This window comes from Dipodomys spectabilis, unplaced genomic scaffold (assembly GCF_019054845.1).
Source record: "Dipodomys spectabilis isolate Male_0828 unplaced genomic scaffold, ASM1905484v1 ptg000184l, whole genome shotgun sequence".
NCBI classification, from domain to species: domain Eukaryota; kingdom Metazoa; phylum Chordata; class Mammalia; order Rodentia; family Heteromyidae; genus Dipodomys; species Dipodomys spectabilis.
The window spans coordinates 27031-591362 of NW_024870861.1; the positions used below are offsets into that span (position 1 = coordinate 27031).

Below are 564332 nucleotides of genomic sequence, written 5' to 3' on the forward strand. Positions count from 1 at the left end.
TGAGTAGCCCTAAAACACCCAAACTTAACCCCGCCCTTAGCACCAACAACCCTACACCTATAACCAATTCCTCAACAATTCTTTCATAACCTTATGCCTCTCATAGCTTTGGGAAGTTGGTCAAAGCTCCTGAATGTGTTAGGTACACACTTTGTGAATGGATTTGAGTTAGCTCACAGCACAGGACAGACGGCAGGGTTGGGACCTAGAGTCATCAAAGTTGTTCTGACAAGTAACAACTTACAAGCAGGAAGGAGTAGGCCTCCCTTCCTCACAAATGCCTGCACCCCTTCTCCAGGTAACATAAGCACAGATGAAAGCACGGTAGAGATGAGGATGCAGACCTAAGTTGGGTCTCAGTCTGCCAAAGCATACATTGAGTTGTAGAGCAAGATTCTACATGCATAATTCCAAGTGTGCGAACTCTCCCCAGTTTCTCCTGACACTCAGTACATTTTCTCCTCAAAGTGCCTACAGGCAGAGTCAGGCAACTAGCAACAAAGGATAGGCATCCAGGAGCCCTGTCACAGACAAGGGGGACCTGGTATGTCTGACAAGGAAAAGAAAAAGGCTAGGTTATGCCTTCTGCTTCCCTCAAAAAATCCTTATCAGAATGTGGACATGACTCCAGTCTACAGAAACTGATTGGCTTCTAAGGCATAAAATGGAGAGCTTAGTGTTGAGGTGTTGCCCTAGCCTGTGAAGAGCCCTGAACATAGTATCACCAGAATTCAACAAAGCAAATTGAAATACCTTGGAATGCCTGACAAAATGTCTGTAAGGTGTATGTAATGAAAACAAACGTGTCACACATCCTCTCACCCCCTAACCACCATACCTTATGCAGGACATAGCTGAAAGCTCAGTAAAGACTTGGTGACATGGATACAGGCCTGGGATGAGCCTAATGTGGTCAAATTTGTTCTGACAGGTATCAACTTACCAAGCAGGAAGGGAGAGGCTTCACCTCCTTCTCCAGGCCCAAGTGTAGACATGAAAGTATAGATGAAAACTTGATGCAGACTCCGAGAAATGCCAGTGGCAAGAGCAAGTTCTGATGGGATCTGATCCATCCAGACCATCCCACATTGGTCGATACACCATGAACCTATATTTGTGATTCCAAGCTTCCAGGCTCTCCCCATTTTATCCTGACACTCTGCGTCTTGTCTTCTCAAAATGCCTATAGTCAGAGGAAGACAACATGCGTCAAAGTCTGAAAATCATGCAAAACAAAGGCTAGAGAGAAAGAACCAGGGCCAAGAGCTGAGGCACTTGCCTAGCTTGTGGGAGGCCCTGGAACACAATACCACTGGAATTCAGCGACAGGAAATTGAAGCACCTTTGTGTACCTAATAATGTGTAAAAGAGGGCTAGGAACATGGCTTAATGGCAAAGTGCTTGCCTAGCATGCATGAAGCCCTGGGTTCAAATCCTAAATACCACATACACAGAAAAATCTGGAAGTGGTGCTGTGGCTAAAGTGGTAGAGTGCTAGCCCTGAGTGAAAGAGCTCAGGGACATTGCCCAGGCCCTGAGTTCAAGCCCCAGGACAGGCCAAAAAAATGTATTAAATACCTATGTTATGAAAAGAAAAAAAATCTCTTTGTGCTGGTCCTGGGGCTTGAACTTGGGGCCTGGGTGCTCTCCCTGAGTTGTTCTTGTTCAGTGCCAGTGCTGTACCACTTGAGCCACAGCTCCACTTCTAGATGAGCCAGAACCCAGGAATTGGACATCCTTTAGAGTAGGCCTAGTCATAGCTGGCCGAAACTGGAGCTGTTGCCAACAAGGGAAAGGTCTGGACATGGAGAAAGCCCAAACCAGGAGCTCAGGGAAGGCCCAGACCCAGGGAAGGACGAGACCTGGGGAAGGCTGAGACCCAAGGAAGGCCTGGACCCAGGGAAGGCCTGGGGGAAGAACAGGACCCTGGGAAGGGATAGACTCAGGGAAGGCCCAGATTCAACAAGGAATGGGACTGAGGGAGGCCTGGACCCAGGGAAGCCCTGGGCTCGGATATGTGTACTTACAGCAGCCCAGACCCTGAGCTGTCAGGAGGGATGTGCAGCCAGCTACAGAGGCCTGGTGTGGGGCCTGCCTGGTGTGGGGGCTGGTGTGGGGCCTGGAGTGGGGCCTAGCGTGAGACCTGGCATGGGGCCTGGTATGGGACCTGGTGTGGGGCCTGCATGTTGTAGGGCCCGATGTGGGGCCTGCCTGGTGTGGGGCCTGGTATGGGGCCTGTCTGGTGTGGGGCCTGGCGTGGGGACTGCCTGGTGTGGGGCCTGGCGTGGGGCATGCTGTAAGGGCTGCCTGGTATGGGGCCTGGCGTGGGGCATGGTGTGGGGGCTGTCTGGTGTGGGGCCTGGTATGGGGCCTGGTGTGGGACCTGCCTGGTGTGGGGCCTGTGTGGTGTGGGGCCTGTTGTGGGACCAGGTATAGGGCCTGGTGTGGGACCTGCCTGGTGTGGGACCTGCCTGGTGTGGGTTCTAGTATGGGGCCTGGTGTGAGGCCTACCTGGTGTAGGACCTGCCTGGTATGAGGCCTGGTGTGGGGCCTGCCTGGTGTGAGGCCTAGTGTGGGACTTGATGTGGGACCCGCCTGGTGTGAGGCTGCCTAGTGTGGGGCCTGGTATGGGGCCTGGCATGAGTTCTGGCGTGGGGGCTGTCTGGCATGGGGGCTGCCTGGTGTGGGGCCTGCCTGGTGTGAGGCCTGGTATGGGGCCTGCCTGGTGTGGGGACTGCCTGGTGTGGGGGCTGCCTGGTGTGGGGCCTGGTATGGGGCCTGTCTAGTTTGGGGCCTGGCATGGGGCCTAGTGTGGGGCCTATTGTGGGACCTGGTGTGGAACCTGTCTGGTGTGGAGCCTGCCTGGTGTGGGGCCTGGTGTGGGGCCTGGTATGGGGCCTGTCTAGTTTGGGGCCTGGCATGGGGCCTAGTGTGGGGCCTATTGTGGGACCTGGTGTGGAACCTGTCTGGTGTGGAGCCTGCCTGGTGTGGGGCCTGGTGTGGGGCCTGGTATGGGACCTGGTGTGGAACCTGCCTGGTGTGGGGACTGCCTGGTGTGGGGGCTGCCTGGTGTGGGGCCTGGTATGGGGCCTGTCTAGTTTGGGGCCTGGCATGGGGCCTAGTGTGGGGCCTATTGTGGGACCTGGTGTGGAACCTGTCTGGTGTGGAGCCTGCCTGGTGTGGGGCCTGGTGTGGGGCCTGGTATGGGACCTGGTGTGGAACCTGCCTGGTGTGGGGACTGCCTGGTGTGGGGCGTGATGTGGGACCTGCCTGGTATGAGGCCTGGTGTGGGGCCTGCCTGGAGTGGGGCCTGGTGTGGGGCCTGGCATGGGGCCGGCCTAGCATGGGACCTGTCTGGTGTGGGGCCTACCTGGTATGGGGCTTGGCATGGGGCCTGGTGTGGGGCCTGCCTGGTGTGGGGCCTGGTAAAGGGACTGGTATGAGGCCTGGTGTGGGACCTGGCGTGGGGCCTGCCTGGTGTGAGGCCTGCCTGGTGTGGGGCCTGGCGTGGGGCCTGGTATGGGGTCTGCCTGGTGTGGGGCCTGCCTGAATTGGGGCCTGATATGGGGCTTGGCCTGGGGCCTAGTATGTGACCTGGTGTGGGGCATGGTGTGGGGCCTGCCTGGTGTGGGGCCTGGCTTGGGGCATGGTGTGGGACCTGCCTGGTGTGGGGCCTGCCTGGTGTGGGGCCTGCCTGGTGTGGGACTGCCTGGTATGGGTCCTGCCTGGTGTGGGGCCTGCCTGGTGTGAGGCCTGGCGTGGGGCCTGCCTGTTGTGGGGCCTGCTTGGTGTGGGGCCTGGCGTGGGGCCTGGCGTGAGGCCTAGTGTGTGACCTGGCGTGGGGCATGCTGTGGGGCCTGGTGTGGGGCCTCCCTGGTGTGGAGCCTGGCGTGGGGCATGGTGTGGGGCCTGCCTAGTATGAGGCCTGCCTGGTGTGGCCTGCCCAGTGTGGGGTATGGTGTGGGGCCTGTTGTGAGGCCTGCCTGGTGTGAGGCCTGGTGTGGGTCCTGCCTGCTGTGGGGCCTGGTGTGGGGCATGGTGTGGAACCTGCTTGGTCTGGGGTGTGCCTGGAGTGGGGCCTGGTGTGTGGCCTCTCTAGCGTGGGGCCTGGCTTCATCGAAGTCACCTCAGGAAGGACACAAATGATACACCGGGAGAGGCAGGCCGCACTGCTCCACCCTGTGCCCCACCAGCACCACCCCAGGCCCTGTCCGCACCTGGCCGGAGGCCGCTCGTCCTCGCTCAGCTCCACTCGTCCTCCGCAGGCGCCTCACGGTCGCTCAGCTCCGCTCGTCCTCCGCAGGCGCCTCAGGGTCCGCTCAGCTCCGCTCGTCCTCCGCAGGCGCCTCAGGGTCCGCTCAGCTCCGCTCGTCCTCCGCAGGCGCCTCAGGGTCCGCTCAGCTCCGCTCGTCCTCCGCAGGCGCCTCAGGGTCCGCTCAGCTCCGCTCGTCCTCCGCAGGCGCCTCAGGGTCGCTCAGCTCCGCTCGTCCTCCGCAGGCGCCTCAGGGTCGCTCAGCTCCGCTCGTCCTCCGCAGGCGCCTCAGGGTCGCTCAGCTCCGCTCGTCCTCCGCAGTCGCCTCACGGTCGCTCAGCTCCGCTCGTCCTCCGCAGGCGCCTCAGGGTCCGCTCAGCTCCGCTCGTCCTCCGCAGGCGCCTCAGGGTCCGCTCAGCTCCGCTCGTCCTCCGCAGGCGCCTCAGGGTCCGCTCAGCTCCGCTCGTCCTCCGCAGGCGCCTCAGGGTCCGCTCAGCTCCGCTGGTCCTCCGCAGGCGCCTCATGGTCCACTCCGCTCCGCTCATCCTCCGCAGTCGCCTCACGGTCCGCTCAGGCCCCGCGTCCCGCCTTCTCCACAGACAAGCTGACCGTGCAGAGCCCGCGTCCTCCAGGCGCTTCCTCCGGAGAAAAGCCGCCGGCGCCTGACAGGACCGGGTCGGAAGCCCAGCCCGCCACAAGACCACAGTGCGCCCGCCCAGCTCTGCAGGCCCGAACGCCAGCACGCGCGCTCAGAGGAAGGAGCTGAGGAGCCGCCCGCGGGTCTGCCGCCTCAGACAGAACCCGCCAAAACTGGTCCAGCCCTCCGGCCCGCCCCCGCACCGCTCACTTCCTCTCTCCTGCCCCGCCCCTCAAGCGCTCTGCCCCACAAGTCCCGCCCATACCTGCTCACTCCCAATCTAGTTCTGCCCTTCCCATGTTCTGTCCCCCGAAGCCCCGCCCCTGGACCACTCACTTCCTCTCTCTAGTAGTCCCGCCCCTCCCCCCCCTCCCGCACAAGCTCCGCCCTGCTCCCCACAGGCCCCGCCCTGCTCCTGCAGAGCGCCGCTGGCTCTGCCCCACTCCCCACAGGCCCCGCCCTAGCCTGGCAGAGCCCCACAGGCCCCGCCCTGCTCCTGCAAAGGGCAGCTGGCTCCGCCCCACTCCCCACAGGCCCCGCCCTGGTCCCCGCAGAGGCCCCGCCCACCCTGCGCCGAGAGGCGACCCAGCAGCAGGCAGCCGACCAATGGTGGCGGGCCAGCGCTGCAGGATGTGCTGGTGGTGGTCATGGGAGCCGGCAGCCGCGGGTCCGCGGCCAACCTCAGAGGAGGAGTGGCAGAGGGGGAGGAGGAGGGGCTAAAGCGAGCGCCCATGGGCGGGGCCAGCAGGGTGGGCTGCGGGGCGGGGCCGGGATTTCCCGCCAAGGTGGTGGTGCTTGTGAGGCTTGGAGGCGCAGGGTGTGGGGGGCTGGGCCGGGATTTCCCGCCAAGCCCCTCTCGGTGGCCGCTGTGCTTGTGAGGCTTGGAGGCGCAGGGTGTGGCACGCGGGCAGGGCCTGGATTTCCTGTGGGGCGGGGCCGGGGGAGGGGAGGGGCCTGAGGGGGCGGGGCTGTGGGGAGGGGCTTGCGGGGAGGGGCGGGGCTAGGAGTTCCCGGGCCCAGGCCAGTGCAGGGCAGTGGAGGGAAGTCAGAGGCGCCAGGGCCCACGGGCGGAGCGCTGGACGGGCCGGCACCACCTGGGTTCTAGACCCTACGGGAAAAAAGAAAAGAAAAGCACAAATAAGTCCCGAACCCGCATGATCCGACCCCATACTAGAACACAGCACACCTGTGGGGGGGGGAGGAGTCCGCGTCTGTGCAGGGGTGAGGGGAGGGGTACTGGGGTCAGGGGGAGGGCTCAGGTGGAGTATGGCTCAGATGGAGGAGGGATCAGGTGGAGGGAGGTCAGATGGAGGAGGGATCAGGTGGAGGGAGGTCAGGTGGAGGGAGGTCAGATGGAGGAGGGATCAGGTGGAGGGAGGTCAGGTGGAGGGAGGTCAGGTGGAGGAGGGATCAGGTGGAGGAGGGATCAGGTGAAGGGAGGTCAGGTGGAGGAGGGATCAGGTGAAGGAGGGATCAGGTGGAGGGAGGTCAGGTAGAGGAGGGATCAGGTGGAGGGAGGTCAGGTGGAGGAGGGATCAGGAGGAGGAGGGATCAGGAAGAGGAGGGATCAGATGGAGGAGGGCTCAGGTGGAGGAGTCAGATGGAAGAGGGATCAGGTGGAGGGAGGTCAGGTGGAGGAGGGATCAGGTGAAGGGAGGTCAGGTGGAGGAGGGATCAGGTGAAGGGAGGTCACGTGGAGGAGGGATCAGGTGGAGGAGGGATCAGGTGAAGGGAGGTCAGGTGGAGGAGGGATCAGGTGAAGGAGGGATCAGGTGGAGGGAGGTCAGGTGGAGGAGGGATCTGGTGGAAGGAGGTCAGGTGGAGGGAGGTCAGGTGGAGGAGGGATCAGGTGGAGGAGGGATCAGGTGAAGGGAGGTCAGGTGGAGGAGGGATCAGGTGAAGGAGGGATCAGGTGGAGGGAGGTCAGGTGGAGGAGGGATCAGGTGGAGGGAGGTCAGGTGGAGGAGGGATCAGGTGGAGGGAGGTCAGGTGGAGGAGGGATCAGGTGAAGGAGGGATCAGGTGGAGGGAGGTCAGGTGGAGGAGGGATCAGGTGGAGGGAGGTCAGGTGGAGGAGGGATCAGGTGGAGGGAGGTCAGGTGGAGGAGGGATCAGGTGAAGGGAGGTCAGGTGGAGGAGGGATCAGGTGAAGGAGGGATCAGGTGGAGGGAGGTCAGGTGGAGGAGGGATCAGGTGGAGGAGGGATCAGGAAGAGGAGGGATCAGATGGAGGAGGGCTCAGGTGGAGGAGTCAGATGGAAGAGGGATCAGGTGGAGGGAGGTCAGGTGGAGGAGGGATCAGGTGAAGGAGGGATCAGGTGAAGGAGGGATCAGGTGGAGAGAGGTCAGGTGGAGGAGGGATCAGGTGGAGGGAGGTCAGGTGGAGGAGGGATCAGGTGAAGGAGGGATCAGGTGGAGGGAGGTCAGGTGGAGGAGGGATCAGGTGAAGGAGGGATCAGGTGGAGGGAGGTCAGGTGGAGGAGGGCTCAGGTGGAGGAGGGATCAGGTAGAGGAGGGATCAGATGGAGGAGGGCTCAGGTGGAGGAGTCAGATGGAGGAGGAGTCAGATGGAGGAGGGTTCAGGTGGAGGGGGTCAGGTGGAGGGAGGTTAGGTGGAGGAGAGATCAGGTGGAGGAGGGCTCAGGTGGAGGGGTCAGGAGGAGGGGTCAGGAGATAGGGGTCAGGTGGACAGGGGATGGTAGAAGGGGGCAGGATCCCCTCCTCTGAGCCCAGGGGCATTTAGGGACAGGGATGAGTGGCCATGGGGTGGTCAGAACTTGAAGACAAGGGACCGGGCAGGGGCTGAGATCAAAGGCGGCAGCAGAGATGTCTCCTAGACTTAGGGGACAGGGTCTCCTGGGGTTCAGGTCTCCTAGACCTGAGGGTCAAGGTCTCCTGGGGTCAGGGTCTCCTAGAGGACAGGGTCTCCTGGGGGACAGAGTCTCCTAGGCCTGGGGTCAGGGTCTCCTGGAGGTCAAGGTCTTTCTGGGGTTTCATTAATATTCCTGGGTCATCTTCAGTGGCCTGAGGTCTGGAGTCAGTGTCTGCCCAAAGAGCAGCAGAGGCTGAGAGTGGGTACAGCAGGTGGCTGGCATGTGGCATGTGCTGGGGACCCAACCCTGTGCCTCAGGCTGCCCAGGATTCCTCCCAGGTGACAGCTGCTGGGTATGTGGGGGGGAGGTGCTAAGTGTCCCCATGGAGGGTCTGACCGCTGAGTATCCCCACAGTGAGCCTCCATGCTGAGTGTCCCTGTGGTGGCTGAATGTCACCATGGCGGGCCTGAGTGCTGAGTGTCCCCACAGTGAGCCTGAGTGCTGAGTGTCCCCACAGTGAGCCTGAGTGCTGAGTGTCCCTGTGGTGGCTGAGTGTCCCCACGGCAGGCCTGAGTGCTGAGGCACCCTTACTACACCCAAACACCAACGTCTTTCGTAATGCATACCCTACATGTACCCTTAATATATACCACAACACATACCTAAACCATAACACATACCCTAACTGTAACACAAACCCTGCCACATACTATAAATTTTACCTTACCCTAATACATACCATAACATACACTCTAAACACTAACATGTATCATAGCAGTAACTGTTTTTTGTTTGTTTTTTTTTTGTCGGTCATGGAGCTTGAACTCTGGGCCTGGGCGCTGTCCCTGCGCTCTTCAGCTCAAGGCGAGCGCTCTACCACTTGAGCTACAGTGCCACTTCCGGTTTTCTGGTGGTTTATTGGAGATAGGAGTCTCACGGACTCTCCTGCCCGGGCTGGCTTTGAACCGCGATCCTCAGATCTCAGCCTCCTGAGTAGCTAGGATTACAGGCGTGAGCCACCAGCGCCCGGCTTAGCAGCAGTAACTGTTATGTGAACTTTGAACCATACAGTTACTCTTACATATACCCTAGCATGTACCCCAAACACTCTAATGTATACCCTAACCGAAGATAAAAATTAAAAGATACACTAACATTTACCCTAGACATAACATGTACCCTAACCCTTATCATATACTGTAGACCTTACATATACCCTAACAAGTACCCTAAACTTATGCCAACACACATCCTAACATGTTGCCTAACCGAAATCATAACCATAACCCTGAGACATGCCCAAACATGTTCCCTAAATCTAACACATTAATGTGTCTCCTAACAAGTACTCTATCATGTACTATAAGTCATACATGTACCAGAATACTTACCCTAACATGTGCCAAACATACCATGTATCCTAGTATGTACTCAAAACACTTATTCATATCCTAACAAGTACTCTAGCACATACTCAAAACCATACAGGAACCCTTACATGCACCATAACATGTACCCCAGAGTAAACTAATATACACCCTAATATGTGTCCTAGCTTTAACATGTATCTTAACCGTAACAGATTTCCCAATAGTATTTTCACTCTAACACACTAAACATGCTTTAGACACTAACACATATGGTAACAAGAACCCTAACATATACTCTATAACTCATACAGGTAACCCTTACATGTACCCTGAATGTACCCTAACATACTCTAACCAAAACCTTAATCCTGACCTTAACATATACCCTAACATGTACCCTAGCCACTAACACATGCTCTAACAAGCATCCTAACCCATACTCTAATAAATACATGTGCCCATACATGTACTCTAACATGTACCTCCAACATACCCTAACATGTTCCTTAACCCTAAGATATACCCTAATATGCACCCTAATATGCCCTAACAAATATTTTAATCTACACAGGTACCCCAATGGGTACTGCCAATGTACCATAGCACATATCCTAACATGTGCCCTAACCCTAACAGTAACCATAACCCTACCCCAATTGAGTACCCTAACACTAACACATTCTGTAACATACCCTAATGTGTGCTTTAACCCTAACCCAGACCATAACACCAACAAATCCCTTATCAATTATCCTAACTCTAACATATATCCTAACATGTACCCCAACACATACCCTGACACATATCCTAACACATACCCCAATACATAACAGATATATTAACAAAATGTACTGTAAACCATAGTTACCCTTACATGTACCCTAACTCATACCTTAACACAAAAACTAACCCAAACCTTAATACCCTTACACATGCCCTAAGGCAAACACCAACATGTATACTAACATGTACCTTAACCACTAATACATACAATAACAAGTACTCTTACACATACAGATACCCTCACATGCACCCTAATATGTACCCAAATGAACCTTAACACTAACTGAAACTCCAACCCTAAGTAATACCCTAATACATGCCCTAACCGTAACGCATACCCTACCCATGTACCCTAATCCTAACACATCATCTAAACCCATATCCTAATTAGTTCCCTAGAACATACTCAAAACCATGCAGGTACCCTTACAAGCACTCTAACCCCAAATGTAATCTAACATATTCCCTAACACATGTGTTAACTTTAACAAAACCATAAACCTTATACCCTGAAACATGTCCTAAACCTAACACATACCCCATCACATATCCTAACATGAACCATTAACATTAGTACATATCTTGATATGTAGCCTAACTATGAACACATACTCTAAATAATACATGTGCCTAACATGTACTCCAAATGTATGGCATAACAGTAGCCTATAACTTGCCGTGATCCTAACATGTATCCTGACATGTTCTCTAACATATATACATATCTTATCTCTGTAACCTAACCATAACCTATACCTTGACATGTACCATAACTAACACATATCTTATCATGTACCTTAAAATGTGCTCTAACCTCAAAATATTATTTCAACATTAACATGTATCCTAACAAGCACCCTAACAGTACTCAAAACCACCCTTACATGCACCCTAATGTGTACCCCAAATGCACCCTAACAAATACTCTAACATGCCTTAGCCCTAACAGGTACCTTAACCCTGTCATTTCCTACGCTAACATGTACTCTAAATCATAGCAATACCATTACATGCCCTGTAACATGTACCCCAAACCTACCCCAATGCATGCCCTAACATGTATGCCAAAACCTAACACCCTAACATGCACCTTAAACCCAAACACTATCTGAACGTGTTCCCTAACATGTACCCCACCATACATCCTAACTCTGACCCATACTCACATCCTAGCATGTGCCCTAACCCAACTCATACCCTAATATGTACCCCAAGCTACTCACCAATCTTATGTCTCATTCTAAGCCATCTACTAACCCCAATCCATACATAACTGCACACCTAACACTTTCTGCAATCCTACCCTAACAAGTTCCCTAATCCTTACCTGTTCCATAATCAACCTTGAAGACTACTCCATATCCATACCATATCCATAACCCTAACCCATCCCACAGAGTTCTTCCTCACACATTCCCTAACCCTAAACCTTTCCTGGACCCTTACTCTAACATTTCCTCAAGTGCATCCCCAACATCACCCTTTGTCTACCATATTCCCTACACCCTTTCCTAACCTTAAGCCTGATCTATTCCATAATCCAAATGCTAGCCCTAACCTCACCAGATCGATAACTTTAACCTATAATCCTAACACTGACAATGACCCTGACTCTGACCCTAACCCACAACCCTAACCCATACCCTAGCACATGCTCCAACATGTACCCTATCAGTTATCCTAACACATACCTTTACTCTAAAACCCTAAACTGTAACACATACCCTAATAAGTACCATAACAAATATAGTAAACAGTGTCACATTCTATAAGTACCCTAACAAGTACTGTAAACCATACAGGTACATTTACATACACCCTATGATCTACCTCAAATTCACCTTAACACATACCCTAACACTTGCCCTTAACCCAAACTATAACCCTAATATACACTATAGCATATACCTTAACCCTAAAAATACCCGAACTCTAACACAAACCCTGACATATACCATAAACTTCATCTTAACTCAAACACATGCCATAACATATACTCTAAACACTAAAATGTGTGGTAACAACTACTCTTACATGCACTCTAATACATGCAGGTACTCTTATAGGTAAACTACCATGTACCCCAAACATACCGTAATACATACCTTAACCCTAAGCCAAACCCTAACAAATACTCTAACATGTACCCTACTGGTTAACACAGACCCTAACCATTATTATGTACTCTAAAGCTTACATATACCTTAACAAGTATCCTAAACTTATCCCAACATACTTCCTAACATGTTCCCTAACCCAAACCATAACTGTAACCTTAACACATACCCAAATACGTACTCTAGCACACACTCTAAACATTTACATGTATCCTAACAAGTACTCTAACATGTACTTCAAGTCATACATGTACCCAAACGTGACAAAACATACCCTGTTTGCTAACATGTACTCTAAACACTAACTCATACCCTAAGAAGGACCCTAACACTTATTCAAAACCATGCAAATACCCTTAAATACACTCAAACTTGTACCCGAAAGTAACCCAATGTACACCCTAATATGTGCCCTGACTTTAACATGTCTTTTAACCTTAACAGATTTCCCAATAGTACTCTAACACATTAAACATACTCTAGACACACATACTCTAACAAATACCCTAACACATACTCTATAAAGCATACAGGTAACCTTACACGTACCCTGAATGTACCTAACATACTCTAACTCTGACCTTTACATATACCCCAAATACCTTGACACGTACTCTAAAAAATAAATGTACCCTAACACGTGACTCAAACATATCCTAACATGTACCTTAACCCTAACATGTACCCTAACATGCACCTTAACATCCCCTAACAAGTACTGTAAACCACACAAGTATCCTTACATGCACCCTAACATGTACCCTCAATGTTCCCTAACATATAGCCTAACATGTGCTATAGTCTTAACATGAACCTTCACCCTAACGAATCCCCTGTGAAGTATGCTAACTCTAACACATACCATAATATGTGCCCTAACACACACTCTAACATGCACCGTAACCCTAACAAATCCCCTATCAAGTACCCTAACTCTAACACATACCCTAACATGGACTCAAACACATACCCTAATATGTGCCATTACTTTAACATGTATGTTAAACCTAACAGATTCCCAATATACTGTAATACACTAAGCATGCTCTGGACACGAACCCATATGGTAACAAGTACCCATTCGCATACTCTATAAACTGTACATGTACCCTGAATGTACCCTAACAAACTATAACTTAACATGTACCCTAAACGTAGCACATCCCCTAATAAATACTCTAAATTCTAATACATTGTCTAAACCATACAGGTAACCTTATGTGTATCCCAAATGTGTAACCTGACACAGGCCCTAGTCCTGACACATACATGTATCCTAAAATGTTCCCTAACATAACCCATCACACACCCTAACTCTGGCCCATACTCACACCCTAACATGTACCCTGACTGACATCCATACGCCAGCATGTACCCTAACTCTAACACCCTATGTACCTCAACCCTAAAATTTGTGGTAAACATTAACATGTACCCTAACAAGTACCCTAACGTGTACTCTAAGTGAGCCTTACATGCACCCTAACATGTACCCAAAATGCTCCTGTGCTCTGCTCTTCCACAAGCCCTGCCCCTGGGCTGTGCACTTCCCTGCTCTAGGCAGAAGGTGCTCTAGGCAGGCGCACCGTCCATGGAGGACATTGGGTGCAATGAGGGCTGCTTCCCACCAGAGGGCGCTCTAGATATGCATACTGTCCTCCTCACCACCAGGGGGTGCACTGACCACTGTTTCCCACCAGAGGGCGCTCTAGGTATGTGCACTGTCCTCCTCACCACCAGGGGGTGCAGTGACCACTGCTTCCCACCAGAGGGCGCTCTGGGTGTGTGCACCATCCTTCTCAGGACCAGAGGGTGCAGTGAACACTGATTCCCACCAGAGGGCGCTCTAGGTGTGTGCACTGTCCTTCTCAGGACTAGGGTGCAGTGAACACTGATTCCCACCAGAGGGCGCTCTAGGTGTGTGCACTGTTCTCAGGACCAGAGGGTGCAGTGAACACTGATTCCCACCAGAGGGCGCTCTAGGTGTGTGCACCATCCTTCTCAGGACCAGAGGGTGCAGTGAACACTGATTCCCACCAGAGGGTGCTCTAGGTGTGTGCACCATCCTCCTCTTCTCAGGTCCAGGGTGTGCAATGACCACTGATTCTCACCACATGGTGCTCTAGGTGTGCACACCATCCTCCTAGGACCCCAGGGCCTCCCACTAGCCCCCCCCCGGACTCCTCACTTCTGCTCCCTTGCCACACCCCTCCTGTGCTCTGCTCTTCCACAAGCCCCGCCCTTGTACCACTGACTTCCAAGCTCTCACCCCTCCCTTCTCGTGCTCTGCCCCTCCACAAGCCCCCATTGATCTGCTCTCTTTTGCACACTTGCCCCATCCCTCTCAAGCTTTGACCCTCCACAAGCTCTGCCTCACTTCCAAGCTCTCGCCCCTCCCTTCTAGTGCTCTGCCAGTCCACAAGCACCGCCCCTGGACCACTCACTTCTGGGATCTTGCCCACGTCTCTCGTGCTCTGCTCCGCCCACAAAACCTGAGGGTGCAGCAAGCACTGATTCTTGCCAGAGGGCGCTCTAGGTGTGCACACTGTGCTCTTCTTCTCCAGGCCAGGGGTGCAGTGATCACTGATTCCCAACGGATGGTGCTCTAGGTGTGTGTACTGTCCTCCTCAGGACCCCAGGTCCTCCCACAAGCCCCACCCCTGCACTGCTCACTTCTTGCTCTGCTCCACCCACAAAACCAGAGGATGCAGTGAGCACTGATTCCCACAAGAGGGTGCTCTAGGCTTGCATACTGTCCTCTCCTCAGCACCTAGGGTGCAGTGATAGCTGATTCCCACCGGAGGGCACGCTAGACAGGTGAGCACCTTGCTCCTCAGGACCAGGGGTGCAATGAGGGCTGTTTCCCACCAGAGGGTGCTCTAGGCATGCTCACTGTCCTTTCCTCAAGACCAAGGGGTGCAGTGACCACTCATCCCCACCAGATGGTGCTCTAGCTGTGTACACGATCCTCCTCGTCTCAGGACCAGAGGGGTGCAGTGACCACTCATCCCCACCAGATGGTGCTCTAGGTGTGTTCACTGTCCTCTTCATCTCAGGTCCAGGGGGTGCAGTGACCACTGATTGACACCAGATGGTGCTCTAGCTGTGTACATGATCCTCCTCTTCTCAGGTCCAGGGGATGCAGTGACCAATGTTTACCACCAGATGGTGCTCTAGGCCTGCACATGAGCCTCCTCATCTCAGGACCAGAGAGGTGCAGTGACCACTGCTTCCCACCAGATGGTGATCTAGGTATGCACACTGTCCTCAGGACCCTTGGCCTCCCACAAGCCGGCCCCTGGACCGCTCACTTCCTGCTCCTGCCCCACCCCTGCAGTGCTCCACTCCTCCTAGCCTGTAGCTGCAGCTACTTCTGCCCAGGACACTGTAAAACTTGAAGCCCTGATGAAGTGTCCCAAAGCCTCAGTGCCAAAGACAGACTAGCCTCTGTTTGGTCCTGCTTCAAACTTTAGTGTCCCAAACCCCAGAGCAGTCTCATCCCAATGTTACGGGGAAAAGAGTCCACCACTCAGACAGCCTCATGTAAAAAGATGACTTTATTGGAGAAATGGATAGCTGACCACCCAGGGATGCAACACAGACTCAGAAGCTGAAACTGTGATCCCGAACAACCCACAAGCTATAGTTTTTAAAGGCAACATCCATGTGGTCCAGCCTGGGCACGTGCAGGTAGCCAACGGGATTGTATGTACAGACATAAGGGTTGCATGTTTATGTCCGTGGCCATGGGTTACAGTCTGTCTCCTAGGAACTGTTTGAACTAACCTATCATTCTGGCTTCAGTTGGCATGCAAATTTGGGGTCCCCACATAAAGCAGGCAGATATTCTTACTCTTGGGGTTTGTATATTCCAGAAACATAATGCCATATGCCCCTGTATCCTTGAAGCTGGGGGTTGTTACAAAGACAGCTACAGGAGCTTTATTACAGAGATAGCTGCAGGAGGATACACAATGTGCACTCCGAGGCATCGACTCCCTTGGAGCAGGAAGCAATCGATCACGGGGTGGGATGCACAATGTCCCACGGCAGGCACCGTTCTAATTGGCAGAATATGACATAGGGCGGAATTCCGTGTGAAATATGTTTTAAGGTCTCCCTTCATGGCCTCTCTTTGTTTTTAGTAAAGGGTCAACTTCTCTGCTTAGTTTTCCTCACACAGTCTGGGACCTTAACAGTCTAGGAGACCCTTCCCCCTACACCAGCTCTCACTGAATTCTCACAGTGTCAGCTCAGGCCAGCAGTCAGGGCCAGCAGTGATCTGCTGGGTGCCAGGAAGGAGATGGGGCCCCAGAGGAGTCACGAGGTCAATAGGGAAGTAGAGGCTGCCAGGAGAGGCAGGAACATTGTAATGAGTTGTGTTCCCAAAGTTCATATATGGACGCTCTCATCACCCGGTACCTGTGAATGTGACCTTACATGGAAATGGGCTCTGGGAAGATCAACTCCAGTTCCTGTTGTTACTGTGCCCCTAAAAGGGGGAAATTGGGTCCCAGAAATGCACCCAGGGATGATCCTCTGTAGAGACATCACCCTGCTCTCACAGGTTTAGAAGCTGAGAGGAGACCTAGAACTCACCGTGCCTTGTACCTCCTGAGGGAATGTGGCCCAGAAGACACTGATTCCATGCTGCTGGACTTCAGAGCTGTGAACACAGATCTCTAAACCACCCAGTCTGCAGTGGTGAGTCAGAGCCACACTAGAGAAATAACACACAAGTGTTCCACTCTTTCCACACGCTCTCCAGACCACGGTGCCTCCCCCAAGTTCACCCAAAAAGCTTTATGGAAGGCAGGGCCCTTCACAGGACATAGCCATGGCCAGGTGGTCACTTGAGTCTGTCGGATCCCTGACCTCAGCTCTCCACCTCCTGGGACCAGTGGGGAAATTAGGACACGAAACAGAGGTATGATATTCTGAAGCTGGTGAGCCTCTATGCTGCTGATGCTGGATCGCAGGATCCCAGCGCTTGGGTCACCTGTGCTTGGAACAGCCAAGACGTCCCTTGTGAACTCAGTGGGGAAAGTGACTCAGGAAGGTTCGTGAGGAGGCTGTTCCAGCTGGTCATGGCGTTTCGCCCGTGTCCACTGAGCCCAGGCTGGCCTTTTACAGGGGAGAGGGTAGAACAGGCTGTGTATCCACACGCTGCTTCTCAGAGAGGCCTGGGGCAAACCCACAAGGGTGAAAAGAGAAGAAAGAGGCCGGGTGTCAGGATGCTAAGGTTAGAGACCCTCCCCACGGGGCTGAGGATTGACCAGGGGCCTCCTGAGCCATCAACATGAGGGCCTCTGACCAGTGTGGAGTGACCCTTCTCAGGAGGGTCTGGTCTGTGCGCAGCAACAGTCAGCAACAGGGGCTTTCATCCACCTTTCTCAATGTGGACATGCAGCAGTTGGCCAACTCAGCGTTCTAGAACTTTCAGGACAGCTTGCTGCTTGCCCAGAATGGGAGAGAGACAAATGCCCCGAAGTGCTCAGTCCTCTGACTGTGGCCAGCTTCCTCACAAGCAGCCCTCTGCAGGGTGTCTGGGCTCTGCTGGGCACAGACCTGGAATGAGCTGGGGTTCTGCGTGTTTCTGGGGACAGAGGGGGACGGCACCCCACAGCTGCCTAAAGCACCACAGTCACTGCTGCCTCCCTCTGTCTCTGGAGGAGCAGCCTGGCGGGAGAAAGGGATCCAGCCCTCCTGGGGCAAGCAGACAGAGAAATGTCCACCCTGATGCCTGCCTCAACATGTCCTCGGCTCAGGAACCCCGGAAGCCAGGCCCAGTGCCAACCTCCTCATGCAGGCCTGAGAACTGTCGGGGTGCACTGACCACAGCTGAGCAGTGTGACGTCCTCCCAGGTTCCTGAGGACCGTCAGGTGCACTGACCACAGGTGAGCAGTGTGACGTCCTCCCAGGCCCCTGAGGACTGTCGGGTGCACTGACCACAGGTGAGCAGTGTGACGTCCTCCCAGGTTCCTGAGGACTGTCAGGTGCACTGACCACAGGTGAGCAGTGTGACGTCCCCGCCCCAGCCCCAGCCCCAGCCCCGCCCCAGCCAGTCCAGCCCCAGCCCCAGCCCCGCCCCAGCCCCAGCCCAGCCCGTCCAGCCCCGCCCCAGCCCCAGCCCAGCCCCTTCAGCCCCAGCCCCAGCCCCAGCCCCGCCCCAGCCCCAGCCCCGCCCCAGCCCCAGCCCCAGCCCAGCCCGTCCAGCCCCAGCCCCAGCCCCAGCCCAGCCCCGCCCCAGCCCCGCCCCAGCCCAGCCCCAGCCCCAACCCAGCCCCAGCCCCAGCCCAGCCCCAGCCCCAACCCAGCCCCAGCCCCAGCCCAGCCCCAGCCCCAGCCCCAGCCCAGCCCCAGCCCCAGCCCAGCCCCAGCCCCAGCCCCAGCCCCAGCCCAGCCCCAGCCCAGCCCCAGCCCCAGCCCCAGCCCAGCCGGTCCAGCCCCAGCCCCAGCCCCAGCCCAGCCCCAGCCCCAGCCCCAGCCCCAGCCCAGCCCCAGCCCCAGCCCCAGCCCCAGCCCCAGCCCCAGCCCAGCCCCAGCCCAGCCCCAGCCCAGCCCCAGCCCCAGCCCCAGCCCAGCCGGTCCAGCCCCAGCCCCAGCCCCAGCCCCAGCCCCAGCCCAGCCCCAGCCCCGCCCCAGCCCCAGCCCCAGCCCCAGCCCCAGCCCCAGCCCCAGCCCAGCCCGTCCAGCCCCGCCCCAGCCCCAGCCCAGCCCCTTCCCAGCCCGTCCAGCCCCAGCCCCAGCCCCAGCCCCGCCCCAGCCCCAGCCCCGCCCCAGCCCCAGCCCCAGCCCCAGCCCAGCCCGTCCAGCCCCAGCCCCAGCCCCAGCCCAGCCCGTCCAGCCCCAGCCCAGCCCCTTCCCAGCCCGTCCAGCCCCAGCCCCAGCCCCAGCCCAGCCCCAGCCCCAGCCCCAGCCCCAGCCCAGCCCCAGCCCAGCCCCAGCCCCAGCCCCAGCCCAGCCGGTCCAGCCCCAGCCCCAGCCCCAGCCCAGCCCCAGCCCCAGCCCCAGCCCCAGCCCAGCCCCAGCCCCAGCCCCAGCCCCAGCCCCAGCCCCGCCCCAGCCCCAGCCCCAGCCCCAGCCCCCAGCCCCGCCCCAGCCCCAGCCCAGCCCCAGCCCCAGCCCCAGCCCCAGCCCCCAGCCCCGCCCCGCCCCAGGCCCCAGCCCCGCCCCGCTCCGCCCCACCCCGGCCCCCGACGGCGGCCCCGCTTCCTGCCGGAGGGTGGCCTGGGGCGGGGCCTCGTGGTCACAGGCACGCGGTGGATGGAGAGTATGGGGCGCAGCCTGGGACTGCAGGGGCTGCTCTGTCTCCGCCCCCAGCTCTGTCTCCGCCCCCAGCTCTGTCTCCGCCCCCCAGCTCTGTCTCCGCCCCCAGCTCTGTCTCCGCCCCCCAGCTCTGTCTCCGCCCCCCAGCTCTGTCTCCGCCCCCCAGCTCTGTCTCCGCCCCCAAGCTCTGTCTCCGCCTCCCAGCTCTGTCTCCGCCCCCAGCTCTGTCTCCGCCCCCCAAGCTCTGTCTCCGCCCTCCCAGCTCTGTCTCCACCCCCAGCTCTGTCTCCGCCCCCAGCTCTGTCTCCGCCCCCAGCTCTGTCTCCGCCCCCCAGCTCTGTCTCCGCCTCCCAGCTCTGTCTCCGCCCCCAGCTCTGTCTCCGCCCCCCAGCTGTCTCTGCCCCCAGCTCTGTCTCCGCCCCCCAGCTCTGTCTCCGCCCCCCAGCTCTGTCTCCGCCTCCCAGCTCTGTCTCCGCCCCCAGCTCTATCTCTGCCTCCCAGCTCTGTCTCCGCCCCCCAGCTCTGTCTCCGCCCCCCAGCTCTGTCTCCGCCTCCCAGCTCTGTCTCCGCCCCCCAGCTCTGTCTCCGCCCCCAGCTCTGTCTCCGCCCCCCAGCTCTGTCTCCGCCCCCCAGCTCTGTCTCCGCCCCCCAGCTCTGTCTCCGCCTCCCAGCGCTGTCTCCGCCCCCCAAGCTCTGTCTCCGCCCCTCCAGCTCTGTCTCCGCCCCCCAAGCTCTGTCTCCGCCCCCAGCTCTGTCTCCGCCCCCAAGCTCTGTCTCCGCCCCCAGCTCTGTCTCCGCCCCCAGCTCTGTCTCCGCCCCAAGCTCTGTCTCTGCCCCCCCAGCTCTGTCTCCACCCCCAGCTCTGTCTCCGCCTCCCAGCTCTGTCTCCGCCTCCCAGCTCTGTCTCCGCCCCCAAGCTCTGTCTCCGCCCCCCAAGCTCTGTCTCTGCCCCCCCAGCTCTGTCTCCACCCCCAGCTCTGTCTCCACCTCCCAGCTCTGTCTCCGCCTCCCAGCTCTGTCTCCGCCCTCCCAGCTCTGTCTCCGCCCCCAGCTGTCTCCGCCCCCAGCTCTGTCTCCGCCCCCAGCTCTGTCTCCACCCCCCCAGCTCTGTCTCCGCCCCCAGCTCTGTCTCCGCCCCCAGCTCTGTCTCCGCCCCCCAGCTCTGTCTCCACCCCCCCAGCTCTGTCTCCGCCCTCCCAGCTCTGTCTCCGCCCCCCAGCTCTGTCTCCGCCCCCAGCTCTGTCTCCGCCCCCCAGCTCTGTCTCCGCCCCCCAGCTCTGTCTCCGCCCCCCAGCTCTGTCTCCGCCCCCAAGCTCTGTCTCCGCCTCCCAGCTCTGTCTCCGCCCCCAGCTCTGTCTCCGCCCCCAGCTCTGTCTCCACCCCCCCAGCTCTGTCTCCGCCCCCAGCTCTGTCTCCGCCCCCCAGCTCTGTCTCCGCCCCCAGCTCTGTCTCCGCCCCCCCAGCTCTGTCTCTGCCCCCAGGTCCGTCTTCAACTCCAAGCCGGGTGCCCGCCCCCCGGGCCGGGTCTGCACCGCCCGCTCCGCATCCTGGCAGGCATGTCTCGCGTGCAGGGTCGGCATCCCCGCGCCCATGCCCCGCAGGTCAGTGCGCGCCGGTCCGGGAGGCCGGGGGGTTGGAGCGAGGCGCGGGGGGACCGGTCCTGGCCCAGGTGCAGCCGAGCGCGGTTGCCCGCAGGAGGAGGAGCGGCTCGGCTCTTCCAGACCCGGTCGCCCCGCCCCGGACACCGGCTCCAGAAGCGGCCGACCGGCTCCGGGGGAGGCTCGGGCCACGGCGGGAAGTGAACCCGAGTGGGGCGGTGGCTCGGGAGAGCGGAGCCACCGCGGGGCCGGGGCGGGTCCCGGGGTAAGCGGTCCCGGGGTGGGGGGTCCCGGGGTGAGCGGTCCCGGAGTGAGGGGTCCCGGGGTGAGGGGTCCCGGGGTGGAGGGGGTCCCGGGGTGAGGGGTGAGGGTTCCCGGGGTGAGGGGTCCCGGGGTGGAGAGGTCCTGGGATGAGGGGTCCCGGGGTGAGGGGTCCCGGGGTGGGGGGGGTGAGGGGTCCCGGGGGTGAGGGGGGTGAGGGGTCCCAGAGTGAGGGGTCCCGGGGAGAGGAGGTGAGGGGTCCCGGGGTGAGGGGGTGAGGGGTCCCGGGTGGAGGGGTCCCGGGGAGAGGGGGGGTGAGGGGTCCCGGGGAGAGGGGGTGAGGGGTCCCGGAGTGAGGGGTCCCGGGGTGAGGGGTCCCGGGGTGTTGGGGTCCCGGGGTGAGGGGTCCCGGGGTGGAGAGGTCCTGAGGAGAGGGGGTGAGGGGTCCCAGGGTAAGGGGTTCCGGGGTGAGGGGTCCCGGAGTGAGGGGTCCCGGAGTGAGGGGTCCCGGGGTGAGGGGTCCCGGGGTGTTGGGGTCCCGGGGTGAGGGGTCCCGGGGTGGAGAGGTCCTGAGGAGAGGGGGTGAGGGGTCCCAGGGTGAGGGGTCCCGGGGTGAGGGGTCCCGGAGTGAGGGGTCCCGGGGTGAGGGGTCCCGGAGTGAGGGGTCCCGGGGTGAGGGGGTGAGGGGGTCCCGGGGTGAGGGGTCCCGAGGTGAGGGGGTGAGGGGTCCCGGGGTGGAGAGGTCCTGAGGAGAGGGGGTGAGGGGTCCCGGGGTGAGGGGTCCCGGGGTGAGGGGGTGAGGGTCCCGGGGTGAGGGTCCCGGGGTGAGGGGGTGAGGGTCCCAGGGTGAGGGTCCCGGGGTGAGGGTCCCGGGGTGAGGGTCCCGGGGTGAGGGGGGTGAGGGGTCCCGGGGTGAGGGTCCCGGGGTGAGGGTCCCGGGGTGAGGGTCCCGGGGTGAGGGATCCCCGGGTGGGGGGGGGTCCCGGGATGGAGGGGTCCCGGGGTGAGGGGTCTCGAGGTGGGGGTCCCGGGGTGAGGGGTCCCGGGGTGGAGGGGTCCCGGGCCCGGGGGTCCCGGGTGGCGGGTCCCGGCCGCGTCCCCGCGCAGCGCTTGGTGACGGGCAGGTCTTGGCGCAGAGCCCGGAGCTGCTGCTCGCCCCGGCGGGCGGGGCCCGGCTGGCCTCACCGGTCCGAAGCCCGTTCGCAGTCGTTGGCACCACCGGGGGACGCACCCGCACCCGAGGACCCTTGCTCCGTAGAAAAGTCCACGAAGCCTTCCAGAAGCCCACTCGCAGCCCAAGCTCGGCGCCTGCATTTGTCAGGTTTTAAACGGTAAACGTCCCAGCTTGGTGAGCAGCAGTTGCAGCGCCAAAGCACCACCCGGTCTGCAGGCGCAGAGGCGCGGGGCGGCTGGAGAAGGGGTCGCTTCCTCCGCCAGGAGCCCATGGAAGCGGGGACGCGGAAACGGTAGGTGCCTCCTCTGCTCCCCTTTGCATTGCCATCACCAGGGGGTGCAGGGGGCCGGGGAAAGAGTGCATTTCTTTTTCACAGTAGGTAACAATCTTTGTGCTTTGGCACTGCGTTGTTTTGTGTTACAGACTTTACAGACTTTATTGTTCAGTATTTTCATAAACGCTTGTTTAAAACTTAGGACATCCATGGAAGTTTCTTGCATTTGATGAAGTTGTATTCACACACATTCCTATTTAATAAAATGTACTCTGCCTGCATACAATATTTTAAATATAATTTAACAGAAATTTGAGAACTTAACCTTAAAATCATACTCATCTATCTATCAGTTCTCACAAACAATATCAGTTCCTGGCATATTTTTAAAATTTCATCATTAAGTAGCTGTACAAAGAGGTTACAATTCCATAAGTCAGGTTTCGAGTAAACTGCATATTGACAGATATCAACCCTTCCATCGTTCTCCCCCACTCTATACCTTCAAGTTGCATAGTTCAGTTTTTACATAGCATTCATTAAATACGACTGTATTCGGTCACCCTTCCTTCCTCCATTTGTCCCTCCTTTTCCACCCTACTCCAACATGTTTCTACTTCCCCTGATGTTCTTCTGATAAACAGTTCATTAGTTAGTTGCTCAGGGGCATTGTGTTTGGACTCCTCCACTTAGACATGCCATCTTATAGTCAGTTTGTGTGTATATGCATAAAACTACATACATTATATATGTTTGCATTTTAGACCTACCTTCTACATGTGAGCAAAAACATGTGATATACCAAGTGCCAGTGGTTCATGCCTGTAATTCTAGCTACTCAAGAGGATGATATCTGATGATCACAGTTCAAAGCCAACCAGGCAGGAAAGTGCATTGGACTCTTATCGGCAATTAACCACCAGAAAACCAGAACTGGTGCTGTGGTGCAAGTAGTAGAACACTAGCCTTGAGTGAAAAAGCTCAGGGACAGCACCCAGGCCCTGAGTTCAAGACCAATATCCAACAACAAAAAGTGAAGTTTGTCTCTGAGCCTGACTTACTTCATTTAACATAATTTTTTTAGGTCTAATTCCCTGCAAATGATATATCATTGTTCTTTCTAATAGATGAATAGAACTCTTATCTAACTCTCTATCTCTCTATTTCTATCTATATATCTTATTTTCTTGACCCATTCATCTGTTGTAGGGCATCTGGGCTAGTTCTATACCTTGGTTATGTCATGAATATTGCCATAATGAACATGGATGTATAGGTGTCTTTACCATATCCTGACTTGTAACATTCTAGGTAGATGCCCAAAAGTGGTTTCTATATTTCAGGAATCTTCACACTGCCTTCTAGAGTGGTTGCACTAGTTTACATTCCCTCCAACAGTGCCACAGGGTTCCTTTTCCCCCAGAATCCCCACCAAGATTTGTTTGTGTTTGTTTTCTAGATGCTGCCAATCTAACTGGGGTAAGATGAAATCTAAATAGTTATTTTTAAATTTAATTTACTTTTGTCGTAAAGGTGACCTATAGAGGGGTTACAGTTACACAAGTACATTTCTTATCAATGAATACATTTCTTATCAAACAGTACAACTCTCTCCCTCATTTTCTCCCATATAGTTTTGATTTGCATTTTCTTTATGGCTAGGGATGTTGAGCATTTCCTCTATTTAGCGGCCATTTTTCTTCTGAAAAGTCTCTGGCTCCTTTTTTCCATTTATTTTTGGGTTATTAATGGGGGGTGGGCAGTTTCTTTAGCTCCTTGTGTATTTTGGATATTAGGCACTTGTCTCCTTGTGTATTTTGGATATTAGGCACTTGTCTCCTTGTGTATTTTGGATATTAGGCCCTTGTCTCCTTGTGTATTTTGGATATCAGGCCCTTGTCTCCTTGTGTATTTTGGATATCAGGCCCTTGTCTCCTTGTGTATTTTGGATATTAGGCCCTTGTCTCCTTGTGTATTTTGGATATTAGGCCCTTGTCTCCTTGTGTATTTTGGATATTAGGCACTTGTCTCCTTGTGTATTTTGGATATTAGGCACTTGTCTCCTTGTGTATTTTGGATATTAGGCCCTTGTCTCCTTGTGTATTTTGGATATTAGGCACTTGTCAAAGGGCAAAGATCTCCCACATTGTAGGCTGTATTTTTAGCTTAATAACTATGTCTTTTGCTGTACAGAAACTTTCCAGTTTGATGCAATCCCATTTTTACATTTCATTGTCAGTTTGTTGAGCCCCCGGAACTCTGCTCAGAAAGTTCTTATCATGGCCTGTGCATTGTGTTTATTGTGTGCCAGTCCTGGGGCTTAAACTCAGATCCTAGGCACTGTTTCTGAGCTGTTCTGCTTAAGGCTATCACTCTACCACTTGAGCCACAGCTCCCCCTCCACCTTTTGGGTGATTAACTGGACATAAGAGTCTCATGGACTTTCCTTCTAGGGCTGGCTTTGAACTGCAGTCCTCAGATCTCAGCCTCCTGAGTAGCTAGGATTAAAGGTGAGGGCCATCAGCACCTGGCTAAAATTCTAGTTTTAAAATAGTTTGCTGCTTTACAAAGTCATTTATTCACAATTTTTTTTAAAAAAAAAAGTTGTGGCTTTGGGCTGGGAAGGTGGCTCAGTGGTAGAGTGCTTGCCTTGTATTCATGAAGCCCTGGGTTCGATTCCTCAGCACCACATAAGCAGAAAAGGCCAGAAGTGGCACTGTGGCTAAAGTGGTACAGCACTTGCCTTGAGCTGAAGAGCTCAGGGACAGTGGCTTTCATTATACTACATAATTCATAAAGTACTAGTTCTTTGTTCACAGTTAAAGCACTATTAACTGGAATCTAATGAAACTACACTTTATGGAGTGTTTGCCTTGTGATTTATAGCTTTAAATGAATGCAACCTCCTGTGGTCCAGTTTTCATTTATTGCCCATCCCTGGCTCCTGTTGCTACCAGGGGAAAGAGCTCTTGCACCTGCTACAGATGGTAAATATTTAATTATGTCTTATCTCTAGTATATTTTATTTCATTCTATTGTTTCCCTGATTATAATCTATGGAAATAAGGACCTCATGTCTCTTCTGAGCTAAACGAAACATACAGGCTTCAGAAGATGGTGGGTCTTTAGAAAATAAGAATATATCCCAGTCTAAAACTTTTAAGTCTTGTAATTACCAGTTCTGGAATGGAGTATTATATAAAGACTCTAAATGAAATCACAAACTTTTCTTCATTCTCTCCAATAGATCAAAGAGTGTTAAAACTTTGTAGAAGATACAAGTTTGATTAATTTTTATTATCTGTAAGAAGTTGAGCAAAGGAATTACCGTTTAACCAGGGGTTTTTTTGCTTTTTTTTTTTTTTTTTTTTTTTGCTTCAGTTCAATCTTACAAAAGGTTAAAGACCTTTATTAGAAAAGGAGAATATTTTGCCATCTAGTTGTCATTTAGCGGGGAATACAGATATATTATTTCTAAACAATTTATAAACAAGACAGTCTGATATTACTTAGCCCTTTATGAGCTATGTATGAGAACAGACTGGTTAGGGGGGGCTGGGAAGGGGTAGCGCGCTTGCCGAGCCTGCGCGAAGCCTTGGGTTCGATTCCTCAGAGCCGCACGCAGGGAAAAGGCCGGAGGCGGCCCTGAGTTCAAGCCCAGGACTGGCAAAAAAGCAGAGGAAAAGGGGGGAAAGAGGATGCCTAGTGGCAGGAGGCAGCACCCGGAGGTCGTCGGGCGGGTGGGGCGGGACCGGGAGGCCGGGCAGGCGGGAGCGAGGCGCCCGGGGACGCCGCCGGGGACGCCTGCGAGGGCGGCGGGCACTCAGCCGCAGGCCCCGTCGCGCCACGCTTCCGGGAGCGGCCTCGACGCCGCGGCGGCTCACGTGTCAAGGAGGCGCCGGGAACGCGCGCCGCCGTCGGGGCGTTGACGCCCGTGGGCCGGGTCGCGGGGCGATGACGCCGAGGGACGGGACGCGGGGCGATGACGCCATTGGACAGGTCAGGACGTGGGGCGATGACGCCATTGGACAGGACGCGGGGCGAGGACACCGTTGGATGGGACAGGACGTGGGGCGATGGCGCTGTTTTACAGAATGTGGGGTGCTGACGCCATTGGACGGGACAGGACGCGGGACGATGACGCCATTGGACAGGACAGGACGCGGGACGATGACGCCATTGGACAGGACAGGACGCGGGGCTGCGGTGGCGGCCCGCACTCGGCTCACCCCATTTCCGACGCCCCTTGGCGAGCGCAGCAGCCGGCGGCCCGTGGCGGCGCGGCCTGGGGGCTTCCCGGTGCGGCAGGCGGCGGGGTGGCGGCCTCCTCCGGGCGCGGCCGGACCGCCACGTGGCCAAGGGCGACAAGGCCGGCCTGGGCGCGTGGGCGCTCCGTGGCTGGGGCCTCGGTTTCCCCGCCGTGGGCGCGTGGGCGCTCCGTGGCTGGGGCCTCGGTTTCCCCGCCGTGGGCGCTCCGTGGCTGGGGCCTCGGTTTCCCCGCCGTGGGCGCTCCGTGGCTGGGGCCTCGGTTTCCCCGCCGTGGACGCCGTGGGGCGCTCCCGTGGCGGGTCTCTAGCGAGGTCGGTGGCTCCGGGGCTCCGTCCCCTCGTCCTTACCGGAGCACCGGCGTCCGCGCCCCACTCCCAAGGGAAAACGCAGCTGCCCACCGCCCTCCAGCGGATGTTTCCTAGTCAAGAAGCGCCCAGTCCGCAGCGGGGAGGGGAGGGAGAGGGGAGGGGAGGGCGTGGGAGGAGGAGGAGGGAGAGGGGAGGAGGAGGAGAGGGGGAGGGGCGGGCGCGAGGAGGCGGGGAGGGGAGGAGGGGAGGGAGACGGGATGAATGGGGAGGAGGAGAGGGAGGGGAGGGGGAGGGGAGGAGGGAGACGGGATGAATGGGGAGGAGGGGGGGGGCGGGGAGGTCGCCGCGTCTCCGTTCCCCGGCAACCGGGCAGCCGCCAATAGCAGCGCGGCGCCTGAGTCACGTGGCCATTGGCGGCCGGGGACGAGCCCGGCGCGGACCCTCGGGGCCTGCGTCCCGAGCGTGGCGTCCGCGGCGGCGGCTTGCACGCGTCGGAGCCCGGACGCGCGGGACGAGGACGAGAACCGTGACTCGGAGGACGCGGACAGCGTCTGGGGCTCGGACACCTCCGCGGGGCAGCGGCTGCACGTAAGGGTCTGCGGCCGGGCCGGGCCGGGCGGGGCGGGCTCGCTGGCCGGAGGTGGGGCCGGGGCTGTGGGGCCGGGCGTGGCGGGGGGGGGGAGGGGGGGGGGCCGGGCGGGGCAGTGGGGCCGGGGCGGGCGGGGCGGGCTCGCTGGCCCGAGGTGGGGCCGGGGCGGTGGGGCCGGGCGGGCGGGGCGGGCTCTGGCCGTGCCGGGCGGGGGGGCCGGGCCGGGCGGGCTCGCTGGCCGGAGGTGGGGCCGAGCCGGGCCGGCGGAGTCCCGTTCTGCAGTGAGGCCTTGTTGTAAGGTGATTTCCGTTTTCCGCCCGCCCCGGGCGCGGACCGGGCCTTCTTGGTCTCGGCGGGCGCTGTGACGGGCGTCCGGAGCGTGCCTGCCCGGGCTGGCTTCGAACCGCGGCCTGAGCAGCTGGGATGGCGGGCGTGCGCCCGCGCCGGGCCGCTCTGTGCGGAGAGCACGCAGGGCTGGTAGCTGGGTCTCGCCGTGGCTCCAGCTGTAGCTTCGCACCCTCTTCTAGCCCGGCCTTGCGTGGCGTGCGCGTGCCCGGCGCTCCCCTTGTTTCCCCCGTGTGCGCGCGCGCATGCGTGCAAAGCCCCGGGGCTGGACGGGGCCTGGGTGCAGTCCTGAGGAGTTTTCTGCTCCCTCTGCACCGTAGGCTTTTGGAGGTTAACTGGAGATGAGCGCGTCGTGGGCATTCCCGCCAGGGTTGGCCTCGGCCCATGGTCCTCAGATAGCAGCCTCTAGAGCACCTAGGGTTAGAGGCGTGAGCCTCGGGATCCTGGCGTTACTCTGCATCTTCAAAGCAACTTGTGTTTCGGACACACGAAATGTGCACTTCTTTTTTTTATTTTTGTTTTTTGTGGGTCGTGGGGCCTGAACTCGGGCCTGGGCGCTGTCCTCAGCTCCTCAGCCCGAGGCCAGCGCGCTCCCGCGGAGCCACCTTCCCAGCGCCTGCACTTCGTTTTACACTAGCCATGTTCTTTCACACCTACAGATTCGTGTACTTGGCTCCTCTGTTTGAGCCTTCTTTCTTCCTGTTTTCACTTGTTAAAATCACTGAGGTCCAACTAAGTGCTTCTTCTAGATCCTTCCCTCATCTCTCTCAGACTTACTTTAGCATCTGTCCTTCTATAGCAGTCTTAATTTCTGCTTCAGAACTTGAATTTTGGCTACTTGATCATGTCTTTTTCTGGGTTTTATTTTTTAGGCGATCGATGGGTGGGTGGCACTGGGGCTACTTGCATTTGGAGTTCTCTCTTACTCTCTCCAACTCACTCCTTCACCACTTGTGTTTACCACTGTTACTATTATTTGCTACAGCTGAGTGCCATCCTCCAATATCCATCCCATCAGCTCCATGGATCTTTGAATTATATCCAAAAGGTTGTCTTCTATTCAAATTTCAGGATTTAAGTGAGCTATTTATTTATTTACTTATTTAGTCGGTCATGGAGCTTGAACTCTGAGCCTGGGCACTGTCCCTGAGCTCTTCAGCTCAAGGCTAGCGCTCTACCACTTGAGCCACAGCACCACTTCCGGTTTTCTGAGTGGTTTATTGGACATAAGAGTCTCATGGATTTTCCTGCCCGGGCTGGCTTTGAACCACCATCCTCAGATCTCACCCTTCCTAGTAGCTAGGATTACAGGCCTGAGCCATCGGCTCCCAGCAAGTCAGGTATTTATGTTGAGTAAGTGGAAAAATATTTCTTGGGATTGCTTACTGCTAATACAAACAGCATACCAAACTAAAAGGGTAAAATTATAAAGCAGATAACTATAATCTATTATTTAAATTTGTATGTACCTGTTTTTGTTTTTTGGCTGGTCCTGGGCCTTGAACTCTTAACCTGGGCACTGTCCCTAAGCTCCTTTTGCTCGAGGCTCAAACTGTATCACTTGAGCTACAGGTAAGCATCTCATGGACTTTCCTTCCTGGGATGGTTTCAAACCATGATCCTTACCTGTCAGCCCCCTGAGTAGCTAGGATTACAGATGTGAGCCACTGGCACCTGGCTGTATGTCTCTTGATCCATAGAAATTTCTACTTTCAGTCAGCTTTTGATCTTTGTGTAGAAATACCCAGGATAAACAGTGGGAGAGAGGAAGGCTTTATTTCTGCTCTTTCCCTCCCCAAATAGTGTCTGTATTGCACTCATGTCGCTTATTTTTCACATATGAAAACAAAGAATATTTGTCTTTCTCAGTCTGTCTTATTTTGCTTAACGTGACAATGTCTAGTTTGATTTTTAGCTTGAAGAGTCTTCATACTAATTTCCACAGTGGTTGCACTAACTTGTATTTCTACTATCAGTGTATAAGTATTTCCCCTCCCAGTATTTGATGTTTTTTTCTCCATGATTGACATTCTTTCAGGTGTTTTAGTTACATTTCCTTCAAGGATGTTGACTTTTTAAATGTGTTTATTGGCCATTTGTACTTCTTGGAGAAGTATCTGTTCCAGTCATTTGTCCACTTGCTGGGTTGTTTGTTTCTTTGATGTTAATTTTTTTTTTAGCTCTTTATATATTCTGTATACTCAGTAATAGAGTGTTTCCCTGAGCACAGACACTGAATCATGTGATTCCATAACCTTCTCCCCTACACAGGGAGTGAACTGTTCAGCAGGGAAAATGCTTAAGAGAACTAGGAAGTTCTCTGCCTACCCAGGTAGGACTCAAGCCTCTGTGTGCTCTATTGTCTCGTACATTAATAGGTCATGCCTAGACTTGGAGGCTTGATGTCCTCAGATACACAAACTGCAGGGCTCAGCCTGTGAAGTGCCCTGTAGCCAGCATTGGTTCCCAGTACACAAAGAAGGGAAGCTTCTATAGTGAAAGTAGCTCAGAAATGCACAATCAGCCCTTCTATTAGCAATTGATTCTATTAGTGGCTGATCAGGCCCAGTGCTCAGAACAAGAAGGCATAAATACTTGGCAACTGAGCCTAACCCACCCACAGTTGTACAGTTCTTGGAGGTTATATGAGGGAGGGATCTGTAGAATCCAAATGATTGGGAGGATCTGGGCTTGGGGTCCCATGCCTGCCTGCCGCAAACTTACGCAGTTCCCAACATTGTGTCTCCATTCTTCAGGAGTCTACAAAATGCATTTTAAGGAAATGAATTAGAAGCGAAAAGAATTTTAAAAAATCAGATAACTTCCACCCCTTCTGCCTCCTTATCTGTAAAGCTGATCATAACTCCCTAATAAGAGAATAGAACTGTCTTTCTTACATTGGATTGATATTATGGTTATCATTTTTAAATTTTGCATAGTGATTTTGAACCTGAGTGGCTGGACAGTGTGCAAAAAAGTGGTGAGCTGTTTTATTTGGAATTGAGTGAAGATGAAGAAGAAAGCATTTTTCCTGAGACATCGACTGTGAACCATGTCAGATTCAGTGAAAATGAGATTATCATTGAGGAAGATAATTACAAGGAAAGAAAAAAGTATCAACCCAAACTCAAACAGTTTACTAAAATTTTAAAAGGTAAAAGACTTTTACCCAAGTGCTACAATAAAAAAAATAGCAATGATAATGGGCCGGTATCCATTCTAAAGCATCAGTCCCATCAGAAGGCAGGTATCATTGTCCAACAGATGCATAAAGATGTGAATATTTATGTAAATCCCAAAAAATTAACTGTCAGCAAAGCCAAAGAGCAGCTTAAACTTCTGGAAGTACTGTTTGGAATTATCCATCAGAACAAGTGGAGTTGGAGAAGAATTGGAAAACAGGGCAGTGGAGAGAGGCTTGTGGTCCACGGCCTGCTGCCTGGAGGGTCTGCTATGAAGAGTGGCCAGGTGTTAATTGGTAAGTGTGCCTCATGAACATCAGTCCTTGTCTGCAGAGACACATGGTTAATGAGTCCATGTGAAGGACATGATACAAACCAGAATTTATGTATTCTTAACATATTAAGGACTGATAAATATCTGGTATAGTAGTGAAATGGTTACAGATAGTAAACCACAAAGCACAGTGTTCTTAAGATAGCACTTTAGATGGTTGGATACATATGTGAGTTGTCAGGGAACAGCTTAACTAATTTTGATTTGTACAGTTTTGTAACATCTTGGTTATATATTCTGAGAGAGAGAGAGAAAGAAGTTGATTACATAGTGGTAATAATTTGGACTTCAATGATTGTATCAAAAAATAACACAAAATATATAATATATGAATAAGTATACTTTTAAAGTATATGTACTTGAGTCCAATAATTTCACAGAGTGGTTTGGCATACTTAGCAATAGTGATCATATACATACACTTCCTTTTAAAGGTACATGTCATGAAATATACTACCAATTTTGTGAAAAAAACCCATGAGTTATTTTGATTATATTGATACACTTTGAGCTATTATATATCATGTTTAAGTTAGTAGCATGTGCTTACTTGAAGATAAGCTGATCAAATCTGAGAATACATTTATTAGTGAAACATAAAAGTCAAGCCAGGCTCTGGTGGCTCACGCTTGTAATCCTAGCTTGTAATCCTAGGCTGAGATCTGAGGATCACGGTTCAAAGCTAGCTCAGGTAGGAAAGTCCGTGAGATTCCCATCTCCAATAAACCACCCGAAAACCGGAAGTGGCTCTGTGGCTCAAGTGGTAGAACGCTAGTCTTGAGCTGAAGAGCTAAGGTACAGCACCTAGACCCAGGGTTCAAGCCTCACAACTGACAAAAAAAAAAAAGCCACAGTTCTAAAAGCTAATAGTCTTGAGTTAACCCATCTTAGTGGCTTTAGTAGATAGCACTCTTTGTTTGCCTTACTGTAAGTGTAACCCCTCTCTGAATCACCTTTATAATAACAATAAAAATTTTAAAAATATGAGAAAGTAGAGATACGGCTCACTTGGTGTTAGCCTTGAGCAGAATGCCAAGGGAGAGTGCCCTGAGTTTGAGCCCCAGTACTGGCAAGATACGCACACCAAAATATAAGCTCTTCTCTAAGAGAAACGTTTTATCTTTGCCCTTTCCTTCATGAATTTAATACTTACTTTCCATATTTTTTGTCCATATGTGTGTGTGTATAGAAACATTCTTAAAATAATATCTGACCTAAAGTCTCATTTCAATTCTTCATTGACTCAACAAGTGAAAACAATTTATATGTCTCCTAAATTCCAGAACTGCTTAAAATTATCTAAATTATGTAAAGTAGGTCATAGAATAATGGAAGAACTAGACCATAACTAGGTAGAGAGCCTTACAGAGTAGCATAAGTACCATGTTAGGACTTTACAGAGTCCTCAGAAACACGTAGGAAGTATGTCTATGAAAATTGGGTGTTCCAAAATGGTTGCAACAAGATTTTCTTGTCTCTAGACGTAGAGAGGCCAAGAGTACACACAGGACTGATAGCCTAGCTGAGGTCCCACCTACCAGACATGAATAAAGAAGTCTTTGAGATGACTAGCCACAATGACCATTTAGCCTTAACTGCCTGAGGAGCCATCGCTGAGCCTACAGTGAGGAGAGCTAATACATGATTGCTGCTGTTTTAAGCACTACATGTTTTGGATGGTTTGTTATAGAGCAGTGGATAATTAGAACAGAATACAATGCATACCCGTGTCATTCTAAGTCCTCAAAAAAATTTTTTTTGTAAAGTAATGGGACTAAACTGGAATATCTTTTAAGGTCAGTCCTTCTACTTCAAAAGATCTGTCTTACTGTTTGTGAAATCCAACCTGGTTGTTAGCTAACCACAGTAATTGAGAATCCCACATGGTTGGAAATTCCAAGCAGTGCATTCCCATTCTACATACGGACCCTTTGCTCTCAATGCCTATTTAGACTGGATTATAGATGAATTTCCACAATCTCTTTACCCTCCTCTCTTGCAAGCTAGTTTGCATGAAAGAAGCATAGAGAAGAGAATTTCTGTCATGAATAATCCCACTGTTTATCCTGTAAGAATTCTACCTTTTCTTGGCCTTTGTTAGCATAATGTGTCATCAATCATGAACAGAAAAAGCAGGTTCAGTGGATCATACCTATAATCCTGCCTCTTGGGAGGTTAACAGTGGGAGAATTGTGGTTTGAGGTCAGACCAGGCAGAAAAGTTTTCAGAACCCCTTCTCAACCCATAACTGGGCACAGTGGCACAAACCTGCTATCTTAACCTACATGTGCTCTGTGATTGGGAAGGTTGAGGTTCAAGGCCAGCTGGGACAAAAAAATCCACAAGACTCCCAGCTCAACTGAGGGAAGCTAGATGGAGTAGCAGATCCAAACAACTACAATAAGCCTAAAAGTGGTGTATAATGGTCCAAGTGCTCATCTAGGCTAGAAGAGAGACCCCTCTCAAACATAATGGTGTAGGTGCTCACCCAGGAGGAGAGACACCTTCATAAACATAGCCAGTGAGGCTGAGCACCGATGGCTCAGAGCTGTAACCCTAGTGACTCAGGATCAGGATCTCAGGATCTTAGTCTTGAAGGGTATGTTTTGAAGCCATCCCAAACAGAACTGTTCATGACTATCTCTACTTACTTAACCAGCAAAATTCTGGGCTGGAGGTGTTGCTCAAGTGTTGGAATGTCCAACAGAAAGCTGTGAGAAAGAGCAGGAATCCGAGTTCAGCATGCACATACACATTTGCGCATATGTATGCATGTATGCACACATGTACACATGCACACAACCAATTAAAACATGGCTGGAGGTGTGGCTTAAACCTCACTCCCTCCAGCCCCCCAAAAATGGGGATAAAAAGAGGCTTGTAGTTTCTTCTGAATGTTATAGTTTGCAGTCAGCTATAAATGTCAGTAAATGATCTTATAATGACCCAAATAAATGTCATTTATTAAAAAAAAAAAATGTGGCTCAGTGGTAGAGTACATGCATAGCAGGTGTGAGACCTTGGGTTCAATTCCCAGCACTGCAATAAAAACAAAAAAGTATTCATATTTGAATATACTAACCATACCAATATATTCCTTTAAGAAAAACATCCATTTACTTTTTTTTGGTGCTAGTCCTGTGGCATGAACTCAGGGCCTGGGTGCTATTCCTGAGTTTATTTGCTTAGAGGGCTTGGGAGTAGGGAGTGTTTTCCACCCTTACTCTCATAATAGGTATTTATTTGAAACTAAAAAGACACTGGGAATTTTAAGGTGTGTGTGTGTGTGCACACATGCTCATGTATACAGGTCCTAGAGCTTAGGGCCTGGGTGCTGTCCCTGACCTTTTTTGCTCAGTGGTCTGCCCTTCTGGCATATAAGTCTTATGGACCTTCCTGCCCAGGCTGGCTTCCAGCCACTACCCTTAGATCCACATTGTATTTGGAATGGGAAATTATATTTATTATGCCACATGTTCATGCCTCTTGCCCCCATGCTGCTTATCACATCCTAAATATTGGTTTTAAATAAGATTCCCACAAAGAAAATACTGCTGGCCAAATAAATACCTTGTTGTTTAGTATAATTTAATAAAATGTGATATAAAGTTTTTTAAATAAAGATATTAACATTAAAAAGAATAGGAATTTTGAAGGACATTGAAGAGAAAGTGATGTAATCATGTGAATATTTTTATCTCAACATATAAGGAGCATTATCTGTAATAGGCATGAATGATGTTGGGATTTACTTTAGACATATTTGTCCCACTTGGAGTTTTGTTTTGTGTTATCCTGCAAAGTCTTCATGGCTGGTGTGTCCATATGGAAAAATATTTCTAGTTTTAGTTTTATGCTTTTCATGGTGCCAGGAATCAGATCCAAGGCCTTGTGTGTGCAAGGCAAGCTCTCTTCTGCTGAGCTACACCTGTCCCTAAGGAAAACATTTCTTTCTCCTTTATTTAATATCTAATGGATATTGCAAAGAAGTATAATTGGAGATTCCTGCTAACCTTCTAACAGTTTACAAATTCTTTTAAGAAAAGTCCCTAGTGTACCTGGTATGTGGCTCAAGTAGTAGTGATGGCCTTCCAGCTCAAGGTTAAACTCTAGTACTACCGCCCAAACGCCACAAAGTAAAGTGAGAAGAGAGAAGAAAGAACAAAGAGTGAGAGAAGGGAGGGAGGGAAGGGGGGAGAGAGAGGGAGGAAAGAAAGGGAAAGGAAAGGAGAGAGGATGGGGGAGGGTTTCCAAGCTTACCTGAGGTACTGTAGTAGTTGACCATGACTCTGTCCCCATTGGGAGCTCTCAACTGGATTGCACTTCCTGAGCATCTAACAGCCTTTATAAAAGCCTTCACTGGATGGACTAGGGAACTCCTTCTCCACTCTTTCTGCTAACTCAGTCTTTTTTCCACACAGAGAATCAGGAAGAGAAAGGAACAGCACAAGTATCAGCATTTCCATCTATTCACTACTCCTAAAGAGAACAAGAGACACCTAGTAGTTTATATTAAAACTGAGGAACTTTACATTCAGGGAATACCATGCTGTTAAACAATTATGAGTAGTAAGATACTGAGCAAGACTTTTTTTGTTCTTGTTTCATCCAAGGCTGTTCACTATACAAGCAACCCTGAAAAGAGAACAAAGTTTCTGTTGCCTCTTCCTGCAAGATGTACAGAAACGTGAAAGAGCCACGAAGATTTGTCTGCTGTGCTGTTTTCCCTGTGTAGATATTTATTACCCATCTTCCCCTGAGACCTTTTAGGTTTCATGAGAGTAGAATGGTCTTACCTGAAATTCCTAAAATAATACTTGTCCCTGGATACATGCTTGACAAGTACTTGTTGAATGAATGTGATTGTTTAATTGATTGCCTAATGGTATATTTTGGAATGATGAGAAAAGTAACTTAGGTATGTTTGTGTTTCTGTTCACATATCTTGCTGGTGTTTTAGGCTTTTTTTTTTGGCCAGGCCTGGGGCTTGAACTCAGGGCCTGAGCATTGTCCCTGAGCTTCTTTTGTTCAAGGCTAGCACTCTACTACTTGAGCCATAGTGCCACTTATGGCCTTTTCTGTGTATGTGATACTGAGGAATCAAACCCAGGGCTTCATGCATACTAGGCAAGCACTCTACCACTAGGCCACATTCCCAGTCCTTGCTGGTTTTAGTACTATGTTTAATTATAATCTGAAAATAAACTTCCATTTTAACGTTGATCTTTAATTATCAAATCTGATAAACATACAACATTGAAAGAATAGTCCTGGAAAGGGGGATTTTTTTTTTCTGAAACATGATGCATATTTTAATATGGTTTTAACCTTTGAAGCAAATAACTATACATACAGACACAAATCAATAATAGCAATAAGACCATAGAATACTGAATTATGATCTAGTTAGATCATAATTAGAATTTTAGCTGATTTTTTGCTTTGTTTTACTGGGGGTCTCAGTGATTAGCTTCTGTTTCATTAACTACAATACTTGGCTTATGCTTAAAACTTTGTTACTTGAGTTTACGTAACTCTCCTAAACATATCACAAATGAGAATTTTCATTTCCTGACATGTTCATGGGTTGTAGTTCATTTATAGTTCTATTGGGCGGTATTATAAAATGGGAAGGGTAGAGTGCAGTGGCTATAGTTACGTCACTAGTGTAACACAGCCTTGGATAAATAAGTACCTGTATATATCACATTTTCTACTGTACTTAGATTAAGTAAGAGTACGTTCTTTTTAATGTTTCAATTCCAGATCTCTTTGGAGTTTGTATATTCCTACAACAATCTTTTATTATTCTAATTTTAGGTGATGTCCTTGTTGCTGTGAATGATGTTGCTGTGACCTCAGAAAACATAGAGAGAGTTCTGTCTTGTATTCCTGGACCCATGCAGGTCTGAACATGCTTTTGCAACATTTTACAATGAGTTATATGAAATACATACATTTTGTATTTCTTTTTTAAGATTATGAAAATTATCATGCTTAATATGTGAATTACATTTATTCTTGAATATTTAAGAAATACCTTTGTAGTATTTTTCTAAAAATAAAAATCATTCTAAATGATGCAGCAATAGCAATAATAATAGAAACATACATAATTACCACCTTGCCATTTTAACTACCATATGTACTGATCGATACCAATCTAGTTTCTAGAAGAGTCATTTTAAACAGCTATTCAGTGGTCTGTTTTGTGAGGGTGTTTTTGTTTTTGTTTATTTTTTGGGGGGTCCGGTCGTGGGGCCTGAACTCTAGGCCTGGGCGCTGTCCCTCAGCTATTCAGCTCAAGGCTAGCGCTCTGCCACTTGAGCCACAGCGCCACTTCTGGCTTTTTTCTTTTTGCTTATATGGTGCTGAGGAATCGAACCCAGGGCCTCATGCATGCAAGGCAAGCGCTCTACCACTGAGCCACCTTCCCAGCCCCTGTTTTGCTTTTTTGGTTAGTCATAGGGCTTGAACTCTGGGTCTGGGCGCTGTACCTCAGTTCTTCAGCTCAAGGCTGGCACTCTACCACTTGAGCCACAGTGCCACTTCTGGTTTTCTGGTGGTTAATTGGAGATGAGTCTCATGGACTTTCCTGCCCGGGCTGGCTTTGAATTGCGATCCTCATATCTCAGCCTCCTGAGTAGCTAGGATTACAGGCATAAGCCACCAGCGCCCAGCTTGTTTTCTGAGTTTTTGAAACAATTCATGCTAGAAAATTTTTAATACTGTTTTACTTTAGTATCTACTTATACTATTTTCTTGATTTTTGTTACTTAGGTAAGCTTTCATCCTGAACTGTTGGGAGTTAAAAATAAATTTCTCCTATAAGTGACATGATACTCTAAATATCAACATTTTATATTATAAATTACATTTTAAGATACTCAATGCATTTTGAAAGTTCTTTTCCTTTTCATAGGAATACTCTTTTCAATGTTCTCTTACTTGGAAGGTAGACATTATATGCTTTAAGTAGGTTAGAGGATCCATCAGACAGTGAGAGGATGAAGTAGTTTTCAGATTCGTTAACATGAATAAAATCCTTGATATGTCAGAATCATGTATCTGCTTTGATATTCTGTAATAAGATCCATGATGAAATTCCCTGTTTTCTAAAAAATAAGATTTCTTACATTCACTATCTTCTCTGAAATACACCACCATACATTTCCACTAACTTTGTAAATTTAGATATCCTTAGAAAGTTAAAATGAACAATGGAATAACTGATAGCTACGGACAAGCAATGACTACAGATGGCTAAGCGGATATAGGTAAAGACAGGGTGGTGTTTGAAATATTAGCCCTTAGAAACCAATTCGCCATTATCCTCTTTAGTCTCTAGATGTTAGGAGAGGACTTGGTTGGGACAAGGTACTACGGTACCTCAAGAGACTTAGCAGCTAGTAAAAAATAAGTAACCAAGAATTGTAGCATTTTCACAGCTGAACCAGCCTTCCCCAGATAAAGTGGCTACATATCAGAGTTCTTCATTTCTTGCCTATGTCAGTTGCAGTACAGGTGGAATGACAATTTTGCCAGAACTCAATCATGTTTATATTTACTATAAAATTACATTATACTTACATTTAATTAATGATTGCAGATTCATTTGTATATAAGCATAACATAAGAAAGAAAGAAATAGCTGAGTGCTGGTGACTCAGGCCTGTAAATGTAGCTACTCAGGAGGCTAAGATCTGAGGATTATGGTTCAGAGCCAGCCCTGGCAGGAAAGTCTGTGAGACTCTTACCTACAGTAAACCACCAGAAAACTGGAAGTGGTGCTGTGGCTCAAGTGGTAGAGCGCCAGCTTTGAGCTGAAGAGCTGAGGAACAGCGCCCAGGCCCAGAGTTCAAGCCCCACAACCCACCAAAAAAAAAAGAAAAGAAAGAAATTATGGTTTGACTGTTTTGGGCATATCTTCAGTAAATATACAAAAGCAACTATGTATTTGCTATTGGTCCATGTCCTACTTTAAAGAAAGATAGGCATTTTGCAATAGTATATGCGGTTGTATTTTTTATACAGTGTAACTTTAAAGTGCCACAGCTTTATGCCACAGCTCTACTTCTGGCTTTTGTTAGGTGGGTAGTTAATTGGAGATGAGTCTCACACAGACCTTCCTGCACTGGCTTCTCTTTGTACTGTGAGATCTTGACTTCTTAGCTTCCTGAATAGCTAGGATTATAGATGTGAGCTACTGGCACCCAGTTAGGAGATTACTTTAAGAATGGAAGAAGAACTGAGTTAAATTTATGCATTGAGAAACTATATTGTACTCCAAAATGGCATTGCTTCCCTAATACAATTTTGAAGATACTTTGTTTATATACAACTTCAGAATATAATCCCATCATGAGCAAATATCATTAAATCTATTATTTTAGAAAGATGTATATTATAAAGGTAATGCATCTATAGTATTATATTTTGGAAACCACAAAAAAGTAACTAAGGAACAAATTTCTCCAGTACTCAACTACTATAATATTTTAGTGTACTTTATTATGATGTTATTTTCTGTGTATAAACATTTGTTAGTTTTGCTAGTAGATTGGGTATTATAACTGTGTCTTTCTCAAAAAACGAGCACCTGTGTTTAGGTAATGAATGGCTAATAACTATATAGAATTTAGACTTCTTAACTAGAAACCAAAATAGACCATGTTTTCCTTTTTTATTGTTGAAAGGGGGTTTTCTGTTACAGCCATTTCCCTGAGGCCCTGTAAGTAGAACTAGATGGAGCCAGGAGTAAAATAGGGAAGGGGACTGATGTTCCCATATGGCAGGCAGTATGCTAAATGTATTACTTCTACCTTTTGGCAGTTGGAAAATGGACATATTCTTACCAATCTTAAGGTTAGGGTACAAAGCTAAAACTATGTTGATAGAACTGACCGTTTATCTTAAGGCTATGGTCCAGGACCTATTGTGTTGACAGGTTTTACCATCATTGGTCTTTACTGTAAAAGATCACAAAGAATGTCTGAGAAAATACTTGAAGTACCCCATTTGAAAAGAAAGTAAAATCTGGTTGTGTGAAGTTGATCTTGATCCTTTGTCTCTTCATTTTATCTCTTTCAGTTGACTCAGTGCTATCAGTATAATAATGTAGTATAACTTGAATACATTCTCACTTCATACTAAATTCTGATCTTTTCATGGCATTTCTTGTTTTTGTAGTCAATAATTAAGAACAAATAAATTAAATTACTCCTCAGTAAAGTTTTATACTGGTCAGACACTGTGCAAGAAGCTAGATACAAGTATAAACCAGTGGAACATATAACCTCTTCTATCAGGACTCTTTGCTCTAGAATGACTTATCCATACAGTGTACACCTTCTTGGAAAAATGCAGCCAATTTTGCCTCATCTTAATTTTTAAGGTGAAACTGACATTTGAAAATGCATATGCTGTGAAAAAGGAAACTATCCAACCAAGAAAGAAAAAGACACAGACAAACACAAGTGATTTAGTGAAGCTCTTCTGGGGAGAGGAGGTTGACAGCATCCAGAATCCTCCACATTCTCCACACATCATCATGTATCTCACACTGCATCTTGACTCGGAAACCTCAAAGGAAGAGGTGAGTGTGTGCTTGAAAGTGGAAGGTAAAAAGTAAGGACCTTTTGTAGTCTTTTCAGTAAATGTAGGCATGTTTTATTTTGATTTAGGGAAGAATTAAAGCGAGTAACCTATTTTCAGACTTATTCCTTGTGTATTTTATTTATGAATGTTTCACACAACAAATGTTTTTTTAAACATAAGTGAATTAACTATTTAGTTGTTTCAAGCAGTAGGAAAAAGAGAAAGAAGATACTATTGCAGTATCTTCTAGCTTACAAGCTAAGCTCCTGTTCCCCTGTACTCTTGTTATCCTGAACTCCTTTTTTGATTAGTCTTTATTGAGGTATTGCTTTTTATATATTAAACTAAACGGTGTTAAATGGACAATTTGTTGAGTTTTGACAAATAAGTACAAATATAGTTGTGTAAACGTCATGAAAGGTTCTCACATTTTGTAATCAGTTACCTCTTCCCGTTTATGTTTTACATATTTTTAATTCATATCTCAGTGTTTTTTAAACAAGTGTGTCTGGTGTGGTATTAGATTTTATGCCTTTTTTTTTTGAGGGGGGGCAGTCCTGGGACTTCAACTCAGGGCCTGAATGCTGTCCCTGACCCTCTTTGTGTTCAAGGCTTGAGCCACAGCACCACTTCTGGCTTTTTCTGAGCACTTTATTGGAGATAAGAATCTCACAGACTTTTTCTGCCCGGGCTAGCTTCTAATTGCGATCCTCAAATCTCAGTCACCAGAGTAGCTAGGATTACAGGCATGAGCCACCAGCACCTGGCTAGATTTTATGTCTTTTTAGTCATAAATAAGAAAATAATCTAGCAGGGCCCTGGAGGATCACACCTGTAATCCTAGTTATGCGGGAGGTAGAGATCGGAAGATTGGGATTTGAAGCCAATCCATGAGATTCTTATCTCCAGTTACCACTCAGAAAGGCCTAAATAGAATCCTGAAATTTGAATAGAAACCACATCTACAGAGATTTTTGAGCTTAAAGAACAAAGCTGTGGAGATATTATGCTACCAGACCTTGATATATACCACAAAGCTAAATATAACTAAAACAACATGAGTTTGACATAGAAACAGAAACCTAGATGACCAAGAGAACATAATAGAGTCCAGATATATCTTTATGCATTTAGAGCAACATAGGAGACAAGAAAATGGGGAAAGGACAGTCTCTTCAATAAATACTGTTGGAAAAATGACACGTCTACACAAGTTACAAATATCAATTTAAAAACTTTAAACAAACACATTTCTCAGATTTTGAAATAATATTCCTTTGTCTTTAGAGTTCTATCATTGAAGTCAGTCTGTCATTTTTTTTTGTCAGGAAAAAGTCCCAGCAAAGTCCTAGGAGCAAAGTCTTCTTTCCACTAGGCCTGTCCTCTGGCAACCAAAGACTACTATAGGAAAATGGGTTCATTTAAGATTTAAACCACAGCAAGCAGTTTCTCTGTCTTTTTTTGGGGGCGGGGAGGGGGGTCCGGTCGTGGGGCCTGAACTCTGGGCCTGGGTGCTGTCCCTCAGCTCTTCAGCTCAAGGCTAGCGCTCTACCACTTGAGCCACAGTGCCACTTCCGGCTTTTTTCTTTTTGCTTATGTGGTGCTGAGGAATCAAACCCAGGGCCTCAGGCATGCAAGGCAAGCACTCTACCACTGAGCCACCTTCCCAACTCCATTTTCTTATGTCTTTTTAAGGATCTTTGTCTGAACTTACTGCTTGATTTTTATCTTGGAAGTCTGATATTTGTAAAGTGGGAATACTCTCTAGCATTCTCTCTCTTGTACTTCAATTTCTGCCCCCTAATTAAGGGGCACTTTAGCATTGCCTGAGGATCTGGACTCAGTTTACTGCAGTGGTACATGGTGGCTCAGCTTGCCACTAGCCCAGCATTCTGTTGAAGCTATCGTAAGCATCAACCCTTAGGATATTGCTATCTCTGTCCTTTTGCTCAGCATGCAGAACTCCTAGCTGAATCCCAGCTTCTTTTGTAGTGATGGCTGAGGAGGGTGGAAGAATATGTAGAGGATGCCTTAGAAACCTCAGTACTTCTTGCATGCCATCAGTTCAACTAGCCAGGAAGCTATTTTTACAATAGAAAGCTCTCTCAAAGCATTTAGTCTAATATAATTCTCTGAGCAAAAGTGAGATCTGAAAAATGTTTAACTATTCTGAATTTTTTAAGCCTCTATTCCCTACATTTCCTGTGTGGTTCATCTGTCAATGAATGGTTCATATATAATGAATTATTACATGGCAAAAAAGGAATGTACTATGTTTTTTAAATCATTTTCTTTGTTCTGAGCAACATATTGAGACCTAGAATTAATCATTCTTATTTCTTGTGTGTAATAGTGGCCCCTTATATCTCTAAAACAAGTGACACTTAGGAATTTATTATATAAAACATCCAACAAATGTCAAGGATAACATCCAGCATTATTCCAGGTTGCTTTGGAGTAGGGCACTACTAAGGCCTTTTGTCATCCTTGCCTCTTTTTCCCTGGGGAAGTGTGAACAGGTTTCTGTCTCTTCTAGCTATGTAATTAGGGAAGGCTTTTTATTCTTATTGAACAGAGTAGAGGCTGCTGCAAATGCATACTATTAACAAGTGCTTAAAAATGCAGCTAGTTAAATTGGGTAATAACTGAAGAGGTTGCCAGGTCTTTAATACTAAGGGTTTGTGATTAGTATAGAGACCTATTAAAATGGTCTCTTTTACTAGTCATACTACTCCTCAATGCAATGTCATAGGGTCATTTTGTTTGAGCTTTTATTTTTAATGAGAATCTTGAAATACTCTTCATTCTGCTTTTTTATGACATTATGTATTTGGTAAAAACTTGTCATTTTTTAGCTACAAGATGTAGACTGTAAGGACTATAATCTAAGAGATTTGAAAAACTAATCAGATTGTTTGAAATGGTGTTTGATGTTTCAGCTAAACCAGTGTGAAAGTACTTATTAATAAGCATTTAAACGTATGTGTTAGATAGACAAAGCAGAAGACCTTAATTGATGTTTGACTTAATTTCTAAGGATAAAATAATGTTTTGTTACAGTGGAAATATTATAAGAAAGTTTGAGCCGGATGCCAGTGGCTCACGCCTGTAATCCTAGCTACTCAGGAGGCTGAAATCTGAGGATCGTGGTTCAAAGCCAGCCACAGCGTCACTTCCAGCTTTTTCTGTTTATGTGGTACTGAGGAATCGAACACAGGGCTTCATATATGCTAGGCAAGCACTCTACCACTAAGCCACATTTTCAGTCCCAAAGCAGCTATTTCTAGTTTATCATTATTTATATTTGTCCAGTTGTAAAAATTCCAGTATATGGGGGCTGGGAAGGTGGCTCAGTGGTAGAGCGCTTGCCTTGTATGCTTGAGACCCTGGGTTCGATTCCTCAGCACCACATAAGCAGAAAAAAAAAGCCGGAAGTGGTGCTATGGCTCAAGTGGTAGTGTGCACGACCTGACCCCCCCCCCCAAAAAAAAAAAAAATTCCAGTATATGGTCATCATGTTAGTAATGATTTCTAACACAAATAATTATCTTCTAACACAAGATAAACTATAGAGAGAATCAAGGAGATAGGATAATGCTTGAGGAGATCAGGCTTGTGACTGTTAATCTGTGAGGAACTGAAAGCCACTCTGAATCATTCCTGGTTTCCAACCAGATGTTTTTATTTTGCTTGTTTTTGAGTTGCCTTGTGAGAAATTTAGATGTTGCCTAATTAGCAGCAAAAAGTGAGAAATACAATGGCTCATATTTTTGTGTTTGAAAAGTATTAAGATGGACTGGAGGCTCAAGTGGTACACTGACATCTGTGAGTGGAAAGCCAAGCGAGAGCATTAGGCCATCAGTTGAAGTCCCAGTACTGGTGTGTGCGTGGGTGCGCGTGCGCACACACACTTATTACAAATACTAGCACATTGCACATCCTGAGCGATTTATTATTTTATCTATGTATGTATGTTGGTTGGTTGGTTGTGGGTATTGAACTCTGGGCCTGGGTGCTGTCTCTGAGCTCTTCAGCTCAAGGCTAACACTCTACCACTTAAGCCACAGCTCCATTTCCAGTTTTCTGATGGTAAATTGGAGATAAGAGTCTTATGGACTTGCCCCGGCTGGCTTGGAACAATGATGTTCAGATCTCAGCCTTTTAAGTAGGATTACAGGTCTTAGCCATTGGAGCCCAGCCTTATTAGTTTATTTTAATCAGCTGTTTGTATACTTGGAATATACTGTTCTTGAAAATAGAGAAACACCTCACATTCTTTTTTTTTTTTCTTTTCTTTTTTTTTTTTTGTCGGTTGTGGGGCTTGAACTCTGGGCCTGGGCGCTATCCCTCAGCTCTTCAGCTCAAGGTGAGCACTCTATCACTTGAGCCACAGCGCCACTTCTGGATTTCTGGTGGTTACTTGGACTTTCTAGGTCAGACTGGCTTTGAACCTCGATCCTTATAGCGCAGCCTCCTGAGTGGCTAGGATTACAAGTGTGAGCCACCAGCACCCAGCTGCACATTCTTAAAAACCATTTGTGGATTATCTTACTGACTAGAATAACATATACTCTCCTTTAACATTTGAATTTAAATTAATTTGTAGTATGCAAATACTTTCAAATTTAAGAAGGGTAAGATTATAAAACATCACCATATGCTTTCTATTTATACTACTTTATTGTTGCATTCTCACTTTGCAAGTATAATTGCAGTTTTGTCTTAAATTTAAATACATATTTTATGATTTTATCCCAAATGAAGAAATGATCTTTTATAAGCCAGTTGAAGGAATTTGTATTTGAAGACTCCTGATAGTTCCATGTGGTGTGTAAAGTTCTATTAACTGTAGGTAATAAGAATACATACAGAATGAAATGTAATGAAAGATTAAGAATAGAAATTGTTAACAGTGATTAAAGTTTAAAAGACTTAGAAATTGTAATTTCAAATAATCAGTATCCTAATTAGTATATATTTTAGTAATATGACCAATTGGCAGTTTCTGACTTATTTTCAAATATAGTTTTAATTTAATTTATTATCTAGAGAGAAGGAGGATTTTATAGCGGCACAAAATGGAATGGTAAATCTGACCCCAAAGCCTAAGAAGGCACATTGGCAAATGGGTTGTTTTAAATGCTAATTTAAAGATTCAAGGCATGCTTCTTCCATGGGTATAAAACCTCACTGAAATTGAAAAGATTATCTTTTCTGTTCTTGATACAGAATCTGAACTTGCCACAACAAAAATAATAGTTGGAAATTTTGGTGTAGAGAGAGTTCATCATTTATGTTTCCTTTCATTTAACAGCAGGAAATTCTGTATCATTATCCAAAGTCTGAAGCATCTCAGAAACTAAAAAATGTGAGAGGGATTTTTCTCACACTCTGTGACATGCTGGAAAATGTAACCGGGACACAAGTTACCAGGTAATCATTAATTTCTATTTAGTTCTTTTCTTGAGTGTATCTGGTTCTGAAGTGCTGCATATACTGGTATCTATAATGTGTAGGTATCTGTATTGATGGGATATCTGCAGATATTTTGTTCATTGGCATTATGCCCAGAGTCATCTACTTGACTTATATAGTAGATTTTTCAATACAGCTATAGAGCTGGGTGTTTGGGCACATTTTAATGAATAGTGTTTTAAGTTCTTCATAGGGCTGGGAAGGTGTCTCAGTGGTAGAGCGCTTGCCTTGTATGCATGAGGCCCTGGGTTCGATTCCTCGGCACCACATAAGCAAAAAAGAAAAAAGCCGGAAGTGGCGCTGTGGCCCAAGTGGTAGAGCGCTAGCCTTGAGCTGAAGAGCTAAGTGACAGCGCCCAGGCCCAGAGTTCAGGCCCCACTACCAGACCCAAAAAAATAATAAGTTCTTCATAAAAGTATTATCTTTTTTCAGCATGGAATTATGATTCCAGCTTCTTCCTGTTTTTACTGTGATTGTTACTTTGTTAGACAATGCTTTTGTAGTTGGCAAGAATGACTAAATAGTGATTTTTTTCACAGAAAAAAATACTGTTTTCACAGAAGTGATAGAAAAGTATAGTGTAGTATAGTGATAGAAAAATACAGTAATTACTTTAGGATATATATTCAGAATTTATTGTCCCCTGTAAGCAAAATTAATGTCAAATAATTTTTGTGTGTGAGTATAGGAGGGTACTAGGATTTGACTCTGGGCCTACTGCTTTCTCGGCTTCTTGCTTATAGCTTATACTCAGAGCCATGCCTCCAGCTTTGCTTTTTGCTGGTTAATTGGAAAAAAAAATCTCAATAGACTTTTTCTGCCAGTCTGGCTTGGAATTACAGTCTTGGTTGGTCTCAGCCTCCTGAGTAGCTAGGATTATAGGCAAGAACCACTAGTGCTTGCTGCAAATTCAAATTTTAAACATTAGGGCTGGAGATGTAATTCACTCCTAAAGCAGTTGTCTAGCATATATGAAGCTGTGGAAATGATTACTAGCACTTAAGGGAAAAAGAAAAGTTCTAACATTGTATAGTTAGCTATAGAGCCAAACACCCATTCCAAATTGATTTATCAAGCCCCGACTTTAAAGTACCCTAATTAATTTGAGATGAGAGAATTCAATGCTTTTGAAGTTTGTTTTTATAAAAATGATGATTTTTTTCCTTAATATTTCATTACATTTGGAGCTTATAAAAATTTCCAATTTTAAGAGCCCTGTATTACTCATGAAATAATAAGTTGGAGTTTTAAGGCTGTTTTTCCTTTTCCTACTTTCTCATAAATATTATACTATTACATTTTAAAAGGTAGTGTCTGTTAGAGAATAGGAAGAATTTGTTTTCCTAGATAAAAGTCATGCTTAAATCCATGAGTTTTAATGTGGTCATAAATAGAAATTAGTTCATTCTGTCAACAGTAGTACTCAAAACCTCATTTAGGGTATAAATTGCATTTATAAAAGCACTTTACCAGACCTCTTTTTATTTGTATTTATATTTCATTTTACAATGAGGCCTCCCACTTTGCGGGGCAAATGCTCTATACCACTGTGCTGTACCCCTAGTCCTATTTTTCACCTGTGTGGGGCGGGGAGGGGGTATGTGTGGTATGTGCATGTGGCGTGTGCGTTCAGTCCATCCTGGGGCTTGAACTCAGTGCCTGGGCATTATTAATGCCTGTGCTTTCTAGCTCAAGGCCAGCACTCTACCACTTGAGAGCCACAGCTCCATTCATGGACTTCCTGTCCTGGCTGGCTTTAAGCCAGTATCCTCAGCTCTCAGCCTCCTGAGTTGCTTCAGGTATGAGCCACCTGAACCTGGCTTCCCCCCCCTTTCCCTTTTTAAATGGTTTGTTGAGAAATAGAATTCATAAACATAAAATTCATAAAATCACAGATTTTAAAGGTGTACAAGTAATACTTTGATTTATATTCAGATATGTATAACTACCCCAAAGTCAATTTTAGAACAGTTTTATCACCTCAGAGAGAAATGCTGTGCCTTTTAGCTACCAGCTTGCTTAACTGTACCCTGTCCAAGCCCTATACATGTATGAATGGAATCATATATGTGATTACTTGTGACTGTCTTCTACCATTTGCCATAGTATTTTTGAGGTGCAGGTCTCCTTTTAAAAGGCACCTTGTTTTATGTTTCTTTATGTAAAAGGCTATGTATGTAGCTAGCTCAGTAGTGTGGCAATGTGCTAGGTTCAATCCCTGGCACTGAGAAGGAAAAATAAAATTGAATTTCTTCATGTAGGTTCTTTTTTTATTTATTTATTTTTGTAGTTGTTGGTTGTGGGTCTTGAACTCTGGGCCCAGGCGCTGTCCCTGAGCTCTTCAGCTTGAGGTGAGTGCTCTACCACTTGAGCCACAGCTCCACTTGAAGCTTTTTTGGGTAGTTTATTGGAGATAAAAGTCTCATGGCCTTTCCTGCCTGGGCTGGCTTTGAACCTCAATTCTCAGATCTCAACCTCCTGAGTAGCTAGGATTACATGGGTTCGCCACCAGCGCCTGGCTGCTCTTTTTTAATACCTTATGGGATAGATAATTATCTTATTTAATATTTAGGTCTTGTTATTAGTGATGAGGTATGAGTTAAACATGTACAGTAAAACCAGAGAAATAATTTTAAAGAAACAATAGATGTGATTTTTACTATTTTAGGGGTTCCTTAGCAATATGAATATCTTGGTGCATTCATACTTTTAAAAACCTTTGTAAAAATGTTAGGTGATATGACAAAATTAACGGGACTTAAGAAACAAAGAACTTCCACTCATCTGGTCGAACCACTACTAAATAACCCCATGCTGCTGATCACACGTATAGTATATATGTGTACACTGGAGGGGAACCAGGAAGACGACACAGAATTAGAGGGAATCAGGGAAAAACATACAACAGTGGGACCCATTAGCTGCACTGGACATTGACCAAAATGAACTAAGCAACTTAATGGCAGCGATGGGAGGGGGGGAGCAAATGGGAAAGAGGGAACAGCTGACGCTATGCAAAACAAAAGAAATGTACATACCACCCAATGTGGAAGAAATAACTGTATTGCAAAGCTCATAGAACTCATAAATGTTATAGACCGTGATAGACAATTTGCTCCAGGAAAGTTAGAATGTGTTTGTGACTTTAACTGAGGATCACTATCCCACAATATTGTGAAATTTGGGAAAGTATATAATCACTTAATCAAAAAATAAAAAATTAAAAAAGGAAAAAAAATAGAAACCTTTGTAAAAGTATTCATTTTTAAATGAGTACATAAAATAGTAAAGAAAAACATTAAAAATAGTAATAAAGATGTTTGGTAATTCATACATATTTAAAAATCTATGCACTTACATTCTCTGTATTTCCATGATTCATTGTGTCTCTTTTGAGAATACATTAGCTTTTTGCTGCTTCATGACATGTACTCGACATAAATTGTGCAGGTGTAAAATACACAGTTTTATCAGTTTTGACCTAAGTATATGTCCTCAAAACTATTCCATAGTTAACATACCCATTACCCCCAAGAGTTTCCTTGAGAACATTCTTAATGTCTGAGTTATGTTTTGGTTACTTGTTTATATATTTAAATCCCAGAGTGGACTGTCAACTTCTGAGCTGGGATGGCTTCCTTTAGCATGTCATATTCAAAAGTGAGCAAAGGTATAATATACCAACTGGTATGGAAACTTTCTTTTGAAGAAAACAATGAGTCTACTTTTGGTTGGCCTATATTAATTTGGATTGTTTCTGTTTTTTAAAAATTTTAGAAAGTATTTTTGTTCTGATGTAATTCCCTACCTTTTCTTTATGACAGAAATTTGCATATTTAATATTGACTTTTAAAATCATACTGTTTAAGTCATGCCAAAGCTTACAAATAAGTTAACTTTATGACATTTAAAGATAATCTAACTTCTTGAATTTATTTTTCCTTAGTTCATCCCTCCTTTTAAATGGGAAGCAAATTCATATAGCTTACTTGAAAGAGTTTGACAAGTTGTTGTTAATTGGCCTACCTGCTGAAGAGTAAGTTGAGATTTTTATTTAATATAAGAAATATTGGTAACAAATCTGGTATCATTAAAATGGTGACATTTGATCAAAAGACAGACTACTAATGAGTGTTGTGATGTAACGCTATGTTGTGCAAGTGTAGTGGTTACCTATATTCATCTAGTATGAATAGGGTATAAAGATGCACCGAGGTTCCTCTGGACACACAGAGGCTATGGGCTATCTGTACACTTTTCTCTTTGGTGATACAGAGGTGGCTGATAGATGAGCTTGTCTTCTGCTCAGAATTTTAACAGTGTTTTAATACAGATTTTACATATTTTCAATTTACTTACCGTTGTTGGAAAATTAAGGGTCAGCAGAAGGATATTTTGTCCAAGGTTGAAGGTCTTTAACAAAACATTGAGTACCTATAACTTTCCTAGTGATACATCTTAAACGATTACATCTTCCTCATAGCTTTTTTTTCAAGTATTTTGAAATACATCTTATTTTTGTAGTTAGTAATAGAGGCATGATTGACACTCATAATTAACTGACCCTGACCCTAACCCTAACCCTAACCCTCTAACCCTAACCCTCTAACCCTAACCCTCTAACCCTCCAACCCTAACCCTAACCCTAACCCTCTAACCCCGACCCCGACCCCTAACCCCGACCCCAACCCCGACCCCGACCCCGACCCCAACCACAACCCTAACCCCTAAGCCTAACCCCAACCCTAACCCTAACCCAACCCCAACCCCAACCCTAACCCTCTAACCCTAACCCTAACCCTCTAACCCTAACCCTCTAACCCTAACCCTAACCCTCTAACCCTAACCCTAACTATCTAACCCTAACCCTCTAACCCTAACCCTAACCCTCTAACCCTAACCCTAACCCCCTAACCCTAACCCTAACCCTAACCCTAACCCCTAACCCCTAAACCCTAACCCTAACCCTAACCCTAACCCTAACCCAACCCTAACCCAACCCTAACCCTAACCCCAACCCCAACCCCAACCCCAACCCCAACCCTAACCCTAACCCCTAACCCTAACCCCTAACCCTCACCCTAAACCTAACCCTAACCCACACCCTAACCCTAACGCTAACCCTAACCCTCACCCTAACCCTAACCCTAACCCACACCCTAACCCTAACCCAAACCCTAACCCTCACCCTAACCCTAACCCTAAACCTAACCCAAACCCTAACCCTCAACCTAACCCTCACCCTAACCCTAACCCTCACCCTAACCCTAACCCTCACCCTAACCTAGCCCTAAACCTCACCCTCACACTCACCCTCACCCTAACCCTATTCCTAACCCTAACCCTCACACTCACCCTCACCCTCACCCTATTCCTAACCCTAAACCTCACCCTCACCCACACCTTAACCCTCACCCTCACCCTAAACCTAACCCTAACCCACACGCTAACCCTAATGCTAACCCTAACCCTCACCCTAACCCTAATTCTAACCCTCATCCTCACACTCACCCTAACCCTAAACCTAAACCTAAACCTCACCCTAACCCTAACCCTAATGCTAACCCTAAACCTCACCCTCACCCTAACCCTCACCCTAACCCTTACCCTCACCCTATCCCTAACACTAACTATAACCCTCACACTAAACCTAACCCTCAAACTAACCCTAACCCTACCCCTCAGCCTAACACTCACCCTAACCCTAATCCTAACCCTAATATTCACCCTATCCCTAACCCTAACCCTCACCCTCACACTAGACCTCACCCTAACCCTAACCCTCACCCTCACACTAACACTAATGCTAACCATAAACCTCACCATCAATCTAACCCTCACCCTCACAGTAACCCTAACCCTAACCCGAACCCTCACCCTAAACCAAAACCTAACACTAACCTTCACCCTAACCCTCACCGTAATCCTTACACTCACCCTAACCTTAAACCTAACCCTCACACTTACCCTAACCCTCACCCTAACCCTAACCCTACCCCTCAGCCTAACCCTCATTCTAACCCTAAACCTAACCCAAACCCTCACCCTAACCCTAACCTTAACCCTAACCCTAAATGTCATCCTAACCCTAACACTCACCCTCAACCTCACCCTCACCCTAAACCTAACCATAACCCTAACCCTAACAATAACCCTAACCCCAACTGTAATCCTAACCCAAACCCACACACTAACCCTAACCCCAACCCTAATCCTAATCCTAAACCTCACCCTCAACTTAACCCTCACCCTAAAGCTAACTGTCATCCTAACCCTAACCCTGACCCTAACCCTCAGCCTAACCCTAACACTCACCTTCACCCTAACCCTCACCCTAATCCTTACCCTCACACTAACCCTCACCCTAAACCCAACCCTAACCCTCACACTAACCCTCACCCTAAACCTAAACCTAACACTAAACCTAACTCTAATCCTAACCCTCACCCACACCCTAAACCTAACCCTAACCCTCACCCTACACCTAACCCTCACCCTCACAGTAACCCTAACCCAACCCGAACCCTCACCCTAAACCTAAACCTAACACTAACCCTCACCCTAACCCTCACCGTAATCCTTACCCTCACCCTAACCCTAAACCTAACCCTCACACTAATCCTAACCCTCACCCTAACCCTAACCCTACCCCTCAGCCTAACCCTCATCTTAGCCCTAAACCTAACCCAAACCCTCACCCTAACCCTAACCTTAACGCTAACCCTAAACTTCATCCTAACCTTAACACTCAACCTCAACCTCACCCTCATCCTCACCCTAAACCTAACCATAACCCTAACCCTAACAATAACCCTAACCCTAACAATAACCCTAACCCTGACTCTAATCCTAACCCCAAACCACACCCTTACCCTAACCCTAACCCTAATCCTAATCCTAAACCTCACCTTCAACTTAACCCTCACCCTAAAGCTAAACCTCATCCTAACCCTAACCCTCACCCTCAGCGTAAATCTAACCCTAACCCTAACCCTCACCCTAACCATAACCCTAACCCTAATCCTAATCTTCACCTAACCTTAACCCTTACCCTAACCCTTACCCTAACCCTATCCCTCACACTCACCCACACCCTCAGCCTAACCCTAAGTCTAACCCTAAACCTGACCCTAACCCTCACACTCACCCTCTCCCTAACCCTCATCCTAATCCTAACCCTAATCCTAACACACACCCTCACCCTAACCCTAACCTTAACACTAACCCTAACTCTAACCCTCACCCTAACCCTAACCCTAACCCTAACCCTAACCCTAACTCTATTTCTAACCATAAACGTCAAACTCACACTGACCCTAACTCTAACCCTAACCCTAAACCTCATCCTAACTCTAACCCTAACCTCACCCTCACCCTAGCCCTCACCCTAACCCTAATCCTAACCCTAACGACATCCTAACCCTCACCCTAACCCTAACCCTCACCCTCACCCTAACCATAACCCTAACCCTAATCCTAATCTTCACCTAACCTTAACCCTTACCCTAACCCTTACCCTAACCCTATCCCTCACACTCACCCACACCCTCAGCCTAACCCTAAGTCTAACCCTAAACCTGACCCTAACCCTCACACTCACCCTCTCCCTAACCCTCATCCTAATCCTAACCCTAATCCTAACACACACCCTCACCCTAACCCTAACCTTAACACTAACCCTAACTCTAACCCTCACCCTAACCCTAACCCTAACCCTAACCCTAACTCTATTTCTAACCATAAACGTCAAACTCACACTGACCCTAACTCTAACCCTAACCCTAAACCTCATCCTAACTCTAACCCTAACCTCACCCTCACCCTAGCCCTCACCCTAACCCTAATCCTAACCCTAACGACATCCTAACCCTCACCCTAACCCTAACCCTCACCCTAACCCTAACTCTCACCCTCAACCTGACCTTCAGCCTAAGCCTAAGCCTAACCCTAAACCTAACCTTAACCCACACACTCACCCTCACCCTAACCCTAATCCTAACCATAACCCTAAACCTAAACCTCACCCTTACCCTAAACCTAAAACTAACCCTAATGCTAAACCTCATCCTAACCCTCAACTGAACCCTAACTCTAACCCTAAACCTCACCCTCACCCTAACCCTAACTCTTACCCTAACCCTAAACCTAAACCTAATCCTCAGCCTCACCCTAAACCAAACCCTAACCCTAACGCCCTCCCTAACCCTAAGCCTAACCCTAACGCTCACACTCACTCTCACCCTAACCTTAATCTTAACCTAACCCTATCCCTAACCCTAACCCTCACCCTCACCCTAGCCCTCATACTAACCCTAATCCTAACCCTAAACCTCATCCTAACCCTCACCCTAACACTAATTCTAACCCTCACCCTAAACCTAACCTTAATCCTCACCCTCATCCTCAGCCTAAGCCTAACCCTAACCTTAACCCTCACCTTAAGCCTAACCCTAACACTAACCATAACTCAAACCCTAAAACTTACCCTCACCCTAACCCTAACTCTAACCCTAACCTTAAACCTAAACCTCAACCTAACCCCAACCCTAACCCTCACCCTTACCCTCACCATAACCATAAAGCTAAACTTAACAATAACCCTAACCCTAACCCTCACCCTAAACATAACCCTCACCCTAACTCTAACCCTCACCCTAACACTAACCCTAACCCTAACACTAACCGTCACACTAACCCTAACCATCACCCAAACCCTAAACCTCACCCTAACACTAACCCTAACCCTCACCCTCACCCTAGCCCTCACCCTAACCTTAACCCTCATCCTCACCCTAACCCTCACACTAACCCTAACACTAATCCTCTATCTAACCCTCACCCTCACCCTAACCCTAAACTTAACCCTCACCGGGGTACAGAGGGGTTACAGTTACAAAAGTCAGGTAATGGGTACTCAGCTTTAGTAGTGCTGTCGCTGGACAGGGCCACACAGGCTGACCATTGGTGCCAACCCCCTTCTCAGATGGATGCTGCCAGCCCACAGAGCTCACCAACCAAAGTCAAGCTGATCACTAAACTCAATTTGTTGAAATTTTGTCCCTTGACACATGTAACAAAGTTCTCCATCTTGGCCATTTTTAAGTATGCAATTCTATCAACTACATGTATCCTGATGTTAGAAATGCACAACTCTCTGGTGTCAGAAACGAATAAACACACAAGAGATACAGGAGATTTCATCAAGGCAACTTTTTTGGAGAAGGATACAATACCATTTCTCTACCCAGAGCTGGGCATGCACGCTGGGCAGGGCAGTTTGCTAGGTTTTCATCCCAATCCAGACTGCCCCTCCTTGTCAGGGAGTCAGGCTCATATTCTATGCACGTTTGATTACCACGATTAGAAAGGGGGCCATTCTTTAACACCTATCAAAGGTTTGCTGTTTTCATCCCATCTATCTGGAACTGAGATGGACAGAGGAGGTTGATGAGGTCAGTGGAAAGCTCCCGCTAACACTTCTCTGTAAAGAGTTCCCTTTTTAACAGCAACCATCTATTATTTTAACTTCTTCAACACAGATTTCCCTCCCCACTGACTCCCATGGCTAGCTAGTCACAAGCAGCACAGAAAGTATTAAAAATGCAAGTAATTCCAAGAAACATCAACACCAAAAAACGTAAACGCACAAGACAGAAGCACATTGGCTGGACAGAAAATACTGCTTTTCTCACACTGGGGAACATCTTCCATACAGCATCCCTGAGGGAGGAGCAAGTGTAAATGTGGGCCCAGCCTCACAAAACTGAAATGAAGCCACATGGGTGCCTCACGTCTGTCATCCTAGCTACTCAGGAGGAGGAGATCTGAGGATCACAGTTCAAAGCCAGCTGGGGCAGGAAAGTATTTCCAATTAACCACTAAAAAGCTGGAAGTGGAACTGTGATTCAAGTTGTAAAGTGCTAGCTTGAGCAAAAAGCTCAGGGACAGCTCTCAGTCCTTCAGTTCAAGTCCCAGGACAGCCCCCCCCCCACAACAAAACAAAACAAAAAAAGTGGAAACACCTTCCACCGTCCCCTGCCTCCTTTTTCCCAAAAGGCAGTATCAGACTTAGTACTGGAGGTGGGGCCTATAGTCTTAGAAAAGACAGATGGCTCTCAGGCAGGCCTACAAGCTTCTAGAGCTCTGGACAACTGGAGTTCCTAAATAATCCTCCCATCTGTTACTTGAGGACTTGCCCTGCTTATTGAGAGCCGCTGGCTGCCTTTCATCGTCCATTTGTGCACTTATGTCTGAAACCTCCCCACTGAGCTGATCAAGGAGGGGACAGGATTGGCTGGCTGCACTGTCATCCAGATGACAGTCACAATGGCCAGGTCAGGTTCCGGCGCTCCCAGCACCCTCCAGAAGCAGCAGCAATGGCCCAGATCCTGGGGGATCTGAACAGGTGCATGTTCAGAAAGTGGCTGAGCTTGTGGTCCACTTATGACAAGGAAAGGACTTGTGACAGGCTGTGCGGTACCATGGTGACAGCGAGAATGTGCCCACAGAGCATCTTATCATCCTGGGTGCACACGCTCCGGCTGCAGGGAAAGGACTTGTGAGAGGCCTGCGGTAGCATGTAGCATGTAGCACCATGTGCACACAGAGCTTCTTGTCATCCCCCTGGGTGCACACGCTCCAACTGCCCTCCAGCCTGAAGCTAGATACCTTCAGGAACTAGATGTAGGAGTTCATTATCAGTGAAAACCTGGTCAAGGATTTGGCCAGCATGGCATGTGTGGGACAGTGGCTCCTGTTCCTCTCCATGGCTTAGCAGCAGGAGCTAAGCTACCTACACTTCCAGCTTCCAGCGGCAAGCAATCGTGGCCATGTCTACCAGCACCCTGGTCCACGCTCTAATGCGTGGACGCTCTCAGACAGCCTGGCACACTGCTTTGAGTTCTCATAGCCAAGTTTCAGGAGCTGTGATACAGCAGCGCCACGGTCCTGAAGGAGGTCTGAGTGCAAGCTGCAGGATGAACACTGCTATGGTGGTTCTGGGCACTGTAACTGGTGCCAGCACACACCTCTTGGGGCAGGCTCCCAAGCAAGGGTCTGAATGTAAGGGTGTAATTTTCCATTTAAATGAAACACACACACAGCTGTGCCTTCTTTCTTTTCTTTTTCTTTTCTTTTTCTCCCTTCCTTCCTTCCTTCCTTCCTTCCTTCCTTCCTTCCTTCCTTCCTTCCTTCCTTCCTTCCTTCCTTCCTTCCTCCCTTCTTTCCTTTCTTTCTTTGAATTAAAGCAATTGTTGGATGTGATCATGCACATCAACAGTCCTAGTACATGGGAGATTAAGGCAGGAAAGGCCAGCCTGACCCTAATCTTTACCAGAAACTTTAATCCTAACCTGAGCTCCAAACCTTAGCCTGAACCCTAACTCTAATCCCAAACCTACAATAAACTCATGCTTTAATCCATCTGTAGTATTCTGTACTGGAACTGAGCTAAACAGACACCCTAAACCTCTCCCTCAGAGCCTAACAATATAAGCAAACAATCAATCATAAAGACTCAACAGAGCTACCAAATTCAATCTGGCATATCCAGATCATTTCAATACATAATAGGTCACATGTTCTTTTCAAAGACGTTTAACCTGCTGAGTCATTTCCAAAACTGAAATCAACCAGTTTGTTCTCTGAACATATATTTTTAAAAGTCAAATGGAGGCCGGGCACTGGTGTCTCACACCTGTAGTCGCAGCTACTCGGGAGACTGAGACCTGAGGATCTCAAATAAAAGCCAGCTCAGGCATATAAAGCTGAGAGGCTCATCTCCAGTTAACAAGCCTTGAGAGAAAAAGTCAAGTAAGAGCATGAGGCCTCGGTTCAGAACTCCATTGCAGACACAACATAGGACATCTAAGGACTTGCCTGAACTCTAGAACAGAAAGAAAAGAACTAAAAAGCAGAAAAAAAGAGCATACAGTCATGTCTTACATAACTGCTGTTGGACATCAAAAAGCAAAAGCAGTATGTAATATATCTTTCTACACATCATCATAGGAACTTGACATCCCAATGTGAAAAGAACTCCCAGTATCTCACAATAACTGCACAACTGTGGTGTAGAGAAACACAGGGGGTGGGGGAGGGAAGGGGTGACACTGTACAAAAAGAAATGTGCTCACTACCTGTGTAACTGTAACCCTCTGCACATAACCTTTATAATAATTAAAAAATTACGAAAGCATGTGTGATGGAAAAAGGGTGAGTTCCTGTTGTGCTTTTATGGCACACTTCCAAGAACCTTTTTTTTGGGGGGGGGGAGTCCGGTCGTGGGGCCTAAACTCTGGGCTTGGGCACTGTCCCTCAGCAACTTAGCTCAAGGCTAGCGCTCTACCACTTGAGCCACAACGCCACTTCCGGCTTTTTTCTTTTTCCTTATGTGGTGCTAAGGAATCGAACCCAGGGCCTCATACATGCAAGGCAAACACTCTACCGCTGAGCCACCTTCCCAGACCCCAAGAACCTTTTTTAAAGCTGCAACAAGTAGAATCAATATGAATACTTGCAGCAGAAGGCAAAACTCACAGTTCTCTATTTGATACCCTCCGTGCTATCTGTTGGTCTAAATGCTTTCCTCCAACTTCGCCAGGATAGTTCCTGAGCATCAAGGCATGCATGGATTTGTGAGAAAGCGCCCCAATGCTCCAAGCTCCAGCTCCTTCTCAGAACCTGGAAAGAAAACCCTGTTGTTCTGCATGGGGCCTTCCCACTGCCACACATCCAGAGTCAACAACAGCACAAAGGACTCTGCGCTCAGCTCCAAGCCCCATTCTGGGCTTGCTCTTCTGGAAGGGACATCGATTTCCAAATGAAACCAAATGGATTCATGGAATCTGATGTGGTACAAAAATAATAAAATGTGATACCCACGAAAGACTGATCTTCTATCACTACGTGCTAAATCACAGCCTCCGACTCACAGTGTCCTTAGTTAGCCAGTGAGTGTGTCCTATGTCTCTCACTCTGAAAGATAGCCTGTCCTATTATTTGCTGTTCTTTGCATTCCTTGACTGCCTCAGGGCCAGGAATTGCCCGATAGCACTGAATTACTCTGATAAGATGGGAAAGGTAATATTAATGACTATCAACTGAGTGCATTAGGCTCTTGATGCTGTGTGTGTGTGTGTTCCTGCCACAGGACATCTGCACAGGCAGATTCATTTAATCATCCATCCTCCAGCAGCCCTGAAGAACACATCACTTCTCTCTTTTCACTGAGGCTAAGAAAGGTTATCACTTGCCAAAGCCTCACCACAGAAGTAGGATCTGAGTTTGGTGCCAAGACTGCAGAGTGAGCCCACCCACAGCTGCAGGACGGACGGCAGTGTCCCGTGGGACGGGGAAGGCAGTTAATCTGCTCAGTGCCAACCCTGCTCTGCACACAGGACCTTTTGTCCCTTCTTGCTTCCTTCAGAACACAGGCTCTTTCTCCCCATGGACAGCAGCCCTGTGGCCAGCCTCATGAGAAGCTTGGCAGCGGGTGAGAAAATACTGTTGCTGCTTTCCTTCCGAAAAACACCAGCCAGAGTGACCTCTCCCTCGTGCTCACTGATCTGATCCAGGGGAAGAAACTCCTAAGCCAGCAGAGGCTCCACACATCCAGAGAGGCCTCTCACCTGTCCCCAGAGTGGAAAAGCAGTACCCTAGGAAGCAGGGTTCCTTCCTCATTGTGCAGACCCTGGTCTTCGGGAGGCCAGAAACTGTCTCAGACACCTGGGTCAGGAGAATCCCACCATTTGGTCAGACAAGGGTGCCTTTGGCAATCAGGGGTAGTGTGGGCCAGACACAGCCAGCTCTATCACTGGCTCCCAATCATCCCCAACTGCCACCAACTGAAATGGCCAGTTCTCAACATGCCTCAACCATTAACCAAGCAAAGCCCTCTGCCATTAACCCCACACACAGCGATGCCTTTCCTCTTGTTCTTCACTTCTTGGCAAATGCCCACGGCCAGCACAGCATGAGCAGTTTCTGGCTGGCACTTGCTCTCTGATCTATTGTTTGGGAGAACTGAGCAGAGCTTCCAGGACCAAGGATAGGCAGGAAAACCTGAATTGCCACCAACAACCCACTGAAGGCTAAGTGTAGAAAAGCTTGAGGATAAGAACTCCAAGGAGATCCACATATCTTGTACATTTTACCTCCAGGAGATAACTATTTGGAGAAAAATTGCCTTGAACCTCAGTACAGGGAGATGAAGAAGACCCATTTGGAAAGATGTCTTCTTGGAAGCAACCAGCTGGATTACACTAGAGCCTGAGCTATCTAGAAGAGGAGAAATGCCAACCCCAGCTGGTCCCACCTTCCACAAGGACAAACAGAAATGATGCCACCCCTTCCAGCCTGCCCAGTTTACTAGAGGGCAGACTGGATCCCAGGCCAGACTCCTCTCCTCCCTACAGCCTACACCACAGTGATATTGTGGCTTGTATGTGGGCTGACCCCAAAGCTTCAGGTGGCCAAAATGTTGTACACTACCTTTGAGCCACACCTCCATCCCAGCTATTTACTGGTTATTTTTGGAAGATGGAGTGTCATAGAGTTTTCTATTGGTTAGCATCAAACTGTAATCTTCCACATCTCAACATCCACATCTCAACGTGGCTCGCTCCCCACACACGGACATCCCTTTCAAAGGTGCTGCAGTGGGCTAAATGCAGTCACTGTCCTCAATTTAGCAGCGCCAAAACCCTGTGCAGCCCACTGGAAAGACAGAGCCCTGCTCCTCTTCCAGAGCCCCAGGCACTTTGGATGTTGCAAGAGCTACTTAACTCCAGGGAAACCTGGGGAAGTCACTTGCATTTTTTCTTCCACATTCAGGTGCTATATCTGAAGGCTCCAAGGCCTAACTCAGTGTTTGCAGGGAGAAGGGTATAGGTGACACAAAATGCAATAGCTGGCATTCTGCAGTATGTGGACGCAAGCACAGACCACAAAGGCCTGAGGTGGTGACCGTGACGCAACCCTGCTCCTTTCAACTTTTTGATGGCAGACTTACCCTGAAGTGCTCAGGGACAAGGGCACAGGCCTACTCTGTATGAGAAAGTGAGGATCTGCATCTTCTAACTCAGCTTTTCCTGTCACCTGAAGTAAGAAAGCCCGTGAGGAACTGGCCAGAGGCAAGCAGGTTTGTTTCAGTTGTACATTCAGACACTGAGAAAATAACTATAGGAAAAATACACCAATTGGACTCACTGTGAGAAACTGGTAAAGACCTCTGTCAAGTCAGGACCATCACAAATTCCTACTCTGACTAGTAACCAGGGTGGCATTTTGGCTTCCTTCAAGTAGGTATGACTCAGGCAACATCTAATCCTCTCTGAGAGACATAGGTTCTTTCCTTCTCTTTAGTAAATGGCCACAGGTCACTTGAACAGATGGTGGTCCAAACTCATAGCCGGAGAGCAGGTTCTCCTTCAAGGACACTAGCTTTCCTGTCAAGCAAGATATGTTAGGTCTGAGAGCTGGGAGAGGCCCTGATTCCACACGGCAGTGATTCAGTGACCACCCTGACATTTTTCTTTTCTTTTTTTTATTTTATTTTTTTTTGTGAACATACTGTACAGAGGGGTTACAATTACATGGACAGGATAATGCATACATTTCTTATCAAGCATTGCAGCCTCCTCCTTTGTTTACCCTTTACATCCCTTCCCTACCTCCTCCCTACCCCCCCCCACCCCGCACCAACATTGTAAAGCTCATTTTCGACATGAGACATTTTTCTTTTGTAGGAAGTATGAGGTCCAAAGAAAAATGAGGGGCTGGGAAAGTGGCTCAGTGGTAGAGTGCTTGCCTTGCATGCCTGAGGCCCTGGGTTCAATTCCTCAGCACCACATAAGCAAAAAGAAGAAAGCCGGAAGTAGCGCTGTGGCTCAAGTGGTAGAGCGCTAGCCTTGAGCTGAAGAGCTGAGGGACAGCGCCCAGGCCCAGAGTTCAGGCCCCATGACCGGACCCTCCCCCCAAAAAAAAGAAAAATGACCACAGAACCCAACCACATGAGCCCTGAGGGAACTGTGGTTGTTCCTCTTGAAGAGATTTAGCTGTTTATCCGAAGTTGAACTGCTGTTTAAATGATGGAGGTGAGATTCAAGAAGAGCAGTGTTGTGAGTCTGCGGGAAATGGAGGTTGTGTGTCTTAGCTCTTCTCCTTTGTGCCACCTCCCCCTCCAGTCTGCTCCACAGAGCCTGACACTCGGGGTCCCGTCTCGCCACCCTGCGAGCCAGCAGGCCTGCCTGAGCCCTGGAGCTGACACTTAACTCTAGCAGGAACAAGCTGAAGGTCTCTCTGGTTTGAATGGAGTGTGAACACTCCCACGGCCCAGCACCCATGCTCCTTTCTCATACTCAGGCAGGTTCTGAGCTTTGCAGAGCAAGCACGTGCTCAACATTTCATCAGAGACAGTGGAACAAACTTTGTTGCTTGTGCAGCGTGGAGGGTGGGTGGGACCTGGCCTGAGACACACCCTAGACTTGCAGCCCTGTACCCTTTCCAGGGTACACTTATAGAGGGAGCAGCATGGACTTTCTGCCCCTTAGGAGGGACTGACGGCAGGCCCCCTGGGTACCTGGGAGCTCCATGTGGCCCCAGCCACGCATGCACAGCCTGCCGAGGAGCCCGGGCTGGCTCGGCCCTCAGGGACCTCGGGGGACCATGGCATGTTGGATGAGCTGTCAGGGGGAAGGCCAGCTTGTGGATCCTTCCATGGTTTCTACATTTACTAGCTGGGGAAAGATGCTGCGCAAGTCCAGACCTGGCTTTCCAGATGCTGGCTATGGACCCCGGAGTGACACTTCTGAAGCATGTCTAGCTCTGACAGCCTGTGATCTTTCACCCGGGGAAAGAGCGAGGACTGAGTCCTAACATCTTCATATTGAACAGTTTCCCTAAAAGCGGCCAGAACCCTGTGTCACCCCTGCAGTGCTCAGCCCAGCAGCTCTTCCAAGCAGCCAGGAGGAGCCCAGGGGCAGACAGTACCCTGCACTGATGTCCATAGGGGTCACATTTCCAGGAGGCAGTCAGACCAGGGACACTGGCCAAGGTGAAGCCCATGGGCCTCCACATTGGAAACCAGCCACAGCCACTCAGTCTCCTATGGTCAGCCTGCACTTAGACGCCTCCAGGCTTTGGCTGCACATTTATTTGTTTAGTCAGTGTTTCTCTTCTCTCCTCACCCTGAGCCTTGCTTTGAAAAGAACATCAGTATTCATGTAAATGGTGCACAAAGTGGACTCCTCACTTCCTGCCTTCCTTCTGGGGCTGTGAACCCTGGCTCTCCAGCAAGTCCCCTGGGAGCCCGGTCAATGCAGCCTCTGTGCAGCCTGGCCGCACAGCTCCCCGCCCACAGCCCCCATTGGCCACCCTGGCCCACAGTGGACTGCAGGGGCCACACCCCACCCCTGCTTTGGGAGGAATAAGTGGCTGACTCCAGCTCAGTTCTGCTACTTGGAGATACTGAAGCCAGAAACACATCCAGGCACAGAAGGCAGCCAGGGAAGGTGAGAAGGAGCCAATGACTGAGAAGGCTCAGGAAAAACTTCCTTCCATTCTGTGTGTGTGTGTGACAGAGAGAGAGAGAAAGAGAGAGAGAGAGAGACAGACAGACAGACAGACAGATAGAGAGACAAAGAGAAAGAGAGACAGACAGAGAGACAGACAGACAGAGAGACAGAGACAGAGAAGAGAGGGAGAGAGAGGGAGAGGGAGGGAGAGGGAGGGAGAGGGAGAGAGACAGACACACAGACACACAGAGACAGAGACAGAGACAGAGGGAGACAGAGGGTGGTCAGGGAGGGACAGGGAACTGAAAACGACCCTTTGGGACAATAAGCAGCATTTTAAACTGTGGACAGGCATTCCACGCTTTGGGCCTGACCTCACTGTTGACCCTATTATTGCTATTTATACCATGGAATACACCAACACCAAGCAGACACAAACATGTGCTACCTGTTTTCTTTTCCATAAATCAGAGAGACTTCAATTCTAGAGTCTTTTGACATTTTTCCAAAAGCACCATGAATACTGCATCTTCTCTTGGAAGGAATGGTTTTGGCTTCCCTCTAGAGCTTGCTTACCCCCAAATTCTTTTTTTTTCTTTTTTGTCGGTCTTGGGGCTTGAACTCTGGGCCTGGGCACTGTCCTCAGCTCTTCAGCTCAAGGTGAGCGCTCTACTGCTTGAGCCACGGTACCACTTCCAGTGTTCTAGTGGTTTATATTGGAGATGAGTCTCACAGACTTTTCTGCCCGTGATCCTCAGATCTCAGCCTCCTGAGAAGCTAGGATTACAGGCGTGAGCCACCGGCCCCAGCCCCCAAATTCTTGAACAAGAACTTGCCTTTCCCCCAGGTGCTTCTCTAGGTCACTGCTACCCGGTTTCCAGCTTGAGATTCCAGTGCCCCACATCCTGCCCAGACACCACTAAGAAATAACAGGATGGTTGAAACAATAATAAATTGGTTAAAAGAAACAGGGAGTAAAAGTAAGTTTTCTTTCTTTGGCATTACCTTTCTCAAGGAGGAAGAACCCCCCTCTTTTAATGGGTCTCCTACATGATACAGAATGTGTCTTTCCAAGAAGTTAAAATCCTAAAATTCTCTTACTTTCACTATAATAAGATTAAGGCAGAATATGTACAGTATGAGGGATGAAGAAGACAAAGATAACTCTCTTAGAAGATAATTTATAAACCACCAACTGCTCCTTAAGTGGAAGAATTTAATTGTATTTATGTTTTTTATTTTAGGGTATGGTTTGAATTCGGGTCCTTGAACTTACTAAGCAAGTGCTCTAACCATTGAGCGACACCTCCAGCCCCAAGTGGAAGAATTTAAAAGGGAAAAAGTTATTAGCATGTTAGATGGAAACTCCTTTGTATAATTACTTACAGATATGTGTATATGTATATATATATATATATATATATATATATATATAATTATAATTTAATGTGAAAATACCTTAAGAGGGGTTACAATTACATGGGAAAGATAGTGAGTACATTTCTTATCAGGCATTGTTGCCTCCTCCTTTGTTTCCCCTTCCCATCCCTTCCCATCCTCCCCCCATCCCCACTCCCTCCTATACTTTTTTTGTCAATCATGAGGCTTGAACTCTGGGCCTAAGAGGGGCCACCTCTGTGTTTGTATCTGCGGCATGGGGTGTCATCAGGGAAGAGGGACAGCTCTCGCTGGAATCTAGAGGAAGAGGAACAGCAGGAAAAGCCTGGGTCCCCTGTTGGGGTGCAGCCAGCAAGACCAGCACCGGGTGTGTCTCCCCTTTGCACCACAGCCGTCCCTGTGTCAAGTGAGCCTAGCTCACTTTTGTTTCTGGAGGGTCAAGTGTTTTTCCTTGTTATTGTGGCAGTTATATCTTACCTATTTTTCCAGATCATTTTTACAGCTCCTTTTGTTATTTCTATAACCCACTCAAAGAAATCTCATATATTATTTAAAATGACTAAAATGTATATATTAAGGCAAAGGAAAATAAGCTCCCACGATTCATGTTCTTTTGTCTTTTGGAAGTGCCTGCATTGCTCTTCCTAAACTTTGGTTTATGAATAGGATATTCTCTTCCATATTGTCTAGTTGGACATAGGAGTGTTATTGATTTTTTGCCCTGATTTGCTCCTACTCACCTTAGTGCCCAGCAAGCCTCCTTCTGAGTTGGAGCTCTGCTCACCTGCTTAATCTGAATCCCCTGAAAGCTGAGAGCAGCCATCCAGGAGGTGCAATCAGTCCAAGTTCCCTCCCTGCTCTGCAGATGCATTTTTTCTGAAACTTGCACCCAACCAGAGGATAGAGACTAGTGAAACTCTTCTCCAAAGCACACGGGGACACAGGAGTAGGAGGGACTAAGAGGAGGATGGAATGGTGACATTTCAATGTCCCCACCACCACCACCAGAAGAGTCATGGGCCCAGCCTTGCCGAGCGGAGGTCTGCACCTTGAAGGCCTCGTAGAGCAGGCAGCAGGCGTGAAAGGGTGTCTTTCCTGCTGTCCCCAGGATGTCTGAGCTGGAGAAGGTGCTGGTTGCCCTCCTTGATGTCTTCCACCAGTACTCTGGAAGGGAAGGTGACAAGCACAAGCTGAAGAAGTCTGAACTGAAGGCCCTCATCAACAGTGAGCTCTCCCACTTCCTGGAGGTGAGTCTCCCCTTGGGAAACCCACAGCCCACCTGTGTGCCTTTCCAGTCATTGAACCACCTATGCCAGGCCAGAGCAATGGCGAGCACATGTAAGCCCAGCTGCTAGGAGTCTGATGACCATCGGGCCCCCCTGGGCTCAAAACAAAGACAAACAAAATCCACCTTACACTTTCTCTTCTGAGCTGCCCTGATAGGGTTCTGATCATATATAGATTTTTGGGTTGTTTCTAGACATTGATTTGAACAGCTGGGAGTAAAGGCTAAAATGGGCCACTGTTTCCATTTCCCTGTCATCTGTCCCTGAAAATCAAGGACTGACAAGTGATTATCACAGCAGAATGGGATGGGAAAACATGTATGGCTTGTCAGAGCCCAAGTGGACACATGAGAAAACAAGTAGGTGGCTGGGTGGCACAGGCCCATAGCTCCAGCCCTGGGATGCTGAGGCAGTCTTGTGAATTTGAGAGACTGGACAAACATAGTGACTCCCCGTCTCAACAGAGGTAGGAGGAGGAGAGTGAAAGCATCAAGAGAAAGGCAGAGAGACAAACAGAGAGACAGAGACAGAAAGAGGCTAGGCACCAGTGGCTCACACCTGTAATTGCAGCTACTCAGGAGGCTGAGATCTGAGGATTGAGGTTTGAAGACAGCCCAGGAAGACAAATATTTAAGACTCTTTATCACCAATTAACCACCAGAAATCTGGAAGTGGAGCTGTGGCTCAAATGGTAGAGCACTAGCCTTGAACACAAAAGCTTAGGGACAGTGCCCAGGCCTCGAGTTCCTGTTTCAGTGTAAGCACAAGAAAAATGAACTTTGGAGAAAGGATACCTTTGGGCTTTATTACAGATGTTTAGTATTTAGAGATTAAATAAATACTAAGCACCTGATAATTTAATACTGTGAGCGCTGCAGGCCGACACCTAACACAACTTTTGGAAGCCAGAAGCCCCTCAAGGGGGCTCCAGGAATACAGAACACTGGGAGGAACTTTCTGCTGTTTGGGCTCCTATCAGAAAGCTGCGTCAGCCCCTGGAGGCCACTCTCTGGCTGGGGCCTATCTGGACACTTGAGTCTGCTGCCCTGGTCCTCGCCAACCTGGGCTCCCATACAATCCATCTACTTCCTACGTCTCCTGGTGCTCTGAATCAACACTGCTGCTCACCTGAAGGCCAATGGGCTGGTGGAGTCCTGTGTGGACTGGAGACTTAACTGCAGCAAGGAATTTCCTCGGTTGTAGAAGTGACTGCCCCTGCTAGGAAGCAATTGGCCAGGAAACAAAGTGGGGCATACTTGTCTGACCAAAGGCCCAGCCTGGGGATGGGTCCAGGACACTGGGATGGTGCCTTATCAGACAGTAATGGAAAGATGAGAGTCCACGATACCCGGGTGGCTGGCTGGGCTCTCCTGCCCCTACCCCCACTTAACTCCATTGTTAAGAAGCAAAGCTTGCTGGGGAATTCCCACACCTGAGTCTGGGACTGCTTTTCTCATTTAGGGTCACACAAAACAATCTATGTGACCAGTATGTCCCACCAATTCTGTCTTTTGATTTAATAAAAAATGTCGTAGCTGATCTCTATAAAAAAAATTACAATAAGGATGAACCTTCACTCCATTAACAAGAGAAAACTCAGGAGCATCAAAAGTTCATTTTTTCTTTTGAGACATTTGCTCAGACCAACACAGACTTATCAGATCAAGCCCTTATATCAGATCAAGCCCTTATTACATAGTGAACGCTCAACAAATAGTAGCTAATAATAGCATCTATTACTGATTTTAAAACAGAAAATGTTAACATAGAGGACCCACAATTTATTACTGGTAACTCAAGGTATACCAAAGTATCATGAACACTTGCTGGCCTGGTTTTATTTTTTTATTTTTATTTTTTATTGTGAAAATACCTACAGAGGGGTTACAATTACATGGTCAAGATAATGAGTATATTTCTTATCAAGCATTGTAGCCTCCTCCTTTGTTTCCCCTTCCCATCCCTTCGCATCCCCCCCTCCCCCCACCAAAGTTGTAAAATTCGTTTTTCCACATAACAACTTGTACATCTCATTGTTGCAATGTGTCCTCCTGTATCCCTGTTTTAACTATTTGTTTTTTCCCTTCCCCTCCACATATACCAACATCATCTATAGTGAAAGCAGGGGTTATACCATGGGAGAGGGACAGACAAAGCAACAAAGACATATCTTATAAATATGTTAGAAACAATCTCATGAAAGATCTCTTTTTTTATTTTTTGTCAGTTGTGGGGCTTGAGCTCTAGGCCTGGGAGCTGGCTGGCCTGGTTTTAGCAGTGTAATTTCAGTTTGAAAGCAAACCTAATGTGTCCGTCAGTTTTTCATTACTGTGACAAAAATATCTGAGAAATTACCTGAGGAAAGACGTATTTTGGCCCTGTTGGTTTGGGCCATGTTGAGGAGCAAATGGTGGCTCAAAGCTGCCCACCTCCCAGCATTTGGGAAGTGAAGAAAGGAAGGACTAGGGTCTCGATGTCCCCTTTGAGGACACACCTAGTAATATAACTTCTTCCCGGGAGGCCCCCATCACCTTTCAGAGGCACAACAGGCAAGGAACCGAGCCTTCAGCTTATGAGCTTTAGGAGAACATTGTTTTTAAATCCAAACCCTGGCCTCTGAGGTGTATTACAAGGCCCAGCCTTTCATAATACTTGACCATTACTGGGGTCTGAACCTCAGCATCTTGCATTTGCTAGGCAAGAGCTCTACCGACTGGGCAAAGCCCCACTTTGAACCCTTTGGATTCAGAGATGCCTGAGAGTCAGTGTCCCAGGCCCAGATTCTCTCCGCCGTGTTTGAAACCCTGTACTATGACCACACATCACCTAGTTACCTCGCCATGTATTTGGCTCTGGTGTCAGGCAGGACTATCAGGAAAGGCCTCCAAACAGCTTAAAAAAAAAAAAAAGAACCCAACTTGAATGGGAGAAAGAATGTAGGAATTAGCATTTCCAAGTGTCCCCAAGCATTTCAGGAAAATATTAAAATCCACTGAAACCATTACCAGAGAGAACCCCTACCCCAGAAATGAAACTCAGGAACACCAAAAGTTCATCTTTTCTTTATTTTCCCATGTGTTTTGATAATACCCTGAAGATGTTTACATACTCACTGTTCTATTCTTTTTCAGTGTCCACAGTCCCACTGGATTTATTTATTTTTGCCGGTCCTGGAGCTTGAAGTCAGGACCTGGGCATTGTCCTTGAGCCTCTCTGTGCTTAAGGCTAGTGCTCTACCACTTGAGCTACAGCACCACTTCCTGCTTTTTCTGTGTATGTGGTACTGAGGAATTGAACCCAGGGTTTCATGCATGCTAGGCGAGCACTCTACCACTAAGCCATCTTCCCAGCCCCAGTTCCACAGGATTTAAAGGAGGAAAGGCATAGACTCCCAGAGAGTTTTGCGTGGCCAATAGTTCCCTGGTCACAGGAGAAATCTTTTCCGGTATTTTGCATTTGTTTTAGGATTATTTCTGATACAAACTGTCAGCCAAGCAATGTTGAATCACATTGTGATCGCTACATATTCCACTTAAAAATAAGTTAGACAACTTTTCTTATCACTTTTAGGAAATCAAAGAGCAGGAGGTTGTGGACAAAGTCATGGAAACACTGGATGAAGATGGAGAGGAGAATGTGACTTTCAGGAATTTATGGCCTTTATTGCTATGGTGACCACTGCCTGCCATGAGTTCTTTGAACATGAGTGAGATAAAGACCCACGCTGTCCCTGCACCAGAGATGAAGTTCATAGCAGGAACCCAAGCACAAAGGCTTTCAGGCTTATCAGACCCAAACTCTCCAGCCATATGTAGCTAATTAGGAGGCTTGATTTGCTATGTGAAAATTTGAAACTCCCTTCCCAAAGTCTGTTTTAAATTGCTGCAACATTGTGTCTGCTGTAGCAGCCATTTGTATAAGCTGACTGGTCCAAAGGACTGAGCAGTGTGTCAGTCGTAAAGCATATGCTATACGGGCAGCCATAGCTCTGCGGAACACTAACCCAGAAAGGACAAACCGATCAACTACCAAAAGCAACCCTGCGAAGTAGCAGCCTAAAATCGCAAAGCTTTGTACAGCACCTGAAAGGCTGTCCAGCCGTCTCCGGCAAAGAGCATGGTCACATTTAAATCCTTTGCCTGGGGTGAGCTGTATTAACTGACTAAATATTTGATGTCACGAGTTCTAAATGGAAAACAATGTCTTACAAACCAAATGCTGATATTTCACCTCAGAACTGACCATCACTTTTTTATAGTTAGTAGAATCCTCCTTCTAGAATGATCCTCTACTGGTCCTGTGGGACATGTGTGTAGAAGGAGCCTGCTCAGAACCTAAGACCAGGTTTAGGTTCTATCTTTCCAGGTCATTGCGCTGCAAGCAATTTTGATTACTGGCATCCTCTGCTGTCTGTAAAGCAGGTGCCCATGAAGCTGAGTGGCCTGTGAGTGGAGGGGACTGGATGTGGAGGTCAGTCCTGACCTACTTCTGCCAAGAGCATCTGGTCACTGCTCGCCCAGAGTCAAGAGACACAGGAGGCTGATCTTGATGCTTTTGAAAACTCACATTCAAATAAATCATGTTTCAAGCAATTCAAGTGACAAATAACAAATTACAGATATTACAAGTTACTTCAAGGAAAACTCAAATTAATCATATTAACCTTTTTCCCATTTACGTTTTTCAGTGGTGGTGTTGTTTGTTTTTAAGGAAACAGATTTGGGAAGCAACCAAGCAGGGCATCTGCATTAAATAAAAAGAACACTATACTGATTCTCCACAGCCGCTGAGTAAGAAATAGAAACTACTTGCAGAAAGGGACAAAAAGTCCCAGAGTGGGACTTCTGGACTTCACTCCATTTTCAGACACTGCCCGAGGCCAGGGGAGAGGCAGCCGGGGCCGCAGGCGATCCTGGGCGTTCAGAAGGCCTCTCCCTGTCTGGGAGCACCATGAGGCTCCACTAGGGAACCAGCCTGGCTGGGTCACATGTGCACCCTCTCATTGCTATTAGAATTCCATCACTTAGATCACAGTTTTAGAAATTTCAGTCTGTGAGGGTGGGGAGGGTGTGTCAGGGCGGTGTCCATGATGCACTCCAAAAGCAGTGTAGGAACTGGGGAATGCGCATAACCTTCGAAGATAAACCCAGAGACCGACCTTCTTCATCAAGAGCCCACCTCATCCATCACCACCCCAGATAGTATTCAAACAGTAAGACCTCCCTTCTTTCTCCCTCAAAGGCTCTGACTATTCAATAATACAAGGTGCATTCAGTCCCTATCCAAGAGTCCTCAAAGTCTTCACAATTCTGAATGAGATCGGCTTTGTTCTAGTAACTCCATGTTGCTCCCATGCTCACTGACCCCTCCCCTGAGGGCCCTTCCTGGTGCTCAGGAAAAGCTCACCCTGGAGGGGACGGTGCCGCACCACAGATCCCCTCCTCTTCTCTTTCTGAGGGTCAGTCGCCTCTTGACCACCCCTCCTCAGATCCAAGCTGCCAAAGGAGCCCATGTCAGACCCCCCCACCTCTACCTTGCTGGCCACACCTCCGCACCTCACCATCACCCCTCTTCTGGCGAGTGACCCCTAACAATAGGCCTTCTGTCTCTCCTTTGGCTTGGCACCATGCCAGAGGGATTCCCCTACACCTTTTAGCCAGTCTCTTCTCATCTGGGGGACATTTGAAGAGAATTTGACTCTGCCCCTGTGGACTCCTCCATACTCCTCAGACAGTGGGAGGTGCCCTGGGCTCCGCGCTCCGCTCCTCATATGCTAGTTACAGGATCTCTCTCTGCCGTTAGTATGGGCTGTTACACACTACAGCCTACTCTCGGGTGCAGCCTGGAAGTTTGGCTATCCCAACTCAACTCTTTTCTGCCTGAGCCACATGGTGGTATCCTTTCGGCAACCCTTACCTCTGGTGCTGACACCCAGGAGGGGACAGTGACGCGCCATAGGCTTCTCTTTCTGAGGGTCAGTCTGACCCCCCCCCCCACGCCAAAGCCCAAACTGCCAAAGGAACCCCACATCAGACCTCCCACCTCTACCACTGCTGGCAGCACATCTACATCACACCATCTGCCCTCTATGTCTGGTGAGGGACTTCTATCTACTGGCCCTCTGTCTGTCTGTCTCTCGACATGCCATGCCAGAGGGATCCCCTGTGCCTTTTGGTCAGTCTCTTCTTGGTTCAGGATACCTGAAGTGAGAATTTGACTCTCATTCTGAGACTTCAGGTAGACAGGAACACCTTCCATCTGCTACCTCTTCATCTTCTACAGACTTACCAGACTCCTCGTGTTTTATTCCAATGGGGTCTCAACAATCTCTCCAGAGCTGAGACACTCACAGGACCTGACTCCCGACCTCTCACCGGGGCTCAGGGGGTCTGAATGACTCCCGACCTCTCACCGGGGCTCAGGGGGTCTGAATGACTCCCGACCTCTCACCGGGGCTCAGGGGGTCTGAATGACTCCCGACCTCTCACCGGGGCTCAGGGGGTCTGAATGACTCCCGACCTCTCACCGGGGCTCAGGGGGTCTGAATGACTCCCGACCTCTCACCGGGGCTCAGGGGGTCTGTCTGACTCCCGACCTCTCACCGGGGCTCAGGGGGTCTGAATGACTCCCGACCTCTCACCGGGGCTCAGGGGGTCTGTCTGACTCCCGACCTCTCACCGGGGCTCAGGGGGTCTGAATGACTCCCGACCTCTCACCGGGGCTCAGGGGGTCTGTCTGACTCCCGACCTCTCACCGGGGCTCAGGGGGTCTGAATGACTCCCGACCTCTCACCGGGGCTCAGGGGGTCTGTCTGACTCCCGACCTCTCACCGGGGCTCAGGGGGTCTGTCTGACTCCCGACCTCTCACCGGGGCTCAGGGGGTCTGAATGACTCCCGACCTCTCACCGGGGCTCAGGGGGTCTGAATGACTCCCGACCTCTCACCGGGGCTCAGGGGGTCTGAATGACTCCCGACCTCTCACCGGGGCTCAGGGGGTCTGAATGACTCCCGACCTCTCACCGGGGCTCAGGGGGTCTGAATGACTCCCGACCTCTCACCGGGGCTCAGGGGGTCTGAATGACTCCCGACCTCTCACCGGGGCTCAGGGGGTCTGAATGACTCCCGACCTCTCACCGGGGCTCAGGGGGGTCTGTCTGTGATGATATATATGATATATATATATATATATATATATATATATATATATACATATAGTACATTATACACACAGCTGCTGGAAGAGCCCCGGCAACTCAGGCAGCAATACCTGCCTTTCCTAAGGCAGCACTGTAAGAGAACTCTGTTCCCACAGTGAACCCTGCCACACTGGGTATCGCTGGACACATCGCCTAGGAGCCACAGACACCCACCCCTGTCCAGTCGCCACAGCAATAGGCACCCCTGGGTCAACACTAGCTTCCAACACAAACTGTGCTGCAGAATGGGGCTCATGTATACCAAGCCCCACTGCGGTGCCCGGTGAAGCAGACGCAGTGAGACCCACCCATCACGTCAATGGCAAACTGGCAGAGCAGCCAGATCTCACGAGGATCCGAGGAAGGCTGCAGGGCAGTGTCACTGATCCAAGTAGCTACATGGAAAGAAGGGTCTGGAACTAGTGGAGGGAGAGCTTTCCTTGTTCAGATCATCAATGTCCAGAGAGGATAATGGCCACAGTGCATCATCTCATGTGAAAAGAGCCCTGTGGCTCAACTTCACTTCTCTGCACAGAAAACATGAACCCAGGTGGCCTTAAAACTCCTTTCTATAAAGAGAGATGCCAGAGGGAAACACTGGGAGAGAGCAAGGGAAGGGGTGACATTGTCCAAAAAGAAATGTACTCATTACTTCACTTGTGTAGCTGCAACTCCTATGTACATCATCTTTACAATAACAATAAAAAAGAAAAAAAATAAGAGAGAAATCACACTTGAACAAACCCACAGCAATCAGCCTAACATCCAGAGCCTGCTGCTAGTGAGTGGGAAGTACCAGTCCTTCCTGGGAAACTCAGCCTCTTATGAGGAGCCTGCAGTCAACGTCTTGTAAACAGATCTTGCCAAAGTAGGTACTCTTCCAAGGGACGGGCCAGAGCCCCTGCTGCCCCGACAGGAGACAGGACTGCACTTAGTTATTCACACGTGGAACTGGAATTATCCTCAAGACCTGGAGTGCTGTGTCTCTGCACACCCAGCAGCACAGCCTGATCCACTCAGAATCTATGGGAATCAAGCCCACGCAGCAACAGCATCATCAGGGGAGAGCATGCACCTGACACCTCAGAGACAGCAGCAGTGCGAGAAGGCACACTGCACCAAGCAGCCACCAAGACGGGTGAAAGGTTTGTGTCACCCAGTGAAAGTGTGCAGTTTATTACCTATAAAACCAGATTATAAAGTATGTGATTTTAATTTGTAAAAAACTTTTTAAAGGATAAATCTCTGAGGTTTATGTTAATAAACACTAGTATTACTCAGAGGAAGGGTTGTAGGTTTAAATTTGTCTTCTTTACACTGTAATGTGCATTCTAAATTTTGTGCAATAAACCTAACTGCTTTATATATTCTGAAAGAAATATGTAATAAAATGCATCCTACCTGAGGTCATTTTAAAAGGCTTTTTACACATCTCAAGATGCAGAACTACAAACAATTAATAGCTTTTATTAACATAACAATATTAAAAAAACTAGTGTGATATACAGAATTCCCAGAGAGTGGTCGTAAAACATTTGAATACAATTCTTAAGTCTTAACTCAGCAGATACTTTGTCTTAGGCCATTGGCCTCTTACTACAAAAAGCTCCCAGTTTTCATTTGCTATAAAACTACAACATTGAGATTGGGTTAGGTAGTTTTGTTCCTTTCTCAATCATTCAATTGTAAAGAACATCTATTAGTCCACTGCTGAAACTTCTGGATGCCAAATAATAAGTTACACAGATTCTGTACATAATTTCAACAGGATTATTCGACTTCCAGAATGCTGCACACACTAAACCACAGTTCAACACCATGGGCAAACAGGGCTACTATGCACAGGGCTACCTGAGGCAGACGACAGACAGAAAAAAAGGAGTTGGCCCAGGAGGCTGGGCTGTGAAGAACTGGCAACAGGTTGTTAGGCACTGGTCCAGGCCAATTCTCAAAAACAATTGGCTATTTCTGGGAAGCATGCATGATTCCTACACTTCCTCACCTTCTATCTCCCCAAAACCCAACACCTTCATAACATATTCTTTAATTAGCTATATAAAAATAATCTCTTCGAGTCATGCTAGACTTCAAATCCTTAGATGTAGCTAAAGGATTTTATATTCTTTTCTTTGATTTAGGTTCAGTATAATATCACTCAGATTACCTATGTTTGAATAAAGTAACTGAGAACGATTTGGCCCTATTTTATAGGCACACAACTCAAAGTGCAAAGGCCAACAAGGCCTGGAATCCCCAGTGCAAGCCGCTTGGGCAGGGGCATGGACTGCACATGGGCCTCAGGCCTCAGATCTGCTCACCTGAAATAAAAGCAGGAATTCAGTACATCCGTGAGAGGAATTAATATTGTGACATTATGAAAATTAGCCGCTTAACTAAATAGCATGGAGCTATCAAGAGGAGAGTGATGTTACACTCAATGCTGGTTTTTCCTTCTGCAACCGTCTAACTGGACAGTCCAAAGTGGCACTTACGAGCATTAGTGACCACATGTGCAAACAACTGAGACGAGGAGGAGCCCCGATGTGAGGGGGTCCCCATCCCACTACCCCTGCGGGCTGTACATAGAAGTGAGGCAGCAGTGTGCTGTCACCTCCAAGATCTCTCCAGCATGTATTCTACACGTGAGCCTGTCCTTTCAAGTAGGAACTTTAAAAATCAGGTATTATATCTTTAGCCTAAAAAAGTGCAAGCCTGCAGTACAGCAGAGAATGGCTACAGAAGCAGTGGCTCAACAACGCCACACCAGACCTTTTCTTTCCTTCTCAGTCACCCCATTTTTTCCTGGCTTCCATGGATTGTTAAATGTACTTGGAAGATCCAAAATACTTCTTTAAGGAAATACTTTCTAAAATGAGAGTTGGGTACTGTTGCGATCGGTGAAGCACAGGAAATGTCAAACTGCTGAGGAGACTTGGACCCTTTCCCCAGGGTGGGGATGGCAGGGCAGCCACTCCTGGAAGTCCCCGCTGGCTCCCATGCCAAGGTCTGTCAGCGCATTCACATGTTGTAGGCCACATAGATGGGATCCAGCTGGTCAGCCAGGAAGCCGTCCCGCAGGTGCATGCGCTGCTTCTCGCCTCGGGAGTTGATGGGGATGACACCAGGGTCTACAATGACCACCACACCTACCACCAGGTAGTGCTCCTCCAGCACCACGTTGGTCACCAACGCCACCAGGTCCAGGGCCTCCTGCTCCAGCCCCTCCAGCTCCACCACCACCACAAGCAGGTTGGTCCAGGTGAACACGGCACTGGAGGGACAGATGGTCAGATAGCTGAACAATTTTGGGGCCAGTAGAGGTTTGGGAGGGGGAGTCACAGGAAGAGGGAGATGCTGGCTTACATTCACCCATACCACACTGCTGTTTCATCCCCTTACAAGATGATCTGTTCTAAGTCAAGTCCTAATAAAAATCAAGACCATTATTTGACACTGAAAGCTGAACCTGTCCCAATGTAAGCTCCCTACAAAGTAAAGAAAATGTGAGTCATGGCTGGGAAGGTGGCTCAGTGGTAGAGTGCTTGCCTTGCATGAGGCCCTGGGTTTGATTCCTCAGCACCACATAAGCAGAAAAAGCTGGAAGTGGCAACGTGGCTCAAATGGTAGAGTGCTAGCCTTGAGTTGAAGAGCTGAGGGACAGCGCCCAGGCTCAGAGTTCAGGCCCCAGGACTGGCACAAAAAAAAAAAAAAAAAAAAAAGTAAAAGAAAAAAGAAAATGTGAGTCACCAAACTTTTTTTTTTTTTTTTTTTTGGGGGGGGGGGGTCGGTTGTGGGGCCTGAACTCCGGGCCTGGGCGCTGTCCCTCAGCTCTTCAGCTGAAGGCTAGTGCTCTACCACTTGAGCAATAGCGCCACTTCCGGCTTTTTTCTTTTTGCTTATGTGGTGCTGAGGAATCGAACCCAGAGCCTCATATATGCAAGGCAAGCGCTCTACTACTGAGCCACCTTCCCAGCCCTCACCAACCATTTTAAATCAAGACCACTACATTTAAAGTAGAAACACTTCAGGATATAAATGGTGGAAATCTTCCATTTTTGCCTGTATATATGGGCCTGTCTCTTGGTTTAAGATCAATCAGGAAAAGAAAAGGACAATCAAAATGCCAGTGAGAGAAAGCAATGAGGTGTCTGCCTCTGGTTCTGTTTCAGAAACATGTTCAAAAGAACCCATAAATCCAAGTCCTTTCAGAAGGGTTGGTGGCCACCAATACTTTCTGAAATGGCAACCTAGCTCTACCTGGACCCACCAAGAGTGAGCGTTTGCCTATGGCCCAATGGGCCTGGCTTCAACATCACGCACAGCATTCATGCCCGAGGGCCCAGTGCGTAGTGTGGGACTCTTACCATTCTGCGATGCTCCTATGTGCTCGGATCACAGAGGTCTCGATGTCAATGGGGTGGTACCGCATCCCTCTCAGCTCCAGTGTTTCATCCAGAGACCCAACAACATACAGTGCATCGTGTCGCTCTGTGAACAGCACATGGGTGCCCATGCTCAGAGCACAACATACAGTGCATCATGGTGCTCTGTGAATAGCACACACGTGTGCCCAGGCTCAGAGCATAACATACAGTACATCGTGTGGCTCTGTGAACAGCACACGGGTGCCCATGCTCAGAGCACAACATACAGTGCATCGTGTCGCTCTGTGAACAGCACATGCATGCCCATGCTCAGAGCACAACATACAGTGCATCGTGTTGCTCTGTGAACAGCACATGGGTGCCCATGCTCAGAGCACAACATACAGTGCATCGTGTCGCTCTGTGAACAGCACACGGGTGCCCATGCTCAGAGCACAACATACAGTGCATCGTGTCGCTCTGTGAACAGCACACACGTGCCCATGCTCAGAGCACAACATACAGTGCATCATGTCGCTCTATGAACAGCACATGCATGCCCATGCTCAGAGCACAACATACAGTGCATCATGGTGCTCTTTGTGAACAGCACACGGGTGCCCATGCTCAGAGCACAACATACAGTGCATCGTGTGGCTCTGTGAACAGCACACGGGTGCCCATGCTCAGAGCACAACATACAGTGCATCGTGTCACTTTGTGAACAGCACACACGTGCCCATGCTCAGAGCACAACATACAGTGCATCGTGTGGCTCTGTGAACAGCACACGCGTGCCCATGCTCAGAGCACAACATACAGTGCTTCATGTCGCTCTGTGAACAGCACACATGTGCCCATGCTCAGAGCACAACATATAGTGCATCGTGTCGCTCTGTGAACAGCACACACATGTCCATGCTCAGAGCACAACATACAGTGCATCGTGTGGCTCTGTGAACAGCACATGCATGCCCATGTTCAGAGCAGGTGCAGAGTGAGTCTGCACACTCTGCTGTGTGTGCCCCAGCAGGGGCCCTCTGCCAGCATCATTTGGAATGCACGCCTCTGCAAAGAGTGCTAATGGAAGCAGAGGGAGCTCAGTCTCACCTCTCCTGTGGGGAACAACCTCAGCAAAGTGACAGCAATGTGAATATGCATTTTAAAATAACCTTTACCTATGGAAACAGGGTAGCAACTACAGGCTGCCAGAAGCTCTGACTTGAACTGGCTGCCGCACCCAGACTGTGTCAGAGTGGGAGACCCCACCCAAGTCTGGGGCACACCCACCCATGCAGCACCCCTGTACTGGCCAGAAGGCAATGCAGCCTTATCACCAACCGCAACCACTGGCCACCCTCAGCACACCTTCAGCAGAGGTCAGGGCCTCAGACAGTAAGGGAGAGAAAAGTACTGTTCAGAATGAGAGCATGCCATTTGCCAGACACTGAGCCACACCCATTACAGCAAGGAAGGGCTGGGGCAAGTAACTGTTCCCCTGGCTCGAGATGCCGGTGTGTGCCCTGGTGTCCAAGGCAGACCCTTTGCTTTCACCCCCTCACCTCCACTGGCATCAGTAAGCTCGGTCCTGCGAAGGAAGCCAAGGTAGCCTGTCCTTGCCCAGATGGTCTGGGTGTCTCCAAAGCTCAGCCGGGCACTGAAGTGGTCAGCATGAAGGGCCTCCTCTCCGTAGACCGTGTGGTACCCAGTAGCATTGTGTGGGCTGCTAACCCAGATCTGTGGAGTCCAGAGGACAAGAATATGGACAGGCTGCACACCCCTGGTACAAATTCTACCCCAGGACACCCACTGGCTGAGGAGAATCTCAGAAAAACACTGAATGAAGTGGGAGGTGCCATCATCTTCCAGATCTCTTGATGAACAAACTCAGAATTACAGGGACAAAGAGCAAACATAATTTCTCTCCCTCAGATGAAGAATGGCTTCTTTTGCCCTGCAGCAATACCACTAGTTCACTGTCCTCTGTACTTGTCCTGCAGTGACACGGCCAGGTCACCGTCCCCCGTACTTGTCCTGCAGTGACACGGCCAGGTCACCGTCCCCTGTACTTGTCCTGCAGTGACACGGCCAGGTCACCGTCCCCCGTACTTGTCCTGCAGTGACACGGCCAGGTCACCGTCCCCCGTACTTGTCCTGCAGTGACACGGCCAGGTCACCGTCCCCCGTACTTGTCCTGCAGTGACACGGCCAGGTCACCGTCCCCCGTACTTGTCCTGCAGTGACACGGCCAGGTCACCGTCCCCCGTACTTGTCCTGCAGTGACACGGCCAGGTCACCGTCCCCCGTACTTGTCCTGCAGTGACACGGCCAGGTCACCGTCCCCCGTACTTGTCCTGCAGTGACACGGCCAGGTCACCGTCCCCCGTACTTGTCCTGCAGTGACACGGCCAGGTCACCGTCCCCCGTACTTGTCCTGCAGTGACACGGCCAGGTCACCGTCCCCCGTACTTGTCCTGCAGTGACACGGCCAGGTCACCGTCCCCCGTACTTGTCCTGCAGTGACACGGCCAGGTCACCGTCCCCCGTACTTGTCCTGCAGTGACACGGCCAGGTCACCGTCCCCCGTACTTGTCCTGCAGTGACACGGCCAGGTCACCGTCCCCCGTACTTGTCCTGCAGTGACACGGCCAGGTCACCGTCCCCCGTACTTGTCCTGCAGTGACACGGCCAGGTCACCGTCCCCCGTACTTGTCCTGCAGTGACACGGCCAGGTCACCGTCCTCCATAACTGCCCTGCAGTGACACCACTAAGTCACTGTCCTTGGAGCATGTGTACAGAAGTACTGCACATGCTGTATCTCACCATGCTGACAGTACAAGAGGGCTAGGTTGGTCTAATGTTCACAGCAGGGGCAGGTTAAAGGGGTGGGGGTCACTCAGAGTAGACTGAAATAGAGCAATGGCCTGACAAGACAAAGGGTGCACCACGTCCACACCAGCCCATGCACACGTAGTCACGTACACCCATGTGGACGGCTCACATGTTTGTGTGCATCCATGCACAGACCAAAGGCTAGAGGCATGCACAGATAGTCCAGGGTCACAGGGCTCCTAAACACAGGGCCCATGCAGAACCCAGACAGCTCCTCAACACTGAGACCACCACCCAGAAGTATCCAGAAGAGGTAGCTGCCATGAGGGAGGGGCTCCCTGTCCCTCTTCTAGACTGGAGTTCTGCTAGCCAGGAACTGGGGTGCAAGGGGGTGCGTTTCATGCCATTCACACTCAGGACTAGGGCTGAGGGCAATTTCTCACACGACACTGGTACCGTGAGGGGAACCACGGCTTCACACGCTAACCTGTCTGGTGGAGTAAGCCCAGGGGGTCTGTCAGTCACAGAACACCCAGGTACCACTCACTGCAAGTTCCCAGGCTGGCCTCACGGCAGAAACCAAAGAGTGTCCGTGCCCAGCTGAGGGAAGGACAACAATTTGAGCGTACATTCCTCAAGTGTGGGGACTAGGGCAGGGCCTCCCACTTCTGTAACCGATTAGCCTGGTTGTTCAGGATGTGGTCTATGCGAACACTGAGTAAGGTGAAGGGCTGTCCATGTACTGCCTGCAAGTGAGGCTGCCCACCGCCAGCCTGTGAGGACCCTGCCTGTCCAGGTCTGCGGGCCACTACAGTAAGGCCTCTGTACAGCCAGGGCCCGAGTCTCTGATGTAAGGTCTGGTGTGGCTGTGAGCCCTGTGCCCCTACCTGGTCTTACTGGGACACTGATGGGCTCTGCTAGGCCCCTGCTCTTCTGCTGCTCCTGGTCCCTTGACCTCCCAAACCGAGTCTCCCTCTGCTGGCAGGGTAACCATAGGGAGAGGTAGCTTGACCTATGACACCCTGAAACCCACATAGGTCTAGGAGCACACAGCTTTTGGAATCCCACACATATGTGACCACATGGTTTACAACGCTTCAGTCTGGGGCAGTAAAGAAGAAGAGCAAAGCCAGGGAGCCTTAGCTAGCACTCACCTCGCCCAGGTGTGAGTCTCCAAGGGGCCCTTTGGTCTCAGTGTGTGCAATGATGACCTTTACCCCGGGAAGGATCTGGAAGAAGAGAGCTGTTAAAGGTCCTCATTGGAGAAAATATATAATACAAGACTCCTGGTGCAGTGGTGCTGGGAACAAAGCTTCCCTTGGAAACCAGTCCAAGGACTGACATGCTCACAGCAGGCTGCAAAGTTAAAAAGCCACTCTAAACCTAACTTCAAATTTTTTTTAAAAAAAGAGAGATTAACAGATGATAGAAATAAGTTGTAGCCAGACGCCAGTGGCCTATAACTCCTAGCTACTCAACAGGCTGAGATTTGAGGATCACGGTTCAAAGCCAACCCAGACAGAAAAGTCTCTTTATCTCTTATGAACTACTCAGAAAAATCCAAAAGTGGCACTACGGCTCAAATGGTAGAGCACTAACCTTGAACACAGAAAGGCTCCGAGACAGAGTCCAGGCCCTGAGTTCAAGCCCCAGGACCATAAAAAAAAAAAGAAAGAAGTTGTGAATCTGAACAAAATAGCCCTAGTTCTTGCGAACACGGCCTGTCTTTCTTTGTTGGGAAGGGAGGGGAGTATTCTGGTTTAACCTGCTGACCCTGGGCATCTACTAAGGCAGAGGACCCTCTGCCACCACCAGCAGGCAGCCAGTCTTGTGGGAGGGTCAAGTCTGTCAACTGGGTTGAGCCTCCTCCTTCCCCAGGGCCCTGCCTATTCAGAAGGCCTGCACTGTGACTATATACTGACTAATGCAGCCTGGGTGGAGGCTGTGTCACTGTGCATGCTCCCACGTCCAGACCCAGTGACTCTTGGGCTCAAGATAGATCACCTGCTGCACAATCTTGGCTATGTACTGCATCTCAGTCTCACAAATATGAAACAGGGCAATGACAGTGTGGACCTCATGCAGATGGAACAGGGGCCAGGGACCACGAGAAGGGATGTGCCTGTGGTGGGCCCCAGGCCCTTCGTTGCTCTGTCCTGTCCTGCTAGCACTGTCCCATCTCCCAGAATGCAACTGGAACTCCTATCCTCTCCCCTTGTGGCTCATCTTAACCCTAAAGTCAAATCTCACTTTATCAGCAACACAGTAGAGGGAGGGAAAAGAAACAACAAAGGGGTAAACCCATTACAGTACAGCCACACATAGCAACATGGGAGCAGGTACTGAGGGGACTCTGAGAATTGTCACACAGAGAAACATGCGAAGCTGACACAAAGGACTGCAACAGCGTGCATGAACTCCAGCTCAGAAGGGGCCGAGGGTCTCAGCTCTCCACACAAATGGACCGCTACTCTCTGGACCACATCTGATCTGGCTCTCAAATGGTCTGTTTCTCAAAGAGACTGCAAGATGGGGACAGGGAACGTGAGCTTGGTGAGACTCTGCCCCTTCCTATGCTCATCTGTCCCTCAGCTCTAGCACAGTCTACTGGCCTCCCAGTAGCTCCCACCTGGGCAATGCCATAGTACCCAGGAGGATCTGCGTGCTTGGGACTAGCCCTTGGGTCCCCAGCCACACTAGGACATGCTGCCTACCCCTCCATAACCTGTCAATCTCAATCTTCTTAGCCATCCTTTTGGACCTTTTCTGGTTCCAAGGATGCCTGGTCAACTGAGCCTATATCTGCTGATCCCTTTGAACAGCTCTGGGTTTTTTGTTATGTGCCTGTCCTCTTGGGCTTGAATTCAGGGCCTGGGCACCATCCCTGATACATGTGTATATGTGTGTGTGTGTGTGTGTATATATACATATATATGTACTATGTGTGTGTGTGTGTATGTACATATATATTGCTTGAGGTTAACATTCTACCACTTGAGCCATAGCTCCACCTCCGGCTTTTGGTGATTAGAGATAAGAGTCTCACATACTTTCTTGCCTGGGCTGGCTTCCTGAGTAGCTAGGATTACAGGTGTGAGTCACCAGCGCCAGGCTCAGCAGCTCAGTTTTAACCTGAGCACCCTTAAGCTGTCTCATAGCTCCGCCCATTCTTCCCCATTCCAGAATCAATCCCTGCAGTGAGCCATGAAGGAGCCTCTTCTTTGCTGCCACCTTGACCTAGGCATGAGCTCCCCGTCCTCAGTCCTGGGACAGCCACCGCTGTGACTGGAAGCTGAAGGTAGGGTTTACCCTTACTCCTCAAGCTGTCTCCTCCACTACGGCCTGCAGGTGTCTCCCTTAGGACCCCGGCTATGGGGGAGCTGGGTGCCTGTGACCACTCTGTGTGGATGCAGGCCAACCAGAGGCCGGTCTCCCTGCAGTCTCCCACCCCCTGGCGAGCAGCAGCTCCTCTGCTCCCACCCTCGAACTCTCTCTCTACAGAGATCCATGTGTTCCCAACTTAGACTGGTTTCACTCTCGGTGCCTGCAGTGAGGAGGAAAGTGCAGCCTCCCAGCCATGCCAGAGGCCAGCCAACATGTACACCAGGAGCGCATGGTCACAACTGCCCACCAGGGGGTGCTGGCGATGGGACTGGCAAGCTGGAAGCATAGGAATCCTGCGTGCTACCTTTCCAGACTCCATCAACGGCAGACTGTGCGGAGAACCCCGTTCCACCAAACGAACCCTGGAATTGCAGGGGAAGATTTCAAAATAGAATTCACTTACACAGACAGTAATTCCCATTAAAAAAAACAATCAACTCATAAGGTGATGAGAGGCTCTAGGGTAATCTGTTGCCATAAAGCGTCTTAGGCAACAGTCTGGGGCACTGAGTTACCGATGGCCCTGAGGCCTTGAAGCACTGGTCCCAGGGCTACTTCCCGTCCACACTATGCTCATGGCGGGGGCTGTGCTGTGGGCCTGCCCAGGGGACCCAGCCAGTGAGCCATACCAACTGTTTGCAGTACAGCTACGTGTGAGGATCAAAAATAGCTTTCAAGGAAGGACCCTGAACATACACATGGAAGGCCAGCAACACATAAAGTTCTTAGGTAAGAAAGTTCTTGTCATTAGCTGGTTTTCCTGTCCCACGAAAGGCAACTATCTAATGTATGGTCGCTCCTATTACCTGCAGCACTGTATGGATTAAATACAAAGAGTGTTTGAGGCAGTTCTGGGAGAAGTCCATCTCTCCCACAGCCTGAGTAAGCCCACAGTGCTGACCCTGGTCTCAGTACACACGGCCTCAACTCAGCCAGACATCTACTGACACCTGGGCCTCTGGAGCCCAACACGGCCAGCTGTTCACTAGTGCATTGGGCCTTGAGATACATTCAGGGCACACACGGCCTGTGTCACTTTGCTCCAAAGAGGCAGGCAAGGAGAGGGGCATTACCTGTCATGGCGTAGGGCCCGCATGTCCACGTAGACAGTTGTGGGGTCTGGGCCTGCTGTGCCCTGCAAGAATATCAGAAGAACTTCCTTCAGGACCCTCACGGCCTCAGCGTGAGGGCTGCCAACACGGGCAGCTCTGCTCCTTGCAGCCAGACTATCCCAGAGAGCAGGGTCCTGGACATCCACCCATATATCTACATGGCTTGACAATTAGGAGTGACACATGCAATAATACTGAATGGAAACGTCAGGTCACATGATTTTCATGTCAGCTCTACCAATTTCCTATCCCACTGGTCTACTGATATGAGGGAAGCCTCACGGTAGCCGGGGACATTTCCACCGGCACTGACCAGGGACCTAGCACAGGGGAGGGTCCACTCATGAGACGGACTCTCATCTTGACTTCCAGGTCTTGCATTTGACATTGGTCCTGATTAAAGGACAGCTTATAAGGAATACTGACTAAGTGATCGTCTTCATCAGTATCACCTCCTGAAGATCTCAGACATCCCACCTACATATACCCTGGAATAATTAATCCTCTGAACTGAGAATGTATAGGCAAAGTTTTACTTGTTATTGGTCCTGGAGCTTGAACTCAGGACCTGGGCACTGTCTCTAATGCTTCCCTCCCCCCCCCCCCCCCCCCCACTGCCTCGAGGCTAGTGCTCTACCACTTGAGCAACAATTCCACTTCTGGCTCTTCAGTGGGTTAACTGGAGATAAGAACCTCACATACTTTGCTGCTTGGGCAGGCTTTGAACCATAATCCTCAGATCTCAGTCTCCTGAGGAGCTAGGAATATAGCTATGATCCACTGGTACTCAGCTAGTTTTACTTTAAAATATGGTTACAAAGGAGCTTTTGTAATAGGTCAAGTGGTATCTATGGTGACAAATAAGCTAGCAAAGGAAATAGGTACTAGTCTTGAATCCATATAAAGGTCACATGAACTCATGGGGAGGCAGGGGGATAGAACAGAGGCACCAACAAGGTGGAGGGTGAGGTCAAGGATCATACCTGCTCAGCCAGCTTTCCCAGCCTGTTGGGCTGACAGAGGCCAAGGCGGCCAGCAGAGGGAGACAGGGAGGAGACAGCACAGGAAACAAACAGAAGGCCACAGGCCACATGAGAAACACGTGAGAGAAAGCAAAACACATCACAGTATCTTGAAGAGCAAACACAGGTATTCCATGATGAGCTCTGGCATCATGCTTGGCACCCAGATTGCAACACACACAGGCTAGATGCCTTCCCATATATCCAGCATGGAGCAAAGGAGCAGGTTCAGGTCTTAACTCAGAGCCACCAATCAGCACAGGAAGGAACACCAAGGCGAGACCCAGTCAAGTTCCTCACTCCCAAGGCCTGAGGCTCCAAGTGGAGAGCAGGCCGAGGCTGCTCTGACACACGCAGCCTCTACATGGAGGCCTTCCCTGCCAAATGACCGCTCTGAAGACAGCCATGTGCTGAACAGGTACTTCAAGGGCCCAGAAAAGGACCCCATTCTGCTCTGGAGAAGACATGTCACTGCCTCTGAGCTATGCCTTTTCATTTGTTCAAGACCCAGGTAGGCAGAAAACTTCATACTAATGCCAGCCTGGGAACCTGTGTCTCTGACTGCACCTGCCACAGGTCCTGGTGATCCCGGGCATGGCCACCTTACCTGGAGACAGATGGCCACATTGACCCTGCACCCGAAGGTGGTGCTCACAGCACGAGCCGGCAGGCCCAGGTCCTTGAAGAGCTTGGAAAAGGACTGTGTCAGCGCAATTCTGGGCCGCTCCTCAGCCACCACCATGCAGGTGCGCACACACGACAGGTTCACCCCCTTCATCTACGAAGGAACAGGGAGCTGGTCTACAACGAGCAGTCCAGGGCTCCGGGACCTTCCGGAAGGTCCCTAAAACATGTGGTGTTTGCCCTAGGTCTGAGCGTACAAGGCAAAGAAATATAACCCTGTTTGTTCCCTCAGCCTGTCTTGATCTAAGAATTTATACTTGGTGTCCCACCTACCCACTACGCCCTTCCTCTCCACTGAATGTGCAGCTGAAGGAGCCCCACAGTGCAGGTACTTACCCGGAGAGCACCAGTCTGTGTGCCCAGGCCCTTGGTGCACATCTCCATCACTGAATAGGAGCAGAAGGTGACGCGGGCCTTGTACTGGCTGACGGCTGACAGCCACAGGGACACATTGCTCTCCAACTCCAGTGGGGGTACCAGCACTGACTGGTGTCCTGAGTAGACACTGTTGGGAGGTGGGGGAGAAGTTAGGAAAGAGCCAGCCACTGGGTGTGGGACACACTCTTTCCTTCCTCAAGGACACTGCTTCTCCAGCCAGGACGGCACAGGCTTGCTCAACGTCCAGGAGCCGTACTGTGGTGTTTAGTCTGGGAGTGACATACAAGGAACCTGGCTTTACACTTCAGAAGCATCCATGGATACTCCGTGCTGAGGGCTCCTTCTTCCAAAGAAGGCCCTCGCTTCACAGCTCTCGACAAATTAAAGAGATCCTTCTCAATAACTAATAATGGATAGCATCTGTGGCTAATGAAAACTCTTTTTATTCTTTTATGCCACCGTAGGCCCACGCTCCTATCTGCCTCACCCTCAAATAAGCCCACTTGCGTTCCTATCTGCCTCACCCTCAAATAAGCCCACTTGCGTGTCCCCTCAGCTTCCTGGGTGTGCAGTTGCTACAGGGCACAGGCCTGGGGGGGGGGCCTCTGCTCTCACCTGCAAAGACACCACAGTGCAAAGCCCAGGCCACAGTAGGGGTCCAGGCAGATGGCAATCTGTCTCGAGGGGTACAGTTCACACTGCAGCTTTATGGAGCGGCACAAGGCACTTGTGGCTGCGTGAGACATCTGAGGAAGTGGAAGAAAGACCTGCTCAGCGGTGCAAGAAGAGGGGTCAGCACAGAATCTGCTCTGAGTCAACATGGCAGGAGGCGGGGGGGGGGGGGGGGGGGGAGGCACTACACTATAGCAGCACAGCTTCTTCATCCCCACAGAACCTGATAATGCTCTGAAAGCAGTACACTAGGATCTCTGAGCAAGATTCCAGGACAGCAGAGTTCTTTAATTACCCTCTTAGTGCCTAGGAAAATAAGACTCATCAAAGCTGTCTTTTCCTAGGGGCTAGTCATACATTAGAACAGCTAGACATTACCATAAAACATCGATTTTAACACAAATTTTAAAAAACAATACTGTTGCTCTGTGCTCTGCATCACAAGGATCTGCTGGAAGCTACATCAGCATCACTCTGTCCATTCCCTTAGTGGTCAAGGCTAGAGCAAACAAGGGCTCAGCAAGGCCTACCTTCACCCCTGCCAAGATCCCAGTAGTCGACACGCTGAAGTCCAGGTAGGCAAGCACGTCTGGGGAGGGCGGTCTGAAAATGCTAGCTACTTTCTTTTTTGGTATGTCATCTGTTAAACAGAAGACATGAGTCACATTTCTGTTCCTGCCCATACTCTGTACAGGTAAAGGCTTCAGCCTCCACAGGCAAGAGCGGGGGAGAGGAGGGCAGGGCTGGTTTTTGGTTGGGAAGTTGTGCTGTGGCAGGAGCGCTCCTGTGTGTGCACATGGGAAGGCTTCTCCCTCCAGGGAGTGTGGCCTGTGCAGGTTCTTCAGGACTCTCAGAGTCTGTGGAGACTGGGGGAGTGGGGAGAAGTGGGAAAGAAAGAAAGAAAGAAGAGAGAGAAAGAAAGAAAGAAAGAAAGAAAGAAAGAAAGAAAGAAAGAAAGAAAGAAAGAAAGAAAGAAAGAAAGAAAGAAAGAAAGGAAGGAAGAAAGGAAGAAAGAGAAAGAGAGAAAAGGAGAGAAAGAAAAAGAAAAAGAGAGAAAAAGAGAAAGAAGGGAGGGAGGGAGGGAGAGAGAGAGAAAGAAAGAAAGAAAGAAAGAGAGAAAAGGAGAGAAAGAGAAAGAGAGAGAAAAAGAGAAAGAAAGAGAAAGAAAGAAAGAAAAAAGGAAAAGAAAGAAAGAAAGAGAAAGAAAGAAAAAGAGAAGGGAGGGAGGGAGGGAGGGAGAGGGAGAGAGAAAGAAAGAAAGAGAGAGAGAAAGAAAGAGAAAAGGAGAAAAAGAGAAAAAGAAAGAGAGAAAAAGAGAGAGAGAAAGAAAGAAAGAAAGGAAGGAAGAGAAAGAGGGAAAGAAGACCAGAGAGAGAAAGAAAAAGAAAAGGAAGAAGGAGGGAAGGAGAGAGGGAGGGAGGGAAGGAGGGAGGGAGAGAGGAAGGAAGGAAGGAAAACAAGTCCTACAGCAGAGGAAGAGAAGGAGTTTGTCCTGGTGAGTCCAGCTGTTGGAGACACTTACCCGTGTCTAGGATGGTTGGCCAGGTCCTGATATCCACAGCGGTGGCTGCTTCCTTGGACTTGAGCAGCCTTGTGATGGCCTGGGTGCTGAGGACGCAAACAGACTTGCTGACCTGTGCCACATGGAAGTGAGGGAGGGTCTAGGTGAGCCGTGAGCTTTGTCCTTCACCTGCATGCCACCTTACAGCGGTGGTGATACACAAGGAGGGGTCTATGGATTCCCACCCAAGAGAAGCTACTGAGAAAGCGCACCTCCACAATCATCTTCACTGTTGGCAGAGTGGTACCTAGGTTCTGGGGGTGTGGAGGCCTCACAGTAACAGGCACGCAGCCACAATATAGGCAGCCGTAGAATGCAGCAATGAGGTCTACCCCTGGAAAGAGAGAACAGGTAGTGAGCCCAGGGATTACAGCATGGGTATCCAAGTCCAGGCCTGGTAAAGATGACCTAGAATACTTGTCCACAGAAACAAGGGAGAATCAAGCCAAGATTTCCTTGTGAGATTCCTTGTGAGACAGCCATGACTGATTCTAAACTGACCTGTATTTATGAAACCTGGCCTGTGCAGACAGTGTGGCAGAGAAGAGGGTATCTTCTACTCCCTCGATGGCCAAGTGGCAGAGGGACTAGGGTGTAAGCAAGAAGACTGAGGCTGCATAGTTTTGGGTTTGTTTGTTTTAACCAGTCCTAAGGCTGGAACTCAGGGCCTGGGCACTGTCCCTGAGCTTCTTTTGACCAAGGCTAGCACTCTACCACTTGAGCTACAGCACTACTTCCAGCTTTTTCTGTGTATGTGGTACTGAGGAATTGAACCCATGGCCTCATGCATGCTAGGCCAGCACTGTTCCACTGAGCCACATTCCCAGACCCGAGGCTACAGAAAAGTCCCAAATACTCACCTAGGCAGCACTAGACACATCCCTGAGCACTGGGAGGGTGCACAGGTCTTCACACAAGACCATGGAGGAAAACTGCTGCGACAAGCTGTCTATGACAGAGGTTTCCAGCTGTACCTCCAGACCTCCATGGTCTCAGAGATCCCCGGGGACAGTGCTGTAGGCTTTAGGCTTCCTGCTCCCTCACCCATACCAGGCCCAAGGTTTAAATTCCCCAAGAAGCTTGGAGGAAGTCATGCCATGCTTAAAACCCATTTTCCAGAGTTAGTCTGACTCGTTTGGGTGGGAATAGACAGAACTACATCCAAGCAGGAGGAAGGGAGGGCAGCAGTCATTCCAAAAAGGGGGCAAGTGACCACATGCCAAAACTCCAGCTTATACTTGAAAGCCACAAAGGTGGCTGCACACACCCACATGGGTAATGCTGAATGTCATATGGGATACAGCAAGTGCATGACCTTGGGATGTTCCAGTCTTGTCATTTCTGCCCTAAATAGGAGGCTTGGGTGTGTGAAGAAAGAGGCTCTGTAGAAGAAGCTGGAAAAACAGCATGTACCAAGAGCCAGTTGTCCCTAAGAGGCAGTCCTGTTAATTTGATATTCTGGCTCTGCTCACTGAGGAGTCCAACTAACCATGGCAGCCCCAGATTCCTCAGGACTAGATCCTGCTCTGGATAATCATAATGGAGCACCTGGGGAGATGAGCATACCTCAGCCCAGGAGCAGGAAGCATGGGATAGACAGAAGTCCCTCAGAGGACCAGCTACGGGGTCCCGGCTGGCCACAGGGGCTCCTGCTGACACCTAAGATGGAGCAGCACATGCCATAGGAGGGCCCCAGGTGTACACTCACCTGGGGGGTAGACCAAAGCCACATGATCCCCTGCGTCCAATCTCCCCTTCTCCATTAGAGCAGCTGCCACTCTTTCAGCCCTCTTGTGCAGCTGGACACAGGTGGCAGTGCTGGTGACTGTGCCCTGGGAAGGCAATCGATTCTGTCAGTGTGCAGACACAGGGAGGTAGAGAGTGTCGATCTGAAGACTGAGCCTCTGCACACCTGGCTCTTGTGATCAGGCACCACATGTCGACAGCCCTGGGTAATGCTGGTGTCAGCTAACTGCATGAAGCAGAGGGACAGGCACCCCACTCACTGGACAGAATCGGGACTGACAGTATAGAACACCTTTAGCTGTTCCAACCAATCACTTCTACTTCAAATACATCACAAGTAATAATATAATAAGTATCTAAGTTCTCTTTAACTATTCATATCATCTTTCTCTTTCTCTTTGAAGATGGTGATAATTTAAATTATCACCATAGTACAAGATTCTGTCTCAAAAAAGCAAAACAGAAAAACCAACCCTGAGTGAGTACACAGCATTTTCTTACAGCTGGTATCATGCTATGGCTCACAGGGACTCATGTATCCCTGCTCATACTGGGAGAAGAGGATTATAGTCTCTCCCTTTGTGGTTGGCCTTCTGAACATTTGTGATTTAGGGGAAGAGTTAAATGTCTAATTTGGCGAGTGTTTCAAAATAAGAAATATGACACTCCTAGTATACAGTGTAAAGCACGCAACAAGGTATTCAAAATATAAATTTTCCAAATACACAGGCAGCAGGCTCAGAGAATAAGTAGTATTTGTCACTTCAAAGCTAAAAACAAATATAAAAAGTCTACATTTCAAATAATGCTATAAAATCTAAATACCTAAGTTTTACCACACAAACATTTCCTTTAAGCTTACAAATCTAGAACTGTGTGTGTGTGTGTGTGTGTGTGTGTGTGTGTAATTTTTATTGGTCGGTCGTGGGGCTTGATCTCTGGGCCTGGGCACTGTCCCTGAACTCTTCAGCTCTAGAGCTGAGTGCTCTACCACTTGAGCCACAGCACCACTTGCCATTTTTTTTTTCTGGTGGTTAATTGGAGATAAGAGTCTCATGGACTTTCCTGCCTGGACTGGTTTTGAACTGCAATCCTCAGATCTCAGCCTCCTGAGCAGCTAGGATGACAAGCATGAGCCAGCGGTGCCCAGCAAACTATTTATATTTATACTATCTTTAATTAAAAATGGAGATGAGAATTTTCCTGCTACATACAAAATCAACAGAAGGACTATTGTGTTGCTTGCACAAAAAGACAGGGCCACACAAGGAAAGCAGAAGACAGAGAAAATATCTTGATGAGGAGCTGTGCTATTCTTTGAACACGAGGGTAGTAAGGATCCTGGAGTAACCAACTGAAGAGGGCGTCCCAAACCTGGCCAAGGCACAGCCTTGCTCGCACCTTGGCACTCAGCAACAGGAACAGTGGATGGTCAGGGGTGGTGTGAGCCCGCCACTGCAGCACATCGACCAGGAACGGGGACTGCAAGAGGAGGGCTGACTTAGCACAGGGCGGAGGTGGAGCTGCAGACCCACTACCCTGGGAGTCAAATGCTACGTGACCTCCCCTCTCCCAGAAGCCACACATTACCTTCCGAGCCTGGTCACTGTCCTCTAGGTGGGCCAGCTCTCTTCCAGAGGCCTGTGCAATTCTCTTTCCAGCAACCAGGTTCCCAACAATCATTGAGGCTGGTCCAACCTCTAGAAATGGATTCTGAGTGAGAAGATGTCAACTTCCAATCTAAATTTATCATGTGACTTGAAACGTGCTTGCATTAGACATTGAACTCTTTTCATAAAATTATTCAGAAAACCAACCACACATTTATGCTGAGTGACAAAGAAACTTTCTTTTCTAATATAAATGTCATGTGGAGAAATGTGGGACCTCAACCCTTGGGACCAAACCCCAAACCCTTGGGACCTCAACCAAATTCTTCACATATTTTTAGTTTATTGTATGCATAAATCAGAAAATTAAATATTGATGAAATTTATTTTATTTAGTAATAAAATAATGTGTCCAGCAGGGCACCAGTGGCTGATGCCTGTAATCCCAGCTATTCAGGAGGCTGAGAATTGAGGATTGAGGTTTGAAGCCAGCTTGAATGCAAAAGTCTGCAAGACTCTTATCTCCAATAAACTACCAAAAAGCTGAACGTAGAGCTATGGCTCAAGTGGTAGAGCACTAGCATTGAGCAAAAACATCTCAGGGATAGTGGCCAGGCCCTGAGTTCAAACACCAGGACCATCACGCGCATGCGCATGCACACACACACACACACACACACACACACACACACACACACACACACACTCACACACACACACACACACACACACACTAGAAATAATAATAATAACAAGGGTGATGTGACTAATAATTAACAAAAGAAAAATAGGCTTGTGCTAAAAATTTATGTAACCAAAGCAATGGCATACTATACATACAGTTAAAGCTGTTTTTAAAACTAGTTTTCAAATGGGTAATATCAGGGTGGGAAACAGACCACTGAGAAACTTCCAAGGTGCCATCAAACCTGTGGCCAGTCACAGGGCTGACACTCACTGCACAGTGGTCCCAGCAGGGCCCCTTCCTTCCCATAGCCCAAGTCTGCTCATGGGTGTGCATTCGACCCTCCAGGAGCCATCTCCCAGCTGCCCACAGCTAAATACTACCTCAGATTTACCATTACAATTGTCCCTAACGGGTACCACTCGAGGTTCTAACCATGGTGTGACTACTACCAATTTTAAGACTAGAGAGTCATACTGTTAGGTACAACTAACCTGGCTGTTTCTGACGTGGTTTGGGGAGGTTGGTGACACAGGTGTGAGGGCACATCAGCACATTACATGGGTGCAGTGTCCCTTCCAGAAAGCGCTGTTTGGTTTCAGAAATGTGAATCCCTCCAAGAGGAGCCTTGGGCAAGGTGTTGGCAGGAACCAAGGCCAGGCAGTACACCCCTACCTGATGGATGCTGTCGATGGCCTAGAAGGCAAGGACCCTGATGAGCACATGCTACCAGCCCAGGGTCTGGAGAAGCTGGAAGCAGACACCACGTGGGACAGAGAGGTCCAGGAGCAGAGAATCTATGGGATGTGTGGATAAGTGAGAGGGAGTAGAAAGTGTGAATATTTCTGACACTCAACCAAGAAAGGGGAATCGCACGTATACACACTGTGTTAACTACAAACAAAAAGACATGCACACACACACACACACAGAGTATGCACACACAGGCAAGGAGAGACACACACAGTGCATGCACATACAGATGGTGTTACTCAGAACAGGGAGACCCATGCACACATACACAAGCTTTCACACATAGAGAGAGACACGAGGAGACCACTTGCTACGTACATAGGCAATGGGCACTCACATAAGGAGTCACCCAAGAGTAGAGGGACACACACAAGTCTGTAACTGCAGTGCATCTGTCGGGAAAGGGTGAGCCAGCAAGAACAGAAATGTCTGAACAGTCTTGCTTTTGGATCTAAATCTGGGACCATGCTTAGGATGGAATGTCAAATTTTTAAAAGCAGTCCCTCATAACTGAAAGTAAAATGAAGCTGGCGAATGGATCGAATCAGAACTGGCTGGTGACACAGCTCCAAAGGTGCTGTCTAACAGGACTTCGACAGCCTTCACAGTCAGCCCCAGCAAAATGTCCAAGGGAAAGTGTAAGGCTATGTGAGCCACTCTCAGGGTCTCTGTCTTTGAAGCAGTGTGCAGAGCGTAACAGTGGGGGCAGGGTGCCCTGGCCTTACTCACTGACTCTGCTCATCAACGGGGGTCAGGTTAAATGAAAGGCTTATGGGCTTGAATGTACAGTGACACTCACAATGTACATTATCTTACAGGTAAACCAGCAGACAGCATTTCTACTCTTCCCTCTCAGATGGGCCCAGGGACAGAGACCAAGACAATAACATCAAGAATATCCAGTGCATCAAGCCAGTAACACCCAGTAGCCTCTGACATTGGACCCCTTGTTGCACAGGACAAGTGTCCTGTGCCTCTGAGCTTCCTGCTTCTTCTACAACCTTGGAGACACCAGGAGATGTCAAGGGGTTTCCACTGCCCTCTGAAAGATAAAACCCACAGCTAAAACATACAAAAACATAGCCAAATGTTTTAATCCATTAATTCGTGATGAAACAAACCAAAGTGACTCAAGAGTCATTCCTAAATGATTTGTTACTTTCACTTAGGTTTCCTGTACAACCAGCCTCAGGTACTCAGCTAGCTGCTGCAGCTGATGATGAAGAGGGAACAACTGAATCAAAGTCTAACTAGGCACTGGTAGTTCACACCTATAATCCTAGCTACTCAGGAGGCGAAGATCTAGGGTCACTGTTTGAAGCCAGCCTAGACAGAAAAGTTTGTGACACTCATCACCAATTAATCACCAAACAGGGCAAGAACTGGAGCTGTGGCTCAAGTGATACAGTACTATCATTGAGCAAAAGAGCTCAGAGATAGTGCCCAGACTCTGAGTTCAAGTCCCAGGGATGGCACCAAAAAAAAAAAATATCTCATACAGCAAAGACAACATATCACAGCACAGGATATGGGAGTGCCAAGCCAAGGTGGACCACAGAGTTCCACAAGTCACCTTCCGGGGGGAGTTTCACCAGGAGAATGGCCATAACTTTAATGACACCTCCAGACACAGCCACCAGTTGACAGTAATCACAGGGGACAGAGGACACATTCAGGGACACACAGCTGTGAAGTCACAAGTCAGGCCAGAGAATGCTACCAGAAAACTTGTTTTCTCCTGAAGTGAAGTGCAAGGAAAACGATGAACCTATTCTAAAAATGCCTTAAAGATTTGGTCTAATCAGCTGTAATTTGTGATCTTGTTTCGATTCTGAGTCTAAGAAACTAGAAAACCATTAGATGACTGAGAAGTTTAAACACTGATTAGATGTTTAATTGTATCAAGTATTACTGGGCCAGCACAGATGGCTCATACTTAGTGCTCCTTTGGGGGACTGAGATCCAGAGGACTGCAGTTCAAGGCCAGCAGGGCAGAAAAGTCCATCAAACTCCATCTCCAAACGAATCAGCAAAAAGCAAGGCAGGAAGAATGGCATAAATGGTAGAGCACCATCCAAGCAAGCCAGCCAAGTGAGTATGAGGTCCTGAGTTAAAACCCCTATATCCATACACACACAAAATTTACTGCTAATTTTTAAGGTATGTTGATGGTGTTCCTGGTGGTACAGATGCAGCAGGAGGCAGGATTATAGGAACCCAGGAGCTAAGACACTATTCTCTTTATACCTGACATATTTGAAATGCTCCGTAAAACCTACTAAGAGTTAGGGAATCACACGGTGAAGGAAAGGCTCTATGGCACAGCCCTGTCACTACTCAGTACCCTCCAGAGGCTGTGAGGTGTGCCTGGCTGGGAGCACCCACCTGGAGCACTCGGCTCATCCACTGGAAGCTGTCCTCCTCGGAGGCCTCTGGCCGCTGCTCAGCCACCAAGACAACCCGGTCATCACGCAGCACAGTCACAGAGAACACAGCAATCCTAGGGGAGCGGCAGAACACAGAAACTCTTCCTCAGAAAACATAGGCTACACCAGTGCCTCAATTCAGTCAAGTCAAGGGGCTGCTTGCTTCAAGTTCATAAAGTGACTCAGATTCTAGTCTCCTTGAATAGAGCTGAAATAAGTTTTCACTCACAAAATAAGAGAGGTTCAGTACTATGCATGGCTTTTTGTTTTCAATCCTGGGGTTCAAATTCAAGGCCTTAGGCTGCTAGGCAGGTGTTCTACCACTGGGTCACACCTTTAGCCCCCTTTCCCACTGGTTTTGAGATACAATCTTGCTTCTTACTCATGTACCTTGGTATTCCTATTTGTCACTATTTGATATTCCTATTTCCCACAGTAGCTGGGATGACAGGGACATGCCACTATGCTCAACTTCTGCTGAGACGGAATCTTGTGGACTTTTCTACCCAGGCTAGGGTAGAATCCTGATCCATTATCTCAGCCTTTGATACAGCTAGTGTTAAATTCAGAGTCAGGTACTCTTATCTTGAGACTACGAGACAAGTGGCTTAATCTACAAACACTTCTGCCTTGTCATTTCTTCTTAGCCAGCTGCACTCACATGGTCAGCACCAGATCAAAAATTGATATCTCTGAGCTGGACACCCATGGCTCACGCCTGTAATCCTAGCTGCTCAGGAGGCTGAGATCGGAGGATTTCAGTTTGAAGCCAGCCCAGGCAGGAAAATCTGTGAGACTCTTATCTCCAATTAACTAACAAAAAACCAGAAGTGTTTGGGAGGGCAGGGGCAGGGACACAGAAATGGAGGGACAAAGGTGGAACACATGCAGCAGTGGTACTCACTGTATACTATGTTGAAAATGAACTATGCAACTTGCGGGTGGGGATGCAAGGGGAAAAAGAAATGTACTCTTTACCTGACTTTTGTAACTGCAATCCCTCTGTACATCACCTTTATAATAACAATAAAAACTAAAAATATAAAAAGAGCTAAAAACAAAGCAAAAAGCCAGAAGCAGAACTGTGCCTCAAAGTGGTAGAGCGCTAGCCTTGAGCATAAAAGCTCAGGAACAGTGCCAGGCCCTGAGTTCAAACACACACACACACACACACACACACACACACACACACACACACACACACACACACACACACACACACACACACACACGGCCCTGATCAGGAACAGTTCCAGGCCCTGAGTTCAAACACACACACACATACACACACACACACATACACACACATACACACAGCCCTGATCAGGAACAGTGCCAGGCCCTGAGTTCAAACACACACACACACACACACACACACACACATACACACACAGCCCTGATCAGGAACAGTGCCAGGCCCTGAGTTCAAACACACCCACCCACACACACACACACCCACACACACACACACACACACACAGCCCTGATCAGGAACAGTGCCAGGCCCTGAGTTCAAACACACACACACACACACACACACACACACACAGCCCTGATCAGGAACAGTGCCAGGCCCTGAGTTCAAACACACACACACACACACACACACACACACACACAGCCCTGATCAGGAACAGTGCCAGGCCCTGAGTTCAAACACACACACACACGGCCCTGAGTTCAAGACCCTGCACCAACACACACACACACACACACACACACACAAATTTAATAACTCCATAAACAAATTAGGGCTTTGAACAGGTATCTCAATCTAGCTTCCTCCCTACCTCCAACTGTAACTCCTTTCACACATTACCTATTAAGTTACTTTCCTACCAACCCAGTTCAGTCAACTCTACTATTCTTTAGATCCACAACCAATACCCTAACCTGTAATCAAGGCACAAGTCTCTAGTTTTGATGAATGCTTCCCTCTGCAGATTCTTTCCCTCCCATAAACTTGTGCTATCTCTCTATTCCCCACACTTTTTTAAACCTAGCAGCAAGAATGACAGAAATCATTCCCAGATACTGGCTGAGGAGTCTGGCAAACTTTTCTACCCATGCTGACCTTAAACTACAAGTCTCCTGATCTCAGCCTCCCAAGTAGCTAGCATGACAGGTATAAGTCAATGGTGCCTGACTCTAAGCACACATTTTTTAAGAAATATTCTTTTATTCTTAATGTATTCAATGTACTTCACTGTGCACAGGTTTTGTTTGAAAGTTCAGTTGTATTTTTCAGCACAACAGATTAAATCTTTCACTAATGAGTTAACCTACTCATGCTTATTGTGACTGATATATTTGGGCTTGCTTATACTAGCTTACTTTTACATTATTCATCAAGCCTTTTCGTGCTGTCTTTTTCTTCTTTTGGACTGAGTTGGTATTTCTATCTTTTCCTTCAGAAAACAAGAAATCCCTCAAACTCTCAGGCTATTACATCTGTCATTCTAACTGGGTCATTCTCCTGCCATCAGTGGGTATGCACGTGTGTGCAGATGCACGCATGTACGCACACACACACACCACTCATTGGATGTTATATCCAACTGATTACTTCTAGTTCATTTCCTCCTGTCATTATTCTATAGCACCTCCTAAATTTTCAAAAGTGTTTTCAACACAAATCTCTGTGTGTGTGTGTGTGTGTGTGTGTTGGTCGTGGGGCATGAACTCTGACTTGGGCGCTGTCCCTGCTCTCTTCAGCTCAAAGTGAGCCCTCTATGGCTTGAGCCACAGCGACACTTCCGGTTTTCTGGTCATTCTGGTAAGAGTCTCATGGAGTTTCCTGCCTGGACTGGCTTTGAACCGCGGTCCTCAGATCTCAGCCTCCTGAGTAGCTAGGATTACAGGCGTGAGCCACTGGCGCCCAGCTCAACATAAATCTTACTAAGACAAAACTTCTGAAATTCATATGCCTGAGAATATTTTTATTAGAATTCCATAATTAAGTGATAATTTAGATGGACATAAACTCTAACTATTACTTCCCTATCGTCCTCTTGAGGGGAAGATGTCTGCTCAGACATCCATTATGGGAAGCCTGTCATGTTCTTCACAGCTTCTTCAGTTTTCCATGAGCAAAGACGTGCTGTGCCAGGGCCTCTGCGCACCTGGTTCCCTAGCCCAGGAGCCCTAACCTCCTACTGCCCTCAGACTGCCTTCTACTTCCTCTGAGCTGCCATCTAGATACCCTTCTTCTCTCCTATCCCTCTCTTCATAATCTGTCAGTCATGGGTCTTGAACTCTGGGCCTGAGCACTGTCTCTGCATTCTTCAGCTCAAGGTGAGCATTCTACCACTTGAGCCACAGGGCCACTTCCAGTTTTCTGGTGGTTAATTGGAGATGAGAGTCTCACGGGCTTTCCTGCTCAGGCTGGCTTTCCTCCTCAGACCTCAGCCTCCTGAGTAGCTAGGATTACAGATATGAGCCACCAGTGCCCGGCTTCTTCATAATTCTTTTTCTTCACTTCTGGCATTTTTTAAACATATGTGCCAGTACTAGGGCTTGAAGTCAGGTCTGTACATTCTCATTGGCTTTTTCACTCACGGCTAACTACCACTTAAGCTACACCTCCAGTCCACTTTTATTTGATGGCTAATTAGAGGTAGAGTCTAGAGGATTTTCTGCCCAGGCTGGCTTCGAACTTTAATCCTCAGATCTTACACAGAATTTAGGACAGCTGTATTACAGCTGGTGTATGATAGCAGGTAAGAATAGAGGTAGCACAATTACTGCTACTGTATTCTAGTAGCTAGGATTATAGATGTGAGCCACTGGTGCCTGGTGTGGCATCATTTCTTAATCTGAATTTTCATGTTATCAGTTAATTCTCTGTATTCATTTTATTTACTCCATCAACTATGTTCTGTTTGAACAGTTACTCTGCTCAAATTTCTTGGTATTATCTCAAGTTGCTAATCTCTCCCTAACATCCTACAAATGCCATTGACTATGGCTTCATTTCAAGGTTCTAGTGTTCTTCAGCGCTTCCCTGGTAGGGACAGTAGACCCCTGTTTACAAATGTAGTCACCCCACATTCCATCAAGTGAGTAGCTGGGCTGGCCCTGCTTCCTGGGGTACAGGAGGTCATGGCTGGGGCCAGTCTCCCTGGCTTACCACAGAAGCAGGTGTGGGTTATCTGACCTAGGGACACCTTCATCTACAGTGTCCCAGTTTCTGCTGTGAAGGGCAAGTCTTGGCAGGATTCCCTAGAGATTTCTTCAAGTACAATCAAAGATGGGGGGGCCTAGCCTGGCTCACAGGTACCCTGGTTTGAGTAACAAAAAAGCATCACCTAATAAGAATAAATGTAAAGAAACACAACTGGCTGAATAGGCCAATCAGGACAAGGGCTTCCTCCCGAAGTCAGAGGAACAAGAAAAAGAGCAGGACAACACCTGCTCCCCCCAACCCCCCCGCCCGGTACCTCTGTGTACTATGCCACAACCCCAGAAGTCAACTGTTTGCTCAATGAAAATGAGAATCTCTAAGATCCTTCACAAATGCAGAGAAGCTGGGTAGGTTTTGTCTCAGGAGCAATAAAGGTTACTATTGTGTGTCTCCCTTAAACCTTACTGTGGGTTTCTTAGAAAAACCCAGTATTGTTGTTTTAACTGGCATTTCTAAGATCGTAAGGAAGCTAGACACCTGCTGTATCCTTGCTCACCCTTTCTCTGCAGCTGGTTGTCTTCTTGTTCTTTGCTCACTTACAAACCTGGACCTTGTTCTCAAGGAACTGAGTGGACTCAAGACAGTGAGGATGTTAACTCTGCTACCACTGCTCACATATTTTTGTGAGGTGCTTTTGATGTACAGAAATTTGTAGTGTTTACAAGATTGTATTGGACTTTCCTTTCACTGCACAGACTTCACAAATTTTAACGAGTGGAGGAGTCTGACGCCCGTGGTGCGGAGATCCGCAGCACATCACCTGCCTCTGTAGACAAACTTCATGGGCTCCACAGCCAGGGCGGTGGCCACGATGTCATCTGCATTGTGTCTGCGGACTCCCACAACCATCAGCCCATCCAGCTTGCCCACAACGAAGACCAGGTTATCCTGAAGAGAAGGTGTGGTCAGGACTAACGAAAAAGGTCAAACAAGCCAGCAACAACTTGGTCTCCAGATACCGTCCAGCACTAGAAATGCTCCCTGCCATAAGGCCCCTGGACAGGGGGAAAATCACAGGGCTTGGAAGCTAAGAAGTATTGTGCTGAGATCTAAGAATGAAGGTTTGAAGCTAACCCAGGCAGGAAAATCCGTAGGACCCTTAATCTCTATTCAACAACCCCAAAAAGCTAGAGGTAGAGCTATGGTTCTATGAGAAAACACTAGCCTTAAGCAAAAGAAGCTCAGGGACAATGCCCAGACCCTATGTTCATGCCCTAGGACTGGCAAAAGAAAAAAAAAGGTACTTAAAACATTTTGGAAACATCTGAAATAGTATCCATCAGTATCAATGAATACTCACATGCCTGCCACACTATTGTTTTTGTATAAAAAGCATAACATCAAGCTAGGCGCCAGTGGCTTACACCTGTAATCCTAGCTACTTGGGAGGCTGAGATCTGAGGATTGGGGTTCCAAGCCAGCTCAGGCAGGAACATTTGTGAGTTCTTATCTACAATTAATCACCAAAAAAAATGCCAGCAGTGGAGGTGTGGCTCAAGCTGTAACCTGAAACAAAACAAATAAATAAATAGATAAAGCTCAGGGACGTGCCCAGGGCCCAGGATGGGCGTAAAAAATTTTTAAACCCTCACCCCCAGGTCTGTGGCTTTTTCTCACGGGTAGCAATTGCAGGGGCGGTTAGCATGACTGACATGGTTGACAGGGAAACCAGGGGCTGACACAGGGTCAGGGTTCCATCTGATACTCAGTCTAGTGCCAAGCATTCCTTACCACCAGCCTACACTCCCCAGCTGGGGTGCTGGCATGGGAGGACATACTTACCGGCCCAATGAAGCCCAGCAGGCCTGTCCTGGTGAAAGGCCTGTCAGAGACAGGGGCTCCTCCTACAGTCACTGGAATAGTCTGCCAGAGCAAGGAGAGGGACATCAGAAAGACACAGTAGGCAGGCAGGGGAGCTCAGCTCCACCCATGCTGCATGGGTCCAAGTTGGCCCCTGTGGTGTTCTGCGGAGGGGAATATGTAGTCCAAGTTGACTCCTGTGGTGTTCTGTGGAGAAGAGGAGGTTCCCAGGGACCCTGGCTCTCCACAGCCTGTTTTCTTGGCTGGACTGCACTATTACGGGGTGGATATGCCACCTGAGCAGGAGCTGAGTGTTCTTTATGCCTTGATATGCATCTGGTGTCAGCAGGCTAACAACTATCACGACATGGACACAGCCATCATGCCTTGTTGCTGGCCAAAGCCATTTAGGACAATTGACTCCAACTTAGGTAGTGATGTCCCCGCCCTTCTTCCTTCTGGGTAGAAAAGTCCCCGCAGTGCTCTGTGCTACTCAACATGCATGGGACTAAATTTCAACATGAAGATCAGGAAGAGGGACAAACCTCAAACACATTCTTTGTGATTCCAAGCAATCCGTAGTATGCTGTCCCAGTTGCACTGGAATTGACACAGATCTCCCCAACTTCGTCAGTTTTACAAAGGTAAGGAGTGCCTTCAACCTTCACAACACATGCACTAGCTAAGCAGAAGACAAATGCAAAATCATAAATGTATTTCACTGGATCATTCACAAAGATTTATTTACTTCTATATTTGAAGTTATAGAATCAAGACATTACACACACAGCAAGTTCTTTTTTTTTTTTTTACCAGCATGACACACAGCAAGTTCTTAGGAGAATTATGACATAGATAATACATAGTCCAACTAGTCTGTTTTTCTACATTAGTTAAAGTAATTTTAGGGCTGGTTATAACTTGGGCAAACTGATTGCCTACCATGCATAAGGCCCTGGGTTCCATCCCTAGGACCACAAAAAAAAATTAAAAATAAAGCAATGTGCTAGGCACCCATGGCTCAGTCCTGTAATCCTACCTACTCATGAGGCTGAGATCTGAGGATCACATTTCAAAGCCAGCCTGAGCGGTAAAGTCTGTGAGACTCTTATCTCCAATTAATCACCAAAAAGCCAAAGTGGACCTGTGGTTCAAGTGGTAGAGTGTTGCCTTGAGCTAAGGGACAGCACCCAGGCTCTGAGTTCAAGCCCCAGGACCAGCACAAAAAATAAATGAAAATACAGCAATGTGAGGAGATTAAGAAGTATACCACATCCATGTAATGAACCCTGGACAACAGATTATTTCCTCTCCCATGAGCATGGAGAAGGTGGAGGCACTCAATGGGAATGCTTTACCCTTGCCAGCACTAGCTCCACAGCAATACTCTAGGTATGCACAGAGAGAGATCCAACATCACAGAAAGGCACACACTGCAGATCCACTTCACACTGTGGTAAACGTGAATGCTGTAGGAGATTATAAACTGCTAATAACCATGTCAGTCATGTTCAGGCAAGCAGGGCACAACCAGGAGCTGTGGAGGGGCCCAGAAAAAAGAGCAAGCAGGTAGGGGCAAGTGCGTGTGTGTTCTCTGTAATCCATATTACACTAATAAAGTGAGCACAATATGAGTACCCTTGTACTTATTCAAAATAATTACCTGTGACAATTTACAAGTAACTTGTACTTTGTCATGAAGATAAATATTCTCTACCGTGCTGCTTTTGTGGGTTTTTTGCTTTGTTTTGTTTTGAAGAGACAGAATCCTGATGTGTAGGCCAGGCTGGCCTTGAATTCCCAAGCTTTCTGGGACTGCTGGGATCACAGGCACACAGCTGACTCTCCATTATTTTCTTCCTTCCTTGTCTGTCTGTCTCCTCTCTGCCCCCCCCCCACCCCCACTTCCTCCACCCCAGCTCTTTTGTGCCAGTCCTGGGGCTTAAACTCAGAGTCTGAGCTTCTGTGCTCAAGGCTAGTGCTTAACCACTTTTACTCACAGCTCCATTTCCAGCTTTTTGATAGTTAACTGGAAAATGAGAATTAAATGGACTTTTCTGCTCAGTCTTTGAACTGTTATCCTCAGATCTTAGGCTCCTGAGGAGCTCAGATTGTCAGTGTAAGACACCAATGTCCAGCGTCTGCTATTTTTTGAAAATATTTTATCCACATATTCAAGCATTCTACGAGACCAATGACTCCTTTTGGGGGTAGAATTATAGGATAAAATGTAACTCATATGTATAAAGAGGCGGAGCTAGAAGCCACAGTTTAAAACTCATACTAGTCTCATATCAAGCAGTCCAATCTATGCACACATCATGGATCAGCCTGCTATACAAACTCTAGTCTGGGCCAATTTGGCTGTCTAGCATTGTCCATAGCCCTCCCTCTGGAGTCCCTCCCATAGCAGAAGAGTAGCAGAGAGCCCATTAGCAAGGCTGCCTATGGAGCAGATAGGCAGCCCAAAGCCTCTGAAGCCATATCTGTGGCACAAAGCTGGACATCACTAGGTCTGGGGTGACTGGGTAAGATGGCACCCTGCCTCTATTAGACTCTGGAAAGAGAACTGCCAATGAACCCTCCAAGTGTTGTCATAGGAGGAGAGTGGAACAGCTATGGGGTGGCTACTAGCAGGGTAAATTCAGGGCAATATGAGGGGCACCTTCATTTCCTGCAAATCTCAGCTTATTTCTAAACTGAATACAGAAGGAAGAAACAAATGTGGAAGACATATTTTACAAACACAATGCTTTTGAGGAAACTTTTTTCTTTTTTTTTTGTTGGTCGTGGGGCTTGAGTTCTGGGCCGGGGTGCTGTCCCTCAGCTCTTTAGCTCAAGGTGAGCGCTCTACCACTTGAGCCACAAAGCCACTTCTGGTTTTCTGATGGTTTACTGGAGATAAAAGTCTCTCAGTGGGCTAGGAAGGTGGCTCAGTGGTAGAGCACTTGCCTTGCATGCCCGAGGCCCTGGGTTCGATTCCTCAGCACCACATAAGCAAAAAGAAAAAAGCCGGAAGTGGCGCTGTGGCTCAAGTGGTAGAGGGCTAGCCTTGAGCTGAAGAGCTGAGGGACAGCACCCAGGCCCAGAGTTCAGGCCCCACAACTGGACCCCCCCCCCCAAAAAAAAGAGTCTCACAGTTTCCTTCCTGGGCTTAGCTTTGAACCGTGATTCTCAGAACTCAGCCTCCTGAGTAGCTAGGATTACAGGCATGAGCAACCGGCTGAGGAAACTTTTATGTACATGTTTGCTTCAAGACTATGACCGCAGAGCTGGAGCAACTGCAAGCTTACTGTAGGTGAACAACGTGGCATGCAGGTGTGCTGAGGTGGGTCCTTACCTCCGGGCATCACCTGGCCAACATCCTGGACAGTTAGGACTGACAGCTTTTCCTCCGAGTCAACTCTGATCACACCATAACTCAGGCCACTCATTGAAAGCACAGCTTTCCTTGGAGGAGGTCCTCCCAGATCTGGTGGCCTAGAAGACAAGAGCAGTATCGGGCTGATGGCCTGGGGAGATGGCCAAGTGACTGTCTTTGCTCCATACTGAAGCACTTGCTCTGCACAATCAACTTGTGACTGTGTGTTCTAAAGCTCTCAGGTCACTCTCTGCAAACCACTGACTCTCAACTGTTTACCCTCGACACACACTCTTTCCACCAGCCCTCAGGTCACTCTCTGCAAACTGCTGCCCTTTGATGAATGTGCTCCACGCTCCTCCTATAAGCTTCTGGACAGCTTTGTAAAGCAGTGCCCCACAGCGGTGTACCTTCCACACACCTCCCATCAGCAAGCAGGCCTATGTCTGCAGGGAAAGTGACACTGTGACTTTTATGGCAGACCATTAAAGTAGTAGATTCAGGGTATCCTGAGATGCTGGTCTGGAGTCCAAGGTGAGCAGAATGGCTGACTGAGTCACTACTCTGTGAGGAAGCCTACACTAGCTCACTCCAAAGGAGCGGCCCCGAGGCTGAGCACAGGCAGAGCTTGTATAGATCCACAGGGTCTGTCAGACACCATCTCCCTGAATATCACATGGCCCTTCCAATCCTAGCCCACATAAAAGTCAGAAAGGAAATGCCCTCCCCACTGCCCCCCGCCCCACTGCTATATTAAGCCACTAAGTTTGAGGATAACTTATTTTGCAGCACAAGTAAGTGAACTCTGGTAGAACAAATGAGTGAGGAATGACTTAGTTGGGAAGGGTGAAGGTCCCTTCTAATGCTAAGTTACTAAAATTTAGGGTTACTTAATGCTTGCAAATTTGTAAGACCACACCACCTGTGAATATGTAACTATAAAACTTTAAAAACCATATCTGGGGTGACTCTGTAGTTGCTGTGTTGAAGGTAAAAAGTTAACTTCTAGATGGACCCTCAGTTGTGAGCACACGGCCCGAAACCCCCTGGAACAGGCTCAGAGACGGGGCCAATGAGAGTGCACTGGAGATGACTAGAGGGGAGAGGGACCCAAGATGCCCATATGTGGCCTGCAGGGCCACGTGAGGATGCAAGGGAGGCAAAAGGAGCCCAAGGCCCAGGAACAAAGACACTGGGGCTGAGTCCCCTGTGCTCCCTGATGTACTGCACGGGTGACTCAAAAGAAATGGCTGTGTGAGTGCTACAGCCAAGCACGGAAGGCTGGACCCTCCTCTAGGCAAGACAATGAGCCCCTCTGGCTGACCTGCACAGATAAAGTTCCTCAGTTATAACATTTACTGTGGAGAAAGATAATCTGGAAAGAAACGCCTAATAAAATAACCTGCCAGCACTCCCCAAGAATCGAGAATCTAGCTAGGAAGCTACTACCTAATTCCTGTGCAAGCTCAATCAGACAGGGGTGAGGGGAGAGGGAGCATGCATGGCCATGGTTTAACCCACCTCACTGTTGCAGGCAGCCTGAATGCTGCCATGGGGCAGGCTCTGCTTTAGGAAAAGGGATCACAAACTTGGTGCTCAGGCAATTCAGCTGTATAGGATGCAGAAGACAATCAGGTACCTGCGGATGGCGACAGTCAAGGCTTCAGGGGAACTGGCACAGGGACAGATGACCTCTGGCCTCAGCCCTCTGGACTGGAAAACGTTGAGGAAGGCATCACAGGAGGACACTGACCCTGGACAAAGCATTGGGTGGAGCATGAGAGGCATCCAGAGGGACAACTGGGTGGGCAGCTGAATAAGCTGACCCCAGCGAGCCCAGAGTACGAAAAAGCACTGCAGTAACTCAGGAGCACACACCTAGCCAGCAGGGATGAAGCACATACGGTGTATCTCCAAACCATCAGAGAAGGGAAACTTCCCACACGAGGCTTTTCTCTAGCCTGTTTACCGCTGAGCCCTTCTCTCCTCTGCCTTCTCCTAGCCCAGGCAGCAGGAACAGCCTTCCTGTGTTTTGGTTCTGGGTCAGTGAAGAGATGCCGAGCAGTCAGGAACTTCAGTGACCCAAACCTGTACCCACCCAACAACACTGGGCCTGGGCACTGGATGGGCCACAGTGTGAGAAGTGAAGAGTCTGCTCCTGGCCATAGCCTCAGAGTTGAGGAATCTGCACCCTGCCTCCAGACTGCTCTGCCTCTTCTTGATGTCCCCTCATCTCGGGAAGCTCCCATCACAATTAGTGCTGGCAAGCTCTAGCAGTGACTTGGCTCCATGGAGCACAGCCCTGTGGCCTCCAGAACCCCAAGAGATTCATCACAAACCTCTTCTGCCCCAGCAGGGTACATGGATTTGTTGGAGCAGTATGCAGGACAGCAGGTGAGCTGCGTGCTTAGGCTAATGCCAGGAGAGCCATGTGGTACCCCTGGCAGCATGACAGAGCAGGAGCCAGGCATAGGTGTCAAGCTAGAGTTTGCTGTCAGAGAAGGCACTCGAGGGGAGTGGCATGCTTTGACTGGTGTGCTTTGCATAGCCTACAGTGGGGTGGATGGGCAGGGAGCTAGGGTAGCCGTGTGCTCAAGCAGGAGGGAGGGTGAGGGTATGGGAAGAGCAGCACTACAGGTCAGAGGAAGGTCCTGCTGGGTTCAGGTGTGGACAAAGGGAACGAGAGGTTCTGGTGGTACTGTATGCCTTCCCTGCTCTCCTGAGAGATGGGGGACACAAGAGCAAAAGGAGATAAATGGTGGTATACAAGGATACTGCCCTAGCTGGCACTTGAACCAGGCCCTGTATATTCCTGGGTCCAGGAAGCTCACACTCACATTCAAGCCCAGTTAGTTCAGACACACAGGAGGAGCAGCTAAAGGGGCTCCACTGACAGAACGCAGGTTGGCCAAACATATACAGCAGATTCTGTGTCAACGGGTGGCCTTGTCCATCGGTGAGTCAAGGTTCACAGGAGGAAATGCCACAGTTCTGCCTTGGATCACAAGGGTCTACTCACATGGGTTTGCACCGTCGGCCACAATCAGCATGCGCAGAGAGCTGAGGCTGACGCTCCTCTGACCTCGCTGTGCCAGAAGAGACCAGTGCATGTCTCGGGACTTCACCAGGGCTGTCTGAGCTGCAGGGAGATGTCCTTGGGTCACAACCCTCACACTCCTAGATATGCATGCATGTTGCCACATGCAGAGGAGCAGGGGAGCAGACCTGTTCTCCAGGGTGACGCTCTCTCTGCAGCTCTCTCTCCCATATGTGACCTAACCTATCCAAACACCCCTAAATCCACTTTGAGATTATGTAGATATAATACACTGAGACCTTTTTTCAGTCTTTTTTCCTTTTTTCAGTCAGAAGTTGTGTCTACCTCTTTACATATCAGACTGTTTTACCTCATGCCATCTGTCCCTTCTAAAGGTACTCCCCTGGTTTAAAGATGTCCTGTATTGCCCATACCAGCATAGCACCTGGCCTACAAGATGCTGGAAGCCTCTAGTTCATGAGGTGAGAAACACCTGGGAATTAAATGGAAAACTTAACCTTCAATTTGGCTATGTGCTGAGCAGTATGCAGGATCTAGTGAATGCTATCCCTTCCACCGGGCTCTGTTTTCCTCCATAGAACAGGATGCCCGCAGAGAGCTGCACCCGGTTCAATTTTAGAGGCTGACTTGCAGGACATACACTATCACCAGCAAGGTAGAACACAGACACACAGGCTGCTCAGCGTGAGTCAGTGCACTGAGGGCTGTTGAGTTCCACTGGCAGAAACAGAGAATGCCTAAGCTGAGCAGATGCAGAGCTGAGGCCTCCTGTTTGGCCCTGGGAGGCATCCCAACCACTGGGGAGGTGAGAGGAGTAAGGTCCAAACCCCATAGGTGATCCCTCCCATTCATTAGACTTCATCTGTCAGAGACTATATTGTTGAAACAAAAGCTTTGCTACTGACAGCTTCAAAAGCTCTAACTTCAAATTGCACATATCTCAAATATGGATACTAGGGTGGATGCTGATGTGGTGGTAAATAAACTTCAGAAGAACAAAATAAGGAGTCTTGGTCCTGCAGAAAAGAGCTCAATTATTGGTTTGCAAATGGCTGCCAGGCCTTGAATGGGCTTGCTGGCTTAAAGGCCCAGCAGATTCCTTAAGGCTCCAGAGCAACTCAGTCCTAACGGGCACTTCTGCAAGTTGCCTTTATTTTTTTCTTAATCATCAGTTATCAGCAAAGATTTCTTTGAAGAAGGGTGAGGCAAGTGGGGGCCGACTTCAGGTACCTTTATAGGAGCACACTTTCTGAATCCAGGAGAGGGGGTTGACCTTCATCAGTGCATATGGGATGCTGACCACGTGCATCTTGTTCATGACGCTCTGAGGGAGGGAAATACACTGTCTCAGGGGCAAGGACTAGTCACTTTAGGAAAAAAAACCCACAAAACAATGTGCCCTCATGCCATTACTTCATGGACTTAGCTCATCTCTTCTTTTGAAACCAGTCATTAGCAAACGGCACTCACTGTTAACACACCATGCCACAGACCAGCATCCCTTTTGAAGTCCAGTACATTTGTTAACGTTTCAGCTGAAAGCAAACAAAAAAATTAAACCAGTGAGCAGCTCTTCAGTAGCCCTATGAGTTTTCAATAGAAATTCTGAAATGACTGTTATCACCAGCATGTCAGAATTTTAGAATACAGAAATACCACTTTCAAATACTATGTACTTATTTATCACTAAGTTTGGTTGTCTATTTGAATATGGGAAGCATATAACTCTGGATAGGAATAGAGAACTACACTGGTCATGATCCTGAAAATACAGGGAATATTACATACTGTAGAAACCACATGTACGTTGCTATATACTATCACTATGCTTTGAATGAACACTTCAGAACTAAGAGGTGGGACAAGAAATTGCTGAGGACATTCTTGCTTTATATGTAGAACCACAGAGTCTCATACCCATTGGTTGCATTCCTACATCTTCTATCTACAAAGTGGTGGCTTCTGTCACTCTTCAGAATGCCACTCTGCATTCATTTTCTGGTTCAGGGTGGCAATTGATATGACCACATTGCCCTCTGCTCAGTGTGCTGACGTATCCTTCAGCTGCAGTCTCACATGGGTCAGGAGACAGCATCGGGGGCCATAGGCAGACATGGCAACCCTCTCACGATCACAGCCATACCAGGTACACCAGAGACGGTGATCAGGAAGGTCCTGTTGCCTTCCAAGGGGTGGGGCAGACACCGTGGGGTCTGAATAAGAATGTCTCTGGCTTCATGTCATCAACTATGTACACACTAGGTCAAAATTGAGACTGAAGAAGAACCATAGGACTTGATTTAATAGTACTCTTTTTGAAAATATTAAAGATCCTAGAAATTTTTTCCCAAATTGCCACACAAGTCTTTAGCCATATCTACAAACTACCTCTTGAATTTAAACCATCAATGTTTTAGATACTGAACTACAATATTCGATTTTACTTTCTAGTTTGTTCAACGTTAGTATTTCAATGTAAGAAAACTAATCCATTTTTAGTTTTAAAAATATTTTACACTGTACCCCATACACATACATAATTAATTATATAATTATAAATATAAAGGTTAATTTACAGAATTAATGATAAATTGGGAGCGGCCCCTATTACAACGAGAGACAGTCTATGACCAAAAGATGCATTCAATGTAAGTATAACATGAATGAAGCTTAAGCCATGTCTACAGGCACAGAAAACAGGACCAAAAATATTGTGCTATGAAGAATGTGTTCTACTTGTCATACTGAAAAATGTGCTGCCTTCAGGCATCACTGATTGAATCAGTCATTGTATCAATAAATTACTGCTGAATTTTCACGTTCATGGCATTGGTATCTATGCAGCATTACTGAAACCACCCTGGGTGGAAAGGCTCTCACTCAGCCAGCCCAGCACAAGCCCAGAGCCCTGAGCACACACTAGAGAGAGAAAGTGAACACGCGCGCATGATGCCTGGTACCACTGGGTAAGAGTCAGAGGTTCTGGTCAGGGTAAATGTGCTACATACAGAATGAGTTCTGGGGTGACAGCAGGTCTGTATGTCAGGCACCAATGCAAGCAGGATGAGCCACGTCATGGATGTGAGGGCCCTTACCTTCTGAGTACCCACAGGCCTGGGTCAGGGCCTGGCACTGAGCCAGCAGGGACTCGTGGGACACCGTGATCCCTACTGTGCTGCCTTCTTTGCTTGTTTTATACTGTAAGATGTCAAGGGAAAACAAAAAATAACATTATGTGGTATCTAAAGCCATGAGGACAGACTGAAGGTTAAGGCAGTCCGGGGGCTTGAACTCAGGGCTTGGGTACTGTCCCTGAGTTTTGCTCAAGGCTTATGCTACCACTTGAACCACAGTTCCACTTCTGGCTTTCTGCTGGTTCGTTGGAGATAAGAGTCTCATGGACTTTACTGCCTGGGCTGGCTTGAAACCATGATCCTCAGATCTCAGCTTCCTGAGTAGTTAGGATGACAGACGTGATTCATCAGCACCCAGAAACTATGGTCATCTTCTTTTCCTGGTTAACTCTAGAGCACTTTATACCATGGACATTAAGCGGCTCCATCATATCTGTTTGTTTCCCAGAGGAGTCAATTAGGGAAGAATTAGGTCAGAGCATAACCTGAAAGGATCAAGTAAGGTTCTATATAATTTTTCCTATTTCTAGGTTATAGATAATATAAAGCAGCTATCTTCTTATGAGAATCAATACCTAAGCTATGAGGTTATACTTGTATGCCAAGTAAGGACCCTTACCTCAATGTAGGCAGTCCCAGCCGCTGCGTCCTGGGCCAGAGGGTGCCAGTCCTTGGGGGGCTTGGCCAGATGCTTCCCATCAATCACCAGCCAAGAAAGCGGGGGCCAACCTGTAATGGCAAACAGGGACTGGCATTACCAGGGGCCAGAGGACTCTGCTCCTCACAATTACAGCCTGTGTCCAACATGCAGCTGCCAGCCTAGGAAGGCGATGGGACTCAAGTCTTAGTCTCATTTCATTTTACTCTAACAGGTGGATGAGGCTAGCAGCCCATGTGGAGACAGCAAACCAAACAAAAAATGAGGTTCACCAAAGCCAGAACAAGTTATCATTTTTGATGAAGACCCACAGCCTCTGTACTGTTCAGTCTCTGGAACAGCATGCCTAGAAGTCACAGTTAAGCAAAGCTGTAGACAGAATACAGACTGTTAATGCCTCCAGAGGGCTCACCTTTGAAAGCTGCCACCTCTCCCGTCTGTGCCTTGGGCAGGCCCTTCTGACAAGCATCAGTAGTCAGGGCCAGGGTGACTCCACAGCTGCCCAGCAAGAATCCGACCTGCTGGCTGCCAGCATCCTTAGAAGACAGAAATCGTGTAAGCAGGGCTCTAGCAGGAACCTCAGCCACTAGTGCTTTAGGCCACTTGAAAGAACAGAGCTCCTATTAAAATTCTGGAACAATTTCATCTTATTGTCTTTTTATATTTTTATGAAAATAAGGCAATTTTTTTTTTTTTGGTCTGTCGTGGGGCTTTAACTCTCAGCTTGGGCGCTGTCCCTGCACTCTTCAGCTCAAGGCGAGCGCTCTACCACTTGAGCCACAGCGCCACTTCCAGTTTTCTAGTGGTTTATTGGAGATAAAAGTCTCACAGATTTTCCTGCCCGGGCTGGCTTTGAACCTCGATCCTCAGAACTCAGCCTCCTGAGTAGCTAGGATGACAGGCATGAGCCACCGGCGCCTGGCAAGGCAATTACTTTTAAATGTTGAGAATGTTTTGACATTGATCAGGGTACATTGTATTTATAAACTGTTTTGATCAATGGCAAGAAAGACAATAATTGAAAACAATTTAAAAAGAATTTTGTTTCTGTTGCAGTAACTACAACGTTCTGGAAAGTGAGCTAATTTCTCAAAGTTTTTTTTTTTTTTCTTACAAATGGCACTTAAAAGCATTTAATTAACATGGGTTAGTTATTTCCGCTCAGAAACACCTTCTCTTCACTCAGGTCTTTTGAACATGTTCCTCAGCCAAATTTTGTCATTTTTTTTCATCTAAGTTTAACAAACCTCTAGTTTCTTTCCTAAGCATCACTAAATTTACATGCATGACTATTATATATTATCTCCCTGAGATGAACTGAGATGCAAACTTTAGTTTGGGATTCTTGAGCATTTGTTGTATACATAACATTAATGTACACATTAACAATGATCTGAAAACAGGGTTAGAATGGTCAAAAACTCAGACTTTCTAAGACATATGCCCACTCTACTCCTAAAATCATGTTTTCAATAATCAGATTACTATTTTTATCTAAGATAGCACAGCTATCCATAACAAGCAAGTTCTAGGTAGTAATTCATCAGTGACAAAAACTGCTTTTGTCATGTAAGTGAACAGACAAACATGAGAATTCCCATCTTGTCTATTTACAACTAAAATGATCAATGATCATATGGTTGGAATAAAAGTTCTGACCAAATAAAACAAAATTTTGGCAGACGACACATTTTCTCTCATCAGAAGAAAAGAAATGTAGTTTCTATTAGGGAATTCAGATAGGTAATAGGGGGACTTTCTTTTTTTCCATGTATTCTTTTTTGGTGCTGGGGGATCAAACCCAGCACGTAGCACTTGTTAGGCAGGCCTTCTGCCAAGTGAGCAATGTCCCAGCCTGCAACTGGGTATCTTCCCCCATACCTACACATAAGTCAAGGGAAAGTATGTAGGCAAACTGTCTACTAGTCTCCAAAGTTCTGGCCTGTAACTATCTTTCTTCAAGTGGCCAACTGCTAGGCCATATCCATGTGAAGGAGCAGGGAGACATCACTGCATCCCACCTCAAATTCAGAGGAGAACTACAGGCAACAGCCTTGGGACTAGCCCAGGTTTGCTACCTTTCTTGTTAATGGTACTTCTATTGGGACAGGAACCAACTCCGCCAGAAGACACCCATAAAATGCAACCATGAACATCACAGGATCACTATTTGGAAACACAAGCGCCACCTATAATGGTACAAAGAAAAACCGTAAGATTACCTAAGAATGACTTGAACTTATTTCACTTTTTAGAATCTCTGTTGACTACCTGAAACTCAGAAATATTTTAGATTTCAGTTTCTAAATTTAGTTTAAAAATCTAATCTTAGGGGCTGCGAAGTTGGCTCAGTGGTAGAGTACTTGCCTTGCATGCATGAGGCCCTGGGTTTGATTCCTCAGCACCACACAAGAAGAAAAAAGCCCGAAGTAGCGCTGTGGCTCAAATGGTAGAGCTCTAACCTTGAGCTGAAGAGCTGAGGGACAGCGCCCAGGCCCAGAGTTCAGCCCCCACAACCAAAAAAAAAAAAAAAATCTAATCTTAGATTCATTCTTTGTCCTTAAATTTCCTTATTATATAACTTCAAAAAATACTTTGAGCCAGGCCAGGTGCCAGTGGCTCATGCCTATAATCCTAGCTACTTAGGAGGCTGAAATCTGAAGATCACGGTTTGAAGTCAACCAGGCAGAAAAGTCTCTAAGACTCTTATTTTTAATAAACTACTCAAAAAAAGCTGGCCCAAGTGGTAGAGCACTAGTCTTGAGCAAAAGGGGCTCAGAGACAGCACCTAGGCCCATAGTTCAAGCCCTAAGACCAGCAAAAAATAAAATAAAATAAATATAATAATAGTTTGAACCGGGTGAACAAATGCAGCAGTGATTCTAAGTAGACACTACAGTTAACATTAACTATACTATACATTAACTTGTGGGTAGGGACTAGAGGAAAAAACTGGGAGAGTGCTAAGGAAGGGGTAACGTGCACAAAGAAATGTACTCTTTACCTAACTTATATAACTATAATCTCTCTGAACATAACCTTTATAGTAGCAGTAAGAATATTTACAAAAATAGTTGGAAAGTCTTTACTAAAAATACAAGTCTTTACATGCAACAAAACTACTTTAAGCTGAGCCCAGCAAACAAGAATCAGTTCCTATTCGTGTCTACCATCAATGTTTCCTTTATTAATAAGAAAAGTGATCAAGAAATCAAATTATATAAAACACTAGCTTCCAAAAGAAGCAATGCTAACCCCACGTTTTAGTTGAATAAATCTTCTCTCCTGACTTTACTATATCTGTAGGAGGTGCTGAGCAGACCAAACCTCAGCCAAGATATTTCAGCCACTCAGTCTCACAGGCTTTCCCAGCTCCTACCTCAGATTGTGCTGCTGCACAATTCTGCTGCACAGTGCTACTTCATCCTCCACCTCAATTTGTATCAATAAAGCTAAAAAGATTTAGTTCACAATGACACAGATATACTATCCTCTTGGTCTCACGAGATCATTTATGCTCCAACTCCAGGCTGTGCTGCTTTAAATACTATGCTTCTAGTACTACATTTTATTTAAAAAAAAATACTTAAGGCACAATCCAGGAACCCATGGCTCATGCCTATAATCCTAACTAAATGGGATGCTGAAATATGAGGATCATAGTCAAAGCTAGACCAGGCAGACATATTCTCAAGACTCTTTTTGCCAATTAATCAGTAAAAAATTCAGAACTGGATGAGTGACACAATTGAAAGCAGACCAGCAATGAACAAAAAACAAGCTGAGCAAGAGCCTGGTACTGGTGGCACACAACCGTAATCTTAGCTACTCAGGAGGATGAGATCTGAGGATTGCAGTTCAAAACCAGCCTGGATAGAAAAGTCTGTGAGACCCTTACCTCCAATTAACCAACACAAAGCTGGAAGTGGAGGTACGGCTCAAATGGGAGAGCACCAGCCTTCAGCAAAAAGCCACGCAAGAATTCAAGGCCCCAAGTTCAAGCCCCAGTACCAGCACGCACACATGTACTCACACACAAATCCTTAGGCCCCAGTTTTGCTTCCAGACATTACAGGTAAATATTTATTGCCAGAAGAAATTCCTATCCCTTTCCCATTTTCTATCAGCCTAATTTTTTTAGCTGCTTTGTCTTGTTTTACAATATCTAGTCAAATTAAAAGTTATATATAGCAGAACATGGTAGTGTATTCTTATAATATCAGCTACTTCAGGTGAAGACTGGAAGGATATAGTTTGAGGCTAGGCCAGCCAAATGTTAGTGATATTCCATCTCAACCAACAAGCTGGATACAGTGGATTGTGCCTATAAACCCAGCTACCCAGAAGGCAGAGGTAGGCAAATCATGATGTGTGATCAGCACAATTCCCCAGAAACATGGAAGCAAGCAGGGCTCAGGTGGCAGAGTACCAGCTGTGATCAAAAAGGCTGAGCAAGCACGAAGCCCTGAGTTCAAACCCCTGTACTGGCACAAAACAAATACATATAAGAATTCCTACAGGCTCACCATAAAAAACAATATAAAATCTCACTTTAAACTCTGCACACAAAGAGGTATGGTTCTCACACTGTTCACATTTTCACCAAGTATACCTTTCGCTCCCTCTGCTGGCTCAACCGCCACCCTGCTTGTTCCTTGTCTCGATTTTTACTTGTTCTAAAACCTTCCATAAGATCTGTCAAATACCTATCATGAAACAAGGTTTTTAAGTCTCTGTTTTTGCTAACTTCAATAAAACTACATTCTAGTTACTTACTCGGTCTCCAGGCTTAAGTAGTGGTTCATTTTTACTAGTTAGTTTATTGAGTAGAGTATAAGCGAGTTTTAAACTCCGGCTCCAAAGTTTGCCTAAAATAGAAAAATAAAAACACTAAGCAGTGTAAAATGTAAGACACTAAAAGCTAATACATAATGTAGCAATCATAATACACAGAACTTCAGACATTTTTCCAACTAATTATTCTACACAATTCTGCAACAAACATGTTTTCTTTTAAAATAACACATTTATTTTTCTTAATTCAAACGTAAACAGGATTTTATTAAAGAAAATTTTGGGTATAATGAAGTCAACAGAAAAAGTCATATTCTATGTTTATACATTGGTATAAATACGTGCATATGTGTGTGCTCACTAATTCTCAAGAAGTACAATTATACTCCACCCTACTTTTTTCAATTAACACTAAACTGTGAATGCAGGACACTGACACTCCTCAGCGACATCACTTATTAGAGTAACACATACTCATTTGCTCTATTTAATTCATGACCTTGCTACCCATGGTTACATGGTTACTACACCAGTGCTGGAGTTGGGATCTGGGCTCATGAGATAAGGTGAGGTTACTGTCCCTCCTGACAAGCACCCATACCCACCACCGAGCACAACTGAGGACTACCCCTGAGGACCACAGAGACAGGAAATTCAAGGGACAGCAGTGAAAACTGCTGGAACCTCAGACCTAAGTCTACTTCCCCACATAACAGTCTCAACCTCACTCCATGCGGTATACCAAAGAAGGAACACAAATGTCATTATTTAAAATCTTCAAATTCCTGTAACATAACCACATTCATTTTGACAACCATGTCCTCTGAATTCATACTCAGATTTCACTAATAATGATACTAACCTAGTGCCACACCATGACATTCCTGTGAACTATGGGATCTGTGAAATCAATGAGAAAAAATTCCAATGCCAAATGTAGGATCAGTTCAAGATATTAGGAATTATAATATATAAACACTGCCCAAATGAACCCAGCTATGTGTCAAAAGAGTAATATTTTGGCCAAGTCAGTATTACCCCATGAATAGAAAGTCACAGAAAACCAACGTAATTTGTCATACTAACAGAACGAAGATGCAAACATCACAGCAGAGAACAAACTTGATAATCATTGATGACTTTAAAGTTATTTTAAATGATTTTTAAATCCTGTTTAAACAAGGGAAAGGAAACAAGCTTCCTTAATAGGATGAAGGGCATCTTTACAACCCAAGCAGGACAATCATGGTTAATTCCCCTAGACGCAGAAGCAGGTCAGGGTCATCTGCCTGCAATGTTTTATGAAACACCTCTGTCAATACAGTAAGAAGGTGGGAGAGGTAAAATAACTAGAAATAAAGCTGTCCTTATTTGAAGATGACAAGACTGTGTACCTAATGAATCTTTAAGAAAATATATTTTTATGATCTTTAAGTAGTTGTACAAAGGAGTTGCCATTCAACAAAGTGGATTATGAATGCATAGATCTCAACCTATCTAATCATGAAAAAGATGTACATTAAAACCACAATACAACACCACTATACTCTCACTAGATTGGCTCAAATTTGTAGCAATTCTAAGGCTGACAGTTTCAGGGAGCGGAGCATGGGGTTGCTGCACACTGGTGGGTATGTACTGGGAAAGTACCCTTGTCTATCAAGGGCTGCCCTATCCCAAACATGGCATGGCTACTTCCAAGAACTCATCCTACAGATGTGCACTCAGGGACACATACCAGTATCATCTCAGCAGCACTGTTCCCAACAGCCAAACCAGAAACAACCCAAATGTCCACCTCCTAGTGAATGCATAAGTGAATTCTTGTATACTCATTAAGAAATATACATCCATAGGCTGGGGGGATTGGGCAATTCAAGGCTCAGATTTCAATCCCCAGTACTGAAATAAACAAACACAAAAGTATTTTGGCCAGGTGAGGTGGCTCATACCTATAATCTCAGGTACTAAGGAGTTGGAGATTGAGATCACGGTTCAAGGCCAGCCTGGATAAAAAGTTCATGAGATCCAATGAAGCCAGGCCCAATGGCACACACAAAAGTTGTAAATCAGAGAATAGCTGTCTAAGAACAGCCCTAGCAAAATGACAGACCCTATCCAAAAATAACTAAAGCAAAAAGGGCTGGGGATATGGCTCAAATGGGAGTTACTGCCTAGCAGTAGAAAGCCATGAATTCAAACTCCAGTACAGACGGGGGGAAAGGCCCATTTATGAGAATAAAATAACTTCACATAGCATCATAGATGAGTTTCACACACTAAGAAAATGACATAGACACAAAATTGCACCTTTTATGTAATCATGTTTTCACAGGATTTTAAGACAGGGCAAGCCAGTGGTACAAACACTGGAACTATGGTTTTGAGTGTGGACTGTACATGCTAGAAGGGCACTGCTGGCCCAATCTCACCAAGCCTTCTGCTTTCAGGAGAGTATTCACTTTGCAAAACACATGAAGATGTAGTAAGGAATCAAGGGATGCCAAACACAAAAAAATATACACTGCATGATTCCATTTGTACAAAGTCCAAAAGAATATAGAACTAAATCAACTATATTATTAAGAATATATACACACTGGGTGCTGTGACTTGCATCTGAATCCTAGCTGCTCAGGAGGCTGTGAGCTGAGGACTGTGGTTCAAAGCCAGCCCGGGCAGGAAAGTCTGTGCGACTCTTATCTCTAATTAATCACACAAAAAGCCAGAAGTGGCGCTGTGGCTCAAGGGTAGAGTGCTAGCCTTGATCATAAAAGAAGCTCAGGGACAACGCCCAAGCCCAGAGTTCAAGCCCCAGGACAGGCAAAAAAAAAATAAAAATAAAAATATATGTATGTATGTATGTATATATATATATATATATATACACACACACACACATATATATATATGTACACTCTCTCTCGCTCTCTCTCTCTCTCACACACACACACACACACTCACACACTCAAAATCACAGCCAATGAATGGCAGGAGGGAGGGCACCAAAAACAAGGCCACACACTACTTGACTGACAGCTGTGCTTGCTTCTTAGGACTTTTACCAGGTAGCACGTCAGGTTGCAGTGCATGTGTAATAATTTCCCAATAAACAACAGCGCAATGCTTTCTGCTAATACTTGCCATAGGTGAGTGTATAGGTGGCCTTTCCTGTGGTATCCAAGGCAGTCAGACAGGGGGCCTTGGGCTGCGTTGTGCCCCAGTGCTGCAGGGCGGCCAGTAGAGTCGGGGGCCAGGGAGTCCCCACTGCCAGAGGTTCCCCTCTTAGCACTGCCATTTGATCTCCCTCGGGTTTGGGCTGATTTGGATCTGGTTGTTGAACTGCAAGCAAAACCAAAGTGTACTGTACACATTTATAGAGTTATCACAATGAAATTCCCTTTTATTTAAAAAATTAAGATTAAAAAAAAAAACAAACCCACCATGTCTGAAAACTGTGTGTACGTTCTGTTTTGTTTTGTTTTCTTCTTTTGTGCCAGTCTTGGGACTTGAATTCAGGGCTTACTTAGTTGCTGTACCTCAAGGCACTGTACTCAAGATTAGTGCTCTACCATTTGAGCCACAGCTCTACTTCCAGATTTGTTTAGTTTTCACAGACTTTCCTGCCCGGGGCTAGGTTTGAACTGCAATGCTCAGATCTTAACCTCCTGAGTAATTAGGATTATAGGCATGAACCACCAGCACCTGGCTTACACATTTTGTTTTTAAGAATCCATACTTTGATTTGTTTTTAATTTTGACTATAAAAAATTTATAAATATTTGCTTAGATTTATCATTATCTTAGACACAGACCAAATAATAGCAATTCACTCATGAACAATGATTGTTTTGAAATAAAAACAATCTACCTTTCTGTAACTGCCACCATATATGACATGGCTGACAACAGGATAGCATTTCTACGTTCCCACCCTTGGGTCTAGACTGTGGCACCCAGCACCCAATGCCTCGGTTCAGTGGGTGAGGACAGCTTCAGGCTTGGAAGCCTGGTTCCAGGGACCAGCCCACACAGGACCAAAGCAGGCAGAACTTGTACTTCGGACAACTGCCATTCAAAAGGAAAATAATAGTCTTTGCTCCAATGGCTAGGTACTCAAATTTGTCCTAGTGTTAAAAAAGACTTTTCCAGCAAAGCTGATGGAAAAGGAGAGAAAGGTAAGACTGCTCTAAGAAGCATTCATACTATGGGACTCTAAAAAATGACAGGATAAAATAATAAAAAGGCATCAAACCTAAGCTGGAAACTGAACACATTAAAACCACGGAAAGGTAAGTATTTCAGACTTAAAAGTTTAAATAAAAAATGTAAATAATGGAAGCCTAACTCCCATTTCTTTCATGGGAACAGAAAATGTTTCTCACTTTCCCACTTCTTCCTGCTTTAACCCTGCTACACTAAAATCCTTGCTGGAAAAAAATTTAAATTAAGTGAAACGTTAGCAGGATTTTTATGAGGTGCTAACCGCTGGATCAGATGTTGAAGAATAGCTAAGTCACTAATCTGAGTCACGAATTTTCTCCCTGCTCATGTAAGGAAGCAGCCTGTGCGGGTCTATACTCACCAATGCGCAATGTTGCAGCATGCAACAACATAAATGCCTTTAAGTACATCACACATGATGTACCTTTGCTGTGTGTTCAGACAGTATGGTTACAATGCTCACAAAAACATGGACGCCAGAGAACTCTACCTTCCAACAACTCCTCAAAATCATCCACAAAGAATTCCTTCAGAGGAGGGCGTTTTGGCCTCTTCAAAGTGTTCAACAGCTGCTGGATTTTGGAGGACACTCTGCTGTTCACAGGGACACCTGTCACAGGGAAAGCAGAGAGGGACTAGCGTTGTCACATGCTACACCTGAAGGCGTGAGAGTAAACCACTCCAGTGTACAGAGTTCACAAATCCAGCCAGAGCTGGCCCATCAGACGAGTTGTCTTGGACTTTATTCATTCAAATAAGCACTTACTAAATGCCTTTCAAGAAAAAGGTACTTTTCCAAGCTAGCAATTTTCAAAGTGTTCCAGAGACACACAGAGGGTGCTTAAGACCCTTTTAGGACTCATGAAGTCAAGACCAAGGTATCATTTGCCTTTTTTGCCCTGCTGAAGAGACCACATGCCTGTGATATAAATCAGATGAAGAACTCAGATGCTCTGTCAGCCAAGATAAAGCACAGGACACACAAGTTGGTTCTCATCAATGTTTATTGTTTTGGAAATTCTTTGTCTATAAGTATGGGTTATCTATAATAAACATGAACTTATTGGTTTTAAATAGATTCACTTATTGATTTTAATTTCTAATATGGTAAAGGATGCATCTAACACAAAAGCTCTGTGGTCTCTTCAGTAGTTCTTAAGAAAAACTGTTCTGTTCTGAGAGAAAAGATGTCACCAAAACAAACATGTACGTGTAAGAGTTTGCCCTCATCGGGCTCATCCTTTCTCTTTTTTTCTTTTCTGTCAGTTGGGGGGCATGAACTCGGTACATGAGCACCATCCCTGAGCTTTTTCACTCAAGGCTAGTGCTCTACTACTTCACAAGCTCAGCCTTTTGTTTTTATTTTTTTACTTTGTTTTCTTTTTTTTTGCCAGTCAGGGTCTGGGCACTGTCCCTGAGCTTCTTTTGCTCAAGACTAGCACTCTACCACTTTCAGCCACAGCACCACTTCTGGCTTTTTCTGTGTATGTGGTACTGAGGAATCGAACCCAGGGCTTCATACATGCTAGGCAACCACTCTACCACTAAGCCACATTCCCAGCCCCTCCCCCCACCTTTTTTTTGTTGGTCATAGAGCTTGAATTCGGGGCCTGGATGCTATCTCTGAGCTGTTTTGCTCAAGGCTAGCGCTCTATCACCTTCAGCCATAGCACTACTTTCCCATTTTCTGGTGGTTAATTGTAAGTAAGAGTCTCACAAACTTTCCTGTCTGTGCTGGCTTTGAACCACGATCCTCAGATCTCAGCCTCATAAGTAGCTAGGATTACAGGTATAAGCCACCAGCGCCCAGATAATATAATACATCTTGATCAATGTCATCCCTTTCAACATTCTCATCCATCCCTCCCTGACCATGCCTTTCCTCACTCTTCTTAATTTTGTAGGACATACATTGGATTCTTCACTATATTTTCTTCCACTTCTCCATTCATTCACCCTTTTCCCTTTGACTCTACTCGTTTCCTGGTGTTTATTTTGTTGAACTTTGCCTTTGCCTTTAAATACTATTTAAGTTCTCTCTTGCAGACTGTTTCTGTTAATAGACAGAGATTGTTGCATGATGGCGACTTTGAGAATTCATTTATTCATTCTGTGTATGTGTGTTTGTAATCTTAAGAGATTTTCCACATACAAGATTCTACTATCGGCTTTAGCAAGTTAGATGCCTTTTCCTTTTTTGTGTCGGTCCTGGGCCTTTAACTCTGGGCCTGGGTGATGTCCCTAAGCTCCTTTTGCTCAAGGCTAGCACCCTTGAGCTATAGCACCACTCCAGATATTTCTGTGATTAATTGGAGATTAAGAGTCTCACCGACTTTCCTGCCTGGGCTGGTTTTGAACCACCATCTTCAGATCTCAACCTTCTGAGTAGCTAGGATTATAGGCATGAGCCACTGATAACTGGCAATTTTGATGCCTTTTTTTTCCTTGCCCAATTGTGCTGACTAGAACCTCTATTAGTGTGGAAATGTGAGCATCCTTGCGCTGCCTCATCCTTTTTATCTTATTCATCTAGGTAGAAAGTTGAATTTTATTGAGCTTTTAAAAAAAAACAGCTTGCAGTTTATTTTTCATGAGTGTCTTTGCACTATTATTTATTTATTTATTTATTTATGCATGCCAGTCCTGGGGCTTGAACTCTGGGCCTAGGTGCTGTCCTTCAGCTCAAGGCTAGTGTTCAACCACTAGAGCCACAAAGCCACTTCAGGTTTTTGAGTAGTTAATTGGAGATAAAGAGTCTCATAGGGACTTTCCTGACTGGGCTAGCTTTGAACCACAATTTATGGTTTCATTCCTCCTTAGTTTAAATTTGCTTTGCTATCCTCCCCCCCATGCCCCTCCCCCTGCCCTTTCTCTCCCCCCCACCTTTCTCTTTCATTCATTTTCCAGTACTGGAGCTTAAACTCTACACTTAGCTTTTTAGCTCATGGCTGGTGTTCTACTTGCCTCAGACTTTCACTTCTGGCTTTTTGCTAGTTAATTGGAAATAAGAAGCCAGGCACCAGTGGCTTATGCAGTTAATCCTAGCTACTCAGGAGGCTGAGATCTGAGGATCGCAGTTCAAAGCCAGCCCGAGCAGGAAAGTCCATGAAACTCTTATCTCCAATAAACCACCAGAAAACCGGAAGTGGCGCTGTAGCTCAAGTGGTAGAGCGCTAGCCTTGAGCTGAAGAGCTGAGGGACAGCGCCCAGGCCCAGAGTTCAAACCCAACCACCACCAAAAAAAAAAAATTGGAAATAAGATTCCCTCAGATTTGTCTTCTGGGCTGACTTCAAACGGTGATCCTCAGCTCTCAGCCTCATGAGTAACTAGGATTACAGGTGGGGGCCACCAGCAAATAGCTTTTTCCGCATTCTTAAGACCACTCTTAGAATACCAACTTTAGACACTTCTTATTCCCTAGTAGTTATAGAAGGTCTAAATAGTCTCCTAAGTGCATTTTCTGAGCGTGCACAGGGCATTCACAGCCTTACAGGGTGTTCTTGCTGAAGATCTCACTGAAGATACAATCACTTGCTTCCTTCTAAAGGTTGGAGTTTTTCTCTCCTTACTCTCCTTGTCCCTGCATGGTCAATGCTACATGTATTTCTGATTATTCTTCTACATGATGGTTTCTGTAATAACATCTGCTCTATACTAGTTTCTGTTTATTTACAGGGAAGGACTATAACTGTTGTCTGACTCAGGTTTATTAAGGGGAATATTAAATCTGCATTTAAATACCCAAAGAGAAAATCTGTGGTCTGCTGTTTCAAAAAGAGAGGTATACTCACCATCTGCGGTTTCCAGAACGTTCCTGCTGCACCCCCGAGGAATACCTCTCACAGAAGCCACCTGTGGACGCTCATAGGGTGAGTGCTCTGTAAGCCCAGTGGTGACATCAGGAGGTGCAGGGTGCAGCTCTGCATTAAAAAAAAACAACCCAATGCGTAAGTGACATTAACTTAAGACAAGCACTGTATTGTCCAAACCCCATCAGCCAATCACCTCACTATTGAGCTCTAAGCAAGGAGAGTATATAACCTTGGTCGTTTGTTTCCTGCCTTTTTAAAGGCATAATTATACTCTGTACACATACAGATATGACGCATGGAATGTGTACATGTGGAGGATTTGGTTCTCAGGGGCGTCCAGACCCACAGCTACAGCACAAAGACAGGTATGTAGAAAAATTGCCTATAACCACAGCAGCCTAGCAAGATTTTAGTTAGAATTTTTCCCTCAAGAAAGTAGAAATAAATCTGAAATCAATTGGTTGGAGAATACTTTTTGTTACATTATGGATAATAGCCAGATTTCTATAAACTGCCCTCACCTCCAAAAGTATGCTGGGGGCGCTGGGAAGGTGGCTCAGTGGTAGAGCGCTTGCCTTGCAAAAGTATGCTGGATCACAAAGGCAACACATTCATAGGTTTCAAAGAATAAAACTACAGAAGCTGAAACTGGCCCCACTACCAGTTTAAAACACCTGCAGGAGCTGAGTACAGTGGCATGTGCACGTAAGTGCAGCCACTTTGGAGGTGAGGCAGTAAGACCCTAAGATTGACACTACTTTGGGCAAAATAATACCCTAGTCTCAAACAAACAAAAACTAAAATATCCACAATATTAAGTGAGCAGCTGATTTCTTAAAGTAAATGATCGATGTCTCATTTACAGACACACTAAGAAAAGGGATGGGTGAAAGCGTTGAAAGGGGTGATGTTAAGATATATTGTATTCATAAACTGCTTTGGTAAGTGGCAACTTCTCTGTACAACTCTTAAAGATAATAATAGTTAAAAGGAAAAAATAAAGACATACTATATAAGATTTTTTTAAGCTAAAGGTTCTCTGCATGTATGTTTTTGTGTTTAATTTTCACAGTATAGCACATTTACCTGCACAGAATACTGGTTAACTGTAAGCTGCTATAGGAATTATCATTGTAATTGGGTCTGTCACTAGGAAAGACACTATGTTGGAACACTATGTCAGGAAATGCTGTACACCATTCTTGAACACAGATACTTACTTAAAACCTATATAATACTATAATAAATGTACTATAAATCTCATTATGCATTCTCTCATTATAAATGTTTAAATTCTGATCATTTTATTAGTAACCTAAGTACAATGCAAAGGAAAAGGTTTTACATATATAGAAAGCTGAAATTAAATGAGAAATTAAACAAAAGTATTAACATAGAAATATTTTTAGAAAAAAGTTATAAAGTTATAGCCCTTGATAAAGCTTGATATTGCAAAAGTAGGCATTTTATTTAAAATTTATATAAGGATATATTCATTGTAAAAGGGGGCTTTCGTTGTGACACTCCCGAACAAGCATTATACAATGCACCTTGATTAATTTTCCCTCCCATAATTCCCCCTCATTCCTTTCTACTCTTCCTAAAATAATTTCAACAGGTTTCACTGTCCTACTTTCATATATGCATTTGAAGTGCATCAATAATATTCATTCTCATTTAGCCACTCAACAGAGCCTGTTTTATTTTCTAGTCATTCTATTTTTTTCCAGTACCATCACTTGAACTCAGTCTTTGTGTTCTGGCTTGGCTAGCTTATTCACGACTGGCACTCTACCACCTGAACCATGCCTTCAAGCCTTCCTGCCCAGAGTGGCTTTGAACCATTATCTTTTCATCTCTGCCTCCAGAACAGCAAGGGTTCTCTTACCTCCAATTACCAACCAAAAAGTGAGAAGTGGAACTGTGGCTTGAGCAAAAAACAAAACAACAACAAAACCCTCAGGGACGGCACCCAAGCCCTGAATTCAAGCCCCAGGACCAGCACAAAAGAAACAAAAAACAATTTTTTCCTTATCCTTTCAAGTCTTGCAAAAGGGATAAATTATTTAAAGTACACATGGAGACATAAACTACAAAGCAATTTTAAAATAGCTACGTGAAAGTACACTTAAGATAAAAACTATAGGGGCTTGGGAAGGTGGCTCAGTGGTAGAGCACTTGCCTTGCATGCCTGAGGCCCTAGGTTCGATTCCTCAGTACCACATAAGCAAAAAGAAAAAAAAAAGCCGGAAGTGGCGCTGTGGCTCAAGTGGTAAAGCGCTAGCCTTGAGCTGAAGAGCTGAGGGACAGCGCCCAGGCCCTGAGTTCAGGCCCCACGACCAGACCAAAAAAAAAAAAAAAAAGATAAAAACTATAACTAAAAGTATTGCTTTTAAATATAGGCATTTAGGTTGATGTCAAAGTGTTTGATAGATTTCATTTCCTTAATCGAAAATTAAAACTAGTATCTCTTCTTTTCTTTTCTCTTTTTTTTTTTTTTTTTTGCGGGGGCGGGCAGGGAGGCCATGGGGCTTAAACTCAAAGCCTGAGCACTGACACTGACCTTTTTCATTCAAGGCTAGCACTTTTACAGTTTGAACCACAGCGCCACTTGCGGTTTTCTGGTGTTCACTGGAGATAAGATTATCAGGGACTTTCCTGCTTGGAGTGGCTTCAAACAGCAATCTTTAGCTCTCAGCATCCTAAGTAGCTAGGGTTACAGGCATGAGTTACCTGCGCCCAGGAAAAGTATGTTGTTGTTGTTGTTTTTTTTTTTTTTTTGTCAGTCTTGAGGCTTGAACTATTGGCCTGAGCCCTGTCCCTCAGCTCTTCAGATCAAGGCTAGCACCCTACCACCTGAGCCACAGCACCAATTCCAGTTTTCTGGTGGTTTATTGGAGATAAAAGTCTCACAGATTTTCTTGCCTGGGCTGGCTTTGAACCGTGATCCTCAGATCTCAGCCTCCTGAGTAGCTAAGATTACAGGAGTTAGCCACCAGTGCCTGGCCAAATGTACTTTCTTAAAAGTTATTTTTATTTAATGTATTTTGCCTCTAATTTTTTTTGCTTAATACATCCTTACTCTTTGCATATTTCTTTCCTTGGTTTAAACTTAAGAGTTACCTAGTGTCAGAAGTTATAACAAAGGATGATTCTGTAACAAGGAGTAGGGAAGGTAAACCTATTTGTATGTTTGATTGTCGAACATTCATATTCTGAAATCTGAAAATCTTGAAAGCACTCAAAAGTTTCAGATTTTCAGATTAGCCAAGATATACATGTATTTTCAATATATAAAAATTCACATCAATTATGTCCTATTATATAAATATAAATATCAACCTGCAATAAATAGAGTCCAGGTTTAGGTTTTTTTTTAATTTAGTAAAGTTAATCACAAAACATTTATGGTAGGTAGAAGAAAAAGAAAGGAGACCCACACAAAACAGTTGCAGGAAACCTATGTTATAAACTCGTGCAGTCAGATCCTTTTCAGAGCATAAACACATCTAATTTCAACTTATACTGGAATACATTCTTTATTGTTTTGGTGTGTGCTGGTACTAGGAGACAGGCAGAACCTGGGCACTGTCCCTTAGCTTTTTTTACTCAAGGCTTTTTTACTCTACTACTTGAGCCACAGCTCCATGTTCAGCTTGTTGCTGGTTAATTGAAGATACAAGTCTCAGTTGACTATCAGGAACTACACAATAAACTATACAATAAACACTTCTCTTTCTAGTATATTGATTTATACTCCCTTCAGACATATGCCCAATAGTAGTATGGTAAGGTAATTCTACTTTCAGGTTTTGAGAAATCTCCATACTAATTTCTATAGTGGTAGCACTAGTTTAAATTCCTACTCACAGTATATGAGGATTTTGTTTTCTTGATGGCTGCCATTCTGACTGGGATGAGATGAAATCTCAGTGTCATTTTGATTTGTATTTCCTTTATGACTAAAGACATTGAACATTTCTCTATGTATTAGTCATTTGTACTTCTGAGCACTGTCTGTTCAATTTATTTGCCCATTTATTGATTAGGTTATATTTTTTGCTATTTAATTTTTGAGCCCTTTGTACATATTAATCCTTTAGCTATGGAACAGCTAAAGATTTTCTCTCGTTCTGTGGGTTGTCTCATGATGTTGATAATTTTTTTTTTTGGTTTTTTTTTTTTTTTTTTGGTCTTTGTTTCTATGCCAGGACCACAGTTTTTGTTACTAAGGTTCTGAAGTCTAGTGTAAATGGAACCCCAGTACAGTGGTACCACCAGCATTGCTCTTTTTACTTAGCATTGCTTTAGCTATTTGGGGTCGTTTATGATCTCACATGAATTCCAGAACTGAATTTTCTTTCTTTTTTTCTTTGTCAGTTGTGGGGCTTGAACTCTGGGCCTGGGCACTGTCCTTGAGCTCTTCAGCTCAAGGCTAACTCTCTAGCACTTTTTTCTGGTGCATAATTGGAGATAAGAGTCTCACAGACTTCTTGCCTGGACTGGCTTTAAACTGCAGTCCTCAGATTTCAGCCTCCTGAGTAGCTAAGATTACAGGCACGAGTCACCAGCACCCGGCCAGAACTGATTTTTCTACTTCACAAATTAGGACTTTGATGGATTTTACACTGAATCTGTAGAATGCTTTCAGCAGAATGGCCATTTACACAATATTCATTCTGCTCATTTGTGAACATGTCCTTTTTCAATGCCTTCTTCAATGTCATTCTTCAAGGTTTTATGTTTACATTATAGAGGTCTCTCACTTCTTTAGTTAAGTTTATTCCTGTAATGTTTTTGTTTTGTTTTTGGAGGCTATTGTGAATGGAATTGTTTTCCTTATTTTTTTCTCAGCTTGTTCATTGATGGCATATTGAAAAGCTATTGATTTCTTGAATGTTGATTTTTTTATATTGGTATTGTTTATTAGTTATTTTGGTAGAATCTGTAGGGTATTTTTTTGTATTTCAGAAGGAAGGAAGGAAGGAAGGAAGGAAGGAAGGAAGGAAGGAAGGAAGGAAGGAAGGAAGGAAGGAAGGAAGGAAGGAAGGAAGGAAATTGTAGCATGTTTGAAATATAGGAGCATATCAGCTGAAAACAGGCATTTGACTTCTTCCTTCCCTATTTGAATCCCTTTTATTTCATCCTCTCGCCTTATTGCTCTGGTTAGGAATTCTAATACTAAATTAAATAAGAATGGAGAAAGTAGATACCCTTGTCTCATTCCTGATTTTAGAGGGATGATTTTAGTTTTTCCCTGCTTAGTACGACATTGGCTAAAGGTATTTCAAGCTGTTCTTATGGTTAGGGACTTTTCTTCCATTCCTACTTTCTTCAGAGTATGCCAGTTCTGGGGCACTGGGCACTGTCCCTGAGCTTTTGTGCTCAAGACTAGTGTTCTATCATCTGAGCAACAGCTCCGCTTCTGGCTTTTTTTTTTTTGGTGGTTAATTAAAGTAATTGAAGGTAAGAGTCGTAAGAGACTCTCCTGCCTGGGCTGGACTACAACTGCAGTCCTCAGGTCTCAGCCCCTTGAGTTGCTAGAATTATAGGCATGAGCTACCAGTTCCTGACTCTTCAAAGCTCCTTTCTTGCAAGGATATTGAATTCTGTCAAAGACATTCTCTTCAGTATGAGATGATCATGTGGTTTTTACTGTTAATTCTTTTTATGTGTTGTATTAAATTTATTGACCTTATATGTTGATCCATCCTTGTATCCCTGGAATGAAATCAGCATATGTTGGCCAGGCACCGGTGGCTCACGCCTATAATCCTAGCTACTAAAGAGGCTGAGATCTGAGGATCACGGTTCAAACCCAGCCAGGGCAGGAAAGTCCATGAGTCTCTTATCTCCAATAAACTAACAGAAAACAGGAAGTGGTGCTGTGGCTCAAGTGGTAGAGCACTCACCTTGAGCTGAAGAGCGCAGGGACAGCGCCCAGGCCCAGAGTTCAAGCCCATGACTGACAAAAACAAAAACAAAAAACAGCATATGTTGATTGTGGTGAATGATCTTTTAAAAGTGAAATTGAATCCAGTTTGCCAGCATTTGATTGAAGATTTTTGTATCTATGTTCATCAAAGAAACTGGTCTATAATTCTCTTTTCTAGTTGTGTCCTTGTCTAGTTTTGGCCTCACAAAATGAGTTTGCAGTGTTCTTTCCCATTCTATTTTTTTGTTGTTGTTGTTCGGTCGTGAGGCTTGAACTCTGGGCTTGAGCGCTGTCCCACATTCTTCAGCTTAAGGCGAGCGCTCTACCGCTTCCACAGCGCCACTTCCCCCATTCTATTAGAGTAAGGCTTTAATGAAAATTTTCAAATGTTCTGAGCTGTGGCTAACTTTTCATGATAAAAGAGAAATGATGCATAGACAGCTTGGCAGTGCTAATAAATGCAAATGCTATATTGCTCCCTTTTCCTTAGGAAAGCGGTCTAGAAATGAGAAACAAGCTAATGGAACATTCAAAAGCTATTTCATTCACATGGACACTAACTATGTATTTCTATGAGGTTAAATCTCAAGATGAATAGGAACAGGAGACAAACAGTACATGTGCAACTCTCTTGAGGAAAGTAGGCTGTAGTTCTCAGTTACATACAGGACATCAAGGAAAGGACAGAAACCCCTGAAGCAGATGTTTACTAAAAGAGCTGGGAAACACAGTGTGGGTATGGAATGAGGCACTGTGAGTTTGCATCTGACTTATATAATAGTAGAAAAACACATGTTCAACAGCAGTATGTGCACATTGTATACTGATGCAAACAAAAGCCAAAGGGCAGCACTGACATGCCCCACAGAGGATGCTGAAACCGAAGCTCAGACCACTAGAAACGCCCCATTACCTAATATCTAGCCAAAACTCCCAGCTTTTACATGAAAGCAAGTCAGCACAGAAGCCCAGGCTAACGCGGGGAGACCCACAGGAATTTTACTGCCAATACTCATCTGTCACAGTGTGTAATGGGTGCTCACCCATCAGTTCCAGCAGAACAGCATAGAAATGAAGAGACATCAAGAAAAGTATGTCAGATCTAGCTTCCACACTAAGCACCCAAGAAATCTCAGGCAAGATAGAAAGATATAACCTTTTGTCTTCCTTCTTCATCTGGGCAAATGAAGGGTTAACACAAGTCTTCAACAATACAGGCTATATTTCTAAGTCACTAGGGCAAAAATTATGTGGGCTTCACAAGCCATACAGCTGCTTCTGTTTATAACTGTGGTTTCAAATTATGAAAAGTAAGTGTTTGGTTGTTTCCTTTTTCCTTTCTAAGGCTAGTATAACTCAATGGGCTACAAATTTGACATCTTTATCCGTAACCGTGACTTGAACCTTGTTTCCAGATTGAGGAATATCTGGAGGAAGACAGACCAGGCCCTGGCTGCAACTCCAGCCTCTGCCTCAGGACATCACCCAGAGTAGGACAAAAGATGGCCTCGTCGCCACATACACAAGAAAAGCAGCAGGTCCAGGGTAGCTGTCAGGGCCACCAGCAGCTATCGGGTCCCTTCACCTGGGCAGCAGGGAGGGATGACATGGTGCTACAAATACAACATGCTGTCAGTGGCCACACACCACCAGAAAACAGAAGCACAGACCACTTCTGTCCCCGACCGGACCTCTTCCAGATGATAAAGAGGGAGGTCTGGATGGAGAAAAATCTGGCAAGCAGGACATACTGTGGTTCAATGGATTATTAGCAGGACATACTGTGGTTCAATGGATTATTAAGGATTGAGCTGGATGCAAATGACCAAGTATTACCTCATTCCTGCCAACTGTCATTATTAAAAACACCAAGCCAGCTGGTGTCTCAGGAGACAGGCCCCCTTGACTGTGTGGCTGCATCATTTGCATAGCCCTTGGTCCTTGGCTGGGAGGGGCCACAGAACTTGTTACTGACCTAGATGAGCGTGGGCTGAGAGGCCTGCAAGAGCAGTGGTGGTGGCGCTGGGCACAGCAGTGGCTCTCCCTCCCGGGTGAGATGAGGTGGAGGATGCAGAGGATGAGGTGGACGAGCCCTGAATGACCCGGTCGAGCCAGGGCTCGATGCTGGGATGGCTCTGGAGCGGAGTGGAGGTGAGTCGCCCGGGTCGCCGTAAAGAGCCCTCATCTTCTGAGGCAGATGATGTGTCTGTGATTAAAATAATGATGACAGGCATGATGTAGGGATAGGTCAGGAGAAGAATGGGGTTCTATTCGCCAGGGCCTCCAGGCCTATAGCATGGCCCTGCTCCCATACAAGCAAATGATACCTCAGGTTACCCTCAGTCAGGAAGAACACCAGAGGAACCCTATTGTAGGACCACAGGGTTCTACATAATGTGTGAAGCTAGACTCTCATTCCCTAGCCAAAGGAGGTCCTGCATGTCCACATAGCCACACACCACAGCCACACACGACATCTTGCAGTGGGCCAGATCCAGCCAGCATCCTGAGTTGTGTGAATCTGTGCATGAGCCCTGTGGTAGGCAGACAAGTTGCAGCCCTGTCCTTGTCTGTCCTCCTGTGAACATCGTGTAAATATGCTCTAGAAAGAATTCCTTAAGACAGGGGTCAATAAAAATTAGCTAAGCTCCCATCCAGTTATCATGATTGTGTTTTATTATGGGCTTTCAACTATTAAAAGATTCTTTATTGTTGGATAGTGTCTATAGTTCTTTTCAGCAGAAACAATAATTTTACAGCTATTTCTAAGATTTTTTAAATACACTTTCTTTTTAAGCAAAAGAGCAATACAAAAACCACTAAACCATCTTGCAAATTCAAAGTATTTGACTTGATTTTGTTTTGTTTTACTGTGTAATAATAATTCCAAGTGCATCAAACCAAAAACGTGTTGTGATTTTGTCACTTAGGCAGCCGGGAATGTGAAGCCACTAGATACCAACATCTCAATCCAGTTTCAGAAGGGACTGAAAAGAAGCCCCACCTATAATTTTCATTTCTGAACAATAACAAATTATACCTGAAACTCTCCAAATAGTTTTGTATCATCTTACATAAATCCTGGTAACAAGATACTAAATAAGAGGTAAAAACCGAGAAGTGGTTTATTTTAGGTTCTTCTCTATGAAAGAGATAAATAGCATTTTAGTAAAAACAGTGTACACAAAAAGTCCTAAAGAATGCAAGTATCCATTTAGGAAAGAAGAATAGTGTGTGATTTTCAGGTAAGGAATGTGTGCATATACAAATAATTTTATCTCTCAATTACAGACCAAAGGGCTATTCAACTCAATGAGACTAAGCATTAATTACACCTTTCAGCCTGTGAAACACTCACAATAACCATTTCTGACACCATTAATCAATACCTGGAGGGGTGTAGGTTTCCACAGATGAATGAACAAGGACAGACCGTCTTCTGGAAGGCATGGGCATCTTTCTCTCCTTATATTTGGCCAAAGCTGCTTGCACGGCTTCCGTGTGGACATCTACACAGGAAGAGCAACAGGATGCTTTTATCAGATTGGTTATGAATAGTCAAACTAAGATTGGTGTTTCCAAAGGTTATGGAATCAGCCTGTCTACCAGTGGTTGAGATCTATCTATACAATGAACTTTTATTCAGCCATAAAGAACAGCTTGGACATGATGGCTCACATCTGCAGTACAGGATACCTGGAAGGCTAAGACCCAGTGGCCAGCAGTTCAAAGTCAGCCTAGACAAAAATTAGTGAAACTCTATCTCAATCTATATAATGGGTGTGATAGTACATAACTGTGATCCAATTACAAGGAGGCCACAGGTAGAAGGATCACAGCTAGCCCAGGCTGGTACAAACAAAACACCTGAGACCTTATCTTAAAAATAACAAAAGCAGGGCTGGGAAAGTGGCTCAGTGGAAGAGTGCTTGCCTTGGAGTGGAAGAGTGCTTGCCTTGGATCATGTTTGATTCATCAGTACCACATAAGCAGAAAAAGTCGGAAATGGTGTTGTGGCTCAAGTGATAGAGTGCTAGCCTTGAGCTGAAGAGCTGAGGGACAGCGCCCAGGCCCAGAGTTAGGCCCCACAACTGACAAAAAAAAAAAAAATAACAAAAGCAAAAAAGGGCTAGGAGTGTGGCAGAGCACTTCTTTGGTCACAACGAGAAAGTAAGACAAAACAAATCAGGAGACCACATATCAGATGTGGAAATAACTGTGACCATGTACTAAATTTAAGCTTTTTTGCTGTCTTAGGAAAAAAAAACTACAAATACACACCAAAAAAAAAAAAACTAACAATCTACATAATAACATGATAGGGGCAATAAATCAACAGATTAAGGAACTTGGCTAACCTCAAGCACAATGCACACAAAGATAACACCACAAGACGCATAGTAAACAAATGGCTCAATGCCAGTATGTCTGTTGTCTCAGGCTACTACGACAAAACACCAAAGATAGGTCTTGAGTAACAGAAATGTAGAATTTTTTCAGTATTCTGGAGGCTAGAAGTCCAAATCATGGCAGATTCTCGGTAAAAGTTCTTTCTGGCTTAGAAACAGCTGTTTTCTTTCTATGTTCTCAACTAGTATGGGTAAGGAAAGGGAAGAGTCCCCTGATGTCTCTTCATATACGCCATGAATCCCACCAGAAGGTTCTACCCTTTAATCATCTCCAAAGACCTCGGTTCCAATCCCCTCTAACTCAGCATAGAAATTTGGGGTAACACAGTCAATGTTAGCACAATGATAAGGAGCAAACTTAAGAATGTTAGAGAAATGACTTATTACATAAAAGGAACCCAGGTAAAGAATTGGAGGACTCAACTACTAATTTCCATATGGAGAGGTCATGATTTTGCCTCAGAGACAGATGAGTAGATCAATGCAACAGAATGGAGTACAGAAATAGATGCATATACACATTAGCAACTGCTTCTATATTACACAAGAGAAAGCCACTGGAGAAAGTATCGTGTTCCTAATAAATAATTCAGGAGTAACCAGATATTCAGATATAAAAATGAATATTGCTAGCCTGAGGCTACTAGTCCATGCCTGTCATCCTAGCCACTCAGGAGGCTGAGATCTGAGGATCTCAGTTTAAAGCCAGCCAGTAGCAGGAAAATCTTTGAGACCCTAACTTAACCACAAAAAACCAGGAAGTGGAGCTGTGACTCCAGTAGTTGAATGCTAGCCTTGAGCAAAAAGATTTCAGAAACAGTGCCCAGGCCCCAAGTTCAAGCCACCAGCACTCAGCTTAAGATATTCTTATGTGGTCACTTCCTTATACTAATGGGCATTTTACGAAGAAAGGTTTATCAAAAGAGCTTAAATGTGCCAGATGCTGGTGGCTCACCTGTAATTCTAACTGTTCAGGAGGCTGAGATCTGAGGTCATAGTTCAAAGCCAACTGGGGCAGGAAAGTTTGTGAGACTCTTTATCTCCAATTAACCAGAAAAAGCCAGGAAGGGAACTGTGGTTGAAAGTAGTAGAGTGCATTATCCTGCCCATGTAATTGTAACCCCTCTGTACAGTATGTTCTCAAATAAAATAAAATTAAAAAAAAAAAAAAAAAAGTAGTAGAGTGTTAGCCTTGAGCTCAGGGACAACATCTAGGCCTTGAGTTCAAGCATCATGACCAACAATAACAAAAAAAGAGCTTAGGAGCCAGGGCGCCTGTGGCTCACGCCTGTAATCCTAGCTACTCAGGAGGCTGAGATCTGAGGATCACGGTTCAAAGCCAGCCAGGCAGAAAAGTCTATGAGACTCTAATCTCCAATAAACCACTAGAAAACCAGAAGTGGCACTGTGGCTCAAGAGGTAGGGCGCTCGCCTTGAGCTGAAGAGCTCAGGGACAGCGCCCAGGCCCAAAGTTCAAGCCCCACGACCAACAAAAAAAAAAAAAGAAGAGCTTGGGGAGGGGGTGAGACAGAAAGGGATGGTATGGGGAAACAAAGGAGGAGGCAACAATGCTTGATAAGAAATGTACTTATTACCTTTCTCATGTAATTATAACCCCTCTGTATGATATCTTCACAATAAAGAGCTTAAAACGTATTTTAAAACACATGTACTATGAAAATATTGTTAAATAGGGAAACTCTCAAAAGTTATCAATATGTAAACTATAATTGAAAGTATGAATTTTTTCAATGGGCATTATGGTAATCTAAGTGTTAAAGTAAAATTTAAATATTCATAAAAGCACTACCAAACAGTAACAGAAATCTAATTTAAGGGAAATTTACAGAATTATAAAAGACTGCGAATGTGGCTTAGTGGTAGAGTGGTTGCCTAGCATGAATGAAGCCCTAGGCTTGATTTCTCAGTACCACATACGCAGAAAAAGCCAGAAGTGGCGCTATGGCTCAAGTGGTAGAGTGCTAGCCATGAGCAAAAGAAGCTCAAGGACAGTGCCCAAGCCCTGAGTTCAAGCCCCAGGACTGGCGAAAGAAAGAAAGAAAGAAAGAAAGAAAGAAAGAAAGAAAGAAAGAAAGAAAGAAAGAAAGAAAGAAAGAAAGAAAGAAAGAAAGAAAGAAAGAAAGAAAGAAAGAAAGAATTCGAAAACACCTACATTAGTGGTGGAAGGAAGGAAGGAAGGAAGGAAGGAAGGAAGGAAGGAAGGAAGGAAGGAAGGAAGGAAGGAAGGGAGAAAGAAAGGAAGGGAGGAAGAGAGAGAGAGAGAAAGAAAGAAAGAGAGAGAAAGAGAAAGAGAAAGAAAGAGAGAAAGTAAGAAAGAAAGAAAAAATTCGAAAACACCTACATTAGTGGTAGAACTGCTGCTCTATGACACACGAAAATGACTCCTGCCTAAGTGGACAACATTGGTTAATATGCATCCCAGTGATGATAGGAGAAGACCCCTCCCCTAAGTTAAGCTCAGTGATACATTAACCAGCACTTAAGCTATGTGATATAACATAGACCAGATGCCAGGAACTGGTTGCTCATACCTATAAACCTAGCTACCCAGGAGTTGAAATATGAGAACTGTGGTTCAAAGCCAGTCTAGGCAAGTAAGTCCATGAGACTCTCATTTCCAACTAACCTCCAAAAGGCCAGAAGTAGAGTTGTGGCTCAAGTGGTAGAATGCTAACCTTGAGCAAAAAAACATGGGACAGTGCCTAAGCCCTGAGCTCAAGCCCTAGGACACATACATACACACAGACACAGACACACACACACACACACACACACACACAATAAACAAAGACTGGTTGTGTGATGGTTAAACTTTTTTCCTTGAACAATATGATAATGTAAATCATTGCTCAAGTGAAAATACCTTCTTCAGCAAACTTTTGGCAAAGAAACACTGAAATCATACAAGCATCTAGCCTGTCCATCTCACTTCCCAGGCTGTGAGCCTACCTGACCGGAAGCGCTCATCCCTTGAATTGGTAAGCCGAGACCTCTGTGGTTTGGGTGCAGCTGTGGACAGAGGGGGACCAGAGATTCTAGTCTCTGCTTGCAGGCACGGGTCTACTCCTGAAACACAAATTTGGGGGAATACCTTATGTAAACTATTTGCTTTTCCAATTATAAAATTTTCATTTAAAACAGCATGTATAACTGGGTACCAGTGGCTCACGCCTATAATCCTAGCTATTCAGTAGGCTGAGATCTGAAGATTGCAGTTCAAAGCCAGCCTGGGCAGGAAAGTCTGTGAAACTCTTGCTGCCAATTAACTACCAGAAAACTGGAAGGGGCACTGTGGTGCCTAGGCCCTGAGTTCAAGCCTCATGACCAACAAAAACTAAATAACAAAATAAAATAAAACTGTGTCTTTCTCATGTATGGCCACATAACATATTCTGCACCATATTGAGAATGTCTCCTGAAGTAGAGAGCCTTTGGCTTAGGACGGGAGTGCCATAACCACTGCTCAGAGCAATGTTTGTGTCCACCTCTACACTCTCCCATTCTGTCAGACCCAGATCTACCTCTAGTTCACTATCTGCAAAGGTGACCATCACAGTCCTTGGGGAGCCCTAGACACATGAGTTAGATGTGTGTGAGCCACAAGTCATATAGGCACAGACTCCGCAAGAGCCTCTGAGAAGTTGGCTTCAGTACTGACTACACTTGAATCTGGAGTGGCTGGTACTTGTCCACTGTGTCAGCAAACTCTGGAAGCCACAGGGGCCCCAAGCTACGAGCAGAGGAAGGTGGAGAGCAAGGGAGACAACAGAAGGGAGCACAGTAACAGCAATGCTCGAGTACACTGTATGAAAGTCCAGTATGCAGCACCCTGGCAAAGTCAGCAGACAGCCTTGGCAACTGATAGCCTCTGCTTTCTGTCTCCAAATCTGGACTCTGCTAAGATGGACAAGGAACATAACACAGATCTTAACAAGCTCCCGGCCCCCTGAGTCCAGCACCCTCAGGGCACAGGACAGTGAGTGAAGAACTGGGTACAAGTGTGCACATAGTGTCTCTGCATAAAGGCTCTGGCATTCCCGTCCTAATATGCTGACATTTGCTAACAGCACAAAACAAAAATCTTTAACTGGAGTTCAACAAAAATCATGAATCTAACTTTTTTGTTTCAAAAATGTCTCATAAAACTGCTTTGGTCAGTGGGTAATTAGTCCTACTAGCTGAGAAGCTGGCCTTGACCACACTCTGAAACAGAGCCTGGGTGCTGTCCCTGAGCTTTCTTGTTCAAACTTAGCTCTACCACTTGAGCCACAGCTCTACTTCTGGCTTTTTGTTGGTTAATTGGAGATAAGACTCTCACGGACTTTTCTGCCCAGGCTGGCTACCATCCACGATCTTCAGGTCTCAGCCTAAATAGCTAGGATTACAAAAGCATGAGCCAATGAGCACCTGGCAGTAAGATGTATTTTTAACTTTCACAAATACCAAAAGATATAGATACACAGATATATATAACCAAAAGGTTATAGAAATTCACACTCCTACAAGCAATGAATGCAAGTTCCTCACATCTTTGTCAGCCCCAGGTGTTATGTAAAATGTTAGAATTTTGCCAATTTCTTAAGAGAAAAGTGATTCACTTTAATTTTTATTTCTATATCTATTACTGAAGTTGAACGTGACTTAGTGCTTATTGCCCATCTGTTTCCTCTTTGAATTTTTTTTTCTTTTTTTCAGGCAGGGGAGGGGAGAGGCTAAACTGGGGTTTGAACTCAGAGCCTCTCCCTTGGCACATCCCCAGCCCTTTTTGCTTTAGTTTAACTTCCAGACAGGCTCTCTCTTTTGCCAAGTCTTGGACTACAGTCCTCCTACCTGGGCCTCCTGAGTAGATGAGATTACAGGTGCCACCACAAATGCCACCATATTCAGGATATTGGTTAAGAAAGGTTCTCACTGACCTTTATGCCTGAGTTAGCTCCATCCCCCACGTAACAGGGATTATAAACAAACCACCAGGCTTAACTTCCTTGTCTTTGAATTCGTTTTTAATTTTCTTTTTTCCCCCAGTGCCAGGTCTTGAACTCAGGGCCTCACACTGGCCCAGCTTTCTTGCTCACAGCTGGTGCTCTACCACTTGAGTCACATGTCTAGCCCAGTTTTTTTCTGGATACTTTAAAAATGGAGTCTCATGGTCTTTTCTGGCCAGGCTGGCCTCAATATGAGAACTTCTGGACATCAGGCTCCCATGTAGCTAGGATTGCATAGATCAGACACTGGCACCAGGCTGAAAAGAAAAAAAAATTGGGGGTGCAGTATGTGGATATGAACTCAGGGCCTCACACTGTCTTGGAAGCCTCCACCTGGAAGTGAAGGGGGCTTAGAAGCCCCACTTCTTTGAATCTCCATTCGTTTTATGCAGCAATGAAACCCTCATGCCCCAGAAGAGACAGTAAACCTCTCTCTGCTGAGGACCAGCTCTGCACAGTGCACACCATAGAGCTGCCATCCAGCTATCTGGGGAGCCAATCACACCTGTCACTTCATTGCCTTTCTAGCTTCCAGGTCTCCAAACTTGTCTGTGAAGACAATTTCTACCCAAAGATTTCCCGCAAAGACAGTGCCTGTGAAGACAACTCCCACCCAAACATTCTCCTGAATCTTGTCATTTTTAGAGCCTATTTAAAAACCTATTGTCATTTTAAAAACCTATTAAGAAATTAAATGCTAAAGTCTATGTGCAGTGGTATTGCAGAACACAGCAGACCTATCAAATAAGTTCTGTCTCTTGTCTCCTCAAGTCCCCACTGCCTTCCCTTCCTACCAACAGGGCTGTTTCCACCCTGCTAACCACCTGTAGTTACCCTAGGACCTGCACAATCAGGTTGACACTCCAACAACCAGTCCTTGCTCACTAGTGATTCTTTTCAAATTTACCCACGAATCTTACAACTTTTCTCATTCTAATGGATAATTATTTCAAATCCCATTTTATAAAAAAAATCAGCCAGGTGCTGGTAGCTCACACCTGTAATCCTAGCTTCTCAGATAGTAGTTCAAAGCCAGTCCAAGCAAGAAAGTCGTGAGACTCTTATCTCCAATTACCCACCAGAAAACCGGAAGCAGTGCTGTGGCTCAAGTGGTAGAGCACTAGCCTTGAGCAAAAGAGCTCAGGGACAATCCCCAGGCCAAGTTCAAGCCCCACAACCACCACACCAACAAAACAAAAAAAGAAATCAGCCACTGCTATCCAGCTGGCACTGTGTTCACAGGTTTTTTTGAAAACTGAAAGTTTTATTTATAATTTTGTGCCAGTTCTGGGGCTTGAACTCAAAGCATCCTGCTCTTGCTCAGCTTTTTCACTCAAGGCTGGAACCCTATCACTTGAGTCACAGCTCCACCTCTGACTTTTTGCTGGTTAATCGGGGATGAGTCTCGAGGATTTGTCTTCCCAGGATGGCTTCACACCTTGATCTTCAGAGCTCAGCTGCCTGAGCAGCTAGGATTACAGGCATGAGCCACAGACACCTGGTAAAAACAGCAAGCTTTATAATGTTAAGTTTTCCATCTAGGAAATTGGTATGATTCTTCATGTACCAATTAAGGTCTTGGTTATTTCTTCTAAATAGATTTTATGATCCTAAAACAAACTGTAGGTTTTTTTTTTTGCTAAAAGTATTAATAAATACTTGGCAGTATATTTTCATTATAAATGAGATTTTTTTTCGTGTTTAAAAAAAGAACATGTCAGCCAGGCATCAGTGGCTCATGGCTGCAATCCTAGCTACTCAAGAGGCTGAGGTCTGAGAATTGTAGTTCAAAGAAAGGCAGGAAAGTTTGTGAGACTCTTATCTCCAATTAACCAACCAGAAAGCTGAAAGTAGCTCTTTGTCTCAAAGTAGTACAGTCCTAGCCTTGAGCAAAATATCTCAGGGGCAGTGCTCAGGCCTTGAGTTCAATCCCCACAACAGGCAACAAAAAAAGAACTTGCTGGGAGCTGGTGGCTCAGCTCCCAGCTATTCAGAAGGCTGAGATCTGAGGATCATAGTTCGAAGTGAGACTGGGCAGAAAAGTCCATTCGACTTTTATCTCCAATTAACTGCAAGACGTCAGGAAGCACAGTTGTGGCTCAAGTGGTAGAACACTAACCTTGAGAAAAAAGGTCAGGGACAGTGCCCAGGCCCAGAGTTCAAGACCCAGGACTGGGAAAAAGAGAACTATTGCAAGAAAAAAAGCCACCCATTTTCATGTATTTGTCTTCTCTCTTTATAGCCAGAAACCAAAAACTCTTACTAATTATGGTAGCTAAATAATCAGCCTTCTAAGGTATAAACTAAGCACTTATATATAATAAAGATGATTATTTTTTGGTCTCTAGTATTTACCCTATCATGTTACCCACGTCACTGTGGGAAACACTTCCCACGTGAAGTGTGCATAGCAATCACCTTTCGTCTCAAATAGGAATGGAAATGAATACGTTTGAGAGTTGCAGGTGATTTCGGGGAAATTGGCTTCAGAATGTTTTAACATCTCATTTTATCAGTTGCTTTTAATTTCAGTTTTATTCTTTTTGCTTGGTATGAATAAAACATAAGTAAGCCAGGTATTAATGGTTCACACCTATAATCCTAGCAACCCAGGAGGCTAAGACCCGGAGGACTGTGGTTCAAAGTCAGCCTGGGAGCCTCAGCAGCGGCCCCGGCAGCAGCAGCTGCTCCTCCCCAGCGGCCGACCCCCTGCACGTCCCTCCCTGGCTGAGGGAGACACCGGAGGGAGAGCGCGCACCGTCCACCGCGCCACCCTGCACCGCGCTGGCCGGGTCCTCACGCTCCGGGAGGAACATGGATAATTTCAGTGATACACTAAAGAAACTGAAGATAACAGCTGTTGACCAGACTGAGGATAGTTTAGAAGGATGCTTGGATTGTCTGCTTCAAGCCCTGGCTCAAAATAATAACAGAGAAGGGAGCCAAAGATCAATAGGAACATGTCCATAAGGCTCAAGATGGTAAAGAAAAAGGAAGGAAAGGAGAAATGTCTATGTCTGTCCTTTCTACTATAATACAAACTTGTGACTATTCATCTTTAATAAAGTTTGAAATGAAAAAAAAAAAAAAAGTCAGCCTGGGCAAAAAAGTCCTTAAGACTCCATCTCCAATTAATGAGCTAAATGCCAGACTAATGGTGTGGCTCAAGTGGAAGAATGCTAGCTATGTGCAAGAAAGCTGAGTAAGGTTGAACGGGCCTGAGTTCAACCTTCAGTACCAGTAAAACAACAGCACCAACAAAAGTATCAGTATATAAACTGCTTTCTTATCATTATTATTTCTGGGGGGAGGAGGGGTTCCGGTCGTGAACTCTGGGCCTGGGCGCTGTCCCTCAGCTCTTCAGCTCAAGGCTAGCGCTCTACCACTTGAGCCACAGCGCCACTTCTGGCTTTTTGCTTTTTGCTTATGTGGTGCTGAGGAGTCGAACCCAGGAACTCAGGCATGCAAGGCAAGCGCTCTACCACTGAGCCACCTTCCCAGCCCTTCATCATTATTTTTGTTGTTGACATATTATAAAATATATCATACCAACACAAGTAGTATAAAGCATGTGAGTAGTTTAAGAACTACACAGAAAGAATCAATGTAGCCATAGCACCATTTAAGAAATAAAGCACTCAGGTGAGTTAGGATCCTGAGCACTTTCAAATCTCAAGTCCACATTCTGGAAAGCCATTCCATTTTCTGCTTTCACCTGCCATATAAAGTCTCTCTCTACACAGCCCGTGCTGGTGTGTTGGCAACATTCCTCCATGATAGCTCCTTTCACTGAGATTCATTCTTGATGAGACATGTAGGTCTCTGGCTTTCCAGTCTCAATTCTGTTGGATGATGTTGAGGTCCTGGACAGGCTGGAACCATGATCAAGATTCTCACACACAGTTCATGCTCATTTGAGGGGCTATTGATGAATCTATGGCCTTCACAGTGTGATGCAAGTCACCTGCTGCAGCTTCAATCTGTGTTTCTCTGATTGCTAGAGTTATGCATCTATCTGCTTATTGGTTATTAGGATTTCCTCTTATGTAATACCTGTTTGACCCTCTGCTTGTCTCTGGCTGTGTTAGGAGACTGGATCTCTGCTGCCACTCCCGACCAGGACTCACACTACAGTGCAGCAGGAGCGAACATCACTCCTGCAGCAAGGTCTTCTAGACGTTTTGTCTTTTTCGATTATTTGTGTCTTTTCGATCTCTCTGTGGTGTGTCTTGATTTTTAAAAAAAGAAGCTATCAATATTAACGTAGTCCAAGGTTTTATGTCAATCCCTTACTGTATGCTCGTTGATATGGTATCTTCAATACACCGTCTCAAGATGGTGATGACCTTCCTCCAGGATTTTCCAGATGCTCTACATAGTTTCTGCCTGCCACTTTCAGCCTAATAATCCAACAACTTTAGTATCCAGTGCTGTGTTTCACACATGGACAGGGAACTCTGTCAGCCCCGTGGTCAACACACTACTTCTTTCGCATGCCAATCCACACACCTGCATGTCTGCATTTGGACTGGGCTTTCTGTTCTGGTTATCAACTCCTGAAATCCACCATGTCTCAGTGACAACTCTGTTACTCTTCATATCTACTCAGGCAAATTCCCACAACATTTTCTTCTTAGTGTATTTTGGATCTCCTAACCTTTTATACTTGGATGTAAATTTTAGAATTACCTTATGTTCCACAAATGAATGATGAACGTTTGGAATCTATACGTCAATCAAATGGAAAGAAACAAAAACAAATTTTATATGTTCTAGCCTAGTAAGGCTTTAAGACCTTGAAAATAAAATATGCCCTATTTGGGAGTAGGAGCTATAACAAGCCAGAGCTGGAAATGATCACCTTGCTCTTGACTTTCATTACCTAACATTAGACACACTATTTTTGCAGTTCTTAATAAAATATGAAACATGTCAACATTGTTTGTTCTCTTTAAGCAGTTGCACAAAGGTTTTAATTCAGCCAATGAGTTTATAAGTACAATGTATCTTGATCAATGTCACCCTCTCCTTTGTTTTCCCCATTTCTCCAAACCCTAACCATACTCACAAATTACCTTGTTCCATTTTCTCATTGACTGTACTTGAATGTATTCATCTACCTTTCCTTTCTCCATTTGGCTCTTTCAATTCCATCACCCTCCCTTACCGCTGACAAAACATGTTTCAGCTTCTTGTTGAACTATTCACTAGTTCTTCAGGAGTTTCTCCATTCAAATCCTCCTGAGTATGCTATGCTTTATTCAATTCGTTTGTATATGCTTTAACCCTGTATATGTTTTCATAGGTTTGTAATTTAGATCTAACTTCCACATATGAGAGAAAACATGCACTGATTGTCTCTCTGAACCTTACTTACTTCACTTCACATAAAAAAAATTCCCAGGCACATCCATTTCTCTATTATTCTTTCTGATAAATGAGTAAAATTCCAATGTATACATAAACATACATACCTACACCACATTTCTTTCTTGACATCGATTGTAAGGCATCTGGACTATTTCTATAACTTGGCTATGGTAAATAGTGTAATAACATGGATGTGCAAGTGTCTTTATTGTATACTGACTTGTAATATTCAGAAAGATGCTCAAGAGTGGTACGGCTGGATCATAGAGTAGGTCTATGTTAGTTGTTTTTTTTTTTTTGAGGTGTCTCCAAACTACCTTCAAAAGTGATTGTTTACATTCTCACCAACAGAGTAATAGGGTTCCTTTTTATCCCTGCCAACATTTGTTCTTGTTTGTATTTTTGATGATGGCCAATCTTACTGGCGTGAGGTGAAATCTCAATGTTATTTTTATTTGTATTTCCATATGGCCAGAGATGTTAAACATTTCTTCAAGTATTACTGGCCTTTTTTACTTCTGTGAAATCTCTATTTAGCTCATTTGTCCATTTTTTAATTAGGTTATTCATTCTTCAAGGATTTAGCTTCTTGTGCTTGTATATTCTAGATATTGGACCCCTATCAGAGCTATAGCTGACAACCATCCTTGCCCATTCTGTAGACTTTCTTTGTAGCACAGTAAATATGGCCTTCACTGTGCACAAACTTTTTTTTTTTGTCAGTTATGGAGCTTGAACTCTGGGCCTGGGCACTGTTCCTCAGCTCTTCAGCTCAAGGCTAGCACTCTACCACTTGAGCCACAGCGTCACTTCCAGTTTTCTGGTGGTTCATTGGAGATAAGTCTCACAGACTTTCCTGCCCAGGCTGGCTTTGAACCATGGTCCTCATATCTCAGCCTCTTGAGTAGCTAGGATTACAGGCTTGAGCCACTGGCACCCAGCTGTGCAGGAACTTTTAACTTCATGTAATCACTTTTGTCAATTCTCTCCCCAGTTTGCCAGACTCTTAGAATTCTACTCAGGAAGTTCTTACCTGTGCCAGTAAGTTATAATGCTTTTCCTACTCCCTCCTGTATTAGTTTCATGGTTTCTGGTCTCACATTGAAGTCTTTGATACATTCTGATACGATCTTAGTGCAAGGTAAGAAACAGGGATCCGGTGTCAGTCTTCTGCACATAGATGTCCAGTTTTCCCAGCACCATTTGTTGAAGAAGCTTTGTTCCAACATACTTTTAGCTCCCTTGTCAAACATCAGATACTGTAGGTACATGGGTCACTTCTGGGCCATGTAGCCATTGCACTGGTCTTCATATCTGTGTACCAAGCTGCTTTTCTTACTACAGCTCTGTAGTAAAGTTTGAAGTCTGTAATTATAAAACCTCCAGCATTGGTTTTGTTTTTTGGTTATTTTTGTCTCGACTTGCTTTGACTATTTGGGGTCTTTTGTGGTTCCATATGAATTTTTTGGATTGTTTATTTCTGTGAAGAATGACATTTAAATTTTTATGGTATTGCATTAAATTTTGTAGACAGCCTTTGATAGTTACTTGGTCCTTTTCATGATATTAATTTTGTTCATCCGTGAACATGGAGGTCTTTCTACTTCCTGGTGCCATTTTCAATTTCTTTCTTAGAGTTTTGTCACCTTCATTGTAGAAGGCCTTTACTTCCTTGGTTATGTTTATTCCTAGGGTTTGTTTTTTACTTTAGGCTTTTTTAAGCTATGGTAAACAGAATTGTTTCCTACTCATTATAGACATACAGAAATGTTACTAATTTTGGTGGGTTGATTCCTGTTCCTTTGCCAAAGGTATTTATCAGCTCTAGGATACGCTCCTTCAGACATAGAATCATCTGCACACAGGGATAGCTTGACTTCCTTCTCTGTTCAAATCCCTTTTCTCTTTCTATCGCCTTGCTCCAATACTCTACTGATAAGGAATGGAGGGAATGGACATGTAATTGTTATGAAACACCTGAGTGTCCTGACCTTACCTTGAATAAGTGGAATGCAACGTGCCAGAAGCTTTGCCCTTTTCTTCTCATATCCTTTCTGAGTGATGTCACCTAAAAATAATGATTAAAGAAATAATCACATATCCCCTAAAGTTCCAAGGTTTTGATAAAAAATTTATCACCTAAAACCTAAAAGCAGCATATTCATGTCTTTCATCTAGGTGACTAGATAAACTCTGATGGATCTACCTCATGGGAAGCCATTTGATAAAAAGGAACAGATCACTGACACACAGCAATTTGAGCAAATCTCCTATGTCAGCGGCTGAACAAAGATACCAGATTCACAGAGTTACACACTGAATTATCCCCCTTACTGGAATGCACAGGACAGGATTGACAGTGGCTGGAAGGATGGGGGAGATGTCACCAGAGGGGCCAGGGAATCCGGGATGGTAAAACTCTGCTGTGAGATGACTGTGATGGTGATTACACAACTTATACTCTGTTCACAGGCCTTCACTGCATACAAATAATAAAGCTTCTAAAATAATGATCAGCATCCCCTAGGAGCTTATCAAAAGTGCAACTCAGGCCACACTTCAACCAAATCTACATCTGCAACTACTAAGATTTTCAAATGAAGTCTGTACAGGTTCAAGGTCTGAGAGCACTGGAAAAAGAATCTCGCAGACCTAGCTATCCTCAGCCAGGAGGTGTTCCTGGGTGAGGATCAGGAAAAAGGACTGCTATCCTCATAAACTATCACAAATAACAGCCTAAATCCTGGGAATGAAGTAGGAAACAAACTTCAGGGAAGCATACCTAAGTCTTCACGCACTATGTCATTCCTACATAGAACTGGGAATGCTAATAGTGGATCCTTGATATTTTTCTGAAGACCCTCCTCAGTGATGAGTACAGCTGACCTACAGTCTAACTCCAAGACCCCCTCACCTTACATTGAGACCCCAGGCTCTGAGCAAGCCACCCCAGGTCTTTCTGGAAGTGCGTTCTCCACTCCCTGTACACTCAGACTGTCAGTGTGACTGACCATCCTCACCTGCTCCCTAAACTATCTGCAAAGTTTCAGTATTTTGAACTTGTGTACTTCAAAGCATATGTGGGTGGGTGCGTATATATGCACGCACATACACGTACACATGTGCATGTGTGTGCCAGTTCTTAAACACAGCTTAAGCCAGGGCTAAATATGGCCTGAGTACTGTCCCTGAGCTTTCTTGCTCAAGGCCAGTGCTCTACTACTTGAGCCACAGTTCCACTTCTGGCTTTTTTTTTGTTCAATTTTTTTGCTGGTTAATTGGACATAAGAGTCTCATGGACTTTCCTGCCCAGGCTGGCTTTGAATCCTTAGATATCAGCCTCCTGAGTAGCTAAGATTACAGATGTGAACCACCAGTGCCCAGCGAAAGCATCATCAAGCAATAAAGTTTGTTTCCGCAAATGTGACAAACAGAGAGTAAATGCTGCCATATTAAACTAAAATTGATAAGCCACTGTTAAAAGCAGAGAAATTCATTTATCAGAATAAGTATTCCTTTCCTAGAAACCATCCATCCTCACTATGGTTCCATTTCAAGCAACATCAAAATAGTGAAGGTATCAAGAACATCAAGAGCCAGATACTGGTGGCTCACACTAACTCTAGCTACTCGAACTAAGGTCAGAGGATTGTGAGTCAAAGCCAACCTGTGTAGCCAAGTTCATGAGACTCTTATCTCTAATTAACTAACAAAAACCTGGAAGTAGATATATGGCCCAAGTTGTATAGTGCTAGCCTTGAACAAAACAGCTTAGAGAGAGTAGTAGCTCCTGAGTTCAAGCCCCAAAGCTTGAACTCATATACATACACACACGTGCGCACATGCACATGCACACGAAGATGACTTGGAAACTGAGCTGTGACTCAAAGTAGTAGTGTGCCAGCCTTGAGCAAAAGAGCTCAAGGATAGCATCCAGGCCCTGAGTTCAAGCTCCACCCCCCCAAAAAAAAATGGTGAAGATACCAAAGAACATCAAGATATTAAACATACTAACTCCCGGTTGGTACTCACTAAACCCCAGAGCCCATTTCATTTTTATAACAGAAGCAATTGAACATAATCAGATGTATGATCCTCAGTTTACAATGTAGTTATGTATTAATAAATCCATCACAAGTTGAACATATTCTGTGTCAAAAAAAAATGTACGTGATACCCTGAATCTGCAAAGTATCCTAACTTAGCCTGGCCTAACTCAAACATGCTCAGAATACTTACACAGTGTATAGCTGGGCATCACAAGAAGATAACAAACTGTGTATCACTAGTTTGGGAAAAGATAAAAATTCAAATATGCGTAAAAAATTCTACTGAATACATACTCCTTTAAACCAGAGTAAAGCTGAAAAACTCTAAGTCAAACCATTACAAGTCAGGGACTACCTGTATTCTATTTTCATGTACAATCAGTTATTGTATTTTCACATACCCAGGTAAACACACAATGGCATGTGTATACATACTGTAGAATAAAGTTTCTTGCTACATATAGAACAACAGGGTTCTAGAATAGAGTACAGGCACAAAACTGGCAAGCTAGTGGAGAAGGAATACAAATCCAATTCAGAACTCTCTCATGGTAAACAACGAAACACAGACACTAGAGATGCACAGCCGAGCCTTGCTCCCCAGGGCAGTGACAGAACTGGAGTGTCCCAGAGGGGTGCTGCAGGGAACTTTAGTAGGCAGGCAGCACTCTCCTCTGTCCTCTGGACAGACTTTCCTTATGGTCTGCAAGGCAGGTGGCTCTTCTCCCCTCCTCAGGTAGGACAAAATACGTGGCTTCAGCTGCTCTTCACCGCACACGAGCCTCACCCAGGGTCCCAAATCCCAAGACACAGCTCCAAGGCTCTTGACCAACTGGCCAGACTTCTCAAAACACATGCTCAAAAGCCTATCATTATTACCCATGAAGGTCAGGAACAAGATGGATACCACATGCTGTGTGTGACAGCAAATAACTAGAGACAGCCAAAGTATTCACTAGGAAAAAAAGAAGAAAAAGAAAGTCTTAAAAAACTGCCCTGGCCGGGGGCAGTGGCTCACATCTATAATCCTAGCTACTCAGGAGGCTGAGATCTGAGGATGGCAGTTCAAAGCCAGCCCAGGTAGGAAAAGTCCATAAGACTCCTATCTCCAGTTAACCACCAGAAAACCAGAAGTGGTGGCTGTGGCTCATGTGATAGAGCACTAGCCTTGAGCTGAAGAGCTCAGGGACAGTGCCCAGACCCAGAGTTCAAGCCCCATGACAGATGAAAACAAACAAACAAAAAACTGCCCTGATACTTGGGGTACTGGAGAATTGGTTTTATTTATGAAGAATAATGTTTTCCTACTGAGTAAAAATAGAAAGCTGAAAACAGTATTTATTTAGCATTAATGTGTTCTGACAAAACTATCTGCATTGGATATATGTTAGTATATATGCAGAAAAATGTCTAGAGGGAGAAGAACTTGCTTATTTGGCTTTGGTAGAGTGTGAGACAGATTCTATGTCATACTTGACACACACTTCCTTTGTGTGTGCGGCCCTGGGGCCTTGTGCTCTGGCTTTGCTTTTTCTGCTGTATTTCAAGCACTTTTAAATTCTTTAAGGTCTCCAGCATAAAAAGCACACACCTCTTTGTAGTTAATAACGTATGGCAGGTGGCTTTAACAATGTGTTGTGGTTGTATGTTGTTGGGGAACACTAGATGCGTTCTATGTACTATTTCTGTCACTTTTTATATATGAGTCTAAAATTGTTTTAAAGAAAAAGTTCAAAAATATATGGAAGTCGCCCTGCTCGCATCTGTAATTGTAGCTATCTGAAAGCCAGCCTGAGCAGGAAAAGTTCACAAAACTCTTATCTTCAATTAGTCACCAAAAGCAGAGCTGTAACTTAGATGCAAGAGTGCTAGCCTTGAGTACAAAACAGGGACAGTGCCCAGGCCCTGAGTTCAAGGCCCAGGACCACCTCCCACACACAGACACAGACACACACACACACACACACCACACACGCATGCACGCACACACACTGGAAGCAATCGTGTGGAATTGTTTATTTTTAAAATGTCTACTTGCCAACAACACCAATTTGTAAGATTTCTTTTTTGGGAGGTTTTTTAAACTACAAATTTGAGTTATTTTACTAAAGGATTATTGAGCTCTTATTAAAGAATTATTCTTTTACGAGATAACAATTGTTATAGGACTAGTCATGTCATTTACCCCTTTATGGGTAAGTTTTAGTAGTACATGACTATCAAGAAATTGTTCCATTTCACCCAAGTGGTTTGAAAGGATATGGACAGCAAAGCCTTCAATCTCTTACCATCCTTTTAATTTCTGTGGGGGTCTTTTGTCCCTGATTTTTGGTAATTTGTAATTGGTAATCTACATATTTAATGTGGTGTGTGTGTGTGTGCTGATCCTGAAGCTTGAACTCAGGCCCTGAACTTTGTGCTCAAGGCCAGCACTCTACCCCTTGAGCCATACCTCCACTTCTGGCTTTTTGGTGCCTGCCTGGAGATAAGAGTCTCATGGATTTTCCTGCCTGGGCTGGCTTTGAACCATAATCCTGAGATCTCAGCCTCCAAAGTAGCTAGGATTACAGGCATTGAGCAACTGATGCTCAGCATGATCTACATTTTTTTTCTCAGTTGTATTAGGAGTTTATTACTTTTACATTCTTTTCAAATCCCTGGATTTTTGCTTGTTTATTTTTTCTGTTTTTTACGTTTTCAATCTGTTTTGGGTTTTGGTTGGTTGGTTGTTTGAAGCTGGCCCCAGGTATTTGAATTCAGGGCCTTTCATTTGGTTTTTACTGTTCACAACTGGTGCTCTGCACTTGAGCCATGCCTCTAGCCCTGCATTTTTCTGGCTACCTGGAGATGGAGTCTCACAGACATTTTTTCCAGGTTGGCTTCAAACCACAATCCTCCAAGTCCTTAGCCTTTGGAGTGGTGAGGATCACAGGTGTGAGCCACTGGGACCTCACTTGATTTCTAGCCTTAACTGTTTCCTTCTATTAGGGAAGCAGAAATTAAAAACATCATGCAATACTACAATATAACTATTAGAAAGGTTAAAACTTTTCAAAACTCTGACAAAATCAAGAGCTGACACATATTAGGGAGCAATAAGACTCCTATTTCTTGCTAGAAGGTATGCAAAATGGCATAGCCACTCTAGAAAACAACCTAGAAGGTTTCTTTTTATAACGCTAAACATGTAACAGCAGTCTTGGCTATCTGCCTTAAATAGATTTATGTTCAAATAAAAACCCACATGCAGATGGCTATAGTATCTTCATTCACAATTGCTCCAAACTGGAAATAGCCCAGGCAGAACATAGTGTAATTATGTCATAGAAAACAACTCAGAAAAAAGAAAGAATGGACCAGATTTGTGAAAAGTGTAGTAAGTCTCAAAGACATTACACTGAGTTAAAGAAACTGTTCTCAAAGAAACTGTTCTCAAAAGATGGCATACTGTATGATCCCATTTTGACAGTCTTGAAAAGACAAAATGGTAAGGACAGGAAACATGTCAGTAGTTACAGGGAACATGTCAGGGTGGCAGGGAACATGTCTGTAGTTACAGGGAACATGTCAGTAGTTACAGGGAACATGTCAGTAGTTACAGTGAACATGTCAGTAGTTACAGGGAACATGTCCGGGTGGCAGGGAACATGTCTGTAGTTACAGGGAACATGTCTGTAGTTACAGGGAACATGTCAGTAGTTATAGGGAACATGTCAGGATTACAGGGAACATTGGAGCTTGAGTGGCGTAATCAGCACACGGTACTTATAAGGATTACAGGGAACATGTCTGTCAGGGTGGCAGGGAACATGTCAGGATTGTAGAGAACATGCTAATAGTTGCAGAAAACTTGTCAGTGTTGGAGCTAGGAAGCAATGGCTGCAAAAGAAGGGCATAAGGAATATTCTGGGATAACTGCTGTACTATACTTTTACTATAATGGCAGTTACATAAATCCACCCATGTGTTAGAATTCACAAGAATACACATCAAAAGAAAAATCTAGCCTGGCACTGATAGCTCACACCTGCAATCCTAGCTACTGGCAGCTGAGATCTGAGGATCTTTTTTTTTTTTTTTTTTTGGGGGGGGGGGGGGGGCCCGAACTCTGGGCCTGGGCGCTGTCCCTCAGCTCTTCAGCTCAAGGCTAGCGCTCTACCACTTGAGCCACAGCGTCACTTCCGGCTTTTTTCTTTTTGCTTATGTGGTGCTGAGGAATCAAACCCAGAGCCTCATGCATGCAAGGCAAGCATTCTACCACTGAGCCACCTTCCCAGCCCGATCTGAGGATCTTGATTCAAATACAGCTCAGCGGGAAAAGTCTGTGAGATTTTTATCTTATTTCCGTTAGCCATTAAAAAGCCAGAAATGGAGGAGTGGCTCAAGAGGTAGTGCACCAACATTGAGCAAAAAAGCCAAGAAAGGGGCTGGGAAGGTGGCTAAGTGGTAGAGGGCTTGCCTTGCATGCATGAGGCCCTGGGTTCGATTCCTCAGCACCTCATAAGCAAAAAGAAAAAAGCCAGAAGTGGCGCTGTGGCTCAAGTGGTAGAGCGCTAGCCTTGAGCTGAAGAGCTGAGGGACAGCGCCAAGACCCAGAGTTCAGGCCATGACCAGACCCCCCCAAAAAAATTTTTTAATGAAAAAAAAAATGGTCCCCATAGCTTAAAAGGACTTCAGGAAGGCAGCAACCAGGTAACACCACACAAACCAAGGGTAGCCAAGAACAGAGTGCCCCACGGGCACAGGAAGGCAGGAGCCAGCCTGCAGACCCCCTCCACACGGCTATCTCGAAGAGAACTGTGGGTAGGGTCATGGACCTCAGTGCTGGACACACCTACAATACTCATTCTAGGGAGCTGTCTTCTCCTTGTTCTTACAGAAGCAGTTCAAGACACAACTAGGTCCTGTTGTGGCTGTATAAGCCCACTCAGGTTCCCAAAACCAGGGTCTCTGTGCTACCCCAGGCATGCATACCCACAACTGCTGCCAGACCGACAGGTCATATTAGAGGTACACCTCACCACTGCAAAACTCCAGGGCAGATTGCCATTATGAAACAGGCAAGGCAAGCCACCAGCCAGCGATGGAGAGTAACACGGAGGAAATCTGTGGAGATGGACTTTGTGCATTCAACAGTTGCTCATCCTATACTCTAAGCAGGTGCCAAGTCTTAAATTAAGTTTCTATATCCAAGTATCTTACTTATGTAGAATTAATACACAAAGCCCTCTCGACTAAAGAGTTTAAATTAATTATGCTCAGGACTGAAGAATATACAATAGATAGTTAAATCTGGAGGTTTATTATTCTATTTTTGTATAAAAGCAGACTTTATAAATGTTGTTTTTATCTAAGAGTTTTTAAGAAGATATACATTCATTATATTGAATACTCAGAGGAGGCATTCCATTTGTGGTGAAGGCAGAACTATGGGACTCAGACCAACTTCCCCTTTGAAACAACTAAAAAGACTGTGTTTAAGAAAGGGGAGGCTTTTTTGAGTATTTTACTTTTTCTTTTTAAAATCTAAAGACATTATAAAACAAAGAAAGAATTAGGGCAAATTTTTACCTAGAAGGGTCTGCTAAATGAAAAGTAACCACCAAATGCTTGAACTAAGCAGACTTGAACAGACTCGCCTGTGAGCTCACCGTGGAAAGGGACTCTGGGAAGTATCCGGTTGTCTGTTGTACATGTAAAGACCAGACTGTGGGTGCAAATGAAAAAGAAAGCAATTCTCACAGACGACATCCAACTGCAACCCACTTTCTCCACACGACTGCAAGGCCTCTCCTTCCTCTGTGTATATCTAGCCTCCTTCTGCCAAAGTAAAGGTTAGCACTCTATGCACAAACATGGTATGATCTCGAGTCAAAAATCTTCCCCACAGGGGCTGGGAAGGTGGCTCAGTAGTAGAGTGCTTGCCTTGTATGCATGAGGCCCTGGGTTCGATTCCTCAGCACCACATAAGCAAAAAGAAAAAAGCCAGAAGTGGTGCTGTGGCTCAAGTGGTAGAGCGCTAGCCTTGAGCTGAAGAGCTGAGGGACAGCGCCCAGGTCCAGAGTTTAGGCCCCATGACCAGACACACACACCCCCCCAAAAAAGACAAAAAAAAAATCTTCTCCACATACTTGTGTCCTAGGGCTTCAACAGAAATAACTAACAATATAAGACAGCAATAATCTACAGCAAGGGGGGCTGGGAAGTGGCTCAGTGGTAGAGTGCTTGCCTTGCATGCATGAGGTCCTGGGTTCGATTCCTTAGCACCACATAAGCAGAAAAAGCCGGAAGTGGCACTGTGGCTCAAGTGGTAAAGCGCTAGCCTTGAGCTGAAGAGCTGAGGGACAATGCCCAGGCCCAGAGTTCAGGCCCCAAAACCAACAAAAAAAAAAAAAAAAAATCTACAGCAAAAACATGAGAAATGATAGTAGAAAGATAACACAAATAGAACTTTAAAAATGACCATGAATCAAGTATGTTAAAGGAATTAAAAGGCAAGATTGTAAGTTTTAAAATATCAAAACATGTTAATTCTTAAGGACTGAAAAATACTGTATCTTAAATCTAGGAATTAGTTTAATGATGGATTTACAAGATCACCACTCAGAAACCAAAAAGATAACTGAGATAAGTTAAAAATAGCATAAGGCAATGCACAGATATTTGTGAACTTGGAGACTCAAAACTGCAAACATAATTTCCTTCTAAATAGATCTTTAGAGTCAGTCTCAATAATCTGAATCAAAATTCTTGTTTTTTTCCAAGAAAACTGACAAGGCAATTCTAAGTTGCATATGGAAGCCCAAAAGGACCAAGGTTAGCTAAAGCAAACTTGAACAACATAATATGACTTGCATGTGATATAGTACAGAATGGAAGGGTGCTGAAACAGCAGAAACGAGTTCCTAGCAATGGGAAAGACAGCCTTTTCCACAAATGGTATGGATCAACAAAAACTCACACAGAACAGAAATGAAGATTCTTCTCACATCACACACAAAATTCATCTCTAGATGAGTTATACATCTCAGTGTAAAAGATAAAAGATCATACATAGCTTCTAAAAAACTCATATAGGAGATTATCTTTACGGCCATCAGACAAGGAAGGATCTCTTCAATAGTATACAAAGAGCATTGCTAACATAGGAAAAGTAAAAAATACCTCATAAACTCACTATAATTAATAATCCAAGAGGCGAAAAGGAGCTAACAATAAAAGCACTTGTCTCCTCTTCAGAAAGTCACAGAATTTAGGTGGACACCTAACAAATTATAGATATGCAATGGCTACTATTAACAAATTACCATGAACTTGTAACTTACAAGTTAGACAAGAAATGTAATCACAACCTTACTTATGTATCGGTAACCAGTCTGTACATCACCTTGACAATAAAATTTTTTTAAAAATATCCTTGGAGGGTAATGAGATTCTTCCATTAAAAACATGGTTCCTGGTAACAAATTAGTTATCAATTACATAAATGTATAACTGATAATAAACTTTTAAAAATGAAATATCAGTTAATGGAAAAAAGCTTATAAGCATGGCTTGATGAGCTAAAGCCACACTAGAGTACAATTTTTTCTGGGCACAAACGATATGAACTTAGACTACTTTTGCAATTGGAGAAACTTACTATTATGGCACACCTTCCTTCAAATGAATTCTTCAGAGTGGTATGAGCAGAAAAGTTGCTCTGGCTGGAGCAGGGTAGAGCTTGCCTACTGAGATCTCTTTCTCATGTAACTGTGGCACTTCCTTAGGAGACTCAGTAGACTAGAAAACCAGTGCAACTCCTTCTTCACCTAGACCAACAATCCAGCTCTATGCCCACCCAGACTCAGTTCAAAGGCTGCCCTGCACTCAGCTTCTTGTCTGCTAATCAGATGGTTCTCAGTGCTAGGCTCTTTACCCCTCCTCCCAAAATCTAGACTGTGGTGGGCTTCGTTCAGCTTTGGAGGACATCATCTTTACCCGACAGCTGATCATGACTACAGACCCTCTCCACCCCAATGCGTTTGCAAATGCTCTTGTGCATCCTTCAGTAGGGTTTTGATTCTGTTTCCTTTGAGCCTGGGTCTTTGAAGGTTTGTCTTACCCCCCCATCAGCCTTTGCATTTTCTATTCAGAAAAAATCATGTTCATTTCTGTCACTTTGTGTAACAGTGATTTCCAAATTTCCGAATTTCTACCTCCAGTCTAGCCCTTTCCAGAAAGTGCCAGACACATATATCTAAGTGTGTGCACAATCCGGATGGACAGGTAGAGCTTTGTTGGTTTTCTACACACCCATCAGATCTCCTACACATTCATGTTCTATGTTCCACATCTTTGTGGGTAACACCCCATCCTGTTACTTTTTTCAGAAAATGCCAGTCGCCGTAGGCTCTCCTTTAAGGATCTCTTCACACAAGTCTTCTGACTACACATCTGGACATTCTCTCCATTCAACCACCTTGTCCTGCTGAGGATGCCACAAGTTTTTCAAACTAACTTTTCTGCCTCTAATTTCAGGCCCTTTAGGTCTACCTTCTACATACTGCCAGAATAATGTTTGTAAATCAAGAAAGAGAAAGAGAGTACATAGACTAATTACTGCCTAATACCTTAAAGAATTATTGGCTCTGTCATTAAGGACACCTGTTCAAAGTACCAAAGATGCCTATCCCGGTAACTCTTCTTAAAATTGGAAATTGGCCATTTGTTTTTAAGGTTTTATGAATTCTTGAATGTACGTGCATATTTCTATTTTCCCCACTTCATTCTCATGTACAAGAGTAAAATAGAAACCCATGTGCAAAACATTTTACTGGTACTTTTCTCTGCAGCAGAGTTACTTAAGTCAAAGCTCATACTTTGTGGTGTTGCCCAGTTCACAGACTACAGCCACACAGGATTATTTAGAGAGTAATTAATTACAAGTAAAGTGAATATTCAGTTCCCAAATCCTACTAGTCATAAGTGAAGTGTTAAATAGCCACATGTAGTTAACAACTACAATTCTGGACAGCCTAGAACATCTAGCTCTACAGAAAGTGCCAGACTCCTTCTAGAGATGGCAGCTGCCAGCCCTTCCTCCTGGCCCACGCTTCTCTGGACGCCTTGCTTGTCTGTCACATTCTTCTTGCTTTTGCACAAACAGGCTTTTCAAACAAAGCTCACAATGTCACTTCCTGTCAGTCCCGTTCACTCACATGCCACCCATGACTGACCTGACTCTCCTCACTCCCAGCACACACATATAGCACCACAGCCACTGCCTGCTCACTGGTCACTCCCTTTCTAGACACATCTTGTGACACTGCCAATGTAGTCTCTCACTTCGTAAGGCAGTGAGCCTCCTGCTTGGTCTATTGAACCTGTTGGGCAACAGAAAGACACACTGCATAGCTCCATTCACCTGGACGGGTATAGCAAAGTACACAGAGTGGAGTGAAACCAAAAAAAAAAAAAAAAAACAAATCACTTTTCACGTTTTATCAACTGGAAGCCCAAGGCCAAGGTGCCAGGAGGGCTGACTCTAGCAAGGACCCCCTTGGCTCGAGTGGCAGTCACATCTCACTCTGTCCTCGGTGCCTCTCTTCTGTGCACGCGTGTCCCTGGCATCTCCTCTCACCAGTGCCTCTGTATGAGGGTCCCAGCCTCACGTTTGAGTCCTTAATTACCTCCGAGTTAAGGCAGCTACATGTGAACAAGGACAGCCTTTGAATTTCAGAGACTCATTCTGAGGTCCTTTACTATAAATACTGTAGAAAAGGTTCTTTAATCTGAAAAGGAGTAAAAATTCCTTTTCTACTATTTCCAAAATTGAATGCTTTAATCATGGCTAGCGGAGATGAAACCACAAGATTTCTATTATTTTCTTTTCTTTTCTTTTTGGGTCTGGTCATGGGGCCTGAACTCTGGGCCTGGGCGCTGTCCCTCAGCTCTTCAGCTCAAGGCTAGCGCTCTACCACTTGAGCCACAGCGCCACTTTCGGCTTTTTTCTTTTTGCTTATGTGGTGCTGAGGAATCGAACCCAGGGCCTCTGGCATGCAAGGCATGCGCTCTACCACTGAGCCACCTTCCCAGCCCCTCTATTATTTTCTTATGGCAAATACAAAGTCACCATCCGAAAGGAACCCTTGGAGTATAATGGTCCCCAGCCACTATCTCAAGAGCAAAGACACTTAATTCCCCGTATAAAATGGGAAGGAGAGCTCTGGAGTTGACCCTCTGAGTGATGACTGGTAACAACACAATTAACATCTGCTTTAAACTGGTATGTCTTTTTTATTTGCCAGTAGTATATAATTCCCTATACTTTTTCATAGAAAAGTGCAACACTGGGAATGTTAGATAATTTAAAGATATGAACATTAAACCACAGGAACGCTAGTCCTACTCAGAGGCAAGCTGCAATGTGAGCAAAATGCTACAGTATATACCTAACAGAGGAGATGGTCTGTGTGGGCCAGGGAGTACATACCTGGATGATCTCTGTACTTTTAATTCTGTTGTGAACCTAAGATGCTCAAACCAATAATCTGTAAAAATAGAAGACTAGTGACAGAATAGGTTTTCCCATTAACTTAACCTTATTTCATTTCTAAAGACAAAAACTGGCAAGAACTCCAAATGACAGGACAAGTGTCATAGGAAACGGGGTCTTATTTTTTTTTGGTCCGGAAGTGGGGCCTGGGCACTGTCCCTCAGGTCTTCAGCTCAAGGCTAGTGCTCTACCACTTGAGCCTCAGCACCACTTCTGGCTTTTTTATTTTCTGCTTATGTGGTGCTGAGGAATACGAACCCAGGGCCTCATGCCTGCAAGGCAAGCGCTCTACCACTGAGCCACCTTCCCAGCCCGTAAACGGGGTCTTATTATGTAGCTCAAACCAGACTGGAACTCACTAGCCCATGCTCAAGGTCAGGATTACAGACCTGTACCACCACACTGGCCCAGAACTTTTATATGGCACAAAACACAAAATAAGAAGCACAACAAGCATTTGTTGGCATGAAGGCTATGTCAGACTTTAAGAAATTAAAGACAGAAAGCCAAAGCCAGGCACCAGTGGCTCACACCTGTAATCCTAGCTACTCAGGAAGCTGAGATCTGAGGATTGCAGTTCAAAGCCAGCCCAGGCAGGAAAGTCCGTGAGACTCTTATCTCCAATAAACCACCAGAAGACCGGAAGTGGTGCTGTAGCTCAAGTGGTAGAGCACTTGAGTTGAAGAGCTCAGGGACGGCGTGCAGGCCCAGAGTTAAAGCCCCACAACTGAGTAAAAAAAAAAAAAAAAAAAAGACAAAGCAAAAGGTTTTGTAAAAGAGATCAGTACATATACATATAAAAATATACAAACTTTAAACCTCTTTTCATTTGACTCCATCCAGAATGAAGTCAGAATGCAGGGGGAAAAAAATCAACCCAAATTAAAGCTGCAGAATTGACTTATTAATCAGAATAAAGAAGCAGGAGCAGTATACAAGTAGCCTATTGTATGGGAATTTCCTTTCTAACTCACTGCAGGCCAATAAAACAAAGAACAAATCACACACATCAATGTTACCAGTTCAGAAGGGATGACCTCAAAAACTACAGGACTGGTATGCCAGATCCAGCTGTGGGGTGGGCCCAAGACGTTGTGCCAAACCAGCTGTGGGGTGGGACCAAGGAATTTGTCCAAATAACAGGTATAACACAAAACTTTAGAAATTTATTTTTTAAATCAAGACTATCCTAATAATTTTACTTTCATCCATAAACACTAGCATTTTCTTTCTACCTTTCTTCTCTCTCTCCCCCCCTCCCTTCTTTTTACCTTTCCTTTCCCTTTTTTTCCTGGTGGTATTGAGGTTTGATCTGGGGGTCATGCTAGACAAGCACTCTACTATTTGGTCCATGCCCCCAGTCCTTTTTGTTTTAGCTTATTTTTCAGATGGAGTCATGCATTTTGGCCAAGATCAGACTCCAACAATGCTCTTCCGACCTCTACCTCCAGAGTACCTAGGATTATAAAAGTCAATGACTTCACCTACCCTGTATTCTGAAGTAAAGTATCACTAAAATTTTTGCCCCAGGCTGGCTTCAAACAGCAATCTTCTCAACTTCACGTCCTGTGAAGCTGGGATTACAGGCATATAGCACCTTACAGGGCTCTAACCTGCTTTCAGAAGCCCTATGTATGAATTCTGTATATGCTTATGGTTGAGGGTGTCTAAGAAAAATAAAGTTCTATGTAGCTGCCCTTTCTTCTTCATCTTAATTTGAAGGAACCCTCAATTAAAAAGGGTGAATCAGGCATAAAGTTAAGGAGCAAGAAAATAGCTATTCCTTATTATCCTCTTGGAAATCCATTGCCAAACTTAAGCAAACCTGCCCTATGGAAGGAAATCAGCACATTCTTAGACCAGAAGCTTCCACAAGGACCAGCCCTAAGTACAATGAGAATCAAAGATATTGAAAAAGAAACTAAGTAATGAAAAAGACATATGGAGGTATAGTACAGCAGAGGAGAGGTTCTATCTGGCAGGATGTTGGTTGGGAGAGGGGAGGGCCAGGGAGGGAGGGAAAGGTGGGTGAGCAAGGGGAGGCTTTCCAGACTGTCAAGATGCCAAGCACTACCTGTGTCACAGTCCTCCTGTTTCCCCTAACCTACCTAGCAGTAGCAACTCCAATTTTCAAACTCTCATTCAGACAAATGTGTTCTTTTTGATAGTACTAGAGTTTGATCTCAGTACCTTGCATTCTACCATTTGAGTCACATCCCCAACACAGGCATTATTCTTTTTCATTTTTTGTGCCAGTTCTAAGGCTTGGATTTAGAGCCTAGGTATCCCCCCAGCTTCCTTCTGCTCAAGGCTAGCAATCTACCACTAGAGGCAGAGTTCCACTTCTGACTTTTTGAGGATAGTTTATTGGAGGTAAGATTCTCATGGACTTTCCAGCTCAGGCTGGCGTCAAACAATGATCCTCAGATTTCAGCCTCCAGAGTAGCTAGGATTACAGGTGTGAGTCACCGGCGCCCAGCTTAAACATTATTCTTCCCAGCTTAGACAGTATTCTTAACAAGAAGTTTATCCTTTCAGTCCTAAAGGTGGGAAGGAGAGTTCCAACTCCAGGAGCTCCATTTCTACAGCTACTGCCTGATCAAAACACAAAAATAACAATGAGAAGGCTGGGTGCATAAACCCAGCTACATAGGGAGTGGCGGTTGAGAGGATTATGTTTGAGACCAACAAGGTGGGGAGGAGGGGAGGAGTACCACATCTCAAATGAAAGCTGAGCACGGTGGTACATGCCTGTTATCACAGCTACCTAGGATAGGGTAGTGGTTCACGCCAGGCAGGCATAAAGCCAAGACCTTATCCCAAGAATACAGAATACTTAAAGCAAAAAAAGGGCTTAGAGTGTGGCTCAAGTGGTAAAGTGTGTATCTAGTAAGCACAAGGTCTGGAGTCTAACCCTAAGTACTATCAAAGAATAGCTGGGTGCTGGTGGCTCACGCCTGTAATCCTAGCTACTCAGGAGGCTGAGATCTGAGGATCGCGGTTCAAAGCCAGCCCGGGCAGGAGAGACCGTGAGACTCCTATCTCCAATAAACCACCAGAAAACCGGAAGTGGCGCTGTAGCTCAAGTGGTAGAGCGCTCGCCTTGAGCTGAAGAGCTGAGGGACAGCGCCCAAGCCCAGAGTTCAAGCCCACGACCGACAAAAAAAAAAAAAAAAAAAGAACCGTGTCAGGCCAGGTTTCCTGAGTCCTCCTCCGCTGTTACCCTTACTCACGGAAGCCCCCTGCTCGTGCCTAAATGACAGGGCACCCCTACTCAACAGCCAAGACACGCTTACAGAACAGAAACTTCGTGCTCTGACGCACTCGTCGCACAAATTAAGCGGGAATTTTTGGGACTCGCTTTAGTCAGCTGCCAACACCGGAGCTGAAGAAACACTGCGTACGCGGGGCGCTCGCCGGGCCCGGCGGCCTCCCTGCGAGGAGGCGCCCCACCGGCAGCTCCGGCAGACCCTCCTGAAGAAGCAACCTGGCCGCCTCTAGCCGTCGAGAAGCTTCCACGCGGCACAGAAGGTTCAAGGCTGTGCACGAATTCAGATGGTTGCAAGTGGCTGCTCAGAGCGCAGGCCTCGGGCGGCCTCCGGCCTCCCCCTCCTGCGCGGCCCGGCCGCTCCCCGCCCAGCCCGGCCAGCGTCCCGGAGGAACCGAGCACCAACGCGGACAGGAAGGCGCCGCGCGCCGGGAGACGCCGGGCGCCCGTCCCGGGTGCGGCCGCGCCGCCGAGCCGGCCGCCGGGCCCGCGCGCTCTCCTCAGACGACCACGGCCCGAGTTCCTTTACCTCCAGCTGGGCGCGCGGCGCCTCCCAGGCCGGGAAGGGCGGCGGCGGCCGGGCCGGGCCTGCAGCCCGCTCTGCGGGCGGACGGAGGCCGCGGGCCGCCGCGGAGCCCACGCCCCGGTGCCCGCCGCAGCCGGGGCCCGCCCGCCGGCACGCCGCCCGCGGGGCCGCGGGGCTGCGCTGGCGGGGCCCCCGGCCCGGCCCCGAAGGCGCCCGGAGCTCACCTTCCGACAGCTCCAGCTCCAGCTCCGCCAGGCCCTCTCGCACCTCGGCGGGCAGCGGCGCCGCCTCCAGCGGGCACCCGCGGTCAGCCATGGCCGGCGACTCCGAGGACTCCGGGGCCGCCCGCCGCCTCGCAGCAGCCGTCCGGAGCCGGCGCGGGCCGGGCGCGGCCGGTCGGCTCCGCGCGAGCGCGAGCGCGGGCCCGGGCGGCTCCTCAGCGCGCCGCCCCCCGCGCGTCCCCGCCCTCCGCGCGCGCCCCCGCCCTCCCGGGCTCCTCAGCGCGCCGCCCCCCACCACGCGCGTCCCCGCCCTCCCGGGCTCCTCAGCGCGCCGCCCCCCCCCACGCGTCCCCGCCCTCCCCGGCTCCTCAGCGCACCGCCCCCCACCACGCGCGTCCCCGCCCTCCCGGGCTCCTCAGCGCGCCGCCCCCCGCGCGTCCCCGCCCCCCGCGCGCGCCCCCGCCCTCCCGGGCTCCTCAGCGCGCCGCCCCCCACCACGCGCGTCCCCGCCCTCCCGGGCTCCTCAGCGCGCCGCCCCCCGCGCGTCCCCGCCCCCCGCGCGCGCCCCCCGCCCTCCCGGGCTCCTCAGAGCGCCGCCCCCCCCACGCGTCCCCGCCCTCCCCGGCTCCTCAGCGCACCGCCCCCCGCGCGTCCCCGCCCTCCCCGGCTGCTCAGCGTGCCCTCCCCCCCACGCGTCCCCGCCCTCCCCGGCTCCTCAGCGCGCCGCCCCCCGCGCGTCCCCGCCCTCCCCGGCTGCTCAGCGTGCCCTCCCCCGCGCGTCCCCGCCCTCCCCGGCTGCTCAGCGCGCCGCCCCCCGCGCGTCCCCGCCCTCCCTGGCTCTCGCGGGCACGAGCGGAGCGGCGCAGGGGGAGCGGCGCGCGTGCGCGTTGGGCGCGCCGCCGCGCCAGGCGCCGGCCCGGCGGTCTGCGACTCGCAGCGTTCCCCACGGCCAGCGTTTCCCAGGACGGCCGCGGTCCGGGGCTCCCGGGAACGACGGGCTCAGAGCCGGGACTGAGGCGGCGCCCGGGCCCCGAGAACCGACCCTCATGGTTCTCCCGGTTCGGACGGCCGAGCGCCGGGCCGCGGGAAGCGGCCCTGGCTGGTGCCGGGACTCGAACCCCGGCCGAGGTCGGCGCCCGGAGGCGCTGACCCCGACGGCGACGGCTCCGCAGACTCCGGCGAGGCCTTCGGCCTGTGCACGCAGCCTTCCGCCCTCCCGGCTCGGCCCCCGCGTCCCCGGCCCCCGCGTCCCGCCATCCCCGGACCCCCGGCCCCCGCGTCCCGCCATCCCCGGACCCCCGGCCCCCGCGTCCCCGGCCCCCGCGTCCGCCTCCCCCGTGTCCCCGGCCCCCGCGTCCCGCCATCCCCGGACCCCCGGCCCCCGCGTCCCCGGCCCCCGCGTCCGCCTCCCCCGTGTCCCCGGCCCCCGCGTCCGCCTCCCCCGTGTCCCCCAGGCCCCGCGTCTGTCTCCGGATCCCTCCGCCTCCTCCACTCGGATAACACTCCCCGGCCCGGGCAGAGGGCCGCCGTGGGGCCTGAGCCCACGAACGCGAGGCGGGCGGTGCGGCCACCTATGACGCTGCGGTGAAATCTTAGCGTTCGGCCCCTCTCCATGTGAGCAGCAGGAGCAGTGGTCACTCTCGTCCCCTCTCCATGTGAGCAGCAGGAGCAGTGGTCACTCTCGTCCCCTCTCCATGTGAGCAGCAGGAGCAGTGGTCACTCTCGTCCCCTCTCCATGTGAGCAGCAGGAGCAGTGGTCACTCTCGTCCCCTCTCCGTGTGAACAGGAGGAGCAGTGGTCACTCTCGTCCTCTCCATGTGAGCAGCAGGAGCAGTGGTCACTCTCGTCGCCTCTCCATGTGAGCAGCAGGAGCAGTGGTCACTCTCGTCCCCTCTCCATGTGAGCAGGAGGAGCAGTGGTCACTCTCGTCCCCTCTCCATGTGAGCAGGAGGAGCAGTGGTCACTCTCGTCCCCTCTCCATGTGAGCAGCAGGAGCAGTGGTCACTCTCGTCCCCTCTCCATGTGAGCAGGAGGAGCAGTGGTCACTCTCGTCCCCTCTCCGTGTGAGCAGCAGGAGCAGTGGTCACTCTCGTCCCCTCTCCGTGTGAGCAGGAGGAGCAGTGGTCACTCTCGTCCTCTCCATGTGAGCAGGAGGAGCAGTGGTCACTCTCGTCCCCTCTCCATGTGAGGAGGAGCAGTGGTCACTCTCGTCCCCTCTCCATGTGAACAGGAGGAGCAGTGGTCACTCTCGTCCTCTCCATGTGAGCAGGAGGAGCAGTGGTCACTCTCGTCCTCTCCATGTGAGCAGCAGGAGCTGTGGTCACTCTCGTCCCCTCTCCGTGTGAGCAGGAGGAGCAGTGGTCACTCTCGTCCCCTCTCCATGTGAGCAGCAGGAGCAGTGGTCACTCTCGTCCCCTCTCCATGTGAGCAGCAGGAGCAGTGGTCACTCTCGTCCCCTCTCCGTGTGAACAGGAGGAGCAGTGGTCACTCTCGTCCTCTCCATGTGAGCAGCAGGAGCAGTGGTCACTCTCGTCCCCTCTCCATGTGAGCAGCAGGAGCAGTGGTCACTCTCGTCCCCTCTCCATGTGAGCAGGAGGAGCAGTGGTCACTCTCGTCCCCTCTCCATGTGAGCAGGAGGAGCAGTGGTCACTCTCGTCCCCTCTCCATGTGAGCAGCAGGAGCAGTGGTCACTCTCGTCCCCTCTCCATGTGAGCAGGAGGAGCAGTGGTCACTCTCGTCCCCTCTCCGTGTGAGCAGCAGGAGCAGTGGTCACTCTCGTCCCCTCTCCGTGTGAGCAGGAGGAGCAGTGGTCACTCTCGTCCTCTCCATGTGAGCAGGAGGAGCAGTGGTCACTCTCGTCCCCTCTCCATGTGAGGAGGAGCAGTGGTCACTCTCGTCCCCTCTCCATGTGAACAGGAGGAGCAGTGGTCACTCTCGTCCTCTCCATGTGAGCAGGAGGAGCAGTGGTCACTCTCGTCCTCTCCATGTGAGCAGCAGGAGCAGTGGTCACTCTCGTCCTCTCCATGTGAGCAGCAGGAGGGTGGTCACTCTCGTCCCCTCTCCATGTGAGCAGCAGCAGGAGCAGTGGTCACTCTCGTCCCCTCTCCATGTGAGCAGGAGGAGCAGTGGTCACTCTCGTCCTCTCCATGTGAGCAGCAGGAACAGTGGTCACTCTCGTCCCCTCTCCATGTGAGCAGGAGGAGCAGTGGTCACTCTCGTCCCCTCTCCATGTGAGCAGGAGGAGCAGTGGTCACTCTCGTCCTCTCCATGTGAGCAGCAGGAGGGTGGTCACTCTCGTCCCCTCTCCATGTGAGCAGCAGCAGGAGCAGTGGTCACTCTCGTCCCCTCTCCATGTGAGCAGGAGGAGCAGTGGTCACTCTCGTCCCCTCTCCGTGTGAGCAGCAGGAGCAGTGGTCACTCTCGTCCCCTCTCCGTGTGAGCAGGAGGAGCAGTGGTCACTCTCGTCCTCTCCATGTGAGCAGGAGGAGCAGTGGTCACTCTCGTCCCCTCCATGTGAGCAGGAGGAGCAGTGGTCACTCTCGTCCCCTCCATGTGAGCAGCAGCAGGAGCAGTGGTCACTCTCGTCCCCTCTCCATGTGAACAGGAGCAGTGGTCACTCTCGTCCCCTCTCCATGTGAGCAGCAGCAGGAGCAGTGGTCACTCTCGTCCCTCTCCATGTGAGCAGGAGGAGCAGTGGTCACTCTCGTCCCCTCCATGTGAGCAGGAGGAGCAGTGGTCACTCTCGTCCCCTCTCCATGTGAGCAGGAGGAGCAGTGGTCACTCTCGTCCCCTCTCCATGTGAGCAGCAGCAGGAGCAGTGGTCACTCTCGTCCCCTCTCCGTGTGAGCAGGAGGAGCAGTGGTCACTCTCGTCCCCTCTCCATGTGAGCAGCAGGAGCAGTGGTCACTCTCGTCCCCTCTCCATGTGAGCAGCAGGAGCAGTGGTCACTCTCGTCCCCTCTCCATGTGAGCAGGAGGAGCAGTGGTCACTCTCGTCCCCTCTCCGTGTGAGCAGGAGGAGCAGTGGTCACTCTCGTCCTCTCCATGTGAGCAGCAGGAGCAGTGGTCACTCTCGTCCCCTCTCCATGTGAGCAGCAGGAGCAGTGGTCACTCTCGTCCTCTCCATGTGAGCAGGAGGAGCAGTGGTCACTCTCGTCCCCTCTCCATGTGAGCAGCAGGAGGGTGGTCACTCTCGTCCCCTCTCCATGTGAGCAGGAGGGGCAGTGGTCACTCTCGTCCCCTCTCCGTGTGAGCAGCAGGAGCAGTGGTCACTCTCGTCCCCTCTCCATGTGAGCAGGAGGAGCAGTGGTCACTCTCGTCCCCTCTCCATGTGAGCAGGAGGAGCAGTGGTCACTCTCGTCCCCTCTCCATGTGAGCAGGAGGAGCAGTGGTCACTCTCGTCCCCTCTCCATGTGAGGAGGAGCAGTGGTCACTCTTGTCCCCTCTCCATGTGAGGAGCAGGAGGAGCAGTGGTCACTCTCGTCCCCTCTCCATGTGAGCAGGAGGAGCAGTGGTCACTCTCGTCCCCTCTCCATGTGAGCAGGAGGAGCAGTGGTCACTCTCGTCCCCTCTCCATGTGAGCAGGAGGAGCAGTGGTCACTCTTGTCCCCTCTCCATGTGAGCAGCAGGAGGGTGGTCACTCTTGTCCCCTCTCCATGTGAGCAGCAGGAGGGTGGTCACTCTCGTCCCCTCTCCATGTGAGCAGCAGGAGGGTGGTCACTCTCGTCCCCTCTCCATGTGAGCAGCAGGAGGGCGGTCACTCTCGTCCCCTCTCCATGTGAGGAGCGGTCACTCTTGTCCCTTCTCTGTGCAGCAGCAGGAGCAATCACTCTTTTCTTGCAGGAGGTCTGTGGCTTTGGACTGGGGACCTTTTGTCTCAAGATGAGGCATTGCACCCTAAAGGCACTGAACCTTCACAGATAACTCCCAGCTCGAGAGTTTGGCTGTGCCTTTGCCAGTGCTGTGGGTCACTGCGTTTCAGCACAGTGAAGTGCGCCCTGAACTTCCTTGGCTGGCCCAGTCTTTTCTCTACTCACCTGGGTGATCAATCCAATGTCAAGGAAGCTGGGAACTGTTGGCTCATGCCCATAATCCTAGCTACTTAGTGTTAAATTCTGAGGATTGCAGTTCCAAGTCAGCCCAGGCAGGAATGTCTCTGAGACTTATTTCCAATTAAGCAGCAAAAAGAAGTGGACTGTGGCTCAAGTGGTAGAGGGCTAGCCTTGAGCACAAAAGCTCAGGTACAGCACCCAGGCCCTGAGTTAAAGCCCCAGTACTGGGTTCAACATATCCATGTAATGTTGAGTCATTTGCTACTTTAGGTAACCAGGTAACCTTGAGGCTGGGTTTGTGTGGATGGTCTTGTGTGGCTGTCTTTGGCCAAGTGCCACTTTCGTCTAGTGGGAATATGGTAAGTTGGGAATTACTGAGTTAGGCGTTATGGGTTAAAGGCTGTAAACCCGCAAACAGAATGAAGTCTCTGCTGCTGTGCAGATGATGAGCCAGGGAACAGTATTCTATTACACTCGACCTGCTGTTGCTGCTGCTGAGTGCATGAACAAGATGCTTTATAAACAAATGCTGAGGGAAAATTTGTGTGCTTAATATTTAGCTGATATCAACACCTGTAAAATAAAGTGGAAGGAAGGTTTCCCAGACAAAACTTCAGCTAGCCTGCATGGATTTCTAGAGGAAGTGAGACACACATATCCAATTTCCTCTAAAGCCCCAGAGCTGAGGTATTGTTCAATGCTGCAAAACATTGTTAAGTTCTGGGGGCTGGGAAGGTGGCTTAGTGGTAGAGTGCTTGCCTTGCATGCATGAGGCCCTGGGTTCGATTCCCCAGCACCACATACGCAAAAAGAAGGCGGAAGTGGCACTGTGGCTCAAGTGATAGAGCGCTAGCCTTGAGCTGAAGAGCTGAGGGACAGCGCCCAGGCCCAGAGTTCAGCCCCCCCCCAAAAAAACAAACAAACATTTGCTAAGTTCTGTTGAAGATATTAGTTTTGTGTTGAGTTTCAGTCTTTACTGTAAACACTCTCCCTTTTTTTTTCTTACCAATGAAACCACTGGGAGCAAGGTGTTCAGGCCTTTAAAATGGCAGCAGAGATCCTTATACCACTGGGAACTGTCAGCCAAACAGCCCATTTTCTGACCATCAGTTGTATGACCTTAGTACCAGACAGACTGGACCCTGGTCACCGTGGGGACACTTCACCTGCAGTGAGTCGTCTTGAATTGAAGCCTCTATTCTTGGTCCAGGATGCCTTGCCCCAGTCAGGACCAACCACTCTACATAACCAACAGCAGTCTTAGAAGGATACACTGAGTCTCAAGTGAACATTAGATGGCCCTTGAGCTAAGGGAAGGATGGAGGAGAAGCAATAACTCAGAAAGCCAGCGACGGATGCAATGTGGAATTAGAGGTGGATTCCTATGCAGGGCCTATACTTGGTGCAAATACAATCATTTGCATGACATACCTATGGCACCCCTGGTTATATAGTAAGACCCCTATTTGCAGATTTACTGAAGACTTTTGATTAACAAAAAAAAAAAGAATATTAAGAGAAATTTAGAAAAATTCCCATGCAAGCATTATTTAGTTTAGCTGATAAAGAGAAGCTCTCAGTCTTGCATTACTGTTATGTTGTGTTTAAATAGTTGTGTGTACTGTTTTTGGACCCTTAATTTTGTTAAAAACTTGTCTTCTTAAAGGCAAATTGTGCCCAAAGACAATTTGAGTGAAGATGACAATTTCAAGTTTGTTGAAAGGCAGCATATCTTTAGAAGTTGCCTGCTGTTGTAGGGTAGATGAACCAAGCTTCTGCAGTACAGCACTTAACACTGATCCTTGTAAGAGGCAACAAATGGTGCTTTTGCTGGGCCCATGAAGTAGCTAAAAGAATGAAAGCTTGGCACCCCAACCCCTGCTTCGCATCTGTGCCCTTGGATCTAAGCCACTCTCTCCAGTCACCTCCAAGGACAGGACTTACTTAAGCATCTTGTACCAAAAGGGCAGCTGACTGGAAAACAAGCAATGCCTCATGGGTTTACCCCTTTCTAGTGGTCAGAGTGTCAAGGGGAAGATTTTCATGCTTAGTTCAGGGAAAAAAAAGTGTTGGGGAAGATGAGGTAGGCCATCAAAGGTTTGCTAAGGTGAGGTCCTCTGAACTCCACCTGGACTGACAGCCATGAGGCAGCTCCCATGCTCAGGAATAGCCCCCTACAGAAAACAATCTGCTCTTGCTGCCAACGGGCCATAAGTGTCCCACACAACCACAAGCAGGGATTAAGAGGGAGACTGCAGCAGAAAAAGCAGCACTAAGATTTGGACTGTCCACCTGGGCTATTTACTGATGGGTGGACCCTTGATCTGCTCAGGCAGACCATATACTCTTGTATATACTGTTTCCAGGTGCTTTTGTTAAAGTCAGCAATGCCATTTTCTTGGTCAGTACTAGGGCTTGGACTCAAGGCCTCACACTCACTTGGCTTGCTTGCTCACAACTGGTGCTCTGCCACTTGAATCATGCTTTCAGTCCAGCATTTTCCTGGTTGACTGCAGATGGACTCATAACAGATTTTTCTGTCTGGACTTCATGTGTCCACCAGTGCCAGCCATGCAATGTCTGTTATTAGGCAAAGCTTTTAAGTTTCTTCAATTTGTCCATGTGGAGGCAAAAGCAAGTATACTATCTAACAAATTGGAACGTCTAAGTATAATCATTACCAAAAGGGAAAATTATCCTCAAAACACGTTCAACTAGAAGGCGATTCCAAGAACATGATGGCTAGCGCGCCCACCTGCCCCTTCATTCATCACCATTCAGTAGCCCTTCTCTGGGCCTAGATCAGTAGCACATTTCTTGACAACGATGCTGAGTTGTCTAAGACTTTCATCACATTATCTTCTGCTGCAGAAATCTGGGACACAAAATGTGTTGATACTTGAGGGGAAATGTGATGGGAATTTGTGAAACAGAAGAGTTTGACATACATTTTTTTTTTTTATTATTTACTTATTTGCCAATGACAAGAATAAACTGGATGAACTAAAAAAACAAAGCCATCCACATATACAGTCTTACTCTTTATTCCTTCTTTTGTGTGTGTGTGTGTGTGTGTGTGTGTAGGGTAAAAGGTTCCACTTCTAAATGATGTTTCCATCTGTACACTCTAAGAAATAAACAGGAAACCACTCCCCACCTCCCGGCTTAGAACAGGTGCGGAGAATAGCACACAGCCATGGCTCAGGGGTGGGAGGAACAAGGGTGTTCTGAGGTCACAAAAAGCGCTCTGCAGCATGCGATGATGAGGCTGGCACACTTAGTTGCATCGGGGGCCGGCATCACGGCATGGACAGTGTTCCAGGCCACACTATGAGCTTTCCTTAGGGAAAAACATCTTTTCCTCAACTAGAACTGTCACAGGTTAAAGCCACAGGACTTTATTCATTGTTTAATCTTCTGGTGACAGGATTTCTTTGAAGCAGAATCTGAATATACATAAAAATGAGATTAAATGAGTTTACATTTTTTTTTTCTTTTTGTCGGGTCATGGGGCTTGAACTGTGGTCCTGGGCACTGTCCTTGATCTCTTCAGTTCAAGGCGAGTGCTCTACCACTTGAACCACAGTGCAACTTCCGGTTTTCTGGTGGTTTATTAGAGATAAGAGTCTCATGGACTTTCCTGCCTGGGCTGGCTTTGAACTGCAATCCTCAGATCTCAGCCTCTTGAGTAGCTAGGATTACAGGCATGAGCCACTGGAGCCCAACAGTTTACATGTCTTTTAAGAATAATCTAACAATTTCCAAACACTATCACTAAATTCATCTGAATTTTGTAAGAAATTTATGTTCTAAAGTAGTTTAAATTATGATGGTTAAGAAGCACTGGACAGTCTGGGCATCAGTGGCTCATGCCTATAATCCTGCCTTCTCCAAAGTCTGAGATCCTCAGAGACAGTGCCCAGGCCCTGAGTTCAAGTCTCAGGACCAGCACAAAATAACAACAAAAACCCAAGTGCATGCAAGGCCTTGAGTTCAAACTCAAATACAGACACAGATTCAGAGACACACATGCACCCTCACTAGAGAAATTATATGCTGGCCAAAACATAAATCTTCTTTAATAGAGTAAGGAAAAATATAAAAAGGCCCAGAGCCTTCATTCACACTCTTTGTACTGTCAAGATTGAAACTGGCCGGGCACTGATGGCTCAGGCCTGTAATCCTAGCTACTCAGGAGACTGAGATCTGAGGATCATGATTCAAAGCCAGCCCAGACAGGAAAATCTGTGAGACTCTTATCTCCAATAAACCACTCAGAAAACCGGAACCGGCGCCAGGGCTCAAGTGGTAGAGCGCTTGCCTAGACCTGAAGAGCTGAGGGACAGTGCCCTGGCCCAGAGTTCAAGCCCCAGGACCAACCAAAAAAAAAAAAAAAAAAAAAAAGGAAAGTAACAGTAGCTAATATGTTAATGTGATACTAACATTCTTCTCTTCATTATTTCACATATTTAGGGAATAGCTACATATTTATATATTTTATTTTTTTGGGGGGGTGGGGCTTGGGGCTTGAACTCTGGGCCCAGGTGCTGTCCCTGAGCTCTTCCGCTCAAGGAGAGTGCTCTACCACTTGACCCACAGGGCCACTTCCAGTAATATATTTTTTAATGTTCAAGAAGGATTTTTTACCTGGTAGCACCCCTGCCAGTCGTTGCTGGATCATTTCTAGATGGTGAATATATTCTGTCAATGAGTGTTCTGGATCTTGAGAAGCAGTCAAGGATCTTCCTAACCTTGAATTTGGGGATGAAGTAGATCTTCAAACAAATCACCACATCAGAGAGAAAGAAAAAAGATGAGAGGGGAGAACAACAACAAAACAAAACAGCTGAGGCTCCTCAGGTGGAGCTGTGGAGAGGGCAGACCTGGGGCCTGACGTGGCACCCCAGGGCCATCTCTGTCACATCCCTCGTCTCTTTAAGGAGTATATTCCTGCTTGCTTAGTGGTAATCAGGACTGAGTCAGGGCCTTACCCTTGCGAGGCAAGGTATTCTACCAGCTACTACACCCTAACCCTCCATCTCTATCACGTCTCGCAGCTAAAATGAGCAGAAACAACTGTGCATTATTTCATTTACTAAATCTTTGTGTATGCCCTGTCACCCAAATTAGATTGTACATAACCCCAAACCCAGTACCTGCCCCAGTTCACCCACCCACCTGCTCCTGCATAGGCAAAAAACCCCTTCCACCCTTCCATCCTCACCTTCAAGCCCCTGATGATGATCCCAGGGAGCATTTCCTGTGTCCCTTTTTGCTCTCATCCCAATGAGTTTCCAGACCTCTTCAGGGTCAGGAACAGGCCTTACCTTCCAGACAGCATGCACACCGAAGAGACCTCTGCCACCACAGAGTTGACACTGACCCGCTTCAAACCGCGGGACCCTCAGGCCCTCACAGACTCAAGGCTATGTTCTCTGCAATGCTCTGGGCTGGGTCAAAGCCAGAATATTTGAAAGTGTCTGGGCACCATCAGGAAAAGCCACAGCATCTCAACTGACCTTTTCAGGGAGGGGGTGGCTGACAGCCCAGCGCCATGTGCAGAGTCCTTGGCAGGGCCTGAAGACACATCCCGAGTAGGCAAGGACTCTCTGGCTTCAGATGAAGACTGCTGCCGCCGTGATGCTCGGAATCCTTTCCCAAAACAAGCAATTATTAGGGAAAGAAATGGTATGTTGTAGGAAGAAGGCCCGTCTATAAAAACATGAGACTTAAGAGTCTCTTAGGCTGGAAGGTGGCTCAGTGGTAGAGTGCTTGCCTTGCATGCATGAGGCCCTGGGTTCATTCCTCAGCACCACATAAGCAAAAAGAAAAAAGCCGGAAGTGACACTGTGGCTCAAGTGGTAAAGTGCTAGCCTTGAGCTGAAGAGCTGAGAGACAGCGCCCAGGCCCAGAAACTCTCTAGCAATTTCAAAGGAAAATTTAGAGTATCTAAGTTATGATTTTTTTTTTTTTTGGGGGGGGGGGGGGGTGTTGGTCATGGGGTTTGAACTCTGGGCTTGGGCGCTGTCCCTGCACTCTTCAGGGCAAGGCAAGTGCTCTACCACTTGAGCCACAGCGCCATTTCCGATTTATTTCCGGTTTATTGGAGATGAGTGTCACAGACTTTGCTGCCCGGGCTGGCTTTGAACCGCCATCCTCAGATCTCAGCCTCCTAAACAGCTAGGATTACAGGCATGAGCCACTGGCACCCAGCTAAATTATGACATATTTTAAGTTCTGATCGCCTGTGTCCTATCTGAAAAAACTGACCCTGACCCAGCATCTTATGAGTGGCCCATGGCTGGTGGTACCCTCAGGAGCACCTTAAGTGTGACACAGGGAGGCTGTCCTACCTCTACAAGAGGCAGGAACCTGGATACCATGAGGTGTAGCATGGAGGGAGTGTCTTCCTCACGACCTCGACGACAGCGATACCTACATGGTCTAGTCACTGTGATCACTGCTGACCTGAGAAGGCCAGAGGGTGGGGACATGCTTTGTGTCCTCTGGGCTGAGTAGAGAGGACTCTCACATCTGACACCAGAGTCTAGAAAACGACTTTGCAAACTGGTCTGCTTGTCCTTGGACCCAGCTGTCCACTGGACCAATTAGTTGTGCACTGCACTGGGGAAGGCAGCAGCACATAGGCCTAGAGGAAAGGTCTGACTGAGCCTTGCAAGGCAAGCATGATGTGCCAAAACAAAGGTGTAACATAACCAGCATAACTTCAGCTACTCTGGAGAACAAGGACATCACTGTCACTGACTCACTGACTGACTGTGCAGAACCCCTGTGCTCACTGTCACTCACACACTGACTGTGCAGAACCTCTGTGCTCACTGTCACTCACTGACTGTGCAGAACCTCTGTGCTCACTGTCACTCACTCACTGACTGTGCAGAACCTCTGTGCTCACTGTCACTCACACACTGACTGTGCAGAACCTCTGTGCTCACTGTCACTCACTCACTGACTGTGCAGAACCTCTGTACTCACTGTCACTCACTCACTGACTGTGCAGAACCTCTGTGCTCACTGTCACTCACTGACTGTGCAGAACCTCTGTGCTCACTGTCACTCACTGACTGTGCAGAACCTCTGTGCTCACTGTCACTCACTCACTGACTGTGCAGAACCTCTGTGCTCACTGTCACTCACTGACTGTGCAGAACCTCTGTGCTCACTGTCACTCACTCACTGACTGTGCAGAACCTCTGTGCTCACTGTCACTCACTCACTGACTGTGCAGAACCTCTGTGCTCACTGTCACTCACACACTGACTGTGCAGAACCTCTGTGCTCACTGTCACTCACTCACTGACTGTGCAGAACCTCTGTGCTCACTGTCACTCACTCACTGACTGTGCAGAACCTCTGTGCTCACTGTCACTCACTCACTGACTGTGCAGAACCTCTGTGCTCACTGTCACTGACTGTCACTGACTGTGCAGAACCTCTGTGCTCACTGTCACTCACTCACTGACTGTGCAGAACCTCTGTGCTCACTGTCACTGACTGTCACTGACTGTGCAGAACCTCTGTGCTCACTGTCACTCACTCACTGACTGTGCAGAACCTCTGTGCTCACTGTCACTCACACACTGACTGTGCAGAACCTCTTTGCTCACTGTCACTCACTCACTGACTGTGCAGAACCTCTGTGCTCACTGTCACTCACACACTGACTGTGCAGAACCTCTGTGCTCACTGTCACTGACTGTCACTGACTGTGCAGAACCTCTGTGCTCACTGTCACTCACTGACTGTGCAGAACCTCTGTGCTCACTGTCACTCACTCACTGACTGTGCAGAACTCCTGTGCTCGCGGTCACTTACTCACTGACTGTTCTCAACCCCTGTGCCTGCTGCAACTGACTGACTGCAGTGCACTTTTGGTGCTCCTTGTTCTCATGCTGTGACTGCAGTGACTGAACTTCCTAGTTTTCTTACTGTGTGTTAACATGTTCCACTAAAGTCTTCATGGCAACACTATGGCAAACAGGAAGAAAGGCTAATGGATCAGCTTAATGATGATCTAAGCTCACCTGGACGCAAAGCTTTGCCTTGTGCTAGAGCTCCTTTCCGATCAACTTCTTGCCATTTCCTAACCAAAAAACGTAATCTACAAAGCAGGAAGACAAAAACACATTTAAGAATAAGAAATAACAAAAAATAAAATTTTAAAACAAAACAAAAAAGAATGCACAAATAAGCTGGGCACCCAGTGGCTCACTTCTATAATCCTAGCTACTCAGGAGGCTAAGATCTGGGGGTAGCAGTTCAAAGCCAGCCTAGACAGCAAAGTCTGTGAGATTCTGATCTCTAATTAAATACCAAAGAGTTGTGGCTCGAGTGCTATCCTTGAGCAAAAAGCCCAGGGATACTGCCCAGGCCCTGAGTTCAAGCTCCAGAACTGACATACAAAAAGAGTAGCGCAAATATAAAAGGCACAGTACCACCCTAACATGACTGACCAGCACTGGCCCCACTGCCTACAGTACACACAGAGCACCACTGTCTGGGTCAGTCAACGGGACCAAGATAGGCACACACAGAGACTGCTGGCCAAGCTGGCACATGGCACACAAACTTTCCCAATGCCACAGCCAACACCCAGATGAAGCCACCTTTGTCCCTAATATTGCCCATGCAACTGGGCCAAAATGTCACCAAAGCTTAGTCTAGTTTGATCAGACCCCAGTTCAAATTTGTCTGTGCCAGCAGTAACTAGGAAAAGCACACTGCTCCCACCTGGTCTTCCGTGTCTTCTGGGCTTCAGCCTCATTCAGATACTTAGCAACAGTTATGCACAGCACAATCTGTCTCTGTCTTTCCCTCTCCCTCCAGACAGGGTCTCCCTATGTAGCCCAACTGGCCTTGAGCTCAGGGGGTCAGTAGGCAGCACCAGTGGATCAAGGAAGTAGGTGGTCAGCATGGTATGTATGAGGGGCCCTGATGGCCCTGGTAGCGTGATCTGCAGACAAGGAGCATACGATAAGCACCTTCACGGCCCCTCAGAGGCAGCCCCCTCATGTGGGCAGAGGCCAACTGACTGAGGGACTACTGGCCTTGCCTCTTCATGAAGAAAGCCTGGGAAGCAGCCTCTCAGCCTGCTCCCCTTTGCCCATCACGCACTCAAGCACCACCTGGAAGGGAACATTCTCCCACAGATTTGGATGGACAGATGGGTACGTGGACAGTGGCCTAATGTCAGGACTCAGGTGTCCTGAGGCTTAAGCAGGCCCAAGCCCAGCCTCCTCCTGCCTCGTCCACCCCGCCAGGCCTCTCCTATCCCTCTCTGTCGGCAGCCACCTATGCACATTCCCTAAAGCAGTCTAGGAGCCTGGCGTGGTCTTAGGAAGGAACCTGTGGGCAGCAGCAGGAAGATACATGGTACTTGGGGAAACAAATGGGTTAGAAATTCAACAAACTTAAAACAATACCATGACATGAATTTTTACCACTGCTACTTTTGAAATAAAAGTTCCTATAGCAGGAAGCTATATTCATTGCAGAAAGGAGCCATGTGCAAATGGCTAGGGAGCACAAACAATGCTTCCAAAAAAAACCTAGAGGATGGATGTGAGGTGGACAGGACTTGGACCACAAGGCCCTTGGTGGCTGGTCAGGTCCCAGAAGTGCTTAGGCTCAAGGCTGGTATACTCTCAGTGCCAAGCATATTTTCACGCACCTGGACTTCTCTTCTAGGCCACAAATCTAACCAAAACACATAAACACTGCCAGGCATTTTATTCATCCATCAGAAAGAATACTATGTCATCTGTAAAGAAATACAAGGACTTGAAAAAAATTACACTAGGTGAAACCAGGCTCAGAGAGACAAATGGTGCACATTTTCTCTCACATACGGAATTAGATATAAATTAGAAATATGTGTAAAAACAAAGCTGGGCACTGGTGGTGGCTCACGCCTGTAATCCTAGTTACTCAGGGGGCTGAGAGCTGAGGATCATGGTTTGGAGCCAGCCCAGACAGTAAAGTCCATAAGACTCTCACCTCCAATTAACTACTCATAAGAAGCTGGAAGTGGCACTGCAGTTCAAATGGTAGGAGCGCTAGCCTTGAGCACAAAGAGGCTCAGGGACAGTACCCAGGCCCTGCGTTCAAGCCTCAGGATCGGCAAAAAACAAACAAAAACCCCCACAGAAACCAAATTTGCAAAGCTAAATATGATTTTTAAACACCATTTCGTAACGCCTGTTGACAAAAAAAAAAAAAAATCCTGGAAAAAAACTTACTAGGAGCAAATTGGTCCTTATAATAACAAAACTCAAAATCTTTAGCTTCAGAAATGACAGTTGTAGGGGCTGGGAAGATGGCTCAGTGGTAGAGCGCTTGCCTTGCATGCATGAGGCCCTGGGTTCCATTCCTCAGCACCACATAGGCAAAAAGAAAAAAGCCGGAAGTGGCGCTGTGGCTCAAGTAGTAGTTGAGCTGAAGAGCTGAGGGACAATGCCCAGGCCCAGAGTTCAGGCCCCACGACCGGACTCCCCCCAACCCCCCAAAAAAAGAAATGACAGTTGTACACAATTTTTCTTTCTCTCTCTGCGATAGGGTCTACTATGAAGCCCAGGCTAGTCTCAAACTTGTAACCCTTCTAAATGCTGGGATTACAGGCATATACTATCATGCCTGGTTGCAGCACAACTTCTTAAAAACAAGTGTCATCTATATTTGTTTTAAGGCTTCCAAGGCCACTCATCTTGAAAACACTGTAGAGATTTGAGGAACAAAGCCACCTAAAACCCAAGAGCACTTGCTGTCCACCCTTGGGATGCAACAGCCATTACCTAAGCACCGCAATGACCACCCTGACGGCAGTGCGAAACTTCGTAAAAGGACGAGATGCAGTGACTTTCTTATCTGCTTTGGAAGGAAAAACCCCCAAATGAGCAATCATGGAGAGGGTTTCTTGTTCAGAATCTTGGAATCCACCAATCAGCAGTAAAAGATACTTCTTTTGATAAATCAGAGCTTTCCTAAAGCTCTCTGCTCTCAGATAATGCAAGTACAATTTTTCCATCTAAGAGAAGAAAGAAAGAAAAAAAAAAAATGGTAAGACTTAATACAAGGAAACAGAGATATTCTGGCTGATCCTGCCATTCAGTACAACTGTACAGCTAGCTTTTGTGTTGGTTCTGGTTATGTCACCCAGGCTGGCCTGAGGCCAAGCCCCTCCTGCCGCTGCCTCCTCCATGGGGGGATTACAGGTGTGTGTCACCGTGCTTGACTGTATAGTTCATTTTTACCAAAAAGCCAAATTACTTGTGTATTCACAAACTATCACTAACTCAGCCATGCACATTTGTAGCCAGAAACAGTCCTTTTGTTGAAAGATGAACTGGGTTTATCAGACCAAGTTCGATACAAATCTACTGTCCATAGCATCATTAAATGAACCCAGTGAAGACCCTTGAATTTCTCTCCAAGTAAGATACAAAACGGGCTCAGAAGTCTCATCGTGCATTCCAGAGGACATGAAGTAAGAAATGACACCATGTGCAAAATCGGAACTTCACAGTTTGAGATCCAAAACTTGAAAATCACTTTTCCTTCTGGTGGATTCCCAGCTAAGCCACACTCGATGCTACCAACCAGCTTATCACTGGAAGGGCTTTCTCTGGCTATAGAGACCATCTGATTCACTCAAGCACTACATTTTCCACCCTAAACCTTCATACAACCAGACCAAGTTTCAGATTCAAGTTGATGCTGTAACTTTCTTTCCTCATGGTGATCACTTTAGTGATACTGCCTTGGTCACTTGGTAGCAAACACAACCAGGAAATGAGGTTACCTCACTGTTCACAAAAATGCTTTTGCTTGCAATTCACCAGCACAGGTTATAAAGCACCACTGATGTGCTGCACCTCCAGCACCTCACGGGCTCAGTCTCACCCTGACGTGGCAGGTGTCTGTGTCCTCACTCACAGGCAGCGTGGGCTGTCCAAGGTTTGAGTGTCCTGGTGAAATCGGCAAAGCAGCCCCATCTTGCTTCCACGCACATCTGCCCGGCCTCTGTAACATACCAAAGCCAGCACTCTATAAAGTTGTTCTTAAGTAAGAACACCCTGAGCAAAATAATTAAGACAGGAGACACAGAAACCTCAAGGGAGGAAGGCATATTTTAAAGACCCTGTTGCTTCCATGACTGGCCAATGTCTTCTGACCAGACAGAGAGAGCTGGGGCATGCACGATGCTAGGTATACATCTCCCACAGGCCCGGATCCAAGAGCTGAACAAATGTGGAGTGCATACTATGTGTCTGTGTCCCTTGTTACCTTCAGCATCTTTTCTTTTCTTCTTTTTTTTTGTTGGTTGTGGGGCTTTCCTGGGGTGCTGTCCCTGAGCTCTTTTGCTCAAGGCTAGCACTCCACCATTTTGAGCCACAGCACCACTTCCAGTTTTCTTGGTAGTTATCTGGAGACAAGAGTCTCACAGACTTTCCTGCCTAGGCTGTCTTCAAACTGTGATCCTCAGATCTCAGCCTCCTGAGTAGCTAGGATTACAGGCCTGAGCCACGGGCACCCAGGTCAGCATCTTTTCAATGGTGGTCAAGTTATATATTACCACATCATTAATATTTAGGCTATACTTATGACCCACCATTTACACCATACACAAGAAACATTTTAGTAAAAACAAAGAAGTATCAACAAAGTAACTCCAAATTCTAAGCTTCAAGTCTTAAGTACCTTGGGTCTAGCAAATGCAAATACCTATTTCTGCTGCAGCACTATCAAATCACATATCTAAAGCTTCGTAGATGTGAGAGGAGTCACTCCAGACAGAGGCATGTACAAAAGAACTGACCAGCCACCAAACATCAGGGGCTCAAGATCCCTTCTTGTACACACCTGAAGGGGGACCCCGTGGTGAAAGAACAGAGAGGGCATCAGAGCCGATGTTCACGACCTGCCCTTCATGTGGCCAGCTGCCAGCACGGAGCAGTGAGGACAGCCATCAGGCAGGCTGGCCATGTCAACACACAAGCCCCCTCCTGTGGGCATACCAGAAGCCAAGATGCTGTGAGCCCAAAGCAGGCCCTGACAAGGGAGAAGTCAAAGAAGGTATGAGCTGTATAACTACAGAGTGCAGTTTCAGGAAAGAACCACTCTGGCAAAAGCAAGTCATATTGAACATGAAGGAGAAAGGTACTCTATCAGTTCATTTAAAGTCCACAGTCAATTCATGCATTCAAAGAAAATGTCATGATCTGGGAGAACACAGTGACTCATGCATGTAATTCCAGCTATTCAGGAGGTAGAGATTGGGAGGATCATGGTTTGAAGCCAACCCAGGCAAAAAGTGAGAATCATCTCAACAAAACAGAGCAAGATGGCATCTCCTTGTAATCTCAACTACAAGGGAAGCATAGGTAGGAAGTTACCAGCCTGGGGAAAAAAAAGTAAGATCCTATCTGAAAAATAACAATAAAGTCAAAAGAGCTGGGGGGCATGGCTCAAGTGGTAAAGTGACCGCCAAGGAAGCACAAAGGCCAAGTTTTTAAACCTCACTATTGCCAATAATAACACGGTAACAAATATTACCTGCTAATGATTATTCACACTCATATACAGTGTCCTACCAGTGACCAGAGTCACACAGGCCTAACATGGTGCCCTCCACACACAACTCCAAACCACCCGGAGCGAGCACCAGCAGCTTGAGAATGAGGTGCTCACAGTCCTCAGGCAATCCCAAGCTCCTCAAGTCTGGGGATTCCACCTGTGGGTCTGCCTGGCAGTCAGACCCAAGGCCATGGGTACAGAATTCCCATCACCTTTACCTATCAGCAAAGCTCCAGAGTAGACCAAGCAAAGAAGATACAGGTGGGCGAAAAAACAGACACACACTCTACTGCTAACCAGCAGAACAGCATGAGGAAGTTCAGATGACCATGAAAGACGGAACTTACGTGTCAAGCCAACTGTATAGATAGACAGCAGAGCCCTCCAGCACTCCCATGTGGACCTTCACCAAGAAAGACAAAATGATAGGACACAGAGCAACCCTTTTAGTTTTAGGGAGCTAAAATCAATCAAAACATTTTCTCACAATAATGGACTTACGCCCAAAATCGAAAGTAAGAGGTTATCTGCTTGGAAGTTAAAGAATATCCTAGTAAAATAAATAAATGCAAGGGGTAAAAAAGTGCCAGGAGAAACCACAACAATTTGAACTGAATTAAAATGAAACTAGAACATATGAAAACTGCAGCCGTGTGGAGGGAAACAGTACTGGGTGCTTATATGATACTTTTACAAAAACAAAGAGCAGAATGAAGGAAATAATACAAATTATCAAAAAGTCTACAGAGAATGCTATGAAACAGAAAAGCTAGTTGTTAGTGAGAAAAAATTAAAACTTGTACAAAAAGGCCACAACATGAGAAACTGTGATATAAGTGTTCTCTGCTGCTAGCTCCTGACAAAACTACCAAGAATCTTTGTCCTCTTATTTGGTCTCCAGTTCCTGACACAGAGGTCCCAAGGCCATCATCATTTCCTGAGTGAAAGGAGGGTCTTTAGTTCTAGTGAGGCCTCCTGAGAAGCTGGCAGCCTAGCATGGGGTCAGAGAATCAACCAGTCAACTGTGTAATTACAGACTCTTGATCAGATCACCAATGGCCAGTGTTTATTCCCGTTACTCCACCTTGACTACAAAGGAAGCTTCCATAAAAGCACAAGGTGGAGCTGGGCACCAGGGGTTCATGCCTATAATCCTAGCTACTTAGGAAGTTGAGATCTAAGGATCACAGTTCAATGCCAGCCCAGGTAGGAAAGTCCGTGAGGCTCTTATCTCCAATAAACCACTAGAAAACCAAAAATGGTGCTGTGGCTCAAGTGGTAGAGTGCTTGCCTTGAGCTGAAGAGTGGAGGGGCAGCGCCCAGACCCAGAGTTCAAGACCCATGATTGACCAAAAACAAAACAAAACAAAACACAAGGTGGTTGGGGACAGAGCTCCATAAGTCCCTACTTAGCATGCACAAGGCCCTGGTTTCAACATTCAGCACCTCCAAAAGACAAGACAAAACAAACAAGGACAGAGTGCAGGGAGTTTCTAGGTAGTTGGAAAAAACTATGTTAGGTGAAATCAGGCTCAGTGAGACAAACGGTGCATATTTTCTCACATATGGAATCAGATATAAATTATAAACATATATAAAAACAAAGCTCGGCACTGGTGGCTCACACCTGTAATTCTAGCTACTCAGGGGGCTGAGAGCTAAGGATCATAGTTTGGAGCCAGCCCAGGCAGCAAAGTCCATGAGACTCTCATCTCCAATAAATTACTCAGAAAAAGGCAGAAGTAGTGCAGTGGCTCAAGTGGTAGATCACTAGCCTTGAGCATAGAGGCTCAGGGACAGTGCCTAGGCCCTGAGTTCAAGGCCACAAAGTCTGGCACCAAAAAAAGAGAACTCTGAAAAATAAAGAACTAAGGGAAGGGCACAGTGGCTCATGTCTACAATCCCAGCTACTTAGGAGGTGGGATTGAGAGCATTAGTTTTTTGTTGTAGTTATTTGTTGCTTTTAAACAGAGAGGTAACAGAGCTTTTTTTAACCAAGAGAAATAAAGGCTGCTCAGAGGAGTGAGCAGTAGGACAGAAACCAGTTCTTCCAGCATCTTTTTTGTTTTGTTTTATTATAAAACTGATGTATAGTCTGGTTATAGTTACGTAAGTCAGGTAATGAGTACATTTCTTTTAAGATAGACTCATTCCTTCCTTCAGTCTCTCCCAGTTTTTCCCTCCCATCCCAAGCTTCAAGTTGCTTAGTTCACTTTCAACATAGTGTCCAATGAGTACCACGATGCATTTGTTCGCCCTTTGTTCCTCCATTTCTGTGCCTTCCCTTAACCTCCCAAAAACAGATAAGTGAACAAACAAGACCAAAAGAAAATAAAACAAAATCAGCAACACAGAAAAAAAAAACCCTCTTGTTCCCACTTCTTAGAGTTCATTTTATACGATCAGAGGCAACATAAATGTTGTGCCTTTCTCTGTGTGTGAGTGTCTAGTATCCTATATAATTTTCCATGTCCCGATGTAATTTTAGATCTAGCTTCCACATATGAGAGAAAATGGGAGCATCATAGTTTAAAGTCAGCCCGGAGAGAGAAAATAAGACCTCATCTCAATCAACTCGCTGGAACAGTGGCTTATGCCTGTCATACCAGCTATCTAAGAGGTTGTAGGTAGGAGGACTGCAGTCTTAGGCCAGCCTGGAGCAAAACCGTGAGACCTTTTCTGAAGAGTAACTAAGGGGAAAAGGGCTGGAGTGTGCCTCAAGTGGTACAGTACTTGCTAAGCAAGTACAAAGCCCTCACCTTATAATGCAAATTAAAATTCTCAAAACAAAAGACTAAGAAAACAGAAATTCATTTCAAAACAAAGATACTACTCTGGAACACTGAGCAAGAGTTCACTAGAAGGGACAAGGCCTGCAGGGACAAGCAGGTCTGGGAAGAGGCCCAGCTCTTCAGTTCTTGTCAAACAGCTGCCAGAGGGAACAGACGGTTACTATTTGGAGTCAGCTGGCAGGGGCTGTGTCCGAGTAGGCAGTACGTACACTCAGAGAACAGCCTCTCTGCACATGGTGCTTCAGAGTCCTCTCCAGCCTGGACACTGCCCTGCACAGCTCCGCTTTCTCCCGAGTAGCTGTGCTGACAGCTTGTGTAAGAGAGTTGTTGTCTTTCAGTAGCACATCCATGAGCTGGACTTGTAGCTCTGCTGTCACTTTTTTCTTGAGAAAAAGAAAACATACAAGTTTACCATAATTATAAATTATGTCACTATTTCAGTGATTATAATTTTAAACACATTTGGAGTTTGAAAGGAGGCTTACAGTGCTAAGTGTGGCTATCCATCCATGGGACAGGAAATAAGCTAATGTATCCTATCTCTTCTCAGTCCAGTACACAGTAGGATACAGGCCCATTACAAAATCTAAGAGTATCATAAACTCAGTCGGCACTTTACAATACCACTGCTTACTTTGAGGGGTCAAATGATCTCCACAACTTGAACCCTCAGCCTCCAGAGGGGTGGCATTGAAGAGAGGGATGGGACATGCCCCACCCACCATCCCATGACTGACAATCAGTAAGTGGAGGGCCAGCAGGTGGCGCAGCTTCCCTGACTCCAGACACCATGCTGTGATTTCACAAGTGTTGAGGATCTGTGAATATCTACAAAAGTCACTTGTGGTGAGCTTAGGACTTCCTGAAGGGTCAGGTTTGCATTCCTGAGGACAGTTCTCAGAAGAAACAGACAGAGCAGGCAGGCCTCTTGACCTCCCCAGAACAGAGTTACCACTCCTTTGGACCAGTGGCCTCTGAGGTAACCTGGACCTACAGTGAAGAACATCGAGATCGTATGTGTGCGTAGCACTGTTGAGCCCCAGAGAGCACAATATGGAAGTCATATGGCACCCACAAGGTCATACAGGGTAAGTAACCACTCAAACTCATCCACACAAGGGAGGAACCACTGATGAACAACCCAGCAGAAATCACAAGCTGCGACCGTGTGACCACCCTGCCCATGTGTGTGCACTCAGCACTGGCCCCTCTACCAAGGAGAGTGGTACCCCACAGCAGGAGGATCCCGCTGTACCTGGGAGGAGGCAGGCATGCTCAGCTCAGACTTCAGTTCCTCCAGCGTGTGGACTAAGGATGATACCGCCTTCTCATTGGATGATGTCCAGTCATTCATTGTCCTGTGAAGGTTCATACAGATCCAAATTACTATCACCCTCAGTAATTCAAGAGCTCTCTGCCACAGAGACAAAGGAAGTGCATGTGTGCACTATCCCTGAGACCCAGGAGCGCTGCCCTGAGCTCAGGGCTCGCACATGAGGGTGAGTGGCTTCAGCCAGCATTCCTGCCCATAAAGTGGGTCTGGGAAGCCTCTGACCTCAGCACAGCAGCAAAGCAGTCTGTAATCTGATCTGCAGCAGGGCCTGCAAACAGACACTCCTGAGAGGCTCAGAAACCTCTAGCTATCTGCCCTGGGCAGTGGTGCCTGGGTACTGTCATCCTCACGTTTCTGTGTTCCATTGGGATTCTGTTCTGTCCAACTACTAAAAGTGCTCTCCAAATTAAACCATTAAAGTATGCTGCTATATAAATTACACAGATGGGGAAAGTCCACTATCTGCATTTCTGCAGATAGGAAAAAGGCAAATACCTACATAACTTTTCTGCTCACTTTGCACCACAGGTACAACTCGAGAATGGGTGAGTTTGCAGCCTAAGTGTGAGTGGTCACCTGAGGCCCAACAGTGGTGTAGCTATGGCACCTCACTCTTGGTGAGCACAGGGCGGGAAGAGAACACAGGATGGGAGCAGCCATCCCAGTCCTTTGCCTGGTACAGGGGAGACCAATCTAAAGGAAACTTGGAAGACACAGTTGGATGTGCTGTGGCTCTCAAGATTTTTTTTCCCTACTGTAGAAAATAGTTTTGTTGGTGTCTTTCAGGAGGTCTCTGACTATTAGTTCACTCATGGGAGGAGAACTGGAGTGTCAGGCTATTAAAACACAGCTCTAGAATCAGAGATCGCCCACACTTCACAATGTAGTACAAACAGGTGTGTGAGGGGCTGGGGAGTGGTGCACTGGTGGTGCTCAGCACCACACACTCACACCTGTCCACGGTGTGGTTGACAAAGCTAGTCAGAAGCCCGGCCACACAGAGCAGCTGCTGCCTTATCTTCTCCAGCTCCTGCTGCTGCTCCTGGAGACGGCCCAAGTCCAGGGCACCCAGACGGGAGTCGTCACCCCAAGGGACCTCTTCTTTCCACCGCAGCTCTTTCACCTTCTGCTGAAGTTGCTTGATCTTATGCTCATCGCGTTGGTGCTGTAACTCTAATTCTCGCTGTTGGCAATAGCAAAAAATAACATAAGAAAGACCTCCTTCACAGTTTTCCACTTTGGTTAGGCCAAAAAATGCAGCAGTATACAAAGGAGGCCTCTGGCATACAAGACGGTGTCCTGAGGTGGTGATCACACTCTACTCTTGGACCCTCCAACAGGATCCTGCCAATGACTCCACTGAACCATTCAGCATCGCTGGGAGAGCTTTCTCCTCAGGCAGCCTAACAACACTTGTCTCGTCTTTGCTCTTGAGGATGACTAAGCTCCCGCCATTTATAAGGGAAGTCCTGTGCTGCTGATACAGGAAGGAGCTGCACTTATACTAGTGCATAGCCATGCATGTATACACAACTAGCTCAAATATTCCCTTCAGCACAAGCACATGCATCTAACTGTGTGCGCGCCTCTCAGGGGAGCCTGCACTGAGCACTAAGGACTGAGCTGCTGGCAGCCATCAACCTTCCTTTATGAAATGGAGGCGAGTGAGTCTGCTCAACGCTGCAGCATGGTGGAGGGACCAGGACTGTATTGGTTTCCAGGATTAATTTGTTGACAGGCACTGGAGCTGCCTGCACCAAGTTTGACTCTACACTGGGCAAGGAACTGGAGTTAAACAACCGTCAGGGAGAGGCAGCTCAGAGACATGTCCGGGATGGCCAAGGTAGCCTCAGAAAGGTCACTGGAGAATCCTAGTGGCACTATAGGAGACACAGTATGAAGAACTGGGAAAGCAGGAGATAGGCATAGATGAACCTACCGTAGTGAAACGAGACCCCAAGGCCAGACAGAAGAGCTGGAGAAGATCTGAGGGAATCCTTCTAATCTGCACACAATGCTCAGAGACAAGGAGTAAGATATACAAATGCCCCCTCCTGACAGCACCACCACAGCTTAAACTCCATCAGCAAGCAAATATTACTCTATCTTCCAGGTGAAGAAACTGAAGTTTGTACTGCTTAGAAGAGATGACTCTGGACTTGCAAGGCCCTCCTTGGGTCTCTGGAAACCCCGGATGGAAAATGGTTCTAGAGTGGGGTGCCAGTGGCTCAGGCCTACAATCCTATATTCAAGAGACTGAGACCTGGAGAATGGCAGTTTGAAACCAGCCTGGGCAGAAAAGTCTGCGAGGTTTCAGCTCTAATTAACCAAGCAAAACACTAGACTGAAGGCATGACTCAAGTGCTAGAGCACCAGCCATAAGCTGGTGTCATTCATTAAAAAAAAAAAAAAAAGCAACAAAAGGATTTGTTGGAAACTTCACATAAAGCTTGGGAGAAATTTCTAGCAAAGGACCACTGAGAACTACTCTAGCTCGAGAACTCGTCCAGGGACAAGAGCACCAAGATCCAGATCACAGCCACCTGTTGCACTGCAACTACACCGGGTTCTATCTAACCCAGAAGGAGCCCAGGGCTGCTTGACTGATGGTCTCTCTACACAACCTCCATGGCTGCAAACACTCCCAATGACCTCACTGTCATGCCTCCTACACTCCCTACTATCTACACTGTCTGCACTTCCTGCTGTCCACAGCTTCCTATGTCCACATTTCCATTACTCCACGATCCACACTGCCAATCTTCCAGCCATCACCACTGTCAACACTCGCACTGTCCACACCTTCAGTCTTCCCCACCACTGACACAGCCGACCTCCTTACCATCTACACACCTCCAAACATCTCCCTTTTCTCTGTATCTGCAAACCATCCTCCTATCTTTCTATAACTTCTAGTGATAAAATACTATTGTTTTGGAGGGTTTTTTTCTTTTAAAACAACAAGAAAATAGTCTCCTCTGCTTGTGTCATCAGGAAACTTGCTTGTATAACATCTTGTTATATAAGTGGGCACACACTGCATTTAGGACAGTGTATGAGTGTCCTAAATGGACAGTCTACAAAACAGGGCTGGCCCTGGCAAAGGGCAGGGACTGCTCAGCAGAGGCTCCACTGATAGATGAGAACTTTCTGAAACTATTATGACAGTTCCAACTTCTAGTATGCTCAAAACACTAAGGTGTCCAACTTAAACTGAGAAACTCAAAAGTATGTGAATTGTCTTGTGAAGTTAAAAAAGAATTATCAAAATGACATCACTGATATGAACTTACAAAACTAATACTGTAATATTTTGGGTTGACTTAACCTTGAAAATATTAAAAACCTGGAGCTTGGCTTTTAGAAGCAGATCTTCTTTTCTTAACTGGCTCATGGCAAGCTAAGACCTTGGAAAAGGACAGGCCACTGGCTTTACCTCTGTTGTTAAAAAACTTTTTTAAAACATCACAGAATATAAAAAGTTACGATTTTAAACAATACAAAACAAGTGCCAATCCAAAAGAAGACATTCAACGTCATTTGAAATAGAAGCTTTTGTTTCTATCAAATATATCTGAGAACTGACAGAATATCTTTTTAAAAGAGAAAGAGAGGGGCTGGGAAGGTGGCTCAGTGGTAGAGTGCTTGCCTTGCATGCATGAGGCCCTGGGTTCGATTCCTCAGCACCACATAAGCAGAAAAAGCTGGAAGTGGTGCTATGGCTCCAATGGTAGAGTGCTAGCCTTGAGCTGAAGAGCTGAGGGACAGCACCCAGGCCCAGAGTTCAGGCCCCATGACTGGCAAAAAGAAAAGAAAGAAAGAGAAGAAGAAACAACCTGTGAGTTCACTGCTATTCTAACACTATTATAAGAAAAACTACTTACCACATTATAAGAAACTACTAACCAGTATTGCTCATGAGCACAGATGCCAAAGTCTTCAACATGATACTAGCAAACGCAGTACAGCAGCAAATAAAATCACTTTCTGTAACCAAGACACTTGTCCCAGGAATGAAAGGATGGCTCATTAGGTGGAAACCAATCACTGTTATATTCAATTATAAAGTAAAAGACAAAAACCATATATCTGAATAGACTCTGAAACAAACATGAGAAAAATCTATCATCTTTTGTAAATAACTAACTGGATGGACAGGTAGATGGACGGACAGACAGACATATAAAAGATAGAGAGAGGAAGTTGCAGAGAGCCAGTAGCTCACATCTGTAATCTCTTAGCTACTTAGAACGAATTCTAAGGATGTGTGGCTCAAATGGTAGAATACCGGTCAAGAGTGAAAAGGTCAAACAGCTTGCACAAGGTTCTGAATTCAAGCCCTGGTACAGTCACATACACATGTGTACACACACACAAAGGGCAGATTACTAAGGATAAAGTCTAATAAAGTGTACCACAAAAGTCTAACAGCTAAAATATCCAATCATAGGGGCTGGGAATGTGGCTCAGTGGTAGAGCACTTGCCTTGCATGCATGAGGCCCTGGGTTCGATTCCTCAGCACCACATAAGCAAAAAGAAAAAAGCCGGAAGTGGTGCTGTGGCTCAAGTGGTAGAGCGCTAGCCTTGAGCTGAATTGCTGAGGGACAGCATCCAGAGTTCAGGCCCCATGACCAGACCCCCCCCAAAAAACCCAAAAAAATAAAAAATAAAATAAATAAAATATCCAATCATAAACAGCTGGAAGCCCCAACCCCAGTGCAGGAGTAAGGCAAAGGAGTTGGTGCTCACCCCTTCTGCCCAACCCTGGGCTACTGGTTCCAGTAGAGCGACCAGCAGGAAAAGAGAGCAAAAGACAGCAGACTGCAAAGAAAGATGTATTTTTCTGAGACAAGGTCTTGGTATGTAGCCCCGTCTGACCTTGAACTTACAATCCTCCTGCCCTACCCTTCTAAGTGCCGAGATTACAGCCATTTGGATCCATATCATCTTATATACAGAAAATCCCTTTAAAAAGTAAGAAAACTGTAGTAACTATAATCCCTCTGTACATCACTCCTACAATAACAAACATATTTAATAATTTTTAAAAACTACCATTAATAAACATTCAGCAAGGTTGAAGGACATACAAAAGTTAATTGTATAACAATCTATACACTAACAAGAGCTTTAAAACAAAATTAAAACAATTTCATTTACAGACAAATCAACAAATAAAAAACCACTCTTAACTAAATTCACTAAGAGTATAAAGCTCATGTTCAGAAAACTGCATAAGACTGTAAAGAACTACAAAACTAGACCAACATCTGTGATCAGGGATCAGAAGACTCACACTGGTTAAAATGTCACAACTATCCAACACAATCTACAGATTACATGCAATCTATATCAAAATCCCAGGAGTCTCTTTTTTTTCCCCAGAAATGAAAAAGCCACCTGGAGATGGTGGCTCACACCTGTAATCATAGCTACTTAGGAAGATGAGATCTGAGGATCTGCAGTTCAAAGGCAGTCTGTGCAAGACAAGTCAGTAAGACTCTTATCTCCAATTAAGACTCTTATCTCCAATTAACCACCAAAGAGCCAGAAGCAGAACTGTGGCTCACATGGTAGAGCACTAACCTTGAGCAAAAAAAGTTCAGGGACGGCACCCAGGCCCAAAGTTCAAGCCCAGGACCAGCAAACTCATGTGGCATGCCTGCATAGGTATACTTGCACATACACAAAAGGAAGGGAAGGAGGGAGGGAGGGAGGGAGGGAGGGAGGGAGGGAGGGAGGGAGGGAGGGAGGGAGGGAGGAAGGAAAGGAAGGAAAAGGCCAAACTTCCAATTCACATGGAACTACAAGGAGTCCAAGTAGTCAAATGTCTTGACAAGTAACGGTGGTTCTAGTTGAAAACTGCTACAGTGCTGGAGTATTCCACATACAGTGCTGCCTCAAGACTGCACAGATCTGAAGCAGTACGAGGCAGCCAGGAATAAGCTCACACAGGCCATCCTAACTCTACAATAACCTGGGGCTCTGACTCAGGATCTGCACTTAGGAGGCTAGGGCAGATGTCTCTCAACAGCTTCTCCTGACCTCTCCACCACCTCGTCCACATCTCTGCTTTGACTTTACGGGCTCAGCACTGATCTCCTCTCATTTCAGTGTCCTTGCTCTGACTCTATGGATAACTACACTACTTCTACTTATAACCAAGTGATCTCTCCCCCTCTTTGTCCCAAGACAGCATCATCTCAGCCCATTTCTGTGTCTGCAGAGTGGCCATGGGGTAGCACTTGCCTCCTTCTCTCTCCTGAGTTCAGCACAGCGCTCCTGAGCCTGGGCCTCCAGCTGCTGCTGTGCCTGGGTGGCCTGCTGTTGCACTTTCTCAAGCATGGCCTGCAGCTCTAGTGTACGAGCCTTCTCTGACTTCAGCTTTCGCAGTAAGTTATGGTGTCCTTGTGTCTCCTGGCGGGCACAGGCCTCCTGCACACTGCGGCTCAGCTGTTCTGTCAAGAGCCGCTCATGCTGCAAGGCCTCCAGCAGCTCCGATGAGTGACTCTTCTCAGCTTCCAGGCTCTTCTGAAGCTCGCAGAGCTGGCTCTGTTCCTGTGCCAGCAAGGCCTCACAGCGTGAACACTCAATTTGCAACTCTTTCTGCAGGTTGTCTTTGGCTGTGCGTTCGTGTTTTAATGCAACACACAGTTGACTATTTTGAGAACGTTGCTTCTCTAAAGTTATTTTTAACTCCTACATTCGTGGGGGGAAAAAATCAACAAGATAGTAAACAATGAGGAAAGTAAACAGTTTCCCTACTCAAACTTTTTTTTTTTTTTTTTTTTGTCAGTGGTGGGGCTTGAACTCTGGGCCTGAGCACTGTCCCTCAGTTCTTCAGCTCAAGGCGACCACTCTACCACTTGAGCTACAGCACCACTTCTGGTTTTCTGGTGGTTTATTGGAGATAAGAGTCTCATGGGCTTTTCTGCCCAGGCTGGCTTTGACCCTCAATCCTCAGATCTCAGTCTCCTGAGTAGCTAGGGTTACAGGCGTGCGCCATCGGCGCCCAGCTCCTACTCAAACTTCTGCTGATACATTTTCTTTTTGTGTGTTTTCCTCTAAAAGTTATTTTTAAGTAGCTGTACAAAGGAGTTGCCATTCAACTGTGTAGTGTATAAATACAATGACTCGATCAATGTCACCCGTCATCATTCCAACCATTAATTGTAACTTCTGAAATCCATCCAGTGAGTGAAAGTATGCACGAGACGTTTTCTGCATGGATAAAGTGCTATTTGGAAAGTGGTGTTGAGTATATGCAGACACATACCCTGATTCAGATATGCCCCATAAACCACAACTTCCTCGATTTTCAGTGGCTTGAGTCTATGTTGGTAGAAGATACACTCTGTAACCCATGGTTGGTGATCTATAGAACACATGGTGGACCTGCATGGCATCCAGGATCTGTGTGCCTACCACTTATCTACATTACAGACAGACCTCAGAGGCTATATATCACCCAAGGTTGCAAAGGAACCCTGTGTCTACCTCCCAGAACCAAATCTTCTAGGACCAAGAAAGCAACGCACCACGGCTAGTTGCCACAGCTATCTGCCTCACTGTGGCTCTGTCACTATATGGCACGATTTTGCCTTGTGGTAACATCTCTATCTCACCACCTCAAGTTCCTGTCACCTTGGTAGAGTACAAACTGGGCTGCCATCAACAAGTATACAAAAGAAAGGCAGGAAGGCCTGTGTCTGTTCCCAGAAGCACTGGCCAGGACAGCTCGGCCCCAAGAGCCAGTCACCTCCAAGGCCTTGGAGCTCTGGCCCTCCCACTGAAGGTGCCGCTGCCGCTCTTCCTCCCACTGGGCCTGGAGGGCTTGCTCCTTCCTGTGCTCACACTCCAGCTCCTCCAGAGCAGCCTTCAGGTCATTCTCCTTCCCATCCAGCATGGACCTGTGTAGGGATATAGACAGCATGGAAGCCCAGGTCAAGGATGGGCTTCAACAAGGTTGGAAAGCTGCTCTGCCACTCCCCCTCCTCTCTGTAGCTCTCATTCCCATACTGAAGCCCAAAGGCTCCTACAGCCAGTCATAACAAACCCAGTTCCTCTGGCAGATGATGCTGTTCAGGGTCGTACCTCAGCTGGAGGATTTCCCGCTGCATCTCACCAAGGGATTCCAACAGCCTTGCGTTCTCCTGTTTATACTCAAGCAGCTCCAACTTCAGCTCCTGCACCGTGCTCTGCTCTGCAACCAGGCGCTTCCGGACATCACTTACTTTCTCTTGTTCTTTGCCCAGGGTTTTCTGTAAGTCACTTACTATACACTTTTCCTGCTCAACTTTATATGCCAATAGTTCAACTGAGAAAAATTAAAATGTAAACAACATTATGAATCCCAAGTGCACAAAACAAATTAAGTTACAAATGAAACTGATTAGACAGATATGTGTTCCAGTGGGAGAAAGCTGACACTTCCGTGAGCTGAAGCCACGCTTGCGAGGGAGCATGCTCCTTTTTCTTTCTCACTAGGCGTCACTTTCTTGGTCAGGACATGTCCCTAAAGCCATTCCTGCACAGGTGCTGGCCAACCCCACCATATACCACTCACAGGGCAATTCAAATCCCACATGGTATCACTGACAAATTCTAAAGAACAATAGCTCCAGTTCTGTACAAACTCCCTGGAAACACAAGGACAGGGGATACGTCCCAGTGCTCACAAGGCTAGAAAAGGGCCTAAGAGAAAGAACACTACAGACTAGGTCCACAAAACATTCCCGAGTGCAGCCCAGACATGCATGCTGCACTCCAGCTCAGCACTGGCTGTTTCACTAACAAAATCCAAACATGAACACAGGTTCTTCCTCACTGACCCCATAAGCAGTGGGAACAACACAGTGCCAGGAGACAGGGCCTAATCAGCATAGAGGCAGAAGGGAGGCAAGTTGGCAAAGACAAATTCCAAACTCCAGTGCAAATGCCTAAGAGTCCCACACATATAAAGGTGAAGGCCCTTCAGACCCTGCAACCCTTAGGGGCATGCTCCCGGAGCCCTGCATCGAGGACCTAGCAGCCAGATTTTTTCAGTGTGCAGTACAGGACAGTGTCAGGGGTGGCTAGAAGGCCATACTGCACCAACTAGTGGGAGCAATGGCACCCACCTTGCCTACGAAGCTGGTGTTCCCGCTGACTCCCGCGGGCCTCTGAACTCGTCAGTGCTGTGCATAACTGCTGCAGTTTCTCCTGGTTCTGCAGGTGCGTCATGCGCAGCTGAGCCCGAAGGGCCTGGATCTCGGACAACAGGCTGCTCCTATCTGGTGGGAAAAGGTGTTCCTGGGGCTTCTCCTTCAGGTCCCCCTGTGGATGGAGAGCAGCAGACTCTGTGTGATGCACTGGAGGGCAGGTGCTAGGGCTAGGAACACAACCTATGCCACATAGTCCACCTTCCCAAACCCAAGCTTCCAGTGAGACTAGAACATTTTGTATGTGGTGTGAACATACAGCATGGTGCACAACAGTCCAGGGATTTAGCTACAGGCCTGACACCTCACCCACAACTCAAACTCCTTGTCTGGTGTCTGAGGGAAGTAATGTACATGGGATTTCTGGTGACCTTTGTGTGGTGTACTCAGCAGCCCAGGCAGCCCATGGTCACTGAGAGACAGGTTCCAAGGAGGATCTGCAGAGCTCGTCAGAGCTCACAAATAAAAATACTGCATTAGCTGAGCGCTGGTGGCTCATGCTTGTAATCCTAGCTACTCAGGAGGCTTGAGATCTGAGGATCACGGTTCAAAGCCGGCCCGACAGGAAAGTCCGTGAGACTCTATCTCCAATAAACCACTAGAAAATCGGAAGTGGCGCTGTAGCTCAAGCAGTAGAGCGCTTGCCTTGAGCTGAAGAGCACAGGGACAGCGCCCAAGCCCATAGTTCAAGCCCCACAACGGACAAAACAAAAACAAAAAACAAAAACCTGTATTACACTAGGTTTCCTTAACCACTTGTAACCACATTCCAAGGTTAAGAAGAGTATGTGACCCCAAATTCACACATGAAATATTCTCTTATCTTCTCTAGAAGAGCCAGGCTCCTGTCAGGAAAATCAAGGCCTAGACAGAGCGGTTACTCACTTGTTCTTGGATAATCTTCTCCAGCCTCTTGAAAAGGGAACTGTAATCTTGCAGGTCTGAGCTGCAAGATCTGGGCTTCAGCTCTTTCTCAAACGCCTCTTGCACAGCCTGCAAAAGCCCACCACTCCAGGCAAGGCAGGTGTCAGAAGGTTCCTGCAAAGGCCAAACAAGGACTTCAGTGCCAGGCTGGTGTGGCTCAGTGGTGAAGGCTTGCTAAGCACATAAAATCTGCTTCACTTCCAGCACCACAAAAGCAGACAGGCTGGGTAATCCTAGCTACCCAGGAGGCTGAGATCAGGCGAATCAAAGTTTGTCAGCAGAGGCAAAAAATTTGTAAATCCAATCTCAATTTTTTAGAAACAAGCTGAGTATGGCGATTTCAATCAACTTTTTAGAAAAAAAGCTCTGTGTGATGGCATGTGTCTGCTGTACATGAAAAACACTAATAGGAAGGTCAAAGCTGGCCAGGGGCAAAAGCAAGACCCCATGCAAGAAATCATAAAAGCTAATGATGGAGGCATGGCTCAAGCAGTAGAGTACCAGCCTAACAAATACAAGTCTCTGAGTTCAAACTCCAATACCAAAAAAGAATCAAGAAAAAAACAAACCAGCACCCCACCAGCATACCCTACAAATCCCGTGGACTGAATGTGTCCCCGACAGTCACTGTCCTAGGAACCCAAGGCCTCCTTAGAGCTCAGTGTGGTCACAGCTAGGCTCTGACCCCAGGGGGCGAGAGCTTTAACTATGAGAAGGTAGAGGCCCCACAGTGCCTTTTCTGATGCAGTGAGGAGGAGGACACCTCACCAGAGTTGAACTATGCTGGGCCCGGATCTGAATCCCAGCCTCCAGATCAGTCAGAAGTAAATGTCTTTTGTTTAAGTTGTCTAATTTTGATGCCTTGTCATGGCAGAAGAAGAGGCAAATGGGCACCCAGCACCATGCAGGATGAACAAGGCAAATGCTACTGCCACAGAAAGTGCCACAAGAAAGAAGATAGTGAAATGAGGCCAAAAGAGATACTAGAAAACATCTCTCCTTTTCCTCCTACTGCTATCCTGTGAGGACCTGGTCTAGAGAGGCCCAAGGCTAACTACGCCTGTTGCACTGAGTAGCTGGAAACCTCCAAAGGCCATGACCAGAAGCTAATGTGTAACAGCTCAAGGACCCGGTGGCATGACCACAGCACAAGCAAATCCTAGGGGCCTGCATGCACAACTGTTTTCAGTGAGTGGCTGCTTACTCATAAACCACTAGAGCAAGCCTGAGGGCAAGTGATGAAGGAGATGGAGTGTGCCCGGAGTGTCAACCACATGTGGCACATTCCAAGAAGAATACAACCTTTCTCTCCTAATGGGATACTTCCAGCCCAGTAAGAAGCAGCAGATGTAAGGAATGGAGCAGTAGGGATGAAGAGAGGGTGGGTGGCATGAGGCCCAGCCAAAGTCTACTAGGGTCCTGATGTCCACTTCATATCGTCTGGCCCCTGGACACTCGGAGAAGGTAAGCAGAAGAGGAGGAAGGCCAGGGCCAAGGAAGTCTGGTTTGGAAGGAGATGGTGCTGCAGGAGGGATCGCAGGGCTAATGTCACAGTTGAGTCGGCACCTACAAAGCTGAATGACCAGGCCACCATGGCAGTGTGTACTTCCTGGCTCCTGACAAGCACCCTAGAAGTCCTACTGACACCTGAAGTGCATCCAGATCACACAGCTGGGTCTCCTCCTCAGTTCCCTGTAACTGCACTGCATGAACCCTGTGCCTGTGCACAGCCATCGTTGTTAGTGCCTGCACATCTCTGGAAAGAGGCTCGTGATGTGCAAATAAAGCTGAATTTTCAGAGAACATGGGATATGGCTTACCATGTCCAAGTCCCCGGGTGCCATTCCAGTACAACCAACAAACAAAAACTGCGTAAGTATTTTTTTTCACTTCTGGAAGGAGTAATGTCCAGTGTTGAGACAGGGTCTCACGGTGTGGCCCAGGTTGGCCACAGACTCTGGATCCTAGTGACTCAGCTTCCTGAGAACAAGGATTGTATGATGGGTCACCACTATGGGCTTTTCTCATAAACTCAGTTCCATACCTTTTCTTCTTTCTCAGGTGCTAACTCCAGCAGCCCCTGCCTCTCCCTCAAGCAGTCATCCAGAAGGGCACGTGGTTCGCCCCGGCTCAGAGCTCTGGGGAGCTCTTGGTTCTCTGACAAGGCCAGTATCTGATGGCTCTCGTCAAACACCATCTGCAGCAAAGCCTACAGCAGGGAAGAACATGTCAGGAAGGGGGAGACCAGCCTGAAGTCTATGTACTACTGTGCCACCACTACTCTGGGAGCTGACACCCAGGGGGGTCTTGTCAAACCCATGGCTGTGGTCAGATACTCTGGCAGAAATAGGCTGCCAGGCACTTGCAGGAAGGTACCAACCAACTACCTTTGCCCTAACTCCAAGGTCTTCAAACTTTCCTACTGCACTGTCACAGACAAAGAAATCAAGCTGGACAGGGTGACTCCAAGAACAGCCCCATAACTGACTCCACTCTCTACTGCTCGTTCAAGGGGAACGTTCTTCTACATCTAGACTAAACCTCAGGCAGGGCTTCTCAGGCCTGCTATGGTCATGTCACAAGGAGATTCAGCATTCTTGGTCCACCTAAGTAAAATGAGGGGGATCCTTAACAGCAACTTGAGTGCTTATGAATGCAACCTGGCTGATACGCCAATGACCAACTACAAAGTGAAGGTGCCTGGGCAGATGTGGGGCCCAGACAGAACTTCCCCTGGCCTACAGGTCTGTGACTACAATGCAGCCTCTTCCACCCTGACTCTGGAAAGCATCTGTCCGTGGGGATGAGCAGTGAGGTGCCAGGAGCTGGTGCAGAGCCAGCAGAGCTCAGAGCAAACACTGCCAGAGCTGCAAATAAAGGGTCATGTTGATGATGCGTTCAGCCTAAAAACAGTTCCAAATCAGGAAAACTCAAAATTAAGCAATGACAAAACCTATGATACAGTTAACCTAAAAAGTAATTTTGTGTGTTGTGTTTTCCTGGGGCCTGAACTCAAAGCTTTATGATCTTGCTCTGCTTTATCACAGAGAGATGGCACACCACCACGTGAGCCACATCTCCAGTTCTGACTCTTTTCTGCTTAACTGGAGATAAGAGTCTCCGAGATTTGTCTGCATGGGTTGGCTCCAAACCGCAAACCTCCGAACACAGCCTCCCAAGTAGCTATGATTATTATACACATGAGCCACTGGCATTTGACTTAAAAAATATTAATAATGGAAGTGGCGCTGTGGCTCAAGCGGTAGAGCGCTCGCCTTGAGCTGAAGAGTGCAGGGATAGCGCCCAAGCCCAGAGTTCACGCCCCATAACCGACCAGAAAAAAAAAAAGAAAAAAAGAATTCAACGTGTGCTGGGCGTGGGTGGCTCACAGCTATAATCCTACTTAGGAGGCTGAGACCTGAGGATCTCAGTTCAAAGCCAGCCCCACCAGGAGAGTCCATGAGACTCTGATCTCCAATTAACCACCACAAAAAAAAATTAATAATACTAATATTAAGAAGCTAGAAACCAAACTACTATACTTATTTTAAAGATGATTTGGCAATTCAAAGGTTTTCCTTTAAAAAGAACATATCTATTGTTGGTGATGGGTGTTTGTTTCTGATTTTAAGGGGAACAGAAGAAGGGTGAACAAATGCAGTCATGGTATTAAGTATACACTATGTAGAATATGACTTTTGCAACTTGGGGGCAGAAATGAGAGGGGGAGCCAGATGCCAATGGCTCACACCTGTCATCCTAGCTACTCAGGAGATTGAGATCTAAGGATCACAGTTCATAGCCAGCCTGAGCATTAAGTCATTAAGTCCCATACTGTGATGGCGAGCCCCGCCAACAGTACCTTCTCTGTCTAGAAACACTTACATACAGCATAAAATCAGCCCCTTCCTGGAACTAACAGAGCTGTCAGTGCAGGACCTGAGCACCTTCATTTGGCACAGAACACATGGTATGTAGTGTATGTGGTGGCCACTCTGCTCCCAGCAACCCTTACCTTCACATGCTTCCCGTGGACCTCCTTCTCCTTCATTGTTCCTAGTGGCTGTGGGGACCCTTCAAAGTTGAGAGCAGCAGCAACAGAGCCAGCAGTGAGATCCTCAGGTCCTACTGAGCCTGGTGTCAGTATCACATCAGTACCTGGGTCATCACCTGAGAGCACACAGAGTTAAGGGCTAAAACATCCAGTTCTAACTGCTCCTTCAAGTGAAAAAAATTACCTTATGAAATATGAATTACATGAGGATGACCCACGCTAAGTGAGGAAAACTTACTTTGCATATTCACTGTAAATACCTATGACAAACACCAGGGGTGTACCTTACACAGGTACAGCTGTGCACCCCACCAGTAGCTAACCCTGAGCAGACAAGCACTCAAGAGCAGCCAGGCTGCACAGGGCCCATGAACTTCACATCCAACGAAGGGTGAACAAAAGATCAGCAGGCAGACAGAGGGCACTGACTACCAAGGGAAGCTGGAAACAGCAGGATGACAGCAACATCTGGTCCAGAAAAGGTGAATGTGAGATGGGAACATGAAAATCCCTGAACACAATCCAGAACACCTGGACACTGGACAACTTTGTCTGATAAGTCAGGCCTCAAAACTCTCAGGAGAACATAAGGCCACATACAACAAGGGGTGGTTTCCAGGGGAAAGGCTCCACACCACCTCCGAGAGCAGCTCCAGACCAGGTAGGCAGTGAACCCATCCAAGGATAAGGTCCTGCTACGAGGAAAGGCAAGTCTATATCCTCGCAAAGGAAAAGAAAGTAAAGAGACCACAGAGAAGACATAAGGTACAGAAAACACAAGGAAGAAAAATTAAAAAATAGTCAAAACACAACTTCAAAGAAATAGGGAGGACATCATTCATAAAACAAAAATAAAGAAAAGCGCAGCTTGGGAGTAATGAAGTAAGAAGGTCAGGTCTGGCCGGTGCTATACTGGCCACATGATGGATGGGAGGGTCTGGCGTCTTGTCTTCATGCTGGGGGAAGAAAACCCCTGCCCACGACCTGCCTCCCAGGCAATGGGTGTGCCCAAGGGACGGGCACTTGGCTGATAGGTTACTGACTCTGTCAGTTCAGTGCCTGGGACTGGGAATTTCCTGAGGATCTGCCCCCTGCGTGGACCTATTTAGGCCCGGACCAGCCTGGCCGCCAGGGCCATGCCACATGTGTCTCTGTGATCGTGTCCTGTGTCCTGTCTCCTGGCTCGTCTCCAGTCATCATGGCGTCCCAACTCAGCTCTCCATTGAAGCTGAATTGGCTTGTTGGTATTGTTTTTGTTCTCTCTTTCCTCTGTAGCATGTTTCCTAGCTGTGTTATGTGTATTTAGGGGCTGCAGGCCTTTGTAACAACGGGCAGCCTGCAGCCTATTAACTGTATAATAAAGACTCCAATATTCTATCTTTCAAAATGTGGCTTCTGGGACAATTCACCCTACAACAGTAAGGGGCATGCTCAGGAACTCAAAGTGGAAGAGGAGACATGCAACTGTTCAGCACAAAGGTCAGGAAATGAAGTTCAAAAAACAAAATGGAAAAAAAAAGAAACTAAAACAAAAACAAGGTGGAAGAGAGAGAAAAAGAAAAAATAAACCAGTCCAAGAGTACAAATATTTCATGAACAAGAACTAGGAAGAGAAGAGAGAAAACCACGGGGAAATGATCTAAAGGTTAATAAAGAGGAGGTTCTTGACACACTCCACCCTGACCAGAAAGGTTACCACAGGTCAAAAAGAACAAGCGGGCAAGGCAATACTCCACAGCCAAGACCCAGTAGTCTATACCAAGACCAAACAATCAAGAGAATGTTCTCAGAACACTTTCTCCAGAAGCCTCTGGGTATTATGCTTCATTAAGATAAAGGACCAATAAGAAGGGACAAGGGGCCGGGCACTGGTGGCCCATGCCTGTAATCCTAGCTACTCAAAGACGCTGAGATCTAGGATCACGGTTCAAAGCCAGCCCAGGCAGGAAAGTCCGTGAGACTCTTATGTCCAATTAACCACCAGAGAACCCCGGAAGTGGTGCTGTGACTCAAGTGGTAGAGTGCTCACCTTGAACTGAAGCGCTCATGGGCAGCACCCAGGCCCTGAGTTCAAGGCCCATGACAAAAAAAAAAAGGGGGATTAGGGGTCCAATGGAGTGTCCACAAAAGATGAGCAGGCAGAGAACCTGCTTTGATGACTTAAATTGAGTAGGTAAACACAATGGCACACGAGAAAACACCTTTAAGTGGTGGAGAGAACATGCACACGCCACTCCGCTGGGGATGGAGGACACAATGTATATACAGGCCATAGTAGAATGACAAGGAAATGGAAACATGTGGAGCTCACTACTACAGTGTCCACACATTATTTTATACCCTATGTGTGGTATGAAAATCAACCAGAATCTAGAATCAAACATAGATTCCCCATGGAGCAGCAACCCAACTGAGTCAGGGACTGACAAAAGCTGCTCATGGAATGACACATGCAGAGCCCTCAGCTGCTCAAGCCACATGCTCAGAACTTGAAGTAAAAGACAAAACAAATAGTTGCTAGTAAATGAAGGTGTGGCTCAATTAGTAAGAGCATCAGCCTTGAGAAAAAAAGCCAAGTGAGAGCGCAAGGCCCTGAGTTCAAGCCCCACTACCAACAACACACACACACACACACACACACACACACACACACACACACACACACACACACACACACAAAGTTGCTAGCATGATGGTACATGCCTGTATTCACAGTATTAGGTAAAATATCAGTAGTTTGAGGCCAGCCTGGGTTAGTTACATAGGGAGACCCTGCCTCAAAAAAACAAAAAATTGCTGGCATTAGCATTTTGCAAACTTTAGATTTCTAATAAATTATATCTCACTATGATCTCACACTCAAAAATCACTAAAAGTGGCAATGACTTAAAAAAACAAACAAACCAAACAAGAAAAGAAACCCAAGTGCTGACTTGGAGAAAGGAAACTATTACAGAATAAATTAATAAAATTTAACAACCAAACAAATCCAACAAGAACCTTTACAGAGACCAAGACCAACAGCTAAGAAATCGAGAACTTCTACATGGTCTCCAAGTATCTCCCACAGGTGTCCACCTCATGAAAAAATAAAAAAACTAAACATCTAGCAGACTTAACTGTAGCCACGAGGCCCACTCTAACCCCTCATACCTCTGACAATGAAGCACCCCATTTACATGACCTGCACAACATACCAGATAGACGCCTGCTAAGTATCCTACTTCAAACCACTGCCCCTGCTCTTCATGAATGTCATTACTCTTTAAACCCAGGGAGGACACAGGAAACACTCCAAAAGATGGGAGGAGCAGAGACACATCATATACTTATGATCCAGGTACCCCTCTGCCTGCCCTATACCAAATGCCACTTGTAAACTGAGATGACACTGTAAGCTGGAAGGACATTACTGGGATAATCACACAATCTGAGTACCCCCATCCGGCCTTGGCTCAACGTGAACTCCTGGTGCAGAACACTGCTAGACACGTATTCCATGAAACACACAGTGCTATGAGGTCTACAACCTCTGAGCACAGGAAGGGGACACAGTGCACGTGAAGGAATTTCTTATATCATCCTGTACTCTAGAATTGATTGCCAAAAGAAAAAATAACTCACTGTTTCCACTCCCATTGCTTCTTTTTTCTAACCCGAGAGGAGGGGATCTTAATGGTTCTTGAGAATCAAACGATGTTATGACAAAGTCTTCAACGTCCTTTTCCTATTTAGATAGGCAGACTTTTAGATGGTTACAAAATAGTAACATCACATCACAGAGCCAAACTTTTCAGATGGTAATTTTCTAAGGCCAAAATTTAACATCTTCCCATAAGGAACCCAGCTCACAGCATTCAGAACTTGTGAACAGGCTGAGGTCATATGCTTCCAACTACTTAACCTGAAATACCACTGCACTTTAGGAATATTTTATATATTAGCCATTAGCAAACATCCTAAGATTCTATGATACCACATGTATGGATCCCTAGATAACATGTACCCCCAAAATTACTTATTTTATCTTGCTTAAGATATATACATTGTTCAAATTAATGCTAGGGAAAAATAACTGAAGTGATCTTAAAATTAATCAGCATCATATAAAAAAAAAATCTGAGGGGTTGGGATGGTGGCTCAGTGGTAGAGCGCTTGCCTTGCATGCCTGAGGCCCTGGGTTTGATTCCTCAGTACCACATAAGCAAAAAGAAAAAAAAAAAAGCCAGAAGTGGCGCTGTGGCTCAAGTGGTAGAGCGCTAGCCTTGAGCTGAAGAGCTGAGGGACAGTGCCCAGGCCCAGAGTTCAGGCCCACGACCGGACCCAAAAAAAAAAAAAAATCTGAGCCTGGAGCCAGTGGCTCACGCCTATAATCCTAGCTACTCAGGAGGCTGAGATCTGAGGATCTCGGATCAAAGCCAGCCCGGGCAGAAAAGTCCATGAGACTCTTATCTCCAATAAACCACCAGAAAACCGGAAGTGGCGCTGTAGCTCAAGTGGTAGAGCACTAGCCTTGAGCTGAAGAGCTGAGGGACAGCACTCAGGCCCATAGTTCAAGCCCCACGACCGACCCAAAAAAAAAAAATCTGTGGCACATGAAGTATTTATGAAAATAAACTAAAAAACATTCTAGAGAAAGAATCTTTCTGCATATTACACCCCAACAATGAATATTTGACTGCACTACTCAGAATCTGCACCAGGTAACCAACACCAGGATGAGTTTCTAAGAAGGGCTACTACACCTTTCGTTTTAGACATGACTGAAGTCAGCTATGGCACTGCCTGCATCCCTAAGAAAGCCAGTCCCTCCAGGGACTGGGAGGCACCTGGCTGACAGGTGAGCCAACAATGGTGCTGCTGTGAGGCAAATGCACAGGAACTCCAGCCAGCACCTGGGTGTTGTAGAGAAGTCACCTACCGGGGCTGTCTCTCCATGGTGATGCTCAGCCGACACAGCTGCTGTCCTCTGTGGGCTCACTCCTGGGTAACAAAGCAGCTCTGAAGCATGGGCCCCCATTGGTGAGTCCATCCAGTCTTTTGGGGTGGTGTCAGCGCTGCGCAGGCTCATGGCCCCTGAGCAGGGCGTCAGGGGTAGGCTGAGCTGAGGCTCTAGGGTAGAGTCCTTCCGGAGGACTTCAGGAGAGCTCCAAGAAGACAGGTCCGCGGGCCTCACTGGGTGCTTCTGGGGCTCAGCCTCCTCAGTGTGGAGGAGGGAGCTTCTGTGTATGCTGGTTTGTGAGGAAACAGGCCCATCTTGTAATGCTAGATTTTCTTGAGTGGGAAAAGCTGGGATTTTACTGTCTACCAAAAAATCTCTATTTTTATTTCCACCAAGGAGATCCTGTGTGGATTTATCAAAATCAAACATGTCAACAGGAGGCAACCCATCTGTTTCTTCGCCATTATGGAAGCCATCATCTGAACCATTTTCTAACAGGTATGGCAATGTTGAGCACTGCTGGAATTTAGGAGGCTCAGTGTCGATGTCCTGGAAGGCCATAGAACATACCAGTTGGTTCAGTTTTTCCTGAAGTTGTTTCACTTGAGCAATGAGGCTGACTTTATGCAGCTGACAATCTTCTACTTGCTTTTCCTTACCCTGTAAGTGGGGAGAATATGGACAGTGCGAAACAGCAAAATGTAAGGTGCTTTACCCTGCCTAGTGGTGACGGTGAGCTGAATTCAGAAAGCACGTATGGGTGAGGGGCCAGGATGAAGACCTGGTAACCCTCTAGGCACTGAACATTCCAGGTCAGAACCAAGAGCTAATGACCCATGCCTAAAAATCTCAGGAGGTTAAAACCTGAGGATCAAAGTTCAAAGCTAGCCCAAGAAGACAAATCCAAGAAACTCTTCTCTCCAATTAGCCATCAAAAGACTGGAACTGGAGGTATAGCTAAGTGGTGGAACCCCACTTGGGAGTGAAAAGGCAGCACTCGTGGTCCTAGAACCTGTGCACATGCACGCACACAAGCACGCACGCACACACAGACAGGAGTTAGTTGTAGCCTCTGTAACAAATGTCTGTTACTTGCCATCTGAGAATCCGGTTCTGCTTGTGGCACCACAGGGTCAGCTCCCCAGCGTTGTAAACATGGCCCCCTTGACCCCATGAGGGCAGGAGGGACTGCACAGACCGCACTGCCTCCTGAGTGCTCAGCGGGCACTCAAAACAGACTCACACATGTTCTTTCACAAAGGCAGCCCAGATCCACATGTTGCTCTTAGCATAGGTCTGGGCACTACAGACTTCAAAACCTGCAAATGCTGCCTTTGCCTTCTTGCTAAATCGGAATCCTATCATAATCTAAGGATGGTGAAGTATAACTTTCTTCCCAAGAAAAGTAAAAATATGGGGGGTAGGGGAGATCCTGAGGGTCAAAAAATAATCTGAAGCCTTCAAAGTCATTCTTGCCAGGGACAACAGTCCTGAGCCAGGGTAGAGCATGACTATAGTTCAATCCTAACATGAAAAACACCTGGCTGCTGAGACTGGGAGAAATGTGTCCTTAAATAAAGCATGCAGGAGATCTCAGACAGAAGCATTAGTACAGCAGGGCAAGTGGACTCAGAGAACAAGCAGCTATATGCAGCCCTCAGCAAAGCAAGTCTCTTCTCCGATGTCCACTCCCTTCTGCCCCTGCCTCATACTGAGCCCTGGCCCTCTTGGGATGGGCAGGGCTCCCACATTATTCCTGCAACATATATTCACACACACCCTCCCAAGCCTACAGACCTGCAACCCTTCTGGCATCCAGCTGCTGTCATCCATGTTCAAGCACATCTCACTTTTCACCAAGAGCAGCTCTGCTTCCAGCTGCCTCTGGCACACTGTGAGCACCGAGATCATATTTTCTGCTTTGTGGAGACCGGAGTCCTTTGGTGACACCAGTACTTCAGCAGGCTGCACATTGTCCTTGATCAGGAGAAATGGTAAGGATGCTTATAAAGCTAGAGCCAGATGCTGCTCAACTATCCCTCAGAGCACTGAAGTACTGCCTATCAACAGAGACATCAGAAGAAAGGCACCCTGGCCTCTGCTTACAGCCAACTACTGGGTAGCAAGTACAACAGGCTGTAGACCACCTGCAGTGGGATGACCAGAGATTTGGGGGCATCTGGGAAAGGATGCTGACAGAGCAGCTAATCCCCAAAGTGTTACTCAAAAGCAAACTAGAATATTTTTTGAAGTAATTCAATTCTGTTCCAAACTGAGATGAGCTTAGAACAGTTTTCATGGGAAATGCTTATTAAAAGAACAACAAAAAAATAAATTAAAAATAAATAAAAGAACCACAGAGGGAAATCTATGCCAAGTAGCCTTTGCCACTGTACAGTCACCACAGCATTAAAGGAGGAGTCGTTTTAAAAGCTTAACTGACTTAAAATAATCTTTTTTTTTTTTTTCCTTTTGCTGGTCCTGGGCTTGAACTTTGGGCTAGGCACTGTCCCTGAGCTCCTTTTTGTTCAATGATAGTACTCTACCATTTGAGCCACAGTGTCACTTTTTTTTCCCCCAGCTTTTTCTGTGATTAATTGGAGATAAGTCTCAGACTTTCCTGCCATGGCTGGCTTTGAACCAAGACCCTCAGATCTCAGCCTCCTGAGTAGCCAGGATTACAGGCTAAAATAATAATTTCAAAGCTGTACAACATAAACCAAGTCTGATTCTCTGGGAATTCCAGAGCAGGTTCAAATTCTTTGCTCTCTTCTCTGCCCTGTCAAGATCGCCCAATGATGGCAGCATTCCCAATACTCATCACAGAAGTCACTGAAGTTAAGAGAGAAAAAGGAGGAAAATACAAGCAATTCAACATCCAGTCTTCATACCCATCCCCATACCCCAGGTAGCATGAGCACCCCAGCAGCCCAGTCCATAGGGAGAGAAGCCCACCTGTTCCAACAGATCATGCTGCTCAGACTGTGTGTCCATGTGAGCATGTGGGGAGCCGCCAGGCACTCCTCCATGGGCCTGATGCTGATCCGGTTCCCCCTGGCAGCCCAGGAGCCGCTGGTACAGCAGCTGCAGCTGGCAGCTGAGATGGGCACACTGTACTCGCAGCTGCTGTAGCTCAGGAGGCTCACCTGGAACAGCCAGAGGCTGCCGTTCCAGGGCACCACGGAAGCGTGTCAAGGCCAGCAGGACAGAATGCAGCTCCACCGAGTGAGCCACTCCCTGCTTGTTCATAGCGTCAATTTCCAAATCTCTCTGCACAATGATTGCTTCCTTTGCCCTCAGGACAGCTTCAAATTCCTGAATTCGGGAGGCCATCACCTCAACCTCAGCCTCCCTGAGGGTCACAATGCGTCCCAGTTCAGCCAGCTGCTGTGTGGCAGCCTCCTCTGCAGCTTGCAGGCGCTGCTGCAAAGCCTCCAGGGCCTGATTGTGCCCCTGTACCTGCTCAGCCAGCACCTGGCTCAAGACTTCCTTGGCTGAGCATGTAGCTTCAAGCTCAGCCTGCAGCGCCTGCCCACCTGGCCCCTTAGACTGGAGGCTAAGCAGCTCACTGTGAAGGCTGTCAGCTGCACAGTCACTGAGTTCATGTACCACAGGCCCCATGAGGGTCAACTCATGCTGCAGCTTCTCAATGACTTCGTGGAGCTGTTCGATTTCTTCTGTTTTGTCTTTCTGTAATCGCTCTTGGTTCTCTTGTAAATTTTCAATAATGGCTTTCAATTCTTCAACCTCAGAGCTTCTGCTGTACCCAACCTAAAGAGAAAGCACGTGTCAGAGAATGTTACTGATATTTTAACAAGAACTACTTTGAATCTGTAAATGGTAAGAGGAAAAGATGGATGTTTTAACAGTAATAATTTTCCATATCTGAGAACACAAAATGTCTTCTCATTTTGTGTCCTCTTCAAATTCTTTACCAGTGCTCTACAGTTTTCACTGTAGAGGTCATTCACTTCCATGATCAAACATATTCCTAGATATTTTAGTTTTTATACCTATTATGAATGGAACTACTTTTATGATTTTTTTCTTAGCAATCTTGTCATTAATATATAAAAAGCCACTAATGTTTGGGGTAAATATTATCAAAATACATCATATGCACATATGGAAATATCACAAGTCCCTTTGTGTAATACACACATACACACTCACGCTCATTAAAATTTTTCTTTTATTGACGTCAACTAGTCGTAAGGCAAATTCATTTTAACAAGTCTACTTCTTGTTCATAATCACCTCTCAACCATTCTCCCTCCTTCCCCTTCTCCTTCTAAAACTGATCTTATTCCATTTTCACACAAGTATATATTCTGTCTACATTGGTCTTCCTTCCCTATCTTCATTCATCTCCCCCCCCCCCCCCCCCACTCATGCTTACACCCTAAATAAGAAATGTCTCAACCTCTTGTTGTTTGGGGGTTTTTTTAACTGTATTTTTTTGTCTTTTCTTTTTTGGTACTGGGGATCGTTGTACTTGCTAGGCAAGCGCTTTGCCACTGAGCTACATCCCAGCCCCTCAACTTCTTAATATTCCTTTTTGTTAAAGTGAATGTTCATTGTTTATTTGGATTTCATCATGGCATCTTACACATGCATATACTATAAGCAGACCAATCTCTCTCTCTCTCTCTCTCTCACACACACACACCCCTATGTGTGTTTACATACATATTTATATTTTAGGTCTAACTTCTACGTATGAGGGAAAACACGTCCTTTGTTCTTCTGAATTTGCCTTACTTCATTTAATATAATTGTTTCTGGGTCCATCTATTTCCCTGCAAATTACATTTTTTTTTTGGGGGGGGGGGAGGGGGGGGGGGAGTCATGGGGCCTGAACTCTGGGCCTGGGTGCTGTCCCTCAGCTCTTCAGCTCAAGGCTGGTGCTCTATTACTTGAGCCACAGCACCACTTCTGGTTTTCTGGTGGTTAAATGGAGATAATAAGAGTCTCACGGACTTTCCTGCCCAGGCTGGCTTTGAACCGTGATCTTCAGATCTCAGCCTCCTGAGCAGCTAGGATTACAGGCATGAGCCACCAGTGCCCCGCTCATAATTTCATTCTTTTTATGGCTGAATAATATTTTTGTTGTGTATATAACACTTTTTTAAAATCACAGACCTGCTTTATGACCATGTGATACCACTACTGGCTATATAACTAAAGGAGAATAACTCAAGATACTAAAGAAATGCTTGAATACTTAAGTGTATTGCAGCCTTGTTCATAACAGCCAAATGGTGGAATCAACAACAGACTAATGGATATGGGTAAAGAGAATGAAGGTTAGGGTTCTCACACACACATACACACAATGGAAATTACAAAGTCATAAAAATGAAATTATGCCATTTGCAGAACTGATTATCAATGTTGCAATAAGGAGCAGAGCAGAGCTCAGGATAGGGTCATCAGCGCTCCACTCACAGGACTAAAAAGCTATCCTAAGCACACCCCCTGCAGCAATGTTCTGCAGGTGCAGCCCCTCTTCTGCTTTGGAAGAAAAGCTCCTGGATACCTAGTGATGCCAGCATTCACAGTCTGCACAACTGAAGTCTCCACAGCATCTTTTCTGTTTACCTTTAAACTGGCATTTTCCTCTTGAAGTTCCTGGATGCTGACCACAGCAGGATTGTTCTGTACCTCCAGTTTTAAGTTCAGATGTAGTATTTCTTCATTTTTACGTACTAAATCAGCCTTAATATTTTCTAGCTGTTTCTTTAAGTCCAAAACCTTTCATTAAAACAAAAGAAGTTTCAAAAATTATCTAATTACCTACTAATTAACTATCTAGCCAAATAATCTAACATAATTATTTTAATATATATTTTTTATTGTAAAGATACTGTATAGGGATAGGAAGGTGGCTCAGTGGTAGAGTGCTTGCCTCTTGCATGCATGAGGCCCTGGGTTCGATTCCTCAGCACCACATAAGCAAAAAGAAAAAAGCCAGAAGTGGAGCTGTGGCTCAAGTGGTAGAGCACTAGCCTTGAGCTGAAGAGCTCTGAGGGACAGCACCCAGGCCCAGAGTTCAGGCCCCATGACCAGAGCCACCCCCCCCCCCAAAAAAATACTGTATAGAAGGATTACAGTTACATGAGTAAGGTAATGAGTACATTTCCTATCAAACATTGTCACCCCCTCTAACTGATAATTATTAAAATAGCTCAGGAGATGGGCTGGGAAGGTGGCTCAGTGGTAGAGCGCTTGCCTTGAATGCCTGAGGCCCTGGGTTTGATTCCTCAGCACCACATAAGCAAAAAGAAAAAAAAGCCGGAAGTGGCGCTGTGGCTCAAGTGGTAGAGCGCTAGCCTTGAGCTGAAGAGCCTGAGGGATAGCGCTCAGGCCCAGAGTTCAGGCCCCACGACTGGACCCCCCCCCTCCCCAAAAAAAAAAAAAAGCTAAGGAGTAGTTATACTATGCACCATTATCAAATACTGATATTATAAAGAATATGCCTTAGGCCAGGCACTAGTGGCTGTATACTAGTGCTACTCAGGAAGCTGAGATCTGAGGATTGTGGTTTGAAGCCAACCTGAGCAGGAAAAGTCCATGAGATTTTCTCTAATTAACTAGTAGTAAGCTAGAAGTGGAGTTGTGGCTCAAGTGGTAGACCAACCACTAGCCTTGAGCTCGAAAGCTCAGGAACAATACTCAGACCTTGAGTTCAAGCACCAAAAAAAAAAAAAAGGAACATATCTTAGTCACAACCCTTCTACTTGTGTTTGGACATTTAGTCTTTTTTTTTTTTTAATGCCAATATTGGGGGTTTTTTTGTTGTTCAGCCCCACTTGAGCGACAGCTCCACTTGCAGCTTTTTGGTGGTTAACTGGAATGAGTCTTAGGGACTTTCCTTCCTAGGCTGGCTTCAAACTGTGATCCACAGATCTCATCCTCCTAGTAGCATGGATTACAGAAACAAATCATCAGTGTCAGGCTTAGATATCTAGTCTTCTATAAAGAAGTACCCAGGCCAGGCGTCAGTGGCTCATGCTTGTAATCGTAGCTACTCAGGAGGCTGAGATCTGAGGATCACGGTTCAAGCCAGCCTGGGCAGGAAAGTCTGTGAGACTCTTATCTCCAATAAACCTCCAGAAAACTGGAAGTGGTACTGTGGCTCAAGCGGTAGAGCGCTCGCCTTGCGCTGAAGAGCTGAGGGATAGCGCCCAAGCCCAGAGTTCAAGCCCCACGACCGACAAAAAAAAAAAAAAGTACCCAGGGCCATAAGAGGACAACACGGGGGTCCACACAGTCCAGGCTACTCACCTCAGTCTCACGCTGTAGGAGCTTTCTCTGTGTTGTTTCTAGCTGGACTTCTAAATCCTCAGGAGAGTGTTCCAAAGGTGGCAAGGGACACTTGCCTTCACTGAGTGTAGACTGTGACATAGACATTAGCAGAGAATCACTCATCTGCTGTCTCTTTAGTGCCTCTTTATCCTATTGAAGAGAGAAGTGGAAATGTATGAGACTAACACTTAGGGAATGAAGGACTTCAGGTTTCTGTCAAAGTATAAACCATGATCAATCCTGAGGCAGCGGGTCCCCCATACACACCGATGTTCACTCCCCTTTCTAGACAACACATGCTAGACAGAGCCCTCTGGGCTCTTGCTGAGACCCACGTGGTAAAGAGTCACAGGGCCTACCCATGACTCCAGTATGAGAAATTTCCCGTAACTGTTTAACAAAGTAAGAAAATATGCACCAGACTACAATTAAAATATTGAAAAGAAGTTAACAAAGTATGGCTGAAGCTACATCCATATGATAAATATTAACAACACTGAAAAAGTTCCCACAAAACAGCTAATATGGAGAAAATGTCATAAAATATTAGGTGGGGAATAAACAAATCGGCAAGTGCAGTTAAGTGATTCAACTTGAAGGAGGGGAAATGGTTTTTTTCTGTACCTCTATCTAGCACTTTACCTCCATGAATGTTTGCTGAGTGAATGAATGAGAAGGGTGAACAGCCCTAAGGCAAACCAGCTGGGAAACAGAGCAGGGTCCCTGCAGGTCAGGCTATACAGAGCATCAGGAGACAAGTGGGGAAGAGAAGGCACCAGTCAGATGCATGGAAGCAGCAGGATATATCTGAGTCAAACTACTGATTCTCAAATGAAATTTCTCCTTGGGCACTATTTTTGTTTTTTATTTCTTCTTTTCATTTTTGGTGGCAAGAAGTTTAAACTCAACTCAGGGTCTGTGCTTGTACTCCACAATTTGGGTCCCACCCTCAGCACCTCTTTTTTTGGAGAGGGAGTGTCAAAGCTTGAGCTCAAGAACCTCCAGCTCTCCCTTAACTTTATTGCTCACAATTGGCGCTCTACCACTTGAGTCACACTTCCAGTCTAGCATTTTGCTGATGATTTGAAAATATAGTCTCAGGCTTATTTGCCTAGTGGCTTTGAACCACTTTCCAAAAGGTCTCGGTGGTAAAGATTACAGGCATGAGCCACCAATATCTTGCTGTTTTAATTTTAGAATAGGGTCCTCAATTTTTTTTCTCCAGGGCTAGCGTGGACCGAGACCTCTTCTCCCCATCAATGCTTCTAGCAAAGCTGGGTAACAGGTACGCATCATCACGCTTGCTTCATAACTGAGATGGGATCTGGCTAACTTTTGCCCTAGGTTAGCCTTAAACCACAACTCTCCTTAAGTTCCACCTCCCAAGTGTCTAGCATGTTGTTTGACCTTACTTTTCAAGCCGCTTTTTAGCCTTCAGTGACAAAAATAAATGAAATGTCAAAAGTTCAATTCCTGAACTCAAAAAGCAGGTGCACCTGGAAGATGTAGTCCTGAAAAAGTAGGTGCTCTGGTCTAGAGCCACCAAGGACGTCTGCCAGGCCTTCCATCACTGGACCCTGCTGTGACTCAGTGGTCAGAGAGTACAGTCCACGCCCCTGGGCCATCCAACCCATCCTGTCCCCAGATGCCCGCTACACCCAATGAGGATGCACAATACTTTACTTGCAGTTCTTTCACAGTTTTTTTCTGCTTTTCTAGTTCTTCCTGGAGCTGGACCATTTGTCTTTGGGTGTTGGCATGTGTCGCCTCAAGGTATTTAATTTCTTCTTCCTGGGTCAGAAGTTGTCGATCTGCCAACTCTTTTTTTATGACCAATTCATTAAATCCATCTGATTTTTCTCGCAGTTTTTCTTGTAACAATTCAATCTAAGAATAAAAAATGTGTAAAAAATACAAGAGACCATTAAAAAGATACCTTCTTCCAAATAAAAAGTCCCAATATAACTGATAAGAGAAAACGAATACCGTTTCTTTAGATCAAGGTGCACTGAACCTAAAGAAAGACTAGCATACTTGTCCAGGCGGGCTTTGAACCATGATTCTCAGATCTCACCTCCTGAGTAGCTAGGCTTACAGGCATGAGCCACTGGTACCTGCATTTATTTCCATAAAGTTTTCATTTAATTGTTATTTAGGGTACAAACATGCTCAAGTTCACTATAGTTAATCAGCTAGGCCAGTCCCACTCTACCACAGAACCAAGATGGACGGAGTCTATACCTGCTCAGATTTCTCTTTGATCTTTAATTACAGTAAGGATTCATGTTCATGAAACAGCATTTAAGCGACTTGAGAAATAGTTACTGACCCAAGACTATATTCATGAAGCTTTCTACAGAATAAAGAAGAGTTATCTATGAGTTTATAATGTAGGAGAAAGTGTGGGTAATAAAAGAATCAAAGACTTTTGGAGGTTAAAAAAAAAAGACTAGGGCATGGTTAAAGACAGTCTTTTACTAAAGACACAAAAAGAGCAACCAAAAAAAAAAAAAAACATAAAATGAAAGTTATTCTGACAAAGGAACACAATAGTATTTCAAAACTTAAAAAAAAAAAAAAAAAGCTAACAGTGACCATAGCAACAATTTGGATGAAATAGAGAATTACAAAGAGTAGGGGGGAAAAAAATCTCAACCCAAAAAGCTAATACATGACTCTATTCTTTTTAATTTTATTGTCAAGGTGACATACAGAGGGGTTACAGTTACATAAGGTAGTGATTACACTTCTTGTCTAACTTGTTACCCTTCCCTCATTTTTCTCCCTCTTTTCCTCCTCCTCGTTGTTACATAGGTTCCCCCCACCCTTTATCCTTTGTCTCACCACTTTGTTATTCCCCTTCAATTCAGATGAACGTAATTTCAATACCCAGGGTACCAAAATCGAACACAACAGGGGATAAACCATAGGGGGAAAACACAAAAGAAAAAAAATTACAGTACATTGAGAACAACATCATATTAAATAAGCCAGACCCAAAGAAACATAGGTTCCATGTGCTCCCTTATTTGTAATAATTAGTATACAACTAGGATAATCTTAGCAGATAAACAGAATAGCTCAATAGCTATGTACATATGGCCATATAAGATGATACTAAGTGAAATGAATTTCAAGACATGGACACAAGAGGTTCTTCTTTGTTGTTCTCAACATGATTCCATTTCTTTTTTTTTTTTTTTTTTTTTTTTTTGGGGGGGTGGGGTCCAGTCATGGGGCCTGAACTCTGGGCCTGGGCGCTGTCCCTCAGCTCTTCAGCTCAAGGCTAGCGCTCTACCACTTGAGCCACAGCGCCACTTCCAGCTTTTTTCTTTTTTGCTTATGTGGTGCTGAGGAATCGAACCCAGGACCTCATGCATGCAAGGCAAGTGCTCTACCACTGAGCCACCTTCCCAGCCCACATGATTCCATTTCTATGTTGTTCAAATAATAAAATTACAAAGTACAACAGATTGGTGGCTGCTAGTTATTGGAAGGGATGTTGTGAAGAAAGGCAGTGGGAGACTTCACTATACCTTGCTGACACTGGCTTGTGCTCCTGGAGTCTAATTCTGCAGGATATGGCCATAGGGTACAAGTATCTCTCTGAGCCTTACGTGTGTGTGCGCATGCACGCGTGTGTACATATATGTACTCATTCACACACAGGTCCTGGAGATTGAACTCAGGGCCTGGATGCTGTCCCTGAGCTTTTTTGCTCAAGGTTAACGCTCCACTACTTGAGCCATAGCTCCACTTCTAATTTTCTGGTGGTTCACTAGAGATAAAGAGTCTCATGGACTTTATTTCCTGGACTGGCTTTGAACCATGACCCTCAGATCTCAGTCTCCTGAGAAGCTGGGATTATAGGCATGAGCCACTAGTGTCTGGCTCTGAGTCTTACTTCTTACAACGGTATGAAAATCTATCATTCCCCCCAAATGAGCTTAATTTAAAAAATGAATAAGAAAATCAACAGCTACCTCAGAAAAAAAGGTCACTGCACAGCAAAGAAATAAGATGGCACACAAGACCCAACCCACCATACAGGTAGCCCCATAGCAAGTAGCCCCTAAACATAGCCATCTACCTCCTCATCCAGCTGTGAGCATGGATGTATGTATATACACATATGTGTGTGTGTGTGTATATATATAAATATCTATATATATATAGAAGAAAAGAAATTGCATGCCTGTATTTGTGTGTATATATATGTGTGTATATGTGTAGGTGTATACATACACATAGGTATACACACACACACAGAAGGAAAAAAGGAAAGGAAAAAAAATAAAAAACACTGTAGAAACCAGGTGAGGTAGCTCAATCCTACAATTCTAGCTACTCGGGAAGCTGAGATTAGGCACAACAGTTTAAAGCCAGCCTGGGCATACAAGTTCTCAACATTCTGCCTCATTCAACAGCTGGGTACTGTGGTGAAGGACTGTTATGGGGGAAGCACAATGGTTGGGTATGGTGGCAAACTCTTGTCATCCTCAGCACAAGTAGAGAGACCGCAGCCCAGGGCAGCCTGAACATAAAGTAAGACTTTACCTTAAAAATAAGCAAGGAGGGCTGGGAAGGTGGCTCAGTGGTAGAGGGCTTGCCTTGCATGCTCGAGGCCCTGGGTTCGATTCCTTAGCACCACATAAGCAAAAAGAAAAAAGCTGGAAGTGGCGCTGTGGCTCAAGTGGTAGAGCGCTAGCCTTGAGCTGAAGAGCTGAGGGACAGTGCCCAGGCCCAGAGTTCAGGCCCCATGACCGGACCCCAAAAAAAAAAAAAATAATAAGCAAGGCAAAAAGAGACTGGCAGCCTAGCACTCAAGTGATAGAGCACCTATCTTTTCCAAGAACAAGGACCTGAGTTCGAGACCTAGTACCACCAGAAATATTTACTAAAAGCTATAGAAAGGCCAGGAGCTGGTGGCTCACGCCTGTAATCCTAGCTACTCAGGAGGCTGAGATCTGAGGATTCAGTTCAAAGCCATCCAAGAAAGGAAAGGGAAAGGAAAGTCCATGAGACTCTTATCTCCAATTAACCACCAGAAAACTGGAAGTGGGGCTGTGGCTCAAGTGGAACACTAGACTTCAGCTAAAAAGAGCTCGGAGACAGTGCCCAGGCCCTGAGTTTAAGCCCACAGCAACAACAAAAACAGCTGTAAAAAAGCCAGGGATCAGTGGCTCATACCTGTAATCCTAGCTACTTGAGAAGATATGAGGATTGTGGTTTGAGACCAGTCCAACAATAAACATCAATCTCAACCAATAGCTTGGCATGATGGTGCAGGCCTACCATACTAGCTGTGTGAGATGCTAAGATCAGAAGGACTGAAGTTTCAGGACAGCCTCAGTAGAAAGTCCAAAAGACTGAAAAGTCAAAAAGGAAAGAAAAACACCCACAAAACTATACACATTAGCTACTGCATAGACACAGCACACACTCTACCTGGCTATCAAGGTGATTTGGCAGCCGTGGCCGGGCTGACTGGCGGAGCTGCTCCTCCAGCCTCTGGATCTCCTGCTGGAACTCTTCACGCTCATGTTCACGCTCAACAGCCTGCTCCTGCAACAACGAGTGGTCACACATTAGAACTCCCATTGGAAAGCCTATAACAAACCTCAGAGCCAAGGAATATGGCCAGCATTATACACACGTCCACCCACCAGTAACAGCTTCTTCACCACCGTCATTTCGCAAAATGGGGTTAAGTAAAGAGGAATGGCCTCTTAGATTTAATGTGAAGGAAGCCTGGAGAAGAGAACATTTTGAAGCTTGTGGGCAAGAAGCTTCAGTAAGCACAGATGGCACTATACAGCGGTGTGTCCTCCTCCAAGGGAAGGCCACACACACACCCCAGATGCAAGACTAAAATTCAACTGCTAAAAACTTCTCCCATGATAGTAAGAGGGAACCCGAGATGACAGAATTCTCTCACAACCAGCTTATGAAATCAAATAAGACACAGTGCCAATCAGTGCACCATGGCACTTATCTTGAATGGCATATCATAGAAGCTTCTCGTGCCATCTTGAAACTTAGTGATGCAAATAAAATTTATTATCCAGAGGTCTTACGTCCATGAACTGCCGCTGGCTACGCAAATGCTTATCCAGGGCAAGTAACTGCTGCTTTAGAGTGGCCGCCTCCTCAGCCTGCTGGGCACAGCCCTGGTGCTGTGAGAGCTGGTCCTCCAACTCTGACTCCAAGATCTTCATCTGAGACAGCAGAGATGCCTGGTCCTTCTCCGACTGCTTCCTGGCCTCTGACTGCTCCCTGGTTAGAGATTCCATTTCCTTCTGTAGTGCTAAGAGTGCCAAGAAAACAAGTCAGGGCCCAGGAAATGTGTACACCCTCATGATGACAATATACAGAAGAGTGCCAGACTTTGATGGGCTGCTCGTTAGGACTCCAACTAGGCTGACAGAAGTTACCAGGAAAGAACAGTCACTACGTTTGGCCACCCTGGAGAGTACACCCAAGCAGGCCTGTAAAGCTACCAACCCTGACTTCTATCAGGCAGGCCCACCTGGATGCCTTTTGCATGGTATCACAGGGCTGTGATACTATAGGGGCTGGAACCAGCCTGTCTTTGTCTCCAGACCCACATCTCAATAGATACAAGGCTTTCTCAGACACCCTCTCAAAATAAAGACAAATGTGAAACATACCCATCACCCAGCTGCCTCAAGCAGGCTGACTGAGGGCCAGGTGCAAGCCCAGGCAAGAAGTCACACCCCACTTCAAAAATAACCCGGTGCAAAAAAGACTGGTGATGTGACTCAGGGATAAAGCACCTGTCTAGCAAGATAACAACAGGCTGTCATACCTGTCATCCTAACTACATACAAAGCTAAGATCTGAGGATTATGGTTCGAAGCCAGCTGGGGCAGAGAAGTCTATGAGATTCTTATCTCCAGTAAGAACTAAAAAAGCTGCCAGCACCAGTGGCTCACACCTATAATCCTACCTACTCAGGAGGCTGAGATCTGAGGACTGTGGTTCAAAGCTAGCCTGGGCAGAAAAGTCCCTGAGACTCTTATCTTCAATTAACCACCAGAAAACCAGAAATGGTGCTGTGACTCAAGTGGTAGAATGTCTTGAGCTGAAGAGCTCAGGGAAAGTGACTAGGCCCAGAGTCAAGCCCCACAACCAGAACAAAAAAAAAAAAAACACTAAAAAAGCTCGGTAACAGCACCTAGACACTGAGTTCAAGTCCCAGGACTGGCATTTAAAAAAAAGCTAAAATATTGTCTACAAATTTTCTTACATTTCACTAGTTTTCAAAAAGGCCAATCCTTTATGACAAATCAATACTATTAGCATAACATTCTCAAAAAACTTTCATGCAAAGAAATCAGCAATTACTGAAATGTAGCTTTAAACATGCAGTTATAACCATGTCATTCACAATCTTCAGTTCAGGAAAAGGGCCTGAACATGGCCACTCTTAACAGCACTATTAGTTCAAGGAGACAAACACAGGCTCCAGCTAAGCCCAGACACTAGAGGATAGAGGAGCACCCCCCTCCCTGTCCTCAGCCCCTTCCATGCAAGGTCATGGGACATAGTAGCCATGTAAGTGTATCAAAATCGGGGGGGGGGGGGGGGGTGGCTAGGAAGGTGGCTCAGTGGTAGAGCGCTTGCCTTGCATGCATGAGGCCCTGGGTTCGATTCCTCAGCACCACATAAGCAAAAAGAAAAAAGCCGGAAGTGGCGCTGTGGCTCAAGTGGTAGAGCGCTAGCCTTGAGCTGAAGAGCTGAGGGACAGTGCCCAGGCCCAGAGTTCAGGCCCCGTGACCGGACCCCAAAAAAAAAAAAGAAAGAAAGACAGAAAGAAAGAAAGAAAGAAAATCAGACAAGGCACAGAGCACAGGGTGGCCCAGTCCCTCCCCTGAAGACCTTCCAGAAGGCTCCACTGAGAAACTGGCCCAACAATCACCACCACTGATGTCAATTCTTACAAAACAGCCCACACAGGGCTTATAGTAAATACAGTGGTCATTAGAGAAATACTTATGTCTTGAAGCTTTAAAATGGTAAAACTTGGCCAATTTTTGTAAATGAATAGTAAAGATTGCAGTATCCAGCCAGGTGCTGGGGGCTCATGCCTGTAATCCTAGCTACTCAGGAACCTGGATCTGAGGATTGCAGTTTGAAGCCAGCCCAGGCAGGAAGGTCTATGAGACTCTTATCTCCAATTAATCACCTGAAAACTGGAAGCAGAGCTGAGGCCCAAGTGGTAATGTTAGCTTGAGCATTAAAAACTCAGGGACAGCACCCTGAGTTCAAACCCTATGACAAGAAAAAAAAAAAAAAAAAAGGATTACAGTATCCTTTTAACAGTTTAGCTCTCAAGTACATTTTAGTAAGTAATTTGTAAAATCTGATGCAAACATAGAGGACATCGTGCAGAAATCACATTTGTCTTTACAAACCTGAGTTCTTGTGGGCAGCAGAGGCAGGCATGCCTACAAAGGGGAAACACAGTGCATCACAGAGAGGGAAACAGAAGATGGGACCAACCATGGTAGGGACAGCAGCACTCAGGCAGCACTCGAACCCCACACAACCATGACACCACTGGGCTGCTCCCTTGTGGTTTCAGGGGTTGGTGCCGGCGGATCGTGTGCTCATTTCCAAGAAAACAAACAGGACAGATGGCATCTTCCTGAGGTTGACCACAACACATACTCCATAGTTAAAAGTAGGAGAAAGGAGGCAGAGCTACAGTTCCCCATGAATCCCAAGGTTCCTGGGAAATCAGTCCATGTTCACCAAACAGGGGGGGAAACCTACGGCCAGGGAAACTGAAGACACAGTGCTCACTGCTGGCCCCAGGAAGCTGGGCTTCCTGGGTGTGAACGTGAACAGACAGTACTAAAGCTTTAGAGGCCAGGGTGAGAGGAAGGCAGAGGAAATAAACTGCCAAAATGAAAGCCATCTAAGAAGACTCCAGAAAAGTGACAACAGCTTCACAGTGACAAAGCACAAAGAAGGGCAGCTCAAGATAGGAAGAGTTCCTGGAGATATTCCTACAGTGGCTGACCTAAGCCCAGCCTCTGCCGAGGACCTGCAGATCAGTTCTACATAGAAGCCCAGGCCCTACAGAGCAGAACTACAGGGCAGCACAGAAACCCAGCTGCAGCCCAATATGGTATCTAACTATCCACAGGCCCAACTTCTGTATCTGTCATGCCCACATTAATAAAACACAAGGTCTCCAGGAAGGACACCATGGCAGACTACTGGCTGGGGTGAGGGTTTTTGAAAGACCTAGCTAGCAGAAAATGATGAGTCTTCTGACCTCAGGGAAGAGCTAGGACTAGAATCTTGTATCACCTGTTATGTCTAATAAACGAAGAAGGAAGCAAGGGAACGGTCAAACACTCAGTCCTAAAAAGGCCCCACGCACAGAGCCTTGGGAGACAAGAAGACCTGGACAACGAAGGGAAGACACTTGGTTGACTGCACACATTCACACCTGAAGAAGGAAGTCCTGTTCAACACAGCAAGCAGAAAGGAGAGATGAGGCAGCACAGAGGAAGTCAGGAGTAAATCCAAAGGCTTTGAGAACAGGGACCAAGATTAAAAGGACCAAATAAGAAGCTCACCAATGACAATTTGAAAAAGTCATTGAAAGCTGAAGAAAGATGTTTGCCAATGAAAGTTTTATTTTGTTTGTATGTATGTATTTTGTACATATGTTTTTTGGCTGGTCCTCAGGCTTTAACTCAGGGCCTGGACACTGTCCCTGAAGATTTGGTTCTCAAGGCTAGCACTCTACCACTGAGCCATAGTTCCACTTCCAGCCTTTTTGGTGGTTAATTGGGGAAGAGACTCTCAGGGACTTTCCTGCCCAGACTGGCTTTGAACAATGATCCTCAAACCTCAGCCCCCTGAGAAGCTAAGATGATAGGTATAAGCCACCAGTGCCCAGCAAATGACAGTTTCAAAAAGTTACTACGACTGGAAGAGACTCTCAGCAAGTAGAGTAGCTCAGCAGTACCTGCCTAGCAAGTATTAAGGCCCTAAGTTCAAACCCCAGTACTGCCAAAAAAAAAAAAGAAAAAGAAAACTCATTAACACAGCATCCAGAAATGAAATTAATGTACTTTAGCCTGAAGATAAAGCAATAAAGAAGATACAAATGAAAAAGCCAGACATGACCAAGCAAATCTGACAATGGTGCGGAACTATTTCTAACACATTAGCATTAATCTGCAAATGCTTTACACTTATGTTTCAACCATTTCATTTTCAGTATTTATGACTTAAAAAAAAAAAAAAAAAACCACTAAAAATCTGGCTAGGTTGCCGGGTGCTGGTGGCTCACGCCTGTAATCCTAGCTACTCAGGAGGCTGAGATCTGAGGATCCCGGTTCAAAGCCAGCCTGGGCAAGAAAGACCGTGAGACTCCTATCTCCAATAAACCACCAGAAAACCGGAAGTGGCGCTGTAGCTCAAGTGGTAGAGCGCTCGGCTTGAGCTGAAGAGCTGAGGGACAGCGCCCAGGCCCAGAGTTCAAGCCCACGACCGACAAAAAAAAAAAAAATCTGGCTAGGCACAGTAACGTGTTGCAACGCTAATAACAGTACCTACGAGGCTGAGGCAGAAGGATCAAGTTCACAACCACCCTGGCCTGTCTATATGGCCAGATCTTGTCTCAAAATAAAAACAAGGGGCTGGGGACGGGGGGAGGATGGGAAGGGATGGGAAGGAGAAACAAAAGAGGAGGCTACAATGCTTGATAAGAAATGTACTCATTATCTTGCCCATGTAATTGTAACCCCTCTGTACAGTATTTTCACAATAAAAAAATAAATAAAAATTAAAAAAAAAAAACAAAAAAAAAACAAGGGGCTGGGAAGGTGGCTCAGTGGTAGAGCACTTGCCTTGCATGCCTGAGGCCCTGGGTTCGATTTCCCAGCACCACATAAGCAAAAACAAAAAAAGCCGGAATTGGCGCTGTGGCTCAAGTGGTAGAGCGCTAGCCTTGAGCTGAAGAGCTGAGGGACAGCACCCAGACCCAGAGTTCAGGCCCCATGACTAGACCCCCAAAAAATAAAAATAAAAATAAAAAAAAAACCATCAACAACAACAACAACAACAAAAAACAACCTGAAAATATATTATCATTGGATCTTAGGGGCCCTCCAAAGCTCCTGTGTTGAAGAGCTGGCCCCTGCAATGTAGTCGCGTTTAGAGTGGGGATCTTAGGGGCTGGTAAGATCACGAGGCTCTGACCTCATCAACACATTCACAGCTCAATAGATTAATAGGTTGGGGGAGGAGCTCTGTTTGAAAAGCTGGAGAGGCTGGGAAGGAGGCTCAGCGGTAGAGTGCTTGCCTAGCATGCATGAGGCCCTGGGTTCAATTCCTTGGTACCACATAAAACAAAACAAAATATAATTTTTCAAGTGAGTGAGTGAGCTTCCTCAGCTCCTTATCCACCAAGAAGTGAGCAGCTCTCCTCTGCCACACAGTCCAGGCGTGGTGCACTGCCTGACCACAGCAAGTTAGCAAGTAACCTAACCATGAAACCTCTGAAGCCAGAGCCAAAATAAACCTTTCCTTCTTCAAGTTGTTTTTCTCACACAGGAGACACACATTTACAGTACAATTTTAAGAAGCTCATCTTTTTTTTTTTAGTCGGTCATGGGGCTTGAAATCTGGGCCTGGGAGCTGTCCCTCAGCAATTCAGCTCAAGGCAAGTGTTCTGCCACTTGAGCTACAGCACCACTTCCGGTTTTCTGGTAGTTTATTGGAGATAGGAGTCTCATGGTCTTTCCTGCCCGGGCTGGCTTTGAACCACGATCCTCATATCTCAGCTTCCTGAGTAGCTAGGGTTCAACACTTTTTTGGGGGAGGGAAGGTTGGTCATGGGGCAACTCTGGGCCTGGGCGCTGTCCCTCAGCTCTTCAGCTCAAGGCGAGCACTCTACCTTGAGCCACAGCACCACTTCCAGCTTTTTTTCTGCTTATGGTGATGCTGAGGAGTGGAACCCAGGGCCTCATGCATGCGAGGCAAGCATTCTACCTCTGAGCCACCTTCCCATCCATCCCGGTTCACTGTTCCAGAGGATTCAAAAGCAATAACCAGTCAAGAGGATCATCTTCCTCCAGACCACTGTGTAGCAACTGAAGTTGCATCCTGCCAGTCACTTTCAAACAAGCCCGGCTCCTTGCTTTCCATGTCTTCACGCCTGTAACTAGCAAGCTTCTGTGTGAGTTTGGACCCCACCCTCACCTCTACATCCACATTCCTTACCAGCCTCCCTTGCCTCTGCCTCAGCAGCCAAGGCTTCCTTCTGGCTCCACAGGGTGGCCTTCTCCTGTCTGAGAGCAGCCAGATCCTGGGCTGCCTGCTCCAGCTGCTGTCGTAGGCTTTCAAGCTCCAGGACTAGCTGCTGCTCCAGCTCCTCCTTTTGACCAAGTGCCTCCTGAAGATCAGCTTTCTCCACCTTGAACCCTTCAAGGAGGCCTGAGGAAGAGACAGTGTTCAGGCAAGGTGTTGAAATTCACCTGGAGGGTGAGAGCCCACCAGAAGCCCTATGAGTGCTAGGAAACCACAGGCAACACTCCTGGCCAGCAGTCACAGGCTGTCTTCCGTGGAGGTGGGGCTATGGAGAAGCCCACACCCCAGGAAAGGGTTACACACCAGCGACCCCTATGTTAAGACAGTGTGCAAAGAAACCTCCGTCCCAGGAAGGCTATGGGACGAACACTGAGTGTCAAGGGCATTCCTTGTCTTCAACCCAAAAAGAAGAGGTCAGTGCCAAGAGATGGTGGCCACTCCAGGGCTGTCTGTGGCCCTTAAATGGCCCTGCCAGTAACCTAGGGCACCCAAGCCATCAATGCTTCCCCAAGTACAATTTTCATTAAGGGATGTCAGCGGGCCACACACAGCTGTAGTTTATTCATATACTTTGCTTCTCACGCTTCCTGTAGGAGAGCGGAATCCCTGATGATGAAGTACACAGCTTACTTTGAGCTGTGTGCAGCTCCAGCACCAGCTCGGCCTTGGCAGCGCTCTCCTCTTGCAAGCGTTCCAGCATCTCCTGCTGCTTCTGCACAAGCTGTGCAGTCTCCTCGGTCTTGTGGAGAAATTCTTTTTCAAAATGAGAATGTATCTGACGTGCTTCTTCTAACTGTTAAAACATTTCAGATTGTTTTGAGAAGCAAGAGTGATAAAAGGAGTAAGATTGGTTAGAATACATTGCAAACGTTGAAATGCAACAATGAAATCCTTCCCTCACCCCCGTATAACAAAAGGTTAAAAAAAAATAAGCACACACTTTTGAGAATCAGAACTGCAAATTAGAAATAAGCATAGAAAAATAAGAGAGGCCAGGCACTGGCCTGTAATTCTAGCTATTCAGGAGGCTGAGATCTGAGGATCACACTTCAAAGCCAGCTCAGGTAGGAAAGGCCATGAGATGCTGATCTCCAATAAACCACCAGAAAACTGGAAGTGTGGCTCAAATGGTAGAGGGCTCTCCTTGAGGTGAAGAGCTCAGGGACAGCACCCAGGCCCAGAGTTCAAGCCCCATGACGAGAAAGTGAGAGAGAGAGAGAGAGAGAGAGAGAGAGAGAGAGAGAGAGAGAGAAATTACCAGGTACTACCAGGCGCCAGTCCCACCACCACTAGCAAAACAGTAGATGGTATATGTCACCAGGGCCGTCCTACTTCCCCCAGAGCTGAGGGGGCCTTCCTAGACCTCCTTTACTTCCCAGAGCCCAGCTCCGCCCGCCCTAGCCCTTCTGCCTCCCTCTCTGGCACTTTCAGGCCATCTACAGGGTGAGGGACGCAGATGGGCTTTTGAACTCAAAATACACACTCCTCTACTCCTAGAGTAAAGCACCAAGCCAAGCTTCCCTTGGCTCCCCACTAGTTAGCTCAAAATTCTGGCCTTTCCTGGGCTCAAGGTATGTACTGGTCTCTAAGAATATCATTGCTTCTTTCCTGAAAATGTTTCAGAGGACAACTCTTATGCATCTATTGCCTCTCCCAAAACTGGCCACCTCCTCCAGCTTCTATCCTCTTGAACACCCATCTCTATCTGCAGTCAAGGGCCACATAACCACCAGCAAACACAACCTGGCTGGGAGGCCTGTCTGACCCTGACCTCAGTCACAGCCGCTACCACATAGCTCTTGTACTTCCCCCAAGGCTCTGCTGCCTTGATAGGGAGGCTCCACCTTCAGCACCTCCCCATGTTACTTCCCTTCCCCCCCCACCCCCAGCGTGGGGGAAGGTTTTTAATAAGTCGTATAGACACACATGGCAGCCCCAAGGCACTTGCTTAACATCTGCACCATGGGGTATGGTCCTGCAGAAAAAGCTCATAGGAATGAGTTCCATTTAGACCCATCTAGAGACATGGAAAGCACCCGACTACAGGTCAAAGGCTGGACAGGACGCTCATGGGGAGAATGGGGCAGGCAGGCGGGAAGCCCCAAGAAGTATTCTATGTCTTAACACTAAGGGTAGAAAAATTACTTAACACCAATGCTTAACAGAGAAATGCTTATGTTTTAACTGGAATAACTTAGAAAAAGAATCACTTATTGTTTTCCACATACTCTTATTTCATTCCTACTATAATTGCCTTAAAGGTTCTGAGAGTTAACAAAATGAATTCTTCTTAGTGCTAATCTCTAAATATGAAAACACTGAGTGGAACTGCAATACTGCATGATGTAAAAGAAGTGGTCTGAGATTCTATTTGCCATTCACAGAAAGTTTCCCAGAGAGTAGGAAAGAAAAGACTGGAAGAGAACATGTATGAGAACACAGTTGATAATTCACATGAATAAAAGTCAAGGCCTGAGGTGGTGACTCAAGTGGTAAAGAACCTGTCTTATAACTGTGAGATTCTGAATTCAAATTCCAGTACTACTACCTCACTTCCATGCCATCTGACTATCTCATTGCAACAAGACCAGGAGATTTTATTCCCAAATGACCAGTAGAACCTCTGCTCCTTACAGGCTGCAGAGCGTGGCAGAAAATTACAGATAATGCAGTCACAGAACCTAACTAGATGCCTAACAGCCCCGTATCACCGCGTGACTATATTCTGTCAGCACCATGTTGGTGTCTGAAGACTCACAGCCTCCACCATGACACGCACTGGGACTCACCTGTCTGGAGGAGTCTAAGGCCATCTCTAGGAGTCCATCAACAGCCATGCCAAGGCTCTGGTAGAATTTTCTAATGGGCTGCTCACATTCCAGAGTACTTTCCGGATTCAGTAAAAAGCTTTCACAGACATGACTGCTAATTTCAGCCACTGAAGACATCTCTGCTCCTTCAGGCAAAGTTCTGTCCAATCCCAGCAGGATGGTATCAGACCATATTTCATCAAGTGCTGGAGCTAAAGTAAGCAAATACAGACAACTCTTCCTATGAGTGAGTACTCTGACCAGTCTGTGCTCTCCACTCAGTGAAAATAATGACCCAGCCAGAATCTTAGGACCAGCATACACTCCACTTCCTCAAGTGGAGGCCCAGCCACAGCCCTAGAACCCAAACACTCTAGACCATAAGCAACTGATTGAGCCACACCCTTAGGACTAACACACACACACACTCACACACAAGCACACAGCAACCCTCAGGACCAGGCAATTCTACATAGGCCCAAACTTCCCTCTCCCTGAGTTTGGATATAGGCAAGGAACAAAGGTGAGGCCCCTTAGAGCTTCCCCAACCCAGGGGCCTGCTCCCAGCATCCCCAGCATCCCCAGCCTCTGAGGGACTCATCCTGGTACACGCACCTGCTTCTGGGGCTTGGCCTGCTTCTGTGGCACCCATGTGGTCCAGAAAGAGACCCACGCGCTCACTAATCCGGCTCTTCAGGGCAACAGCTGCCTTCAGTGTTTCTCCAAACAAACCCAGCAGTCTCCTCAGGGCATCACGGAGTACTTTCCTAAGACATGAACCACAGTCATAAGGCTACTCTGCGGCCTTAGGAATTCCCTGGCTGACTAGCCTGCATACCACAGGGTCCCAGAGGACAGATTTCTGACCCGTAACAACCTGGGAAAGGACTCCCAGGCAGGAAGTAGTACTATTACTGGTTAGATGGGATGGGATTGTAGGAGACACAAAGGAAGACAATGTGAAGCAGGTAGGGCTGGTAAAATGTGAAGATTTGGAAAAGTAAACTGGCAAGTATACAGGTGTTCATCACATTCATGACATTATCTCGACGTTGAGATATTTTTCGGTAAGAAGAGCACTGTGGCCAGGGTCTCTGTCCACCAGACGTAGATATTCAAGGAGAACACCGTGGACCAGGAGGAGGGCAGCATGATGCCAGGGACACACTGACCCCTCACTCTCAGACTGGTCCACATCTGCCCGGAGCATGCAGATGAGGGCGGCACCCTCCTGGTTCTCCCTCTCACGCCTCTGCCGCAGCCTCTCGAGCTCAGCGTGACACTGTTCTACCTCCTGATGCAGGGACAAGACTTGGTCTTTCAGCTGTTGAGAAAAAGTATTGAATCCCAGTTAAAACAATTAGTTAACTGTAGGTTGCTATGGGAAAATTCTGTAACTTTAACAATTATATCTAATAAAAAATGGGCTCCCCAGTGCTGTCTCTCACAGTAACAACGGATCCCAGCAATCTTGTGAAGCTTGGAAAAAGCAGAAAGGGAAATACTCCAGCCAGAACCCTTAAATCAAAACATCCCTGAGGGCCATTCACCAGAGACTAGGACTTCACCAACATAAACATGGGCATCCGCCACACAAGAAAGAGCAGAGGAGGCTACAATACAACATCACTACACACTGCAGACTCAAGACCAAGAGCACAGGGAGAAACTTCCCTTGTGGACAGCATGGGGAGGCCATCCTTTCCACAGCTGTTACAGGGCAGGGACGGGCCAACGACATGCCAATAGGCTCTAGGTTGGGAACAGAGAGCAGAAGCCAAAGGTAAGTGGTCTTTATGGAGAGAGGCCATGTGAAGGGGCCTCTGTGGGGCAGGGAGCAAGCAGGGGCCAGCGAGGAGTCCCACAATAATCTTAGTGTACAAAGAAAACACAGTGCTGGGAAGGAGGTTTAGCAGTAGAATGCTTGCCTAGCATGCATGAAGCCCTGGGTTCAATTCCTCAGTGCCACATAAAAAGAAAAAGCCTGAAGTAGTGCTGTGGCTCAAAGTTGTAGAGTGCTAGCTTTGAGCAAAAGAAGCTCAGGGACAGTGCCTAGACCATGAGTTCAAACCCCAGGACTAGCAAAAAGAAATTTAAAAAAAGAAAAAAATAGACCAGAGGAAAAAAAGGAGAGTATGATTATATAACCAACCTACTACAGGAAATCATACCTACCATAAATACAGTATTAATGGAGGAGAAATAGAAAAACACACAGATTCTGTAAAATCAGTGGCTGAGTCCCACTAACACATACAAGTGACTCAAAAATTAAAGAAAACGGAGTAAGTAAAAAATGGGCTGGGGAAGTAACTCAGTGGCCATAGTATGTTTGTGTTAGGCCCTGGGTTCACCCACCATGCTCAGTACTAACAAACAAACAAACAAAAAAAACTCTCTCTCTGAGAGAAATCTAGACAAATGTATGTGTGTAGGGTATGTACACACACACACACACACACACACACGTTAAAGAATAACACCAAGAGACAAAGGACAGTGTATACCAGAATGCTCCCAGCACACCAACACGTATACATCCCAGATGGCTCAAGGCAGGGTTATATCCCCCTCCCTGGATGACAGCAAATGACAGTGACCAGGGGTTGACAGAGGACAGACATACTACCGTTTAAGCCACTTTGCTAATGCTTTTTGTCCAAATGTGTCTTACTTCCTGCCAAGTCTACCCTGCACTGTTACTGTGCTTCCCTCATCCCTAGGATGATACAGATGTGTGTTTCTGCACCCAACCACTGAGCTTCCCCATAAATGGGATCAGGTATGCACAACCACTGGATGTAAGTCAGAGGAGAGATCTATCTGGTGCACACAGCTCTCAGAGATCAATATGAGCTACCTGTAACACACAATGCAAACACACGTATGCCTTCATATACAATAATGAGGAACTCAACAACAAAAACAAACCACTCCTGGGGGCTGGGAAGGTGCCTCAACGGTAGAGCGCTTACCTTGCAGGCATGAGGCCCCTGGGTTCGATTCCTCAGCACACATAAGCAGGAAAAAAAAAGCTGGAAGTGGAACTGTGGCTCAAGTGGTAGAGTGCTACCTTGAGCTGAAGAGCTGAGGGACAGTGCCCAGGCCCAGAGTTCAGGCCCACGATCGGACCCAAAAACAAAAAACAAAAAAACACTCCTTTAAAAAAATGACCAAGGACTGGACAGACCTTTCTCCATATATACAAGCTGCCTTAATAAGTACATGAAAACAGAGGTAACAAAACTAATCATTAGGGAAACACAAAACAAACCCACAATGAGGTACCTCTTCATACCTACTAGCAGTAGGATGGCAAAAAAAGGAGAGGGAGGAGAGATGAGGGAGGGAAAGGAAGAAAGAAGAAAAAAGGAAAAAGAAGAGAAGAGAAAGGGAAGAGAGAAGCAGAAGGGGAAGAAAAGAAAGGAGAGAGGAAGGAAAGGAAAAGGACAAGAAAGAAGAAAGGGAAAAGGGTAAGAAAGAAGGAAAAGAAAGGGGAGAAAGAAAAAGGAAAGAGAGGGAAGCTGAAGATGGAGAAGTGAAAGAAGGAAGAGGACAAAGATAAGGAAGAGGAGAAGGGAAGGGCTGGGAAGGATGGAGAAGAAGAGGTGACAGTGACAACAGCAGCAAGCAGGTCATAGATCTGAAGGGTCATGATCCAAGGCCAGCTCAGGCAAAAAGTCAAATTCTGCCTAACTAAAACAAAAAGGGCATGCCTCAAGTGGTAAGCACAAAAGTCCCATGAAACAAAAGGAAAGTAAGTATTGATAAGAATAGACTCTACAGAAAATCAAGCCAGGTGCTGGTGGCACATACATGTAATCCTAGCTCTACTCAGGAGACAGATCTGAAAAATCACGACCAGCCTCCCAAAAATAATCATAATAATAGTAATAATAATGTAGAAAAGTCAGAACCCTGTTCAGTACTGATAGGGAAAGTAAAATGGCACAGCTGCTGGAGAAAAGTTTGGCAGAACAGAAAACAAAAAACAAAACAGATACCAAGTAGGCACTGCTGTAACACAGCTCATCTATAGGCCTAGCTACTCAGGAGGCTAAGATCTGCCCACGGCAATCCAAGATACTCAAAACCTGGGTTCCATCAGCTTTAAAAGGTAAACATGCTTTCTTCCCAAATAATATGTTTTTCTTTTTTTCAGTAAGGCTCACATAGATGAACTAATCCCATTAATGAAATAAGCAGAGAGTAACCTAGCAGGCTACAGCACATTTCTCAAGTCAGTACAAATGGCCTCCGTGTGTCAATGACCACAAACAGAAAGGGTGGAAGTGCCTCCACCGAGGACCAGTGCAGAAGCTAACAACCAACGGGACCTATGGCCTCACATGGAAGCTGGAGCCCACACAGGCTGGCCCCAGACCTGCTGCTCAAAAGCAGAGCTGTAGGCTCCATTCAGCTGTAGACCTGCCTTCCCTCTGTACCCCTATCCAAGAACAGCTTCACAGCAGGAAAGAGAATGACTTCAAGGAGATGCTGGGGGGACCTGGGGGAAAGAGGGAGGACTGGAGGAGCAGGCAGTTATGCAGGTGTGCAGCTGGGTAAGGCTCAGGCTCGGGGCCTCTAGACAGCCATGGCTGGCTATCTGGTAGGCCCTGACTATACTCAATAGCTCCTGCCGCCCATGCAGGGGATCCTACCTTTTACAATCATTTCTATTTCCAGCATGGGAAAAAACTCAGTTCAGTTTATTGTGTTCTAAATGGTAAGATCAGTCTAAGAAAGGATGTTTTTAAAAAGGCTTTTTTTCCTGTTTTTTTAATTCTCAGAAATATAGAAAAAAACACATAATTTTGTCATAAAACATAATTGATATTCCTAGAGAAGAAAAAAGGACATACACACATACCCCCCCCCCAAAAAAAAACCCAACCAACATGAGAATAAAGATAAACTTGCCAAATAAAGAATTGAAGACATTCAAACATCTAAACTGATTACAGGTTCTCTTAATACTTTCAAAAGTTAACCTATGAACATGGTTAGTACTTATCGAAGAAAACAGGAAAAAAGCCCTAAACAATCATGACTGGTCACACCACAGCTCATTTCTGGACCCCAGACCTTGCTTAGTGTCACCAGCTCAGACTTCATTAATGAAAAGAAATTAGTCTTACGTTTTGAGAGTTTCTCACAACCAAACTCCAAAAGGCATAACATGAAAAGTAACCCAGCTGCCTCAAGTGTGTGAGCTAAATGAGCCTCTCTAGACAGGTGCAAAGATATTTGTGGCCTGGAGTGGCTACGGCCGAACAGCAAGAACAGCTTGTCCCTGCTATTTTAGGACAACGGTCCTGGTATCCCGAAGAGCACCCTGACAGGGTTTCCAAAATGTCTGCCTGAGAGGAAGTGTTTCACTAGCAGTCATTCTGGCCATCCCTGCAAACCCACCTTCACAAATCCAGGGCACAAGGGAGAGCTGGTCCAATGCATCAAAGCTCTGTGTGAGTCTAGTCTGCACACCCACACAAGGAAGAGAAGGGGCCTGGACTGGAAACACACAGGAACAAAGGAGTAAATGAAGACTTCTTAGGATGGGTCGTGGCAATGTCTTAGGGAAGAAGGGTCTGGGAACTGATGCACTAAGACTGGTGCATACGCTACTAGAAGTGTGATGAGGAGTTTATTTAATTATTCAATTATTTATGTGTCTAAATATGCCCCATACCCAAAAAAGTTAACCTAAATAACTATGCAGGACCACACCTCTTCTAGCCAAACTGCTTTGTCTGAGATTAGTGGAGCACAAGTATTCTCATGAGACAGCATCAGTCACACACAAATTCAGACTAGGGGAGAGAGGAACAACTGAACAAGGTTGTGCCACACCCAAAAATGGTCAAAATTACTGCACTCAACACAGTTCTCAGGCATACAACAGTCACCACAGATGTCTCAACAGCATTGTGGTGACCCAGAAAACAAGCAGGGGGCCTGGGAAGGTAGCTCAGTGGTAGAGTGCTTGCCTTGCATGCATAAGGCCCTGGGTTTGATTCCTCAGCACCACATAAGCAAAAGCCAGAAGTAGCACTGTGGCTCAAGTGGCAGAGTGCTTGCCTTGAGCTGAAGAGCTGAGGGACAGCACCCAGGCCCAGAGTTCAGGCCCCACAACTGACAAACAACAACAGAAAACAAGCATGGCTTTCTATAATCCTACCAACTCAGGAGACTGAGATATGATGATCAGAGTTCAGAGCCAGCCCAGGAAGAAAAATCACTGAGACTCTTTTATGTCTAATTAATCTCCAAAAACCCAAAAATAGTGTTTTGATTCAAATGGAAGAGCACCAGTCTCGAGCAGGAAAAGCTAAGGAATAGTGCCCAGGCCCACAGTTCAACCCCCAATGGCATACGCAGGCATCCAAGAGCATGCACATGTGTGTACGTACGCGCACGCCCACGCGCGCGTGCACGCACACACGCGCGCGCGCGCACACACACACACACACACACACACACACACACACACACACACACATACTCAACACAGAAAAAATTTTCTTCAAAAGTATGTGACAGGGCTGGGAAGGTGGCTCAGTGGTAGAGCGCTTGCCTTGCATGCCAGAGACCCTGGGTTCGATTTCCCAGCACCACATAAGCAAAAAGAAAAAAGCCAGAAGTGGCGCTGTGGCTCAAGTGGTAGAGCGCTAGCCTTGAGCTGAAGAGCTGAGGGACAGTGCCCAGGCCCAGAGTTCAGGCCCCATGACCGGACCCAAAAAAAAAATTAAAAAAAAAAAAAAAAAGTATGTGACACCAGTGGCTCACTCAGGAGGCTGAGATCTGAGGATCACAGTTTGAAGCTAGACCACACAGAAAAGTTCCCACAACACTATTATCTCCAGTTTTTTACCACTCAAAAACCAGAAGTGGAACTGTGGCTCAAATGGTAAGAGTGTTAGTCTTGAGCACAAGGAAGCTCAGAGACAGTGCCCAGGCTGAGTTCAAGCTCTACTCTTCCCGCACCACCCCCCAACTCTTATCACCTCTATAATAACAATAAAGTGCATTTAAAAAATTAAAAAAAGCAAGCACACAGCTCTAAGAATGACTTTTAAAAAGCAAGGTAAGCCGGGAACCAGTAGCTCACACCTGTAATCCTAGCTACTCAGGAGGCTGAGATCTGAGGAAGGAGGCTCAAAGCCAGCCCTCTCAAGTCATGTGTACACATGCTACTTATACAAGTTCATCAGGCAGACCAGGGACTATAGTGTAACCTCGATGCAGGGCCTCTGCACAAGGGAGACCCTGGTAGTGAATGTTCTCCTACACAGATGGACTAGGGCCCATGGTAGCAGGGCAGCAGTCCTTGTAGCCTCCCAAGGATAAAAGGGGTTTCTCAATGCTTTGTTAGATTTTGTCATGAAGCTGCCACATAATTTGGCATATAGATAAACTCTAAAAAAGAAACTGTAAGGTGTGCAGATTTCCCAAAGTATCTAATCATGCTCTGTGTTAAACCCCATAGCAGCTTGCCCCATACCATCCTCCTACATTCTTCCCTAGAAATGGTACCAACAACTCAACTGTGGCCTCCCTGCCAATCTCATGCCACTGCCATCATCAGCAACACTTTAGTAGATAGCCTTACACCCGCCTCCCCTCCTTATGCCTCTCATGGACTTAGGTCAACTCATGCCTCGGTCGAAACAGTCATCATCACCAGGCAGGCACTGGTGGCTCATACCTGTAATCCTACTCAAAAAGCTGAGATCTGAAGATCCTGGTTCGAAGCCAGCCAGGGCAGGAAAGTCCATGAGACTCTTATCTCCAAGAAACTATTCAGAAAAAGCTGGAAGTGGTGCTATGGCTTAAGTGGTATAGATTTGGGCACAAAGAGGCGCAGGGACAGTGCCCAGGTCGAGTTCAAGCCCCAGGTCCAGCAAAAATAATCAAAACAGTCATCATCGGCTGGGAAGGTGGCGCAGTGGTAGAGTGCTTGCTTCGCATGCATGAAGCCCTGGGTTCATGCATGTACCACATACACAGAAAAAGCCAGAGTGGTGCTGTGGCTCAAGGGATAGAGTGCTAGCCTTGAGCAAAAGAAGCACAGGGAAAGTGCCAAGGCCTTGAGTTCAAGCCCAGGATGGCCAAACAAAACAAAACGGTCATCATCAATCCCTTCTCCATTACATTGTCAAAGTGCCTCTGGGATAGATTCATGTCCCAAGAGTCACCTCTGCCTGTAAGACTAGGCCAAGACTACTCTCCAGAGGCATCCACGAGGACACTGGCAATCTACTTTACAAGGACACCCACAAGGTCTGGATGAGCCAGCACTTTGACGTTGCTCTCCATGGAGCTAGGTCCTCACCCACTGCAGTGGGTCCCACAGTCGCCATGGACCGCTGAGCGCGGCTGTGGTTCTCACAGCATCATGATCAAGGTTTCAAGGTGGCACCCAGGGACTCCATCAGAACGCGCGCCTGCGTACCCCAACCCTGTTACACATGGAACACTCACCTGAGCAGCCTGTCCCTGTACCTCTGGGGGCTTGGCCAGCTCTATTTGTGACTTCTGTGTCTCTACTGCATGTACATCTCCCAGCTGCTGTGGAGTGGCTTGGCCCTCTAGGAGCAGGACTTCAGTGTCCACCCTGTCCAGGGACGCAACCTTATCTTCCTCTAGCAGGCACCTCTGATGATGCAGGGCAGAAGCTAGTGACTCCTGCCAAGAGAGAATCCCAACCACCCGTCAGCAGTGCACCGGGGCCCCTCTAAGGCCTTGCCACATGTTACTTACAGTTAAATTCTGCCACCAATAAAGTTCAGTCATGTGTAAAAACATATTTTTGGCTGGGCGCTGGTGGTTTATGCCTGTCATCCTAGCTACTAAGGAGGCTGAGATCTGAGGATCGTAGTTTGAAGCCAGCCAGGGCAGGAAAGTCCATGAGACACCTCTAATTAACCACCAGAAAATAGGAAGTAGCACTGTGTCTCAAAGTGGTAGAAAAAAGCTCAGTGACAGTGTCCTGGCCCTGAGTTCAAGACCCAAGATCAGCATGAAAACAAAAACAAAGGGCTGGGAAGGTGGCTCAGTGGTAGAGCGCTTGCCTTGCATGCCTGAGGCCCTGGGTTTGATTCCTCAGCACCACATAAGCAAAAACAAAAAAAGCCGGAAGTGGCACTGTGGCTCAAGTGGTAGAGCGCTAGCCTTGAGCTGAAGAGCTCAGGGACAGCACCCAGGCCCAGAGTTCAGGCCCCACGACCAGACCCAAAAAACAAAAACAAAACAAAACAAAAACAAACTGCACTTTCATATATGATATGCATTTTTCTGCTTTCTGAATATTCTATCAGAACTTCATTTTCTTTAAACCAAATGAACCAAGGCCTACTACAAGCTTAGATCTACAGGCCAAAGCAAGTGCCACCCTTAGCATCTGCCACATGTGACTCGGCCAGGACAAGGGACCCTGAGACAGGTTGTATGTGGCTGAAAAAGTGTATGTCTTGCCTGGGGTCTCCTAGTAGCATCAGACATCTTTGCAAATCAGTTGAGATAAGAGGCAGAGAGAGGGAGAGAGAGATCACAGAGTCAGCCTCGCTGGATCAGTCCAGGTGCAGATGGCGCCAGCCTTACCAGCAAGGAGACAGCAACTGGGGTGGCACCTGTTCCAAGGGCTGGCACTCACAAGTGTTCACTGTTCTATATACTACCAGAGTAGCGGCATCTACCTCAGGAAGACAGACTCCCATAAGCTAGAAAAGTGTGCAGCGTACACACTAAGATGTGTTTTAAATCAGACAGATATGGCCTATTCATGATCACAGAAAAATGGGTTCTGCGATGGATGCAGGTCCATGGAGACTTGGCCAGAAATTCTCCTTCCTGCCAAAAATTTCAAGTGCCTGCCATCAGAACCACCACTGCTCTTGAAATGAAAAAAACCTTGATTTCAGGAAATATCAATAAAAGAAAAACCAAGGCTCTGTATGTACAACACAAAAATCAGATCTACTGGGCTGGGAAGGTGGCTCAGTGGTAGAGTGCTTGCCTTGCATGCATGAGGCCCTGGGTTCGATTCCTCAGCACCACATAAGCAAAAAGAAAAAAGCCGGAAGTGGTGCTGTGGCTCGTGGGAGAGCGCTAGCCTTGAGCTGAAGAGCTGAGGGACAGCGCCCAGGCCCAGAATTCAGGCCCCACAACTGGACCCAAAAAAAAAAAAATCAGATCTACTTACTGCATACAGAGACAGGGAGAGGCTGATGCACATGAGGCACACAGTGCCCCCAAACACAAGGAAACTCACTGTTCTGAGTCATTTCAAGAAAGACCAGAGCTGTCAGCCATTTGTGAGGTCCATGGACATGCACACAGACACACACAGAGATGTGAAGACACACAGGTAGACCCAAGGGTACAAGACAGACATGTGCACATGACTTGAGAGTTACACGAAGACTAAGAAACACACACTGACGCAAAGGCATGCATACCAATGCACACACAGAGAAACATGCTATATGCAACCAATACACACAATGTGCAGATGTGCCTTGGGCCAGAGGAAGGGGCCCTGGCGACTCTTGAAACTCACCTGGCGTACACCTTGCACCTCGATGGTCTGGGCTGTCAGTGGCTCTGGATGTTTAGCACTCGTTGCAATTCTCAGATTGTCCTTTAGAGACTGAAGCTCCCCATCATATTTCAGCTTAAGCTTCTCCAACTCTTGGGTCAAAATTGCTTGGTGATAGGAGTCCTTTTTCTGCAGCTGTTCCACAAGTTCTACTCGCAAAAGCTCCAGAGCTTTCCTGTGCTCATCCTGAACACTCTGAATGTCAGCCAGGTAACAGGATTCCAGAGCATCCAGGTTGGACAAATGTCTCCTCTCCAAAGCACTAATTTCCGCAGCATGTTTCACATGCAATTCAGCCATATGCTTCTCAAAGAGCACCCGCTGCTCACTCTCAAGCGAAGTTCTCTGCTCAGCAAGCTCAGCCTGTTGCTTCTTCTCCAGTTCTGTCCTTAATGAGAGAAGCTGCTGCTGGTGTTCCTGCTGCAGGAGCTGGAGCTCGTGAGCATGCTTCCCCTGGATGTCCTGCAGGAAGGCATCTTGTTCTGCAGCAAATTTCTCCATAATTTCTTTACGCTCTTCCAAAAACCTGAGGCAATACTCAAGGTGAACATAGGCAGCAAGACATTCACACTGCATCTCCCCCTTCTGAATCCTGAGCCACACTCTTCACAAAAGATGCCTTGGCCCTGGATTTGAACAGACCTTGGGATGAGCTCAGAGCAAGCCACATAAAGCCTGAGGGGTTCAAAGGCAAGGGCAAGAGTCGCCAGGCCAAAGAGTGAACACAGCATCCACAGGGAAATCACACAGGCATCTCAGTAGGACCATAGACAGCAGACTCAACACTGGAACAGCAAGGAATCAAGATCCTTGGCCCTCTCTGCACCTTAACAGAAGTATTGGCCACAGGGGTCATAGGGCTACAGAACAGCCAACTGGCCCAAGAGAGCAGAAAGATTAAATTCTCAGGAGCAGGAGAAGTCCTCCTGTGGAAGGAGGAGCACAGATAACCGTGGAAGGCCCCAGCACTGGTCATGAGTCAGTAACGAGAACTCTTTATGTGGTTACAGACCTGATATTGCAAGACAAAGTCTCATATTTGTAGGCCTCCCATAGATTACCTCACTGAACATTTCCATTATGTGAGAAAAGTAAGATCCCTTCAGGTGAGGTATCTGACACAATTTGGGCTGGATCTGACCTTTTTTTGAAGCTAGAGCAGAATTCCTAAATATCCCTGTGATGCTGGAGAAGGCAACAGAGGGGAAGTCAAGCCAACAAGTGCAACGGCCGAGTGACAAGGAAACCTAGGCTTCCACAGGCCAGACTGGAGTAGCACCAAAAAAGGCAAACAACTTATTCACATTTTGAGTTTACCTAAAATTTCAGGAAATTAAGTTTTAGTTTAGTTTTAGTTCTAGGTTTTTTTTAGTTGTATGCTTGAGCCAACTGCTGATGGCTCACAAGTATAACCCTAACTACGTAGGGGCTGCGATGGGGAGAACTGCAGCTCAGAGGCAACTTGAGCACATACAAGACTCCTTCTCAACTGAACTTTTCAACTGTAGCTGTACAGTAGCCTTAAACGGGAAGAATGCATTCTTCCAGTCCAGCCTGGACAGAAAAGTCTGTGAGATTCCATCTCAACAGAAAGTGGCCAAATGTACACATGTGCCTTGGCAGGAGGCAAAACGTTATCTAAATAATAACTAAGTACAGATGGGCTCGTAGCTACTCAGAGGCTGCAATCTGAGGATCATGGTTGAAAGCCAGCCCAAGCAGAAAAGTCCGTGAGACTCTTCTCTCCAATTAACCACTAAAAAGCTAGAAGTGGAGCTATGGCTCAGGTGGTAGAGTGCTAGCCTTGAGCTGAAGAGCAGACAGTGCCCAGGCCCAGAGCTCAGGCCCCATGACCAGCAAAAAATAAATAAATAAATAAAAAATAAATAGCCAGGCACTGGTGTCTCACACCTGTAATCCTAGTTACTCAGGTGGCTGAGATCTAAGGATCGCAGTTCAAAACCAGCCCAGGGAAGAACAGTCTGGGAGACTCTTATCTCCAATTAACCACCAGAAAATCAGAAGTGGTGCTGTGGCTCAAAGTGGTATAGCACTTATCCTTGAGCAAAAGAGCTCAAAGACAGTACCCAGGCCCTTAGTTCAAGCCCCACTACTGGCAAGCATGCATACATACACACACACACACACACACACACACACACACACACACACACACATATACATACATACATACATACATACATACATACATACATACATACATACACACACACATACATACACACATACATTTAAAAAGCCAGACACAGTAGCACATGACTGTAATACAAGAAATCAAGAGGCCAGGGAAGGAGGAGAATCATGAGGCCAAGGTGAGCCTGGGCTATATAGCAAGACTCCAACTCAAAATAAAAAAAATTAATAAAAATAAAATAGCAAGTTACTGGTGGCTAGAAGTATGGTTCAAATGGTAGGGTCAGCCATGAGGGGAAAAAGAAAAGCCAAGCAAAAGTAGGAAGTCCACAGCCAGACATGAGTGGCTCTAGTATATAATCCTACTCAGGAGGCTGAGATCTGAGGATTAAAGTTTGAAGCCAATTGGAGCAAGGCAAATCCATGAGATTCTTTTTTTTTTTTGAGTCCGGTCATGGGGCCTGAACTCTGGGCCTGGGCACTGTCCCTCAGCTCTTCAGCTCAAGACTAGAGCTCTACCACTTGAACCATAGCGTCACTTCCGGCTTTTTTCTTTTTGCTTATGTGGTGCTGAGGAATCAAACCCAGGGCCTCATGCATGCAAGGCAAGCACTCTACCACTGAGTTACCTTCCCAGCCCTGAGATTATCTCCAATTAACTACCAAAAAGTCAGAAGCAGAGGTGTGGCTTAAGTGGTAGAGCATCAGCCTTAAGTGAAAAAGCTAAGGAATAGTGTCCAAGCCCTCAATTCAAGCCCCCAAAAAAGTGTGAGGTCCTGACTTCAAGCCCTGGTAGTGACCCGCACACATGTGTACAGACAGACAGACACACACACACACACACACACACAAAACAAGGCACTCAAGCTCCAGAGACTGTTGCCAATGTATCTGTCAAGCACAAGACTGTTCCCTTTAGTTCGGGGTGAAAATTCAGTACATCACTCCTTGCTCTACCACCTTCCAGATCCTGCCTGGCTGGCCAAGAGCTCCACTGAACATCTTCCTGGGTGCTTGCCTCTCATACTCTGTTAGCTCCTTTGGCATCCAGCTCCAACCAAAATCCATGGCTCCACGACCTCACTCACCTGTTCCGAGCCAGCATAAGCTGGAGGGCACAATCCTCCTCGTCATGGGGAAGCAGGGTGCACTCTCCTTCCTCAGCCATGGATGGCTGCTGGCCACACTGGCTGCACAACAAGGCCTCATCCCCAGCAAGTTCTTGTTCTAACTGCCGCAGACGGCCCTGCTGGTCCCTCAGAGACTTCTCTAGGCCCAGGATCTGGGCTGTCTGTTGATCTTGAAGGTGCTTCATACCCTTCTCTCGAAGCTCAAATCTTTTTATGACGGACTGTTTCTCAGACTCAGCCTTTTCTCTCAGCTCAAGAAGCATCAAGGCTAACCTCTCTTCAGCTTCCTTCTTCAGGTCCTGCTGTAAAAGTTCCCACTCCATTTCTTTCCTTTTTAATTCTTGTTTCATTAGTTGAATCTTCTCTTCTGCTTTATTTAAATCTTCTTTGTGGTGTTCAACTAGAGTATGTTTTACCTACAGATGACATGAGTGTATGTAAGAGTAAATAAATTAAAAGAAATACTGGAAACAATTACTCAAATTCCACAACACACAGTAATGAGAATGCTTCTTGTGTTGATGCAAGTAGAAGGAATCTTAAATAAAATAGAAAAACAGGGCTGGGAAGGTGGCTCAGTGGTAGAGCGCTTGCCTTGCATGCTTGAGGCCCTGGGTTCAATTTCTCAGCACCACAAAAGGAAAAAGAAAAAAGCCGGAAGTGGTGCTGTGGCTCAAGTGGTAGAGCGCTAGCCTTGAGCTGAAGAGCTGAGGGACAGCGCCCAGGCCCAGAGTTCAGGCCCCATGACCGGACCCAAAAAAAAAAAAAAAGAAAAAAAAAGAAAAACATACAAAGGACAAGAGTAAAGATGGCAATAAAGTCCTGCTCTACTGTAACCAAGAACAGCAATGGTAAATCAGACAGAACCTGGGTCTGCTGTAAGAGGAGGCCATTCCAACAGCAGCAAGATTAGCGGACCAAGAGAGACTGAGGAAGAACACAGTCAATGCGTTCTAGTCTCCTGATCTGTAATGAACTAAATAAACTCATCATTCTAAAGGTACCTTATGAACAGGAACTGAATGAGAAACTTGAGGGTGGCAAAGTATCCCAAGTTTCAAAAGAGAAGAAAGTATATCAATAAACTTCTGAGTATCATCAATAAGAAAATAATCAAAGCCAAAAAGGAACTTGAAAGTAGCCACAATTCCTTACTAAAAATAAAATCTAAGTCAGGCTCTAGTGGCTCATACTGTAAACCTGGCAACTCAGAAGGCTGAGATCTGAGGATTGCAGTTTGAATACAGCACAGGCAGAAAACTCTATGAGACTCCTACCTCCAGTTAACCAGTAAAAAGCCAGAAGTGGAGGTGTGGCTCAAGTGGTAGAGTGCCAGCCATGAGCAGAAAAAGCTAAGGGAGAGCACCTTGCACCTTGAGTACACCTTGGTACCAAAAAGAAAAAAGATATACAGAGCCTCCCTGTAAAGGTTTGATACTCACATTCTCCAGGTCCTCTTTCAGATGAGTCTCATGCTGTAACTTCTCATGTAAATTTCTGTTTTCTATTTTTAAGAGTTCAATTTCTTCCTTGAGCTCAGTTTGAAGAAGTGAGAGTTTAACCTTGTGCTCAGCTTCCAAACCCAGGATTCTAGATGCTACCTGTGCATCTTCCTCCGTTGTTATGTCCTGCATACACCGGAGATGCACCTGCACGAGGTCTGAGAAAAAAGGAAACGGAGAGAGTAATATACTGTAGCTCATCTATGTTATCTGAACTTTATCCTTCAGATAACTCAAGCAACAGAGACATCTAGGCTGTGCACACTCCAGGTGCAGCTCTCGTAGTACCTCTGCCAAAGGCACAGCACTGTCAAACCCCTGAGTCTGCACAGCAGACACCTAGCCAGCCCCGGCTCTTCCTCTAAGTCAGCTGTGACATGCTGCCTGAGGCTGATCAGCCAGGGCACGCCTTGCACTAATCAGATGTGGGTGCTATGAAGGTTATTTGAAGCCTCAGATGAAGGACAGTGCCTCAGAGGCCGGTGAGTCCATGAGCCAGATAGAATGCTCCCCTACGCTAGGCCTGAGTCTCCTTCAACAAAAGAGGGTAAAAAAGACCTAAGTCCTGGGATCAGAACAGAACAAGCTGTCCTACCGGCAGCATGGAGCAGTAGCAGCACCTGAGGACTGAACACACTGAATATACATCCAGTTCTTGGGTGCTGGTGGTGTTGGTCCTAGGGTGTCAGTGTAGGTTCTGGCACACAAGGGACAAGAGCACTGAGAAATAAATGTAGCTGTTCAGACCTAGACTTTCAAGTGGAGCCATGTTCAACCTGCTTCATAGAGCCCTGAGTGAACGCTCAGCCAGAAGAGAGGCTCCCACACCACTGTTCTCACTTTTTGACGCTGGCCTCCCCATCTCCACCAAGGATGGGCACTGTGTTCCAGAGCTGAGCAGAGCAATAGTTGTACTATTGCTACACTTCATGCTACCCATGTTTGGCTGCATTCAGTGACATTGTTCAAGGTTTGATTATTTTGACCAGGGGTTTTCCATCCCACCACTTCTGACCCCCTCACACCCCATTCCCTGTCAAGATGACCCACAGCCTTAGTCTGACTAGCTTGTGCTGCTCAATGGGAATGGAGGGAGAAGACAAGGGTGAGTGGTCAGCACTGGTGCTGCCAGCAATCCAGGCCACCTCTGTGATGTCCCCTCCCCAAGGCGAATGGCCAATCCCTGTGCTAGGGTAATAAATACCCAGCCAATACATCCTATCTGAAGGTCAGCCCCATGTGGAGTGAGCCACCCCCACAACTCCACTTTGCATAACAGCACTCATAGCAAGTGGTCCCTCACAGTAAGTGACCCTCACAGTGAGGGGGTCATGTCCCCCAGGAGGAAGGCTCACAGTGTTCAGAGCACAGCACTAGCTCCAGCAGAAGCGGGTAGACACGCAGGCGTGCTACAGGCACTCATCACTACTATGGGACATTCCTGAAGGCAGAGCTAGCAGGGCTCAGAGCACAGAGAACACGAGCCAGGAGGGTAGACAGAACACCCACCTGGGCTATGCTGGTCTGAAGGTGCAGCCAGGCTTGGTTCCAGATCCAGCACCTTGGGCCCGAGGCATCTATCTGACTCGTCTGCTTCCAGCTGGACATGGAGACAACTTAACACCTCTGACTTGCACATGTGGTCTTCTTCTGCCCCTGCTTGTAAACACGTCAGGGTTTCCTAGGGAAAAACCACAAAGGATGATATGTCCATGTACCTGACCACCTCATTTACTGTGATTACTGTGAAGGTATTTACTACTACAGTCCAATATAATGCCTCTAGACCTTGATGGATTCACCAAGCCATGCTGTTGATCCGTCCGTCACACACCTCATGAAACCATAGGCCCCCAGAAGCAATGGCTGCAACCTGAGGACAGTGTGCTCCGTGAAGCACACCATCATGGACTCAGGTAGAAGTCCTTCTCCAGGGCTGTCCTGACAGTAAACCCTTACAGCACCCAACACATTCACTTTGCTCTTCCCCTCCTAATCAAGTCACTATCTAATGCCTCCCCTTTTGAGTCTCTCCTGAAATCAGTCTCACTTCTCAAGCTGGGACTCCTTCCTAAACTCCAGACATCTGTGACCTATACCACTCCATTGTGGTAGATTGTGTCTTGTCATACTCAGACTCAGCATTCATTGGTCCATGGAGATGCAGCAAGGGAGAGGGGGAGGTATGGATCCCGCTCTCCTCCCAGGGCCAGCCTGCCTGTCTAAAGGCTCTGCATACCTCTTTGGGTATTTCTTTGTCCTGGTGAGCATTCCCTCCATAACCTGTTGGTATCAAATCCATATGGGTGTCTGGCTCTCAAAGGACTATAACCAGCACTACCCTGCTGCCCACCCTATGCCAGCTAGATGCCTACTCTCTGATGTGAGGCGTCTGGCTGCTGTGCCAAGATGCCATACAGCTATCACTTCTGTCATTTGCCTAACTTTTGCATCCCTTAGCTCTTCATCCCCAGAGTCTAATAACAAGCTTTCTCAAGTGTGGAACAAGCTTCTGAGATGGGTCTCTGGTTCTTCCTAAAAACTAGTCCTGCTCTCTGTAAACTCAACCTATCCTAACACAGGATAACTGAATGGGTACACTAATGCTAAACATTCTCTTGAAAATGCAGGCAAAAAAAATTTTTTCCAGCCGGCTACCAGTGGCTCACGCCTGTAATCCTAGCTACTCAGGAGGCTGCAATATGAGGATCATAGCTCAAAGCCAGCCTGGGCAGGAAAGTCTGTGAGACTCTTATCTCCAAGAAACTGGAAGCAGCACTGTGGCTCAAGTGGTAGAGCGCTGGCCTTGAGCTGAAGAGCTAAGGGACAGGGCCCAGGCCCAGAGTTCAAGCCCCAGGACCGACAAAAAAAAAAAAAATTTCCTCAAACCATAGGAGTTCACATCATTCTGAACTTCAAGCTCCTGATGAACCCAAATCACCTTTAAATCAAAACCTAAATTCTCAATGTTACAAAAGAAGCACCATTACTGAAGAGATAGACTTGGTCCAGTAACAGTAAGAAACAGTACAGTGCGTCTCAGCAAGTAGACAGAGTCTGAGGACATGAAGAACGAGGCAAAGCCACTCTGAACCCCACCCTACCACTGGGTATCAGTCTCTCACTGGTCGCACCCAACGAGAAAAGCATGAAAGCATGAAAACATTCCCCCGCCCCACCCCCCCCCCCCGCCCGGCTTGAGCCCAAAGGTGAGCAGTGCCAGGAACTATTCAAATAAAAAAACTATGAACAACCATAGTAAAACGGGAAGAGGAACAAGCCCAAACCAATGAAGGCTTGTCGGCCATGGACTGAATCCTCTGAACTGTGAGTCACAATAAACCTTTTCTCTGCAAAAAAAAAAAAAAAAAAATGGGAAGAGGTGGGAAGCAATCGTAACAAGTGAAATAATGGTTGGTAAACAAATAAAGATACTTAATCTCAGGGCTGGGAAGGTGGCTCAGTGGTAGAGTGCTTGCCTCGCATGCATGAGGCCTTAGGTTCAATTCCTCAGCATCATGTAAGCAGAAAAGGCCGGAAGTGGTGCTGTGGCTCAAGTGGCAGAGTGCTAGCCTTGAGCTGAAGAGCTAAGGGACAGTGTCCAGGTCCTGAGTTCAGGCCCATGACTGACAAAAAAAAAGAAAAAGAAAAAGAAAAAGATACTTAATTTCATTAATAATCAAAGAAATAAAAACCGAAGAAATTTGGACTATCTATCAGATAAGGAACACAAAGAATTTGGTGGCGGCCAGCAGCAAGTACACCTATGGGAGCCAGGTAAGATGGGAGTATTTTCATTGTTCTTTTTAATCAGGGTCTTCATATGTAGCCCAGCCTGGCTGAACATGATGACCGTTCTACCTCAGCCTCTCAAGTAACTAAGACGACATGTAGAACTTGTCAATATTTTAAATACAAACACTGACTCCACCATTTTTATCTCCACACCTCCCTGAAATATAACTGACGGGTAGGAAGTGATGTTGTGGCTCAAGCAGTAGAGCACTCGCCTTGAGCTGAAGAGCACAGGGACAGCGCCCACGCCAAGAGCTCAAGCCCCACAACCAACCAAAAAAAAAAAAAAAGAACTGACTGGGGTAGAGGTGTTAACTTATGCACTTATAAGGGAAATTAGGGAAAGAGAAAAGTGGTGCCAATTGTAGGCAGTCAGAGGCTCTGGCAGCTAAGACTTCCAAGGATGTAGAAGAAGGACCCAGGGGCAGGGCTCCATGACATCCAGAGGGTGGGAGTCAGGGTGCAAACAGTTTCAAGGACAGGAGGGTAGATGCCACATTCCCTCCTAGCATAACCAGGGAATGCTGGACAGAGGCAGCTGTGGGGTTCCCTTCCTCCTGCCCTTTCTCCTAAGGTGCCAGAATGTGGCAGTAGCCCCCAGTAGAAGGCAGAAGAGCCATCACTGGAAAAGACTAACAGCTCCAGGAAGCTTACTAATATCATTGGCACCTCCAAGTACAGCCCTGGACTGACTGGTACATAGAGCTCCCCAAGTTTAGCAAGGCCAGATCACCAACAAGCACAGAGAGCATCCACCTCCAACATCAAGCACAGAGACCTAGGAAGATGGACAACAGAGAATATGCACGAGGCAGACATCTCTAAATAATGAGAGTCTTCAGAGAGGTAAGTATAAATAAACACTGGAACAGAGATAAAACACACACACACACACACACACACACACACACACACACACACACACACACACAAAAGCAAGGCTAGAAATTAAAAATTAAAAAAAGGAAAATAAGTGTACTAGAAAACTAGAAGAGACAGGCACTGGTGACTCACATCTGTAATCCCAGCTACTCAGGAAACTAAGATCTGAGGATTGCAGTTCAAAGCTAGCCCAACAGAATAGTCCTTGAGACTCCATCTCCAATTAATTGACAAAAACCTGGACTGAAGGTATGGTTCCAGTGGTAGAGAACCAGTCTTGAACAAAAAAGCCACAAGTGGGAGACCATGAGTGCAAGCCTGGTACTAACACACACACACACACACACACACACACACACACACACACACACACACACAGAGACCATGAGTGCAAGCCTGGTACTAACACACACACACACACACACACACACACACACACACACTAGGAGAGAGTAAAGAAAATCTGCCATCCAGAAAACAGAACCCAAGTAACTGCAAGATGAGAAAAATGTAAGAACACCAAGCCTGGTACTAACACACACACACACACACACACACACACACACACACACACACACACACACACACACACACACACACACACACACACACACACACACACACACACACACACACACACACACACACACACACACGGAGAGAGTAAAGAAAATCTGCCATCCAGAAAACAGAACCCAAGTAACTGCAAGATGAGAAAAATGTAAGAACACCAAGTTTTGTTCTAGAAGCTAAACCAGTAAGAGAGGCCACAGAGTGACCTACCCTGAAACTCCTTGATTTTGGATTTCCAGCCTCCAGAACTGAGACAACTATATCTGTTAATTATGAACCTCTGAGTGAACATAACCTATATACTCCGTTACTGCATCCTCAGGACAACCATCACCACATAAAACCAAGAATAGTGGCCGTCTGAGACAAGGCAAAGCACACTTACACTCATGCCATGGGCCACACTAAAGACTGTCCTGTCTAGGACAGTAGGGTCTAGGGCTAATGGCATTTCCAAGAACTGCTATCAAGTGACCTCAGTCAAACAGTCATGTGTGCTGGTAGCCAAGACACTGTCTATGCACATCATCCCAAAAAACTGTTTGATCAGCGCTGCACCACAGAGGTTAACAACTAAAATTAACAGCAGAGAAGCAATCCAAAGAAGAAGAAACGTACGGGCTCATGAAAAGATGTCTCACCTGTAACTCAAAGCAAAACAGCTTCACACCTACCCTGTAGATTGTCAAAGTCATAGATGAGACAAGTACACAGCACTGGGAAGGCAAGACAAGAGAAGCTGTACTGACATCAGGACAGGAGACAAGACAAGTGAGACAGGGAGCAAAGGGTACAGTACCTGAGTGATGTGTGACAGGTCAATGAGGAAGAAAGAAAAACAGAGATTTTATGACAGGAAGGGTGATGACTAAATTAAGGACTAATGATACCCACCTTTTCTCAGTAATCAAAAATAAATCAGAGGCCAAGCACTGGTGGCACTCATCTGTAATCCTAGCTACTCAAGAGACTGAGATCTAGCCAGATGCCGGTGGTTCACACCTATAATACTAAACTACTCAGGAGGCTGATATCTGAGGATCGAGGTTCAAAGCCAGCCCAGGCAGGAAAGTCCATGAGACTCTTATCTCCAATAAATCACTCAGAAAACTGGAAGTGGTGCTGTGGCACAAATAGCAGAGCGCTAGCCTTGAACTGAAGAGCTAAGGGACAGTGCCCAGGCCCAGCATTCAAGCCCCACGACCAATTAAAAAAAAGAAGGGGGAACAGACCAAGATCTGAGGACCACCAAAGTTCAAAAGCCAGCCAGGGAAGGAAAATCTATGAGACGCTCATCTCCAATTAACCACCAAAGAGCTAGAAATGGAGTTGTAGTAGAGTTGCTAGCCTTGAGTGAAAAAGCTCCAGAACAGTGCACCAGGCCCTGAATTCAAGCCCCAGGACCAACACCAAAAAGTAATTAAATAACTAATAATTAGCTTGTCACCTGCTGCTGTTCAAGATGAAAATCAAGTTGGTCAAGGTGCTCTTTTCTTTCTCTTCCAGATGTCTCTTCTAAAAATATACAGGATGAACTAGGAGAGAAAATATGTTTAAAGGTGTTAGCACTCTCCTTTCTTCCCACCATGCCCACTCTGAATTTGAGTCAAGTGCACCAACCTAAGGTATCCAAGAAAAGGTGTTTGATACCAGTCTGCATATCACTCCTGGAATTACAGTACTGGCAAGTAAGCCTAGATTACAGAGTGCCTTTCAGTCACTACAGGGGCCAGGGGCCAGTGACTTAGCAGCCAAGTACAGGACACACCGGCTCCGGAGCCAGCGCTCTGTACAGACCATAGAGTACATTCCTGAAACATACATCTACTGATCTCCACTGACACAAGGTCATAAGCAAAAGAGATGCAAACCCAGTTCAAGGTCCCCACATTTTAGACACCCACTCAGAAGACAGAAGCTGCCTACTCTACCTGACCTCTGCGGACCCTGGGGGAGAATCCTCCCTTGCCTCCTGCAGCCGCTGCTGAAACAGGGTCAAGTCTTCTTGGTAAGTCTTCTCAGCATCCCTCAATTTCTTCTCAAAATAGACTCTCAACTGCTCCAGTTCACACTCGTGCTGGGCTCTGTCCTGCTGCTGCTGCTGAGCAAAATCCCATCGCAGATGTTCCAGCTCCTCCACATGAGACGCTCGTGCATGGAGTGGGTCCTTTGACTCTTCAACAGTACAAAGCATGAAATCACCAAAGAGTGAAACAGGAAAACAGGAAACAGGGAGGTAAACCCCTAAGTAGACACTGAAAAAGGGCTCAATCTTGGAAGGACCCTCCATAGCTCAATCAACACCTCAGGAGCCCACTGCAAGACAAGGCATTCACTGGCAAGTGGTTCAAGAGCCAGAGAAAGTAGGAGCCAACAAAATTCAATGTGACAGGGAAGTGGGCGTATAGGACAGTAGGGAGACTACAGGCCTTCATCCTGTAATCAATCACAAGGAACTGGATCGTGCTACAAGTCCAAAGAATCTGGAAGTGGATTTGGGGTAACACATGGCTGCTAACATCTGCATCTCAGCTGTGGGAGGTGCTGAAAACTTGGATAACCCATCTCAAACTTTTTGTGAGCTTATAACCATGTGTTCTGAGATCACCAAGTTACTTGTTAACTTGCTTCCCAGTAACAAAAAAAATCAACATAGATCACACATGGCCCAAATGATGCTGCCAGCCAGACTATGGAACCACTAGTAATAACAGGGACAGAGCTGCTCTGTCAACCACAGAGGTTTTAGGTCAAAGTTCTTTGTCTGGGTCCTCAGATAAGGGGTGGAATCCAATGACGATCCATGTCTAGACCACATATAGAAGCAGCTCTGCCTCTGGCTCCCTCAGCTTATCTCTTCTCCAGCCATCAGTGACATACAGACCCCAGAGGAAAAACAAGCTGACCCTACCTGGTCAAAAACAGAACTCAGGTCCACAAATAAGAGATCAGGCCTCGGGTCCTATCACATGACAAAGGGCAAAACTGCCAACAGCTGGTTTCTAGTCCTTTCTCTTAACTGCTCCTTGATATAAACCACATTTAACCTCAGGAATAAACCAGCAACAGACTTAAAAGGCTGCTTACAAATGATCACCAGAAAAAGGTCTCATAGTTCAGTGCCAAGCTCCTGTGACCTTGGCTATTGGTGGCGTAAACTAGGCTTGTTCTCTGCCTGACTTGGAGGGGCCATGTCATCCAGAAACACAGAGATTTTACTGACATAAAAGTGGGACCTGAGCCGGGCGCAGGTGGCTCACGCCTGTAATCCTAGCTACTCAGGAGGCTGAGATCTGAGAATCGAGGTTCAAAGCCAGCCCGGGCAGGAAAGACCGTGAAACTCCTATCTCCAATAAACCACTAGAAAACCGGAAATGGCGCTGTAGCTCAAGTGGTAGAGCACTCGCCTTGAGCTGAAGAGCTGAGGGACAGCGCCCAGGCCCAGAGTTCAAGCCCCATAACCAGACAAAAAAAAAAAAAAGTGGGACCTGAGGCTCGAAGAATAAGGAGCTCAGACTTAAGGAACAGAGGGCTAAATGGAATTGCATCAGCAGAAGTGGCCACAGCTGCTAGGCCCTGGCAACTTGGGCATCCATCACCCTTCAAGAGTCAGATAGCACCTGTCCCAAAGCAGCTCCCAGAATCTGCCTGGCAGTAAACACCAGCAGGAATACCTACTGAGAACAACACTTGGGTGGCACTCACTGTGTCTGCAAGTAGATACTGAGCACCCTTGGTACGTCACCCGATACGTGACTGAAAAACCAGGCCCGACAAGTTAGGGTTAGAATATAGTCATACAACTGATGGTGAGCCAATACACTCACAGACTAAACCAACGTGCTTTCAATACATCATCTCCATCCTAAAACAATACACATCAATCTTCAAGATACAAAACAAAGTAGACTTTTTTGTGAATGGTGTAACTATTACATTATAGTTTGGGGCTTAAAAAATTAGAAACAAGATGACTACAGCTATGGGTGTTGCTCAGAGGCAGAGGGTTTCCTAGCAGGAGCTAGGACCTGGATTCCACATTTAGCATGATCAAAAAAAAAAAAAAAATTAAGATGTGGCTCAAGTGGTAGAGTGCTCGCCTAATAAACACAAGGATCTGAATTTCCCACACAATATTCCTCACCATTCAGTTCCTCTCTGTTGATTCTCACAGACTCGAGCTGGGACCACAGATGCCTAATTTCTTCTTGTGATTGGGCCTTCAGGTTTTCATAGGATGCCTGAAGATTCTCTAACTGTGGAAGAACAAAGTGTCTACATGAGAGTCTAAGATGAAGGCAGGGCAGTGCTTTCATGGCTTTATAACACTGCTTCTATTTCTCTGGAACACCTCAGGGCCTTGCATCTGACAAGCAGGAATAGAGCATACGTAGGTTAAGAGATCAGATATCAAGCCTGAGGCTCAGAAAAAAGAAACAACCATCAGAAGGAAGGAACATAAACAGCTTGACGCATAAGAGGCCAAGGTCAGAGCCAGTGAGCTCAATGGCATACACAAGCCTTCCCAAGCACTTAGGAGGCTGAGATAGGAGATCATTCCAGTCTAGGAATTTGGGGACTGCCTAGGTGACATAGTTAAGACCCCCATCTCAAAAAGTAGGGCTTGGAAGGTGGCTCAGTGGTAGAGCACTTGCCTTGCATGCATGAGGCCATGGGTTCGATTCTTCAGCACCACATAAACAGAAAAAACCAGAAGTGGTGCTATGGCTCAAGTGGTAGAACTCTAACCTTGAGCTGAAGAGCTGAGGGACAGACCCAGGCCCAGAGTTCAATCCCCACAACTAAAAAAAAAAAAGAAAAGAAAAAAGTAAGCTGGGCACCAGTGGTTCACACTTATAATCCTAGCTACTCAGGAAACTAAGATCTGAGGATCACATTTTGAATCCAGGCCGGGCAGGAAAGTCTATGAGACTCTTATTTCCAATTAACCACCAAAAAGATAGCAGTGGGGCTTTGATTCAAGTGGTAAAGCACCAGTACCCTTGAGCAATAATGCTAGAGGAGAGTGCCCTGGCCTGAGTTCAGGCCCTAGAACCAGCACACACAAAAAGAAAAAGGTAATAGTAACTTCTGGGTTTGTTCACAATGCAACTTGAGCTAGAACATGACCACGGAGCAGCCTGGTTGACTGCTTGCTGGTGTCAGTCACAGCTGTGCCATTCTCCTGAAGCAAGCTATGCTATGGGCAGTGACATCTGAGTGGGCCCACACAGAGCAGAGCGTGGTCACAGTAACAAATCGCTAACGGATCCACAGCAGGCTTAGTGAACTGGATTCTACTTGACATTAATGTTGAGCTGCCTCAAAGCAGCAGGGGTCCACAGAACTTATAACTCTCACAGTAAGGGGGCTCCTCTTTTATATGTTCTTATGTATAATAAAAAGCATGTTCTGAGTGTAGAAGCTCTCTCCTATAATCCTAGCTACCCAGAGGCTGAGATCTGAGGATTGAGGTTTACAGACAAATCAACAAGACTTTTATCTCCACTTAACCAGAAAAATGCTAGAATTCTAGAGGCATGGCTCAAGTAGTAGAGCACCAGTCATAAATGAAAAAGAGAGTACCAGGCCCTGTGTCCCAAGCCTCCAACCTGGTGCACATGTATACATACATGTGCATGCACATGCATGCATGCACGCGCACGCACACTCACACACACACAGAGGCAGCAGGTTCTCTTATACTTTATACTACACACTACTCCATCCTGTCATCTAGAGTCAACATCTAGGACCAGTCTTAGAGGTTCACATCTATGATCTCAGCTACTCCAGACAAAATAAAAATCTCAATTCAAGGCCAGCCTTGGGGGACGAAGAGTTATCAATGCCCTCCCTCACTCCCTCAAAAAAAAAACCTTGGGGCCGGGCACCGGTGGCTCACGCCTGTAATCCTAGCTACTCAGGAGGCTGAGATCTGAGAATCGCAGTTCAAAGCCAGCCCGGGCAGAAAAGACCGTGAGACTCCTATCTCCAATAAACCACTAGAAAACCGGAAGTGGCGCTGTAGCTCAAGTGGTAGAGCGCTCGCCTTGAGCTGAAGAGCTGAGGGATAGCGCCCAGGCCCAGAGTTCAAGCCCCATAAATGACAAAAAAAAAAAAAAAAAAACCTTGGGGACTGGGAAGGTGGCTCAGTGGTAGACCGCTTGCCTTGCATGCATGAGGCCCTGGGTTCGATTCCTCAGCACCACATAAGCAAAAAGACAAAAGCCAGAAGTGGCGCTGTGGATCAAGAGGTAGAGCGCTAGCCTTGAGTTGAAGAGCTGAGGGACAGTGCCCAGGCCCAGAGTTCAGGCCCCACAACTGGACCCAAAAAAAAAAAAAACCTTGGTAAGGTAGCATGTGTATTCCAGTTACCCAAAAAGCAGAAATATACTGGGCATCAGTGGCTCACGCCTGTAATCCTAGCTACTCAGGAGGCTGAGATCTGAGGATCACGGTTCAAAGCCAGCCTGAGTAGAAAAGACCCCATGAGACTCTTATCTCCAATTAACCACTCCAAAACCAGAGGTGACACTGTGGCTAATTAATCTCCAACTAACCACTTAAAAACCAGAGGTGACACTGTAGCTCAAGTGGTAGAGTGCTACCTTGAGCACAAAGAGGCTCAGGGATAGCACAGGTGCCTAAGCTCCATAACCAACAACAACAACGAAAGACAGAAATAGAAGGATGTTGGTCTAAAGCTGGCTTTAGAGCAAAAGCATGAGACCTTACCTCAAACAAACAAACAAAAACTAAAGCAGGCTAGGCATAGGAGCTGTGCGGTAAACCCAGCTACTTGGGGGGCAACAACAGGAAGACCAGTTTGAGGCCAATCCAGTCAAAATGTTAGTGAGACTCTATCTCAACAAGTAAGCTGGGCTATGCTGGGCTATGATTCCAGATAGATGGAAGCCACAGGGAAGAGGACTATGGTTCAAGACTGGCCCTAGGCAAAAACTCCAGATCCCATCCAAAAAATAACTAAAACAAAAAAGGTACCGACAAAAAGGTCTAGGATGTGGCTGGCTCAAATGGTAGAGCGCTTGCCTGATAAACACAAGGCCCTGTGTTCAAACCCCAAAACTGTGCCTCCTGAAAAAAAAAATCTACAAGAGAACACCTTGACAAGCTGGGCCCTGTCATGGGACTCTCAAATTTTAGACACTGAAGACCACACAATGATGTCACCAGGACCAAGGCGGAGGTGGAGCTTGGGTCAGACTAATAACACCCTCCTATGACACCTCCTATAACATCTGTGCATGGCTTGGGCCCTCCAGGACCAGCTAGTGGCTGCCCAAGCAGGACCCTGGGCAGGCACTTTCCAGCAGGCTCTGCCTCTGCAAACTTATCAACATGTTACGGAAAGGGGGAGGAACAAACCACTGTACGAGTGTTAGCCATAGAGGGGTTAGTCCTCCTTCTTCCCACAAATCCCTGCTCGGCTCATTGCTCCTCATCAAGCAAGGACTTGTCCTTGTGACTGTCAGTGGGGAGGTTTCAGTGCAGGGTCAGAGCCTGGCCAGGAGGGAGGGGCCAACAGACACACATGCTTCACTGTCTCTCTTCTCACAGCCTCATGGTAACTGGAAGATATGAAGCATCACAGCCTCTCTGGGATCTGGCCCAACCTACTTTTAGGAGCTGACACAGAGCTGTTCTCAGCTCCCTCGGTAAGAGCCTGATGGAAGGGTCTAAGGTCACAGAGGATGTGAAATACCACAGCTTGGCCTCTGTACAAGAGGCCACAGACCCCAGTGCTCCAGGGTACCTAGCAGGTCTCCCAGGCCCCAGGACTGGACACTTGGGCTTCTCAGGCCTCAGGCATGTAATTCCAACTCCTGTCTTATTCTGTTTATTTCTTTCAAATTTTTTTTTGTTGTTGGGGGGCCTGGGCGCTGTCCCTCAGCTCTTCAGCTCAAGGCTAGCGCTCTACCACTTGAGCCACAGTGCCACTTCCGGCTTTTTTCTTTTTGCTTATGTGGTGCTAAGGAATCGAACCCAGGGCCTCATGCATGCAAGGCAAGCGCTCTACCACTAAGCCACCTTCCCAGCCCCTTCTTTCAAATTTCTTAAGCTGATGGTTTGATTCTTGGTTTAGTAATAAAAGCACTTGAGACCTGAATAGAACTTGTTTGGTATGTGTAGTACTTTACTAGAAAACAATATTGAATGCACAAGCAGCATAAATATTTTTATCTTATTTTTTAACTTTTGGAATTCTTATTCATTAAATTGTCATCACAGAAAGTACTCTTACACTCCTAGTATTTGGAATTTTTGTAAATGTCTTGGGAGTGCTTATAAAGAATACATATCAGAGTTAGGCACCAGTGGCTCAAGTCTATAATCCTGGTTACTCAGGAGCTGAGAGCTGAGGATTATGGGTCAAAGCCAGCCTGGGCAGGAAGTCTGTGAGACTCTTATCTCCAATTAACAACCAGAAAACTGAAAGTGGTGCTGTGGTTCAAGTGGTAGAGTGCTAGCCTTGAGCTGCAGAACTCAGGGACAGGGCCCAGACCCAGAGTTCAAGCCCCACAATGGGATTAAAAAAAAAAAAAATAGATATGGGGGGTTGGGAAGGAGGCTCAGTGGTAAAGTGGTTGCCTAGCATGCATGAAGCCCTGGGTTCAGCTCCTCAGTAACATATACACAGAAAAAGCCAAGAGAAGCACTGTGGGTCAAATGGTAGAGAGGTTCTTTCAGAGACAGCACCCAGGCTCTGAGTTCAAGCCCCAGGACTGGCAAAAAAAAAAATCTCTTTTGTCAGGCACTGGTGGGTCATCCCTGTAATCCTAATTATTCTGGAGGCTGAGATCTTAAGATTGTGGTTCAAGGCCATAATCAGGCAGACAAATTCATGAGATTGTTATCCCCAAATAAACAGCAAAAAGTCAAAGGTGGAAGTATACTCAAGTGATAGAATACCAGCCTTCAGCAAAAAAAGCCAGGTAATGGGGCTGGGAAGGTGGCTCAGTGGTAGAGCGCTTGCCTTGCATGCATGAGGCCCTGGGTTCAATTCCTCAGCACCACATAAGCAAAAAGAAAAAAGCTGGAAGTGGCGCTGTGGCTCAAGTGGTAGAGTGCTAGCCTTGAGCTGAAGAGCTGAGGAACAGCGCCCAGGCCCAGAGTTCAGGACCCACAACCGGACCAAAAAAAAAAAAAGCCAGGTAAGAATGCAAGGCCCAATTGCAAACCCCAGTACCAGCACAGGGGGAAAAAGAAAAAAAAAGGCTTTGTTTTCCTGATAGCATTATGGTTTGAAGTTAGGGCACCTTGTACTTGCTAGGTAATTGCTCTATCACTTGAGCCACATCTCAGTCCCAAGAATAAGCATTCTTAGTTTAAGACTTAATATATTAGTATATGGACCTCACATTCTATATCCTTATATGGCTCTGTACTAGAGTCTTGTCAAATTTAGTACTTCAGCCAGGCACTGTAGCTCACGCTCATAATCCTACTCAGGAAGCTGAGATCAGAGGACTGCAGTTAGAAGCCAGCATGGGAGGAAAGTCTACTGCCTGAGACTTGTAATCCCACTTAACCACCAAGCTGGAAGCAGAGATCAGAGAACTGCAGTTAGGAGCCAGCCTGGGAGGAAAGTCTACTGCCTGAGACTTGTAATCCCACTTAACCACCAAGCTGGAAGCAGAACGGCGGCTCAGGTGGTAGATCACAGACTTGAGCAAAAAAAGCTAAGGGTGTGGCACCCAGATCCTGAGTTCAAGACCCAGGACTGGCACAAAAAAATAAAATAGAAAATAGTACTTCAATTTCAGCAGTTAAAGAATACAAAATGGCTCAGTTCTAAAATGTTTAAAAAACTTCCCTAATAAACTAAATAATTAAAAATCAGTAAGTTCACACCTACCTCCAACTGTTTTTCTTTTTCCTTTTCTCTGAATTTCACCTCCAAGTCTTGCAAATACTGGCAGTGTTCCAGCTGCAAGTTTTCCTGTAACTTCTTGATGGCTGCTTGATGCTGAGCCTCTAGGTTCTTCAGAGAAACTAGAAAGCACCACAGATACCACCTAGTTAACAAGACACACACTCTTCCTTGGCGGCAGTACCAGTCAGCTCAACACAGAGCACACTGTCCCTGCCACAGACTCCCTTGGGTATCATCCTCATGCCTGGACATGCTAGGACAGGGTGCCAAAATAGGGGCACAACTGAGTCACAGTTAGCAGGCTCTATCCAAATGCCATCTCAGTCACCACTCTGCTCTCCTGGAGAGAAAGAGAAAACACACATATACATAGCCCCTGACCAACAGGGCTCACTATGGAGCACAGGGTCCCAAGGCATCCAAACAGAACAAGCACAATACTACTGTGCAAAAGCTATCTTTGAAACAAAGGTCAGAAAGATTGGGGGACCTCATGAGGAGCCCTGTCCTACTCTGTTCTCCCTCTCTCAGTAACCCACACCAGAGAGACAATCTGAAGTGCAGCACAACTCTGTGTTTTCTCCAGATCTGCTTGCTGCAACCCAATGCTCACCTTCAGCTTGATTTTTGGCTTGAAAAATCTTTTCCATCTCAGCTCTCTGTTCCGCCAATTCTTTCTGAAATTGATTTTGCAAATCCTCCATTTCTGACCGGTGCTTTGCTGATAACTCTTTGCGTAGATTTTCTAAGCATAACTGTCTTTCAGATTCCCAGTCTTGCTTCAGGCTCTAATTAAAAAAAAAAAAAAGGTCTATACTTGGGAGGTAAAGAAAAAGGAGACAACTGGAGACCAGCCCAGGCAAAAAGAGCAAGCCAGAGCCTGGCACTTGTGTAATTCTAGCTACTCAGGAAGCTGAGAGACCTGGAGGGTTAATGTTCAAAGCTAGCCAGCACAGAAAAGTCTGTGAGACTTATCTTCAGTTAAAAAGCACAAGATGGGTTGCGGGTATAGCTCAACTGATAGAGGAGAACCAGCAGGTTCAAGTTCAAGGCTCTGAGTTCAAGCCCCACTACCAACACACTACACACACACACTATACACACACACACACACACCCCCATATGATAGCTCATGCTTATAATCCCAGCTTCTGGAGAAGCATATGTACAAGAATTAGCCCCACTACCAACACACTCCACACACACACACACACACACACACACACACACACACACACACACACACACACACACACACACACACACACACACACACACACACACACACACACACACACACACACACACACACACACACACACACACACACACACACACACACACACACACACACACACCCCATATGATAGCTCATGCTTATAATCCCAGCTTCTGGAGAAGCATATGTACAAGAATTGCTGCTCAAGCTAAGCCCAGGAAAAAAGTATGAGACCCTATCTGAAAAACAACAACCAGGGGCTGGGAAGGTGGATCAATGGTAGAGTGCTTGCCTCGAATGCATGAGGCCCTGGGTTTGATTCCTCAGCATCAGATAAACAGAAAAAGCTGAAAGTGGCGCTGTGGCAGAAGCGGTAGAGTGCTTGCCTTGAGCTGAAGAGCTGAGGGACAGCGCCCAGGCCCAGAGTTCAAGTCCCACAACTGACAAAAAAAAAAAAAAAACCAACAAACAGCCACACAACCAATTTAGAAAATGACTGAAAAGATTATGATCAATAATTCATATCTGTGGTAAAGAAATTTTAATTGCGGGCTGGGAAGGTAGCTCAGCGGTAGAGTGCATGCCTTGCAAGGATGAGGCCCTGGGTTCGATTCCTCAGCACCACATAAACAGAAAAAGCAAGAAGTGGCGTTGTGGCTCCAGTGGTAGAGCACTAGCCTTGAGCTGAAGAGTTGAGACAGTGCCCAGACCCAGAGTGCAGGCCTCATGACCGGCAAAAAAAAAAAAAAGAAATTTTAATTGCACAGTCAGAAACCTAAAGTGGATAGTCACACCCAGCCTAAACTGTAACTGAGAAAAATGGCTCTTCATGGCTGCTCCCCCAGTTGCTTGAAGAACAGACTCGAAGGACCATAAGGCAAACACCCAGAGGCAAGCACAACCGGTCTCTGAACCAAAGCATATGGTAAAGTGTGTCTCAAAAGCCCACAGAGCCACTTCCAGGTACCCATGGTGCTCTCACAGACCTCATCTCAGTGGCTGAGCTCTGCCCTAATCATAGAAAATAAATTATGAAAAATACATATATGTAACACTTACTTCATATAACCATGAAATGAATTCCCACCATCACAATTAAGGGACATGCTAAGTGTCAGTGGCTCACATCTATAATCGTAGGTACTTAGGTAGCTGCCATCTGAGAATCATGGTTCACAGCCAGCCTTGGCAAGAAAGTCCGTGCAACTCTTATCTCCAAAACACTAGAAGTAGAGCTGTGGCTCACGTGGTATAGCATCAACCTTGAAAGAAAAGACTAAAGAACAGTACTAAGGCCCTAAATTCAAGCCTCAGTGCGCGCACGCGCGCGCACACACACACACACACACACACACACACACACACACACACGCACACGCACACACGCGCACATCTGCCAAAAGACAGGAGGGTGATCCTCAGTCCCAAACTGACCTCTTCCCTTGGCCAATGCCTGAACTCAACCAGGATGTAGACTTATCAGGACCCTCTAAACACAGTGAGTCTGAGGGCTTTACCATGGTCCTGTAGATACCACCCCTCCTGACATCCAGGCACATCCAATCCACCTCATACCTCTGGCCATGTTCACTTCCCTCCACTAGAAACAAGTATATATAGAACAGGTGAGTGTTCCAGGACATCACATGGAGATGACTGTTAGTTATATGTTATGCTAGTAAAACTAACATAAAGGGCTGGGCAGGGGGGGGCTGGGAAGGTGGCTCAGTGGTAGAGCGCTTGCCTTGCATGCATGAGGCCCTGGGTTCGATTCCCCAGCACCACATAAGCAAAAAGAAAAAAAAAAAAAAAAAAAGGGCTGGGCAGGTGGCTCAGTGGTAGAGTGCTTGCCTTGCATGCATGAGGCCCTGGGTTCAATCCCTCAGCACCATATAAGCAGAAAAAGCCGGAACTGGCACTGTGGTTCAAGTGGTAGAACGCTTGCTTTGAGCTGAAGAGCTGAGGGACAGCACCCAGGCCCAGAGTTCAGGCCCCACGACTGGCAAAAAAAAAAAAGAAACTAATGTAAAACCTCAAAACAAGTCTGCTAACAGATGTAGTTACCCGATACAAATAAAGGAGAGCACTATACATGTTACTATCTTCTTTTTGCAGTACTAGAATTTGAACTCAAGGCCTTACCTTGCCCCCAGCACTTTTTTATTTGCTTTTATTTTACTTTTCAGCTAGAGTCTTTTTTGTCCAGGCACAGCCTTAGACTGTAGCCCTTCTACCAATGCCTGCTGAGATAGGCAACTTGGGATCACAAATGTAAAGGACCACCTCTGGCTTACTGGGTGAAATGGGATCTTGCCCAATTTTTGCCTGGGCTGGTCTCAAAATGCAATCCACCCAGAATCCACCTCCCAAGTAGCTGGGAATATAGGCACAAACCACTATATCTGGAAGTGGCACTATGGCTCAAAGTGGTAGAACACTAGCCTTAAGCAAAAAGAGCTTGGGGACAGCACCAAAGCCCTGAGTTCAAGGCCCACCACTGAGAAGACAAAAAAAAAGGTCCAAACCACTACACCTAACAACGTATCAATTTGCTTTCTGTCAGTAACAATAGTTCCAATAACCCTGTAATGGATTTTGCATCAAAATAAGGGGTATTTCAGTGGGGTATAATAAGAAAGGACAACAGTGTACACACAGAACTGCATTACTGATCAGCCACACACCTCCATCATCTGGACATTTTTCTCCATTTCTGACCGTAACTTCTCCTTCAGCTCAGCTGCAAAACAAACATAACAAGTAGTTCAGACCAGAGTCTCTACCTACCCTGTAACCTGCTCTCCCCGCAATACCCATGGACAATTGGAACGCTCACTGCAGGCAGGACTTTAAGAAGATATCTGGCTTAAGTAACCAACTTACACCTAAACAAAAGACTGAGATTTCCAGCTAAGCAGGACCTCCTAAAAGACCAGGTAAAGAGCTGGGTACCAGTGACTCAGCCTATAATCCTAGTTACTCAGTAGGCTGAGATCTGAGGATCACAGTTCAAAGCCAACCCAAGTAGAAAATTCAACAAGCCTCTTGGGGTTTTTTGTTTTTGTTTTTGGTCAGTCATGGGGCTTGAACTCTGGGCCTGGGCGCTGTCTCTCAGCTCTTCAGCTCAAGGCTACCGCTCTACCACTTAAGTCATAGCACCACTTCCACTTTTCCAGTGGTTTATTGGAGATAAAGAGTCTCATGGACTTTCCTGCCCGGGCAGGCTTTGAGCATGATCCTCAGAGCTCAGCCTCCTGAGTAGCAAGGATGATAGGCATGAGCCACCAGTACCTGGCCCACGAAACCCTTACACACACACACACACACACACACACACACACACACACACACACACACACACACACACACACACACACACACACACACACACACACACACACACACACACACACACACACACACACACACACACAGCGCAGCTAAGAGTAAGCTCCTAGGGTCTCCATCACTGATACCTCCAAACCTGCATGACACTTCTCACTAGCACTGCAGGGCTCTTCAGCTCAGGTTCCTGCTGTACCAGGCAGGGGAGGGGCTTTACAGCAACTGCTATATAGCTAACAACACTGTATCCATTTGTCATGTGGAAACTTGACAGGAAAACAATAGGTTCAACCAGCCTAAACTAAGCCCTATTCAAGAGCAAGTTTGCCCTTGGCTAACCTTGGACTGCACTGCGGGGATGCCTACATAACTGGCAAACACACCAAAAGTCATGAAACTATTCTTTTAAACAGGCAGGTGATATGCCATATTCTCAATAAAGTTGAAACAATATAGAATGTACACAAAAGGATTTTCTTTTTTTGTTTTTGCTGGTTGTGGGGCCTGAACTCTGGGCCTGGGTGTTGTCCCTCAGCTCTTCAGCTGTAGACTAGTGCTCTACCACTTGAGCCACAGCGCCACTTTCAGCCTTTTTTGCTTATGTGGTGCTGAGGAATAGAACCCAGGGCCTCATGCATGCGAGGCAAGCACTCTACCACTGAGCCAGCTCAGAAAGGGCCGGAAGTGGCGCTGTGGCTCAAGTGGTAGAGCGCTAGCCTTGAGCTGAAGAACTGAGGGACAGCACCCAAGCCCAGAGTTCAGGCCCCACGACTGGCAAATAAATAAATAAACAAATAAATAGCATGCATTAGGCTGCCCTAGTAATACATGTCTGTAATACCAGCACTTGGAAAGCAGGTGGATCACAAGTTTGAAGCCAGCCTGAGTGGGCTTCACTAGGAGACTTTGCCCTCAGAAAAATAAAACAACAACAAAGCATGTATTAGTCATAAAGAGCTCAGTGTATGCCAAGAATTACCAAAACTAAAAGGAGAGTAGGAGCCAGGACCGGGTGGCTAAACACCTATAATCCTATTTACTCAGGAGGCTGAGTTGGATCCAAGCCAGTCTACACAGGAAAGCTCATGAGACGCTTACGTCCAATTAACCACCAAAAAGCCGGAAGTGGAGCGGTGGCGCAGGTGGCAGAGTGCCAGCCTTGAACAGACAAAGCTAAGGGATACCACCCTGGTCTTAAGTTCAAGCCCTAGGACTGGTACAAAAAAAGTGCAGTCAGCCAGTGGGCAACACTGTTGACCAGAAGAATGACAGTCCACTGGGCACAAGACAGGGGCAGTGTCCAGGGGGATCTGGGTTGGGCTGACAAAGCCAATAGACAAGTAGTCTACTGAAGATGTTGTTGGATAAACTTCCAGGCAAATGAAGCCAGTCCAATGGAGGCTGGATTCTGGATAAAGAGGCACAGAAAAAAAAACACAGCTGACCTAGCATACAGAGCTTCACAGTCAGGGTGCCACTAAATCGTGTCCAGAATGAACAGACATACAAGCCTGAACACCACCCAGCAGAGCCCAGCCTAGCAGCAGGGTATACCTGGCCAAGCTTCCTTGTGCTTCTAGAGAGCCCAGACACTGCCACGGATGGGACTGTCTGATTCCACAAGGACAGAAACAGGAAAGTGGGGTTAGAATCATGGCTCAGTTGGTAGAGCACTAGCTAATGAGTGAAAGTGTCAGATACTAAGTTGAGTCTTCATCTCAGACCAAGAAACAAAGAAGCAAGGCAGGAATATTTACTTTGAAGGGGAAAATATTTAGAAAATAAGGGGGCAGCTTCTTAAAGAAGTCACTGTGCTTACAAGCTGCAGCTAGTAAAGGTCCTTGCCCAGAGCTGGCTCAGTACCTGTCTCCTGCCCACAGCGGAGAAGCACTGCCTCCTTCTCCCGAGCATGCTGCTCCCTCACCAGCTCCAGTTCACACTGCTGCCGGTTCTGCAGCAGCGCCAGCTCCTGTGCCCGCCGGCCGTTGAGCATCTCCCGCAGTTCTGACAGAGCTGTCTCCTTCTCCTTCTGCAAGTTGGCCTGTGTCAGCTCTAGCTGTGCTGTGTGCATGTTGTTCAGACTCAAGCGCAGTGCTTCCAACTCAAGGGTAGGCACTGTCTGCGGGTAGAAAAGCCAGTCCTGATGAAGGCCAGGCTTGGAACAGGGCAATACCAGGAAGCATAAGCCAGAAACTAACCAAGGGGCAGGGGAGAAATGTGACACAGGAGGGTGATGCCCACTCTCTACAGTACCATATGTCCCCACACTAGTGGTTAATCATGCAGCCTCCGCCAGCACCCACCCCTCCCTACAACTTCTCTCATTAGATTGCAATTTGTAGCAAGTGTGGTCAGTGCATCTTTCAGTCTGGAATGTGCCAGACTCCTTGCCCTTCTATCTGCCCTGGGAAGGGCCTCAAACAGAATGGAAACAAAATAGAAGAGAAGGCAGCAAAGGCACAGCACTACTGTATATTCTCAGATGCATCTCCCCATCTGCAACCCTCCCTAGTTCCCAAGACCTGATGAATCCTGGTGTGAATAATAGAGTATAATAGAGTATAATAATAATAATCCTGGTGTGAATAATAGAGTATACTTGTGAGGGTTGAGAGCCCAGGCCAGGCCATGTGGATTACCTGAAGTGACTGCTGCTGGTGCTGCTGGTGGCCAGCCCCATCCTTAGGTCCTCTCACCAGTTCATGATCTTGTTCTTGCTCCTAGGAAAAGAAAGCAAAGGATGTGGCCCAGAGAATTCACAGGAGCAAACTATCACTGGAAGAGGGGGCAACTGCCAATGACTATGAGGTTTCCTACTAGGGTCATGAAAACATCTGGAAGTAGATAGACAGGTGCAACACTATCCTGTCCTAAAATCTACTAGCATGTATTAAAGTGGTGAATCTGTCGTTACAGGGAAGTGAATGGACCTAGAACAAATCAAGTGAGGTAAGCCAAGCTCAGAGACAAATGGTGCATGTATTCTCTCATATGCAGAAGCTAGATCTAAAATACTCAAGGATATGATAAACTATACAGGACTCTAGGCATTCACATACAATGAGATCAAAAGAGGATATTCTTAGGGGAGGAACAAAAAAGTGCAATGTCTATATGCTTCTTATCTTATAAAATAATATTTATTGAATAAAAGTTAATTTTAAGGTACGTAAACTATATTTACATTAAAAATTATGGAAAAACATCCAACATATTCTATAGTCCTGACACCAGCCAGCACATTAACATCCAGGCCTCTTTAGCCGTAAGAAGTGAGAAGTGATACCAACAAGATAAAAAGCATGCATAAATTGACTGGGAAAGGCAACAAATGCTGAACCAACATGAGATGCAATTTTATTTATTTATTTATTTATTTTGCTCATCTTGGGTTTCAACTCAGGGTCTGGGTGCTGTCCCTGAGCTTCTTTTGCTCAAGGCTAGTGCTTCACCACTTGATCCATAGCCATAGTTATTGAGGATAAGAGTCTCAAGGACTTTCCTGCCCAGGCTCTCTTCTAATTGCGATCATCAGATCTCAGCCTCCTGAGTAGCTAGAATTACAGGCATGAACCACCAGTGCCTGGCTGAAGATATAACTTTCAAAGAAAATTTTACACCCACTAAATCAGCAAAAGTTGTTGCAAATACTATTGATTCTCAATGCCATTGAGAAAAAGCTAAGTAAGGGATAGTGCCGAGGTCCTGAATTAAAGCCAAAAATAAGTTCAAGATTTTTCTTTTTTAAGAACCATTCCAAGGCTGGGAAGGTGGCTCAGTGGTAGAGCGCTTGCCTTGCAGGCCTGAGGCCCTGGGTTCGATTCCTCAGCACCACATAAGCAAAAAAGAAAAAAGCCAGAAGTGGCGCTGTGGCTCAAGTGGTAGAGCGCTAGCCTTGAGCTGAAGAGCTGAGGGACAGCGCCCAGGCCCAGAGTTTAGGCCCCACGACTGAACCCAAAAAAAAAAAAAAAAAAAGAAAAGGAAAAAAAGAACCATTCCAGCCCGGCGCCAGTGGCTCACACCTGTAATCCTAGCTACTCAGGAGGCTGAGATCTGAGGATCAGGGTTCAAAGCCAGCCTGGGCAGGAAAGTCCGTGAGACTTTTTTTTTTTTTTTGGGTCCGTTCGTGGGGCCTGAACTCTGGGCCTGGGCACTGTCCCTCAGCTCTTCAGCTCAAGGCTAGCGCTCTACCACTTGAGCCACAGCGCCACTTCTGGCTTTTTTCTTTTTCTTTTTTTTTTTTTTTGCTTATGTGGTGCTGAGGAATCGAACCCAGGGCCTCAGGCATGCAAGGCAAGCGCTCTACCACTGAATTACCTTCCCAGCCCCTCCGTGAGACTCTTATCTCCGATGAACCACCAGAAAACCAAAGTGGTGCTGTGACTCAAGTGGTAGAGCGCTCACCTTGAGCTGAAGAGTACAGGGACAGCGCCCAAGCCCCATGACCAACCAAAAAAAAAAAAAAAACATTCGAAGCCAGGTATGATAGTACACACCTGTGATCCCAGTTACTCAGGACACAGAGGAAAAAGGATCATAAATTCAAGGCCAGCCAAGGCAAATTATCCAGACCTTATCTCACGAGTAAAAATATAAACAAAAGGATTGGAGGTACTCAAGTGATAGAGCACTCACCTAGCATGCTCAAGGCCCTGGATTCAATCCCTAGTACCAAAAAAAAAAAAAAAGAGCTACCTTGACACCAAAACACAGAATACCTCTGTCTTAATATTCCCACCACAGGAACGCTTTAGCAAGCAATCTAAAGGAAAAGGAGCAGATACAGGCCTGTGTCTCACAGAACTCAGGAGCTGCAGCCCTGTGTCTCACAGAACTCCCACCAGGCTCCTGCTGTCCCTCTCTGACCTTGAAGCCAGTCTCTTAGGGCTTCCCTCAGGTAGTACATTGCCCTACCAGCACATCAGACTCAAAACGAAGCTAACTCCCCTTCCTGCAGTAACTAGGGAACTGCTGGGTAGACCTCTAGAGAAAACTCACTGTGGAACCAATAGGGCAGGGAACTGATCTGGAGAGTGGGAGATACCAGGCAGGAATTCAAGACAGTATAATGAGATTCCTCCAACACTGGGGTCCTTCACGTTCTTGGTCTTGGTCCCAGTCCTGTTCCCACCACCATGTCAAGCACTAGTCCTGGTGTCTGTCCATCCTACAAGTCATTGTGGTTCCCATGGCTCGCTACCCACCTCCTCTCTTTGCTCTCTTTGATTCCACTGAGAGCCTTTCTGGCCCTGGTGATCACAACCAGCCCAGCAGAGCCCATATCGCTCTTCATTGCAGCCACTCTTGACAGGAACCAGATACCGGCCAGCGACTCAAAGCTCAGCACTAACCCAGTAGGCACCAGGTCAGGTGTCAGCATGACTCTAAAACCATACACACAATGCTTACCTGTCCATGAAGGCAATGGTTTAGAAACAAAATTTTTCATATTAGGAGGAAGAGAGTCAGGTACCATTGTGAAATCCATTTCAAGTGGAGCTTTCTCTCAGGAAAAGTCAGATGCCATCTTAGAAATGAAAGCACAATCTTCAAAACTGCTACAGAAATGAATGGAAATGACCTGAAATGATCCTGAGGGATTCCTCACATACTTGATGTGACCTGAAGCTCAAAGGCCCTGGATACTAGGAGGAGCCACTTGGACACAGACATCTAGGATTTCACTCAAGTCCAGAGCAGTTAGAAATGGAGCCTCTGAGGGCTGGGAAGGTGGCTCAGTGGTAGAGCGCTTGCCTTGCATGCCAGAGGCCCTGGGTTCGATTCCTCAGCACCACATAAGCGGAAGTGGCGCTGTAGCTCAAATGGTAGAGCGCTAGCCTTGAGCTGAAGAGCTGAGGGACAGCGCCCAGGCCCAGAGTTCTGGCCCCACAACCGGACCCAAAAAAAAAAAAAGAAATGGAGCCTCTGAGTATGCCACACTCCCAAGAGGCCTGTGCCAGGATGGAGTGAATGAACACATCTCTGATCATGGGACCATCAGGAATGAGGGAGTCAGGAGAGTTTAGCCAGTTTCAAAAGTACAGATCAAGTCTATCTCTTCTTCAAAATGTAAACTAAGGCTCTAATATCCAGAACATACAGAGAACTTAAAAAACACTCAGGCTAAGAAGGTGGCTCAGTAGGAGAGTGTTTGCCTTGCATGCATGAGGCCCTGGGTTCTATTCCTCAGCACCACATAAGCAGAAAAAGCCACAAGTGGCGCTGTAGCTCAAGTGATAAGAGTGCTAGCCTTAAGCTGAAGAGCTGAGGGACAGCACCCAGGCCCAGAGTTCAGGCCCCATGACTGGCAAAAAAAAAAAAAAAAAAAAATGGCTGGGAAGTTGGCTCAGTGGTAGAGTGCTTGCCTTGCTTGCATGAGGCCCTGGGTTCCATTGTTCAGCACCACATAAGCAGAAAAAAGCCAGAAGTGGTGCTGTGGCTCAAGTGAGTGCTAGCCTTGAGCTGAAGAACTGAAGGACAGCACCTAGGCCCAGAGTCCAGACCCCATGACCGACAAAAAAAATTTTTTAAATTAAAAAAAAATTTTTAAATGTTGGTGCCCATCCTGGGGCTTAATCAGGGCCTGAATACTGTCCTTGAGCTTTATTACTCAAAGCTAGTCTTCTACCACTTAAGCCAGCTCTTTCCTGCTTGGGCTGGCTTCAGACCACAATCCTTACATCTCAGCCTCTTGAGTAGCTAGGATTACAGGTGTGAGCACTGGTGCCTGGCTGACCAATCATTCTTCATAATCACATACACTCACACACCCATACATTCCCCCACCCCCACCCCCTACCCACACACACCTAGAAGAAAGATTTCCTGGAGGAAACAGGGCAAGATGACAGACTGTGTATCTGCCGTTTTTTACAATAAGAATCTGGTGACATAAAGAGATTCGTCAAAATTCTGAAGAAAGAGTAGAAGAGAAAAAAAAATGACTAGATCAGGAGGCTGAGATCTCAAGATTGTGGTTCAAAGCCAGCACAAGCAGAAAACTCCATTAGCTTCGTATCTCTAACCAGCAAAAACCCTGAACAAGAGGCATGGCTCAAGTAGTAGAACATAAGCTGTGAATGAAAAAACTAAGAACACAAAGCCCTGAGTTCAAGCCCCAGTTCAAGGAAGGAGGGAGGGAGGGAGGGAGGGAGGGGTTAATTATCCACTATGTTCTCCTCAGAGAGCCTGACAAGAGTCCTACAGTGCAGAATGTCTTGGAGCAAGTAGAGGCCTTCTCAACATAGGCGTATCCCCTCAGCCACTAAGACAGCTTCACTAACCTGAGAGGTACAATGAGGGGCTCATGATAAGTGACAGGTGGCCCACAGGACAGAACTGCAGGGAGGGTGACATGAACCTAATCAGGCAACCGCGTGACCACCAGGCCAGTCCAGTGCTCCAGAGCACACCAGGTCAGTCCAGTGCTCCAGATCTTACACAAGCACCAAGGCAAGGTCTCAAGCCTTTCTAAAGAAGCAAACTGCAGATTTATAGGTAGACTATCACACATTTTAGATACAGGCACAATTACATTTATCAATAAGGCTAGCCAGATGTATGTATCACAGCTTTGAACAAAATTCTGCTCTCCACATTATTTTCCAATTTCTGGAAAACTGAATCTACCAGCAAACATCCTAGCAAACATCATGACTGTACCCTAAGGTGTACATGGCAAAGCAGGTCAGGCTTTAATGACTCATTTTATAAAAGTGCCAGGAAAAGCCCACCTAAGAGCAGTCTGAAGGCCCAGGAGCGCAGCCCCTTCTCACTGTCAATGCCCATAGAAGAGCTCCATGCCATTCACAGGCCTGCAGCATCAGAGCCAGCTTTTTCAGCCACACACCACCTCTGCCATACCTCCCTAATCTTCCTCTTTATCCTACCTTCAAAAAGGAGGAAAAGGCAAAGACAACAATCAAGTGCATTTCAAAGAAGAAGACAGGATATCATACTGTAAGTGTCTAACATCTGTCAAAGAGGCTGATACAACCACACAGAACCATAGCACAAATTACAGTTGTAAAATTGCATTACCAAAGCAGCAAAATAACACTTACCTTTAAGCGATCAATCCAAAATTTCTCAAAATCAGTAAATTATTCACTTAGAGTAAAACCATATAAGTTTGCCTAACTTTCAGAAACTAAAACAAAGCCATCTTTTCCCCACTTAAAAGTTAGATCAAAGATCACTTTTACTAAGTTACTCTAGCAATAACTAGAACCTACATGTGCTAGCAGATGGCTGCAATCGCAGCACTCAGGAGCCTGAAGGAGGAGGATCATGAATTCAAGTTCAACCAGGGTTAAACATCAAGACCATTTCTCAAAAAGCCAAGTAAATAGAGAAGCAAAATGTTGAACCACAACACTGAACCACAACTACCTGAGCTGAAAATGACCCTCTGGCCCCATGTGGGGTGTCGCTGTGTGCCGCACTCTTGCAAACAACCCTCGCTCCCAGAAGCCCACCATCCCGGGAGGCTAGCGGACTCTCCTCCTGGATAGGCGCAACGAAAGCCGGGCCCTTCCTCTCCGCCGTCTTTTTCTTCGAATCCGCACTGTCACCTTTTGTTTTCCTCCGCCGGAAGTGAGCAAGCTGCGCAAAAACGTAGAGAAGTAGTAAAGGCAGAGGTAAGTGAGAAAAAAGTAACAGAAGCACAAAGTCAACAGTCCTGTGGGGAGCATGAGGCTCAGGCCACACCTAGACAGCAGGCCACTTTCCCACTAACACTGTCCTCACTGACATCAGTGACACAGGCATTTCAGTTCAGAATGATATCCGGAGTCTATAAGTGAAGCGCTATTAATTATGCCCAGATACAGACAGATTCGCTTTTCTAACCCTCGGCAGTTTACAGAAAATTAACCAAGTTAAAATACATTGAGCACTTAATCCGCCATGCGTATGTATGCCTTAAAACTATACAGAAGCTGCTATTGTTCCTCTCGCCCCCTTCCCCCAGTCCAGCCAAAACTTGCGGGTTCTGAAACAAGATACAGAAATAGCAGAGAATTAACGAAGCCAGGTCAAGCTAACGTCTTCCTTTCCGGAACCCGCTGCTCTATTTTTCACGACTAGCTCCGTGCCCCGGGGACTGGCAGAGGCGCCGCCTCGCTCGCTCGCTCGCCCGCCCGGCCGCCCGGACCGCCGTCTCCCCGGGAGCCTCACTCGAGAGAGCAGGTCGCTTTCCAGAGCAGGGCGTGTTTCCTACACAGACCCGGCGGCCGTACGGGACAGGGCTTCGCCCCGCCGCCGTCCTCGGCCGCGGGGCCCCGGGCAGAGGCCGCGCCAGGGAAGGGCGGGCGGGCGGCCTCCCGCACCCCGCGCCCCGGGCCGAGCGCACCGTCCCGCCCGTCGCACCGCCAGCGGACACTCGCACGTCCCGCGCGCGGCGCAGCGGCCCGGGGTGACCCGGCCCAGACACCGGCCAGCGGCGGAGCGCGAGTCCGCGGCCGCGCGCGGCCAGGGCGGGAGGGCGCCGGAGCCCACGAGCCGCTGCCCTCCATCCGGTCGGGGCCATGGCCAGACCCCACCTTCCCGCCAGGCACCCCGAGGCAGTGCTGCCCGCTTATGGCACTCATGGACTGGCTGTACACTGGCGGAGCGAGGGGCCCAGCGCGACCCGCGGCGCCGGGCGGGGGCGAAGGCGGGAGGCTGCGCAGCTCCGCGGACCACAGCCGGTCCCACGGAGGCGCTTTGGGGCGGCTCCGGGCGCTGAGGCGCGCCGGACGCGAGCAGGGCCGCCGCGCCGGACGCGAGCAGGGCCGCCCCGCCTCGGAGCCTACCGCGCAGGCGCAGTGCAGCCCCGGCCACGGCGCGCCCGGACCCCGGCGCGCCAGGCGCCCAACCCGCCAGCCCGGCGCCGCGAGCTGCGACCGCTGATTGGCTGCGGCCGCAGCGGGGGCGGGTCCCGGCAGAGGGCGGCGGATTCAAGATGGCGGCCAGCAGGCAGAGGCTTTCCCGGCGCAGGCGGGAAGGGCACGGCCCGGGCGGCGGCCCGCGTCCGGTCGCGTCCACTCCAGGCCAGCAGTGGTGGCGAGCACCGGAGCCTGCCTGAGAACTTCTTGCCGCGGCCACGCGAGGAGGGCGCTAACCACTTACCTTCGCTCTTCCGGCCTCGACCTTCCTGCGCCGCCGCTCCTGCTCGTCTTCCTCCATGGTCCCCCGGAGCTCCTCGACGGACACCCGCAGGTGGCGAGGAGACGCGGCGCCTCCCCGCTCTATTTACACTCCCGCCCCTCGCCCGCTCGCCCTCCCGCCCTCCTCTGACAACTGTCAGCGCCGTGTCCCCGCCCCTCTGCGCCCCAATCAGGGGCCAACTGCTCGCGCGCATCTGCGCGCTCTGGTGACGCAACGAGGGAGGAGCTCAGGCCTCCGATTGGCTTACTGGCCCGCCCGCCTCCTACGGGCCGACCAATGAGCTGAAGGCAGCTGAAGGCGACTGAAGAAGTAAATGACCAGCCGCGGACCCGCTGTCCCCGGCCGTGGTACGAGCACCCGAGCGCCCCCAGCTGGCCGCGGGAGCTCCGGCGCGCGGGGCCCGCGCCTCCCTGGTGCTCGGATCTACGGACCGGCCGGGCCCGGCCGTGAGGCCGGGGGGCTGCCCGGAGGCAGGGCCCGGGCCCCTTCGCTCTAGGCCGGGCGCTGTTTGCCCGCTCCTCAGAACCACTTGGGAGCCGTCTGCGACGCGGGAACCCGACGGGCCGCGGGCGGCCGGGGCCCTCGACACACGTCGCGCGGTCTAGCGGCCAAGGACGCGGCTCCCTGCTTTAAGGGTGCTGTGCAGAGCGCGTCCTCCCAGACAACAAAGGAGGGAAAACACGGAGATCAGAGCGACATGGCAGTGGTGGGTGGTGGAGAGGCTGGCCAGGGTAGGGTGTGGTGAGGCCGCACCATCCACCCAATTCCCACGCTGGTCCAACCCGGCCGCCTGCTGTCTGCCCAGCGCCTCAAGCCGGTGCTTCATTTTGGGGGCCCTAGGGTTTGAACACGGGCTCATACTTGTTTTTTGTTGTTGGTGGTGGTGGTGGTCGGATGTGGGGCCTGAACTCAGCCTGGGCGCTGTCCCTCAGCTCTTCAGCTCAAAGCTAGTGCTCTACCACTTGAGCCACAGCGCCTCGTCTGATTTTTTCTGGTTATGTGGTGCTGAGGAATTGAACCCAGGGTCTCATGCATGCAAGGCAAGCACTCTACCACGGAGCCACCTTCCCAGCTCCAACGGGCTCATACTTGTGAAGCAGATGCTCAACCACTAGTCACATTGCGGCCACTCTTTTTTCTTCTTCTTCTTGTTCAGCTAGCACGCCACCACTTCAGCCACTTGACAGTACTCAAAACTCAGTCACCAAAAACAGGGACCTCAAAGACACTGTTGCTGCTGTAGCCACAAGGAGCCTTGGGACGGGTCCTGAGATTCCCACATTGAGAGCATTTGGCAAAATACTAAGACCAGAAAAGATTGGATTTTATTTAGCAATGTCCCAACAGTCCTTCATTAATTATAGCAAATATGTCTTGCCTGTAAGTAAAGCCATAATGCGTTGTGTGGAAACCAACATCTTTTTCAACTTTTCTGCAGATCTAAAACTGGTTCTAAAGGAGTGACACTGATCCAGATGCATTATACTCACAGCCTGACATGTTGAAATGGAACTCCTTCGTACAACTACTTAAGGATAAACAAACTGTTTTTACAATAACCTATGAAAAAAAAATTCTGTGGTTGTTTGTTAGTGCATACCTGCAGTCCCAGCATTCAGAAGGCTAGGGAGGGAGAATTGCTTTAGCTGAGGAGTTCAAAACTAGTCTGGGCTATATAGTGAGACCTTTTCTCAAAAATAAAGGTAAGAAAGTCATGCCCACTAGAAGGCATGTACCTGATGGTTACCACCTCGTTTCCCTGAGTTGTTGAACTAAGTTAACTGGCCAATCCACACTCAGACCTACCTGTCAGTCTCCGGGAACTCCCATCAGAAAGACATGGAGACACGCCAGTGTCTGGATTTGGGGATGGGTCCACTGGAGCTAGTAGTGGGGTTTAAGAGCTCAAGGAACCATCCTCCAGATGGAGGACCAAACTGAAACGGGCAACACCGACCTCTCTGTAGCAACATTAGGTGGAACACTGATGTCACCGGCAAGGCTGGCCCTTGATTCTATGGATGGATGGACAGTCTCCTCTGCCCTAGCCCCTCCAACATCCAGAGAGGCTCCCAGAACCCACGTGGGTCATCATGGATCCACAGTACCTTTAAAACCCCAAAAGCTGAAGTATGAGGGCAACAGGACAACTCAGGAGACAATATTCAGAGTCTGATGGGATTTTCAGGGCTTTGTGGAACTGCTAGCCCTGCCCAGGATCCCCTTGAGTCCAGAGGCCTGGCCCACCTTCTGTCAATGCCCAATTTCATGAATGTGATTCATCCTCCTACTCAGGAGAAATTGGCTCACTTGCAAACCTGGAGCTTAGAACCGCCTTGCATGACCTCATTCCCCTGTCTTTGTCTGCCTCTTGCAAATCAACTTCCTTTTGTCCCCAGCACCCCACTTGACCTGGGGTCCCCTGGGTGTAGGCACTCTTAGCTGCACTCTGCGCCAGGTCACATCAAAGCTGACCTTACCCACAGGAGTGGCTATTGTTGGCCCATATCCTGTGTGAGGCACTGGCCTCTGGCGTGTGTGGGTCCCACCATACACGCAGCTCCAGGTCCCGGTCACTCTACCCTTCTGCCCCAAAGAACTTCCTGAGCCCTCAGGTAGGTCTTCCAGGTGTCCAGCTGCACTCCTGTCTTGCTTGAAGGGCTCCCTAGAAGGGTTAAGGGCAGTCCTGAGTGACAGGGTGGTGGGAGTGGCCTCCACCGATTCTTCCAGGCTCTGTCCTGAGAGGGAGGAGGTTCCCCAGGAGAATCGGAGGTCTGTCCCTCTGTCCTGAGAAGGAGGAGGTACCTGGGGAGAGTCTTAGCTCTGGCCCTACAGTTGCCCCTTTACCTGGCTGTGCCTGTGGTTCTGTGTTGACAGGTAACTTGCATGGATACTCTCAGTGGAAACCTGGCAACCCCAGTACCTCCCTCCCTGCCTGGCAACGGCCATATACAATCCCAGAGCTGGCCCCAGCACTTCAGTCCAGGGAGGAGATGGTGTCCTCCTGCTCACCCTTCTCACTCCCCAGTCTAGTCTCCAAAACCCCGTCAGAAGATCCTAGCCATAGCACTGAGGTGCCTGCTGCAGACAACTGAGGACCAGGGCCAAGAGCTGGCCTTGGCCCTCTCCCCTTCTGCTGCCATCTCAGACAGTCCCCAGGATGCTGGATTCCTCAGGGGCAGACTCCATGACCCGACTGACGCTAAGGCTCCTAGAACAGGTGAGACAGCCCAAACCACTGCCTCTAACTCCTCCAAGGAGACTGGCTTTGGAACTACAGAACAACACAATTTGCTTCCCACCCCTATTGGCTGTGCAGATCACTTGGCAACTTACCTAGTTGTGGCCTCATGAAGGAGAAATGTGATTGTTTTGTTTGTTTCTCCTTTGCACTTGGGTAGAACCAAGTAGATTCTAGTAGATTCTGCAACCAGGAGGCAGGCTGCACCTCCAGCAGAGCTCCATGAAGCATGTGTCACTCTTCCAGTTTTTAAAGAAACCTCCCCTGCTTTGGAGACAGCTTGGTACTTACATCTGTGACAGAGGCTGGCCAGGTCCAGTCCCCTGTTCAGCTCTCTAAGGGTGCACTGGAACACCTGGTCCTGGAAGGCCACTGGGCGTAGGGTCCAGGACCTCAGTGCCCTGAGTGGCCAGTGTTCCATCCGCACTGCTCCATTCCCACTGCCTGCCTCTCACAGGCCTGCACCCGAGGCCATGCTGGCAACAGTCAGAGGTGCCACTAGCCAGGTCTCATCCTGAAAAGTCTGTTTAAGGCTTGCACTTCAGGAATCTTTCTAGAAGAACCCACTAGAATGACCCCTTGCTGTCCATCAGATAACCCTTTGTGTTCAAGAAGGAGCTAGTGCCTCATGTTGAATGTGTACCCAGCACAGTTGGGGTTTTTGTTGTTTTGTTTTTGTCAGTCATGGGGCTTGAACTCAAGGCCTGGGCGCTGTCCCTGAGCTTTTTCATTCAAGGCTAATACACTACTACTTTCAGCCACAGCACCACTTCCAGTTTTCTTGTGGCTAGTTGGAGATAAGAATCTCACAGCCTTAGCCGGGCACTGTTGGCTCTCGCCTGTAATCCTAACTACTCAGGAGGCTGAGATCTGAGGATCGCGGTTCAAAGCCAGCCCGGGCAGAAGAGACCGTGAGACTCCTATCTCCAATAAACCACCAGAAAACCGGAAGTGGCGTTGTAGCTCAAGTGGTAGAGCGTTCGCCTTGAGCTGAAGAGCTGAGGGACAGTGCCCAGGCCCAGAGTTCAAGCACCACGGCCGACAAAAAAAAAATAAGAATCTCACAGCCTTTCCTGCCCGGGCTGGGATCCTCACACTCAGGTCTGGCTACTGGCACTCCTAGAGCTTATGGCATCACTACTGGATACAACAGGTAGGCAGGGTAGATGCCACTCACCAACCTGAGTTAATACCATGCTCATGATGTTTCTCACAGAAGCTGGAACGAGAACGAGAGAACATGGAAGAGGGCTCTGAGGGTGCCCACTTTGTGTCCGGTAAGAGCCTTGAACTTCATGGATCCACAGGGAGGCAGGCCCATGGTAACAGGTGCAGGGCAGTAGCCCTGGGAGCTGCCTTTGCTCTCAACACACTGAAAGGCTTTTGTTTTCACGTGTAAAACAATACACACATGCATACCACCATTACCTATACAACTTAGAGGATACACACTCTTGCTAGCATTTTGCAGGTTAAAAAATGAAGTCATGGAGCCAGACAGACCCACATCCTTTAACTCCAGAGTCCAAATCTTGTCCTGTGGAAGGTGGGGTTCAGTCTTCCCTCCTCAGCAGCTGGTGACAGAGTACACATCCAGGCCTATGCCTCTCACCTAAGTAAGGGCCTGGGAAAGGGGTAGGAGTGAGTCTTGGTCTTTGGAATTGAAAGCAACTGAGCTATTGTGCTCCAGAAGCTCCAGGGACAGCAGGCAGAACTTGGCACCCCAATTCTAGGTGGGCCCAAGGAGCCTGGAAGAGCCCAACCCTGTGGCTGTAAGTGTATTGGGGGGGAAGAGGGAGGGGTTGTAGAGCTTCCTTCCAGAGCTTCCTCTCACTCACACATGGAAGGCAGGCCTGCTCTCTCCAGACAGACTGCGGCTAGAACTTGCAGGGAAGCCAGAGCACTATGGAGGCCTCTTGCCTCTCTGAGCCAGGAGGCTACAGGAGTGCTGCTTCAGTGTGGAGTGCACAGGGGCCTGCCACGGACTCCCCAGTTGAACTCCCCACATTGCACCTCAGCATGGCCCTTTCCCTCAGAGTCACCAGCCTCAGTCCTCCTTTCAGATGAGTGTTTACTGAGACCTGAGCCCAGGGGCCCAGGACACCCCAGCACCCTGAGACCTGAGCCAGGACACCCAGAACCCTGAGACCTGAGCCAGGACACCCCAGCACCCTGAGACCTGAGCCAGGACACCCAGAACCCTGAGACCTGAGCCAGGACACCCCAGCACCCTGAGACCTGAGCCAGGACACCCCAGAACCCTGAGACCTAGGCCAGGACACCCCAGCACCCTGAGACCTGAGCCAGGACACCCAGAACCCTGAGACCTAGGCCAGGACACCCCAGCACCCTGAGACCTGAGCCAGGACACCCCAGCAGCCTGAGACCTGAGCCAGGACACCCAGAACCCTGAGACCTGAGCCAGGACACCCCAGAACCCTGAGGCCTGAGCCAGGATACCCCAGAACCCTGAGACCTGAGCCAGGACACCCAGAACCCTGAGACCTGAGCCAGGATACCCCAGAACCCTGAGACCTGAGCCAGGACACCCCAGCACCCTGAGACCTGAACCAGGACACTCCTGTACCCTGAGGCCTGAGCCAGGACACCCCAGCACCCTGAGGCCTAGGCCAGGACACCTCTGCACCCTGAGACCTGAGCCAGGACACCCCAGCACCCTGAGACCTGAGCCAGGACACCCCAGCACCCTGAGACCTGAACCAGGATACCCCAGCACCCTGAGACCTGAGCCAGGACACCCAGAACCCTGAGACCTGAGCCAGGACACCCAGAACCCTGAGACCTGAGCCAGGACACCCAGAACCCTGAGACCTGAGCCAGGACACCCAGAACCCTGAGACCTGAGCCAGGACACCCCAGCACCCTGAGACCTAGGCCAGGACACCCAGAACCCTGAGACCTGAGCCAGGACACCCAGAACCCTGAGACCTAGGCCAGGACACCCCAGAACCCTGAGACCTAGGCCAGGACACCCAGCACCCTGAGACCTAGGCCAGGATACCCCAGAACCCTGAGACCTAGGCCAGGACACCCCAGCAGCCTGAGACCTAGGCCAGGACACCCAGAACCCTGAGACCTGAGCCAGGACACCCAGAACCCTGAGACCTGAGCCAGGACACCCCAGCACCCTGAGACCTAGGCCAGGACACCCCAGCAGCCTGAGACCTGAGCCAGGACACCCAGAACCCTGAGACCTGAGCCAGGACACCCAGAACCCTGAGACCTGAGCCAGGACACCCAGAACCCTGAGACCTGAGCCAGGACACCCAGAACCCTGAGACCAGAGCCAGGACACCCCAGCACCCTGAGACCTGAGCCAGGACACCCAGAACCCTGAGACCTAGGCCAGGACACCCAGAACCCTGAGACCTAGGCCAGGATACCCAGAACCCTGAGACCTGAGCCAGGACACCCCAGCAGCCTGAGACCTGAGCCAGGACACCCAGAACCCTGAGACCTGAGCCAGGACACCCCAGCACCCTGAGACCTGAGCCAGGACACCCAGAACCCTGAGACCTAGGCCAGGATACCCAGAACCCTGAGACCTGAGCCAGGACACCCAGAACCCTGAGACCTAGGCCAGGACACCCAGAACCCTGAGACCTAGGCCAGGACACCCAGAACCCTGAGACCTGAGCCAGGATACCCCAGCACCCTGAGACCTGAGCCAGGACACCCCAGAACCCTGAGACCTGAGCCAGGACACCCCAGCACCCTGAGACCTGAGCCAGGACACCCCTGCACCCTGAGCCCAGGACACCCCAGCACCCTGAGACCTGAGCCAGGATGCCCCCCCCCACCCTGATGGAATGCATGACATCCCTGACCACCTAGGTCACCAGCAACAAAATGGAGAGTGAGTCTGTCCCTCCCTCCTTCCAGGACAAGACAGGCTGGATGCTGCCCTGCAGAGCGCTCATAGGAGAAGGAAAGACCTGCTGCAGAGACTCTGGGTAGGCCACACACCTTCCAAAAATGCTGAAGCCCTCATCACCACACTCAGACCTCACCCAGGGGTGGCCTTTTGGACTTCTGGGACAGACTGTGGATTGTATATAGAAACTAAATTGTGAGCAGCTAAGAGACTTTACATCTTACCCACTTCCTTTAGAAACTAGGTGTAAAGCTGGGTGCTGGTGGCTCACACCTGTAATCCTAGCCACTCAGGAGGCTGAGATCTGAAGATCATGGTTCAAAGCCAGCCCGGGATGACTGTGAGACTTTTTTGTTTTGGTCAGTTGTGGGGCTTGAACTCTGGGCCTTGGCACTGTTCCTGAGCTCTTCAGCTCAAGGATAGCGCTCTCGGATTTGAGCCACAGTTCTACTTCCAGTTTCCTGTGGTTTATTGGAGATAAGAGTCTGGCTTTGAACTGCAATCCTCAGATCTCAGCCTCCTGAGTAGCTAGAAGTACAGGTGTGAGCCACCAGCACCCAGCTTCCATGAGACTCGTATCTCCAATAAAGTACTCAGAAAAGACTGGAAGTGGCACTGTGGCTCAAGTGGTACAGCACTAGCCTTTGGCACAGAGGGACTCAGGGACAGAGCCTAGGACATGTTCAAGCCCCAGGACTGGCAAAAAATAAAATAAATAAGAAAGTGGAACGTGTAGGCTGAATGCTCTGGGTAGTGAGGTAAGAACTGCCTAGGCCATGCATCAAAAGAGGTGATAGGTAAGGGCTCAGTTCCCACAGGGTTCTAGGCTCTAGGCACTGAAACCAGGGCACTTGTGTAAACTACACTTGAGAGCAGCAAGATGGCATGAGCCTCGCGACACACACCCCAGAACAGAGGCCAGGGCCTTGCCTGGTGGGAAGCAGATGCTGAAATGTGCTGGAAAAGCAATCAGATTTTTTGTCTTGGAAGAAAAAAACAAACTACCAGAACCTGGTTTGAAATTATTTGCTTTTTTTTTTTGGCCAGTTCTGGAGTAAACTCAGGGCCTAGGTACTGCCCCTGAGCCTTTCTGCGCTCAAGGTTAGGCCTCTACCATTTGGGCCACAGTGCCACTTTTGGCATATTTGCTGCATTTTATTTTTATTTTTATTTTTTTTTAATTTTTATTTTTTGTCAGCCATGGGGCATGAACTCTGAGCCTGGGTGCTGTCCCTCAGCTCTTCAGCTAAAGGCTAGCACTCTACCACTTAAGCTACAGCACCACTTCTGGCTTTATTTTTTTCTGCTTATGTGGTACTGAGGAATTGAACCCAGGGCCTTATGCATGCAAGGCAATCACTCTACCACTGAGCCACCTTCCCAGACCTATTTGCTGCATTTTAAAAGAAGCAGTCCGACTTTAAAGCCTCCAGCTTTGCTTTTGGAGGCTGGCTCTTGTTCTGAGGTTCTCTACTCAGCTACAGGCCTGAGGGCCCAAGCACACTAGGGTCATGTGCCCTGGGCAGGAGAGGTGGCATGGGAAAGCCCTGAGGTGACAGCCCCTTCTCCCAGGCCCTTCTGCTGCCAGCTCAAAGGCCAGCAGGCTCTGTTGATCTTACAGGAACAGCAGCTGCTGGACGAGCATACGGGAACCCTCCCCTGGAGGGAGACACATGAAGGAACCCACAGGCCAGTCCTGCACAGGGAGGCACCCCCTGTGGGAATGCACTCTGCCACCTCCCCAGAACCAGTGAGGGTCATCCAGCACCTGGTAAGAGGGCTCAGGAAAACACAGCTCCAGGCAGGGGAGGGGGGTCAGAACACAGGCCTCCCAGCAGTGTGGAAGGGGGCTACAAAAGTCGCCAAGGAAAGGTTGTGTACTGTCAAGGAGATGGAGGCCCAGGCCCTCCACTTCTCTCCCAGTCAGTGCATCTGCTAGCCAGGGCCCCTGGGGACTCCCATGCATGTCCTCTATTATAGGACAGACAAGTTGGCACAGGACTGGATAGACAGAATTTACAACATCTGTCAGCTGATTCAGTCATTGAATACATAGATCTGCCTCTTAATTTGGGAAATGAAAATGACACTGAACTACCAGTACAGCTCTGTTAACTTGGAGAAAATTTTAAAGACTGACTATATCTAGGTGCTTTAAAGCAGGTTTTCTTTCTTTTTTTTTTTTTTTTTGTCGGTTGTGGGGCTTGAACTCTGGGCCTGGGCGCTGTCCCTCAGCTCTTTAGTTCAAGGCAAGTGCTCTACCACATGAGCCACAGCACCATTTCCAGTTTTCTGGTGCTTTATTGGAGATAAGAGTCTCACAGATTTTCTGCCTGGGCTGACTATGAACCTCAATACTCAGATTTCAGCCTCCTGAATAGCTAAGATTACAGACATGAGCCACCAGGCACCCAGCTTTTAAAGCAGAATTGATGAGACCAGAAAACAGGAAATGTAATAAACATTAAAAATATCATATCCTAACCAGATGCTAGTGGCTTACACATACCATCCTAGCTCCTTAGGAAGCTGAGACTGAGGATCACAGTTCAAAGCCAGCCTGGGCAGGAAAGTCTATAAGACTCTTATTCTCACTAAACTACCAAAAAAAGAAAAAGAAAGAAAAAAAGAGTGGGAAGTGAAACTATGGCTCAAGTGGTAGACTGCTAGCCTTGAGTAAAAGAAGCTCAAAGACAGTGCCCAGACCTTGAGTTTAAGCCTCAGGAAGGCTCCAGGTAGCTCATATTTAAGCCTAGTTACTGAAGAGGCTGAGATCTGAAGATTGTGGTTTGAAGTCAGCCTGGGCAGGAAAGTCCATGAAACTCTTATCTCCAATAAATTATCAAAAAAGCTGGAAGTGGAAGTTCAGGGACAGCACCTAGGCCCCAAGTTCAAACCCTAAGACTGGCAAAAAAAAAAAAAAAAAAAAAAAGCTAAGAGCCTGGGCAATGGCCAGGGCATAAAATAAATAAACAAATGAACAAATACTGCGTCCTGTGTACACCCAGATGCAAACACCTTTCCAGTCCGTTTTCCACTTAAACTGTAGAGTTAGTCATTGGAAGCTCTTGGATGATGGGTGGAGGGATGTGTGGATGATCAGTGGGCAGTGGGTGGGTGAATGAGTAGCAAATGGGTTGAGGAGGGACACTGCGGCAGCTGATCACCTGGCTCTCTCAGGTGCCCCAGCCTCCTGCCACCATCATTCAGCAGCTGCCTCAGCAGCCATTCATTGCACAGATTCCTCCTCCTCAGGTCTTTGCCGCTCAAAGATCAGGAAATATTAAGGAAGGTAAGTGATTCATATAATATCATGAGTTTATGAAAATGTGTACTGACAGGGAATATTTTTATAAGCAGGATAGTCATTAGAATTGCCTTTTGGCAACTCAACATGAAAAAAATATATATATATTTTGTCGATTGTGGGCTTGAACTCTGGGTCTGGGCACTGTCCCTCAGCTCTTCAGCTCAAGGTTAGGACTCTACCATTTAAGCCACAGCACTACTTCTGGTTTTCTGGTGGTTTATTCAGCCTCCTGAGTAGCTAAGATTACAGGTGTGAGCCACTGGCACCTGGCGATCTACATGTTTTGAAAGGCTGTATTATCCAATAGATGTTTGCATTTCTAGCCCAGCAATCTGTCTATCCTTACCTTGAAACTGGCTTGGTTGACTACTGTAGGTCAGTCTATACTCTGAGAAAGGCTGCGTTAAGGCCACTGTGGGGTGCTGTTCACACTAGGTTAATCAAACTTTGGTGGTAGTATGTCAGTCTCTAAGGCAAACAAAAACTGAGAAAACTGTATGTGCATGCATGTTTTTATGCTTGGGGGTGCGTATATTTGTATGCCTTGTTGAAAAAAATGGCAAAGCCCGTAGCAAAAAATAAATATTTAAGTAGATAGCTATTTAGTGAAGCAAAGTTTAAATACTCCATTCCTTATTCCAAAACAGATCTCAACAGGATCAAATATTTGAATGCAAAAAGGCAAAATCACTTGGAGTAATGCCGCGGACCGGCTCTGTCGGGACCACGGAGGACACCTAGTGGAGGAACTGGAATAGGTGGGGAGATGGCAAACAGACAACTCACACACAAGAGGAGTGGACGCCGAGTGCCACCAGACAGCTCACACGCAAGAGGAGTGGGCGCCGAGTGCCACCAGAAGCTCACACGCAAGAGGAGTGGGCGCCGAGTGCCACCAGACAGCTCACACGCAAGAGGAGTGGGCGCCGAGTGCCACCAGACAGCTCACACGCAAGAGGAGTGGGCGCCGAGTGCCACCAGACAGCTCACACGCAAGAGGAGTGGGCGCCGAGTGCCACCAGACAGCTCACACGCAAGAGGAGTGGACGCCGAGTGCCACCAGACAGCTCACACGCAAGAGGAGTGGACGCTGAGTGCCATCTCCCCACCTGTTCCAGTTCCTCCACTAGGTGTCCTCCGTCGTCCCAACAGAGCCGGTCCGCGGCAGAGTAATAGCATAATTTCAGTTCTACTTGTTAAAATAGCTTTGCAGGGCTGGGAAGGTGGCTCAGTGGTAGAGCGCTTGCCTTGAATGCATGGGGCCCTGGGTTCGATTCCTCAGCACCACATAAGCAGAAAAAAAAAGCCAGAAGTGGCGCTGTGGCTCAAGTGGTAGAGCGCTAGCCTTGAGCTGAAGAGCTGAGGGACAGTGCCCAGGCCTAGAGTTCAGGCCCCATGACTGGACCCTCCCAAAAAAATTTAAAAAAAAAAAAATTTTTTTTAAATTAAAAAATTAAAAATAAATAAAATAGCTCTGCATGGTGGTACATGTCTGTAATCCCAGCTAGGGAGGAAAAGACAGCAGGAGATAATTTGAGGCTAGCCAGGACAAAGTGAAACCCTACCTCAAAAAAAGAAAAAACAATAAAGAAAGCATCGAGAGCATAGTTGAAGGGGCTTCTCTAGCAAGCTATAGGCCCTGATCCAATCCCTAATTTCACTAGCACACACAAAAAAATACCTCACAACAGTAGACACTAGTACCATTAATTTCATAGAAAAGAGATATGAATTTATCTGGCAATTTTATTCACTCCAGTAATGTCAAGACCTTCCATATGTAATCTTTCTATATACCTTTAGAAACACCTACAGAGCTCTCTCCATGCTTCATTTCCTGCGAAAGTTCTTATTTTTCTCATTCTTATACACATCTTGCTGGATATTTTTGTTTTTGTTTTGCCAGTCCTGGGGCTTGAACTCAGGGCCTGGGCACTGTCCCTGAGCTTCTTTGCTCAAGGCTAGTACTCTACTACTTGAGCCATAGCACAACTTCCATTTTTTCTGTGTATGTGGTAGTGAGGGATCGAACCCAGGGCTTTATGCATGGTAGGCAAGCACTCTACCACTAAGCCACCTTCCCAGCCCACGTTATGCTGGGTATTAAAGTCTAGATTGATAGTTGTGTTCTCTCAACATACGCTAAGGACCCTTATGATGGCCTTAGTACCACTCTGATAACATGACACTCAGTTCCTACTTTTTAGCATTTACCATTTTGAATAAAAACATGTAACATGAAGTTGGCCATCTTTATTTTTTTTGGGTCCGGTTATGGGGCCTGAACTCTGGGCCTGGGCACTGTCCCTTAGCTCTTCAGCTCAAAGCTAGCGCTCTACCATTTGAGCCACAGCGCCACTTCTGGCTTTTTTTTTCTTATGTGGTGCTAAGGAATTGAACCCAGGGCCTCATGCATGCAAAGCAAGCGCTCTACCACTGAGCCACCTTCCCAGACCTGAACTGATTTTTTAAATTATTATCTTTAAGTGGTTATACAAACAGATTTCAATTCAGCCAGTCAGCTTGAGGCCAGGGCATCTATCCATAGTCCTTCCGTGCATACCCTCTACTCCCTCTGCACAGCCCTCCCGTGCACTCTCTGGCTGGCCTGCTGATGCATGCTGTAGGCCCAGTCCTGGGAGGTCAGGCCACAGCCGGGCTGCAGAGAGTACCCTGGCATTGGACCTGACGGCCCTCCAGGGCTAGTGCTGCCGCTGCAGCCCAGGCCGGGCCACTGTTCCTCCTTCAGACAGCGGGCACCCGGTAGATGCTGGCTGCCCCCAGGTCCTGCCTAAAACCCTCCTCAGACCCTCCTACAACCTCCTCATGACATCTTCGGAACTTCTTGGACCTCCTTGGATGCTCCATGGAACTCCTCAGACCTCCTTGGACCTCCTCAGACCTCCTCTGATGCTCTTCGGACCTCCTCCTGACCTCCTCATGACCTCCTCATGACCTTGACTTCCTCACGACCTCCTTGGATGCTCCTCATGACCTCCGACCTCCTCAGACCTCCTCATGACCTCAACCTTCTCATACCAACCTCGGATGATCCTCATGACCTCCTCGGACCTCCTCACGACCTCCTTGGACCTCTTCAGACCTCCTCGGACCTTCTTGACCTCCTCACAACCTCCTCGGACCTTCTTGACCTCCACATGACCTCCTCAGACTTCCTCATGACCACCTCGACCTCCTCATGACCTCCTCAGACCTCCTCATGACCACCTCATAACCACATCAGACCTCCTCATGACCACCTCGACCTCTTCATGACCTCCTCATGACCACCTCGGACCTCCTCATGACCACCTTGACCTCCTCATGACCTCCTCATGACCTCCTCACGACCTCCTCGGACCTCCTCATGACCTCCTCATGACCTCCTCACAACCTCCTCGGACCTCCTCATGACCTCCTCGGACCTCCTCATGACCTCCTCAGATCTCCTCATGACCTCCTCAGACCTTCTTGACCTCCTCGGACCTCCTCGGACCTTCTTGACCTCCTCGGATGTTCCTCGGACCTCCTTATGACCTCCTCGGACCTTCTTGACCTCCTCATGACCTCCTCGGACCTTCTTGACCTCCTCAGATCTCCTCATGACCTCCTCAGACCTCCTCATGACCTCCTCAGACCTCCTTATGACCTCCTCAGACCTCCTCGGACCTCCTCATGACCACCTCAGACCTCCTCATGACCACATCGGACCTCCTCAAGACCTCCTCATGATCACCTGGGACCTCATGACCTCCTCAGATCTCCTTGGACCTTCTCAGACCTCCTCATGACCACCTCGGACCTCCTTATGACCTCCTCAGACCTCCTCAGACCTCCTTATGACCACCTCGGACCTCCTCATGACCACCTCAGACCTCCTCATGACCACCTCATGACCACTTCATGACCACCTCAGACCTCCTCATGACCTCCTCAGACCTCCTCAGACCTCCTCATAACCACTTCATGACCACCTTGGACCTCATGACCTCCTCATGACCACCTCGGACCTCATGACCTCCTCATGACCTCCTCATGACCACCTCGGACCTCCTCATGACCACCTCATGACCACCTCAGGCCTCCTCAGACCTCCTCATGACCACCTCATGACCACCTCGGACCTCATGACCTCCTCATGACCACCTCATGACCTCCTCATGACCACCTCGGACCTCCTCATGACCACTTCATGACCACCTCAGGCCTCCTCGGACCTCCTCAGACCTCCTCATGACCTCCTCATGACCACCTCGGACCTCCTCATGACCACCTCATGACCACATCGGACCTCCTCATGACCTCCTCATGACCACCTCGGACCTCCTCATGACCTCCTCATGACCACCTCGGACCTCCTCATGACCTCCTCATGACCACCTCATGACCACCTCGGACCTCCTCATGACCTCCTCATGACCTCCTCATGACCTCCTCATGACCACCTCGGACCTCCTCATGACCTCCTCATGACCACCTCGGACCTCCTCATGACCTCCTCATGACCACCTCGGACCTCATGACCTCCTCAGACCTCCTCATGACCACCTCGGACCTCATGACCACCTCATGACCACCTCGGACCTCCTCATGACCACCTCATGACCACCTCAGGCCTCCTCAGACCTCCTCATGACCACCTCATGACCACCTCGGACCTCATGACCTCCTCATGACCACCTCATGACCTCCTCATGACCACCTCATGACCTCCTCATGACCACCTCGGACCTCCTCATGACCACCTCATGACCACCTCAGGCCTCCTCGGACCTCCTCAGACCTCCTCATGACCACCTCATGACCACCTCGGACCTCATGACCTCCTCATGACCACCTCATGACCTCCTCATGACCACCTCGGACCTCATGACCTCCTCAGACCTCCTCATGACCACCTCGGACCTCATGACCTCCTCATGACCACCTCGGACCTCTTCATGACCTCCTCATGACCACCTCGGACCTCATGACCACCTCATGACCACCTCGGACCTCATGACCTCCTCATGACCACCTCGGACCTCATGACCACCTCATGACCACCTCGGACCTCATGACCTCCTCATGACCACCTCGGACCTCATGACCTCCTCATGACCACCTCGGACCTCATGACCTCCTCATGACCACCTCGGACCTCCTCATGACCACCTCGGACCTCATGACCTCCTCATGACCACCTTGGACCTCATGATCTCCTCATGACCACCTCGGACCTCATGACCTCCTCATGACCACCTTGGACCTCATGACCTCCTCATGACCACCTTGGACCTCATGATCTCCTCATGACCACCTCGGACCTCATGACCTCCTCATGACCACCTTGGACCTCATGACCTCCTCATGACCACCTCGGACCTCCTCATGACCACCTCGGACCTCATGACCTCCTCATTGTAAGGTCTGCTCCTGGATGGCTAGCAGACTCCACCCTCCTCGCAGCAAAGTCTCCACCCAGTACCTGTGTTACCTAGGCAACTGGACACCTGGAAGAGGTCACATCTGCATCCACTGAGGTCACATCTGAATTTGATGTGGCCACACCTTTTCCGGCCCTTACCCTAGATAAGGCCCAGCCCAGGCCCAGACGCCCTCTCTCTGCTCTCTTCTAGCTCTTTCCTCTCTTTCCCAGCTCTCTCTCATTCCCAGGCCTTTTGCCAGCCGCGTGGGTGCCAACCTTGCCTGGTCCCAGCAGATCTACTGAATAAACCTACCCCTTACCTGAATACCACGTGTGTGGTGCAGTTCTTACTCGGCTACCTCTTTTTAAAAACCTAACACTCATGACCTCCTTGGACCTCCTCAGACCAGCCTCACATGCGCCGCCTCTGGCCACAGGACAGCACCTCAGAAGACCCTGGGCCTGGGCTCCGGCAGCTCTGGGCCGGGCCGCGGGCAGGGTGGGCTGCGAGGGGGTGGCCGGGGCGGGGTGGGCTGCGAGGGGTGGCCGGGGCGGGGTTGGCTGCGAGGGGCTGGCTGCGAGGGGTGGCCGGGGCGGGGTTGGCTGCGAGGGGGTGGCCGGGGCGGGGTGGGCTGCGAGGGGTGGCCGGGGCGGGGTTAGCTGCGAGGGGCTGGCTGCGAGGCGGTGGCCGGGGCGGGGTTGGCTGCGAGGGGCTGGCTGCGAGGGGTGGCCGGGGCGGGGTGGGCTGCGAGGGGTTGGCTGCGAGGCGGTGGCCGGGGCGGGGTGGGCTGCGAGGGGTGGGCTGCGAGGCGGTGGCCGGGGCGGGGTGGGCCAGGCTGCGGGCCGGGTGGGCCAGGCCGCGGGCGGGGTTGGCTGCGAGGGGTGGCCGGGGCGGGGTTGGCTGCGAGGGGTGGGCTGCGAGGGGTTGGCCGCGGGCGGGGTTGGCTGCGAGGGGTGGCCGGGGCGGGGTTGGCTGCGAGGGGTGGGCTGCGAGGGGTTGGCCGCGGGCGGGGTTGGCTGCGAGGCGGTGGCCGCGGGCGGGGTTGGCTGCGAGGGGTGGGCCGCGGGCGGGGTTGGCTGCGAGGCGGTGGCCGCTGGCGGGGTTGGCTGGAGGGGTTGGCCGCGGGCGGGGTGGGCCGCGGGCGGGGTTGGCTGCGAGGCGGTGGCCGGGGCGGGGTGGGCCGGGGCGGGGTGGGCCAGGCCGCGGGCGGGGTGGGCCGCGGGCCGGGGGCGGCTCGGCCGTGACTCGGACTCTCCCTTCAGACATGGTGGAGATGATGCTGATGCAGAACGCGCAGATGCACCAGATCCTCATGCAGAACTTGATGCTCAAGGCGCTGCCGCCGGCCCCAGGGCCGCGCCCCGCGCCGCAGGTGGGACTCGGGCTCCGGGACACCGCCCAGCCCAGCCACCCTACCCCAGCCCGCGCTCGGCTTGACGCGCCCTGTGCTCCGGCAGGACCCGCGCTGGGCGAGCCCGGTGGTCCCGCGGGCCGAGAGGCCGCCGGCCCCGGTGCATCACCACCACCACTACGCGCCCGTCGCCCCGCCGCGGGCCCCCGCCGGGTACCCGACGTGGACCCCAGGACTCCCGGACGCCGCCGCGCTCCTGCCCGCAGTGAGCCACGGGGCCGCGGTCCTGGGCGGGTAAGTCTGAGGAGGGTCTTGGGGGGCGGGGCCGGGGTCACGGGGCGGGGCCGGGGTCACGGGGCCGGGGTCACGGGGCGGGGCCGCGGTCCTGGGCGGGTAAGTCTGAGGTGGGCCTTGGGGGGCGGGGCCGGGGTCACGGGGCGGGGCCGGGGTCACGGGGCGGGGCCGGGGCCTGCTGGGTGTCCGGCCCCAGAACCGCGGCCCCCGCTGTGCTCGCTGCCTGTGGGGGAGCCAGGACTGGCGGTGGCCAGCGGCGTGCGGGCAGTGCCCCTCTCGCGAGGATAGCTAGCCGCGCTGGCCTTGGACGAGGGGCGGCTCCCGAGACGCGCTGCCCGCCTTCCAGCCGGCCGGCCGGACCCCTAAGCGGTGACGCCGTCTTGATGAGGAGCCGGAGCTACCGGTGAGCGGGCGGAGCCTGGAGGACAGCCCGCGCAGCCACGGGAGGACGGGCGCGGCGGGCCCGGCCCACCTGCACCGGTGCGGTGCACACCTCCCCAGCCCAGACACCGCAGAGACCTGAGCGGCAGGAACGCGGGCTGGGGTCCCCGCCCCGCCGCCCCGCCGCCCCGCCGCCGGAAAGCAGAAAAACATCAACTTGCCGGGCGCCTGCGGCTCGCGCCTGCATGCCAGCTGCTCGGGAGGCTGAGACCGGAGGATCGCGGTTCAAAGCCAGCCGGGGCAGGAAAGGCCGTGAGCCTGATCTCCAACGAACCACCAGAAAACCGGAAGTGGGGCTGTGGCTCAAGCCCGTGAGCGCCAGCCTTGAGCTGAAGAGCAGGGACAGCGCCCAGGCCAGAGTTCAAGCCCCGCCACCAAACAAAACCCCCCTATCCATTTGGGTTGGAGATGTAGCTCATTGGTAGAGTGCTTGCCTAGCACATGTGAGGCCCAGGTTTCATTAGTGACACATCCTGCTGCGCACACATAGAAAAGTCAAACGCAGTAATTGAGACCTGTTTGCCACATGTGTGAGAGGGGGAAAAAGCAATTTACAGAACATGAATGACAAGATTTGAGTTAAAACACACACATACACACACACACACAGTTGGGCACTGGTGGCTCATACCTATAATCCTAGCTATTTAGGAGGCTGAGACTTAAGAGTGGTGGTCTGGAGCCAGCCTGGGCTGAAAAATGGAGAACTTCTCTAATTAAACAATAAAAAGCCAGACTGGAAGTGTGCTTCAAGCAGTAGAGTCCCAATACTGGGATATTCACACACACAAAATATATATACCTTCCCCCACCCCACCACCAACACACACAAGGACCCAAAACAGACTCTGTATATGATGGATCTGGTTTGCACAGCTTTTTCCAAGGAATCAAACACAGGCTGCACTCTGGTTCTTAAAAGCCATGCAGGGACTGGGAAGGTGGCTCAGTGGTAGAGTACCTGCCTTGCATGCATGAGGCCCTTGGTTCGATTCCTCAGTACCACATAAGCAGAAAAAGCCAGAAGTGGGGCTGAGGCTCAAGTGGTAGAGTGCTAGTCCACAGCTGAAGAGCAGAGTTCAGGCACCACGACCAAAAAAAAAAAAAAGCCATGCAAGGTGCTGTTTCTTCCATCCATCCATCTCTCCTGGTCCTGTCAAGACTCAGACTCTTATACTATGTACATGCTACTTTTTTTTGGTCCGTCATGGGGCTTGAACTCAGGGCCTGAGCACTGTCCTTGAGCATTTTAGCCCAAGGTTAGTGCTCTACCACTTTGAGCCATAGCACCACTTCCAGTTTTCTGGCTTTTCTTTTTGCTTATGTGGTGCTAAGGAATCGAACCCAGGGCCTCATGCATGCAAGGCAAGTGCTCTACCACTGAGCCACCTTCCCAGCCCAACCACTTCCAGTTTTCTGGTGGTTAATTGGAGATAAGAGTCTCAGGAACTTTCCTGCCTGGGCTGGCTCTGAACTATGATCCTCAGGTCTCAGTCTCCTTATAAAATTGTTTTGTTTGGGGCTAGGAAGGTGGCTCAGTGGTAGGGTGCTTGCCTCGCATGCATGAGGCCCTGGGTTCAATTCCTCAGTACCATATAAGCAGAAAAAGCCAGAAGTGGTGTTGTGGCTCAAGTGGCAGAGTGCTAGCCTTAAGTTGAAGAACAGAGAGACAGTGCCCAGGCCCAGAGTTCAAACCCCATGACTGACAAAAACAAAAAAACTGTTTTTGTTTTTTGTTGGATTTGGAAAAGAAAAAAAAATGGAATTTTTTTGTACTTTTTTATTATAAAAATGCTATATAGAGGGGTTACAGTTAAGTGAGCAAGGCAATGAGTACATTTCCTATTGAGCATTGTTGCCTTCTCCTTTGTTTTCCCCCTTCCATCCCTTCCCTCCCACCTCCCACCTCCCCCGCCCCCCCATTTTGTTTTAGATATCATTTTTGTAGCCCCAGTTGGCTTTGAATTTGAGATCTCCTGCCTCAACTTTCAAAGTGCCAGAATTACAGGCATGGGCTACCATGCACAGCTTTTAAAGATATTAATTTCAAGAATTATGAGTAAATTTTCACTAAGTGCCTTAAAGGGTAAGTTTTTCATTTGCTAACTTCCTCTTCAGGGTGGTCCTGGTCTTTATATCCTTGGAAGCTTGCAGGTCAGAGCCCAACAAGTCAGAATTGCCACACTCCCCATGTGCCTTCCTCACTACAGGAACCAGTATACAGGTGAGCCTAGAGACCAAGGAGCAGGCTAAAATGTTCACATGACAGACACGCCTCCAAGGGTATTAATAGGGTCTCTATAGGAGGTAACAATACCCTTCTCAAGATCATTGGACAGCCTGTGGGCCCAGACCCAACCAGAGACTGCGTGCAGCCTGCCCCCTTTAGCCTGAGAGGCGACCCATCTGGTGCACAGCCCTTCCTTCAGCCCGTGAGGTGTCTGGTGCACAGCTCTAGCATCCAGTTGAACCCCATGTAAGTTCTTCATGGGCAACGGGACATGACATGATGTCTGGGGTCACAGGTTAACTGTCCCAGGCCATGATGAAGTTATGTCTAGTGGTTTGCCTGTGGGGAGCACTCAAGGCTGTAGTGAGGGATGCAGACTCTGTGGGAGGATACCTTTGCTCTGGTTGCCTAGCCAGGCTCTTTTCCTGCTCCTGCTCTTACTTTTTTTTGTCGGTCGTGGGGCTTGAACTCTGGGCCTGGGCGCTGTCCCTCAGCTCTTCAGCTCAAGGCGAGCACTCTACCACTTGGGCTACAGCGCCACTTCCGGTTTTCTGGTGGTTTATTGGAGATGAATCTCACGGTCTCTCTTGCCCGGGCTGGCTTTGAACCACAATCCTCAGATCTCAGCCTCCTGAGTAGCTAGGATTACAGGTGTGAGCCACCAGCGCCCGGCTTCCTGCTCTTACTTTTGTGGCAAGGAGACCCACCAATCCAAGGACTGTGTTTGAGGGTCCTTGAAGCTTACTCAGGTGAACTACAGAAAGCCTCCTGGACAGGCCAGGCACCGGAAGCTCACACCTGTACTCCTAGCTACTCCGGAGGCTGAGATCTGAGGATTGAAATTTGAAGCCAGCCCAGGCAGGAATGTCCCTGAGATTCTTATCTCCAATTAACCACTAAAAAGCTGGAAGCAGAGTTATGGCTCAAGCGACAGCAATCAAGTCCTGAGTTCAGGCTAACCTCCAGGATCGGCATGTGCACGCAGACAGGCATGCGCACACATACAATCCCCTAGACAATGCTATGGATGTGGCTAGATCCTTGAGTCTCCTTTTTTTTTTGCTGGTCGTGGGGCCTGAGCTGGGCCTGGGCGCTGTACCTCAGCTCTTCAGCTCAAGGCTAGTGCTCTACCACTTGAGCTACAGCACCACTTTCAGCTTTTTCTGCTTATGTGGTGCTGAGGAATCAGGGCCTTATGCATGGGAGGCAAACACTCTACCACTGAGCCACCTTCCCAGCCCTGTTGAATCTCTTATTGATTGCCTGTTAACTGCCCTTCACTCATGGTTGGCCCTAGATCTGATATCAGCTCATACCATTCAGTATCATTTCTACTCTTTTAAGGAGCCTTGAAGTTTCTTAACATCTCAAAGGGGAGGGCAAATGGAGACAGCCCCTATATGTCTATTTTTTGTTTAACTTGATATCTAAAAGTAGGGGGACAAGTTTGGTTTTTTTTTTCTCCCTTGTCCTGCTTCGCGTGATGGGGACCTCGGAGGAAATGGGGACCTGCCTTACCTGCCCACCAAGTCTGGATGTAAGCTTTGGGCTTATTTCAACTTTCAGAAAACAGGAAATACAGACCTAGTGAGTTTTTCTTTTTTGTTTAGTGAGATTTTCTGGCAAGTTGCTCAGCTCCTTAGGGAACAGGTGCTTTGTGGACTGGTGGTGGTGCTCCTCGGCCCCCACTGCCCTAGGGTCCTGTCCACAGGGTACCACAGGGGAGCTGGGGGAAGAGTGGCTCTGCAACTTCCATAATGACCACACAGTTCAAGCAGGAGTGCTGCTAGCCTGGACACTCCTCTTGTCGGGTTCAAGTCACAGAGCTCCTGGGGATTAGGTGGCTAGGCATTCAAGCAGCACAGCGGTTTTTGTGAGCCCTCTCACTTCTAAGGGCTTAGAATGCTTTTGTTTACAAGCATGATAACAGTTTTCTGAATGCAGCATGGGCTGGCTGGCGCCTCTGTAGTCCTGTGGACACTACCACCAGTAGCAGAGCTTCCCTTGTGGAGGGCTAGTCAGGGCCCGATCCTGGCCCCATTGGCCCTTGTCTGTCCTGGAGTTCCATGGCATCAGTAGAGGCACCTGCTCAGGGGCTGGAGCCTGGCCCCCGTGTGTCGGCTTAGCTCCTCCAGCACCTGTTTTTCTTGGAGGTACATCTGGAACACAGGAGAGCACTCACTAGTCAGGACTCCAGGTGCTCTCTGCACTCTGGAAGGCCTTCCCCAAAGCTACCTCCAGAAGGGGGGCTGGTCGGGTTCAGGCCTAAGGGAGGTACCAGAGGCTGGGCACCTTTTCCAGCACCTGCGTCACAGGCAGGCAGCGGGTTGGCACTGGGATGGGTACCGAGGACTGGGGGAAGAGGGAACGCAGGAGGGCCTGGGGCGGACTGAGATACCAGGAGGGCCTTCTTTATTATTTATTGAAACAAGAAAATCACCTCTTAAGAAATTTTGGGAGGGCTGGGAAGGTGTCTCAGTGGTAGAGTGCTTGCCTTGCATGCATGAGGCCCTGGGTTCAATTCCTCAGCACCACATAAGCAAAAAGAAAAAAGTTGGAAGTGGTGCTGTGGCTCAAGTGGTAGAGCGCTAACCTTGAGCTGAAGAGCTGAGGGACAGCGCCCAGGCCCAGAGTTCAGGCCCCACGACCAGACTCCCCCCTCAAAAAAAAGAAATTTTGGGACCTTTTTAGGTTTAAGACATGTAGCATAATGGTATGTAATGTCTAATATTTTCCTTTTTCTTTTTTTTTTGTCGGTCATGGGGCTTGAACTCTGGGCTTGGGCGCTGTCCTTGCACTCTTCAGCTTAAGGCAAACGCTCTACCACTTGAGCCACAGCGCCACTTTCGGTTTTCTAGTGGTTTTTATTAGAGATAAGAGTCTTACAGACTTTCCTGCCCGGCTAGCTTTGAACCTCAGTCCTCAGATTTCAACCTCCTGAGTAGCTAGGATTACAGGTGTGAGCCACCAGCGCCCGACTCTAATAATTTTCTTTCTTACTTTCTTTTTGTCAGTCATGGGGGCTGAACTCTGGGCCTGGGTGCTGTCCCTCAGCTCTTTCAGTTCAAGTCTAGTGCCCTACCACTTGAGCCACAGCGCCACTTCTAGATTTTTTCTGTGTATGTGGTGCTGAAGAATTGAACCCAGGGCCTCGGGTGTGAGCCACCAGCACCAGGCTCATTCATTTTTTGTCTTGGTTGTTCATTTATCTGCCTTTGGGAGGGTAAGTAGGGGCATAGAAATTTAGGAACAAAGGGTAAACAAATGTAGCAATAGTACTCACTGGACACTAGGTTGAAAATGAACTATACAACTTGTGGGTAGAGATGAAGAGAGTGAGGGAAAGGGTGACACTGTCCAAAAAGAAATGAACTCTGGGGCTGGGAAGGTGGCTCGGTGGTAGAGCGCTTGCCTTGCATGCATGAAGCCCTGGGTTCAACTCCTCAGTATCACATAAGCAGAAATAGCTAGAAGTAGCACTGTGGCTCAAGTGGTAGAGTGCTAGTCTTGTGTAAAAGCAGCTCAGGGACAGTACCAGGCCCTGAGTTCAAGCTGCAGGACTGGCAAAAAAAACGGAAAAAAAAAGAAATGTACTCTTTACCTGACTTATGTAACTGTAACGCCTCTGTATATCACCTTTACAATAACAATACCAAAAAAGTGTTTCCTGTTTCCTGGAGATGCCCTGGCTGGCAGTGCCCATCAGCACCATTAGTGGACACAAGTCACCAGCTCACTATTAAAGGAGGGGCCTCTGGGTCTTCTAAATGTTACCTCTACCTCGCCTTGTAAGCCTAGCAACTCGGCTGGCTGAGATCTGAAGATGGAGGGTCAAAGCCAGCCTTGGCAGAAAGTCCCTGAGACACTTATCTCCACAAAAAAAAAAAAAAAAAAAAAAGAAAGAAAAAGAAAGGCCAGAAGTGGAACTATGGCTCAAGTAGTACATTGCTAGCCTTGTGCAACAAGCTCAGGTGCCAGGGCAGGCACCAAAGAAAAAACCGTTTGCTCCTCTTCTCATCAATACTAGGGCAGAATTTGCCACTCAGTGTTGCCCGGGTCTGCCTTTTTTTCCTGGTACCCTGCAGGATTCTGGACTAAGAGCTTTGTTTGGTTGGCTCTGTAATCACTTGAGTTGTGCCTTCAGCTTGGCTTTCTGCTGGTTCTTTGGGAGATGGAATCTGACCAATTTTTCTGCCCCAATTGGTCCTAACCATGATTCTTTTAGCTTCTGAGGAGCTATGATCCGGTCTTCCCACAGCAAGTTCTAATACAATGAAATGTATTTGGGATACCAATACTTGAAACAAACATCTGTGAGCCTTTTCATAAAGGGCAGGTCAGCTGCCTGGGTTCCTGTCTCTGGCCATGGGGTGAGGAGGGGCTGGGCATCAGCCTGGGTGCCTTGGGCCGAAGCACACGCCTGCTTCCTTAGGGCATGTTCATACCTTCTGCCACTCTGCCTCTGAATGATGTGTGAAGCCCAGCAGATGACAAAGTCCATGGGTAGCTGTCACCTGTTGGAACAATTAAAAAGCCAGCTCAGGGATAATCTAAGAGTTGTCCCTTCAGCATCATCCTAGGTTCATGGGCTGCCTTTATCTAGACTGGGCTGGTTCCAAACCAGGATGCTAGTAGGACAAGAACCTTGATAGCAGTCCAGGGCAGGAATGACGTACCCAGCTTCACTACCCTCCTGCGTAAGATGTGGGGCCTTTGCGGGGTGGAGGTGGGGGGGGTGTGAGGGGAGATGGTGGGAGGGATAGAAGAAGAAAAATGAGGGAGGGGGTAACAAGTTAGACAAGAAATGTACTCACTACCTTATGTAACTGTAACCCCTCTACACATCACCTTGAGAATAAAATTAAAATAAAAAAAAAAAAAGAATTTGTGGGGCCAATTAAAGAGTTGAGCAGCTGATCAACCAGTGCAGTTCTAGCACTTAGGGAGGCTGAGGGAGAGGACTGCATAGGTCAGAGGGAAAGAAAGAGGAGAAAGAAGGGAAAGTAGGAAAACAAAATGTTGAAGACTTTTTCTTTTATGTTCATTCCTTCACATGGAATTCTACCTCACAAAGATTCCGAAGAGAAAGGTAAACTGCACTCCTACACTCGAGTCTTAAACCCACAGACCCATGCATCTGGGAGGCTAAGGCAGGAGGATCACACATTAGGAGTGGGCTAAGGAGGAAGATCATCAAAAAGCAAAACAAAGCAAACAAAAAACCAGAAGTGACCCAAAGCTATACATGCCTCACTAAAGAGCAGCATGTGTTTATTATGCCTACACTCAACTCTGAGTGCTTTTTTTTTTTTTTGGCTTGGGGCTTGAACTTGAGACTTCTGGCTCCAGCTCAGCTTTTCTTCTTCTTTTTTTTTTAATAATTAGTGAGATTAAGTGATTACATAAATTTCATAGTATTGTGGGATAGTGATACTTAGTTAAAGTCACAAACACATTTTAACCTTCACAAGACAAATTGTCCTTATCATGGTCTATCATGTTTGTGAATTCTATGAGCTTTGACAATACAACCATTTCTTCCACATGGGGTGATATGTATATTCTTTTCCTTTTGCTTAGTGTCAGCTGTTCCCTCTTTTCCTGTCCTTCCCTCCCTCCCATTGCTGCCATTGAGTTGCTTAGTTCGTTTTTATCAAATCTCCAGTGCAGCTGATGGGCCCCTCTGTTGTATATTTTCCCGTTTCCCTCTGATCCTGTCTAGCTCAGCTTTTTAGATCACAGCTGATGTTCTACCACTTGTGTTATGCCTCCACATCCTGCATTTTGCTGGTTATTTGAACATAGTGTTTAGGATTTCTCAGATCTCAGCCTCCTGAGTAGCTAGGATTATAGGCTTGAGCTACTGGGACCCAGTAATATGCACCATTATTGTAGCTAGTAAGTCTGCTTAAATTTCCCATCTGTCTTACTCTTTTTTTTTTTTTGTCGGTCGTGGGGCTTGAACTCTGGGCCTGGGCGCTGTCCCTCAGCTCTTCAGCTCAAGGCGAGCGCTCTACCACTTGAGCTACAGCGCCACTTCCGGTTTTCTGGTGGTTTATTGGAGATCAGAGTCTCACGGTCTCTCCTGCCCGGGCTGGCTTTGAACCGTGATCCTCAGATCTCAGCCTCCTGAGTAGCTAGGATTACAGGCGTGAGCCACCAGCGCCCGGCTCCCCATCTGTCTTATTCTTAAGTTCTTTCCTGTGGCAGAGTCAAGGATCCTCAGGTGGCCTGGTTAGAGATACCCCTTTCTTTTCTTAGAGATAGAGCTAAGTGTTTAGAACCAGCTTGGGCATCACAGGGAGACGCTACCTCTCACTCAAAGAATGTTATACAGCAAGGAGCAGGGAGCAAATGGAAGAGGGGAAGGGGGATGGTTGGCACTAGCCACTCTGAGGTAAGAAGCTGAGGGGTAGCCTCTACCCTAGGTCCGACTGAGAGGGAAAGCTATGGGAACATGAGAATAGGGATCACAGGGTATGGAGCACACCTGACTACTGACAGTTCTGTACAAAAGCTCAACCAAGTGGGCAGAGCAGAGTGAGACTTTTGGTCTGTCTCCATCGAGTCAGGGTTGGGCTGCACCCCAGAAGAGGGGGATAAAAGAGTGCAGAGCTGTGGGTAGGAGGTTGGGAGCCTGCTGGCTGAAGCCTGGCAAGGCCCACGTGTGTGTGGGGAGCTGCTGCAGTGGGGGTGGCAGGAGGCCATCCATCACACCACGACAGGAGGGACATCAGCTGGGGCCCAAGCCCTAGCACTGTCTGCTGTTGATCCCATGATGTAGAAGAGTGGGTTGGCTTTCCACTTGGGAGTACCTGGAGGAGGAAATGACAGGGAACAGAATTTTCTGGAGCTGGTGGAACCAGAGGTTCCCTGAGGTATGTGTGTGCATGCGTGAGCATGTGTTTGTGTGTGTAGGAATGGGAGGTTCTCAAGAAGACATAGCTACACTGAATAGCCTACAGGCTTGTCTGACCTTAGACTAAAACACAGCAGACAAAGTCAAAGTTATCTTTGGCTATCTTTAGTCCACCCCCCCTGCTTTTTATTTCTGTGGCTCTGGGGCTTGAACTTAGGTCCTCAAGCTCACTGAATTTGCTTGCGCACTAAGAGCTGGCACTCTACCATTTGAGCCATGTTTAGGCTGGTTTTTGATGGTTAATTGGGAGATGGAGTCTTCCTGACTTTTCTGCCTATGTTCACTTCAAATCTTTTTTTTTTTTTTGCCAGTCCTAGGGACTGAACTTGGGGCCTGGGCACTGTTCCTGAGCTGCTTTTTGCTCAGGCTAGTGCTCTATCTCGAGTCACAGCAACCCTTCCAGCTTTTTCTATGTATGTGGTACTGAGGAATTGAGCCCAGGCCCTCATTCATGCTAGGCAAGCACTATACCACTATCACTTCAAATCTTCACCCTCTGTCTTTCAGCTTTCTGTGTGGAGAACTAGGATTACCGGTGTGAGCTACTGGCACCTGGCTAGGCTTATTCATTTCAATTTGTGAAGTCAGGTTATGAGTACAATGCCTTGCTTTTTTTTTTTTTTAACTTTTTTTTTTGTCTTTTCTTTTTTGGTACTGGGGATCGAACCCAGGACGTTGCACTTGCTAGGCAAGCACTTTGCCACTGAGCTACATCCCAGCCCCAATGCCTTGCTTTCTTTTCCTTTTTTCCTTCCTTCCTTCCTCCCCGCCCCTTTTCTTTCTTTCTTCCCAGTCCTGGGGCTTGAACTCAGGGTATAGGGGCTATCCCTGAGCTTTTTTGCTCAAGGTTAGGGCTTTACCATTGAGCTACTACTCCATTTCAGGCTTCTTGGTGGTTAACCAAGACTTTCCTGCCTGGTCTGGCCTCAAACCACAATCTGAGATCCTAAGTAGTTAGGATTATAGGTGTGAGCCACTGGTGCCCAGAGTCAATGGGTTTTGATCAATATCACCTCTTCCTTCCATCAATCTCCCTCATTTGCCTAGGCCCATTTTCTAGCGAGCTTTATATTCCCTGTGCTGTAACTTCCTCAGATTATTAGATGCAATCTGGCATTTCAGCTTGACATACCTCTAGCCTCTACAACCTAAAGGTTGTCATCTTTTGCCATGTCACATCAGTGACCTTAGGTGAAGATTTGGAGGATTAATTGCTTGAGGCTAGCCTGTACAAAGCTAGTGAGACTCCATCTCAGATCTAAAGCTTGGAATAGTTCACATCTGGAATCTCAGCTGCAGGAAGCACAGTCCAGGACAGCCCAGGGAAAAAGCATGAGACCCACCTGAACAGAAACTAAAGCAAAAAGAGCTTTAGGTAGAGTAGTAGTTAGGTGGTAGAGTACCTGCCTAGCAAACACTAGGCCCTGAGTTCAAACCCCAAAACCCGCCAGGAACTGGTGGTTCATGCCTGTAATCCTAGCTACTCAGGAGGCTGAGATCTGAGGACTGCAGTCCAAAGCCAGCCTGGGCAGGAAAGTCTATGAGGCTTTAATCTCCAATAAACCACCAGAAAACTGGAAGTGGTGCTGTGACTCAAGTGACAGAGTGCTAGCTTTGAGTTGAAGAGCTGAGAGACAGTGCCCAGGCCCAGAGTTCAAGCCCCACAACCAAAACCAAAGCAAAACAAAAGCACACACACACAAACCCCAAACTACACCAAAAAGCCTAGAATCCTCCAAAAAAACCCCACAATAACCAGAAACAAAACAAAAAACAAAACAAAAAAAAAACACCCCTCAAACTCCCAAAGTTCATGTAACCTCTTTCATCCTCTTCCATTATGGAACATTTCAGAGTAACTTGAATCCATGTTCCTGGGCCATGGGTCATTTCTATTTGGCTCAGGATAAGATATTTTCTTACACCCTTAAAAACAGAATTTTTAAGTATTAGTGGCTCACACCTGTAATCCTAGCTACTTAGGAGGCTGGGATCTGAGGATCGTGGTTCAAAGCCAACCTGGGCAGAAAAGTCCATGAGATTCTTATCTTCAATAAACTACTCAGAGCCAGAAATGGTGCTGTGGCTCAAGTGGTAGAGTGCTAGCCTTGAGCACAAAGAGGCTCAGGGGCAGTGCTCAGGCCCTGCATTCAAGCCTGGGGATGAGGGGAAGCAGAGCTATTGTTTTATATTACAGGGTGCAAGCTCTTGGACACATGGATTCCAGGCTTAAGCCTCTGCTATGCCACATCCTGTCACTCTCAGGAAGGAAGTTTGCACCTTCATTCTCTGTACCGCACAGCAAGCCTCAGATTGGCCCCAGAGATACAGTCACGGCAGAGGTAATGCCCTTCACATGGGGTCTCCTGGGAAGCCCTGCCTTAGGTCACTCAGAAGCCAAAGAAAAGATTGAATCAACTGGCAAACTTGTTGACACTCTTCACTCATCAGAACACTTTCCTCATACATCAAGCTGAGGAAAGACAAATCTGGAGTGTCCCAGAGGCTGGTGTCCCTCCCACTTTTGGTAGCTTAATAAGCACCTGATCCAGGAATTGGAGGCATAGCTTAAGTGGTAGGGTGTCAGCTATGAGCTAAAAAGCCAAGCAAGAGTACAAGGCCTTTAGTTCAAGCCCTAGTACCAGCATGCACCTGCACAGGTGCATATACACGTATGCAGACATACCCACACCAGAAGAAGAGAGCAAGCATGCAAGCAAGCAAGAAATAAAGAGAAAAAGAAAAAGCAGCTGATCCTCCAGGTCTCTGCTGATATCAGGATTTATCAGAGAAGGGGGTTGGGCTCCTATTTTCTCACTGTTGTGCTATGCTTAGAAGTTTTCCTACAGGAACGCTATGGACAGTAATGTGCACACAGTCTCTTCTCAGCCTCTCTGTGTCTGTGTCATGTTAGTCAGGATGTGTGATTTCAGTATACCACTTACAGTCAGGATGTCATAGTAGTCCTCATTTTCTTTGCACTGCTGGAAGATATATTCCACTCCTAGGAAAATGTCTCCCAAATTATAATCGTCTCGAAAATCTGGCTGGGGAAATTCACCTGCTTTCAGATTCTATAAATGAGGAAACAGACTTGGAGGACACCATCTCAGCAACAGAAATCCAACCACAGGGCTGGGCTTGCTACCCCAGAGGACACCTGGTTCTCAGACTACACTGCATGCCGGGGACTGGGTGGTGGCCAGGGCTTGGGTGGAGTGAACACAACAACCACTACACTTTTTTCCTTCATTAGACTGGATTTCTCAGAAGTGAAACTATCAGATTACAGCACACATTGAGTTCTGAACCCAACCTCACTTGATTGGCTTGACTGCTTGGCTAGTGCTCTACCATTTGAGCCACATCTCCATCCAGGTTTGTTCTCTCCCCAACCCCATGGAGTCTCAAGGACTTTTTGGCCTGGGCTGGCTTTTGAACTGTGTTTGTACAGATTTTAGCCTTCTGAGTAGCTAGGCTACCAGCGCCAAGGCTAGGAATGTGGCTTAGTGGTAGTATGCTTGCCTAGCACGCATGAGGCCCTGGTTCAATTCCACATAAAGAAACAAATAATAAAATTATAAAATAAACAAACTTAATGGGCTGAGATGTGGCTTAATGGTAGAGTGCTTGCCTAGCATGCATGAAGCCCTGGGTTCGATTCCTTAGTATCACATAAACAGAAAGAGCTGGAAGTGGAGCTGTGGCTCAAGCAGAGTGCTAGCCTTGAGCAAAAGAGGCTCAGGGACAGTACCCAGGCCCTGAGTTCAAGCCCGGGGCCTGGCAAAAAAAAAAAAAAAGCTACCAGTGCTTATATGTAAGTTTTAAAGGCTCTCAAAGAGCTGTATATTGCCAAATTACTTTCCAAAAGGGTTGCTCCAAAGTTTTGGCTACTAGCAATGAGCAAAGCTTTATACTGTTCAATATAGATATCTATAACATATTTGTTTAAAATGTTTACCCTGGTTTCTTTCCAGTGTTACTTCATTATCCCAATCCAAAAATATTCATTATTGAAATCCCACATTCTACACTTGCATGTAATTTTGAAAAATGTCAAAAACTAACCATATCTATCCTAAAATTGCTTGACCACACAAGAAAGCTTGATCAGAAGGAATATATTTTTTACCTCATGAAATGGAAAAGAAAGCACATCAGTTGGGATATCTTTCTTTCTGTAGATCCTACTAATATGCTGAATATTCTTGTTGTCAACACAGATGAGCCCCAGGTCAAACTTCTGCACTCCTAAAATACTCCTTACAATCTCCATCTTCCTTCGAAGTGGTGTTCTCCGAATGGGGATCACTCGCTGTAGGTTTCTAATCACCAAACTCATTTCAGGAAGAACACCCAGCACTTCCAAATGTTTGCAAGGAACCTATGGTTAAAATCAAGAGACTCATCAGTTCTACAAAGTGATAAATTCTGTAAAGACACACGTGCAGCCGGGCGCCAATGGCTCCCGCCTGTAATCCTAGCTACTCGGGAAGCTGAGATCTGAGGATCATGGTTCAAAAGCCAGCCTGGGCAGGAAAGTCCATGAGACTCTTTTTTTTTTTTTTCTTTTGGGTCCAGTCGTAGGGCCTGAACTCTGGGCCTGGGCGCTGTCCCTCAGCTCTTCAGCTCAAGGCTAGCGCTCTACCACTTGAGCCACAGCGACACTTCTGGCTTTCTTTCTTTTTGCTTATGTGGTGCTGAGGAATCGAACCCAGAGCCTCTGGCATGCAAGGCAAGCACTCTACCACTGAGCCACCTTCCCAGCCCCATTTTTTTTTTTTTTAATTGTGAAAATACTGTACAGAGGGGTTACAATTACATGGGCAAGATAATGAGTACATTTCTTATCAAGCATTGTAGCCTCCTCCTTTGTTTCCCCTTCCCATCCTCCCCCCCCCCCCCCCAACATTTCTTCCAGGTAAGAATACATCCTGCCATAAAACAGAACCTTAGTTGGTGGTGGGGCTTGAACTCTGGACCTGGGCGCTGTCCCTCAGCTCTTCAGCTCAAGGCGAGCACTCTACCACTTGAACTACAGTGCCACTTCCAGCTTTCTAGTGGTTTACTGGAGATAGGAGTCTCATGGTCTTTGCTGCCTGGGCTGGCTTTGAACTGCGATCCTCACATCTCAGCTTCCTGAGTAGCTAGGATGACAGCTTGAGCCACCAGCACCTGGCCGTGGGGGGAAACATTTTTCTAAGGAAGGCATACATCCTTCACGAAGGAATGCATCCTGTCGTCTCTCTTTGAAGCAAAGATGGCCCCATGTTTCTTTCTTTTTTCTTTTTGCCAGTCCTGGGGCCCTAACTCATGGCCTGGGCACTGTCCCTGAGCCTCGTTGAATGTTCAAGGCTAGTGCTCTACCACTTGAGCCACAGCATTACTTCTGGCTTTTCTGCTTATGTGGTACTCAGGAATTGAACCCAAGGCTTCATGCATGCTAGGCAAGCACTCTACAACTAAGCCACATTCCTAGCCCCACTTCTATGTTTCTAAATACCATATTTCTGAGTTGCCTTCACCAGGCCTCGGTTTCTTTAAGTTATCCTATTTCATTTTCCTCTAAATGACTTTGGTCCCTGAATCTTAAGGGAAGTAGATAAAGGAATATCTCCTGTATTTGCCATAAGCTGACCATACTTCATTTCCCCCTCATCTCTCTGGCTTTAAAGAGGTGAGGGAAAAGGCAGGGGTGTGAAACCACTGTATGATCATGGATGAAAACAATCATCTCAGGAGACCATGCAGAGACAGGGCACAGGCACAAGCATGTATAGCAAAGGAGTTTTATTGTCAGCAGGGACTAACAAGGCCAGTTCTCTCATTGGAGAAGGAGATGGGCGTTGGTAGGATTCCCTCCAGCTCAGGTCCTCAGGCCCTCCCTCAAAACCAGTTGATCTGGCTAGGCCTTAACTGCAACTGGCCTTCAAGCCGGGCCATTCCTCCCACTTCACTTCCCAGAGTTTTACCCCTAGCCCCAAGCTGCATTAGGGAATGCTTCGTGTTACAATCAGAAAACCCCGCCCCAGCTATGTGCTGGCTTCAGCATTCAGCTGCACACTCATGCAGGACTTTCCTTACTTCCCTCCCCTGGCCCGGACTATATATTTGACCCTGAACAAAAGTCTGTCACCATTTCTCGTTCTCCAGTGGGGAGGGTGGCAATAAACTGCTTTTTCTGTATGTGGTGGGTGCTTTCAGGCATGCCTGAATCCTGGAGGTAGGAACGGGCACTTGGGTGATAGGTTATTAAGCCTGTCAGTCCGGTGCTGGGGACTGGTAGTTTCCTGTGACTCTGCCCCCTGACCTCACTCTATTTGGGTCCAGACCAGCTCAGGCACCATTATACCATGCCACCTGTCTCCATGCTCTTGTCCTGTCTTCTGGCTCTTCTCTGGTCACCATCGTGTTCCACTTCAGCTCTCCATTGGAGCTGAATTCGTTTGTTGATGGTGTTTTTGTTCCTTCTTTCCTCTCTGGCCTTCGTGGCTGTTTCCTAACAGGGTTAATTGCGTTTGCTAGCTGCTGGTATTTGAGACAGGAACCCACTATGCTACGGCTGGCCTTTTAATAAAGACTCCCAATTAGACCTCACCTTTTTCCTCACTGTACAACACATGTCTACTTGGAGCACCCCAGCCCAGCTGTCCCCCAATAAAGCCTTGAGCCCATTTCTTACAGAAAGCCTCTCATTTCTTACAGAAAGCGCAGGGAGAGGAGACTGGGTGTGTGAGTGTGCTTGAAGTGTGGGGAGAGGTGAGGATGTGTGTGTGTGAAGGCGTGGGGAGATGTCTGAGTATGTCAGTGTGCATGTGCATGTGGTGGAGGTGCACGCAGCAATGGAGGTGCACGTGGTGATGGGGTACACGCGGCCATGGGCGATGGAGGTGTGTGGTGATGGGGGTGCACGGGGTGATGGAGGTGTTATGACGGCAGAGCTGCATGTCGCAATGGAGATGCAGATGGAGGAGCCTGGGAAGGAGGGCAGACAAGAGTTGTGGAGGGTGAGTACACCACAGGGGGAGGAGGTGCGCACACCGTGGGGGGGGGGGGTGAAGCGTGCGCACACCGCGGGGGTGGGGGTGTGCACACCATGGGGGGGTGGAGGGTGCACACCGCGGGGGGGGGGTGGAGGGTGCACACCGCGGGGGGGGGGTGGAGGGTGCGCACACAGCGGGGGGGGGGGGTGGAGGGTGCGCACACCGCGGGGGGTGGGGTGGAGGGTGCGCACACCGCGGGGGGGTGGGTGGAGGGTGCGCACACCGTGGGGGGTGGAGGGTGCACACACCGCGGGGGGTGGGTGGAGGGTGCGCACACCGTGGGGGGTGGAGGGTGTGCACACCGCGGGGGGGGGGGTGGAGGGAGCGCACACCGCGGGGGGGGGGGTGGAGGGTGCGCACACCGCGGGGGGGGGGGTGGAGGGAGCGCACACCGCGGGGGGGGGGGGTGGAGGGAGCGCACACCGCGGGGGGGGGGGTGGAGGGTGCGCACACCGCGGGGGGGGGGGTGGAGGGAGCGCACACCGCGGGGGGGGGGTGGAGGGTGCGCACACCGCGGGGGGGGGGTGGAGGGTGCGCACACCGCGGGGGGTGGAGGGTGCGCACACCGCGGGGGGTGGGTGGAGGGTGCGCACACCGCGGGGGGTGGAGGGTGCGCACACCGCGGGGGGTGGAGGGTGCGCACACCGCGGGGGGGTGGAGGGTGCGCACACCGCGGGGATGGGGGGGTGGAGGGTGCGCACACCGCGGGGGGTGGAGGGTGCGCACACCGCGGGGATGGGGGGGTGGAGGGTGCGCACACCGCGGGGCGGCAGCGCCGGAGGAAGGCCGGAAGCGGACGCCGGGGTCAAGCACCCCGCAGAGGGGGAACCGCGGCGCACCTACCCGGCTGAAGCGGACCGGAAAGGCCGGGAGCGCGGGGGGAGCGGAACCGGGCACCGGAAGCGGAGCCTGGCGGGGGTTCTGCCCGCCGCGCGCAGCGAGCGACTCGCTCCCTCTGGCCGGTGTCCGCGGCTTCGTGCGCCGAGGGCTCCGTGCGGCCACTGGCAGTGCAGGCAGGGCGTCGGACCCCAGCTAACCGCGGGCGGGCGCTGCGGGGCCCGGGCTTCCGGCGGGCGGTGAGCGTCGGGGCCAGGACTTCCGGTGGGGGGCGCTGCGGGGCCCGGGCTTCCGGCGGGCGGTGAGCGTCGGGGCCGGGACTTCCGGTGGGGGCGTTGCAGGGCCCGGACTTCCAGCGGGCGGTGAGCGTCGGGGCCAGGACTTCCGGTGGGGGGCGTTGCAGGGCCCGGGCTTCCGGCGGGCGGGCGGTGAGCGTCGGGGCCAGGACTTCCGGTGGGGGGCTCTGCGGGGCCCGGGCTTCCGGCGGGCGGGCGGTGAGCGTCGGAGCCAGGACTTCCGGTGGGGGGCGCTGCGGGGCCCGGGCTTCCGGCGGGCGGTGAGCGTCGGGGCCAGGACTTCCGGTGGGGGGCGCTGAGGGGCCCGGGCTTCCGGCGGGCGGTGAGCGTCGGGGCCAGGACTTCCGGTGGGGGGCGCTGCGGGGCCAGGGCTTCCGGCGGGCGGTGAGCGTCGGGGCCAGGACTTCCGGTGGGGGGCGTTGCAGGGCCCGGGCTTCCGGCGGGCGGGCTGTGAGGGCCGGTCCTTCGCGCCCGGTGCCCCGGGTGCCCCGGCCCTCGTCCTCCCCGCCCTCAGGTTCTCCCGAGTCTCTACTCCTCCTCCTCGGCGCCGCCACCCCGCCAGCGCGACGCCCCTGCGGCGGCCGCCGTCCGGACCGCCCGGGAAGGGCTCGGCCCGGCGTCCCGCGTCCCCGCGTCTGGAGGCCGGTTACCGCCGCCGCGCGCGGCCCGGGGAGCGGCGGCGGGAGACCCCGCACGTCCCCAGGTCTCGGAGGCGGGAGCCCGCGCCGCCCGCTGTGGTGACCGCTGTAAGTAACGCACGTCTTCCCCGCCGGTCCCGACGCGCGGGGCGGCCTGCGGCTTCGTCTTTTCCTATTGGTGGTGCGGAAACAGAGCCCAGGACCGTGCAGCTGACGGGCCGCCTCCCACCGGGCCGCCCCCCCCCCCCCCCCCCCCCGCCTCCCACCGGGCCGCCCCCCCCCGCCTCCCACCGGCCCCCCCCCCCGCCTCCCACCGGGCCCCCCCCCCCCGCCTCCCACCGGGCCGCCCCCCGCCTCCCACCGGCCCCCCCCGCCTCCCACCGGCCCCCCCCCCCCGCCTCCCACCGGCCCCCCCCCGCCTCCCACCGGGCCCCCCCCCCCGCCTCCCACCGGCCCCCTCCCCCCGCCTCCCACCGGGCAGTCCCCCCACGGCCTCCCACCGGCCCCCCCCCGCGAGCCCTCCCCCTCCCTCCCCTCACCCTCCCCCGCGTCCCGCCTCCCACCGGGCCGCCCCCTCTAGCCTCCCCCCCCCACATCCCAATGGGCAGCTCCTTCCCCCCATCCCCACTGGATTTTGTTCTAATCTTAAAGGCCTGGGTTTCAGGGGTTTTGGCCTGAGAACCTAGCTCTTCAGGAGGCTGAGGTCTGAGGAGCAGGGTTCAAAGTCAGCCCGGCCAGTACTATGTGATAAAGTAATTTGTACCACGTCCGGCAACAGAAGAACCTGTTGGCTTTCACAAAATGAGGGTGCTCCGTCCTTAATGTGGATGACGGGTTAAGGAATTATCCTTATAGAATGATTTGCAATTTGAGACTTTTTTTTTTTTTTTTTTGGGTCTGGTCATGGGGCCTGAACTCTGGGCCTGGGCGCTGTCCCTTAGCTCTTCAGCTCAAAGCTAGCGCTCTACCACTTGAGCCACAGCGCCACTTCCGGCTTTTTTCTTTTTTCTTATGTGGTGCTGAGGAATCGAACCCAGGGCCTCAGGCATGCAAGGCAAGCGCTCTACCACTGAGCCACCTTCCCATCCCCTGATGACATGAATTCTTATCTTTCAGTTCACCCTGAAGATGAAGGGGAACCCCCTAGTACAACCGACTCTTTAAGGAACAGGACTTTGTGAACGTAGTGTTTATTGGCTTCTAAAAACTGGGTTGAAGATGAATCCAGGGAACCCTTTTGGTGGGCAACAGCCTAGTGCTTTTGCAGCATCTTCTAGTAGTACTGGAGGTACATTTCAGGCTAAGCCGCCATTTCGATTTGGTCAACCCTCTGTTTTTGGGCAAAGTAACACATCTGGGAAGAACCCGGCCTTTTCACAGGTGCCTAGCTTTGTAACACCTGGACTAAGTCATTCTTCTTCAGAACAAGCGTTTGGTCTCACCCAAACCTCAAGTGCTGCGCTCTTTTCTGGACTTGAACGCACTCCTTTTGTAGCTACTTCTGGGCCTTCAAGTTCACCTGTGGCAGGAAACTCAGGATTTAATCTCAAATCATCTACCAGCATTGGAGTTTTCCCAAGCACTTCTACTTTTGGACCAGAAACTGGAGAAATAGTGAGCTCTGGCTTTGGGAAAACAGAATTCAGCTTTAAAACTCTGGAAAATGCAGTGTTCAAACCAATTCTGGGGGCTGAGTCTGAGCCAGAAAAAACACAGAGCCAGGTTACTTCTGGATTTTTTACGTTTTCCCACCCAGTCAGTAGTGGATCTGGTAGCCTGACCCCTTTTTCTTTTCCTCAGGTGACAAGTAATTCAGCCAATTCAAATTTTATCTTTTCAAAACCAGCTAATACTAATAGCCAATCTGCTTTTGCTCCTGTTTTGTTAAGCCAAAATGTAGAAGAAGAGAAGAGAGGACCTAGACCAGTGTTTGGAGGTTCTAGTAGTAGCTTCAGCAGCTTCGCCATAGCATCAGGGTCTTTAGGAGAACCCTTTTCTGCTAGCAAAACAAGTGCCCGGCAAGGATGTGAAGAAGCTGTTTCTCAAGTGGAGCCACTTCCCAACCTCATGAAGGGACTGAAGAGGAAAGAGGACCAGGACCGCTCCCCAAGGAGGCATGGCCACGAGGCAACAGAAGATTCTGACCCTCTGTCCAGAGGTGACCATCCTCCAGATAAACGACCTGTCCGCTTGACTCGACCCCGGGGAGGCACTTTGTTTGGCCGCACAATAAAGGATGTCTTCAAAAGCAATAAAGATGTAGGTCGTCTGGGCAACAAGGAGCCTAAAAAGGAAAGCTGTTTTGTTGAGTCTGGAGAAAGTGAACCATCTCGAGGGAGTCAGGCTGTCCTGGCACCTTCCCGGCTTCCAGGAGTGACCAAAGAGGAAGAAACTGAAAGCAGGGATAAAAAAGAAGGTGAGTTGTAAAGGTGTTCGGCAGAGTATAGGCAGCTGGTAGGTTCTCAGTGAGATCCTTAAAGTAAGTAGCTTGATTGTTCTGGTAAGTCCCCTGAATAGTAGGAATCCTAACATAGGGCCTTGGAGATTTTCATTTGCTTTTACAAAGTCGGTGCCTCCTTTTGTCTGAGAATTAACATCTAATAGGTTTATATGTCTGTTTTCTGAACTCCTAGATTCTCTGAGGGGAACTCCAGTGCACCAGAGTAAAAGAAGCGAGAGCACAGATAGTCTTGGAGGCTTTTCTCCCTTAGAAGCCACAGCTATCCAGTGCAAGAACATCCCTGATAGTCTCAACGACAGGGCCGTCCTGGAGAGCTACTTCAGTAAAGTTGCTAAAGTGCAGCGCATCTTCACCAGGCGCAGCAGGAAGCTGGCAGTGGTGCACTTTTTTGATCATGTAAGTACTCCCAACTTGCTACTTGTTATCCCAAAGGTGAACTTAGTCACCTTTTAATTTTAGTACCAGATTTTTAAACTCAGGGCCTCATGTTTATTAAGCATGGGCTCTCTACTGAAATACATGCCCAGCCATTGGTTTTTTAGACAGGGTCTCTCTGTGTAGTCCACACTGGCCTTAATGAAACTGAGATCTTGCTGCCTCAGCCTCCCAGGTGTTGGGTTAAGAGTCTTGGAGGTTACTATGCCCAGTGGCCACACCAGTATCTTTTTCTGGAACTTTTTTTTTTTGTCTGTCATGTGGCTTGAACTCTGGGCCTGGATTCTGTCCCTCAACTCCTCAGCTCAAGGCAAGTGCTCTACCACTTGAGCCACAGTGCTATATCCGATTTTCTGGTGGTTAATTGGAGATAAGAGTCTCACACAATTTGCTGCCCGTGCTGGCTTTGAACTGTGATCTCCAGATCTCAGCCTTCTGAGCAGCTAGGATTATTGTCAGTTGTGGGGCTTGAACTCTGGGCCTGGGTGCTATCCCTCAGTCAGCTCTTCAGCTCAAGGCTAGCACTCTACCACTTGAGCCACAGCGTCACTTCCGGTTTTCTGGTGGTTTATTGGGGAGATAAGAGTCTCACAGACTTTCCTGCCTGGGCTGGCTTTGAACTGCAATCCTCAGATCTCAGCGTCCTGTGTAGCCAGGATTACAGGCATAAGCCACCAGTGCCCCTAATGATTCTCATTTTTAAAAGTGATGTTTACTGTGAATGTGTTTATTCTTCCAGTTGAACCTTAGGATTTTTATCACGTATCTGTATGGAGATACATTGCATTGTGAATAATTTGATGCAGCTGATTTCCGTTCTTTCTGTTCCCCAGGAACAGCCCCAGTTACTGAGTGTGGTACATAATTTTCTAGGCACTTTATAAGTATCTGCACATATTAATGTGAGTAAACATTACTCATGTAATGAGTCTTGTGGTAATGGTATTTCACGTGTATCATTTCATAGCTGCCTTTGGTGTGTAAGTATTTCTGTGTATGTGATCAGTTGGTAAGATTAATCTTGCCAAATACCAAGGGTCAAGTTTCTAGGTTTTTATCATAGTAAAGTTGACAATTTCAAAAATGAGAAGAACAAATTCATACTTGTCAGACAGGTAAGGGCTGCTGTGGGCAATGAGGTCTGTGACTGCCATCACCAAAGGTAGACAGTGTGTGCAGCTCGGGCTGTGGTGCCCTAGCTGAGGGGGTGGAGCATGTGGGGGAGGGGCCTCCCTGTTGCTGGTAGGACAGTGGCTCTCTCTTGAGACCTCTCTCTCAGAGAAGTCTGTTCTGTTTGCTGCATCTGTGATTTTGGTTTCACTTGACTCCTTGGTCTCTTGGTGTCCTCATGATTGGCTGTTTTTCAGGAATCTGCAGCTCTGGCTCGAAAGAAAGGAAAAAGTTTGCATAAGGACGTGGCTATTTTTTGGCACAAGAAGAAAATCAGTGAGTTTGCAGTTCTTCTCTCCATAGTCTGATGTTCTGTGTGCAAGGCCTATTGACTTCCCAGTCTGAGTCCTTCGCCCAAGGCCAGTGGAGCTTGTGTCTCATAGTTTGTTTCTGGGATATTCCCATAACCCCTGTAACAGCTCTAAGAATTTTACTTTCTCAAAACTGAAAAGTCCAGTATCAGGAGACTTGTGATGGTATAAACTCTGGGTTTTTGGTTTTCTTTTCTTTTTTTTTTTTTGCTGGTTGTGGGGCTTGAACTCTGGGCCTGGGCGCTGTCCCTCAGCTCAAAGCAAGCGCTCTACCACTTGAGCCACAGTGCCACTTCAAGCTTTTTCTGTGTATGTGGTGCTGAGGAATCGAACCTAGGACCTCATGCATGTGAGGCAAGCAATCTACCACTGAGCCACCTTCCTAGCCCATAAACTGTTTTGACTACTGTGTCCTCAGGTCCCAACAAGAAGCCCGTTTCCCTGAAGGAGAAGAAACTTGGTGACAGTGAAGCTAGCCAGGGCATGGAGGATGCATCCTTTCAGCACTCGTCGCTGGGCAAGCCTATAGTGAGGGCTGCAACCGGCAGCCTCCTTAATAAGAGGTGGGACAGGCCTTTCCTGCCTGGGATGGGCTGCAATGTGGTACTTGAGGGGCTGGGGAGCAAGAACTCATAGTTAACAGTTTCTGGGAGTGAAGGATAAGGAAGGAGGCTTTTTTTGTTGTTGTTGTTATTTGGGGTTGAACTCTGGGCCTGGTCTCTGTCCCTCAGCTCTTCAGCTCAAGGCAAAGCACTTTACCACTTAAGCCACAGTGCCACTTCTAGTTTTCTGGTAGTTAAGTCTCTCAGACTTTCCTGCCCAGGCTGGCCCTGAACTGTGATCCTCAGATCTCAGCCTCTTGAGCAGCTAGGATTACAGACGTGAGCCACCGGTACCTAGCAAGGATACTTTTAAAATGGGCCTGGGACCAGCTTTACAATGTCGGTGGGGGGGGGGGGGGGGGTATGATTGGGTGGGGGGGAGGGGGAGGCTGGGAAGGGAGGTGAAGGGTAAACAAAGGAGGAGGCTGCAATGCTTGGTAAGAAATGTACGCATTATCCTGCCCATGTAATTGTAACCCCTCTGTACAGTATGTTCTCAAATAAAATAAAACAAAATTAAAAAAAAATAAAATGGGCCTGGGAATGTGGCTTAGTGATAGAGTGGGTGCCTAGCATGCATGAAGCCCTGGATTTGATTCCTCAGTACCACATACACAGAAAAAGCCAGAAGTGGCCTTGTGGCTCAAGTGATAGAGTGTTAACCTTGACCAAAAGCAGCTCAGGGACAGTGCCCAGGCCCTGAGTACAAGCCCCAGGACTGGCAAATATAAAATAAATAAGTAAACAAATAAACAAACAAATAAAATGTTCCTTCCTCCTCCCCATTCTTTAACCGGCTGGCAGGCGCTGTTTTGCTTTGGGAAAGCAGGCCTGCTTCAGGCTGATGGTCCCAGGTGAGGGCTTGTGGAATGAGTTTTTCTTCATCTGACACTTGGTAGTTATGGGGTGGTTCTCATTTTCACATACCACAGGATTAGATTGCTGAGAAGGTCTGTGAGGGTAGCTTTTCCTCTCACCTGAGATTTTTTTGTTAGTTTGAGAGAACCGAATCACAGAGCTCCTGTAGCTGACCTATTGCTTTTAGCTGCAGCTGTAGTTCCTATGTCTCAGTTCCTACTCGAGGCCACTCACTTGGCATGGCAGAGGTTTGGCTGGTGCACATTGTATGTGCCGCCTATGTGGTTGGTGGTGCATTTACTTGCCTTGTCTAACGTTACTTGTAGTTCCACTTGACATGTAAATGCAGTAAACTGTCTTGGGTGGCTGTAATTATCCATTTTTGATAATACTTTTTTTTTTTTTGTCGGTCGTGGGGCTTGAACTCTGGGCCTGGGCGCTGTCCCTCAGCTCTTCAGCTCAAGGCAAGCACTCTGCCACTTGAGCTACAGCACCACTTCCGGTTTTTTCTAGTGGTTTATTGGAGATAGGAGTCTCATGGTCTCTCCTGCCCGGGCTGGCTTTGAACCATGATCCTCAGATCTCAGCCTCCTGAGTAGCTAGGATTACAGGCGTGAGCCACCAGCGCCCGGCTTGGAATACTTTTGAGAGTTTCCAGTGTGACATTTTGTATGTCCATCGTACTGCTGCAAAGCAGCTGCTGATGGTCCTGATGAGGTGCATTGTGGTATGAGTGTGGTTACTTCTGTGTCACATGACCCCCTTTCCCACAGTTCCATCCTCTGACTTCCTCTTTTCACACTGAACCTGCGTTGACAGGTCTCTGTATTTTTTTTTTCCCTTGCTCTGTTTTGTGATTGGCAGTTTAACCCCTGGCTTGCTTACCTTTATCTTTCCCATCCTTCGGTCTCAGATACTCTTTGATGTTTCAAGTTCAGAAACTTGTAAACTAGCTAGAAAATGGAGAAGCTGAGGAGGGTAGCCACTTAACAATATGTTGCTTATTACCAGCTTTAATTTTTCTTTTCCCTTTTTTGGGGGTTGTAGCTTTTGAGTTCTGGACTCAAGCTATACTTTTTCCTCATCCTTCAGTGTAGCTGGGATTATAGCTCCTTTTTCATGGGAAAAAAAAAAGGTATTTTTTTGTTCCTCTTCTCCCTAGGTATACTTTCTTAGCTTTAGAACTAGAAAATCTTGAAAGGTTCAGAAGTGATCATGATAGATACTTACTGTGTTGTTTTCCCTGTAGCTCTCCAGTGAAGAAGCCAAGTCTTGTGAAGGCCCCTCAGTTCATGGGAGACCCTTTTGACTCTGGGTCTGAGGGCTCTGAGGGCCTTGGGCCATGTGTGTCGTCTCTCAGCACCCTGATAGGCACCCTGGCTGAGACATCAGAGGACAAGTACCGCCTGCTCGACCAGAGGGACAGAGTCATGCGGCAAGGTATGGCCCCAGAGTCCCTGACAAGGCCACTGTGAAGTAGGGGCCAGCAAGGCAGGAGTGTCCCTTTTCATGGGGTTCCACTGCTGTGGGGTTATTGTTCTCTGCTGTTCCTCCTGGTGATGAGTGTTGTATGTTTACTTGGAAGTGTAAATATGCCTGCTTATGTGTATAAAGTAGTGCTGGGAGGGTGTGGAAGAAATGTATACTCTTGACTGCCAGGAGATTGAGCAGGCATCTGAAAGGCGGAGGTGAATGGAGGTTATTTTAGACATGGTTAAGGCTTTGGATGGTTAAAATTGTAAACTTGACTACATTGCCTTCCAGAGGCATGCTGTTGCTTGTAGCCATGGTGACTCGGGAGGTGGAGATGAAGATTGCTGTCTAACTTGAGACCCTGTTCAAACAATAATAAGTCTGTGCATTAGTGGAAAGGGTCAACTTATTTAAGACACATCCACTTAATTTCAGTTAGGTGATTCTCAGTGCTGAGAATTCTGGAATACTAGAATGTATTGAATATTTATACCTAACAAGTTTATCCTCCTAGTCAACATTCTGCACTTCATCACTGAGGTCATGATAAGGATTACAGAACTCTGGCAAGTGTGTCTGTCCATAAGTGGGTATGCCCTGTTGTTAGTGTGCAGTGGAATTCGGTCACTGGAAGCAGCTGCTGCGATGAGGGATTTTAGTAAGACTTGATGCCCACTGTGGGGTGGGTTGGCCACGGCCAGTCTTTTGAGACTCAGAGTTAAAATTTTTTTTTCTTTGTAATTTATGACCTTCAAAATTATTTTTCCTTCTATCATGGCAATATACTTTTGTGAGTTCTCCATGTTTGTGTGACACATACATCCTTATCTTTTGCTTGACATCATTCAGCTCGGGTGAAGAGGACTGATCTGGACAAAGCAAGAACTTTCGTTGGGACATGCCCTGACATGTGTCCTGAGAAGGAGCGTTACATGCGGGAGACTCGGAGCCAGCTGAGTGTGTTTGAAGCGGTCCCAGGGACTGATCAGGTGAGACTCTTGAGTGTCCCCCACTGAGATAGGCCCCTCACTCCTATTTCTTTTTTTTTTTTTGTCGGTTGTGGGGCTTGAACTCTGGGCCTGGGCGCTGTCCCTCAGCTCTTCAGCTCAAGGCGAGCGCTCTACCACTTGAGCTACAGCGCCACTTGCGGTTTTCTGGTGGTTTATTGGAGATAGGAGTCTCACGGTCTCTCCTGCCCGGGCTGGCTTTGAACCGTGATCCTCAGATCTCAGCCTCCTGAGTAGCTAGGATTACAGGCGTGAGCCACCAGCGCCCGGCCTATTTAATTATTTTCTTTGTCTAGCTCCTGACTGTTTGATTACTGTATCAGAGGGCCTGACCTCTGATGTCACAAGTGGTTTGCTCAGAAATCTGTTTGCTCTTCAGTTTTGCCTGTGGGCTTTTCACCCTGACTGGGTTTGGCGTTTGACCTGATTGTGCTTCCCAGCTAGAAGCTGTCGTCGCTGTAGAGGCCTGAGTTTACGCAGGCCCTGGCCTATGAGGGCCTCTGCTTTCCTCCATGTCCATGAGCCTGCAGCCTCCAACAGTAGAAGGGACAGCCCTAGACTTGTAGGGAGGTGGCCTTTGTCCCACCGGGCCTGCTTCTATGCCCCTGTTGGTCCTCACTGTCCACCTTCATTTCAAGTTAGGTCTAAGCAGACTTAACTTGGTGTTTGAGCATGGTTGAGGCCTCTGACATTTCTTGTAAGTCCTTTACTTGTCTCTTCTTTGTGCTTTGGAACTTAAATTACTTCTTATAACACCCTCTTACTGTTTGCCAAAATCAAGCTTCTTAGTTTAAATCAAGTCTTTAAATTTTGATTGTACCTTTAACAGAAATTTTCCATTTAAAAAGCGTTTTCAAGCTCCAGTGTTGTATGTGTACGTGTCCTCTGCCTCCCTGACGGCCCAGCGACAGTCAACTGAGTAGCTTGTCCTTGTTCTACATCCCCCCCAGGTGGACCACGCAGCAGCTGTGAAGGAGTACAGCCGCTCCTCTGCTGACCAGGAGGAGCCCCTGCCGCATGAGCTCCGGCCCTCAGCTGTGCTCAGTCGGACCATGGACTACCTCGTGACCCAGATCATGGATCAGAGGGATGTCAGCTTGCGGGACTGGTATGACTTCGTGTGGAACCGCACACGTGGCATACGGAAGGTATCAGCTGCCTCTCGTTGGAGATGAGGATGTGTGTAACAGCTATGCTCATAGCTTGGTTTTAACTCATCTGAAACAAAAACCATTACAAAAGTGTTAAAATATGGGGCTGGGAAGGTGGCTCAGTGGTAGAGCGCTTGCCTTGCATGCATGAGGCCCTGGGTTCGATTCTTCAACACCGCATAATCAAAAAGAAAAAAGCCGGAAGTGGCGCTGTGGCCCAAATAATAGAGCGCTAGCCTTGAGCTGAAGAGCTGAGGGACAGTGCCCAGCCCAGAGTTCAGGCCCCACGACCGGACCGGACCCAAAAAAAAAAAAAAAAAAAAGTTAAAATGTGCTTTATGGGTTTGGGATCAAGTTAAATGTTAGGCATGATTTTTCTCATAAGTGTGTAGGTAGGAAGAACATGTACTCACTAGTGCATTCATGTTTGTAATCCTCCCCCTTGCTTGTGCCTAGGACATCACACAGCAACACCTCTGCGACCCTCTGACGGTTTCCCTGATTGAGAAATGTACCCGGTTTCATATTCATTGTGCCCACTTCATGTGTGAGGAACCCATGTCCTCCTTTGATGCCAAGATCAACAATGAGAACATGACCAAGTGTCTGCAAAGCCTGAAGGAGATGTATCAGGACCTGAGGAGCAAGGGGGTCTCCTGCACCAGCGAGGCTGAGTTCCAAGGCTACAATGTTCTACTCAATCTCAACAAGGGAGACATCCTGAGGTGAGTTTGCCTGTGATACAGGGAAAGGCCATGTAAACAGAAAAAGAGCTTTTTAGGTTAGAGAGACCCTGGGGAGGATTGAGCGAGGAGTGCTGCTACTCGGGTACATCAGCTCCTCTGAGCTGGGCAAGAATGGCTTCTCCTCCTGGTGAGACTATGAGAGAGGTATCCTTCTGACAAGACTGAGCCAGGGCCGGGTAGCCAGCGTCACCCGCTGGAGTTGCTAGCAACTTACTGTGTCTGGGTTATTTTGTCAAAAGGTTTAAGTAAGAAAAAAAGTTATTTGGAATGGAATTGGTAAAGATGAAATATTACAGTGGAACAATTTTAAACTTGGTTTGATAATACATCTTTGCAGAATGAGAAATACAGAGCTCTCTGGACCCATGTTTGTGTTGAAGAAAATGAAACTGGATTATGGCCACTCTTTTATTTTATTTTTTTTTTTTGGGTGGGGGTCTGGTTTTGGGGCCTGAACTCTGGGCCTGGGCGATATCCCTCAGCTCTTCAGCTCAAGCCTAGCACTCTACCACTTGAGCCACAGTGCCACTTCCGGCTTTTTTCTTCCAGCTTTTTTCTTTTTGCTTATGTGGTGCTGAGGAATTGAACCCAGGGCCTCAGGCATGCAAGGCAAGCGCTCTACCACTGAGCCACCTTCCCAGCCCATATGGCCACTCTTTTTAGCTCCCCTTTACTCCCCCCCCATTCCCCTTTCCTTTCCTTTCTTGTTGGTACTAGAGTTTGAACTAAGGCTGTTTCTTGTGTGGCTTACTTGGTTGGTGCTCTACTACTTGAGCCATGCCTCTAGAAACCTGGATTTTTGCTAGTTAATTGAAGATTGAATCTACTGGACTTTTCTGCCTGATCTTTCTCAAACTGAGATCCTTCAAATCTCAGCCTTCTGAGTGGCTAATACTAAAATTTATTTTCAAACTTTCTTTGTTGCAAAAAATATTTGGTAGTCATTTGGCATAAGTTTAAAATAACTTTTTATTTTATGGGGCTTGAATTCTGGGCCTGGGCGCTGTCCCTCAGCTCTTCAGCTCAAAGTGAGCGCTGTACCACTCAAGCCACAGCACCACTTCTGGTTTTCTGGTGTTTTATTGGAGATAAGAGTCCGATGGAATTTCCTGCCTAGGCTGGCTTTGAACCTCAATTCTCAGATCTCAGTCTCCTGAGTGGCTAGGATGACAGACGTGAGCCACTGGTGCCTGGCTTAACATAACTTTTTTTTGGTCCGGTCGTGGGGCCTGAACTCTGGGCCTGGCGCTGTCCCTCAGCTCTTCAGCTCAAGGCTAACGTTCTACCACTTGAGCCACAGCGCCACTTCTGGCTTTTTTTCTTTTTGCTTATGTGGTGCTGAGGAATCGAACCCAGGGGCTCATGCATGCAAGGCAAGCGCTCTACCATTGAGCCACCTTCCCAGCCCCTTAAAATAACTTTTTGATAGTAATTTTGTTTTTTTTCCAGTCAATCCTGGGGCAGGGCCTGAGTGCTGTCCCTGAGTTCTGCTCAAGGCTAGTGCTCTACCACGTTGAACCATAATGCCGCTTCTGGTTTTCAGGTGTTCAACTGGAGATAAGTCTAATGAACTTCCCCTGCTGGCTTTGAACTGTGGTCCTCAGATCTCAGCCTCCTGAGGAGCTAGGATCATAGACATGGGCCACCGATGCTGGGTTGAATTTTTTTTTTTTTTTTTTTTGTCGGTCATGGGGCTTGAACTCCATGGGCACTGTCCCTGTGCTCTTCAGTTCAAGACGAGCGCTCTACCTCTTGAGCCACAGTGCCACGTCTGGTTTTTAGTGGTTTATTGGAGATAAGAGTTTCATGGATGTTCCTGCCCAGGCTGGCTTTGACTTTGAACTGAGATCTTCAGATCTCAGCCCCCTGAGTAGCTAGCTAGGATTACAGGCATGATCCACCGGCGGCTGGCTTTTTTTTTTTTTTTTTTGGGTTAGTGGTGGGGCTTGAGCTTGCATGTGTCACTGTTCAGGCTCTGTGAAATCATTATTTATCTGATCCATCATTGTCTGATGAAAGGCATCACTAACCGTCTTGTCTCCATCACAGAGAAGTGCAGCAGCTCCATGCTGATGTCAGAAACTCTTCTGAGGTGGACTTTGCTGTCCAGGTTTTTGCTGCATTGAACAGTAATAATTTTGTGAGATTTTTCAAGCTGGTCCAGTCAGCTTCTTATCTGAATGCCTGCCTGTTACACTGTTACTTTAATCAGGTAAGCAGAATAGCTGCTGGCAGAGTGGGAGGGAAGAAGTTGTAAATGTGTTCTGGCTTTCCCTCTTGACATGGCTCAGCACTGTGCAGCTCTACCAGCAGAGGGCAGACCATGGAAATGATGTTCTGTGAGTCAAGCGCAGTCATCTGCTCTCGTCATGAGCACAAATAAAAAAGCAGCAGTCTTGTGTCATGTGGACAGATTATGTAACTGAAATCCTTAGGGTGGTTCATTTACATTTGGGAGGGAGGCTGATGATGCTAAATTTGTTTCAGTCCTCACACCGTGTGCTGTGCTCTTGGGTTACAAAGGCAGCCCAAAGGCTGCTCTCTTGCCTAGGGTTTTATGTAAACTCTTGGATATTTTGAGTTATTTCACTCACTGCAGCCCTGTGGAGGAACCTGAGGATGCCATGAGAACAGCCTCTAGAGCCCCACGGTGACTGACTTAGGGCTGCTGCCTGCTCCTGCAGCACGCCGCCATCTTGAGCCGGCTACTGCCCAGGTCTGCTGATGGGAGGATGCTGTCTGAAGATCTCAGGGCCAGCAGTTCTGGCTTGAGTTTTTGTTCACATACTAAGCCGTCTTAGAAATGGAAGAAACCTATAGTTGTTGTTGTTGTTGTTGTTTTGGGGTGGGGGGGTCTGGTCATGGGCCTGAACTCTGGGCCTGGGCACTGTCCCTCAGCTCTTCAGCTCAAGGCTAGCGCTCTACCACTGGAGCCACAGTGCCACTTCCGGGTTTTTAAAGCTTATGTGGTGCTGAGGAATCGAACCGAGGGCCTCATGCATGCAAGGCAAGCGCTCTACCACTGAGCCACCTTCCCAGCCCCTATAGTTGTGTTTTGTGTAGAGAATCTTTGGCAAGTTTCTTTGCTGCTGTCAGTTTAACCATCTGCTACAGAACCGAAGTTCTAGAACAAATGAAAAGGATTCTAATTAACCTGCCACTTGGGAGAATTCTGTACAGTTTTCATATGAAACATATAGTTAATCTCTTAAAATGGTGATTTTATGTTTGTAGAACATTGTCCACTATGAATAGCATTAAAGGAAAGAGAAACTGGGGTAGGAAGGTGGCTCAGTGGTACAGCGCTTGCCTTGCATGCCTGAGGCATGCAAGCCGTGTTTCACTAGCAGTGACCATGGTTTCACACCTTATCTCCTTGCTCTGCTCTATCCACAGCCCTTTCCCTTCAGGTTCTTCCCGTAACTACCATGGCCTTTGTTTCCCCATTAACCACCATATCCACAATGCCAACTGGCCACTCTTCCTGTCAGCATTCTGTGACCTTTTCTTTTCTAACCCATCATACTGAATTACCATTAATTGCCATTAAATGCATTTTACATATTCATTGTCAAAAGTATTGGTTGCTACCAAGCATGTTAATTTTGTTCTTTTTTTTTTTTTTTTTGGGTCCGGTCGTGGGGCCTGAACTCTGGGCCTGGGCACTGTCCCTCAGCTCTTCAGCTCAAGGCTAGCGCTCTACCACTTGAGCCACAGCGCCACTTCCAGCTTTTTTCTTGTTGCTTATGTGGTGCTGAGGAATCGAACCCAGGACTTCATGGATGCGAAGCAAGCACTCTACCACTGAGCCACCTTCCCAGCCCTTAATTTTGTTCTTTCATTAAAAAAAATTTGATTCCTTTAAAAAAATTTTTTTTTAATGTGGTACCAAGAAATTGAACCCAGGGCTGGGCAAGCACTCTACCACTAATCCACATTCTCGGTCCTATTTATTTTTTTTGTGCCAGTCCTGGGTCTTGAACTCAGGGCCTGGGAGCTGTCCCTGAGCTTTTATTTCTCAAGACTGGCTTTCTACCACAGCACCACATTCAGCTTTTTGGTAGTTTATTAGAGCTAAGAATCTCAGGAACTTTTCTGCCTGGCCTGGCTTTGAATTGCAGTCCGCAGATCTTAGTCCCTTTAGTAGCTAGGATTATAGGCATGAGCCACTGGCAACCAGCATCCCTGAGCATTTATGCTCAAGGCTAGTGCTCTACGCTATACTTCCTCTTTTTTGGTAGTTAGAGATAAGAGCCTCCTGGATTTTCTTGCCTGGTCTGGCTTCAGACCTGAATCCTCTCAGCTTTGAACCTTTTAACTAGGACAACAGACATGAGCCACTGCCAGTGCCTGGGCTGGCTTCCCTATTTTATTTATTTTTGTTGCTCCTGTGGCTTGAACTCTGCCTGGGTGCAGTCCCTGAGCCTCTGTGCTCAACTAGCGCTCTACTACTTTAAGCCACAATGCCACTTCTGGGTTTTGAGTGGTTGATTAAAGAGTTTTACAGGGACTTTTCTGCCTGGACTGCCTTCAAGCCAAGATCCTCACATCTCTACCTCCTGAGTAACTAGGATTATAGGTGTGAGCCACTGGTGCTCGGCCCCCTATTGAATTTTGATTATTTAAAACAGTTCAAAACACTTGACAAAAACTGGAGAAGTGTTGGTTGCTTAAGCTAATGAACGCTGAGCTAGAACAAGGAAAATTGGCAACAAGAATATCAATGCCTGAACTGTTTTTGTAGCATTTCAATTTTTTTCTTGTCTTCTGTTTTTAAGGTATTTCATAGAGTGCTATGAAACATTATTGTCTAAGCACTAGCTTTTTGTCTTTTTTTTTTTTTTTTTTTGTCTGGTCGTGGGGCCTGAACTCTGGGCCTGGGAGCTGTCCCTCAGCTCTTCAGCTCAAGGCTGGCACTCTACCACTTGGCACAGTGCCACTTCCAGCTTTTTTCTGCTTATGTGGTGCTGAGGAATCAAACTCGGCCTCATGCATGTGAGGCAAGCACTCTACCACATAGCCACCTTCCCAGCTCCTAGTTTTTTGTCTTTTAAATAATAGTAATTACTGTGTGTGTGTGTTTATGTGTGTGCGCGCACTCATGGGTGCCGGTACTACAGCTTGAACTTGGGGACTTGTGCTCTCTTCCTCAGCTTCCTGGTTCAAGGCTCATACTCTGCATTTGAGGCACACTTATACTTTTTTGTTGGTTAAGTGGAGATAATTTGTCTGCCTGGGCTGGCTTTGAACTGTGATCCTCAGATTTCAGCCTCCTGAGCATGTTTGTCTAGCTGCTGTCCCTCTGTTGGGACTGCAGCACTATGGTTTCTTCCAGATCCGCAGGGATGCTCTTCGGGCACTTAATGTCGCATATACTGTGAGCACACAGCGATCTACCGTCTTCCCCCTTGACAGTGTGGTGCGCATGCTCCTGTTCAGAGATTGCCAAGAGGCGACGGACTTCCTTAGCTTCCACGGACTCACTGTTTCCGATGGGTAAGAGCTAAGACAGCACCTGCCGTCCCCTTCTCCCTCTCCCTTGTAAGATTCTGATGAAGGGTTATGAGATTGCTGGCTGGTTGCCAGGTCCTCAGGCCTCTTCTGGTTGCAGAGCAGCTGGGATATTCCCTGGGCCACAAATGCTGTTGGCCAGATCAGATTCTTGTGTGGATTTGGTACTGGGGTTTGAACTCTGGTGACTTACCACTGAGTTGTGCCTCTGTCCCGAGAAGCTAGAATTATAGGCATGAGTCACTGGCACCTGGCCTTTGCTGTTTTTTTTTTTTTTATTTTTTTATTTTGCCAGTCCTGGGGCTTGCACTTAGTACATGGACACTGTCCCTGAGCTTCTTTTGCTCAAGACTAGTTCTCTAGCATTAGAGTCACAGTGCCACTTACGGATTTTTCTGTGTACATGGGACTGAGGAATCAAACCTAGGGCTTCATGCATATTAGGCAAGCAACTCTACTGCTAAAGCCACCTTCCCTGCCCTGCTGTTTTTCGTTTTTTTTTTTTTTTTCTTGATCGTGGGGCTTGAACTCTGGGCCTGGGCGCTGTCTCTGCACTCTTCAGCTCAAGGCGAGTGCTCTACTGACTAAGCACAGCACCACTTCTGGTATTCTGGTGGTTAATTGGAGATAAGAGTCTCAAAGGCTTTCCTGCCTGGTCTGGCTTTGAACTGTGATCCTGAGATCTCAGCCTCCTGAGTAGCTAGGATGACAGGTGTGAGCCACCAGTGCCCGGCCTCCCTGCTGATTATTTTTATTATTACTTTTTTTTTTTTTTTTTTTGTCAGTCGTGGGGCTTGAAACGAGCCACGGTGCCACTTCCGGCTTTTTCTGCTTACGTGGTGCTGAGGAATCGAACCTAGAGCCTAATGCATGCAAGGCGGTGAGCACTCTACCACTGAGCCACCTTCCTATCCCTTGATGGTTATTTTTGAGATAGGCTCTCACTTCCTACCCAACTGCATGGCTGAGCCATTAGCCTCTTATTTTTCATTTCTCACCCACTGAGATGACAAACGCATGTCACTGTATCCAGCCTTTCTTGTCTTCCATTGTCTTTCCTCCCTGTCCACCCCCCTTCCTTTGTGCTGGTACTGGGGTTTGAATTCAGGGCCTTGGTTGTCTCTTTCCTTTTTACTCAAGGTTAGTACTTTACCAGTTGAGTGGCTCTTTTTGGTGGTAAATTGGAGATAAAAATCTCAGACTTTATTGCTCAGGCTGACTTTGAACTATGATCCTTAGATCTCAGCCTTCTAAGAAACTAAGATTACAGGTGTGAGCTACTGGTGCCCTGTTGCACCCAGACTTTCATTGAGATGTAGTTTCACAGACTTTTCTGCCTAGGCTAACCTGCAACCATGGTCTTCTTGATCTCAGCATGTAACAGATAACATGTATATGCCATTGTACTCAGTGATTGGTTGACATAGGGTCTCACAAACCTTACTGCCTGGGCTGGCCTTTACTAAGCACAGTCTTCTTGTTCTCAGCTTCTCAGGTACCTAGGATTGCAGGCAGGAGCCACTGCTGAACTTCTCCAGAACAAGTTCTTCTGCTTCCAAAATTAATGCTTTTCTTAAATTATCAGAGAATGTAAAATAAAGGTTAGGATTTTCCTGCCTATCCCTTGAAGATGGTTTTTGCTGGTCAATGTGCAGTCACTGCCCACCTCCGTTGGTAGAAGAGTCGCCAGCAGGCCTGGCCAGGGTTTCCTCTGCTTTATATAACATGATGAAATTCATAACCCTTCTTCCAGCAGGTGGAAATATTATGCTCAGTATCCTGTGTGGAGATTCCTCTCCTCTTTTTTTCCTCTGCCCTCTTCTGCAGTCTCAGGGGGACACAGGGCAGCATTGGTGTCAGTCATTCCATGTGTGGCTGTTCAGTGTCTTGGGCTTCAGATAATTGGCCTTCGGTGGTTTCAGAGCACTGGCAGCAGTGGGTACCAAGGCCTTGCCTTCCCTCCTGTCTGGTTTGTGCTTTAACCAAGGGTTCTGGCGTTGTGGTTGGGCTGTGGTTGGGCTCCCCAGCTGATACCTCTCTGTGGGCTCTTTGTGGTCTGGGTAGCTGTGTCGAGCTGAATCGGTCTGCATTCCTGGAGCCAGAGGGATTATTCAAGGCCCGGAAGTCGGTATATATTGCCAAGAAGCTGATGGTGTCTGTTGGGGAAGTGGTGAATGGAGGGCCGCTGCCCCCAGTCCCTCGTCACATCCCTGTGTGCAGCTTCAACTCCCAGAACAAGTACATTGGAGAGAGCCTGGCGGCGGAGCTGCCTGTCAGTCCTCAGAGAGCCTGTGTGGATGTCGTAGGTGAGTGAAGCTGTACTGAAATTTCCTGAAGAACATCTGTCTGCCTTTGGGACCTGGAGACACGACTGTTGACTTGGTAGTTGGTGTTTCTCACTTTGGATTTGAGACTTCTAAGGCCCTTCTCTGGGCTTGCTGACATGACCGTGTGAAGCACAGGGTGTCCCAGGTCGTTCTCTGAGGGATCCCTGGTGATCTCAGATGGGTGAGCCAGCCCTGAGGGCTGCTAAGCCTGTGTGGAGGTGGCAGAGCCCATTGCCCTGCCGGCATCTGCAGCGACATCTGCTCCTGTCTTTCCAGGTGGCAGAGGAGAGGACTGTGAGGCAGAGCTGAGCGTGCCGCTCCCTGAGCTCCTCACACAGCCTCCTCCCGGCCCCGCACATTGCCTTGCCTCTCTGCCTCACGCCCCACCACCGACTGCAGCCCTGGCACCCAGCCTCTTCCAGCCCTCCACACAGCCCGAGCTAATGCCTCCAAAGCCCACCCCCATGTATTCTGATGCGGTAAGGAATCTTCTAGATCAGGGTTCTGAGAAGTCCATTGTGTGTGTGTCCATGGTTACCATTGCTCATTGTGCAGCCACTGTGTTGCTTGGTCTCAGGAAAGGAGCCAGGCAGAATGTAGGTATGGGGATGAGTGCTTCTGTGGAACTTTGCGGGCCCTGGCTTGTCTGTTGTGACTGATGTGAGCTCCTGCTCCTTCAAGAGTGGACGGCTGGACCTGTGGGGGCCCAGATCAGGTGGAGAACGCAGCGGTGTCACCCTGCCCTCTGGCTCTGAGCACTGACCTTCCTGGGATTGGGGAGTTGTGTGGAAGAGCATATAGAGTGGCTACAGAATGGAGAAAATGGATAGGTGGTGTTGAGGCCGTCCTGCAGGCTGTCCATCCAGCAAGGAGAAGGCCCTTGCCACTGCTCAGAGGAGACTTTCTTGGAGCAGGGTGGCAGGGCCTGCATGTTGTGCAGGACCACACGCCTCGTCAGGAGGACTTGCTCGCTTGTTCATAAGAGGTCCCTTCTAAGACCTGGGTCCTGGGCAGAGCGCTGATGCAACTGCTCTCTTTGCTGGTCTTTCCGTAGGACCTGGCAGAGGTAGTGGATGAGCTCATCCAGGAGGCTCTTCAGAATGACTGCGAGGAAGTCGGCGCCGCGGGGGCGGCCTACGCAACTGCAGCTCTGGGGTAGGTCTCGGTGGAGGCATCTGCCTCGCCTCTGGTGATGCCTCTGTCCCTAGACCCACAGTGTATGCACTTCCTCGTGAGCTAACTACCAGCTCTATTCCTGTGTGGGCATGTTTATCGTATTTCTAACCCTGTATTTCTTATTAGCATGTAATTTTCATTTGCAAACATTTCCATTCATGCTGGGCATTGCTGGCTCATGACTGTAATCCTAGTTGCTCAGGAGGCTGAGATCTGAGAATTGCAGTTCAAAGCCTCCAGATAAGGTCGGTCTGTGGAACTCTAACCACTGGAAAGCAGGAGCTGTAGCTCAAGTGATAGAGTAGAAGCCTTGAGCAAAAAAAGCTTAGAGGGCTGGGAAGGTGGCTCAGTGGTAGAGTGCTTGCCTTGCATGCTTGAGGCCCTGAGTTCGATTCCTCAGCACCACATAAGTAAAAAGAAAAAAGCCGGAAGTGGCGCTGTGGCTCAAGTGGTAGAGCGCTAGCCTTGAGCTGAAGAGCTGAGGGACAACGCCCAGGCCGAGTTCAGGCCCCACGACCGGACCCAAAATAAATAAATAAATAAAAGCTTAGAGATGGCACCTAAGCCTTAAATTTAAGCAATACGACCAGCACCAAAATTAAAAAAATAATTAAAAAGCAGCATTCATTTTAATAAGATTTATAAATTACAAATCCTTTTTTTTTTGGTCAATACCAGAGCTAGAACTTGGGGGCCTCATGATTGCTGTGTTCCACTACTAGGTCATGCCTCCAGCCCAGCTTTTTGCTGGTTGTTTTGGAGATGGACTCTCATAGGCTTTTCTGCTTTGACTGGCATTGAATGACAATGCTCTAGAGATTAACTTCCTGAGCAGGGAGGGTTACAGGTGTGAGCCATTGGTGCCAAGCACTTTTTAATTTTCTTAAAGTACTGGGGTTTGAAATCAGTGTCATGTTTGCTAGTTTAGTGCTCTACCACTTTAATCATTCCTCAGTGATATGTTCCTTCCTGTTATTTGTGATAGGGTCGCACTTGTTACCTGGTCGTGAATGTGGTCTGCCTACTTGAGACTATGTGTTGTTGTTGGGTTCAGAGGTGTAGACCACAACGTTGAGCTTCCCTCCATAGAGTCTCCTGGCCTTTTCTGCTAGGCCTGGCTTGGAATTTTGATCTTCCTAACTTCAGCTCTCCGTGTAACTTGGAAAAGTGTGTATCAGTGCATCCACCTATGGGTTGGGGAGGGGGGGTGTCTTGCAAACTTCTCTGCCTGGATTGGTCTAGAACCTTAATCCTCCTGAATTAAGCCTCCATGTAGCTAAGATAACAGCCTTGAACATTTAAAATTTTTATTATGTTTCATTTTGTTTGGTTTGAGTCAGGATGTCACTATGTGGCACAGGCTGGCTTTGAACTCCAAATCTTCCTGTCTGAGTACTCTTGTGAGGAATGGTATTACAGGAGATTTTCTCCAAGGCATTTTGCTCTGTGTGTGTGTGTGTGTGTGTGTGTGTCTGTGTCTTTCTGTGTCTCTGTGTGTGTATCTCTATGTGTCTGTGTGTGTGTGGTGTGCGTGGGTGCTGATACTGGGGCTTGAACTCAGGACTCAAGGCCTGGCCTCTGTCCCTGAACTTTTCCCCCTCTTCCCCCCACTTAAAAAAAGTTGTATTGAGATATAATTCACATCTTGAGCTTCTTTTACTCAAGGCTACTGCTTTACCACTTTAGCCACAGCTCCACTTCTGGCTTTTTTGGTAGTTATTGGAGATAAAGAGCCTCACATGCCGGGCACTGGTGGCTCACACCTGTAACCCTAGCTACCCAGGAGGCTGAGATCTGGGGCTCTCCAATTAATCCACCAGAAAACTGGAAGAGGTGCAGTGGCTCAAAGTGGTAGAGCACTAACCTGAGTGAAAGAGCCCAGGGCCTGAGTCTCATAAACTTTCCTGCCTGGGCAGGCTTCAGTCTGTGATCCTCAGATCTCAGTCTCCTGAGCAGCTAGGATTACAGGTGTGAGTCACTGGCGTGTGGCATGGACATTTACTTTTGTGCAAAAAGGTACAGTGCCAGTACCCTTCCCAGAACTAGGCAGGCACACCAGGCAGGGGCGTCTGCTGGGTCTCTATCCCAACTCAAATTGCCCCTCATCCTCGTCAAGGAGTCAGGCTGTCATTCTAAATGCAGTTTGGGAAATACAAAGACGTTAGGGAGGGGGCTAGTCAGTAATTCTTCTCAAAGGTTTGCATTTTTTTCCTCGTGGCTGTCCGGGAAAGGACTGGGGATGGGTTTGGACATTTACAGCTAGAAGAGGGTGGTGAAGTCAATGGAAAGTTCCTGCTCCGGGGGGTCTAACTGTTGACAGGATTCATACCCTGACATGACTGGTTGTTACAAGCAGCACATCTTGAAGTTTATTCTTTAACTTCATTGACACAAGATTCATATTTCTATTATGGCTGGCTTGTCACAAACAGTACAGATAATAGTTACAATTGAAATAAAAGAGCAAATTATGCTGGGCGCTGGTGGCTTACCCCTGTAATCCTAGCTACTCAGGAGACTGAGATCTGAGGATTGCAGTTCAAAGCCAGCCCAGGCAGGAAAGTCCATGAGACTCTTATCTCCAGTTAACCACCAGAAAACCAGGAGTGGCTCTGTGAACTTCTGGACCTGGGCACTGTCCCTCTGCTCTTCAGGCCAAGGCTAGCACTCTACCACTTGTGCCACAGCGCCACTTCTGGCTTTTTCTTTTCTTTTCTTTTCTTTTTTTTTTTTGGGTCTGGTCGTGGGGCCTGAACTCTGGGCCTGGGCGCTGTCCTTCAGCTCTTCAGCTCAAGGCTAGCGCTCTACCACTTGAGTCACAGCGCCACTTCCGGCTTTTTTTCTTTTTGCTTATGTGGTGTTGATTAATTGAACCCAGGGCCTCATGCATGCAAGGCAAGCGCTCTACCACTGAGCCACCTTCCCAGCCACTTCTGGCTTTTTCTGCTTATGTGGTGCTGAGGAATCGAACCCAGGGCCTCATGCATTCGAGGCAGGCACTCTACCATTGAGCCACCTTCCCAGCCCCAGAGCTCAGCTTCCTGAGTAGCTAAGATTACAGGCATGAGCTACCAATGCCTGGCTATTTCCTCTTTTTTAAAAAAACAGAAAAACAAACAAAAAACACTCCAGAACATTTGTTGTATGGCTAATCTTTTAAATTTTCAAGATGAACTGGATGCTCTTGGGTTTAGGTGTTGTTTCTTCCTGGAATCCATGCCTGAATCTGCCTCATCTGACCTGTCCCGGTAGTATTTTGTCTCTTAGCCTTGGCACTCCAGTTATACTTTCTCTTGCATTTGGCAGGGTAGCCACATTGCCACACATCGACTTCTGAAGGTGGTAGGTCTTAGAACCGCAGCAGCAGCACATCTTGTGCGTCTGTCTTACTGTAATGCTTCCCAAAGGATGAGGTTCCCTTCGTCATCTCGCCTCTGCCGCCGAGACCAAAGAGTTCTTTCCTCTTTTGTAGTTTGGATGGGTCTTCTCACTCAGTTGTTGTGGCTGTAACTTCTAATAATATGTTTAACACAATTGAGAAAAGTGGATATCGTTTTCTTGTTCCTGATTGAAAAAAGCTTTCAGTTTTACCACTGAATGTGATGTGAACATGAGCATTTCATACATGGCCTTTTATTGTTTTTATATTGAAGTGTGGGTGAGTTTTGCTAGCCATTCATTCTCAATCAGTTGAGATGATTATATGCACGTGTTTTAATTTTACTCTGTTAATGTGGTTGTATTACATTTGTTGGTTTCAAACATTAAACTCTCCTTGCATTCCAGGAACAAATCTCACTTGGTAATAGTGTATGATGGCTTTCTTCCTTCTTTGTCTGTCTAGTGTTTCTAATGCAGCCATGGAGGATTTGTTAGCAGCTACAACTGTGGGCATTTTGAGGCATGTTGCAGCTGAAGAAGTGGCTCAGGAGAGGCAGCGAAGAGAGGAGGAGGACCGGCGGGCTGAAGAGGAAAGGTGACTATGTCCTCCATTCAGCGGGACACAGAGAGGAGAGAAACAGCCCTGGCCCCGCACCCTACCATGTCTCCTGCACCGCTGTGAGGTCCCTGCAAGCTTGCTCAGCACCCATAGTGGAGTGGAGGTCCCATAGTGGAGTGGAGTGTGGGCCCCTTAGCCCAGTAGCACAGGCAGGGGAGGGTCAGGGTTAGGGTCATGGTGGCCTGCTGACTCAGTACCCTTCATCTCCATCTGCACAGCTAAGGCATTTTTATAGTTTATATTAAGGCATTACATTTGTGGATTTTATACCCATAGGTTGAAACAGGAAAGAGAGCTGGTGTTAACTCAGCTAAGCCAGGGCCTGGCTGCAGAACTGACAGAGCTCATGGTGACAGAGTGTGTGTGGGAAGTCTGTGCCGAGGAGTTGAAGTGAGTCAAGAGCTGGTATCTCATGGGGGGTCGTGGGGGAAAGCCTGGGGGGCAGGGGGGTGGTAGAAGGCACTGTGGCCAAGCTGGTGCAATTCAGAATAGTCTGCACTTAAGTTTGGCAAGGAGCATGCCTTTGGAGTAGCCCAGTGATAGCCTGCTGTTCTGTGCTCCAGAAGGTGGCTTCTGTGGTGAACCCAGAGCGGGTCTGGTTCTCTGTCTCCACAGGCCCTGTGTCCTTAGTGTGTCAGACTTGTTTCATATGTTAGAGGGATTCCTCAAGGTTTGTTGAGTTTTAATTTTAGTCCTTTTGGTTTTTTTGGCTCTGGTACTGGGACTGGAACCCAGAGCCTCTTGCTTAGCCTTTTCCCTCCCTGCTAACACTACCACTTGACCACTTGAGCCATCCCTCCAGTTCCAGTTTTTTATTGGTTAGAAATGAATCTGCCCACGAATGGCTTCAAACTGAGTTCCTCACGTTTTAGCCTCTTGACTAGCTAGGATGGTAAGTGATCACAGGTGCTTGCTTTTCTTTAGGCTTTTTTTTTTGTGTGTGTGTGTGTCGGTTGTGGGGCTTGAACTCTCTGGCCTTGGGCACTGTTCCTGTGCTCTTCAGCTCAATGTGAGCGCTCTACCGGCTCTACCGTTTGAGCCACAGTGCCACTTCTGGTTTTCTAGTGGTTTATTGGAGATAAGAGTCTCACAGACTTTACTGCCCGGTCTGGCTTTAAACCATGATCCTCAGATCTCAGTCTCCTGAGTAGCTAGGATTACAAGCTTACTTAATAACCTTAATAATGGGGTGGGAAGATGGCTCAGTGGTAGAGTGCTTGCCTTGCAAGCATGAGGCCCTGGGTTCGATTCCTCAGCACCACATAAGCAAAAAGAAAAAAAAAACGGAAGTGGTGCTGTGGCTCAAGTGGTAGAGCGCTAGCCTTGAGCTGAAGAGCTGAGAGACAGTGCCCAGGCCCAGAGTTCAGGCCCCATGACTGGACCAAAAAAAAAACAAAAAACAAAAAACAAAACAAAGAACCCTAATAATAAGTCCTAGTTCTGAAGGGAAATCGATCCTTGTATGTAACTTCCCAGAGATAGCATGAAGGTGGGGGCCAGTGTATATCTCACTCAGTTCAGGCGAGGAGCCTGTCCACAGCAGTGTATCTGCAGCTATTTGTGTGTGTGTGTGTGTGTGTGTGTGTGTGTGTGTCTGTCTGTCTGTCTGTCTGTCTGTCTGTCTGTGTCTGTCCTGAGGCTTGAACTCAGTGCCTGGGAACAGCTCTTTTTGCTCCAGGCTCTACCACTTGAGCCAGAGCCCCATTTCCGGTTTTCTGGTGTTTAATAGGAGATATCAGACTTTCCTGCTTTGAACTGTAATCCTCAGATCTCAGCCTCCTGAGAAGCTATAGGCATGAGCCACCAGTGCCTGGCTTATTTCTTTAGTTTTATAAGACATTTCACAGAAATGTTAGCAATATGTCTCTTCTTAATCCCAGGAAGGTTAGGAGTCAGGCAAAGGGCTTGCCTCCATCAAGGAAAGACTGAAGCATGGCTCAGTACTTGTTTCTAGCACCTGAGGAAGCGTTATAGTGGACAGACATTTATCTCGTCCATTTAAGCTACTTAGATTTTTCTGATTAAAAATTTGGTCGTGTTCTTTGTGTTTTCTTGTTGATATCCTTAGCCACAGGCATCCATCTTTATTTGAGCCATTCTAATTGTAAATGCCAGATAATGCTAATGAACTTTTTCAGTTGTTTCAATATTCATTTAAAAGCTTAAGATTCCAACTATGTATTAGGATAAAGGTTTCTCTCCTCTCTCCTTTTTTTTTTTGGGGGGGGGTCCGGTCTTGGGGCCTGAACTCTGTGCCTGGGTGCTGTCCGTCCCTCAGCTCTTCAGCTCAAGGCTAGCGCTTTACCACTTGAGCCACCTTCCCAGCCCCATCTCCTCTCTCCTTTCTTTGGAAGGGAGTCATACCCTGTTGCCTGATCTGACCTCTAATTCCTGCGTTTAAGTGATCCTCTTGCCATAGTCTCCTGAGCTCTGGGGCTGTAGGCATGCTCCTCGGAGTGTGGTCGGGTGAAATACTTGTTTCTGATGACTGTTAACTGATATTCTATACCACTTTTGTCCTTTTTCTCCATTTCTTTCTAGGTGTCTTTACTGTTGTTGATGTTGTGGGGCGCTGTCCCTCAGCTCTTCAGCTCAAGGCTAGTGCTCTACCACTTAAGCAATTGTGCCACTTCCCTGTCTTTTAAGTTAAAAATCGTATTAAAGTTTCTCTCCCAGTGGAAATGTAATATATTTCCATATGAAGGACATAGACTTTTTTTTTCCCTGGGGATCAAATTCAGTGCGTTGCACATACTGTTCAGGCACTCTTCTACCAAGCTGCACCCTTAATCCAAGACTCAGGCACTTTGAGAGCAGGCCCTTTATGTCCGGTTGCTGGAGCAGCATCTCTCATACTGCTTGCCCGTTTTCCCAGGGTTGCAATGGAGACAGATAAGAGAGTCCGAATGGCGCAGTGCTGTGAAGATGTCTGTGCCCACCTGGTGGACTTGTTTCTTGCTGAAGTAATTTTCCAGATTGCTAAGGAGACACTCCAGGAACTTCAGTGCTTCTGCAAGTATCTACAGAGGTGAGTCTTGCATTCCTAAAGATAGAAACCTACACCTAGTTCCTACAGATAGGGAAGTCTTTCACCAAGTTTAATATGCATCAGTCATCAGTTCCTTTAGTCAATGATAAAAGGATACCCCAACATTTTAATTTTTTTTTTTTTTTTGGTCGGTCGTGGGGCTTGAACTCTGGGCCTGGGCGCTGTCCCTCAGCTCTCCAGCTCAAGGCAAGCGCTCTACCACTTGAGCTACAGCGCCACTTCCAACCCCAACATTTTATAGCAGATAGCTTTAGTGGATGCCATGCTAATTGTATTACTCTTTCAGAGCACATATATCATATGTTCCTCAGCAGTCACATGCAGGGAATAAGCAAGGAACTTGATTGAGAAAGACTGGCTCTTCTGCATTTTCATGAATATTTATAGTGCTGTTATCAGATGCACTAGACGGGAAGATGTTTGTCAGTGAGGCAATTGGGAATTGCAGTTTGGAGCCAGGCTGGGCAGATAAATTAGTAAAACTTGTTTTTTTTTGGTCAATCGTGGGACTTGAACTCTGTGCCTGAATGCTGTCCCTCAGCTCTTCAGTCAAGGCGAGCGCTCTACCATTTGAGCCACAACACCACTTCTGGTTTTCAAGTAATTAATTGGATATAAGAATGTCATGGAAAGCTGGGCGCTGATGGCTCACACCTATAATCCTAGCTATTCAGGAGGCTGAGATCCCAGGATCGTGGTTTAAAGCCAGCCCTGGCAGGAAAGTCTGTGAGACTCCTATCTGCAATAAACCATTCAGAAAATCAGAAGTGGCACTGTAGCTCAGGTGGTAGAGCTGTAGCCTTGAGCTGAAGAGCTCAAGGACAGTGCCCAGGCCTAGAGTTCAAGCCCCACAACTGACAAAAAAAAAAAAAAAAACCAAAAAGTCATGGACTTTCCTCCCTGTACTGGCTTTGAACTGCAATCCTCAGATCTCAGCCTCCTGAGTAGTTAGGATTACAGGTGTGAGCCACCAGTGCCCAGCTAGTAAAACTCTTTATTTCCAGTTAATGAGTATAAAAGATAGAAGTGTAGGCATGGCTCATGGTAGATCACCTGACATGAGTGAAAAAGCTGAGCGAGAGTTCAAGCCCTAGTACCAGCACAAAATAAAACACATCATGGCTTCATGCATCAACATAGATGAATTTCAACAATATAAATAGAGGTATTCTTTGACTTAGAATGGGGGCTGCTTTTTAATAAACTTGTTGTAACTTACAGATATTTTAAGTTGAAAATCTGTTAAATTCATCTAACCTACTCAACATAGAGTACTGTAGAGGATTGGTTGTTTACCATTGTGATTTCATGCTGACTAGGAATTGCAGATTGCTGTTTAATAATCTCTTAGTATATATATATATATATTTTTTTTTTTTTTTTTTTTTTTTTTGTCGATCATGGGGCTTGAATTCAGGGCCTGGGCAGTGTCTCTGGGCTTTTGTGCTCAAAACTAGTACTGTACCATTTTGTTTTTGTTTTTTTTGGGTCCGGTCGTGGGCCTGAACACTGGGCCTGGGCGCTGTCCCTCAGCTCTTCAGCTCAAGGCTAGTGCTCTACCACTTGAGCCACAGTGCCACTTCTGGCTTTTTTCTTTTTGCTTATGTGGTGCTGAGGAATCGAACCCAGGGCCTCAGGCATGCAAGGCAAGCGCTCTACCACTGAGCCATCTTCCCAGCCCAGTACTGTACCATTTTGGACCACAGCTTTACTTCTGGTTTACTGATGGTTAGTTGGAGATAAGAGTCTCACAGGCTTCTTGTCCAGGCTGGCTTCAAACTGCAATCCTCAGATCTCAGCCTTCTAAGTAAAAGCTAGGATCACAGGCATGAGCCACTGACACCTAGCAATCTTTTTGAAGCTTAAAAGATTATTGTACAATATATCCCTACTCTATGAAGTCAAAATTTGAAGTTCCATTCTTAGTGGATTTGTATCACTTTGACACTATCATGAAACTGAAAAGCTGTTTAAGTTGAACTATCATGTCTGAGGTCTTTCCATGATGGGGAAAAATGCAATTTATAGGTATATATAAATGTACATTGTGTGTGTGTGTGTGTGTAAAAAGTATATTCAAACTAAATAGTTTTGTCATATTTTATTGTTGTTGGTTATGGGGCTTGAACTCTGGGCCTGAGCAATGTCCCTCAGCTCTTCAGCTCAAGGCGAGTGCTCTACCACTTGAGCCACAGCGCCACTTCTGGTTTTCTGGTGTTTTATTGGAGATAAGAGTTTCATGGCCTTTCTGTCCAGGCTGGCTTTGAACCAAGATCTCCAGATTTCAGCCTCCTGAGTAGCTAGGATTACAGGTGTGAGCCACTGGCATCCAGCTGTCTCAGATTTACATATAGTAATATAACTTTAAAGGAAAGAAGGAAGATAATAAACATAAAGAGCATAGGAGTGACCTTAGGAGCAAGAGTTACAATCATATCTCAGAAGGGTGAAAGTAAATGATTGTTTATTATTGAATTATTCTGATTTATTTATTTATTTATTTATTTTTGGGTCCGGTCGTGGGGCTTGGGCACTGTCCCTCAGCTCTTCAGCTCAAGGCTAGCATTCTACCACTTGAGCCACAGCACCACTTCCGGCTTTTTTTTTCTTTTGCTTATGTGGTGCTGAGGAATCGAACTCAGGGCCTTAGGCATGCAAGGCAAGTGCTCTACCACTGAGCCACTTTCTCAGCCCCTTCTGATTTATTTTTTATGTCTGTTTTGTGGGGGGTTCATTTCATAGAAAAAGTTTACATAAGTGATAACGTCCTTGACAGTAGCAGTATTATCAAAGGGCATACAATGAAGGAGGTGAGTCTCCCTTTCGGATCAGGCCTTGTCTATTCCTCAGAAACAGCTGTTTTTAAACTCTTCCAGAAACTTCTTGTTCTCTGTGAGATTGTCAGCAAAGGATCTACCCTGTGTGTTTAAGCCATTCCTTACTCCACCTGGTGGGAGGTGTAGTTAGGCCTGAGCACTGTAGCACATCAGGCTCTCCTTTTCCTGTCTGATGTGCCATTGTGAATGCACACCGTTGGCGACATGTGGTGTCCTCACTAGGCAGTGCTGCTGTGACCCTCTCATGCCCAAGTCTGACGTGTTTAGACAAGGAATGCCATTGGGATGGAGGGCTCCCCGCTGATGTGTGTGGGTCACGCCATTCCTGGATCTGTTGCCAAGTCAGCACTCAGAGGTCATTCTTGTTTGCTATCATGCTTACATTGAATTTTGATTTGTTTCTCAGTACTGGAAAAGAGCTAAACAGATTGTCAAAAAATACATCTTCTCAGGTTATGATATTGATTTGTGTTTGTATTGTGTGTGCACATGTGTGCATGCACACGGATGCTAAACCTTGAACTCGGACTGGGTGCTGTCCCTGAGCCACACTTGAGCCACAGCTCTACTGCTAGCTTTCTGGTAGTTAATTGGAAATAAGGAGTCTTCTGGACTTCCTTGCCCAGGCTGGCTTCAGACTTCAAACCTCAGATCTCAGCCTCCTGGGTAACTAGGCCAGAGACACCTGACCACGTTTGTATTATTTTTAGCCTTAAATATGCCCAGTGACAATTTGTTGTGTCTTCTAGGTGGAGGGAAGCCGTTGCAGCACGGAAGAAACTCAGGCGCCAGATGCGGGCCTTTCCTGCAGCACCCTGCTGTGTGGATGTGAACGACCCCTTGCAGGCTCTGGCGCCCAGTGCAGAGCGCCCTATTGCGGGACAGAACCTGGCCAAGGGCCTGCTGGATCTGGGTCATGCAGGGAGAGTGGGCATCTCCTGTACCAGGTCGGTGCTCAGCCATGCCTCCTCAGAGCCTCCGCTTCAGGGGCTGGGCTGAGGTGTGTCGCTGTGGGTGGGGATGATGGAATCAGGAAGTGAGGACACGCTGTCATTCCTACAGTGGCAGGGATATGACTTGCCTCATCTCTGGGAAAAGGGGATCTGATTTCACACCACTTCCATTTTGAAAGTCTGGTGGCACACTGACTCAGAATTACCTGTTCTCCTCCCAGTCTTCCCAGGTTAAGTATACACTGTGCTATCCTCGTGGGGGAGGCTGGAAGTCCATTCTGACTCTCTGCTTCCAGACAGTCTGCTTCTGTAACGCTTCACTCCTGCCCTGTCTCATGTGCTGGTAGTCCATCCACCAGTGTTTCCATCCATGAGGTCCTCTATGCTCCTGCGATTCTCCCCGAGCATGTTCGGCCGTCTGGTGATGACTAGGGAGCTTGGCCTTTCTCATCAGGCCCGGTGTCGGGGTCCTTCCCTCTGTGCTACCTTGTCCCTCTGTGGGCAGGCAGCATAAAGGTCCACGCCAGGCATGCCATGCTAGGGCCAACATAGAATGTTCTCTCTGAGCATCATCTCCCTGAGTACAGGTTTCCTCTGACTCTTGGCTGTTCCTGCATCTCTAAATGGGTGACAGTCTAGCTCTTGGAGGGCCTTCTGTGAGCCTCATGGTTGGCGTGCTTTCTCTGCGCTCCTCCCCCTCCTGCTCAGTTTCTTCTGCCATTCACGTCCCCTACCCCCAGCTTCCTCAGCCCACCCCCTACCTCCTGTTCTTCCCTTCTTCCCATCCCTGGCGACCTCGCTTTCTGTCTTCCAGTTCTGTCCTCTGGTTCATCAGCAGCTAGACTTCTCCCAGTGTTTGAGACTTTGAGACTCTATCCATTTGGAGCACAGCCCCTGAACCTAATCCTTGGTGTTCCCTTCCTTGCTGGAAAGATACCTGTCACATCCTAAACTGAGTTTACCTCCTGTCAGACCTGTAGCTACAGCCTCAGGCTGTGCCTGGCGGGAAAGGCATGACCAGATCTTGCCAGTGTTTGTCCAGTATCTGCCCATAGCAGAGGTCTTCTGACACCCATGGGTGCTTTGGCTGTTAATGTCCCCATGTTACTCCCATGGGTGCCTCGGCTGTTAACGTCCCCATGTTACTCCCTACGTCTTCATGCCATGCACCCAACTCAACCCATGGCTCTTCCCAAACATGCCAGGGCTGGTGGAGAGCACTACGTGACCAGTATAATGAGAACCTATGACTCCTGCCTTTCCTGCTGTAGGTTCCCACAGCACTGATAAGTCCTGCAAGCCAGGTCTGTCAGAATGGAGACTTTCTATGAGAGTATATTTGAGAAGGGTAGGATGTTAATCTGTATTGTTGGATCTCCCATGGCCAGCACTCAGGAGTGATAGATATTTTGTGTTCATAGACATTTGTGGAACAAAGGTGTTCTTCAGTCTACTTATTTTTGTGCTGGAACTGGGGCTTGAATTCAGAGCCTCATGCTCTTGTCCTTTTCACTTGAGGCTGACACTCTACCACTAGAGCCACCTCCCCTCTACTTCTAGCTTTCTACTGATTAATTGGAGATAAGTCTCCCAGATTTGTCTGTCTGGGTTGGCCTTCTAAATAGCTAGAATAGCTTGGCTTTCCCATCAATCTTGTTTCTTTATCAGAAGATGTTTTCTCCTTTTCCCCGTCAGGGGTACTAGCCAAGTACCTTTCCCTCAGAAACGTCAATAGGTACCTTTCAGCCTCTGCCTGTGGACTTGATGTCTTCCCCTTTCTTTGTAGGTTGAGACGGCTCAGAAATGAGACAGCTCACCAGATGAAGGTTCAGCACTTCCACCAGCAGCTGCGTAGGTCTGTTAGCCCTGCCCATGTGCTGCTTCTGCCTGGGCGTGTGCACACTGGCTTACCCTGCATCTTCTTTCCAGTAATGCAGCCTGGGCGCCTCTGGACCTGCCGTCCTTCCTGGCTGAGCACCTCCCTGTGACCCAGGAGCAAGTGTTCTGGAAACTAGTGCTAGTGTTACCTGATGGAGAAGAGCAGTCTCCAGGGAGTCCTGGCAGGTAAAGGAGGGCTTCTCTCTGAGTGTAAACACTTCTTCAAGGGTCTGGGGCAGGCTGAGCCATGGCTGGGCCTTGGTGTGGGTATTCCACTTGTCCTTAAACGTGCGGTCTGTTTTGTGCATGCTGTGAGGTTGGCTCTTTAGAAAGGGCCTTTTGTTTTCTTGCAGTGCTAGGTATTGAACTGATAGCCTTGGGCATTCTGGGCAAGGGCACTACCACTGAATCACCCCCAGCCCTGAGGTTGACACTTCAATCCACTTTCACTGTTATTCCATACACTCAGCAGTAATCCTAGTTTGGAGCATGTAAGTTGTTACTTAAGCTACGCTAAGGCATTCTGATTAGAATCTACTTCTTTTTTTTGGTTGGAGACCAGAACTTGAACTTAGTACCTGACACTTTTGCTGATTTCCTAGCACTCTACCAACCAAGCCAACTCCTCTACTTCATTTTTTACTCTTAGGTAGTTTATGGTTTTTATTCTGTATAGTTCCATTTTACTTTAGAAAAAACTTTTATGGCTAACAAAAATTTTCTTGGTGCTCTCCGTGCTCAAGGTGAGCATTCTGCCACTTTGAGCCACAGCACCCCTTCAGTTTTCTGGTGGTTAATTGGAGATGAGAGTCTCATGGACATTCCTGCCTAGACTGGCTTTGAACCAGCATCCTCAGATCTCAGCCTCCTGAGTAGCTTGGATGACAGGTGTGAGCCACTGGTGCCTGGCCTGGACATTACATGTGTGTGTGCGTGTGTGTGTGTGTGTGTGCGCGCGCGCGCGCGTGCGTGCGTGCGTGTTTGTGTGTGTGTGTGTGTGTGTGTGTGTTACTGGGGATCAAACCCAGGATGTTACACTTGCTAGGCAAGTGCTTTGCAACTGAGCTGCATCCCAGCCCTGAACACATTACTTTTAAAGAGTTGTTAATGTGAACATATTCAGGCTAAGGAAGAATGAAGAAGTCATGAGATTCATGAAGAGAGTTTTGGCATTTAAAGAAAAGTAAATGAGGCTGGCACCTGTGGCTCATGTGTATATCAAATACCATGATTACATTTGTTCACCCTTCCTCCCCACTTTGCCCCTATAAAAAGCAGCAAAGGAGAAAAAAAATAGCACACACAAACACCACCACCAACAACATAAATATCCCATGTTTCTGTGTCTTGAATTCCTTTTGATAAGTAGTATTTTACATGATCAGGAGAGTTACACCTTTGGGTCCCTGCCCCGCTGGTGTCCTCCCTTAGTCTATTTGTGTGTGAATGCTTGGAGTCCTGTATAGGTACCATGTCCAGTTATGTTTTAGGTCTAGCTTCCATGTTTGAGAGAAAACATGTCCTGGTTTACCTTACAACGTGATTTGTTCTAGGTCCTTCCATTTCCATAGAAATAACATAATCTTATTCTTCCTAATGGACGAATAAAATTGCATTGTGTATATGTACCACATCTTTTGGACCCACTGGTCTAGTCTAGCGCATCTGGATTATTGCTATAATTTGGCCATTGTGAGTAAGTGTACAATGACCATGGATGCGAAAGTATCTTTTTTTTTTTTTGTCGGTCATGGGGCTTGAACTCTGGGCTGATCCCTCAGCTCTTCAGCTCAAGGTGAGTGCTCTACCATGTGAGCCACAGCACCACTCTGTTTTCTAGTGGTTTAGTGGAGCTAGGAGTCTCACGGTCTTTCCTGTCTGGGCTGGCTTTGAACCGCGATCCTCAGATCTCAGGCTCCTGAGTAGATAGGATTACAGGCGTGAGCCACTGGCGCCTGGCATGAAAGCATCTTTATGGTATCCTGGCTTGTAACATTCTAGGTAGATTACCCAAGAGTGGTATGACTGGGCCATAGGGTAGGCCTATGTTTTGAGGAACCTCCAAACCACCTTCCAGAGTGGTTGTACTAGTTTACAGTCCCACCAGTAGTACACTAGGTTTCCTTTTTCTCCATCCCAAACGTTTATTGCTGTTTTAATTCTTGATGGTGGCCAGTCTAATTGGCCAGGACTGGTAAAAAAAAAAAAAAAAAAAAATGGCACCCTTGTTTTATCCATGTCAGCTTCATATAAGATTTGTTGTCTGTAGGCTTGCATCTCTGTGTTCTCTTTTTTCTTTTTCTGAAAACCTTTATAGGTTAAATTTAGAATTTAATTTTTCTTAAAATGTTCTTTTTTTCTTTTCCTTTTTTCTTTTTTTCTTCTTTTTTTTTTTCTGACAGTCCTGGAGCTTGAACTCAGGGCCTGTGAACTGTCTCTGAGCTTCTTTTGTGTAAGGCTAGCACTTTACCACTTGAGCCACAACACTACTTCAAGTTTTTTCTGTTTATGTGGTATTGAGGAATCGAACCCAGGGCTTCATGCATGTTCGGCAAGCACCCTACCGTTAAACCACATTCCCAGTCCTGTTATTTTCTTTTACCTATAGAATTCTAACGAATTGGCTAAAGGTCAAGTTCATGGGCAATGATGGCTTGGCGAGTGATACGTGCTGGAATGCTGGTGAGATGCAGACTCTCACCATCGTTAACGCAATCAGCAGCAAAGGGGATCAGACCATTTCTGTAAATGTGTGTATAAAGGTGAGTGGCAATCACTTCATTTACTTAGCTCCCTGACTTCATTATTGTCATTCACCCTCAGACATCATTGGGATTCTGTAAGTGCTATTTTTTTCTAACATTGTTTCAGAAAACTGTAGGACAGGCTGAGAAGCTAGTATTTGTCTGTCCTTCTCACATCTCAGTAATATTCCATACACCTATCTAGTATGGGTTGAGGCTGCCCAAGTGCTGGTGGCTCACGCTTGTACCCATAGCCAGCCACTCAGGAGGCAAGAGTCCAGGCTGGATTTCAGAAGAACAAAGTATTAGTCCACTTTCCATTAATGTAACAAATACCTGAGATCCGCTTAGGAAGAGAAAAGGTTACTTTTCATGCACAGTTGGACGGTTTCAGTCTGTGGTTGGCCCTGTCACTTTGAGCCTCTCTATGAAGCAGCCTGCTGTGGCTGGGACCACATGGCAGAGAAAAACTGCTGGTGTTGTGGCTGAGGAGCAGAGCAGAGGCTGGGAAGGGGTCTGGGGTCCTGCAGTCCCTTTGAAAAGTATATTTCTAATGGCCTAATGCCTCTGCTAGCCTCTACACCTTCTGTGTTTCATACCTGCCGATAGTGTCAGGCTAGGGATCAGGTCTTTAACACATGGGCCTTTGTGTGACACTCATGAACCAGACCATAGCAAGCAATGGGCTGTGATTGCCACAGACTTCTTGTCAGCTCAGAACTATCCTGAAAAATGCGGGAACCCAAGGCTGGTATACTAGGCCAACACCATTCCATTGAACTGTGTCCTGAGCTCATGTGTGATGTTGTACATATAATTCTGAAGCCCTGAACTACTCCATGGGTTACTGTAACTGAAACTTGGGAGATGAGAAACAGTGATCACAACACTGAAACGATTAAATGACTATAATTAGCTTCCTGACACATTAGGTGCTAACAAAAGATTTTAACTTTTTTTTTTTTTTTTTTGTCGGTCATAGGGCTTGAACTCTGGGCTTGGGCGCTATCCCTCAGCTCTTCAGCTCAAGGCGAGCGCTCTACCACTTGAGCCACAGCGCCACTTCTGGTTTTCTAGTGGTTTGTTGGAGATAAGAGTCTCACGGCCTTTCCTGCCTGGTCTGGCTTTGAACCGTGATCCTCAGATCTCAGCCTCCTGAATAGCTAGGATTACAGGCATGAGCCACCAGCACCCAGCATATTTTAACATTTAATCTTATGCATATATCACTGTATCAAATGCTAGCTAGTAAATATGCTCTGTATAGGTCATTTCAGTGTAGTTTTTATTTTACACTCAATTGGCCTGTTTTTTAAAATTACAGACTCAATATTTCTTCTTTGTAGGTGTTTATATAACAAAATTGGTTTCCTGAGTAGTTGAGTTTAATTTTTTTTTTTTTTGTCGGTTGTAGGGCTTGAACTCTGGGCCTGGGTGCTGTCCCTCAGCTCTTCAGCTCAAGGCTACCTCTCTACCACTTGAGCCACAGTGCCACTTCTGGTTTTCTGGTGGTTAACTGGCAGGCTTTGAACCACGATCCTCAAATCTCAGCTTCCTGAGTAGTTAGGATTACAGGAGTGAGCCAACAGCGCCCCCAGCCTGCAAACCTATTTTTAAGTAGACTTTAGGTTTCACCATATGTGCTCGGAAATGAAACTGGTGTACTCTGTTTCATTTATTGAAAATAGCATTAGGTCACAGGTGTCATTCAGTTCATGGTGGGTACTACTTCAGGACTGAAGTTTGATTACTCCCAGCACTAAGAATTCATCGTTGCTTTGGTGGATTAAACTGCACTTGCACTGCTCCTCCACTGTTGTAGATTTTAACTTAGTTTTTCAGCAACAATGTTACTTATTTAAGGCACATTATTGCTATTTAATTAGAATTAGTCCAATTTCCCTGTGAAAGGAGGGGTTAGGGAATGTAGCTCAGAAGCAGTTACTTAATTTAATTGAAGCCCTGGGCTTAATCCCTAGCACCAGGAAAAAAAAAAAAAAGGGTAAGTGTCAAGTGTTGTGACAGTTGATATACTTGTGATTTTTGTTGGTGGTAGTGGTGATCCTGGGGCTTGAACTCAAGCCTGGGTGCCGTCCCTGAGCTCTTTTTGCTCAAGGTTAGGCACTCTACCACTTCAGCCCTACAGCTCCACTTCTGGCTCCACTTAACGGCACATGCACATGTATGCCAGTATTGGCCTTGGATTCTGGCTTTGTACCCTTACTTGGCTTTTGTTTTCACTCACAGCTAGTGCTCTACCACTTGAGCCACACCTCTACTTCTAGTTTTTGATGGTTCACTGGAGATAGGAGTCTCAAGGATTCATCTGCCCTGGCTGGCCAGCCTCTTGAGTAGCTAGCATCACAGGTGTGAGCCACTGGTGCCCACCATCTCAACCAGGGCTGGAAAGTCCACAAGACTGTCTAGCAAAAAGCTGGATGTGGAGGTATGGCTCAAATGGTAGCCTTGGATGAAGTACTCTGGCCGCCTTTGTGCTGCGCAGACCACTCATTTCATGCTTACCCTCTTGTCTGTGCTGATGGTCCTCCGGTGATGGTCTGGTGCTGTCACTCACAGGTGACCCACGGGACTCTCAGCGATGGCGCCCTGGATGCCGTGGAGAACCAGAAAGACCTCTTGGGGGCCAGTGGGCTCATGCTACTGCTTCCTCCCAAAGTGAAGAATGAAGACACGGTGGAAGAGGATGTGTACAGGCTGTCGGCCTTGCTGCAGCTGAAGCAGCTCCTGCAGGCCAAGCCCTTCCAGCCTGCCCTCCCACTAGTGGTTCTTGTTCCCAGCTCTAGACAGCATGCTCTTGGCAAAGACGTGGAAGATGGTGGGTGAAGAGGTGGTATTGTTTATTCAGTGGGTGACTGGGTCTGAGAAAGGGCGTGGAAGCTGTGGGGCTGGCTCCCCTCTGTGCTGGCTTGCAGCTGAGTTGGGCGGGGCAGGGCAGGGCAGGGCAGGGCACTGGGGCTAGGTGCCTGGGCACCATCATCACTGAGGAATACCCTGTTTCTTCTCGCAGGTTTGATGCTACAGGATTTGGTTTCAGCTAAACTGATTTCAGATTATATTGTTGTTGAGATCCCTGATTCTGTTAATGATTTACAAGGCACAGTGAAGGTAAGGAATCAATGTTGTTAAAAAGCCATCAAAATAATTTGGTTTTTCTCTTCTGATCTATACTGAATTTTGTCTATTTAGTGCTCTCAATTTTTATTTTACATTTTATACAGATACTTTTCTAAAGTTAGAAGCAGACCAAAATAATAGGTAAAAATTGCCATAGTTCTGTCAGCAACAAATTAAACCATTTGTGCAAAGTTTTTAGTTTTTTAATTTTTGTATTATTTGTGTGTGTATGTGTGTGTACGTGCACACATGCATGCTTGCTGGTTCTGGGTCTTGAACTCAGGGCACTGTCCCTGAACCTTTTTTTGGGGGGAGGAGGTAGTGGTTGTGGGGCCTGAATTCTGGGCCTGGGCACTGTCCCTCAGCTCTTCAGCTCAAGGCTAGCACTCTGCCACTTGAGCCACAGTGCCACTTCTGGCTTTTTCTGCTTATGATGTGGTGCTGAGGAATCGAACCCAGGGCCTCATGCATGCAAGGCAAGTGCTCTACCACTGAGCCACCTTCCCAGCACCCCCTCTCCATTCCCCCTTTCCCGGCCCCCCCCCCCCCCCCCCCCGAACCTTTTTGTTCAAGGTTAATGCTCTGCCATTTGAGCCATACCTTCAAACTTCTAGCTTCTTGCTGGTTAATTAGAGGTAAGAGCCTCATGGACTTTCCTGTCCCGGCTGGCTTTGATCCATGATACTCAGATCTCAGCTTCCTGAAAAACTAGGATTAGAAATGTGAGCCATCAGTGCCTGGTTCATTTTATTTTTATAAATTTAAAATATGACTGTAGTCACAGTGCTCAGGCTAGGAGGATGAGTCTATGCTTTTGTGGGAGTGAGATGGTACTTGACCAGCTTCCCAGGTCTCTCCCGAGGGATTCTGCTCCCCTCAGGTGGTCCCTATCGTGGGACCCTGCCAGATGTCTCCAGAGCTCAACAAAGCCAAAAAGTCAACCACAGAGGGAGCTTTGTGCACTTTCTGTTTTGACTGACAGCCTAATGCATTGGTGGCAGCTCATACAGGAAGCCTTAGAAAGAATGGCAACCTCCTGCCCGGCACTCATGGCTCACGCCTATCATCCTAGCTTCTCAGGAGGCTGAGATCTGAGGATCGTGGTTCAAAGAAAGCCCCGGCAGGAAAGTCTGTGAGACTCTTATCTCTAATGAACTACCAGAAAACCGGAAATGGCGCTGTGGCTCAGTGGTAGAGTGCTCGCCTTGAGCTGAAGAGCTGAAAGCGCCCAGGCCCAGAGCTCAAGCCCCACTACTGACAAAAAAAAAACAAAAAAAGAATGGCAGCCTCTTTTAGAAAGCTTTTTGGAGTGAGCTGAGTATAGTTTCTGTCATGTGCTTGTCATCCAGCTACTGGGGAAGTGTAAACAGGAGGATAACTGTCCAGGCTGGCCTGTGCATATATGCAACACTAATTTAAAAAAATTACTGAAAGAGAAAAGGACAAGGCTCAAACGGTAGATTGCCTGCTTAACAAGCCCCAGGTGCTGAGTTCTGAAACAAAAACAAAAGTAGCAACAGAAAAGGGTACTTTTGAAAATCCTTGTGATGGTTTGTCGTCTCCATCTCGACTGTCTTTGTCCTCAGGTTACTCGAGCAGTGCAGTGGCTGGTCTCCCACTGCCCCCGTGCCCTTGACCTTTGCTGTCAGACCCTCATTCAGTATGTCGAGGATGGACTTGGCCGTGAGTTTAGTGACCGTTTTTTCCATGATAGAAAAGAGAGGCGTCTGGGCGGCCTGGCTTCGCAGGAGCCTGGCGCCATTGTTGAGCTCTTCAACAGTGTCCTGCAGTTCCTGGCCTCTGTGGTGTCCTCAGAGCAGCTGTGTAACCTGTCCTGGCCTGTCACTGAGTTTGCTGAGGTGGGGGGCAGCCAGCTGCTCCCTCACCTGCACTGGAACTCCCCGGAGCACCTGGCGTGGCTGAAGCAGGCCGTGCTGGGCTTCCAGCTTCCTCAGATGGACCTTCCACCCCCAGGAGGTGTGTGATGTTGCTGAGTAGAAGAGAGCTTAGCCATAGACAAGTGTCTAGTTTTCTGTAGTGAGAGCATAGCAGGCTGCAGGCTCCAGTGTGAGGCCCGCATTCCACCTTAGGTATGCACCTCCCTACGCCTGCTTTGGGTTCACAGGCAGAAGAAGCCAGGAGTTTTGTGGTGTGGGGGGCTATTGTCCTTTCCCCAGCATCACCCCAGGTCTGTTCTGCCTGCTCCACAAGCCCCGGCTGCCAGAGCATATGGGCAGAGTGTAAGAAGAATGAGTTCTGGCAGCCTCACCCTGGAGCCATGGCTCTTGGTTCTGGTTTGTCCACTGTGCCTGGACAGCGCTCTTAGGTTGCAGACCCCCAACTGTGAGCTGGGCTTAGTGCGTCTGGGGCTGCTGCTTCCCATGTGAGCACTGTTGAGAGGAACCGGCTCACTTGCTACTTGCCTGGCCACGCTTGTCCTCCGTCTGTGCGCACCCTCTGGGCTTAGGTACTCTGAGAAGCTGTGGCGTTTGATCTCCACCAGTCCTGAGGGAACCTTAGCGGGAGTGCACTGTTGAGCATGGTCTTTCTGCGCCCTCAACCAGATGGGTCTCCTGACGGGTCAAGACCCTGTGCTTTCCTGGTTGCTGTTTTACTGTTTCTGGGCTGTCGAGCTGGGACAGGCCACACTCTGGGCTGTCTGTGCACCCTCACCTGGGCCCGGGAGTGAGCTGCCCTCCCCTCAGCAGCTGTAGCTCCACCACTTGCATGTCTGAGAGCAGACTTCTCAGCCACACACTCATCCTCTGCTAAAGAGCTGGGCTAGCTACTCAGGAGGCTGAGATCTGAGAATCGCAGTTCAAAGCCAGCCCGGGCAGGGAAGTCTGTGAGACTTACCTCCAATAAACCACTAGAAAAACAAGTGGCGCTGTGGCTCAAGTGGCTGAGCGCTCGCCTTGAGCTGAAGAGTGCAGGGACAGCGCCCAGGCCCAGAGTTCAAGCCCCACAACCAACCAAAAAAAAAAAAAAAGCTGGGCATAATGGTTCATACCCATAATCCCAGTCCTAGAGAGGCAGAGGAAAGGGGATTGGAAGTTTGAGGCCAGAAAGACCCTGCCTCAGACCAAGGAAGATGAGATGCATAGTTTTTGCCAGTGTTTCCATAAGTTCTAGAAATGTGAGGCCTTTTCCCTCTGCAGCTCCCTGGCTCCCCATGTGTTCCATGGTCATTCAGTATGCCTCCCAGATCCCCAGCTCACGGCAGACACAGCCGGTCCTCCAGTCGCAGGTGGAGAACCTGCTCTGCAAGACCTACCGCCGGTGGAAGAGCAAGAGCCCCTCCCTGAGCCCAGAGGCAGGGCCCTCAGTGGCCGACGTCCCCTGGGACGATGTCATTGCCTTGTGCATTAATCACAAGCTGAGGGACTGGACACCCCCTCGGCTCCCCATCGTGACAGGTAGGTGGGGCTTGGCATTGTGAGTCCAGCTGTTCATAAGACTTCCTGATCCAGTTTGAGCACAGAAAGGCATTGAGGAGGTGTTTATTTTCCTTTGGGTTCCTACTCTCCCTTTTCTTAGGCCCTCTAAGGCCAGTGATTTTTGAGGTACTTATACACAGTGGCAATTGCCAATAAGGTTCCGGGAGAACCTGGACTCTCTGATCTGAAGTAGTCCCCTGCGCTACCTCTTAAGGAGAACTCTGTGGCTCTGAGAGTCATTTCTGGACCCCCAAAGTCTGGGTGTAAGCCTGCTTGCACCGTAAGTGACTATGGGCACTCAAGAGCATACATCTAGCCGAAGAATGGGAGTCCCATTATTTAGAAGACTTGTTCTTAAAGGTGTGAAAAATATCAAGTGGTCACCTGTGGCCCTTTTGAGTTCTTAAAATTTTTTTATATTGTTTTTTCAGAGGCACTGAGTGAAGATGGTCAGATATGTGTATATTTTTTTAAAAACCATTTGAAAAAATTTGATGTTCCTTTGTTATGGGAACAAGCCAGGGCACAGACACAGAAGGAGCTGCAGCTGAGTCCGCGGCGGTGAGCACCATGTGTAGTGTTTGTTTCTGTTGCTGTCCTAAACTATGTTCTCATCTGAAAGTAAAGACTAGAAGTTAACATCTGTCAAACTGAGGCCAGTTCTAGGCCAGTTCTGACAAACTTTCAAGGCACAAATCATTCCTATATCATAGAAACTGTTCTAGCTGGTGCTGGTGGCTCACGCCTATAATCCTAGCTACTCAGGAAGCTGAGATCTTGAGGATCCCGGTTCAAAGCCAGTCTGATCAGAAAAGTCTCCATGAGACCCTTACCTCCAATGAACCACTCAAAAACTGGAAGTGGAGCTGTGGCTCAAAATGGTAGAGTGATAGCCTTAAGTAAAAGAAAGAATTCAGGGATAGCACCCAGGCCTTGAGTTCAAGCCCAATGACCAACAAAAAATGAAAAACCACACCCACACACAAAAAAAACCTGTTTTAGTACAAAGATAATAAGCATATCTCTTTTTCAGATGACATTGACTGAAGAAGGCAGAAAAAAGCTGGCATCTCATCTAACTTAGAAGCCTGGCTTAGTAGAATTGGCATTTGCAGTTCAGTGATAGCACATACTGCAAGACCTAAATATTTTCTTTCTCCCAAAATGAACAGTATCAGCTGATTGTAGTTATGCCTCAAGTGGTGGAGGCACCAGTCTAGAAAGTACAAGGCCTTACATTCAGTTCCTGGTAGCACCAAAAGAAACCTCTAGTGACTCAAGCCTGTCATCCTAGCTACTCAGGAGGCTGAGATCTAGGATCCTGGTTTGAAGCCAGTCTGGGCCAGAAAGTCTATGCGTTTTTTTTTTAAATCTCCCAATTAACCACCACAAAACCAGAAGTGGGAGCCAGGCGTTGTTGGCTCATGTCTGTAATCCTAGCTACTCAGGAGGCTGAGATCCGAGGATCGTGGTTCAAAGCCAGCCCGGGCAGCAAAGTCCATGAGACTCTTATCTCCAATAAACCACTAGAAAACCAGAAGTGGCGCTGTGGCTCAAGTGATAGAGTGTTCGCCTTGAGCTAAAGAGTTGAGGGACAGCGCCCAAGTCAGAGTTCAAGCCCCTGACTGACCAAAAAAAAGAAGTGTTGTTCTGGCTGAACGTGGTGAAGCGCTAGCCTTGAGTGAGAAGGCTCAGGGACAGTGCCTAGGCCCTGAGTTCAAGCCACATGACTGACAAAAAACAAGGAAAAAAAACAAAACAATACCAACAGTAGATATTTTACTAATATAATTTATCTCCAGAGCAGCAACATAAATGATCATTTCAGTTGGCATAAGGTACATTTCTTTTCTTTTTTTTTTTTTGGGTCCAGTCGTGGGGCCTGAACTCTGGGCCTGGGCGCTGTCCCTCAGCTCTTCAGCTCAAGGCTAGCGCTCTACCACTTGAGCCACAGCGCCACTTCTGGCTTTTTTTTTTTTTTTGCTTATGTGGTGCTGAGGAATCGAACCCAGGGCTTCATGCATGCAAGGCAAGCGCTCTACCACTGAGCCACCTTCCCAGCATAAGGTGCATTTCTTAACACTTATTCCTGATAAAGTTTATTGTCAAGTTTGGGTAAGAATGAACTTTTTTAACTTGGTAAGGCTATCTGTCAAAAACTACCAAAAAAAAGAAAAGAAAACTAAATACGCTTATTGGTGAAACAGGGGAGATACTAAAGTCCATGTTGTCACTGCTTTTGCCTATTATCCTGGAAGTCTTGTCCAGGTGTCAAGTGCATGGGGTAGATCAGTATAAATACTGAAAGGACAATTGTCATTTGCAGATAGCATGACTGTCAGTTCGTAGCACTGAGCAGCCAAACCCTTAGGGCTATCTAGAATTCAGCAAGGTAATCAGATAGTGAATTTACAACCCGTAAAACTTTTTCACAGTATACTCCAGAGGCTGAGATCTGAGGATCCCAGTTTGAAGCCAGTCCATGAGACTCTTACTTCCATTTAACCACCAAAAACCAGAAGTGGAGGTGGAGACTTAAGTGATAGAGCACTTCCCTTGAGCAAAAAAGCTAAGGGACAGTGCAAGCTCTAGGACCAGCATAAAACATATTTTCATAGTGTAACAATTACATAGTATGAGCCGGGTGCCAGTGGCTCACACCTATAACCTTAGCTACTCAGGAGGCTGCGATCTGAGGATCGTGATTCAAAGCCGGCCTGGGCAAGAAAGTCCATGAGATTCTTATCTCCATTAACCACCAGTAAGCCAGAAGTGGCACTGTGGCTCAAGTGGTAGAGTTGCTAGCCTTGAGCTGGAGAGCTGAGGGACAGTGCCCAGGCCCACCACAACCGACAAAAAAAGACTAAGACTAGGAATGTCACCACAGTGAGGATTGTTTTCCTTTACTCTAGAGCAAAGCCCACATATGCAGGTTAGGGTCAGTCATGAATCATCTAGGAAAATAGGCATGAGAGGTAGGTGTTCCTAGGGTGAACACACGTGTAGTTGTGTCCCAGTACTCCGTAAGACTACAGATTCTCCCAGGAGGATAAGCAGATCTGTGAGGTGTGTGTGTGTGTGTGTCTGTGTGTGTGTGTCTGTGTCTGTGTGTCTGTGTGTGTGTGTCTCTGTGTGTGTGTGTGTCTCTGTGTGTGTCTGTAGAGATTCTCTCTTTCCTGACCTGATCATTTGCACTTTAATACATGTTCTTACAGTTTAGGGATAAAGTCTCTTCACCCTTCTGCAAGCAATTTTCCTACTCCATTGCTCCAACTGCACCAGAAAGGGAAGAGAAGTGCAGAACGTGGCCAAGAGGAGAGTGCCAGCGCAGAGGATCTGATGCAGGGAGCCTCTGCCGAGGAGCTCCTGATACAGTGTCTGTCCAGCCGTCTGCTGCTGGAGAAAGAGGAGAGCAAGAGGTAAAATCTTTTCCTCCCTGTGTGTGCATTCACTCCACTTCTGTGAAGACAGAGACCGGTTGCTGAGGAGACAGCAAAGGTGGGGAAGGGCAGTGTGCTTGCAAGGGTTATAGTGGCAAAACTTTCTTTTTCAAAGGCCGAAGTTAAATACTAGTAAAATATAGACTCTTAGAGGAAGAGAGGCCTTGCTTTGGTTTATTCTTGAAATTGACTGTTGGTTATTTATCATTGAGCATCTGTGTTAAGTTGTGTAATGAAAAATACGTGCAACTAAGCCTATTCACGAGATGGCAAGTGCTGGACTCAGGCTGGCCCTGGATTTCTGCCCTTGGCTGGCTGGAGGCTTTGGTGGACTGCCCCCTACTGGACAGCAGGCACTGGTGCTGACCCTCCTTTCCACCCACTCCCTTCCTTTCCTCTCAAGCACACCTTTCTGCTGTGCTCCCAACCAGACTCTCCTTTATTAGTCTTCTCTGTTGGTAGCAATTCCATCCCGTTAGCCACCTCAGCCAAATGTTTGGAAATCATGCCCTCACCCCTAAATCCTATTGGCTTTAACTGAAAATAGACTTGGATTGAACTGATTATGAAGCTGACCCAAGCTGCTTTTGTTTGCTTGTGGGTTACTGTTGTAGGCCATAGTCCAATCTTTGCTGTTAAGACAGAAGTCACATTACTCCTATGCTTACAGCTTTTTGGAGGCTCCCTTCTTCGCCCCAAATGAAAAGCAAATGCTTGAGATAGCCCATGCACTGTGTGATTTGCCCTGGTTTCTCTTCTGGCTGAGGAGTTTGCTGTTTTTCTTGCTGAAACTTGTGACCCCCAAGAGCTGAGTTTATGGACATTCTGCTCAAACATCTGCTTCTGGATTCAGCTCTCCTTGCTGGCCCTCACCTCTGCTTCTCCTTTTGTTGTCTTATCTTCAGACTGTTGGCATTGTCACATATTCCTTGTTTGTTTTATCTCACTAAAGTATAAGTGGCTTTGGGTGGGGCCTTGTCTGTTTAGTTTCTGTGCTATATTTCTGTCTTTATAGTGGTGCCTCATTTAGTGGCTGCTTGATAAATACATGTTGTAAGAGTTAATGAATTACTCATTTCCAAAGGTGGGTTTGCTTATGTTGTATAATTTAAGTATTGTTTGTTGTTTGCGTGTTTACTTATTGGCAGAGCTAGGGTTTTGAACTTGGCATTGAGCTGGCTGCTTGGGCACATTCCCAGCCTTCTTTTGCTTTATTTATTTATTTTTTTGGGGGTCTGGTTGTGGGCCTGAACTATGGGCCTGGGCGCTGTCCCTCAGCTCTTCAGCTCAAGGCTAACACTACAACTTGAGCCACAGCACCACTTCCAGCTTTTTTTTCTCTGCTTATGTGGTGCTGAGGAATCGAACCCAGGGCCTCATGCATGCAAGGCAAGTGCTCTACCACTGAGCCACCTTCCCAGCCCCATGCTTTAGTTATTTTTTAGATTTGGTTTTGTCTGTGGTTGACCTCAGACTGCATGCAGTCCTCTTACCTGTACCTCCATGTTCCTTGGATTGTAAGCACACGCTGCAGGCCCAGCTTACTTAGTTATGGTCGGGTAGTGCTTTTTGTCTAGGTTGACATCACACTGCCTCCAAGTAGCCTGTGCTCCCAAACCTGGTTAAGGGGTGTTCTTTGTTTTGTTTTCCTAGTTTCTAGGGCTTGAGTACTCAGAGCCTGAGTACTGCCCCAGAGCTTTTTTTGCTCAAAGCTAGCACTTTACCAATTGAACCGAGCTCCACTTCTGGCTTTTTGGTGGTTAATTCACCCCCCCCCCCCCAAAAAAAAAAAATGAGCTTTTCTACCCCCAGTCTGGCCTTGAATCATGATACTCAGATCTCAGCCTCCTGAGTAACTAGGATTATAGGTGTGAGCCACTGGCACCCGGCCCCTTAAGTGGCTTTTGATGAGGGAAGAATTCTCGTCCTCTGAGATATCCCACTCTAGCTGAGCGTGTGTTTTCTTTTGAGGTGGGATTTTTGTGTTACCAGGCTCAGGCTGGCCTCAAGCCACCCTATCAGCCTCCCTGGTAACTGCAGATGTGCCATCGTGCCTACTTAAGATGTCATTTATTACAGAGATCAGTGTGTGGAGGTAGACAGCTCTGGAATGTTAAGTGGTAGTAAAGCTTTTCTTTAATACTGTTTTTAATTTGATTATAAACTAGAAGCAGTAATCCACATATTTGTATAATCCATGAAGAGATACCATGAGCTACAAACTCAGTTGTGGCTTATGCCTATGATCCTAGCTACTCAGGAGGCTGAGACCTCAAAGATTAAAATTTATAATTAGCCTGGGCAGAAAAGTACTCAAGACTCCATTAACCAGCAGGTTGCCTGGCTATAGCACATACAGTGGTGGAGTGTGCCAGCCGAGCAAACACGTGACGACTGTGGGGCCCTGAGTCCAAGCCCCAGAACCAGTACAAAACAAAAAGTAAGTCAACGCCAGACGAGGGATCATAAGTACTGTTAACACGTAGATGCCGAGATTTGGGGGTTAGTGCTACATTTTTCATTAAATATAAGTTAAATAGATAGTAATTTTTTAAAGTACATTTCTGCTGCTCATTGATGCCATAACCTAGTTGTATGTGTCCTTAGTAAGGAGTAAATCAGGTGCATATAGCAGGAGAGCGAACAGTCGATCGGTCATGTTGCTTCTCAGTGCCCAGATGTTTCTGAATTTTTTTTTTTTGGGTCCGGTCGTGGGACCTGAACTCTGGGCCTGGGTGCTGTCCCTCAGCTCTTCAGCTCACGGCTAGCACTCTTACCACTTGAGCCACAGCGCCACTTCCGGCTTTTTTCTTTTTGCTTATGTGGTGCTGAGGAATCGAACCCAGGGCCTCATGCATGCAATGCAAGCGCTCTACCACTGAGCCACCTTCCCAGCCCTGTTTCTGAATTCTTAATCACATTATGTTTCAGGTTTGAAGATCAACTTCAGCAGTGGTTGTCTGAAGACTCAGGAACATGTACAGATTCCACGTCCCTTCCCCTCTACCTTCCTCAGACACTAGTATCTCTTCCTCGTACTATGGAGTCCATCATGAAAGCATCAACAGTAACTGGTCCACAGGTGAGAACAGAGCGAATTTGTCATTAGCAAAGACAGAACTAACAAAAATTGGTCTTTGATTAATTCAGTCTTGTAGTGACCCCACCAATTCTCAGTTTGTGCTTGTAAAATAAATGAAGAATGGAACTGAAACAAGAACTGATTAAACTGTAGCCCTTCACCAGCGAGTAGGAAGGACATTGAGAGTGTGACAGCTGGTAACAGCAGATTTTGTTTTTGGAACACATACATACTGCATCACCCAGGTTTGCTTCTAGGAATAGTAGTAAATGACAGGATTGACCAGGGCAAACTTAAAGGAGCCGAAGCCTGCTCTAGGTCTTCCCTCTTGTCAAGGCCAGAGATTTCTTTTTTTTTTTTTTAATTCTTTTTTTATTATTATTTTTTTTTTTTTGGTCGGTCATGGGGCTTGAACTCTGGGCCTGGGCACTCTCCCTCAGCAATTAAGCTCAAGGCTAGCACTGTACCACTTTGAGCCACAGCTCCACTTCCAGTTTTTGAGTGGTTCATTGGAGGTAAGGGTTTCACGGGAACTTTTCTGCTCAGGCTGGCTTTGAACCGAGATCCTCAGATCTCAGCCTCCTGAGTGGCTTGGACTATACTCCTGAGCCACTGGCGCCTGGCTTTTTCTTTTTTTTCGTGGTGCTGCTTAGCAAGTACTGCACTCTACAACTGAGGAATACTGTCAGCCTCTTGTTTTTGGAGGTAGAATCTAATGATGTACCCTAGGCTGCCTCATCCTCCCAGTGCTGGGGTTATACTACCACTTGGCCCAATGTTGTTTTCAAAGCCATTGCTGTCCTTTCCTGTGTGGCTAAAGAGTTAGAAGCATTTTAATCATAGGTAAGTGCTGCCAGTGAAAGAAAAAGCATGTTTCTATAGCAACTTAAGCCCTTCAATAGAAGAGGAAAGCTAAGATAGACATAAATAATAAGGTATAACTAAGATAACATACTGTTTCTCAGGTTGACAAATACTTTAAAATGTTCCTATTTATTGGCTTACTAATCCTATCTTAAAGGAATTGTCAAATGTTCACAACATTGAATTTACAAAAAATGTTTGCGGGGGCTGGGAAGGTGGCTCAGTGGTAGACCGCTTGCCTTGCATGCATGAGGCCCTGGGTTCGATTCCTCAGTATCACATAAGCAAAAAGAAAAAAGCCGGAAGTGGTGCTGTGGCTCAAGTGGTAGAGAGCTAGCTTTGAGCTGAAGAGCTGAGGGACAGCGCCCAGGCCCAGAGTTCAGGCCCCACGACTGGACCCCCCCCCCCCCAAAAAAAAAAAAAAAAAATGTTTGCTGTAGCATTGCATAAAAGTGCAAGCCAAGCAAACTAAATGTCCAAAGATGAGAATCTGGCAAAGCCGGTTTACAGGGACCTGGTGGGCTGTGTAAGTATCAGAAGAGGCCCAGATGAGAATAGAAACCAGATCTAGTCCTTTCCAGAGAAGAGGCCTTAGTTTATTTGCATCTCCTAACTACTCATAGTGATTTTTTTTAAAAAATTGATTGTTATGAAGGTCATGTACAAAGGGGTTTGCAATTACATAACTCAGGTAAAGAGAATGTTTCTTTTTGGACAGTTCACCTACTGGTTTCTTTTTTATTCAAATAGACCACAAGAACAGGGGAGCAGCTGCAGCTTTCAGAGGTGAGGAGCAGCTCTCTGACTGAACGGCTGAAGCACCTGGAAAGGCTGGTCGAGAACTCGAGGGCAGAGGAAGCTGCCTCTGAGCTCCATCTGTCTGCACTGCTGGACATGGTGGACATCTGAGAGCCTGGCCAAAGAGGTGGTCGTCCTTCCAGAATAGTTTGTTTTTACTTAAAATTATGTTATTCCCAGATGCTTGATGCACTTCTGGAAACAGGATTACTAATCATGCAAATAAACTGTTTGAATCTGTAATGAGATCCTGCCCAGACTTCCCTTGTATGACTTCAACACTCTTATCCGTTTCATTATCTTTTCTCAGACTGTCTCCCACTAGCACATGCTCTGAGGGGTTTTGTCGCTTACATTTCTCTCAGGTAATTCTCTCAGCAAAGTTGAGTCTACTGTTCCAGACATCAGAAGTGCTGGGATACATAAGGTATATAAGGTCTCTGCTTGCCAGGCCTGCCCAGCTCAACTCCTAACACCAACAGGTAGGTGTGTGCATGTGTGTGTGTAAGTGATGTGGACATAGATGTGTTTCTGGGTAAGAAGCAAACATGGGACATTGTACCTGAGAAGACATGATAGAGGCCTGGGGACAATCTTACATCGGCAGGAAGCACCTCCCAGGTCCCCTCCTTCCTCACTGAGTACCTCTTGATTAAGAATGTGGCTCAGTGGTAGAGTGCTTGCCTATCATGCATGAAGCCCTAGGTTTGGTTCCTCAGTACCACATGAAAAGCCAGAAGTGGTGCTGTGACTTAAGTGGTAGAGTGCTAGCCTTAAGCAAAAGAATTTCAGGGCCTTCCCTGAGTGCAAGCCCTAGGACTGGCACCAAAAAAAAAAAAAAATGGATTTCAAGGAAATGATATTCCATTACATTTTTGAGAACTTAAAGTAGTGGAGCTCAAGTGGTAGTATGCCGTTTTTGAGCAAATATGCTAAGGGACAATGCCTAGGTCCTGAGTTCAAGCCCCCCAGTACTGGAACTAAAAAATTAAAAGAACTTAAGTATCATTGTTTGTTGCTACTAAAAATCAGTGCTCAGTTTAAGAGGCATGTTCTTTGTCTTTTTGTCGTTTTTTTTTTCCTTTTTTGGTACTGGGGATTGAACCCAGACGTTGCACTTGCTAGGCAATCGCTTTACCACTGAGCTACATCCCAGCCCTCAGAGGCATATTCTTACATTGAATTTATCTGTAATGTCTAGTATAATCACAGTACTGTGTTCTCCGTAGTTGAGGGTCCAGTTTGACCCCCTCAGATTTCACCTTTAATACCAATTACATAATAACTAACAAAGTTCAGGTGTAGACTTGAAAATAGAATTGTTTCGAAAGGAGCAATGATAGCAAGAGGAAATCCTTCCTTGGCTTTTTTTTTTTTTTTTTTGGCAATCCTAGGGCTTGAACTTGGCCTGGGCACTGCCCCTGAGCTTTTTTGCTCAAGGCTAATGCTCTATCACTTGAGCCACAGTGGCACTTCCTGCTTTCCAGTGGTTAATTAAGATAAGAGTGTTGGAGTATATTAGACTTTGCCAGAAAACCATGCAGACATCCTGATACAAAGAACAAAGAAAAGGTTTATTGCCAGTAAAAGGATTGGCATGACTCTTCCCACAAGAGAGGACTGAGAAGTACCCACTATTGTCTGAGATGACCTTTATAACCTACTGAAGCTAGGATGGGCTAAGAAGGGGCTAGTAGGCAGAGACCTAGCTTTTTAATTCCTGAAAGATAGGATTTCTCTATGTAACCCAGTTTGGCATTCTTTCTGCCCTAAACACCCCCTTAGTCCCCCCAATACACACACCAAGTGCTGGGATTGTAAGTATGCACCACAGTGCCCCACCTGTGGTATTTTAAAAGTCTTATTTTAGACACTATTGGCTTCTTACAACATGAGTTAGCTTTCATATTACCTTCCCTATAATGTATGTCATCCTCACATACATAGTTAAATTTTCTTCTATTAAGTCTCCCTAAACATTTCAGTATGTTGGCTAAAATCTGTACTCTGAATTCAGAATGATGAAAGTTTACCGCTGGTTGTGAAACCCTGTGTCAATTTGATTAACATTTCTTTTAGGTGCAATTTTGAATTTTCCTACAGTTGTTGTCTTTTTTTTTTTCTCTCTTCATTAGTTTAGTTTTTTGTGTTTCTGTCACTACTCCAGAGTATAAAGTGCTCTTTTTTTTTTTTTGGCCTGTTCTGGGGCATGAACTCAGGGCCTGGCCTCTGTCCCTGAGCCTCTATGAGCTCAAGGCTAACACTCTACCACTTAATCCACAGCACCACCTTCGCCTTTTTCTGTTTATGTGTTACTGAGGAATCAAACCCTGTGCATGCTAGGCAAGTAAGTGCTCCACCACTCAGCCACGTTCACAGCTAGTGTAAAGCACCTCCTGGCACGGGCCTGCCAGGTAAAGGCTAACTCCATTTCCCTGTCAGGACCACTCTGGGGAATCACCCTGTCTTGCCACACTTGGAAATTCCCTGGAGTCTGAATAATAAACTTTTTTTTTTGTTTGTTTGCTATGCAAATTATCTAAATTATCTTTTTTTTTTGGGAGGGGGGGTCTGGTCATGGCGCCTGAACTCTGGGCCTGGGCGCTGTCTCTCAGCGCTTCAGCTAGTTAGCTAGCTAGCTAGCTAGCTCTTCAGTAGGCTAGCACTCAACCACTTGAGCCACAGCACCACTTCTGGCTTTTTTCTTTTTGCTTATGTGGTGCTGAGGAATCGAACACAGGGCCTCATGCATGCAAGGCAAGCGCTCTACCACTGATCCACCTTCCCAGCCCTAAAATAGCTTTTTTCACCCTTATATTTTATTCGTAATTTCAATAGAAGTATAATTTTAGGTGGGAAATTATTACCTTGTATTTATGCTTGTTTTGTTTCTTGAAACTTTATGTGTATGTGTTTGTACAAATAGGTGTGTACGAGGCCTGGGACTTGAACTCAGGGCCTGGCTACTATTCTTAGGCCAGCACTCTGTCATTTCAGCTAGATCTACAATTCTGGGTTTTTTGTTTTGTTTTTTGTTTTTTTGGTCGTGGGGCTTCAACTCTGGGCCTGGGCGCTGTCCCTCAGCTCTTCAGCTCAAGGCTAGCGCTCTACCACTTGAGCCACAGTGCCACTTCTGGTTTTCTGCTGATTTATGGGAGATAAGAGTCTCATGGCCTTTCCTGCCCAGGCTGGCTACGAACCAGGATCCTCAGCCTCCTTAGTAGTTAGGATTACAGGCATGAGCGCCTGGCGCCCGGCACTTCAGGTTTTTCTGATGGTTAACTGGAGATGAGTTTCATAGACTTTCCTGCACAGGATAGTTTCAAACGGTCAGAACTCTGCCTTCTGAGTAGCTAGGATTACTGCACCCAGCTGTTTCTTGAAACTTTCAAGATAATGTCTATCCCCGCTGTTCTCAAATATCTCAACATATTTAATGTGTTGGCCTCCTGAGCTAGGCACTCAGCTGCTTTCCTTTCTACCTTCCCTTCTTTCCTTTTTCTTCTCTCTCTCTGTCTCCCTTCTTTCCAGGGTCTATGCAACCTGAGCTGAATTCATCCTTGCAGACTTTGCCCGCTCAGTTTCCCAGGTTCTAGGATTAGTTATGTGTCATGGCTGGCTTTTTGCAGGCCAGTTGTTCCAGAGGGATTCTCAAGCCATCTGACTAAGAGGGAGAAGCAGGACGGAGCCTCCACACAGTGTACACTGACTCAGTCCCTCCACCCACAGTGGCACTCAGCCGTGCCTGAGGCCCAAGCTCTTATCCGTTGTGACTCAACAACTGGAGGCCTCCAGCCAAGTAGAAGCAAGGATTTATGGCCATACTGTTTCTTACACAAGGCTTGCAATTTCTATACCCAGAGTTGACTGGCAAGAATAGTCTTTTTCTTGTTGTCTTCACCCATGACTTAGCAAGAGAAAAGCTTGCTTAGTTATCATTCATTCCTCTATCCAGTCTTTATTACTTTGTTTATACTCTTGCTTACTAGTATTTCTCTGTATGCCTTATGGATTTTTATGTCTGTCTGGTAAGATCTGGGAGGGAATTGGAGGTCAATGCCTGTGTTCAGTATGGCATGTTTAACTAGAAACTTATGTTTTCTGCCATTAGTCTTTTTTTTTCAATGAGTACATCTATCTAGCTAGCTAGCTATGGTCCGGATGTGGGGTCTGAACTCTGGGCCTGGGCGCTGTCCCTCAGCTCTTCAGCTCAAGGCTAGCGCTCTACCACTTGAGCCACAGCGCCACTTCCAGCTTTTTTCTTTTTGCTTATGTGGTGCTGAGGAATCGAACCCAGGGCCTCATGCGTGCAAGGCAAGCGGTCTACCACTGAGCCACCTTCCCAGCCCTAGTGCATTTATTTAAATAGATATTTACACATATTTTTTTTTATTGTTGTTGTTTTTTTTGTGGGTCGTGGGCCTTGAACTCTTGGTCTAGGCGCTGTCCTTGCACTCTTCAGCTCAAGGCTAGTGCTCTACTACTTGAGCCACAGTGCCACTTTCGGTTTTCTAGTGGTTTATTAGAGGTAAAAGTCTCACGGACTTTCACGCCCGGGCTGGCTTCGAACCGCAATTCTCAAATCTCAGCCTCCTGAGTAGCTAGGATTACAGGCGTGAGCTACTGGTGCCCGGCTTTTTTTTTTTTTTTTAGTAATGAGTTTTTTTTATTGTGAAAATATGGTACAGAGGGGTTACAATTACATGAGCAATGTAATGAATACATTTCTTATCAAGAATTGTTGCCTTCTGCCATTAGTCTTTTCTCTTCATGTCTCTGCTGGGATAGTTCCTCAGTGACCAATAAATTGTTTTGCTACATCTAATTATCAGTTCTCAGCCCCTATTTTACAACCCCTCCAGAGCCGCTGTGTAGATCAGGTCTTACTGTGCTCTTGGACCCCAGTCCTCAGGGATCCTGGAATTTCTGCTTTTTTTTTTTTTTTAATCTTTCAGTTTTAAATACCACCTGAAAACAGATGACCCCCAAATTTCTTTCTGGTGATTACCCTCTCCTAAAGGCCAGTCCACTCAACATAGCCACATAAATATCCATGTTATAACCATGTACCCAGTCTAAGTTGAAATTTTCAACAAACAGCTATTTTACACCTATAATTTTTTTTTTTTTTGGTCAGTCGTAGGCCTTGAACTCTCGACCTAGGCGCTGTCCATGAGCTCTTCAGCTCAAGGCTAGTGCTCTACTACTTGAGCCACAGCGCCAGTTCAGGTTTTCAGGTGGTTAACTGGAGATGAGAATCTCACAGACTTTTTCCTGCTCAGGCTGGCTTCGAACTTCGGTCCTCAGATCTCAGCCTCCTGAGGAGCTGAGGTGACAGTGTGAGTGCCAGCGCCTGCCTCAGCCAACGTTTTATCTGCGGCAAAGCTGACACATTGGTCTTCCCATTTATTCCTGTGTATTCACCTATTTCTATCAAGGACAAGAAGATCATCTTCCTGGGCTGGGAAGGTAACTCAGTGGTAGAGCGCTTGCCTTGCATGCATGAGGCCCTGGGTTCGATTCCTCAGCACCACATAACAAAAAGAAAAAACCTGGAAGGGGCGCTGTGGCTCAAGTGGTAGAGCGCTAGCCTTGAGCTGAAGAGCTGAGGGACAAGCCCAGAGTTCAGGCATGACCAGACCCCCCCCAGAAAAAGAACATCTTCCACCAACCACTTAAAATCTACCTATTTCATTATGGAGGAGGGGGAGGGCGCCGTGTCCCGTGGAGAGGACAGGCCCTGCCCCTCCTCGCCTCCGCCCCGCCCCTCCAGGCCCCGCCTCCCGGCTCTGGGTCTCCCGGGGAGTGTCTGGTGACCCCAGCTTGGGGCTGGCTCATGCGCCTTCGGGTTTCCCTGGCAACGGCGGCCCCGCCCTCCCAGGGCCCCGCTCGCGAGCTCGATTTGTCCCCCCCCCTCCACCTGGGCCCCCAGGACTCGGAGGCTGCGGAGACCCCACCCCTCTGGTCCACACCCATGCACAAGGCCACGCCCGCGGGCCACGCCCCTCCACGAGGCCTTGGCCATCCTGGTGTACACGCCTCTCCACGTGGCCACGCCCCGGGCGCCAGGACTCGCCTCCCTGGCCACGCCTCTGCATATACGCCCAACCATCCAGACAGCCTTTCTTCGTGGCCATGCCCATCAGCCGCGCCTCTCGCCGGCTTGTTCCCGCCCCTCGCCGCGTGGGGCGGTTCTTCCTCCGCCACTTCAGCGATTGGGACGGGCGGGTGCTCCTCTCGCTGCGCTCTGATTGGTTGGGAGGGCATGGGCCCATGCGGCTGCGGCGTCAGCCGAGGAGCGCGCGCCGCGCGGTGGGCGGGGCCGGCGGGGTGCCGCTCAGTGAAGTGCGGCCTCGGCGGGCCGAGCGAGGAGCTAGGCGTCGACATGACGGAGGGCACGTGAGTCCGGGGCTGCGGGGCCCTGCGGGGTCGGGGCTGTGGGGCGCCCTGCGGGGTGGGGGCCGCCGGCCTGCGCCGCGCCTCAGCCCGCCTGCCCCCCGCAGCTGTCTGCGTCGTCGCGGGGGACCCTACAGGACCGAGCCCGCCACGGACCTGGGCCGCTGGCGGCTCCGCAACGAGCTGGGCCGACAGACGTGGACGTACCTGCCGGGGGAGGAGGCCGCGGGCCGGGAGCAGACCGCGCTGGAGGCCCACTCCCTGGGCCTGGACACGGTAAGTGGCCCGGCCCGCGACCCGCGTGCGCGCCCCGGCTGGCCCCCGGCTGGCCCCCGGCTGGCCCCGGCTGGCCGGTCCTGGCAGGCTGGACCCCGGCTGGCCCTCGGCTGGTCCCTGGCTGGCTGGCCCCCGGCTGGCCCCGGCTGGCCCTCGGCTGGTTCCCGGCTGGCTGGCCCCCGGCTGGCCGGTCCTGGCTGGCTGGCCCCCGGCTGGCCGGTCCTGGCAGGCTGGCCCCCGGCTGGCCCTCGGCTGGTCCCTGGCTGGCTGGCCCCCGGCTGGCCCCCGGCTGGCCCTCGGCTGGTTCCCGGCTGGCCCCCGGCTGGCCCCGGCTGGCCGGTCCTGGCAGGCTGGCCCCCGGCTGGCCCTCGGCTGGTCCCTGGCTGGCTGGCCCCCGGCTGGCCGGTTCTGGCAGGCTGGCCCCCGGCTGGCCCTCGGCTGGTCACTGGCTGGCTAGCCCCCCGGCTGGCCGGTCCTGGCAGGCTGGCCCCTGGCTGGCCCACGGCTGGTCCCCGGCTGGCCTCCGGCTGGGCCCTGACTGGCCCCTGGATGGTCACAGGCTGGCCCCTTGCCGCTTGCCCCCGGCTGGCTGGCCGGTCGTGTGGGCCGGTGCGGTGGGGGCACTGGGAGGGCCGTGTGGATGGCGGCCTGTCTCTCACTCCTGCTCCTGCCTAAGAAACGGGACTAGTTTTAGATCTGTAGGAGTGCGAGCCAGAGCAGCGCACCTTAGTGCTCGGTGGTGTGGTGCTAGGGCTGGGCCCAGGCCCTTGGCTTTAAATTGCTCTGGGCTTGCCCTCCATGCCGGTTAACTGGAGATGAGATTCTCGTGGAACTGGCCTTCCGAGTAACTAGGATTACAGGTGTGAGCCACCTTCATCATGCTCTTTGGTTTTGTTTTACTAACAGGAAGTTCTCTGACCCAGTGTCTGGCTGTGTGCGTCCCTGTAGGAAGTTCAGCCACACACGGTAGTGTATAAACTGGCTCTCCGCCCTGGCCTGGGCCCCAGCCTAGCCCTGCCCTAGGGAGCTGCCCCGTATCCCAGGGGTCTTCAGTGCCAGTCCATACTTGGAAAGGCCTAAATTTATTTATGATATTTTGAACTTTTGAAGATATATGCAGATATGTCACTTGAGAGCATAATCATAAGACATGGACTGGTCCTTTTCAGTGAGGTGTGATACTATCATCCAGGACATCAAAAGTTTTTGATAGCTTAAAATAATTTTGATTCAGGCTGTGGAAGAAAAGGACTTATCTGGCTGGTCAGCAGGCATCTCAGCTTTCTGTTTTTTTTTTTTTTCTTCTTCTTCTCTCCATTTGCAGGGAAAATACTTTAAGGACTTGCCCAAAGCTCAAACAGCCCGTGAGGGGGCTCTGAATGGAGTAACATTTTATGTGGAGCTGCAGGCTGAAGATGGGCACTGGGCAGGTGATTACGGTGGCCCACTCTTCCTTCTGCCAGGTATAGCATGCCACCTCAGCTCAAGGGCAAAGTTACTCAGGCAGGGCCAGGGCTATTGGTGAAGCAGGTGGAAATCCAGGGTCCAGTCCTTCTGCATCTGGTGCCGGGGAATGGACACAGAGCTGTCAAGAATGATCGGTGCTCTGACAAAGAGTGAGCGGAGGCTTTTGAGTCACAGTATGAGGTGGGAAGGGTACAGGCGAGGTGAAGGTCTCACCCTGTGCCAAGGTTCCGCAGGAACAGGTGGCAGGTGAAGAGCTGATGTCTACATGAGCACTCGTGTCTGTTGTGAACTCATCCTGAAAGGGTGGTTGAGGGGCCCTGGCAGGGAAACCTCAGGTTTGGGCTAGTGAGTATTAAGAGGATTGCAGTTGGATGCCTGAACCCTAAACTGAGTTGGCTAGACAAGATTGTTTATCTACAGAAATATTCAGCCTTATAATGTGGGAGATTTCCTTCCTGCAATTAAGACCCTTCTCCCCCAGACACCTGTGGTCCTATTATCTGAGTGACCTGAATTCTTTTTTTTTTTTTTTTGTCAGTCGTGGGCCTTGAACTCAGGGCCTGGGCAGTATCCCTGAGCTTTTGCTCAAGGCTAGTGCTCTACCACATGAGCCACAGCCTTTTCCACTTTATGTGGTATTAAGGAATCGAACCCAGGGCTTCATACATTCTCGACAAACACTACTACTAAGCCCCTATGGGCTTGTTTCAGTAGTAACTCTGCCCAACATGGGCCCCTGGTTCTAGTGAGGCTGCTGTGAGGGGAGTGTGGTGAGTGATAACCTGGGAGCCCTGTGGACCAGAGGACCAGGCTGGGAATCTCCTCAAGGCACTGTTCAGAGCTTGGAGTCTCTGGGACACAACACAGGGGCCAGATGTGGCTGTGTGGCTTGGCCGGTCCTGGGCTGTGAGTGCCACCAGTGCTGCCCTCGGCCCTCCTGAGCCCTGGTCCCACGTTCTTTGATTGACCCTGCAGGAATTCACAGGAAGGAGACCCAATTCCTTGCTAGGGTGGGGTCCTCAGTACACAAGGGTACTGGGCTTAGCAGTGTGGAGGACTTTCACTCAGTGAGGAACATCTTTCTTGACACGCAGGGCTCCTGATCACGTGCCATGTGGCACACATCCCCCTGCCAGCTGGGTGCAGAGAGGAGATGGTGCGGTACCTGCGATCTGTGCAGCTCCCGGATGGTGGCTGGGGCTTGTGAGTCTGCACACATATGTGTGCGTGCATGCGTGTGTTGTGTAGGCTGGCTCAGGTTTTCAGGTAGCTGTTGAGGCAGGGTAATTGCAGCTGTGGGCATGGGCTTGGGGTAGAGTGGAGAGGGCCTGGCAAGAGGAGGGGGGTATGTGCTTTAACTACATGCCTGTTGTGAATGGTTTCATGGTCTATCTATCTCTTGAGACCTACAGACCAAGATAAAGCCATCAGTTTTTGTTTTGTTTTTTAAGATATCACTAAGAAATCTGGGCTCTGATGGCTCACACCTGTAATCCTAGGCTGAGATCTGAGGATCGCGGTTCAAAGCCAGTCTTGGCAGGAAAGCCCATGAGACTCTTATCCCCAACTAACCACCAGAAAACCAGAGTGGTACTGGGGCTCAAGTCGTAGAGTGCTCTCCTTGAGCTGAAGAGCTGAGGGACAGCGCCCAGGCCCAGAGTTCAAGCCCCACGACTGACAAAAAATCACTAAGGCAGAATACTGTCTCTGCCTCCGAGTGGCAGCAGATGGAGCCTTGCTTTCTGTACAGCACACCCTCTGGGAGCAGCCCTGCTCCTCAATGTAAAGCTACTCAGATGTCAAGGGATATGAGTGAACTCTCTCTGGGAGTGGCTACACACACAGTGCCTCCTGTGTTTTCATGTCATGTTGGTGGAAGGTATTTTAGCATTCTTTTCTAGACAAACTTCACTACCAGTGTTGCTTTCTGTTTTAGACATAGTGGCAGGTCACTTCCCCACTAGTTTTCTACTTGCAATAGGCACATCGAGGACCAGTCCACGGTGTTTGGAACTGCACTCAACTATGTGGCTCTCAGAATCCTGGGTATTGGGCCTGACGATCCTGACCTGGTACGGGCTCGGAACACCCTTCATAAGAAAGGTACATCCTGCGTACATGTGATAGTCGAAGGACTTGTGTCGTGTTGACAGGAGCAGTGAGCACTTACAAATGAACATCAGGGACATTTCCAGCTGACACATGGCAAAATAAATGGACAGGGAATTCAGAATAGGGAGAAACACATCTGAATTTTTTTTAACACACATTAAAAACGCCTGCTAATTCTCTTTGTTTCATGAATTAGAAATCTAAAACCAGGGCTGGGAAGGTGGCTCAGTGGTAGAGCACTTGCCTTGCATGCATGAGGCCCTGGGTTCGATTACTCAGCACCACATAAGCAAAAAGAAAAAAGCCAGAAGTGGCGCTGTGGCTCAAGTGGTAGAGCGCTAGCCTTGAGCTGAAGAGCTGAGGGACAGCGCCCAGGCCCAGAGTTCAGGCCCCACAACCGGACCCAAAAAAAAAAAAAAGATATCTAAAACCAACATGTTATTCACTGCTCCTGGATCAGTGTATAGTCTGCCCTCTGGAGGCAGTCCAGACCTAGTGAGCAGTCCCGTGGAGCTGGGTTCTGCTCATGTCCTCCACACTTGCCATTCTATGCACCAGCTTTCTGCTTCTACTTGTCTCTGGGCTTTGAAATCTGACCTCTGGCAGCATTTATAGTTCCTGCTGTTTCAGAAGTGCTAGGGTCTGGCATGCCCTCTACCTTGCTTCTCAAAGACCTATACCCCACCATACCCACCCTGTTCTCTTCTCCACGCACTAGGGACTCCTATCAGCTCCCCAAGGCCCTTTCTGGGCTCCCATATACTGCATCCTCCCATCCTATTTTTTAGCCATCTTAGAAACTCCTATTTTTTACTTACATCTTTTTTTTTTTTTTTTAAACCAGTCTTAGGGCTTGAACTAGGCCTAGTTGCTGTCCCTAAGCCTTTTTGCTGGTTAGTCAGAGAAATAAGAGTTTCATGGACTTTTCCTGCCTGGGCTGACTTTGAACCACAATCCTCAGATCTCAGCCTCCTGAGTAGCTAGGATTATAGGTATGAACCACTGGCACCTGGCTTAAATACTTTTTTTTTTTTTTTTTTTTTGGTGGATCGTGGAACTTGAACTCTGGGCCTGAGCACCATCCCTCAGCTCTTCAGCTCAAGGCAAGCACGCTACCACTTGAGCTACAGTGCCACTTCTGGTTTTCTGGTGGTTTAATGGAGATAAGAGTTTCATGGACTTTCTTGCCCAGTCTGGCTTTGAACCGCAATCCTTAGATCTCAGCCTCCTGAGTAGCTAGGATTACAGGCATGAGCCACCAGTACCTGGCTTAAATACGTATTGTTATGAGATCTTATATTCTTTTCATTGTTGTAATTCATCATCAGCCTTTAAGGTCATTGATGCTGAGTTCATGGGTACTGTAAGTTCTGAAGCTCTCCTGATGCCTGCCTTGAGGAGCATTGTGTTTGGGCCGTGCTTTGCCCAGTAGCTTCCTTGGTCTTTTTGATATTCATACACTTGGGTTTGGCCAAGCCTTCTCATAAAGCATGTCAGATTCAGTGCTGTCATGTCCTGTGCTTGAGGCCAGCTGTTGCTGGTGTCTGGAGGCTGGTCCATCATTCTACCTGCACTGGGCTATTTGCCAAGCAGACAGCATACGTGTGATCTGAGTGGGAAAAGCCGAGCCTCCCCTTTCCTGACATGTAAGCACATGTGGGCCTCTTGCTATCTGAGCATGAAGTATCCCTACAACTTGGATAGGTGTCTTCATGGGCTCCTTCCTAGAATTAGAGGCTTCCAACAGCTCTCCTGGAATCTAACATACTTGTTCTCGAGAAAGGTGTTGGTTCCATCCATGTCCCCAATAGCTCTAGAGCCTGCTTCCTGTGTAGGGGCTGCATAGCCTCCAAGGCTGCCCTTGGTTCATGCAGGAAGGGGCTCAGGTGACAGCTGTGACTGATCTTCACGGACAGGCTTGTTCTCTTTGCAGGTGGTGCAGTCGGTATCCCCTCTTGGGGGAAGTTCTGGCTTGCTATCCTGAATGTTTACAGCTGGGAAGGCCTGAACACCCTGTTCCCTGAGATGTGGTAAGCCTGTCCTCTGCTGTTGCACTGTCTTCCCTGGTAGAGCGTCAGGGCTGCGTGGCTGCCTTCCGTGGTGGAGCAACGGGTTGCGTGGCTGCCTTTCCTGGTGGATGAGGCTGTGTGGGGCCTCTAGAGCCTCTTCACGCCCTAAGTCACTAGGCAGGAGAGAGAAATGCACTGAATCAGGCCAGAGATCTGCTAGGTAGCAGGGGTTTGGGAGTGTGGCACAGACACTTGGTTATGTAGAGTTGTGATATAGATCTAGTGGTTCTGAAAGTCCCGATTATGTATAGGAGAAGAGGATCGAGGTCCCCCCTAGCCTCAGTTCTCAGGTGGTTACTCTGTCTCCTTCCCCTTATCTAGTATGTTTACCTAGGCTCAGATGTCACTTAAGCCACCAACACGTCTGCATGTGTCTTTTTTTTTGGTGGGGGGGGTCCAGTTGTGGAGCCTGAAATCTGGGCCTGGGCACTGTCCCTCTGCTCTTCAGCTCAAGGCTAGCACTCTATCACTTGAGCCACAGCGCCACTTCCGGCTTTTTTCTTATTTGGTGCTGAGGAATCGAACCCAGGGCCTCATGCATGCAAGGCAAGTGCTCTACCACTGAGCCACCTTCCCAGCCCTTGCATGTGTCTTTTAAGTGTATTTTAATAGAATGGAAGAATGGATAGTATTTGCCTAGTAGTGCTTGTGTTAATTCCTTACTATCTGAAACCCATGTTCTGGTGTTTGTTTGTTTGCTTGCTTTTTAACTATGTAGTGAGAGTTGTGACCTTTCCCCAGAAGACATAGACATACAAGCCCACTAATATCACCATATAGGGAGGGGTGTGTAGAGTCCTTGGAGGGCAGGCAATGCCCAAACCAGAGATGCCTCCCAGGCACTAGACAGCCTGACTTCAGCCAAAGGGAGTGGTGCTCATGCTGGCAGAGGGAATGACCAGCCAGCCACCTGGTAGCCCAGATTAGAAGGCCCAGGTCCCAGGGCTGACACACACAGGCAGGCTTATGTCCTGTTGACCCCTGTTGCTTTCCAGGCTGTTTCCCAGCTGGATGCCTGCACACCCCTCCACTCTCTGGTGCCACTGCCGGCAGGTCTACCTGCCCATGAGCTACTGCTATGCCACCAGGCTGAGTGCCTCCGAGGACCCACTGGTTCAGAGCCTCCGCCAGGTGAGCCTCTGACTCCAGGGATGTGGGGAAGGCATGTCCACACTGGGATCTAGCAGCATGGTCCCCGTCGAGGGACCCTGCCAGCCTCTACCATTTTATTTGTAAATAGATAATAAACATTCTGCTCAGAGGGATTTGTGCCTTGGGACAGGCACCTGCCATGGCCCTGTGTCCTGAGGGGACCCTGCATGTGTGCTCAGTCCCTGAGCCGTCCAGACCCATGTGTGGATTGATGTCCTTGGTCAGCAACCCTGAGGTGGAGTTTGAATATAGGGTGTATTTTGTGCAGTGCCCTTGTGAAGGAGGAAGGAGTAGCTTTGGGGCTCAGAGCTGAAGCAGCTCCTCTGCATGGCCCTGATTGAACTGAGATGGCCAGGCTTGACGGCATGCACTGGTCATTCATTCAGTTACTCAGCCCCTGGCAGCGCAGGACTGAGTCCTGAGGACTGGCAGTTCGAGGCCACTTCTGGTGGAGTCCGCCTCTCCTCTGTGTCCAGGAAGCATGTCTCCTTCCCCTACCAGCTGCAGCTTAGGTGTCCCCCACCCTCCAGGAGCTCTATGTGGAAGACTATTCCAGCATCAACTGGCCGGCACAGAGGAATAATGTGTCCCCAGGTGACCTGTACAGGCCCCATAGCTGGCTGCTTCGTGTTGTGTATGGTAGGTATCTCCCTAGAGAACCTCTTGCCCTGCGCCTGGGAAGGCCTGAACAGCAGGCAGTGGGGGGTGTTGCTCATTTGGCCTGTGTTATTCCTCTTCTTATCCTGTCTGTGGCAGTGGGCGACCTCGTCTGTGCCAGGCTCTGGGGTGGGAGACGTAGCCCTGGTCTGCTGATCTGTATCTAGGGCAAGCCAAGTTTAATGTTCCGTCTTGAAAGGCCCATAAACACTACCAGGGCAGCATAAAACTTCCTGGTTAAGAAGGAGGAGGAGCAGGGAAGGTGGGATAAATGGGAAATGGAACCCAGATAAAGAGGGCTAGATGCTGCGCTGTTGGCCAAGGCCACACTGGACCCAGGCCCCCTGCTGCCCCTCTGCTGCCCTGCAGGGCTCCTCAACCTGTATGAGCGCTTCCACAGTACCACCTTGCGGCACCAGGCTGTTCGGATGCTGTATGAGCACATTGCCGCAGACGACCGCTTCACCAAGAGTATCAGCATTGGCCCGGTCAGTTCCCCACCCCTGGTGCCTGTGCCACCCCTGGACGCAGTGGGTACCTGTCAGATACCCCAGGGGCCAGTCTCTGTGGAGCTGGGCATGAGGGAACCTCCCTGGAGCCCCGGACCTCCAGACGGTGGTGATGAGTCCTGTCTGTATCCCCTGTGCCCTGGGTTCCGTGCAGAGAAGCCACTCATCCTGTCACGTGCTCTTGACTAGTGTCTGCATACCTGCTTCTAGGAGCCACCTCCTGAGTTTTGCCCAGCTCCTCTGACTTTCCTGGTACCACCCCAGTAATCTAGCATTTGTCTTTCTCTTAGAGTTGAGAGGTGCCCGGGGAGGGGCCATGGGGATATCGGGGCCCTTATGCACCATTCCTGCTCTCCCTGTGCTGAAGGGTGCTAGGGCTTCTGGTCCTGCTTGGCCTCCGGGGCTACGATTCTGAGGGAAGCCAGAATATATGCAGGTATATTCAAGGAAAAAGCCGGGGCCCGGTGCCCAGTGGCCATGGCCAGAGCGAGGCTGGCCACGCAGGGGGTTACTGGGGTGATGGGTGTGCTGTGGCGGTGGTGACCACCCTGTGGTGAGCCAGTCCATGGTTCCTCTAGATGAACCCAGCAGGCACTGCTGGGGGGCTCAGTATCTCGGTGGCCCTTCCAGTGACCTTGACTGATAGCCTCTGTCTGAGTCATTTCGTAGGGGCCCTGCTGTGCTTCAGGAGCTTTTAGGAAGCTCCTACTAGAATAGAAAGTGCCCTGAGCTGATCCTGGAGCAAAGCTGCTTAAGCCCTGATGTCTGCTTCTCCCACAGATCTCAAAAACCATCAATATGCTTGTGCGCTGGGCTGTGGATGGGCCGGGCTCTTCTGCCTTCCAGGAGCATGTCTCCAGGATCCCAGATTACCTCTGGTGAGTATGGCCTGCAGAATTGCAGACATGGTGCTGGGTCCCTACACCTGAGTGTACAGTGGGATGCCAGGTGCGCGGTGCCTGGATCTCCGAGTGCCTATGAGGTTGTTTTTGGATGGGATACCTGCCCCTTGGCAGGAACATTGGATGGCTCCATGAGCAGACCAGGACAACGGTGGGTGGGTGGAGGTAGGTTCAGGTGAGAGTAAGGAAGGCCTGTGGACTGTCACTGAGGTGGGGATAGTCTCAAGAACCCTGGCGGGAGCCCCTGTGCTATGGAGGCCTCTTCCCTCAGGAAGCCTGGCAATGGACAAGGACAGCAGAACCCTCTGCTTGTCCCTGCCAGGCAAGCCCTGGTCTGAGCTCTGCCATCGCGTTTGCTGTATGCCCATGAGCCTAGCTGGGCAGTACCAAGGCCAGCACTAGGCCTCAGGGTGATAGACGCTCATAGGAAACAAGCCGTGTGCCCCACGTCCTCCTCCTCCCCCCCATGCTGTGGCTCTGGGCGGCTGGTTGGACATCTGGCTTTCTCCATATCTTTTACGTGGCTTTTCTTGTTCTCACAGGCTGGGCCTTGATGGCATGAAAATGCAGGTAAGGGCCGCGAGACCCAGGCTGCTGGCCTTCTTTGTAGCCATCTCTGCCCTTTGTTTATATTTTATATTCATTTTAGACAGGTCTCACAGTGTAGCGCAGGCTATCCCTAAATTTATATTTCTCTGCTTCTGCCTTCCAAATAGTAGGTTTACAAGCATACTCTACCATGCCAGGCTTACCCTGTATTTGTCAGTCCTTTGGATTTTTTTATTTTTATTTTTTTGTTGGCTGTGGGGCCTGAACTCTGGGCCTGGGCGCTGTCCCTTAGCTCTTCAGCTCAAGGCCAACACTCTACCACTTGAGCCACAGCACCATTTCTGGCTTTTTCTGCATATGTGGTGCTGAGGATTCGAACCCAGGGCCTCAGGCTTACAAGGCAAGCACTCTACCACAGAGCCACCTTCCCAGCGCTCCTTTTGGATTCTTCAAGATTCAGAAGTTAAAGCTGGCCATGATGTTGCATGCCTGTAATCCTAGTACTTGGGAAGTGGAGGCAGGAAGAGCACACGTTTGAGGCCAGCTTGGGCAGCATAGAGAGACTGTCTAAAAGAAAGGAGGAAGGAACACAGTGCCCATCCAGCAGTGCATGCGAGACTAGGCTGCCATCTGGGCCTGGTGTCTCCAGGAGCCATGAGGCCTTCCCAGGTGCCTCTGTCTCGGGTGCTGCCCACTCTCCTGTGGGCTTCCGCAGCTACTGTCAGGTGGACTGAACCGCAACAGACCCTGCAGACGTGCTCCCCTACTGCTGTGGTAGAAAGTGACCTCTGGGTAGTGTGGCCTGTCCTCTGCACCATCTTCTGGAGGTTCCTCTGGAAGGTCACTAGGAGCTCTGTATCCTCAGCTCCTGGTTCCTGGGGTCACCTTGGCTGTCCTCTTATAATGTGGGTACAAGAAGTATATCTAGTCTGTAGAGTATAGCTAGGTCTGAGTGCAGCACAAGGACTTCCTCTCTGGCATAGGAAGAGGGCACATGTGGACGACTATAAATAGAAGGAAATACTTTGCTAGAGATGGCACATCATTTGTGATCAGCATCTTTCCAGATACTTCTTGGGTTCTGGCCACAAATGCTCTGGTCAGAGGTTTCTTTCTTTTTAAAAAATTTTTTTGAGTCGGTCATAGGACTTGAACTCAGGGCACTGTCCCTGAGCTTTTTTTGCTCAAGGCTAGCACTCTACCACCGAGCCACAGCACCACTTTCGGTTTTCTGTTAGTTAATTGGAGATGAGAGTCTCACAGACTTTCCTGTCCAGGCTGGCTTAGAACATGATCCTCAGATCTGAGCCTGAGCCACTGGTGCCTGGCTGGGCAGAGGTTTCTGACTGGAGTCTGTGACCCCTGAGGAGCCATGGGGGAAGGCTTCTGTCAGATACTTCAATAGTCTTTGGACAAGACTCAGTGCCATTTGGCCACCCAACTACCCAACTTCTGAACTGGGACTGTCCCCGAGTCAAGCTTCCAGGGTGAAATTTGAGGTTGGGTCTTCTTTAGCCCATCAGTGCCCTCTAGTGTCTCAGCTAGGTCCTGCCACCTCAGGCACACTTCTCTCAGTGGGAAGTGCTTCTGCTTGCTCCATGCCTGGGGTGCTCTGTGCGCAGTGGGAGTGGAGATCTGTATGGGATTAATCCTAGATACGTCCTGACAGCTGGTGTCCTGCTGCCAGGTAGGTAGGGGTGGGAGGGCCTCATTATTCACTTTGGACTATGGGAAACAGCATTCCCAGGCTTGGCTGGCTGAAAGGATGCCCAGGGCTCTCGAGCTTGGACAAGAAGACATTGTAGGTTAAGGTAACTGTGTATCCTTTACATGCAGGGCACCAACGGCTCACAGGTCTGGGATACCTCGTTTGCCATCCAAGCTATGCTGGAGGTACGTGCTTCTGGCTTCCCTGTAGCCTCCACCTTACCTGCCTGCGCCAGGGGCACACGTCCACTCCGAGATGTGACACTGCTGAACACACATGCTGTCCCATGAAGCTCCCACTAGCCTAACACCAGGAAACCTGTGCAGGTGCTGCCCCTCCGTGGCAGCCTGGATGCTGGACTAGTCTGGGCTTTAGGAGTCCAGCCTGTGGGGAGCTGTTCAGAGGGAGCAGGCCGGGTAGTTCCCAGGGAACTAACTACCAAGGCTCTAAGGGCACAGGGCTTTTAGAACTTGAGCTGCTGTGTGCCCATTTTTTTGCATGTGCTAGAGAGGAATGAGGGTATTCATGTGCTGGTGGAATCCTGAGGGTGTTTCTGAAACAAGGCCTAAGCCAGATGGGGCTCCCTAAGGTGAGGCTGAGGCTCTTCACTTTGGGTGTTAGAGGACTTTAATCTTCATTTATGGCTCACTTTTATCTGTGCAGCAACAAACCCTAGAACTCCCTACAGATATCTCTCCAGAGATATGTGTCCATCTGGTTCTTGGCTGTGGTGGGGAGAGGATGATGCCAAGACAGTCAGGGATTGGCCAAGCCATACAGTCCTCTGTCTTCCCAGGCAGGTGCACACCACAGGCCCGAGTTTCTGTCCTGCCTGCAGAATGCACACAGATTCCTGCGGCTTTCTCAGGTGAGGTCTGAAACTTCCTCACCTTTTCCTTTCCCAGATTGCCTCCACTTTGCCCTAACCAGCTAGGCTGCCTCAGTCACCCAAGGGCAGCTCTTGCCGTAGCCTGCAGTGGCTGTGGCCAGCTGGTAGCTCCTGGAGCCGCTCTGTTTAGAAGGTCTGAGCTGGCCTCCTCAGAAGCTGCCCAGCAGGTTAGCATGCCTTCCCGATACCATCTGAACATTTTCAGCATCTCACCCCTGCCTGCCACCCCGTCTGTAGTCTCTGTTGTGTGTTCTGTTTTTCTCTGCCAGCCCCTACCCCTGCCCCAGCCAAAGCACTCTCCTCCGCCTTGTTCCAGCTGGCATTGCCCCTGCCTAGAGCACCTACCCACCTGTCTCTGGCTTTCTCGCCCCACCCCCCCTTTTTTTCTGGTCATGGGTCTTGAACTCTGGGCCTGTACGCTGTCGTCCCTCAGCTCTTCAGCTCAAGGCTAGCACTCTACCACTCAAGCCACAGCACCACTTCCCGTTTTCTGGTGGTTAATTGGAGATAAGAGTCTGAAAGGCTTTCCTGCCTGGGCTGGTTTTGAACTGTGATCCTCAGATCTCAACCTCCTGAGTAGCTAGGATGACTGGCGTGAGCCACCAGTGCCCCGCGCTTTCTCACCTTTGAGCTCACTAGGGTGAGCTTCTTGGGGGCCTCCATGTGGCTGAGGCTCTCTAGGGCTAGTGGGGGTCAAGTCAACATTGCTCTTCCCTCATTGCAGGGCCAGCATGTGCACTTGCAAAGCAGCCTGGGCCCTGCTGCCCACCCAGGCCTGTTTGCTCTATCACTTAGCTGAGCTGAGCAAGGCAGCTTAGGAGCTGCCTTAAGTTCTTTGGGGCTGCAATGGGAGAGCAGGTTGTTCAGCCCTCTCTGCTGGTCCTGCTTCTCAGCAGTGGTACGGCTGTGGGTGCCATGCTGCAGTAATGGTAGCTGTGGCTAGCAGTAGCTCCAGCCCCCAGACCGCAGCACGAGGCTCTGCACGCCATTGTGACCATGTCCTCTTGGTGCTGCCTAGGTCCCAAACAACCCTCCCAGCTATCAGAAATACTACCGCCAGATGAACAAGGTATGTATGGGCCAACTCCCCTAAGTCCCAAAGCTCAGCTAGCCCTTTCCTTTAGACTTCCTGCTTCCTGTGCAAGGCTGTCTTGTGTGGGCCGCTCTCATGCCCTAGGTAGTTTGAATACGTGTGGCCATGCCTCAGGGTAGCTCACTCATTTTGGCACACACCAGTGTATGCCAAGGTCCATCTGATGAGTATCCCACCTTGGGTTCCCTGTTCCCGGATGGGCATTTGCTCTGCTGGTGAAGTCTCAGTGGTCACACTTGTGTTGTCCAGGGTGGCTTTCCCTTCAGTACGCTGGACTGTGGCTGGATTGTTGCTGACTGCACTGCCGAGGCCTTGAAGTCTGTGCTGCTCTTGCAGGAGAAATGTCCCTCTATCACCGAGCACATCCCCCGAGAACGGCTCTGTGATGCCGTGGCTGTGGTGAGCATCACACCCCATGTGGTCTCACCACTGCTCCCAAGCTTTATCTCAGTAAACCAGGACAGGCTGTGGGAGTTTGTGTGGGATCTGAACCCTGAGCTAAACCTTCAAGGTGCATGTTGGCCATGTGCACAGGGTCCTGTGCCTAGGGGCTGGTGCCTGTCCTGGCCATAGCGACTCATGGGAGGCTGTGAGGTGGTCTGTTGGGTGTCCAAAGGAAAGCTGAGAAATTCTGTTCTCCCTTTGTCTATCTCGTGTGTGTGTGTGTGTGTGTGTGTGTGTGTGTGTGTGTGTAAGTACTGGGGCTTGACCTCGGTCAAGCTTTTTTGCTCATAGTTGATGGTCTGTCACTAGAGCTATGCCGCTAGGTCTTGCTTTTTACTGGTTAATTGGAGATAAGAGTCTTGAAGATTTTTCTGGTTTGAACCTTGATCCTCAGATCTCAGCCTTAGAATCACAGCATATGGTGTAGCTGGGATTGTGTGCATGAGATACAAGCATTTGGCTCAGTTCTGTTTATTTGTGCAATCTTTTCAGCACCTCTGGTTCTCCTACACGTTTGACCATGGAGATTTGTACTGCCCTGGCATTGACCATGGTTCATAAGCAGATGAACACATCAGGTGTTTTTCTGGGTGGCTACAGGGGCCCTGATTGCTATGGCTACAGCAGCTGCATTGGGCACTTGAGAGTTTGCTCCACACAAAGACTGACTTCTATCTCCTGTTCCTGCTCTGTGGATGGTCAACTCTGAGCTGCTTTTAGAAAGCTCGGTTGTGATTTGTGGCTGCAAGCACACTCAGTTCTTAAGTTATCCTCTGATTTTAGTTTTTTGTTTTTGTTTTTGTTTTTTTTGGGGTCTGGTTGTGGGGCCTGAACTCTGGGCCTGGGCACTGTCCCTCAGCTCAAGGCGAGCGCTCTACCACTTGAGCCACAGCGCCACTTCCGGCATTTTTCTTTTTGCTTATGTGGTGCTGAGGAATCGAACCCAGGGCCTCAGGCATGCAAGGCAAGCGCTCTACCACTGAGCCACCTTCCCAGACCTATCCTCTGATTTTAGTTGCTGAGCATGAGGAACAGCGATGGAGGGTTTGCCACATATGAAACCAAACGTGGGGGATACTTGCTGGAGCTACTGAACCCCTCAGAAGTCTTTGGTAAGTGAGTTGGCCACCAGAATGCCAGAGCCAACATGCTGGCAGGTCTATGCTAAGTGGAGTCCCAAGTTAGTGGGGTTACTGGATTGTGGCTGAGAGGCTGTGGCCCTGTCTTGGAGGCCGTGGAGGATCTGGGAGGATTTGCACACAACTCCTGGGCCCCAGCCTGTGCCAGCTCTTGCTTGTGCATCGCAGCTTGTGCTGTGTGGAGGCTGTCGTGCACCCCGGTGTTCTGTTGTGCGGCGGACCAGCGCGGCCGGAGCACTGGGACCCACGTCTCGGGAAAGGTGGGCGAGGAGTCGGCCAAGTGACAGACAGACACAGACTCAGAATAGTTGCATCTGAGTGTATCTTTAGTGAGGAGAATTAACGTTTTTATACAGTGTGTGATTGTGACATAGATTCTTTGTTTATTTAAGCACGTAATCAATTTTTTTTAAGGCAAAGCATTGATAAATTACATGAAAATTGATGACTATCCCACCAACTGTTTAAGCTAAGTGGTGCGAAACAAGTCTAACATATATTGTTTAATAGAATGCGTCATCTATTCAGCCTTTTTATGTTTAATAATTAACAAACCTAAGACAGGGCTGTACTTATATTGTACTCTTTTTATTTTTATTTTTATCCAACTATTTTCATCTTTATAAGCTCCTGTGTAAGGAAATTGTTCTTCGGTTGGTTCAGGAAATATGATGTTACTAACTTTATATATTTTGTGTGAAACCACCATCTATTCCCTATAACGTAAGTTGGACTAAACTTAATCATAACTGTTGGGAGAATCTTTCTTTTTCTTTTATAATCAGAGATCCCTTTTTTTTAGAACTCTCTGAACTACTGGGATAACTCTTTCTAACTTAGTTTAATTCATTGATTTTGTCTGTTGGACATATCTGGAAATTTTAAGTCTCTTTATTTACTATGCGTGAGCTGCAAAACCGCTTGTGAAGTTGTAGGAGTTTCTGGAGGCAACGTCACATCAAATGATAGATTGATTAGGGCCGTAGGGGAACTGTGGGGGTCCCTTGGGAGCCTGAGCTACAGTCTGCTGAGGTGTGTTTGCATGCTGTCGCTGAGGTTTTGGTCTGGCAGGGAAGGCTGTTTTTTTCCCAACTGATCTTTATGTAAGCCCTCTTCCTTTCTGGTCTCTAGTTTTCTTGCTTCTTGACCTTTCAAGTTTTTTTTTGTTTTGTTTTGTTTTTTGGGTTTTTTTTTTGGTAGTTTGGTGGTGGTGGTGGTAGTGTGTGTTTGTGTGTGTGCTGGCTCTGGGCTTGACCCCAGGCCCTGGGATCTGTCCTTGAGTTTTTTTACTCAAAGCTAGTACTCTTTATCACTTGAAGCACAACTTCCATTTCCAGCCTTTTTTTTTTTGGTGGTTAATTGGATATAAGAGTCATGACATGCCGGGCACAGGTGGCTCACGCCTGTAACCCTAGCTACTCAGGAGGCTGAGATCTGAGGATCGAGGTTCAAAGCCAGCCCAGGCAGGAAAGTCCATGAAACTTTTTTTTTTTTTTTTTTTGGTCCGGTCGTGGAGCCTGAACTCTGGGCCTGGGCGCTGTCCCTCAGCTCTAGAGCTCAAGGCTAGCGCTCTACCACTTGAGCCACAGCGCCACTTCCGGCTTTTTTCTTTTTGCTATGTGGTGCTGAGGAATCGAACCCAGGGCCTCAGGCATGCAAGGCAAGCGCTCTACCACTGAGCCACCTTCCCAGCCCTACCTGTGAAACTCATATCTCCAATAAACCACCAGAAAACTGGAAGTGGCGCTGTAGCTCAAGTGGTAGAGCACTAGCCTTGAGCTGAAGAGCTGAGGGACAGCGTTGAGGCCCAGAGTTCAAGCCCCACAACAACCAAAAAAAAAAAAGTGTCATGACTTTCCTGTCAGACTGGCTTTGACCCATGATCCTCAGATCTCAGCCTTCTGAGTAGCGAGGATTACAGGCGTGAGCCAATGGTGTCTTTTTTTTTTTTTGGTCGGCCGTGGGGCTTGAACTCTGGGCCTGGGCACTGTCCCTCAACTCTTCAGCTCAAGGCGAGCACTCTACCACTTGAGCTACAGCGCCATTTCCGGTTTTCTGGTGGTTTATTGGAGATAGGAGTCTCACGGTCTCTCCTGCCCGGGCTGGCTTTGAACCGCGATCCTTAGATCTCAGCCTCCTGAGTAGCTAGGATTACAGGCGTGAGCCACCAGCGCCCGGCTGGTGTCTTTTTTTTTTTATTAGCATATATTAGTTGTGCAAGGGAGGTTCATTGTGGCATTCCCACACATGTATTCAATGGATGCCTAGTGGTCTCTGCTCCTCTATAACTCTCTCCTATTCCACTCTCCCTTGAAACAGTCTCAAGCAAGCCAGTTGTCTGGGATGTGGTGCAGCTGTCTACTGTGTCCTGGCGGTTGTCCCCTTCCTTTATAGCCAGCACATGTGCAGGTCTATCTCTTTTGTGTAGACTGGGCGATTGTGGGGTGATAACTACTTGCAGGCAGTGCACACTGCTGGACTCTTGCTGGCCCTGGTCTGGGGCGGGCTCACAGGCCTCGCCCCTGCTCTGTGGGCGGCTCACAGGCCTCACCCCTGCTCTGTGGTGGATTCACAGGCCTCACCCCTGCTCTGTGGTGGATTCACAGGCCTCACCCCTGCTCTGTGGGCGGCTCACAGGCCTCGCCCCTGCTCTGTGGTGGATTCACAGGCCTCACCCCTGCTCTGTGGTGGATTCACAGGCCTCGCCCCTGCTCTGTGGTGGATTCACAGGCCTCGCCCCTGCTCTGTGGGCGGCTCACAGGCCTCACCCCTGCTCTGTGGGCGGCTCACAGGCCTCACCCCTGCTCTGTGGTGGATTCACAGGCCTCGCCCCTGCTCTGTGGTGGATTCACAGGCCTCGCCCCTGCTCTGTGGTGGATTCACAGGCCTCGCCCCTGCTCTGTGGGCGGCTCACAGGCCTCACCCCTGCTCTGTGGTGGATTCACAGGCCTCGCCCCTGCTCTGTGGTGGATTCACAGGCCTCACCCCTGCTCTGTGGGCGGCTCACAGGCCTCGCCCCTGCTCTGTGGGCGGCTCACAGGCCTCACCCCTGCTCTGTGGTGGATTCACAGGCCTCGCCCCTGCTCTGTGGTGGATTCACAGGCCTCGCCCCTGCTCTGTGGTGGATTCACAGGCCTCGCCCCTGCTCTGTGGTGGATTCACAGGCCTCGCCCCTGCTCTGTGGTGGATTCACAGGCCTCGCCCCTGCTCTGTGGTGGATTCACAGGCCTCGCCCCTGCTCTGTGGTGGATTCACAGGCCTCGCCCCTGCTCTGTGGGCGGCTCACAGGCCTCGCCCCTGCTCTGTGGGCGGCTCACAGGCCTCACCCCTGCTCTGTGGTGGATTCACAGGCCTCGCCCCTGCTCTGTGGTGGATTCACAGGCCTCGCCCCTGCTCTGTGGTGGATTCACAGGCCTCGCCCCTGCTCTGTGGTGGATTCACAGGCCTCGCCCCTGCTCTGTGGGCGGCTCACAGGCCTCGCCCCTGCTCTGTGGGCGGCTCACAGGCCTCGCCCCTGCTCTGTGGTGGATTCACAGGCCTCGCCCCTGCTCTGTGGTGGATTCACAGGCCTCACCCCTGCTCTGTGGGCGGCTCACAGGCCTCACCCCTGCTCTGTGGGCGGCTTCCAGGCCTCGCCCCTGCTCTGTGGTGGATTCACAGGCCTCGCCCCTGCTCTGTGGTGGATTCACAGGCCTCGCCCCTGCTCTGTGGTGGATTCACAGGCCTCACCCCTGCTCTGTGGGCGGCTCACAGGCCTCGCCCCTGCTCTGTGGGCGGCTTCCAGGCCTCGCCCCTGCTCTGTGGTGGATTCACAGGCCTCGCCCCTGCTCTGTGGTGGATTCACAGGCCTCGCCCCTGCTCTGTGGGCGGCTCACAGGCCTCACCCCTGCTCTGTGGGCGGCTCACAGGCCTCACCCCTCCCTCCTATTGCAGGGGACATCATGATCGACTACACCTATGTGGAGTGCACCTCGGCAGTCATGCAGGCACTGAAGCATTTTCAGGAGTACTACCCAGAGCACAGGGCAGTGGAGATTGGGTAAGGAAGACAGGCTCAGCTTGCTCTGCCATGCAGACATTGCCAACAGACCAGGCCACAGCATGGCTGCCTCATCTGCTAACACAAGGTCTTGGCCACTCGAGTAGGGAACTGTAGAGAATTACTCCAGTAAACTTGGAAGTGGTTTCAGATGACCCCAGATCTTACCCCTGGGTAACTGAGTGTGTGTGGGTTCTGGGGCTTGAACTCAGGGCCTGGGTGCTTCCCTGAAAGTTTTTGCTCAAGACTGGTGCTTTACCACTTTGAGCCACACTCCACTTTCTGCTTTTTGGTGGTTAATTGAAGATAAGAGTCCCATGGGCTTTCCTGCCCAGACTGGCTTCAAACTGCAGTCCTCAGATCTCAGCCTGCTGAGTAGCTGGGATTACAGGAGTGAGCCAGTGGCATCCAATAAAATTTTCTTAATTATGTTAAAAAACGGGACAAACATACCTAACTCCATCATCAGTTCCGAATAAATGATAGCTACGCATTCTAGACACTGAGAGGCAGGCAGAGTGCTCAAAGAGTCCCTTGGGGCTCTCAGTGGAACGTCATTGCTACCCAAGCCCCTGCACAGCCCAGGGCTTGTGAAGAGGGGCTGCTTTCCTGTCTCTTCAATTGTTGGTTACCAGTGCTCACTATAAAATTGAACCTGTAATCCTAGCTACTCAGGAGGTTGATATCTGAGGATCACAGTTCAAAGCCAGCCCAGGCAGGAAAGTCCATGAGACTCTTATCTCCAATACACCACCAGAAAACCGAAAGTGGCACTGTGGCTTAAGTGGTAGAGTGCTTGCCTTGAGCTAAAGAGCTGAGGGACAGTGCCCAGGCCCAGAGTTCAAGTCCCACAATCGACAAAAACAACAAAAAAATACCTTCTTTTATGAAATTTTACACTGTGAACATTCTTGTGCTTGTCTTCAAAGGCATTTTGATACTCAGTTCTTGTGGAAATGGCCTAGGAGTTGCATTGATGTTGTCTAGGTTAAAGTTTTGTAGATTCTTCTTTATCTGTATGATTATGTTATTTCATCTTTCAATGTTAAATTGTTGAGTTCAGTAAAGAATATTTTGTTACGGTTTTACAGCTATGATTATGAAAGGGTGGTTTGTAGTTTTCTTTTCTTTGACTGATCTTGTCATGTTCTTCTGTTAAGATAATGATGAAGCCAGGTGCCAGGGGCTCACACCTATAACCTAACTACTCAAGAGACTGAGATCTGATGATCTACCCCAATCATGATCCTCAAATTTCATCCTCTTGAGCAGCTAGGAATTCTGGCATAAGCCACTGGTGCCTGGCTCAATATTCTCTTTGACCTGTTTTTAAGGGAGACCATGCCTGCCTTCCTGAGGCTGAACTATGATGGGGTTGGGGTTGGGCATTGTAGCTTTGCTGACATGTTCATTGGGCCCACCATGCTTGTATTTCAGTGATACCCTCAGGCAAGGCCTGGAGTTCTGCCGGCAGAAGCAGAGGGCTGACGGCTCCTGGGAGGGGTGAGTGATTTCCCAGTCCATTCACAGGAGGAGGAGAGGACAGGAGTCCTACACAAGGCTGGGTTTAGTCTTGCTGTGGCCTTCCTGAGAGGCTGGATGTTTGCTGCACTGAAGTTCCTGGGGCTTCCTGAGGTCCTTGCTCCTTAGCCAGTCCAGGCCTTTCCTTACACCTTGTGTTTGGGCTGTGTGTGGGAAGTGTTTTGTCCCTCCTCCTACCATATTCATCAGTCCCTACATCGTGGCTGGGCAGGGCCGATGATACTATCTTAAGTGCTCTCTTCGTTCACAGGGCAAGTGGCAGGGAACTTGAAGGAGTGTGAATGCTCAGCCATAACCTTTCTCTGCTACACAGAGGTGTCTCAGGGTGGGTGGAGTGCTGTGATCACACTGGGAGGACCAAGCCCAAGGCTCTCCTTTGTTTCCCTTCAGCTCCTGGGGAGTTTGTTTCACCTATGGCACGTGGTTTGGTCTGGAAGCTTTCGCCTGCATGGGGCATACCTACCGCGACGGGTGAGTGCATGGCTTGCTGCAGGTGGGCGAGGGTATGACCTTCTGCCATGGTGATCTTGACTCTGATGTTTGATTTTGGTTTTTTAATTTTTTTTCAGTTGTGGGGCTTAAACTCAGGGCCTGGGCGCTGTCCCTAAGCTCTTTTGCGCAAGGCCAGCACTCTACCACTTTGAGCCATTGCTCCACTTCCTGTTTTCTGGTTGTTGATTAGAGATAGAGTCTCAGGGACTTTCCTTTCCTGCCAGGGCTGGCTTTGAACTGCAATCCTCAGATCTTAGCCTCCTGAGTAGCTAGGATGACAGGTGTGAGCCCCCAGCACCTGGCATAATTTTTATTTTTATTTATTTTTGTCATTCATGGGTCTTGAACTCTGGGCCTGGGTGCTATCCTTGAGCTTTTCAATTCAAGGCTAGCACTCTACTGCTTGAGCCACAGCACCACTTCTGGTTTTTCTGGTGGTTTATTGGAGATAAGAGTCTCACGGACTTTTTTGCCCGGGCTGGCTTTGAACCACGATCCTCAGATCTCAGCCTCCTGAGTAGCTAGGATTACAGGGAAGTCACTGGTGCCCGGCTTATTAAATGTTTTTAAGTTTAATTTCTTATTTAAAAAACTTTCAGGGCTGGGAAGGTGGCTCAGTGGTTGAGCGCTTGCCTTACATGCCTGAGGCCCTGGGTTCGATTCCTCAGCACCACATAAGCAAAAAGAAAAAAGCCGGAAGTGGCACTGTGGCTCAAGTGGTAGAGCGCTAGCCTTGAGCTGAAGAGCTGAGGGACAGCTCCAGGCCCAGAGTTCAAGCCCCACGACCAGACCCCCCCAAAAAAAAACAAAAAAAAAAAAACTTTCAGACAATAGTATAAGATTGGTGTTCCAGAACATGAGAGTCCTTTGTTGGATTGGATTTTCTTGTCTCCTGAACCTCATGGCTCTCCACAGCTCTGGCTCCTGACCCCATCCCAAGTCGGAGAGGGTTGGGGTCTGGGACACTCTGGGGAGCGGGCCTTCTGTCAAAGCCCTGATTTTAGGTGTGTCACCCAGAGCTCTTGGACCCATTGGGGACTGAAGGTTAGAATGCACTGTTAACTGGGGCAAACTTTTGGACCCATTGGTGACTGAGGGTTAGGGTGCACTGTTAACCGGGAGCAGCCTTGGCTTGCTGCACCCAAAGTTGGCTGCTGCTGCAGGCCGCAAGGCAGCCCACTTTCCCCTGCCGTGGTGTCTCAAATTTGGTCTTTACAGGGTTGTACGTGCAGAAGTCTCCCGGGCCTGCAACTTCCTCCTGTCCCGACAGATGGCTGATGGAGGCTGGGGAGAGGACTTTGAATCGTGTACGCAGCAGCATTACGTGCAGAGCACCCAGTCCCAGATCCATAACACGTGCTGGGCCCTGATGGGCCTGATGGCTGTCAGGTAGGGGCAGTGGCCAGGTGATCAGGGACACTTGACTGGGAGCAGGTGGCCTAAGTTGAGTGCAGTTAAGGAAGAGATGATGGGACCACAGCTTCACTGCTGTTCCTCTGTGGAATGGATTCAACTCTAGGAGCCATGTGCCCTGTTCCCAAGCTAGGTGGCAACCTGTGCAGCTGAGCAGAGCCTTGTAGAACGTCTCATCTCTTAAGATGTGGACCACTCTGTCATGCCTATGTAGGTGGTCAGCAATGGCAGGTGCAGAAAGAAGAAGCAGGGGATGCCGCTTCCCAGTGTGTCAAGACGCTGCTGCCTCCATGGTCAGAGGTGCCCAGAGGCTGCTGTAGCTGCCCTTGGCCCTCTTGTGTCCCTCCCATCACTGGTGTGCCACGCTCCCCCAGGCTCATGCACTGGCAGGTGTGTACACACGGGTAGATCCACTGGGAGGTTATATATACACTCACACACACAGGCTCGTGCACTGGCAGGTGTGTACACACGGGTAGATCCACTGGGAGGTTATATATACACTCACACACACAGGCTCGTGCACTGGCAGGTGTGTACACACGGGTATATCCACTGGGAGGTTATATATACGCTCACACACACATGCAGGCTCGTGCACTGGCAGGTGTATATCACATACACTTGCAGTCACTTGCCTTGTAGATATATGGACACATACATAATATAAGCACTTTCAGGTTTATAGGCATATATATGCACTCCTGTATGTGCTAAGTAGATGGCATGTACACATACCACAAACACAGTAGTGTGCATTTGCATGTACATACACATACTATATCCCAGGCCTATGCACTTGTAATTATATATACATACACCTGCAAACCAAGGTATCTGCACCAGCGCACATACGCGTATACATATACGCCCCGGCATATGTACTTACAGGTATATGTGCACAGAAGCACACTTAAGTGTTATGCATTTAAAAGTCTTTGTACAGCCGGGCGCTGGTGGCTCACGCCTGTAATCCTAGCTATTCAGGAGGCTGAGATCTAAAGATCGCGGTTCAAAGCCAGCCCGGGCAGGAGAGACCGTGAGACTCCTATCTCCAATAAACCACCAGAAAACTGGAAGTGGCGCTGTAGCTCAAGTGGTAGAGTGCTAGCCTTGAGCTGAAGAGCTGAGGGACAGTGCCCAGGCCCAGAGTTCAAGCCCCACGACCGACCAAAAAATAAATAAAAGTCTTTGTACATGCATGCTCACCCAGACAAGTGTATGTGTATAAACACACAGGTATATGCACACCACTGCACACTCTGTGCACCCTGTACTTCCCATTTGCTGTAGAACCACTTGGGAAGTCTTCCTCCTCCCCCAGTCAGTGTGCAAACCTGCCTGGGCAGCCCCCACGGTTGGTGCTGGCTCTGTGGGTGGACCCCTCAGAGCTTTGTCTCACCCTTGTCAGCAGACACATCAGTGTGCATGGTTTCTGTGGCCCTCAGTGAGAAGACACTAGTCTTCTCCCGGGGAGCCAGTCAGTACCTTGTGCCAGGCTGCAGCGGTCAACCACCTCTTGTAGGGACAAGTAAGCCATGCTTACTTCTGTGTTGTGCTCAGAGTTCCTAGGAGGGAGATATATAGAAACAGCCTGCAGTGTACTGGTTGTGCAGTCACCTTTGTCATCAGAGGTGCAGGGTGTGTGCTTGAGCGTGGCTGTGCGAGGTGGAGAGGGTGTGTGTGTGTGTGTGCGCGCGTGCCTGTGAGCGCATGGGCCTGTTACACCTCTTGTCATCAGAGGTACAGGGTGTGTGCTTGAGCGTGGCTGTGCGAGGTGGAGAGAGAGTGTGTGTGTGTGTGTGTGTGTGTGCGCCTGTGAGTGCATGGGCCTGTTACACCTCTTGTCATCAGAGGTACAGGGTGTGTGCTTGAGCGTGGCTGTGCGAGGTGGAGAGGGTGTGTGTGTGTGTGTGTGTGTGTGTGTGTGTGCGCGCGCCTGTGAGCGCATGGGCCTGTTACACCTCTTGTCATCAGAGGTACAGGGTGTGTGCTTGAGCGTGGCTGTGCGAGGTGAGAGAGGGTGTGTGTGTGTGTGTGTGTGTAGGGTGTGTGTGTGTGTGCGCCTGTGAGTGCATGGGCCTGTTACACCTCTTGTCATCAGAGGTACAGGGTGTGTGCTTGAGTGTGGCTGTGCGAGGTGGAGAGGGTGTGTGTGTGTGGAGGGTGTGTGTGTGTGCGCCTGTGAGTGCATGAGCCTGTTACACCTCTTGTCATCAGAGGTACAGGGTGTGTGCTTGAGCGTGGCTGTGCGAGGTGGAGAGGGTGTGTGTGTGTGGAGGGTGTGTGTGTGTGTGTGTGTGTGGAGGGTGTATGTGTGTGTGCCTGTGAGTGCATGAGCCTGTTACACCTCTTGTCATCAGAGGTACAGGGTGTGTGCTTGAGCGTGGCTGTGTGAGGTGAGAGAGGGTGTGTGTGTGTGTGTGTAGGTTGTGTGTAGGGTGTGTGTGTGTGTTTAGAGTGTGTGTGTGTGTGTGTGTAGGGTATGTGTGTGTGCCTGTGAGCGCATGGGCCTGTTACACCTCTTGTCATCAGAGGTACAGGGTGTGTGCTTGAGCGTGGCTGTGCGAGGTGGAGAGGGTGTGTGTGTGTGTGTGTGTGTGTGTGTGTGTGTGTGTGTGTGCACGCGCCTGTGAGCGCATGGGCCTGTTACACCTCTTGTCATCAGAGGTACAGGGTGTGTGCTTGAGCGTGGCTGTGTGAGGTGAGCGAGTGTGTGTGTGTGTGCGTGCGCATGCCTGTGTGCCTGTGAGCACGTGGGCCTGTTACTCCAGTCTCCTCTTCCCCAGGCATCCCGACGTTGTGGCTCAGGAGAGAGGAGTCCGGTGTTTGCTTGAGAAGCAGCTCCCTAACGGTGACTGGCCTCAGGTGCGTGAGGGCAGTGCTGACCTCAGGCTGGCATGCTGACCTTTACCTCTTCTCCATTTCCCTCCTCGGGTGCTGTGGAGGTCTGAGATATGGACATTCTGTAGTCAGGGGATGGGCTGCTGGCTGGTCTGGGATGGGTTGCCAGATCTTACAGTCCTGAACACATCTTGCTGTTATTCATGAAGGCAAGGCTGGACAAGAAGCCCCTGTAAGACAGACTCTTGGCTTTTCCATGTTACTTGCCCCTGCACTCTGGCAGGTGTATGTGCTCACACTCGCGCACACATGGGTCTACATGCTGCCCACCCTGCACTTCCCATTCGGTTTAGAACATGGTTTGTGCTCCCCCCCCCCCCCCCCCCGCCACGCTGGTGAGAAGTGACGCGGCCGTCTCTGCCCGTCACTGCAGGGGGGTTGTGAGATGCCCTGGGGCCTGTGGCAGCCACTGGCAGGGCCACAAGGGCTGCGACTTAGGGAGAAGGCTGCTGTAGCCAGGACTCTTAAGGTGGGACCCAGGCTGACTGGGCTTTAGTTTCATTCACTTTGCCTGCGCAGATTATCCCTGGAGACAAGCGTCTCGGCTGCCTTGTGGCTGTTATGCTCTTTTCTCGGTGTCATTCCAGGAGAACATCTCTGGGGTCTTCAACAAGTCCTGCGCCATCAGCTACACAAGCTACAGGAATGTCTTCCCCATCTGGACCCTGGGGCGCTTCTCCAACCTGTACCCTGACAGAGACCTGGCTGGCCTCCTCTGAGCTGTCTGCCTGTGACGGTGGCTGGCAGCTGGTGGACAGACTGGGGGGGTCTTGGCCGGCTAGGTCCCCCTTGGACTCTCCCTTGGACTCCAGCCCCTAAGGTCCCCTTGGCCTTGAGGTCCAAGGCAAGGACAATCAGGGCTCTAGGCACTTGTCAGCATAGGTTGGGTTTTGAGAATAACTTGGGTGAGGAAGGGGACAAGATGAACCATGACATCTGAAGAGGAGGTACAGGATATTGTGAAGTGCCTAGGCACAAGTCTTTCCCAAAGGGGTGAGATGAGGGTTTTCTTGACCAGTAATTGAGTCCTTTGGGGGGCAGCAGTAGCACTTTCTGCCTAGAGCTATTGTGGAGAGGGCTGGGGCCAGGCTTCCTCCAGGCCAGCTGTTCTGCATCTTCTGCTGGCAGGGTGTGGGGGTTACAGGAATCCCATGATGATGGAATGGTTAGTGAGCAACCCCTGAAGAGCGTGGCCCTGGCTCACGGTGCGCGTGCCTCGCCCCCCCCGCCCCCCCCCCCCCCCCCCGCAGCCACTCTCCCTGGAAACTCCCAGCCATGACCAGCACAACCAGATCACTGTAATGAAATAGGTTTGTGAAAAAGGAAATGCAGATCGATTTTATATTAAAATTGTAATTAAGTAAATAATAAACTTTAAAGTCACTCACAAGACCAGTTCCCTTGAACAGACACATGGGTGGCGTGTGCCACAGTCACTTTGTTTTGCCCCGGGGAGCAGTCATGTTGTGGAACATGCAGCATTCCTGGTCTCCAAGGAGGAGGAGGCCTCCAGCACTGCATCGTCCTACAGCAGCATAAAATCCTCAGATTTGAGTAATTGTAGTTTTATTTGTTAAGAATGGAGTTTGAGCCGGGCACCGGTGGCTCACACCTGTCATCCTAGCTACTCAGGAGACAGATCTGAGGATGTGGCTCAAAGCCAGCCCAGACAGGAACATCTGTGAGGTTCTGATCTCCAGTGAACCACCAGAAAATCAGAAGTGGTGCTGGGGCTCAAGTGGTAGAGGGCTAGCCTTGAACTGAAGAGCTCAGGGACAGTGCACAGGTCCTGAGTTCAAGCCACATGTATGTGTGAATAAAGTTCTTTACAATTACAGTGAACTTGTTTTGTGCCAATTTGGGGCTTAAGCTCTGAATTTGAGCACTGTCCCTGAGTTTTTTTGCTCAAGACGCTTTTTTTCCTTTTCCTTTTATTTTTCCCCCTCACAGTGCACAGCAAGCTTGAGGTCTGGGCCAGATGCCTTTCTAGTCCCTGGGGTAAAAGCATCAGGCCCCCTGGGCTCCTGTGAGGTGTGTTTGCTGCAGTCAGCTAGAGCAGCAGTTGACCACTTTGAAATAACACAGGGGCTTAACCTGTGTAGAGTCCCAGAGAAAGAAGAGGGAAGCATGGTTCCTAAACTTGATTCGATGTTTAAATTCACAGATCCAGGAACCATGGCATAGCAGAATGAACACCAGTAAATTGGCTTTAGGGCACAGCATGATCCAACTGGTGACAGCAGTAAAGAACGGAAACCAAACAAAGACAGACCCTATGCTGCCTGTGGGTCTCAGTATGGACCTTGGAGTCCCCCAAGGAATTCTGGAAGTCACCAACGCCATCCAGCTTGCAAGCATGTCCTCTGAGGGCCAGGCGGTAACTCCCTCTGAAAGAAATGCTGCTCAGCTGACATCTTCCATGTTGGGAAGGGAAAGCAGATGTCTCTCTAGATCAATACTGAAAGAACTCTCAGGTTCTCTGCTGAAGGGAAGAGGTATATTAGAAACTCAGATCCTCACAGGTCAGTCTGGCAAGTAGAGAAGGCTCTTGAGTCTCTTCATAGCTGTCTTTGGTTTTGAGGATACTCACCATGTGATTCAGGTTGGTCTGGCGCTCACAGTCTTCTGTCTCGGCTTTCTGTGTGCTGTGAGAGTGGTATAAATGGTAATTTTAAGATCTAGAGATGCAGAAAAGTAGGGCGTTGAGCGACGGTGGAAGTTTACCATGTTAGGTTCTTGTGAAGGGTCACACATCAAGATAGTACATTATTTGAAAGTGGTAAGTAAAAGAAGACTAAAACCCTATGGTGAGCTTTTTAAAACAATGAAGAGATATAAACCTTATAAACTTAGAAAGGAAGTGAAGTATTCCAAAAGAAGATAGGAAAAGCCAGGCACTGGTGGCTCACACCTATAATCCTAGCTACTCACGAGTCTGAGATCGAGGGTTGCGGTTCAAAGCCAGCCTGGGCAAGAAAATCCATGAGACTTATCTCCAGTAAACCACCAGAAAACCGGAAGTGCTGTGGCTCAAGTGGTAGAGTGCTTGTCTTGAGCTGAAGAGCTGAGGGACAGCGCCCAGGCCCACAACAGACAAAAAAAAAAAGGAGAAACAGGAATGTGTCAAACTGCTAATGATAATTAAACTTAACCATTTCAATAATTTTATTAACTAAAGATTGAAGTGCTCCAACTAAACTGCAGAGCATCACCCTGGATGAGAAAGCACAGCTAGTTTGTGTACTGTCTACAGAAAATTTCAAGTATAAAACCAAGCTCAAAGTAAAAATTTAAACCCGATGGTCACATGTCTGTAATTCAAGATACTCAGGAAGGCTGATGATTGAGGTTCAAAGCCCTGTTGGGCAGGAAAAACCACTAACCACCAAAAATGGAAGTGGAAGTGTGGCTCAAGTAGTAGAGCAAAACAACTCAAGGACAGTGCCCAGGCCCCAAAAGAAAAAAAAGCAAAAATGAAAAAAAAGACATCACAAGAAAAGGAAGCACAGATCAATTCCATTGTAAACAAAAGTACTTGACATCATAACACTAACCCTGCTGTACAATCTTTATAATAGCAAAAAAACTCAATTAAAAAAAGGCTGTACAGACTTCCTCAGAAAACTTAAATCTGAAGAGTTTAGTGAAAAGTACTTAACAAAAGAGAAGCAGACCGGTCCAGTGGTAAATTCACAGATGGCAAGTCGGGATCAGAAGCTTGTCAGAACTTGAGAGGCGGAGATGGCATTTTGGGTGTGGTTGGACGAGGTCCCCGCTGCTCTCAGGAGCTGGGCATGGGGCTTGCTCTCTTCCTTTGTCCTCTGTCCTGGGACCCCCGAGGTGCTTCCACAGTGGATGCCATCCCCCATCTCTGCTGGCTACAGAGGCAGAAGGAGTCCTTGGAGCTTATGCCTTTCCCTCCTTCCCCGAAGCAACATCTCACTACCGTGGCCATCACCGGAGAATAGGCTCTATTCTATGTGGGGCCATTTATGCCTGGGCTTGACACTGGGGTGGAGGCAGGAGAGCATGACAAGCCCTGGGCTGGTTTTCTGATTGTCCCTTCTCATGGGGGGAGACCAGTGCTTCTGGGCTACCAATGCAGCAAGACTTGAAGCCAGAAGCTGCGCCTGCACCCTTCCCCACAGTGGAAGCAGACACTTGGGTTTCAGAGTGGTTGGCCGAAGACTGAGACTTTTCCCAGCGGAAGCCAGCAGGCCACGGCCTCCCTGCCACGGGTGGTAACAGCACAGGCAGTGTGGGGTGGCTGCCCAAGTTGTGCTGCTTTGGTCTTTTCTCAGGGGTGTAGCTTACAGATAGACTCACTCAGCCCTCTGGGGTGGGGGGTGGGGGGTGCAGGGATGAGTGCTGCTCCTGGCTGGTCTCCCTTTCCCGCTAGGTCCCAGGAATAAGTCCCGGAAAGTGATGGGGTCAGATGCCACAGGTCCTCAGGACGCAGGGGCCACCTCGAATGGGCTTACGCCATAGAAGAGCAGCCCTGCAAGCCACTTGGTTCTCAGACCTCCACATGGTGGACAAGATGACCCCTGCCCTGACCACGTTATTCTGGGTGTTTCTGGAAGGGACTGGCAGTCTGGCCTCATCCCTGTGCTGTCTCCACTACCTGGGTTGCCTCTTGGGAGCTCAGGACCCCCCTGTAAGTCTGCCCCACCCCCACATCCCACAGTCCTCTGTTCTTGGCACTTGGGTCCCTCTCATGGTCTGGTGCGTTTGTCTGCATGCTGGCCAGCTCGTGGGGGCCAGCCCGGCCTGGACTTGCTCGGGAGGCTGCGGTCTGGGGTGGAAGGACGCCAAGCCGTGGTGCTGCCTCTTTAAGTGTGGCGACATCACAAGGCTGCGGAAGCATGGAACTCCGTTTCTGTAGGTCTGCGGGCTCTGTGTTTCCACCTCCATGGGGCTGCAGGCCCGCATGTGAGCGGACACCATGGCTGAGGGGAGCGAGTTGATGAACAGGCTCATGAGTGAGAACGCAGACCTGAAGAAGCAGGTGCGCCTCTTGAAGGAGAACCAGATGCTGAAGCGGCTGCTCAGTGAGAGCTGCCAGGAGAGCTGTGGCCGTGGTGGCCGGGACCTCCTCTTCCCCAAGGCCCCCACCTACCCCGAGGCCTGCTCCCCAGGGAGTGGAGGTGAGGTGCAGGCTGGGCCTGCAGAGGGCCCTGGGGTCAGGGGTCACCCACCAACATGAACCAGGCACCTCCCAGGCCCTCGGCCTCCTTGCCTGGCCTGGGCGTGATCTAGGGGCACCCTCTGCCTCTTGGGGCGGAGCACACACAGGAGGGGGTGGCGGGGGCTGCCCATTCCAGCCGATTCGGGGTGGGCAGTTAGCGAGGTCTCCGAGTGCCACCACAGGGCCTAGAGCAGCAACGCTGGTCTCAGCTTGGCCCTGCAGTTTGCCCTGCTGGGCCGTCTCTGTCCCTCTGGGACAGGGCCATGGCATGCTCATCTCACAGGTATGTTCTCCTCGCCCCCTGCCCTCGACCCCCAGGAAGCCCCATTCCTCTGCTGTGTCCCATCCGGTCTCTTGCCATAGATGGAGTTTACATGGCTCAGCCGGGCTCAGCCGGGAGTCCCCTCCAGAGGGAGGCCCTGAGAATGGCCCTTGGGAGCAAGTGGGTAGGAGAGTACTGTGAGATTGTGATCCTAAACCACCTATGCCTGTATTTGTATGTTTTATTGTTATTATAAGGGTGCTGTACTGAGGGGTTACAGTTACCTCCTCAGGTAATGAATACAGACAGCTCTTGACTGGGAAGTGGCTCAGTGGTAGAGTGCTTGCCTTGCATGCATGAGGTCCTGGGTTCCATTCCTCAGCACCACATAAGCAGAAAAAGCCAGAAGTGGCGCTGTGGCTCAAGTGGTATTGTGTTCACCTTGAGCTGAAGAGCTGAGGGACAGCGCCCAGGCCCAGAGTTCAGGCCCCATAACTGACAAAAAAAAAAAAAAAAAGAAAAGAAAATGAATACAACTCTTCACTCCAGTTCACCTACGACTTTTTACAGGAACAAAGGTTTTTTTTCTTTTATCACTTTCTACAAAAGTAAGTGTTTCTGTTTTACAGTTTTTGTGAAATTTTCCCTTTTAATAATATGATTTGGGGCATTCTTGATGGGTGTGACTGGCCTTTGCTTGGGATGGTGGACTAGAGACAAAACTCCCATTGCCATTGCCTGAAAACTCACAGCTCAGTGGGCTTGCATTCCATGTGTGTGCATTCAACCCTCCTGGTAGGATCCCCGATGAGGACTGAGCTTCCTAGGCACACCGTGGCACTGGCCAGGCCACGGCTGACTCTAATGTGATGCCTGGGTGGTCAGCTACCCACCTGACCACGGGAGGACTCAGGGACCTGCGCTTGGTATGACTGCCTCCTGGGGTCCACTTTGGACCCCAGCTGGCTACCGTCCTCTGAGTACCACCAGCACTGGAAGGGTGTTTTGCAACTTCAGCTCTGGGTCCCAGGGTGTGGGGGACCCCTCGTGGCCTCTACCCTGCTGTTCTTCATGGAAAACTCCCAGGAGAGACCTTAGGCAGAGGGAGGGAGGGTAAGGAACAGGCAGTGCTGCTAACAAGTGGTGAAAAGACTGCAAGACTTTACCGAAAGCATCATCACGGAGTTACCACGTGTGGTCCTGAGGGCCAGCTCCTGGCGCTCCTGACACCAGGTATGGTGGCCTGGGGGCCTTGTCCCCAGATCCCAGCTGTTGCTGTTAAGAGGCTCACAGGCCACGTGCTACCTGAGAGGCTGTGGCGCTCAGCCACAGGAGGCCCAGACCTCAAACACCAGTCTCAGAAGACACTGTGGCCTGAGCCACAATCCCTACCCAGAGCCCAGAGTCCTAGCTGCCCACACAGGTGTAGCTGCTGAACCTCCATTGTCCCTGGTTGAATGCCATGTCATTTTTCAGTTGGTCTAAGAGCTCTCCCAGTGCAATCTCTCACTATTTCTTACATCAGTATGCACTGGGAATCGCATCCCACTTCTGCCTTTTTGCTGGTAAAGGGAGATCTAAATCAGGTCCATTTGTCTGCCCTGGATGGCTCTGTGCCTCAGTCCTCAGATCTCAGCCTTGTGGGTAGCTAGGATTTCAGGCACCCGGCTCCACAGCCACTGTTAAAGGTTCGTAAAGATCAGCTTGGTGAGTGTGAACCAGAACCTGGACAGCAACACCAGCAGGGCCCCATGTGCGCATGTGCACGGCCTGTACATCACGATCTCTTACTTTAATGGAAGTCTGGGTTCCTCTAGCCTGAGTGTCTGTCTTTCCCCCCTGACCCAGGTCCAGACTTCGGGAGGTTTGCCAGCGTCCCGGACACGCCTGCCCAGCTGCAGACGTCCTCCCTGGAGGACCTGCTGTGCTCCCACGCACCCCTCTCCAGTGAGGACGAGGCCTCTCCGGGCTGTGCAACCTCCTCCCAGGTGTCCTTCAAGGCCTTCCTCAACGCTCCAGAGCTGTGTGCCCGTGGCTCCGACAGGAAGCTGTCCCCGGTTCTGAGTCCACTGCAGGACCCCCTGGTGGACAAGACCCTGCTGGAGCCCAGGGAGATGGCCCGGCCTAAGAAGGTGTGCTTCTCAGAGAGTAGCCTGCCCACGGGGGACAGGACCCGGAGGAGCTACTACCTTAACGGTGGGCCGCCCAGGTGCTCTGGGGCTGCACAGGGGTGGTTTGGTGACCTGGTGGATGGGGGCTGGGAGGGGCAAGCCTGGCCAGTGATAGGGGCTAGAAGAGGTGGGCCTGGCCGGGGACGTAGGCTGGACTGGGACCGGCCAGGGCGGGCCTGGTCAGGGATGCAGGCTGGATGGGACAGGCTGGACGGGGGCTGGACAGGGTGGGCCTGGCCAAGGACGGGGGCTGGATGGGGTGGGGCTGGCCAGGGATGGGGACTGGATGGGGGCTGGCTGGGGACTGGGGCTGGCTGGGGCGGGCCTGGCCAAGGATGAGGGCTGGACGGGGCGGGCCTGGGCTGGATGGGTCAGGCTGGACAGGGACTGGGTGGGGAGGGCTGGACGAGGGCTGGCCGTGGTGGGCTGTTTGTGGTACGTGGGTGCTGTTGTGTTTGGCTCAGAGTCGGACTCAGGGACTCACGCTTGCTGGGCAGGGGCTCTACTACCTGAACCTCTGGCCAGGCAGGGTCAGGCAGGGTCTGGTGTGGTCAGGGAGTCAGGTGGGGTCAGACGGGGTTAGGGGATCTAGGGGTCAGACGGGGTTGGGTGGGGTCAGGGATCAGGTGGGGTCGGGGGTCAGGCGGGTCGGGCCGGGTCAGGGTCAGGGAGCCAGGTGGGGTCAGGGGGTTGGGAGGGGTCAGGGGTCAGGTGGGGTCAGGGGTCACGGGGTCAGGCGGGGTCTGAGTCCCCCCTCCCCCGCAGAGCTCCCCTGCTTCGCGGGCGCGGAGAAGGACGGCCGCATCGTGGGCGAGATCGCCTTCCAGCTGGACCGGCGCATCCTGGCCTACGTGTTCCCGGGCGTCACGCGGCTCTACGGCTTCACCGTCTCCAACATCCCGGAGAAGATCAAGCAGGTGCGCACGCAGGGCCCGCCCCGCCCTGCCTCGCCCCGCCCCTCCCTGCACGGACGGCCGCCCCGCCCCGCCCTGCCTCGCCCCGCCCCTCCCTGCACGGACGGCCGCCCCGCCCCGCCCTGCCTCGCCCCGCCCCGCCCCGCCCCACCCCTCCCTGCGCGGACGGCCGCCCCGCCCCGCCCCTGCCTCGCCCCGCCCCGCCCCTCCCTGCGCAGACGACCGCCCTGCCCCGCCCTGCCTCGCCCCGCCCCGCCCCGCCCCGCCCCTGCCTCGCCCCGCCCCACCCCTCCCTGCACGGACGGCCGCCCCGCCCCGCCTCGCCCCGCCCCGCCCCTCCCTGCGCAGACGACCGCCCCGCCCCGCCCTGCCTCGCCCCGCCCCGCCCCGCCCCTGCCTCGCCCCGCCCCGCCCCGCCCCGACGGCCGCCCGCCCGCCCGCCCGCCCGCAGACCTCCATCAAGTCCCTGGACGGCTCGGTGGACGAGAAGAAGCTGCGCGAGCTGACGCACCGCTACCTGACGCTGACGGCGCGGCTGGAGAAGCTGGGGTACAGCCGCGAGGTGCACCCCGTGTTCAGCGAGTTCCTCATCAACACGTACGGCATCCTGCGGCAGCGCCCGGACCTGCGCGCGCACCCGCTGCACAGCAGCCCCGCCGCGCTGCGCAAGCTGGTCATCGACGTGGTGCCGCCCAAGTTCCTGGGCGACTCGCTGCTGCTGCTCAACTGCCTGTGCGAGCTCTCCAAGGAGGACAGCAAGCCGCTCTTCGCCTGGTGACGCGGCGGGCGCGGGCGCGGGCGCGGGGCGCGCGGGCGCGCGGGGCGGGGCGGGGCGGGGCGGGGCCCCGCCAGTAAAGCCCGTTGACCATCCGCGTGCCTCTGCTGCGGCCGTGATCACAGCCGCTCGCCCCCCTCTCCCGCCTTCCCGAGGGCCCCGGGGGCGCGTCCCGCAGCCTTCCCGGAGCCGGGCGGGCCTCTGCGCCCTCAGGTGTCCTGGGGCCTCTGCGCCCTCAGGTGTCCTGGGGCCTCTGCGCCCTCAGGTGTCCTCGGGGCCTCTGCGCCCTCAGGTGTCCTCGGGGCCTCTGCGCCCTCAGGTGTCCTCGGGGCCTCTGCGCCCTCAGGAGGCCGGCTTCCAGCCTCACCGGTCTCGTGGCCTCGGGCGGGGCCGCCACCGCCCAGGGCCGGCCGGCAGAGGGATTCGCGTTACCTGAGCGGTCTCCGTGCTTGTTAGGAAGTGCCACCAGTGCCCACAGGTACCGATCCCTTCCCGAGGCTCACCAGGTGAGGCTCCCGGCACACACGCCCCTCCACACGGTCCCGCTTCCCAGGCGTTCCCTGCTGCCGCCTGTCCACACGCATTACCCAGGCTTGTCAGGCTGAGGCCCCCCTGGTTTCCAAGACCATTGTAGGCGGTGGCCAGGGACAAGACAAATGACCAGGTTTAACAGAAGGCTCGAGCCTGCAACCATTTTTCACAAGTGTACTCTCCACATTTGCACACTTACCACCACTTTTTTATGCTTCTTCCTTTAATTAATGACTAGTAGCTCTGGACACCCCACTGGTTTTAGGGTGGCCTCCCAAGGTACCTGATCAGCTCAGTTTTTTCCTTGAACCTTTGTGGTCTCTAGTTTCTTCATTGTTGTTGTTTTTGTTTTTTGTTGGTTTTGGGGCCTGAACTCTGGGCCTGGGCGCTGTCCCTCAGCTCTTCAGGTCAAGGTGAGTGCTCTGCCACTTGAGCCACAGCACCACTTCTGGTTTTTGGGTGGTTCATCAGAGATGAGCGTCTCGTGGACTTCCCTGCCCAGGCTGGCTTTGAACCGTGATCCTCAGATCTCAGCCTCCTGAGTAGCTGGGATGACAGGCGTGAGCCACTGGCACCTAGTGAATCTAGTTTCTTTAACTCCTGTTTAGTACTCTGAACCTCAGTCCAGAGCTTGGAGACTTCTTCCATTTTATTCTCCTCCTTTTCTTTCAAGCTCCCTTTCATGATCCCAATCTCCTTCTCAAAGTCTTCCTTAACCTGCAAGTGTTCTGCCAGGGTCCCGGAAGAGTTCCTTCAACTGTCCAACCGCTGCTCCTTCTCACAGCGCCTCTGCTTGATCTTCAGCACCTGTATTACATTCTCAACAGTGCTATTGAGAAGGTTTTTTTTTCTCTCACCTCCACCTGTTCCATTGGGTGCTTCCGCATTACAGTTATGGTGAGGATCTTGGCAGTTGTTTGGCCTTTTCCTCTAGTAGCTTCTCTTTCTCATTTTTCACCTCAGTGTATTTTGTGACAGATCTTTCAACCGTTTAGCTCTTCTGTTTTTCTGGCTAAGACTCTTTCCGTTCCCCAGGCGTTCCCCATCCGAGCATGTGTGTCCTTTGACTCTTTCTCGAGTGACGATCTCCTTCTTCAGCCTGATGTTTTCCTGCCCACTTTTCTTGGCCTCTTCTTCTCTGACATAGCACTTCTGTGCCTGCTCCGCTAGCTGCTCTTTCAGGTCTATCTCTGTTGCTTTGAATTTCCACTCTTCAAAGCTGATCGTTGGCGTTTCTTGTATCATGTCCAGCTCCTTCTTCTGGGCCTTGATGTCTGTGTGCAGCATTAGGGTCTCCTCCTGGCCTCGCCTATAGTCAGCCAGGACAGCAGCGATGCTGTCCTGTGCCTCCCTCAGCCTCCGGCCTGTGGCCCCAGCTTGCCTCATGATCACCCAGGCTGATGTACTTGGATTCCATTTGATTCTGAGTGTTTTCCAGGTTCGTTTTGAGGATTTTATTCTCATCTTTGACTCTTACAAGTTCCTGATTTGTCTTCAGATCTTTTCTTCATGTCTGGTAATTCTCTTGGTTTTTTCCACTGTGCTGTTCAATGTGCTTTTAACCTCTCTGTGGGTTTGATGGGCATGTACTAGAGATTTAGAGTCTTTATTAAGCCAGCATTTTCAGACAGGAGTGTGTGAATTTTTTCTTCACATTTTTTGTTAAGTTCAACAAGGTTGGATTTCAGAGTCCATGTTTCTCAGGAGATATGAACACAGTTTCCAGGTTGCTAACGTGCTTACTTCACCCATCATTTTCCATCTTTCTCTTCCTTAGTCATTCCTTTTTCCAATGTCTGTTTTGCTTGCAATAAGCACATTGGTGTCTAGTCCTAGAGGTTCCCTACTGCCATTTGCAAATGAATTATACTGTCTTCGCCAAGGGTTTCTTAAACCTGTCCTGGTGCTACTACCAAAAATTGAACCCTCTTCTTTGACTGTTTTTCTTCCTTGGTATCTCTGTTAGCAAATACCCTCTGGGCAATGCTAGCACCTTTCCCTCTAACTTTTTTTTGTTTTGTTTTGGGTCTGGTCGTGGGGCCTGTACTCTGGGCCTGGGCGCTGTCCCTAAGCTCTTCAGCTCAAGGCTAGTGCTCTACCACTTGAGCCACAGTGCCACTTCCGGCTTTTTTCTTTTTGCTTATGTGGTGCTGAGGAATTGAACCCAGGGCCTCAGGCACTCAAGGCAAGCGCTCTACCACTGAGCCACCTTCCCAGCCCAAAACCTTCTAACTTTTGAAGCTTTCTTCTCATATCTGGGGCTGACTGGGTAACAAAGGCCATATTTAGGGCTCTTTGATTCTCTGGGGCCTCAGGATCTACAGGCGTATAGGTCCTATAGACCACCAAGAGACATTCTAGAAAAGTAGCAGGGGACTCCATGGGGAGCTGCAGAGTCTCACTCACGTTAGATAAGTGAGTTGGCTTCCTAGCCGCTGCCTGTATCCCTGCCAACAGAGCTGGTAATCATTGGTGAGCGCCTCCCTGCCAACAGTTTGGTGATCATTGGTGAGCGCCTCCCTGCTAGCAGAGCTGGCGATCATTGGTGAGTGCCTCCCTGCTAGCAGAGCTGGCGATCATTGGTGGGCGCCTCCCTGCCAACAGAGTCTGGCGATCATTGGTGAGCGCCTCCCTGCCAACAGTTTGGTGATCATTGGTGGGCGCCTCCCTGCCAACAGAGTCTGGCGATCATTGGTGAGCGCCTCCCTGCCAACAGTTTGGTGATCATTGGTGAGCGCCTCCCTGCTAGCAGAGCTGGCGATCATTGGTGAGTGCCTCCCTGCTAGCAGAGCTGGCGATCATTGATGGGCGCCTCCCTGCTAACAGTTTGGTGATCATTGGTGGGCGCCTCCCTGCTAACAGAGTCTGGCGATCATTGGTGAGCGCCTCCCTGCTAACAGTTTGGTGATCATTGGTGAGCGCCTCCCTGCTAGCAGAGCTGGTGATCATTGGTGAGTGCCTCCCTGCTAACAGTTTGGTGATCATTGGTGGGCGCCTCCCTGCTAACAGTTTGGTGATCATTGGTGAGTGCCTCCCTGCCAGCAGAGTCTGGCGATCATTGGTGAGCGCCTCCCTGCCAGCAGAGTCTGGCGATCATTGGTGAGCGCCTTCCAGCCTCTATCGCTGTTGTAGTCCCAGCCTGGGAGTCAGGGGGAAAGACTGGGTCATCAGTGGGTAAGGCATCTGGTCCAAGGACCACCTTCAAGGCACTGCACCAGGCTCACTCCCTTTCCTCTCAGGTGAAAATCACCTGCAAAAATGGCTGACACAATTGGCTGTTGCCATGGGTTTCTGTTCCTAAAGATAGTCTTGTGCCCTTATTTGCTCTACTAAAAATGGCTGACAATTGGGCTGGGAAGGTGGCTCAGTGGTAGAGTGCTTGCCTCTCATGCATGAGGCCCTGGGTTCGATTCCTCAGTACCACATAAGCAGAAAAAACGGGAAGTGGCGCTGTGGCTCAAGTGGTAGAGCGAAGCCTTGAGTTGAAGAGCCCAGACCGGAAAAAAAATTGCTGACAATCATTCCATGTGGGCTGGTGTGTGAAAAAGACTGTCTCTAAGAAGGGGATGAGCCCCTGGGGTGTATCAGAAACGGGCGGCTTGTGCTCTTTCCAGTTCTACAGGTCACTAGTTGTCAAGGGAACGTGCACTGGAAAAGGGACTTGTCCACCGTCTCCCCCGTGCACCTGTCTCAAGGGTAACAAAGGGACTGCACCACCTTGTACCATCTCGGGCTGGTACAAGGAAACACTTCTGGTATGGGGGGACTTAACATCGGAGGCGCTGATGGCACAGAATAGGAGGGAGCAGCGGGTCTTCTTCCAGGGAATCCCGTAACACAGGGAGAGAAGATTTTTCAATTACATTTTCACGTATGAGAACTTTAGGACATTGTTTTCCCATCCTGGAAAAAAAGGAGTATATAGGACACAGAACTAGTAGCAAACACATATACAGACTAGTAGCCACAGACACTTAAACCACATGTCCCACATCTCTCAGATGACCTCCCAAGGAGGTCCCAGGTGACCTTTTTATTTACTTATTGTTTTTGCCAGTCCTGGCACTTGAACTCAGCTCAGGCCCTGTGCTCAAGGCTAGAACTCTACCACTTGAGCCACAGGGACACTTCTGGCCTTTTTTTCTGGGTATGTGGTACTGAGGAATCAAACCCAGAGCTTCATGCATGCTAGGCAACCACTCTACCACTAGGCCACATTTCCAGCCCCCCAGGTGACCTCTTGAAGAAGTCCCAGATGACCTCTAGAGGAGGTCCTAGATGGCTTCTCAAGAAGGCCCCGAATGGTCCCTGTCCACATTGGTCCTCAGGAAACAGACACTGGAAGGAGGCTGTCACCCCTGAGGGCTGAGACACTCACCTATGAGGGGTTTCCCAGGGGCCAAGGCCTGATGATCACTGGGGCCTCCAAAACGTATGACCTCTGGTGGCACCCATCAGATGCCCCACCCCTCCAGCGGGCCTGGCCACGGGGCCCTGCTGGTTACTGCAGTGCAAAGCCAGCCTGGGCAGGAAAGTCTGTGAGACAATCATCTCCAATTAGTCACCAAAAAGCTGGAAGTAGAGCTGTGGCTCATGTGGTAGAGCATTAGCCTTGAGCACAAAACCTGAAGGACAGTGCCCAGGCCCTGAGGTCAAGCCCTAGGACTAGTATACACACATACAACACACACAACTAGAGTTAGGAAGAAGGGTCAGAATGCCCTTTATGAACTTGAGCTAATAAGAAGGGTCAGGATGCCGTCTGTGAACCTGAGCTAGAAAGGAGAAGATTGGGGCTGGAGGAGACTTCAACGAAGAGACGAGGAGATCTGGCTCTGGATGGCCTGGCTGCACATCAAAGTCATGTTCAGTGCCAACTGTCACTAACTCACTATCTCTAGGAATTACCCTAGGAAGAGTTGAGTTCTAGTTGTGGTGTTTCTTGTGTTCCTGTGAGAGAAGATTTCAAGCAAAATGCAAAATACAGTGAGAGCTGCAGGCAGTAAAGTTCATGAAGAGAAGGAAGAATACACTCTACCCGGAGAGCATGCATTGCCACAGGAGACCATTGGTACACTGCCTTGTGCCTCAGATTTACTGGGATTTAAAAAATCTGGGATTTGAAAAGGACTTTTTTTTTTCATGTTGCTACTGGGGCTGGAACTCAGGGCCTGGAACCCAGGGCCTGGGTATTATCCCTTAGCCTTTTTGCTCAAGGCTGGTGCTCTACCACTTGAACCATAGCTGCACTTCTGGCTTTTTAGTGGTTAGCTGGAGATAAGAGTCTCTGCCCAGGCTGGTTTTAGTTTTTGATCCTCAGATCTCAGTCTTCTGATGAGCTAGGATTACAGGCGTGAGCCACCGGTACCTGGCCTGGGTTTTGCCCTTACCTGCTTGTTTTCATTTGAGGACAATCCTCTGTTTTCAGGGCAAATGTTATTTAGTCCTAAAGTTCTTTTTTATCTGAAAAACCATTTTCTGTTTCTACAACCTTTTTAGCATCTTATATTATTTCTTACTTATTTTATGTTATTTTTGACCTATATTTGTCATGAAGTGTGAAATAAAAATCACCTGTTCATGTTTGTTTGGTCTATAAATATTATGCAAACTCTGCTGCTGCTTGGATTCCCCCCCCCCCCCTTTTTTTTTGTCAGTCATGGGACTTGAACTCTGGGCCTGGGTGCTGTCTCTCAGCTCTTCAGCTCAAGGCAAGCTCTCTACCGTTGGAGCCACAGCAACACTTCTGGTTTTCTAGTGGTTTATTGGAGATAAGAGTCTCATGGACTTTCCTGCCTGGGCTGGCTTTGAACCGCGATCCTCAGATCTCAGCCTCCTGAGTAGCTGGGATGACAGGCGCTAGACACTGGCACCCGGCTTGCACAGTTTTTAAGCAGTTATGTGTCATAGCCCATCTGTCAGCAGCAGTCCAGCATGTATGATTTCCCACCAGCTTCCAAGGCAGTGATTTTAGATGTCAGGTTTCCCAGCTCCCTGCCTAGCCCTAAGTCATTGATAGTATGACCTTCATGAGGTTTTTCTCATAAACAATAGGAAATAGGAATGATTAATTAAATGGACAAGACAGTGCTCTAAGCTCTGAGAATGTAGGCTGTTGGTCTTGGCATGGCATCCCTGTGTTGGCCATTTTCCATTGCTGTGACAAAACACCGGAGGGAAACATGAACCAGGAAGAGGAAAGGCTTGCTTGGGTTACAGTTTCAGAGGTGCTGGCCCCTTTGTTTCTGGTGAGGCAGAGCACTGTGTAGGGGAGGACAGTGCATGGTGGGCACAGCTGGGTATGTGAGGGACTGGGACAGATAGACCTCAAACCTCCCCAGCTACCTCCAACCAGGTCCCCCCACGCTTCCCACGGGATCAGAGTCCTCAGGAGGCCTCACTTCTGCACTGTCCACCCGGAGACCTCAACGGCAACCTTGGGTGATACTCGAGCTCCAGCCCCGAGTTACAAGGTCAGCCACTCGCTGGCCTGGCTTCTGGTTGCAGAGATGCTGCCAGTTAACATGCATCCACGCTGCGGCACCCACGGTTTCCCTGGGCAGAGGCCAGGCTAGGGAGCTGCGCGGCCTCTAGAGGTTATAGGTCAGGATCAAGGGTCTCCTCCTAGATCTCCCGAGTCCCCACAGGGTGGTTGTAGGGGATCCAGACTCACCCCAGTGACCTCATTTTAACGAGACCACTTCTTCAGAGACCCCGTCCATCTCTGAGTGTGCACACATCTTGAAGTCTGGGAGGGTAAGGCTTCACTAAGTGAAATTTTGGGGAGCAAACGTGGTCCACAAGAGCCCCTCCTTCCTCCCAGCTTCCAGACACATAGCCCTGTCTGTTTCTCTCTGTCTTCCCACATAGCCCCTCCTCCTCTTGGTCTCCCTGAGTAGTACAGGAAGGGAGAGGCCCACATGCATCTCCTCACCCAGGCCTGACGCCTACCACGACCCTGCTGTGGGTGCTGTGGCCTCAGCCCCTGCTGTCCTGCAGACTCTGGGTGCTGGAGGGAGTGGAGATGCAGCGGGGACACTGTGGTCTGGGGATCCTTGCTGACCCCTGACTAAAATCCCTAAAAATTATAAGAGGGCCAGGCTGGTGGCTCACGCCTCGGACCCTAGCTACTCAGAAGGCTGAGATCTGAGCACTGAGCACTCAGCCACCCAGCAGGAGAACCCGTGAGACTATGCCCAGGTACCCAGCAGACAGTGGAGCTGTAGCTCAAGTGGTAGAGTGCCAGCCTCTAGTGGAAAATGCTAAGAGACAGTGCCCACGCCCTGGATTCCAGCCCCAGGACCAACACAAGACAAAACAAAACAAGATGAACCCTACATGAGGACAAGAGATGATCCTGGTACCTTGAGCCAAGAGCCTGGCTCCTGGAGCCTGGATTTGGAGCCATTAGCTTGGAGCCCAGAGCCCAAGAACTTGGAGCCCAGGAGATTGGAGCTCAGGAGCCTGGAACCCAGGAGCTCCAAACCCAGAGCCTGGGAGACTGGAGCTCAGGAGCCTGGAGCCCAGGAGATTGTATCCCAGGAGCTCAGAACCTGGAGCCAAGAGCCTGGAGCCCAGGAGTTCAAAGCCCAGGAGCCCAGAGCCCAGGAGCCCAGAAGCCTTGAGCCCACAAGCCCAGAGCCCCGGAGCCCAGGAGCCCCGGAGTCCAGAGCCCAAAAACTTGGAGCCCCAGAGCCCAGGAGCTCGGAGCCCCAGAGTCCGGAGCCCTGGAGCCCAGAGGCCAGAAGCCTGAAGCCCAGGAGCTCAGAGCCCAGGAGCTCTGAGCCCTGGAGCCCGGAGCTCAGGAGCTCGGAGCCTAGGAGCTTAGAGCCCAGGAGCTCGGAGTCCAGGAGCCTAGAGCCCCAGAGCCTGGAGCCCAGAGCCAGGATCCCAGAGCCCAGAGGCCAGGAGGCCAGAGCCCAGGAACTCAGGGGCCCAGGACCTCGGAGCCCAGGAGCCCAGAGCATAGGAGCCCAGAGCCCAGGAGCCCAGGAGCTTGGAACCCAGGAGCCCAGAGCCCAGGAGCCCCGGAACTTGGAGCCCGGAGCCCAGAGCCCAGGAACCCGGAGCCTAGGAGCCCAGAGCCCAGGAGCCTGGAGCCTAGGAGCCCAGAAGCCCGGAGCCCAGGAGCCTAGGAGCCCAGAGTCCAGGAGCCCAGGAGCCTGGAGCTCTGGACCCCAGAGCCCAGGAGCCCGGCCTGGGCCCCAGAGCCCAGGAGCCTGGAGCCTAGAGCCCAGGAGCCTGGAGCCCAGAGCCTAGTAGGCCAGGGCCTAGGAGCCCAGAGCCCAGAGCCTAGGAGCCCAGGAGCTTGGAGCCCAGGAGCCTGGAGCCCAGGAGCCTGGAGCCCCGGAGCCCAGAGCCCATGAGCCTGGAGCCCCAGAGCCAGGAGCCCAGGGGCCCAGAGCCTAGTGTCCAGGAGCCCAGGAGCCCAGTGTCCAGGAGCCCAGGAGCTTGGAGCCCAGGAGCCCGGAGGCCAGAGCCCAAGAGCTCAGAGCCTAAGAGCCAAGAGCACAGGAGCCCAGAACCCAAGAGCCCAGGAGCTTGGAGCCCAGGAGCCAGGAGCCCAGAGCCCAGGAGCCTGGATCCCAGGAACCCAGGAGCCCCAGAGCTTGGAGCCCAGGAGCCCAGAGCCCATGAGCCCAGGAGATTGGAACCCAGGAGCTCGGAGCCTAGGAGCCCAGAGCCCAGGAGCCTAGGAGCCTGGAGCTCCGGACCCCAGAGCCTAGGAGCTTGGAGCCCAGAGCCCAGGAGCCCTGGAGCCCAGGAGCTTGGAATCCAGGAGCTCAGAGCCCAGGAGCCTAGGAGCCCAGAGCCCAGGAGCCCAGGAGCCCGGAGCTCTGGACCCCAGAGCCCAGGAGCTTGGAGCCCAGAGCCCAGGAGCCCAGAGCCTAGGAGCCCAGGATCCTGGAGCCCAGAGCCCAGGAGCACAGGAGCCCGGAGCCCAGGAGCTCAGAGCCTAGGAGCCCAGGAAACCAGGAGCCTGGAGCCCAGGAGCCCAGGAGCCTAGGAGCTCAGGAACCCAGGAGCCCAGGAACTTGGAGCCCAGGAGCCCGGAGCCCAGGAGCTCAGAGTCCAGGCCTGACTTCCCAATTCACCTGGGGCTGGGGAGCTTTCCAGGGGCCTCAGCCTCTGGAGCAGTAGTGGGAAGAGCTGCGGTATCTTCACCTGCCTGCCTTGGGGAGCACACTGCACACAGCAGACTGTATCCACAGCAGCGAACCCACTCACACCATCCAGTACCCACACAGCTCTCACACCCACACCCACACATCAGTATCCACCCATGCTAGCATGCATCACCTTCCCTATACCGCATCCACCCCACACTAACACCCATTCATATCAACAGACCCCCAACATCCACACCAACACACACACATACACACATATCAACAAACATGCCCCATCATCCACACATATCAACCCACATGCCCCAACATCCACACATATCAACACACATGCCCCAACATCCACATCAACACACACACATACACACATATACATCAACAAACATACCCCAACATCCACATCAACACACATCAGCACCCACACATATCAACATCCCCAACATCCACACCAATACACACACACACACATCAACACACACCAGCATCCACACACATACCAATGTCCACACATATTAACAGCCCCCAACATATACACCAACACACACCAGCACTTACACATACCAACATCCACATACACCCACACCAATATATGCCAACACCCACACATATCAACACACGCCCCAACATCTACACATATCAATACATACCCCAACATCCATGCATATCAACACACATGTCCCAACATCCACACACCAACATGCCAACATCCACACATAGCATACACCCCAACATCCACACCAACACACGCCAACATCCGCATGTGTCAGACCTATCCTCCAATATGGATCTTCATACCAATGCTCACACCCACCCACACACTAACACCTCACACCCCAAGACCGACACCCACCACACCCTCACTAGCATCCACCCACACATCAACACCCAATGACATTCATCCACACACCAATTCCTGATACACAGCACTGATCCACTCCCACACCCCAGCATTCACCCCTTCCAGCATCCTCTCTCACACACTCAGCATCTACACACCATCATCTGTATACTCTCACAGCACATTCGCACCAACACCCCACATGCCCTGTGTGCACTCCCTCTTGTACACTCACACCTCACAATTCACCCATACCACACTCACACTTCCCATGCTCACACACAGCACATGTCCTCACACAACACCCATGTGCTCACACACCTGTACTCTGGTTCTCGCTGTGTGTCTGAGCTCAGGCTCCATGCTGGACCTCAGCTGTAGCCTCTCCCTCACCACAGGCCTGAGGCCCAGAGCTGTAGAAGAAGCGACACAAATCCAAGGTTGCCCAGGGATCGAGAAACCCACGTGGAGGGCACCGGAGGGCTGGGGTCACCCAGGGGGTTGCCTGGCAGCCCAGGCCAGCCTGCATGGAGCCTCCCTCTGGACTTCAGCCTCCAGGGTGGGTGGCATGGGCCACGCAGGCCTGGTACGGCCCTCTGGGGACCTCAGCCCCTGCCAAGGGGGCTGTGCCCTGCTTCAGTGAGCTCACTCCTCCCAGACTGGCTGGTTAATAAGAAGCCCAGCCTGGGGCAGCACCACGGACTTTGGCTGCTGGAGAATCACGCAGAATCCCTGCACAGTTCCTCCAGAGGACGTCCAGAGCAAGGCACTGGCCATGACCCAGCTAGTGGAATGTGTCCCCAACTTCTCAGAGGGGAACAACCAGGAGGTGAGAGCATGGGGGAGGAGGTGAGAGCATGGAGAAGGTGAGAGCGTGGAGGAGGTGAGAGCGTGGAGGAGGTGAGAGTGTGGAGGAGGAGGTGAGAGCATGGAGGAGGAGGTGAGAGCGTGGAGGAGGTGAGAGCGTGGAGGAGGAGGTGAGAACGTGGGGGAGGAGGTGAGAGCGTGGAGGAGGTGAGAGCGTGGGGGAGGAGGTGAGAGCGTGGGGGAGGAGGTGAGAGCGTGGGGGAGGAGGTGAGAGCGTGGAGGAGGAGGTGAGAGCGTGGGGGAGGAGGTGAGAGCGTGGGGGAGGAGGTGAGAGCGTGGAGGAGGTGAGAGCGTGGAGGAGGAGGTGAGAGCATGGAGGAGGAGGTGAGAGCGTGGAGGAGGTGAGAGCGTGGGGGAGGAGGTGAGAGCGTGGGGGAGGAGGTGAGAGCGTGGAGGCAGAGGTGAGAGCATGGAGGAGGAGGTGAGAGCGTGGAGGAGGAGGTGAGAGCGTGGTGGAGGAGGTGAGAGCGTGGAGGAGGAGGTGAGAGCGTGGAGGAGGAGGTGAGAGCGTGGGGGAGGAGGTGAGAGCGTGGGGGAGGAGGTGAGAGCGTGGGGGAGGAGGTGAGAGCGTGGTGGAGGAGGTGAGAGCGTGGAGGAGGTGAGAGCGTGGAGGAGGAGGTGAGAGCGTGGAGGAGGTGAGAGCGTGGAGGAGGAGGTGAGAGCGTGGGGGAGGAGGTGAGAGCGTGGTGGAGGTGAGAGCGTGGAGGAGGAGGTGAGAGCGTGGGGGAGGAGGTGAGAGCGTGGGGGAGGAGGTGAGAGCGTGGAGGCAGAGGTGAGAGCATGGAGGAGGAGGTGAGAGCGTGGAGGAGGAGGTGAGAGCGTGGGGGAGGAGGTGAGAGCGTGGGGGAGGAGGTGAGAGCGTGGAGGAGGAGGTGAGAGCGTGGAGGAGGTGAGAGCGTGGAGGAGGAGGTGAGAGCGTGGAGGAGGTGAGAGCGTGGAGGAGGAGGTGAGAGCATGGAGGAGGAGGTGAGAGCGTGGTGGAGGTGAGAGCGTGGAGGAGGAGGTGAGAGCGTGGGGGAGGAGGTGAGAGCGTGGGGGAGGAGGTGAGAGCGTGGAGGAGGTGAGAGCGTGGAGGAGGAGGTGAGAGCGTGGAGGAGGTGAGAGCGTGGGGGAGGAGGTGAGAGCGTGGGGGAGGAGGTGAGAGCGTGGAGGCAGAGGTGAGAGCGTGGAGGAGGAGGTGAGAGCGTGGGGGAGGAGGTGAGAGCGTGGTGGAGGAGGTGAGAGCGTGGAGAAGGAGGTGAGAGCGTGGAGGAGGAGGTGAGAGCGTGGGGGAGGAGGTGAGAGCGTGGGGGAGGAGGTGAGAGCGTGGAGGAGGAGGTGAGAGCGTGGAGGAGGAGGTGAGAGCGTGGGGGAGGAGGTGAGAGCGTGGGGGAGGAGGTGAGAGCGTGGAGGAGGAGGTGAGAGCGTGGAGGAGGTGAGAGCGTGGAGGAGGAGGTGAGAGTGTGGAGGAGGAGATGAGAGCGTGGAGGAGGTGAGAGCGTGGAGGAGGAGGTGAGAGCGTGGAGGAGGTGAGAGCGTGGTGGAGGTGAGAGCATGGAGGAGGAGGTGAGAGCGTGGAGGAGGAGGTGAGAGCGTGGGGGAGGAGGTGAGAGCGTGGGGGAGGAGGTGAGAGCGTGGAGGAGGAGGTGAGAGCGTGGAGGAGGTGAGAGCGTGGAGGAGGAGGTGAGAGCGTGGAGGAGGAGGTGAGAGCGTGGTGGAGGAGGTGAGAGCGTGGAGGAGGAGGTGAGAGCGTGGAGGAGGAGGTGAGAGCGTGGGGGAGGAGGTGAGAGCGTGGTGGAGGTGAGAGCGTGGAGGAGGAGGTGAGAGCGTGGAGGAGGAGGTGAAAGCGTGGAGGAGGAGGTGAGAGCGTGGAGGAGGAGGTGAGAGCGTGGGGGAGGAGGTGAGAGCGTGGAGGAGGAGGTGAGAGCGTGGTGGAGGAGGTGAGAGCGTGGAGGAGGAGGTGAGAGCGTGGTGGAGGAGGTGAGAGCGTGGAGGAGGTGAGAGTGTGGAGGAGGAGGTGAGAGCGTGGAGGAGGAGGTGAGAGCGTGGAGGAGGTGAGAGCGTGGTGGAGGTGAGAGCGTGGAGGAGGAGGTGAGAGCGTGGAGGAGGAGGTGAGAGCGTGGAGGAGGAGGTGAGAACGTGGAGGAGGTGAGAGTGTGGAGGAGGAGGTGAGAGTGTGGAGGAGGAGGTGAGAGCGTGGGGGAGGAGGTGAGAGCGTGGTGGAGGAGGTGAGAGCGTGGAGGAGGTGAGAGTGTGGAGGAGGAGGTGAGAGCGTGGAGGAGGAGGTGAGAGCGTGGAGGAGGTGAGAGCGTGGAGGAGGAGGTGAGAGCGTGGAGGAGGAGGTGAGAACGTGGAGGAGGTGAGAGCGTGGAGGAGGTGAGAGCATGGAGGAGGTGAGAGCGTGGAGGAGGAGGTGAGAGCGTGGAGGAGGAGGTGAGAACATGGAGGAGGTGAGAGCGTGGTGGAGGAGGTGAGAGCGTGGTGGAGGAGGTGAGAGCGTGGGGGAGGTGAGAGCGTGGAGGAGGTGAGAGCGTGGAGGAGGAGGTGAGAGCGTGGAGGAGGAGGTGAGAACATGGAGGAGGTGAGAGCGTGGTGGAGGAGGTGAGAGTGTGGAGGAGGAGGTGAGAGCGTGGGGGAGGAGGTGAGAGCGTGGTGGAGGAGGTGAGAGCGTGGAGGAGGAGGAGGTGAGAGCGTGGAGGAGGAGGTGAGAGCGTGGAGGAGGAGGTGAGAACATGGAGGAGGTGAGGATGTGGAGGAGGTGAGAGTTTGGTGTATCAGGGTAAGGACAGAGGAGCTTGTGGGGTGGGGCAGGACTTGTCCCTTCTGGTCCCTCAATGCAGCCCTGTCTTCTGGCTCCCAGGGGAGCTTGGCGTGGGGGGAGGGACTCTGGAGGTGATGGTTGGGGGTGGGACTCTGGAGGTGATGGTTGGGGGGAGGGACTCTGGAGGTGATGGTTGGGGGTGGGACTCTGGAGGTGATGGTTGGGGGGTGGGACTCTGGAGGTGATGGTTGGGGGGTGGGACTCTGGAGGTGATGGTTGGGGGGTGGGACTGTGGAGGTGATGGTTGGGGGGTGGGACTCTGGAGGTGATGGTTGGGGGGTGGGACTGTGGGGGTGATGGTGTGGGGGGAGGGACTGTGGAGGTGATGGTGTGGGGGGTGGGACTCTGGAGGTGATGGTTGGGGGTGGGACTCTGGAGGTGATGGTTGGGGGGTGGGACTGTGGAGGTGATGGTTGGGGGGTGGGACTCTGGAGGTGATGGTTGGGGGTGGGACTCTGGAGGTGATGGTGTGGGGGGTGGGACTCTGGAGGTGATGGTTGGGGGGAGGGACTCTGGAGGTGATGGTTAGGGGGTGGGACTGTGGGGGTGATGGTGTGGGGGGAGGGACTGTGGAGGTGATGGTGTGGGGGGTGGGACTCTGGAGGTGATGGTTGGGGGTGGGACTCTGGAGGTGATGGTTGGGGGGTGGGACTGTGGAGGTGATGGTATGTGGGGAGGAACTCTGGAGGTGATGGAGTGGGGGAAGGACTCCGGAGGTGATGGTGTGAGGGTGGGCTCCCTGGGGACCCCTCCCCAGCCTGGATCCTGCAGCCAGGCCGGAGCTCTTCCCCTCCCTAGGGGACTTAGCACCAGCCTGTTCCTGTCCAGGTGATCGATGCCATCTCCCAGGCCATCGCCCAGACGCCGGGCTGTGTGCTCCTGGATGTGGACGCGGGGCCTTCTACCAACCGCACGGTCTACACCTTCGTGGGGCCGCCCGAGTGCGTGGTGGAGGGGGCGCTTGGCGCAGCCCGCGTGGCCTGGCGGCTCATCGACATGAGCAGACACAAGGGTAAGGCTGGCCTGGGGAGAGGCAGGCATTGCCCTGGCTGAGTCCTGTCCCCGTGTCTTGAGAGGAAATGGCTCCAGATAGGCTGCCCCGGGGCGTCTCCTCCAGTCCTGGGGTCAGGGCTGAGGTCGGGCTGGGGTCCAGGTTAGGGCCGCCCTGGGTGTGGCCTGGTCTTCCTGCAGCTCCTCTGCTGGGTCTGTGAGCCTGGCTGCCTGGGAGGGGCCAGGCACCCACTGTCCTGACCTGCAGGGGCTTGCTTATCCCAGGACACCAGCCTGTCAGGCTCCCCCAAACCAAACACTGGGGCAAAGGTCAGTGGACACAGTGCTCTGGAGGTGGGGTGGGGAGGGGGTCATGGGGTCAAAGCAGAAAGCAAATGAGAGTTTTGCCAAGGGAAGGAAGAGCTGGGTTTGTGGGCCGAGAGACGGGCTTCTCCACCACAGCAGAGCGAGGTCTGAATGTGGTGGCAGGGATTCTCTGCTGTCAGAGAGAAGCCCTCCCCTGGGGCAGAACCCCCCCCACCCCGGGACAGAACCCTCCCAGGACAGACTCCCCCCAGGACAGACACCCCGCCCCCCTCCAGCCTGGCCAGTCTAGGGGACCCAGAGCCGGGCAGGCTGGCAGGGACGCACCGCGAAGGCTGAGAAAGCTGGTAGCAGCCACGGAGGGCCAGGCTGTTACTGGTCCTTGGAGGAAAGAGAGAGGTTCATCCCGGAGGCGCCAGTTTGCTCAGGCCTGGCGGCCTCTTCAGGGTCTTAGGGCCTCTCTTCCTGGCCATGGGGACAGCTTGGGTGTTTCCTGGGATCTCTGGCATCCCGCAGGTTTGTGGGGAAAGTTGCTGCTGCCGCTAGTGACTGGACGTTTCCCTGTACTCAAAGCAGCCAGCTGTGTGGATGATGGAGAACAGACTGGGGACTGAAAGGGGGAATGCACGAGCGAGCCTCCGCTCTATGTGCCCCGCAGGGGAGCACCCTCCATGTCCCTCCGGTTTGCCCACAGGGGAGCACCCTCCATGTCCCTCCCCTGTGCCGACAGGGGAGCACCCTCCATGTCCCTCCTGTGTGCCCCACGGGGAGCACCCTCCATGTCCCTCTCCTGTGCCCACAGGGGAGCACCCTCCATGTCCCTCCCCTGTGCCCACAGGGAGCACCCTCCATGTCCCTCTCCTGTGCCCACAGGGGAGCACCTTCCATGTCCCTCTCCTGTGCCCGCAGGGGAGCACCCTCCATGTCCCTCCCCTGTGCCCGCAGGGGAGCACCCTCCATGTCCCTCCCCTGTGCCCGCAGGGGAGCACCCTCCATGTCCCTCCCCTGTGCCCGCAGGGGAGCACCCTCCATGTCCCTCCTGTGTGCCCACAGGGAGCACCCTCTACGTCCCTCCCCTGTACCCACAGGGAGCACCCTCCATGTCCCTCCCATGTGCCCACAGGGGAGCACCCTCCATGTCCCTCTCCTGTGCCCACAGGGAGCACCCTCCATGTCCCTCCCGTGTGCCCACAGGGAGTACCCTCCATATCCCTCCCCTGTGCCCACAGGGAGCACCCTCCATGTCCCTCCCGTGTGCCCACAGGGGAGCACCCTCCATGTCCCTCCCCTGTGCCCACAGGGAGCACCCTCCATGTCCCTCCCATGTGCCCACAGGGGAGCACCCTCCATGTCCCTCTCCTGTGCCCACAGGGAGCACCCTCCCATGTCCCTCCTGTGTGCCCACAGGGGAGCACCCTCCATGTCCCTCCTGTGTGCCCCATGGGGAGCACCCTCCATGTCCCTCTCCTGTGCCCACAGGGAGCACCCTCCATGTCCCTCCTGTGCCCGCAGGGGAGCACCCTCCATGTCCCTCTCCTGTGCCCACAGGGGAGCACCCTCCATGTCCCTCCCGTGTGCCCACAGGGGAGCACCCTCTATGTCCCTCCCCTGTGCCCACAGGGGAGCACCCTCCATGTCCCTCTCCTGTGCCCACAGGGAGCACCCTCCATGTCCCTCCCGTGTGCCCACAGGGAGCACCCTCCATATCCCTCCCCTGTGCCCACAGGGAGCACCCTCCATGTCCCTCCCGTGTGCCCACAGGGGAGCACCCTCCATGTCCCTCCCCTGTGCCCACAGGGAGCACCCTCCATGTCCCTCCCATGTGCCCACAGGGGAGCACCCTCCATGTCCCTCTCCTGTGCCCACAGGGAGCACCCTCCCATGTCCCTCCTGTGTGCCCACAGGGGAGCACCCTCCATGTCCCTCCTGTGTGCCCCATGGGGAGCACCCTCCATGTCCCTCTCCTGTGCCCACAGGGAGCACCCTCCATGTCCCTCCTGTGCCCGCAGGGGAGCACCCTCCATGTCCCTCTCCTGTGCCCACAGGGGAGCACCCTCCATGTCCCTCCCGTGTGCCCACAGGGGAGCACCCTCTATGTCCCTCCCCTGTGCCCACAGGGGAGCACCCTCCATGTGTCTCCTGTGTGCCCCACGGGGAGCACCCTCCATGTCCCTCTCCTGTGCCGACAGGGGAGCACCCTCCATGTTCCTCCCATGTGCCCACAGGGGAGCACCCTCCATGTCCCTCCCCTGTGCCCACAGGGAGCACCCTCCATGTCCCTCTCCTGTGCCCACAGGGAGCACCCTCCATGTCCCTCCCCTGTGCCCACAGGGAGCACCCTCCATGTCCCTCCCCTGTGCCCACAGGGGAGCACCCTCCATGTCCCTCCCCTGTGCCCACAGGGAGCACCCTCCATGTCCCTCCCGTGTGCCCGTAGGGGAGCACCCCCATGTCCCTCCCATGTGCCCACAGGGGAGCACCCTCCATGTCCCTCCCCTGTGCCCAGAGGGGAGCACCCTCCATGTCCCTCTCCTGTGCCCACAGGGAGCACCCTCCCATGTCCCTCCTGTGTGCCCACAGGGGAGCACCCTCCATGTCCCTCCTGTGTGCCCCATGGGGAGCACCCTCCATGTCCCTCTCCTGTGCCCACAGGGAGCACCCTCCATGTCCCTCCTGTGCCCGCAGGGGAGCACCCTCCATGTCCCTCTCCTGTGCCCACAGGGGAGCACCCTCCATGTCCCTCCCGTGTGCCCACAGGGGAGCACCCTCTATGTCCCTCCCCTGTGCCCACAGGGGAGCACCCTCCATGTGTCTCCTGTGTGCCCCACGGGGAGCACCCTCCATGTCCCTCTCCTGTGCCGACAGGGGAGCACCCTCCATGTTCCTCCCATGTGCCCACAGGGGAGCACCCTCCATGTCCCTCCCCTGTGCCCACAGGGAGCACCCTCCATGTCCCTCTCCTGTGCCCACAGGGAGCACCCTCCATGTCCCTCCCCTGTGCCCACAGGGAGCACCCTCCATGTCCCTCCCCTGTGCCCACAGGGAGCACCCTCCATGTCCCTCCCGTGTGCCCGTAGGGGAGCACCCCCATGTCCCTCCCATGTGCCCACAGGGGAGCACCCTCCATGTCCCTCCCCTGTGCCCAGAGGGGAGCACCCTCCATGTCCCTCCCCTGTGCCCAGAGGGGAGCACCCTCCATGTCCCTCCCGTGTGCCCACAGGGAGCACCCTCCATGTCCCTCCCGTGTGCCCACAGGGAGCACCCTCCATGTCCCTCCTGTGCCCACGGGGAGCACCCTCCATGTCCCTCCTGTGCCCACAGGGGAGCACCCTCCATGTCCCTCCCCTGTGCCTACAGGGAGCACCCTCCATGTCCCTCCTGTGCCCACAGGGGAGCACCCTCCATGTCCCTCTCCTGTGCCCACAGGGGAGCACCCTCCATGTCCCTCTCCTGTGCCCACAGGGAGCACCCTCCATGTCCCTCCCGTGTGCCCACAGGGAGCACCCTCCATGTCCCTCCCGTGCCCACAGGGAGCACCCTCCATGTCCCTCCCCTGTGCCCACAGGGAGCACCCTCCATGTCCCTCCTGTGTGCCCACAGGGAGCACCCTCCATGTCCCTCCTGTGTGCCCGCAGGGGAGCACCCTCCATGTCCCTCCTGTGCCCACAGGGGAGCACCCTCCATGTCCCTCTCCTGTGCCCACAGGGGAGTACCCTCTATGTCCCTCCCATGTGCCCACAGGGAGCACCCTCCATGTCCCTCCCGTGTGCCCGTAGGGGAGCACCCCCATGTCCCTCCCATGTGCCCACAGGGGAGCACCCTCCATGTCCCTCCCCTGTGCCCAGAGGGGAGCACCCTCCATGTCCCTCCCCTGTGCCCACAGGGAGCACCCTCCATGTCCCTCCCGTGTGCCCGTAGGGGAGCACCCCCATGTCCCTCCCATGTGCCCACAGGGGAGCACCCTCCATGTCCCTCCCCTGTGCCCAGAGGGGAGCACCCTCCATGTCCCTCCCCTGTGCCCAGAGGGGAGCACCCTCCATGTCCCTCCCGTGTGCCCACAGGGAGCACCCTACATGTCCCTCCCGTGTGCCCACAGGGAGCACCCTCCATGTCCCTCCTGTGCCCACGGGGAGCACCCTCCATGTCCCTCCTGTGCCCACAGGGGAGCACCCTCCATGTCCCTCCCCTGTGCCCACAGGGAGCACCCTCCATGTCCCTCCTGTGCCCGCAGGGGAGCACCCTCCATGTCCCTCTCCTGTGCCCACAGGGGAGCACCCTCCATGTCCCTCTCCTGTGCCCACAGGGAGCACCCTCCATGTCCCTCCCCTGTGCCCACAGGGAGCACCCTCCATGTCCCTCCTGTGTGCCCACAGGGAGCACCCTCCATGTCCCTCCTGTGTGCCCACAGGGAGCACCCTCCATGTCCCTCCCCTGTGCCCACAGGGAGCACCCTCCATGTCCCTCCTGTGTGCCCGCAGGGGAGCACCCTCCATGTCCCTTCTGTGTGCCCACAGGGAGCACCCTCCATGTCCCTCTCCTGTGCCCACAGGGGAGCACCCTCCATGTCCCTCCTGTGCCCACAGGGAGCACCCTCCATGTCCCTCCTGTGTGCCCACAGGGAGCACCCTCCATGTCCCTCCCCTGTGCCCACAGGGAGCACCCTCCATGTCCCTCCTGTGTGCCCGCAGGGGAGCACCCTCCATGTCCCTTCTGTGTGCCCACAGGGAGCACCCTCCATGTCCCTCTCCTGTGCCCACAGGGGAGCACCCTCCATGTCCCTCCTGTGCCCACAGGGGAGCACCCTCTATGTCCCTCCCGTGTGCCCGCAGGGGAGCACCCTCCATGTCCCTCCCCTGTATCCACAGGGGAGCACCCTCGCATGGGGGCTCTGGATGTCTGCCCCTTCATCCCAGTGAGGGGTGTCAGCATGGACGAGTGTGTGCTCTGTGCCCAGGCCTTCGGCCGGAGGCTGGCGGAGGAGCTGCATGTGCCCGGTGAGTGCCCTGAGAGGCCCTGGGGTTCCAGGGACATGAAGCACCTTCCTGTTCTCTGCCCTTGACATCTCTCAGAAGATCAGGTCTGGCACGTGAGGTGGATGTGCCTGTAATCCCATCTCTCAGACACAGCCACGCCCACTGACCACAGGACACAGCCACGCCCACAGACCACAGAACACAGCCCCACCCACTCACCACAGGACACAGCCACACCCACAGACCACAGAACACAGCCACACCCACTCACCATAGGACACATGCACAACCACCACGGGACACCACACCCATCGACCACGGGACACATCCATGCCCACTGACCATGGGACACAGCCACGCCCACTGACACAGGACACAGCCACGCCCACTGACACAGGACACAGCCACGCCCACTGACACAGGACACAGCCACGCCACTCACCACGGGACACAGCCATGCCCACTCACCACGGGACACAGCCACGCCCACTCACCACGGGACACAGTTATGCCCACTCACCACGGGACACAGTTATGCCCACTCCAGGCTCTGCTTCTGGGCAGGGCAGTTAGCTGTACAGTGAGCTGTCCAGTGAGATTGGTCAGTTGCACTCTGGGAGATAAACTTAGTCAAGCAGGTATGGACAGCAAGGGTGGAGGGCAGGCGGCACAGGGCGGTATCCGGCCAGGCCTGGATGCTTCCGTCACAAAGGTGACCTCTGATGCTGCAGGCACTGCAGTGGGGCTCGCAGGGGTTTTCTCTGTATTTGTCTTGTTCCGGCTGCTGCGGTTAGGGTCATCCACACCTGGGTTCTCCTGACCACGGCCAGGTGGGTGTGAGCCGCATGCCGTGCCCATGGCAATCTTGATATCATCCTGAGGCCTAGAAGGGGCGTTCCCCAGGGCAGGGTGGGTGGTCTGCCCCTGGCTGAGGCTGGAGGAGCTGCCTGACTGGGGCCCTGGACACCAGCTCTCCCTCACCGGGGACCTGACCAGCTGGCACCCTTGCAGTGTACCTGTACGGCCAGGCAGCGCGGACAGCTGGTCGTCGAACCTTGCCAGACATCCGGGCGGGGGAGTACGAGGGTCTGCCTGAGAAGGTACTGTCCTCAGAAGGCCGGGCCTGGGTGGGTGGCTGCCCTCCCCCCAGCCCTGGTGCCCAGGCCCTCCTTACCCTGTGGAATGCCCCACAGCTCAAGCAGGCAGAATGGGCCCCTGACTTTGGCCCCAGCTCCTTCGTCCCCAGCTGGGGAGCCACGGTCACGGGTGCTCGGAAATTCCTCATCGCCTTCAACATCAACCTGCTCAGTACCAAGGAGCAGGCCCACCGCATCGCCCTCAACCTGAGGGAGCAGGGCCGAGGGAAGGACCAGGCAAGTGGCCGTGGGCTTCTTTGTTCTCATTCCCCCTCCCCCCGTCCCCTATTCTGGGAGCCACAGCAGCTCATGGAGGGGGGGTAGGGCTGAGACCGGGGAGGAGCCAGTCAGTATGGAGGGGTCAGCTGTCTCCATAGCACGGCCATCAGGCGGCTTGGCCTCTGACTAAGGACCGGCTCCCACCAGCAGGGTCAGGGTGTGAGGAGCACTTGCTGTGGCTGACATTTCCACAGAGGCAGGCCCAGAACCTGCTACTAAACATGTGCAGCACTGCTAGGTCAGTGGTTCATGCCTATAATCCAAGCCACTCGGGAGGCTGAGGTCTGAAGCCGGCCTGGGCAGACAAATCTTAGAGACTCCTGTCCCCAAAGAACCAGAGCTAGAACCGGGGGTGTGGCCCAAGTAGTAGCATGCTAGACGTGAGGGAAAAGCAGAGTAAGAATGAGAGGCCCAGGGTTCGAGCCCAAGTACCAGCAAAACCAAAAACAGCCCAAAGCAGCATTCATCCTGAGGACAGAGCAGCTGTCTCCAGCCCCAGGTGGCCGGGTGCCCAGGTTCCGGTCCCTAACCCTTGGAGCCCGGGAGCCCCGCTTCCCGGCGATACACGCAGCTGCCCGTGTGCCGCTCAGAGCAGGAGACCCTCAAGTCTTTGTCCTTCCCCACTCAGGGGCTCTGTCCAGGGCCCCTCACATGGCTTAGCACCAAGAAGCGAGGGCCAGAGAGGAAGGGGCTTGGGAGAAGGGGAATTGGCACCCTGCTGGCCCCAGCAGCACCTCCAGGGCACAGGTGGGTGGGCACTCATGGTGCCTTCCCCTAGCGGCCCCCGGCCAGAGAAGGGCCTCGCTGTCAGGCTGCCCCCCCTTGCCCTGCACTGGGGAGCCCAGGCATGCGTGAGGGGCACTCGATACCCAGTGCCTGGAAGGCTGGGGCAGGGCCCGGGGGCGGGCCTCCCTCTCCAACCCGGGAAACGCGATTCCTTTGCAGCCAGGACGCTTGAAAAAGGTCCAGGGCATCGGCTGGTACCTGGATGAGAAGAACTTGGCTCAGGTGTCCACAAACCTTCTGGACTTCGAGGTCACCGGCCTGCACACAGTCTATGAGGAGACCTGCAGAGAGGCTCAGGTGGGCAGAGTGGGTGCCCACACCCAGCCTGCGCCCCCACCCCCGGGCTGACACCACACCTGCCTTGGCAGGAGCTGAGCCTGCCGGTGGTGGGCTCACAGCTAGTGGGCCTGGTGCCCCTGAAGGCCTTCCTGGACACTGCAGCCTTCTACTGTCACAAGGAGAACCTGTTTGTTCTGGAGGAGGAGCAGCGCATCAGGCTGGTGAGTCTGGCCCAGGGGGTGGGGTAGGCTCCGGAAGGATCTGGGCACCATCTCCGGGGCTGTGGGCTCTGGGAACAGGCCTCAGCGGCCCGGGCTCAACCCTGCGAGGCCCTCTCAGGGGGCAGAGCTTCCCCATACCCAGCTCCAGCTCCCGTTTCCCTGGCTTGCGTGTAGGAATCACGATTTTCATTTTCATCACCTGCTATGAAAACGAGAAGATTTTACTCTTCTCTTTTTTCCTTTGTCTCCTGATTTTAAAAAATATTTTTGAGGGCTGGGAAGATGGCTCAGTGGTAGAGCGCTTGCCTTGCATGCCTGAGGCCCTGGGTTCGATTCCTCAGCACCACATAACAAAAAAGCCGGAAGTGGCGCTGTGGCTCAAGTGGTAGAGCGCTAGCCTTGAGCTGAAGAGCTGAGGGACAGCGCCAGGCCCAGAGCTCAGGCCCCACAACCGGACAAAACAACAACAACAACCAAAACCTTCAGCACCTGCTGTCAAGGCTGACTTTGGGGAAGAATTCGACACCTTGGCGTGAGCAGAAGTCTGCTCCAGAGTTGAGCCGTGTTGTTACTCTCACCTTCCTACTCTCTCTGAACACATCCCTAAACAGAGCCACACTGTGCAGGCCTGTGTGTGATCCCACAGCCTTCCTGTTGAGTCTGCCCAAGCATGTCTTGTGCCCACAGGCCTCTGTGGAGGGCCCCAGGGCTTTGCTCTGTAGCTCGGATGTTTGGGGATGTCTTCCTATACCTTTTGGTACAATGGCTGCATCACTGGATTCCAAATCTCCTATTTTCCTCTGGGAGCATGCAGACACATCTTCTCCATCTTCCAGAAGCAAAGGTCTGGGCTGGGAAGGTGGCTCAGTGGTAGAGTGCTTACCTAGCATGCATGAAGCCCTGGGTTTAATTCCTCAGTACCACATAGAAAAACCTAGCAGTGGTGCTGTGGCTCCAGTGGTAGAGTGCTAGCCTTGAACAAAAGAAGCTCAGGGACAGCGCCCAGGCCCTGAAATCAGTGCCCAGCTCCAGGACTGGCAAAAAAAGAACAAAAAAGAAGCAAAGGTCTCTTGGGGAGGTGAGAGGGCAGCGCAGCCAGCTCAGTCCAGACACATGTCCACTCCAGGGCCTGCCTTCTTATCCCTGCTAGATGTGTCTTGGTTTTGACTAAGCTACGTGTTTTCTAGATTAGTAGATTTGTAGATACTATCCTTCCTTAGTTCCAAGAATATTCTCTTCGCGCGTGTGTGTGTGTGTGTGTGTGTGTGTGTCTATGTGTACACAAATGTGTGTGTGTGTGTGTACATGCGCTGGTACAGGGCTTGAACACAGCTTCTTTTGCTCACAGCTGGCACCCTATCACTTGGGACTCCGAATCCTGGCTTCACAATTTCTGAGCACATGCTCTTTGGAATTGTATCTGCAGCAGTTCTTGGCATCCTGGGTTTACTTCTCCTCCAAAGGGGACTTATGCTCCAGCTGTGTGCTTGGGGGCTCCATCCTCCCAGAGGGTACTTTAAGCTGAGCCTTGTGCTTGCAGCCCTGGAAACACCAGATAGGGAGCTGTGCCAGTCAAGGGATTGAAGAAGCCCAGCGGCAGGGAAGTTGCCAAGATCCTTCTTCCGGCCAGTGTAATTCATCCATAGCATGCCACCCCTGTGTCTGCGGTCCAGCGCGCCGCACGGTCCATAGTCATGCCACCCCTGTGTCTGTGGTCTGGCGCTCCACAGGACTGCCAGGAGGGCCACTCTATTAAAACAGAGCCAGAGTCAGGATTAGTGGCCTCTGACGGCCTGTCCGGCTCAGCCAGCGTTGACACGGGTGAGGAACTCTCTCTGAGGTCTTTTCTTCGGTGCTGGGAGGCCCTGGGCCCCTTGCTGGTCATTCTGTGGGCTCTGGCCCAGAGTGTCCACTCTTGGGGGAGTGTCTCGGAAGGAACAGCGCCACCGTCACACGAGTGTCAGCATTTCACCCCGAATGTGAACGGTCACCCCAGCCTTCTTAGACACTGACTAACAGTCAGAACCTAGTCCCCAGACGGGGTCCGGCCCGCTCGGCCGGGGCCTGGTTCCCAGACCCTGTGCTGCGCAGCCGTGCCCCTCTCTGGCCTGTTTCCTGTGGGTGCAGTCTTTCAGGAGCCACTTGGGGCAGCTGGAGGGGGTGTGGCAGCCCCCCAGGAGGCAAATCCGGCTCTGGGCCGCGGGCAGGGCTGAGGGGAACCCTCTCCTCCAGGTGACCCACAGGCTGGGCCTGGACTCGCTGGCGCCCTTCAACCCCAAGGAGAGAATCATCGAGTGAGGCCCCTCCCGCCCCTCCCGCCCCTCCCGCCCCCGCCCCTCCCAGGCCCAGAGCCCCGCCCCCGCCCCCCCCAGGCCCAGAGCCACGCCCTGCCTGGCCCAGAGCCCCGCCCCCGCCATGGCCCAGAGCCACGCCCCCACCCCGCCCAGGCCCAGAGCCACGCCCTGCCTGGCCCAGAGCCCCGCCCCCGCCCCGCCCCGCCCCAGAGCCCCGCCCCCGCCGTGGCCCAGAGCCCCGCCCCTGCCCCACCCAGACCCAGAGCCCCGCCCCTCCCAGGCCCAGAGCCACGCCCCCACCCCGCCCAGGCCCAGAGCCACGCCCTGCCTGGCCCAGAGCCCCGCCCCTCCCAGGCCCAGAGCCACGCCCCCACCCCGCCCAGGCCCAGAGCCACGCCCTGCCTGGCCCAGAGCCCCGCCCCTCCCAGGCCCAGAGCCACGCCCCCACCCCGCCCAGGCCCAGAGCCATGCCCTGCCTGGCCCAGAGCCCCGCCCCCGCCATGGCCCAGAGTCCCGCCCCTGCCCCACCCAGAGCCCCGCCCCCGCCCAGGCCCAGAGCCCCGCCCAGGCCCAGAGCCCCGCCCCAGCCCCGCCCAGAGCCCGGCCCCGCCCAGGCCCAGAGCCCCGCCCCCCGCAGGTACCTGGTGCCCGAGGACGCCGGGCGGAGCCTGCTGGACGGGTCCCTGCGCGCCTTCATCCGCGAGGTGGGCGCACGCTCTGCGGCCCCGGGGGGCGGCTCGGTGGCGGCGACTGTGGCGGCCATGGTGAGTGCGGGAGGGGGGGACCCGCGGAGGGGGCCCGGGGAGGGGGCCCGGGGAGGGGACTTGGGGAGGGGACTTGGGGAGGGGGCCCGGGGAGGGGGCCCGGGGAGGGGACTTGGGGAGGGGACTTGGGGAGGGGGCCCGGGGAGGGGGCCCGGGGAGGGAACCCGGGGAGGGGGTCCGGGGAGAGGACTTGGGGAGGGGGCCCGGGGAGGGAACCCGGAGGGAACTTGGGGAGGGAACTTGGGGAGGTGACTTGGGGAGGTGACTTGGGGAGGTGGCCCACGGCCCGGCCTCGCAGGGCACGGCACTGGGCTCCATGGTGGCCCAGATGACCTACGGGCGGCGCCGGTTCGAGCACCTGGACCCCACCATGCGGCGCCTGATCCCCGCCTTCCACGCGGCCTCCATGCGCCTGGCGGCGCTGGTGGACGAGGACGCGCAGGCCTTTGTCGGCTGCCTGGTGAGCGCGCGCGGGGGGCCACGCGAGCCCGCAGGGAGGCCCGACGGGAGGCCGGGACAGGGAGGCTGAGACCAGGCTAGGGGGCTGGGGGGGAGAAGAGAGGGTCGGGCCTGGGGGGGAGGAGAGCTGGGCCCCCAGCCTCCCCAGAGATGTGCCGAACCCAGAGGCCACCCCACCCAGAGAGGGAGGAAGGAGAGACCCCAAACGAGCTCTGCCTGCGCAAGGGAAGTCAAGGAGAGCTGGAGATGAACAGCCAGCGGGAGACAGTGCGCTGGAGAGGAGCTGCAGGAGGGCCAAGGGAAGGGACACCGGCTCCACTGTGGCAGCCGAGGACGGGAGACACCGGCCGGCAGAAAGAACTGAGCACAGCATCCACCTTGAGCTAAACTGTAAATTGAGGGACAATCTTAGTTACTAATTTGAAGACATAATATTTAGGGAACAGGTAGAGAGAACAGTAAGTAGATAAATGAAAAAAGACAGGGAAGAAGGTGAAAATAAACACCAAAGGTGTCTGAAAAGCACAAAATAGTGTGGCCAAGAGCCGCAGAGGGGCCACCACACAAACCACACCCACATGTGAACCCGAAATTGGTTCACGTTGCTGTGCATGCTGGAGTTCCCAATGACAGAAGGACCCTACCAAGTACATGAAAGATTTCCAGATGGACCTAGACGGGACGGAGGGTGGGCAGTGGGGACAGGAGGGGACGGAGGGTGGGCAGAGGGTGACAGAAGAGGACGGAGGGTGGGCAGAGGGGACAGGAGGGGAGGGAGGGTGGGCAGTGGGGACAGGAGGGGACGGAAGGTGGGCAGTGGGGACAGGAGGGGACGGAGGGTGGGCAGTGGGGACAGGAGGGGACGGAGGGTGGGCTGTGGGGACAGGAGGGATGGAGGGTGGGCAGAGGGGACAGGAGGGGATGGAGGGTGGACAGTGGGGACAGGAGGGGACGGAGGGTGGGCAGAGGGTGACAGAAGAGGACGGAGGGTGGGTAGTGGGGATAGAAGGGGACAGGGTGGGCAGAGGGTGACAGGAGGGGACGGAGGGTGGGCAGTGGGGACAGGAGGGGACGGAGGGTGGGCTGTGGGGACAGGAGGGATGGAGGGTGGGCAGAGGGGACAGGAGGGGATGGAGGGTGGACAGTGGGGACAGGAGGGGACGGAGGGTGGGCAGAGGGTGACAGAAGAGGACGGAGGGTGGGCAGTGGGGATAGAAGGGGACAGGGTGGGCAGAGGGTGACAGGAGGGGACGGAGGGTGGGCAGTGGGGACAGGAGGGGACGGAGGGTGGGCAGTGGGGACAGGAGGGGACGGAGGGTGGGCAGAGGGTGACAGAAGAGGACGGAGGGTGGGCAGTGGGGACAGGAGGGGACGGAGGGTGGGCAGTGGGGACAGGAGGGGACGGAGGGTGGGCAGTGGGGACAGGAGGGGAGGGAGGGTGGGCAGAGGGTGACAGAAGAGGACGGAGGGTGGGCAGTGGGGATAGAAGGGGACAGGGTGGGCAGAGGGAAAACCTCTGGGCTTCTTGGCATCGTGCCACTGCTTATGTGTTGTTTGAAATGGCTGTGGGTGCTGGAGGGTGTGGCATCTGTGGGAGGGATCCTGGGCAGAATTCAGAAGACCTCCTGGACCTCAGTCTTCCTCTCAGGACCCAGTGCCTGTCCTCCCAGGCACCTGTGGGTCTCTGACTTCGCAGTGTGGCCGTCCCCTAAGGGGTGATGCCAAGAACTGTACGGCACAGATCTCAGAAGCTCTTCCCCCCAGAGAACGTGTCTGCCCTGTAGCCTTTCCTGTGGCCTACCCTGTGGTCTGCCCCGACATGTCACTGTCTACCCTGTCACTGCTGCCGACATGTGTCCCAGGGAACAGCCCTGATCACTGTGAGGTGTTATTTGTTCTTTGTACTGTCAGGAGGCCATGAAGCTGCCCAGGAGCACTCCTGAGGAGAGGAGCAGGTGAGCAACCTGGGTGGAGGAGAGCTGATGCCCTGGCCCAGCCCCAACAGAAGCACCGAGGGACCTGTGCCCGATCCTGCTTAGGTTCTGCCTGCTCAGCCTGCAGGGAGGAGTCAGGGGCAGAGGGCCCTGCACCCAGCTACCTCCAGCAATCTCCTCCAGATACGCAGCCTCCCCAGAGCCAGGCTCACACCAGCACCCTCCCCCTCCACACCCGTGGCCTCCCCAGAACCAGGCTCACACCAGCACCCTCCCCCTCCACACCCGTGGCCTCCCCAGAGCCAGGCTCACACCAGCAACCTCCTCCTCCAGACACGTGGCCTCCCAGAGCCCAGCTCACACCAGCACCCTCCTCCCCCAGACACGCGGCCTCCCCAGAGCCAGGCTCACACCAGCACCCTCCTCCCCCAGACACGTGGCCTCCCAGAGCCCAGCTCACACCAGCACCCTCCTCCCCCAGACACGCGGCCTCCCAGAGCCCAGCTCACACCAGCACCCTCCTCCTCCAGACACATGGCCTCCCCAGAGCCAGGCTTACAGCCGCACCCTCCTCCAGACACATGGCCTCCCCAGAGCCAGGCTTACAGCCGCACCCTCCGCCAGACACATGGCCTCCCCAGAGCCAGGCTTACACCAGCACCCTCCTCCAGACACGTGGCCTCCCAGAGCCCAGCTCACACCAGCACCCTCCTCCTCCAGACACGTGGCCTCCCCAGAGCCAGGCTTACAGCCGCACCCTCCTCCAGACACATGGCCTCCCCAGAGCCAAGCTTACAGCCGCACCCTCCTCCTCCAGACACGTGGCCTCCCAGAGCCCAGCTCACACCAGCACCCTCCTCCTCCACACACACGTGGCCTCCCAGAGCCTGGCTCACACCAGCACCCTCCTCCTCCAGACACGTGGCCTCCCAGAGCCAGGCTCACACCAGCACCCTCCTCCTCCAGACACGTGGCCTCCCAGAGCCCAGCTCACACCAGCACCCTCCTCCACCACACACGTGGCCTCCCCAGAGCCCAGCTCACACCAGCACCCTCCTCCTCCAGACACGTGGCCTGCCAGAGCCCAGCTCACACCAGCACCCTCCTCCACACATGTGGCCTCCCCAGAGCCAGGCTTATACCAGCACCCTCCTCCCCCAGACACGTGGCCTCCCAGAGCCCAGCTCACACCAGCACCCTCCTCCCCCAGACACGTGGCCTCCCAGAGCCTGGCTCACACCAGCACCCTCCTCCTCCAGACACATGGCCTCCCCAGAGCCCAGCTCACACCAGCATCCTCCTCCTCCAGACACGTGGCCTCCCAGAGCCCAGCTCACACCAGCACCCTCCTCCACACACGTGGCCTCCCAGAGCCAGGCTCACACCAGCACCCTCCTCCTCCACACACGTGGCCTCCCAGAGCCCAGCTCACACCAGCACCCTCCTCCAGACACGTGGCCTCCCAGAGCCAGGCTCACACCAGCACCCTCCTCCTCCAGACACGTGGCCTCCCAGAGCCAGGCTCACACCAGCACCCTCCTCCTCCACACATGTGGCCTCCCAGAGCCCAGCTCACACCAGCACCCTCCTCCTCCACACACGTGGCCTCCCCAGAGCTAGGCTCACACCAGCACCCTCCTCCTCCAGACACGTGGCCTCCCAGAGCCCAGCTCATACCAGCACCCTCCTCCTCCAGACACGCGGCCTCCCCAGAGCCAGGCTTACACCAGCACCCTCCTCCTCCAGACACGTGGCCTCCCAGAGCCAGGCTCACACCAGCACCCTCCTCCTCCACACACACGTGGCCTCCCAGAGCCCAGCTCACACCAGCACCCTCCTCCTCCAGACACGTGGCCTCCCAGAGCCCAGCTCACACCAGCACCCTCCTCCACACACGTGGCCTCCCAGAGCCCAGCTCACACCAGCACCCTCCTCCTCCAGACACGTGGCCTCCCAGAGCCAGGCTCACACCAGCACCCTCCTCCTCTACACATGTGGCCTCCCAGAGCCCAGCTCACACCAGCACCGTCCTCCACACACGTGGCCTCCCCAGAGCCAGGCTCACACCAGCACCCTCCTCCTCCAGACACGCGGCCTCCCAGAGCCCAGCTCATACCAGCACCCTCCTCCTCCAGACACGCGGCCTCCCAGAGCCCAGCTCATACCAGCACCCTCCTCCTCCAGACACGTGGCCTCCCAGAGCCAGGCTCACACCAGCACCCTCCTCCTCCACACACACGTGGCCTCCCAGAGCCCAGCTCACACCAGCACCCTCCTCCTCCACACACGTGGCCTCCCAGAGCCCAGCTCACACCAGCACCCTCCTCCTCCACACACGTGGCCTCCCAGAGCCCAGCTCACACCAGCACCCTCCTCCTCCACACACGCGGCCTCCCCAGAGCCCAGCTCACACAGCACCCTCCTCCTCCAGACACGTGGCCTCCCAGAGCCAGGCTCACACCAGCACCCTCCTCCTCCAGACACGTGGCCTCCCAGAGCCAGGCTCACACCAGCACCCTCCTCCTCCAGACACGTGGCCTCCCAGAGCCAGGCTCACACCAGCACCCTCCTCCTCCAGACACGTGGCCTCCCAGAGCCAGGCTCATACCAGCACCCTCCTCCTCCAGACACGTGGCCTCCCAGAGCCCAGCTCACACCAGCACCCTCCTCCTTCACACTCGTGGCTTCCCAGAGCCCAGCTCATAGCAGTACTCTTTCCCTCCAGACACGTGGCTGCCCTGCAGGAGGGGCTGAGGCAGGCAGTATCTGTGCCGCTTGCCCTGGCAGAGACCGTGTCTTCGCTGTGGCCGGTGCTTCAGGAGCTGGCCCTGTGTGGGAATCTGGCCTGCCTGTCAGATCTGCAGGTACACGTGCATGGGGCGCGGGTGGCCTCTGGTAGAGGCCTTGGCCTTCTTCTCCAGCTGGGCTGGCTCCTTTGGTTTGTGTTTTGAGCCCAACTTGCAGTGTGGAGCCTCTGTCTTCCGTGGGCTGGGTGCCAGCTGCTCCGAGGCTTGTTGCAAGCTGCCCGGTGGCCGGGAGCCTCCAGAGCCCCTGGCTGAACAACACTTCAGGCAGCCGCCCCTCCCTCTTCCTGTCCCTGTCCCAGTAGTCATCTGGATTCACCCCATGTCTCCTGTGTAGACAGGCCAGGACAGAACCACGGCTCTGTTTCTGCAGCCACCCTGGACCCGATGCCCACAGGTCTTTGCAGGAAGAACGACAGCTTTCAGTAGTGCATCCCAGACCCAGAGAAGTGGCCCTCGGTCCCCAGAGGACTTCCTTGGGGACAGAGGGTGCAGCTCAGAGAGACAGCTTTGCTTCTGGGCTGTGGCCTTGCTTCCAGTTTGTCAGCGCACAGGCCCCAGGGCCCACATCTGCTCTGCTAAGAGGTTTCCACTCACAGCTCAGAAGTCAGGCTGGGTCTCTGTGTGGGGCAGTGGCAGGGCCCCCAGGTGTGAGGGTAAGGCATCCATCGGGGCCTGACCTGGCCCTTAGTGGAGCCCTGGCTGAGGCTGCTTGCTCAGTGGATTTCTGAGGGGCGAAGTCTCTGGTCTGGGCAGTCCTGAATCCAAGAGTCAGCTCCATTCCCTGGTGTTTCCCCAGGTGGCAGCCAAAGCCTTGGAGATGGGTGTCTTTGGTGCATACTTCAACGTGCTTATCAACCTGAAGGATGTGACAGATGATGCGTTTAAGGGCCAGGTGGGCAGACTGGGCCTGGGACAGGCAGGGTTCAGAGGCTTGCGTCCCCCCTCGTGGGCAGGCCAGCTGGAGGTGGGCAAGGCTTTGGGTCAGTGCTCTCTGGGAGCTGCCCAGCCCCTTCCCCGGGGAAGTCTGTGCACTGGGCCTGAGGAGCAGCGGGTAGAAAGACCCGAACAGATTGCACCAAACCTGTGCCTGTGGCACCGTGCAGGACCTGGCCGTGTCAGGCCGGGAACCACAGCGGTGGTCTCCACAGCACCGTCGGAACACACGCCCACCAGGCCGAAGCACAGCGCCTTGAGTGGGGCTTGGCTCAGTGCTAGAGCGTTTCCTAGCAGGCCTGACGCCCTGGGTTCAATCCTCGGTCTCTGTCCCCCCCACACCCCCACTTCTGCCTCTCACACAGTTTGGTGGCATTTAACACACAGCCTTGTGTGGCCACTACCTCTAACATGTTCCAGAATATTCTCATTCCACTGAAGGAAGCCTAGCCCCAGCCCTGACACTGTTCCGTGGCATCTCTCTACTGGACCTTAATTCTAGTATGGGGTGGTGGCAATGGGTCTCTTCCGGGCTGTGTGTCACTGTCCTGCCGTGGTGGTGGGCACGTCCCTCCCCTGACCAGTTGAGGAAAGAAGAGCGGAGCGGAGTCTGCAAGGTCGCTGTCCCCGGAGCTCTCGTCCACATCGAGAAGCCTGCCGGAAGCAGCTTTGATGACCCCATTACCTGGGGGCGGGCAGCAGGGAGGTGGCTGTGGAAGCCGGGCCCACAGGGCAGCTGTGGGGTGGGCAGCATCTCGGGGAGGGCAGGCTGGGGGGCGGGCAGCGTCTCGGGGAGGGCAGGCTGGGGGGCGGGCAGCGTCTCGGGGAGGGCAGGCTGGGGGGCGGGCAGCGTCTCGGGGAGGGCAGGCTGGGGGGCGGGCAGCGTCTCGGGGAGGGCAGGCTGGGGGGCGGGCAGCGTCTCGGGGAGGGCAGGCTGGGGGGCGGGCAGCGTCTCGGGGAGGGCAGGCTGGGGGGCGGGCAGCGTCTCGGGGAGGGCAGGCTGGGGGGCGGGCAGCGTCTCGGGGAGGGCAGGCTGGGGGGCGGGCAGCGTCTCGGGGAGGGCAGGCTGGGGGGCGGGCAGTGTCTCGGGGAGGGCAGGCTGGGGGGCGGGCAGTGTCTCGGGGAGGGCAGGCTGGGGGGCGGGCAGTGTCTCGGGGAGGGCAGGCTGGGGGGCGGGCAGTGTCTCGGGGAGGGCAGGCTGGGGGGCGGGCAGTGTCTCGGGGAGGGCAGGCTGGGGGGCGGGCAGTGTCTCGGGGAGGGCAGGCTGGGGGGCGGGCAGTGTCTCGGGGAGGGCAGGCTGGGGGGCGGGCAGTGTCTCGGGGAGGGCAGGCTGGGGGGCGGGCAGTGTCTCGGGGAGGGCAGGCTGGGGGGCGGGCAGTGTCTCGGGGAGGGCAGGCTGGGGGGCGGGCAGTGTCTCGGGGAGGGCAGGCTGGGGGGCGGGCAGTGTCTCGGGGCAGGAGCGTGGCCATGGCAGGGTAGAGGTGATACCTGTCTGTCAGATCTGCCGGCAGGCTCAGGTGACACTCCCTCTGTGTCTGTCAGATCCGCCAGCGCATCTCCAGCCTCCTGCAGGAAGCCCAGGCCCAGGCCGCGTCGGTGCTGGACAGCCTGGCAGCACGTGGAGAGTGACAGTGGCCGATGTCCATAGCTGTGACCCCCATCTGCCCACAGCCCCAGATCTCAGCATGGTGTGGGCTGGGGCCAAAAATGGGAGGGGGAGGGGGCCTGTCTGATGTCTGTGGGTACACGGCCACCTTCTGTCACCGGGGCCTCCAGTAAAGTTCATGGCAAACCTGTGCACTGTGCTTGCGTTTGGGCAGAGCTGAGAACATGGGCTGGGAGGAGGGCGAGGACAGAGGCCTCTGGCCTTGCGTGGAGGTGACAGCCGGAGCTGCAGGGTCCCCCATGCAGCGTGTTTGGGACCCAGGAGGCTCTGGTCAGGGCCTAGGGTGACCGACTGAGGGCTGAGCCCTGGCGGGTGGAAGACCTTGGGGCGCAAGGCTCTTGCTCTGGCAGCATGGAGCCGCTCAGGGCCCCAGCTCCAGCCCACCCTTGTCCTTCCTGGAGCTCCATCCCCTCAGCCTCCCTGCTGGACGCACCTCTGGCTTAGAGGTTCCAATAATCAAGCAGTTCTCACAGATGCACCATTGCGTGAAAGCCCCAGAGGAAGGGTTGTATTTGTGATGGGACAACACAGGACACTAAAAACGTGATTTGAGTCAGATGCGGTGGCTCACATCTGTAATCTTAGCTACTCAGGAGGCTGAGATCTGAGGATAGTTGTTCAAAGCCAAAGTCTGAAACTCTCATCTCCAATTAACCAGGGGAATAAAAGCCAGAGGTAGAGATGTGACTCAAGCAGCATAACACCAGCTTTGAGCAAAAAAGCCAAGTGAGAAGCTGCGGCCTTGAGGCCAAGCCCCACTACCAGCTCTCTCCCTCAAAAAGGGAGAATGATTTTGGGGTGCATTCTTCTTCTTTGCCCCTGTGGGAGATGAGATGGGACTTGAACTCGCTGCCTGTCGGTGACGCTTTACCCTCACTGCCAGCAGAGTCACACGTTCAACCCGACATTCTTGAGCAAAGCAGAAAACTTAAGTATCTCTGGGACAGATTTTGCTGATCAGAAAATCGAGTTCCCTTGTTTCTGGAGAGATAGCCTCACTTGTGCGCAGTGGTGAGAACCACGTCCATGGTGTGTGGCCGGCCGGGTGTGGGCTGTCCATCAGAACACAAGGCCCCATGCCGGCCTCGTGGACAACGCACCCTATGAGCCGGCCCGCGAGCGGCCTGCGTGGCAGCGGAAGCCGCATGGGGCTGGCTGGTGAGGCCCAGGACAGCCCTGCCCTGCCGGCCCTGAGGGTGTCCATTGTGCCTGTGAGGGCACAGGCTCAGGTCCTGAACTTGTCCCAGGCACCGCGAGCTGCTAGCCAGGGCGGGACGCGGCCCTGCTGGCGTGCCTCCCGGGGCGCTGCTGCGGCGGGCAGCTCTTAGCCTTGGTGCTCCGGCCCCTGCTCCTGCCCTGAGTGGATGAGGCAGGAGGAGCTGCCCCAGGTGGACAAGGCCATGCTCCTCCAGGGCCACCAGCCGAGCCTCTGTTGGTGTGCCCGCACCTCTGGTGAGCTGGCACTCATGTGGGGGTCAGGGGTGATGAGGCTCCCAGGCTGGCCCTCCCACAGTGCGGGCATGGGTGCTGCGTGCGGTCGGGGGGGGGTCACTAGTGAGACCGCCAGGGCTGGCTGTGGGTCAGCCCCTCGGCCCCTGGGGATGTGTGCTGTCCTTTGTGACGCACCTGAGCCTCCGGATCTCAGGAGCTGGCACCTGTGCTCAGAGGGGGGCTGTGGGCATGGCCCTGCCCCGGGCAGTTGAGGAAAAGAGCAGAGCGGAGTCTGCAGGGTCACCCAGCCCGGCTGTCCCCTGGAGTGAAGTTATCAGAGGACTGGAAGAAACGGTGTGTGGGAGAGGAGGAGGATCTGGTCTGGAGAGGAAAGGCAGGGAGGCTGGGGGTCAAGGCGTCCAACCCATCTCGCTTCTAATGGGACTGGCGGGTACAGATGGGACGGCAGAGTTCTGGTTATAGAATCAGCGACAGTGTTACACAGCCTGGACACTGTACCAGGCACAGGCGCCCCTGCCTCCGGGCCGAGCCTCCTCAAGGGATGGATACACCTTTACTGATCCAGTGGGACTTGTGATTCCTAAAGAGTTCACAACAGCTGAAAATACTGGTTAAGGAAAACTTTCACTTAATGTCACCTGCTAAGAACCTCAACAGAAAGTTACCCACTGTCTTGAAAACAATAGAATGAGGACTTTGGATGCCAACCAACACAGAATACCGTGAAGCCCACGAAGAGCTGTGTGGCCAGACACCTGGAGCCGTGAGGTGTAAGGCCCGGCTGGCCCCTGCCAGCAGAGGGCCCTGGCTCAGCTCATGCCTGGTCCATCCCTGGACACCAGGTCTCCGGAGCTGTGTTGGGACACAGGGCAGGATCTCGTAGGCAAGCCTCTAGCTGTGAACTGCAGCCCAGCCCAGGACATTAGGCTATGCACAGACCTGTGCATCCCTGACAACAAGGAGATTACCTACCCCAGGAGCCGATAATCCCATGAGGAGCCTCCTGAGGGTGAGAAAGGCCTAGCAGTCCAAGAGAACAAAATCCCCCGACCGCATAATAAATGAATAAATGTCTGGCCACAATCTGTCCTGTCCACCCACCATCTTCTGTCCTCCACAGGATGGAGATCCATGCAAGCCACCGGAGAGGTGGAGGGTGCCCTGCGGAAGAACTGAAGACAAGAGTGTGTCCATGAGGAGGCTGGGCAGCCAGTCCTGGCCAGTGGTGTGTCAGTGGTCTGAGTGTCCTCCAAGAGGCCCAAGAGGTGAGAGGAAGGCAGGGGGTAGGGACACCAGGGGATGGGTTCAGCGCCTTTATTGGGCACAGTGTATGACATGGGCTCTTTGAGCTCAGGATGGGAGCAGGGTGTACCAGGGCCCAGGGAGGGCTGGCAGAAGGCCGTGGGAGGTGCTGCAGGGTGAGGGAGGGCGGCCGGAGCTGGGTAGCAGAGACAGGGACCGGGAAAGTGGGTCCTGGGGGCCGCTGCAGCTCTCACAGGCTCGAGCTGTGTGGGCAAGATGGAGGGGAGGGGCACATCAGAAAGCCACAGGGGTCAGGGTCTGGGGCGCAGGGTCCTCCGGTCCTGACCTTGGGAGCAGGGTTCTCCTCCGCCTGGAGGCCCAGCGTGCCCGAGCACCAGGGAGGGGGCCGGCCGCTAACAGATCCAGCGGATGAACCTGTCGAAGAAGCCGGGCTGCACCAGGCTGTCGAAGTCCTTCTCCCGGAAGATGGCTGCCCTGTCCCCCAGGGCGATCTTGGTGAGCACGTCCATGTCCACATCGCCGCCCACGGCCACCACGGTGGGCACCACGTTCTGCTTGCGCATGGAGTGCACGGCCTCATCCAGGCTGTGGTTGCCGGTGACACCGTCGGTGAGGAAGACGAAGTTGAGCTCGGCCAGGCGCCGGGCACCGCGGGCGCGCCCGGCCACGTCATTGATGGCCCCCACCACGCCCGCGCCCACGTGCGAGAAGGAGTTGAGGTAGGTGGCGCTGCCCAGCGCCTCGCGGATGGCCGCGGGGTCGGAGCTCAGCGGGAAGACCACGCGCTGCTCGCGGGGACCCCCGAACTGCAGCAGCGCCAGGCGGGCACGCAGAGGGTCCGCGTCCCCCTGAGCCAGTGGCAGGCGCCGCGCCACCTCCTCCACAAAGCCCAGCGCCTTGTGGAAGTTCCGCTCGCCCAGCCGCTCCGAGCCGTCCAGCAGGAAGACCACGTCCACCGGCCGCTGCGCACACTGGGCCACCGACAGCTCTGCGGGGGAGATGCGCGTGGGTGGGGGCCGGCGGGCGGGGGCAGACCCCATCCTCGCACACCCCCCCCCGTAGACACCGGGCCTCCCAGGGGACCCTCACCGGCCTGTGTGTCAGAGACCACAGGGTAGGACCTACCCACACCTCAGGCCCCTCCGGTGGGAGGGAGCTGGGAATGGGCTGATCCCCACAAACCCTTGACTCCATTGCGCACACCTCCGTGCTGCAAAACCCAGGGATAGGGGCCCTGGGGGCGTCCATTACAGACAGACACACACCACCAGAGGCCCCGATGCAGGCCCGCCTGCCGGTGCCATCACGCTTGCCAGGCCAGCGCCCGGCCAGTGGGCCCAGCTCCCCACCCGCCGGTGGCCAGGCCCCCCCTTGTGGATGTCAGCTCTCATATACTCGTTTAACACCTCGGACCAGGGCAGTGAGGGTCTGCGGGCAGATGGAAGCTACCTCACCACACAGCTTATTTTGGTGCAGAACACCCCCAAGAGCTTGCTGAAGGCAGTGCTGGATGTCCCCTCCCCCCCCCTTGGACAGACATGCTCATGGCTGTCACCACAGACACCGAGATGGATGTGCAGGGGGGTGGCTGGCTCTGGGGAGTTTCCTAGCAGCCGTGGAAGACCAGAGGAAGGGCAGCAGGAGAGACGCGGGGCACTCTGGGCTCTGTGCCCCCTGTGTGGGAGGGGCCCTTCTCCCTGCATTTCCTCTCATAGGAAGTCTGGCTCTGCTGCCCTGAAGTGGTGGGGGTTTGGCCTCCTAGGAATATGGGCCCTGCCCTGGCGCAGGCCGCCTGGGCCTCAGCCGTCTTCCTGCATCTGAGCTTGCTGGGAGGCAGCAACTTTGCCGCGGGACCTGGCCCAGGGTGTCCTGATAGCTCGGCTCAGGCAGCCCAAGTTCTGCCCTGTGGTGCTCGCGGGTAAGTGGAGGCTGGGCGGTGGGGACACAGATACCCGGCGAGGGGCCACCGGCTCGCCGTGTTGGTGACTGGGCCTAACAGGAATGACGCAGGCTCAGATGCGTTGTGTGTCAGCACGCTGGGTCCCAGGAAGGCTACCATAGCCTGTTACTTTCCCACAGTGCCTGGTGACCAGGACACAGGTGACCCCGCACATGGGTCAGCGCCCCACCAGCCTCTCTGAGGCTCCACTTGCCGTGGCAGGGGAGGCCTCCCTGGACTGAGCGCGCGGTCCTTCCCCACATGGGCGTCCTGGCCTGGACACGGTCAGCTCGTGATGGCCATGCCCTCCCCACAGACCCCCGGGGAGGCGGTGGTAGGTGCCAAAGAAGAAGCATCCCGGCCTTAAGCTCAACGCTTGCTTGAATGAGAGGGAGGGTGAGACACAAGAGAGGCCATGAGAAGGGTGGAATGCTGCCCAGCCCAAGACAGCTGCACTTCCAGACAGAAGCAGGAAGAGCCCTGCGCCCCCAGAAGACAGCACCGCCCTAGACGGAGAGTGGGTGCCTGTTGTCCTGGGCCTAAGAAGCAGACTGCAGGGGAGGGGTCAGCTGACTGCCGGGCGGCCGGGGCTCAGCAGAGCGCCAGTGCTGCCTCAGGGTCACCCGTGATGTCTCTGTGCACCAGCTTAAAGGTGTCAATGAACAGCTGTGTCCAGTCCTGCCGCGCCACCCCCGTGGCAAACTTGGCCCGCTCCGCCGTATAAACCATCACAGCCACCAGATGGGAGTAGGTGGCCGGGTGCTGCGTGAACTCCGTGGCATTGAGCAACTGCCGGATCAGGGGGATGGTCCTGGGGAAGGTGCGTTCTGGACCCTCTTCCGTTCGGAGGAAGGTGACCCAGGGCTCGCTCCCAGGCCTCGGTCCATCTGCAAGGGAGGGCCCAGAGAAGGCTTTGAGGGCCTTGGTGTGCAAGGGGCCTCAGCCCTCCTCGGGCCTTTCTGCGGGGAGCAGAGTTAGGACGGCGGTGAGGGGTGGTGAGTAGCCCCTAGGAGGCAGGTGGGCAGAGGAGATGGGGTACCTGGCCCAGACAGGAGGTAGGCAGAAGTGGAAAAGCCGTCAGGAAGCAGTGCTACCAAAGAGAGCCCTGGCCTTGCTGCACCACACCCCAGACCTGCAGGGGACCGGCACAGAGCAGCTCCACCCAAGCCCCACAGAGAAGGGAGCAGACACAAACACTCTGCCAGTTCAAGGCCACGTTCCCAGGAAAAGCCAGCTAATGAAAGCCCCCGGGGGAAGCCCACATAACCATTGTTTTCAACCTTCAGAGATGTGATCCGCTGCCTCTCCAGCCTGGCTGGAGGGTGTCCCAGAAGCAAACCCTCGGGGAACACCCTCTCCCCCTTTCTGTGTGTCCTCTCCCTTTTCCCAAGTCTCTGTTCCTCTTTTTCAAGGTCTTTGCCTTTCTCTCACTACATCTCATCTTTTTTTATCTCCACATCTCTGTCCCCTTCTCTGTCTGGTCCCAGGCTGCTGGGGAAGGCCTGACTCCAAAAGCATCTTGGTTAGACTTGCTCTATTGTCTCTGGTCACAAAGAAATAATTAGCAAACCTAGAGCCCTTTGAAGGCTCGTGGGACCATGTTTGAACCAAGACATTGACAAGGATGGTCACCCAGGACATGGTACCGGCACCTTCTAACCTCACGTCGTAGCTGGTGCCTGGCTGCCATGCTAACCTTCCTTGAGATGTCTCTTGGCCACGGAGGAGGGTGAGCATGGCTAGGCTCAGTGGAAAGGGGCGAGGCGGGAGGCGGAGGGCAGAATCTCTCAGAGGCAGCCTGGGGTGGTCCTTCCTGCTCTGGTAGGACTGCCCAGCCCAGTCCTGGAGGACACTTCACCTGGACAGCAGCACTGCCCGGGACAAGCCAGACACAGACCTCAGAAGCTGCAACCAACAGCCCTCTGAACACAGTCAACTCCTCAGTGAGCCGCTGCCACCCGGCCTGTGACGAAGGGCCACGCGAGCTCGTCAGGGGGGACGCCAGCCCACTCTGCACCCTCCATCTCGACACTCGCACGTCAGCCACAGAACAGGTGGAGATGTACGTGACAAGGCCCAGCACCCCATCACGAGCTCCCAGGCCCCAGGAGGAGACGCCTGCGGGCCCGGCCCGTGTGGAGACAGCCCCAGACACGCCTGTGGGCCCGGCCTGTGTGAGCCCCAGACACGCCCCAGACATGCCTGTGGGCCCGGCCTGTGTGAGCCCCAGACACGCCCCAGACACGCCTGTGGGCCCGGCCCGTGTGAGCCCCAGACACGCCTGCGGGCCCGGCCCGTGTGAGCCCCAGACACGCCTGTGGGCCCGCCCGTGTGAGCCCCAGACACACCTGTGGGCCCGCCCGTGTGAGCCCCAGACAGCCCCAGACACGCCTGTGGGCCCGGCCCGTGTGAGCCCCAGACAGTCCCAGACACGCCTGCGGGCCCGGCCCGTGTGAGCCCCAGACAGGCCTGCGGGCCCGGCCCGTGTGAGCCCCAGACACGCCTGCGGGCCCGGCCCGTGTGAGCCCCAGACACGCCTGTGGGCCCGCCCGTGTGAGCCCCAGACACGCCTGTGGGCCTGGCCAGTGTGAGCCCCAGACAGCCCCAGACACGCCTGTGGGCCCGGCCCGTGTGAGCCCCAGACAGTCCCAGACACGCCTGTGGGCCCGGCCCGTGTGAGCCCCAGACAGTCCCAGACACGCCTGTGGGCCCGGCCCGTGTGAGCCCCAGACACACCTGCAGGCCCGGCCCGTGTGAGCCCCAGACACGCCTGCGGGCCCGGCCCGTGTGAGCCCCAGACACGCCTGCAGGCCCGGCCCGTGTGAGCCCCAGACACGCCTGTGGGCCTGGCCCGTGTGGAGACAGCCCCAGACACACCTGTGGGCCCGCCTGTGTGAGCCCCAGACAGTCCCAGACAGGCCTGCGGGCCCGGCCCGTGTGAGCCCCAGACACGCCTGTGGGCCCGCCCGTGTGAGCGCAGGCCCGTGGATCTGAGGGAGGGTACAGTATGTTGTACAGAGGCCTTCATCCACCAAGGCCCTGCTCCCCTGGGGCCTGGCTGGTGGCCGTCGGTGGCTGTGGTGTCCCCTCACCTTTGGTGGAGTTGAGGGCTGGCAGCCCCGGCCAGGCACAACTACAACGGACACTTCCCTGGAATGTTCTGGCTGAACAATGTGAGGATCTGCACCCCAGGGTCACTTGGGGCCTTCCCTCGGGGGCTCAGGCCTGTGCACATTCCCGGTAGCCACGTGGCAGGAGGGGCTGAGGGGCTGGACGCTGGCCTGGTGGGAGGGGCTGCGGGGAGCAGGGCTGAGGATGGCTGCCCGAGCCTGCCAGGCCCCAGCGACACTGCCGGACGAGGCTGCAGACCTGAGCTCCCTTGGCCCGGCCGCTCTGTGCCACCCTCCCAGCCTGTGGGCCACAAACGCTGCTGGCAGGCCAGGAGCCATGGAAGGGGGCTGATGGGTTTGGGGATGCGTTTTACGTTAACCATTCCAGCAGGATTTCCTCCCCAGAGACCAGGAGCTGGCAGGGACCGCGGGAGCTGTCTGGCCCTGGCGCGGTCTGTGCCCTGGCCTGTAGGGGCAACCTCAAGGCCTGTGGACAGGGCTCCTTTGGGGCTGAATTGCCTTTGAGGTCATCAGCGGAGAGCCAAGCACCTCCTTCAACAGGGCTAGGCGGAGGCTCGGCAGTTACCCAGCGCCCTGGAGCCTCTCTGCCCTGCCCCGCTCCTGCCCGCTCCTGGGCTCCACGGCAAGTCTCCCTCAGGAGATGCCTCTCCCAGCATGCCCTCGGCCCCGCACTTCCTGAGCCCCGGCCTGCAGCCTGGAGAGGGAGGCTGCTGCCCTGCAAGGCTGAGGTGGGCCTCCAGGACACTCGCGTTACCTGTTTGGCAGGGAAGCTCTGGACACACGATCTGAGGATCTGGAAGACAGGAAAGATGGTGAGCTTCTTCCCGGTCCTCCGGACAGACCCGCCGGGGGGTGGGGGGGGGGGGTGTCCGTCCGCCCCCGGCACTCACCTGGGCAGAGCACGTCCTCCATGTCGTCAATGAACTTCTCGGCCACGAGGTCGGAGAAGAGCGTCATGTTCCGCACCTGCTGCGGTCTGTCGCAGGCGATGGAGTGCAGGCTCTCGCTCTCGTGCCTCTCGTGGAACATGTCCCCGATGCCGATGGCCGTCACCGTCACGTCGCGGTCGCACAGGGCCCTCAGGCTGAGCTCATCATCCCGTGGGTCGTGGCGGCCGTCCGTGATGACCACCGCGAACACGCGGGTCTTCTTGCGCCGGCTTTCCTTGATGAGCTGGTTGTAGGCGAACTTGAGGGCGGACGGCGTCCAGGTCCCGCCGGCGATCCACTCCAGGTTCTTCACGGCCTCCTTGAAGCTGGACAGGGAGTCGATGCGCTCGTCGTCCAGCTGGATGGCCTCGAAGGTGCCCTCGTGGCTGTACTGCACCACGCCCACGCGTGTCCCTGCGGCAGGCCCGGCGTGAGGGCGCAGCCCGGCGCCCGGCGCCCCCCCGCCGCCTGGCGCCCCCCCGCCGCCGTCCTCCCAAGCCCCCACATCTCCGGACGGGCCGTGGCCGCCCCCCGCTGACCTGTCTCTGACTTGGGGTCCTTGGCGATGGCGCCCAGCCTGTTGACCACGTTGATGACGAAGTTCTTCTCCAGGGTGAAGTTGGTGTAGCCGATGCTCTCCGAGCTGTCAATGACGAAGACCACGTCCAGGGCTCCACAGCGCTTCTCACAGTCTGGGAGGTAGGGCAGGGTCAGGGGCACGCCTTGGTAGGGTCACGGGGCTCCCGCAGGGGCTCCCGCAGGGGCTCCCACAGTGCTTCTCGCAGTCTGGGGCGGGAGGGGCAGCGTCAGGGGCCGTGGGGCTCCCGCAGAGACGCTGGGTGACTCACCACAGCACCCGCATGTCTCCCGCACGTAGGTCATGACGTCACACTCCTGCAACAGTGCCAGGTGCGTCTCAGGGCTCAACACCCGTGTCTAGCGGAGCCGCAGGTGGAGGCACCGCTGTCCCCCCGGCCTCTCGGCCTCACCCCTGCCAAACACCCCCTTTCACCGCTGTGGGTGTGGGAGGAAGAGGTGGCTTCTGACGGCACCGCCCCTGCACCACGTGGTACCTACCGTGAGGCCGGGGTCTCCCGGGGGGCCGGGCTCACCCTAGAGGAGGGGACAGGTGAGCGGTGAGGGCCGCAGGCCGGTGCACACACCCGCGAACACGGGACTGCAGGGCCAAGCGAGGGGTGAAGGCATGAAGACGGCCTACCTCAGGTCCTGGCACGCCCTGTGGTCCGCGGGGTCCCGGCTCACCAGGGGGCCCGGGGTCCGCCTAGGAAGGACAGGCCCGGGGCTAGGAGGAGGGCCTGGGCAAGGCCCCGCCCCTGAGGGCCCCGGCCCCGCCTCTCCTGGGGGCAGGGAGGGCGGGTGATGCCTGACTGAGCCCCCCAACATCTAGTCTGCGTGTCCTGAGCTGCTGCGCGGTCAGAGCCTGGCTTGCTGGACAGCAAGGCCCATGGCAGCCACAGTGGCCGCTGAGATGGCTCCTGCAGACCATGGCTGTCCATAGCCATCGCCCACCCCCACACCTCGCCCACACCCATCTGTCCACCTGCCTGCCACCTGTCCGGGCACCCATCTATCCGCTTCGCACTCTCGGCTTCCGCTCCCCCTCCCTCTCTCCTCTGACTCCACACCTATCCAGTTGCCACCACTTGCTCACCCGCATTCCCCGTCTGTGCTCACCCCACCTGTCCACCCGTCCGCCCTGTCTGTCCCTCCGCGCTGTCTCACACTTGCTCAGTTACCTGTTAGACATCTGGTCCGTGCTAGGACACGGACAGGAACCTGGCCATGCCACTGAGCGCCTGTTGGCGGATGCTGGTTACAGCTTGGCGTAGCCCAGGGATGAGGGAGAGAGGAGCCCTGCACCTGGCCCGGGCAGGGGGGCTGATGGCCTCCAGCGGGATCGCAGATGGCCAGCCAGCCGCCTCAGCCACAGGCCCTCCCCAGCTGTCTGCCAGTGGCCCTGGGTGGCCGGACGATGAGCACACTTACGGGCTCTCCCTTCTCTCCTTTCCTTCCAGGTGCTCCTTTCAGGCCAAAGTCTCCTCGGCCTCCCTGTGACACGGGGCACCCCGTTAGCCCTGGGCCATGCAGGGGCGTCTGTCCATTCCCAGTCCACCCTGCACGTCCCCCAGAGGTCCGGCAGGATCCGGCATGCGTCCTGCTGAGGAGCAGCCAAGAGCAGCACAAACTTGGATTTTCCCAGAATCCCCACTTGTGTTTAGAAAGGGGCACAGATGTGTCTGCAGCCACCTCTCAGCGCCCAGCAGGGCCTGTGGGGCGGCCAGGGGCAGGGATGTGGCTCCTAAGATGGCACATGCTGTCCTGACCACCGTGGGCCGCGCGGCAGACGCTCTACCCGAGGGGGGCCATGTACCTCAGGGCCCTGGGGGCCGGCTTCTCCTTTCTCTCCCTGCGAAGTGGGCAAAGTTCTGGTGAGTTGCCTGCCACAGACTGTGACATCTGCCCCAGCTCCGATCATCCCAGAGTGGATCTGCGCCTGAGCTCAGGCCAATGCCGACCAGGGCCGCGTGTCCCCTCCTGAGCCCCCCCGTCCCCAGGCAGGGAGGAGCCCGTGTCCCCTCCTGAGCCCCCCCCACGTCCCCAGGCAGGGAGGAGCTCGTGTCCCCTCCTGAGCCCCCCCCCCCCGTCCCCAGGCAGGGAGGAGCCCGTGTCCCCTCCTGAGCCCCCCCCCCCCGTCCCCAGGCAGGGAGGAGCCCGTGTCCCCTCCTGACCCCCCCCCCCCCCGTCCCCAGGCAGGGAGGAGCCCATGTCCCTCCTCCTGAGCCCCCCCCCCCGTCCCCAGGCAGGGAGGAGCCCATGTCCCCTCCTGAGCCCCCCCCCCCCCGTCCCCAGGCAGGGAGGAGCCCATGTCCCCTCCTGAGCCCCCCCCCCCCCCGTCCCCAGGCAGGGAGGAGCCCATGTCCCTCCTCCTGAGCCCCCCCCCCGTCCCCAGGCAGGGAGGAGCCCGTGTCCCTCCTCTTGAGCCCCCCCCCCCCCCGTCCCCAGGCAGGGAGGAGCGCGTGTCCCCTCCTGAGCCCCCTCCCCCCCGTCCCCAGGCAGGGAGGAGCCCATGTCCCCTCCTGAGCCCTCCCCCCCGTCCCCAGGCAGGGAGGAGCCCATGTCCCTCCTCCTGAGCCCCCCCCCCGTCCCCAGGCAGGGAGGAGCGCGTGTCCCCTCCTGAGCCCCCCCCCCCGTCCCCAGGCAGGGAGGAGCCCATGTCCCTCCTCCTGAGCCCCCCCCCCGTCCCCAGGCAGGGAGGAGCGCGTGTCCCCCCTCCTGAGCCCCCCCCCGTCCCCAGGCAGGGAGGAGCGCGTGTCCCCTCCTGAGCCCCCCCCCCCGTCCCCAGGCAGGGAGGAGCCCATGTCCCCTCCTGAGCCCCCCCCTGTCCCCAGGCAGGGAGGAGCCCGTGTCCCCTCCTGAGCCCCCCCCCCGTCCCCAGGCAGGGAGGAGCCCGTGTCCCCTCCTGAGCCCCCCCCCCGTCCCCAGGCAGGGAGGAGCCCGTGTCCCTCCTCCTGAGCCCCCCCCCCGTCCCCAGGCAGGGAGGAGCGCGTGTCCCCTCCTGAGCCCCCCCCCACGTCCCCAGGCAGGGAGGAGCCCGTGTCCCTCCTCCTGAGCCCCCCCCCCCCGTCCCCAGGCAGGGAGGAGCGCGTGTCCCCTCCTGAGCCCCCCCCACGTCCCCAGGCAAGGAGGAGCCCGTGTCCCCTCCTGAGCCCCCCCCACGTCCCCAGGCAGGGAGGAGCCCGTGTCCCCTCCTGATCCCCCCCCCCCCGTCCCCAGGCAGGGAGGAGCCCGTGTCCCTCCTCCTGAGCCCCCCCCCCCCGTCCCCAGGCAGGGAGGAGCCCGTGTCTCCTCCTGAGCCCCCCCCACGTCCCCAGGCAGGGAGGAGCGCGTGTCCCCCCTCCTGAGCCCCCCCCCCACGTCCCCAGGCAGGGAGGAGCGCGTGTCCCCTCCTGAGCCCCCCCCCACGTCCCCAGGCAGGGAGGAGCCCGTGTCCCCTCCTGAGCCCCCCCCGTCCCCAGGCAGGGAGGAGCGCGTGTCCCCTCCTGAGCCCCCCCCCACGTCCCCAGGCAGGGAGGAGCCCGTGTCCCACCCTCCTGAGCCCCTCCCCCCCCCCCTCCCCAGGTAGGGAGGAGCCCGTGTCCCCTCCTGAGCCCCCCCCAACCATCCCCAGGCAGGGAGGAGCCCCTGTCCCCTCCTGAGCCCCCCCCCACGTCCCCAGGCAGGGAGGAGCGCGTGTCCCCTCCTGAGCCCCCCCCCACGTCCCCAGGCAGGGAGGAGCCCGTGTCCCCTCCTGAGCCCCCCCCCCCGTCCCCAGGCAGGGAGGAGCGCGTGTCCCCTCCTGAGCCCCCCCCCACGTCCCCAGGCAGGGAGGAGCCCGTGTCCCACCCTCCTGAGCCCCTCCCCCCCCCCTCCCCAGGTAGGGAGGAGCCCGTGTCCCCTCCTGAGCCCCCCCCAACCATCCCCAGGCAGGGAGGAGCCCCTGTCCCCTCCTGAGCCCCCCCCCACGTCCCCAGGCAGGGAGGAGCCCGTGTCCCCTCCTGAGCCCCCCCCCCACGTCCCCAGGCAGGGAGGAGCCCGTGTCCCCTCCTGAGCCCCTTTCCCGTCCCCAGGCAGGGAGGAGCCCGTGTGCCCCCTCCTGAGCCGCCCCCCGTCCCCAGGCAGGGAGGAGCCCGTGACTGGCCACCTCTCTGGCCTTCTGGCACGAGCTGGACCTGGCTTTGCATTGCCCTCCAAGCTCCATAAAGGCGGCCTGAGAGACTGGCAAGGCTCAGGGACCCCCAGCCCCATCTTCCCCCAAGCAAGACCCCATCTCACGCCGCCACGCAACTCACAGGTGTCCCCCGGGGTCCTGGGTAGCTGAATCCAGGCCTGCCTGGGTCTCCCTGGAAGAGACGGCTGAGTCAGTTGGGGAGAATGGAAGTTGGAGGTGGGGGTGATGCCCCATGTGGACTGGGGCAAGGGCAGGTGGCATTGGCCGAGGCGGGGCTGTGGGGTCAGCTGGGAGGCGGGGCTGTGGGGTCAGCTGGGAGGAGGAGGCGGGGCTGTGGGGTCAGCTGGGAGGAGGAGGCGTGGCTGTGGGGTCAGCTGGGAGGGGGAGGCGGGGCTGTGGGGTCAGCTGGGAGGGGGAGGCGGGGCTGTGGGGTCAGCTGGGAGGGGGAGGCGGGGCTGTGGGGTCAGCTGGGAGGCGGGGCTGTGGGGTCAGCTGGGAGGGGGAGGCGGGGCTGTGGGGTCAGCTGGGAGGGGGAGGCGGGGCTGTGGGGTCAGCTGGGAGGGGGAGGCGGGGCTGTGGGGTCAGCTCCAGGGGCTGCAGCCACCCTGCAGGTGACAGGTGTGCACGTGGGCCCTTGGCCTCGGGCCAGCCTTGGGAGGACGGCCCTTCCCCACAGCGCGCGCAGAAGGTGGGGTGCCCAGCTCCCCGTGCCTGGGGCTGGGCTCGGGCACCGCGGCTCCGGTGGCTCTCATCCAGGAGTGGGGGCGTGAGGCCCAGCTGGGGGCACCAGCCCCCGCGGTGCCCGAGCTGCCCCCCCGCATAGGGCTGCTCCCCGTGGGGCACGCACCTTGGGACCCGGCTGTCCTGAGTCCCCCCGGGGCCCAGCGTCACCGGGATCTCCCCGAGAACCCTGAGGAGAGGAGAGAGCAGGGTCAGCAGGTGTGCAGGACGGGGTTGATCTCTACCAGGACGCTCTCCCTGGCCACACTGTCCCCGGTTCCCTGAGCGCTCTAGGGCCCGAGGCCAGGGCCCTCCTCCTGTGGGTCCCGTCCCCACCTGCCCGGCGGGAGGAGGCCCTGGTCCCGCTGCCTGCTTTGCCCTGTGGATGGGAGCCAGTGGGCAGCCTGTCCCACCACAGACGGAGGCCTAGGGTGGGAAGGGGACGGAGGTCAAAGGGCCTCGGCGCCCTGGAGTCCTGCTACTGACCTGCTTCCCAGGCTCCCCCAGAGCCCCCTGGGGGCCTCTGGGCCCAGGCAATCCTCTGTCTCCCTGCAAACAAGAGAGGCACGCATCTCAGGCACCCCACATCGACCTGGGATGTCCGGGTGCCAGGGGAGGGAGGAGGGTCAGGTCACACTGGTCCTGGGGCCCACCAGGAGGGCCTGCTGGACACAGGGAGGGCCAGTCTGGCAGGGAACAGACCCCTTCCCTGGGCTAGGCTTCTGGGGTTCCCTGCCTCACATACCTTGGCTCCTTTGTTGCCCACTTCTCCGGCCAGACCCCGGGGCCCCTCGGGACCTGGGTCTCCCTGTGAGGAGAAGGGCGTCAGACTCCCCCTGCGAATTGGCCTTCCGAGAGGCAGCCAGACCAGGGGCGTAGGGAGTGGGGCCAGACCACGCCCTGAGAGGAAGCCCCAGCCTCAGGCCGTGCCCGAGGAGGCAGGCCATGCCCGGACCCCCACGGGGCACGCAGGGTGGGGCCTAGGTGGGAGAGGCCGGGTCCCCCGCCCCAGGTTCAGATGCAGGCAGGGCCAGGACCCCCGTGGCTCCCCGTTGGGGACTCACCTTCTCCCCCTTGGGCCCGTCACTGCCCGGGCTGCCCTTGGTTCCGGGGTCTCCCCTGCGCCCCTACAGAGAGCAGGTGCATTGTGTGGGAGCTCGCAGCGCGCCACAGGCCGGGCCTCCAGCTGGCGGGGCCGCGCTGCTCCCCGGCCCTCACTGCGCTGCCCAGGACCCCAGCTCTGGGGCCCCCAGGTCTGAGGCGACCTCCGGGCCTCCATCTGGACCCACAGGCTCTGGCCCTATGGTCAGCCGTGGAAGCGAGTGGGGGGGGGAGGGGGGAAGGGAGGGTGCCTGGACTCTCCTCTCTGTGGCCAGCCGGGGGCCGGGCTGTTCCTCCCCAGCCCTGCGCAGGTCCACCCAGCCCCGAGGGTCACGGCTCAGGCCTGGGGCTGCGAACTCACCGGCTCCCCTTTGGGTCCGCGGGGCCCAGGCCCGCCCTTGGCCCCCTTCACGCCGGGGCCTCCCGGGGCTCCGTGGTTGCCTTGGTAGCCCTGTGGAGTGGAGAGGACAATTCCACCACTGCTGCTGCAGTGGCCTTGCCTGGCCTGCAGGCCGTGCCGCCGGTGCGTGGAGGGCAGCCTGGCTGTCACCCAGCCGCGCGTTTGCCAGCGTGAGGGCCTCAGGGCGTCCGTCCCCTTCCATGCCCTTGCCGGCCGCAGGGTGGGCCCTGCCACCGGGAGCGCTGGTGCGCCCGTCCTTCCTGAGGACAGCAGGGAACTCACCTTGCTCCCTTTGTCCCCGGGGTCTCCTGGGGGCCCCCTGTGCCCAGGGCGGCCGGAGTCTCCCTGCAAGTGTTGGAGGTGGGGTCAGCCTCTGCTCCTCCCAAGGCAAAAGCAGAGTAGAACAGCATGGAGGACTTGGGGTCTGGGGGACAGGCCCCCACTCTGTGCCCGCCCCACATCCGTGGAGCACCTGGGGGCCAGGGGTGGGGGGCTGAGTGCTAGCTCCGAGCCCAGCGTAAGGGGCCCTGGACATGGCCAGTCCCAGGGCCCTGTGGCAGGAGTCCACCCATGACCGTTGCACAGCAGGGCTGTGGTCAGAGGGAGAGGATGGAAGGAGCGTCGGGTGCAGGCTCCCAGACCCAGGGCGCTTGCCTCGTGCCGGAGTCGTGGTACCGGAGACGCGGGGCCCCACGGGTACCGGAGACGCGGGGCCCCACAGGTACCGGGGACGCGGTGTCCCACGGGTACCGGGAACATGGTGTCCCACGGGTACCGGAGACGCGGGGCCCCACGGGTACCGGAGACGCGGGGCCCCACAGGTACCGGGGACGCGGTGTCCCACGGGTACTGGAGACACGGGGCCCCACAGGTACCGGGGACGCGGTGTCCCACGGGTACCGGAGACGCGGGGCCCCACGGGTACCGGAGACGCGGGGCTCCACGGGTACCGGGGATGTGGGGCCCCACGGGTACCGGGAACATGGTGTCCCACGGGTACCGGAGACGCGGGGCCCCACGGGTACCGGGGACACGGTGTCCCACGGGTACCGGGGATGTGGGGCCCCACGGGTACCGGGGACACAGTGTCCCACGGGTACCGGGGACGCAGGCCCCACGGGTACCGGGGACACGGTGTCCCACGGGTACCGGGGATGTGGGGCCCCACGGGTACCGAGGATGCAGGGCCCCATGGGCTTGAGAGAAGGCGGGTCCCTGAGGGTGGAATCAGCCCACCTGAGCTCATGCCTTGTCAGGTCTTACCTTGGCACCTTGGTCTCCTCGCTCTCCTGGGCTTCCGGCCTCTCCGGGGTACCCATCGGGGCCCTGAGAAGGTGGCAGGGCTGGGGACGGGCTCGGCCCTGGGGCCTCTGCTCCTCCCCCTCATCCAGGACCACAACTGTGGGACCGGGCCACAGGACCACCCTCTTCCTGTGAGGCCCCACCTCAGCCAGCAGCGAGCGCTCACCGGCACAAAACCCCGGAACCTCCTGCTTCCAGCTAGCCCAGCCAGTGACCCCACAGCTCCCCATAGCCCATGACCCTGGTGGGGATTCCCGGATCCTGCACTGACGCCTGATGGGTGTTCCCAGACCCAGGACCTTGACTCCTGGTGGGTGTTCCCGGACCCAGGACCCTGACACCTAGTGGGGTGTTCCCAGACCCAGGACCCTGACCCCAGGTAACCCCGGCTTGGGGGTCCAGATTCAGCAGGGAGTGGCTAGATGGGGACAATGTCTCGGTGACCTGCCTGGTGTCCTTCAGTCCTTCCCACCCTCCAACCTAGAGCGACAGATGGAAGACAGTGCTCACTCGGGTTCCTGTGTCTCCCTTGCAGCCAGGGGGTCCGATGCGGCCCAGTTTGCCCTGAAGAGAAAGTGAAATGCCAGAGGGGGTTTGGGAGTGCGTGAGGGCCACTCTGGGGCACTTAGGCCGCCATGGTGGGACTGAGGTGTAAACTCTGAGGTGACGGGTGTCCACAGGTGGAGGTAGGCCCAGGCCGGGTCAGGGCCCAGGGCAGAGGGCACCGTACACGGGTGTGTGTGCTGTGTGCTCACACTCATATGCACAAGCAAGTCTGTGTGCAGGACAGTGTGTATGTATATACGTGCCGGGCTGGGGCAGAGATGGCTGGAGGCTCGCTCTACCTTCTGTCCATCGGTCCCGTTCTTGCCAGCCAGGCCAGGAGTTCCCTGGAAAGGGTAGAAGGGACACGTTACCCCCGGTCCTGTTCCCTCTGAGTGGTGGGAAGTGGGCTCCCATCCCACCCAGCTTACCTTCCTACCATCCGCTCCGAATTCCCCCTGTGCAGAAGGAAAGCAAGGCTTTAGCGGAGTCTCCCAGCACCACAGACACTGTCGTCTCTGGATGCACGTGGAAGTCCTTGGGCCAAACCACAGCCCCTACAGTGGCCTAGGCAGGTCCCCAGGAGGCCCCGGTGTGTCCCCAGGCAGGTCCCCAGGCAGGTCCCCAGGAGGCCCCGGTGTGTCCCCAGGCAGGTCCCCGGGAGGATGACAGGCTGCCTGTGAGCCCAGTCAGATGGGTCCACAGCATCTGCTCAAGGTCTTGTTCTGAACTGGGGCTCACCTTCTCTCCTTTGAAGCCAGGAACACCCTGAGCAGGGGGGAGAGAGGACAGGGTGTCACAGGGGCCGGGGAGAGAGAACAGGGCATCATGGGGCAGCTTGGGTGGCACTGGGCCCTGGAGAGGCGGCCGTGGAGGGCTGTCAGACGCAGCTGCTGGATGGGCGCCGTAGGGAGCTGCGTTTTGGCTGGAGGCTGGGTGTGGCTGTGTGGGGGCTGGGTGGGGGGGTCTGGGTCACACTCTAGAGGTGTCTGCTAGCATCACGGGCAGCACAGGTAGGCCTCCCTGCGGATGTCCGTGCGGAGGCAGGAGACTGGACGGACCGTGCTGGCCCGAGTCAGTCCAGCCCTGCCAGCCCAGCCCTGGGCAGAGCCCACAGGAACTTGCCTTGGGCCCTGGGAATCCGATGGGGCCTTCGATGCCTGGATCTCCCTGGGGAACAGGAAAGGAGCTGCAGTTCATCCCAGCGTGGGGGCGGGCGGAGAGGGGCAGGGGGAAGTGAGGCCGGGGTGGGAGCTGGGTGGGGTGGGGGGAAGGCGGGGGGGGGGGGGGAGACTGGGGTGGGAGTGGGCAGGGCGGGGGGAGGCCTGGGTGGGAGCCGGGTGGGGCGGGGGGGGAGGCTGGGGTAGGAGTTGGGTGGGGCGGGGGGGGGAGGCTGGGGTGGGAGTGGGCAGGGCGGGGGGGGGAGGCTGGGGTAGGAGCTGGGTGGGGTGGGGGTAGGCCGGGGTGGGAGCTGGGTGGGGCGGGGGGGGGAGGCTGGGGTGGGAGTGGGCAGGGCGGGGGGGGGGAGGCTGGGGTGGGAGTGGGCAGGGCGGGGGGGTGGAGGCTGTTGTGGGAGCTGGGTGGGGCGAGGGGAGGCTGGGGTGGAGTGGGGGGGAGGCTGGGGTGGAGCGGGAGGGGGAGGCTGGCGTGGGAGCTGGGCAGGGTGGGGGGGGGAGGCTGGGGTGGGAGTGGGCAGGGCGGGGGGGAGGCTGGGGTGGGAGCTGGGTGGGGGGGGAGGCTGGGGTGGGAGCTGGGTGGTGGGGTAGGCTGGGGTGGGAGTGGGCAGGGCAGGGGGGGAGGCTGGGGTGGGAGTGGGCAGGGCGGTGGGGGGAGGCTGGCGTGGGAGCTGGGTGGGGCGAGGGGAGGCTGGGGTGGAGTGGGGGGGAGGCTGGCGTGGGAGCTGGGTGGGGCGGGGGGGGAGGCTGGGGTGGGAGCGAGGGGGGGGAGGCTGGCGTGGGAGCTGGGTGGGGCGGGGGTGGGAGCTGGGTGGGGTGGGGGGGAGGCTGGGGTGGGAGTGGGCAGGGCGGGGGGTGGAGGCTGGTGTGGGAGCTGGGTGGGGCGAGGGGAGGCTGGGGTGGAGTGGGGGGGAGGCTGGGGTGGAGCGGGAGGGGGAGGCTGGGGTGGGAGCGAGGGGGGGGAGGCTGGCGTGGGAGCTGGGTGGGGCGGGGGTGGGAGCTGGGTGGGGTGGGGGGGAGGCTGGGGTGGGAGTGGGCAGGGCGGGGGGTGGAGGCTGGCGTGGGAGCTGGGTGGGGCGAGGGGAGGCTGGGGTGGAGTGGGGGGGAGGCTGGGGTGGAGCGGGAGGGGGAGGCTGGGGTGGGAGCGAGGGGGGGGAGGCTGGCGTGGGAGCTGGGTGGGGCGGGGGTGGGAGCTGGGCGGGGTGGGGGGGAGGCTGGGGTGGGAGTGGGCAGGGCGGGGGGGAGGCTGGCGTGGGAGCTGGGTGGGGCGAGGGGAGACTGGGGTGGGAGCGAGGGGGTGGAGGCTGGGGTGGGAGCGAGGGGGTGGAGGCTGGGGTGGGAGTGGGCAGGGCGGGGGGGAGGCTGGCGTGGGAGCTGGGTGGGGCGAGGGGAGGCTGGGGTGGAGTGGGGGGGGGAGGCTGGGGTGGGAGCGAGGGGGTGGAGGCTGGGGTGGGAGCGAGGGGGGGAGGCTGGGGTGAGAGGGGGAGGTGAGGCCGGGGTGGGAGCCTTACCTGTCGCCCCTTCTGTCCAGGTTCTCCTGGCTCACCCATGTTGCCCTTGGCACCCTAAAAGCAGAGGACAGTCACAAGGGGCTGAGGCAGAGTGGAAAGGTGGCTGACCAGGGTACTGCCAGACAGCTCTTCTGAGAGGGAGGCCACGGGGCAGCCTGGCAGGGCCCCGGGGCCCTCCCGGATGGGGACACCCTGGAGCTGGCTGAGCTGCCCTGCAGGCCCAGCTCTAGTGAGACCTGGTCTCACTTCTCGGTTCTCTGGGCCCTAGTGGGCAGTTTTCTGCACGCCGCCCAGCCCCAGGGCACCAGGCTCCAGGCAGAGGTGTCCTGCTGGGCCTGAGCCGGCAGCTGTCCACAGGGGAACTGCAGCCTCGGTGCTCCACCAAGACCACCTGCTAGTGACCGCAACATCAGCTCTCCTCAGAGAGAAGGGGACCACAGAAGACACTTCAGAGAGATTCGACTTGGGAACACAGTTTCAACCTGTGTAATACAGTATTGTACTAAATAAAGGAGGGACAAGGGAGAGGGGAAGAATGAAGAGGTAGGAGGAGAATGGAGGGGGGCCATGGAGGGACAGAGTGAGGAGCCCCAGGTCTCAGGGCTGTGCCCTGCTCTGGGTCCCTGGGCATCTTCCCTCCAACACCTGCTTTACCGTGGCTGGCCAAGGCTGCCCCAAGAGGCAGATTCATTCCCAGCCGTGTAGGGTGGACCCTGCCTGCAGCCAGAGCTAGGAGAAGCCGGGGCGGCGGTGGGGAGAGGCAGGTGGCTGGAGATGGCTCATGTGGACACCTAGCGGACTGAACACTCTTTGGGGAAAAGAAGCATGAGGCTACTTTGTAGTAACTTCCTCTGTCAGTTCCTTCCCCTTCTCTACCTTTCTTTGTAGTTTTTGACAGTTTCACACAGTCTGGTAGCAAAGTTTAGAGAATGCAGATTCTCTAAAACCTGCAATGTAGTTAGCTCCCAAGTGGTACCTCACGTTATGAAGTGCACCTGGTGTTTTATGGACACACTGGAGCACCTCTGCTTTCCACACTCTTTCAGTGGTGTAGCTTAATAATTTTTTCACCTCTGCTTTCCACACTCTTTCAGTGGTGTAGCTTAATAATTTTTTCACCTCTGCTTTCCACACTCTTTCAGTGGTGTAGCTTAATAATTTTTTCACCTCTGCTTTCCACACTCTTTCAGTGGTGTAGCTTAATAATTTTTTTTTTTTGTCGGTCATGGGGCCTGAACTCTGGGCCTGGGCGCTGTCCCTCAGCTCTTCAGCTCAAGGCTAGCGCTCTACCACTTGAGCCACAGCGCCACTTCCGGCTTTTTCTGCTTCTGTGGTGCTGAGGAATTGAACTCAGGACCTCATGCATGCAAGGCAAGCGCTCTACCACTGAGCCACCTTCCCAGCCCTACCCTAATAATTTAAAACAAGTCCTTACTATTCTCAAAATGCCATTTGAGAAGAAGTATGTAAAGTCTGAATTTTGGATTCTCCAGGGTTGGAGGTGCTGAGATCAGCCAATGCACAGCTAGCCGGAGATGGGCTCGGGCAGGGGCTTCTGGGAAGACGGGGGCTCAGGCAGGTGCTTCTGGGAAGACGGAGGCTCGGGCAGGGGCTTCTGGGAAGACGGAGGCTCGGGCAGGGGCTTCTGGGAAGTGCAGCCCGTGTCCTCTGGCAGCTTACCTTCTGCCCACGGTAGCCCTTGGGGCCTGCAGGGCCAGGGATCTCCAAGCAGCTCTCCTTGTAGCACTGGAAGGGAGAGCAGAGGAGGCCGGTGAGCTGGGGACAAGGCCTCAGGGGGAGCAGGCCCAGGATACCCACGTGGGGGGCCTCAGGGGTCCCTTAAAATGCCCACCCAGAGGAGCAGAGCCAGGGGAAGAGACACCTGCGCTCAGTCTCTAGTCCAGTTTGAGGGGGTGAGGTGGAGGGGAGTGCTAGGCCGATGACAGGTAACAATAAGCATCAAAGAGCCATGGCGTGGCGTGGCACCGCCCGTGTACAGGGGGGCTGCGGGGTGTGGTGTGTGGTGTGTGGTGTGTGGCGTGTGGCGTGGTACCGCCCGTGTACGGGGGGGCTGCGGTGTGTGGCATGTGGTGTGTGGCGTGGCACCGCCCGTGTACAGGGGGGCTGCGGGGTGTGGTGTGTGGTGTGTGGTGTGTGGCACCGCCCGTGTACAGGGGGGGCTGCAGTGTGTGGTGTGTGGTGTGTGGCGTGGCACCACCCATGTACAGGGGGGCTGCGGTGTGCGGTATGTGGCGTGGCACCGCCCGTGTACAGGGGGGCTGCAGTGTGCAGTATGTGGCTTGGCACCGCCCGTGTACAGGGGGAGCTGCGGTGTGTGGTATGTGGCGTGGCACCGCCCGTGTACAGGGGGGCTGCGGGGTGTGGTGTGTGGCGTGTGGTGTGTGGCACCGCCCGTGTACAGGGGGGGCTGCAGTGTGTGGCATGTGGCGTGTGGTGTGGCACCGCCCGTGTACAGGGGGGCTGCGGGGTGTGGTGTGTGGCGTGTGGCGTGTGGCGTGGCACCGCCCGTGTACAGGGGGGGCTGCAGTGTGTGGTGTGTGGCGTGTGGCGTGTAGCACCGCCCGTGTACAGGGGGGCTGCGGGGTGTGGTATGTGGCGTGGCACCGCCCGTGTACAGGGAGGCTGCGGGGTGTGGTGGGTGGCGTGTGGTGTGTGGCATGGCACCGCCCATGTACAGGGGGGCTGCGGGCTGCGGGGTGTGGCGTGTGGTGTGGCACCGCCCGTGTACAGGGGGGCTGCGGGGTGTGGCGTGTGGCGTGGCACCGCCCGTGTACAGGGGGGCTGCGGGGTGTGGCGTGTGGCGTGTGGTGTGGCACCGCCTGTGTACAGGGGGGCTGCGGGGTGTGGTGTGTGGCGTGTGGCGTGTGGTGTGGCACCGCCTGTGTACAGGGGGGCTGCGGGGTGTGGTGTGTGGCGTGTGGCGTGTGGTGTGGCACCGCCTGTGTACAGGGGGCTGCAGTGTGTGGTGTGTGGCGTGTGGCGTGTAGCACCGCCCGTGTACAGGGGGGCTGCGGGGTGTGGCGTGTGGCGTGTAGCACTGCCCGTGTACAGGGGGGCTGCGGGGTGTGGTGTGTGGCGTGTGGCGTGTGGCGTGGCACCGCCCGTGTACAGGGGGGGCTGCAGTGTGTGGTGTGTGGCGTGTGGCATGGCACCGCCCATGTACAGGGGGGCTGCGGGCTGCGGGGTGTGGCGTGTGGTGTGGCACCGCCCGTGTACAGGGGGGCTGCGGGGTTGTGGCGTGTGGTGTGGCACCGCCCGTGTACAGGGGGGCTGCGGGGTGTGGCGTGTGGCGTGGCACCGCCCGTGTACAGGGGGGCTGCGGGGTGTGGTGTGTGGCGTGTGGTGTGTGGCACCACCTGTGTACAGGGGGCTGCAGTGTGTGGTGTGTGGCGTGTGGTGTGTGGCACCGCCTGTGTACAGGGGGCTGCAGTGTGTGGTGTGTGGCGTGTGGCGTGTAGCACCGCCCGTGTACAGGGGGGCTGCGGGGTGTGGTGTGTGGCGTGTGGCGTGTGGTGTGGCACCGCCTGTGTACAGGGGGGCTGCAGTGTGTGGTGTGTGGCGTGTGGTGTGTGGCACCGCCCGTGTACAGGGGCTGCAGTGTGTGGTGTGTGGTGTGTGGCGTGTGGCGTGGCACCGCCCGTGTACAGGGGGGCTGCGGGGTGTGGTGTGTGGCGTGTGGCGTGGCACCGCCCATGTACAGGGGGGCTGCGGGGTGTGGTGTGTGGCGTGTGGCGTGGCACCGCCCGTGTACAGGGGGGCTGCGGGGTGTGGTGTGTGGCGTGTGGTGTGTGGCACCGCCCGTGTACAGGGGCTGCAGTGTGTGGTGTGTGGCGTGTGGTGTGTGGCACCGCCTGTGTACAGGGGGCTGCAGTGTGTGGTGTGTGGCGTGTGGTGTGTGGCACCGCCCGTGTACAGGGGGGCTGCGGGGTGTGGCGTGTGGCGTGTAGCACCATCTGCCCCTTTCCTCACACAGACACAGGTGTCACCGCGGCTTGAGCTGCACACAGCCACCCTCTTCCTCCTGAGCTGGCTGGCGCAGGTCACTCGCGGACTGCCCACCTGGGACTGACCCTCAGCCCTTCCACTCTGCCCTATGACCTAATGCAGACCCCTAGGGACGGGTCACCGGGGCTCCGGCGATGTGGAGCAGGTGGAGGGCTCTCCCTCTGCTCTGCCCCAGCCTCCAGGCCCCGGGCTGCAGCCTGAGCCCCTGAGCGGTCGGTGGGTGCGGGGGCCAGAGGGCAGCAGAGCCCTCCGGAGTGGAAGTGCCGCTCACCTCCCCATAGGCCTCGTGCTTCTGTAAAAGACAAACAGACAGAGACTCCGGTTAGAAGAGCCTTGGGACCTGTGCGCCACCCTGGGCCAGGGCCAGAGGCCGCAGACAGGCGTCCCCGCCCACACGGCCCTTCCCCGAGGGGAACCGGCCTGACGGCAGCCAGGGAGGGGCGTGGCCCCGCGCTGCTCACCATGACCTTGATGATGCGGTTGATGGTGTCCTGGTCGATTTCGGGGGAATCGGACCGCATGGTGGCGTAGTTGCTGCGGTAGAGCTCATGTGGGGTGCTGGCGATGTCTCTCAGGCCCTGTTCGTTCAGGTTCCGGTTGGGGGCCACGGCAAAGAGCCGGATGCCCTCCTCGCGGGCGCGCTCGGCCTGCAACTTGATGCCCCCGCAGGGGCTGCCGGTGACGTGGCCGTCGGTGACCACCACGGCGAAGTTGACCGCGCTGCGGGCCCCGCCGTGCCTCCGGACCTCCTGCGTCATGTTGGCCAGCGCGCAGTCGGTGAAGGTGCCCCTGCGGAAGGAGCGGATGCCCTGCAGGCTCTTGGTGAAGGAGGCCCGGTCGCTGCCCGGGGGGCTGAACACCTCCACCTGGTCGGAGAAGTGCAGGCCGCCGTAGCGCCAGCTCAGGGCCACCTGGTCCAGGTAGAACTCATTCTGCAGCTGGCTGATGAACTGGGGCACAAACTGCTGCATGTGGTGGAGCAGGCTGTCAGTGGGCAACTGCATGGTCACACTCTCCGATGTGTCCAGCACGAAGTACACATTGACTGGGCAGTCGGCCTTCTCTGGGGGGACATGGGGCCTGTCAAGGCCTGGCCGGCAGCCCGTGGCTGCCCAGTGCCCCCCGGAGCCCTGGGGTCCCACTGAGTACCTGGGCAGTTGTTGTTCCTCTCGACGGTGGTGTCAGGTGAGATGACCTCCTGCTGCTGGCCGTGGAGCGTCCCCAGGAGCCCCCAGAGCAGGAGCGCGGAGAGGGGGCCCCAGCTCATCGTGGCTGCCGTCACGTGCCCTGACGTGCTACAAGGGAAGAGGGGTGCTGTGGGGCTCCCTCTGCGTACCCTGCACGGCCGGCCACACGGCCGGCCCGCAGAAGGACGGGGGCGTCCGCAGAAGGGGACCACTGTCCACCGTCCTTCTGGCACAGCCAGAGCCTGTGGCCCACACCTTGCGGCGAGTCCCTGCCACCCCTGCTGGTCATCTGGGCAGCGGGGTTCTGGATCGGAGTGGAGCCTTCAGCCCTGTAGCCCAGACATACCGACCCATTCCAGGGGGGTGGGAACAAGGGAAGCATCCCGCGCCCCCACCCCAAGGTCTGCATGAGGTGGCGGAGACACTCACCTCCCTAAAAGCAGCCCTGGCCCCTGAACGTGACCAGGACCCTCCATGCTCCCCCTGGTCCACCCCAACGGGCACCACCAGAGCTGACCGAGGCCAGTGCCAGCCAGCCAGGCGTCCCTGAGTGCTCAGCCCCAGGTGCTGAGGGCGGCCCCCCTGGGTGGGCGACATGGAGAAGAGGCAGTGCTGGCCGGTGAGGGACACGTCCAGCGGGCCGGCCGCGGCCCTGGAGAATTCACCCCAGCCTGGATCTCTGGAAAGCCACTGCAGCAAGAAAAGTGTCGCTCACATTTCAGGCTTTTAAATGATTTCAGGTAAAAAAGAGAGCAGTCAGGGAACAACGTTTACACTGAAAATCAGGGACTGTTGGAGTGAGGCAGCAAATAAGGGGTCATCCTACAGCTCAGCAGAGAGGGGCTGCGATAGGGCCAGGGAAGGGAGGAGGGCCAGAAGGGGGGAGGGCCAGGGAAGGAGGGAGGGCCAGGGAAGTGGGGAGAGCCAGGGAAGGGAGGAGGGCCAGGGAAGGAGGGAGGGACAGGGAAGGGGGGAGGGCCAGGGAAGGGGAGAGGGACAGGGAAGGGGGGAGGGCCAGGGAAGGGAGGAGGGCCAGGGAAGGGAGGAGGGACAGGGAAGGGAGGAGGGACAGGGAAGGGGGGAGGAGGGCCAGGGAAGGGGGGAGGGCCAGGGAAGGGAGGAGGGCCAGGGAAGGAGGGAGGGACAGGGAAGGGGGGAGGGCCAGGGAAGGGGAGAGGGACAGGGAAGGGGGGAGGGCCAGGGAAGGGAGGAGGGCCAGGGAAGGGAGGAGGGACAGGGAAGGGGGGAGGGCCAGGGAAGGGGGGAGGGCCAGGGAAGGGAGGAGGGCCAGGGAAGGGAGGAGGGCCAGGGAAGGGGGGAGGGCCAGGGAAGGGGGGAGGGCCAGGGAAGGGAGGAGGGCCAGGGAAGGGGGGAGGGCCAGGGAAGGGAGGAGGGACAGGGGGGAGGGCCAGGGAAGGGGGGAGGGACAGGGAAGGGGGGAGGGCCAGAAGGGGGGAGGGCCAGGGAAGGGGGGAGGGCCAGGGAAGGGGGGAGGGCCAGAAGGGGGGAGGGCCAGGGAAGGGGGGAGGGCCAGGGAAGGGGGGAGGGCCAGGGAAGGAGGGAGGGACAGGGAAGGGGGAGGGCCAGGGAAGGGGGGAGGGCCAGGGAAGGGGAGAGGGCCAGGGAAGGGAGGAGGGCCAGGGAAGGGGGGAGGGCCAGGGAAGGGGGGAGGGCCAGGGAAGGGGGGAGGGCCAGGGAAGGGGGAGGGCCAGGGAAGGGGGGAGGGCCAGGGAAGGGAGGAGGGCCAGGGAAGGGGGGAGGGCCAGGGAAGGGAGGAGGGACAGGGGGGAGGGACAGGGAAGGGGAGAGGGACAGGGAAGGGGGGAGGGCCAGGGAAGGGGGGAGGGCCAGGGAAGGGAGGAGGGCCAGAAGGGGGGAGGGCCAGGGAAGGGGGGAGGGCCAGGGAAGGGGGGAGGGACAGGGAAGGGGGAGGGCCAGGGAAGGGGGGAGGGCCAGGGAAGGGGAGAGGGCCAGGGAAGGGAGGAGGGCCAGGGAAGGGGGGAGGGCCAGGGAAGGGGGGAGGGCCAGGGAAGGGGGGAGGGCCAGGGAAGGGGGAGGGCCAGGGAAGGGGGGAGGGCCAGGGAAGGGGGGAGGGCCAGGGAAGGGGGGAGGGCCAGGGAAGGGGGGAGGGCCAGGGAAGGGAGGAGGGACAGGGGGGAGGGACAGGGAAGGGGGAGGGCCAGGGAAGGGGGGAGGGCCAGGGAAGGGGAGAGGGCCAGGGAAGGGGGGAGGGCCAGGGAAGGGGGGAGGGCCAGGGAAGGGAGGAGGGACAGAGAAGCCCATAGGGAACACCAAATCGCCTGGAGCCAAGGCCAAGGCCGCTCCTCACAGGGCCAGGCCTGTGGCTCACTCCTGTAGTCTAGCTCAAGAGGCTTTAAGACCTGGGAGACGGGTGCAAACCAAAGCAGGCCCAGGTGGGAGATTCCGTGAGATTCTGTCTGCAATCAATCAGCAAAAATGGGTCTGTGGCCGTGGCCAAAGGGTAGAGTGCCAACCACGAGCAAGGAGGCCGAGAGCAGTCCAGCGCAGTCCCAGCACGGCACTCCAAAAACAAAACCCAAGAGAGAGAGGCGCTGGTGCTCACGCCGGTCAGCCTAGCTACTCAGGAGGCTGAAATCTGAGGCTTGAGACTCGAGTCAGCCCAGTTATCCACTTAGAAACAGCTGGAAGCGGCACTGTGGCTCAAGTGATAGAGCGCTAGCCTTGAGCACAGAGAGGCTCAGGGACAGCGCCCAGGCCCTGAGTACAATCCCCTGGAACATCCCAAAAACAAACCAACAAAAGGAAAGACAATCTAAGAGCGATCTCAGGTCACCAACCTAACTTTACCACTTCAAGAACTAACTAGGAAATGAAGAACAAATTAAACTGAAAGCTAGCTGAAAATATAGACCAGAGTAGGGATAAACAAATAGAAAATGGAATATAAGGATTAGACCAACAAACCTATGAAAGATTAAAAATTAGAATTACATTTTACGATCAGATGCCGGCCCCGTGACAAGGTCTGTGGTCATAGATAAAGAACAAACAAGTATGTTTTTCTAGTTCCTGTTTGGAAATTCCCCAAGTGGGTCCCCAAGATAGGGACCCAAGATAGGGACCCAAGATAAGGACCCAAGATAAGGACCACCTGGCAAGTCCAGCAAACTAGGCCAAATGTTAATCAATCACAAGCCTGTAACTATGTGAACTCCCCTCCGGGGTGACCGCTCCCCCTAGACTTGCCCTGAGCCAACCGTTTTACGAAGAGTAGCAAAATGATTGCTGGAGTACATAGTGACTTTTAAACGGGCCAATCCTGGGGCACCTGGTGTCATATGCTAATCCTGTGGTTTTTGCCAATCCCGGGGACACCTGGTGTCATATGCTAATCTTGTGGTTTTTGCCTTTAAGAATGCCTGTAACCGCTGCTCGAGGCTCTCTCCCTTGCTGAGGCAGAGACCGTTTGCGCAAATGCTGAACAAACTCCTCTTGCTTGTTGCATCTACTGGTTTGGAGTCTTGGTTTCTGGGGCGCCCTCCCGTAGACAAAAGTATCCCAGGAGTCTGGGGTCTTTCACCTACAAGCTGATTCTTTGAAAAAAATCCAACAAAACCCAAACTTAGCTAAATCGACTGAAAAAAAGAGAAGACCCACGTGATTAAAATCACAAACGGGAGCCGGGCACTCCACCAGTCCTGTTCCCTGGTCGGTCCGGCAAGAACAGGGCAGCGAGGGGTGTGGCCAGTCCTGGAGGCCCAGCGCAGACCCCAGGACTGGGCCTGCTCACAGCACCCTTCTTCACAACGGCTAAAACTCAGGAGCAACCCAAGTGTCCAGGAGCGGATGGAAAACAAAGCAGGGTGTGTGCCGTGACGGAAGGTGGGCTGCTTTTAGATTACTTAGAAGATTGTTTGGATGAGCCTGCGCCATTATGAAAAGGGAATCAGCCAGGCACAAACGGACAAGTACTGTGCGGCTCGGTTTCCAAAGGTCACCTGGGGTCGTCGGTATCAAGGAGACAGAGTGGAGAGCACAGACCCCTGCTTGGTGGGATTCAGTTCTGCAAAGTTCTGGGGCAGTACAAACATCAACCCTGAGCCGCACACCTAACAGTGCTAAACTCACAGCCAGGCAAACTGCAATAAGACTGCAAGTGATCAGTAATCAAATAACGTAAAAGCCTAAGATTCATAGAGCAAACCCATGCAAGTATTCCTCATCTATGGAAAATCAAAAGGAAAAGTGCAGAGCATTCCCGCTTTGATCCACAACGTGTCTAGAAGCAGGGTCCCTCAGACCTGGAATCCCACCGGACCACCCCCATTTCAAGCACCAGGAAGCCTCCTGTGCAGGGCTGGTTGGATGGGCTTTGGATCTCCCAGTGGGGTCTGAAGGTAGGTCATGAAGAACCACGAAGAATTCTGCTCATAAGCTGGCCCAGCCTTACGTCCCGAAGACAGGGTGCAGGCTGGGGTCTGGTGTGTGTCCTGACAGGTCACAGGCTGGGGTCTGGCGTGTGTACTGACGGGGCGCAGGCTGGGGTCAGGCGTGTGTCCTGAGGACAGGGCACAGGCTGGGGTCTGGTGTACTGACAGGGCACAGGCTGGGGTCTGGCATGTGCACTGACAGGGCGCAGGCTGGGGTCTGGTGTGTGTACTGACAGGGCACAGACGGGGGTCTGGTGTGTCCTGACAGGGCGCAGGCTGGGGTCTGGCGTGTGTACTGACAGGGCACAGGCTGGGGTCTGGTGTGTGCACTGACAGGGTGCAGGCTGGGGTCTGGTGTGTGTACTGACAGGTCGCAGGCAGGGGTCTGGTGTGTGCACTGACAGGGCGCAGGCTGGGGTCTGGTGTGTGTCCTGAGGACAGGGCGCAGGCTGGGGTCTGGTGTGTACTGACAGGGCCCAGGCTGGGGTCTGGTGTGTGCACTGACAGGGCGCAGGCTGGGGTCTGGTGTGTGCACTGACAGGGCGCAGGCTGGGGTCTGGTGTGTGTCCTGAGGACAGGGCACAGGCTGGGGTCTGGCGTGTGTACTGACAGGGCACAGGCTGGGGTCTGGTGTGTCCTGACAGGGCGCAGGCTGGGGTCTGGCGTGTGTACTGACAGGGCGCAGGCTGGGGTCTGGTGTGTGCACTGACAGGGTGCAGGCTGGGGTCTAGTGTGTGTCCTGAGGACAGGGTGCAGGCTGGGGTCTGGCGTGTGTACTGACAGGTCACACGCTGGGGTCTGGTGTGTGCACTGAGGACAGGGCTCAGGCTGGGGTCTGGCGTGTGTACTGACAGGTCGCAGGCTGGGGTCTGGTGTGTGTACTGACAGGCCGCAGGCTGGGGTCTGGTGTGTGCACTGACAGGTCGCAGGCTGGGGTCTGGTGTGTGCACTGACAGGGCGCAGGCTGGGGTCTGGTGTGTGTCCTGACAGGGCACAGGCTGGGGTCTGGTGTGTGTACTGACAGGGCGCAGGCTGGGGTCTGGTGTGTGTCCTGAGGAGAGGGCGCAGGCTGGGGTCTGGTGTGTGCACTGAGGACAGGTCGCAGGCTGGGGTCTGGTGTGTGTCCTGAGGACAGGGCGCAGGCTGGGGTCTGGTGTGTGTCCTGAGGACAGGGCGCAGGCTGGGGTCTGGTGTGTGTCCTGAGGACAGGGCGCAGGCTGGGGTCTGGTGTGTGTCCTGAGGACAGGTTGCAGGCTGGGGTCTGGTGTGTCCTGACAGGGCCCAGGCTGGGGTCTGGTGTGTGTCCTGACAGGGCCCAGGCTGGGGTCTGGTGTGTGTACTGACAGGGCGCAGGCTGGGGTCTGGTATGTGTACTGACAGGTCGCAGGCTGGGGTCTGGTGTGTGCATTGACAGGGCGCAGGCTGGGGTCTGGTGTGTGCATTGACATGGCGCAGGCTGGGGTCTGGTGTGTGCATTGACAGGGCACAGGCTGGGGTCTGGTGTGTGTACTGACAGGTCACAGGCTAGGGTCTGGTGTGTGTCCTGAGGACAGGGCCCAGGCTGGGGTCTCGTGTGTGTACTGACAGGGCGCAGGCTGGGGTCTGGTGTGTGTCCTGAGGACAGGGCGCAGGCTGGGGTCTGGTGTGTGTACTGACAGGGCGCAGGCTGGGGTCTGGTGTGTGTCCTGAGGACAGGGCCCAGGCTGGGGTCTGGTGTGTGTCCTGAAGACAGGGCGCAGGCTGGGGTCTGGTGTGTGTCCTGAGGACAGGTCGCAGGCTGGGGTCTGGTGTGTGTCCTGAGGACAGGGCGCAGGCTGGGGTCTGGTGTGTGTACTGACAGGGCGCAGGCTGGGGTCTGGTGTGTGTCCTGAGGACAGGGCGCAGGCTGGGGTCTGGTGTGTGTCCTGAGGACAGGGCGCAGGCTGGGGTCTGGTGTGTGTCCTGAGGACAGGTTGCAGGCTGGGGTCTGGTGTGTCCTGACAGGGCCCAGGCTGGGGTCTGGTGTGTGTCCTGACAGGGCCCAGGCTGGGTTCTGGTGTACTGACAGGGCGCAGGCTGGGGTCTGGTGTGTGTACTGACAGGGCGCAGGCTGGGGTCTGGTGTGTGTCCTGAGGACAGGGCCCAGGCTGGGGTCTGGTGTGTGCACTGAGGACAGGGCGCAGGCTGGGGTCTGGTGTGTGCACTGAGGACAGGGCGCAGGCTGGGGTCTGGTGTGTGCACTGACAGGGCGCAGGCTGGGGTCTGTTGTGTGTCCTGAGGACAGGGCGCAGGCTGGGGTCTGGTGTGTGTCCTGAGGACAGGTTGCAGGCTGGGGTCTGGTGTGTCCTGACAGGGCCCAGGCTGGGGTCTGATGTGTGTCCTGACAGGGCCCAGGCTGGGGTCTGGTGTGTGTACTGACAGGGCTCAGGCTGGGGTCTGGTGTGTGCACTGACAGGGCGCAGGCTGGGGTCTGGTGTGTGCACTGAGGACAGGGCGCAGGCTGGGGTCTGGTGTGTGCACTGACAGGGCACAGGCTGGGGTCTGGTGTGTGTACTGACAGGGCGCAGGCTGGGGTCTGGTGTGTGTCCTGAGGACAGGGCGCAGGCTGGGGTCTGGTGTGTGTATTGACTGGGCTCAGGCTGGTGTCTGGTGTGTGTCCTGAGGACAGGGCGCAGGCTGGGGTCTGGTGTGTGTCCTGAGGACAGGGCGCAGGCTGGGGTCTGGTGTGTGCACTGACAGGGCGCAGGCTGGGGTCTGGTGTGTGTCCTGAGGACAGGGCGCAGGCTGGGGTCTGGTGTGTGTACTGACAGGGCGCAGGCTGGGGTCTGGTGTGTGCACTGACAGGGCTCAGGCTGGTGTCTGGTGTGTGTCCTGAGGACAGGGCGCAGGCTGGTTTCTGGTGTGTGTCCTGAGGACAGGATGCAGGCTGGGGTCTGGTGTGTGTATTGACAGGGCTCAGGCTGGTGTCTGGTGTGTGTCCTGAGGACAGGGCGCAGGCTGGGGTCTGGTGTGTGTCCTGAGGACAGGGCCCAGGCTGGGGCCTGGTGTGTGCACTGACAGGGCGCAGGCTGGGGTCTGGTGTGTGTCCTGAGGACAGGTCGCAGGCTGGGGTCTGGTGTGTGTCCTGAGGACAGGGCGCAGGCTGGGGTCTGGTGTGTGTCCTGAGGACAGGGCGCAAGCTGGGGTCTGGTGTGTGTCCTGAGGACACGTTGCAGGCTGGGGTCTGGTGTGTCCTGACAGGGCCCAGGCTGGGGTCTGGTGTGTGTCCTGACAGGGCCCAGGCTGGGGTCTGGTGTACTGACAGGGCGCAGGCTGGGGTCTGGTGTGTGTACTGACAGGGCGCAGGCTGGGGTCTGGTGTGTGTCCTGAGGACAGGGCCCAGGCTGGGGTCTGGTGTGTGCACTGAGGACAGGGCGCAGGCTGGGGTCTGGTGTGTGCACTGAGGACAGGGCGCAGGCTGGGGTCTGGTGTGTGCACTGACAGGGCGCAGGCTGGGGTCTGGTGTGTGCACTGACAGGGCGCAGGCTGGGGTCTGTTGTGTGTCCTGAGGACAGGGCGCAGGCTGGGGTCTGGTGTGTGTCCTGAGGACAGGTTGCAGGCTGGGGTCTGGTGTGTCCTGACAGGGCCCAGGCTGGGGTCTGATGTGTGTCCTGACAGGGCCCAGGCTGGGGTCTGGTGTGTGTACTGACAGGGCTCAGGCTGGGGTCTGGTGTGTGCACTGACAGGGCGCAGGCTGGGGTCTGGTGTGTGCACTGAGGACAGGGCGCAGGTTGGGGTCTGGTGTGTGTCCTGAGGACAGGGCGCAGGCTGGGGTCTGGTGTGTGTACTGACAGGGCGCAGGCTGGGGTCTGGTGGGTGTCCTGAGGACAGGGCGCAGGCTGGGGTCTGGTGTGTGTATTGACTGGGCTCAGGCTGGGGTCTGGTGTGTGTCCTGAGGACAGGGTGCAGGCTGGGGTCTAGTGTGGGTCCTGAGGACAGGTTGCAGGCTGGGGTCTGGTGTGTCCTGACAAGGCCCAGGCTGGGGTCTGATGTGTGTCCTGACAGGGCCCAGGCTGGGGTCTGGTGTGTGTACTGACAGGGCGGAGGCTGGGGTCTGGTGTACTGACAGGTCGCAGGCTGGGGTCTAGTGTGTGCACTGACAGGGCGCAGGCTGGGGTCTGGTGTGTGTCCTGAGGACAGGGCGCAGGCTGGGGTCTGGTGTGTGTACTGACAGGGCGCAGGCTGGGGTCTGGTGTGTGTCCTGAGGATAGGGCACAGGCTGGGGTCTGGTGTGTGTCCTGAGGACAGGTCACAGGCTGGGGTCTAGTGTGTACTGACAGGGCGCAGGCTGGGGTCTGGTGTGTGTCCTGACAGGGTGCAGGCTGGGGTCTGGTGTGTGTACTGACAGGGCTCAGGCTGGGGTCTGGTGTGTGTACTGACAGGGCGCAGGCTGGGGTCTGGTGTGTGTACTGACAGGTCACAGTCTGGGGTCTGGTGTGTGTCCTGAGGACAGGGCCCAGGCTGGGGTCTGGCATGTGCACTGAGGACAGGGCGCAGGCTGGGGTCTGGCATGTGCACTGAGGACAGGGCGCAGGCTGGGGTCTGGTGCGTGTACTGACAGGGCGCAGGCTGGGGTCTGGTGTGTCCTGACAGGGCGCAGGTTGGGGTCTGGTGTGTGCACTGAGGACAGGGCGCAGCCTGGGGTCTGGTATGTGCACTGACAGGGCGCAGGCTGGGGTCTGGTGTGTGTACTGACAGGGCGCAGGCTGGGGTCTGGTGTGTGTACTGACAGGTCACAGTCTGGGGTCTGGTGTGTGTCCTGAGGACAGGGCCCAGGCTGGGGTCTGGTGTGTGTCCTGAGGACAGGGCCCAGGCTGGGGTCTGGTGTGTGTCCTGAGGACAGGGCGCAGGCTGGGGTCTGGTGTGTACTGATAGGGCGCAGGCTGGGGTCTGGTGTGTGTACTGACAGGGCGCAGGCTGGGGTCTGGTGTGTGTACTGACTGGGCGCAGGCTGGGGTCTGGTGTGTGTACTGACAGGGCGCAGGTTGGGGTCTGGTGTGTGTCCTGAGGACAGGTCGCAGGCTGGGGTCTGGTGTGTGCACTGAGGACAGGGCGCAGGCTGGGGTCTGGTGTGTGCACTGACAGGGCTCCGGCTGGGGTCTGGTGTGTGCACTGACAGGGCCCAGGCTGGGGTCTGGTGTGTGTACTGACAGGGCGCAGGCTGGGGTCTGGTGTACTGACAGGTCGCAGGCTGGGGTCTAGTGTGTGCACTGACAGGGCGCAGGCTGGGGTCTGGTGTGTGCACTGACAGATCACAGGCTGGGGTCTGGTGTGTGTCCTGAGGACAGGGCCCAGGCTGGGGTCTAATGTGTGTACTGACAGGGCGCAGGCTGGGGTCTGGCGTGTGTACTGACAGGTCACAGGCTGGGGTCTAGTGTGTACTGACAGGGCGCAGGCTGGGGTCTGGTGTGTGTCCTGACAGGGTGCAGGCTGGGGTCTGGTGTGTGTCCTGACAGGGCACAGGCTGGGGTCTGGTGTGTCCTGACAGGGTGCAGGCTGGGGTCTGGTGTGTGTACTGACAGGGCGCAGGCTGGGGTCTGGTGTGTGTACTGACAGGGCGCAGGCTGGGGTCTTGTGTGCACTGAGGACAGGGCGCAGGCTGGGGTCTGGCGTGTGTACTAACAGGGCGCAGGCTGGGGTCTGGTGTGTGTCCTGAGGACAGGTCGCAGGCTGGGGTCTGGTGTGTGTCCTGAGGACAGGGTGCAGGCTGGGGTCTGGTGTGTGTCCTGACAGGGCACAGGCTGGGGTCTGGTGTGTCCTGACAGGGTGCAGGCTGGGGTCTGGTGTGTGTACTGACAGGGCGCAGGCTGGGGTCTGGTGTGTGTACTGACAGGGCGCAGGCTGGGGTCTGGTGTGTGTCCTGAGGACAGGGCGCAGGCTGGGGTCTGGTGTGTGCACTGAGGACAGGGCGCAGGCTGGGGTCTGGTGTGTGTACTGAGAGGGCACAGGCTGGGGTCTGGTGTGTGTACTGACAGGGCGCAGGCTGGGGTCTGGTGTGTGCACTGAGGACAGGGCGCAGGCTGGGGTCTGGTGTGTGTACTGACAGGGCGCAGGCTGGGGTCTGGTGTGTGCACTGAGGACAGGGCGCAGGCTGGGGTCTGGTGTGTGCACTGACAGGGCGCAGGCTGGGGTCTGGTGTGTGCACTGAGGACAGGGCGCAGGCTGGGGTCTGGTGTGTGTACTGACAGGGCGCAGGCTGGGGTCTGGTGTGTGTCCTGAGGACAGGGCGCAGGCTGGGGTCTGGTGTGTGTACTGACAGGGCGCAGGCTGGGGTCTGGTGTGTGTCCTGAGGACAGGGCGCAGGCTGGGGTCTGGTGTGTGTCCTGAGGACAGGGCGCAGGCTGGGGTCTGGTGTGTGTCCTGAGGACAGGGCGCAGGCTGGGATCTGGTGTGTGCACTGAGGACAGGGCGCAGGCTGGTGTCTGGTGTGTACTGACAGGGCGCAGGCTGGGGTCTGTTGTGTGTCCTGAGGACAGGGCGCAGGCTGGGGTCTGGTGTGTGTCCTGAGGACAGGTTGCAGGCTGGGGTCTGGTGTGTCCTGACAGGGCGCAGGCTGGGGTCTGGTGTGTGTCCTGACAGGGCCCAGGCTGGGGTCTGGTGTGTGTCCTGAGGACAGGGCGCAGGCTGGGGTCTGGTGTGTGTATTGACTGGGCTCAGGCTGGGGTCTGGTGTGTGTCCTGAGGACAGGGTGCAGGCTGGGGTCTAGTGTGTGTCCTGAGGACAGGTCGCAGGCTGGGGTCTGGTGTGTGTACTGACAGGGCCCAGGCTGGGGTCTGATGTGTGTCCTGACAGGGCCCAGGCTGGGGTCTGGTGTGTGTACTGACAGGGCGGAGGCTGGGGTCTGGTGTACTGACAGGTCGCAGGCTGGGGTCTAGTGTGTGCACTGACAGGGCGCAGGCTGGGGTCTGGTGTGTGTCCTGAGGACACGGCGCAGGCTGGGGTCTGGTGTGTGTACTGACAGGGCGCAGGCTGGGGTCTGGTGTGTGTCCTGAGGACAGGGCACAGGCTGGGGTCTGGTGTGTGTCCTGAGGACAGGGCACAGGCTGGGGTCTAGTGTGTACTGACAGGGCGCAGGCTGGGGTCTGGTGTGTGTCCTGACAGGGTGCAGGCTGGGGTCTGGTGTGTGTACTGACAGGGCTCAGGCTGGGGTCTGGTGTGTGTACTGACAGGGCGCAGGCTGGGGTCTGGTGTGTGTCCTGAGGACAGGGCGCAGGCTGGGGTCTGGTGTGTGTCCTGAGGACAGGGCGCAGGCTGGGGTCTGGCATGTGCACTGAGGACAGGGCGCAGGCTGGGGTCTGGTGCGTGTACTGACAGGGCGCAGGCTGGGGTCTGGTGTGTCCTGACAGGGCGCAGGTTGGGGTCTGGTGTGTGCACTGAGGACAGGGCGCAGCCTGGGGTCTGGTGTGTGCACTGACAGGGCGCAGGCTGGGGTCTGGTGTGTGTACTGACAGGGCGCAGGCTGGGGTCTGGTGTGTGTACTGACAGGTCACAGTCTGGGGTCTGGTGTGTGTCCTGAGGACAGGGCCCAGGCTGGGGTCTGGTGTGTGTCCTGAGGACAGGGCGCAGGCTGGGGTCTGGTGTGTGTCCTGAGGACAGGTCGCAGGCTGGGGTCTGGTGTGTGTCCTGAGGACAGGGCCCAGGCTGGGGTCTGGTGTGTGTCCTGAGGACAGGGCGCAGGCTGGGGTCTGGTGTGTACTGACAGGGCGCAGGCTGGGGTCTGGTGTGTGCACTGACAGGGCGCAGGCTGGGGTCTAGTGTGTGTACTGACAGGGCGCAGGCTGGGGTCTGGTGTGTGCACTCAGGACAGGGCACAGGCTGGGGTCTGGTGTGTGCACTGAGGACAGGGCGCAGGCTGGGGTCTGGTGTGTGCACTGAGGACAGGGCGCAGGCTGGGGTCTGGTGTGTGCACTGACAGGGCTCAGGCTGGGGTCTGGTGTGTGCACTGACAGGGCCCAGGCTGGGGTCTGGTGTGTGTACTGACAGGGCGCAGGCTGGGGTCTGGTGTACTGACAGGTCGCAGGCTGGGGTCTAGTGTGTGCACTGACAGGGCGCAGGCTGGGGTCTGGTGTGTGCACTGACAGATCACAGGCTGGGGTCTGGTGTGTGTCCTGAGGACAGGGCCCAGGCTGGGGTCTAATGTGTGTACTGACAGGGCGCAGGCTGGGGTCTGGCGTGTGTACTGACAGGTCACAGGCTGGGGTCTAGTGTGTACTGACAGGGCGCAGGCTGGGGTCTGGTGTGTGTCCTGACAGGGTGCAGGCTGGGGTCTGGTGTGTGTCCTGACAGGGCGCAGGCTGGGGTCTGGTGTGTCCTGACAGGGTGCAGGCTGGGGTCTGGTGTGTGTACTGACAGGGCGCAGGCTGGGGTCTGGTGTGTGTACTGACAGGTCGCAGGCTGGGGTCTGGTGTGTGCACTGAGGACAGGGCGCAGGCTGGGGTCTGGTGTGTGTACTGACAGGGCTCAGGCTGGGGTCTGGTGTGTGTCCTGACAGGGCGCAGGCTGGGGTCTGGCGTGTGTACTAACAGGGCGCAGGCTGGGGTCTGGTGTGTGTCCTGAGGACAGGGCGCAGGCTGGGGTCTGGTGTGTGTCCTGAGGACAGGGCGCAGGCTGGGGTCTGGTGTGTGTCCTGAGGACAGGGCGCAGGCTGGGATCTGGTGTGTGCACTGAGGACAGGGCGCAGGCTGGGGTCTGGTGTGTGCACTGACAGGGCGCAGGCTGGTGTCTGGTGTGTACTGACAGGGCGCAGGCTGGGGTCTGGTGTGTGTCCTGAGGACAGGGCCCAGGCTGGGGTCTGGTGTGTGCACTGAGGACAGGGCGCAGGCTGGGGTCTGGTGTGTGCACTGACAGGGCGCAGGCTGGGGTCTGGTGTGTCTACTGACAGGGCCCAGGCTGGGGTCTCGTGTGTGTACTGACAGGGCTCAGGCTGGGGTCTGGTGTACTGACAGGGCGCAGGCTGGGGTCTGGTGTGTGCACTGATGCCAGGGCGCAGGCTGGTGTCTGGTGTGTGCACTGAGGACAGGGCACAGGCTGGGGTCTGGTGTGTGCATTGACAGGGCTCAGGCTGGGGTCTGGTGTGTGTACTGACAGGGCGCAGGCTGGGGTCTGGTGTGTGTACTGACAGGGCGCAGGCTGGGGTCTGGTGTGTGTACTGACAGGGCGCAGGCTGGGGTCTGGTGTGTGCACTGACAGGGCGCAGGCTGGGGTCTGGTGTGTGTACTGACAGGGCGCAGGCTGGGGTCTGGTGTGTGTCCTGAGGACAGGGCCCAGGCTGGGGTCTGGTGTGTGTCCTGAGGACAGGGCGCAGGCTGGGGTCTGGTGTGTGTCCTGAGGACAGGTCGCAGGCTGGGGTCTGGTGTGTCCTGACAGGGCGTAGGCTGGGGTCTGGTGTGTGTCCTGAGGACAGGGCGCAGGCTGGGGTCTGGTGTGTGTACTGACAGGGCCCAGGCTGGGGTCTCGTGTGTGTACTGACAGGGCTCAGGCTGGGGTCTGGTGTACTGACAGGGCGCAGGCTGGGGTCTGGTGTGTGCACTGATGCCAGGGCGCAGGCTGGGGTCTGGTGTGTGCACTGAGGACAGGGCACAGGCTGGGGTCTGGTGTGTGCACTGACAGGGCGCAGGCTGGGGTCTGGTGTGTGTATTGACAGGGCGCAGGCTGGGGTCTGGTGTGTGTCCTGAGGACAGGGCGCAGGCTGGGGTCTGGTGTGTGCATTGACAGGGCTCAGGCTGGGGTCTGGTGTGTGTACTGACAGGGCGCAGGCTGGGGTCTGGTGTGTGCACTGACAGGGCGCAGGCTGGGGTCTGGTGTGTGTATTGACAGGGCGCAGGCTGGGGTCTGGTGTGTGTCCTGAGGACAGGGCGCAGGCTGGGGTCTGGTGTGTGCATTGACAGGGCTCAGGCTGGGGTCTGGTGTGTGTACTGACAGGGCGCAGGCTGGGGTCTGGTGTGTGTCCTGACAGGGCCCAGGCTGGGGTCTGGTGTGTGCACTGACAGGGCGCAGGCTGGGGTCTGGTGTGTGTCCTGAGGACAGGGCACAGGCTGGGGTCTGGTGTGTGTACTGACAGGTCACAGGCTGGGGTCTGGTGTGTGTATTGACAGGGCGCAGGCTGGGGTCTGGTGTGTGTCCTGAGGACAGGGCACAGGCTGGGGTCTGGTGTGTGTACTGACAGGGTGCAGGCTGGGGTCTGGTGTGTGTCCTGAGGACAGGTCGCAGGCTGGGGTCTGGTGTGTGTACTGACAGGGCGCAGGCTGGGGTCTGGTGTGTGCACTGAGGACAGGGCGCAGGCTGGGGTCTGGTGTGTGTACTGACAGGTCGCAGGCTGGGGTCTGGTGTGTGCATTGACAGGGCTCAGGCTGGGGTCTGGTGTGTGCACTGACAGGGCGCAGGCTGGGGTCTGGTGTGTGCACTGACAGGGCACAGGCTGGGGTCTTGTGTGTGTATTGACAGGGCTCAGGCTGTGGTCTGGTGTGTGTCCTGAGGACAGGGCGCAGGCTGGGGTCTGGTGTGTGTACTGAGGACAGGGCGCAGGCTGGGGTCTGGTGTGTCCACTGACAGGGCGCAGGCTGGGGTCTGGTGTGTGTACTGACAGGGCGCAGGCTGGGGTCTGGTGTGTGCACTGACAGGGCGCAGGCTGGGGTCTGGTGTGTGTACTGACAGGGCGCAGGCTGGGGTCTGGTGTGTGTACTGACAGGTCGCAGGCTGGGGTCTGGTGTGTGTCCTGAGGACAGGGCGCAGGCTGGGGTCTGGTGTGTGTACTTACAGGGCGCAGGCTGGGGTCTGGTGTGTGTCCTGAGGACAGGGCCCAGGCTGGGGTCTGGTGTGTGCACTGAGGACAGGGCGCAGGCTGGGGTCTGGTGTGTGCACTGAGGACAGGGCGCAGGTTGGGGTCTAATGTGTGCACTGACAGGGCGCAGGCTCGGGTCTGGCGTGTGTACTGACAGGGCGCAGGCTCGGGTCTGGTGTGTGTACTGACAGGGCGCAGGCTGGGGTCTGGTGTGTGTACTGACAGGGCGCAGGCTGGGGTCTGGTGTGTGCACTGACAGGGCGCAGGCTGGGGTCTGGTGTGTGTCCTGAGGACAGGGCGCAGGCTGGGGTCTGGTGTGTGTCCTGACAGGTCGCAGGCTGGGGTCTGGCGTGTGTCCTGACAGGGCGCAGGCTGGGGTCTGGTGTGTGTCCTGAGGACAGGACCCAGGCTGGGGTCTGGTGTGTGTCCTGACAGGTTGCAGGCTGGGGTCTGGTGTGTGTCCTGACAGGTTGCAGGCTGGGGTCTGGTGTGTGTACTGACAGGGCGCAGGCTGGGGTCTGGTGTGTGTTCTGACAGGGCGCAGGCTGGGGTCTGGTGTGTGTCCTGAGGACAGGGCCCAGGCTGGGGTCTGGTGTGTGCACTGAGGACAGGGCGCAGGCTGGGGTCTGGTGTGTGTCCTGAGGACAGGGCGCAGGCTGGGGTCTAATTTGTGTATTGACAGGGCGCAGGCTGGGGTGTGGTGTGTGCACTGACAGGGCGCAGGCTGGGGTCTGGTGTGTGCACTGACAGGGCCCAGGCTGGGGTCTGGTGTGTGTCCTGAGGACAGGGCGCAGGCTGGGGTCTGGTGTGTGTACTGACAGGGCGCAGGCTGGGGTCTGGTGTGTGTCCTGACTGGGCGCAGGCTGGGGTCTGGTGTGTGTACTGACAGGTCGCAGGCTGGGGTCTGGTGTGTATTGACAGGGCGCAGGCTGGGGTCTGGTGTGTGTCCTGACAGGTCACAGGCTGGGGTCTGGTGTGTGTACTGACAGGTCGCAGGCTGGGGTCTGGTGTGTATTGACAGGGCCCAGGCTGGGGTCTGGTGTGTGCACTGACAGGGCGCAGGCTGGGGTCTGGTGTGTGCACTGACAGGTCGCAGGCTGGGGTCTGGTGTGTATTGACAGGGCCCAGGCTGGGGTCTGGTGTGTGTCCTGAGGACAGGGCCCAGGCTCGGGTCTGGTGTGTGCACTGAGGACAGGGCGCAGGTCTATTGGAGGAACAGAACCCCAGACCTTCGTAATTTGTCGGTGTGCCTGTCTCTGCCTAAAATCAAGGGTCCCTTGAGGGTCTAGGACTCATCAAGGCAGGCAACGTGTAGGAGACTAAGCATCTGTTTTTCTGGAAGTATCACAGGAGCCTTGGTTCCTGAGTCTTTAAACTGCACTGAATGCAGTGTGTGGATGCCACATCCCTGCTGGGCAAACACCCAGGGCACAGTGTTCCTGTTGAAGAAGACCCCTCTCATTCCCATTTTCTGGAGTTCGTTTCTAGGGTATTAGTTTATAGGCTCAGATGCGCATAGGCATTGAGCCTGTGTGATCCTCAGGATCATGGAGACGTTCAGTCCTGCCCCTTCTTCTAAGAGAGGAAATGGCGGCCCGGGGCGGAGGGTGGTTGGCAGCCCGGGGAGACTCTGGCTCCTGTTGTGTCCTGGGCTCTGGGAGTGTCTGGGCCAAAGGCTGATGTGCATGGCCCCTCACATCAAAACTGCCTGAATTTTCTGGTGGCTCTGTCCTGGCACATGGACACACAGTGTGCTCTGTCAGACAGCTGGCCAAGTGGCCGCTTCCTGCTCCCCAGGCCTGCAGTGGCTCACCCCCTCCCCCAGCCTTCCCGCTCCCCAGGCCTGCAGTGGCTCACTCCCCCCAGCCTTCCTGCTCCCCAGGCCTGCAGTGGCTCACCCCCCCTCCCCCCCCCGCCTTCCCGCTCCCCAGGCCTGCAGTGGCTCACCCCCCCTCCCCCCAGCCTTCCCGCTCCCCAGGCCTGCAGTGGCTCACCCCCCCTCCCCCCAGCCTTCCTGCTCCCCAGGCCTGCAGTGGCTCACCCCCCCTCCCCCCAGCCTTCCCGCTCCCCAGGCCTGCAGTGGCTCACCCCCCCTCCCCCCAGCCTTCCCGCTCCCCAGGCCTGCAGTGGCTCACCCCCCCTCCCCCCAGCCTTCCTGCTCCCCAGGCCTGCAGTGGCTCACCCCCCCTCCCCCCAGCCTTCCCGCTCCCCAGGCCTGCAGTGGCTCACCCCCCCTCCCCCCCCCCCCGCCTTCCCGCTCCCCAGGCCTGCAGTGGCTCACCCCTCCCCCCCCCAGCCTTCCTGCTCCCCAGGCCTGCAGTGGCTCACCCCCCCTCCCCTCCAGCCTTCCCGCTCCCCAGGCCTGCAGTGGCTCACCCCCCCCCCCGCCTTCCCGCTCCCCAGGCCTGCAGTGGCTCACCCCCCCCCCCGCCTTCCCGCTCCCCAGGCCTGCAGTGGCTCACCCCCCCTCCCCCCCCCCCGCCTTCCCGCTCCCCAGGCCTGCAGTGGCTCACCCCCCCCCAGCCTTCCCGCTCCCCAGGCCTGCAGTGGCTCACCCCCCCTCCCCCCCCCCGCCTTCCCGCTCCCCAGGCCTGCAGTGGCTCACCCCCCCTCCCCCCCCCCAGCCTTCCCGCTCCCCAGGCCTGCAGTGGCTCACCCCCCCCGCCTTCTCGCTCCCCAGGCCTGCAGTGGCTCACCCCCCCTCCCCCCCCCCCGCCTTCCCGCTCCCCAGGCCTGCAGTGGCTCACCCCCCCCCCCAGCCTTCCTGCTCCCCAGGCCTGCAGTGGCTCACCCCCCCTCCCCCTCCAGCCTTCCCGCTCCCCAGGCCTGCAGTGGCTCACCCCCCCTCCCCCCCCCCCGCCTTCCCGCTCCCCAGGCCTGCAGTGGCTCACCCCCCCTCCCCCCCCAGCCTTCCAGCTCTCCCCAGGCCTGCAGTGGCTCATCCCCCCTCCCCCCCCCCCCCGCCTTCCCGCTCCCCAGGCCTGCAGTGGCTCACCCCCCCCCCAGCCTTCCCGCTCCCCAGGCCTGCAGTGGCTCACCCCCCCTCCCCCTCCAGCCTTCCCGCTCCCCAGGCCTGCAGTGGCTCACCCCCCCTCCCCCCCCAGCCTTCCCGCTCCCCAGGCCTGCAGTGGCTCACCCCCCCTCCCCCTCCAGCCTTCCCGCTCCCCAGGCCTGCAGTGGCTCACCCCCCCTCCCCCTCCAGCCTTCCCGCTCCCCAGGCCTGCAGTGGCTCACCCCTCCCCCCCCAGCCTTCCCGCTCCCCAGGCCTGCAGTGGCTCATCCCCCCTCCCCCCCCCGCCTTCCCGCTCCCCAGGCCTGCAGTGGCTCACCCCTCCCCCCCCAGCCTTCCCGCTCCCCAGGCCTGCAGTGGCTCATCCCCCCTCCCCCCCCCGCCTTCCCGCTCCCCAGGCCTGCAGTGGCTCATCCCCCCTCCCCCCCCCGCCTTCCCGCTCCCCAGGCCTGCAGTGGCTCACCCCCCCCCCCGCCTTCCTGCTCCCCAGGCCTGCAGTGGCTCACCCCCCCCCCGCCTTCCCGCTCCCCAGGCTTGCAGTGGCTCACCCCTCCCTCCCCCCCCAGCCTTCCCGCTCCCCAGGCCTGCAGTGGCTCACCCCCCCTCCCCCCCCAGCCTTCCCGCTCCCCAGGCCTGCAGTGGCTCATCCCCCCTCCCCCCCCCCGCCTTCCCGCTCCCCAGGCCTGCAGTGGCTCACCCCCCCCCCCGCCTTCCCGCTCCCCAGGCCTGCAGTGGCTCACCCCCCCTCCCCCCCCCCGCCTTCCCGCTCCCCAGGCCTGCAGTGGCTCACCCCCCCCCAGCCTTCCCGCTCCCCAGGCCTGCAGTGGCTCACCCCCCCTCCCCCCCCCCCGCCTTCCCGCTCCCCAGGCCTGCAGTGGCTCACCCCCCCTCCCCCCCCCCAGCCTTCCCGCTCCCCAGGCCTGCAGTGGCTCACCCCCCCCGCCTTCTCGCTCCCCAGGCCTGCAGTGGCTCACCCCCCCTCCCCCCCCCCCCGCCTTCCCGCTCCCCAGGCCTGCAGTGGCTCACCCCCCCCCCCCAGCCTTCCTGCTCCCCAGGCCTGCAGTGGCTCACCCCCCCTCCCCCTCCAGCCTTCCCGCTCCCCAGGCCTGCAGTGGCTCACCCCCCCTCCCCCCCCCCCGCCTTCCCGCTCCCCAGGCCTGCAGTGGCTCACCCCCCCTCCCCCCCCAGCCTTCCAGCTCTCCCCAGGCCTGCAGTGGCTCATCCCCCCTCCCCCCCCCCCCGCCTTCCCGCTCCCCAGGCCTGCAGTGGCTCACCCCCCCCCCAGCCTTCCCGCTCCCCAGGCCTGCAGTGGCTCACCCCCCCTCCCCCTCCAGCCTTCCCGCTCCCCAGGCCTGCAGTGGCTCACCCCCCCTCCCCCCCCAGCCTTCCCGCTCCCCAGGCCTGCAGTGGCTCACCCCCCCTCCCCCTCCAGCCTTCCCGCTCCCCAGGCCTGCAGTGGCTCACCCCCCCTCCCCCTCCAGCCTTCCCGCTCCCCAGGCCTGCAGTGGCTCACCCCTCCCCCCCCAGCCTTCCCGCTCCCCAGGCCTGCAGTGGCTCATCCCCCCTCCCCCCCCCGCCTTCCCGCTCCCCAGGCCTGCAGTGGCTCACCCCTCCCCCCCCAGCCTTCCCGCTCCCCAGGCCTGCAGTGGCTCATCCCCCCTCCCCCCCCCGCCTTCCCGCTCCCCAGGCCTGCAGTGGCTCATCCCCCCTCCCCCCCCCGCCTTCCCGCTCCCCAGGCCTGCAGTGGCTCACCCCCCCCCCGCCTTCCTGCTCCCCAGGCCTGCAGTGGCTCACCCCCCCCCCCGCCTTCCCGCTCCCCAGGCTTGCAGTGGCTCACCCCTCCCTCCCCCCCCAGCCTTCCCGCTCCCCAGGCCTGCAGTGGCTCACCCCCCCTCCCCCCCCAGCCTTCCCGCTCCCCAGGCCTGCAGTGGCTCATCCCCCCTCCCCCCCCCGCCTTCCCGCTCCCCAGGCCTGCAGTGGCTCATCCCCCCTCCCCCCCCCGCCTTCCCGCTCCCCAGGCCTGCAGTGGCTCACCCCCCCCCCCCGCCTTTCTGCTCCCCAGGCCTGCAGTGGCTCACCCCCCCCCCCCCGCCTTCCCGCTCCCCAGGCCTGCAGTGGCTCACCCCCCCTCCCCCCCCAGCCTTCCCGCTCCCCAGGCCTGCAGTGGCTCACCCCCCAGCCTTCCTGCTCCCCAGGCCTGCAGTGGCTCACCCCCCAGCCTTCCTGCTCCCCAGGCCTGCAGTGGCTCACCCCCCCCTCCCCCCCCAGCCTTCCCGCTCCCCAGGCCTGCAGTGGCTCCCCCCCCCCTCCCCCCCCAGCCTTCCCGCTCCCCAGGCCTGCAGTGGCTCACCCCCCCAGCCTTCCCGCTCCCCAGGCCTGCAGTGGCTCACCCCCCCTCCCCCCCCAGCCTTCCCGCTCCCCAGACCTGCAGTGGCTCATCCCAATGAGAGTCACAGGCTGCCGTCTGTCCACAAGGTCCATGCACCACGAGGACCCACTGACACTGTGCCCCTCCTCCCCCCGTGTTGCCCATGCCCACCCCCACCTCACAGTGTGCTGGCCTCTAGTCCAGCACTGGTGTGATGGAAAAAAGCAGGGAAACCTGGGTGCTGGGCCCTCTGAGGAGCCCCCCTTCCCACCCCACCAGGGACTGTTTCTGTGCTGCTCCTGGTGGAGGCAGGGGCCTGGGGTCCCCAGGGGTGGGGGCAGCAGGCGAAGGGGCGCGGTGGGTCCCCTCTCCTTCAGGGGCTCTCAGCCTCTCACAGGGGCACCCCTCTGTGACCTGGCCTGGCCCGGGACCCTCCCCCGATGCCCTGCTCAAAGAGTACCCCAAAGCAGTGCCAAGGACCTCTGTGCACAGGCTGAGGTGGGGAGGTGTCTATGACTCCCAGAGAGATGGCCAAGGAAAACTACAGGACTGCACATGGCCGAGACGTGCCGGCTAGGAGGGGCCCTGACCCCTGAGAAGCTGATCCCAGAGGAGAGCCCGCACCCCGGATCTGCCCCAGGGAAGCCCGCACCCCAGATCTTCACCAGGAGAATCCGTACCCCATATCTGCCCCGAGAGCCTGCACCCCAGATCTGCCCCAGGAGAGCCTGTACCCCAGATCTTCCCCAGGAGAGTCCACACCCTAGATCTTCCCCAGGAGAGTCCTCACCCCAGATCTTCCCCAGGGAAGCCCGCACCCCAGATCTGCCCCAGGAGAGCCCGTACCCCAGATCTTCCCCAGGAGAGCCTGCACCCCAGATCTGCCCCAGGGAAGCCCACACCCCATATCTGCCCCAGGAGAGTCCACACCCCAGATCTGCCCCAGGGAAGCCCGCACCCCAGATCTGCCCCAGGAGAGCCCACACCCTGTATCTGCCCCAGGGAAGCCCACACCCTGTATCTGCCCCAGGGAAGCCCACACCCTGGATCTGCCCCAGGAGAGCCCGCACCCCAGATCTGCCCCAGGAGAGCCTGCACCCCATATCTGCCCCAGGAGAGCCCGCACCCCAGATCTGCCCCACGAGAGCCCGCACCCCGTATCTGCCCCAGGAGAGTCCACACCCCAAATCTGCTCCAGGAGAGCCTGCGCCCCAGATCTGCCCCAGGAGAGCCCGCACCCCAGATCTGCCCCAGGAGAACCTGCACCCCAGATCCGCTCCAGGAGAGCCTGCACCCCGGATCTGCCCCAAGAGAGCCTACACCCCATATCTGTCCCAGAAGAACCCACACCCCAGATCTGCCCCAGGAGAACCTGCACCCCAAATCTGCCTGAGAACCTGCACCCCACATCTGCCCCAGGGAAGCCGCACCGCAGATCTGCCCCAGGAGAGTCCATACCCCAGATCTGCACCATGGTGTCCAGCTCCCCCCTCCCCCTTCTCCCCCCCCTCTCCCCAAGGCACTGCTGGCCTACACTCACTGGTGCAGATGTCTGTCCGTCTGTCCAGAGCCTGGTCCTGACCGCCTGAGGCCGGGGACACCTAATGGGCAGGAGACTGGAGCCTGGTCCTGACAGCCCGAGTCTGAGTCCGGGGCGCTAATGGGCAGGAGCCTGGGACCTGGGAGGCGACAGGGAGGGAGCGGAGCCACCGCCCATTGTTCCTCGGCCGCCAGGGAGCTCAGGCCACTGGGAGGCGCTGCGGGCCTGCAGCAGCCCAGACCGGGCAGGCGGTGGGGGAGGGAGGGGCAGGAGGGAGGGAGACCAGCATGCCGGGCCCCCTCTCCAGACAGTCCTCCTCCCCTCCCCTCTCCCCGCTCAGTCCCTCCCAAGTTTCCCCAAGCTCTGCCAAGCCCTTCACCAGATGTCCACGTGTGTGGAGGATGGGTCCAACCTGGGAAGGCGCCCGCCCTCCTCCCCTCCCCTCTGCTCCCCCCCAGGGTGCCCTGCCCTCCTCCCCTCCCCTCTGCTCCCCCCTGCCCTGCCCTCCCCTCTGCTCCCCTTCTCCCAGTCTTCTCCCCTCTGTGACCCCCCTCCTCCCCAGCCACACTTCCTCTTGATGGGACTCAGAACAAGAGCCTGTGCAACAGCCCCGCGGTTGGGGGCAGCGGGGGTCCTGGGGCCCCTGCCAGTCCCAGGGCTGGGAGGGGCAGTGGAGCTGAAGACCAGCGGGAAGAAGCTGGGGTCTCACACCACTGGCCGGAGTGCCCGGTGCAGAGGCTGGAGCACGCGTGAATCACCCTTCCCAGGGGGTGCTGCCCTGGCTCAGTGGCTGGCTCAGGCCTCTCCTGTCGGGCGGTGGGGCCCAGGGGGTGCTGCTGTGGCTCAGTGGCCTGCGCAGGCCTCTCCTGTCGGGCGGTGGGGCCCAGGGTGCTGCTGTGGCTCAGTGGCCTGCGCAGGCCTCTCCTGTCGGGCGGTGGGGCCCAGGGTGCTGCTGTGGCTCAGTGGCCTGCGCAGGCCTCTCCTGTCGGGCGGTGGGGCCCAGGGGGTGCTGCTGTGGCTCAGTGGCCTGCGCAGGCCTCTCCTGTCGGGCGGTGGGGCCCAGGGTGCTGCTGTGGCTCAGTGGCCTGCGCAGGCCTCTCCTGTCGGGCGGTGGGGCCCAGGGGGTGCTGTCATGGCTCAGGCCTCTCCTGTCGGGCGGTGGGGCCCAGGGGGTGCTGTCATGGCTCAGGCCTCTCCTGTTGGGCGGTGGGGCCCAGGGGGTGCTGCCATGGCTTGGTGGCCTGCGCAGGCCTCTCCTGCGGGGCGGTGGGATCGAGGGGGCACAGACAGGGCTGGGGAGGGGCAGGGTGGCTCGGTGGGAGGCCCAGCTCCCATGTACAGGCAGCTCAGCAATCTCTGTTTGACCTTCTAAGAGAAGAGTGTCTCCCCAAGGACGCCAGCGGCCTTAGGACCTCCTCCTGCCCCGGCCTGGCCACCTTCTCCGGTGTGAATCTCACGACAGGACAGGGGTGCCTGGCATCACCGATCCCTCCCCCCAACGAGCACCAGCCCTGCTGCCCCTGAGTGAGGGGCCTACAGCCGGCGGGGGCTGCATGCAAAGGGGTTTGCAGGTGCAGATAGGAGCATGTGTGAATATTCAGGAGTGTGGTTTGTCCCTCTGGGTGTGCATGAGGATGGTGTGTGTGCATCTGCGTATGTGAATGTGTGTATATGTACGTGCCCCACACTGTGAGTCTGTGGGGTGTGTGTGACATTGAGAGAGCCCCTGGGCGTGCCTGCCTGTGCATGACACCATGAAGTGGCCATGAGCAAAAGGCTCTGGCCTCTGCCCTCCACCAGGCTGCTCCCTGTGCCTGCCAGCCTGCCCTCCGTCACTCTACAGTGAGTGACGATCACCCCAAACCTACCACCTCCACCCCTAACTACCACCATCACCCCATATCTACCACCTCCGCAGTGAGCACACGATCACCCCAAAACTACCACCTCCACCCCTTAACTACCACCATCACCCCATAACTACCACCTCCACAGTGAGCGCATGATCAACCCAAAACTACCACTTCCACCCCTTAACTAACACATCCACCCCACTTCCACCTCCACAGTGAGCAAACAACCACCCCAAAACTACCACTACAACCCTGAACTACCACCGTCACCCCATAACTACCACCTCCACCTGCACAGTGAGTGCACCATCACCCATAACTACCACCTCCACCTGCACAGTCAGTGCACCATCACCCATCACTACCACCTCCACCTGCACAGTCAGTGCACCATCACCCATCACTACCACCTCCACCTCCACCTGCACAGTCAGTGCACCATCACCCATAACAACCCCTCCACCTCCACCTGCACAGTCAGTACACCATCACCCATAACTACCACCTCCACCTGCACAGTCAGTGCACCATCACCCATAACAACCCCTCCACCTCCACCTGCACAGTCAGTGCACCATCACCCATAACTACCACCTCCACCTGCACAGTCAGTGCACCATCACCCATAACTACCACCTCCACCTCCACAGTCAGTGCACCATCACCCATCACTACCACCTCCACCTCCACAGTCAGTGCACCATCACCCATCACTACCACCTCCACCTCCACCTGCACAGTCAGTGCACCATCACCCATAACTACCACCTCCACCTCCACCTGCACAGTCAGTGCACCATCACCCATAACAACCCCTCCACCTGCACAGTGAGTGCACCATCACCCATAACTACCACCTCCACCTGCACAGTCAGTGCACCATCACCCATAACAACCCCTCCACCTGCACAGTCAGTGCACCATCACCCATAACTACCACCTCCACCTGCACAGTCAGTGCACCATCACCCATCACTACCACCTCCACCTGCACAGTCAGTGCACCATCACCCATAACTACCACCTCCACCTGCACAGTCAGTACACCATCACCCATAACTACCACCTCCACCTGCACAGTCAGTGCACCATCACCCATAACAACCCCTCCACCTCCACCTGCACAGTCAGTGCACCATCACCCATCACTACCACCTCCACCTGCACAGTCAGTGCACCATCACCCATCACTACCACCTCCACCTGCACAGTCAGTGCACCATCACCCATAACTACCACCTCCACCTCCACAGTCAGTGCACCATCACCCATAACTACCACCTCCACCTGCACAGTGAGTGCACCATCACCCATAACTACCACCTCCACCTGCACAGTCAGTGCACCATCACCCATAACTACCACCTCCACCTCCACAGTCAGTGCACCATCACCCATAACTACCACCTCCACCTGCACAGTGAGTGCACCATCACCCATAACTACCACCTCCACCTGCACAGTGAGTGCACCATCACCCATCACTACCACCTCCACCTCCACCTGCACAGTCAGTGCACCATCACCCATAACAACCCCTCCACCTCCACCTGCACAGTCAGTGCACCATCACCCATAACAACCACCTCCACCTCCACAGTCAGTGCACCATCACCCATAACTACCACCTCCACCTCCACAGTCAGTGCACCATCACCCATAACTACCACCTCCACCTCTACAGTCAGTGCACCATCACCCATCACTACCACCTCCACCTCCACAGTCAGTGCACCATCACCCATCACTACCACCTCCACCTGCACCTGCACAGTGAGTGCACCATCACCCATCACTACCACCTCCACCTCCACCTGCACAGTCAGTGCACCATCACCCATAACTACCACCTCCACCTGCACAGTCAGTGCACCATCACCCATAACAACCCCTCCACCTCCACCTGCACAGTCAGTACACCATCACCCATCACTACCACCTCCACCTCCACAGTCAGTACACCATCACCCATAACTACCACCTCCACCTGCACAGTGAGTGCACCATCACCCATCACTACCACCTCCACCTCCACAGTCAGTGCACCATCACCCATCACTACCACCTCCACCTCCACAGTCAGTGCACCATCACCCATCACTACCACCTCCACCTGCACAGTCAGTGCACCATCACCCATCACTACCACCTCCACCTCCACCTCCACAGTCAGTGCACCATCACCCATCACTACCACCTCCACCTCTACAGTCAGTGCACCATCACCCATAACTACCACCTCCACCTCCACAGTCAGTACACCATCACCCATCACTACCACCTCCACCTCCACAGTCAGTGCACCATCACCCATCACTACCACCTCCACCTGCACAGTCAGTGCACCATCACCCATCACTACCACCTCCACCTCCACAGTCAGTGCACCATCACCCATAACAACCCCTCCACCTCTACAGTCAGTGCACCATCACCCATCACTACCACCTCCACCTGCACAGTCAGTGCACCATCACCCATCACTACCACCTCCACCTCCACCTGCACAGTCAGTGCACCATCACCCATAACTACCACCTCCACCTGCACAGTCAGTGCACCATCACCCATAACTACCACCTCCACCTCCACAGTCAGTGCACCATCACCCATCACTACCACCTCCACCTCCACAGTCAGTGCACCATCACCCATCACTACCACCTCCACCTGCACAGTCAGTGCACCATCACCCATAACTACCACCTCCACCTCTACAGTCAGTGCACCATCACCCATAACAACCCCTCCACCTCCACAGTCAGTGCACCATCACCCATAACAACCCCTCCACCTCCACAGTCAGTGCACCATCACCCATCACTACCACCTCCACCTGCACAGTCAGTGCACCATCACCCATAACTACCACCTCCACCTGCACAGTGAGTGCACCATCACCCATCACTACCACCTCCACCTCCACAGTCAGTGCACCATCACCCATCACTACCACCTCCACCTGCACCTGCACAGTCAGTGCACCATCACCCATAACTACCACCTCCACCTGCACAGTGAGTGCACCATCACCCATAACAACCCCTCCACCTCCACCTGCACAGTCAGTGCACCATCACCCATCACTACCACCTCCACCTCTACAGTCAGTGCACCATCACCCATCACTACCACCTCCACCTCCACCTCCACAGTCAGTGCACCATCACCCATAACTACCACCTCCACCTGCACAGTGAGTGCACCATCACCCATAACTACCACCTCCACCTGCACAGTCAGTGCACCATCACCCATCACTACCACCTCCACCTGCACAGTCAGTGCACCATCACCCATAACTACCACCTCCACCTCCACAGTCAGTGCACCATCACCCATAACTACCACCTCCACCTCTACAGTCAGTGCACCATCACCCATCACTACCACCTCCACCTCCACCTGCACAGTCAGTGCACCATCACCCATCACTACCACCTCCACCTCCACAGTCAGTGCACCATCACCCATCACTACCACCTCCACCTGCACAGTGAGTGCACCATCACCCATAACAACCCCTCCACCTCCACCTGCACAGTCAGTGCACCATCACCCATAACTACCACCTCCACCTGCACAGTCAGTGCACCATCACCCATCACTACCACCTCCACCTGCACAGTCAGTGCACCATCACCCATCACTACCACCTCCACCTCCACCTGCACAGTCAGTGCACCATCACTCATAACAACCCCTCCACCTCCACCTGCACAGTCAGTGCACCATCACCCATAACAACCCCTCCACCTCCACAATCAGTGCACCATCACCCATCACTACCACCTCCACCTCTACAGTCAGTGCACCATCACCCATCACTACCACCTCCACCTGCACAGTCAGTGCACCATCACCCATAACTACCACCTCCACCTCTACAGTGTGTGCACCATCACCCATCACTACCACCTCCACCTGCACAGTCAGTACACCATCACCCATAACTACCACCTCCACCTGCACAGTGAGTGCACCATCACCCATAACTACCACCTCCACCTGCACAGTCAGTGCACCATCACCCATCACTACCACCTCCACCTCCACAGTCAGTGCACCATCACCCATCACTACCACCTCCACCTGCACAGTCAGTGCACCATCACCCATAACTACCACCTCCACCTGCACAGTCAGTGCACCATCACCCATAACAACCCCTCCACCTCCACCTGCACAGTCAGTGCACCATCACCCATAACAACCCCTCCATCTCCACAATCAGTGCACCATCACCCATAACTACCACCTCCACCTGCACAGTCAGTACACCATCACCCATAACTACCACCTCCACCTCCACAGTCAGTGCACCATCACCCATCACTACCACCTCCACCTGCACAGTCAGTGCACCATCACCCATCACTACCACCTCCACCTCCACCTGCACAGTCAGTGCACCATCACCCATAACAACCACCTCCACCTGCACAGTCAGTGCACCATCACCCATAACTACCACCTCCACCTCCACAGTCAGTGCACCATCACCCATCACTACCACCTCCACCTGCACAGTCAGTGCACCATCACCCATCACTACCACCTCCACCTCCACCTGCACAGTCAGTGCACCATCACCCATAACAACCCCTCCACCTCCACCTGCACAGTCAGTACACCATCACCCATAACTACCACCTCCACCTGCACAGTCAGTGCACCATCACCCATAACAACCCCTCCACCTCCACCTGCACAGTCAGTGCACCATCACCCATAACTACCACCTCCACCTGCACAGTCAGTGCACCATCACCCATAACAACCACCTCCACCTCCACCTGCACAGTCAGTGCACCATCACCCATCACTACCACCTCCACCTCCACAGTCAGTGCACCATCACCCATCACTACCACCTCCACCTCCACAGTCAGTGCACCATCACCCATCACTACCACCTCCACCTCCACCTGCACAGTCAGTGCACCATCACCCATAACAACCCCTCCACCTCCACCTGCACAGTCAGTGCACCATCACCCATAACTACCACCTCCACCTGCACAGTCAGTGCACCATCACCCATAACAACCCCTCCACCTCCACCTGCACAGTCAGTGCACCATCACCCATAACAACCCCTCCACCTCCACAATCAGTGCACCATCACCCATAACTACCACCTCCACCTGCACAGTCAGTGCACCATCACCCATCACTACCACCTCCACCTCCACAGTCAGTGCACCATCACCCATAACTACCACCTCCACCTGCACAGTGAGTGCACCATCACCCATAACAACCCCTCCATCTCCACCTGCACAGTCAGTGCACCATCACCCATAACAACCCCTCCACCTCCACCTGCACAGTCAGTGCACCATCACCCATAACAACCCCTCCACCTCCACCTGCACAGTCAGTGCACCATCACCCATAACAACCCCTCCACCTCCACAATCAGTGCACCATCACCCATAACTACCACCTCCACCTCTACAGTCAGTGCACCATCACCCATCACTACCACCTCCACCTGCACAGTCAGTACACCATCACCCATAACTACCACCTCCACCTGCACAGTCAGTGCACCATCACCCATAACAACCCCTCCACCTCCACCTGCACAGTCAGTGCACCATCACCCATAACAACCCCTCCACCTCCACAGTGAGTGCACCATCACCCATCACTACCACCTCCACCTCCACCTGCACAGTCAGTACACCATCACCCATAACTACCACCTCCACCTGCACAGTGAGTGCACCATCACCCATAACTACCACCTCCACCTCCACAGTCAGTGCAACATCACCCATCACTACCACCTCCACCTGCACAGTCAGTGCACCATCACCCATAACTACCACCTCCACCTGCACAGTCAGTGCACCATCACCCATAACAACCCCTCCACCTCCACCTGCACAGTGAGTGCACCATCACCCATCACTACCACCTCCACCTGCACAGTCAGTGCACCATCACCCATCACTACCACCTCCACCTGCACAGTCAGTACACCATCACCCATCACTACCACCTCCACCTGCACAGTGAGTGCACCATCACCCATCACTACCACCTCCACCTCCACCTGCACAGTCAGTACACCATCACCCATAACTACCACCTCCACCTGCACAGTGAGTGCACCATCACCCATAACTACCACCTCCACCTCCACAGTCAGTGCAACATCACCCATCACTACCACCTCCACCTGCACAGTCAGTGCACCATCACCCATAACTACCACCTCCACCTGCACAGTCAGTGCACCATCACCCATCACTACCACCTCCACCTCCACCTGCACAGTCAGTGCACCATCACCCATCACTACCACCTCCACCTCCACAGTCAGTACACCATCACCCATAACTACCACCTCCACCTCCACCTGCACAGTCAGTGCACCATCACCCATAACTACCACCTCCACCTGCACAGTCAGTGCACCATCACCCATCACTACCACCTCCACCTCCACCTGCACAGTCAGTGCACCATCACCCATAACTACCACCTCCACCTGCACAGTCAGTGCACCATCACCCATAACAACCCCTCCACCTCCACCTGCACAGTCAGTGCACCATCACCCATAACTACCACCTCCACCTGCACAGTCAGTGCACCATCACCCATAACAACCCCTCCACCTCCACAATCAGTGCACCATCACCCATCACTACCACCTCCACCTCCACAGTCAGTGCACCATCACCCATCACTACCACCTCCACCTCCACAGTCAGTGCACCATCACCCATAACTACCACCTCCACCTGCACAGTCAGTGCACCATCACCCATCACTACCACCTCCACCTGCACAGTCAGTGCACCATCACCCATCACTACCACCTCCACCTGCACAGTCAGTACACCATCACCCATAACTACCACCTCCACCTGCACAGTCAGTGCACCATCACCCATCACTACCACCTCCACCTGCACAGTCAGTGCACCATCACCCATAACAACCCCTCCACCTCCACCTGCACAGTCAGTGCACCATCACCCATAACAACCCTTCCACCTCCACAGTCAGTGCACCATCACCCATAACTACCACCTCCACCTCTACAGTCAGTGCACCATCACCCATCACTACCACCTCCACCTGCACAGTCAGTGCACCATCACCCATAACTACCACCTCCACCTGCACAGTCAGTGCACCATCACCCATCACTACCACCTCCACCTCTACAGTCAGTGCACCATCACCCATCACTACCACCTCCACCTGCACAGTCAGTGCACCATCACCCATAACAACCCCTCCACCTCCACCTGCACAGTGAGTGCACCATCACCCATAACTACCACCTCCACCTCCACAGTCAGTACACCATCACCCATAACTACCATCTCCACCTCCATAGTCAGTGTACCATCACCCATAAGTACCACCTCCACCTCCATACCCCGTGCCCAATCACCCTATAACTACCACCTCTACTCTGTCATGCTTTTCCTCATCCTCACACGTGTTTTTTGTTGTTGTTGTTGCTTGAACTCTGGGCCTGGGCACTTTTCCTCAGCTCTTCAGCTCAAAGCTAGCACTCTACCACTTGAGCCACAGCACCACTTCTGGTTTTCTAGTGGTTTATTGGAGATAAGAGTCTCACGGACTTTTCTGCCCGGGCTGGCTTTGAACCATGATCCTCAGATCTCAGCCTCCTGAGTAGCTAGGATTACAGGAGTGAGCCACCGGCGCCTGTCTCACACCGTGTTTTTATCACCACGAGCACCACCATTGTGACTGCTATTAGAAGGATGGCGTCTATTCTGTCCTGTTGATATTGCAGTTCCTGTGGTCAGAGGGGCTGTTCACAGCTCCCAGGCAGGTGACACTGCCCTAGGCATGAGGGTGCAAACAATGGAACTCTCAGACAGGCTTTGACTTTCTGTTGGCCTCAGTGTCAGTACTACTGTGTGCACACATGTGTGGCCAACATAGTTTGCATCCAGCACATGTATGTAGCCGGTATGACTGTGCATCCAGCACACGTGTGTGGTGGATGACTGTGTGACTCCAGGAGCAACACTGTGTATGTTGCATGGAGAGAAGGGAGCCGTCCTACGCCTGGCCTATGGAGATCAGGGAGAGAAGACCCTGGCTCAGATGGCATGTCGTGCAGCCCAGATACTCCCTGGACCATAGGAACACTGTCTGGAAGAGAGCCCAGGTCCAACTGAGGATGATGGGCATCTCACCGGAACCACATGAGTACCAAAGTTCCTTCTCTGCCCACCATCCCAGGACACTCCCTAAAATCAGGAAAAGCAGCATATTGTCATGTCATGTCACCCCAGTTCTCTGGGGCTTTCTGACAGTGGTGCAGCACCTGGTGGCACCCACATGGCCTTCTAGACGCCCCCCCCCCTTCCCCGTGGGCTGAGATTCTGGAAGTCTTCTGGCAGTATCCGCCCCAGGGAAGGGCCATTTCCCTTTGAGGGGACTGTTTCCTGGCAGGAGGAAAATGTTAAATGGTCTGACAAACGGAGTCCTAAATAGAACCAGCTTGTCTGAGGTCTACCAGCCTTGAGACCCAGGACGGATGAGCAGAGCTGCGGTTGTGCCAGGCCTGTATTTAGAGGGTGAACACTGTGGTGGGTGGTGGCTGGAAAGGATTTGTGAGCTGGAGTGACTTCAAGGCCGGCCTCACACTGTGGGATTCTCTGGGGTGGTTTGACTGGACTGCCAAGAATGTTCTCCACTATTCCTTAGGATCAGGGGCTCCCAGGGCTGCTGCTGTCCGTGCTTTTGGAGGGCCCTGAAGACAGGCCTCACTCTGGCCCTACAAGTGCTCTTTGCTGTGGGCAAAGGCCCAGTGTGGACCCTGCTGAGCACAAGGCCAGCACTGAGTGGCCATGTTCTCCCAATTATGATGAGAAGATTAGGGGGCCCACTTCTTTCTAGAGAACTGGAGAAGGAGTTATTTTCAGAGCATGGTTAAATTCTCTTAATGTTAACCCTCTATTGTAAGCATCTCGTTTAGTGTTAATTTTTCCTTTAAATAAGCTAAGATATTGGGGGTAGAGATGATTTAATTCCCTAATTGACTGTCCTTAGACTCTTCCCTGGTGCCCTGTGCAAAGGACCACAGTCAAGCTGCCAGCCCAACTGTCCTGACGTCTGTAGCAGGGGCTGCCATGCCTCACGGACACCTTGAAGCTGTAGGACAACCATAGCTCCTTGCTGCCAACACAGAACCCAGGCTTGTGATGGTACCATCCCAGCAAACAGCTTGTACCAGGATTTTTGCCATCACAAGCCTGGGTGATGTTGAGATGACCTTAAAGCCATTTCCACCCAGGTCAAGGGGGAGCCATCCCCTGGTGGCACAGCAGAAGGTCTGTGATTGGTGCAGACACAGTCCTTCATTTGAATGTGGGACTGCTGATTGGTATAAGTGTGACTCTGTTGTGATTGGTGCAGATACAGTCCTTCATTTGAATGTGGGATTATCAGACTGTCCAGTCTCTAACCTGATGCCCTATTTTGCCTGGATGTCAGGGCATTTGTGCAGCTTTTTGCCTTGGGCCTCCTTGAGTCCTAGGGTGCTGAACAGTGGTCACAGCCCAGAAAACCCGAGACAGGCAGAATGGCAGGAGTCAGCTGCAGAGACGGGAGGTCCCCACAGTGAGGGGGGGGGCACAGCCAGGGCAGGGCTTCCTTCCTCCTCCTTCCTCAGTGCCCATCCCTGTCCCTGGACTGAAGACAGGTCTCTGCAGGGCTGCAGAAGCTTCACAATCTGTCCTTTGCCCTGCTCTGGGAAACTGCAGCTCAGCTCCATTTCCAGAGCTTGGGCTGGTGAGTCCTGTTTGTCACTCAGAGAGCATGTCCCAAGGTGGCTAGTCCCAGTGTGTGAGTCACAGAACATGATTCAGGAAGGAGTTGGGGTTTCCAATGAGTGACTGCAGCAGAGGTCAGACACTCACATTTTCTGCTCAGCAGGACTTCTCTGACCAAACTCAGGGGGTGCAGATTTTGGACCACGATGAAACTAAGGAACTTGGCACATGACCTATCTGTTGTCCCAGGTTAGCACTTTATCTGAGAGGCCGGGACGCCCCATGGTCTCTGCTGGTTCTCACCAACCTCACTCTCCAGGGAACCTGACTGTCCTGGGCATCCAATACCACCAATTCCAAGGGCATCCAACACCACCAAGTCCCACTCCCTCCTGTGGCAGACAGAAGTCAGTCTGACCCTTGCCATTTGCATGGTTCAGATGTGATTGAGGTTAGAGAGGAGGAAGTCCTGGGGTAGGCCTGGCATGAACAATGTGGGTTCCCATGTGGTTCCCTTAGCTAAGGAGTTGGAAGCATCAAACATCAGGAGGACCCAATGAGGTGGAGGCTTGGGTCTTCTGCTACTGAGATAGGAGACCATGTGGACAGAGCTGGCCTGTGACTGGCCAGAAGACACAGATGTATAGGTGGGATAGGCTGACATGGACATCAGCCAGGTGAGCTCAGAGAAGCCTCTGAGCATGGGGCAGCCCCAGTCAGCACAGCTCTGGGCCCGGCTGACAGCTGGAACTACTGCTGCTACAATTAGAGAGCCAGGCTGCCTCCAAGGGTACCAGTGTGCTGTAAGAGTCTCCAGTGTGCCGAAAGAGTCCTTCAGTATGCTAGAGGGTCCTCCAGTGTGCCCAAAGGTCCTCCAGTGTGCCCAAGGGTCCTCCAGTGTGTCCAAAGGTCCTCCAGTGTGCCCAAAGGTCCTCCAGTGTGCAGAAAGGTCCTCCAGTGTGCCCAAGGGTCCTCCAGTGTGCAGAAAGGTCCTCCAGTGTGTCCAAAGGTCCTCCAGTGTGCCCAAAGGTCCTCCAGTGTGTCCAAAGGTCCTCCAGTGTGCCGAAGGGTCCTCCAGTGTGCCGAAGGGTCCTCCAGTGTGCCAAAGGGTCCTCCAGTGCGCCCAAAGGGTCTCCAATGTACCCAAAGGTCCTCCAGTGTACCCAAAGGTCCTCCAGTGTGCCCAAAGGTCCTCCAGTGTGCCGAAGGGTCCTCCAGTGTGCCAAAGGGTCCTCCAGTGTGCCCAAAGGGTCTCCAATGTACCCAAAGGTCCTCCAGTGTACCCAAAGGTCCTCCAGTGTACCCAAAGGTCCTCCAGTGTGTCCAAAGGTCCTCCAGTGTGCCCAAGGGTCCTCCAGTGTGCCAAAAGGTCCTCCAGTGTGCCCAGAGGGGCTCCGGTGTGCCCAAAGGTCCTCCAGTGTGCCCCAAGGTCCTCCAGTGTGTCCGAAGGTCCTCCAGTGTGCCCAAAGGTCCTCCAGCATGACCAAAGGTCCTCCAGTGTGTCCAAAGGTCCTCCAGCATTACCAAAGGTCCTCCAGTGTGCCCAAAGGTCTCTAGCTTGCTCAAAGGTCCTCCAGCATAACCAAAGGTCCTCTAGTGTGCCCAAAGGTCCTCCAGTGTGTCCAAAGGTCCTCCAGTGTGCCCAAGGGTCCTCCAGTGTGCCAAAAGGTCCTCCAGTGTGTCCAAAGGTCCTCCAGTGTGCCCCAAAAGAGCCTCCTCCAGGTCCTGAGGCTGTTTCTCCTCACAGACTTCTCACCGCCTCTGCTCTGTGGGTTTAGTGCCCTGAGGTTATGTGCTCACCTGAGACTTGGCAGCTGACATCTTCTTGACAGTCACTGCTAGCTTCCTGGTTCCAAAAGAAACTGCTGTGTTTCCTCAGTTGGGAAGAGGCTGTGTCTGAAACATCCATCAGGGGAGATGGGGAAGGGGCGAGGGGCATACTACTGGACAGCTGGAGCAGGGGGCATGGGGAAGGGGTGAGGGGCGTGCCGCTGGACAGCTGGGAGAGGTGTGTGTCTCCTTGGAGGTGACTGCAGCGTGTGTTTTCCCTGCATCCCCACCCTCCCCTGACCAGAGACTGCTCCAGCAGGGGAGAGCACCCTGCACACCGTTGTCATCTGCTGTGCTTCCTCATGGCAGACTGCAGGAAGGCTACGGACAGGATGTTGGGAGTCCTGGGGTTACCTCACAGCCCTGGAGTCCTGTGTTCTAGTTCACAGCTGTCCTAGGCAGCCATAAGGAATAGCCCTGTAATGTGTGTGGTGTGTAAAAGTGGATTGTAGTCTCTGCACATGTAACACAACAATCATGTCTGTGCATGTGTACCCATGCACGAATGTATTGAACACTCATCTGCACACAAATGCACACATGTAGTTGCATATATTGGTGTCCACATGTACACTGCATACATGTGTGCAATTACATGCAGGCAAATGCACATATATATAGATGTATGATGCAGTCACTCACCCATGTGTGTACATGTACACATATGCAGCACATGTATATATTTGCACTCACACATGCATGTATATGCACACATTCATGTATGTGCCTGCCTGCATGTGTTTATATGTGCATGCTATAAGGGTACAGCACATACATGCATATGTTGAATGCATTTGTGCACATGCCTGCCTTCATGTGTTTGTACAGGCACGAAACTTACATGTGTGTATCTATAAGTATGTAGTCAAGTGCTGTTGGCTGGGCTGAGCCTTGATGTGTGTGGGAACAGAGCTTTCTAGAACATCCCAGCAGATGAGATCAGCTGACACATGTCAGTCAGGCCAAGCCAGGGTGCACAGGAAGCTAGCCCCCCTTCTTAGAAGCCCCAAGGAGGGAGCAGGACGTGCCTGAGCGTGTGGGTGGCAGCACACGGCTTCTTCTGAGTCACAGGCTTGGCGCCAGGGTTAGCTTGGAGCCATGAGCCTGACTGATGACTATTGGACAGGCCTGAGTGGGTGTGCCCCAAGTCCTGTCCACCAGTGTCCCCAAACCCTGTCCAATACTGTGTCCCCAAACCCTGTCCACTATAGTGTCCCCAAACCCTGTCCACCAGTGTCCCCAAACCCTGTCCACCAGTGTCCCCAAACCCTGTCCACCAGTGTCCCCAAACCCTGTCCACTGTGCCCCCAAACCCTGTCCACTGTGCCCCAAACCCTGTCCACTGTGCCCCAAACCCTGTCCACTGTGTCCCCAAACCCTGTCCACTGTGCCCCAAACCCTGTCCACTGTGTCCCCAAACCCTGTCCACTGTGCCCCAAACCCTGTCCACTGTGTCCCCAAACCCTGTCCACTGTGCCCCAAATGCTGTCTATTGTGTCCCCAAACCCTGTCCACTATGCTCCAAACCCTGTCCACTGTGTCCCCAAACCCTGTCCACTGTACCCCAAACCCTGTCCACTGTGCCCCAAACCCTGTCCACTGTGCCCCAAACCCTGTCCACTGTGTCCCCAAACCCTGTCCACTGTGCCCCAAACCCTGTCCACTGTGTCCCCAAACCCTGTCCACTGTGCCCCAAACCCTGTCCACTGTGTCCCCAAACCCTGTCCACTGTGCCCCAAACCCTGTCCACTGTGTCCCCAAACCCTGTCCACTGTGCCCCAAATGCTGTCTATTGTGTCCCCAAACCCTGTCCACTATGCCCCAAACCCTGTCCACTGTGTCCCCAAACCCTGTCCACTGTACCCCAAACCCTGTCCACTGTGCCCCAAACCCTGTCCACTGTGCCCCAAACCCTGACCACTGTGTCCGCAAACCCTGTCCACTGTGCCCCAAACCATGTCCACTGTGCCCCAAACCCTGTCCACTCTGTCCCCAAACGCTGTCCATTGTGTCCCCAAACCCTGTCCACAGTGCCCCAAACCCTGTCCACTGGGTCCCCAAACCCTGTTGACTGTACCCCAAACCCTGTCCACTCTGTCCCCAAACCCTGTCCACTGTGGCCCAAATCCTGACCACTGTGTCCCCAAACCTTGTCCACTCTGTCCCCAAACCCTGACCACTGTGCCCCAAACCCTGTCCACTCTGTCCCCAAACCCTGTCCACTGTGCCCCAAACCCTGTCCACTCTGTGCCCAAACCCTGTCCACTGTGTCCCCAAACCCTGTCCACTACTGTGTCCCTAAACCCTGTCCACTGTGTCCCAAACCCTGTCCACTGTGCCCCAAACCCTGTCCATTGTGTCCCAAACCCTTTCCACCACTGTGTCCCCAAACCCTGTCCACTGTGCCCCAAACCCTGTTCACTGTGGCCCCAAACCCTGTTCACTGTGTCCCCAAACCCTGTCCACTACTGTGTCCCCAAACCCTGTCTACTGTGTCCCAAACCCTGTCCACTACTGTGTCCCCAAACCCTGTCCACTGTGCCCCAAACCCTGTTCACTGTGTCCCCAAACCCTGTCCACTACTGTGTCCTCAAACCCTGTCCACTACTGTGTCCCCAAGCCCTGTCTACTGTGTCCCAAACCCTGTCCACTGTGTCCTCAAACCCTGTCCACTGTGCCCCAAACCCTGTTCACTGTGTCCCCAAACCCTGTCCACTGTGTCCCTAAATCCTGTCCACTACTGTGTTCCCAAACCCTGTCCACTACTGTGTCCCAAACCCTGTCCACTGTCCCTAAACCCTGTCAACTGTGTCCTCAAACCCTGTCCACTATTGTGTGCCCAAACCCTGTCCACTGTGTCCCAAATGCTGTCTATTGTGTCCCCAAACCCTGTCCACTGTGTCCCCAAACCCTGTCCACTGTGCCCCAAACCCTGTCCACTCTGTCCCCAAACCCTTTCCACTGTGTCCCCAATCCCCACCAACTCTGTCCCCAAACCCTGTCCACTGTGTCCCCAAACCCTGTCCACTGTGCCCCAAACCCTGTCCACTCTGTCCCCAAACCCTTTCCACTGTGTCCCCAATCCCCACCAACTCTGTCCCCAAACCCTGTCCACTGTGTCCCCAAACCCTGTCCACTGTGCCCCAAACCCTGTCCACTCTGTCCCCAAACCCTTTCCACTGTGTCCCCAATCCCCACCAACTCTGTCCCCAAACCCTGTCCACTGTGTCCCCAAACCCTGTCCACTGTGTCCCCAAACCCTGTCCACTGTGCCCCAAACCCTGTCCACTGTGCCCCAAACCCTGTCCACTGTGTCCCCAAACCCTGTCCACTGTGTCCCCAATCCCCACCAACTCTGTCCCCAAACCCTGTCCACTGTGCCCCAAACCCTGTCCACTGTGTCCCCAAACCCTGTCCACTGTGTCCCCAAACCCTGTCCACTGTGCTCCCAGAACCCCGTCAACTCTGTCCCCCCAGAGCCCCACCCACTGTTCCCTGCAGGACCCCAGGCTCCTCTGGGGTCATGGAGGGGTTGTGCCCCGGACCCGCGCTGGACCAGAGCTGGTGCAGACCCCAGCCCAGCAATGGCACGCAAGCCCCTGGCAGGCCAGGCACTTCAGGACTGAGCCAGGCCCACTCTGGTGTGGGAGCCCGGGCCCGTGGAGGCGTGACAGGGCCCAGGCACCTGCGGTGAGTCTGTCCAAGCCTTTCCCCACACATGCTTGCTCCAGAGCCCCTGTTCTCTCTCCCTCCGTCCACTCCTCCCTCTCTCACTTCTCAAAGCATCTCCGGAATGGCTTATCCCATCTTGGCTTCTGTCCCTGGAGGACGGATTTAATGCCCTGTCTCTTGAACTCTGGGCCTGGGTGCTGTCTGTGAGCGCTTCAGCTCAAGGCGAGCACTCTACCAATTGAGCCACAGCACCACTTCCGGTTTTCTGGTGGTTCATTGAGATAAGAGTCTCATGGAATTTCCTGCCCGGGCTGGCTTTGAACCTCGATCCTCAGATCTCAGCCTCCTGAGTAGCTAGGATGACAGGCGTGAGCCACTGGTACCTGGCCACCCCATCTCTTTTTGTGGAGCAGTAGCATTTAAGAAAATTCTGGGCTGGGAAGGTGGCTCAGTGGTAGAGCGCTTGCCTTGCATGCATGAGGCCCTGGGTTCGATTCCTCAGCACCACATAAGCAAAAAGCAAAAAGCCGGAAGTGGCGCTGTGGCTCAAGTGGTAGAGCGCTAGCCTTGAGCTGAAGAGCTGAGGGACAGCGCCCAGGCCCAGAGTTCAGGCCCCACGACCGGACCCAAAAATAAAAAAAAAAAAAAATAAAAAATAAAAAGAAAATTCAGTGCAGCAATTTTCCTTATCCAGCGTTTTGAAGGTGATCTCTGTCCAAGTGGCTTGTTGCCTGCGCTGGGCTGGAATTGAAGTGGGTCCTGTGTGGACCTCGGGGTGCTCCTGTGCACACTCCTTCACAGCTGGGTGAAGGAGGGAGACCCAGCCTGAGCCGAAGTGCTCAGCCTCAGGCCCCGAGCGCAGAACAGGGGCAGCGTGGGGGCTCTGCGCGGCCGGATGGAACCGGAGCTGCCAGCCCGGGCCACCGGTCCAGAAGTGTTGGGATCTCCAGGCTGTGGTGTCCCAGATGCCATCAGCCGTGAGCAGAAGCAGAAGCCCGGAGGGGCCAGATGGCCCTCAGCTGCCTGCGCTTGGACTGTTGCTCACACAAAGGCTGTGAGGCTCCTGGCCCGGGCCCAGCTCTCTGGCTCTTGGCCCGTGCACATTTTTAGAGAGGGTGGGGAATTTCTAGCCCAGATGACTTCTGAAAGGATTTTGGGATGGGAGCATTAGAAACTGCTTTTCAAATGATTATTTTGCCTGAAATTCTTTCCCCAAATGTTACTGAACCCTGCAAAACAGTGCCAGTTAATTTTGTATGCTCTCATTACATATACAGTAGCACTCATTGGGAAAAGATTATGTAGAAAACTAAGACAATTCTAGTGTTTTGCTCTCTTCGTCCATCAGAGGCCAAAGTGCAGGGACAAAGAAGCTGGCAAGGCCCCACTGGGCGCCAGGAACCATGGCCACAGGACCAGGGCCCCGGAGGACGCAGGTCTCCCTCCATGAGCTTCATGTTTTGCTCCCTGTGGTGGGGCCTGAGAGAGCCTGCCCTCGAAACCCTGTCTGGCAGGCCAAACCAGCACGCATCCTCACTGGTGAAAGGCACGGAGGGGAGCGAAGGACCCCACCCGCCCACGGCACAGCACGTGCTGCCCCGTCTCCCAGCTCCGGGACCCCAGCTCCGGCTCGGCCCCCACCCCAGGGCCACACGGGGCCGTGCCCACCGGAGGGCTGGCCGGACCACTGGAACACCCATGCACGGTGTCTGGGTAGGCCAGTGTGATGAGGATACATATTTGCCATCTGAAGCTGGGTAGAACAGGACATTCTTTGTTTAGAACAAACAGAACAAGTGACAGAAACAACATTGGTAAAGCGGCCGGTCCCGGGGCCTGTGATGGGGCCAGCTTTCCAGAGGGCAACACGTGTGTAAGAGGCTGGTGCCTTCACCCCGGGGACCTCGAGTGTGTCAGGGGCTGGGTATCTTCACCCCGGGGACCTCGAGTGTGTCAGGGGCTGGTGCCTTTGCCCCGGGGACCTCGAGTGTGTCAGGGGCTGGGTATGTTCACCCCGGGGACCTCGAGTGTGTGTGGGGGTTGGGGACGCAGGGTCAAAGCCTCTCTTCCTGGTTTGGCCACTAATTCACCATGTGGCTTTCTCTTCACTCGTGTTTCCTAATCTTTCGGTGCGAAGAAGGCTGGACAACAGGCACCCTGTTTCTCATTCTGTAATTTCCAGGGACAAAACATGAGGTGCTTTTCCTCTGTCTGTTTCTCCCTCCCCAGCCTCAGGTCTGGGGGCGGGGGCGGGGGCGGGAAGGAGCTAAGGAGTGTCTACTTGGATTTCTGGCATCCGTGTCTTTCCTGCTGGGAAAACAGCTGGGAACCAGGTGACACGGTGGTGTGTGTTTGTTTTTGGTGTTTCCAGAGAAACAAGAAGGAAAAATAAAAAATGAAGTCTCCACCAACATCCAAATGGACTTCAAAAGTGTCTGTGTGCCTGGGAGTGAGGAGGAGCCCTAGCTGGCCCCAAGACGGGCACCCTGTTCCCCAGCCCTCACGCCCCCACGCACACTCAGACACCAGGGGCAGGAGGGAGGTCGGCTGCTCCACCCCGGAACGGCCCCGCAAGGTTGGGGCACACTGGGGTGATTGTTAGCATCAGGTCAGGAATGGATTCAATAAAACCAGAGAGACACGGGCGGCCCCACTTGGTTATGAATAGGAGGGAGGGGTGATGTTAGCACATTCAACTCAGGAAGTGGAGGCTGGACACGCCACGTAAAGACCAGGCCCAGAGCCAGACGCCACGGTGCCAGGGCCCAACTCAGCCTTTCTGCGGGGCAGGGCAGGGAGGTGCTGGTGCAGGTCTGGGTGGAAAAGAGCGAGGCCCCTGTGTCTCACCGGCCGCAGGGAAGGCACTGCTGCGGCTCTTGCCAACTGTTAGTCAGCTTTCTGTTACTGTGACAGAATACCCGAGAGAATCAACTTAAACTGGGTTTGTTTTGGGTCTTGGTTCCAGTCGCTGGTGCCTCAGCTCCATGGCTGCCACCTCTGCCAGGGCAGAGCAGAGCGCGAGGCGTGGAGCTGAGGAGTGAAGCTGCCTGGTCCGGGCAGGAGGGAGCACCCGCCACCAGCAGTGCAGAGCAGGCCCCTAACTCACAGAGCCGGCAGATCCCACGCCCTCAGGCCCCACCCCAGTGTCCCCCAGCCTGGGAGCCACGCTCTGCAGGCCCCACCCCAGTGTCCCCCACCCTGGGGGCAGCCACGCCCTGCAGGCCCCACACCAATGTCCCCCAGCCTGGGGCAGCCACGCCCTGCAGGCCCCACCCCAGTGTCCCCCACCCTGGGAGCCACGCCCTCAGGCCCCACCCCAGTGTCCCCCACCCTGGGGGCAGCCATGCCCTGCAGGCCCCACCCCAATGTCCCCCAGCTTGGGAGCCACCCCCTGCAGGCCCCACCCCAGTGTCCCCCAGCCTGGGGCAGCCACGCCCTGCAGGCCCCACCCCAGTGTCCCCCAGCCTGGGAGCCACGCTCTGCAGGCCCCACCCCAGTGTCCCCCACCCTGGGAGCCACGCCCTCAGGCCCCACCCCAGTGTCCCCCACCCTGGGGGCAGCCACGCCCTGCAGGCCCCACCCCAGTGTCCCCCAGCCTGGGAGCCACGCCCTGCAGGCCCCACCCCAATGTCCCCCAGCTTGGGAGCCACCCCCTGCAGGCCCCACCCCAGTGTCCCCCAGCCTGGGGCAGCCACGCCCTGCAGGCCCCACCCCAGTGTCCCCCAGCCTGGGGCAGCCACGCCCTGCAGGCCCCACGGGACTGCTGCACGGGGACCACTGCTGGGCACAGGAGCCTGGAGGACACCTAGGGCCCAACTGTCCATCTCTACTGCTATGCCTCGGGCGGCCAGGTCCCTCCACACGGCTGCCCTGGGGAAAACCCGCACAATTCCATGCACTAGGTTCACTTGCGGCGTTACACTCGGCCACCTTCACCTGTGCCAGAACCTGTATCTCCCCTCCGGAGCCCTGAATCTGTGAAGATCCTGAAGCCAGCCTCAGTGCTCCTGGGTCTGCCCGGATGAGTCAGACCCACAGTCAGTTTCTGTGTCTGAAATCTTCCACGGAGCATAGCTTTCCAGGTTCTTTTTTGCAGCAGCACATGCTGCTGCTTCGTGCGCTTCTGTGGCTGAGTAGTGGTGTTCATGGGTGGCATGTTCTTCACCCACCTCTTCCAGGGCAGCAGCCAGGGTGTTGGGCTTGTGAGTAGCGTGGTCCTAGCCAGCCTGTGAGAGCCGCTGGATGTGATCACGAGGGAAGCAAGCAGATGCGACAGTGGGCTGCCATGTCTGATCCAGGCACTGGCCCTGGACACGTTCTGGCCGGACGATAGGACACTCAGCATGGAGCCATCAGCCCAGACTCTCCATCTCCCCTCACCCCACCCCCGCGGACACGTCCCAGCCCTCCCCGCCAGGCTTTGCCCTTTGCTCAGATAAAGCACCCACTGGACTGCCAGACCCAAGCTCATGAAGGGCATTGTATAGCCAGGACTTAGAGAATTTCCATTGACGAAGTGTAAGATGGGCTCCTAGCAGTGGAACGGGCATTGACGGGCATTGTACAGGGCCGGGAGAGGGGCTGGACAGCCGGGGGGGGGGGGGAGGTGAGACTTGGGCTATGGTAGGGAAGTGAAAGCCAGGCCAGGGAAGGGCGTGCAGGCATAGGTGTGGATGTGGATGTATGTGAAGCAGTGACCCTCGAGTAAGCGTGAGAGGCACACACAGTACTGTGTGTGCGAGCACACAGTGTACGGGGCACGCAGTACTGTGTGTGCGAGGACGCAGTGCACGCGGTGTTGGTGTGAGGGGCACGCAGTACTGTGTGTGCGAGGACGCAGTGCACGCGGGGCTGGTGTGAGGGGCACGCAGTACTGTGTGTGCAAGTACGCAGCGCACGCGGGGCTGGTGTGAGGGGCACACAGTACTGTGTGTGCGAGGACGCAGCGCACGCGGGGCTGGTGTGAGGGGCACGCAGTACTGTGTGTGCGAGGACGCAGTGCACGCGGGGCTGGTGTGAGGGGCACGCAGTACTGTGTGTGCAAGTACGCAGCGCACGCGGGGCTGGTGTGAGGGGCACACAGTACTGTGTGTGCGAGGACGCAGCGCACGCGGGGCTGGTGTGAGGGGCACGCAGTACTGTGTGTGCGAGGATGCAGTGCACGCGGGGCTGGTGTGAGGGCACGCAGTACTGTATGTGCAAGGATGCAGTGCATGCGGGGCTGGTGTGAGGGGCACACAGTACTGTGTGTGCGAGGACGCACTGCACGCGGGGCTGGTGTGAGGGCAGGCAGTACTGTGTGTGCGAGGACGCACTGCACGCGGGGCTGGTGTGAGGGCATGCAGTACTGTATGTGCAAGGATGCAGTGCACGTGGGGCTGGTGTGAGGGGCACACAGTACTGTGTGTGCGAGGATGCACTGCACGCGGGGCTGGTGTGAGGACAGGCAGTACTGTGTGTGCGAGGACGCACTGCACGCGGGGCTGGTGTGAGGGGCACGCAGTACTGTGTGTGCGAGGACGCAGTGCACGCGGTGTTGGTGTGAGGGGCACGCAGTACTGTGTGTGCAAGGATGCAGTGCACGCGGGGCTGGTGTGAGGGCACGCAGTACTGTGTGTGCGAGGACGCAGCGCACACGGGGCTGGTGTGAGGGGCACGCAGTACTGTGTGTGCAAGGACGCAGTGCACGCGGGGCTGGTGTGAGGGCACGCAGTACTGTGTGTGCGAGGACGCAGCGCACACGGGGCTGGTGTGAGGGGCCTGCAGTACTGTGTGTGCAAGGACGCAGTGCACGTGGGGTTGTTCCAAGGAGTGCACGTGGTCAAGGTGTGTGTAATGCCTGCGATTGTGAGGATCTGGTGTTCCCTGCAGGTGTGGGGCTGTTGTGAGGATCTGGTGTTCCCTGCAGGCGTGGGGCTGTTGTGTGTGGATCTGGTGTTCCCTGCAGGTGTGGGGCAGGTGTGGGGCTGTTGTGTGGATCTGGTGTTCCCTGCAGGTGTGGGGCTGTTGTGAAGATCTGGTGTTCCCTGCAGGCGTGGGGCTGTTGTTTTGTGGATCTGGTGTTCCCTGCAGGTGTGGGGCAGGTGTGGGGCTGTTGTGTGAGGATCTGGTGTTCCCTGCAGGTGTGGGGCAGGTGTGGGGCTGTTGTGAGGATCTGGTGTTCCCTGCAGGCGTGGGGCTGTTGTTGTGTGGATCTGGTGTTCCCTGCAGGCGTGGGGCTGTTGTTGTGTGGATCTGGTGTTCCCTGCAGGTGTGGGGCAGGTGTGGGGCTGTTGTTGTGTGGATCTGGTGTTCCCTGCAGGTGTGGGGCTGTTGTGTGGATCTGGTGTTCCCTGCAGGTGTGGGGCTGTTGTTGTGAGGATCTAGTGTTCCCTGCAGGTGTGGGGCTGTTGTGTGGATCTGGTGTTCCCTGCAGGTGTGGGGCTGTTGTTGTGAGGATCTAGTGTTCCCTGCAGGTGTGGGGCTGTTGTGTGGATCTGGTGTTCCCTGCAGGTGTGGGGCTGTTTTGTGGATCTAGTGTTCCCTGCAGGCGTGGGGCTGTTGTGTGGATCTGGTGTTCCCTGCAGGTGTGGGGCTGTTGTGTGGATCTGGTGTTCCCTGCAGGTGTGGGGCTGTTGTTGTGTGGATCTAGTGTTCCCTGCAGGCGTGGGGCAGGCGTGGGGCTGTTGTGAGGATCTGGTGTTCCCTGCAGGCGTGGGGCTGTTGTTGTGTGGATCTGGTGTTCCCTGCAGGTGTGGGGCTGTTGTGAGGATCTGGTGTTCCCTGCAGGTGTGGGGCTGTTGTGAGGATCTGGTGTTCCCTGCAGGTGTGGGGCTGTTGTGTGAGGATCTGGTGTTCCCTGCAGGCGTGGGGCAGGCGTGGGGCTGTTGTGAGGATCTGGTGTTCCCTGCAGGCGTGGGGCTGTTGTTGTGTGGATCTGGTGTTCCCTGCAGGTGTGGGGCTGTTGTGAGGATCTGGTGTTCCCTGCAGGTGTGGGGCTGTTGTGAGGATCTGGTGTTCCCTGCAGGCGTGGGGCTGTTGTGAGGATCTAGTGTTCCCTGCAGGTGTGGGGCTGTTGTTGTGTGGATCTAGTGTTCCCTGCAGGTGTGGGGCTGTTGTGAGGATCTAGTGTTCCCTGCAGGTGTGGGGCTGTTGTGTGGATCTGGTGTTCCCTGCAGGTGTGGGGCTGTTGTGTGGATCTGGTGTTCCCTGCAGGTGTGGGGCTGTTGTTGTGTGGATCTGGTGTTCCCTGCAGGCGTGGGGCTGTTGTTGTGAGGATCTAGTGTTCCCTGCAGGCGTGGGGCTGTTGTGAGGATCTAGTGTTCCCTGCAGGTGTGGGGCTGTTGTTGTGTGGATCTGGTGTTCCCTGCAGGTGTGGGGCTGTTGTGTGGATCTGGTGTTCCCTGCAGGTGTGGGGCTGTTGTTGTGAGGATCTAGTGTTCCCTGCAGGTGTGGGGCTGTTGTGTGGATCTGGTGTTCCCTGCAGGTGTGGGGCTGTTGTGAGGATCTGGTGTTCCCTGCAGGTGTGGGGCTGTTGTTTTGTGGATCTGGTGTTCCCTGCAGGCGTGGGGCTGTTGTGAGGATCTGGTGTTCCCTGCAGGCGTGGGGCTGTTGTGAGGATCTGGTGTTCCCTGCAGGTGTGGGGCTGTTGTGAGGATCTGGTGTTCCCTGCAGGTGTGGGGCTGTTGTGAGGATCTGGTGTTCCCTGCAGGTGTGGGGCAGGTGTGGGGCTGTTGTGAGGATCTGGTGTTCCCTGCAGGCGTGGGGCAGGCGTGGGGCTGTTGTGAGGATCTGGTGTTCCCTGCAGGCGTGGGGCTGTTGTTGTGTGGATCTGGTGTTCCCTGCAGGCGTGGGGCTGTTGTGAGGATCTAGTGTTCCCTGCAGGTGTGGGGCTGTTGTTGTGTGGATCTGGTGTTCCCTGCAGGCGTGGGGCTGTTGTGAGGATCTAGTGTTCCCTGCAGGTGTGGGGCTGTTGTTGTGTGGATCTAGTGTTCCCTGCAGGTGTGGGGCTGTTGTGTGGATCTGGTGTTCCCTGCAGGTGTGGGGCTGTTGTTGTGTGGATCTGGTGTTCCCTGCAGGCGTGGGGCTGTTGTTGTGAGGATCTAGTGTTCCCTGCAGGTGTGGGGCTGTTGTGAGGATCTGGTGTTCCCTGCAGGCGTGGGGCTGTTGTGAGGATCTAGTGTTCCCTGCAGGTGTGGGGCTGTTGTTGTGTGGATCTGGTGTTCCCTGCAGGTGTGGGGCTGTTGTGTGGATCTGGTGTTCCCTGCAGGTGTGGGGCTGTTGTTTTGTGGATCTGGTGTTCCCTGCAGGCGTGGGGCTGTTGTTGTGTGGATCTAGTGTTCCCTGCAGGTGTGGGGCTGTTGTGTGGATCTGGTGTTCCCTGCAGGTGTGGGGCTGTTGTTGTGTGGATCTGGTGTTCCCTGCAGGTGTGGGGCTGTTTTGTGGATCTAGTGTTCCCTGCAGGCGTGGGGCTGTTGTGTGGATCTGGTGTTCCCTGCAGGTGTGGGGCTGTTGTTGTGAGGATCTGGTGTTCCCTGCAGGCGTGGGGCTGTTGTTGTGTGGATCTGGTGTTCCCTGCAGGTGTGGGGCTGTTGTTGTGTGGATCTAGTGTTCCCTGCAGGCGTGGGGCTGTTGTTGTGTGGATCTGGTGTTCCCTGCAGGTGTGGGGCTGTTGTGTGGATCTAGTGTTCCCTGCAGGTGTGGGGCTGTTGTGTGGATCTGGTGTTCCCTGCAGGTGTGGGGCTGTTGTGTGGATCTAGTGTTCCCTGCAGGTGTGGGGCTGTTGTTTTGTGGATCTGGTGTTCCCTGCAGGTGTGGGGCTGTTGTTGTGTGGATCTAGTGTTCCCTGCAGGCGTGGGGCTGTTGTTGTGTGGATCTGGTGTTCCCTGCAGGTGTGGGGCTGTTGTGAGGATCTGGTGTTCCCTGCAGGTGTGGGGCTGTTGTGAGGATCTGGTGTTCCCTGCAGGCGTGGGGCTGTTGTTTTGTGGATCTGGTGTTCCCTGCAGGTGTGGGGCTGTTGTGAGGATCTGGTGTTCCCTGCAGGTGTGGGGCTGTTGTGAGGATCTGGTGTTCCCTGCAGGCGTGGGGCTGTTGTTTTGTGGATCTGGTGTTCCCTGCAGGTGTGGGGCTGTTGTTGTGAGGATCTGGTGTTCCCTGCAGGTGTGGGGCTGTTGTTGTGTGGATCTGGTGTTCCCTGCAGGCGTGGGGCTGTTGTGTGGATCTGGTGTTCCCTGCAGGTGTGGGGCTGTTGTGTGGATCTGGTGTTCCCTGCAGGTGTGGGGCTGTTGTTTTGTGGATCTGGTGTTCCCTGCAGGTGTGGGGCTGTTGTTGTGTGGATCTGGTGTTCCCTGCAGGTGTGGGGCTGTTGTGTGGATCTAGTGTTCCCTGCAGGTGTGGGGCTGTTGTGAGGATCTGGTGTTCCCTGCAGGTGTGGGGCTGTTGTTTTGTGGATCTGGTGTTCCCTGCAGGTGTGGGGCTGTTGTTGTGAGGATCTGGTGTTCCCTGCAGGTGTGGGGCTGTTGTTGTGTGGATCTGGTGTTCCCTGCAGGCGTGGGGCTGTTGTTGTGTGGATCTGGTGTTCCCTGCAGGCGTGGGGCTGTTGTTGTGTGGATCTGGTGTTCCCTGCAGGTGTGGGGCTGTTGTGAGGATCTGGTGTTCCCTGCAGGTGTGGGGCTGTTGTGAGGATCTGGTGTTCCCTGCAGGCGTGGGGCTGTTGTGAGGATCTGGTGTTCCCTGCAGGTGTGGGGCTGTTGTTTTGTGGATCTGGTGTTCCCTGCAGGTGTGGGGCTGTTGTTGTGAGGATCTAGTGTTCCCTGCAGGCGTGGGGCTGTTGTGAGGATCTGGTGTTCCCTGCAGGTGTGGGGCTGTTGTTGTGTGGATCTGGTGTTCCCTGCAGGCGTGGGGCAGGTGTGGGGCTGTTGTGTGGATCTGGTGTTCCCTGCAGGCGTGAGGCTGTTACCTGATCACACAGCAGTCCTGCCTGGGGATAAGACACCACTGAGCTGACGGTTTTCTGCCCGCCTGGGCCGGCTTTCAGCTCCCTCTCCTGCTCTATCCCAAGTGAAATTCCTGACTGCCCCTCCCACCCGCGTGGGGCCTGGAGCGGGTCCTTCTGGAGCCTGGGGCCTGCCTCTGCGGCCTGCTCCCCACTGTGAGCTGCCCCGAGGGGCCCAGCGATGACTCATAAAGACTGGTAACGGCCACTCCATGTAGCTGGGCTGTGTCCGGGCTGTCTGCCTGCTCACTGAGTCAGACTCGACTTTCCACGGGAAGGACGTTCCCGCAGGACTGGGCCGCAGGGCTGGCCGCTCCCCGCGGCATGACTCAGTGTGGTCACCCTGTGACCCACTTTCTGCTGTGAGTTTTGGCTCAGCAGTTCCCAGGACGGGTCTTCCTGTGAGGAAGCGGCCCCGACGGGCACGCCCGGGCTGAAGGCCATCCACGCCTCGGCTCCCTGTGCTGCTCCCTCTGCTGACCTAGAGCCAAAGCGGGGGGGGGGGGGGGAGCGGGGGGGGGGGCGGGGTAGTGGACCTGGGTCCAGGACCAGAGTGGTGGCCGGCCCCAGCTCCTTCAGAGCTCTCCTATCATGGGGTCATTTGAAAGCAAATTGTCCTTAAAAGTGATGCACACAGTTTTTGACAAGTACTTTTTTTTCTTTTAATCCTGGGGCTTAAGCTTGGGGCCTGGGACCTGTTCCTGAGCATTTTTGCTCAAGGCTGGCGCTCTACCACTTAGGCTACATTTCCACTTCTGTCTTTTTGTTGGCTGATTAGAGCTGAGTCTCTTGGATTTGTCTACCCGGGCTGGCTTTGAATCATGACCGTCTGATCTCAGCCTTGTGACAGACCTGAGTCACTGGTGCCCCGCTACACATTTCCTCTAGTTAGGAATAGAAAACACTCTGTGAGTTCTTCAAAGTTGAAGGTTAGCAACTCTGCTGGGTGAAATTGCACAACTGTGGGAGATGCACACGATGAGATACAAACACACTGCCGTCCGCAGAGAGCGCCGAGGCTCCGGGGAGCACACACCAGTGTCCTTCAGCCCACCTTCGTCATCTCATACTTGGATATGAGACAGAAAAGTCCAGATGGCTCTGCAGTAATGTTTCCAGGCTCCCCCAAGGGTCCTGGGGGGCTGTGCACACAGGCACTTCGGGGCTCAGAGGCTTCCTGCGGGCCTGTGGACATCCTCTGTGCAGACCCGGCCAGCCCGAGCTGGGCTTTGCTGCTGTGGGATGGGTGATGCTGACTCCCGCTCAGCCCTGTGGCCGGTGGCACGCTTTCCCACGGCCCATGTCCACCCCTCCTCGTGCTGGCTTCCTCCTGAAGGGGGAAGAGAATCTTTGCCACATGCCCTTCTTGTAGTTGGAAAGAGGCAGGCTCTAACTTTGTGAAAATGTTGCTTTGATCTGAGATGTGGGTGATGTGTGGCCCCTGTGGTCACCCACATAAAAGACAAGTCTGCATCCGGGCTCCCACAGCCCAGGAACCCGGAAGCAGAGACCAGCCCGGGGTGCTCTGAGACCCTGCCGGGCATGGCCATGGCAGAAGCCCGCCCAAGGGGAAGCCTTGCTCACCCTCTCACACAGCTGGGGAATCCTGCTGGAAAGCAGTCATTATGCTTCTTCTCCCTTCCTTCCCTCCTCCCTCCCTCAGGCTGAGCTCGGTTCCGACCCCACGTGGGTCCCAGGGACACAGGACAAAGGATGTCTCTGGTTCCCTCTCAGCTGCAGCTGAGCTGTGCTGCTTGGCCCTACTCTGACTTTGGCTCCGCTTGAGAGAAGCGTCAATGCCGTCTGACAAGTGAAGTGCTCCCATTGTGGGTCCGACAGGGAGACAGAATGTGACCGTAAATGGAAACACGCTGCAGGGGCCGCAGCGACAGCCAAGTACCGGAGAGGCCGGTGGGAGCTGGAGGCCCAGGACGGCAGCCCAGCCCAGCCAGTCAGAAGCTCAGGAGGACAGCCCAGCAGGCTGCCCTCAGAGGGCTCCCTGACCCCACACTGTCCACCATGTCCTCCCTCCCGTCACGGTCCACGGCGTCTCCCTCCCCTCCACTGTCCACAGTGCCCCCTCCACTGTCCACAGTGCTCCCTCCCCTCCACTGTCCACAGTGCCCCCCTCCCCTCCACTGTCCACAGTGCCCCCTCCACTGTCCACAGTGCCGCCTCCACTGTCCACAGTGTCCCCTCCACTGTCCACAGTGTCCCCTCCACTGTCCTCAGTGTCCACTCCACTGTCCACAGTACCCCCCTCCCCTCCACTGTCCACAGTGCCCCCCTCCCCTCCACTGTCCACAGTGCCCCCTCCACTGTCCACAGTGCCCCCCTCCCCTCCACTGTCCACAGTGCCCCCTCCACTGTCCACAGTGTCCCCTCCACTGTCCACAGTGCCCCCCCTCCCCTCCACTGTCCACAGTGTCCCCTCTACTGTCCTCAGTGTCCCCTCCACTGTCCACAGTGCCCCCTCCACTGTCCACAGTGTCCCCTCCCCTCCACTGTCCACAGTGCCCCTCCACTGTCCACAGTGCCCCCTCCACTGTCCACAGTGCCCCCTCCCCTCCATTGTCCACAGTGTCCCCTCCACTGTCCACAGTGCACCCCTCCCCTCCACTGTCCACAGTGCCCCCTCCACTGTCCACAGTGTCCCCTCCACTGTCCACAGTGCCCCCCTCCCCTCCACTGTCCACAGTGTCCCCTCCACTGTCCTCAGTGTCCCCTCCACTGTCCACAGTGCCCCCTCCACTGTCCACAGTGCCCCCTCCCCTCCACTGTCCACAGTGCCCCTCCACTGTCCACAGTGCCCCCCTCCACTGTCCACAGTGCCCCCTCCACTGTCCACAGTGCCCCCTCCACTGTCCACAGTGCCCCCTGCACTGTCCACAGTGTCCCCTCCACTGTCCACAGTGTCCCCCTCCCCTCCACTGTCCACAGTGTCCCCTCCACTGTCCACAGTGTCCCCTCCACTGTCCACAGTGCCCCCCTCCCCTCCACTGTCCACAGTGTCCCCCTCCCCTCCACTGTCCACAGTGTCCCCTCCACTGTCCACAGTGTCCCCCTCCCCTCCACTGTCCACAGTGCCCCCCCTCCCCTCCACTGTCCACAGTGCCCCCCTCCCCTCCACTGTCCACAGTGCCCCCTCCACTGTCCACAGTGCCCCCTCCACTGTCCACAGTGCCCCCCTCCACTGTCCACAGTGCCCCCCTCCACTGTCCACAGTGCCCCCTCCACTGTCCACAGTGCTCCCCTCCACTATCCACAGTGCCCCCCCTCCACTGTCCACAGTGCCCCCCTCCCCTCCACTGTCCACAGTGCCCTCCTCCCCTCCACTGTCCACAGTGCCCCCCTCCCCTCTACTGTCCACAGTGTCCCCTCCACTGTCCACAGTGCCCCCTCCCCTCCACTGTCCACAGTGCCCCCCTCCCCTCTACTGTCCACAGTGTCCCCTCCACTGTCCACAGTGCCCCCTCCCCTCCACTGTCCACAGTGCCCCCTCCACTGTCTACAGTGCCCCCTCCACTGTCCACAGTGCCCCCCTCCACTGTCCACAGTGCCCCCTCCACTGTCCACAGTGCCCCCCTCCCCTCCACTGTCCACAGTGCCCCCCCTCCCCTGCACTGTCCACAGTGCCACCTCCCCTCCACTGTCCACAGTGTCCCCTCCACTCTCCACAGTGCCCCCCTCCACTGTCCACAGTGCCCCCCTCCCCTCCACTCTCCACAGTGCCCCCCTCCACTGTCCACAGTGCCCCCCTCCCCTCCACTGTCCACAGTGCCCCCTCCCCTCCACTGTCCACAGTGCCCCCTCCACTGTCCACAGTGCCCCCCTCCACTGTCCACAGTGCCCCCCTCCCCTCCACTGTCCACAGTGCCCCCCTCCCCTCCACTGTCCACAGTGCCCCCCTCCCCTCCACTGTCCACAGTGCACCCCTCCACTGTCCACAGTGCCCCCCTCCACTGTCCACAGTGTCCCCTGCACTGTCCACAGTGCCACCTCCCCTCCACTGTCCACAGTGTCCCCTCCACTCTCCACAGTGCCCCCCTCCACTGTCCACAGTGCCCCCCTCCCCTCCACTCTCCACAGTGCCCCCTCCACTGTCCACAGTGCCCCCCTCCCCTCCACTCTCCACAGTGCCCCCCTCCACTGTCCACAGTGGCCCCCTCCCCTCCACTGTCCTCAGTGCCCCCCTCCCCTCCACTGTCCACAGTGCCCCCCTCCACTGTCCACAGTGCCCCCCTCCACTGTCCACAGTGCCCCCCTCCACTGTCCACAGTGCCCCCTCCCCTCCACTGTCCACAGTGCCCCCTCCACTGTCCACAGTGTCCCCTCCACTGTCCACAGTGCCCCCTCATCTCCACTGTCCACAGTGCCCCCTCCACTGTCCACAGTGTCCCCTCCACTGTCCACAGTGTCCCCTCCACTGTCCACAGTGCCACCTCCCCTCCACTGTCCACAGTGTCCCCTCCACTCTCCACAGTGCCCCCCTCCCCTCCACTGTCCACAGTGCCCCCCTCCCTCCACTGTCCACAGTGCCCCCCTCCCCTCCACTGTCCACAGTGCCCCCCTCCCCTCCACTGTCCACAGTGCCCCCCTCCACTGTCCACAGTGTCCCCTCCACTGTCCACAGTGTCCCCTCCACTGTCCACAATGCCACCTCCCCTCCACTGTCCACAGTGTCCCCTCCACTGTCCACAGTGCCCCCCTCCACTGTCCACAGTGTCCCCTCCACTCTCCACAGTGCCCCCCTCCACTGTCCACAGTGCCCCCCTCCACTGTCCACAGTGCCCCCCTCCCCTCCACTGTCCACAGTGCCCCCTCTCGCCCTGTGGTGTGAGTGCCGTCTCCCACAAAGGCCAGCTGGTGTTACCCATTGGTGAAAGGAAAACTCTTTTGATCTCTTTGTGCTGTGGACAGTTAAGGACAATGGCTTTCTTTTGCTGCTGGCAATGAGCAGAGAGTCCTTCCCTCCTGCTCAGGTGCGCTGCCCAGGGGAACGGGGGACAAAGCTGGTGTCTGCTCACCTGAGGAGAGCTTTGAACTTAAAACAGCACTTTCTCTTTTCTTTCCCCTCCGTCTCTAGCTCCCTCCCTCCCTCCCTCCCTCCCACTCTGCCTCCCTCCCTCCCTCCCTCCCTCCCTCCCTCCTACTCTCCCTTCCTCTTTCCCTCCCAGTCTCCCTTCCTCCCTCCCTCCCTCCCTCCCTCCCACTCTCCCTTCCTCCCTCCCTCCCTCCCACTCTCCCTCCCTCCCTCCCTCCCTCCTACTCTCCCTTCCTCCCTCCCTCCCTCCCTCCCTTCCTTCCTCCCTTCCTTCCTCCCTGCCTTCCTCCCTCCCTCCCTTCCTCCCTCCCTTCCTTCCTCCCTCCCTTCCTTCCTCCCTTCCTTCCTCCCTGCCTTCCTCCCTCCCTTCCTCCCTCCCTTCCTTCCTCCCTCCCTTCCTTCCTCCCTTCCTTCCTTCCTTGCTTCCTTCCTTCCTTCCTTCCTTCTTCCTTCCTTTATTGTGGTTTCCATTTCTGTACAGTTTATGCAATCGCTGGCTCCTAAATCTGGGAGAGTTTTTGGTGTTTAGAAGCAGACGTGGTGTGTCCACTGGTGTACTGGGGCATGGATGGGTCTGCGGGCCTCCGGGCACAGGGCAGGGACCATGGCTGCCTGATGCTGGGCTGGATGATGTGCCCGGGCCACTAGGACGTCTTGGGGAGTCGAGCCTTGCAGAGAAGGGCGGCAGTGTGGACATGGGATGCGCTCCATCACCATAGGTGGTCTCGCAGAGAGCTGAGAGCCGGAACTTGCCGGCAGGGAGTGTTCACAGCTGCAGCTGGGCAGAGCTGGGGACTTGTGAAGGTAAAGCTGCTCTACCCTGACCCGCCCCTCCCAGTGTCCCCACAGCCCATCCAGAGCAACTGAGATGTCCACACCAAGACCGTATAGCCTTGTGAGAACTAGGAAGCGGCCTAATCCACGCACCACCGGGGTGGACAGTGACGGGGGGGGGGGGGGCAGAGCGGGCGTCCTGCTCCATGGGTGGACAGTGAGAGGGTGGGGCGGGCATCCTGCTCCATGGATGGACAGTGAGAGGGTGGGGCGGGTGTCTTGCTCCATGGATGGACAGTGAGAGGGTGGGGCGGGCGTCCTGCTCCATGGATGGACAGTGAGAGGGTGGGCCGGGCGTCCTGCTCATCAGGTGGACAGTGAGAGGGTGGGGCGGGCGTCCTGCTCATCAGGTGGACAGTGAGAGGGTGGGGCGGGCGTCCTGCTCCATGGATGGACAGTGAGAGGGTGGAGCGGGCGTCCTGCTCATCAGGTGGACAGTGAGAGGGTGGGGCGGGCGTCCTGCTCCATGGGTGGACAGTGAGAGGGTGGGGCGGGCGTCCTGCTCCATGGGTGGACAGTGAGAGGGTGGGGCGGGCGTCCTGCTCATCAGGTGGACAGTGAGAGGGTGGGGCGGGCGTCCTGCTCCATGGAAGCTCCAATTAGGGAGGAGTGTATTCAGCAAGACTGCAGGTCTGGGGGCCTCTGCCACAGGGCACTGCGCTGGGGCCAGTACGCCCTTATGCGCATTGGAGCTCAGGGACAGGTCTGAGCATTGGAGCTCTGGGGCAGGGGCAGGTCTGAGCGTTGGAGCTCTGGGGTAGGGGTAGATGAGCATTGGAGCTCTGGGGCAGGGACAGGTCTGAGCGTTGGAGCTCTGGGGTAGGGGTAGATGAGCGTTGGAGCTCTGGGGTAGGGGCAGATGAGCGTTGGAGCTCTGGGGCAGGGGCAGGTCTGAGCGTTGGAGCTCTGGGTTAGGGGCAGGTCTGAGCGTTGGAGCTCTGGGGTAGGGGTAGATGAGCATTGGAGCTCTGGGGTAGGGGCAGATGAGCGTTGGAGCTCTGGGGCAGGGGCAGGTCTGAGCGTTGGAGCTCTGGGGCAGGGGCAGGTCTGAGCGTTGGAGCTCTGGGGCAGGGGCAGGTCTGAGCAGGGAACTTGGGGCAGGGGCAGGTCTGAGCAGGGAACTTGGGGCAGGGGCAGGTCTGAGCAGGGAACTTGGGGCAGGGGCAGGTCTGAGCAGGGAACTTGGGGCAGGGGCAGGTCTGAGCAGGGAACTTGGGGCAGGGGCAGGTCTGAGCATTGGAGCTCTAGGTGCAGGGACAGGTCTGTATCTCAGGGGCTGGGGGCTGTGTTCACACAATGTACATTTGTACACTCATCAAACCTCATTCTGAGAATATTTACTTTCTCCCTCTTCCTTTCTCCTCCTCCTTCTTTCTACTTCTTCCTCTTCCTCCTCCTCCTCCTCTCCTTCCCCCTCCTTCTTTCCTACTTCTCGTCCTCATGCTCTTCCTCCTCTCCTCCTTCTCCCTCTCCTTCCTTTTCCTCTGCCGTCTTCTTCCTTGTCTTCTCCAGCTCCCCCCTCCCCCGCCCCCTTCCCCTCTCCCTCCTCCTCCTCCTCCTCCTTGTGGTGCTGGTGTTTGAACTTAGCCTTGCTGAGTGAGGCAGGCCCTACACCACTGGAGTCCTCCCTCCAGTCCCCTCTCTGTCTTTCAGCTGTAGTGTTGACAGAAAAGTGCCTTGTGGAGACAGTCAGGCGGGGCTGGCGGCAGCTGCAGTCCTGGGGACACGGCCGGGTCCCCACCCCCGTCGCTGGGCGAGGGTGGGTGTCACAGCCCTGCAGTCTGGGGTAGATTCCTGTTTTCCATAAGGGCCATGTGGCTGCAGGGGGCGGGGGGGCAGGAGGGGAGCAAGGCAGGGGGGCTGTGGGTTGGGGAGCAGGCCGGGAGAGTGCCTGGGTGGTCTCGGCTCTCTGGCGGGAGCGAGAGGCATTTTCCTTGGAAAATAATGCTGACAAGGGTCTGGAAGCTTCTCCAGCACCCACACTTCTGAGGATCCTATTGCCGGGCCCTGGGCCGCCCCGCCCCAGGGCGACCCCGGGTGGACTGGGCAGCTGGGGTCAGGCCTCGCTGTCCTGGCCGGACCCCTTCTGGCTCTCAGGGCGTGTGGGACGGCTCCGAGCTCTGCTCACGCCAGTTCCAGTTGCCAGTACTTATTGAACCCAAAATTAAAGCAAATCTAAAAATACCTAATGATTCCAAGTTAGCATGATAGGCCTATGACCCATGAGCAGAATATGTTTTTAATAAGAACTTTAAGTTGTGTTTTCCCAAACCCAAAGACTCGTGAGAATAATGGCACTGCTCTGTGTGCTGTCGGGAGCTTCCGGGCTCAGGGCCGGGGGCTCAGGGCCGCTGGGCCAAAGGCTCAGGGCCGCCGCAGGCTCAGGGCCGCTGGGCCACAGGCTCAGGGCCTCCGCAGGCTCAGGGCCACCGGGCCACAGGCTCAGGGCCGCTGCAGGCTCAGGGCCGCTGGGCCGAAGGCTCAGGGCCGCCGCAGGCTCAGGGCCACAGGGCCACAGGCTCAGGGCCGCCGGGCCACAGGCTCAGGGCCGCAGGCTCAGGGCCGCAGGCTCAGGGCCGCCGCAGGCTCAGGGCCGCCGGGCCACAGGCTCAGGGCCGCAGGCTCAGGGCCGCAGGCTCAGGGCCGCCGCAGGCTCAGGGCCGCCGGGCCACAGGCTCAGGGCCGCAGGCTCAGGGCCGCCGCAGGCTCAGGGCTGCCAGCCTAGGGCTGCCAGTGCCCATGTTGTGGGTGAACTCTGGCCTCATACAGAGTGTTGTTGCACAGAAAAGCTCTTGGGTGTGGGTGGTCTCAGACACTGTGGTATTCTCCCGTGTGTGTTGTGTGTGTGCACACATGTGTGTGTTCTGATACTGGAGCTTGAACCCAAAGCCTGGATGATGTCCCTTAGCATTCTGTTCAAGGCCAGTGCTCTACCACTTTGGTTAAAGCTACATTTCCAGCTTTTTCATGGGTAACTGGAGATGAGAGCATCTCAGACTTCCTTCCCAGGCTGGCTCAGATCCCAGAGATCTCAGAGATCTCAGATCCCAGAGATCTCAGATTCTCAGATCTCAGCCTCCTGAGTGGCTGGGATCACAGGTGTGAGCCACCAGCACCAGGTGTGGTGACATTCTGTGACTTAACAACAAATCACGATGAGGCCACTTCTTCCCTGACCCACCCCTCTCCCTCCCTCCTCTTCTTCCTTTTCTCCTTCCTTCCTTCCTTCCTCCCTCCCTCCTTCCTTCCTTCTTTCCTTCCTTCCCTCTCCTCCCCCTCTCCCCCTCCCCCTCCCCCCTCTCTCCCTCCTCTCCCCCCTCCCCCTCCTCCCTCCCCCTCCCCCTCCCCCTCTCCCAGTGGTTCTGGGGTTTGAACTCAAGGCCTCACTTCTGCCGCTTGAGCTATGCCCCTGTCTCTGAGAGCTCAGTCGTGGTTGAGTGCCAGGATGCACATTGGGGAGTAGGTAGGTGGGCAAGGCGCATGTGTGAGCACATACGTGCGTGCCGGCGCTGCCCGCCCGAGGAGATTGCAGGGCACCGGCCTTTCCCTGTCCTGCTCAGAGGACCGCAGGGTCCCTGCTGCCTGGACGGGGTCAGGTTGTTTCCGCTCCTGGTCCCTGTGCTCTGAGCCTCACTCGGTCACCCTGGCCCCTTTGTGAAGCCCCAGACCGTGTTGGGCTGTGCTCCTGCCCAGCGGGTGCCATGCGCCGTCCTGGTGCCCAGCCGGGTGCTGTGTGCTCGCCCCATCCTGGTGCCCAGCCGGGTGCCATGTGCACGCCCCGTCCTGGTGCCCGTCCTGGTGCCCAGCCGGGTGCCGTGTGCGCGCCCTGTCCTGGTGCCCCATCCTGGTGCCCATCCTGGTGCCCAGCCGGGTGCTGTGTGCGCGCCCCATCCTGGTGCCCAGCCAGGTGCCGTGTGCACGCCCCGTCCTGGTGCCCAGCCAGGTGCCCAGCCGGGTGCTGTGTGTGCGCCCTGTCCTGGTGCCCAGCCGGGTGCCCAGCCGGGTGCCCAGCCGGGTGCCGTGTGCGCGCCCTGTCCTGATGCCTCATCCTGGTGCCCCATCCTGGTGCCCAGCCGGGTGCTGTGTGCGCGCCCTGTCCTGGTGCCCAGCCGGGTGCCCAGCCGGGTGCCGTGTGCGCGCCCCATCCTGGTGCCCAGCCGGGTGCCGTGTGCGCGCCCCATCCTGGTGCCCAGCCAGGTGCCCAGCCGGGTGCTGTGTGTGCGCCCCATCCTGGTGCCCAGCCGGGTGCTGTGTGTGCGCCCCGTCCTGGTGCCCAGCCGGGTGCCCAGCTCTGTCTGCAGCTGGGCGGGGGACCCGGCCAGGCCAGCAGAACTGGACCTTGTCTTGGGTGGTGGAGGCCGCAGCAGCGCTTCTCTGCCGGAAGCCTGCGTGCCAGCCGCCGGCAGGCGCTAAGTGGCTGCAGATGTGGCCCTGTGACTCAGCGGCGGCTGGGCTGCGCTGGGCTGTCTCCAGGGGTCTTTTGTGCATGTGGGAAGATGTCAGCCTGCCCACTGCCTCTGGGGGCCAAGCGCGGGGATCCCAGGGCTCTGGCTGGCGTCCTTGGGTCCTCCTGTCCTCAGAGCCGCCCTGGCCTGGAAGTGGGGGTGGTGAGGGAGCTGAGGCCAGCAGGGGGGGGAGGGGGAGGGGGAGGCTGCAGGCCTTCCAGTCTGGCCACAGGCCTGGGGTGCATCACTGGAGCCCCATGCTCATGCCTGCTAAGGGCCTGGGGCAGACCAAGGTGGACTGGATCTGCCAGCAGGGCCCCTCCCACCTCTGTGGCTCCAGCCCCCAGCTCTGCCATCTTGTGGTCACCTGCAGGGCAGTCAGAGCCCCACCCCACACAGGCAAGTTGGGGAGCAGGACCCTAGTGACCCCTAACAAGTCACCTGAGAAGAGGCTGCAAGCACCCCCTCCCTCCCTCCCTCCCTCTCTCCCTCCCTCCCTCCCTCCCTCCCTCCCCTGAAATGCCTGAAATGCCCCCCCCACATGATGGCCATCCCTCCTCCGGGAGGACAGCCAGGCTGGGCATGGTGGCCATCCCTCCTCCGGGAGGACAGCCAGGCTGGGCATGGTGGCCATCCCTCCTCCGGGAGGACAGCCAGGCTGGACATGGTGGCCATCCCTCCTCCGGGAGGACAGCCAGGCTGGGCATGGTGGCCATCCCTCCTCAGGGAGGACAGCCAGGCTGGGCATGGTGGCCATCCCTCCTCCGAGAAGACAGCCGGGCTGGGCATGGTGGCCATCCCTCCTCCGGGAGGACAGCCAGGCTGGGCATGGTGGCCATCCCTCCTCAGGGAGGACAGCCAGGGTGGGCACCGCAGGCTTCGCCCAGCCTGCAGCTGCCGCCGGCCCTCTCCGTCCCTGTCCTTCTGTTTCTCGGAGGTCCTCAGGTGACTCCCTCCTGCACATGTGCCTTGTCTGCAGTGTGAGGGGTGGGCTGCACCTCTCCTGTCTCTTCTCACAGCAGAATGTCCCCTGCCTGGGTCATTTTACTCCTAAAGCCGCAAGGGTCCAGCTGGAGGAACGCCGATTCCCTCAGCCGGGTTGGCCTCGGCTGCCCTTGCCAGTTGAGGGTCGCGGGCTGGTGGGTCCAGGGCTGGCCCCTCTACCTGGCATCCGGGTGACTACCTACCCAGCCCTGTGGTGGAGTCCCCCATGGGGAAAGGTGTCCGTTCCTGACCCCACAGTCACCTGTCCACAGCACTGCAGATGCTGTCCTGCCAGCGGCATCTACGCTGCCAGGCTCTGCCCACTGGCATGCTCCAGTCCTTCCCGCGAGTTACCTCTTGGCCTTGAAGAGCTGGGGCTCCACTGGGCTCACTGGAGACCCTGCTGTCCTTCTGTTCCCTGACTGCCTGGGGTGACAGCCCCTGTGAGGGCCGCACACCCCTGCGAGCCAGGTCTCCTCGTGTGAGCTCCAAGCCAGCCTTGTAACCTCTGACCCAGGGGATACTGGCACAGTGACCTTGAAGGGAGAGCAAATGGGACCAAGAGACTGGGTCACAGGTGGTGAGTTGTGTGAGAGCCAGAAGCAAATTCCTCCTTGTGAAATGATGCTGCTCCAGAGTTCTAGTTAACCGCCCCCCCCCCCCTGTAGTTAGGAGCCAGGTCCCCACCACCTCCTGCTCTTTAAGGTGATCACGGAATCCGCCCGACTGTGAGCCATGCAGGCACTTCCCCAGGCTCAGGTCCTGTCTGAGGATGCAACCTGAATTGAATGTCTTTCTCTCTGTCAAGTCTCTGCAACTTTAAAAGCAAGTACAGAAGGCCTCTGGCTAACACATCCATAGGGAGAATAAGAAGAAAAAAGAACAAATCCCAACAGACGATTGTGCAAAGCACAGATCTGATGTAATGTTCTTGGAAGAGATTCTCAAAATCTGTAGTGAACTGTGAACCTGGCCCTTTGCACTCCCTGATCAGCTTTCTAGAAGCCTGGGAAAGAGCTGCAAAGGGGTCGGCGGGGAGGGGGGTCAGAGGGGAGGTGGGGGTCGGAGGGGAGGGGCTCCGTGGCACCTCCACTCAGGGCGCTCTGCTCTGTCCAGGGCACCCACCGAGTTTTCTCTGGACTTGGATTTCCTTGTCTGGGTGCACAAAGCCCTTTCCCAGGCCTCATGGGGGTGGGGTGCTCCAGGAGTCCCTGAGGAGGCCAGGAGGAGGCCCAGGGAGAAGGGAGGCCAGGGACGACCTCAGTGGGGATGCCGCAGGGTGCCATAACTCCACTCTGGCGGGCGCAGTGGGAGGAAGACATAATCTTTGACCAAAGCCTTGCCCTGGAATCTCCCCTTGGAGCAGGAGGCCTTCAGTGTCCCCGGCTGCCTCCCACTTGGGTGTCCTTGGTGGTGGGCAGAGTATCATGTCTGTGAGGGCAAGTGTCAGTTGGCGGTGGTGGGTGACAGGCAGCAAAGATTTCAGAGCCTGGGCAAGGGCACTGGGGCATCAGGAGTATGATACAGGCTTTGAAATTCAGCCCCCTGGAGTTTACGTACAAGAAGTACCCATTCAAATGCATGGTTCAAGGACTTCCAGAAATTTTATATAAGTTCCATGAGATCCTTTTACACTGCCCACAATCAATGTTATCTGCATAGTTAGTCTCTTGCAGATAGCTTACAGCTTTCTTTATTTTTAATCAACTGAAAATCTCTGTCTTTTCATTTAGGATGCTTATATTTAGTGTAATTATTTTTGTATTTGGAGTCAAGATGACCATTTTCTGTTTGTTTTTTGTACGCCAACTGCTATCACATGCCAGGCATGTGATCCTGACTGTACTTGCGGTGTGCATGTGAGTCGGACTGTACTCACTGTGTGCGGCTCTGCTCATGTGAACCTAACTGTACTCGTGGTGTACAGCTGTGCTCATGTGAGCCTCACTGTACTCATTGTGGCTGTGGGCCTATGAGCCTGACGGTACTGGCTGTGTGCGGCTGTGCTCCTGTGAGCCTGACTGTACACACTGTGTGCAACTGTGCTCCTATGAGCCTGACTGTACTCACTGTGTGCAACTGTGCTCCTGTGAGCCTGACTGTACTCATTGTGTGCGGCTGTGCTCCTGTGAGCCTGACTGTACACACTGTGTGCGGCTGTGCTCCTGTGAGCCTGACTGTACTCACTGTGTGCAGCTGTGCTCATGTGAGCCTGACTGTACTCACTGTGTGCAGCTGTGCTCATGTGAGCCTGACTGTACTCACTGTGTGTGGCTGTGCTCATGTGAGCCTGACTGTACTCACTGTGTGTGGCTGTGCTCCTGTGAGCCTGACTGTACTCACTGTGTGCGGCTGTGCTCATGTGAGCCTGACTGTACTCACTGTGTGTGGCTGTACTCATGTGAACCTGACTGTACTCACTGTGTGCAGCTGTGCTCATGTGAACCTGCCTGTACTAGCTGTGTGCAACTGTGCTCATGTGAACTTGACTGTACTCGATATGTGCGGCTGTTCTCATGTGAGCCTGACTATATTCACTGTGTGCAGCTGTGCTCATATGAGCCTGACTGTTTCACTGTGTGTGGCTGTGCTCATGTGAGTCTGACTGTACTCACTGTGTGTGGCTGTGCTCATGTGAGCCTGACTATACTCATGGTATGCGGCTGTATGCATATGAGCCTGACTGTACTCACTGTGTGCAACTGTGCTCCTGTGAGCCTGACTGTACTCACTGTGTGCAGCTGTGCTCATGTGAGCCTGACTGTATTCACTGTGTGTGGCTGTGCTCATGTGAGCCTGACTGTACTCATGGTATGTGGCTGTATGCATATGAGCCTGACTGTACTCACTGTGTGCAGCTGTGCTCATGTGAGCCTCACTGTACTCGCTGTGTGTGGCTGTGCTCATGTGCGCCTGACTCTACTCATGGTGTGTGGCTGTTCTCATATGAACCTGACTGTATTCATGGTGTGCGGCTGTGCTCATGTGAGCCTGACTGTACTCATGGTATGCGGCTGTATGCATATGAGCCTGACTGTACTCACTGTGTGCAGCTGTGCTCATGTGAGTCTGACTGTACTCACTGTGTGCAGATGTGTTCATGTGAGTCTGACTGTACTCACTGTGTGTGGCTGTGCTCATGTGAGCCTGACTGTACTCATGGTATGCAGCTGTATGCATATGAGCCTGACTGTACTCACTGTGTGTGGCTGTGCTCATGTCAGCCTGACTGTATTCACTCTGTGTGGCTGTATGCATGTGAGCCTGACTATACTCACTGTGTGCGGCTGTGCTCATGTGAGCCTGACTGTACTCACTGTGTGTGGCTGTGCTCATGTGCGCCTGACTCTACTCATGGTGTGCAGCTGTTCTCATATGAACCTGACTGTATTCATGGTGTGCGGCTGTTCTCATGTGAGCCTGACTGTACTCACTGTGTGCGGCTGTGCTCATGTGAGCCTGACTGTACTCATTGTGTGTGGCTGTGCTCATGTGAGCCTGACTGTTTCACTGTGTGTGGCTGTGCTCCTGTGAGCCTGACTGTACTCCCTGTGTGCGGCTGTGCTCATGTGAGCCTGACTGTACTCACTGTGTGCAGCTGTGCTCATGTGAGCCTAACTGTACTTTGTGTGTGTGGCTGTGCTCATGTGAACCTGACTGTACTCACTGTGTACAGCTCTGTTCATATGAGCCTGACTGTACTCATGGTGTGCGGCTGTGCTCCTGTGAACCTGACTGTACTCACTGTGTGCAGCTGTGCTCATGTGAACCTGACTGTACTCACTGTGTGCAACTGTACTCATGTGAGCCTGACTGTACTCACTGTGTGTGGCTGTTCTCATGTGAACCTGACTGTACTCACTATGTGCAGCTGTGCTCATGTGAGCCTGACTGTACTCACTGTGTGCAGCTGTGCTCATGTGAGCTTGACTGTACTCATGGTATGCGGCTGTATGCATGTGAGTCTGTACTCACTGTGTGTGGCTGTGCTCATGTGAGCCTGACTGTACTCACTGTGTGTGGCTGTTCTCATGTGAACCTGACTGTACTCACTATGTGCAGCTGTGCTCATGTGAGCCTGACTGTACTCACTGTGTGCAGCTGTGCTCATGTGAGCTTGACTGTACTCATGGCATGCGGCTGTATGCATGTGAGTCTGACTGTACTCACTGTGTGTGGCTGTGCTCATGTGAACCTGAATGTACTCTTGGTGTGCAGCTGTGCTCATGTGAACCTGACTCTACTCTTGATGTGGGGCTGTGCTCATGTGAGCCTGACAGTACTCATGGTGTGTCGTTGTGCTCATGTGAATCTGACTGTGTAATGCTATACCTGCAGGCAAGGTCCACTTCTCTGCTTGGTGCCCAGTGGCTCCAAGGGCTCAGTACAGTGGGTCTTGTGCAGTTTGTCTGGTCTGCAGGGTGTAGGTGCCTGCCTGGCCACACCATTCCCTGTCAATGCTCCGAAACCCTCCAGGGTGGTGGGGAAGGAGGAGCTGGCCTCAGCCCACAGGCTCAGAAGCCTCATCCCATGCCCCACATAGGGCCTGTCCCCAAGAATTGTTACAGAGGGGAGGCACCCATTGTGTTTGTTTGCCTCTGTGCCTCAGTTTCTCTGTCTGCCCCTAGCCATAGGCCAAGTGAGGGACTGTCTGTGGGGAACTTGGATCTCACCATGACCCCCATCCTGTCTGGCTGGGAGCATGTGGTATTCCCAACACTGCGCTCTGTTCTGGGCTCTGCTCCGGGCTCCTGAGTTGACTGCATTGGCCCAAGGGTACCTCAGGGGTGAGGTGCTGGGAACCCCGAGAAGAGGAGGGGCAGTGAGACTGACCCCCTGTGAACTGCTCCTCTCTTCAAGAGGGAGCCCTGAGGAGGACTGCATCAAGCAACACTGGCTGGTGGTCAGCCCAGGAACAGGGCAGGACCCACAGAGGCGCAGCTGTTCTCCAGCCCCCAGGCCCCCGCCCGCCCCAGCCTTGGCTCAGCACCCAGCCACTTCCCCGCAGTTCTGCTGAAGTCCTCTGCAGATGAGCTTGTCCTCCTCCACGGCGTCTGGAGCTGACGTGGCTCCCCACAGCTTCCGTCCCACGGGGTGAGGGGAACTTCCTGTGGGGGAGGGTAGTCCGCCCAGCTAGGGTCACCCTGCATCCCCACACTGTCTGGGGGCGCTAGCACAAGGACCCTCTAGTCCCTGGAGGCCGGGACCTGGACTGGGGTGTCACCCACCTGCTGGCCCTGATGTGTGAGGGAGCAGGGGACACCTCAGACGGAGGACAGCACCCTGCCGGGCTGCCATGGGAGGTCAGCACTGGCCGTGGTGACCCCAGCAGGGGTGACCCCAGCTGGGCATCAGGTGTCCTCACTCTGCCCTCTGCCAGGTGCGGGACATGGGTGTTCCCGGGACAGAGTCCCCAGGCCTGCTTCATGGAGCATGACAGAGCCCTTTCAGGACAAGGCCTGCACAGAAGGCTCTGAGAGACAGTGCACCAAACACGCTGTGCTTGGTGTATCATGGCGCGGCTGGTCCTCAGAAGGTGTGACGGGGCTGTGACCAGCTGAGGTGGCACCCACAGAGCTGAGCAGGGCTGTGGCCTGCGGCTGAGGAAGAGACCTAATCTCTTCTTATGAGAACTGGCTGGCCCTCCTTTCCTCCAAGATTCCCTGAAATGAAAGCTGCTCCAGAGCAGGGCCAGATGCTTGGTAGTGCTTTGAGAATGTCCTGGGCCTGCATAACCTCTCTGGGGTCACATTTGTCTTGGCGGCCGCAGGCCAAACACTGCATACTTAGGAGCTGAGCGTGTAAGCGCCCAGCAGGAAGGAAAATGCAGTCGTGTGTTGAACGGAGGCTCACAGGCCATTCTGACCAGCAGCCACAGCACCACCGCAGGTCCACATGGGCCAACGCCTCCCCACATTTGGCACCGTCAGCTTTTAAAGTTCTCAGGAAATGTCCTTAGAGTGAGGTTTAAACACCAAGTCTGTGATAATTAATGGCGTGGACCACTTATTTGTGTGATTGCCCAACGGATATCTTGGCAATTTTTTTTCTGGGATAAAACTCGGTGCTCTCACGAGATTACTTGCTCACATCTGGTGTGCTACGGCTTGAACCACATCCCAGAGTCTCCTTTCGTGTTGTTAACTGGAGATAGAATGATGGACTTTACTGTCTGCCCTGGCAGGCTCTTGGGTAGACAGAGTTAAATGTGGGAGCAACCAGTGCCCAGGTAATCTGAAATTACATACCTTTTCACAATTAGTGTCAATTATACATACAAGGAGGTTTCATTTACACATCTTCAAATCATCAGACCATCCTCCTCCTCATCCCCTCCATGTTCCTGATCAGAATAAGGCCTTCCATCCTCCTCTTCCTACCTCCACCTACCTGATCAGAACAACACCTTCCATCCTCCTCCTCATCCCCACCACCTACCTGATCAGAACAACGCCTACCATCCTCCTCCTCATCCCCTCCATGTTCCTGATCAGAACAACGCCTTCCATCATTGTATACCAATGCATTTATTCATTTACAAAGACTAGTAATTGACCAAGTCCAGTTTTTATCAATTTTATTTTGTGCCTTAGAGACTGAATCTTTTCCCCCGGATGCTGTAAGGCAAGGGCTCAATCCCTCAGCTCCCAGCTTCCTTCAGCCTATGGTGGAGCAGAGAGGTTGCAGCGAGGGGCAGGCTGAGTTTACCGTGATGACTGGTTCAACCTGATGGTCTTGGGCAGGTGGGGAAGCGCGTCTTTCCTTTTCAGCTCAGCCCATGCAAAGCATTAACCAGGGCATTTACAGTGTCCTCTGCTTGGACAGCCCTGCTGGCCAAACTTGGGGTGGATAGGAGATCTGTCCATGTTGAGGGCTCCATTCTTGACTTTTCTCCTTTAGCTAGCTGGAACTGGGGGCATGGCTTGAGTAGCAGAGCACTGGCTTTGAGCAGGAAAGGCTGGGGTAGGGCTTGAGGCCCTGAGTGCAGGCCCCAGTCCGGCACACTCACAGAGAAAGAAAGGTACTGAAATGGGCATGTCACGTGTGTCCTGGCAGCACCGCCACCTGTGACGGCGATGTGGTGGGCGAAGTAAGGGTGGAATGTGGTATTCGGCTTGGAGTGTATAAACTGGATAAGGAATGATCTTAAGATGTAAATGCAACTGTGCTTCCTGTGGGTAAGACTTCCCTGGTGACGAACTAGCTATTTTAGCTAGTAACTAGTTGTAATGCTGTAACTTCGCTTCTGCTATTTTCTGAGCAACATGTGCCCAGCTTCCCCACAGCAAAACCTTGCTGGGAAATTTAGACTTAAGGTGCAAATTCCTTGTAACAATCATCAGCTAAAAACAACACCCAACCTCCTCCTTCCCCACCCTAGCCAAAAATGCTTAAAGGCCAAGGTGGGCTGGCACTCAGGCCAATTCCTGGATCTCAACTTCAGGTGAGTCCTGGCCCCCAGGGTTTCCTGGGATCTCCACTCCAGGTGCGTCCTGGCTTGGGGTTTCCTGGGATCCCCACTCCAGGTGTGGTCTTGGCTCTTGGGGCTTCCTGGGATCCTGACTCCAGGTGTGTCCTGGTTTTTGGGGTTTCCTGGGATCCTGACTCCAGGTGCTCCCTGATTCTTGGGGTTTCCTGGGATCCTGACTCCAGGTGCTCCCTGATTCTTGGGGTTTCCTGGGATCCCCACTCCAGGTGTGGTCCTGGCACTCGGGGTTTCCTGGGATCCCTACTCCAGGTGTGGTCTTGGTACATCAGCACTTTTCATGCAATAAAATCTTTTGCCTTTTCACTGTGGGCTGAGCAGTCTCACTGCATGTCCACACTACACCCCACAACCTCGAGGTCCTCCTCCTCCCTCCTCTGTCCACGGTGCCCTGGGTCCACTGCTGGATGGAAACCAGAAGCTTCTACAGTTTCCTTTTCTCTCTCCTTGGCAGACCGGTGTGCAGCTGGTAGGGAGAAGGTGAGTGCATCCATCCCCACACCAGGGTGATGACCACAGGCCAGGCACCACTCTGACAGTCACCTGCCTGTGGGGAGGGAGGGAGGGGAGGGAAGAGAGTGGGGATGGGAGGGGAGGACAGGGGAGGGAAGAGGGGAGGAGAGATGGGGAGGGGAGAAGGGGAGGGGAGAAGAGGGATAGAGGAGAGGAAGGGGGGAGGGGAGGGGGAGGAGAGGGAGAGGGAGAGGGGAGGGAAGGGCATCACAGCCGTGACCAGTGGTCCCCAGGCTGCACAGGGGTTGCATCCCCTCAGGAGTGGAGCTTGTCCCTCAGCTGCTGTGGAAGGCAGGAGACACAGGTCATTCATCAGGGCACAGTCTGGCCTGCTCCACCCCCCCCCCCCCAGCCCCATCTGGCAGAACAGCTCCAGTGCCCCAGTGAATGCATCCTGCCATGGAGAGAGTGACCTGCCATGCAGTGACCTGTTGTGTGGAGAGTGACCTGTTGTGTGGAGAGTGACCTGCCGTGTGGAGAGTGGCCTGCCGTGTGGAGAGTGACCTGCCGTGTGGAGAGTGACCTGCCGTGTGGAGAGTGACCTGCCGTGTGGAGAGTGACCTGCCGTGTGGAGAGAGTGACCTGCCGTGTAGAGAGTGACCTGCCGTGTGGAGAGTGACCTGCCGTGTGGAGAGTGACCTGCCGTGTGGAGAGTGGCCTGCCGTGTGGAGAGTGACCTGCCGTGTGGAGAGTGACCTGCCGTGTGGAGAGTGACCTGCCGTGTGGAGAGAGTGACCTGTTGTGTGGAGAGAGTGACCTGTTGTGTGGAGAGTGACCGGCCATGTAGGGAGAGTGACCTGCCGTGTGGAGAGTGACCGGCCGTGTAGAGAGAGTGACCTGTTGTGGGGAGCTGCCTGTGTGTGTGCGTGTGTGAGCTGCCTGTGTGTGTGTGTGAGCTGCCTGTGTGTGTGTGTGTGTGTGTGACCTGCCTGTGTGTGTGTGTGAGCTGCGTGTGTGTGTGAGCTGCGTGTGTGTGTGTGAGCTGCCTGTGTGTGTGTGTGAGCTGTCTGTGTGTGTGAGCTACCTGTGTGTGTGTGTGAGCTGCCTATGTGTGTGCGTGTGTGTGTGAGCTGCCTGTGTGTGTGTGTGAGCTGTCTGTGTGTGTGTGTGTGAGCTGCCTATGTGTGTGAGCTGCCTGTGTGTGTGCGTGTGTGTGTGAGCTGCTTGTGTGTGTGTGTGTGAGCTACCTGCCTGTGTGTGTGTGAGAGCTGCCTCTGTGTGTGTGTGTGTGCGCTGCCTGCCTGTGTGTGTCTGTGTGTGTGTGAGCTGCCTGTGTGTGTGTGCGTGTGTGTGTGAGCTGCCTATGTGTGTGTGTGTGAGCTGCCTGCCTCTGTGTGTGTGTGAGAGCTGCCTGTGTGTGTGTGTGTGAGCTGCCTGTGTGTCTGTGAGCTGCCTGTGTGTGTGTGTCTGTGAGCTGCCTATGTGTGTGTGAGAGCTGCCTGTGTGTGTGTGTGAGCTGCCTGCCTGTGTGTGTGTGTGTGAGTTGCCTCTGTGTGTGTGCGTGTGTGTGTGAGCTGCCTGTGTGTGTGTGTGTGTGACCTGCCTCTGTGTGTGTGTGTGAGCTGCCTGTGTATGTGTGTGTGAGCTGCCTGTGTGTGTGTGAGCTGCCTGTGTGTGTGCATGTGTGTGTGAGCTGCCTGTGTGTGTGTGTGTGAGCTGCCTGTGTGTGTGTGTGTGAGCTGCCTGTGTGTGTGTGTGAGCTGCCTGTGTGTGTGTGAGCTGCCTGTGTGTGTGTGAGCTGCCTGTGTGTGTGCGTGTGTGTGTGAGCTGCCTGTGTGTGTGTGTGTGAGCTGCCTGTGTGTGTGTGTGTGAGCTGCCTGCCTGTGTGTGTGTGTGAGCTGCCTGTGTGTGTGTGTGTGAGCTGCCTGTGTGTGTGTCTGTGTGTGTGTGAGCTGCCTGTGTGTGTGTGAGCTGCCTGTGTGTGTGTGTGTGAGCTGCCTGCCTGTGTGTGTATGTGATTCCTGCCTCTGTGTGTGTGTGTGTGCTGCCTGTGTGTGTGTTTCTGTGTGTGTGTGTGTGTTTGAGCTACCTGTGTGTGTGTGTGTAAGCTGCTTGTGTGTGTGTGTGAGCTGCCTGTGTGTGTGTGTGAGCTGCCTGCCTGTGTGTGTGTGTGAGCTGCCTGTGTGTGTGTGAGCTGCCTGTGTGTGTGTGTGTGTAGTGTGTGTGAGCTGCCTGTGTGTGTGTGTGTGAGCTGCCTGTGTGTGTGTGTGTGGTGTGTGTGAGCTGCCTGTGTGTGTGTGTGAGCTGCCTGTGTGTGTGTGAGCTGCCTGTGTGTGTGTGTGTGTGTGTGTGAGCTGCCTCTGTGTGTGTGTGTGTGAGCTGCCTGTGTGTGGTGTGTGTGAGCTGCCTGTGTGTGTGTATGAGCTGCCTGTGTGTGTGTATGAGCTGCCTGTGTGTGTGTGTGAGCTGCCTGTGTGTGTGTATGAGCTGCCTGTGTGTGTGTGTGAGCTGCCTGTGTGTGTGTGTGAGCTGCCTGTGTGTGTGTGGGGTGTGTGTGTGAGCTGCCTCTGTGTGTGTGTGTGTGTGAGCTGCCTCTGTGTGTGTGAGCTGCCTCTGTGTGTGTGAGCTGCCTGTGTGTGTGTGTGAGCTGCCTCTGTGTGTGTGTGAGCTGCCTCTGTGTGTGTGTGTGTGTGTGTGTGAGCTGCCTGTGTGTGTGTGAGCTGCCTCTGTGTGTGTGTGTGTGAGCTGCCTCTGTGTGGTGTGTGTGAGCTGCCTGTGTGTGTGTGTGTGAGCTGCCTGTGTGTGTGTGTGAGCTGCTTCTGTGTGTGTGTGTGTGAGCTGCGTGTGTGTGTGAGCTGCCTGTGTGTGTGTGTGAGCTGCCTCTGTGTGGTGTGTGTGAGCTGCCTGTGTGTGTGTGGGGTGTGTGTGTGAGCTGCCTCTGTGTGTGTGTGTGTGTGAGCTGCCTCTGTGTGTGTGAGCTGCCTCTGTGTGTTGAACTACCTGTGTGTGTGTGTGAGCTGCCTCTGTGTGTTGTGTGTGTGTGAGATGCCTGCGTGTGTGTGAGCTGCCTCTGTGTGTGTGTGTGGTGTGTGTGAGCTGCCTGTGTGTATGTGTGTGAGCTGCCTGTGTGTGTGTGAGCTGCCTGTGTATGTGTGTGTGTGTGTGTGTGTGTGGTGTGTGTGAGCTGCCTCTGTGTGTGTGTGTGTGGTGTGTGTGAGCTGTCTGTGTCAGTGTGTGTCTGTGTCTGTGTCTGTGTCTGTGTGGTGTGTGTGAGCTGCGTGTGTGTGTGAGCTGCCTGTGTGTGTGTGTGTGTGGTGTGTGTGAGCTGCCTGTGTGTGTGTGTGAGCTACCTCTGTGTGTGTGTGTGTGAGCTGCCTGTGTGTGTGTGTGAGCTGCCTGTGTGTGTGTGTGTGTGAGCTGCCTGTGTGTGTGAGCTGCCTGTGTGTGTGTGTGAGCTGCCTCTGTGTGTGTGTGTGTGTGAGCTGCCTGTGTGTGTGAGCTGCCTGTGTGTGTGTGTGAGCTGCCTCTGTGTGTGTGTGTGTGTGTGTGTGTGTGTGTGTGTGGTGTGTGTGAGCTGCCTGTGTGTGTATGTGTGTGTGTGTGTGGAAGCTGCCCCCCCCTGCGTGCTGGGAGAGTGGCCTGCCCGGAGGGAGCTGCTTGTTCTCTCCAGGGACAGCCTGTCCCGTCCCCCCCCCCCCCGGGTTTCCCACAATTCATGGAGGTCTGTGTGATCCTCACAGATGCTCCAGAGCCTCTCCGGACACATTTGGGGGCCATCTGGGAAGACAGATCAAATAAAGCCTGCAGGGAGATCATTATCCTGCTGGCAAAGGACACACAGCTCTGCAGAGCACAGGCAGAGCCCCTCGGGGTCTGGCCAGGGGACGTGTTCTGCAGGGTGGTGCAGGGATGCGCTTGGCACTCGGAGCACAAGGCGAGTCATCTCATGACCATGGGCAGGCTCTTGGATTGGGCTTACTGCCCACGTCCAGGCACTGGCCACGGGCTTAGCAAGGATCCGTGGGAACAGCTGTGTGGGCACTCTTGTTACCCATACTATGCTCGGGCTCTCAGGCCTGAGCCAAACCAGGCTGGCTCCAGACCTGCACTGCTGACAACCAGGCACCATGCTGCCTTGCAGGTGACGGGAATAGGGTCAGGGAGGCCGTAGGTCTGCGTTCTAGTGCTGCTCTTCCCGCTATGAGCCACATGTGGGGGGTTTGACACAGTCCCTCCGGCTCTGGACGCTCACAGGACACGTCTGGGGTGACCTAGCAGGACTGGGGGCAGCTGGGCCTGAGTGAAGCCGGCGCTGCGTCCCTGGGCTCAGCACCATCTCCTCCTCCTGCATCAGCCGCAGCTTTGAACTCTTTCTTGCTGGGTGTACTCTCTGGGTCACCTCCTGCTTCTAAGGCCCTGCATCTCGCTGGGCAGTGACACCTCCTTGCTTGTCGGGGAATTCTACCAAAACTGTACACGCTTTTCTCCAGCCACCTGTGTGGACAAGACCCCATCTTGTAGTTTCACAGTGAAGCCCCGCCCCAGTGTGACCCCTGCCCTGCGGGAAGTACAAGTACAGGACTAGGAATGGGGGCCCTAAACCCCGGCAATCCTGCACCCTTCCCCGCCCCCGGCCCACGCAGCCCCACTGTTCCCTCTCTGCAGCCAGCTCGGGACAGCCAGCGGCGGCTCGGCTCCTCCACAGAGAGCAGAGCCAGTGCTGCCTTGAGCTCCTGGAATTTTTCTTTCCAGTGAAGCCTGTGAAAACCAGACCGAGTGTATTCTCTTTGCATTAGAAGGGAGGGGCTTTGTTTGTTTTGTGCCAGTTTTTTTTTTTTTTTGGCAGTCGTAGGTCTTGATCTCGGGGCCTGGGCGCTGTCCCTCAGCTCTTCAGCTCAAGGCCAGCACTCTACCACTTGAGCTACAGCGCCATTTCCGGTTTTCTCTGGTGGTTTATTGGAGACTAGAGTCTCACAGACTTTCCTGCCTGGGCTGGCTTTGAACCACGATCCTCAGATCTCAGCCTCCTGAGTAGCTAGGATGACAGGCGTGATCCACCGGCACTCGGCTTACTTCTGTCTTTTTTTTAATCTTTTCTTTCTTTCTTTTTTTTTTTTTGTTGGTCTTGGGGCTTGAACTCTGGGCCTGGGCGCTGTCCCTCAGCTCCTCGGATCATGGCTAGCACTCTACCACTTGAGCCACAATGCCACTTCCAGTTTTCTGGTGGTTTATTGGAGGTAAAGAGTCTCATGGACCTTCCTGCCTGGGCTGGCTTTGAACTGGGATCCTTATATCTTGGCATCCTGAGTAGCTAGGATGACAGGTGTGAGCCACCATTGCCCGGCCTGTGCCATCTTTTGTGGGGCTTCAGACCACAATCCTCAGATTCCAGCCTCCTGAGTAGCTGGGATTATGATTTTTTTTTTCTTATGTGGTGCTGAGGAATCGAACCCAGGGCCTCAAGCATGCAAGGCAAGCGCTCTACCACTGAGCCACCTTCCCAGCCCGTATGATTTTGTTTTATTGATATGCTTCTTAAAATAAAGTTTAAGTTGTTCTTTGCTCCCCAAATCCTGAGTGTGGGTTATGCACCCTGGCTCTTCTTCAGCAAACACTCACCAGGAGAATTTGAGGGCTCGGCAAGCCGCCGTGGGCAAGTGGGCCGTGGGCAAGTGGGCCACTCTGCGACCTGCGCCAGCTCCTGCATGCAGGAGTACGGCCGCCCTGGTGCTGGGTGTGTGTTCAGCGGGAGGAGGGTGTGGCTGGTGAGATGCAGGCACAGGCGCCGTGCCCGCGGCCTCACAGTGTGTCTGGGGTCTCCAGGGAGGTCATAGCTTTAGTGAATAAGATCTGAACTTGGGGACACAGTCCCCAGCAAGGCCCAGGGCTGAGGACCTGGCTGCTGGCCTACCCAGCCCCCTCCAGCACCCTCGTGACTGGAATCCCACAGCCCTCTTCTCTTCTCGCCCTGCCCAAGCAGTGGTACCCTTGGCAGGCGGGGTGGGCAGTGCTCTTCCTGTACAGGGAGGGGCAACTCCCCCCATCTCCCCGCCCATCACGGGAGAGGAACAGCTGGTGTCTTGAGGCCTCGTCTTGATTTCCAGAGAAGCTGCTGGCTGGACACAAGAACATCTGGTTTATGTAAGAGGTGCAGCCCAAACTTGGCCACAGAGTGGATTTCCTGTGAGGATGGCTTCTCGTAAGAGTTTATTAGTTTTCTAGGGAGTGATTTTTCAGGACAAGACATAGCGGTGAGGTAACAGCTGCCCCCAAGCTCCAAGCCCACAGATCATCGCTAGGCTTACCACTTGGCTGGCTCTCTTGTTTAAGTCAAATCTCTCCATTTACACTCATGAAGTTTTGAACCTACGGAGAAGGGAGAACACAGTCCAGGGAGCATTGCGGTACTCTCTCCCTGGTCGACAACAGTTCCCTTTGCCACACTTTTCTCAGGACTCGATGGCCCAACTACGGGAATGGATTACAGACTCACTCCACTCCGACCCTCGGCAGGCGGGTGCTTGGTCTCAGAATCACGAGAAGGACTCATGCTGTGGCCGCACCCCAGGCTTTCGCACTCTCCCGGGTCTCCAAGGTTCTCTCAGGGCTGCTTTGTAGTTCACAATGTTAAGAGATGTCCACAGCTCCGACCTCAGCTGGGGGCAGAGGACAAAGTGCAGAGAAGCTTAGGTTAGCCTTAAGTATGCACTGAGGCTTTTCGACTTGTTTCCTGTCATGACACCACGGCTTTTTAACTTTTTTGTTTCATGTCTGGTTAGATCTTCTGCACAACACCTTCACACACAAACAAAAGTCCAGCATTGGCAGACGTGTGTCACACATTGCTCGTCGACGCCTGGTACGGTTCCGGCTCCTGGAAGAGCTGTGTCCACGTGTGTCTTGGCCTTGGTCTCAGGCGGTCTCACGGCGGACCCAGCCGTTGGTCTCAGGAGGTCTCACGGCGGTCCCTGCCGTTGGTCTCAGGCGGTCTCACGGCGGTCATGGCGGTCCCTGCCGTTGGTCTCAGGCGGTCTCACGGCGGTCATGGCGGTCCCTGCTGTTGGTCTCAGGCGGTCACGGTGGTCCCAGCCGTTGGTCTCAGGGGGGTCTCACGGCAGTCCCAGCCGTTGGTCTCAGGTGGTCTCATGGCAGTCATGGTGGTCCCAACCGTTGGTCTCATGGCGGCCATGGCGGTCCCAGCCGTTGGTCTCATGGCGGCCATGGTGGTCCCAGCCATTGGTCTCAGGAGGTCTCACGGCGGTCCCTGCCGTTGGTCTCAGGAGGTCTCACGGCGGTCCCTGCCGTTGGTCTCAGGCGGTCCCGGCGGTCCCTGATGTTGGTCTCAGGGGGTCTCACGGCGGTCTCTGCCGTTGGTCTCATGGCGGTCATGGCGGTCCCTGCTGTTGGTCTCAGGCAGTCACGGTGGTCCCAGCTGTTGGTCTCAGGCAGTCACGGCAGTCCCAGCCGTCGGTCTCAGGTGGTCTCATGGCGGCCATGGCGGTCCCAGCCGTTGGTCTCATGGCGGCCATGGCGGTCCCAGCCGTTGGTCTCATGGCGGCCATGGCGGTCCCTGCCATTGGTCTCAGGCGGTCTCATGGCGGTCATGGCGGTCCCTGCCGTTGGTCTCAGGCGGTCTCATGGCGGTCATGGTGGTCCCAACCGTTGGTCTCAGGTGGTCTCATGGCGGTCATGGCGGTCCCTGCTATTGGTCTCAGGCGGTCTCACGGCGGTCCCTGCCGTTGGTCTCAGGCGGTCTCATGGCGGTCATGGCGGTCCCAGCCGTTGGTCTCAGGTGGTCTCATGGCGGTCATGGCGGTCCCTGCTGTTGGTCTCAGGTGGTCACGGTGGTCCCAGCCGTTGGTCTCAGGTGGTCTCATGGCAGTCCCAGCCGTTGGTCTCAGTGGTCTCATGGCAGTCATGGTGGTCCCAACCGTTGGTCTCATGGCGGCCATGGCGGTCCCAGCTGTTGGTCTCATGGCGGCCATGGCGGTCCCAGCCGTTGGTCTCATGGCGGTCATGGTGGTCCCAACCGTTGGTCTCAGGTGGTCTCATGGCGGTCCCAGCCGTTGGTCTCAGGTGGTCACGGCGGTCCCAGCCGTTGGTCTCATGGCGGCCGTGGCGGTCCCAGCCGTTGGTCTCACGGTGGTCATGGCAGTCCTAGCTGTTGGTCTCAGGAGGCCTCACGGCGGTCCCTGCCGTTGGTCTCAGGCGGTCTCATGGCGGTCATGGCGGTCCCTGCTGTTGGTCTCAGGTGGTCACGGTGGTCCCAGCCGTTGGTCTCAGGGGGGTCTCACGGCAGTCCCAGCCGTTGGTCTCAGTGGTCTCATGGCAGTCATGGTGGTCCCAACCGTTGGTCTCATGGCGGCCATGGCGGTCCCAGCTGTTGGTCTCATGGTGGCCATGGCGGTCCCAGCCGTTGGTCTCATGGCGGTCATGGTGGTCCCAACCGTTGGTCTCAGGTGGTCTCATGGCGGTCCCAGCCGTTGGTCTCAGGTGGTCACGGCGGTCCCAGCCGTTGGTCTCATGGCGGCCGTGGCGGTCCCAGCCGTTGGTCTCACGGTGGTCATGGCAGTCCTAGCCGTTGGTCTCAGGAGGCCTCACGGCGGTCCCTGCCGTTGGTCTCAGGCGGTCTCATGGCGGTCATGGCTGTCCCTGCCATTGGTCTCAGGCGGTCTCACGGTGGTCATGGTGGTCCCAGCCGTTGGTCTCAGGCGGTCTCACGGCAGTCCCAGCCGTTGGTCTCAGGTGGTCACGGTGGTCCCAGCCGTTGGTCTCACGGCGGTCATGGCGGTCCCAGCCGTTGGTCTCAGGTGGTCTCATGGCGGTCCCAGCCGTTGGTCTCACAGTGGTCTCACGGCGGTCATGGTGGTTCCAGCCGTTGGTCTCAGGCGGTCTCACGGCGGTCCCAGCCGTTGGTCTCAGGCGGTCTCATGGCGGTCATGGTGGTCCCAGCCGTTGGTCTCAGGCGGTCTCACGGCAGTCCCAGCCGTTGGTCTCAGGTGGTCACGGTGGTCCCAGCCGTTGGTCTCACGGCGGTCATGGCGGTCCCAGCCGTTGGTCTCAGGTGGTCTCATGGCGGTCCCAGCCGTTGGTCTCAGGTGGTCTCATGGCGGTCCCAGCCGTTGGTCTCACGGTGGTCTCACGGCGGTCATGGTGGTTCCAGTCGTTGGTCTCAGGCGGTCTCATGGCGGTCATGGTGGTCCCAGCCGTTGGTCTCAGGCGGTCTTACGGCAGTCCCAGCCGTTGGTCTCAGGTGGTCACGGTGGTCCCAGCCGTTGGTCTCACGGCGGTCATGGCGGTCCCAGCCGTTGGTCTCAGGCGGTCATGGCAGTCCTAGCCGTTGTTCTCAGGCGGTCTCACGGCAGTCCCAGCCGTTGGTCTCAGGTGGTCACGGTGGTCCCAGCCGTTGGTCTCACGGCAGTCATGGCGGTCCCAGCCGTTGGTCTCAGGTGGTCTCACGGCGGTCATGGTGGTCCTAGCCGTTGGTCTCAGGGGGTCTCATGGTGGTCCCAGCCGTTGGTCTCAGGTGGTCATGGTGGTCCCAGCCATTGGTCTCAGGTGGTCATGGCGGTCCCAGCCGTTGGTCTCATGGCGGTCATGGTGGTCCCAGCCGTTGGTCTCAGGTGGTCTCATGGCGGTCCCAGCCGTTGGTCTCACGGTGGTCTCACGGCGGTCATGGTGGTTCCAGCCGTTGGTCTCAGGCGGTCTCACGGCGGTCCCAGCCGTTGGTCTCAGGCGGTCTCATGGCGGTCATGGTGGTCCCAGCCGTTGGTCTCAGGCGGTCTCACGGCAGTCCCAGCCGTTGGTCTCAGGTGGTCTCATGGTGGTTTCAGCCGTTGGTCTCAGGCGGTCTCACGGCAGTCCCAGCCGTTGGTCTCAGGGGGTCTCACGGCGGTCCCAGCCATTGGTCTCAGGTGGTCTCACGGCGGTCCCAGCCGTTGGTCTCAGGCGGTCTCACGGCGGTCCCAGCCATTGGTCTCAGGTGGTCTCACGGCGGTCCCAGCCATTGGTCTCAGGGGGTCTCACGGCGGTCCCAGCCGTTGGTCTCAGGGGGTCTCACGGCGGTCCCAACCGTTGGTCTCAGGGGGTCTCACGGCGGTCCCAGCCATTGGTCTCAGGTGGTCTCACGGCGGTCCCAGCCATTGGTCTCAGGGGATCTCACGGCGGTCCCAGCCATTGGTCTCAGGGGGTCTCACGGCGGTCCCAGCCATCCACCCATTGTCCCACTCTGCTCTCTGTGCACAGCGGCTGCATCAGGAGGCAGTTGGGGACTTTGTCGGGGCCATGGCCCCCTCCTTGGCTGGGCTGCCCCGCTGGCACAAGGCGGGCCCTCCTTGGATATCTAAGTGAGCTGCTGAGCTGAGCAGGATTCCAGGGGTTAGAGGTGAGGCACGGGCACGTTTGCGCACAGGGCCCTGAATGCTAATTTCCAGAGAGGCCTGTCCCCTCTTTCCCTGGTTCTCTCAGTCTGGGATTGTCTTCTCTGTTACCAGAAACTCTTTATGAAATAGCTTAGCTCTTGGTGACAAGGTGAAAATTCACAATTAGACTTCCTTGGATTCTCTTGATTTGCATTTTTTGTTTGTTTTTGTTCTTTTGCAGGTCATGGGTCCTGACCTCTGGACCTGGGCACTGTCCGTCAGCTCTTCAGCTCAAGGCGAGCATTCTACCACTTGAGCCACAGCGCCACAGAGCCACAGAACCACTTTCTAGTGGTTCATTGGAGATAAGAGTTTTGTGGACTTTTCTGCCCGGGCTGGCTTTGAACCACAATACTCAGATCTCAGCCTCCTGACTAGGATTACAGATGTGAGCCACTGGCGCCCACCTCAGTTGATTTTTTTTTTTTTTGGAGTCCGGTCGTGGGGTCTGAACTCTGGGCCTGGGCGCTGTCCCTCAGCTCTTCAGCTCAAGGCTAGTGCTCTACCACCGGAGCCACAGCGCCACTTCCGGCTTTTTCTGCTTATGTGGTGCAGAGGAATCAAACCCAGAGCCTCATGCATGTGAGGCCAGTGCTCTACCACTGAGGCACCTTCCCAGCCCTGAGTGATTTTCATTTTTAAGGAGAGGTTAGAGGAGGTGTGTTCCAGGAATGGCTTGCATTTCAAGGTGGCTTAATTACTTGCCATTTCCTCTACTTATGTGGACTCTCTAGCAACAGGAAGGATTCCTCATGTCCAGAGAGTGAAGCCATTCTCACACCTCCTCTTCATACTCGTGACTCATGTCTTACTTTTGGTCTCTCTCCTTTTGGAGTTCGCCCTGTAACACACTGGGTGGCACAGGACCCAGCTTTGTCCCCTGACCATGAGCCATGTCACTGAACACCGTGGAGAAACCCTGTTTTCCCAGGTTGAGGTGCAGCTCTGTCCCCGGCTGAGGCCCGGGGTGGCTGCTGCTGGACTGTCCAGGCAGTTCAATTAGGTCTACGCAGGCACCAGAGTAATTTTAGATCTGCTGAGGATAGCTCTACACCCCCGCCATGGCTAATCGTTTCCAGGGTTTTCCATACTCTTCCTGTTTATGTTTCCTATGCATGTTAGGATAAACATGTGGGAGCCTGGGAGGAGGGGGAGCCCCTGGCAGTTTGGGTTTGGAGGTTAAGCCAAGGAGAGTCCAGGCCTTCTGCGCTTGGGCCCGATCCAGGAGCTGTCTGTGTGTCCTGTGTGCCCTGTGTGTCCTGGACGGGGCTCTCCTTATGGGTCCTGACTCCGGTTTGTCTCTAGATGCCTGCTCTGTACTGTGGTTCGGCCATTTTATGAGGACTGCTTGTTTGCTCACCTAATTTATATCCTGCCCTCTGCAAATTCTAACTGTGGTGGTCTTCTGTCTCTCGCCTCACTGGGACTGAGCTTGGGTCTGCATGAGAGATGGCCGACTCCCTGTTTCGTGTGACTGTCTTCAGCGGGGGTCCCACAGGGTGACACACAGCGGCTCCTGTTCTACTGGGGGGTGTCCCATGTCGGAGTCTGCTGAGACACGGGGTGTCTGCTGTGCCTGCTGGTCCTGGGGCTCCCCTTTGGGAGTGGTGAACCTGGAGGTGCGGGCAAGGCCCTTCCCAGGCACTGTGCCCCAGGCAGCCACAGTTCCTCTTGATACTGGGGTTGGTTGTCTGTTCTGGGGCTGTGCTGTGGTGGGGCCACACGATGCCACTCTGTGCCCAGTTCCTGTCACCTCCAGGCCATCCCTGCCAGTCCAGCATCTTAGAAGTGAAGCTGTTGCAGACTTTCCTGAGCTGGTCTTGCTTAAACCTCTACTTTCACTGTTCTTGGAACTGTAACTAGGAGAGGAATTGCTGGATCATGTGGCTAGCATCTGTTTCACATTTTAAGAAGCCATTTTTCCGAAACGTGCACACCGTTTAATATTTCCATCAGGCATGGGAAGCCGTTGCAGCAGGCCGCACCCGTTGGCACCGTTGGCCAGGCTGTCTGGTCATAGGTTGGCACCCGGAGAAGGTTTCCTTCTCCCGTTCGTGGTGGGGCCGGATCTCTGGTGCTCACGAGCTGGCTTTCATGGTGGGCACTCCTGTGAACTGGCCTGTGGGGGACAAGCGCCCGATGGGCTGTTTCTTACAGGCATCTGAGTGAGAGACGTCAGCCCCTTGAGCCTTTCCCTCCTGCCGGGCTGCCAGCCCCCTTTCAGTGCTGTGATGTGGAGGGTCCGGCCGGAACATTCAGGGCTATCATTTGCGTTCCGGACACCCAGGGCATGAGGGGCACAAGAGGGCGCAGGAGGCGAGGCCGGGCACACAGCACAGAGTGTTGGGGTCCGCGGAGCTGACGGCTGAGGGAGTGGGCTGGTACAAAGGTGGCCTTGGAAGCAGCGCAGCCAGCTCTCACCTGCTGCTGCAGGACAGGGCTGTCATACGCGAAGATGACTCCGGTGCCCACTGCTCTTAATTTCCCACTCGGTGGCAGGCCCTGGAGGCTGTCTGAGAGGAGGGGGCTGCATCACTGAGGGAGAACCAATGCCAGCTCCCACGGCTTGTACACACCCGCACTCTCCTCACTGTCCCACGTCGGTACACACCCACACTCTCCTGACAGACATCTGCACACACCCGCAATCTCCTGTCACACGGCTGCACACACCCGCACCATCCTAACTGTCCCACGTCTGCACACACCCGCACTCTGATCACTGTCCCACGTCTGCACACACCCGCACTCTCCTCACTGTCCCACGTCTGCACACACCCGCACTCTCCTCACTGTCCCACGTCTGCACACACCCGCACTCTCCTCACTGTCCCACGTCTGCACACACCCGCACTCTCCTCACTGTCCCACGTCTGCACACACCCGCACTCTCCTCACTGTCCCACGTCTGCATACACCCGCACTCTGCTCACTGTCCCAGGTCTGCACACACCCGCACTCTCCTCTCACACGTCTGCACACACCCGCACTCTGATCACTGTCCCACGTCTGCACACACCCGCACTCTCCTCACTGTCCCACGTCTGCACACACCCGCACTCTCCTCACTGTCCCACATCTGCACACACCCGCACTCTGCTCACTGTCCCACGTCTGCACACACCCGCACTCTCCTCACTGTCCCACGTCTGCACACACCCGCACTCTCCTCACTGTCACACGTCTGCACACACCCGCACTCTCCTCACTGTCACACGTCTGCACACACCCGCACTCTCCTCACTGACCCACGTCTGCACACACCCGCACTCTGATCACTGTCCCACGTCTGCACACACCCGCACTCTCCTCACTGTCCCACGTCTGCACACACCCGCACTCTGCTCACTGTCCCAGGTCTGCACACACCCGCACTCTCCTCTCACACGTCTGCACACACCCGCACTCTGATCACTGTCCCACGTCTGCACACACCCGCACTCTCCTCACTGTCCCACGTCTGCACACACCCGCACTCTGCTCACTGTCCCACGTCTGCACACACCCGCACTCTCCTCACTGTCCCACGTCTGCACACACCCGCACTCTCCTCACTGTCACACGTCTGCACACACCCGCACTCTCCTCACTGACCCACGTCTGCACACACCCACACTCTCCTCACTGTCCCACGTCTGTACACACCCGCACTCTCCTTACTGACCCACGTCTGCACACACCCGCACTCTCCTCACTGACCCATGTCTGTACACACCCGCACTCTCCTCACTGTCCCACGTCTGCACACACCCGCACTCTGCTCACTGTCCCATGTCTGTACACACCCGCACTCTCCTCTCACACGTCTGCACACACCCGCACTCTCCTCACTGTCCCACGTCTGCACACACCCGCACTCTCCTCACTGTCCCACGTCTGCACACACCGTACTCTGATCACTGTCCCACGTCTGCACACACCCGCACTCTCCTCACTGTCCCACGTCTGCACACACCCGCACTCTCCTCACTGACCCATGTCTGTACACACCCGCACTCTCCTCACTGTCCCACGTCTGCACACACCCGCACTCTGCTCACTGTCCCACGTCTGTACACACCCGCACTCTCCTTACTGACCCACGTCTGCACACACCCGCACTCTCCTCACTGTCCCACGTCTGCACACACCGTACTCTGATCACTGTCCCACGTCTGCACACACCCGCACTCTGATCACTGTCCCACGTCTGCACACACCCGCACTCTCCTCACTGTCCCACGTCTGCACACACCCGCACTCTCCTCACTGTCCCACGTCTGCACACACCCGCACTCTCCTCACTGACCCACGTCTGCACACACCCGCACTCTCCTCACTGTCCCACGTCTGTACACACCCGCACTCTCCTCACTGACCCACGTCTGCACACACCCGCACTCTCCTCACTGTCCCACGTCTGCACACACCGTACTCTGATCACTGTCCCACGTCTGCACACACTCGCACTCTCCTCACTGTCACACGTCTGCACACACCCGCACTCTCCTCACTGTCCCACGTCTGCACACACCCGCACTCTCCTCACTGACCCACGTCTGCACACACCCGCACTCTCCTCACTGACCCACGTCTGCACACACCCGCACTCTCCTCACTGTCCCACGTCTGCACACACCCGCACTCTCCTCACTGTCCCACGTCTGCACACACCCGCACTCTCCTCACTGACCCACGTCTGCACACACCCGCACTCTCCTCACTATCTCATGTTTGTACACATTCCTGGCTCTGCTCGGTGTTTGTCCTGAACAGTTGCTGCATTGTCTTCACTGAAGGCTGCAGAGGGAAGCTGAGCAGGCTGTCAGCTCCACGCCCTGGGAGCCCGGCATTGCCGCTTTGCTCAGCACACCCACGGGGTGCCTGGGCACTAGGAGCCTCCGTGAGCAGGTCCCCTGGTTGCTGCTGAGCCTCCAGGGGCCCTAGCACCAAGGGTCTGGGTCAGTGGTGTGGCCCCATCAGAGATCATGTTCTGTGCCTCTGGCCGTGGCAGTGCTGTCACCTCCCTCCTCGTGTGGCCTGCCTGCCCCTTGGCTGCTGTAAGTTATTCCACATAAGCTATGTTTGTGAATTTACCAGAGGCAAATGGCAAAAGACATGGACAGGCACTTCACAGAAGGAGTTTCCTGGAAGCTGAAGTTCAGGGGAATGTTCAGCAGAGCTGGTGGCTGGTGGGCGCCATCCTTCTGAACAGCGCCTTCTGGGTGTGTCCTCTCATGGTGGAGAGAAAGACAGCCAGAGAAAAAGCCTGTGTGCATGTGTGTGTATGTGTGTACATGCGTATGTGTGCATATGTGTGAGTATATTTGTATATGAGAGAGAAAACAGACATGTGGCAGAGAGAGGGAAGAAGGGAGGGGGAAGGAGGGAAAGAGAGAAGTCAGGAGTTCTCAGTGTTTCTCTACAAAATGGCACTAATGCTAATCCCACAGACGCCACTTTTTGGTTGTGGTTGGGTTTGAACTCAGGGTGTCACACTTGGCAGGCAGTGCTCCTCCCCCAGCACCCCTCCCCCTCCCTGGCTCTTTTAGTTATTGGTTAAGTTGGGATTTGCATTTCATCTCCAGTCTGGCCTGGACCACAGCTCTCCTATTTATGCCTTCTGCAGAGGTGGGGTTACACAAATGCCACCACACCTGGTTTACTGGTCAAGTTGGAGGATCTCACTTTTTGCCTAGACTAGCTTTGAACCATGATCCTCTAGATCTCTGCTTCCCAAGTAGCTAGGGTTACAGGCCTGTGCCACTGCTCCTGGACTAGGCCTCACTATTATTTCCTTAACTATTTCCCGAGAGGTCCGGCCTTCAGAAGCAGCCACAGCCCGGTGAGAGCTTCAGTCTGTGGATGCAGATGATTAGGCCACAGCAGCATGGTGCAGCAAGGAGGGGCATCTGGCTCTGAGTTCTGCATGGGAGCCTGTGCCCAGCCTCAGGCTGTGCTGTGGTCAGAGACACATTGATGTTCAGGTTACTGTGTGGATTGACCTGATGTGGGATGGCGGGAGGTTGGGGTACAGTGGACAGAGTCCCGGGGCACCGGCGAGCAGCAGGCTGAGGAGTGTGGCCTGGGAGGGAGGAGCTCCCCATGCTGTGCTCTTGAGGCCCCAACCATGCAGACCGAGAGGAGTCCTCCGGAGAGCGGCCAGGACCATGGGGAGCTCTGGGCCTCAGGGCTGGCGTCTGACACCGGGAGGGGTGGCACGGGCCGGTGTCACCCGCAGTGTGCACAGTCCAATCAGGGCCGGCAGGCCCTGGGTGCTGCCAAGCAGAGGGGCACCGGGGGCCGGCGTGGACGGCCAGTGTCCGGCCTCTCCCTCTGGGAGCTAGAATGGTGGCAGAGTTCTTGTGACACTGGATCAAAGCGGCTCCTGTCAACTCTGCCACCCTGGGCAGCCCCTTCCGGACGCGGGCCCGGCCGGGCCCTGCCACTGGCTGGCTCTGCTCTGCTCTGCGTGCTGGTCGAGCCACTGGAGTTTTCCTCCCTGTGGACCCGGCTGCCCTTGCAGACACTTAGGGGTCTTTTCAGTGCCGGTGCCCAGCACCCTTTGGGGTTTATTGGGTCCAGCACATTAAGCTGTCATCTGCCCCCAGTTCAGGTGTGAGGCGTCTGGCCTGCGGAGGGGAGGGGCAGGGGGGCGGTAATGCCCATGAGCCAGCCTTCCTGTCAGACTCACGGGCGGCGACCGGGAGTGGGGTGCAGCCAGGGGCAGTATCTTCGGTTTTGTGGGCAGAGGGGGGCAGGGAGGGGTCCCGGGGCTGCCGTGGCTCCCCCGACGGGGGACGGATGTGCACGGGACGAGCTATGGGGAGGAGTGGAAACTTTTATTGGCAGAGATGGCCCTTGGACTAGGGCTGAGGAGCGCGGACCCAGCGCAGAGCTGCGTAAGGGTTTTCAGTACCACACGGGACAGGCAGCTCCTGCCGGGAGTCTGGTGGAGCCTGACCAGACACTCCGTGCTGCCTGCCCCGGCCAGGCCGTGGGATGTGGGCTCCACGTGTAGCACCTTGCTCTGAGAGCAGGAGGACGCCGGGGCCAGGCCTGCTGCCCGCTGGGCCGGAGGCCTCAGGCCAGGTCTTAGAGCACCTGGTGAGGAGCGCTGGTGCTTCACACTTAGCATGTGAGCATTGTCGCCTCGGTCTTCTGAAAATAAAACAGCCCTGCATCGCACCCGAGCAGGGGCAGAGCATGAGCCTCTGCCGTGGGTGACAAGACTCTGGGAGTGGAGAGGGGCTCGTTGGAAGGGAAGGCAGGGCTGGAGGCAGCCGGTGCATGGAGGAGGGAGGGCATGGGGGGGCAGGGAGGAGGGAGGGCAGGGAGGAGGGAGGGCAGGGAGGAGGAAGGGTGGGGGGGACAGGGAGGAGGGAGGGTGGGGAGGAGGGAGGGCAGGGAGGAGGGAGGAGGGAGGGCAGGGAGGAGGGAGGGCAGGGAGGAGGGAGGGTGGGGGGACAGGGAGGAGGGGGGGCAGGGAGGAGGGAGGGCACGGGGGCATGGAGGGGGAGGGGGCAGGGAGGAGGGAGGGGACATGGAGGAGAGCCAGGCGCTGTTGTGCTGGATGGAGTAAGGGAGAGAGGGGCCAGACAGCGCTCCAGAGGGGTGGAGACAGCACGTGAGCCGGAGGCCCAGCCGTGGCCTCTCAGAGGTTGCTCGGGAGACCTGGGTCACATTTCCTCTTCCCGTGGGGTTGTGGGTGGGAGGCACAGGAAGACCGTGGCGGCGGGCCTGGCCCGCTAGCCCAGCGCCACCTTTCTGGAGACGGTCTGGTAGTAGACACCGCGGAGCAGGGCCTGGTAGCTGGGCACGCGGAACAGGTGGCGCTCGCCGAAGGACACGTCGTACTCAGCCGTCTTGCCTGTGACCAGCACGCGGATGTGGGGCTCGTTCACCTGGTGACCCACCACCACCACGAAGATCTCGATGCCCGCGCGCTGGGCCTCCTGCACGGCCTTCTCCAGGGCCGCCGGCGTGGCCCCCTGCGCATTGCCGTCAGAGAACAGCAGCAGCCTCTTCTTGGCAGCGCCGGATGACGCCTCACGGTAGAAGCGAGTCACGTAGCTGAGGGCGTCGTTGACGTCCGTGGCGTCGTTGAAGTAGTCCATGCTGTCCACGGTACCGGCCAGCACCGTGTAGTTCTGCAGGAACTGCAGGGCCGCCCGCCCCGGCTGCTGCTGGCCCTGGCCGCTGTACTGCACCACGGCCACGCGCACCGTGTGGGCAGCCGATTCACGGCCGGCCGAGAGGAAGCGCTCGGCCACGCGCTTGGCAAAGTGCTTGGTGGTGTCAAAGTTGTGGCTGCCCACGCTGGCTGACCCGTCCAGCAGGATGGTGATGTCGGCCGGGGAGGAGAAGGTGACTGTGGGATGGGGGGAGAGGCTGTGAGCACCGGGCCCGCCCGTGCCGCCGTGGGGGGCTGGTCACCCCGCTTCCCAGGCTGGCCGGGCAGGGGAGGAGCGCCCCGGAGCCGGAGTGAGCCCCACGGGCCCCATGGTGCCCGGCCAGCGCCTGCCCCACAGCCCTAGCTACTCACTCGGGCAGGTGTAATCTGGACACTTCTTGTCTGTAAAAGAAGAGACAACACAGAAGATGGACCGACGCTCGGTGCCGTGATCCAGGGCAGCACCCCCAGGAGCCTGACCCCCGTCTGCCCCAGGCCCCACAGCCTGCAGCCCATCCAGTCCTGCCAAGGGCACAGGCCTGCCGGTCACCAGCCCACCGAGAGGTGGGGCAGAGCCGGGTGCCTTCGGAGAGTGTGGAGACTGAGGCAGAGCAGAGCTGGGGTGCTCCGCGCCGTGCACCCCACCCCTCCCCCGCACCAGCCTGCTCCCAGCTCTCCCTCCGCTGCCCGGCTGCCGGCGCTGCCCGGCCCTGTTCACTGCACATGCTGCGTGTGGGCATGGGTGGAGGTCTGGGACACGCGTGTGTGTCACGCACCCTGCCAAACACAGGCTTGGACAGAGTGGCCAGTCTAGTGGGCAGCGCTGCACAGTCCGGCCAGTGTTCCTCTGGGTGGGTGCCGGCCAGGGTGGCGGGCATGTCCTGGGGTGGGGACCCGGCACGCAGCCCCTCGGTGGTGTGGGCGTCCACACCACCCCCCGAGACCCCCCCACCCGCCCCACTCCCTGCCCCACCCCGCCCCTGCCCCGCCCCGTCCCACCCCACCCTGCCCACCTATGCAGATCTGGGTGGTGATGTTCTTCAGGAAGCCGTCGTCCAGTAACTCTGCGTAGTTTTCCTTCACCAGAGAGATGCCGGGCCGGCCTTGGGACAGCACACCTTGGCAGGAGATGACGTGGAGCTGGTCAGAGCCGGCCGCGAAGCCAAACACGTCTTTGATGCCCACAGAGACCACCTGTGGAGGATGCGTGCAGTCAGCGGACCCGCCTCGGCCGAGCGCGGTGAGGCTGCAGGCTGGGCCTGCGCCCACCTGGATGTCAGGGCCGCACAGCACGTTGAGGGGCGTGGTGTCTCTCTGGGTGTCTGAGCGTCCGTCGGTGATGACCAGGACAATGCGGTCATTCTGGGTGGGCGGCAGCAGCCGGTCCCGCGTGTACTGCAGAGCCTCCCCGGTGTACGTGCCGCCTGCCATCCACTGCAGCTTCTTCACAGCTCTGCTCGGCACAGGACAGCCAGGCCAGGTCAGTCAGGGCCAGGGCCAAGGTCCAAGGCCACGCCCCCGCAGGGGCCCAAGGCCACACCCCCACAGGGGGCCCGAGGCCACGCCCCCGCAGGGGCCCGAGGCCACGCCCCCGCAGGGGCCCGAGGCCACGCCCCCACAGGGGGCCCGAGGCCACGCCCCCACAGGGGGCCCGAGGCCACGCCCCCGCAGGGGCCCGAGGCCACACCCCCACAGGGGGCCCGAGGCCACGCCCCCGCGGGGCCACTCACTCCTTGAACTCCTGGGCGTTGCGGATGTTGGGGCTCCTCATGTCTACGTGTTCCTGCATCTGGTTGTGGCTGTACTGCACCACGCCAGCGTGCGACTGTCCCGGCTCAAACTGAGGGACAGCACAGGGCGTCTAAGCCTGTCACCGAGTCCCAGCATTTGTGTCCCCCAGGAGGCCCTGCGTCACAGCCTCTGGCCTCCCATCTGCCGGGCATTCAGAGCCCCGGGGGCGCTCCCCGTTTCTGTCCTCAAAGAGTGAGCCTTGAGACTGTCAGGAGCCAGGCCCACGCCCCGGGGCCAGGCTGGAGCCCGCTCCATCCTGTGCCACCTGACAGAGCCAGGGCTGCACCGGGCAGGGCCTGGCCGGGACTGGGCCGTGCATGCACCAGGAGGCTCAGCCTTCTGCTTATGTGGTGGCCGCCCCACAGGCAGCTCCCCTCACCTTGACCAGCTCGACTCTGCTCAGACGGTCAATGACCTTGATGATGAAGTCCTTGGCGATCTCAAAGTTCTGCAGGCCGATGCTCTCGGAGCTGTCCAGCACGAAGAGGATGTCGATGGGCCCACACTTGCACTCTGGGGGCGGGCAGGGTCGATCCTCAGGGCCCCTCCCAGGGTGCCCCACGGTCCCTGGCCACCCCTCCCCGGGCTCCTGGGCAGAGGCCCGTCAGGCCACCCGCCCCCAGCCAGGCCCAGCCAAGGCTGCACCAGCTGCCTCTGGACCCTGACCCGACCCCATGGGGAGAAGGGACAGGGCAGGCCTGGGGTCTGGAGGTGTTGATGTGCTGGAGAAGAGCCTGCATGCTCTGGTGGCACTCTGGGGGCAGGGAGGCCGCTGGCCAGGGAGCAGCAGAGCAGCATGACTGTCACTGTGCACTCAGAGAAGGGCCTGCTCTGTCCACTGCAGACCGAGGGCCCTGCTCTGTCCACTGCACAGAGGGCCCTGCTCTGTCCACTGCAGATGAGGGTCCTGCTCTGTCCACTGCACAGAGGGCCACTCTGCCCACTGAAGGAATCCTTAAAGCCACATGGCAATTGCTATGTGTTAGGGGTGGCACTCACCACAGCAGGCTGGAGGAAGAAGGAAGAGGAGATTAGACAACAGAACAGCACATGACTTCAAGCTGTCCCTGCACCTGACCCCCTTCCTGGAGCCCCTCTGCCCAGCTCAGTTCAGCCCGGCCCAGCCCAGCCCAGCTCTGCCCAGCCCAGCCCAGCCCAGCCCGGCCCAGCCCGGCCCAGCTTAGCCCAGGCTCTCAGACAGAACTTTAGGACAATTAGCCAAGCCCCAGCCCGCTCCTCTGCAGGGCCGCACCAGCTGGGCCTGCTGGCTCTGCCAGGACCCCTCCCCCAACCGCACTGAGAGTCTTCTGGACAGGAGGGCCCTGGGGCTGGCGGGAGCGAGCTCATCCACTGAGGTAGCTCTCTAAGATCGCTGTACTCACAGCACATTTTCATGATGATGTCGAGAATCTCACACTCCTGGGGAGGGAGAGGTGGGAAGGAGCGTTACCATGGCTCTGAGCTAGAGGTCTCCCGGCACCCCAGGGCCGGACCTTGTCTCAGTGTGTCCTGTGGTGACCACTGGATCTTTACCTCCAGTGTGCATGCCATATGCCAAATGGTCACCAAATGAAGGTTGTCACGTCTCTCAGGGGTCATGCATGTGTCATGCAGGGTCATCCATGTGTCCTCCAGCCCATCCACATGTACCCTGTGGTCATCCACTTTCCCCACTTTGTCCATGTGTCCTCAGGCCCGTGTCCTGTGCTCATGGCCTACCTCTGTGTCCTCACACCCAGGCCTCCTCCCCATCCCCCCATCTGTTCCCACCAATGGCCTCTACACGGTCTGTGGCCTCCAGAGGACAGTTGTGGACACCCTACTTACGTCCGGTCCAGGTGGTCCCACGTGTCCTGGGGGTCCCTGTCAGGGCAGCAACAGACCAGGCTCTGAGTGTGCGAGCTCTGAGGGGAGGCTCTGAGTGTGCAAGCTCCCAGGGGAGGCTCTGAGTGTGCGAGCTCCCAGGGGAGGCTCTGAGTGTGCATCCTCCCAGAGGAGGCTCTGAATGTGCAAGCTCCCAGGGGAGGCTCTGTGTGTGTGAGCTCTGAGGGGCGGCTCTGAGTGTGCGAGCTCTGAGGGGAGGCTCTGAGTGTGCGAGCTCCCAGGGGAGGCTCTGAGTGTGCATCCTCCCAGAGGAGGCTCTGAATGTGCAAGCTCCCAGGGGAGGCTCTGTGTGTGTGAGCTCTGAGGGGCGGCTCTGAGTGTGCAAGCTCTGAGGGGAGGCTCTGAGTGTGCGAGCTCCCAGGGGAGGCTCTGCGTGTGTGAGCTCTGAGGGGCGGCTCTGAGTGTGCGAGCTCCCAGGGGAGGCTCTGAGTGTGCGAGCTCCCAGGGGAGGCTCTGCGTGTGTGAGCTCTGAGGAGAGGCTCTGAGTGTGCGAGCTCCCAGGGGAGGCTCTGAGTGTGCGAGCTCCCAGGGGAGGCTCTGAGTGTGCATCCTCCCAGAGGAGGCTCTGAATGTGCAAGCTCCCAGGGGAGGCTCTGTGTGTGAGCTCTGAGGGGCGGCTCTGAGTGTGCGAGCTCTGAGGGGAGGCTCTGAGTGTGCGAGCTCCCAGGGGAGGCTCTGCGTGTGTGAGCTCTGAGGGGCGGCTCTGAGTGTGCGAGCTCCCAGGGGAGGCTCTGCGTGTGTGAGCTCTGAGGAGAGGCTCTGAGTGTGCGAGCTCCCAGGGGAGGCTCTGAGTGTGCGAGCTCCCAGGGGAGGCTCTGCGTGTGTGAGCTCTGAGGAGAGGCTCTGAGTGTGCGAGCTCCCAGGGGAGGCTCTGAGTGTGCGAGCTCCCAGGGGAGGCTCTGAGTGTGCAAGCCCCTCCCCCTTCCTTTCCTCCCTCCCTTCCCCTCCCACAGCCTCATGGCTCACCTGTGGGCCTTCCGGGCCTCGGTACCCTTTTGCTCCTTTGACCCCACGTGGTGAAATGTCATTGTTCTGAAAGGAAGTGACACAGGTCAGCAGCCATGAATGTGTGTCCTCTGACACAATCACCTGGACACTTAGCCTGCTTATCTGTCTCCCCAGCTGGCTCCACTCTGCTGCCCTGAATCTAGGCTGCCTTGGGTTCACACCAGGACTCCACCTGACCCCGCCCACGTCCTCTCCACCTGACCCCGCCCACGTCCTCTCCACCTGACCCCGCCCACGTCCACCTGACCCCGCCCACGTCCTCTCCACCTGACCCCGCCCACGTCCACCTGACCCCGCCCATGTCCTCTCCACCTGACCCCGCCCACGTCCTCTCCACCTGACCCCGCCCATGTCCACCTGACCCCACCCACGTCCTCTCCACCTGACCCCGCCCACGTCCTCTCCACCTGACCCCGCCCACGTCCTCTCCACCTGACCCCGCCCACGTCCTCTCCACCTGACCCCACATACATCCTCTCCAGGCTCTCCAGCTTCTCCTTCATCTCCCTTGAGGCCAGGGTAGCCTTTCGTTCCCTGTGTGTGACAGAAAATACAAGTCAGTGTAATCTTAGTGGGGAGGGAAGGTGGTGTGAGTGTGGCTGGACTGTCCCCAAGGTAGGTGGGGGATTTGGGTAATATTGGATGGGTTGTGTGTGTGACTGTGTACCTGTGTGTGCGATTGTGTGTGACTGTGTGTGACCATATGTGTGTGACGGTGACCGTGTGTGAGACTTCTGTGAATGTGTGTGGCTGTATTATGTGACTATGAACATGTGTGTGACTTGTGTAACTGTGTGTGTGACTGTGACCAAGTGTGTGACCATGTGTGACTGTGTATAACTATGTGTGTGACGGTGTGTGACAGTGTGACTGTGTATAACTATATGTGTGACAGTGTGACTGTGATAATATGTGTGACAGTGTGGCTCTGTGTGTGACTGAGTGTGTGTGTATGGCTGTGTGTGACTGTGTGTGACTGTGTGTGACTGTATATAACTATGTGTGTGACAGTGTGACTGTGATATGTGTGACCGTGTGGCTGTGTGTGTGTGTGGCTGTGTGTGACTGTGTGTGACTGTGTGACTGTGTATATGTGTGACAGTGTGACTGTGTGTGTGACTGAGTGTGTGTGTATGGCTGTGACTGTGTGACTGTGTATAACTGTGTGTGACGGTATGACTGTGACAGTATGTGTGACCGTGTGGCTCTGTGTGTGACTGAGTGTGTGTGTATGGTTGTGTGTGACTGTGTGTGACTATGTGTGACTGTGTATAACTATGTGTGTGACAGTGTGACTGTGACAGTATGTGTGACCGTGTGGCTGTGTGTGTGTATGGCTGTGACTGTGTGACTGTGTATGACTATGTGTGTGACGGTGTGACTGTGACAGTATGTGTGACCATGTGGCTGCGTGTGTGACTGTGTGTGTGTATGGATGTGTGTGACTGTGTGTGACTGTGTGTGTGTGTGACTGTGTGTGACTGTGTATAACTATATGTGTGACAGTGTGGCTCTGGCAGTATGTGTGACAGTGTGGCTGCGTGTGTGACTGTGTGTGTGTATGGATGTGTGTGACTGTGTGTGACTGTGTGTGTGTGTGACTGTGTGTGACTGTGTATAACTATATGTGTGACAGTGTGGCTCTGACAGTATGTGTGACAGTGTGGCTGCGTGTGTGACTGAGTGTGTGTGTATGGCTGTGTGTGGCTGTGTGTGACTGTGTGTGTGTGTGACAGTGTGTGACTGTGTGTGACTGTGTGTGTGACGGTATGACTGTGACAGTATGTGTGACAGTGTGGCTGCGTGTGTGACTGTGTGTGTATGGATGTGTGTGACTGTGTGTAACTATGTAACTATGTGTGTGATGGTGTGACTGTGACAGTATGTGTGGCTGCGTGTGTGACTGTGTGAGTGTGTATGTAATGCATGAGATCACATGCATACGTCTGGACATGAGTGCATAGGGACATCGTTCCTGCAGGTGTGTGTCAATATACACATGTGTGGGCACTGTGCCTGTGAGCAGAGGCAGAGTGAGGGCATACTCACGTTCAGCCCTGGGGGACCTCTGTTGCCTGGATAACCCTGTGGGCGAAGGCAAGGTGGTCAGGACAAGGCAGAAAGAGCCTTTTTAAGGGCAGAGGCCTAGTTACCAAGTCTCCTGGCCAGTTGGTGGCCAGGCTGGCCCTGCTGGACCAAGTGCCCAGGTAGCCAGAATAATGCTGAGAGTGGCTCAGTGGGGGGACACTTACAGGAAAGCCGGGGAAGCCCTCGGTGCCATTTCCAGGGGGACCGTCTTCACCCTGGGAGAGTAAAGCAGAGCTGCTGGCACCATGTAAGATGCTCGCCCAGGACGCCCCGGGACGCCCCGGGACAGCGCAGGACAGCCCAGGACGCCCCGGGACGCCCCGGGACAGCGCAGGACAGCACAGGACAGCGCAGGACAGCACAGGACACCCGGGACGCCCCGGGACAGCGCAGGACAGCACAGGGCACCCGGGACAGCGCAGGACAGCACAGGACAGCACAGGGTACCCGGGACAGCACAGGACACCACAGGACAGCGCAGGACAGCACAGGGCACCCGGGACAGCGCAGGACAGCACAGGACACCACAGGACAGCAAGGACAGCACAGGGTACCCGGGACAGCGCAGGACAGCACAGGACAGCACAGGGCACCCGGGACAGCGCAGGACAGCACAGGACAGCACAGGGTACCCGGGACGCCCCGGGGCAGCACAGGACAGCACAGGGTACCCGGGACAGCACAGGACAGCACAGGACAGCACAGGACAGCACAGGGCACCCGGGACAGCGCAGGACAGCACAGGACACCACAGGACAGCAAGGACAGCACAGGGTACCCGGGACAGCGCAGGACAGCACAGGACAGCACAGGGCACCCGGGACAGCGCAGGACAGCACAGGACAGCACAGGGTACCCGGGACGCCCCGGGGCAGCACAGGACAGCACAGGGTACCCGGGACAGCACAGGACAGCACAGGACAGCACAGGACAGCACAGGGCACCCGGGACAGCGCAGGACAGCACAGGGTACCCGAGACACCCCGAGACAGCACAGGACAGCACAGGGCACCCGGGACAGCGCAGGACAACACAGGACAGCACAGGACAGCACAGGGCACCCGGGACGCCCCGGGGCAGCACAGGACAGCACAGGGTGCCCGGGACAGCGCAGGACAACACAGGACAGCACAGGACACCCGGGACGCCCCGGGGCAGCACAGGACAGCACAGGGTACCCGGGACAGCGCAGGACAACACAGGACAGCACAGGGTACCCGGGACAGCGCAGGACAACACAGGACAGCACAGGGTACCCGGGACAGCGCAGGACAACACAGGACAGCACAGGACAGCACAGGGCACCCGGGACAGCGCAGGACAGCACAGGGTACCCGGGACAGCGCAGGACAGCACAGGACAGCACAGGACAGCACAGGGCACCCGGGACAGCGCAGGACAGCACAGGACAGCACAGGGTACCCGGGACGCCCCGGGACGCCCCGGGGCAGCACAGGACAGCACAGGGTACCCGGGACAGCGCAGGACAGCACAGGACAGCACAGGACAGCACAGGGTACCCGGGACAGCGCAGGACAACACAGGACAGTATAGGACACCCCCAAATGGCAGCATTCAGAGGTTCTTCCTGTCAGCTGCCCTGGGGGCTCATCTCCCCGGACTGAATCTCAAGTAGGAAAGACTGGCCAAGGTGCACCGTGGTTGGCTGCTGACTACACACTGCCTGTGTGGTCACTAGACCCCCAGAGGCAGCCCCTTCCCTCAAAGTTGGTTCAGGCCAGGGCCAGCCTTGCGGGGAGGGACCTCTGCTACCCAGCATGGACCAGCAGGCCCTGCTGCCACACACTTACCCGTTCACCCATTAGCCCCGGGTCTCCTGGGGGTCCGACAGGTCCTGGGGCGCCTCTGGGCCCCTAAGGAGAGAGGAGTGGCAGCCAGCTCCCAGCGAAGGCAAGGGCTCAGCGCCCTCCGGGGACTGGGAGCGGCGCCCAGAGGCCCAGGGCAGCGCCCGGGGGATGGGACATCCGGGGGCAGCACTCACCTCAGGCCCGGGGGGACCCTCGTCACCACGGTACCCCTTAGGTCCAACGGGGCCAGCCTCACCCTGAGGGACAGATGCATGGGTCCCGGGTCACCGGGGCAACCAGGAGCCAGGACTGCCGGTGCTGGCGTGGTTGGACCAGGCCTGAAGCCTGTCCTGTCCCCGTCTGGGCCTGCTTTTGGGCTCCCTCCATCACCAGATGGGCTACTGCACCCGCACTGGCCTCGGTCTCCCACTGAAGCCCACTGGGATGCACCGGGAAGCAGTGCAGTGGGTGCTTCTTGCCCAGCGTTCCATCCTTCCCTACAGATACCAGGGAGGGGCTCTGCAGAGGCAGGACCCTGGCCAGCTCTCACCGGGACTCCCTGCCTGCCTGTGCTGCCTCTGGACTAAGCCAGGCTGCAGCAGGCCTGGACCTCGGGTCCCAGCCCCAGTGGTGGGCCTCTGCCTCGTCCATGCCCACGGGACGGGGCTCTTGTGCGGGGCCCAGAACCTCACTTCCCCAGGGCCGAGCCCAGGGTGTGTCCACACACGTTTGACCTCACACCCAGCAGCACGCCCCTGGCCTCCTGTTGACAGCTGGGGCCATGGGGTCTGGCCCATCAGGTGGCTCAGGTACCATGTGGCCCCCTGCCACTGGCTCTGGGGTCCATCCTGTGTCCCAGGAGGCCACGAGCTGGGAATGCAGACCCTACCTCAAGAGCTGACCCGCATTTTAGCCTTGGCCAACTTGACTGTGTCCTGAGTCCTGTGTGGGCTGACAGGCTTTGGGTGCCACTATAAGACAGAGGGCTGCCCACTCCAGACAGCAGGCTCCCTCCCCCAGACAGCCGGCTGTCCACTCCAGACAGCGGGCTCCCTACCCCAGACAGCAGGCTGCCCACTCCAGACAGCAGGCTGCCCACTCCAGACAGTGGGCTCCCTACCCCAGACAGCCGGCTGCCCACTCCAGACAGCAGGCTGCCCACTCCAGACAGTGGGCTCCCTACCCCAGACAGCCGGCTGCCCACTCCAGACAGCAGGCTGCCCACTCCAGACAGTGGGCTCCCTACCCCAGACAGCCGGCTGCCCACTCCAGACAGTAGGCTCCCTACCCCAGACAGCCGGCTGTCCACTCCAGACAGCAGGCTCCCTACTCCAGACAGCCGGCTGTCCACTCCAGACAGCGGGCTCCCTACCCCAGACAGCAGGCTGCCCACTCCAGACAGTGGGCTCCCTACCGGGTCTCCTGGGACACCAACAGGACCTTCTCTTCCTTGGTCACCTTGGGGTCCAGCTTCACCCTGGGGAGAAGGCTCAGAGTCTCCGTCTGCTCCTAGGTGGGGCAGACGGCAGCCCTGAGGGCCTGGCAAACAGTTGCTGGACAGGAGCTGCTTGCCAGGCATGGACTGCAGTGGTGTGGTGGCTCAAGACAGGGCAGGGACACAGTCCACGTCAGGCATTGATTGCTCCTCACCCCTTCCTTCTGACCGCCTTTCCCCCTCTTAGCCTTGCCATGTGTTTGCCAGGAAATAGGTCTCTGGTGTGGCCATTGTGTGACTACCTCTGTTCTCCAGGGCCCCAGGGTGAGACGCCTTGGTCAAACCATCTCTGGCCTGTCCCCCATTTGGAGTTTTAATCTGACATTTTCACTCTTGAAACTGAAACAAAGAAATTCTTCCAAATAAGAACGTGAGGCCTGTCTGCAGAGTTCATGTAGTGGTTGGGAATGGCTGTGATTTAGAGAGGCCTGAAGTGTGAAGTGAGGGGCCCTGTCAGGCCAGCTTAGATCCTGCGCTCGTGGTGGCCTGCGGGCGTCCCTGGGATCCAGATCCTGCGCTCGTGGTGGCCTGCAGGTGTGGCTTGAGAACAGAGCTGCTCAATAAAAGTTGGCATAGATGCTGTGGCCTCAGACACTTCACCCCTGTGGGTGACATTTTGGGGGTTGTTTCTCCCAGGAAAGGGGAAATGGAGGTGTGAGCCTCCCAGGACCCCTGGCTGCTTCCATTCAGATCCCTGGGTTCAGGAAGCAGGCTGCCAGGTGGGGGTGGGCAGGGTTCTGCAGACAGAGCTGCATGGTCCACAAGCAGAGGGAAGCAGAGAGCTGAACTCTGTGTGACCGTGGGATCTAACCCCTGACCTATCCTGTCCCTGCAGGGCTGTGTGACCCTGGGTTCTGACCCCTGACCTGTCCTGTCCCCCACAGGGCTGTGTGACCTGGGTTCTGACCCCTGACCTGTCCTGTCCCCCACAGGGCTGTGTGACCCTGGGATCTGACCCCTGACCTGTCCTGTCCCCCACAGGGCTGTGTGACCTGGGATCTGACCCCTGACCTGTCCTGTCCCCTCAGGGCTATATGATTCTGGGATCTGACCCCTGACCTGTCCTGACCCCCGCAGGGCTGGTCAGGGTCTAGCCTGAGGCTGGGACTCACCGGCTCTCCCCGTGGCCCCCGCATGCCCGGGGTCCCCCGAGGTCCTCTCTCTCCAGGGCCGCCCTGTGTGGAGACGGGCAGGTAAGAAGCAGACGCCACTTTGGGGTTTACACCAGCCTGGGCCGCTCACAGCCTCCACCCAGTGGCAGCCGGGGCTGGCCTTCCTTCCAAGCCGCGTCATTTCAGAGGCCAGCCTCCCTCGATCCACAGCCTCCACTGACTGAGGATTTGAGGCCAGGGCAGAACCACAGGGTGACAATCATTCCAAAGGCTGGTGTCTGCCTTCCCTGCTGGTGTCAGACCACCTGGCTGTGTGAGGCCCAGGCACTGTCAGGAGTGGACCTGTGGTGTCCAGTCAGGAGTGGGCCTGCTGTGTCCAGTCAGGAGTGTGCCTGCTGTGTCCAGTCAGGAGTGGACCTGCGGTGTCCAGCAGGAGTGGGCCTGCGGTGTCGTCAGGAGTGGACTTGCGGTGTCCAGTCAGGAGTGGGCCTGCGGTGTCCAGTCAGGGGTGGACCTGCACTGTCCAGTCAGGAGTGGGCCTGCGGTGTCCAGTCAGGGGTGGACCTGCGGTGTCCAGTCAGGAGTGGGCCTGTGGTGTCCAGTCAGGAGTGGACCTGCGGTGTCCAGTCAGGAGTGGGCCCTCTGTGTCCAGTCAGGAGTGGGCCTGCAGTGTCCAGTCAGGAGTGGACCTGCGGTGTCCAGTCAGGAGTGGACCTGTGGTGTCCAGTTAGGAGTGGGCCCTCTGTGTCCAGTCAGGAGTGGACCCGCGGTGTCCAGTCAGGGGTGGACCCGCGGTGTCTAGTCAGGAGTGGGCCTGCGGTGTCCAGTCAGGAGTGGACCTGCTGTGTCCAGCCAGGAGTGGACCTGCTGTGTCCAGTCAGGGGTGGACCTGCGGTGTCCAATCAGGGGTGGACCTGTGGTGTCCAGTCAGGAGTGAGCCTGCGGTGTCCAGTCAGGGGTGGACCTGCGGTGTCCAGTCAGGAGTGGGCCTGTAGTGTCCAGCAGGAGTGGGCCTGCGGTGTCGTCAGGAGTGGACTTGCGGTGTCCAGTCAGGAGTGGGCCTGCGGTGTCCAGTCAGGGGTGGACCTGCGCTGTCCAGTCAGGAGTGGGCCTGCGGTGTCCAGTCAGGGGTGGACCTGCGGTGTCCAGTCAGGGGTGGGCCTGCGGTGTCCAGTCAGGAGTGGACTTGTGGTGTCCAGTCAGGAGTGGGCCTGCGGTGTCCAGTCAGGAGTGGACCTGCTGTGTCCAGTCAGGAGTGGATCTGTGGGGTCCAGTCAGGAGTGGGCCTGCTGTGTCCAGTCAGGAGTGGACCTGCTGTGTCCAGTCAGGAGTGGATCTGCGGGGTCCAGTCAGGAGTGGACCTGCGGTGTCCAGTCAGGAGTGGGCCTGCGGTGTCCAGTCAGGAGTGGACCTGTGGTGTCCAGTCAGGAGTGGGCCTGCTGTGTCCAGTCAGGAGTGGACCTGTGGTGTCCAGTCAGGAGTGGGCCTGAGGGCCAGGGGCCCATCAGGAATAGACCTGTGGGGTCAGGGTGACCCTGGCAGAGCTGTCAGGGGCAGCCTGCCGCCCACCACTCACCCGCTCCCCCGGGGCGCCGTCGGGACCAGCGTTGCCCTGGAAAGGGAGGAGCAGAGCCTGCGTTAGTGTGCATGGCAGCACGCACCCCGCCTTGGGAGTGAGGTGGAGGCTGGCAGGGGCTCACCTCATCGCCGGCCTCTCCTTTTTCTCCGGGGGGCCCAGGCTCTCCGGGTTCGCCCTGTGGGAGGAAGGGCGGGGTGAGCGGTCGGGTCTTTGGTTCTGAGCCCCGGCAGCCCGGGATACCTTGCCCCATCTCACCTCGTCTCCCGGTGGCCCCAAGTTTCCGGGTCTTCCAGCTTCCCCGTCTGCTCCGGCTTCCCCCTGGCAGGATGAGCGGTCACGCGTGCTCCCTGGGGGTAACCTCAGGCCTGCCCCGCTCCCCACAGCTCGGCCCACTTAGCCCCTGGTCTCCAAGGACCCCGGGGACCCACCTGTGGCTGCACACCACCATTTGCACGCTCCGGTCCCCAAACCACCTGCCCCGCCTGACGGGGCTCGGGCGGCCAGCCGCACTCTCCCCTGGGCAGGGGTGATCTGTGGCTGGCGTCTTCCTTGGAACACAGGGCGGGGGCCCCTGACTCTCCCTCACCTCCCTTGCATCTCCTGTCTTCACCAGAATCCTCAGAGAAATGCAACTGAAACTCAACCCTAGGTGGGACTTAACAGCTGTCCTGTGGCCGGGCGCCGTGGCTCGCGCCTGGCATCCTCGCTACTCAGGAGGCTGAGATCTGAGGAGCGCAGTTTAAAGCCAGCCTGGGCAGGAAAGACTGTGAGACTCTTATCTCCAATGAACCACAAAAAAAGGTAGAAGTGGAATTGTGGCTCAAGTGGTAAAGCCTTGTGGGAAAGAAGCTCAGGGACAGTGCCCAGGCCCGGGGTTCAATCCCCAGGACTGGCACACACAAAATAAACAGAAACAAACCCCACTGCCCTCTACCAGCGTCTTGCTTACCCTCAAATTTCTCACAGATTCGGGGGGTGGGGCAGGGCTGTACCGCTGGGGGCACACCAGCGCTCCAGGCCTGTCCATCCTGCTGCGGCTCTGACTGTCCACATGTCCACCAGCGTCACTTACCCCTGGGGCTCGGCTGGCAGAGCCGCGGGTGGCAGGCTGCCTGCCCCTGAGGATGACAATGCCCGGCCCAGCGGCCCCGGGCCACTCACCTTTTCTCCTTTCAGTCCGAAGGAACCGGCGTCACCCTTAGGGCCAGGGGGTCCTTGAATGCCCTGGTGGGAAGAGCCACGGCCACTGCGGTCACAGCAGGTCACGCTGATGTGCCCGTCAGGAGTTGTGTGCCTGGCCGGCATGCCGGGGCTGCCAGGCATCGGGGGCGGGGGCTGAGTGACTTACGTCAAATCCGGGTGAGCCCTTGCAGCCGGGCAGGCCTGGGTACCCTGTCTCCCCCTGAGGAGGAAAGCCAAGGCTGACGCAGGCAGGGGCGGGGTGGGGTGGGGGGTCAGCAGCCAAGACTCTGGGCCTTGCCCATCCACGCCCCTCCCAGGAAGCCCTCAGTCCTAGGGTAACGGTCAGCCTGGGACTCGCGGGCATGGCAGGAGACTCCGAGTCACACTGTCACCCGCACACGCCCGCCCACCCCCCACCTGCGCGCCCCTCGCCACCCCCTTCTCCCATCCCGGGCTCACCTTCATGCCGTCCACCCCGTCGATGCCACGCTTGCCCTTCTCGCCCTGGGGGCCAGAAACAAAGAGTCAGAGGAAGGTCAGACAGTGCTGCTGGCCACCGGGCGCGGCCGCTGAGGTCCACTCACCTTGTAGCCTTTGGGACCCCTGGAGCCCTGTGGAGACAGAGGGGGCGTGAGGAGGGCCCCTGCCTCGTTCAACCCTGCCCAGCAGGTGGGGGGCAGGTGAAGCCTGGCAGGGGACCCCGAGAATGCAGAGCTGCCCCACGTCCAGGGAGCCTGCCAGTGTGGGGCTCAGGAGCGGAGGGGCTGGCTCTCAAAGCCCCCACCCTGCGGCCGGTGAGTGACAGGCGCTGCCCCCAGGCCCTGCTGACACCGGACCCCAGATGGTGGCAGGGGGTGGAGGGAGGGGGAGGGGGATGGGGGCGGGGGGGGAGGGGGGAGGGGCAGGGGGATGGGGTGGGATAGGGGTGGGGGGATGGGGCGGGGTGGGGAGGGGCAGGGGGCGGGGTGGGGGGAGGGGCAGGGGTAGGGGTGGGGTGAGGGGCAGGGGGATGGGGTGGGGTGGGGAGGGGCGGGGGTGGGGAGGGGCAGGGGCGGGGGGGGAGGGGAGGGGCAGGGGCGGGGGGGGTGGGGAGGGGCAGGGGCGGGGGGGAAGGGGCAGGGGCGGGGTGGGGGGGGGAGGGGCAGGGGTAGGGGTGGGGTGAGGGGCAGGGGGATGGGGTGGGGTGGGGCAGGGGCGGGGTGGGGAGGGGCAGGGGCGGGGTGGGGAGGGGCAGGGGCGGGGTGGGGGTGGGGAGGGGCAGGGGCGGGGGGGGAGGGGAGGGGCAGGGGCGGGGTGGGGGGGGGGAGGGGCAGGGGTAGGGGTGGGGTGAGGGGCAGGGGGATGGGGTGGGGTGGAGCAGGGGCGGGGTGGGCAGGGGCAGGGGGCGGGGTGGGGGGAGGGGCAGGGGGATGGGGTGGGGTGGGGAGGGGCGGGGGCGGGGTGGGGAGGGGCAGGGGCGGGGGGGGGGTGGGGTGGGGCAGGGGCGGGGGGGAGGGGCAGGGGCGGGGTGGGGGTGGGGAGGGGCAGGGGCGGGGTGGGGAGGGGCAGGGGCGGGGGGGAGGGGCAGGGGCGGGGGGGGGGGTGGGGAGGGGCAGGGGCGGGGTGGGGAGGGGCAGGGGCGGGGGGGGGGTGGGGTGAGGGGCAGGGGGATGGGGTGGGGTGGGGAGGGGCAGGGGCGGGGGGGAGGGGCAGGGGCGGGGGGGGGGTGGGGTGGGGTGGGGCAGGGGCGGGGTGGGCAGGGGCAGGGGCGGGGTGGGGAGGGGCAGGGGCGGGGGGAGGGGAGGGGCCTGCTGCCAGGGCCCCATGGGAAGCTGGCATGGAGCGTCTCCCTGCACCCTCTTGTGCTCTCTCGGCTCAGTGCCCAGAGGGAAATGTCCGAAGCCAGGTCCTGCTCACCTTCTCCCCGCGGCTTCCCTTTTCTCCCTGAAAAGCAGACAGAAGGGGAAGAAGGGTCGTGGCTGTGCAGGGTCCCACACGCTGCCCCCCGCGGGCACAAACCGGGCCGGGTCTGCTGGGCCCCAGGGAGGCGCGGCGGGGGCCCCACACGCACCTTCATGCCCTGGTACCCGACGGGTCCCAGGTCTCCAGGCCGTCCCTGGAAGAGAGGAGGAGACAGTCAGACGCCCAGACGCCGGACAGCTCGCCCAGCCCACCCTGCGGCCAGGGCCTGCCCAGCGGGGCCCCAGGGCTCTGAGGGTCTCCAGGGTCACAGTGAGCTGGGGAGGGGCCCAGAGAGCCTGGGGGAGGTGGGGGGGGATGAGCTAGGTACCCTGGGAGGGGG

At 52.3% G+C, this 564332-nt stretch overlaps 14 protein-coding genes across 21 annotated transcripts in view; 8 read left to right on the plus strand and 6 right to left on the minus strand.

Annotated features, from left to right (window-relative positions):
- Nucleotides 1-5349: 5349 nt before the first annotated feature.
- LOC122121130 (basic proline-rich protein-like) lies at nucleotides 5350-22544 on the minus strand. The gene is made up of 3 exons (XM_042695293.1): nucleotides 22331-22544; nucleotides 20773-22279; nucleotides 5350-5812 (listed from the first exon to the last, which is right to left on the minus strand). The coding sequence occupies exons 1-3, from the start codon at nucleotides 22542-22544 to the stop codon at nucleotides 5350-5352; spliced, it is 2184 nt and encodes a 727-aa protein (XP_042551227.1).
- A 5017-nt stretch (nucleotides 22545-27561) lies between these two features.
- LOC122121135 (protein inturned-like) lies at nucleotides 27562-59527 on the plus strand. The gene is made up of 7 exons (XM_042695302.1): nucleotides 27562-27712; nucleotides 30998-31212; nucleotides 37395-37480; nucleotides 40969-41169; nucleotides 46486-46604; nucleotides 50593-50682; nucleotides 59248-59527. Exons 3-7 carry the CDS (start codon nucleotides 37475-37477, stop codon nucleotides 59468-59470), a joined length of 639 nt encoding a protein of 212 aa, XP_042551236.1. The 5' UTR covers nucleotides 27562-27712; nucleotides 30998-31212; nucleotides 37395-37474; the 3' UTR covers nucleotides 59471-59527.
- Nucleotides 59528-61702: 2175 nt separating this feature from the next.
- On the plus strand, nucleotides 61703-71616 carry S100b (S100 calcium binding protein B). Its single transcript, XM_042695306.1, is given in 4 exon segments — nucleotides 61703-61785; nucleotides 66666-66804; nucleotides 70414-70468; nucleotides 70471-71616. Coding segments are annotated over 3 exon segments (276 nt in total). The 5' UTR covers nucleotides 61703-61785; nucleotide 66666; the 3' UTR covers nucleotides 70554-71616.
- Nucleotides 71617-75486: 3870 nt separating this feature from the next.
- Nucleotides 75487-165796, minus strand: Dip2a (disco interacting protein 2 homolog A). 2 transcript variants are annotated; one of them, XM_042695299.1, is made up of 38 exons: nucleotides 165619-165796; nucleotides 149011-149082; nucleotides 139609-139725; nucleotides 135619-135738; nucleotides 134205-134435; nucleotides 126274-126402; nucleotides 122972-123091; nucleotides 121402-121599; nucleotides 118240-118331; nucleotides 115542-115652; nucleotides 113876-113999; nucleotides 113425-113534; nucleotides 112767-112869; nucleotides 111142-111206; nucleotides 110902-110995; nucleotides 109633-109752; nucleotides 108253-108367; nucleotides 106593-106732; nucleotides 103798-103934; nucleotides 103235-103315; nucleotides 102213-102340; nucleotides 97229-97343; nucleotides 94585-94786; nucleotides 93386-93495; nucleotides 93197-93277; nucleotides 91758-91881; nucleotides 90262-90383; nucleotides 90011-90122; nucleotides 89019-89128; nucleotides 88432-88562; nucleotides 87775-87943; nucleotides 87362-87532; nucleotides 85694-85755; nucleotides 84925-84982; nucleotides 82391-82465; nucleotides 79966-80140; nucleotides 78404-78527; nucleotides 75487-77310 (listed from the first exon to the last, which is right to left on the minus strand). In XM_042695299.1, the coding sequence occupies exons 1-38, from the start codon at nucleotides 165707-165709 to the stop codon at nucleotides 77058-77060; spliced, it is 4692 nt and encodes a 1563-aa protein (XP_042551233.1). In that variant the 5' UTR covers nucleotides 165710-165796; the 3' UTR covers nucleotides 75487-77057. The 2 variants fall into 2 exon arrangements, with proteins under 2 accessions (XP_042551233.1, XP_042551234.1); XM_042695300.1 differs by lacking the exon at nucleotides 139609-139725 and having other exon boundaries at nucleotides 165619-165722.
- A 7897-nt stretch (nucleotides 165797-173693) lies between these two features.
- Nucleotides 173694-275648, minus strand: Pcnt (pericentrin). Of its 4 annotated transcripts, none has more exons than XM_042695291.1 (45): nucleotides 275185-275648; nucleotides 273466-273678; nucleotides 267714-267794; nucleotides 266938-267193; nucleotides 264414-264469; nucleotides 261124-261298; nucleotides 260493-260629; nucleotides 254757-254868; nucleotides 252544-252787; nucleotides 252060-252147; nucleotides 246872-247043; nucleotides 245303-245520; nucleotides 243819-244276; nucleotides 240538-241102; nucleotides 238461-238664; nucleotides 231152-231303; nucleotides 230595-230746; nucleotides 229959-230191; nucleotides 227800-227962; nucleotides 227083-227295; nucleotides 220890-221119; nucleotides 220261-220377; nucleotides 216496-216699; nucleotides 214792-214962; nucleotides 213106-213258; nucleotides 210460-211275; nucleotides 209302-209481; nucleotides 207484-208164; nucleotides 206187-206289; nucleotides 202524-202678; nucleotides 200553-200717; nucleotides 198470-198622; nucleotides 197504-197699; nucleotides 196479-196701; nucleotides 196144-196294; nucleotides 194634-195083; nucleotides 189337-189566; nucleotides 188306-188408; nucleotides 187260-187433; nucleotides 182618-182704; nucleotides 181477-181709; nucleotides 178711-178787; nucleotides 176185-176317; nucleotides 175313-175440; nucleotides 173694-174111 (listed from the first exon to the last, which is right to left on the minus strand). In XM_042695291.1, exons 1-45 carry the CDS (start codon nucleotides 275239-275241, stop codon nucleotides 174068-174070), a joined length of 9306 nt encoding a protein of 3101 aa, XP_042551225.1. In that variant the 5' UTR covers nucleotides 275242-275648; the 3' UTR covers nucleotides 173694-174067. The 4 variants fall into 4 exon arrangements, 3 of the variants coding, with proteins under 3 accessions (XP_042551225.1, XP_042551224.1, XP_042551226.1); XM_042695290.1 differs by having other exon boundaries at nucleotides 182585-182704; XM_042695292.1 differs by lacking the exon at nucleotides 273466-273678 and having other exon boundaries at nucleotides 182585-182704.
- A 272-nt stretch (nucleotides 275649-275920) lies between these two features.
- Nucleotides 275921-295429, plus strand: CUNH21orf58 (chromosome unknown C21orf58 homolog). Its single transcript, XM_042695307.1, has 10 exons — nucleotides 275921-275929; nucleotides 277710-277838; nucleotides 278372-278443; nucleotides 279681-279723; nucleotides 282374-282438; nucleotides 283981-284130; nucleotides 285540-285651; nucleotides 292340-292449; nucleotides 292535-292722; nucleotides 295282-295429. The coding sequence occupies exons 1-10, from the start codon at nucleotides 275921-275923 to the stop codon at nucleotides 295427-295429; spliced, it is 1026 nt and encodes a 341-aa protein (XP_042551241.1).
- A 1135-nt stretch (nucleotides 295430-296564) lies between these two features.
- Nucleotides 296565-310439, minus strand: Ybey (ybeY metalloendoribonuclease). The gene is made up of 5 exons (XM_042695301.1): nucleotides 310199-310439; nucleotides 306445-306696; nucleotides 305258-305386; nucleotides 299839-299907; nucleotides 296565-297552 (listed from the first exon to the last, which is right to left on the minus strand). The coding sequence occupies exons 2-5, from the start codon at nucleotides 306652-306654 to the stop codon at nucleotides 297466-297468; spliced, it is 495 nt and encodes a 164-aa protein (XP_042551235.1). The 5' UTR covers nucleotides 306655-306696; nucleotides 310199-310439; the 3' UTR covers nucleotides 296565-297465.
- A 714-nt stretch (nucleotides 310440-311153) lies between these two features.
- On the plus strand, nucleotides 311154-360817 carry LOC122121145 (minichromosome maintenance complex component 3 associated protein). The gene is made up of 29 exons (XM_042695313.1): nucleotides 311154-311234; nucleotides 312243-313542; nucleotides 313760-313983; nucleotides 315390-315468; nucleotides 315922-316066; nucleotides 318213-318403; nucleotides 319286-319425; nucleotides 320394-320591; nucleotides 321051-321319; nucleotides 323390-323552; nucleotides 326676-326836; nucleotides 328916-329157; nucleotides 329455-329657; nucleotides 330233-330333; nucleotides 334199-334330; nucleotides 334631-334744; nucleotides 337230-337382; nucleotides 340990-341187; nucleotides 342980-343048; nucleotides 343123-343257; nucleotides 345680-345833; nucleotides 348393-348651; nucleotides 348844-348941; nucleotides 350537-350927; nucleotides 352109-352366; nucleotides 352819-352948; nucleotides 355603-355806; nucleotides 358759-358909; nucleotides 360524-360817. Exons 2-29 carry the CDS (start codon nucleotides 312345-312347, stop codon nucleotides 360680-360682), a joined length of 5919 nt encoding a protein of 1972 aa, XP_042551247.1. The 5' UTR covers nucleotides 311154-311234; nucleotides 312243-312344; the 3' UTR covers nucleotides 360683-360817.
- Nucleotides 360818-366901: 6084 nt separating this feature from the next.
- On the plus strand, nucleotides 366902-393559 carry Lss (lanosterol synthase). 3 transcript variants are annotated; one of them, XM_042695314.1, is made up of 22 exons: nucleotides 366902-366970; nucleotides 367075-367243; nucleotides 368568-368706; nucleotides 369805-369913; nucleotides 370692-370813; nucleotides 372756-372852; nucleotides 373887-374022; nucleotides 374574-374682; nucleotides 375070-375188; nucleotides 375990-376087; nucleotides 376654-376681; nucleotides 378497-378553; nucleotides 379165-379236; nucleotides 380276-380326; nucleotides 380600-380749; nucleotides 381810-381906; nucleotides 385867-385972; nucleotides 387410-387475; nucleotides 387905-387985; nucleotides 389225-389395; nucleotides 392209-392287; nucleotides 392911-393559. In XM_042695314.1, the coding sequence occupies exons 1-22, from the start codon at nucleotides 366957-366959 to the stop codon at nucleotides 393040-393042; spliced, it is 2202 nt and encodes a 733-aa protein (XP_042551248.1). In that variant the 5' UTR covers nucleotides 366902-366956; the 3' UTR covers nucleotides 393043-393559. The 3 variants fall into 3 exon arrangements, with proteins under 3 accessions (XP_042551248.1, XP_042551251.1, XP_042551250.1); XM_042695317.1 differs by lacking the exon at nucleotides 380600-380749; XM_042695316.1 differs by lacking the exons at nucleotides 392209-392287; nucleotides 392911-393559 and adding an exon at nucleotides 389634-389800.
- Nucleotides 393560-397268: 3709 nt separating this feature from the next.
- On the plus strand, nucleotides 397269-401636 carry Spatc1l (spermatogenesis and centriole associated 1 like). The gene is made up of 4 exons (XM_042695318.1): nucleotides 397269-397470; nucleotides 399622-399969; nucleotides 400710-400861; nucleotides 401310-401636. Exons 1-4 carry the CDS (start codon nucleotides 397269-397271, stop codon nucleotides 401634-401636), a joined length of 1029 nt encoding a protein of 342 aa, XP_042551252.1.
- An 11219-nt stretch (nucleotides 401637-412855) lies between these two features.
- Nucleotides 412856-435772, plus strand: Ftcd (formimidoyltransferase cyclodeaminase). Its single transcript, XM_042695311.1, has 14 exons — nucleotides 412856-412959; nucleotides 416626-416809; nucleotides 421977-422105; nucleotides 423096-423184; nucleotides 423278-423457; nucleotides 424445-424582; nucleotides 424654-424785; nucleotides 427018-427079; nucleotides 427717-427843; nucleotides 428142-428303; nucleotides 430214-430257; nucleotides 432962-433100; nucleotides 433840-433935; nucleotides 435519-435772. The coding sequence occupies exons 1-14, from the start codon at nucleotides 412906-412908 to the stop codon at nucleotides 435603-435605; spliced, it is 1623 nt and encodes a 540-aa protein (XP_042551245.1). The 5' UTR covers nucleotides 412856-412905; the 3' UTR covers nucleotides 435606-435772.
- Nucleotides 435773-438393: 2621 nt separating this feature from the next.
- On the minus strand, nucleotides 438394-483327 carry Col6a2 (collagen type VI alpha 2 chain). Of its 2 annotated transcripts, none has more exons than XM_042695304.1 (28): nucleotides 483179-483316; nucleotides 461013-461158; nucleotides 460325-460926; nucleotides 460135-460155; nucleotides 457518-457583; nucleotides 455838-455891; nucleotides 454277-454321; nucleotides 453893-453919; nucleotides 453583-453609; nucleotides 453454-453498; nucleotides 453119-453172; nucleotides 452570-452632; nucleotides 451589-451651; nucleotides 451268-451357; nucleotides 450870-450932; nucleotides 450551-450613; nucleotides 450292-450354; nucleotides 449933-449995; nucleotides 449207-449257; nucleotides 446749-446784; nucleotides 446364-446426; nucleotides 445576-445638; nucleotides 445434-445469; nucleotides 445205-445250; nucleotides 444896-445048; nucleotides 444318-444770; nucleotides 444182-444220; nucleotides 438394-439345 (listed from the first exon to the last, which is right to left on the minus strand). In XM_042695304.1, the coding sequence occupies exons 2-28, from the start codon at nucleotides 461128-461130 to the stop codon at nucleotides 438750-438752; spliced, it is 3063 nt and encodes a 1020-aa protein (XP_042551238.1). In that variant the 5' UTR covers nucleotides 461131-461158; nucleotides 483179-483316; the 3' UTR covers nucleotides 438394-438749. The 2 variants fall into 2 exon arrangements, with proteins under 2 accessions (XP_042551238.1, XP_042551239.1); XM_042695305.1 differs by lacking the exon at nucleotides 438394-439345 and adding an exon at nucleotides 440692-441183 and having other exon boundaries at nucleotides 483179-483327.
- Nucleotides 483328-495472: 12145 nt separating this feature from the next.
- LOC122121139 (keratin-associated protein 16-1-like) lies at nucleotides 495473-496588 on the plus strand. The gene has a single exon (XM_042695308.1). It carries the CDS (start codon nucleotides 495473-495475, stop codon nucleotides 496586-496588), a length of 1116 nt encoding a protein of 371 aa, XP_042551242.1.
- Nucleotides 496589-547445: 50857 nt separating this feature from the next.
- Nucleotides 547446-564332, minus strand: part of Col6a1 (collagen type VI alpha 1 chain) — a 26281-nt gene continuing 9394 nt past the window's right edge. Inside the window, exons 10-35 of the mRNA XM_042695312.1 lie at nucleotides 564102-564146; nucleotides 563948-563974; nucleotides 562636-562662; nucleotides 562511-562555; nucleotides 562218-562271; nucleotides 562031-562093; nucleotides 561125-561187; nucleotides 560991-561044; nucleotides 560867-560902; nucleotides 559291-559353; nucleotides 558098-558160; nucleotides 556878-556940; nucleotides 556687-556749; nucleotides 555040-555090; nucleotides 554837-554872; nucleotides 553259-553321; nucleotides 552746-552811; nucleotides 551723-551758; nucleotides 551278-551314; nucleotides 550895-550903; nucleotides 550275-550408; nucleotides 549835-549944; nucleotides 549374-549557; nucleotides 549118-549298; nucleotides 548477-548506; nucleotides 547446-548302 (exon numbers count right to left, since the gene is read on the minus strand). Coding sequence (XP_042551246.1) covers nucleotides 547680-548302; nucleotides 548477-548506; nucleotides 549118-549298; nucleotides 549374-549557; nucleotides 549835-549944; nucleotides 550275-550408; nucleotides 550895-550903; nucleotides 551278-551314; nucleotides 551723-551758; nucleotides 552746-552811; nucleotides 553259-553321; nucleotides 554837-554872; nucleotides 555040-555090; nucleotides 556687-556749; nucleotides 556878-556940; nucleotides 558098-558160; nucleotides 559291-559353; nucleotides 560867-560902; nucleotides 560991-561044; nucleotides 561125-561187; nucleotides 562031-562093; nucleotides 562218-562271; nucleotides 562511-562555; nucleotides 562636-562662; nucleotides 563948-563974; nucleotides 564102-564146 — 2226 coding nt within the window. The 3' untranslated portion in view covers nucleotides 547446-547679. The remainder of the gene's footprint in view (nucleotides 548303-548476; nucleotides 548507-549117; nucleotides 549299-549373; nucleotides 549558-549834; nucleotides 549945-550274; nucleotides 550409-550894; nucleotides 550904-551277; nucleotides 551315-551722; nucleotides 551759-552745; nucleotides 552812-553258; nucleotides 553322-554836; nucleotides 554873-555039; nucleotides 555091-556686; nucleotides 556750-556877; nucleotides 556941-558097; nucleotides 558161-559290; nucleotides 559354-560866; nucleotides 560903-560990; nucleotides 561045-561124; nucleotides 561188-562030; nucleotides 562094-562217; nucleotides 562272-562510; nucleotides 562556-562635; nucleotides 562663-563947; nucleotides 563975-564101; nucleotides 564147-564332) is intronic.

Bases quoted from the DNA above. Each gene is read 5' to 3' on its own strand.
- LOC122121130 (XM_042695293.1), bottom strand. From the start codon at position 22,544: ATGGGCTCCTGGCGGAGGAAGCGACCCCTTCTCCAGCCGCCCCGCGCC. The intron at 22,280-22,330 runs GTGCGTCCCCCG...CGGACCGGTGAG, and splicing joins GCAAGGGTCCTCGGGTGCGG to GCCAGCCGGGCCCCGCCCGC. The intron at 5,813-20,772 runs GTGCAGACCCGG...CCCGCCCCACAG, and splicing joins GCCAGGATGCGGAGCGGGCG to GAAATCCAGGCCCTGCCCGC.
- Spatc1l (XM_042695318.1), top strand. From the start codon at position 397,269: ATGGCTGAGGGGAGCGAGTTGATGAACAGGCTCATGAGTGAGAACGCA. The intron at 399,970-400,709 runs GTGGGCCGCCCA...CCTCCCCCGCAG, and splicing joins GAGGAGCTACTACCTTAACG to AGCTCCCCTGCTTCGCGGGC. The intron at 400,862-401,309 runs GTGCGCACGCAG...GCCCGCCCGCAG, and splicing joins TCCCGGAGAAGATCAAGCAG to ACCTCCATCAAGTCCCTGGA.
- Ybey (XM_042695301.1), bottom strand. From the start codon at position 306,654: ATGAGTTTGGTGATTAGAAACCTACAGCGAGTGATCCCCATTCGGAGA. The intron at 305,387-306,444 runs GTAAAAAATATA...CCTCATTTATAG, and splicing joins TTTCTTTTCCATTTCATGAG to AATCTGAAAGCAGGTGAATT. The intron at 299,908-305,257 runs GTAAGTGGTATA...TTGTTCCAACAG, and splicing joins ACTACTATGACATCCTGACT to GTGACAGCTACCCATGGACT.
- CUNH21orf58 (XM_042695307.1), top strand. The intron at 277,839-278,371 runs GTAGGTCTTCCA...CTGCCATCTCAG, and splicing joins AGAACTTCCTGAGCCCTCAG to ACAGTCCCCAGGATGCTGGA. The intron at 282,439-283,980 runs GTAGGCCACACA...TTGATCTTACAG, and splicing joins ACCTGCTGCAGAGACTCTGG to GAACAGCAGCTGCTGGACGA.
- Dip2a (XM_042695299.1), bottom strand. From the start codon at position 165,709: ATGGCTGACCGCGGGTGCCCGCTGGAGGCGGCGCCGCTGCCCGCCGAG. The intron at 112,870-113,424 runs GTAAGGGTCCTT...GACATCTTACAG, and splicing joins CTGGGACTGCCTACATTGAG to TATAAAACAAGCAAAGAAGG. The intron at 94,787-97,228 runs GTGGGTGCTCCC...CTTGCCTTCTAG, and splicing joins GGATGAGCCGAGTGCTCCAG to GCCATCGACAGCATCCATCA.
- LOC122121145 (XM_042695313.1), top strand. From the start codon at position 312,345: ATGAATCCAGGGAACCCTTTTGGTGGGCAACAGCCTAGTGCTTTTGCA. The intron at 334,745-337,229 runs GTGAGTCAAGAG...CCGTTTTCCCAG, and splicing joins GTCTGTGCCGAGGAGTTGAA to GGTTGCAATGGAGACAGATA. The intron at 337,383-340,989 runs GTGAGTCTTGCA...TGTGTCTTCTAG, and splicing joins TTCTGCAAGTATCTACAGAG to GTGGAGGGAAGCCGTTGCAG.
- LOC122121135 (XM_042695302.1), top strand. The intron at 46,605-50,592 runs GTAATCATTAAT...ATTTTTCCTTAG, and splicing joins ACCGGGACACAAGTTACCAG to TTCATCCCTCCTTTTAAATG. The intron at 50,683-59,247 runs GTAAGTTGAGAT...CAACTTCGCCAG, and splicing joins ATTGGCCTACCTGCTGAAGA to GATAGTTCCTGAGCATCAAG.
- LOC122121139 (XM_042695308.1), top strand. From the start codon at position 495,473: ATGGACATCAGCCAGGTGAGCTCAGAGAAGCCTCTGAGCATGGGGCAG.
- Ftcd (XM_042695311.1), top strand. From the start codon at position 412,906: ATGACCCAGCTAGTGGAATGTGTCCCCAACTTCTCAGAGGGGAACAAC. The intron at 412,960-416,625 runs GTGAGAGCATGG...GTTCCTGTCCAG, and splicing joins CAGAGGGGAACAACCAGGAG to GTGATCGATGCCATCTCCCA. The intron at 427,844-428,141 runs GTGAGTGCGGGA...CCGGCCTCGCAG, and splicing joins CGGCGACTGTGGCGGCCATG to GGCACGGCACTGGGCTCCAT.
- Col6a2 (XM_042695304.1), bottom strand. From the start codon at position 461,130: ATGAGCTGGGGCCCCCTCTCCGCGCTCCTGCTCTGGGGGCTCCTGGGG. The intron at 446,785-449,206 runs GTGAGTTGCGTG...CCCACTTCGCAG, and splicing joins CAGGACCCCGGGGGACACCT to GGAGAGAAAGGAGAAGCCGG. The intron at 439,346-444,181 runs GTAACGCGAGTG...TCTCCCCCGCAG, and splicing joins AGAGCTTCCCTGCCAAACAG to AGCTGTCGGTGGCCCAGTGT.
- Pcnt (XM_042695290.1), bottom strand. From the start codon at position 275,241: ATGGAGGAAGACGAGCAGGAGCGGCGGCGCAGGAAGGTCGAGGCCGGA. The intron at 227,963-229,958 runs GTGAGTCCCAGT...ATGTTTTAACAG, and splicing joins CCTTAGACTCCTCCAGACAG to TTAGAAGAAGCACGTCAGAT. The intron at 187,434-188,305 runs GTACAGCGGGAT...CTTTTTCTCAAG, and splicing joins GCATGCCTGCCTCCTCCCAG to AAAAAAGTGACAGCAGAGCT.
- Lss (XM_042695314.1), top strand. The intron at 385,973-387,409 runs GTAAGGAAGACA...CTTGTATTTCAG, and splicing joins CACAGGGCAGTGGAGATTGG to TGATACCCTCAGGCAAGGCC. The intron at 387,476-387,904 runs GTGAGTGATTTC...GTTTCCCTTCAG, and splicing joins GCTGACGGCTCCTGGGAGGG to CTCCTGGGGAGTTTGTTTCA.